The sequence below is a fragment of the Phocoena sinus genome, chromosome 20 (genome assembly GCF_008692025.1).
Source record: "Phocoena sinus isolate mPhoSin1 chromosome 20, mPhoSin1.pri, whole genome shotgun sequence".
Taxonomy (NCBI): Eukaryota; Metazoa; Chordata; class Mammalia; order Artiodactyla; family Phocoenidae; genus Phocoena; species Phocoena sinus.
The window spans coordinates 45,737,691-46,294,704 of record NC_045782.1 but is presented as its reverse complement, the minus strand read 5'-3'; the positions used below and the strand labels follow the sequence as shown (position 1 = coordinate 46,294,704).

The 557,014-nt window shown below is 49.6% G+C and overlaps 9 protein-coding genes and 1 pseudogene across 32 annotated transcripts; 6 read left to right on the top strand and 4 right to left on the bottom strand.

The window, feature by feature from the left end:
* The first annotated feature begins 19,031 nt into the window (after nt 1–19,031).
* Nucleotides 19,032–90,156, top strand: FOXK2 (forkhead box K2). 2 transcript variants are annotated; one of them, XM_032616987.1, is made up of 9 exons: nt 19,032–19,503; nt 61,135–61,329; nt 63,989–64,136; nt 67,669–67,815; nt 72,892–73,085; nt 73,903–74,078; nt 75,275–75,571; nt 75,792–76,001; nt 86,927–90,156. In XM_032616987.1, exons 1-9 carry the CDS (start codon nt 19,091–19,093, stop codon nt 87,118–87,120), a joined length of 1,974 nt encoding a protein of 657 aa, XP_032472878.1. In that variant the 5' UTR covers nt 19,032–19,090; the 3' UTR covers nt 87,121–90,156. The 2 variants fall into 2 exon arrangements, with proteins under 2 accessions (XP_032472878.1, XP_032472877.1); XM_032616986.1 differs by having other exon boundaries at nt 86,924–90,156.
* On the bottom strand, nt 89,522–132,999 carry WDR45B (WD repeat domain 45B). Of its 14 annotated transcripts, XR_004347572.1 has the most exons (16): nt 132,768–132,999; nt 128,423–128,497; nt 116,251–116,352; nt 112,511–112,598; nt 111,073–111,167; nt 107,573–107,763; nt 106,902–106,987; nt 105,614–105,715; nt 105,009–105,130; nt 104,238–104,392; nt 100,738–102,672; nt 100,553–100,579; nt 97,990–98,181; nt 91,573–91,690; nt 90,420–90,619; nt 89,522–89,935 (listed from the first exon to the last, which is right to left on the bottom strand). XR_004347572.1 is itself a non-coding variant. In XM_032616991.1 (10 exons), the coding sequence occupies exons 1-10, from the start codon at nt 132,832–132,834 to the stop codon at nt 104,530–104,532; spliced, it is 1,035 nt and encodes a 344-aa protein (XP_032472882.1). In that variant the 5' UTR covers nt 132,835–132,999; the 3' UTR covers nt 103,345–104,529. The 14 variants fall into 14 exon arrangements, 9 of the variants coding, with proteins under 9 accessions (XP_032472882.1, XP_032472879.1, XP_032472883.1 ...); XR_004347575.1 differs by lacking the exon at nt 100,738–102,672; XR_004347573.1 differs by lacking the exons at nt 100,553–100,579; nt 100,738–102,672.
* On the top strand, nt 112,813–113,517 carry LOC116745879 (annotated as a pseudogene).
* Nucleotides 133,000–138,063: 5,064 nt separating the features above from the next.
* RAB40B (RAB40B, member RAS oncogene family) lies at nt 138,064–165,064 on the bottom strand. 2 transcript variants are annotated; one of them, XM_032615002.1, is made up of 6 exons: nt 164,789–165,064; nt 143,062–143,122; nt 141,845–141,905; nt 140,928–141,005; nt 140,002–140,224; nt 138,064–139,107 (listed from the first exon to the last, which is right to left on the bottom strand). In XM_032615002.1, the coding sequence occupies exons 1-6, from the start codon at nt 164,928–164,930 to the stop codon at nt 138,836–138,838; spliced, it is 837 nt and encodes a 278-aa protein (XP_032470893.1). In that variant the 5' UTR covers nt 164,931–165,064; the 3' UTR covers nt 138,064–138,835. The 2 variants fall into 2 exon arrangements, with proteins under 2 accessions (XP_032470893.1, XP_032470894.1); XM_032615003.1 differs by lacking the exons at nt 141,845–141,905; nt 143,062–143,122 and having other exon boundaries at nt 138,692–139,107; nt 164,789–165,007.
* Nucleotides 165,065–176,869: 11,805 nt separating this feature from the next.
* FN3KRP (fructosamine 3 kinase related protein) lies at nt 176,870–184,765 on the top strand. Of its 2 annotated transcripts, XM_032616703.1 has the most exons (6): nt 176,875–177,048; nt 180,973–181,124; nt 181,489–181,580; nt 182,539–182,621; nt 183,278–183,400; nt 183,629–184,765. In XM_032616703.1, the coding sequence occupies exons 1-6, from the start codon at nt 176,908–176,910 to the stop codon at nt 183,965–183,967; spliced, it is 930 nt and encodes a 309-aa protein (XP_032472594.1). In that variant the 5' UTR covers nt 176,875–176,907; the 3' UTR covers nt 183,968–184,765. The 2 variants fall into 2 exon arrangements, with proteins under 2 accessions (XP_032472593.1, XP_032472594.1); XM_032616702.1 differs by having other exon boundaries at nt 176,870–177,048; nt 183,278–184,765.
* Nucleotides 184,766–191,031: 6,266 nt separating this feature from the next.
* On the top strand, nt 191,032–201,408 carry FN3K (fructosamine 3 kinase). Its single transcript, XM_032616704.1, has 6 exons — nt 191,032–191,630; nt 194,079–194,230; nt 195,035–195,126; nt 195,488–195,570; nt 199,961–200,083; nt 200,964–201,408. The coding sequence occupies exons 1-6, from the start codon at nt 191,490–191,492 to the stop codon at nt 201,300–201,302; spliced, it is 930 nt and encodes a 309-aa protein (XP_032472595.1). The 5' UTR covers nt 191,032–191,489; the 3' UTR covers nt 201,303–201,408.
* A 915-nt stretch (nt 201,409–202,323) lies between these two features.
* On the top strand, nt 202,324–380,213 carry TBCD (tubulin folding cofactor D). 3 transcript variants are annotated; one of them, XM_032616853.1, is made up of 40 exons: nt 202,377–202,718; nt 204,000–204,050; nt 204,625–204,837; nt 220,141–220,238; nt 221,208–221,309; nt 222,573–222,719; nt 224,888–224,943; nt 231,368–231,500; nt 248,160–248,205; nt 249,642–249,774; nt 254,113–254,249; nt 254,886–254,946; nt 255,999–256,073; nt 260,494–260,588; nt 304,057–304,213; nt 313,191–313,248; nt 317,790–317,819; nt 322,046–322,131; nt 328,700–328,780; nt 333,586–333,659; nt 335,171–335,288; nt 336,596–336,656; nt 337,969–337,991; nt 343,953–343,984; nt 352,227–352,289; nt 353,221–353,297; nt 354,784–354,856; nt 357,261–357,379; nt 358,584–358,675; nt 359,384–359,524; nt 362,826–362,909; nt 363,430–363,588; nt 363,667–363,805; nt 364,936–365,057; nt 367,506–367,583; nt 370,533–370,622; nt 371,076–371,163; nt 372,203–372,309; nt 374,544–374,628; nt 379,958–380,213. In XM_032616853.1, the coding sequence occupies exons 1-40, from the start codon at nt 202,511–202,513 to the stop codon at nt 379,970–379,972; spliced, it is 3,807 nt and encodes a 1,268-aa protein (XP_032472744.1). In that variant the 5' UTR covers nt 202,377–202,510; the 3' UTR covers nt 379,973–380,213. The 3 variants fall into 3 exon arrangements, with proteins under 3 accessions (XP_032472746.1, XP_032472744.1, XP_032472745.1); XM_032616855.1 differs by lacking the exon at nt 204,625–204,837 and having other exon boundaries at nt 202,324–202,718; XM_032616854.1 differs by lacking the exon at nt 204,625–204,837 and having other exon boundaries at nt 374,544–374,681; nt 374,903–380,209.
* On the bottom strand, nt 268,498–271,412 carry ZNF750 (zinc finger protein 750). The gene is made up of 2 exons (XM_032616856.1): nt 269,971–271,412; nt 268,498–269,845 (listed from the first exon to the last, which is right to left on the bottom strand). The coding sequence occupies exons 1-2, from the start codon at nt 271,410–271,412 to the stop codon at nt 269,176–269,178; spliced, it is 2,112 nt and encodes a 703-aa protein (XP_032472747.1). The 3' UTR covers nt 268,498–269,175.
* Nucleotides 380,214–381,045: 832 nt separating the features above from the next.
* B3GNTL1 (UDP-GlcNAc:betaGal beta-1,3-N-acetylglucosaminyltransferase like 1) lies at nt 381,046–491,785 on the bottom strand. 6 transcript variants are annotated; one of them, XR_004347558.1, is made up of 14 exons: nt 491,653–491,778; nt 491,267–491,455; nt 489,657–489,773; nt 489,457–489,556; nt 471,140–471,204; nt 446,632–446,697; nt 436,596–436,691; nt 407,021–407,116; nt 402,102–402,226; nt 392,481–392,616; nt 392,325–392,393; nt 391,797–391,871; nt 381,732–384,816; nt 381,046–381,605 (listed from the first exon to the last, which is right to left on the bottom strand). XR_004347558.1 is itself a non-coding variant. In XM_032616860.1 (14 exons), exons 2-13 carry the CDS (start codon nt 491,327–491,329, stop codon nt 384,736–384,738), a joined length of 1,089 nt encoding a protein of 362 aa, XP_032472751.1. In that variant the 5' UTR covers nt 491,330–491,455; nt 491,653–491,785; the 3' UTR covers nt 382,979–383,114; nt 384,712–384,735. The 6 variants fall into 6 exon arrangements, 5 of the variants coding, with proteins under 5 accessions (XP_032472751.1, XP_032472750.1, XP_032472748.1 ...); XM_032616860.1 differs by lacking the exon at nt 381,046–381,605 and having other exon boundaries at nt 382,979–383,114; nt 384,712–384,816; nt 491,653–491,785; XM_032616859.1 differs by lacking the exon at nt 381,046–381,605 and having other exon boundaries at nt 383,083–384,448; nt 384,712–384,816; nt 491,653–491,785.
* A 20,243-nt stretch (nt 491,786–512,028) lies between these two features.
* Nucleotides 512,029–526,662, top strand: METRNL (meteorin like, glial cell differentiation regulator). The gene is made up of 4 exons (XM_032616966.1): nt 512,029–512,407; nt 517,482–517,867; nt 524,848–524,907; nt 525,916–526,662. Exons 1-4 carry the CDS (start codon nt 512,247–512,249, stop codon nt 526,236–526,238), a joined length of 930 nt encoding a protein of 309 aa, XP_032472857.1. The 5' UTR covers nt 512,029–512,246; the 3' UTR covers nt 526,239–526,662.
* The last annotated feature ends 30,352 nt before the right edge of the window (nt 526,663–557,014 follow it).

Sequence of the window (557,014 nt, the reverse complement as noted above, 5' to 3'; positions counted from 1 at the left end):
ATTCCCCCAAGAACATTCCGGAAATAAATCCTTTGGGGGGAAAAATCGCTGACTTTGTGCTGAACCTTTTCATGTAAAAAGTGTCCATGGAACCTGCAGTTGCAGATAGTAGGGTGTCTCCTCTCTCAAGCCAACAGAATCAACAGGAAAAAGAAACAAAGAGACTGAAACTGCTGGAGTTCTATGGCCAGACTATGAACACCAGGACATTCAAAGGACATGGAACTATTTCTCCTTTTTTTAAACTTTTTATTTTATATTGGAGTATAGCTGATTAACAATGTTGTGATAGCTTCAGGTGTACAGCAAAGTGATTCAGTTATACATATACACGTATCTATAATTTTTTTCAAATTCTTTTCCTATTTAGGTTGTTACATAATATTGAGCAGAGTTCCCTGTGCTATACAGTAGGTCCTTGTTGGTTATCTGTTTTAAACATAGCAGTGTGTACATGTCAGTCCCCAGTTCCCTAACTATCCCTCCCCACCACCCTTCCCCCACTGGTAACCATCAGTTCATTCTCTAAGTCTGTTTCTGTTTTATAAATAAGTTCATTTGTATCATTTTTCTTAGCTTCTGCGATATTTGTCTTTATGTCTGACTTACTTCACTCAGTATGACCATCTCTAGGGTCCATCCATGTTGCTGCAAATGAGATTATTTCATTCTTTTTAATGGCTGAGCAATATTCCATTGTATATACGTACCACATCTTCTTTACCCACTCATCTGTTGATGGACATTTAGGTTGCTTCCATTTCTTGGCTATTGTAAACACTGCTGCAATGAACATTGGGGTGCATGGAACTATTTCTACAAGCAGGGTTAAATGAAGCCACAGGCACGGTATGCACTCCAACACTGGCCACAGTGCTGAGCCGTCAGAATCCCAAAGCCTGGAAGCTGGAGTTCCTGGACCCAGTGAGAACAGGAGCTGTGGCCTTCTTCCCTAGCAGGCTGTGGACCTTCAGCTAGGCAGGGAAGAACTGAGGAATACCCAGGCCTTCTCCCCCCTCCCCGAACCTCTAATCTCCTTACCAGTGCCTCTCATTGGCTGCAGCCACTCAGCTCTCTTGCCCTCCAGCTTCCTGTTGGTCTTAGGGAAGAGGAAGGTAGTGGTGGATCTAGAGGGGAAGCAGAAGACAGCCAGAACTGCAGAACACAACTAGAATCCAGACGTACAACCACATTGCCAAGGGCTTTGAAGCGAGAGTGAAGATGAGGGAGGAACTTTAGCAAAGGCCTGGGCAAAGCTACCAGGCAGGGACTTTTGCAACTTTAGTGACACATCCAGCACAAGGGGCACAAGGGGCAGCCCCTGGCTCAGAATATCAAAACAGACCGGCAGTTGCCTTGGGGGATAAGACTCCCTGGAATGCGCCCACAAGGCTGTATGTACCGTGAGCCTGAATCTCCACCACCCGGGTCTAGGATATTGTCTGAGTCTGATAAATCTAGCCATATAGGTACACTGTGAGGCAAAATGGTGGCCACTGGGAGAAGACGGGGAAGCTCTCTGGGCAGCACATCTCATCAATGCCTCAGGCAGGGCCTGAACAAAACCACATTGGAGGGTTGGGGTCAAAGAGCTTTGCCAGTGAGGTGTGGGGATGGACTTTTCTGAACGGGTGCAGAATTTGAGAGATTCATATTCCACACAAAAGCTCTTCCAAAGGTCTCTACTGTGGGAAAGGCTGAACCAGGTGGCCTAGGTAATCTACAGATAACTGTCAGACTCTTTCTTCAGCCGTCCCAGTGATGCTTGCTTAACCGTCGGACCGAATTGGCCGTGGGGACAGGGAAGGAGACTCTTCCACTAAGCCTGCCCTGCCTGACTCCCACGTACAAGTTTTAGTGGCCAACCCTAAATCCCAATATTGGCTGCGGGGCAGAGCGGGCAGCCAGCCACCCGAGGGTGAGGTCACGTCGGAACAGACCCTAATTCCGGACCTGGACTTATTTGCTTTCCATTCGGGAACCCCACTGTCATCGCGCCCTTCACAACACCGCTCCCAGCAAACCACGGGGCTTTACAATGACAGGTCTCTGCTCGTGGGAAAGGATTTCTCTTTTCAGTACCTCATCACCAGAGGCAGTGCCCTAGAAAGGCACATCAGCGCCTATTTGTTTCCTCAGCACAGCTGAGGAGGGAGAGCGCAGGACCAAAGCGAAGGAGCGCTCCGTTCCCGCTGACAATTGTGCCCAATTGCTCGGGAGGAAGCCGCCGCGCTTTCCGCCTGAAGTCCCGTCGAACTCGGGGCCCCAGGCCCACTGCCAAGCGTGGCACCCGCTCCACTCGTCGCCGAAGGAGGCGGCCACACCGCCGCAGACTCAGCCCGGACCTCGCCAGGTCTCGGGGGAACTGGGTTCCTCCCTCTGCACGGCGTCGGCGGTCACGTGGGAGCGGTCACGTGGGAGGGCAGTCACGTGCCCTGCGTAAATCCGCGTCGGGCGGCGGCGCTGCTGCCTACCCCTAGCGGTTGCGTACGTTTCGCATGTAGTGGCGTGGGTCGGGGACCCTGGTGGCCGCGCTGGAGACAGGGCGAACCCCGGGCCTGCCCCCTCCGTGGGGCCGCGCTGATTGATGCCCCTGCCGTGCAGACGCTGCGCGCTCCCGGTCGGGCCCTAGGTGCCCTGCTCCACGCAGGGCACAGGATGGGTGGGGTCTCCAGCTTGTGCAGTTTGGAGCTCCCTTTTTAAGAAGAATACGGAATTAGATACGAAGGTGAATGTTGATAAGAATAAGTAACCACAACAAACTGCAAGTTATACACAGCTGATTAATATCACAAACTTTAAACACTTAAAACATTTCACTAGGACTACCTTGGTGGCGCGGTGGTTAAGAATCTACCCGCCAAGGCAGGGGACACGTGCTCGAGCCTTGCTTGGGGAAGATCCCACATGCTGCAGAGCAACTAAGCCTGTGCACCACAACTACTGAGCCTGAGCTCTAGAGCCTGTGAGTCACAACTACTGAGCCTGCAGGCCACAGCTACTGAAGCCTGAACGCCTAGAGACCGTGCTCTACAACAAGAGAAGCCACTGCAATGAGAAGCCCGTGCACGGCAACAAAGAGTAGGCTCTGCCCACCGCAACTAGAGAAAGCCCACGCGCAGTGATGAAGACCCAACACAGCCAAAATAAAATTAATTAATTAATTTAAATTTTTTTTAAATAAAACATTTCACTAGTTAACTGCCTAACACACCTCATATATTTTTTTCTAATTTTTTTTTCTTTTATTTGCAGCATGTGGGATCTAGTTCCTTGACCAGGGTTGGAACCTGGGCCCCCTGCATTGGAAGCGTGGAGTCTTAACCAATGGACCACCAGGGAAGTCTCAATTTTTTCTAAATTTTTGAATGCAGACCTTAATTACTCCTTCATGTGGGAACGATTTGGTAATACTGTTTACATATGGTAAATAGATAATTCAGTCTTTTCTTTAGCAGGGTTAATCAAATTTTGCTTTTTATTTTTAATAGTTTAGAAAAGATTGTCCAGAGTTGCATTCTTTTGATGATGTTACATACTCTTTTAGGGTTGCCATCAGACTTGGCCAAACCTATCCTGTATGTCTGGAGGCAGGGACCCACCTCTAATCCGTGGTGGCCTCACAGTGACTTGTTAGGAGCTTTGTGTCATGTATTTCATGTCAGACCAGGAAGAAATGGAAAACACTTTCCATGTTTGCTTTCCTCATCTTCACCAATTGGATCCCATACGTTCTGTGTGTTTCCGACCTCCTTACAGAAGGAGCCCACTCTGTTTTTATGTGATTTGTGTGTGGCCCAAGTAAACATGTTCTTGTGCTTTGTGCAGTCTTCATGATTTTTGGCAGTTCTAAAGACATCCACTGATGTGAATGTCTGATGTAAGTGATGTCTGTCTTGTTGAAAACTACACAAGCAAAACAAATACAGGCAATGTTTAGTCTTGGAATAGGCTAGTCAACATCCTGTAGCAGTTTTCCTGTTAAAAAGTAACTTTCAAATGTTTTAAGAAACATCTTTTTTGTCCATTGTACCTTGATTCTTTGTAAATGGAATCATAATTTTGAACGAATGAATTTTTCATTAAACAGGGTTGGGGGAATTAGTGTTCATTCTAACAGGTTTAGTGAAGTAATCAATGAAGTAAAAAATCAGTGGGTGGGGCCACCTGCTGTGTCCTGCTGAGTGGACTGGTTGTGGCTTCCCTTTCTGTTACCATCATCTTCTGCTTTTTATTCCTTCTGGTTTTTTTGTTTGTTTGTTTTTTGCTTCCTGTTTATGAGTGTTCTGACTCTCATAATACCTTTCATCTCTGTGTTGTCATTTTCATTACCCATATTTTCTTAGCTATCATGATCCTTTCCCTTCATGATTTTGACCATTACCGTTTTTAGTTTCCATTGTGTTACATTTGTTTTGATATTTTGAAGTTTCTACCAGACTTTTTCTTTTTTTTTTCCCCTCCCTTCCAGTAAACTACTTCCCTCTGTTTGAATTTTGATATGATCGGTAATTCTTTAAAAGTATACAAAGTTATTCTGAATTTAAGGCAAGTACAAGTGCAACTCAGATGCATTTTTTATTGCCCCTACGTGTACTGAGCTCCATGACTATGAAATAAAATAACTGTACACCACATAGAGTGATTTACAGGTGACTGTGTGAAGGAGTTCTATCATAGGAAAACACATTTCTTCAGGCCCTTTTGCTGTGTCATATGAAGGTTGAAATGAATTCATATTGACGTTTCCAGCTCTAGTCCAGAACCACGTGGTTTCCTCCAGCCTTTCCTTGCTTCTCTGTAACTCACTCTCCAACATGAGAAATCTTCTTTGCCCACTTTTAAAAATTGTGGTATTTGATTTGTTAGAGGCAAGATCCCTGTCGTCTCATCTTTTTATTTCCTAAATGAAGCACAGTGTCTCCTACAGATGTAGCTCTGCACCGATGTTGAATTGACATGTTTAGCTTTGATGTTTACCATCAGAATTCTCTACAAAATAGTTGCCTCAGCTTCCATGCTCATGTTCTGACTGCCTGCTTCCTCTCTATTTCTCATCCCTAACCCAGGGCCAGCAGGATGAGGCAAGGTTTTCGTCTTGGTCCTCTGTGCTTCACATAAGCTCAGAGAAGTTTTCTGCATGGGCCAATGGACAGTAACTGATGGGAATAATCATTCACTCATTATGTCACTTTCCCAAACTTACTCTGCATCAGACCAGTGCCAAGCCTAATCAGGAGCTCCAATTCCAGATGCAGAGTCCTGTTGGGATAACATGTACGCAATGACTGTACCAGACTGCAAGCTGGGAACCAGGTGGGTACCAAGCGGCTTCGAGGGAGGAGCAGTTCTCACCGCATGGCAGGTGGCCGGGGCAGCTGATGGAGGTGCCATGGGAGCCGGGTCTTGCATTTGGGTGGCTGGATGAACATGTGAGGGGAGGGGGACCCAGGGAAGGAGGCTGGCCATGTGTGAGGGAATGTGGGCTGCTGGTCCAGGTGAGGAGTGATGAATCACGGCTGCCTCCCCTCCCTGTCCCGATGAAGGTAGGGCCCAGCTCCCCTTCGCTCCCCATGGGCCTGGGCATCCAGCACTGGGCCCAGCATGAAGCTGGAAATAGGAAATGTTTGATGAGTGGACAAGCTACTGAATGAATGAATGAAAGAGTGAATGCATGAATGGGTGATGAGTAGCCCATGAGTCAAAGTTAGGCTGGAGGTTTAGAGCTCAGGAGATGGGAGGACCAGAGATGCCCAGACAAATTCTAAGAAGCCACAGCCCGGGTTGGGTGGGGCTGGGGCTGGAGGCCCTGAGTCGAGGCGATAGAAGTTCCTCTATTCAGAAATAGGCTTTAGCTATTGAATCCTTGTCTGTCCTACTGTCTGTGTTTTGCATGTTTTCCATGTGGGCTTTGGGGGACACTAACCTCAGCACAGAGATACAGAAAGATCACCTGGAGGAGACTTGGCTAGATGGCGATGCCAAGGGCAACCGAAGATGGGTCTGCATGTGGCTGACCATGGGACACCAGTCACTACAAGGGGCACACGCCTCACACCTTCATCCCCCGCTCCCAGGCCATCCCTGGTGTTCTTCTCAAACTTAGGTAAATGTGGTCTGTGGTCCAGTGGTAAAGAATCTGCCTTCTAATGTAGGGGACGTGGGTTCGATCCTTGGTCAGAGAACTAAGATCCCACATGCCACAGGGCAACTAAGCCCACGTGCCACAACTACTGAGCTGTCGTTCCTCAACTAGAGCCCATGTGCCACAAGCTACAAAGCCCTCGTGCCCCGGAGCCTGTGCGCCACAACTAAACTAGAGAAAAACCTGGACACCACAACTAGAGAGAAGCCCGCACACCACAACAAAGAGCCTGCATGCCTAAACGAAGATCCTGACTGCCACAACTAAGACCCGACGCAGCCAAAAATAAATAAATAAATAAATAATAAATCTTTAAAAAAAATGTGGCCTAGAGCACAGAGGCACACAAGACAGCTGGAGCAGGGCCCCCCTGCCCCAGGGCACATTCTGAGGACTGCCTTTCTGGGAGCATTGCCTTAACCGAGGAGGTAAGTACAATAAATTCCTTACGTAAGAATGAGTTCCATTCCAAGAGCACGTTCGTAAGTCCAGTTTGTTCATAAGTCCAACAGGTTAGCCTAGGCACCCAACTAACACAATTGGCTATATAGTACTGTACTGTAATAGGTTTATAATACTTTTCACACAAGTAATACATAAAAACAAAACACAAAAAATAAAACATTTAAAATCTTACAGCACAATAGAACAGCTGGCATACAGGGGCTGGCATGGAGTGAACAGGCAAGAAGAGTTACTGACTGGACGAGGGAGAGGAGGTGGGAGATGGTAGAGCTGAAGGATCGTCAGCAATTGGAGATGGAGAGCAAGCTGCAGTTTCACTCACGTTGGTGGAATGCACTTTGGAATCTTTGAAAGTTTGCAACTTGAAGGTTCGTATTTAGGGGACTTACTGTACACATAGCCACATATGTAATGGCTTCTGTGACGTGTGAAGAGCTATGTAGGGACACACCCAAGGACCCCCTTCCTGCCCCCAGGTGTACAGAGAGTGAGAACACGCCTCCGCCTCTTTCCAAAGCTCCAAAGGGAGGTCTTTGGAGAAGAGGTTTTGGTGGAGGAGGATTAGAAACACACTTTCAGGTCCAGTTAATATCAGCAAATTTAAGGGTATTCTCAGTATTTTCTTTTTAAAATTGGTATTATAAGATTTATCTCTGAAGCTCTCATTTTTTAAAAAAAATTTATTTTATTTGGCTGGGTTGGGTCTTAGTTGTGGCACGTGGGATCTTTGTTACAGCGTGAAGACTTAGTTGTCCTGCAGCATGTGGGATCTTAGTTCTCTGACCAAGGATCGAACCCACATCCCCTGCATTGGAAGGCAGATTCTTAACCACTGGATCACCAGGGAAGTCCCTGAAGCTCTCATTTTTTTAGAATGAAATTCAACTAGGAATGTGTGTATTATTCACCTATAAAACTCACTTTTTCCAAAAATTAGACAGGGTTTAAAACATTTTACCAACTTTTAACTTTTAAATGATCTAATTATGTTTTCCAACCTTAATTAAAATGTAATTTTTAATTGCAGTTACAAAAGTGAGACATGCTTATTATTGTTTCTTATTATGGAAAAGGGCAGAATCCTAAGAAGTGGGAGTAGCTCATATGAGCAGCTGGGAGAGTGTTGTTTTGGGCCTTTCCTGGTGAATAGGTGGTAGATCAGCCCTGACCATGAGGCACACACCACATCCCCATTACCACACCCCCTTCATTTCCTTTTTTAAAAAAAATATTTATTTATTTATTTATTCATTCATTCATTCATTTATGCATGCTGCACCAGGTCTTAGTTGCAGCATGTGGGGTCTTGTTGCCGGACCAGGGATCGAACCTGGGCCCCCTGTTGGGAGCGCGGAGTCTTACCCACTGGACCACAAGGGAACTCCTTTTAAAATATATATATATGTTATTTATTTTGGCACCCCTTCATTTCTTTCTTTAATTTTAAAAATTAATTATTTATTTTAATTAATTTAATTGATTTATTTTTGGCCGCATTGGGTCTTCATTGCTATATGCGGGCTTTCTCTAGTTGTGGTGAGTGGGGGCTACTCTTCGTTGTGGCGCAGAGGCTCCTCATTGCAGTGGCTTCTCTTGTTGCAGATCCCCAGCTCTAGTCGCGTGGGCTTCAGTAGTCGCAGCTCATGGGCTCAGTAGTTGTGGCTCACAGGCTCTAGAGCACAGGCTCGGTAGTTGTGGCGCACTGGCTTAGCTGCTTCACGACATGTGGGACCTTCCCGGAGCAGGGCTCGAACCCGTGTCCCCTGCATTGGCAGGCGGATTCTTAACCACTGCGCAACAGGGAAGCCCTCATTTCTTTTTTTAAAAATTAATTAATTAATTTATTTATTTATTTGTGGCTGCGTTGGGTCTTCGTTGCTGCATGGGCTTTTTCTAGTTGCATGGAGTGGGGGCTACTCTTCTCTAGTTGCGTAGAGCAGGGGCTACTCTTCAGTGTGGTGCGCGGTCTTCTCATTGTGGTGGCTTCTCTTGTGTGGTTGTGGGGCACAGGCTCTAGGCACGCGACTTCAGTCGTTGTGGAGCACAGGCTTAGTTGCCCCAAGGCATGTGGGATCTTCCTGGGTGTCCCCTGCATTGGCAGGCAGATTCTTAACCCCTGTGCCAGCAGGGAAGTCTTGACACCTCTTCATTTCTTTAATGTGTGGATGTCCTAGTAAATATGCAGCTGGCTGCCACTGATGTGCATTACAGTGCTGTGTAGATTTCTGTTTTGAACCCTGCAGGAATCAACCTAGCACAGCTGTGCTGGTAACTTGTAAATTCCTACACCTGGAACCTCCAAGTCTGAAGACACCACACTTCCAGCTTTGCTCTATTCGAATGACCTTTTTGTGAAAACTCAAAACGCTTTACACAAAATGCTTATATGAGGAGGCACCAAAGGGCGTGCCGGGGAGAGCCTGCACCAGCTCCCCAGAATCCGGGGAGGCGCCCCTGCCCCGCTGCACCCATCTCCCGTCCATCTGTTTCTCACTTGCCTGCTGAAGACACTCGGTTGTTTCAGCTTTTGGTTATTACGAATAAAGCTGCTATGAACATTCTTGGACAAGCAATTTTGCAGGCATCTGCTTTCTTTTCTCTTGGGTAAGTACCTAGGAGTGCAGTGGTTGCATCTACACATACGTGGTAGGGGTGTGTGTGTGTGTGTGTGTGTGTGTGTGTGTGTTTGTAAGACTTTGTGTAAGAAGCTGCCAGGCTTTCTTGCAGAGTGGTGGTACCAACTTTATATTCCCACCGACAGCGTACGAGAGTTCTTGTTGCTTCACATCATTGTCTGCACTTAGAAAGGTTGGTCTTACTACATTTAGCCATTCTTCCGGTACCTTGTGGTTTTAATCTGCGTTTCCCTGATGACTGGTGATGCCAAACATCTCTCCATGTGTACATTGATCATTCATATATCTTCTCTTGTGAAGTAGCTGTTCAAGCCTCCTGCCTATTTATTTTTTCATAACTCTAATTTAAACAGTTCTTTTCCTTTTATGGTTTTCATGTTTGGGGTGCTGGGACCCAAAAGACAAGGATAGTTTCCTATGTTTTCTTTTTGGAAGCTTGATAGTTTCAGCTTTTACATACAGCTCTATGATCCATCTCAAATTAATTTTTCTGTATGGTGTAAGATACGGGTCAGAGTTTTCATTTGTGGTGGTTGTGATTATTCAGATATCCAGTTATTCCAGCATTGTTTATTGAGTAGACTTCCTAAACCATATAATATGAGGTCTTTTGTGACCGTTGTCTTTTACTTAGCATAATGTTTTCAAAGTTTATCCATGTTGTAGCATGTATTACTGTTTAAATGTTTGGTTTCAAATAATTCTGCATTGTATAGATACACCACATTTTTTTTTCTTTTTAACATCTTTATTGGAGTATAATTGCTCTACAATGGTGTGTTAGTTCTGCTTTATAACAAAGTGAATCAGCTATACATATACATATATCCCCATATCTCCTCCCTGTTGCGTAGATACACCACATTAAAAAAAATTTTTTTTAATTAAAAAAAAATTTGGGGGGGCTTTCTTTAGTTGTGGTGAGCAGGGGCTACTCTTCGTTGCGGTGTGCAGGCTTCTCATTGCGGTGGCTTCTCTTGTTGCAGAGCACGTGCTCTACGCACGCGGGCTTCAGTAGTTGTGGTGCGCAGCCTCAGTGGTTGTGGTTCTCGGGCTCTGGAGGGCAGGCTCAGTAGTTGTGGCACACCGGCTTAGGTGCTCCGTGGCATGTGGGATCTTCCCGGACCAGGGCTCGAACCTGTGTCACCTGCATTGGCAGGCGGATTCTTATTCAGTGCACCACCAGGCAAGTCCCCATATACCACACTTTATTTGTCCATTTTTCAGTTGATGGACATTTTAGTTGTTTTGACTTTTTGGCCATTATGAATAATTCTGTTATGAACATTCATGTACAGTTTTCTGTATGGGCATACTTTTTCATTTCTCTTGGGTATATGTCTAGAAGTAGAATTGCAGGGTCATGTGGTAGCTTTATGTTTAACCTTTTGAGGAACTGTCAGACCATTTTTCAAAGTGGCTGCATCATTGTATGTTCTCACTGTAAACAATGTATGAGAGTTCCAGAAGGGTCTTAAATGGAGCTTCTGCCTGTGTGGGGTTGAGGTACCACCCTCCTGGCACATGCATGTGTTCACTAACCTGGGAGCTCTCTGAACCCCATAGTTTAGAAACTTTTATGGAAGTTTCATCATATAGTCATGATTAATTATTAACTCAATCTCCAGCCCCTCTCCCAGAGGATGGGGGTGGGGCTAAAACTTCCACTTCTAACCCTGCCTCGGTCTTTCTGGTGACCAGCCCCCATCCAGGAGCCCACCCAGAGTTGCCTCATTAGAACAAAAGATGCTCCTATCACCCAGGAAATTCCAAGGGATTTAGGAGCTCTGTGTCAGGAACCAGGGGCACAGGCCAGGTGTATATTTATTATGTCACACTGCCCTTTCCCTACTGACTAACTTTGGGACCTCTGTTGAAAATCAATTGATTCTATATGTGGAGGTTTATTTCTGGACTTTTTATTGTGTTCCACTGATTTGTCTACTCTTACACCAGTACCACACAATTTTAATTAGTATAGTTTTATGTTGATTTGATTACTATAGCTATACTGTATTTTATTAGCTTTTTGTTAAAGGCTGAATTAGAGAAGCATCTTATATTCACTTGGTTATTACAGCTTTATTTTAATTTATATTAATATAGCTGTAAATCCTTCAAACTTAGTTCTTTTTTTTTTCAAGATCATTTTGATCCTTTACACTTCCATATGAATATTAGAATCAGCTTGTAAATTCCTACAAGCAAGATAGCTGGGGATTTGATTGGGATGATATTGACTCTATAGATCAATTGCGCCATATAACCAACTTAGCAAATCAGTATTCAAGAATACACTACTTTTGTTTAATGATCTATACCAATATAGTTAACTAAACCAATCAGGATGAACTCCATGTTGGCAGGTACTTTTCCACATATATCATGCCAGTGAAAAAACGGTATTTGTAATTATGACCATGGGCACTGTGAGATCGTGAAATGCCTCCTGAATTGTCAAGAAAAGTCACGTCGGTAAGGTTTTGATGTCAGGTTGTTGTGACTGTATCACAACTATTTGAAACTTCACAGTCATATGATAAATTTTTTAAAACTTATTTTATTGAAGTATAGTTTACAATGTTGTGTTAATTTCTGATGTACAGCAAACTGATTCAGTTATACATATATACATTCTTTTTCCTATTCTTTTCCATTGTGGTTTATCACAGGACATTGAATATAGTTCCCCGTGCTATACAGTAGGACCTTGTTGTTTATCCATTATATATATAATAGTTTGCATCTGCTGACCTCAAACTTCCAACCCTTCCTTCCCCACTCCTCCCTCCCCATTGGCAACAAGTCTGTTCTCTATGTCTGTGACTGTTTGTTTCGTAGATAAGTTCATTTGTGTCATATTTTAGATTTCGCATATAAGTGATATCATCATATGATAAATTTGGATTTCTTTATTAAGTGGGCCTCAATTCAGCTCCGTGGTTTGACAAATATATGAAATACCTACTACCTGCCAGCTCTGTGATGCTGAGGTAGGAACATAGGAACAGCCATTTTCCTGCCTCAGAGCCGAGGATGTGTGATCAAATGGAACATTTCATTCGTCTCAGAATCCTGGGTAGCAAAAAGTTTATACTATGACTTATTTATTCCGTGGTATTTGTGTTTTCTGTAAAGAGAACCAGAAATGTGAAATTAATCTTTTATCCAAGGTAATACCTTTTGAATTTCCAGTACTGACTACCAACAGGGCCATGTTTTAATGAACATACCTTATATTTCCTCTGAAAGCTTGGCCAAAATAAGAATATTTGTCTCCTCTCTGTAGAGTACATTTTTTTCCATGCAATTCAAAGTGCTGCTTCCATCTTGTCAAAATGGTTAGGGTACCCACAGCCAAGGACAGAGCTGAAAGCAGCACCTGGCAGCCCAGTCAGATGGTTAGAGCTGCATGATTTCCTGAGGCAGCTGTGCGCTGAATGCCTGTCACTGGGAGTGGCAGCTCAAAGTTTGCAGTGATAGAGTCAGGGAGACAAGGCATACACCACACATTAGTGAAAAGTAACAGTATGGAAAGTAAGTAACAATGCAAGGTAGGCAGTATGTTACTGAGTGTTACAGAACACACAAATTAGGAAGTCCGGGGCCCTGGAGAGCCTAGCAGAGTTGCTGCAGCATTGGAATACTTCGTGCAGGGAGAGGGAATTGGATAGGCGGGAGGAGTGCTGAGTGCAGGCAGCTGATGAACAAAGGTGGAATGCAGGAATCAACGGGCAGGTGGTGGTCGGGGTAGAGTTGGGCACAGGTCCTCCATGCCACCTGGGTGCAGTGGGAGGAAATGGGGAAAGTTGGGCAGGAGCCGGACAGGGAAGAAACGCAGACTGTTGGGTCTGGCTTCCATCTGGTGTCTAACCATGAACTTCTGAAGGGTTTTTTTTTTTTTTTTTTTTTTTTTTTGCGGTACGCGGGCCTCTCACTGTTGTGGCCTCTCCCGTTACGAAGCACAGGCTCTGGACGCGGAGGCTCAGCAGCCATGGCTCACGGGCCCAGCCACTCCGCGGCATGTGGGATCTTCCCGGACCGGGGCACGAACCCGTGTCCCCTGCATCGGCAGGCAGACTCTCAACCACTGCGCCACCAGGGAAGCCCCTTCTAAAGGTTTTTCACTAGGAAAAGTTATGAAAACTGGTGTTACATTCTCAAGATCACAGGACTTCTCATCACAAGTTGTTCATATTATTTTGTTAAATGACACCAGTTGCAGTGCTGGAGTTTAATCTGAATTTTGTTTCTTAGAGTATCAAAATTCATGATTATTATATCATCAATATGCACCCTCTTTATTGTGAGTGGCACACAGGAAGCCTTGTTTTTGCTTCTCCAGTGAAGTGATAAAGAACAGATTGGTGTGCTGATATGGGCAAGTTAGTCAACCTCTCTGTGCCTCCGAGGAGTAATATGTGGGCAGTCAGAGCATCTATCAACTAGACGTGTATCGTGAGGATGGCCTGAGCCTGTATCTGGAGTCCTTAGAGCAGTACCTGGCATGCAGAGAACGCTGCACAAGAGTTTGTTAACTGAATCACAGACAATTTTTATAGCAGGTTCCGTCAGGACAGCCCCAACATAAACACTGGAGGTGTCAGGCCTTGTTTGAATCTCGTTTTTTTCTAGAAAGAGGATTTTCAAGTGGGGTAGCATCCTGGGGTAGCCCCTAGAGCTTCCTCAGAATGGAGGGTTAGAGCTGGAAGAGGCTTCTGAGAGCAGCCCATGCTGTGGCTCACCTTGCAGGTGAGGAAACTGAGAATGTGGACAAGACGGTGGGGCCCAGACCACACCACTCAACAGTTAGTGGAAAGACCCAGGTGGAAATCTGAGACTTCTCCCCGGTGCCTTCTTCCTTCTTACTCTGCTGGCACACAATGTGGCTGGACCACTGCAGAGTTTTGATGGTCAGGGTACATAATCATTTTTATGGAGTGTAACTGGCTGAGTTAGTTAATAAGTATTTAAATCTATATCCTGACTTTTATGCCTGCTTGTTCCATTAATTACATAGCAACGTGTTAAAATCTCAAACTCTATTATTAGTGGGTTATTTTTCCTTTTGGTTCTGTCTGTTTTTGCTTTGAACATTAGGCAGTTATGTTATTATATCTGCTCAGGATTTTGTAAGCTCATTTACATTAGGTGGGTTTTTTTTTCCCCTTCAGTCTAAAGTCTCCGACTTCTTTCTTTTTTGGCTGCATTGCTCGACTTGCTGGATCTTAGTTCCCCAACCAGGGGCTGAACCTGGGGCCACAGCAGTGAAAGCACCGAGTCCTAACCACTGGGCGGCCAGGGAATTCTAAAGTCTCTGACTTTTAATTGTAGTTTTCTATACATTTACATTTAATGTAATGATTGACATGGTTGGATTTAAAGCCACCACCTTGCTGTTGTGTATTTGTTCCATCTGCCCTTTATTCCTTCTCTTTTGCATTCTACTAAATTATTCATGTACTTTAAAAATTTTGTTTCATCTCCTCTATTGTATTTTTGGCATATATATTATGTATGTTAATATATATTTTATATATTATTTTTGCTAACCTTTTTGGATCTGTGGGTTGGTATATTCTCACCAATTTGTAAAATCTGTACACATTCTCTCTTTAAAAATTTCTTCTGGGCTTCCCTGGTGGCGCAGTGGTTGAGAGTCCGCCTGCCGATGCAGGGGATGAGGGTTCGCGCCCCGGTGTGGGAAGATCCCACATGCCGTGGAGCGGCTGGGCCCGTGAGCCATGGCTGCTGAGCCTGCGCATCCGGAGCCTGTGCTCCGCAACGGGAGAGGCCACAACAGTGAGAGGCCCGCGTACCGCAAAAAAAAAAAAAAAAAAAAAAAAAATTTCTTCTGGGGGCTTCCCTGGTGGCACAGTGGTTAAGAATCCGCCTGCCAATGCAGGGGACATGGATTCGAGCCCTGGTCCAGTAAGATCCCACATGCCATGGAGCAACTAAGCCCACGAGCCACAACTACTGAGCCTGCATGCCGAGAGCCCTTGCTTTGCAACAAGAGGAGCCACTGCAGGAGGAGCCCGCGCACTGCAATGAAGAGTAGCCCCCACTTGCTGCAACTAGAGAAAGCCTGCGTGCAACAACGAAGACCCAACGCAGCCAAAAATAAATTTATAAAAAAGAATTTTCTTCTGTTCCATTTCTTTTTCCTTCCTTTTGAGAGTCCAATTTCATGTACATTAGACCTTTCTGATCTTGTCATGGGTCTCTAATACTCTTTTCTGTTACCTTTTTTCCTTATTTTCATTTTTAAAATAAGTTTATTTATTTATTTTTGGCTGCGTTGGGTCTTTGTTGCTGTGCATGGGCTTTCTCCAGTTGTGGCAAGCAGGGGCTACTCTTCATTGCAGTGCGTGTGCTTCTCATTGCGGTGGCTTCTCTTGTGGAGCACGGGCTCTAGGCACGCGGGCTTCAGTAGTTGTGGCATGTAGGCTCAGTAGTTGTGGCACACGGGCTTAGTTGCTCCATGGCATGTGGGATTTTCCCAGACCAGGGCTCAAAACTGTGTCCCCTGCATTGGCAGGCAGATTCTTAACCACTGTGCCACCAGGGAAGTCCCTTTCCCTGTGTTTTGATTCAGATGATTTCTAGTGATGTGACTTTGAGTTTAAACTTCCTCTCTGAATTCAGCTGTATTGTTTTCTAGGGTGTGGCCTTTCTGGTGTCCCAGCTGTTTGCTTGGGCTGCACCAAGATCTCTTCTCTTTGCTTCAACATCTCCCAGTCCTGCAGGACCTCTGCAATCTCTGTTCAGCTCTCGTGTAGGACCTGCAGACAGAAGAGGTTCAAAGAACAGTTAGGTTGCTTTAATAAAACTTCCCCCAGTTCTGTTTACTTATGTGTATACATTTATGAAAAAAATAGGGATAATACCGATTCTGTACCCTGCCTCATTCTAGTAATTCTCATCACTGGATATATGGACTAATTGTCAGGGAAAAAAAGCCTTAGACATTATTGAGACAAATCTCCAATATAATTCAACTCTTTAGTCTTAATCAAAACTTGAATTTTTATTTTTGATGTGGACCATTTTTAAAGTCTTTATTGAATTTGTTACAGTATTGCTTCTGTTTTATGTTTTGGTTTTTTGGCTGCGAGGCATGTGGGATCTTAGCTCCCTGACCAGAGATCAAACCCGCACCCCCTGCATCGGAAGGCGAAGTCTTAACCACTGCGTCACCAGGGAAGCCCCATGGTTTTATTTTAAAAGGCAGTATTTCTAATATTTGGGAAATTGTATCTATTGCAACTATTTAAACATGGTGGAAATTTTTGCTATTATCTTAAATGTGTAAGCTTACAAATTTTCACAAAACTAGTTTGTTGGGTACTTACGCAAAAAGCCTTGAGGATCGTGAGTCCAACTACCCTTTTCTGTCGCCTGAATCACTGTGAGACACAAATGGGCCTCCCTGTTTTCAGTTTTGTCCCACACAGCAGAAAGGCTGATCTTTGTAAAAGTTAAATTGGATCATGTTGCTCATTGCTTGAAATGCCCAGTGGTTTCCCATCTCAGGTGCTGAGGGCCCCCATGGAGCAGCAGCCTCTGAATTGCTCCCTGGCTGTCTCTCCCCTCATGCAGGCCCCCCTCCCCCGGCCCCTGACTCACGGAGCATATAGTACTCCTGCCTCTGGGCCATTGCCCTTGCTCTTTGCCCAGAGGTCACTGTGGCCCTGGCTCATGTCCTTCAGGCCTCAGGTCAGAGGTATCCTCCTCCTCTGGCCCTCCTGTCCACCTCTCAGACCTCTCACTCTGCTCTATGTGCTGCTCCTTGGCTGTGCCTATATGTGTTCACACGTGCACTGTGGGTCCTCCGTAAGCACCACCGGGCAGGTGCCCCACCGGGCAGGTGCCCCGTGGTCTCGCTCTCTTCCTGCACCTGTGTCCAGCATGGACACACCCCAGGATGAGAGAACAAAGGTTTGTAAGCCCTTTGGGTGGGGTTTGTCTCCTCCACATCTCCGCCTTCAGCTGCTCCATGTAAAGAGCAGCGATGCTGCTGAACCCCGAGAACATGTCCTGGTGCTCTTCCTCTGTCTCAATGGATCGTGCGTGCTGCTTCCTTTTGGCCCCTTCTTTCACACGTGCTGATGGGACATGGCTGCCGGGTCTGCTCACTGCTCTCTGTCCAACCCTGGCCTGTGACTGGTATACAACGGGTGCTTACTGAGCACTCGGAATGGATGGAAGGGCTGGTACAAGCCCCCTCTGCTCTGGAGCCTTTTCAGACTATCCCAGTGTCGGTGACCTGTCTCCTTCTCAGAACCGTGTGGTTGTTACCATTTCCACTTGCCTGGCATTGTCCATCTTTTCATCAAGGGGCCTTGTGTCTACATAGGAGGGACACTGTTGAGACACATCAGTTCAATGGGACAGACTCACCCTCTTCATACCTATAGGCCTGGGTTCCCTGCATGCGGTGGACACTGTGTGTTGACAAAAAAATGTGAAAAGCAAGTGAACGTTTCTAGTGAGCGGCCTTACATAAGTTCAACAGCACACAACACATACTCCGAACACGGTCAGTTACTTTTTATCACGAGGAAGCTTCCGAATGCAAGGCAGAGTGGTGGTTGTCCCCCACCAGAGCACCAGGACCTCGGGACAACACACTGGTCACTTTGACAACTGGTTTGAAAACATCAGTTATACCTGATGGGATGCTCTTTCTTTTGATCAACTGTGTTTTGTTTGAAAATGAAAGGTTCCCCACTTATTATGGGTTGGCCAAAAAGTTCGTTCGGGTTTTCCCCTACGGAACACCCGAACGAACTCATTGGCCAAACCCAATACTTAAATTCTCATCTCGACACCACCTAAAATCTCTCCCACATATAATAAGTATTTAACGAAACTACTTTTATTCTGTCTAGGAGATTCTGCCACGCCTATGGTTCAAAGCAGTGTTAACCCCTGGGGGTTTGTACTATAACCACAAACACATCTACAGCAAATGAGACAGGAAGATGTCGCATTCAGAGGGGCACGTTAATTTCCATTTCTTTAGAATGGGTTTTTACACAGAGACCAAGTGCCGGGCTCTGCCACCACCGGAGCCTGACCTGCCTGCGGCCTTCGAAGCTTCCCGCTCACTCCAGGCCCACGGCGTCGGGACGCTGACCCGCGCTCCTGCGCCCCTCCCCTCGTCCCCTCCCCACGCTCCCCTGGACCCTCCCAGCGGGCCCTCCCCACTCTCCTCCCGGAGGACCCTCCCCCTGCCTCATGGACCCTCCTCACGGACTCTCTCCACTCTTCTCTCCCTCCTCGCCAGCCCGCAGACACTCGCGGTGGGGTCTCACAGCCATTGCAACCGTGGAAACGCGTGGATTTCGGCTGCTAACACGAGGCAGACTTCTGCCACGCTTGAGGATGCGCGCGTGACGGCAGCGGCAAAGCACGGGGCCGGTGCGGAGTGTGCGGGCCCCCACTCCCTGCCCCCGCCGACCTTGACCCCGGCCCGGCCCCCGCCCCCGCCCCGGTTCCCCGCTCTGCGCGGCTCCGTGCGTCGGCTCGGCGGCTCCAAGGCCGCCCTGCTCCGTACCGCGTTTTCCAGGCCGCCAGAAGCCGCGCCTGCGTCGGGCGCCGCGGCCGACGTGCGGGCGCACGGCCGGCGTGCCTCGCCATTGACCAGCCTCTGGTAGCCCCACTGCCGTGCACCGCCGCTATAGGCGGGTGCCGCCGTCAGTCACGGGCCCGGCGCCGGCCCGCGGCGCGCCGCGCGTGTCCCGCCCCTCGCCGCCGCTCGTCGCTCGCCGGCCGGCGGCCTCGCTCGGCCCTCAGCTCCGTGGCGGCGGCGGAAGGCGGCCCGGGCCCTCGCAGGCCCATGGCGGCGGCCGCGGCGCTCCCGGGCGCGGGCGGGCCTCCCGCGGGCGGCGGCGCCGGGGGCGGCGGGGGCGCGGGCGGCGGGTCCCCGCCGGGCGGCTGGGCCGTGGCGCGCCTCGAGGGCCGCGAGTTCGAGTACCTGATGAAGAAGCGCTCGGTGACCATCGGGCGCAACTCGTCGCAGGGCTCGGTGGACGTGAGCATGGGCCACTCGAGCTTCATCTCGCGGCGCCACCTCGAGATCTTCACGCCCCCGGGCGGCGGCGGCCATGGCGGGGCGGCCCCGGAGCCGTCGGCGCAGCCCGGGCCCGACGCGGGCGGCGACTTCTACCTGCGCTGCCTCGGCAAGAATGGCGTGTTCGTGGACGGCGTGTTCCAAAGGCGCGGGGCGCCGCCACTGCAGCTGCCGCGCGTGTGAGTGGGGCCCGGGCTGGGGGGGCGGGCGGACGGGGGTGCGGCCTGGCCGGCGGGACCGGAACCCAGACCCCGACCTCTACCCCGACCCGGACCACCGACTCGCGATCCACGACCCCCTACCCCCACCCACGACCAGGAGGACCCAGATTTGGGTCCTGACCACCCCCCGGGATCTGCTGCCCCCACCTACAGGACCCAGCCCCCGGCCAGCGATCCCCGCCTGGACCTAGCCACGAGTAGGACACAGACAGGACCCAGACTCGGAGCCCCATTCCGACCCCAAGCCCTTGTCCATCTTCCCAACCAGGACCTAGATCCCGACATCTGGGTTCGTTCTTCCTACGGCCAGAACCAGACCCAGATCCCATCATCCCGACCGGATCCCAGTCCATGACCCCAATGTCCCGACCTCATCCACCGTACCCACGACCGGAACACGGACTACAATTCCTGCCCGGGACCCCCATCCTCACTTATCCAAAGCTGGAGGCTCAGGCAGCTGTCCACGTGGGCTGAGGTTTTCTGGGGGTACTCTGTGTGTTCTGGGAGTTCGCATATAATTTTCGTAACTAGCATGTAGGTAGTATGGAATAGAAATGTAAAACTCTGGTTGGTGGAACTGCCCAAAACAAAAATCTGTGTCTTAACTGCCGTTGGGTTATCTGTTACTTTCTTTTTGTTCTACACGTTTTCAGTAGTGTATTATTTCAAGCGTGTGTTTTTTAAGCTGCAAGGACTTCTTTTTCTCATTGTGTTTTTTGTAGCCTAAAAATTGAAAGCTCTTGAAGCATGATGGATTTTTAAATCTGTGCTCTGAACCTTAAATTTTGGAAAACTAGATACTTTCAACATAACTTTAAAAAAAATCATTTATTTAGAAATTTTTCTAAGGTGTTATAGAGTATAATTAAGTGATCTTCTTGAGGAACTGTCAATCCTGCTACAAAGCAGTTCAGCTTGGTTCTATGGTTTTGTGAAGTTATCATTTAGTCTGCTTGAAAAACAAATTTGCTCTCTAGGAAATGCTAATTATTCCTCAGGGGCTTTCTCCATAAACTGGAATTTTTGACTGCTTTCAGTTGTTGGAGATGGTGATAAGAGCTCTTGCTTTTCTTTATTTCTTCACTTTTGTATGTGGGTGCTGTGTTACTGTTTAGCCTGGAAAGCTGCACCAGCTAGTTCCTTAAATCTTGATGGGAACGTTTCAAAGAATGTTATTTTTCAAGCCAGAACGTTGTTTGTGTGTATTTGTACTATAGATTGCATAAAATCGATAGTAGGGACCTGATGGCAGTTTTTTAATTTGATGGTTTGTTGTTTACAAATAACTTGGCATCACAGCAAAGGGCATTATATTTTTACTCTGAGGACTTTGAGGTTTTTAAAGAAAATTCTGTTATTACCATTCAGCCAAAACCATTTGCGTTGACATACCAAACATGGAAATAAATTGATTTTTATGCGAGGGAGCAGAATTCAGACTTTTGAGGAGTGGAGTGAGGCTTTCAGAGGAGATGAGTAAGAAGGGCGATGGGGGAACTTCCCTGGTAGTCCAGGGGTTAAGACTCCACGCTTCCAATGCAGGGGGTGCGGGTTTCATCCCGGGGAGCTAAGATCCCACATGCCACGTGGCAGGGCCCAAAAAAAGAAAACCAACAACAACAAAAAACAAAACAAAACAAAAAACGGTGATGGGTAGATGCGGGGTCTCTGGCCTTCATCTCCAGCTAGTGTACAGTGAAGAGTCCCTGGGCCACCAAGCCTACCACCAGCCCTAGACTTCTGGGCCTGGGAACCTCTGCCCATACTGACAGAGGGGAGTGGTTTTTTTCATGGAAGGGGTTTTGGCAGTTTTACAGTGTGAGATGAGTGGATAACTGTTAGGATTTTGCAGCACCTCCCTTTTTGTAAGGCATTGTTTCCAAGTTGGTGTAGGGTGATCATAGATACAGGTTATAGGAAAAAAACTGTGTAAAGACGATTGGTGCTAGCTAAATGCAGAGAAATTGTTTTAAAAATCTTTTTCTTGAAATTAATCTAAGTTTTATGTTCCAAGTTCTTTTTAACATTAAAAAAATTAAATTGTGAAAGTTTAAAAGCAAATGTAACTTAGAGTGATTACGCAGAGGTTGAAATTTTTTTTCTTTTTGGCCACGCCTAATGCATGCGGGATCTTAGTTCCCTGACCAGGGGTTATACCCATGCCTCCTGCAGTGGAAGTGCGGAGTTTTAACCACTGGACCACCAGGGAAGTCCCCAGAGGTTAATAGGTATTCTTACTGTTTGTTTCATACTTGCTTACTGAATTGAAAAATCACTGAGGAGTTTTAAAAATATGACAGCCTATGGTTGGTTTCTTATTTGAATAAAAATGACTTTATTCCTATTTTAAAATGAACTTAAATTTTGTAGTTAGTATTAAAAGTTTATATACAGAGAACTTGGAAGAGTATATAAACACTTTAGGCTTAAAGTATGGTTCACTATTTTATTAAAATACTAAAGTATTAATTTGGGAGGAATAGAGGAAAATGAGGAGTGTGATCCTGTATGTTGGTGTTGTGAGTATTTTAAATGGTTTGGGTAAGATCTGAGTACAAGCACCTTCTCCATGGTGGTTGGTAAGTTCCATGCCTAGTGAGGACCGGCGTGTGAGTGTGTATGTTGCGGGGGCGGGGGTTTGAGCTGAATATGTACAAGAGTGCCATAGTGTGTGATTTTCCAGAAAACAAGTGATTTCCAAAAATCCTTGGTTTTTGGCCAAGTATGCAGGGCTGTGTGTACAGAGATGCAACTTTTTCCTCCCCAGGAGCGTCTGACTTGTTGGAGGTTCAGGTGTTATTGGGACTCGGGGGGGGGGGGGGGAGGTGGTCTGTGGAGTGCTCTAGGTGGGGGAGCCCTGGGCCACCTGGGCCGGGCTCCTGAAGTGGGCAGGTAGAGTGACCTTGCAGGTGTGGCTGGGCCAGCATCCTGGCACTGGAGAGATAGAATTCAGGCTGGAAAGGACTTTGGGGACAGGTTTGTGGAGCATGATGTTTGCCTGGGCCTGCTCGGGGAGCATTTTCACAGTGGTCAACGAGAGAATGAAGAATGTTCTCTTTGAGGACAGGGTCCTTGTTTGTCTAAGGACCTGGTCTGGCGCCTGAGCGAGCAGTAAAGTGTTTCAGGAAGATCTGTTGGGCAGGAATGTCTGGTTTTGCTGCTGTTGCTCTTCTTGTGGCCATGGTAGCAAACTAAGCATAATTTATAAATAAAAATAAACAACTCTTTAACAGTTGTTTATACTTTGAAATGTCAAGTGAATTTGATGTATTTTTCGATCAGTAAGATCCTAAATATCTAATAGCCAAGCATAAATAGAACAAGTTGAATTTACTATTGCCCAAAGATATTTAACATGCAGAACTGCAGTTGTGTTTATTTAGAAAGTGACCCTGTTTCTATGCTGAATTAACTGCCTAAGGGTTGGTGATACAGCAAACCTCCTCTTTCTTATGTGGCATGTTTTAACTTGCAGATGAAGTTTGTTTATGTCACACTTGAAGACTTCCTCACTAAATCACAGGTAGTATCCTCTAAGGTGAGGACAGGAGAAAGCTGAGCAGTCAGTGGCTTCTGGAGCTTCACAGGTGAAGACTCCAAGAAGAGAACTGAAGGATCTCACAATGACTCGGTCCTGCTTAGATAAAAGGGATTGGGCAGAACCAAGTTTCCCAGAGAATACCAGTACCAGGAAGAAGGAAATAAGAAGGGGAGTGCCAAGAGAGGAGAGCCTCGGGAAAAGGACAGTGACCTGCAGTGTCACCCTCCATGGGAAGCCATGGGCTTGGTGATTAGGATGTTTTGGAGGATGAGGAAGGAGATGGGGTGTGGGACCCCCGGGTGAAGAGAGAGAGGAGGGAGTGGGGGTGTAAGATGTGTTTGTGAGGGGGTGTGTGTGGATATTCTAAGGAGGGCAGAGGCGATATTAGGGTTAGAAGGAGTAGAAACCATGTGGATCACCAGGGTGAAGTGGGTGGGGGAACCACTGAGAGATGTAGCTGAGGCCCAAAGAATGGACACAGATGAGGTGTGGAGGTTAGAGTTCCCAGTAGGAGATGATAAAATGAGGGTGTCTTCTTTTTTAAAAATTTTTATTGGGGTATAATTGATTTACAATGTTTTGTTAGTTGCAGTAAAGTGAACCTGTTACACAATTACATATATCCACTCTTTCTTAGATTCTTTTCCTAATATAGGCCATTACAGAGTATTGAGTAAGAGTTTCCTGTGCTATACAGTAGGTCCTTATTAGTTATCTATTTTATATATAGTAGTGTGTATGTGTCAATCCCAGTCTTCCAATTTATCCCTCCCCTACCCTTACGCACCCCCACCATAACCATAAGTTTATCTTCTACATCTGTAACTCTATTTAGGTTTTGTAGATAAGTTCATTTGTAGCCTTTTTTTAGATTCCCCATATAAGCAATATCATATGATATTTGTCTTTCTCTGTCTGACTTACTTCGCTCAGTATGAGAATCTCTAGGTCCATCCATGTTGCTGCAAATGGCATTATTTTGTTCTTCTTTTATGGCTGAGTAATATTCCATTGTATGTATGTACCACATCTTCTTTATCCATTCCTCTGTTGATGGACATTTAGGTTGCTTCCATGTCCTGGCTATTGTGAATAGTGCTGCAGTGAACACTGGGGTGCATGTATCTTTCACATTATGGTTTTCTCTGGGTATATGCCCAGGAGTGGGATTGCTAGCTCATATGGTAGCTCTATTTTCAGTTTTTTAAGGAACCTCCATACTGTTCTCCATAGTGGCTGTACCAGTTTGCATTACCACCAAAATGAGGGTGTCTTCTTCTTTTATTTATTTATTTAACGCTGTGTTGGGTCTTTGTTGCTGTGTGCGGACTTCCTCTAGTTTTGGAGAGCGGGGGCTACTCTTTGTTGTGGTGTGCGGGCTTCTCATTGTGGTGGCTTCTCTTGTGGAGCATGGGCTCTAGGTGCATGGGCTTCAGTAGTTGTGGCACATGGGCTCAGTAGTTGTGGTGCACGGGCTTAGTTGCATGGCATGTGGGATCTTCCCGGACCAGGGCTTGAACCTGTGTCCCCTACGTTGGCAGGCGGATTCTTAACCACTGCGCCACCAGGGAAGTCCCGAAGTTGTCTTCTGAGAAGACCTAAGCAGAGCCACTAGTGAGGTCTGGCATGTTATTTTGTTTCAGGGCTGCAGGGTTGGCTGAAACACCTTCATTTTATGACCTGAGACTGACCAGCTGTAGGCAGAGCTAAGATCTGGGGTCTAGGATGGCTGGAGTCCAGGACCCAGAAGTGGGTGACATGTAATGGCAGATCCATAGCAGAGGAGCGGAGGTGCTTTACACTTCGGAAAGTGCTCAGTTTATAAATTAATTGCTTTTAATGACCACTATGTATTTTTTAAAAAAGCTACAATATATATTCATTTGGCAAATTGAAATACTTTTTATTATCACTGATTTGTAGACATTGGGAACACAGTGCAGCTATTTTAGCATAATTGTTACTTTACTAAGTTAAAAATAACCCAATAACCAGCTTACTTGTCCTTTACCTAGTGTTTAGTAGGTCTTCTAGTGGTAAAGCTCAGTCTATTCATTTTAATGTTTACTTAAGGAATAGTTTAAGATGGTTAGATTTTAAATAATTTTAATTTCTAACGGAGTTTGAGAACAAGCCTACATGGTGGGACCTGTCACCTGTAGTGGTCATTTGTGTGCCAGCTAACTGTATCAGGAGAAGGCAAGGATGGGCTCTGGGGTCGGACAGACTGGAGTCAAATTCCAGCCCTGCCGCTTAACCTGAGTTTTAGTTCTCTTACTTTTAACAGGGATAATAACTGACATTGTGTGGCATGGTTAGCACCATGCCTGTGCCCTTGCCCTTGCTAGACATCAGGGGCTGCTTGTATTTTATCTATCACAGTGTCCTGGTGTGGAGGGGCCTATGGAGATCTAACGTGACAGAAAATATGACATGGGGGTGAAAATGTCCTCAAGGGGTCAGCACTCTCCAACTTGCTCATAGCTCCACACACATGCACACGTGTGTGCAGTAAATTGATCAAGAGCCTCTGGGAACAGTGAGCAAAGTTTGAAATTTCTTCAGCCGGGAAAAGTTGTCTTTTCCCTGCCAGGACCTGAGGATAAAGCCAGGCCATGGGAAGAGGATGGTGTCGTCCAGCATGCCAGGCCACGAGAGGTCTGTCTGGGGGTGCCCTCTCTCCCAGAGCCTCTGTTCTGGTTCTCCTCCACTCCAGTATGTCGGCTTCACCACAAACCTTCCCAGTTTCAGGGGGAAAGGAAAAGTGCCTCTGCCTTGGGGGCAAAGTCAGGAAAAGGAACTGGTTAAAAGTCATGTCCTGTTTGCCGTCTGATTTGAAGGATTCTTGTTCATTAATGCCATTGGCCAAACTCATTTTGTAAATGAAGGATGGCTTCTCTGTCCAGTCGAAGAACTTTGCAATTTACAGTATACTGTTTTTCTTTTTAAAATTGCCTTTTTATTGAAGTGTAATGAACCGCATACACTTTTTTTTTTTTTTTTTTTTTTTGCGGTACGCGGGCCTCTCACTGCTGTGGCCTTTCCCACTGCGGAGCACAGGCTCCGGATGTGCAGGCTCAGCGGCCATGGCTCACGGGCCCAGCTGCTCCGCGGCATGTGGGATCCTCCCGGACCGGGGCACGAACCCGTGTCCCCCGCATCGGCAGGCGGACTCTCAACCACTGAGCCACCAGGGAAGCCCCCGCATACACTGTTTTTAAGAAATTATTTCTCATTTATTTATTTTGTTGCGCCAGGTGTTAGTTGTGGCAGGTGGGCTCCTTAGTTGCGGCTTGCTGGCTCCTTAGTTGTGGCAGGCAGGCTCCTTAGTTGCAGCATGCAAACTCTTAGTTGTGGCATGTATGTGGGATCTAGTTCCCTGACCAAGGGTCGAACCCGGGCCCCCTGCATTGGGAGAGCGGAGTCTTAATCCACTGCACCACTAGGGAAGTCCCACAAACCACATTTACTTTTTAAAATTTTTTTATTAATTTATGTATGTACGTTTGTATGTATGTATGTTTGTCGGCGTTGGGTCTTCGTTGCGGTGCGCGAGCTTCTCATTGCAGTGGCTTCTCTTGTTGCGGGGCATGGGCTCGAGGCGCGCGGGCTTCAGTAGTTGCAACACGTGGGCGCTAGAGCACAGGCTCAGTAGTTGTGGCACGTGGGCTTAGTTGCTCCGTGGCATGTGGGATCTTCCCGGACCAGGACTTGAACCCATGTCCCCTGCATTGGCAGGTGGATTCTTAACCACTGTGCCACCAGGGAAGTTCCCCCATATACTTTTGAAACTTGGGCCATGGTCTTTTTCTTAGAGGCAGTGAGGACCTGAAGCTGGGCTCCTCTGCAGGCCTCGAATGTCAGCCGTGTGCTTTTCAGACATTCAAAGTGCTGTGGACCCCCTACGGAGGGATAGGTCATGGAGCCCATTCTTGGGACTAGCCTGTCAGCAACACTTTCCGCTGTCAAGCTGGGTGAGGCAAAGCGTTCCCTCCTCATCACCTTGTGCTGGAACTTGTCTTCTTGTTTGACTTTCTCCCCTGCTGGTCCTCCAAGGTGGGGACCAGGTCCTACACGTTTTTGTACCCCCTGGTAATGGCACAGATCCATCATCACTTGGTATATAATATACATGTGCAGGGACTTCCCTGCAGTCCAGTGGTTTAAGACTTCACCTTCTAATGAGGGGGTGCAGGTTCAATCCTTGGTCAGGGAGCTAAGATCCCACATGCCTCACGGCCAAAAAACCAAAACATAAAACAGACGCAATATTGTAACATTCAATACAGACTTTAAAAATGGTCCACGTCAAAAAAAAATCTTTAAAAAAATTAACATACATGTGCCTGTTGGCTGCTGATTTAGGACATTACTGTTACTTGAATATTCTCAAATGTTGATCATTTAGTGTCATGATTCTAGTCAGGTGTGGCTCCCCCATTTATGGTACCCTGTTCATCAGCAGGTCTCATCTAGATACACAGTTGCAGAAGCACAGCATAGCTTCATGCATAATTGGTGGAAATATTCCACAAGACGAGGCAACAGCCTCAGTAACAGTAGCAAGTTTTTCCACTGTGAAAATTCAACGATTCTTGCTTTGCTGAGGAGAAAGGTTTTTTTGTGTTTTAAATGAAGAAAAGAGGATTTCTAAAATAAGGAAGCTTTTAGCCAAAGCAATTAGCATTTTGGATAGTATTCTTATCTGTTTAACATTTTTGTGTAGCTCATGTTTTCTTTTATGTCTGGGTTTTGGAGAGTTTACAATATCTTAACGATAATACAGTAAGTCAGCTCCCACACTTCTGGTCCTAGTTTTTTTTTTTAAAATAAATTTATTTTTGGCTGCGTTGGGTCTTCGTTGCTGTGCGCAAGCTTTCTCTCGTTGCGGCGAGCGGATGCTACTCTTGGTTGCAGTGCGCGGGCTTCTCGTTACAGTGGCTTCTCTTGTTGTGGAGCACCAACTCTAGGCGTGTGGGCTCAGTAGTTGTGGCACACGGGCTCAGTAGTTGTGCCTCACGGGCCCTAGAGCACAGGCTCAGTAGTTGTGGTGCATGGGCTTAGTTGTTCCGCAGCATGTGGGATCTTCCCGCAGCAGGGCTCGAAGACCGTGTCCCCTGCATTGGCAGGTGGATTCTTTTTTTTTTTTTGCGATACGCGGGCCTCTCCTCACTGTCGTGGCCTCTCCCGCTGTGGAGCACAGGCTCCAGACGCGCAGGCTCAGCGGCCGTGGCCCACGGGCCCAGCCGCTCCGCGGCATGTGAGATCCTCCCAGACTGGGGCATGAACCCGCATCCCCAGCATCAGCAGGCTGACTCTCAACAACTGCGCCACCAGGGAAGCCCGGCAGGCGGATTCTTAACCACTATGCCACCAGGGAAATCCCTGGTCTTAGCTTATAATGAGGATTTTTTGAATTTGCTAATGAAACACAGTACACCAGGGCACGTTGAAGGGGGCACACGTTGCCATTTCTTTGATTTGAAGCAGCTTGAGCACCATGACAAAGTGTTACTGCCATCATCCCTGGAAGTGGCTGCAGGGAGATTAGAAAGCATCTCGTAGGAAGCTGCCTTTCCTAGCATGCCTCAGTTTCTGGAGTATATGTTTGGTGCCCTGCTGAGAAGTCCATAGGGATTTTAGACATTATTTGGCTTTTGCTGCCGTTTGTCATTTGCAGAGTGCTTCTGTATCTTACCCAGTGAAAGGTATCAGAGTACAACAGTGGTTCTCATTGGGGTACCCTTCCCTTCCCCAGAATATTCGGCAACCTCTGGAGACATGTTAGGTTGGTACGATTGGGAGGGGGTGCAACTGGCCTCTAGTGGGCTGGGGCCAGGGATGCTGCCAAAATAGTGCGATACCCAGGACAGCCCCCCCACAGCAGGATGATCCTGCCCCAAGCATCAGTGGTAGGACTGTGGAGACCCCTGGAGCACAGTGATCTTAGCAGTCACTAACAGTGGGATGTTATTCTTAACCCCATAGATGGTGAATTTTAATAACTTACAAATGGTACCTATTTAAAACCTTTAAAGTACCAAAGCGTTTGTTTCTAATTCAGTGGCAGGTGCCTTTCTGAAACGAAGCCTGAGGTGGAGTGGCCTGGCATAGAATCTTTCTCTTTGCAGCTTTGGAAGGACGCTCACAGGAAGCAATCCTAAATCTTAACCTGGGTTGTAGGAAGATTGGCCTTAGCACTTTGGGGAGTAGCCTGATGTTCTCCCCCGTGGAATATGTGCGCTCAGGCATATCCAGTGGCTTTAGTTAGGTTGGTCAAATTACTTTACAAGCATTTACGGTTAATGAGAAAAACATTGAGTTGTCTTAGTGGAGTTGTTCCAGTTTTCTGTGGTCTTGGTTCTCCTGGAAAACGAACTGATGGTGTGAGGGAGTGTGAATTAGTGTCACTACAACCACACTGTGAAAGACTGCTGTCAGATGCCATTTACTCATAGTATTTAGTCACCAGTAATCGGCAGTATGGAACTCATCTTTTGACTCTTGAACAGATGGGATACAGAAAACCCTAAACAAGTAGATTGGAGACTGTTGTGTTTTGCTGGTCTTTTTCAGACCATAATAGCATTTTGAGTGCATAAGTGATGTATTAAAAATACTATGTTTTTGCCACTTATAAACTTTTGGAGGATGTTAGGTTTATGAGCATCAGTTTTACAGCTGTTTGAGCTGGGTGGAGGAAGATGTGGTTTAAATGTAAACTGTCCATTCTGCTTCCTCCTTGAGTCTTGTGTTCCCATTTTGCCTAGTCTCCTTCTGGACTTGCCCACATGTGTTTTAAACACTGCTCATATCCTGTACCTTGGCACTCAAGTGTTCTGTGGGCTGGGCTCATTCATCCTCAGGTTGTACACTTACTGGGACTGTGGCCTGTGACCTTGAGTAGTGTCAGGAACCTGATAAGGACTCAAGTGTCTGTTGGTGAATTTGTTTGTAGGCTGCAAGGTTTGTGTTTGATAGATATTGCACCAAAGGAAACAGTTTAGAACAGTTATAAATAAAATTAAATTCACTCTTTGATTCTACAATTCCCTGCACTTGTCTTCTTGTTTATATTGATGGTGGACCATCCTAAGTGGGCTTTTTGGTTTTGTATATATGTTTTTTAAAGTTAAAGTTGATTGATACATGGAGGGGGTCAGGGGAAGCCTGGATACACGTGTACAGAATTTCCTGTAGTTGAATAAAAATGTCCTTGATGATGTGCATTGATCATATAACGGTTGTCATGCTGCAGGGTAACTTCTGTAGACCTGTTCCAGGAGCAAGTCAGACCATGCAGTTTTCTTTTCTTCAGTGTTGCTCCATGCTAGACAAGGTAGATCTAGTCTTGCCTACGTCCCTGCAAATATGTCTTCACTTCTCCCACAGAGCAGGTGCACAGATCCTGGCTCCTATGGCCTCATGCCTTAGGCTGGAGGAGGGCCAGGCTCCTAGTGGTTCTTCTGGCTTAGGACTTTTGCAGAGGTCTGGGGAGATCCTTCTGGGATTGCCCAGTCCAGAGCATGTCCTTGTCCTAATGAGGTGGTCCAACTCTAACCCCAACTCCTGCCCCACCTCTGAAAGTTATACTTTATTTTCCATTGATCTTTTATTTTGTTCTCTCTTAAAAGTTGTCTTTCAGAGTGTTCATTTTCTCATTGATGCAAATTTATCTGTTAGTCACAGTTTTGAAAACTATCTAGTTCTTTATAACATCTGTGGGTTCCTAGTAACCAGGCATTCAATGTTTAGGGTTTCTTTTCCTGTGTATCTCTAATGGGAAGAGCTTTACTTTTATAAATAAATTTTTAAAATATTTATTTATTTATTTCTTGGTCTCAGTTGCGGCACGCAGGATCTTTGTTGCCAGGTGCGAGATCTTTGTTGCGGTATGCAGGGTCTTTTAGTTGCGGGCACACAGGATCTTTTAGTTGCGGCATGCAGGATCTAGTTCCCTGACCAGGGATGGAATCTGGGCCCCCTGCATTGGTAGAGCAGAGTCTTAACCGCTGGACCACCAGGGAAGTCCGTATAAATAATTTTTAAAGTGATTTTAGTATTTTGGGAACGACGATTATTTGACCGCTTTTATTTGTGACTGGCTTGTATACTTATGCCATTATTTGTTAAAGTAGTGCGCCAAGCCTTGGTTATAGTTGTTGGAGGACACCTCATGCTGTTGGAACAGCATCCTGGCTTGGCTGCAGATTAACTTTGGGCATCTGACTAAGCCTCTGTGAGTCATTGCATTGTCTGTAGGTTGAGGTGGACCTCAACTGAGAAGGCTGGTTGAGCATCCCTCACCTCCTGGTGTCCAGTAACCCTAGGTAGCTCTGAATCAGCCTAGGTCTCCTTTCTGTTCTTTGGAGGGCAGCTTTCCGGGGGCTTCACTTAAGAATCACATCCCAGAGGTTGCTTGTTATTCCCCTCTCTGTGTTATTCTCCACAAACCTCTCCACGTAGGAAGGGTTGAGGGTGGGCTCAGAATGACTAAGGCAGGCACTGTATGCTCATCAGGCTACTGAAACACTGTCATAATGTCACTTTGGCCAAGGGAAGGCAAGAGCCCCTCCCCCTGTGGCTTAGCTATTTAATCTCTTAACCTCAGGGTCCTCTTCTGTAAATATGGATATTACTGAATCGACTTCATGGGGTTGTCGTATGGATTGCCTTTGCCTGACGCAGGAGAGTTGATGAATGAATATTAATATTTGTTCTTTAAAGAAAACATCTTAAATTTCTTGTCTCAAGTATTTTGATTGGAGAGTTTAATCCATTTACATTTAAACTAATTACCGATAAGGAAGGACTCTGCTATTTTGCTATTTGTTTTCTTTTCAATGTCTTAGAGTTTTTTGGTTCCTCATTTCCTCCCTAACTGCCTTCTTTTATGTTCAGTTGATTTTTTTGTAGTCAACTGTTCTATCTTCTCATTTCCTTTTGAGTGTATTTTTAAGATATTTTCTTTATGGTTACCACGTGGGTTACATTTAATATCCTAAATTTAAAACAGTCTATTTTGAATTGATATCAACTTCAAAAACAAAAACTCTGCTCCTATACAGTTCCTCTTTCTCCCTTTTATGTTTTGTCACAAATTACATCTTCATACATATGTGCCAAATAACATAGATTTTTTTTGTTTTTTGGTTTTTTTTGCGTTTTGCATTTTGCAGGATCTTAGTTCCCTGACCGGGCACTGAACCCGGGGCCACAGCAGTGAAAGTGCCGAGTCCTAACCTGGACTGCCAGGGAACTCTCAGATTTATAATTATTTTTATGCATTTGTTTTTCTGTTTTTTTTTTTTTTTTGCAGTATGCAGGCCTCTCACTGTTGTGGCCTCGCCCGTTGCAGAGCACAGGCTCCGGAAGCGCAGACCCAGCGGCCATGGCTCATGGGCCCAGCCACTCCACAGCATGTGGGATCCTCCTGGACCGGGGCACGAACCCGCGTTCCCTGCATTAGCAGGTGGACTTCCAACCACTGCGCCACCAGGGAAGCCCCGTTTGTTTTTTGAATCCTGTAGGAAAGTGGAGTTACAAACCATAGTCACAATACTAATTTTTATGTTTTCTTATGTGTTTATTTTCACTGGAAATCTCTTTTTCTTCGTATGACTTTGAGTCATTGTTTACTGGTCTTTCATTTCAACCTGAAGGACACCCTCTAACCTTTCTTGTAGGGCAGGTCTAGTGTTAACAAACTCCCTCAACTTCTGTTTATTGAGGAATGTCTTAATTTCTTCCTTGTTTTTGAAGGACAATTTTGCTGGATATAATTCTTGGTAGGTCAACAGTTTTTTTTGTTGTTTGTTTTGTTTTTAAGTGTCATCCCACTGTCTTCTGGCCTCTGTGGTCTCTGATAAGAAATCAGCTGTTAACCTTATTGAGAGTGCTTGTATATAACATGTTACTTCTCTCTTGCTACTTTCAAGATTCTTTCTTTGTCTTTTGATGGTTTAATTATAATGTTTCAGTGTGGGACCTCTGTGTTTATCTTACTTGGACTTTGTTGAGTGTTTTGGATTTGTAGGTTCATGCCTTTTCATCAAATTTGGGACATTTTCTGCCATGATTTTTTTTCAAATATTCTTTCTGTCTTTTTCCCTCTTCTTTTGGGACTCCCAAAATGTGTATGTTGGTCTGCTCGTTGATGTCCCATGAGTCTTTTGGGCTGTGTTCAGTCTTTTTTCTTTCTGCTCCTCAAACTTGATCATTTCAGTGGTCCTATCTTTTAAGTTTGCTGATTCATTCTTCTGCCTGCTCAAATATACTGTTGGACCCCTGTAGTGAATTTTTTCAGTTACTATACTTTTCAGCTCCAGGCTTTGTTGGGTTCCTTCTTATACTTTGTATTCTTTCTTGATATTCCATTTTTGTCAATACGTCACTTTCCTGATTTCCTTTAGTTCTTTGTGTTTTCCTTTAGTTCTTTGAGCAGCATACTTAACACAGTTGTTTTAAAGTCTTTATCTAGCAAGTCCTATCTCTCACCTTCTTCAGAGATGATTTCTGTTAATTAATTTTGTTCCTTTGAGTCATACTTTCCTGTTTCTTTGTGTGCCTTGTAATTTCTTTGTTGTTGAAAACCGGACATTTGACTATTGTAATAGTTCTGAAAATCAGATTTTCCTCCTTCCCTAGGGATTGCTGTTTTTCATTTGTTGAAGGCTACAGGACTCCTTTTTGCCTAGTGATTTTCTCAGACTGCTATTGCAAAGACTGTATTCATTGACAAAGTGATCCCTGAAGTCCTGTTTCATGGCTTGTGTTCAGTTGGTGGGGGTTTTTGTTGTTGTTGTTTGGTTTTTCTTTTTTGGCTGTGGCATGTGGGATTCTAGATCCCTGACCAGGGATCAAACCCATGACCCCTTGAGTGGAAGCATGGAGTCTTAACCACTGGACTGCCAGGGAAGTCCCTCAGCTGGTGTCTTGACAGAGATTTCCTTGAGCACCAGGAGCTCTCCCATCTCCCAGTCTTTGAAAGTTGTCTCTGTGCCTGGGCCCTCCTTCAACTTTTGGTCAGGTTTGCACTGTGCTTGGGGATCAGCCCAAGGTGAAAGCCCAGGGTCTTCTCAGGTCTTACATGAGCATGCATCTTGCGCTGGGTATCTGTGTGGCTTTCTGAATTTCCCAGCATGCACTGTTACTCCTCCCACCCCATCTGTTTGTGTTTAATCAGACAATATGCAAAGTATTTAATACAATTCTGAGTCCCCCTCTACCCGCTGCACTGTTACTTTTGAATGTCCTAATTTCCCAGGAAAACTCTCCCCAGCTTTTGCCTTAGGCAGTGTATTGTGTATTTGGACTGTAATCTTTTGCCTTCTGCTCTGGGGCAGATTTGATGTGCAGTGTTTTCAAGCTTTTTCAGCCTGAGTTCTGAGGTAGGCAAAACACAGAGGTGCCTGTGTCAGTCCTTCAGGTAGCCCTCAGATGGGTTGGAACAGACATATACAATAAATTGTCCCAAGATATGCTCTGCTCCCTAGAACCAGGGAAAACAGTCCCACATTGGCAACCCAGGCTGCTTCACTTTAAGACCATTTATGCTTTAAGACCAAGTCTGCTGCTGCCCTGCAGAGGGGATGGACAGGGGTAGCAAATTCTAAAACTTTCCTACCTTCCAGTACCTCTTTCTCAATTCAGCACTTAGTGGTTACAGATTTCTGACTGCTTTGCAGGGTTTTCCACAAATTGGTTCTGACAGTTTCTGCTTGTTTTTCTGTGTGTGTGTGTTGTGGGAGAAGAGAGCTTGGAGCTTCCTACTGAGCCATTTTGCTGATGTCACCCTGATTGATGAGTTCTTGCCAGTGAAATTTTTAATTCTTTTAATTCTCATTTTTCACTGAGTATGAAATAGTCCAGTTGTTTTCCTTCGATTTAGAGATATGACAATATTTGAATAAAATCAAACTTACTGTCTCATTTTTTAAAAAGTGAAATAGAGTGCGACAAAATTTCTAAATTACCTTGAGTGCAAAATGACATGAAAGTCACACTCTCATTCACTTCCAATAAGTATGTCTTGGCTATTCTTAGTAATTTGTTAGGGTCTATACTCTGAATCAGAAGTTATGAAATTTCTTCAGGAGTCTTAACACTGTGTGAAGTTGATTCATTTTCTTTAAAATCCCTTAGAAAAAAGTTAAGATCATAATAGTGATTTTGTTAAATGTTTCTTAGTACCTGAAGGATGTTTTGCATAAAGTAAGAAATAATTTTGCATTTAAGTTATTACAGATGTTTTCAAATGTTGCCATGTGTAGGCCAGTGGGAAAGGGTGAAGTTCTTACATATAGATGGTACCGAGGATGGAATGGAGGCTGTGGGGCACCAACCTGCAGCTTCTGCTCTCATTTGCTCTGTGAGTTCTGTTGAGTTGATTCCTATTCCTATTCCAGTTGAGAGTTGAGGCTTGGAGGTATTAACCCAAAGTTGCATAGCTTGGAAATGGCAGAGCTGAGATTCGAACCCACATGCAGTTTTCTTGCCAGTGTTTTAAAGCCCTAAGCTTTACTCAAGGCCAAGAAAAAGCCATTGGTTGGAAGATGGGGAACTCTACCAGTCAATTTAAAATTGGCTTTTTTTTTAATCCAATAAGATGTTTATTCAATTTATTTATTTTTGCTCTTTTTTTTTTAAAAAAAAATTGAACTATAGCTGGTTTACAGTGCTGTTAGTTTCTGATGTATAGCAAAGTGATTCAGATATGTGTGTGTGTGTGTGTGTGTGTGTGTGTGTGTACTTTTTCAGATTCTTTTCCATTATAGGGTATCATAAGATACTGAATCTAGGGGGCTTCCCTGGTGGCGCAGTGGTTGAGAGTCCGCCTGCCAATGCAGGGGACACGGGTTCGTGCCCCGGTCCAGGAAGATCCCACATGCCGTGGAGCGGCTAGGCCCGTGAGCCATGGCCGCTGAGCCTGCGTGTCCAGAGCCTGTGCTCTGCAACGGGAGAGGCCACAACAGTGAGAGGCCCGCGTACCGCAAAAAAAAAAAAAAAAAAAAAAAAAGATACTGAATCTAGTTCCCTGTGCCATGCAGTTGGACCTTGTTATTCATATATAGTAGTGTGTATCTGTTAATCCCAAGCTCCTAACTTATCCCTCCCCAACCCTTTTCCCCTTTGGTAACCATAAGTTTGTTCTTTTTTTTTTCATAAGTTTGTTCGTTATGTCTGTGAGTCTGTGTTTTGTGAATAAGTTCATTTGCATAATTTTTTAGATTCCACATATAAGTGTTATGATATTTGTCTTTCTGTGACTTACTTCACTTAGTATGGTAATATCTATGTCCATTCATGTTGCTGTAAATGGCCAGATTTCATTCTTTTTTATGGCTGAGTAATATTCCATTGTATACATGTCACATCTTCTTTATCCGTTCATCTGTCAGTGGTTGCTTCCATGTCTTGGCTGCAGTGAACATTAGGCTGCATGTATCTTTTTGAATTAGAGTTTTCTCCAGATATATGCCCCATAGGATCCAGAGTGGGATTGCCAAATAACATGGTAACTCTATTTTCAGTTTTTTAAGGAACCTCCCATACTCTTCTCCATAGTGGCTGCACCGATATACATTCCCACCAGCAGTGTAGGAGGGTTCCCTTTTCTCCACATCCTCTCCAGCATTTATCATTTGTAGACTTTTTTTTTTTTAATGTATTTTTTGGCTGCGTTGGGTCTTCGTGGCTGTGCATGGGCTTTCTCTAGTTGTGGCAAGCGGGGGTTACTCTTTGTTGTGGTGTGTGGGCTTCTCATTGCAGTGGCTTCTCTTTGTTGCAGAGCACAGGCTCTAGGCACGCGGGTTGCAGTAGTTGTGGCACAGGGGCTTAGATGCTCTGCGGCATGTGGGATCTTCCTGGACCAGGGCTCGAACCTGTGTCCCCTGCATTGGCAGGCAGATTCTTAACCACTGCGCCACCAGAGAAGTCCATTTGTAGACTTTTTGATGATGGCCATTCTGACTGGTGTGAGGTGATACCTCATTGTAGTTTTGATTTTCATTTCTCTAAATAAGCTTTTTAATAGCACTGATTTCTCTAATCTATTTTTTGCATTTAGATATGTAAATTACTCATGGCCAGGAAAATACTATATAGTCACTGAAGTGTGTTTATTCACATAGAAAGGAAGTCTCGTGTTCAGCAGGAAAAGTTAAAGAACAAGTGTGTGGTGTAATTCCATCGTGCATGTGTATGTGTGTGGCATACTTGATGCATATCTGCATTTAAAACAGCATTAAGATGGTAAGAATGCTTATCTTCAAATGGGCATAACATTGAGAGGCCACAACAGTGAGAGGCCCGCGAACCGCCAAAAAAAAAAAAAAAAAGGGCATCATGGGTTGACATTGCTGTTTTCCTTTTTTAAAAAATTACTGTAATGAGCATATGTTTCTGTTTAATATGAAACTGTTGCATCTAAAAGTTGACTATTCTGATTTAGATTAATGTGTTCTTTAGGCATATTAGTTATTCATATTCTGCAGGAAGTGAATTGCACTCCCTGTGGCTTCTAGACCTGCCTTGTGACTGTGAAGTGGCCTGTGTATGTCATATAATAGGCTGAAGAGCTGCGATGATATAGGTGAATATTTGCTTATTTTGTAATACTCTTTTGACATGGAAGAACATTTAGTCTCGCTTTGAAATGCTATGTGTGTCTTGTTCCTAGAATAGGCTGTGTCCACAGATTGTGGCATCTGTGCCCATCAGTAGATGATGTCACTGCTTGTCAGCTCTTACGAATGAGTATTTTAAAAATAATCTCCAATTCTCAGCGATGTGAGGATTGCCCTCATGCTCTGAAGGAGGAGTAGGAAGTAACGTGAAGTCAGTTATTGGCATAAATGTTACATGGCCCCCACGTGTTGAAATTTCTATGTTCTGTTTGCATTGCCTTCACAGGGCAGTCTGATGGGAATTTTATTCTTTAGATATAACTTTCTGATTGCTAGCAAGGAAAATCCGATTCATCAAAAATAAATTGTTTATTTGTTGGGCTTGTGTTAAAGTTTTTATCTGTGGACATAGGCAAAGAAAGCTTTCTTTTTCTTTTCATTTTTGAAAGGAAAGAGGGATTACTTTTCCTGATTTTGCCCCAGACCATCCTGTCTGTTGTTGGCATCTGTACTTTGGACAGTTCAAGTTCACTCTTCTCCTTCCATGTAGTAACTGTGCCTTTTTTAGGTGTCTGGGTACCTGTCCTTTCTCTGGTTGGGGTGGGCCCAGGGGGCTTCAGATGGGGAGCAAAGCGGGGCAGGGCCTCAGGGCACCTCCAATTTAGAGAGGTCAGTACTTTTTATTTTTTTAAACACTGATACTCAAGCCTCGCCCCTAGAAACTCTGATTTAGTTAGCCTGGACTGGAGCTTGAGCATGGGCAGTTTTATTAATTAATCAATCAATCAGTTAATTAATTTTTGGCTGCTTTGGGTCTTCATTGCTGCGCGCGGGCTTTCTCTAGTTGCGGCGAGTGGGGACTACTCCTCATTGGTGGTGCGCGGGCCTCTCACCACTGTGGCTTCTCCCGTTGCAGAGCACGGACTCCAGGCACACGGGCCTCAGCAGCTGTGGCTCGTGGGCTCCAGAGCACAGGCTCAGTAGTTGTGGCGCAGCCACTCCACAGCATGTGGGATACTCCCGGACCAGGGATGGAACCCGTGTCCCCTGCATTGGCAGGCACATTCCCAACCACTGTGCCACCAGGGAAGTCCCCAGTACTTTAAACTATAGTAAATGTTGCCTCTCTCTGATCTCAAGTCTCTCCCTCACAATAAACAAGAATCCACGAGGAAACTCCTTGGCTTTTCAAGGGCCCAGCAGTTGAGCTTCTTCAGGCAGGGCTATGATGCGAGGGTCAAGAAGATGTGGCCCTCCCTTGGTGGGAGGGAGCATGTGGGGACAGGGAGGCTGGGGGTAGTTGGAGTAAGGCACAGTCTAGAAAGCTCCGTGTGTGGACTGATGGACATGGGGCCTGAGGCTAGGGAGTACCCTGCCTGCCCAGGAGTTTGTCCTTCATCAGCCAGGGAGCTCTGGTGGTCTGAGCAGGATGATCATGACTGCACAGCGGTGGGGTGGGGGTGGGGGATTAGGGTTAGGTGCTGCACTTGAGAAGAGGGGGGCTGGAGATGGATGCGGAGCCAGGCCTAGGTTTTGCTGCTCGTGACTAGACAGAAGCTAGCAGCGCCTTAAAAAGATCCTTACACAGGCCTGCGAGGCAGAAATCTTTTGGAATTCCGAATGCTTTGGGATTGTAGAAGGGTGACCCAGTGCTTAGGTATAAATCAGCTCCTGGGGTCTCCTGCAAAGGCTGGGCAGTGCTACCCCTCGGTCATATCCTGTTTCTGCAGAGAAACATGTACATTGCCGCTTTCAGATCAGGCGTTGTGGCCAAATGAATAACAAAAAAACCCAGACTTTGGTGATTTCAGAATTATGGATGAGGGATTTTGTACCCATGGAAGTGCATTTCTCTTTCATTTTATTTTTTTATTTTAATTTATTTCTTGTGGTGGGGGGGCTGCGTTGGGTCTTTGTTGCTGTGCGCGGGCTTTCTCTAGTTGCAGCGAGCAGGGGCTACTCTTCGTTGCAGTGTGCGGGCTTCTCATTGCCACGGCTTCTCTTGTTGCGGAGCACGGGCTCTAGGGAAGAGGGTTTCAGTAGTTGTGGCGCACGGGGCTTCAGTAGCCGAGTGGCTCCTCGGCATGTGGGATCTTCCCAGACCAGGGCTCGAACCCATGTCCCCTGCATTGGCAGGTGGATTCTTAACCACTCCGCCACCAGGGAAGTCCCTCTCTCTCATTTTAAAAATATGAATTTACTATGGCTCTTGTCTTTGTAGTGTTTGATGCCAGCATTCCAGCATTACCTCTGCATTCCAGGCAGCAGGGTGAGCACTTCCTGGAGTCCCAGGCACTTCCTGTGCATCTTCTTGCTTAGCACTGGAATTCATGGCTCTACCTGACTGCAAGAGCATGTGGGTAAGCTGGCAACTATAGGTGCTCTTGCAAGGAGGGAGGGAGCAGGGATACTGTATGGTGCAGCTCACGGGAGTGAGGGGAGTGTGGGCATCAGGCAGACAGACCTCTAGGCTCTAGTTAATGGTTCTGGTTGCTGCCATTGACTAGTCTGAGCACATGGGAGACAGAGCAGGTGCTAAGCCCTGTCCAAGAGGATAACACAGATCTTTTGTCTTACGTATATGCCCTTTATGTTTTTCCTTCGGGCATTAATGTTCTAGTCTGGTGTTTTTTCTGGTATTGTCCTGTAGTTTTTTTTGTTTTGTTTTGTTTTGTTTGTCCTATAGTTTTCACTGTCCTTTCTTTGTTCTGTGTATTTCTTGTCCTGGGCCCCCTTTGACCTGCGGAGTGCTGGAATTCAAGCTGGTTGAAGCAAAAGCTCCACTATGGAGGAGGAGGGACTGAGGTGGTCTCAGGTGCTACTCAGGGCCTGTGATGTCTCCATTCCCCACTGTCTCCTGTGTCTTTCTCGGTGGTGATGTCCTTAGGCTCTTCCTGCTTTCCCGTGGACCTGAATTCCCTCCTGGCTGAAGGAAGGGGAAGGATCTAGGCTGGTGCTCCCAGGAGGTCACCTGTTTCAAAACATGAGAAGAGGTGGAAGCATACTGGTTGGTTCTGCGTGGGCCACAGGCTGTAGTGGACAGGGTGCTGAGACCAGCACCTCAACAGGACCGGGTCCTGTCAGAGGGCAGCACATGTTGCGGGGGCGGGGAGGTCCCAGGAGTAAACCTACACCTTAGTGCTGCCCTAACCGATGCGGAGTGGCTGGATTTCGTTTTGGACCTGTTGAATTTGAGGCACTGGTAAATCCCCAGGATTTATTATTAAGGCACAGGTTTCTTTGGCCTTTCCAATTTTGACATCAGCCAAAAACATAGCATTTGGGGTGGTACACACAGTGAGGAGCAGATAGGATGTGCAGTGGAAGCTGAGCTTGTCGCTCAGACTTGTGGGGCCTGTGGTCAGAGTGCCCTGCCCAGGTTCAGGATCCTCAGCCCTTACGCTCCCCAGCCGCCGCCTTTGCTCCCTCCCTCTGCCTTGCACCCCTCACTGGCCTCATTACTATCATTTTGGTGATGTGTTGGCCCTATTTGGTGCTTAGAACCTGAGTAAGCCCTGCTCTGCAGGCGAAGCGGGAGCCCTAGTTGACTCAGCCCCTTACTGGGATGGGCTGTGAGGTGGTGCCAAATGTCCAACTTTGTTTGTTCCCACCTTTGGCTCTTTACCAGGGGTACGCATTACCGTCACACGGGGGTCTTTTGAAAAATGGTGCTTGGACCCTCCCTTTCCCTGCAGAGACTGGCGGAGGGGACAGTGGGAGGGATGTGTGTGTGTGTATACTTTGGAAAACCTCTCCAGCAGCTTCTGGTAGGCACCTGAGGTTAGAAAGCACTCTCCAGGAAAAAGCGTATAAAACCTAGCAATTGCTGCAGAAGGCTCTTCGTGCGTCATGCTCTGGGCATGTGTTTGAGGGCTGACCTCCAGCACACAGCTGAGTGGGGCTGTGGGCTAGAGTTTAAAAGATCAAATTAAGTTTATTTTGAAATATTGTAAATTTTAAAATAATATAACATAATGCTTGCAATAGAACATTTGGAACAATTAAAAGGGATAGGAAAAATTACCTGTAATCTCACCATCCGTAGGTAGCCACTGTTGGCACAAAACATATGTGCATTATTCAATGAATAGGTTTAAATTTGTTTTTTAAATAGTAGAGGCTCCCTTTATAGATAGGATTTTTGTCTCCTCTTTTCACTCAATTACTTTTTTTCATGGTGTTAACTCTTAAAACATGCTGCATGAGCTTCCTTCTGTTGGACGTGCTGTGAATTACCTTATCATCCCCTGTGGTTCAACATTTAGATTAACTGTTTTTGCTATTAACAATACTGTGATTGAATTTTGAATTAGTAGATTCTTAGAATTGCTGTTCCTGTGTCAGATGCACATTTCTGTTTTTAAATGTTCTTTCTGTTTATTAAAAGTGACATGTAGCACCATTGAGTTCATTTTGCAAAAGGAAAGATCACCCTGATTCTACCATCCTAGCAGTTCTCTTCATTCTCCCAGAATCCTCTTGTGGTCCTTTTGTTGTCTGTGACATATGAATGGTGGAAAGCTGCCCTCTGGACTGCTGCTAGGGGCTCCTCTGTGTATTGTGTTGTGGTATAAAATAAAAGAGCAAAGTGTTTTGCTCTTTTTATATGGAGTAGAAACCCCCATCCAAACTTAAGATACCTCCTCCAGCCATGCTCAGCCATGGGCAGCCCAGTGAAGGACTTGTCCCCCTACCACACTGAGGAGGGGCTTACAGACCACCCAGCCCAGGCAGTGATGATGAGTCCTTGAGAATCTTATTTTCTTTCCTTTTCTGGTTTGTTTTCTGGTGAGATAGAAAATTTTTTTAAAACTGGGAGGTGGTAGGATTTCTTTTTGAAGTTGAAAACTTGATGTGAGTGTGGGAGGGAGAAATGAAAGAGTATTGAAGCTTTTACAGCTGTAAAGCTGACTGACTTTTAGGTCAAATATTTATATTTAAATTTGATTTATTTGAAATTACTAGTATTTTAAATTTGCATCTACAACAACTTATTAGTTGGATGTAAATTTAAATGTTAAAATTTTTAGTTACATTGAGATGAACTACAAAGAATCAAACATTAAAATTTTTTTTGCTTATATATAGAAGTGAAGAAAAGACAACAACAGTAACTCAGTAAAATAATTAATAATTTTGGACCTAGTACCATTTACTTTATTTGTGTCATTTGTCATATTAAGAAGAGGTTTAGAGGAGAAACATCATAGGTTTCATTGAATACTCATTTTCTGAGTTTTTTTTCCCAAGTAGTTTGTCAAGAGTGATGGCGGAGGGCACACATATGGATAGGTGAGCAGTGGGTGGCTTTCCTGGCACTTGGCACCTGGGCTTGCAGAGTGGGAAGCCTTTTCATTTGTTAATACTGTGTAGGCTGGAGTGCAGCGGCCCTCTTGGAGGACTGACTTGCCACCTTTTGGGGCGGTGGGTCCACACTGGAGTGCGTTGGTCTCTGGCTCCACCAACAGGCCGTCCTCTGGGTGGAGGTGTGCATCAGGCCAGCCTCTCTCACAGAGGGAGGGAGGAGAGCATGTGTGGAAGAAATCATCAAAAAAGTACTCCTGAAGTAAGCAATTTTACGGAGTTGGGATTTCAAAAAGTAGTTACAGATTCTGAATGTCTAATGATTTAAATTTTTAATTTATTAAATCTGTATATTAAAAATTGACAACTTGCGTGACAACCAGATATGACACTCAAAACAAAACTTTTGGCAAACTTCTGATAAATGGTTTTATTATGCTTAACTTACTATTTAAACTACATTGTGTCTTAAAGCTCCTGTGGGCTCAGGAGGTGGGGAAGGCTGAGACATAGAGAAGGAGCCTGGCGGGGGCGGAGGAGGGGGGCGGTTAGAGCTGCATTAACTAAGGGTTGGTCAGCCAATGTGCAGGTGGTGCTTGCTGTGTTGTGTGGGTTTGTTTTTCTCTGTTTCTTTTAAAATGGCCTGCCTTTGGCTACTGTTTTAGGTTATTTACATGAGAAGGAGATATGTAATTGGTTCAATTTCCTGAGCTGATTAGAAGGCGTAATGTTGCCTGTGTGGATACGCCAGTGTCTGACTGTAGCAAGGCCTTTTTGGCTTGTCTCCAGAGGGGCCACAAGTCAGAGGTCATTTCCTGTGTGGGGGGTTCAGTATTTTCTAAATCTGTTTTCCCCCTCAACTATTTGGAATTATTAACTAAAAACTGGACATGCTATCAATAATATTTTGAGATTTTTTTTTTTTGGTAGGGGGGTAATATATTTTTAGAGCAGTTTTAGGTTCATAGCACGGTTGAATCGAAGGTCCAGAAATTTCCCATACACCCCCTGCCTCCACACACACAGCCTCCCCTACTATCAATATCCGCAACAGAGTGGGATATTTGTACAGTCAATGAACCTGCATCCACAGGTCATAATCACCCAAAGTCCATAGTTTGCAATACGGCTCACTCTTGGTTTTGAACATTCTATAGGTTTAGACAAGTGTATATTTACATGTATCCACCGTATTATGGTACCATACAGAGTAGTTTCACTGCCCTTAAAATCCTCTGTGCTCCACTTATTTATCCCTCCCTCTTCCAACCCCACCCCTGGCAACCACTGATCTTTTTACTGTCGCCATAGTTTTGCCTTTTTCAGGATGTCACAGAATTGGAATCACACAAATATGTAGCCTTTTCTGATTAGCTTCCTTCACTTAGTAATGTGCAGTTAAGGTTCCTCCTGTCTTTTCAAGGCTTGATAGCGCCTTTCTTTTTAGTACTTGATAATATTGGATTGTCTGGATGGACCACAGTTTATGTGCTGGATCATATGGTAAGAGTATGTTTAGTTTTATAAGAAACTGACAAATTGTCTTCCAAAATGGCTGAACCATTTTGCATTCCCACCAGCAATGAACAAGAGTTCCTATTGTTCCATACCCTTCTCAACATTTGGTGTTGCCACTGTTTTGGATTTTTACCATTTTGCATGGTTGTATCTCATTATTGTCTTAATTTGCATTTCCTTGATTAACATATTATGTGGAACATCTTTTCTTATACTTATTTGCCATGTGTATATCTTTATTGGTGAGGTGTCTGTTCGGCTCTTTTGCTCATTTTTATTTATTTAATAAATTTATTTATTTTTATTTTTGGCTGCGTTGGGTCTTCGTTGCTGCACATGGGCTTTCTCTAGTTGGGGCAAGCGGGGGATACTCTTTGTTGCAGTGCGCGGGCTTCTCGTTGGGTGGCTTCTCTTGTTACAGAGCATAGGCTCTAGGTGTGCAGACTTCAGTAGTTGTGGCACTCGGGCTCAGTAGTTGTGGCTTGTGAGCTCTAGAGCGCAGGCTCGGTAGTTGAGGCATACGGGCTTAGTTGCTCTGCGGCATGTGGGATCTTCCTGGAGCAGGGCTCGAACCCGTGTCCCCTGCATTGGCAGATGGATTCTTAACCACTGCGCCACCAGGGAAGCCCTTTTGCTCATTTTTAAATCGGGTTATTTGTTTTCTAGTCCAGTTTTAAGAGTTCTTTGTGTGATTTGGATAACACCCCTTTATCAGGTATGTTTTTTGCAAATATTTTCTCCCAGTCAGGCTTGTCTTCAAATACTTTCAGTGAAATGTCTTTGAAAAATAAAGAAAGAAACAATAAAGATTTATTGAGTGCTTACTATGTTCTGACACAATTGTAAGTGCTCTTAAAATTTTTTTCTTAAGTTGTGGTAAAATACGCATAACATAAAATGTACTATCTGAACCATCTTTAGGGTGTACAGTTCGGTGACATTAAGCACATTCACACTGCTGTGCAACACCACCACCTCCAGAACACTTTTCTTCGGGTAAAACTGAAACTCTGTGCCCATTAGACACTAATTCCTTCCCCTCCCCTGGCCCAGCCACCACCAGTCTACTCTCTGTCTCTATGAATTTGACTCCTCTAGGGACTTCATATAGAATCTCACAGTGTTTGTCCTTTTGTGTCTGACTTATTTCACTCAGCATAATATCTTCAAGATTCATCCATGCTGTAGCCTGTGCCAGAATTTTCTGATGAAATGTCTTTTTAAAAAAGAAAAACACATTGCAATTTGGTCATTTGTGGAGGCTAATCAAATTATTGAGGGTCAAACATGATTCACAAGTGAATCATGTTACCAGCGAGGCAGTAGGTGAAACAACCTTTTTGCACACAGATGAACACTTCTTTTAAGGGACTTTGTGAGCTACTCTGGGGTGTGGGGAGGCACCACAAGGGGGGAGTTGAAGAAATGACAGTGAGCAGAGAGGCAGACACTGCTGGTCTGCTTGGAACCCAGGGCCATTGCCTCTTGAGTCGGGCTTCTCTTTGCTTGTTTACTTGTTTGTTTGAATGGTTCTGGGTTCTACTTTGAGAGCTGTCACTAGAAACTGGAGCGGTGAGAGGGAGTCTTGCTGTTTTTACTATTTCATGGCTTTTAAATTTTGTGCCATGCACATTTATTGCCTGTTAATGACAGCAACAAAAATACTAATTGATATTCTACTCTGGACAGTAGCTTAATGGATTTTTTGTTTGTTTGTTTTGAAGTAAGCCATCTGATTTCCCCTTCAACAATCAGAATTATTTCTGGAGAAATTCTTAGGGAAATGGTACCATTTCTAACGCAGCAGGCATACACAGATCTCTCCCAGAACCTAAGGAGCCAGGCGTATTTCAGAATCAGAGTAGTTTGGATTTTAGAAAAGTAGTACAGTGTGTGTACTGTATATTGTTTCAAACTCCCGGCACCCTGTAATCCAACACATTAGAATTTCTGTTACAAAACACATGAATTTTCTAAGTGGGATAATTAAAGGCTAGAATTAGCTCTTTCTCAGTTCAGATCAGAATTGGCTGCAAATCATTTCAGATCAGGTTTTTTGGAGCTGTTTGCTTTTTGAATTTGTGAACAAGGGGTTGTGGGCCTGTATAAGGTAGAGGCCTTAAAGGCAAGTCATTGTGGTGGGATATGAAGAGTAAGATGCTGATAGGTGGCTGTCCTCCAGCCCAGAGTCTGCAGTCCTGCTGTTTCTCTCTGCTCAAGTATCCTCCTTTCCTCCTGTGAGCTGATGTCTATCAAGGACCAGGGTTCACACTGTCCCCAGTCTGCTCTGCTTCTCTGAAGTCATAGAGTTATTTATCTGTCCCCATCATTCCACTTGAACATTTCTCAGATCTTTCCCTTACCTTCCTGCTGCATAGCTCTTGACTTAGCGATTTTTCACCTGGCCTTCTGGAGTACTTTCTTAGTTGGCCTCTAGTCTTGTCACCCTCTACAATTTGTTCTTATTTTTGTTTTTAGTATAATCTACATACAGAAAAGCTCAATATAGATCCTAAGTATAAAGCTTAATGAGAACCCACGGTGTAACCTGCCCCCAGTTAAGAAACATTGCCTTGTCAGCACACAGAAGCCCGCCCTGTGTCCCTCCTAGCCACAGAACGACTATCCCGAGTTCTAAACTGTGTAGAGTGTTTGCTTTTGATTTCGTATACATGGAGTTATACAGAATGTACTTCGGAGGGTGGTGTTGGCTTTTCACTGAATAAAATGTTTTTGAGATTAGCCCATATTTTTGGACTTGGCTGCGAATCATTCATTCTCATTGCTGTAAAGTGTTTAATAATGTGAATATGGTGCAGTTTGATATTTTGCCATAGATGGACATTTAGGTGGTTTTATTTGGGGCTATTATAATGGATAATGCTGCTATGAGTCTTACAGATTTTTTTTTTAAGTGGAAGACTTTTTTAGTTGAACACTTGATTGAGATTCTGGTAGCTGTGTTTTGACAAGCACGTGCACGTTTCTGTTAGATAAGCTCCAGTGGCTCACAGGATGTACATATGTTCGGCTTTCGTAGGTACAACCACTTTGGAAAACACTTTCTGCATTTGCACTTCTTTGACACTGTAAGATAGAGTTCAGGTGTCTTCACAGCTTCGTCACATTGGCATTTTCTCTTTTTCATTTTAGGTTTTCTAATGGGTATGTTGTGGTATTGTATTGTGGTTCTAATTTGCATTTGTCTGATGACTAATGACGTTGATCTTTTCCTGTGCATATTGGCCATTCAGCGTAGTATTTTGAAAAGACTTTCCTGCAGATTGAGCAAACGAACACCTCTTATGTGCAGCTGACCTAATAAGTGAGAAGTCTAAATGCATCTGCAGGTATTCAGCATCGGCAATACATCAGTGTGGAGGGTGACACTGCATCAGAACTGCCGATTCAGAGAGCAGACCTTATGGGTTATGCTTTTGTTTTCCTACCCATAAAGTGGAAATTATCTTTTTATAAACTGCCTCAAGAATGGAATGCCTTACTCCATTGTCGAACATATGTAGCAACTGTCCATTTAATAAGGAACTTGATGCAGTCATGTCTCTTACTACCGTGTAATTGGTAGCCTTATCAATGGTTTAAAAAACACAATCCTAGGATGGAGGAAGTGGGTGAAGCGGGGAGGGTCAAAATTACAAACTTCCAGCTGTAAGATGAATAGGTCCTGGGGATGTAATGTACAACATGGTGCCTGTAGATAACAATACTGTATTGTAAATTTGAAGGTTGGTAAGACAGTATATCTTAAAAGTTCTACATACACACACACACACACACACACACACACACACACACACTGTAACTATTGAGTTGATGGATGTTAACTAACCTTAGTGTGCTAATCAGTCTGCACTACATGCATTTATCATTACCTTACATTATCTTAAACTTATATCATGTTATATCTCAATATAACAAAAAAATTCCACAATCCTAGACATTATATTCCTTGTGTTTGGAACCTCACAGGAAAAACAAAAGTGATGTTTTCTCTAGTACATTAGTCTCCAGAGTGTGTGTGTGTACCCCAGAAAGAGATCAAGATGATCTTTTAGAATTTTGGAAGAAGATATACTTCTGATGGCTTTTCTCATCCTGTTTGGTTGCTATTTTTATGTTTTATAATGTGTAGTACAGTAATATAATTTATACATATGTGAATGTGTTGTTGCCACATTAATCTTTTCTTTTAAAAAACATTTTTTGAGGTATACTTTACATAGGATAAAACAAAGCTATTTTGGGGCTTCCCTGGTGGTGCAGTGGTTAAGAACCTGCCTGCCAACGCAGGGTACACGGGTTCGGGCCCTGGTCCGTGAGAATCCCACATGCCATGGAGCAGCTAAGTGCGTGCGCCACAACTGCTGAAGCCCGCGTGCCTAGAGCCCGTGCTCCACAACAAGAGAAGCCACCGCAATGAGAAGCCCGTGCACTGCAGCAAGGAGTGGCCCCCGCTCGCCGCAACTAGAGAAAGCCCGCCCACAGCAACGAAAACCCAATGCAACCAAAAATAAAATATTTTTTTTAAAAAAAAGCTATTTTAAGGGTACCTTTCAAAGAGTTTTGACGGATGTATATATTTATGTAACCAAAACTTCAATCAAGATAATAGAACATTTCTCCCTCCCAGAATCTCTTTCCTGCCCTTTTGCCCCTCTTCACTACACTGAAAGTCCTAGGCAATCACTGATCTGCTTTTCATCACTGTAGACTAGTTCTGTCTTTTCTAGGATTTCTTAAGAATTGAATCATGCAGTGTGTACTCTTCAGTGTGGCTTTTTTTGATTAACATGTTTTTGAGATTCATCCATGTTGCTTGTTTGGGCACTTTTTTTTGGTTCTGTTTTGGTTTTGCAACTTTATTTATTTATTTTTGGCTGCACTGGGTCCTTGCTGATGCGCATGGGCTCTCTTTTTAGTTGCAGCGAGTGGGGGCCACTCCTCGCTGTGGTGTGCAGGCCTCTCATTAAGGTGGGTGGCCTCTCTTGCTGCAGAGCATGGGCTCTAGGCATGCGGGCTTCTGTAGTTGTGGCACAGGGGCTCCAGAACGCAGGCCCAGCAGTTGTGGCACACGGGCCTACCTGCTCTGCTGCATGTGGGATCCTCCTGGACCAGGACTCAAACCTGTGTCCCCTGCATTGGCAGGCGGATTCTTAACCACTGCACCACCAGGGAAGCCCCCAGTTTTTTCCTTTGTGACTGTTGAGTGGTAGTTGAGAAGTATCTTCTTGCATGGACTTAACATCATTGGTTGATCCATTCACCTGTTGGCTGGACAGCTGGGCCATTTCCAGGTTGAATTGTTACGCATCCTGCTGCTGTGAACATTCATGAAGGAGCCTGTGTGGACAGATGCTCTCATTTCTCTTTGTCAAATGCCTAAGAGTGGAGTGGCTTTACTAAGAAGCCAACAGACTTTCCCAAAGCAGTCCCACCCATTTATATTCCCGCCAGCAGTGTGGGAGAGTTCTAGTTGCTCTGTGACCTCATCAGCACTTGGTTTTGTCAGTTTTTTCATATTAGCCATTCTGTGGGTGTGCAGTGGTATCTTATTGTGGCTTTGACTTGCATTTCACTGATGACCAGTGATGTTGAGCATATTTTCATGTGCTTGTTAGCCATTTCTGTACTACTTTAGTGAAGGCCTCTTTGACCATTTTTAATGGGTTGTGTTCTTATTGAATTTTAAGAATTCTTTGTATATCCTGAACACAGGTCATCTGTGAGCTATGTGTATTATGAATATTTCTCCGATTCTGTCCCTTGCCTTTTCATTTCTTGATAATATATTAGGCATATGTTGACTCCTGCTTAATTTTTCACTTAAAAGTGTACAATCAAAAATATTTGGAGGCTACTGCTCTTCTGCATTGGCAGAAGGAATTGCTGTGAACTGGGGAGAGGAAGGAGGGAGCCCAGGCCCTGCCCCACAGCTTTGCTTGTGAGTTCAGTCTGAGTCAGGTGTCTGTTGGAGAGCCTGCTTTGGTTTCATGTGAATGTTATTTTGGCAGGTTTAGGGTAGTCCCACCTCAAAGGGGTAGTCGCTTCTCTCTGAGCACCTACTGTATGCTCAGCACGATTGACTGTTTGCTGCTACCGTCAGCGACATGGACGGAGGGCCCACCCAGCCATCTGCACCCAGAGCCGTGGGTGTGCTGGCTTGTGATCCAGGCGAGAGAGGGCTCATGGGATTATTTCTACAACTAGTGGAAATCTTTGTTAGTCTAGAACATGTTTTGAATGACTGAAAATTACAGTAGAATTTGTACTGTAGTTTTTTATAAGACTGCTGGAAGCACAAAGCATCACATTGACTACACTAATATCCACTACTGCCTTCACCCTCAGCCTGGCATCAGGATTTTTAATGAGTGTGCTTCTCTGAGTCAGCCTTTCCCCCAACAGCAAATTGCCACGCAAAGTAGTAGATAAGGCAGCTCTTTCCAGTACCTTCATTAATGGAATCGCAGTGCAGTAAGTGGCCAACAGACAAAATTCTTCTCCAAGCCAAAGAAAAACCTCAGAAGCAGTTGTGAAGCTACTGGTCACATGTGTTGCTGGAAAACCCAACACCAGCTCTCTAAATTGGGTCAGGAATGTTTCTGGAATCAAGGCTTCGTGGTCTGTGGGTACAAAAGCAGATCTGCCTATGGAAATGCACCATTTCCTACTAGTCTTAGGATACAGGGCCAGCTCCATAATACATCAGGTCCAGTGCAAAATGAAAGTGTGGATTAAGAATGCTGCAAAAGGGCTTCCCTGGTGGCGCAGTGGTTGAGAGTCCGCCTGCCGATGCAGGGGACGCGGGTTCGTGCCCTGGTCCGGGAGGATCCCACATGGCTCGGAGTGGCTGGGCCCGTGAGCCATGGCCGCTGGGCCTGCGCGTCCGGAGCCTGTGCTCCGCAATGGGAGAGGTCACAACGGTGAGAGGCCTGCGTACCGCAAAAAAAAAAAAAAAAAAAAAAGAATGCTGCAAAAATCTCCAAGGATATATTGTACAACAAAGGGAATATAGCCAATATTTTATAACTATAAATGGAACATAACCTTTAAAAATTGTGAATCGCTGTGTTGTACACTGGAAACTTATATAATATTGTACATCAACTATACCTCAGTTTTTTAAGAAGCTGCAAAAAGCTTTTCATTTCTTTTGTGGTCTCTCTCTCTCAACCTGCTGCGGTATTTTTGTTATTTAATATCAAGCTTTCTTAGGTGGAGGGGTACTCTTGGGGCAAGTGCAGACTCTCCCAGGTGCCCAAGGTGCCCCTGTCCAGGCCCCGTCCTGGACAGTGGGTAGTCGTGGAGGGGAAGGGGATGTGGGAGGCAAGATGTGTGTGAACTGAGCCTCCACGCCCCAGGCTGTGGTCCTTTGACCCATTGGACCTCATTTACAAGACACAGACTCAGATAAAATGATGAAGGAGATTTCAAGGTGCTGGCTACGGAACATTCAGCCTCATCTGGGCCCTTCTGAGCACAACGCCTGTTTGACTCACTAACTAGCCACATGCCTGCAGTGGCCCTGTCCACACAGAAAAGCTTTGTTTCACGTGCTGTGTAGTTTCTAAGTCACCTCAAAGCTAAACATGCAGTGAAAGTGCTTCACTCAAAGATAAATCTTGCAGGGCCTGAGCCCAGGTTGCAGGTGTCTTATTGTTTTTTTTGTTTGCAGTACGCAGGCCTCTCACAGTTGTGGCTTCTCCCGTTTTGGGGCACAGGCTCCGGACGCGCAGGCTCAGCGGCCATGGCTCACAGGCCCAGCCACTCCGTGGCATGTGGGATCTTCCCGGACCAGGGCACGAACCTGTGTCCCCTGCATTGGCAGGCGAACTCTCAACCACTGCGCCACCAGGGAAGCCCCGCAGGTGTCTCATTGAATCAGACTTTTGAGGCTCTGGTTAGAAGTTCATGCTAGGGACTTACCTGGTGGCGCAGTGGTTAAGAATCCTCCTGCCAATGCAGGGGACACGGGTTCGAGCCCTGGTCTAGGAAAACCTACATGCCATGGAGCAACTAAGCCCATGCGCCATAACCACTGAGCCTGCTTTAGAGCCCACAGGCCACAACTGCTGAAACCTGCGTGCCAACTACTGAGACCATGCGCCGCAGCTACTGAAGCCCGTGCACTCTAGGGCCTGAGTGCCGCAACTACTGCCTGTGTGCTGCAACTACTGAAGCGTGCGTGCCTGGAGCCTGTGCTCTGCAACAAGAGAAGCCACTGCAATGAGAAGCCCGCACACCACAACGAAGAGGAGTCCCCACTCTCCGCAACTAGAGAAAGCCCACGCGCAGCAACAAAGACCCAACGCAGACAAAAATAAAAAATAAATTTAAAAAAGAAGGAATAGCTTTATTATATATAAAAAGGAAATTCGGGGCCTCCCTGGTGGCGCAGTGGTTGAGAGTCCGCCTGCCGATGCAGGGGACACGGGTTCATGCCCCTGTCCGGGAAGATCCCACATGCCGTGGAGCGGCCGGGCCCGTGAGCCATGGCCGCTGAGCCTGTGCGTCCGGAGCCTGTGCTCCGCAACAGTGAGAGGCCCGCGTACCGCACAAAAAAAAAAAGAGAAAAAAAGAAATTCATGCTAAACCCAACAAAAGCTATAGTAACGTGGCCTCTTAATAAACACCGTTGTGTTTCATGAGTTTTATAGAATGTTTTATCATTTTCTAGGGTAGGAAGTCAAGCTGAGGTAAGGTGTTGCTTGAGGCTTACTGCAGAGGAGCAGCAGAGAAAATTGTGAGCTACTTAGGGTTTCGGGCTCCTTCCAGTATGGTCTTCATTGTCCTAGCTTGTCTTATAGTGGGTCAGGCTGTTGACCTGTGACTTGTGCTCTTTAATAAGTGGCTGCTGGCCTCCCAAAGACACCTCCTCTGAGGGGCTGCCCTCTCCTGAGCTGATGAGCTGCCCCTCCACATACCTTCTCCTGGGGCGAAGGGAGCACCCGCCAGGCTCTAAGTGGCCCTTTCAGACCCATGGTGGTGGCAGCTCAGCGTGACCAGTGGGTAGGACTGACTGGTGGTGTGGACATGTTGCTCTTGGAGCCACAGAAAAGGCAGCCCCAGGTGGGGGAGTGATTTATGAGTCACTGACAAATGTGATTGATTAAGCGCTACAATTCGTTAAAGGTTGTAGTAAAAGTTTTGATATTTCTGTCAAAAATTAGAGGAAACTAGTAGAAGAGAATGATCAAAGTGTATATATAGGCCCATTCAAAGTGCCTTCTTGGCTAAGTCCGCCTCAGGGTTTGGAAAGAAAAGGAATTTTTCTTCCATTTTTGTAAAAGATAAAAAAGAGGCATGGCTTGCCATCATAACTGAGTTGGGACTAGAACCCATTGTTAAACTCCCACAGTAATGTGTCCTCCTGCAGGGTAATGCTTGCTTGAGTCCTGAAGGCTGTTCTCTTCCACCAGACCTGCTGGTTGCGTTTCTTAGGCTCTTTCTCCTCTGTGATGTGGCGAACGTACCCTCTCACTGCAGAGGACACCGAGTGTGTCTGTTCAGGTTTCAGGAGGGGCTGGTTGGACATCCCCCTGGGATTATGGGTAACGGGCACCTCAGAGGTCATGTGTCCACTTAGCCACTGCACCCCCCAGCCTGTTCCTCATCCATCCTCATCTCAGTAATTGGTACCAACATTCTTAGCCACACGAGCCAGATGTGAAGCCAGTCGTCCTGCGGTCTTCTCCCTTCTGTGCCCACACATACTGGTGGGTCATCAGGGCCGTTTATTTCCATCTCCCATACCAGTCAGATCCCGTCTCCTCTTCCTGTCCTCACTGCCTCATGTGGTGTGAGCACTGCACACCCTGGCTCCTTGGAAGCCTCCTCACTGGTTTCCTCATTTCCCCCCTTACCTCCCGATCCAGTCTTGGATGTAACTGTCCACACAGTTCTTCAAATGCAGAAGATCCTGTTGCCTTCCTCCTTGGTAATCACTGCTGCTCATAGCAAGTCATCGATGGCCTCAGAGCACTGTCCACCCTGTGTGACATGTTATTTTTATTAACACAGTCATTGCTTTGCCAATGCCGAGATTAAACGATCGGATTGTCTTCTTCTTATTAGATTATCTTTGTCAGCTGTCACAGGTGAATGACAGAGTAACTGGCCTCTCATTTCTTCCCTTGGAGAGCAGTTCAGCCGCTCAGCTAATGTCTCTGTGGCCAGTTGCATAGCTGAAAGGACTTGAAATGATTTTCCAGACATCCCTTGGGATTGCTAACACTAGGGAGGTGGTGGTGTGTGGGGAGGGTCCTCGCTATAAGCCCTTCTGCCCATTGACCGCAGGTGTGGCCACGGAACTCGCTCCTTCTGTCTTTTCTCTCTGCCTTGGAACCAGCAGTATCCTCACTGGAGCCACTGCATCAGCCTGGGCCCCAGAGTGAGGGAGATGTGGAGCAGAGCAGCCACAAGCAGCCACTTGTGGGGTGGGTAGATGGTAGAAGCTGGACCCAGATCTTTGCTGTGAGCCACAGACATCTTGGGCCGTATGTAGAACAGCAGGGTTCAGCCTATGCTGGCTGTCAGGACACTCAATGCTGTGCTCTAGGAACATGGTAGGGAGATACTGTTCTGTGTGAATATTGTTATATGTGGGATGGGACAAATCTTCTTCCCAGGAGAGAAGAAATCCAGAGTACAGAGTATGGTGTCACCACAAACCACAGCTTCTTGGGTCACAGTCTGGAAGCCCAGTGACGGGACGGTGTGTAGGTTTAACAGACATCAACTGTGTTGGGTGAATGTGAGGGCACAGATGTCAGGGTCACTTGTGTGAATGTGGCCATGACTCTGTCCTGTGAACTCCAGAACTGGGGTTGTACTTCCCTGCTTAGCCCGAGGCTGACTATCAGGGACAAACAGACTCTGGAGGAGGGTCTGGAGTTGATAAGAATTGCAGTGAGGTGACATTTCATAACTGTGTCAGGTGTCCCACAAGATTGTCCTTGGAATTTGGTGGGATTCTGAAGTGTATAGAAGACAGATAATGATGAGGGTGTGTCCCAGAGCAGGGCTCTCAGATTGTCTGTGGAGAAGGTCCACTCTGAACAAGTAGAAGAGTGAGTGGTTTCCAAACACTCTGTGTCTATGCTCACCTTGTCATGGCTCATGACACAGTTCCTGGCCTGGCTCAGGCCCAGCAACACCTGGAGTGACACAGCCTAGATCATCAAGCTTTGCATGGGACATCTTGAAAGTTTCCAAATTTTTTTCTTTTTCTTTGAAATTACTCAGACCTATAGAAAAGTTGCAAAAATAGAACAGAGATTCTCATTTTCCCAGATTCCCCAAATATTAACATTTACCACACTTGCTTCATTGCTCTGTTTTTTCCCTGAAAATTTTGAGAGTAAGCTGCATACATGATGCATTTTTACCTCTAAAATATTTCCATGTGTATTTCCTAAAAAATTTTCTTCCATAACCACAGCCCAGGTACCAAAACCAATTAGCGTTGATACAACACTGTGACCTAACCCACCGGCCTTAACTAGACTTAGCAGTCTTTTACTGATGCCCTTTTTCTAGAGTCAGATCACACATGTATTGAACTTTACTCTCATTTGTGACTGTTCCTTGGCCTTTCTGTGTCTTCTGTGTTGATTTTTGTTTGGTTGGTTTTTTTTTTAAAAGAAGTAGGGTCATCTGCTGGGGGTGAGATAGGAAGTTAGCAGGTCATAGATTTAGGGAGCTGGAGGAAGTTGGGGTTTTTTGTTTGTTTTAATATTTATTTATTTGGCTGCGCTTGGTCTTAGCGGCATGCAGGATCTTTATTTGCAGCATGTGGGCTCTTAGTTGCGGCGTGTGGGATCTAGTTCCCTGACCAGGGATTGAACCCAAGCCCCCTATATTGGGAGCGTGGAGTCTTAACCACTGAACCACCAGGAAAGTCCCATTGTTTTGTAGAATATTTGAGGACAGGCCAGTTGTTTTGTAGAATATTTGTCTGATGTTTCCTCTTGGTGAGATCTGGGTTTGTTATTTTTAGCAGGAAATCCAAAGGTGAGGCAGTGTCTTCTCGGTGCCTCACGGCAGGGACACTGTTGCTGCGTTGTGCCCTGGCCATGAGGGTGGCATCTGCAGGCCTTGTCCCATTAAACTTTCTAAAATACTCTTTAAAAACTGAGGGACTCCAGAGTTATCCTAACAATGACTGTCTGAATCGCATTCAGACGTGTTGTTTTAAGTAGGTAGAAATGGAGCCTACTTGTGGGGAGATTTTTCCAACTCAGGAAGTGTGTCTGAGTAATCTGTGCCACGACAGAGAAGGATGACAGGAGGCTGGGGGACATGGTGGCTGTCCTCCCCCGGGGCCTGCCGTCACTGTGGGTGCTGAGGTGGAAGGCTGCTCTGCTGCACTCACCTTTCCGAGGGGTGCGGTGGGGCCAGACCGCTATTCCTGCCTGTCTCGTCCTCTGTGGGGTAAAGGGTATGGGAGCCACCCTCTTCCTGAGGCCACCTACACCTCTGAAGTGGCCCAGTTGGACTTGGTGGTAGGGAATAGTTTGCCTAATTGGTTAATTGTTTGAACTTGCTTTGCATAGAGATATCACTAAATTTGACTTTCCATTTGGTTGGAGGCTTATTTCAATGTGGCTTATTTCAGCCTAGCTGTATGATGTTAGTGTTGAAGTATTTGCAGTAAGGCCTGGCTTTGTATTGATATATAAAGAACAGGTCTTCACGGACTTCCCTGGTGGCACAGCGGTTAAGAATCCGCCTACCAATGCAGGGGACACGGGTTCGAGCCCTGGTCTGGGAAGATCCCACATGCCGCAGAGCAACTAAGCCCGTGTGCCACAGCTACTGAAACCTGTACGCCTAGAGCCCGTGCTCCACAACAAGAGAGGCCACTGCAAGGAGAAGCCCGTGCACCGCAACGAAGAGTGATCCCTGCTCGCCACAACTAAAGAAAGCCCGGGCGCAGCAGCGAAGACCCAATGCAGCCCCCCCCCAAAAATAAATAAATAAATAACAGGTCTTCAGAATCCTTAGAGCTTCTTTGTGAATCTGAAAATTCAGAGCTCTAGACCCAAGCCATTGGCTTGCATATCTCATTTGTAAGAGTTTCCGTTCCAAGAAAAATGCCTGTCACCAACTATAGGAGACTAAGAGAGAGGTGAAGAAAAGGATATTTGCAACTCTGAATCCATATTAAAATTGTTAATGTTTATTCAAGTAAAAGAAGCTTAGTTTTTGTCAGGGTCCTTGCCTAAGGTTGAAGCCATCAGCTGTTGTGTTGCTTCAGTTTTGACTTGTGGCTCAAGTTGCACGGCTTCTCAGAGGTGCTCAGTACCTGGTCATGTTTTGCTTAGGGGTTTGCCGTTCTGCTTTCTGCGGTCCGGTTTTTCTTATTGTTCATTTTAAAATCTTTCCCTTTTCTCTGTTATTTTGTCATATTTCTGAGTTCTCATAAACAGATGCATGTTTTTATACTGAGCTTTATTACAAATCTTTCAGGATCAGTTAAAGTATTTTTAAAGAGCACACGGTGTTAGGTATTGTGATGGTACGAAGCAGTGTGAGACCCGGGCAACATGCTCTTAATTTCCCTAATCAGTATAGTATCTTTTAGGCTCTTAAACCCTTTCCATGACCTGAAGTGCTTCATGGGAACGAGGACCAGCGTGCCCAGACGTAACAGCCTCTTGGTGGTGGTGTGGGGGAGACAGAGATCTGACACTCACCTTGCTTTGTCTGCTGTTTTAATGTTTTGCTGCTCTTTTTACTTTTGTGAAACAATTAATTAAAATTATCCCACTCTTTTTTTTTAACATGTTGGGTAGGGTGGGCTGGGCTACCTAGTCTCTGTAATTAAGCTTTGTTTATTTTATTAATTTATTTTATTTCTTTTTGGTTGTGTGGCATGTGGGACCTTAGTTCCCTGACCAGAGATCCAGCCTGGGCCCCCTGCAGTAGAAGCATGGAGTCGTAACCACTGGACCGCCGGGGAAGTCCCTATCCCACTGTTTTTTTATTTCTAGCTTAGAAAAGTCAAGCAGTGGCCATTCACATTCCCTAAAGGGAACAAGGATTTCATCACTAATGGAACTCCACAGAGAACTCAAACACTGTTTTGATATATTTTGCTTTGAATGTAACCTACATAGAAAAATCGGTTTTAATTATAACATGGCTGCCCAGGTAAAGAAGTACACCATTGTTAACCCAAAAGTATAGGAAATGTTCTGTGAACCCCCTGGCATGTTATCAACATTTTACCAATTTCTGTATCCATCTACAGATGGCTTTTTTAATTAAAAAAAAAAAAAACTCTCTATTGAAGTATACTACATATACAGAAGAGTATATGTTTCATACATGTGTAACTCGATGAATTTTCACTAATAGGAACTCACCCATGTAATCATAACTCAAGATTGAAAAACAGAAAGTTACCAGACTACCTGGGTAGCTTTTAAGTGTGTTTTATGGCTCATACACGTATGAGAAGTTCATGCTTAGATGCAAACAGAGATACCATTTTCACCTGTCAAGGGGGTGGGGTTAGTGGCAGTGTCCACTGATGGCCGGGACACTCTCTCATGCTGTTGGTCAGAGGCTGTCAGCAGGTGGCCTGACAGTGCCTTGCGTTGCTTTAGATGCCCTCTGTGCCCTTGGAGCCTGAGGTTTATGGATGGCGCCTGTGCCGTGGAGACGATTGTTGTCTTTAATTGGAAACTTTGGGAATAGGATACTAAGGAAGGAAGTCCTCCATGTGGTGGTGCTAGCCCTGAAGGCAGCGCTCAGCCTGCGCTGAGGTCTGTCTGCGAACAGACCCTGTGGGTGACACTGAGGGAACGTGTAGACTGAGGGCCAACACGCAAGGTGTGGTCCTATTTTGTGGAAAGCAGAAATAAACCCCGGGAGACATGTAGGTACCCCTTGGGGGAGGGAGGAGTCCCATTCTCACATTCCTGTGTTGGAATTGTGCACAGTGCTTTGTTGCTTCCGTGGCACGTGGAGGACAGGCAGGTGGGTGTGCTGCTCCTCTGGCTCAGTCTGGGCTTCTGTGAGTTCCCAGGTGATGACGGAACGAACAACACAGTGGATGGTGAGTGTCCAACTGTAGGAAAAGCAAGTACTATAGACATCTTACAGTGGGGCTGAAGGTAGTTTGGTTTTTTCATTTTAATAAACATTTGAGTGTTTGATAAATATTTGAATTAATCCTCATGGTACTCTCAGAGATAGATGCTGTCATCTGTTCTGTGGATGAGGAAACAGGCACAGAGAGGTAGCTGCTCTGCAGGATCAGATGCCCTCGTGCAGGGTGACGATGCTTTGTTCCAACAGCCTGGCCTTCCTGGTGAACAGTGACTATCGCCTGAGGGCGGGAGCTCGCGAACTACAAATGGGAGGAAAAGGAGGAGACTTCCTTACTCCTGTAATTGTTATATATATTGTGCTAGAAATTAAGGCCAGTGGGGTCTTAATCCCTTTCTTTTCTAGGCCTGGAGTTGATTATTCAGATCTCATGCTAGCGACAAAGGGGCAGCTGCAATTGTGGGCTTCCCATTCGTTGTATTCATGTGATTTGCTTGTTTTAATTACCTTTTTAATGTATGAAACTGGGTACTTGTTCATTAATTCCAACAAGTGTGTACTGAGGGCCTTCTCTGTATATACCAGGGACTCTTCTGGTCTCCAGGTTATAGGAGTGAACTGAGCTTTGTTCTGCTGGAGGTTGTATCCTATTGGGGTGACAACAAGCAAAAGTGGCCGGAGTGAAATGAAGAACAAGGCGGCAGCAAGGGCAGGGTGTGGGGCGGTCAGGAAACCCTCGGATAGGCAGCTGAGGGGTGGGAGGGGACCCCTGGGTAGTGAGCAAGAGGAGGACGGACAAGAGGCAGGGATGTGGGGTCTGACCCACAGTGGGGTGGGGGCCTCTGGGGTATTAAAGTGGAGGGAGGACAGCATGAGAGAAGGACCTCGAGAAGGAAAGGGCTGTGCCCCGAGGGCAGAAGAGACAGAGGCTGGCCTTTTTGTATCTTTGAACACCATGTGCAGATCCTGCTGTTTTAGAAACACCCTGGCTACTGGCTGCAGACAGACTAGAGTAGGAACCTGAGAGAAGGGCTGGGCAAGAGATGTCATCAGAGGTAAGCAGGTGAGGGGCATGCCTGGGGCACCTCCTCCTTGCGATGGGACCTTCCATGCACTGCGGGGTTAGCAGCATTCCTGCCTGGCCTCCACCTACTCAGTGCCAAGAGCACATCTCCAGATCCCAAGCCTGTCTCCAGACCCTTACCCAGTGTAGATTAAGTGGTATGTGAGTCTTTTTTGAGCCTCCTCTCCCGGTTTTTTTTTTTTCCTGTTGAGCTGGTCTAAGTGATGTTTTTGCTTACTAGTGTTTTTAAATCATGTGATGCCTCCTTTGTGTTTCCCTCATTAATCGACTTGTAACATGTGAGGTGAACTTGAAGTGGGCTTCTCTCCGACTCTTCCACGCAAGTCGAGGCTCCAGTATGTTTGGGGACACTCGGGCTCTGTGACCTGTTGTGGATGGGGCATCCTGCCCACCGATCGGCAGATGGGCGCTGACAGTTGGCTTTTCTTTTTTAGGTGCACGTTCAGGTTCCCGAGCACAAACATCAAGATCACATTCACTGCCCTGTCCAGCGAGAAGAGGGAGAAACAGGAAGCGCCCGAGTCCCCCGTGAAGCCCGTGCAGGCTCACATCTCGCCGCTGACCATCAACATTCCAGACACCATGGCCCACCTCATCAGCCCCCTCCCCTCCCCCACAGGAACCATCAGGTACACAGCAGCTTCCATGGTAGACGGGGTCACCGTGGGGTCAGGGTGTGCATGTGCCAAGGTGGACATGACCCTGTCCAAATTTCAGTCCTTGCCTCTTGCGTGGGACATTCAGAAGCCATCGTACGTCACAGTAGTGGGCAGCAGCGCACGGCAACGTCTTCTTCCTTCCCTGGTGCTGACCTACATGGAGAGGGAGATGTGGAGGGCACTTAAAATATTGTTTAGTTTCTGAGCACTGTTTGCTCTTAGTTTCCTGCATATGAAACACAGTCCACAAATGTTCCTTGTTTTCACTTGTGGATTCTTTTATTTGAGTGTAAGTTTAAAGGATAGATGATCTGTCTTATTGGTCTAAAGTGTGAGGTGGGTTTTCAGTTGCATTTTGAGTTTTTTGGTTTCCTACAATTTCATGCAAATTCTGATGACTTACACTTTGGATTACTGAGTTTGACCACAGTGAGGTAACAAACTTTTGTTTGTCCTGATGTCCTAAGAGAGACTGGGAGCCTCAGGAAGTGGAGGATGGTGCCTACAAGGCGTGCTCTCCACTGCATAACCCGCGCTTTCAGGGGGCAGTAGCTGAGGGTCAGGTCAGGAATTGCCTGGGACCAGCAGGCGTGACCCTGTCCTAGAGTCAGATGGTCGGTCCTCCTGTGTTCTGTTGGGTCTTAGAAGAGTGAAGTATGTATTCAGGCATCTTCTTCCATGTGAGTCATGTTAGACTTAGGTGCAAAAGGAACACATTTACTTCTCTTGAGAGCCAAGCTCCTACTGTCCAGGTGTGTCCGCAGGGCATGGCTGGCAGGCAGAGAAGGCCTTGCCTCGTCCACTGGGACTGACCCCTACATGTAACAGAGCAAGGAGGGCACAGAGGGAACACGGGCAGCTCTGGGTTGTAGCTTTCAGTCGGACACTTCTGTTTCTTATCTTAAAAACCAGCATGGACAGAAAGGTATCCTTCTGGAAAGGCCTGGAAGGAGTGTCGGGTAGACTCCGGCTGTACCCTTGCTTGGTGATATGTGAGTGCAGCTGCTCTTGGGCCCCTTCTCTGCCCCCTGCCACGGCTGCTCTGCTGGGGATGCTGCCTCTGTCTCTCCCACTTGGTTGAATTAGTCTGTGTGTGACTAGATGGACCAGGTGCACTACCTGTGCACCAGGTGAGTGTGGCAGTGGGTAGGCAGAAGTCAGCAGCCGGTGGCCCGATTTTTATTCAGCACCGTATGAAAAGTGCACAGAATTCACAGAGGAAGAGGAGAAAGCCCGTGTTTACCCACGTGGGACAACGGCCCACAGTGGAAGCAGCAGCCTTAGGGTCAGATCACTGACACACTGCCTGGCCATGTGGAGACAGAAGTTCTGTGGGCGCTCAGGGAACTGGAGGTGGTTGGAAACTTTAGGGATTGGGTCAGGAGCTGATGCAGTCTCTCCTCACCCCCTGCCCCATCTTCATCCTGTTTTCCTTGCTCATCCCCTCTCCATACCCCACCGCCAGCACTGAGCAGCAGAGCACACCCCCGTTGAGACAGCTCACGGTGGTGGAGCCCACCACCACCCAGCCAGTGGGGCCACTCACCACATTGGCCCTTCATTTATGTTAGCTAGTTTTAAATCATAAAGCAGGAGTTCCAAGAGTGTGGTCCTGCCGTCTGTCTTGTTCCTCTCTCCCCAGTGCTTTAAGAGTTGTTCCTGGCATGCGGTAAACACTTGTTTCGTGGGTGGGTGCATGTTCATGGTAGAGAGTCCAGTAGTGTTCGGGGGTGCCAGGTAATAGTGTGTTGTTCCACCTCCTGGGCCCCTCCTTTCCAGTTCAGTTTTTTGGAGGTAACTACTGTTTCTTAGGTATTTTTTCCAGAAATTTTCTATACATTTGCAATACTTGACTTTTTTTAATCCAAAACATAAATGAGATCTAACCATACATACTGTTCTATAACTTACTGGATTTTTAAAACAGTCTTATCTTGGCATCCTTCCATTTCAGTAGCTTGTTCTCTTTTGTAAAGTATAATACTGTACAGAAAAGGGAGAGTAAGTTAAATACATAATTTGGTGAATTATCACAAGTGAATGTGGCTCTTAATCAGCAGAGATCAAGAATCAGAACATTCTCAGCATCATGGCCAAGCCCTACCTTGTGAAAAAAAAAAGTGCATGTTTGAAAACAGGTTCCTGTTTCTGATTTCTGGGTGTTCCCTGTGAGCCCGTCACAGCCTGTGTGTCTGTATCCACGGCCTCCTCCCCTCTTTGTGCGTCCTGTCTTCAGCCTCGCTGCTGTCCCTCTCTCTTCAGACTCCCCCTGACCTTTCCGGTGTAGCTGGAAGCCATGTCCTTTGTTGCAGCCTGTCCTCAGCTCCCTAGTGGGAGGGGGCGAGCAGAGCAGTGGTCTGTGTCCCTCTACCAGGCTGAACCCTGGAGCCATCATGCATGGTTCTGTGTCTTTGGTAAGTTCCTAAGATGACACATGTGGAAGCAAATACCTGATTTCTTAGGGTGATCTTAAATTTCACAGAGTTAATGAGTCCATTTTTCCATGGAAAATGCTGAAGTTCTCTTACTTTTAAAATTTGTTTTCCTTGAAATAAGAGTCAGTTATTGAAACACAGTGTGATGTACGTTTTACCATAGACTAATAGGAGCAACCTTTTCTCGCCCACAGTGCTGCGAATTCCTGTCCATCCAGCCCCCGGGGAGCAGGGTCTTCAGGGTACAAAATGGGCCGTGTGATACCATCTGACCTCAATTTAATGGCCGACAACTCACAGCCAGAAAATGAGAAGGAAGCTTCAGGTGGAGACAGCCCAAAGGTAAATGTTTTATAGCCTCGAAACAGAACCCAGGGCCTGTTGGGGAGCCAGCTGTCCTCACTGCATTGCCTGCATGTCAAGGAACACCCCCCAGGGCCTTTTGAGAAGTGCACGTCTGCACGGATGTTGGGTCATTGCTGAGCATGTTCTCAGTGCTGGGCACTAGAGATGCATTCTTTTGGTCATTCAGCACTGGGCCCTCCTTGGTGGCAGCTACGGGCCCAGGTGCTGAGAGCTTGAACCCTTGGTCCTCACAAGGTCACTGCCTGGTGTCCTAGGAGACCACTCTTGGGATTTAGTCCTCCTGTCCCAGATGGTGAAGGTTGCACACACACATGTCTGAATGTACATGTGAACACATATGCACACAAACACACACTTTAGAGAGGACACATCAGTCCCCCTTTTGGATGGTAATTATTATTATTATTTTTAATTTTATTTATTTAATTTATTTGGCTGCATCGGGTCTTGATTGTGGCATGTGGGATCTTCGTTGCGGCACGCAGGATCTTTCATTGTGGCACGCAGGCTGTTCGCTGCGGTGCGCAGGCTTCTCTCTAGTTGTGGAGCACAGGCTGCAGAGCATGCAGGCTCAATAGTTGCGGCATGCCTGGGCTCAGTAGTTGTGGCGCTTTGGCTCAGTAGTTGCAGCATACAGGCTTAGTTAGTTGCTCTGCAGCATGTGAGATCTTAGTTCCCTGACCAGGGATCAAACCCACATGCCCTGCATTGGAAGGCGGATTCTTAACCTCTGGACCACCAGGGAAGTCCCTGGATGGTAATTATTGATGGCCCACAATAGGACCCTGCCTATTTCTATTCTTTGACCCAATAATACCCCTTCTAGGACTTCATTTAAGGGAAATGGACAAAAATCTCAAAACAAAAGTTCATATAAAACAGAAAATTGAAAGCAACATAAATGCCCCTGAGGGAAGAATGATTAAGTAAGGGGATATTATGTGGCATAGTTACTGATATGGAAGTGCTCCTGATGTAATGCTACGTGAAAAAATAAAACCAGGCATGGTATTACTTTATGTATTGATAAAATGTGGTATATTCGTGTCATAGGACGCGTCATAGCCATGGGAATGGATAAGCCGTGTCTGCGCATTGTCTCTCCACAGCAGCCAGGAGCCTCTTGCACAGGGTGCTGGGCAGGGGCAGACACAGAGGGGCACCCTCTGTTGGATTCCATTTTTGTCCATAGTCCATTTGCTTGTTTAAAACCAGGCAGAACTAAACTGTTTCAAGATGCATTCTTAGATGGTAAAACTCAAGTCACAGTAAGGTTATGATTAGTATAAAATGTCAGGAGTAGTGGTGGCCTCTCTGGGAGGCAGCGGGGGACGAGGAAGCTACTGAGACGGGGGCTGTGTTCTCTCTTGACCTAGTGTTGGTTGTACTGTTGTTCACTTTACAAAAATTTGTTTTTACCTGATATGGATGTATTATGGGCTTTCCTGTCTGTGTTATGTTTTTCAATATAAAAAAGCTTTTTTAAAAAATTGAAATGTATAGAAGAAAGATAACAAGGAAACACAGCAGCATAGGCACAGTGAGGAAGGCTTTGTACTCTCACCTGGTGTGGGCTCCAGCTCAGCCATTCCACTGTCCCTTTCCTGTAACTCAGCGTGAGCTCACTCAGGGGACAGACAGGGCAGAGCCTGGCCCAAGTGCTCAGGAAATATCAGCTATTTAAAAGTGGGTGCTGGGGACTTCCCTGGTGGTGCAGTGGTTAAGAATCAGCCTGCTAGTGCAGGGGACACGGGTTCGAGCCCTGGTCCAGGAAGATCCCACATGCCGCGGAGCAAATAAGCCCGTGTGCCACAACTACTGAGCCTGCCCTCTAGAGCCCGCGAACCACAACTGCTGAGCCCGAGTGCCAGAACTACTGAAGCCCGTGCGCCTAGAGCCCGTGCTCCACAGCAAAGGGAAGCCACCGCGATGAGAGGCCCGCACACTGCAACGAAGAGTAACCCCCACTCGCTGCAATTAGAGAGAGCCCGTGCGCAGCAGCAAAGACCCAATGGAGCCATAAATAAATAAATGAATGAATAAGTGAATGAATGGATGGATGGGGTGCTAACGGACTTCCCTGGTGATCCTGTGTATAAGACTCCCAATTCAGGGGGTCCGGCTTCGATCCCTGGTCAGGGGACTAGATCCCACATGCTGCAACTAATAAAAGATCCTGCATGACGCAGCTAAAGATCCCGCACGTCACGACGAAGATCCCACGGGCCACACCCACATGCCACAATTAAGGCCTGGTGCAGCCAAATAAATAAATATTTAAAAAAATAAAAAATGTAAATGAAAGTGGGGTGCTGGGATAACAGGTGGTTCAGCCTTCCAGTGCAGAGCACATGCCCACGGCCAGCTGTCAGGACTAAAGTTAGCCTTTAGTGAAGGTGAAGCCTGCATTCCGTTCTTTGGCACTTCACTTTCCTTCCTCACCCATCCTACAGTCCTCTGCTTGTCTGCCTATTTGTATTTATCTCTAAACAATATCTAAATTGTTCATTTCTAAACCTCATATAAGGAGTATCATCTTGAATGCTTTCTTTTGCAGCTTACTGTTTACATTCAGCGTTACGTTTTGTGGTTTCTCCGTTGATATGTGTATTTCCCAGTTCACAGCAGAGGTGCACCGTCTCCCCAGTGGCTTTGTGCATGTGTATGGGGTTCTGAGTTGTCACAATGGCAAAGAGCCACTGGTGGCTTTGAGTGCGCTGGGACCAGGAATGCCAACATCCTGTGGTGTGCATGGCAGCCCTGCACACCTGAACGGTGCCTGCCCAGGTGCCTTGGGCCCCGGTGTGGGAACCCTGCGTCTGGCTTCTGGTGCTCTCCTCTGAGTGGGGTTTTCTTACAGGAGGAGCCTCTTGATGGACACTTGTTTCTGAGTGGTCCTCACTCTGGCGCTGGGGTGTTCAGCATTCTTGCCCCATCTCCTTGTGTGTATGAGGACCCCCACAGGGGCCTGAGAGAGGGTGGCTCACTCCACCCTTTGCCACCACTGTCCTGGCCCAGCTCTTCACTTGACTGCTAGAGCCACGTGATGGGCCTCTGGCATGGTTTAGTATGCATGCTGTGGACCCTGCTGAGGTGAGGCAGCTTTTCTCATTTTCTTATTCTTTCCATTTCTACCATTTGGACTTTTTCCTTATGTGGTTTTAATGTTCTTTTTTATGCTGCTGTACATGCATCCATTTGCTTCCTCCCAGTTTTCCGAATGCTTTCCCATCATATTGTATTACTTTTTTTTCTTCCCCCTGCCACGTGGCTTGTGGGATTTTAGTTCCCTGACCACAGATCAAACTTGGGCCCTCAGCAGTGAGAGTGCAGTGTCTTAACCACTGGACTGCCAGGGAGTTCCTCCATCATATTAGATTACATTTATAGGAAGGAAAACCAAGCATTATCGTAGGAATGCTCAAAAATGTCAAGAATCCTGAATTTTAGTAAATTTAGTAAAAATTTTGATAACTTCAGTACTTTTTTTTTTTTAACTTAAACACAGGATGATTCAAAGCCACCTTATTCCTATGCACAATTAATCGTACAAGCAATTACGATGGCTCCTGATAAACAACTCACCCTAAATGGGATTTATACGCACATCACGAAAAACTATCCCTACTACAGGACTGCGGACAAGGGCTGGCAGGTAAATCCATTTCAGTTGTTATTAAATGTTTCTGTTACATGTCTTGTAGATGCTGGTTGGCAAATGAGAAGAGAATTGAGCTGCTGTGTATGTAGCTGGGGCACAGGTAGAATGAGATGAGTGAGGGCCTCCTGTGCCGAGAAAGGAAGAGGCCTGCTGTTGCCACGCTCTCTCTGACCTCCTTAGCGCAGAGTGGGAGGAATAGTGGTTCTAGAAGAAATCTCAGCACTGTTTCTTTCCCAGTGTGGAAAGGTGTGGATCGTTTGAGATGTTTCTCTTGGACCAGTGCAGTTCATGTGTCTGAAGTGAGGGAAAGTTAAAAATCCTGTCCATCCATTTACTTTGGCATTCTTCTGTCTTCCTTAGCTATACGTCTGCGGACATATGTAGCTTTTTGAAGTTTGCACAGAGATGGTTTTCAAACTGTTTTACTGAGGAACCCTTTCTTCAAAAGATAACCTCTTCCAGTTGGCCAGTGTACAAAACAGATGAACGCAGCGCTGCCCTGTTTCGGTTGTCTACCTGTACTTCCAGCCTATTCCTAGGCTGTCTGTGAATCCAGGCCTCCTCAGAGGACGCTTTGAAATTGGTGCATAGTATTTCCATTGTTTGGCTTTTTCATTTAGTTTAATTTTTAAACCTCTACATTGTGTATGTTTTCCCTTGTTCTGCGTGTCTGTGTTATGTGTTATGTGTGGCCATTTACTAGGTGTTTAGCAGGACCTCACTAATTCAGACAGTATGGGAAAGGGTAAATTTGAAGTATGGAATAGTAAAAGCATCACAACAGAGAGAAGAAACATACATCTACATATTTTGAATTTATTAAGTAACCAGGAATGGCTACAGAATTCCTTTGAGGCTTAATGAGTAAATGATCCTTTGAAAAATGCATCTGTTGAAGCATAACCATAATCAGGTGATGTGGGCGGGGTGGGGGTGGGGGTAAGCCATTCTGTTTGACAGAAGGTAAAAACTTTTTTCTTCTACCTGCAGATGTATAAACATGTTGTAATAAAAAAGGGTTCCAGCCAAATCCTGACTATTTCCTCTGTAAGGGGTCTTTAGTCGTGTAAAGACTAAAGGTACAAAATGAGACCTAGCCTATCCTCCTGGCTTGGAGCATCTGTGCCCTGCCCGCCTTCCTGTTCACAGCAAGGTGGCATTTCGTATTTGGCCATGAGGGAAACAGTGGCTCGGGTGAACACTTCCGTATCCAGCTACCTGGCATGTACAATTAGGTCCCAGCAGTACTTACCGTATTTTAATCTGTAACAGTGAGCTTATGCTTCAAAGAAAATGAAAAACAAAAGAAGTGGAAGCAGGCGACAGTCTAGATCCATGTCCATGTCACACAGCTCCCTGGGCACAGGCAGGTGAGATCTGTCACACAGTCCTGTCCAGGAGCTGTGTGTAGAATTCTGATGATTTGAAATGCCAGTGAGCTGGGTTGTAATGGGAGTGAGTGTTTCTGAAAAGCCTGGCCAGACTTTCGGTGGTGTGTTTCCCTTCTGGTCGTATTTCCCTGTGCTTTGTAGCATCCATTTACGAGAGAACTGATTCCGTGCATCACAGGGTTTTCTTGCTGAAGAAGGCTAGAGGCTGAAGGGCGACCTCCTCCTGGCCTCGGGGTCCTGGCGAGTGAGTCAGTCAGGAGGGGCCGTGATCACAGAGAGGCGAGGCCTGCAGAGGTGACCCCTGAGTACTCGGATTGCTGCTGGCTCCTGAAGTGACTTCACAGCCCACTTAGAACTGAGAGTTATAAACACCCTCTTTACTGAACTGTCATTAACGCTTGTTTTTTATTCAAACATCTTCTTTTCTGTCCAGATAAAGGTTCGTAAGGGTGACTGCGCCTCTTGCCTGTGTAAGGCTGTTCCTGGGACATTTCACACCTCCTGCTCCAGCTATTTTAGCGAGAAAGGGCTCTCTTGCTCCAGCCCTCCTTTAATTCATGGATATGCACTCAAATTCCTGTCCTCAGCAGTCCTTGCTCTCCCCAGCATGCCCGCATGTGTCCTTTTCTGTCATGGGACTCTCTGAGCTGCCCATCCTCAGGGACTGCACTTATAGACTCTACACGGAAGGCTCATTCCCATTCCCTCTCTCCTGGCTGAAAACAAAAAGCTTTCTATTTTGCAACCTTGTTTCATAAAAGACCCATATCCTTTTTCTTTTGAGAAAAAACCACAAATAACTGTCAACCAAAACAGCCCATTTTTCAAGTGTGGATTTGCAGACTGCATCCTGCCCTCCCCAGTGGGGCAGGGGAGATGGCAGTGCCATGCTTCTCGAAGCTCAGGTCCCGGTGATTGAGCCCCTTGCTCTGCCTCAGTTCCTAAGATGACGCCTGTGGACACTTCCCACCATGCCAGTTCGGAGCACTTAATGGAAATCCATGGCTCCTTTCAGACTTACTTTTGGTATTTTGCAGTCTACCCATGCCAAAACTTTTTGATTAATCCGGAGCAAATTTGAGTATAAAGCAAGATGGTCTGAGTAACACTAGCTGGAAAGATGGCATCTCTTTTGGTTGCATACTTATGCCAAAATGTTTTACTTTGTTATGACTTATAATTTTACCCTGCTCAGAATTGAGGTATTTGTTGTGACTGAAAAGTTTGAGAATTCTGGAGCTCTTGGCCTCTGAAAGGACCAGAGCTGGTTTCTGAAAGTAGAGGGAGTGACTTGTGCTCACCCGCACCCTGCACACTGGACTCTCCTCTGGAAGGTCCTTCCCTTACATTTCTTTACAAGTCCTTACTATGCTGAATACACACTGGCAAATGCTCAGTGCTGAGTGGGACTAACAGACACAAACTGCCCATGAGAAGTGTAGGTTATGGGCAGGAAGGCTGGAGGCGCTTAGGGAGGACAGCACAGAGCAGGCACGAGTGATCAGCTCTGCGCCTTTCCCCTTTGTCAGTTGGGTTCTGGGAAGCAGCCCCTACTGGGGAGAATTTGGGGGAAAGAGAGTGTGCACAGTATTGCAGATCCTTTTCTTCGTATTTAGTTTTAAATAATAACCTGCCTTCTCTCTGAATACTTTAAAATAATTTGAGTCACTGGAATTGAATCAGTGTGGTTTAAATGTATATAGCTTGGTTTGATCAAATTACAAAGGCCTTAAATTACCTTAGAAATACAATTATTTATTCTATCTGTGTATACATTAAATATCTCTTATTTACCTCTTCATGTTTTCTAGAGTCTTGTTGGCTGGAGAATCACAGGTGACCAGTAATTGGGCTCATTTGTCTGTGAGATTGTTGTCAGAGCGCAGAGGAAGTTAGACTCTCTTTTGATGGTGCAGACTGGGTTCTGTTACATTTTCAGAACAGAAAATAGCAACTCCCTGACCTGAGGACTTAACTGTACAGTTTGTCCGTGGTGTGAGGGTTAACGGAGCAGCTGTATTGCTGATCCTGGTCCTGACCTTTGTCAGTGGGTAGAAATCCTAGTGCCCACTCCCCTGAAGTAGCACTTCCTGCCTCCAGATTCCCACTGTGCTGACCTCCCTTTCTCCTCCTAACAACATGCATGTGAACCTACTTCACCTCAGTCAGTGCAGTTCCAGCCTTCACTTGAGGCTCGGCACCTCCCTTGTCACGTGTCACCTAGCACTGTGCCTTAGTGGTCACTTCTGAGCTCCCATCCGGGTGCCGGCCTCCCATGGTACAGTCAGGAACTCAGGACCCTCACCCACAGTTCACAGTGAGAGTGTCCTCCAGTGTCATGATCTGTGTTTTTTCTCAGTGTTTTTTCTTAGAATCTGCCTTCTACTCCACACTCGAAAGGTCTGAATGCAGATGGGGAAGGATTGCCTTCTCTGTCTTGATGGGGCCACCAATAACAGATTCGATTTTCTGGAGGGATTGGTAGGTGTTGGTTGGTTATCAGCCAAACCCTATGATAAAACGTCATAGCAAGTATCTGTGGTTATGCATATATTCTAGATCTAATATACTACATCTACTTCTAAACAATCTCACAAATCACAGACATAGCTTAGCCTGTCGCTTCATGTTGCCAATGAGGTGACCGACATCCATGGGCATTGGTGGTTCGTCATGGCCTGTGACTGGTCTGGTTCTTGAATAGTCCCTTAGATTGGTTGTAAAGTAGTATTTGACATGTTTTGATTTCTGAGCCACCTCTGGAAATTCAGAATTTCAGGTCGTGACTAGCAGTTCTATTAGAAAGTTAGTTGGAGAACTTAGAAATGATTTTTGGATAGCCAGAATTTTAGTTTGGGTTGAAACTTTATTAATTTTAAATTTAAGCATTAATGTAAATGCCGAAAGGATCTGAATGCAGGACTTCCATCCAGCTTTTCCTGACCTTTCGTAGGTCTCAGATTTCGGTGCATCAGGGAGCTGTCCTCAAATCACGTGTAAACTGTGAGCTGAGCTTTTTGTAATAGAAAGAAGAATGGACTTAGGAATTGAGAAAAATTTTCTCAATGTGCCTCACAATATTATTTTGAGAATCAAAGTATATAGAAGTTATTTTACGGGAAGATGGTGTCAATAATATTTCTCAAACTTTGGCTCATTTTTTCTTCTTTGCTGGTTTGCCAAATACTTTATGCTGGATTAATTCATTTTAAAGGCTGTGACAGTTTCTATAAGCTAATTTTGTGCTCAAAAAAGTATTTTAAAGGAATAGTGGATCTCAGCGCTGTCCTTCTCCAAACAGGGAGAGGTCACAGTGATAGCCCTTGATTTCCTACCTGGTAAAAAGGTGGAAGTTGACGTTTTTCCTGTTGGAAATAGCCTCTTTCTGTGTGGTGTAGATTTCTCACCCCTTCCCCATTCCCCAGTTCCCTTCCTTGCCTCCTGGTGCCCATCCTGCCATGCTGTTCACAGTGCCCTGTGTCCTTGTGTCTTTTCCTCTGTAGAAGCCACGTCGCAGCCTCTGAGTAGTCACACCCCGCAGCTCCTCCTTCACTTTGGGGAGGGCCGGTTCCTTCCAGCACAGAGCTGCAGGACCTTTGCAGGGCACTAAAACTGGGGCACATTTTTATTTCTCAGCAAAGAAATATATGAATTCTACGTATTTTTTTATGTTTCATAGAATTCAATTCGCCACAATCTCTCTCTGAATCGTTATTTCATCAAAGTACCACGTTCCCAGGAAGAACCAGGCAAAGGCTCATTCTGGAGGATAGACCCTGCCTCTGAAAGCAAATTAATAGAGCAGGCTTTTAGGAAAAGACGGCCTAGGGGCGTGCCTTGCTTTAGAACCCCTCTGGGACCGCTCTCATCTAGGTAAGGAAAAAAGACAAACAAAAAGACCTCATTTAATGGTCAGTAAATTTACCTTTGATGTATTGGTAAATTTTCCTTTTGAAAATGAAGGAATTACCAAATGCATTATGATTAAATGTTGGGTTGGGGATTTGGAAAAAAAAAAATGTTGGATGCCACCCATGTATTTTTGTTTCTAGTGGTCTGAAACAATTCAGATTATAAAGTTTTACTTAAACTTCATTCCTGTGTAACACTGCTGCTGCGTTGAATGCATATTGTCAATACGATGAGTTGGCAATAGCACAATGCCACGTTGATGAATCATGTTTTTTCCTTTTTCTTGGATGTGAAAAGCTCTTTAAAGCTACATCTTAGCAGCTTAAACTCAAGATTGGTTTATACAGTGTTAATTGCCTGATTTTAAAATCCATATTTTTAGCTCCATTAGTAGATTTCTGTTTTTAAACAAAAAAAAGAAATGACTGTAATGTTAAGTCTTGAGCCCCAGCCGGCTCGCACGCTGCTGGCTCCTGCTGCCTGGCTGTGGATGGGAGCTGCTTAGGGAAGCAACCAGTCCCGCCCCATGCTGTGCGGCCTGTGCTGGGTGTGGAGCAGCGGCGCCCTGCATACAGTGGCTCTGTCACAGCCATGCCAGCCTCGCTAAGTGTCCATCTCAGGTCACAGGCATCACACCTAAAGTAAGACTTAAGGAACTGTAGTTGGTTGGCAGAAGACAAATGACACCTTTGTTTTTGCAAAATACGCCTGTTAAAACAAGGCAGCTTTATGAGTGCTTTACCTGTAAAAATCCACTGTCTTCTTTTTGATCATACAGAAGTGCCCCAGCCTCTCCCAATCATGCTGGAGTGCTGTCTGCTCACTCCAGTGGCGCCCAGACCCCTGAGAGCCTGTCGAGGGAAGGTTCACCAGCCCCTCTGGAGCCCGAGCCTGGTGCCTCACAGCCCAAACTCGCTGTCATCCAGGAGGCACGGTTTGCCCAGAGTGCACCAGGTGAGATGTGCAGAGGGCAAGTGTGGTGGGAGAGGGGTGGGTCAGATGAGCCTGTGAGCCAGTCTCATCAGAGAAGAAATAGCAAGAGGCCTTGGATCCTTTGCACCTTGTGCCTGATACTTTCTGCATAGTACCTGAATGTTATTTTATAGGCTCTGAAAAATTAATTGTACTGTGTTAAAAAAATCAGTCAGCTTTTATGACTCTGTGTGTAGGCGCCTGAAAAATTTTAGAATTAACCCGTTTCTTAGTTGCTTCATCATTCAAAAATCTATGAGAAAGATTCCCCTCGTAAAGAAATAGCATAAATTAGACGAAGTAGACATTAGCAGCAAAAAAAATGTCTATTTAATGAATAGGTGAGCGTTTCTCAGTGTACTTATAAAGTCGCGATGTAGAATAAAAATATGTGCCCTGGGGGATTAAAAAAAAAAATAGTGTGAAAATGTGTCCAAAGTAATTCTGTTATGGCTCCTAGTTGGTTGGCAAAATGTGCATTTTGGTATATTGGAATTCCTGGCCGTGCTGGCAACACCCCCTGCCAGCCCCCATTCCTGTTGCTGGAGTCCAAACGCCCAAATCAGAAAGAACAGAGACTGGCAGAGCTGCTGGCTGCCAGCTCTGTCTCCACACTTCCTGCTCCTCTGCACCCATCATAAGATGGAGACTTGATCTTGGGGAACATGGCCCCTGCTTCACGCTTCATGGGGCAGCTTCTTCCCATATCCTGTGACTTTGATCTTGGGGAACATGCCCCCTGCTTCACGCTTCATTGGGCAGCTTCTTCCCATATCCTGTGTTGAGGTTTTCTTTTTCATGATGAGAGAACTGTGGGAAGAGGTGTTGTAAGAAATCTGAACAGGCACTTCCCTGGTGGTCCAGTGGTTAAGACTCCATGCTTCCACTGCAGGGGGCCTGGGTTCGATCCCTGGTCAGGGAGTACTGCGTACCGCATGGTGCAGCCAAAAAAAAAGAAAAGAAATGTGGACAAAGCAGAGATTGCCATTTTAGCAGTTAGATATACATTAAATATCCCCACTAAATATGTCATTTCTTTGATCATGAATGACTTTATTATTACCAGGCGAAAGGGGCCATGTCCTGTTTTCTTAAATCAGTCTGCATGTTGCTAGTAAGGGGTTGTAGTTAGTTGGTTTGGGATGTATGAACCTCACCCCCACTCCTGTCCTTGGTAGGCTCACCTCTGTCCAGTCAGCCCGTCTTAATCGCCGTGCAGCGACCACTGCCACCGACGATCAAGCCTGTTACCTACACTGTCGCCGCCCCTGTGACCACCTCGACCTCCCAGCAGCCCGTCGTGCAGACGGTTCACGTCGTCCACCAGATCCCAGCGGTGTCTGTCACCAGCGTGGCCGGACTGGCCCCGGCAAACACGTACACCGTCGCAGGACAGGCCGTGGTCACTCAGGCGGCCGTGCTGGCCCCCCCTAAGGCAGAGCCACAAGAGAATGGAGACCACAGAGAAGTAAAAGGTGAGCAGCGGAAGCAGTCACTTCGGGCAGCTTTTCAAGCTCTTAGAAACCCGCAGCCTCATTCATCCTGACCCCCTTGCTAACATGTTATGTAATGTTGTGCTGGAGCAGGGCTGCTCGCCTCCTGGTTTCTTGTACTTCAAACTAGTGAGATTCTTGTAAGCTACCCGGTAATATTAGTTGGTGTCATTTTTTCTCTTTTCCTTTTCTTTGAATTTAGTGAAAGTAGAACCTATTCCTGCGATTAGCCATGCCACACTAGGTGCCGCTGGCCGGATCATTCAGACGTCACAGACCACCCCTGTCCAGACGGTCACCATAGTGCAGCAGGCACCTCTAGGTCAGCACCAGCTTCCAATAAAAACTGTAACACAAAACGGGACTCACGTGGTGCCAATCCCCGCCGCCGTCCACGGCCAGGTGAATAATGGTAAGCAGTGTCCTCCATGGGTTACTGGGTGCTAACAACTTGAGCAAAGGTCCTCTGCTGTCCTTCTATGAAGTGTGGTGTTCAAGGTTTTCATTCTGTTACAAGTTTAATTTTTTTGTCAGAAGAAATGTTTGCATTTCTAAACTACAGGAAACTGAATAGTGCTATAGGATACCAGGGAATTGGCTGTGGGAATTGGCTCCCATGTGATTCCCATTGGAGGAGCCATCTGAAGAGAGAAGCATTTCTAAATATAGTAAGTCCCCTACATATGAACAAGTTCCATTCCAAGAGTGCGTTCTTAAGTCCATTTTGCTCGTAAGTCCAACAAAGTTAGCCTAGGTACCCAACTAACACAATTGGCTGTATAGTACTGTACTGTAATAGGTTTATAATAACTTTTGATACATATAATACATAAAAAACAAGCAAACACAAAAAAATAAAACATGTTTAATCTCACAGTACAGTACCTTGAAAAGTACAGCAGTACCAGTACAACAGCTGGCATACAGGGGCTGGCATGGAGTGAACAGGCAAGAAACGTTACTGACTGGAGAAGGGAGAGGAGGTGGGAGGTGGTAGAGCTGAAGGATCGTCAGCAATAGGAGATGGAGGGCAAGCTGCAGTTTCACCCACGCCTGACATACATGGAATGCACATTTGCATCTTGAAAGTTTGCAACTTGAAGGTTTGTATGTAGGGGACTTAACTTATCTAGAGAGATGAAAATACTCCCACCTTTTGTAGACATCTGGGTGTGGCCTAGAAGCAACCTGGAGGCTGTCCCAGCTGATCTGTCCAATGGTGGTGCCCTCCCCTGGGGCAGGGGTGTGCTTGAGAGTATCTGATGGTGGAAGGGGAGAATGCTGGTCTCCTGTTCTCTTTGCTCTGAAAGCCCTCTGGAGCCCCGTGCACATAGCTCCCACGGATGTTCTGACATGGACGAGCCTAAGGGAGCTTGGCTTTTAAACCAGAGGACAGAGAACCTTCTTCCACCCAGTCCTGTGGAGCAGTGTGAAGGGTAGGAGTCCAGCTGGCTGTTAAGTCAGCTCAGGAGTTTGGGCTCCTTGGAACTGGTGTTCAGACGTCTTTGCAGTGAGTCTTCACCCAGGCATGTGGAGTATGCTTGCTGTCCACACACGTGGGCTGTCGTGATTCAACTACAGGACTCCAAGCAGTAGAATCAGAAGCTACTGGCTCAAAGTAGCTCTCTGTGCTCAGAGAAAGTTTCTTGGAAAGAGGGTGGGGAACAGAAGGCTTAATAGTGTTGACCTCTGAATCCTTCCTTACTGAGCTATGAAGGGACAGAGACCTGGGACAGACACCTCATGTGATTCCGCTTCCCCCTTGCTCCTCCCCAAATTTAATGGACGAATATTATCTGCAACCTTTTCTAGGGAAGACTAACCACTGAGTTTTTCGTTTTTAAGTAATAGGTAACATACCACTTGTGGGTAAATTGAGAAGTTTGCAACCAGTTGCCCGTTTAAAATGCTTTCTTCCTCAAGCCTGGTGTCTCCTAAGTAACTTAAGAGTTTTCCAGGCCTCATTCTCCTTTTCTTCATGAATAACCTGGTTGTCACAGGTGGTCCAGATGTGGCAAACCTGGTGGCCCTGTGTGCGGCTGTGAGCAAGTGGTGTCAAGAGGTGGACAGTCTGTTTCTGGCCAGAGCCGTCCTTCCCTGTCTTAAGCCATGGTGTAGGCTGTTGATTCCCAGATACCATGTGCCTTAATCACTCAAGGGCTCCCTCCCACAGTCCCCAACGGAGCAGGTCTGGCCTGGGACCCAAGAATGTACATTTCCCACATGTTCCAGACCTTCTGAGAACTGCTATGCAGGTCAGGGCCCTTTTATGGCCACCTGTCTAAAGAGTTTGAGAAACTGTGTATCCCTTTCACATATTTAAATTGGTGTCTAAAATTTTTCTTTATAAATTTAATAAGCAAGGAATTAAATTTTCCACTATTGAAAATACTGATGTTTTATTTTATAATATTTTTTTTAATTTTTATTTTTGGCTGCACTGCACAGCTTGCAGGATCTTAGTTCCCCAACCAGGATTGAACCTGAGCCCTCAGCAGTGAAAGTGCGGAGTCCTAACCACTGGACCACCAGGGAATTCCCAATACTGATGTTTTAAACTAAAACTTATTCTTTTAAACGTGCTCCTGGCTCTGAATACTGCTCTGATTTGATGCCCCGTCTCACCCACATATCAGCACACAGACAAGCAGGCTCACCAATCCTCGTGGCTCAATCCCATGTCCCCCACAGATTTTGTGCTAGTGCCACATACTTTATGCTTAAATGTCATTTACTGAGTACATCTTTTCTTTGCAATAATAAAATGGAGAAATATTAAAGATTTAATCGTCTGTGACTATAAGGATTCACTTATCAATTGTTATAACTATAGAATTGATCAAAACCAAACTTATAATTCTTTAAAAATTATATTTGGGAATTCCCTGGTGGTCCAGTGGTTAGGACTCTGCATGCTTTCACTGCCATGGACCCGGGTTCAATCCCTGGTCAGGGAACTAAGATCCTGCAAGCCACATGGCACAGCTAGATAGATAGGTAGTATTAAAGATGCATTTTTCAATATATCTGGGCTTTAAAGAAAACCACACAATTATTGTATCATATTGACAATCACTGCTGGGAGCAGTAGGCAAAGTGCTGGGTCAGCCCTGAGAAACCTTGTTCCCACTCAGAAGAAGGAAGGGTAGAAGAAATGCTAAAACTCCTTCCAGTTTTAGTCATCTTTTAGTGGGAATTATCTGTTAGCGGGAAATTTTATTGGTTCTCCTTGAACTTAGTCTCAACCTTTTACTTAGAAACCACTTGGTCTAGAAGAGGATTTAATGTCTAGTCAGTAGTAAGTCAGGTCCACAGTGCCAGTGTTCCACTCTTCCTTTGTTTCATGCTCCATCTTGACATTTGCATCCCCAAAAGCAGCCCAGTTGAGTGGGAGAGAGGCTGTTGAGAAAGGGGAGGAGGGAGGAGGTGGCAGATCAGCTTTTAGAAAGATTCCATGGGCAAGTGGAGACTCTGATGGTGGTTTTTTTTGAAAACTGCTGTTGGGTGTGATGTGGATGCTGTATGACCCAGCTGTGACCTCCCTTACCCTTGAAAGTCACTCTCAAGAAAGGGAAGCAGTGCCTAGTACTAATGAATTTTGAAAATCAGAAGCTTTGGTATTTTAAATTTTTATTACGGAAAATGACAAACTTTCTGAAAATTAATTCACAGCCAGCCTTGTTCCATATTCCTCACCCGTCCCATCTGCTCCCACCCAGATCCAGACATGTCATTCCCTGTTTTGGCATGCGTCTCTAAAGATAAGGACTCTCTTTTAGTATATAAGCACAATACCATTGTTATAGTTTTAAAAATAAACAGTAATTCTTTTAGTTAGTTTTTGGCTGTGCTGGATCTTCGTTGCTGTGCACGGGCTTTCTCTAGTTGTGGGAGCGGGGGCTACTCTTTGTTGCAGAGCACAGGCTCTAGGCACACGGGCTGCAGTAGTTGTGGCACACGGGCTTAGCAGTTGTGGCTCACGGGCTTAGCAGTTGTGGCTCGTGGGCTCTAGAGTGCAGTTTCAGTAGTTGTGGCGCACGGGCTTAGTTGCTCCGCGACATGTGGGATCTTCCGAGACCCAGGCTCGAACCAGTGTCCCCTGCATTGGCAGGCGGATTCTTAACCACTGTGCCACCAGGGAAGTCGCAACAATAATTCTCTTATACCCAGTGTCTCCTTAGGGTTCGAATCATCTGTATTTTTTTAAATTGTGGTATTCAATAAAATACACATAATATAAAGTTTACCATTTTAAAGTATGTGCTTCAGTGGTATTAAGTACATTCACAGTATTTTGAAGCCATCACCTCTAACTAGTTGAAAAGCATTTTCATCACCCCAAAAGGAAATCTCACACTCATTAAGCAGTTACTCCCCATTCCCCACTTACCTCAGTCCCTGGTAACCACTAATGTACTTTACATCTCTGTGGATTTGCCTGTACTGGATATTTCCTGTGAATGGAATCGTATGAATTGTGGCTCTTCTTAGCTGGCCTCTCAGCACAATGTTTTGAGGTTCATCCATGTTGTAGCATATGTACATCGTTCCTTAGCTGAATATGTTTGCATTTTGTTTATTCATTCATCAGTTGATGGGCATTTTGGTGGTTTCCACCTTCTGGCTATTGGGAATATTGCTGCTATGACATTCATATACGTATTGGTTTGAGTCCTTGTTTTCATTTCTTTTGGGTGTATACCTAGGAGTGAAATTACTGGGTTGTATGGTAATTCTCTCTTAATTTATTGAGTAGCCACCAAACTTTTCCTCAGCAGACACAACAATTTTCAATTCCATCCTCAATGATGTGCAAAGGTTCTGATTTGTCCACATCCTCACTTGGTATTTTTTTTTTGATCATGGCCATCTTACTCTTAATTGTGGTTTTGATTTGCATTTTCTCCATGACTAATGGTGTTGAGCATCTTTTCATGTGCTTGTTGGTTATTTGTATAGCGTCTTTGAAGAAATGTCTAAATCCTTAGACTTTTTTTCTAAATTGGGTTGTTTGTTGTTGAGTTATAGGAGCTCTTTAGATATTCTGGATACTAGGTCCTGATCGGATACAGGTTTCCCCTGCTATCCAAAGTAGAGGGTTCCTGTGAAACCTAACAGATGCACAAAATGAGTCAAGGTAGAGCACAGACACTCAGAGACACAGTTCAGAGCTCTGGCGGCTTGATGCTGAGATGGAGTATGGTTCCTGGGGAGGAACTTGGCGATGTCACTCACTGCTCGGGCTGCTGCTGCCTCTCCAATGGCTCGCTGCAAAACACATGGTAAACGCTATTTTTGCTTTTTGCCTTTCTCCATAATAGTGAAAATCCTCTTCAGATTTCTTTCCATTATCAAAAATGGGTACTAATGTAGGTCTTTCATAAAAGTGAAGTGGCATAAGGGAACTTTTCTTCCATTCAGTGGGTTTGTCTTTTCACTTTGATAGTGTCTTTAATGCACAAAAGTTTTTAATTTTGATGAAGTTTATTTTCCCTTTTGTTTCTTATGCTTTTGGTGTCGTATGTAAGAATTCATTGCCAGATCTGAGGTTATGAAGACTTACACTTACACTCCTGTGTTTTCTTCTACTAAGAGTTTTATAGTTTAGCTCTTATGTTTAGGTCCTTGATGCATTTTGAGTTAATTTTTGTATATAATGTGAGGGCCCGGCTTCATTGTTTTGCACGTGGAGATCCAGTTGTCTCAGCACCACTTGTGGAAGAGACTGTTCTTTCCCCGTTGAACAGTCTTGGCTCCACTGTTGAAACTCTGTTGACCTCAGATGTATGCATTTATTTCTCTCAGTTCTATTTCATTGATTTTCGTGTCTACCCTTATGCCAACACCACACCGTTTTGACTACTGTAGCTGTGTAGGAAGTTTTGAAATCCGGAGGTGTGAGTCCACCGTCCTTTTTCAAGAATGTTCTGACTATTCTGGGTACCTTACAATTCCATGTGAATTTTAAGATCAGCTTTTCCATTTCTGAGGGAAAAAATGGGATTTTGATAGGGATTGCATTGAATCTGTAGATTACTTCGGGTAGTATTGCCATCTTAATGATATTAAGTTCTCTAATCCTTGAGCATGGAATGTCTTTCCATTATTTAGGTCTTTGATTTCTTCAATGTTTTATAGTTTTCAGTATATAAGTCTTGCAGTGTTTAAGTCTTGGTTAAAATTCTATTTTATTTCTTTTGAATGTTTTTCTAAATGGAATTCTTTTCATAATTTTCTTTTGAAATTGTTCATTGCTACTGTGTAGAAAGTACAACTGATTTTTTTGCATGTTGATCTTGTACCCTGCAAGTTTGCTGAATTCAAAAACTAATACTAATTGATTGTATTGCTTTTTTTTTTTTTTTTTTTTTGCGGGGCCTCTCCCGTTGCGGAGCACAGGCTCTGGACGCTCAGGCTCAGCAGCCATGGCTCACGGGCCCAGCCACTCCGTGGCATGTGGGATCTTCCCGGACCAGTGCACGAACCCGTGTCCCCTGCATCGGCAGGTGGACTCTCAACCACTGAGCCACCAGGAAAGCCCTGATTGTGTTACTTTTTGATTAGAGGGTTTCCTTATGTCAATTTGTTAAGATTTTCTATATATAAAGATTATGTCATCTGCCAGTAGAGATAGTTTTACCTCCTTTCCCATTTGGATTCCTTTTATTCCCCTTTCCTGCCCAGCTGCCCTGGTAGGACTTTGAATGCAGTGTTGACTAGCAGTGGCAAAGCAGGCATCCTTGTCTTGTTCCTGATCTTGGGGGAAGCATCCAGTCTCTCACCATTGAAGCTGATTAACTGTGGGTTATCATACATGTTACTATGTTGAGGACTTTTCCTTTTATTCCTGGTTTGCTAAGTATTTTTATCATGAAAGGGTGTTGAATTTTGTCACATACTTTTTCTGTGTTAAGATGGTCGTGTGTTAAGATGGTCGTTACTCCTTTAGTCTATTAAAACAGTGTATTCCATTGGTTGAATCCAACATGCTCTGGCCACTTTTCAGCCTCTTCTGCACTGGACCACAGTTCTGGTCACAGGTACTCAGTCCATTTTTGTGGAGACTCTGCTACCCTAGACCTCCATCTTGTGGGGCAGTGGTCTCGGGAGGAAAGGTGTCTTTACCCTGCAGACAGTGTCCTCGTATGACTAGCATTCCACCTGTTGTCCTAAATAGTCTCCCCTGTGCTCACAGGTATTATTCCTTCTCATAGAAAGTGGCCCCAGCCTCCAGCCTGTGCTGCCCTGGGGTCTAGGCCCTGCTAGGTGTTGAGGAGGTGAAAGGGTTTTGTGGGAGCCTTCTCCATCTGCCTGGTGGTGTGCTCTGTTGACTTACCCCAGCGTCCTTCGGGAACCACTTGCAGGTTGTGGTAGCAGCAGGCAGAGCGCCCGCCGGACCAGCACCGTCTTCCGCTGGCGCAAGGGGAGGAGCTGCTTGGACTTGGTGGGGCGTGTGGCCAGGTTAGCAGTGAGGCGCCTCCTCTGGGGCATCATTCTGCGTCTGCATCTGCAACACGCGCCCCGTGTGAGGCTGCTGCTCTGCGGGACTCCTGGTAGGTGGTCCCATGCACTTGGGACCATGGATTCCATATTTGCAGATTTCTTGCAGATCACTGAAATTTACTTATAACTCCCAGATCAGTACTCATTGTATTGATTTCACAGTCCTTTGCGGGCTTGTGCAGAGCAGCAAAGTACTCGAGTTCAGCATGCTGGTTCCCGGCCGAGCACAACTCGGCAGCGCCCCCTCCTCCTCATTTCAGCTCCCACTGTGAACACGTGTTGTACTGTTTCTTAGGGCCACGTTTTTCATGTTTTGTAATTTTTGTTGGTGGTTTTGCTGTTGTTTTTTTTTATAAAACTCTATATATATGTATGTATGGCTGCATTGGGTCTTCGTTGCTGCACGTGGGCTTTCTCTAGTTGTGGTGAGCGAGGGTTACTCTTCATTGTGGTGCACAGGCTTCTCATTGCGGTGGCTTCTCTTGTTGCAGAGCCTGGGCTCTAAGTGCGCGGGCTTCAGTAGTTGCATCATGTGGGCTCAGTAGTTGTGGCTTACGGGTTCTAGAGCACAGGCTCAGTAGTTGTGGTGCAGGGGCTTAGTTGCTCCGCAGCATGTGGGATCTTCCTGGACCAGGGCTCGAACCCGTCCGTGTCCCCTGCATTGGCAGGTGGATTCTTAACCACTGCGCCACCAGGGAAGTCCCGGTTTTGCTGTTTAAAGTGGACTCGGAGCATGGTTCTGAAAAGACCTGGAGTGTTCTAGGCACAGAAGGCTGTGATGTGCCTTATGGAGAAAGTAGAGGCATGAGTTCAGTGTTGGATCAACAGTATAGATTAAGTCGTCTTTAATCAAAAGCCACATAAAACAAGGTATGTGTTGATCAGTTGACAAGCCCTACCCCGTGTTTCCCCGGGGCAGCAGCTCAGCACCTGCCAGCTTGGTATCCCACCTGGTATGGCTCAGCTTTGGGCACTGATTCACTCACAGCCGTGTCAGGCATCTCTTAGGAGCAGTGGTGCTGGGCTATAGCAGGAAATGTGTCCATGCGTCATGCTTGGAGGGGAGTTGAGTCTCGCCTGAGTGGAGAGTGCATCCCAGGACACAGCCAGGAAACTGGGTAGGACAGCACGTTGGCAGGGAGACCTGCAGGGCCAGGGGCTGCTGGTGTGGGAAGCGGGCAAGCTGGGGAACCAACGAGTGTGCCTAAGATGGGTATTTCAGGGACATTCACAGCCACAAGGAGGCTGGAGGCTTCAGGGGGTCAGCCAGGAGGCCGTGCCACCACCCAGGTTGGAGCTGCTGGCCTCTGCCTGTGTACGCAGACAGTGCTATTAGATGGGTGGGGGGCGAGAGGGGTCAGGATGGTGCCTGGCGTCCCCTTGGAATGTGACCCTGGGGTTGAGTCACCCTCCTGCTGAGGCACCATGTGACTGAGGGCAGAGTACCCCCAACAGGAACATGTGTTCTCCCTGCTCTGTGCGCACCTGCGTGGCCTCTCGAGAGCGCCCCGGTGCAGCACATTGTCATAGCACGTTGTCAGAGCTGCCCTCTCACCCTTGGGAAAGGAAGCCCGTCTCCCCAGGAACGTGCGTTGAGCTCCAGTTACTGCCACCATGGGCATGAGGAGGGTACGGAAAGGAAAGCCTGGCATTTTGATGCCCGGTGTTCGTGGGAAGTGGAGAGGTAGGGTGAGTCCAGCTGTGAGGTGGGCTCTTGGCCCTGGCTTCAGTCACAGTTGCACATGTGTGGTTCACTAGCATGGTTATGGCTGTGTTATTTCTTCAACGACTCCTCATCATTTTGGTCAGATATGGAGTCTTGGGCCGACACCGTGCTTGGGTGGTGCCCCACCTGCTCACTGTAGCCTGAGTGCCCCTTTGCACTCTTCCTGCTGAGATTTCTCCTCTGCCCACACCTCAGTCTCCCTCACTGTCCTGGTCCTTTCCTTTTCTTTCTGTCACCTTTCTTAAGGGTTTGCAGTTCATGGTTAGCGGAAGACCCTGCTCAGCCTGGCCTAGGAACCACGCCATGCCTACTTGGGAATCTGGGACCCAGGCTCCACCCACATCCCTGCCTCCCGGACAGCAGGCCCTGCTCTCTGCTGCCCCGCCCCAGCACACCAGCCCCTTCTTCCAGTCACATCATTTTTCAGGCTTTGACCGTTTGCACTGATCTACCATTAACTCCATTCTGCTCTGATTCTACAGCCACTACATCCTCCTGAAATAGCATTTATTCAAGCCAGAATTTTGTGGGGCATCTCCTAGACTAGCCAAGGCTCTGGGTCTCTGCCATGGACTGCAGCAGTGAAGTGTGTGTCCTGCTGGAAGAACCCAGGCTCCGTGGCAGTGCTGCCCCAGCACCACACATGCCCTATTCATGAAAGTGACGCAGCAGTCGTTCTTGAGAGATGACACTGGAGGTGGTCAGAGGCCCCATGTTAACCAGGGTCCAGCTGCTGGTCCCTTTGTTCCCTAAAGGCATGGCCACGTGAAATTTTCCTACACAAAATCCTACTGGGACTTTCAATTGGAATGGTGTTGAATCTGGAGATCAAAGTGGGGACACTGGCATCCTGGTAGTGTCAGAGCTCCCCTTTCTTTGACCTCAGTCTGTGTCCCGTGGCTTCCTGTCTCTCATTTTGTAGACCCTCCTTCCTCTCACTTAGCTTCAAGTTCCATTTCTTGAGAGGAAATTCTGTAATCCCCCTGTGCCAGCTAAAGCGGTATGTTAAACACCGAAAGTTATAAAGCTTGGTGTAAACTCCTTCTACTTACAGCTCTTACACAGCACGCAGAGCAAACTGTCATGAGTTGCAGCAGCCGTAATGTCTACTAACATCAATGTGGCGGGACAACACGCGTGTCACTGCTGGGACGCAGGCGTGCTCAGAAGACAGGGTCGCTGTTCCCAGCTCTTTGTGCACTTATCTTTCTCCATCTGGCCACCTGCTGCCATGGTCCTAAACCTCCCTCGGGGCATGAGGGCATGGGGTGGGAGGGCAGGGGTCTTCCTGGACAGGATGCTGCTTCTCCAGGTCACTGTGCATCCTCCAGCACACATCCCACCCCCCACTCACCCCCAACCCCTCTGAGTGGGATAGCTCCAGGCTCCTCCCAGCCCAGGCCTGCTTTCCCCCTGGAGGAAGCAGCACTTCCAGGTGTGGGACGACCAGTTTGCCTGGTTGTGCAGAGCACGAGGCAGGTGAGATCAGAGGTGGTGGAGACCCTTGTGCCCAGTGAGAGCCCCATGAGGAGGAAGGAGACCCTTGTGCCCAGTGAGAGCCCCATGAGGAGGAAGGAGACCCTTGTGCCCAGTGAGAGCCCCATGAGGAGGAAGGAGACCCTTGTGCCCAGTGAGAGCCCCATGAGGAGGAAGGAGACCCTTGTGCCCAGTGAGAGCCCCATGAGGAGGAAGGGCCCCTCTGTGATGAAGACTGGAGAGAAGAAGGGCTTGGGTGGAGGGGTGTGGGGAAGCCGGCCCAGGGCTCGCAGAGCTCCCTCCCTACAGGCTAGGCTCGGGAGAAGGTGTGTGGCTCAGATGCAGGCTTGGCTTGCTGCACCCCGATCCCCTTCTGGGTTTGGGGACTCTGCATCGGGGAGAAGCCAGCAGTGGCCCGTGGGCCAAAACAGCAAAGCTTGTCTGCTCTGTGCCCCACCTCTGCCTCAGTCCCTTTACCCCTCCTCTCGCTTCAGCAAGACAGCACACGACTGGAAGCAATAAACAGATGCCGGCTGTTCATAAAGAGACTCACTGTTCACGCAGTTAACGTGTGGTGGGGACGAGGGTCCATCCAGAAGCACGGGTGCTGACTCACTGTTTCTCCACAGCAGCGGCGAGTCCCTTGCACATGCTGGCGACACACGCCTCGGCGTCGGCCTCCCTGCCCACCAAGCGCCAGAACGGCGACCCGGTGGAGCAGCCAGAGCTAAAGCGGGTCAAGACAGAAGATGGCGAGGGCCTCGTCATCGCCCTGAGCATGGATGCGCCGCCGGCAGCCGTGCGGGAGAAGGGCGTCCAGAACTAGCGGCCGGGAGAGTGTTTCTCACTTTAACGTCAACTCTGTGGTGCCAAAAGGAGACACTGCCTCTCACCGACGCTCAGAGCGCGTTCCCTCGGTGGGTAGAGGGCCCTGCGGTTGGACTTCACCTCAGCACTGGAAACACAAACCCAGGTGGCCTTAAAACTCCTTAATTTAAAGACTGAAGTCACCCCTGAACAAAACCACACGCAGCAAAGCTGGGCTCCGGCAGTGTCTCCCCGCCCAGCGCTCAGCTTAGTTCCGAGTAGATACTCTCAGTCCTTCCGAGGGAGGACGTACCCGGTGCGAGCAGGCCTGCTGGGCCGGAGCCACCCCGCCACCAGTAGACAAGACAGTATTTTGTTGTTCACATGTGGAATTAGAATATTTTGAGGTGTACTTTCTTTCTTTACAAAATAATGGGGTCTTTGACATTTCAGATCACTCCATTTCTACTCTGGTAATTTTGGAATCACACAGGACCTTTTGTGTGGATTTCATTTGGGGAGAAGAAACAAAGTAGTTTTGTTTGTTTTTGTTGTTTGTTTTCAGCCTATGGAATGATTTACTTTTGTCTGTCCTGTTTAAGTTAAATGGAGCTACTTGACATCTACAAATTTTCCACGTTAGAGCAGTTACCTGAATTAATCCACCTCCATTTCCGTGTGTAAGACGGACAGACACACAGACGGACACCCGCGGGCCACTTGTAACCCTGACGGAAAGAGCTGCCAGGCTCGCGGAGCTGCACTTACCCATTTCTCTTTCTTGCTACTTTTTGTTGTTTGTTTCTTTGTGTTGACTTTGTCCCTGGCATAATTTTCCACTCTAAGTAAAACAAGTCTCCTATGTGTATGTTTAAAACAAAAGAACTATTACTTCTTCATTTGGAAAAAAAGATTCAATCTTTTATCACACACCCTTTTCAAACAAACATCACAGATCTCTCCGTGGCACGTTCGCTATTTTAGGTGCCGTCACCAGCTCTCGGCATCGTCCGACCAGCCGGCCACCCGATGATGGTGCGGTTTGCCCCCCTCATGGCAGGAGCAGCTGCTGGGGTGGAGCAGAAGCTGCCTGTTAACACAAGGGTCTTGGAAGCAGCCACCCTCTGTCCGGGTAAGCATTGGAAACACCTAGGTTGCTTTCTGATTTGTAATAGGAAATTCCCCTCAACCTTTTAGAACTGAATTCAGTACTAAGGCTGACTTCTCTCCTACAAAAAATAAAAGCGAAAGGAAAGGAAACAAAGGTGAGAGAATGAGAAGTAGGAGGCCCGCACGGCCTCAGCCCATGTTCCTCCAGAAGAAAGCCACTCACCTTTCCAGAGGGTTCTGGGGGTCAGAGCTGAGCAGCATGCAAACAGAAAGAGGGCTTTGGCCTTATTGTGAATTTTTAAATGTCATCGTCATAACATTATTTATTTAAATGTAGTTATTTTGGTATTTAATTTTTTTTTAAAGAGAGGAAAAAACCCCTGTATTTTCCTGGTGGAATGAAACAGCTCAGAATGGTATATTTAGGCAATTTTAAAACAGTTATTATTTACCTAAAGACCAAATATGATAAACCTGTTCTAAGTATTGTGTGTCAATCCACGGTATGGAGCTGTCACAATGTTGTTGCAGATAATGCATATTAAAAACTATGAAATTACTGCACACTAGCTGGATTTATAACTCAGCCATTTAAAAAATAAAAACGAAACCATCATGTGAATGAGACCACGTGTGTGACAGTAGCAAAATCTAACTTGCAGACTGAAGCACGGATGGATCAGAGCACCTCAGGGCAGCAATCTGCATCTCCCAGGCACTTTACAGATACCTTGGAATGTGTATTTTTTTTCTTTTTACTCAGAAGGTTTGCAATTTGCAAAACAATTCGGATCTGCTGTGTCCTACATGTGGGATCGGGTCACTCCACTGAGTGCTCCAGACCTTAGTCATGGCCACCGCAGCCCCCTAACCGTGAGCTCTGGGGAGGTGAGTGGACAAGACCACCCTGATGGGGAGATGGCCTGGGGAACACTAAGCAAATGCCTTGTGCGTCCTCCAGGAGACGCATCTCCACAGCCGTCCAGAAAAACTCGGGTAGGTTTTCCCTGCATAAGCCCAGTCCATCAGTTGATTATTTCTGAGCCTAAAATGTAGACTTTATGGGCCTGGAGGGATTTCTGCTTGGTTTATAGGTAAGAAAAGTACCCGGTTCTCAAATTTAAAGAAGGGAGAAGGTTAGTTTTGGCTGCTGGGAGCTAGAGCATGCCTTTTTCAAAGGTGGGGCATTCTCTTTCCTTTTTCCTTCTGTCTTATTCATTTGGCTCATTCATTGGCACATAGGAATTTAAGAATATCAAGGAGAGGGCAGGAAAAGGAAAACATAGATTAACAACTACCGTGTCCTGGGCACTTAAAATTTTTTTACATTTAGCTTTGAATCCCCAGGAGCCCTTCAACACCCAGGAGTCACTGAGCTTGTGTCCTTGTGGCCCACTTGATGCCTGGTGCTACATCAACAGTCACATTGCAATTCACTCCCACCCGGCTGTCCACTGGTGGTTCCTAAGTGTCTCATTTCAAAAAGTCTCTGCTTTGACTTCTGCCAAACTTCTGAGCTCCCTGAGGTACTAGAAATTTCATTTCAGCAGCTTTGCCCTGAACCAGACAAAAATACAAAAGGGAAACTCACACGTGATCAAGTGATGTGGGGCATCCCAAGGTGTCTATGCATGGTTTTTGGATTAATCTTCCTCTCGCGTCAGTTGAGTCTCCACCCGGACAGCTGAGCTCCTTAAATGCATCACACCTCTCATCGTCCTCTCCTAGAACAACAGAGTAGGCGGGGCCACGGTCAGAAGGGGGTGGGGCGTGTCAGGACTTGGGATTTCTGTGCTATGTTACACAAAGAGACAAGTGACAATCTTCAAGTCCTAACCTCCACTATTCTAGAAGGTATAGTGGTGATTTGTGTGCAAAGATTTGAAATTTTAAAAGTACCAAGTTCCTAAAATTCAATAAAATATTTTTATTAATTTTAATTGAATACAGAGTATCATTGTCATTTTGATAAGCTTAAGCAGGCATGCTTTTTTGCTTTTTTTTAAATGCTCTCTGAGCACACCAAAGGCCTAGAGCACTGGAGCAAGTATTCGAAGGAGCTGCTGTGAGGACAGCAGTTCAGGCTTCTTGACTCCACCAGAAGAAAGGGGGCATTGAGTGTTTGCGTGTGAAAAGGGCATTGGGTCACAGGCAGCGATAACAGTCTTGCTGGCTTTCAATCCATCACGTTAGAGTTTTCAAACTTACTTTGAGGTTCTGGTTGTAGCTGCCGTTTCTTCTGCAGACTTGCGCCTCAGCTTGAGAAAGATCATTGCAAACAGCCTGAGATACATCCTCCCATGAGATGAAAATCTTGTCTAAATAGGCACATGGTATTCCGGTCCCCACACTGTTAACACTTGGATTGTCCAGCTCCTAGAAGGTCTGTGGTATGGATTGCTGATGTCCTGAGGAGTAGGAAGAGGAAGGGGGAATACTGAAATGACACGAAGTCCCCTTTGGGAGCTAAATGAAGCTCAAGCACAGAGTGTTCACATGGAGTTTTGTTCTTGACATTGATGCCCTAGTGTAAAAACAGTTCTATTAGCATAAGAGCTGCTCTTCGTGTACTGAGACTCTCTCTCCTAACAAAAGGGAGCATTCCTAAATGTTTTTTTTCAGATCTGTTGTCCATGTTGCTTTTTTTAACAAATGTATTTATTTTATTTATTTTTGGCTGCGTTGGGCCTTCGTTGCCGTACACAGGCTTTCTCTAGTTGCAGCGAGCGGGGGCTACTCTTCGTTGTGGTGCACGGGCTTTTCATTGCAGTGGCTTCTCTTGTCACAGAGCACAGGCTCTTAGGCGCGGTCCATTTTGTATTAATAGATGCTTTAAAGTGCATTAGGTCTTACCTCCCCCTTCTCAACTCAGGAAAAGTTCCTCTGGTAATTCATTAGGGTCACCTTGCTGAAGTTAAACTGAGTCAAATAAGAGCTATCCTACAGGATAACCTACCTTTACCCAAGAAAAAGATGTTGAAGGCAGGAGGCCTTCAGGTATAGGAAACAATTCAGTAACTCTGATAAGATGTCTTTCATGTAGCAAAAGCCATGTTAGTTATTGCGGAGAGGCCCACATTTAGGCCACATTTCGTCTCTAAGGAAGATATAGGGGGGAATTCCCTAGTGGCCCAGTGGTTGGGACTCCGAGCTTCCACTGCAGGGGGTACAGGTTTGATCCCTGATCAGGGAACTAAGATCCCGCATGCCATGCGGCACGGCCCAAAAAAGAGGGAAGGCATTGGGGCATGTCATGAAGCTATGTGCAGTTGCCATATGGTAAGTTCAGTCCTAAATATGGGAGGTGAAAGAACCCATAGTATGTAGTGATTTAAACTGTAGCCTGTTGGCCAGCACTCACCGTAGGTCTCTGTGGAATACTGCCTCTTGTTGTTACCCCTCCACGTTTACATCCATAGCAATACAAAATTAGATTTTAACATGGGTCTCTCAGGTGATCTCTGATGAGATGACTAAACCTGTGGGCACAAAATTTTCTGATTTTAGAAATGTCTTTCTGAGGTCTCTGCCCTGTGTCTCACCCATTGGCTGAATAAATAAAGCAACTGTCATAGTCCTCTGAAAAAGAAATAGTAGCAAGGGGGTTAAAACTGGAAGAACAACCAACGTGGTGATTATTTTCCTGAATTTTTCTCCCCTCTTGTATCTCCTGATGTAGACTCCAGGACAGCCTGAATATCAGAACTGCATGTTAGGAATGAACATCAGAATACCCAAGAGAAGCCTTCCCCTCACAGGGGAAGGGGGCCCCTGTGGGACACGTGGAGGGGAATCACAAAACTGTATACCTGTAAGCAGGAGCCCTGGAGACACTGAGGACTCAGAGAAGACGAATTGGGAAAGGGGACATTTCTAGTCCAAAGAAGTTGGGGACAGGAGGGAGAAATACTTTTCTTTGGCCCCAAGGAGTGTGCAACATCGCAGGGAGGCTAAAGCCTGAGACTTAGCCAAGGGCCAGGAAAGCGGGTACCTAGGATACAGGAAGTTAGAGAGAAAGATTCTCTAGGGCTGTGTATGGCATCCTGGGCTCACCCTCAGCTGCACATGCCTGGAACTGACTGAGGAAGCAAAGCAAAGTCTTTATAAATTGAACTCCCATGAAGAATGGCCCCAAATAGCACTGCAGAGCTTGGGAAACAACTGACCCCCAACAACTGACCCCAAACCACAACCCACAGAGGGCAGGTCGGCACATTTATTCTGAACCTAGCCAGGTTATTTGCCTGCTTAAAAAAAAAAAAGATTCTACATTCTCTACAGGATTTAAATAGGACTCAGAGCTTCATAAAATGAACAATGTCCAGAATACAGTTCAAAATTACAGTGTACAAAGAGCCAGGAAAATCTCTTAAGGGGAAAGGAAAGAGATGTCAACTTAAGCATGTTGGAATAATCAGAAAAGGACATTAGCTTTCTATGGCTTTAATTACTGTAACCAGACTCCATGAAGTAAGGGCAAATGCTCTTGAACCGAAAGCTATAGAACTTAAAATTAACAAATGAAAAATTCGGTGGATCAACAGAAAAATGCTCGGAAACAAACGAACCTTAGCCTCAGGGACCTGTGGGACAATATAAAAAGATCAAATACACCCTGGGTTAATGAATTCACAGCAAGAGGAGAAAGACATTGGTGTTTTAAAAATAATAATAACAATGCCTAAAAATGTCCCAGATATAATTGTAAAGATTCACAAAGCTCCAAATAGGATAAACTCAAAGAAAAACCATGTCAAGACATACCACTGGCTACTGAAACTGAAAACATTTTATCTTGAAAGCACCCAAAGAAAAGTGACTTACTGCATACAGAGTAACAATCTGAATACAAATTTCTCATCAGAAACCATGGAGGCCCTATGACTAGAAAATTTTTGAAGGGCTTAAGGTAACTGTCAATCTAGACTACTATATCCATAGAAAATATCCGGAGTGCAGATTAAAAGATATTCTTAGATGAAGGAAAACTAAGAATTCTTAACCAGTAGAGCTGCTCAAAAAGAAACGCTACAGGACATTCTTCAGGCAAAAAGTAAATAATAGAGAAACTTTGGAACTTAAGGAATGAAGGAAGAGATCAACAGAAATGGTAAATATCTGGGCAACTATAATAACTAGTTTTTCCTCTTAAATTCTTTAAAATATTCTAACTTTCCAATGTAAAAGTTTTAACATTGTCTATCAGGGTTTTCAGTGTATGTAAACTTAACACATATTGACAAAAGTACAATATTAAAGGAGGAAGGCAAAGGTTTGTAGGTCTCTACATTTCTACACTGAAGTGGTAAAAACATTCTGAAGTAGACTGAAAAGCTAGCTTTGTCTGTTGTAGTCACTAGTGCAATCCCAATACCAAACAAAGGTAAAGGAAAAATCCAAAAGATAAATTAAAATGGAATGCTAAAATTTATTTTGAAATAACACAAAGGCAGAGAACAGGAAACCAAAGGGGAGGGGACAAGCAAAAAATAATAATATGGTAGGATCTTATCAATAATTACATTAAATATAAATAGTCTAAATAGACCAATTAAGAGTGTGTCAATTGGATCAAAAAATAAAACCCAGCTTACTTTAAATAGTATGGATAGGTTAAAAGTAAAAGGATAGAAAAAGTATATCCTGCGAACACTTGAAAGTTGGAGTGACTATATTAATGTCAAAGTAGACCTCAGAATAAGGAAAACTATCAGGCATAAAGACGTTACACAATGATACAGGGTCAATGCACCAAGACACACAACAGCCCTAGGGTTCCAAGCACCCAACAACAGTGCCTCAAAATAAATGAAGCAGGTACTTTGGTTTCAGGTTCCACGTGTAAGGAGCTGGGAAGCTGCCACTTCCTCCTAACACATAAATAGTGCAACAGCCCAAAAATCAACAACTCGTCTTGGAGCTAAGAGAGGTGAGGGTGCAGGGCAAACCACTACCCCCAAGATAGGAGAGACAGATGGGCGAACACAGGAGTGGAGACTACCACGGGGACCGGTGCCGGGCTACAAAAACCTACCCTGTGAGCAGTCAACTGCTGGACAACTCAGAGTTAATGCCCCAGGGGAACCCAGTCTTAGGGGTTCCCCACACTTTTGTACATTTTAATTGCAGAAGCTCAACCAGGTTCTCACAGAAAATATTGGAAAAAACCAGGGGAGGGGAAAGGAACCATGTTTGAAATAGACCAGAGCACTTTTTTTTTTAGGTTCTTTTTTGATGTGGACCATTTTTAAAGTCTATTGAATTTGTTACAATATTGCTTCTGCTTTGTTTTTTGGTTTTTTGGCCACAAGGCATGTGGGATCCTAGCACTCTGACCAGGTATTAAACCTACACCCCCTGCATTGAAAGGTGAAGTCTTAACCACTGGACCACCAGGGAAGTCCCTAGAGTATTGCGTTCTTAACAAAGCCTGCCTTCAGGAGAAAAGAGTTAACCAGAGCCTACCTGACCTAGAAGGGAAATTCCCAACCAGCCCACTCTAGCCACCCTGTCCCCTCTAAGAGGGAAGAAAACCTGAGAAACTCTTATGTAGTTCATAGCCCAGAGGCACAGGCTCCCTGAGACCTGCCCATAGGACTGTACACTGCTGCCCTGCCCCACCCCCATCCCGCACCTTACCACGTCACTGAAGACCTGTGTACAGCAGCTCCTTTTATCCAGTACACCATATCCAGTTGTCAAGAAAAAATTACAAGTATTAACTAAAAGGAAAACAATTTGTAGAGACAGAGCAAGCATCGGAACCAGACGTGGCAGGGGTGTTGGTGTTATCAGACGGGATCTAAAACAACTAGGACTAATATGTTAAGGACTCTAATGGATAAAGTAGACAGCATGCAAGAACAAATAGGCGATGTAAGCATAGAGACGGAAATCCTTAAAGAACTATAAAGAACATTGTGACAGAAGTGTCTATGATGGGCTTGCTAGTCGACTGGACACAACTGAGGAGAGAATCTCTGCACTTCAGGATGCATCAATAGAAACTTTCACAAGTAAAAAGCTAAGAGAAGAAAGACTGGGAAAAATAAAAATAAAAAGCAGAACATCCAAGGACCGTGGGGGCAGCTACATAAGGTATAACCTATGTGTTACAGGAGTACTAGAGAAAATGGAAGTACCAGAAAGAAAGGAGCAGAAGAAATGTTTGAAACGAGAATGAATGAGAATTTCCCCCCAGATCCAGGAAGCTCAGAGAATACCAATCAGGATAAATGCAAAAAACTACTACCTAGGCATAACATTTTCAAAAAACAAGGACAACAATACAAAACAATAACAGATGTGGTAGATATTAATCCAACTATATCAGTAATCATTTTGAACATCAATGGTCTAAATATACCAATAAAACACATAGATTGTCAGATCAAAAAACAAGACTCAGCTATATGTTGTCTACAAGAAACTTTAAATATAAAGACACTTAATATAGATTAAAAGTAAATTAATGGGAAAAAAGACATCATGCTAACACTAATCAAAAGACAGTAGGAGGGGGCTTCCCTGGTGGTGCAGTGGTTGAGAGTCCGCCTGCCAATGCAGGAGACACGGGTTCGTGCCCCGGTCCGGGAAGATCCCACATGCCGCGGAGCAGCTGGGCCCGTGAGCCATGGCCGCTGAGCCTGTGCGCCTGGAGCCTGTGCTCCGCAATGGGAGAGGCCACAACAGTGAGAGGCCAGTGTACTGCAAAAAAACAAAAACAAAAGAAAGTAGGAGGGGCTTCCCTGGTGGCACAGTGGTTGAGAATCTGCCTGCCAATGCAGGGGACACGGGTTTGAGCCCTGGTCCAGTAAGATCCCACATGTTGTGGAGCAACTAAGCCCGTGCACCACAACTACTGAGCCTGCACTCTAGAGCCCGCAAGCCACAACTACTGAGCCTGCGTGCCACAACTACTGAAGACTGCACACCTGGAGCCCGTGCTCCACAACGAGAAGCCACCACAATGAGAAGCCCACACACCACAAAGAAGACCCCAACACAGCCAAAAATAAAAACAAATAAATTGATAAGAAAAAAAAGCAGGAGTAGTTTTTTTGTTGTTGTTTTGACGGTGCCGCGTGGCTTGAGGGGTCTTCCTTCCCTGACCAGGACTGAACCCACGCCTCAGCAGTGAAAACACAAGAGTCCTAACCACTGGCCCTCCAGGGAATTCCCAGGAGTAGTTACTTTATTTTCAGAGAGAGCAGACTTCAAACCAAGGAAAGTTATCACTGATAAAGACGGGCATTTCATCATGATAAAAGGAACAATTCTGCAAGACAACGTAACAAAATAAATGAAGCAAAAGCTGAAAGAACTAAAATAAATAAATCCACATTACATTTTGATACTTCAACATTCCTCTCTAGGTAATTGATAAGTAGACAGAAAGTCAGCAAGGCTATAAAAGCTCTGAGCAACACCAGTCTATGTAATCGTCATTGATAGAGCATTCTACTCAACAGAACACGCATTCTTCTCAAATGCACATGGAACATTCACCAATATAGACCAAACCTTGGGTCATAAAACAAAACTTACAAGCTTTAAAGAATTAAAATCATACATAGTATGCTCTTTGACAATTAGGGAATTAAACTAGAAATCAATAATAAAGATACTTTTTAAATCCTCAAATGTTTTGAAATTAGACATATTTTGAAATAATCCATGATTCAAACAGGAAGTCTTAAAGGGAATTAGAAAATAATTGTAACAGAATGAACATGAAAATATATCAAATTTGTGAAATGCAGCTAAAAGTGTTTATAGGGAATTTTATAGCACAAAGAAAACCTAAAATTCAGTTATCTACAATTCTACCTTAAACTAGAAAAGAATGAATATAACCCATAGCAAATAATCAGCAAAAATTGAAAAAATAAATAAGGAGGAAAAAAACATCAATGAAATCAAAGCTGATTCTTTGAAAAAAAAAAAAAAATCAACAAATTAACTTCGGCTGGAATGACGGAGGAAAAAGAGGATACAAATGACCACCATCAGGAATGAGAGATGGGCTCTCTGTGATAAGCTCCGTTGCTCTACCTACCACCTATTCGCCCTGTTATGGAGGCAGTATTCCCACCCTGTGTACATGGGGGTGGCTGGACGTGACACTATGACACTGGCCAGATGAGATGAACTGTAGTTTATCAGTCACACATATACCCAAGGACACTGCAAGCCAAGTAGGATCACACGGGCATCACTTGGGAACACAGTGAATAACCTAGGGCTACAGGAGGCAGGCTTTGTAGTATCAAGAGTGGGGGACTGAGAGACAAATACCGTATGCTAACACATATATATGGAATTTAAGAAAAAAAATTGTCATGAAGAGCCTAGGGGTAAGACAGGAATAAAGACCCAGACCTACTAGAGAATGGACTTGAGGATATGGGGAGAGGGAAGGGTAAGCTGTGACAAAGCGAGAGAGAGCATGGACATATATACACTGCCAAACGTAAGGCAGATAGCTAGTGGGAAGCAGCCGCATAGCACAGGGAGATCAGCTTCGTGCTTTGTGACCGCCTGGAGGGGTGGGATAGGGAGGGTGGGAGGGAGGGGGACGCAAGAGGGAAGAGACGGGAACATATGTAAATATATAACCGATTCATTTTGTTGTAAAGCAGAAACTAACACACCATTGTAAAGCAATTATACTCCAATAAAGATGTTTAAAAAAAAAAAAAAAGTGGGGCACCCCGTTCCGGGACGATGTGATTGTTTGAATAACCCCATGCGCTGGAAGGGAACTGAAAATGCTTACTCAGGGATAAGCAGGAACTGCACCTGTTCTGTTTGATAAGGAGAGTTGTTTGGCTGGGGGGCTTTATCCATGGAAGTAGAGTGGGTAGCGGAACTTGTAGTTAGGCCATTCCAGGCCTTCCCAGCTGAACCAAATGTTAAGGCAGCACGTAATACTGAACCTTAATTGCAGGCTTCATTACCACATCCACATCTGTAAAAAGGATAGTAAAGGAATCCTATGAAAAATTGTGCTCATAAATCTGACATCTTAGATGGAACAGACTAATTCCTCGAAATACACAAACTACCAAATTTACTAAAGAAATAGGTAGACAGAATAGACTTGTCAACAAATTGAATTTGTAATTCAAAACCTTCCAACATAGATAAGCTCCAGGAATTGTCCCCCCATCAAATCAGCTACTGAGCTTGTAAGAACTGTCTGAATTAACTGTTTTGGAACTATGGAGTCTACGCAAACACTTGCAATATCCAGGGGAGTGCTCCATATAGAAAGGCTGGTAAATTGCAGTAAATTTTGGCATTTCACGTAGCAACTACCATCCCCCATCATCCAGCCTTGTGGCAGACAGCCATGGGGACAGCACCCCACGTTCCTGGTACAGCTTGCTGAAGCCAGGGTGGACAATAGGGACTTTCTCCTCCAAAATTTTGAGTTGTGTATTTTAATCTGCCTGGCGGTTTGCTGGGGGGCTGGTTCAGATCTGGCCATTATTTCAACACCCACAACCTGAAGTAGCTTCCCTGGCAGCATGGGTCAGGTGATTTAAAAGGGCAGAATAGCTTCTTTTTTTTTTAATCTTACTGGATCCAGGAACATAAGGAAATCTGTGACAAAACATTAGCTGAACACAAGCTAAAGTAACAGACTTCAGTGATCACGAATGACAAGAAATACAGTCTTGGGACTTCCCTGGTGGTGCAGGGGTTAAGAATCCACCTGCCAATGCAGGGGACACGGGTTTGAGCCCTGGTCCGGGAAGATCCCACATGCCACGGAGCAGCTAAGGCCGTGGGCCACAACTACTGAGCCTGCACTCTAGAGTCCTCGCATCACAACTACTGAAGCCCGTGCACCTAGAGCCTGTGCTCCACAGCAAGAGAAGCCACCGCACGAGAAGCCCACGCACTGCAACGAAGAGTAGCCCCTGCTTGCCACAACTAGAGAAAGCCCGTGCAGCAACGATGACCCAATGCAGCCAAAAATAAATAAAAATTAAAAAAAAGAAATCAATGTGATTCACCACATTAACAGAGTAAGAGACCATCAGACAAAACGACACAATCATTCCCAGTGGCATGAAGCTGCGAGCATGCGCCTCCTTAAACTTGGTGCTCTCAGCACCTCGTCTGCCTCACTCGCGTCTTGACTGTTCAGGTGGGTCCAGAGTGCTTAAAGAAAAAAAACTCCGTTTTTCAGAGAAACGTAACAGAATCCATAACAACACACATACCATTTGCAATGTCCAAGGTACAACCCCAAAGTACTAGACACACAGGTTAATGTGACTCATACACAGAATAAAAGAAAATCAATGGAGACTTGCTCTGAGAAAATCCAAATGTGAGAATTACCAAAGATTTTAACTTGTGTCCTATAAATATGCACAAGGACGTAAAGAAAGATTGTTCATGTGAATGAGCAAATGAAAAAGCTTAGTTAAGAATTAGAAACTAATTTTAGAACTGACAGATTCTTCTAAAGTTTAAAGTACATGGTACAGTCTTGAAAGCAGAGTGGGGGGTAATAGGTCATTTAGTGGTATTCAGTAATAGTTTAAATTACGCTAATTTTTTTAATTTTTAAAAATTTTTAAATTTTTTGGCTGCGTTGGGTCTTTGTTGCCACGCGTGGGCTTTCTCTAATTGTGGTAAGCGGGGGCTACTCTTTGTTGCGGTGCATGGGGTTCTCATTGCAGTGGCTTCTCTTGTGGAGCACGGGCTCTAGGTGTGTGGGCTTCAGTAGTTGCAGCACGTGGGCTCAGTAATTGCAGCGCGCAGGCTCTAGGGCGCACAGGTTTCAGTAACTGTGGCTCGTGGGCTCAGCAGTTGTGGCGCATGGGCTTAGTTGCTCCGCAGCATGTGGGATCTTCCTGGACCAAGGATCGAACCCGTGTCCTCTGCATCAGCAGGTGGATTCTTAACCACTGCGCCACCAGGGAAGTCCCAATGCTATCTTTAAAAACAGGAAAAAATACTGTAAAAACTATATGAACAGCCTCAATGATCAGAGTGGGACAATATAAGGTGTTATACATGTGTACTTGAATCCCAATAGGAAAGAGACAATAGCAGAATTATTATTCAAGGAAATGACTGAAATTCACAAATTTGATGAAAGCCATAAATCTAGTTTCAAGAAGCTCAGCAAGCCCCATGCATGATAAACACAAAGAAAAGCAAATGACATACCATAGTTTCCAAATTGTAATTTCATAAAATAATTTTTATCATATTGAAACAGGACACAGGAAGAACAAAAGGAAGACTCAGCTTCTTTCCACACAAGTTGAATAGCTTTGTCATTAAAAACAAACAAATATGAATGACAGTGCACTTACGGTGTCCTCAGTGATGTTACCACGTTACTGTTGGGGAGAAAATATTTATTAAATCCTGATACATTCTGTCCCTCAGCACTTCAGAAACAATCATTTTTGAGTTTCTGAAATTCCAATAAAACTCTATTTTTAGCTATTATTCCATTTAAAGTTCATCTGGGAAAAAAATGCTTAAGGATGCTTACGGTCAGCAGAGCCATGTAACCAGAACATAGTTCTTTGTGAAGTAGTACAGTAAGGCCGTGCGTAACAAATGAATCAGTTGATAGATGGCATTGTAGTAGGGCAACTGCATCATTTTCATCCAAACCAGAAAAGAGCGCTAAGGTGGATGAGATACCACAACCCAGGGCAGGAAGAGGACCTGGGGTTGAGTCACTCCTGGCTTGGTTTGGCTTGAGCAATGCCTCACCCACCGGTGCAGGAAGATGAGGCCCTTTCCCCATTACGTGTTTGGAAATCATGCTCAGACTGAATTATGAAAATAAGACCTGTACATCGAACCCAGTGAAAAATGTTTTGTTTTAATCACAAGCCAATACTAGAAACCATAAAGGAAAAAGACTGATAGATCAGACTATGTAAAAATTCAAGATACATACACAGCAAAGTAAAACTCCTCAAACTGAAATAAACCCAAAGTGAAAAAAACAAGAGGTGATTATTTTAAAAGTTCTCATCAACAAAAAAGACAAAATACACCAACAGAAATATAGTCGAAGGCATGAGTAAGCAATTTACAAAATAATTACGGACGGCCAGCAAAGGTATTCCAAAATGTTCAACCTGGCTAGAAATCGATCTTTTTTCTCCATCAAAGATTAAAAAGCCCATGCTCAGAGCCTGGTCCTGGTGAGCATGTGAGGTGCTGGCTGTTGAAGCTGACAGAATCATGGCAGGCAAGGTGGCAAACATACTAAACCTTATACGTGCAGATCCTCTGGCTTGGCAATTCCAGTTCTATTCAAAGAAATAGGTGGACAAGTGTGTAAACATGTATGCACAAGGATTTCCATTTCCAAAACGTTTATAGAAGCAAAAAATACAAATAGGCATCTTCGGGCAATTACAGTGTTTTGACATGTTCACGAGTTGTGAGAAGTTAAAGAATGGTCCCTATAGTGCTGCTGAGAATTACAGACTTCACCCCAGAAGGCGTGGGCTTTCCGAGAGTAGTCTTCTCTGGGGACGGCAACTCAGGGCGATTTTGATTCCAACTTTACATTCTTCTCTATGTTCTTTTCTTACAATGAACATTTTGAATTTGGTAAGTATTTTCTGATCCATTCTGAAGAGGAAAATTTCAGCACAAGTTCCAAAAGTACTGTAATTGCTCAAATGCCTCTTACAGAAAGAAAGGAGAGACCAGGGACAAAGTTGTGTGAACTCATCTAGAAGTTTTGTTTGGTTGCAGAAAAAGAAATGCAAACATGAGAAGCTTTGGTCTCACAAGCAGAGTAAGGAGGGGAGCGGGCCTCACCCTCCAGGCCGCAGTGAGCAGGGGCACTGCCACTGAGGACTAAAGGGACAGACAAGCCAGGGGCAGGGGGGAGGGGGTGGAGGCTGCAGGGTGCAGAGGAGCCCTCCCCGTCCACGGCCTGGACAGCAGGCAGAAGAGCCCAGTGAGCAGGGCCCTGTGAGGTGGTTCCTGGATGTTCATTCACATGGACACTTGGGGGAGAAACAAACCAGGCCTGTCCAGCCCAGCCACGAAGTGGGGCTTGTGGAAGCCCTGGACACAGGACTTTTACGTCTGTGTCCCTCTGTACCCACATTCAGGGGCCGGCAGGACTCAGCTGAGGCAGGAACTGGAGGCGGCTCTGGCGTAGAGCAACCCCCTTTCTCTAAATAAGGCAACAAACGGTGGTTATAAATTTGAAAAACCAAGTCTGCTGCTGTCCTGAACAGACCGAGGAAGGTTCACCCGACAGCCTGCTCGCCAGGTATGGCTCTTCCTGCCACGTCCCTGAGAGGGTAAAGCGAGGCCACGCGCACAGGCCTGGGGAGGGTGGACGGTGCTGGCTGCCTCAGCCTTCCAGACCTCATCCTGCTCTCTGGAAGCCTCGTCCAGGGCATTTCCCAGGTGAGACGTGGTGTCTTTACCATCGCGAAGGGAAACCCTGAGAAGACAAACCAGAGCCCCTAGGTGGTCATCCACACCACCCAGGATGTCCCTGTTCTGTCATTTTATAAAGGAGGCAAGGTTGTGCCCGGCGTGGCAGAGCCAAGACTTGCTCCCACACCGTGGACTCTTAATGTAGGTGCCGAGCATTGCAGGTCGCCCTGGGTACAGCCTCTCCCTGGGCCAGTGAACTGGCTCTTCACCAGCCTGCAGCACCTCCACACACTGTGAGGAGGAACTTTTTTCCTAGTTTAATGTATATGTGGAAACACGAAAGGGATTATATTCGGGGAAAATATAAACTACTGACGATGTAAATGTGAAGGACCCCTCCTACTCCTGGGCCAAAGTTAGGGCTAGTGTTAGACGGACACTGATGGGTGGCCCGACACCACGCTGGTGTCTCCCCCAAAGGGAGTGTCCCCCAAAGGGATTTCAGGCAGAGCTTCCCCACCAGAGACGACAGAAACCGCTAGTGAACATCACTTTCTTCCCCTCTGCTCCCCGAGCCAGGCCATCACCCACACGGGCAGCAGGGCGTCCACCTGGCCCCCACGCAGTCCTGGACAGTTTAGGCACTAAGTGCACTGGGCCGCTCCTATAGGCTGCAGTCCAACAAGGTTCTAAAACTGGGGCTTTGGTTTTGTAACATACAATTCTTTTCCCTTGATGGGTACAGAGTACAACAAAATTAGTCATTTTTATTTAAAAGAAACATTACAAATAAGTGTGCAAAATTAAATTTCATGATTAAATACACATAAAAGTAACATGCATACTTCACATTGAAATCCACAGACAAAGTTAGTTGATTACATGACAGTGAAAGAACTGGCAAACTGAGAATTTGCTGCTGCAGATTTTAATGTTTGCAACCTGAAATCAAACATAAAATTAAGTTCTAAGGGAATTTAAGAAAATTAAATATATACCTCAAGTACTACTACTAATATAGAGCCCATAACCTATTTTAGTTACCAAACGTTAAAAAAATTATGTGCCTCTCATTCCCAGAACGTTAGTGTGCAGCTAGTCTTAAAAACGGGGAGAAAAGATGGTGAGAAAGGGAAGTGGAATCGGCTGGCCGAGGCATCCTCTCCAGGCCCACAGAAACCAGGCACTGCTTTGTTGAGACGCCCGTTTCCCTTGGTATCCTCCAAATTAAGTGACGCTTTCTTCTATGACTAAGTTTTAAAGTCTATGCGTTACTCTGTTGCCTACGTGTAACAGGGAAACTCCCTTTGACCCAGAGTTTCACCAGGAGGCTACAGGCACTGCTCACAGGGTGGGCGTGGTGCTGCCTCAATTCCAATGGCTCCAAAAAGATGGGGACGCATGAAATGCAGCTCTTGAGGGAGATGCCAGACCTATGCCCTCTTTCTTCAGTTTAGATGGGAGAAGGGCTTCCTTCCTCCTTTCCTAAGGCTGCCGGTATGATTGTTCCACTTAAATCTGGTGAGAACCAACACTTACACGTGTATTCACCTCCCCATTACAGACTCAGTAAAAATGATGAAATCTGTCACCACAAATTTCACTTTGTCCCTCCTTTTTTCCACGTACCCCCAGTTTGTCTGGAGCCCCAACTGCAGGTGGCGGATGCGGCAGAACCAATGAAGTGAGCGTCACGGCTGAATGAAAGGTGAAGCCAGCAGTTGGGCATGAGTGTCCACGTGCCCTGAAGATTCTTCCTTTAACACTGGACTCGGGAGGTCTGGCTTTGGAAAACAGACGACAACGTATGGCTTCGCGACAAGGTCCCAGGCCATCCCCCCAGCCCATCACCACCACTCCCAGGAGCTCGAGGGGCCGCTGGGCACCCAGGGCCCGTGGTGCTCGCACTCCTGGTGGAGGGTCACAGCTTGTCGTCGGTCATCTCCAGGAACTGCGCATACACGTCCCGGACGCACTCCCCCTTGGGGTTGAACAGGAACTTGTAGTAGCTGCCGTCCGCACAGATCGCTGGGCAGAGGAGACCGTGTCACTCAGGGTGGAAAGCAAGCAGCCCGCACTGAGCTCACTGCACAGGCTGAGTGGAGGCTGAGCAGCCCTGAGGGATCTGTGGGTGGTGGGGGCACTCGACCGAGAATCCCACTGTTCTGGGGGGTCTGCATCTACTCAGCTAGTGTGGCGATGGGGGAACCCTCTTTGGTCGCCGGTTCCAAGACCAAATGATCTGCCTCACTGACTGCCCGGGAAACCCCGGAGGGCAGGTGGCTGCGCGGACCCTGAGAGGGATGCACAGGACCCCCAGGAGAGAGGAAGGGCCACCAGTGGAGCTGGTGGGGCGCTGACCACACCTGGGGGCCACTCTTCTCTGGAAGGACCACTTACCAATGACAGCATTTGGCTCTGTTCCAAAGGCACAAATGCATGGAGAGCCTGAGGGAACCTGAAACTTGGAAAAACTCCACTTGGAACTGAAGTATTTTGGAAGGAAACTGGCTGATGCCAAACTGTGAGGACAGGAAGCAAAGAAAGTAAGTTACAGTCACATAACAAAGTTAGAGACACAGCTCTCTTTAATGTCGGCTTAGCCTTAATGATTTAAATTCTATTTTTGCTTTTAATTTTTATCTTTCACTTGAAAAAACTAAGTTGTTACAAATGGGTTTATTATAAATCCAGAAACCATCAGCACCAGAAGGGGCACAGGGTTCTACTGCCACCAAATTAATTTTCTGAACAGCTAACACAAGGATGATGGTTGGAGTTCAGGACCAAGTTCTACCTCATTGGAAGGTGCCTGGATCCTCATCAGATGTTTTCTAAGGAGCTAGTGGAAGGGGAAGTCGGGATGCCACTGTCTTAGCATCAAGTAATCTGCACTGGTTTTCAGAGAATCAAATGAACGACCAAAGAAAAGCATCCCAGCTGTGACTCAGACTGAGTGGGGCAACACTCAGGCAATGTTCTGTCCTTCTAACTGGAAAACCTACCTTGATTGTTTATTCCTTTTTGGATCTTCAGCTGCAAAAATGTGCACCGTGCCGTGGTCACTGGACACACAGATGAGAGAAGCGTCCTGATTGAAGTTAATGCTGCAGAGAAACCAGACGAAGCTCGGGTCTCATGTGGACGCAGAAGTGAGCCCTGACCTCAACCGCCCGTGGTCAGGACAGTCATTTTAAGAACCACCCCTCCTGACCAGCTGACGGGGCTCAGCACAGAACCAGATGGTCAAAGCCAGGGCACAGCCCCTCCTCAGGTGCCAGGGAGAGGGGAGGGGCTCCCTGCAGACCACCCTGCCACCCCAGGGGCCCTGAGGCCACCCAAACATGCCACTTGAAGGAGAAAAACTCCCCTCCAACAACCCAGGCCCTGTAGAGGTGGGCATCATGCAGGCTGGCTAGAAGGGCCCGAGAGCACACAGATGGGAAAGCGGGCTGCACCAGAGGCCCCAAGGACACTACATCCAGCATCCAGATACTAGCTGTGTTTTTATCACTCAGGCCCCAGTGCAGCTCCACACCTGCAAAGGCCACAGACACAAAGAACGAAGTCCCACCCAAGCAGGGGTGCAGCCCGGTCAGCTACAGACACTGTGGGACATGGTAACAACCACCACAGAAAGAGCAGGTCAGCCTCACAGGAGGCTGAAATGACTACAGATGGGCTAACTAGGCCTCCAGTGTTTGCCTGAAGATGCTACTGAAAAATAAGTTGGAGGGGGCTTCCCTGGTGGCACAGTGGTTAAGAATCCACCTGCCAATGCAGGGGACAGGGGTTCGAGCCCTGGTCTGGGAAGATCCCACATGCTGCAGAGCAACTAAGCCAGTGCACCACAACTACTAAGCCTGGGTTCTAGAGCCCGTGAGCCACAACTACTGAGCCTGTGCCACAACTACTGAAGCCTGCGTGCCTAGAGCCTGTGCTCTGCAACAAGAGAAGCCACCGCAATAAGAAGCCCGCCCGCACACCGCAATGAAGACCCAACACAGCCATAAATAAATAAAATTTTAAAAATAAATAAATAAGTTGGAGGGACAGTGAAGAGATGAAATAAAACAAGCAAATTCTGACAAATGCAGGACAATGGGTTCATGGTAATCATAATATTCTCTCTACTTTTGTGTATATTCCCATAATAAGTAAACAGTTAAATTAGTAATAATAAAACAGCCCCTACCAGCAGAGCAGCCCCCACCCGCCTTGTGGGGGTAGTCCCGACTCTCCTCCGGATCACATAGGGCCCCTTCTCTAGGGTAAAATAACGTGCTTTCTTACCAATAAATATTAGCTGCTTGAGATCCTCTTCGTAGTTCCTGGATTAAATGCCCTGATGAAGTATCAAATATTCGTATAAGGGTCCCCTTTGAAAAACAGTGAAGTGTTTCATTATCAAAGATTCACAACTTTTTAGTTTTCTTGAAATGATTTATATTCACAAACCCATTAACCCATCCGACCCTTTCCCAAACTCACCCACATCATCTAAAACTCAACTTTCCCTCTGTTGTTACCGAGAACAGACTGGAGTCTCTTTAGTCCGACGGCAGCGGGCAGGGGCCGAGAGAGGGTCAGGGAGACCCAGGGCCCAGGCCCACAGGCATGGCCCACTCAGAGCCCTGTGCAAATGCTCCCGACAGAGGCCCCGGGCTGTCTCGCACCCTGAGAGCCATCAGTTCACTCACTGTCCAGAGAAATGGCATCTTAATTATAATGCCCACAGCCAGTTAGAAAAACATTAATTCTACTGCCAAACAGATGGGGCACAACCAAATAAAATGACTTTTGGACCCTCTATGTCAACTATGACTCGCTTCCTGAGAGAAGGTGGCTAAGAGCCTCTCAGGGGTCAGGATCTTCAGGGAAGGGCTGGTCTCCCGGGAGCCTGCACCCTACGGAGGGAGACGCCACTCTGGGGGCACCTCTGTGGGGCAGGGACACCCACTTACTTTCTCAGACGCGGTCGCAATTCTTGTTCCCTGCAGGTTGAGAGCAATGCAGCTCAAGATGCCCTCATGGGCAGGAATGTCCACTGGTGGCTTCTCGGTGCTGGCCAGGTCCACGAGCTGCACGTGGCCCGTGTGCGTGCCCGGGAAGGCCAGGAGTGAGTTGTTACTATTGGGGCACAGGACACAGAGGCCTAAACAGAGACAAGGAAATGCGTCAATGACTCAGGACCGTCTCAAAGCTTCTGCTTTTCCACAACCATACCTGCTCCCTGCCCTCCAGGTCCCATGAAAAAGTAAGAATCATTCACAGAATCTTTTCCCTGTGAAGGGCAGCAGAGGGCCAAGCAAAGCTCCCTCCCATGAGATGGCTTCACAATTGGAAACATTTGCTGAACTTATTACTGAATAAACTTTATCAAATGTCTGTCTTTTGGGGTGTCAGCCACGAGAATGCAAAATTGTAAAATCTAAAAATGAATCCTTAAAAAATAAATAAAATAAAATAAAATAAAAATGAATCCAGTAACATAATAAAACCAAAACTGAAAAATAAATTTAACGACAGATGTAAAAGACACTATAACACACTGCAAAGGAAAACCAAAGACATGGTGGGTGGAGAGCTGTCCTGTGACCACAGCTTGGAACCTACGTTCACCCACCTACAGAGTAAGTGCAATCACAGTTAAAATCTCTGCAGGCTTTTTTGAAGAAACAGACAACCTGTCACTAAGTTATAAGCAAAGTAAAAGGTCCTAGAATAGCTCCCCAATTTCTTATAAAATAGGAACAACATTAGAGGACTTATACTACCTAATTTCAAGAATTATCTTGAAGTTCCAGGGACTTCCCTGGTGGTGTAGTAGTTAAGAATCCGTCTGCCAATGCAGGAGACACGACGGGTTCGATCCCTGGTCCAGGAAGATCCCACATGCCGCGGAGCAACTAAGCCTGTGCACCACAACTACTGAGCCTGCACTCTAGAGCCTGTGAGCCACAACTACTGAGCCCACATGCCACAACTACTGAAGCCCGCGTGCCTAGAGCCTGTGCTGGGTGACAGAAGAAGCCACCGCAGTGAGAAGCCCACGCACCGCAACGAAGAGTAGCCCCCACTCGACGCAACTAGAGAAAGCCTGTGCGCAGCAATGAAGACCCAATGCAGCCAAAACTAAATAAATACATACATACATAAAAAAAAGAATTATCTTGAAGTTCCAGAAATCAAGGTCATCTGATATTGGCATAAGGAGAGAAACACAGACCACTGGAGCAGAATAAAGAGTCCAGAAGAATCTTACACTTATTTGATTTAAAAAAAAAAAAGTATCAAGGTAATTCAAAGCAGAAAAAATAGTCTTTTAAACAAATGGTAAAGGGACTTCTCTAAGCAAAAAAGAAAAGGCCATAAGCAGAAACATGAAAACTGTTAAAAGAAAAAAGCTCATTGGTTAAAGTAAATATAGAGTAAAAGTAGTAATATCAACCACACACAAAGCTAGTGGGAAGGTTAAAAGACAAAGGTAGTGGGCTTCCCTGGTGGCGTGGTGGTTGGGAGTCCACCTGCCGATGTGGGGGACAAGGGTTCGTGCCCTGGTCCAGGAAGATCCCACATGCCATGGAGTGGCTGGGCCCGTGAGCCACGGCCGATGAGCCTGCGCGTCTGGAGCCTGTGCTCCGCAACAGGAGAGGCCACAACAGTGAGAGGCCCGTGTACCGCAAAAAAAAAAAAAAAGACAAAGGTAGTAAAATCATCTACATCTGCAATAAGTAAAGGATACACAAAGCAAAAAGATATAAAACATAATGTCAAAAACAGATCGTGGGGAGAGGGGAGTAAAATGTAGGGTTGTTAAAATGCATTTGAAATTAAGAGACCAGGCCATTTAAAATAATCACATGTATATATACAGATTGTTTTATATATAAACCTCATAGTAACCACAAACCAAAAATCTATAATAGATACACACACAAAACAGAAAGGAATCCAAACATAACACTAAAGACAGTCATAAAATCACAAGGGAAGGGATTTTCCTGGTAGCACGGTGGTTAAGAATCCATCTGCCAATGCAGGGGACACAGGTTTGATCCCTGGTCCGGGAAGATCCCACACGCCACGGAGCAAAACTAAGCCCAAGCGCCATAACTACTGAGCTCGCATGCCACAACTACTGAAGCCTGTGTGCCTAGAGCCTGTGCTCCGCAATGAGAAGCCCACGCACCGCAATAAAGGGTAGCCCTGCTCGCCACAACTAGAGAAAGCCCATGCACAGCAGCGAAGGCCCAGTGCAGCAAAAAAAAAAAAAACACACACACAAGGGAAGAGAACAAAAGAAAAAGGAACGAAAAAGACCTACAAAAACAACCCAAAACAATTCATGGCAATAAGTACGTACCTATCAACAATTACTTTAAATGTAAATAGACTAAATGCTACAATCAAAACACAGAGAGTGGATATATACACAATGAAATACTACTCAGCCATAAAAAAGGAATGACATCTTGCCATCTGCAGCAACATGGATGACCTAGAGGTATTTTGCTAAGTGAAATAAGTCAGACAGAGAAAGACAGATAATGTACGTTACCACTTATATATGGAATCTAAAAAATAATTACAATATGACCCAGCAATTGCACTCCAAGAGAAATGAAAAAATACATCCACAAAAAGACCTGCATGTAAACATGTACAGCAGCTTCTATTTATAACAGCCAAAAATCTGGTATGGATCAACAGCTGTGGTATATCTATATGATGGTATATTACTCAGTAATAAAAAGGAGCAAAATAATAGCACACTCACAAAAACATGGAGGAATCTAAAAAATATTAAGCTAAGAGAAAGACACCAAACACATCTGAAAAGGCAAAACCTGAAGGTCAGGTGGGGAAGGGCACAGCCTGGGGAAACTCCTGGGTGATGGGACTGTTCTGCCCTGACTGTGGTGGCAGCTATACAACTGTTTACAATGACTAAAGTTTATCAAATGATACACTTAAAATGAGTTTTATGTAACTTATACCTCAATAAAGCTAGAAGAAAAAAACCAAAAATTTTAAAAGCAAAGTTAACATGATAAAATGGGTAACAAAGTCAGCCACACGTAATCCACCAGCCGGAAGAAAAAGGGAAGGAAATGTCTCAGAACTTAATAAAAACATGGATTCCAGGGCTCACCATAGAGCTCCTGAATGGCTGACAGTGAAAAATCCCAAGAGGGACTCCGATGATTCTGGTAAGAGGCAGGGTCTTAGAACCACAGCGAGGAAGCGTGGCTGTGACCGCAGGAAGGTTCAGGGGAGAAGGTAGGGACCGAGGTGGGGAGCTTGCATCTCCCAGACCCTTCCCCAGAGCCCCAGGACCCACCACTAGGGCGACACCACTCCAAGACCACCTGGAGGAGAGGCACCCAGCATGGGTCTGCGTCCCGCCTGGATCAGACCCAGGAAGCCAGTTTCCACCATCCATCCTCCTCTGGATTCTTACCTTTCGGGTTATAGCAGGTTTCAAAGACGTGCAACTGATGAGGATTGTGTGTGAATGTAAACACCTTGATCATAGAGTCCAAAACAACCACAATTCTGGAAAGAAAAAAACACCATCAGAATTTCTCTCCCCCAAAGTGAAACTCAAACATTTTGTGATTTTTGTTCTTATCATCTGGAAACAGAAACACCGCAAAGAGCAAATACAAGAGGGTCATTCCTGGGATTTCCCTGGTGGTGGCTAAGCCTCCACGCTCCCAATGCAGGGGGCCTGGGTTCAATCCCTGGTCAGGAAACTAGATTCCCACATGATGCAACTAGGAGTTCGCATGTTGCAACTGAAGATCCCGCATGCCGCAACTAAGACCCAGCACAGCCAAATTAATTAATTAATTATTAAAAAATTATTTTAAAAAAATTATTTAAAAAAATTATTAAAAAATCCTGAACCCAGGCACTGGGCAGCAAGGTCTGTGGAGCAGGTTGGCAGGGAGCCCCTGGGCGTGAGGCTGCCACTAGGAATGAGCGCCTCTCACCCGGCTGGAGGAAAGTACAGCCCAAGGGTTGGGAGGGCATTGTCATCAAATATTCTGTCTAGAGTAAGAACCAAGTAGGACACAAAGGCAGAAATTCTATCTTAACACACTTTTAGACACGTCTTGACAATCCAGAAATGTAAGAAAGTAGAATATCCTTGATTTGGCTCCAGGATTTGCATTACTACGAGCCCCTAAATGCTGACATTCCTGGAAGAAACAAGTCTACCCTAGGAGTGCAGGCATGACAGACCCCATTCACACTGGTCTGGTTCAGCATCTGTCCTCCCACAGCCAAGTATAACATGTAAATCACACCACAGCTGAGCATAACATGTAAATCACACCAAAATCCAAAGTGATGAAGCTTTGCTCTACCTCCATCAACATACTAGGAAAAACTCCTGTGTTCTCCTAAACCCCAGGAAGGCAACAGCCGAGAGAGAGAGACCTGCTACTTTCAACAGGTGAGATTCAATGACACCTTCTCTGTGAGGAGTTCCTGAATTTTCCTTTACTTTCAGATTGAAACGTTTATGAGGCAGCATTTGGACAAGTGTGGGCTAAGAGGGAGGCAATTCAAGGTTCAAAACTCGAGTCCTCAGTCTGTACCTGTTGGGTGGGACGGCTCCCCTGAAGGACTGAGAGCTGGGGGGGTAAGGCTGGCCGGGGGCCAGGTCCATGGAGGTGCACTTCACCCACGCCCACCAACCACTCACCTGTAAGTGATCCTGGGAGGCAAATAAAACTCACTGTCTTCCTATGTCCTTGGGTCATAAACTACAGTCTCATGTTTTTATACATCGTTTTCCTGAACACTTCTGTTCCTTTAATATAAAATGATTTCAGCCATCTTCAGAGAAAGTGACTGTTCCACCTCTAAAAATGAGACACCAAACCTACCTATCTCGCCGTAATTTGGCAGCCTTGACTTCGGTAGAAAATTCTATTTCAATCACAGTCTTCTTCTTCAGGTCATCCCAGATCATCACTGAAACAGGAAAGAATGTATGAACATGGTAATGAACAGGCCAGGGGCTGGCTTGCTAAGGCCACTCCTGAAGGGGTCCTCACATCACAAACACCTGACTGGGAGCTGGCGGGGGGTGGGGGGACACCAGGCTCTCCCACTGGCAGGACGGTCCCGCCCCCAGGTCTCAGACCCGCCCCCCCCGCCCCCCCACCTCCTATTCAGCAACCACACACCTGCGCACACCTCAGGCAGCCAGTCTCTGCCTCTCTACCCACACAGGCATGCACACAGGCATTCAAGCACACTTGAACCTCCTCTCTGCCAAACCTTGCCTAGTTTTTAGGCAAACTTCTCTCCACCTCTCTTTCCTTGGTTCTACTAGACTGAGCCGAAAAGCAAGCCCAACCACAGGTACCAAGTGTTACAGATAAACCTGGATTAAGAAAAGAAAGGGTCCGGCTGCGCTAGGAGGTCACGCAGGCTGGAGGCCTCGGTTGGAGGGAAGGGAGAGGCAGCATCCAGGGGACAACATGCCAACTGCCAAGCAACTAGCCGACACTGGCTACAAGACCTCCTCCACCTCCACGATGCCCCTCACTGTTTATGGCGGCTACCTCTGCAGTGCCCGAGCCTACCACTATTTCCAGCGGCGCAGCTCCTAGCGCCAGGCTGCAGAAGAACAGAAGACCTCGGGAGTCCCATAGAGCTGGGGGGCTTTTTTCCTTGAGCAGAGAGACCTGAGGCATGCTGTGGAAAGACCTCACCTGCAATCATTTCTGAATCAAGAGTATCAGGGCCTTAATGGTTTTCGAACTCTGCTGGGAAAAAGTGCCCACGTTTTCTCTGGTACAGTCAGTTTGGAGAGGCTACTGAATTGTAACAGGAATGGGAGGGTGAGGCACACCTACAGACATTAAATATTTTACCACGTCAAAAATAAAAAAGAAAAGATGGGCTTCCCTGGTGGTGCAGTGATTGAGAGTCCGCCTGCCGATGCAGGGGACACGGGTCCGTGCCCCGTTCCGGGAGGATCCCACATGCCGTGGAGCAGCTGGGCCCGTGAGCCATGGCCGCTGGGCCTGCGCATCCGGAGCCTGTGCTCCCCAACAGGAGAGGCCAAAACAGTGAGAGGCCCGCTTACCGCAAAAAAAAAAAAAAGGGTTGTTTCATGGGGAAATCAGACACACAAAAACCAGGGCCAGTGTTCTTCAGCCCTGACTGTTCTCGCTCTGCTTCAAGCTCTGGAATATCTTCTGCTCACACTACAATCTTCCGTCAGGATGGATTAGCAGTTTATGTCCCAAGGGCTGAGACAATTTACAGACAACCCTGGAGGATGAGGAGCGTGTGTCCAGACCTCTTTTCCACTTGAAAAGCTGGGTACAAAGCGTGTGGGGTGAGGGAAATAAGCTCCCTAAACAGTCAGGTTACGGCTGACTGAGAATGGAAGGAAAGAATGTTTCCCCTAAAGGTCCCAACACCATGACCAACAACAGCCCGGTGGAATTCAGGGGTAAGTTTTGCCATAATGGGTAAGTATCCTAAGTTTCAAATCAAGAGAGAACTGAATACCAGCCTACCAGAACTTCCAAAATTATTATCAAGTAACAGAAGAGGTATTTACTATCGAAGAGGTTATAATTTATAACCACTCAAAACTGAAGCGGAGAATAGTGCTCTTCTTGCTCCTTCAAACACCATCTTTGATAAACTTCTCCCGTCGGCTCTTCCTTAAAGGGCACCAACATGTCAGTGAGTAGACAGTTACCTTACTGAAAATAGTATCTTCCCCAAACCAGATGTTCACGACCTTCTGGGCAAAGGACACTCTACTCTTGAACACGAAAGCATCAGTGAACTTCCTCTGGCCCTGCAACCTAACACCAGAAAGTCTACAACTCAACACAAACGCAAACTGGCCCAAACCGGCCCAAACCAGACAGAAGCCAACAGATACGGATGTCAAGGGTGTCACAAATACGGGTGAACTCCATTTTCAGAAACATCTGGAAACAGTGTGATGAAGCCCCAGAGACAGCAGCACAAATTCTCATTCACAAAAGCAAAGTGACCAGACACGATGCCTTGGGTAGTGAGAAAAATCCATGGCCTCTGAGGGCTGCGAGCTGCCTTACTGCAGGAAACCGAAAATTTTAAATGTACTGGGCGGGATTCTGTGTGTCTGTCTCCTGATACAGTTCCTAATAGCAAAAAATATATTCCAAAATTCTGGACTTCCTCCTAAATGGAAAGGGCCTCTCTGCTCCCTGAACAGCACCCTGTCAGGACCCAGTGGGTCACCGTGACAAACCAGTCTCCTCCAGTCCTGTTTTATTCTGTTTTCACAAACCAAAGACACTAGATTCTTTACACTGTAACACCATGCATCTTAATTGATAATTATTAAAATATTAAGCAGTAATTTTGACATTGAAAAAATGTATTTTTAATCTTACAAAAGTTTAAACAGACCAAGTTCTTTTTTAAAAATTGCCCTTAGCACACTACAAAAAGCTTAAATTTTACTCAAAATGTTCAGTTAGAAAATTTCTTTCTTCTAAAAAATTTTTTTCTTCTGCAAAATTTCTGAGACTTTCACTTCTCGGAATTTTTTTACTGAGAATAAGATGTTACAGGTGAAAGAGACCCCAGAGATTATCCGGTCCACTGCTCCCTTGGGGGCGGGGAGCAGTGACACCCCCCAACAGTGCCACAGGTGGGCTAGGCTCCTGACTCCTCACCAATGATCAATGATCAATGAAATTCTTCATATGACAAAGACTGATCCAGCAGCAGAATCTCTGCCCATCCCCAAAGAGCCCAAGTAATTCTTCTTCCTTTTTTAAAAATTTATTTATTTATTTATTTATGGCTGCGTTGGGTCTTCATTGCTGCGTGCGGGCTTGCTCTAGTTGCGGCGAGCGAGGGCTACTCTTCGTTATGGTATGTGGATTTCTCATTGCGGTGGCTTCTCTTGTTGTGGAGCACGGGCTCTAGGCATGCAGGCTTCAGTAGTTGTGGCTCACGGGCTCTAGAGTGCAGGATCAGTAGTTGCGGTGCCCGGGCTTAGCTGCTCCGCGACATGTGGGATCTTCCCAGACCAAGGCTCAAACCCATGTCCCCTGTATTGGCAGGCAGATTCTTAACCACTGTGCCACCAGGGAAGTCCCTCTCCTTTACTTTCAAAGAGCCACACTCTTTACAATGCCATCTCTTTGAACACAGACACACACACACATACCAGGAACAACACTCCTCAACCCAGAGCCCAGCTGTTCTCTGTTCTCTGTGTTTCTGTGAGTCAGTGGCTCTCTGCAGGAGAAGCAGCCTCCCCACACCTGGCTTTAAAAGGAACTCACACAGCACAGGACACCAACCGCAGAAGAACATCCAGAACAAAATGGGGCGAAGGCCCCCATCCAGCCAACACAACTGAAAAGTACGTGCTCTATATCCATGGGGACAAGTGACCCTGGTCACACGTTTCTTCTCCCAGGAGCAGCAGAGAAAAGACACTCTCTTTCTGGATGTTTCTTTCCCAGGGACTAGTCCTTCATGTGTCACAGGGCCACCAGGGAAGATCCAATGTAGCCAGAGACACAAAGATACTCTAAAAAGTTCAAGAGAGGACTACACATGAGGTGCATTATTAAATGCAGGATTACTTTACCTTTGTTTGGAGGGTATTTCGGCTTTTTTCCACCACCAACTAAAGCTAAATAGTTGCAGCGAAATAACATTTCAATATGGCCAACTCCTCCTTCTAGAAATTCTGAAATGATAAAAATAAGTCAGTATGTATATTTTACAATAAAAAAAAGAAAAAAAGTAAAAACGTACCAGTAGAATTTGATTTTTAATCAGCAATTTGTATCTGCCATCAGAAATGAGAATAGTGACCGGCTAGGAAAATAATTAGCTTCAGACCTCTCAGCATCCTGTCATCATGAACTATATTTTCATGTGTAAACACTAAGAGCCTAAGAAGCCAATGTAGCAAAATGTATGAAATATCTGGGTTCGTATTTTAAGGTGCAGCAAAATTTGTAAGCTCTGAGATAGTATGCTGTGATGCAAAAGCTGGAATTCCTTTTCACCACTTTAAACACCTCTTCCACTGGAAGTCCGAAATGCTCAAAAATGTTCAGAAATTATGTGAAGATGAACATGTCAGCAGATTTTCAGCTGTGCTCCATGACAGAAGGAAGCCCAACACACTCTCTCAGGGGAGCAACAGGAACCCCCAGGAGGAGTGTGGGGCTCAGGAAAGCACACTGCACTCTGAATGGTTCCCGTCGCAGCAGGGCCACCCCACCCCAACTCCCCAGCTTCCACTCTGGTCTGTTGTGACCATGAGCTCCTGGGACAGTGAGGGGCAAGCCAGGAAACAAAACCTCTGAAAATCACAAGTTAGCCCAAAAACTGACTCCTACCTGTCCAGTCAGAGCCACCCAAGATGAACTCAAAGTCCATCAGCTTGCTCAAGGAGAAGTTTCAAATTCAAGGCCTAGCAGAAACCCTAGAAAGGACTCTGTGCTTAACATTATCCACAAGGAACACAGCTCTCCTTATAAACAATTTAATGGTCCTGTGACACACAAGCCACCTCAAGTAATTCTGGCTGTAACAGGATGTGGCCACAGCCCAAACTCAAAGGACTACAATGCTTCAGTCCTTAAACCGCTCTCGGCTCAGTGTGTGGCCTCAGACCCATGACCACGCAGGAATCCTTCACCCCACAACGCAGGACACGCCTCCATCACCACAGGCACCACCTGGTTCCCTGGATGCCCTCACTAGGCACAGGGAGATTAGCTGCTGGTTAACCTTCAGCCTCGGCCTTTACACTCTTGAAGAGATTAATAGACTCCAACAGAACAAAGCTGAGCAAAACTTGTAATAACCAGCTATTAAACAAATGCTGAGCGCCAGCGGGGGAGAAGATGGTCTCTTCAGCAAACGCGGTTGGGAAAACTAACAAAGAAGAATGAAGTTGACCCTTAACTTGTATCATGTACAAAAGCTAACTCAGGGGACTTCCCTGGTGGTGCTGTGGTTAAGAATCCGCCTGCCAATGGAGAGGACGGATCCCTGGTCCGTCGACGGGTTCGATCCCTGGTCCAGGAAGATCCCACATGCTGTGGAGCAGCTAAGCCTGTGTGCCACAACTACTGAACCTGCGCTCTAGAGCACGCAAGCCACAACTACTGAAGCCCGCGTGCCTAGAGCCTGTGCTCTGCAACGAGAAGCCACCGCAATAAGAAGCCCACGCACTGCAACGAAGAGTAGCCCCCGCTCGCTGCGCACCTAGAGAAAGCCCACACACAGCAATGAAGACCCAACAGAGCCAAAAATAAATTAATTAATTAAATTACTTAATTTTTTAAAAAAAGCTAACTCAAAATGGGTTAAAGACCTAAATGTAAGATGATCCAAAACTACAAAACTCCTGGAAGAAAACAAAGGCAAAAAGCTTCATGGCACTGGACTTGGCAATGACTTCTTGGACATGACATCAAAAGCGCAGACAACAGGGGCTTCCCTGGTGGCGCAGTGGTTGAGAGTCCACCTGCCGATGCAGGGGACGCGGGTTTGTACCCTGGTCCAGGAGGATCCCACATGCCGTGGAGCGGCTGGGCCCATGAGCCATGGCCGCTGAGCCTGCGTGTCCGGAGCCTGTGCTCCACAACGGGAGAGGCCACAACAGTGAGAGGCCCGCTCCCCCCCGCCAAAAAAAAAAGCACAGACAACAAAAGCAAAAACAGACTGGGACTTCCCTGGTGGTCCAGTGGTTAACGCTCCCTGTGCAGGGGCCCAGGTTCAATCCCTGGTCAGGGAACTAGATCCTGCATGCCACAACCAAGAGCCCGCATGCTGCAACTAAATAAAAAATCCTGCATGACACAACTAAAGATCCTGCATGCCGCAACTAAGACCCAGTGCAGGCAAATAAATAAATAAATAAATTTTTTTTAAAAAATGCAAAAACAGACCAATGGGACTACATGAAACTTTAAAACCTTTTGTGCATTAAAGAACTTAAAGTGAAAAGGAAACCTACAAAATGGGAGAAATGTCTGTAAATCATATACCTGATAAGAGGTTAATATCAAAAATATATAAAGAGCTCCTACAACCCTAAAACAATAATAAAACGAAACAAAAGTCAAATAACTGGATTATAAAAAATGGGCAAAGGACTTGAATAGACATTTCTCCAAAGATGATATATGTGTTCAACACTCATGAAAAGATGCACAACATCACTAAATACAGAAATGCAAGTCAAAACCACAATGAGAACACGGTATATCTTTCCATCTGTTTGTGTCATCTTCAATTTCTTTCATCAGCATCTTAGTTTTTGGAGTACAAGTCACTTGCCTCCTTAGGTTTATTCCTAGGTATTTTATTATTTTTGATGCAATGGTAAATGGAACTGTTTCCTTAATTTCTCTTTCTGATATTCTGTTGTCAGTGTGTTGTAGATGACACAAACATATGGAAAGATATACAGTGTTCTTGGACTGGAAGAATTAATATTGCTAAAATGACCATACTACCCAAGGCAATCTACAGATTCAATGCAATCCCTATAAAATTACCAATGGCATTTTTCACAGAACTAGAACAAAAGTTTTTAAATTTGTATGGAAACACAAAAGACCCCAAATAGCCAAAACAATCCTGAGAAAGAAGAACAGAGCTGGAAGAATCACACTTCCTGACTTTGGACTATACTACAAAGCTACAGTAATCAAAACAGTGTGGTACTGGCCCAAAAACAGACACATAGATCAATGGACCAAAATAGAGAGCCCAGAAATAAACCCACAAACTATGATCAATTAATCTATGACAAAGGAGGCAAGAATATACAAAGGAAAAAAGACAGTCTCTTCAATAAACGGTGCTGGGAAAACTGGACCGCTACACGTAAAAGAATGAAATTAGAACATTCTCTAACACCATATACAAAAATAAACTCAAAATTGATTAAAAACCTAAATGTAGGACTTCCCTGGTGGTCCAATGGTTAAGACTCCACACTTCCATTGCAGGGCACATGGGTTCGATCCCTGATCGGGGAACTAAGATCCCCCATGCCACGTGGCGCTGCCAAAAAAACCCAAAACAACAACAATAAACCAAACCAAAAGAAAAAAACACACCTAAATGTTAGACCAGATACTATAAAACTCCTAGAGGAAAACATAGGCAGAACACTTTTTGACATAAATCACTGCAATATTTTTTTGGATCCATCTCCTAAAATAATAGAAATAAGAACAAAAATAAACAAATGGGACCTAATTAAACTTAAAAGCTTTTGCACAGCAAAGGAAACCATAAACAAAACAAAAAGGTGACCTACAGACTGGGAGAAAATATTTGCAAACAACGCTACCGAGAAGGGCTTAATTTTCAAAATATACAAACAGCTCATACAACTCAGTAACAAAAAAACGCGAACAACCCAATCAAAAGATGGGCAGAAGGCCTAAACAGACATTTCTCCAAAGAAGACATACAGATGGCTAACAGGCACATGAAAAGATCTCAATATCGCTAATTATTAGAGAAATGCAGATCAAAACTACAATGAGGTATCACCTATCACCAGTCAGAATGGCCATCATCAAAAAGTCTACAAGTAATAAATGCTGGAGAGGGTGTGGAGAAAAGGGAACCCTCCCACACTGTGGGTGGGAATGCAAATTGGTGCAGCCACTATGGAGAACAATATGGAGGTTCCTTTAAAAACTAAAAATAGAGTTCACCATATTATCCTGCAATCCCACTCCTGGGCATATATCCAGAGAAAACTCTAATTCAAAAAGATACAATGCACCCCAATGTTCGCAGCAGCATTATTTACAATAACCAAGACATGGAAGCAATGTAAATGTCCACTGACAGATGAAAGGATAAAGAAGATGTGATATATATATACATAATGGAATATTACTCAGACTTAAAAAAGAATGAAATAATGCCATTTGCAGCAATATGGATGGACTCAGAGATTATCATACTAAGTGAAGTCAGAAAGAGAAAGACAAATATCATATGATATCACTTATATGTGGAATCTAAAAAAATGATACAAATGGGACCTCCCTGGTGGTCCAGTGGTTAAGAATCTGTCTTGCAACACAGGGAACACTGGTTCGATCCCCGGTTGGGGAACTAAGATCCCACATGCCGCGAGGCAACTAAGCCCACGTGCCGAAATGAAAGATCCCACATGCTGCAACTAAGACCCAACGCAGCCAAAATAAATAAATATTGTAAAAATAAAATAAAATAATTAAAAACTGATACAAATGAACTTACTTACAAAACAGAAATAGACTCACAGACATACAGAAAACAAACTTACAGTTACCAAAGGGGATCGGGGGGAGGGGAGGGGATAAATTAGGAGTTTGGGATTAATATATACACCCTACTATATATAAAATAGGTAGGACTTCCCTGGTGACGCAGTGGTTGGGAATCCACCTGCCAATGCAGGGGACACAGGTTCGAGCTCTGGCCTGGGAAGATCCTACATGCTGTGGAGCAACTAGGCCCATGCGCCACAACTAATGAGCCCACGCTCTAGAGCCTGCAAGCCACAACTATTGAGCCTGTGTGCCACAACCACTGAAGCCTGCGTGCCTAGAGCCCGTGCTCTGCAACAAGAGAAGCCACCGCAATGAGAAGCCCATGCACTACAATGAAGAGTAGCCCCTGTTCGCCGCAACTAGAGAAAGCCTGCGTGCAGCAACGAAGACCCGACACAGCCAAAAATATATAAATAAATTAATTTTAAAAAATAAAATAAAATAGGTAAACAAGGATCTGCCACATAGCACAGGAACTATAATCAGTTATCTTGTAATAACCTATGATGGAAAAGAATCTGAAAAAGAAGATATATGTATGGATAATTGAATCACTTTGCCATACACCAAAAACCAACACAACATTTTAAATCAATTATACTTCAATTAAAACAACAACACAATGAGATATCCTGCCACAACCATTAAGATGGCCACTATCAAACAAACAAAAAAAAACAAAAAACAGCACACAGAAAATAACAAGTGTTGGCAAGGATGTAGAGAAATAGGAATCCCTGTGTACTGCTGGTGCAGCTGCTACTGGAGACTGTATGATGGTTCCTCAAAAATTAAAAACAGACTACCACATGATCCAGCAATCCCACTTGTTGGTATACATTCAAAAGAACTGAAATCAAGGCTGTGAAGAGATATTTTCACACCCATGTTTACAGCAGCATTATTAACAACAGCCAAGAGGTAGAAGTAACCCAAATGTCTATTAAGGGGTGAACAAAACATGGTCCATCCACATAATGGAATATTACTCAGCTTAAAAAGGAAGGAAATTCTGGAACATGGTACAACACAGATGAACCTTGAAGATATTATGTTAAATGAAATAAGTCAGTCACAAAAGGACAAATACTATATGAGTCTACTTATATGAAGTCCCTGGAGTAGACAAATTCATAGAGACAGAAAGTAGGATGGTGGGGGCTGGGGGAGGGGGAAGGGGAGTCAGTGTCTAATAGGGACAGAGTTTCAGTTTTGCAAGATGAACAGTTCTGGGGGTCTGTTAGGAGTGTAATTATTTCCTCAGTGCAGGTTCACTAAGTTCTAGAATCAAACTTATTAAGAGAAACCTGTGAATTATGCCAAGAGGTAACCAACATATTTTCAAAATACTATCCAACCAAGGGAGAATATTTAATACTAACACAACACTATGCGAGCACTGAGACTTCAAACTTATTAATGTTGGATTTGTTAAAGTCATGAGTTTTCTCAAGTTCTAAAAGCGAGTCACTCCCTTAGCAAGATGTAACCAAGCTAATGGGAGAATGAAGAAATGCCAGGAGGCACAACAGTTTCTGAAATGTGACCCGGACAGAGAACCGATCCGGTGGGATGGGGAAAAAAAAAAAAACTGAAGCACTTCACATGAAGAAATCACCAAAAATGTGCTTCCCTGGTGGCGCAGTGGTTGAAGAGTCCGCCTGCCGATGCAGGGGACACGGGTTCGTGCCCCGGTCCGGGAGGATCCTACGTGCCGCAGAGCGGCTGGGCCCGTGAGCCATGGCCGCTGAGCCTGCGCATCCGGAGCCTGTGCTCCGCAACGGGAGAGACCACAACAGTGAGAGGCCCACGTACCGCAAAAAAAAAAAAAAAAAAGTGTTAAAAGGATATTACATTCTGTTTCAAAGTTTTTAAAAGGTTTTAACTTAAATGATACAGGCTATGATTTTTCTCTAAGCCTCTTTCTAACAACAACAACAACAAAAAAAAAAACAGTATTATACGAAATCAGATTTTGTGTTACCTTGATGCCTATCTATGGCTGACTCTGATGCAATTAAAAAAAACATCAATGTCAAGATTACAAAGATGTTAATAGTTAAGGATTAAGACAGCAGTTTTGACCACTGTAAACTGCTACGGCCTCTGGCCTTTGGAAAGGAAAAGAGAAAAGCAGATTTTTCATCATCAACTGGTGAGGGAGAGAAAGGGGAACGTGAGGCTTTCCTGGGAAGAGCAGAATCAATCAAAGGCGAGACTCCAAACTCCAGGAGAGTCAGAGGACTTTTAGCGACCCCCACCCAGGGCCACAGCCGCCAACCCAATGAGCACCTGCCACAGCCCCCAAGGGTGTCTGACCCCCACCTCCTGCAGCTGGAGAGGAGAGGGTCTTCCAAAAGGAAGCCCAAGGTTGCCATTAGAGCCCCCGAGTCCCAGGCCCCAAGGGCTGGTCTTGAAAGATCAACAGGCATCACTCACTGACAGAATAGCAGAGACATGCACCCAAGGATTCTCGTTAATATCCACATCTCTAAAAGTCCCCAGGCCCAGCAGCTGGCTATGCAGCAGACTAAACTACAGAGAGAGATGGAGGACACAAGACAGGCTCCGGAAACTTCGACTGATGAAAGCTTCAGGCACAAATCAATACCTGACAGGTCCCACTCTTCCTACAGAACCTGCCTCAAAAATAATGAGAAACTGGGGGAATTCCCTGGTGGTCCAGTGGTTAGGGCTCCATGCTCTCACTGCCGAGAGCTCGGGTTCGATCCCTCGTCAGGGAACTAAGATCCCACAAGCAGCTTGGCAAAAAAAAAAAAAAAAAAAGAAAGAAAAGAAAAGAAACAAATAAAATGGGGGAGAAGGACGTCTAAGTGTTGGCTTAACCTCCATTCCGCTGAGAGGCTCTTATACGAAAGGGGAGAACTCAGCCTTCCTGGCACGACAGCAGCCCCCTGCCTTTTCATCTTGCCTCTGCCCTGCAACCCCCAGCTCCTTCTATTTCCGAGGAGTTTTCTTTTAATGGAAATATCTTAATTGTTTCTCATTATACAAATTATATATTATCACTATGAAAATAAAACAACACAGAAAAGCATAAAGTAGAAACAGCTGTAAACGAGATCATGTGTGTAACTTGTATTGAACTCAAACCAATGGCACCATCACACTATTTTCCAACTCTTCCCTCTAACAGTGTGTCATGGCTGTACCTCCGTGTCAGGATGTACCACAGCATCTAGCATCTTTTTCCCAATTTTTTCCTTCAGATAAAATCCTTTAAGGCCGATACTGGAGAGGAGAAACCAAGATGGCGAAGTAGAAAGACGTGCTCTCACTCCCTCTTGAGAGAACACCAGAATCACAACTAGCTGCTGAACAGTCATCGACAGGAAGACACTGGAATTCACCAAAAAAGATATCCCACATCCGAAGACAAAGGAGAAGCCACAATGAGACGGTACGAGGGGCGCAATCACAGTAAAATCAAATCCCATAACTGGTGGGTGGGTGACTCACAGATTGGAGAACACTTATACCACAGAAGTCCACCCACTGGAGTGAAGGTTCTGAGCCCCACGTCAGGCTTCCCAACCTGGGGGTCCGGCAATGGGAGGAGGAATTCCTAGAGAACCAGACTTTGAAGCCTAGTGGGAATTGATTGCAGGACTTCAGCAGGACTGGGGGAAACAGAGACTCCACTCTTGGAGGGCACACACAAAGTAGTGTGTGCATCGGGACCCAGGGGAAGGAGCAGTGACCCCAGGGGAGACGAACCAGAACTACCTGCTAGTGTTGGAGGGTCTCCTGCAGAGGTGGGGGAGGGGGGGGCCTGTAGCTCACCGTGGGGACAAGGACACTGGCAGCAGAAGTTCTGGGAAGTACTCCTTGGCGTGAGCCCTGCCCATATTATTCATTACTGCATCCTCAGCCCCCAGTGCAGCACTCAGTGGGCTCAGGAACAAGCAGACTCATCTGCTGCTCCACCTGTCACTCGGCATCCCCTCTAGGCCTCTGTGTCCCCTCTGCTTCCCCACACATGGCTGCCAATGTCACATGTGTGAGCACTGGTCACATGGAGGAAAAGGCGGGCGGCACTAAAGACAAGGGGACTCCTCTGGACCCTGCTGCCCGCCCTGAGGACCTTGCAAGTTCATCCAGTATAGGCTACAAAAGTTCTAGTCAGCTTTGGAATGTGGGAGGGTTGTGTTTCTAAGTGAAGAGTGGAGTTGACTTTTTAGTACTCCTTTTATTTCTATAATCACTTAGATATAATTTTATCCAAAGGCATCACTCTTGACACATCTTTGTTCAAATTATGATTTGAACCTTCCTTCCAGGATATGCTTGGATGTGTATGTGATATACATGAATCGGAGTTCTACACTCTGACCCCACAGCATCCCTGTGAGAACACCACAATGGCTGTGCTCCCAGGGCTCCCACGCCTCCCCCGAGCTGAGCCATGCTGCTCTGTGCATGGGACGCAGGACCTACACCACCTTGGAGGAGAAAGCTGCCTCCACTGGGGTCTTGGGGATGCCCAAGATGGCATCCCAGCACTGCCAGCTCCACCCGATGGTGGGTGTGCCTGCAAGAGGCATTCAGCTCACGGCCCGTCGCACAGTCCCCTTACTCAGAGCCACGGTCACAGCAGAGACAAGGCCGAGAGCCCAGATCTGGGAATGACCCTACAATGCAGGCACACTTCCTTCCTCATTTAGGAAAGTAAATCTCAAAGATAAAAAATAAGGTCAAGTCTTTTGCCTATTTTCTACTGTTGAGTTAACTGCCAGAAATGCAGCAGCAGACAAGCCTGCAAGTGCATGTAGGAGAAGTCCTTAAACACATCATTAGTAAGCACCACACAGCCCTGCTGGATCCCTTGCAAATTCAAAATTCACTACAAGCTAAGCTCGGGGATGGCCTGCCCCAGACACAGTGCAGCTGAGCAGGGACAGGGAATAAACACGGCACTGTGACATGACAGCAGCAAACCTTCTTGGCACTTAGGAGGTTTAGACGCTTCTAGGTTAACTTATTTTTATAAGAAATCCTAGATTTACTGTAAACATCTCATTAATTAGGAAGCATTTTTTAATATACCTCTAATGATTCAACTTTGAAACTAAAGTCTGTAACTCCGAAGTTTGTAGGTCAATTTAAGTAAAAAGTATCCTGAGGGCTTCCCTGGTGGCACAGTGGTTGAGAGTCCGCCTGCTGATGCAGGGGACACGGGTTCGTGCCCCGGTCCGGGAATATCCCACATGCCGCGGAGCGGCTGGGCCCGTGAGCCATGGCCGCTGAGCCTGCGCGTCCGGAGCCTGTGCTCCGCAACGGGAGAGGCCACAACAGTGAGAGGCCCGTATACCGAATCCTGAAATTTTCAAGTTAAGCTGTTTCAAAATATTTTGTAACTATTTTTCTGTATAAAACAGAGTTGTCGGGGCATCCCTGGTGGCGCAGTGGTTAAGAATCCGCCTGCCAATGCAGGGCACACGGGTTCGAGCCCTGGTCCAGGAAGATCCCACATACCGCAGAGTAACTAAGCCTGTGCGCCACAACTACTGAAGCCCGTATGCCTAGAGCCCATGCTGCGCAACAAGAGAAGCCACTGCAATGAGAAACCCGCGCACCACAACGAAGAGTAGCCCCCGCTCACTTCAACTAAGAGAAAGCCCGCGTGCAGCAACGAAGACCCAACGCAGCCAAAAATAAATAAATAAATTTATTTATTAAAAAAAAAGAGTTGTCTTAATTTACTACCTAACCAAAACAAAACAAATACAAGTCAGCAGCCTAGAAGACTGATAGGAGACTTCCACTGTCGCCTGTAACACTCATTAATCCCAAAGACCCACTCTTTAAGGGTAACACTGCTGCCACCAATGACAAGGGCACAAGCTTACAAAGCACTTTCTGTGTGTACCGCCACGCGTCTGTGTGTCTCACGCATCCTAATTCACCCATCTTTACAATAACCTTAGGAGGTAGGCAGTTATCATCTTCATTTTTCACACATCAAGAAACTGAGGTCAACAGGTGAGGAACTTGCCCAAGGTTACACAGCAATGTGACAAGGAGCAGAGCAGGACTGGGATCTAAATAGTGTGGGCCCAGGGACTTCCCTGGTGGCGCAGTGGTTAAGAATCCGCCTGCCAATGCAGGGGACATGGGTTCTCTCTGTTCCGGGAAGATCCCACATGCTGCGGAGCAACTAAGTCCGTGTGCCACAACTACTGAGCCTGCGCTCTAGAGCCCCTGAGCCACAACTACTGAGCCCACATGCCACAACTACTGAAGCCCGCGTGCCTAGAGCCCGTGCTCCGCAACAAGAGAAGCCACTGCAATGAGAAGCCTGCGCACCGCAACAAATAGTCCCCGCTCGCCGCAACTAGAGGAAGCCCATGCACAACAACGAAGACCCAACGCAGCCAAAAATAAATAAATAATAAATTAATAAATAAATAGTGTGGGCCCAGAGTCTGAGCCCTTTACTAACCAGCTACACGGTCTTTCTCTAATAAATAAAAGTTATAGACTTCAGCTTACAAAATAAACTCCTGAATATAAAGCACCACTTACTGTTTTACATACCAGGGTTGTATGGAAGATTTTACTTGACAAAGAGGTTCCACCACCAAAAAAAAAAGATTCTGAAAATCCCTGATGTAGGATATTAGTTGTCAAAATGGAAGGGGGCTGATAGGGAAGCTTAAGAATGCAGTGACTTCCTCTTACAGATGAGAAACAGTTCTTGCATCAGAAAATATAACTTGCACATTGAATAAAAACCAAAACCACAACTGCAGGAAGGAAACGGATGTTTCTCATTGTTTACGATCTATCTGAGATTTGTTCATCCATTGGCAGATAAGGACCAGGAGACACTAAAAGCTTAAGAAAAATACACAGGAGAAGAAGAAAATGGGATGATTCTACCTGTAAATTACACATTTTTCCTGTCAAATGGGAAAAGGACCACCATTATTTTATTTTACCAACAGAATTCCTAATTCCAGCTTTTGAAAACTTTTACTCCATGAAAACATAATTTAAGACACTGAAATAAGTAAACAGAAGCAACTATATTGCTACAATAGTATTTCCTAAGTGTGGGTCATTTTAAGAGTCAAAGTCCCACGTGCTGTAACTAAAGCCCTCACCTGAGCTCCCTACAACTTCACACTTCAACAGGAAGAGTGAAGTGGCCAGCACAACCGCACTTGGTTCTCTCAGCAGGGCTAGCAGGTACTGGATTCACCAGAGTACCCAGAGTCGCCAACACCTGCTGAATCACCACTGCACCCGGCCCACAGGGCCCAGCACTCACAGAAGCTCAACAGAAGAAAGAGGACAGCTGCATCCAAGCTGACAGGGCCATGAACCCTGTTCACTTCTCAAAACCAGCTCCCCTCTAATCTGCAAGATAAAATCTAGACTCTATGGGCTAGAAAAGGGCAGAAACCAAGAAATGTCAGTTACTCTTACCTTGTTTCTCTTTTTCTTTTAGTGGATCGGTGTTATAGACTCGGAATCCATTTTCCATCCCACACGCAAAGCACCCTAAAGTGTGAGACAGACAAATTAATCACCTCACTGGGGTCTCAGCTGAGGACCCGAGGCCTGGACCGTCACAAGCAAGGGGTCCAGAGACAGTGACCTCTCCCAAGAACTCTTGTGGATGCTCAGACCACATTAACGTGGTCTGCAAGTGTCACTACGACTCTCCTCATGAACTGTTATCAGAAGATTTGCACGTCACTCCACTGCCCCCCTCAGGGCCCTTCTGGCATCCTGTGGACCAGGCTCACTTAACTCCAGCACGAGGGGGTTCACCGGCTACTGCACCAGCCACTCTGCCACTGAGCACTTCCCTCAACTCCCGCCTCTAATGCTCACCACTGGCCTCCCCGTTCCCAAGACACCACTCGAGGACTGTATCAGCCACCAAGTCCTACAGAGGCAATGACAAACAAGAAAGTCCATGAGGGCAGCCACAAAGCGGGCAACCCCAGCAGGTATGGACACGCCCAGTTGGGGAAGGGGGGGAAGGGCTGGTGTGGATGGTCTTCTAGAAGGCAGCTTCAGGTCTCCATGACCTCACTCCCACTTGGAACTAATCCTAACTCCCTAAACCCGTCATGGTCACCATCCCCAAGTCACACACCAGATTGTTAACGGTCCAATTAAAGGCACTGTTATGAACTGAATGAAGCACTCAAGTTTCAAGACGATCCTGTGACCTGGACTTCACTTGCCTAAGTGTGACCAAGACCACATTAATCTCCTTCAACACCACCATGCAGGCTCATATGAAGCTTGTGGCCAGAAGGAGAAACACCAAACCCTCCGCTTCTTTTTCCAAGACAAGCTATAGAGCCTGGACCCTCACTGCGACCGCACTACTGGCCTGAATGCGAAAGCCACCCTCAGGGTCTCTTCCCCTGCTTTTGATCTGCGTTCCACCGTTGGGAAGACATTATTCTATCCTATCTGCCACCCCTGCCCCCAACATGGAAAGCATGCTTCTATTTTTTGTCCAAGTTACTTATAAAACTGCAAGGACCATGACAGCCTCCTCAGGAGTTGGAGACTGTTCTGCAGTCAACTCTCAGGCACTTTATCTGGGCCTGGAGCCTGACACTCACGCTAAAGTACAGTGTTACTTATTATCTCTAACTTATTCTGGGTTGTAGCTCTCTCTTTGTGTTATTGGAATCATGTAATCTGGACAGGGGAACCAGAGCTTGGCTTTCTGGAAAATATGAAAATACAGAAGTTGAAACTTTTCCCTTTCTTTCTCAACTATTACACCTTCCACAAGTTTTAAGCCTGCACCTATCTTATTTGTCTTTGCCAGAACACATATATTTCTGACAAGACTTGTATAAAATAAACAAACAATCCCTACAAATCCACAAGAAAAAGGCAGACAACCCAACAGAAAAATGAGCAAAAGATTTGGACATTTCACAAAAGAGAATATCCAAGTGGTCAATAAACACACAGAATCAGGGAAATGTAAATACAATCTCACATATACCACAATGAGATCTACTAAACATCCACCAAAAGGGCCAAAATAATGGAAAATACACCAAATGTAAGGAGTGTGTAGAACTCTCACGGGAACTCTAAGAACTGCTGTTGGAGGGCAAACCAGGACAACCACTGCAGAAAACTGTTTGCACAACTACCGCTGTCAATTCTACTCCTAGGTATACAAGCCTCGCAGAAATGACAACATACATTCACCAAAAGACAGGTATTAGAATGCTCACAGCAGCACCATTATGCTCATAATGGCCCCAAACTGGGAATCTACCCAAAGACCTACGAATGGTTCAATGGATAAATGAACTGTGATATATTCACACAAAGAAACACCGCACCAATGAGAATGATCTATAATTATACTCAACAGTATGGAAAAAAAAAAATCTCACAAACATGATACTGAATAAAAAAGCCAGAAACAAAATACAATACGGATAGGCAAAACTAATCTATGTCATTGGAAGTCGAATGGGGGAGTGGCTGGAAGGAGCACAGGGTGGCCAGGTGTTTGGTTTCTTAACCTGAGTGCTGTGGAAGGTGTTCTCAGTTTGGAAAACTCACCAAGCAGAATACTTAGGATACGAGCACTTTTCTGTAAGAATAGTGTGCTTCAATTAAAAGCTAGAAGAAAAGGTACTACAAGTACCACAAGACTGGAAACCACTCACTAAGGAGGCTAGGCATTATCCTTGCTATTTTTTGGGTAGGGGAAATAATTAACGTATTTTACTTGGCTATCATACAAAAGTTGGCATTAATCGTCTCATTCTTGCTATCTTAACAAAACTTTTCCCCACAGAGAAGTGTTCAAGCCAACAGCTGGTGACCAAGCACAGTGCAGAGGAAGCCGACTGGCAACAGGGCATCAGAATCACTGAAGGGCATTCTTCTACGCATGAGCCATGTGCAGTCCACATGCAAGTGCTCTGAGCCCACACTCCAGAACCACAGCAGAGCCAGCGAAGTCAGCCTGTGGCCTCAGTCTCGGTCGAGGCAGGACAAGCTAGTCTGCAGAGAAGGTGTGTGTACTCAAACCCTGTGTTTCCCACGGGAAGAAAAAGAAAAACGGCAGCCAGATTATAGAAATGTACATATCCACACCTCAGAATCTTGAAAACTGTAATGCAAGTTATCTTTGGGAGAAGACAAAAGTTTAAACAATTTAAAATTATAAGCAAATGTTTCTAAAGTTGCAATGCGAGTGCTAAAAAAGCTGAGTAAAAATTAAAAATCAGTATAAAAACAAAATATAATGAACTCAACAATCTGGCATAAATTTACATTATAGGAAATTAGGCTAAGGGTAAGCAGAAGCTTAAGTATAAAAGTATATTTTTTTCCAGCAACACTGTAAGCTTTACTTGTAATTTATTACAATGAAATGAAATGGTTTTACAAAAGTGAGTGTATTTTTCAGACAACTGAAATATATCCATCTAAAAGCCAGTGCTGTATTTTCTAAATAATCTTTGATGAAACCTTTATAAAAAAACTTCACTGGTTTCTAAAATAATCAGCATCATCGTGGGCCTCAGTTACTATACTGAAACTTAGTATAAGGATGCCTCATCTGGCACTAAGGCAGGTATAGAAGATCCTGCCTTTAAAGGGCCTCAGAGTCAGTAAGCTTTTTGCTTCTGTGTTTGCTTTTCAGGGCTGCCTCTCCCCTCCCCTACTATCAGCCAGTCACCTCTTTCCATTGAAAACACATTTCTTAAGGAGTTGTAACACGGTTCACTCTTCAAAGAGCTCTCAATTATTATCAGAACCTACTGAAAAACCTACTGGCCCTCCTATGGAAATCAAAACCCCAAATGTTCTGCCACATACTGCTGGATGCCCAACATGTGGCCCCAAAAGGGCACCCCAACGTGGGGCCACACCACCTGCGGTCCCCAGCCCAGCCGCCCCCATCCCACGTTCTTCCCCACGTCCACCTCCACCCCTCCAAGAACACTTCCTGCCCTCAAGGACTCCTCCCCGAAGGAAAACCCCTGCCTCGCCTCGGTTCCCAGACACACTTAACTCTCCCGGGGCCCCACAGTCAGGACCTTGGAGCCATAACCCCACAAGCCCAAGTGCCCACGCACTGACACACCGGGGCCACCTCCGCCCGGCCTATTTAACTCTACACCAAACAAGCTCCACAGATACGGGTCCTGCAGTTCCCGCTTCTGGATTCTCTTCAAGCCGGCTTCCAAAGCGAACACTCGGAACCGACGCGGGTCCCCCTCCCCGGGTGAGAGTGGGGCGCGGCCCCCCAGACCGCCGGACTCGGAAACGCGAAAAATGCCATTTCCCCAAAGCCGTGCTGGACGGTCCGGTTTCCACCCAACAAAAGAAGAAACTGTGAGTCCGGCGATTTTTTTTCTATGAAAATCAACAGAAAAGACGAGGACCTTCGCGGACGAGGTCCTGAGCCTGGGGGACCGTCCTCACCTCAGCGCGACCCTGTCCCGGCCGCTGGGGACCCTAAAGCGACAGGAAAGAACGGACGCCGCCCGGAAAATCCCGTCACCGTCCGACCGGGGTGCGGGGTGGGCGTCAGGGCGGTGGGCGAGCGGCTGGGAGGTGGGGCGGCCGGGGGGGAGGGGAGGGACGCCGGGCGAAGGAGAGGGAACGCCGGGGGGAGGGGAACAGGCGCCGGGGGAGGAGGGGACGAGCGGCCTGGACGCGGTACAGACACTGCCGCAGGGCGCCGAGGGCCGAGGGCGGGACCCCGCTCGAAGGGGCAGCGGCGTCGGGAGGGCCGGGGCAGTCGACGGGCTTCCCTCACCGTGGTCCTGGTTGAAGCCGGCGTAGAGCAGCCCGTTGCCGTGCGGGTTGCAGGGCAGGAGGTTCATGGCGCAGCGGGGTCCACCGCGCCTCAGCGCCGCATGCCGCTAGGGGAGGCAGGCCGCCGGGGTCCCTCTGGCCAGCTCCGAGGCCGCCGCGGCCGGAAGCGAAAGGCCCACCGCCTGCGCGCGCAGCCAGAGAGCCGCGGAGCGCCGAGCACATCCACCCGGGGCCTGCCGGGCGGGGAGGGAGCTCCGAGAGCGTCACGTCTGTGGGGGGCGGGGCCTGCCCGAAGAGGGCTGGTCTGGTCGGTTCGGGAGCGGGGCCTGGTTTGAGGGGCGGGGCCGCATCTGTGGAGGGCGCATCTTGGGGCGGGAACCACCTGTCCCAGGCGGGAGGAGACCCCCCCAGTGCCAACGAGCCCTCCAGGGGGCGGCGATTCAAAGGGACAGCCCAGGGACTTCCCTGGTGGCGCAGTGGTTGGGAATCCGTCTGCCAATGCAGGGGACACGGGTGCCAGCCCTGGTCCGGGAAGATCCCACATGCCGCGGAACAACTAAGCCCGTGTGCCACAACTACTGAGCCTGCGCTCTAGAGCCCGTGAGCCACAACTAGGGAAACCCACGCGCCTAGAGTCCGTGCTTAGCAACAAGAGAAGCCACCGCAATGAAAAGCCTGCGCACGGCGATGAAGAGTAGCCCCCGCTCACTACAACTGGAGAAAGACCAAGCGCAGCAACAAGGACCCAACGCAGCCAAAAATAAATGAGTAAATAAATAAATTAAAAAACAAAACAGTGACAGCCTTGCCCCGTGACCCTCAGGAGCACGCAGAACCCAGTCCCCCACAGTAACTCGAGTCCCCCGGAAATCATGTAGATTAAGGTAAGCATAAGAGACTTTTCTATTTTTAGTTGATAAAAAGATAAGTATCTCAGTAAAAATAACAATGCATTATGGAGTTTTTAACAGGTATGCTAGTAAAATGTAGGCGAAAATAGCAAAATGAGTGGAAGTGAGGAAATGGAAGTACAGGTGACCCTTGAGCAACTCAGGGCCACTTACACGAGGATTTTTTTCGATAGTAAATGCCTCAGGGCTACACTACCCTGGTTGGTTAGATCCACAGATGCAGAACTGCAGATACCGAGGATAGGAGGGCCAACTATAAATTACACGCGGATTTTCGACTGCGAGGAGGGCGGGCGCCCTTAATCCCTGCGTTGTTCAAGGGTCGACTGTATATGAATGTATAGACCCTCCCACCCCCTACCCTCCATCCCCTCAGAGAGAGACCCCCCCACAGGGACACAGACCCCCCCACGGCCCAGAGGTACCCACAGATACACAGCTGCCCCAGGACACAGAATCCCCAAGACACAGAACCGCCCCCCCCCCGCAGGACACACAGAGTTCCCCAAGACACCAAGCTCCCCCCCACACAGAGTCCTCCAGATCATAGAGCCCTGCCTACCACCACCTCCGCCCAGGACACACAGCCCCTGGGACACAACACATCATCAAGTAAGGCTCTGGGCTTCCCAGCACCGCGGAGCCAGCCCATGGTCCTATTCCAACACAGTGGCCATGGAGGCAGGAGCGGCTGGCCCTAGGGTCCCCGCCCAGAGGGCCCTCTGGTCTCGCCTTTCATCTGCAAGAGGTGAGGTTCTTTCGTATAATACAGTGTTTAACTAGTAAAACAATCAGAGAACCTTCAAAAAGCTACCATCCATTACCCCCATTTCTAAAGTGGCCCACAGAGCAACGATAAAATTTTGCAGCAAGGAATCAGGAAACCACCAGACAATGCTGACCAGCTTGGAGCCGCACAAGGCACTGTCCTCCAGCAGAAGTAGAAAGTTAGTCTCTGACACAGCAGACAGGCATATTCTAGACCCGAGTGCCAAGTCCACTCCTGGGCTAGACAGCCATCTTCCTGTCATCTCATCAGGCACAGAAAGAGCACCAGAGATTCTGGCACACACAGCCTGGCCACAGCGGGCAGGGTCGGATATGAAAGCTCCCTGGACGAGGCCCCTCAGGCTGATAGGGGCAGCATAAAGGCAAGACCCTGCATGAACACAGTCCAGAATGGGGCAGCATCCGAGCCAGCAAAGGCCAGACCGCATGCTGGTGCCTGAGCGGCTGCTGCTTTTACCAGCAACAGCTTTAACCTTGCTCAGTCTTCACACCTTCTAGATAGGAGTTACTAAGACAGCGATCCCGGAATCACCGCTGCTCCCTGAAAGCATCGAACACAGCAATGTGCTCTCCTACCACAAGTGCTAGTCTGAGTCCCTTCCAACATCCTCCTACAGAAATGTCCCCGGTTCTTGACCATAGGAGGTCTCCCTCATTGCAGTGAGTCAACTGAGTTCCTGGTGGTCTTTGGCTGACGACAGTGAAAGCACTTCTGGGCTGCCTCACCTAGGAGGGGTAAAGGCTGGAGCAACAGCAACTACGTTGGGGCAAGGTAGACTTTGGAACTCTTCCTTGTTGCCTCTGTCTTCCTCTCCACAGTGACTCAGAGGCCACTGTACCTGGGCTGGTTCCACTGTTATCGTGGGAAAGTAGAGTGAAAGAAGCAGTATTCCACAGTTGAGTTCTAGACTGAGGCAGGGAATAGAACGTAGGAATAAAAGCCAAAACTTGATTGGCAGGAGCCAGCCTTTTTTGAGAAGAAAGGTATGTGAGACTCCAGAGATCTGAAGAAGGAGAGCACAGCCCCAAGTATTCCACTGAAGCTAGAACAGATGGAGCCAGACCCTGACCCCGAGTTCAGGCTGGTTGAGGAATGAGGGTCGGGGATCAAGGGTCAGAGGTGAGGAGTGGCAGGGCCAGTCTGACCCTTGCCAGGGTAGGGAACCATGTTGGGCACCCACTGCCTGTATGGAGAAGTGGCTCCCATTACCTACCATTGATCCATCTGCCCACTGCCAGGCAGAAGCATCTATATCAACAGCTGCCCTGTTCTGAGGCTTTGTCATCCTCATTCACTAGGTCACCATATTGATGACACACCCAGTGGAGGTCGGTGCCCCAAGGGAAGCGAGGCCCAAGGGTGTGTAGGGAGCGGGGAGTGAACACAGGGTCCTGCCCTCTTGGCGGGTCGAGGTGCATCCCCTGCCCCCATGACAGCTCAGCCCCCTCCCCCCAGTTCCCCAATACATGCAGCTTCAGGCTTGCTCTTCAAATCCCACATTTACGGGCTTCCCTGGTGGCGCAGTGGTTGAGAGCCCGCCTGCCAATACAGGGGACGTGGGTTCGTGCCCTGGTCCGGGAAGATCCCACATGCCACGGAGTGGCTGGGCCCGTGAGCCATGGCCGCTGAGCCTGCGCGTCCGGAGCCCGTGCTCCACAACGGCAGAGGCCGCAACAGTGAGAGGCCCATGTACTGAAAAAGAAAAAAAAAAAAAAAAATCCACATTTACTTTGATGATGCAATTCTCCCGCAAAGGGAAGCATCTCCAACTCCATCTCTTTGGCAAAACAAATAGTATCAAGCTCATAATTGACATTTTTTCCAGATTCAATATTTGCCTGGATCATTCCTCATCAAAGTTGTAAGCTCTCAGTCTAGGAAACTATTCTGCATTGCAGTAATTTTCACAGGGCAATTGAAGACATAATTGTACATAATATATTGTGAATCTAGATGCCTGAAAAGAGAATTACAAGCAGCTGGGACACAATCTGGTCTTCTTGTTTATACTTGGGGTGGATTTTGCCAGCAGTGAGGCCATGGAAGAAAATGGCGAAGTTTGAGAGCAGTTTCTCCAAGGTTCAGTTTACATTTCAGTTTTGATTTCGGTATGCTCACCACCAAAACATGCATACTTGTACTTAATATGTTCTGTATTAGGGTTTGTTTTCATTTCACAGAAATGTCACTTGAATAGTACTTTCTACTGTGAAGCATAACTTATTTCCTTGTTGTGTGAGCCCTGGGGTGGCCATAACAAATTGCCACAAACTGGAGGGCTTGAAACAACCGAAATGTGCCTCTCACAGTTCTGGAGGCGAGAGTCTGAATCCAGGTGTGGGCAGGGCTCTTGGGGGGCCCCCTCCTGCCTCTTCCAGCTTCTGGTGGCCCCAGCTGTCCTTCAATTAAACAACGAAAAGGGACCAAATTTAGGCTTGTGACCAGGTGTCCGTCCCCAGCCTCCCCACCTCCACTGACCTTGGAAACCTGCACCTTCTACTTCCGTGCGCCCTTCAAGGGGCAGGGGAGAGGGGCTCGCATTCAGGGTGGACCCCTCCTCGTTTCTGCTTGTGGCAGTCGGGGAAGTGACACCCCACCGCAGCCATCAGGCTTCGTGGTCAGCAGGTCAGCCCTTCACTCTCCTCTCTCATCCACTGCCTAGCAGAGAGAAGGGTGTGATGGCCCGGCAGCAAGTCCTCCCAGGCCCGCAGCCCCTTGCAGAGGGACCGTCCCCTCAAGGCTTACCTGCTATGCCCTCGCCTGCTCCCCTGTGCACATCTGTCCCTGTTGTGCCCAGGGGGCTGGGTGACCAGCCATGGCCGAGCACATTCCTCCTTTCGGGACCTTGGCTCCACCGTCTCTGAATAAAAGTGTTGCTCCCAATTCTAGGGTCCTTTAAATTTCTAAAAATCTGTAAATAACAGAAACCGAGGACATCTGTATGTTTTCAAGTTATTTTTTTTTTAATCCGTTGTTGCAACCTCCAGCTGCCACAGAGAATCTAGTGGTAGAACCAGGAAGGAGACCCTGCCCAGAGTCTTAGCTGAGTCAGCTCTGATCTTTATGCTCATGCAGGGAGGTGACAACATGTCCACTGGGGCCAGTGTACCGCCCACTATTTCCGCAGACAGGCACCCGCTGGATGGCTGGTCCTTCATTCCCCACTGTCTGTCTCTGTGTTCTTTTCAGGAAAAGGCATCCTTTCAATCAATGGCACAGGGACACAGCCTTGTTGCCAACACCAGGCACTAGCACTGATTGTGGTGCCTGAAACAGGTGATAAAGCAAATGGAATAAAGAGCAATAGGGCTTCCCTGGTGGCGCAGTGGTTGAGAGTCTGCCTGCCGATGCAGGGGACACGGGTTCGTGCCCTGGTCCGGGAAGATCCCACATGCCGTGGAGCGGCTGGGCCCGTGAGCCATGGCCGCTGAGCCTGTGCACCTGGAGCCTGTGCTCTGCAACGGGAGAGGCCACAACAGTGAGAGGCCCGCGTTCCGCAAAAAAAAAAGGGCAATGGAGGTACACCACTTCTCCATTGAATGGAAGTATAACTTTCCATTCTTTCCAGTTGAAAATTGGAAAGAAGCAGCCAACAATTCTACCAAGAAGCAAGTATACTTTTTATTGTTGAGAAACATTTTCTTAAACAACAGTGTTCACTTCACTCTTAGCTGAAACTTCAGGCTTTGAGTGACATTTTCTTGCCGATCTGGACCTGGTGTAACCGTGCTGTGGTATGTTCGCTGTAACTAGAGATATCTTTGGCATTTTCTTCCCTTAGCTTCATAACTCATGGAACATCTTGTACAAAAAAAATGTAGATTTACAGAAAAATATGCATATAAATCACTTATTAATCCCAAAACGTAGTAAATAACATAGCAAAAAGTCGATCAAATCCGTTTCATACACAAGCTGGACAGATCTGTTGTACCTAATCTCTAACTTATCTGTGGCATTTTATAAATTAGTGCTTTGACATTAAAAAGGTTTACAAAAAGGCCCTGCGTAACATCAAAGACTCTAATTTCTCTCTCCATCCTTGCTTTTCATTCTCTAGAATTTATACTCATCACACACATGTCACCATTCTTATAAAAAGCACTTATTTTAAGAAAAAAATTGCACTGCAATCATGATCTAAGTAGCATTCAGAATTCCATGTTACCGAGAGAAGGTCGTCCCTTTATAAACACACGTCTGAAACAAGAGCCCCACGCCTGTCCACGCAGACATGTCAGGTACGCAGGGTACCGGCCGCAGTTTCATTGCTCAGGGCCGCGTGGTCACCGTGACATTGGCGGGTGTCTGCATCCAGAGCGGCCTCCTGCCTCCCCACCTGTGCCACTCCTCTGCCTCGCGCCCTCCTCAGGAGACTTTGCAGCTGTTTCTGGTGCAGCGTTTGGGGGGGCTCTGGGGAAGGTGGGCGGCCTTCGCTTTTCGGAGGCTGGTCCTCTTGTGGCTGGAGCTGGTGGCGAGGGAACAGGGGCGGCCGTGCATCACCCTGGCATTCAGGCCGCTGGCCATCGAGAAGGACTTGAGGTGGCTCCTGAGGGCCGTGGGCAGCGGCAGCCTGTCCACCAGGTGCACGGGCGTGCAGGACACCACTGCCCGGCAGCACAGGTCCTGCAAGCTCAGTACTTGGGAAAGAAAAGAAAACCGATTTCATTTGTGTTGTCCTGGGCACGGGGCCAACGCAGGGCCAGCCACACACCTGTCCGCCCTCCTCTCTGGGACTCTGGGGCAAGATGTCCCACCCTGTGCCCACGTGCAGTGATTGGAGATGGATGGTCCTGCTTTCATCACCTTAAATCCAGTTTGTCCCCAAACTTGAGACCCCCACCATCTCTCCCTCTAGGTCTGAGAGGTGAGTGGACTGCCCAGCGATGGCCAATGAGGTCTCCTCAGGACTAACGTGACCAACTTTTGGGGTCGGAGACCAAGGGCTTCAGGAGACGTGCTTCCCCAACTGAGTAGCTGACACCAAAAACGTGTGTTATCAGCTTTATAAAGACGTATTGGAGAACACACCAGAAAAGCAAATGCTGTCATTTATGTTTTACCTACATCGTTCATTCTGTGAGTCAGGGTCCCTGCTCAGATAGAGAGGGGCTCCCAGGGGCCTGCTGGGAGGAGGAACGGCATCTCACCCCTGATGCAGTCGGGACACCCCTCAACCCCTGGAGGATCAGACAGAAGAAACATGACCCAGGGCTTTGGCTCCTTTTGGAATCAAGGTCCTAACAAATAATGTTCATAACAGTGCTTCTCAACTGGGGGCGATTTTGACTCCCCAGGACATTCGGCAAAGTCTGGAGACATTTGTGGTTTTCACAAATGGGGGCAGGGAGACCAGGGATGCAGCTCACCCACAGCACACACGGTGCCCCCACCAGAGGACACTCCATCCAAAATGGCACTAGTGCCAAGCGGCAGAAGCCCTGATTTAGGAGAATGGAGACAGTGGCCCGGGGAATGGGTCCTGGGAGGCTGAGCACTGGCGGGGCTGCAGGGTGGACTGGATGGACACCTACCCTTGCTTGGCCTCCAGAGCCGGTCCATCCCATGCCGCAGCAGCACAATCCTGGCCAGCTCCATAAAGGACTCAGTGACGTTGAAATCGCACAGCGGGCTGACCTCGAAGAATGTCACACCCAGGCGCTCCGCATAGGCCTGGGCCTGTTCCGTGGGGACCTGCCGCTTGAAAGCCAGGTGCAGGCGGTTCCCCACCAGGATTTTAGGGACCCCCGGGGCGTGCTAAAGGGTGACAGAAGGGCAAGGAAAGTGGGTCACGTGCAGGCTTTGTTGTTTGTACCATGGGTGTCCGGGGTGAATGGTGTCCACTCAGAACCTCAGAATGTGTCCTTTTTTGGAAAGAGGGTCTGTGCAGATGTAATTAATTAAGATGGGATCTTGGGGTGGACCCTAAATCCAGTCACTGTGTCCTTATAAGAAGTGGAGAGGACATAGGACACACAGGGAGGAGGCCACGTGATGGTAGAGCAGAGACAGAGTGACACGTCCACAGGCCAAGGACCAGGGCCTGTCGGCAACACCAAAAACTGCAGGAGACAGGAAGAATCCTCCTCTCGAGTGTTTGGAGGGATCGCGGCCCTGCCGACACCTTGCTTTTGGACTCTGACCTCAAAAACTGAGAGAATACGTTTCTGTTGTTTTCAGCCACACAGTTTGTGGTGAGTTGTTATGGCCGTGCCAGGACACTCACTCAGTGGGTGGGACTGACCACTCCACGTCTCCACTGGCAGTTGGGCCGGTCAGGGTGCCAGCAGGCAGCAGCCTGGTCACCACCTGTCAACCTACCTGACTGCATGCAGGGCCCGATCCTGTGCTGGGACACGACGTGTCCTCCTCCCTGTGGCTGGAGCCTCGTGCCCTGGCCGCCCCAGCCCCCCCACCCCCCTCACAGGGCCACATGGACGGAGCCCTGGCCATGTCATACCTCATTAATCTCCTTAATCCACCGGTCGATGCCATCAAAGGACCAGCGGTTTGCGATGTCGTAGACCAGGATCACACCCTGGGGGAGGCACAGTCACTTGTGGCAATGCAAGCCACTCAGGCACACGCTCACAACCAGCTAAATAGCCATTTTACTTATGTTAACACAAAACATATTATTTCGATTTGTCTGCCAAATGTAGCAGTTATATGATCACTTCCAGTGATATTTCATAAGCTCATTGATAAACCCTCAAATGTGAATGTGAGCTGGGGACTGGAATTCAATTCCCCACATTCATGAGCTGGTCCAGGGACACGGAATGCGGGGGGACTTCAGAGCCCACCCACCTGGATGGAGGGTTCTCACATACGTACAGACACACACGCACATGAACACGGTGCACACACAGCCCACATGCCTGCATATTTATGTACACACATGTGTAGATGCGCGTGCCTACACACTGCTTGTGCACACGTACATACAAGTGTAACACATGCACACACACATCCCTGATGCAGAGGGCTTGGGAGCCACCAAACCGTCCAGGGCAACACTTTTTAGACTCTGGCATCAACTTGTATGTGAGCTAATTGCCTTGTCCTCCAAGTATCCATTAAAGAACGTTCCAAGAGTCATTATTCAAAGTCAGTTTGAGGGACTTCCCTGGTGGTCCAGTGGGTAAAACTCCGTGCTCCCAATGCAGGGCCCCGGGTTCGATCCCTGGTCAGGGAACTAGATCCCACATGCATGCCTCAACTAAGAGTCCGCATGCTGCAACTAAGAAGCCTGCGTGCCACATCTAAGAAGCCTGCGTGCTGCAACTAAGAGCCAGAGCAGCCAAAATAAATAAATAAATAAAAAACAAAAAAGAAAAACAAAGTCAGTTTGACCTCCCGGTTCAGGGGTGTTACCTGTGCGCCCCGAGAGTAGGAGCGGAATATGGTACAAAATCTTCCCTGACCCGACGTATCCCTGGAAAAGATGTTGGAAGTCTGTAAGAAGAAATCACTGCTTCCCGACAACAAGGTTTTTGAACTCGGGAGCCAGAGCAAATGCATTTTACAATTGTCAGTTGCTGGCCATCCCACAGAAAGTCCGAGCCCCCAACAAGACATTGGGCACCTTATCCCTGGAGAGATCTGGACATTGGGATGTCCTTTTGGGCTCATTCTCTTTTCTAATTATTTAAAAAGTCAACTAGAGAAAATAGTGATGGGTTTCAACATAATAATTCTGACATTTCAATAAGTCTAATTTAAGTTTTTAAAAAGTTGTTTAATTTGGAGATAAAGCTGTGTAGTAAGGAATGTGAGTCTACACTGGGGGAGAAATAGGCCAAAGGATTTGGTGGGGTCACTCCATTTCCAATTAACTCTAAAAGATCATGGGAATCCCCTGGCCAGTCCAGTGGTTAGGACTCTTGGCTTTCACTGCCAAGTGCATGGTGGCTTCAGTCCCTGGTTAGGGAACTAAGATCCCACAAGCCGTGTGGGAGAGGCTTCCTGTCCCAGACTTGGGGACTGACTGCTCCTGATTAGGGGCAGATGGGGGTGGGAGAAGGGGCTCCAGGCCACTGCAGACACTTGTGGCTTGGGGAGAGGTCTGGCATGGTCAGGCGGGAGAAGGGAACCATGCAAGTGACCATGCAGGTGGTCCAGGAGAGGGGATGACACAGGGGCTAGTGACAGTGGTCAGGAAAACCACATGGGCTGGGGGCAACTCAGGGATTAGTCACAGCAGGAAAACCCTAGTCCCCCACCCCCAGAACTGGAGGGGCAGGGGTGTGACCAGAGTCTCAGAGCCAGGGCTGCCTGGAGTGGGGACCAAGAAAGAGACCCAGGCCAGAGCTAGGTGACACCCTGACCTTTTGCCCTCCTACCCTCCACCCTCCGTCCTGTTGATCTTGGTCAGGACACACAGCCCCTCTGGGCACTAGAGAGGCAGAAGCAGAAGCACGTCCACATGCTCTGGACAGACTCCAAGGCCCACACAGATCTCATCTTCCTTGGGGGGCACTAGGTCAGGCTGGGGCAGAAGCAGTGGATATTCCCACAGGTGGTACCAGAGCCCCTGAGGGCCTGGACAGACCCGCCCTGTGCTCAGGGGCCGGGCAGAACCCCTGACTCACCAGAGCTGCAGCTTCACCCGCCGGCCGTCCAGCAGGATAGTGGTGGTCTTGTAGTCGATGCCTGTGAAAGAGGGTCAGGGTGGCTTAAAGCAAAGCACTTCCACAGTTATGCTCAGGTAAAAGGTGCAGATAAGAGAAACTCTCACGCTGGGGGAGAAAGGACTACCTACTGGTGCATATCCAGGACTCACAGAGACAGCTGGACTGGGCCCTGCTCGGACCCTCCCCTCGCCCACCGGCCTCGCCCACTTGCTCTGTGGAGCGGGGCCTCCAACCTCCCTCCACTCCTCCCGCACCACCACTGCCTCCAGCTCAGTGCCCAGGCCCCCGCCGCTGCCCAAAGGGTGGGCAAGCAGGAGCCCCCTGAACCGTTCAGCAGCTGGCTCCACGCATGGCCTGCTGGCCCTGGGTTTGCCGAGTGGCAGCCACTCACACACCCTTGTCTCTGCTGGACTCAGGGCTAAAACACAGACATAGTTTCCCCCAAGTTATCACACTAAGAATTTAAAGTAAAAACGTATAGAATATGAAATTAGGTATGAAGTATTATCTCAACTATGCAAAGACAAAATGTGTGTACGTATGTGCACAGGGGTGATGAAATAAAATTCATGTTTTATGGCAAGACAAGAAAAACTTAAACATAAAAAGGTTTCCTGCCCTTACGGGCCTCCTGGCTCCCCTTTAGCGTGTATTGCACATCTGCATTGACCAGACCTCCTTAGGAGACAACATTCCTTCTTAATTTTGTAAACTGTCAGGATGACCTGCTTAGTACTTGATAACTCCTCAGGAGATAACCTTCCTTCCTAATGTTTAAGGGGTCACGATGACCCAGTTTTGTTTTGGAGGAGCAGACCTGGATTGTAGAAACTGTCAATATGTCATCTGATGTATATCCTTTTGTCTCAAAAACGTATATAATTGTACTTTGACCTCTGACAGTTTTCAGAGCTTTCTGAAAGACTGTCTCCCAGGTTATAATCCTCAGGTTGGTGCAAATAAAATTTTCCATTCCTTTCTTAGACCCACTATTGATTAATTTTTTCGTCAACATGCATGGTGTAGTTGGCAGGATATCAGAGACACCCACCAGAGGATACCTGGGGTCTACCCTAAACTGGTGCTCGGTACTAGCCCTTTGAGCCCCACCTGCTTCTTGGAACTCTTCAGGTGTTCCGGTGAGTTCTCCTGATGTCCAGATCTTATTATTTAAGTGATGATCCTACAAATTTTTTTCAAGCTTTTTTGTACTTAAGACTTGGAGTCTTAAGGGGCACCAGTGCATTTCCTCGGCAGGGTCCTAGGGGGATCTAGGCAGGAGGCCCCGGGAAACATAGGTGGCTGGAGTTTCGTTAAATTTAGCTTAAATTAAAAACGAACAAAACAAAAAAACAAGTTGATATATGGTCTGAGCAAATGGTTTGCCCAGTGAAACAAGAGACAGCTTGCTCAGCCCCAAGAACAAGGAACACCTGCTCCTTCTGGCCACAAGGTGTCCTCAGGTGACTGAGAACCTAGTGGAAGTGTCCGAGGATCAATTTTTCGGATGTGTAGCAGTACTACAGCAGATCCCACTACAACAATTAAGTAAATGCTGCTCTTCCAGGGACGCAGGAGATAAAGGCTGATCACCTAGTGCTCCAAGCACCCACAGCGGTTTTAGATTGTCAGAGGGAGAAACCAAGACATGTAAAAGAGCTGAACCGACCCTAGCGTAATTCCTTGGAGAGCTAGACTCAGAAGCAGCACCCACAACCATACTGTCCTCAGAAAGTTGTTCAGATCATATCTTTTCTCTGAATTAGGCAACCAAATTGATAATGGGAAATTGTGCTTGAAAGGTCAAACAGCTCCTGAATGGACAGCCACCTATGGGGATACCAGCTGGGTTTATATAGAGCTGATGCTTGCAAGCACTTACCTAACTGGGAATCAAAGGAAACTCTGCCCTGAAATGACCAAGCTGGGATTCTTTTTTGGCATTCCAAACTGATTTTTCCGTGAACAGTCAGAAGAAGCCAGCAGAGGGTAATTTCTTACCATGTCAGTCAGTCTCCTGGACCCCTGCCCACAGGGTCTACTGGAAAAAAGAGTGATAAGAGCTTTTCTTTTTTCTAAAATTGGATTAGCAGCAGAAATTATTTGTAGGGCTATCTTCTTGGGTCCTTTGAATTGGAAGGACTCCTAAATTGTAAAGCTCTCATCTTAAACTATTGTACCTATTTTAATTGGTATGCAAAAGCCCCAAAAGGCTTCAAAATTCCAAAATAGCCTCATTGAAGGATTTGTTGTAGAAGGCTAATGAAAGATTGATCATATAAAAGGTACCTACAATAAAAGACTATAAAACTGCCATAACTACTACTCCATCCTCCTTTTTAAAATTTTTATTCATTTATTTATTTTTTGGCTGCATTGGGTCTTCGTTGCTGGGCATGGGCTTTCTCTAGTTGTGGCGAGCTGGGACTACTCTGTTGCGGTGCGTGGGCTTCTCACTGCAGTGGCTTCTCTTGTTGCGGAGCACGGGCTCTAGGCGCACAGGCTTCAGTAGTTGTGGCACATGGGCTCAGTAGTTGTGACATACGGGCTCAGTAGTTGTGGCTCGCAGGGTCTAGAGTGCAGGCTCAGTAGTTGTGGCACACGAGGTTAGGTTGCTCCACGGCATGTGGGATCTTCCCAGACCAGGGCTCAAACCCATGTCCCCTGCATTGGCAGGCAGATTCTTAACCACTGTGCCACCAGGGAAGTCCCTAAATGGTTATCTTTAGAAATGGGACCACCTGAGGTTATAGGTGAGCCTCTTGGGGTCAAAGGTTGAACTGAGGGCCATAGTTAAAGAATTTCTTAAACCCAGGGAAGATCCTCAAAAGGTTTTGTAAATGGATTACCAAGATGGGAGGCCACAGGTCTGTCTAAACCTGTGACCATAGCTGACATTCAGAGCCTGATAGAAAAAAAAAATTTTTTTGGCCTTCTCCTCTAAGCTAAATGAAGGAAAGAAAAACATTCCCACAGAGGTGGATGAGTATGTGGGTACTTTGATATCATTTAGGTGGCCACCCAATTATCTGAGGGATTAAAAACAGCTGTCCTTGTTTTAGAACTCTAGTGTTTACAGGACCAAAGGTGTGGCTCCAGAAACAGCCCTAGGCCCACCAATCCTTTTACCACTCCCATAATCTCCCCTATTTATCTTAAGAGGCTGTAAATAAAAAAAAAAAAAATCTGGTTTTAAGGGAAGAAAGAAAATCCTCCTAGGACAACTTGCATTTTTCCTCCTCTGCCTTTGAGATAGAAATGTTCTACCCAGTCTTCTCCAGGAGCTCTTATGCAGGCCATCTTCTTTAATGCAAATTTCAGGAAGGTAACTCTTTTTTTTTTGAATATTAATTTAATTTAATTTATTTTTGGCCACGTTGGGTCTTAGTTGCGGCACGTGGGATCTTCATTGGGGCAGGTGGGATTTGGTTGCGGTGTGCAGGCTCTTCGTTGTGGCACGGGCTTCTCTCTCTAGTTGTGGCATGCGGGTTTTCTCCCTCTAGTTGTGGTGCATGGGCTTAGTTGCCCCGCATCACGTGAGATCTTAGTTCCCCTACCAGGGATTGAACCTGTTTCCCCTGCATTGGAAGGCAGATATTTTACCACTGGACCACCAGGGAAGTCCCTCAGGAAGGTAACTCTTATCCAAAGGAGAAAACAAAAGAGGGATAGGTAATTTGGAACCTGATTTGTCAAGGGCAATACAAATCTTAAATGTCTTTTCCATAAATATTAGTAAAAAGGATTTAGCCATCTAAACAGGTGACCTTGATTTGTTCCATCTGCAAGAAACCCAATTTGAATCCAACATCTTTTGTAAATTACGTGTTTTACATTATTGTACCTGATTCATGGTTGAAACTCTGGAATGGGAACTGGGGTCTCTGTTTGCGTCTGTGTGTTTGTATGTATCTGTAAATGTGTGTGTTGTAGACGTGTGGCATTGCCAAAATTAATTTGTAAAAGAGCTCTATTTAATTGGCTTAAAGGATAATAAGCACTTATACAAATACTCAGAAATATAAAAGGAATGAACCCAAATGAACTTCAGGATCACATGATCTAGGGTTAATTTTTAATGAATGAAAACAAGTTTGAGTTTATTGATTTAACTATAAAGACATATCTTTGGGTTTTTTTGGCCACACCACGCGACATGCGGGATCTTAGGTCCCCAACAAGGGACTGAACTCGCCCCACTGCAGTGGAAGTGCAAAATCTCAGCCACTGGACCACCAGGGAAGCCCCAATACAGACATACCTTTAAAGTCATCAACATTAAGTATATGCTACCTTGTATGTAGGTTTACCAGAAATCAAATAAGATTGTATAATTCCTGTCACAAAATTTGTCGACAAGAAAAATAACCTGATGTGATGAAACTTTCAAGCAAATTAAATGTAAACGAGATAAGAGCTTTCAGGTGAACTCTTTAGGAATAATTATGTTTTAGGACTGTCTACTTAAAAGTAGTTTCTCCAGATTTTTGGCAGTTTTGATTACACTTTATGTAACTTACAAAGTGATGGTTTCTTTCCTTTCACACTGTGTATCACCTACTCCTACTAAGATAATGATATCTAAACAAATTGAAACTAATGATCACATCTACAGTTCTCCATAAATTAATGAACGTCCATGATGCACATGCTTCCTCCCCAGGTGGAAATTAACCTTCACACAGAAGAATCAGGGATGGGGTGTACGTGGGGAGCAGCTCTGGGGAGAAGGAACAGTGGAGAGAGTCCAGAATGGCTCAGCCTCAGGATCTAGCCCGAAACCAGGCCCACCCCTCAACCTGTCGGTTACATAAGGCCACAAACTCCTTTTTGCTTAAGCTTCTTTGAGTTGACTTTTTTGTTTGCACCAAAAAATGCCCTGACAGAAAACCCATGAAATACAATGACTGGAGAGAGTGACAGAGGAAACCTGACACACAAATCCTGGAAAAGCTGCGGAAGACACATTTTAACATCTTCCCAAAGCAGAGCACAATGCCTCCCACACCCCAGAATTTCACTAATAGTGAACATGTATTTAAAAGAAAATCTACAGGAATTCCCTGGTGGTCCAGTGGTTAGGGCTCTGCCCTTTCACTGCTGAGGGCATGGGTTCAATCCCTGGTCAGGGAACTAAGATTTGGCCGCATAGTACGGCCAAAAAATAAAAGAAAATCCAACTCAATGATAATGATCTAACTATTAACATTCAGGACCCAAACTGAACTCTGACTCTGGTGGTTCTTCCCACCAGGACAGCCCTGCCGGGTCACCTGCCCTCGGCACACTGACCCTGACGCCTGGGACCCTGAGGCACCCTCCCAGAGCCACGTATGCTTTGGAGACCCAGGCCCACTCTGTCTCCATCAGTGTTACTGTCCTTTAGAGCTGCAACCTGGCCTACTTCCCTCCATCTATGCAGCTGTGCACTCCCATGGAAGGTCCCTCCTTTGAATTGGGGACAGGGCAGAGCAGGGGAGGTCCAGGGGTGGGAGATAAAGCTTGAAAAAACACTGCTCACCCTCACCCCCCATTTGATCTGTAGGGTGGAAAATGGGAATGGAGATGGGCTAGCCTCCTGGGGACCCCACAGGTCCCCCACATAGCACTGTGGAGACCCTGCAGGGAGAAGCTCTGTGATGCATGGGATCAAATCCCAGTCCTGACGACCAACGGCTTCCTCCCTCTCCCCGTGCCTCAGTTTCCCTGACAGCTCACGTCTGGTACCTGCCGCCAGCAGTGGCCTCAGCTCAGCACAAGCTCCATTCTTCCCCAGGCCTTAGGGTCCCAGGATAAACCCTCTGTCTCAGCTGTACCTGCCACAGAGAAGCCCCCAAATTCCACCCATTCACACCAGGTTCGAAGTCCCATTGGGAGAAGAGTCTCTTTTTTCATACACTTATTTATTGAACCGTTTTATGTTCCTCCTGTTACGTGTTTGCTCTGTTCCTATTTATTGTATTTCCTCTTCTCTGTTACTTCATGTTTTTGACAGTAGTGTTGTCAGTGTTAGGGTCAAAAGGTGTAACGCACATTCCCTGCACTTAGCTAATTCACCAAGAACTCTGTCCATCAAAATAAAAATACACAAAAGCTCCTAGAACAAAGCCTGTTGGAATGTTCACTGAGTGAGTCAGGACAACAGAGGCAAGAAGAGAGATAATTTTAGCCTGAAAAACAGCAAATGTCAAATGCCAAGACACTCCCTACACTTTGAGGCCACGTGATGTGTAAATAATCTATTTCAGCTCATCCAGCACCTGCCGAATTCTATCTCCTAGAACAAGAGGACACAAACATGTAAATACTGGTTAAGTATCATTGACAAACATATTCATCATGAGGACCTGACTTTTGAGAACTTGTGTTATGTTGAATTAAAGTATCAGAAAGCAGGGTGCTGGCTGCCAGGGGCGGGGAAGGGTCCAGGTTTCCATTTGGGGGGTGAGAAAAATGTTCTGAAATGAGAAAGTTACAGGGTCGTGAATGTACCAAATACCACTGAACTGTTCACTTTAACATGGTTAATTTTATACTATGTGAATTTCACCTTAAAAGAATGTATATACATATGTGCTATCCAGAGACCGACTCTGGCCTGGCTTCCCCATTCAGAAGGGCACTTTGTTGGGAGATGTTGGGGTGCCTCGCAGGACCAAGGGGGCGGGACGGCTGCATAATGGGGCTCAGGATGGAAGAAGCAGGGAGGCCCCAGGGCTGAGGTACAGGCCCAAGCTTCACCCATGGCCAAGGCCCAGAGCCTGCCCCTGCAGGGCTGCCTCCCGTTTCTAAATGGTTCTAAAAGTGAGTCATGCATGTTTTTTTTGTTTTGTTTTGTTTTTTTTGGCCGCGTGGCATGTGGAATCTTAGTTCCCTGACCAGGGATGGAAGCCGTGCGAAGCACAGAGTCTTAACGACTGGACCCCCAGGGAAGTCCTGCAAGTCATGTTTTAAATGGGCATTTGAAGTGTGTTCATCATATGAGAATCATACACAGAGAGCAGTTACTGAAATCAGCACCAGTCCCCCTCCTCTTCAGAATCTACCCCACCTCCTTTTTGAAAAGGAAAGTATGTTCCCTGCATGTTTCTCCTTGCTGGTTTTTCTCTGTGAAATAGCAAAGCCGTGTGACCCAGGTGCTTCCAGGCTCCTCTTGGCCTGGCTGCCCCAGCTCATCCACACAGCTCCCAGCTCTTAGCTGCCTGAGCCACTCACTCCCCACGCTGGGGGCTAAACCCTCCCACACCCTCCCTGGCAGGGACGGGACCACTGTCACACCTGCCTTGTTCCCTAACGGCCTGTGTCTGTGCTGAGCTGCTGCGTCCAGGTACCCTGTGAAATCCCACAGCAAGGACAAGCCCCACCAACCAGACACCGGCGGGACCTGGCACATCATCCCCCATGAGTGAAACTGGGGAGTAACCCAGAGCCTTCCCTAACCATCGCTCGGGTGTGGCCAGATGATAGCCCCCTCTTTCCAGAGCTCTGACACCTCAGAGGGTCCCAGTCCCTTCAAATTGCAGGGCTGCCCCTGCCAGGTCTCGAGGTCACCCTGAACCTGGACTCAGGCTGAGGCAGGAGATGGATGGGCCCCAGGCTGAACAGTTTCTCCCCTGTGGACAGAAACTCCATAAAAGCAGGATGATGGAGGAGGCTGGGCCCTGCCCAGATAAGAGATAAAAGACCACATATTCCTCATTCTTGAAGTTAAGGAGACCTCCCTGACTACACATGCACAGAAAGGCTCCTTGGAGGTCAAAAAGGGAGGGGGCGCCACCCCATAGTAAATGATGTCAACTACCCATAGGCCTCTTCGCTAGAATCCATCTTGGCTAAGAGATGCGCGCGCACGCACACATGGGAAGACCCTGAGATAAACCAAATATAGATTCAGAACCAGGCAAAGCAAGATTGCCTAAGGAAACCTGGAAGAAAGGCCCCATAAAAGTGATTCAAACTACCACAACGGTACAACTCTCTCTGACCCGCCCGTGTGTCTATCCACAGGTACCGTACTATTTTTCCTCCTAATAAACACTTTACTTGCCTCACTACTTTCCATCTCTATGTCTCTATGTGGCAATTCATTTCTACACAGCGATGGGTCAGGGCCTTGTCACTGTCCATTGGTCCCTGGTGGTCTGGTGGCTAGGATTCAGTGCTCTCACTGCCACTGCCAGACCTCAGTCTCTGGCCAGGAGCCGAAATGCTGCTTCAAGCCTCTGCAGGCTGAGGCCACCCGAGATCAAGGCCACCAATAGGGTTCAGCGGTCAGGCCAGAAGGGGCCTCCCCCCACCCTACTTTGGACAGCCCAACAGTCTGGGTGACACTGCCAGGGAAAGCATTGCCATCCTCCATGAAAAAAAAGGGCGGTGGGACTTCCCTGTGGCACAGTGGTTAAGAATCCGCCTGCCAGTGCAAGGGACACGGGTTCGAGCCCTGGTCCTGGAAGATCCCACATGCCGCAGAGCAACTAAGCCCGCGAGCCACAACCACTGAAGCCCACGCACTTAGAGCCCATGCTCCCCAACAAGAGAAGCCACCGCAGTGAGAAGCCTGCGCACCATGATGAAGAGTAGCCCCCGCTCACCGCAACTAGAGAAAGCCTACGTGCAGCAACGAAGACCCAACGCAGCCAAAAATAAATGAATTAAAAAAAATTTTTTTTGAACAAAAGGAACAAAGTTGAAGGACTCACACTACCCAATTTCAAGACTTACTATATATTTAAAGTAGTCAAGACAGTGTGATACTGGCATAAGAATACACAACAGAAAAATGGAACAGAACTGAGATGAGAAATAAAACCACACAAATATGGCCAATTGATTTTTTTTTTTTTTTTTTTTTCTGTACACGGGCCTCTCACTGCTGTGGCCTCTCCCGTTGTGGAGCACAGGCTCCAGACGCGCAGGCTCAACGGCCATGGCTCACGGACCCAGCTGCTCTGCGGCATGTGGGATCTTCCCGGACCGGGGCACAAACCCGTGTCCCCTGCATCGGCAGGGAAGCCCTGGCCAATTGATTTTTGTTGTTGTTGTTGTTTTAAAGATTATTTATTTACTTATTTATTTTTGACTGTGTCGGGTCTTAGTTACAGCACGTGGGGTCTTCGTTGCGGCATGCAGGATCTTTAGTTGTGGCATGTGGGCTCTTTGTTGCAGCGCGAGGGCTTCTCCCTAGCTGTGGCATGTGGTTTTTCTCTTCTCTAGTTGTGGTACGCAGGCTCCAGGGCAGGTGGGCTCTGTAGTTGTGGCGCGGGTTCCAGAGAGCGCGGGCTCTGCAGTTTGTGGCACACGGCCTCTCTAGTTGAGGCACGCGAGCTCAGTAGCTGTGGTGTGTGGGCCTAGTTGCCCTGTGGCATGTGGGATCCTATTTCCCTGACCAGGGATCGAACCTGCGTCCCCTGCATTGGAAGGCGGATTCTTTACCACTGGACCACCAGGGAAGTTCCTGGCCAAGTGATTTTTGACAAAGGTACAAATCAGTGCAATAGAGAAAGCATACACTGTTAAAAATGGTGCTGTAACATCTGGGCATCCCTACGCAAAAGTAGTGAACCTCAGTCCATACCTCATGTTATATAAGAAATTAACTCAGGGGGGACTTCCCTGGTGGCACAGTGATTAAGAATCCGCCTGCCGATGCAGGGGACACGGGTTTGAGCCCTGGTCTGGGAAGATCCCACATGCCACAGGAGCAACTAAGCCCGTGCGCCACAACTACTGAGCCTGCACTCTAGAGCCCATGAGCCACAACTACTGAAGCCCATGCTCCTAGAGCCCGTGCTCCGCAACAAGAGAAGCCACCGCAATAAGAAGCCCTCACACTGCAATGAAGAGTAGCCCCCGCTCACCGCAACTAGAGAAAGCCCTCGCGCAGCAATGAAAACACAACGCGGGCATAAATAAATAAATATTTTTTTAAAAAAGAAATTAACTCAGGGACTTCCCTTGTGGTCCAGTGGGTAAAACTCCATGCTCCCAATACAGGGGGCCCAGGTTCGATCCCTGGTTGGGGAACTAGATCCCTCAAGCATGCCACAACTAAGAGTTTGCATGCTGCAATTAAGAGCCCACATGCCGCAGCAAAGATCCCGCAAGCCACAATTAAGACCCAGAGCAGCCTAAATAAATAAATAAATAAATAATAAAAAAGAAATCAACTCAAAATGGGTCACAGTCATAAACGTAAAACTAAAACTTCTATAAGAAAACACAAAAGAAAATCTTTGTAACCTTAGGCAAAGAGTTCAGCAATGATTTCTTATATACAACACCAAAAACATGGTCTATAAAAGAATAAATTGATAAATTGGACTTCTTCAAAATTAAAAACATCTGGGCTTCCCTGGTGGTACAGTGGTTGAGAGTCCGCCTGCCGATGCAGAGGACGTGGGTTCGTGCCCCAGTCCGGGAAGATCCCACATACCACGGAGTGCCTGGGCCCGTGAGCCATGGCCGCTGAGCCTGCGCGTCCAGAGCCTGTGCTCCGCAACGGGAGAGGCCACGACAGTGAGAGGCCCGCGTAACGCAAAAAAAAAAAAAAAAAAAATTAAAAACATCTGCTCTTTGAAAGATACTTAATAAAATGGAAAGAAAACCCACGGACTGGGAGAAAATATTTGCAAAACACATTTCTAGGGCTTCCCTGGTGGCACAGTGGTTGAGAGTCCGCCTGCCGATGCGGGGGACACGGGTTCGTGCCCCGGTCCAGGAGGATCCCACGTGCCGCGGAGCGGCTAGGCCAGTGAGCCATGGCCGCTGGGCCTGCGCATCCAGAGCCTGTGCTCCGCAACGAGAGAGGCAACAACGGTGAGAGGCCCGCGTACCGCAAAACAAAAACAAAAACACATTTCTAATAAAGGACTTGGATCTAGAATATATTTAAACATCCTCAAGACTAGATAATAAGAAAACAAACAACTTAAAAAAATTTTAGGGGCTTCCCTGGTGGCGCCCTAGTTAAGAGTCCGCCTGCCGATGCGGGGTACACGGGTTCGTGCCCCGGTCTGGGAAGATCCCACGTGCCGCGGAGCGGCTGGGCCCGTGAGCCATGGCCGCTGAGCCTGCGCGTCTGGAGCCTGTGCTCCGCAACGAGAGAGGCCACAACAGTGAGAGGCCCGCGTACCGCAAAAAAAAAAAAAAAAAAATTTTAATGGGCAAAAGGGTTGAAAGACACTCACCAAAGAGAATACCACAAAGATGGCAAATGAGCACAGGAAAAGATGTTCAACCTCATTAGTTGTTAGGAAATGCAAATTAAAATTACAATGAGAGATCACTGCACACCTATTAAAATGGCTAATACTGAGAAAAACAAAATTAAAAAATACTGACAATACCAAGTGCTGGTGAGGACACAGACAACTGTACCCTTCATAGGCTGCGGGTGGGAATGAAAAATGGTCGGGTCAATTTGGAAACAGTTTGGCAGCTTCTTTTTTCTTTTTTTAAATATTTATTTATCTACTATTTATTTATTTAGGCTGCAATGGCTCTTAGCTGCGGCATACAGGATCTTTAGTTGTGGGATGCAGACTTCTTTAGTTGCAGCATGCAAGCGGGATCCAGTTTCTCGACCAGGTATCGAACCTGGGCCCCCTGCATGGGGAACACAGAGTCTTACCCACTGGACCACCAGGGAAGTCCCCGGTTTGGCAGCTTCTAATAAAGTTAAACATACACGTCATATGACCCAGCAATTCCACTCCTAGATATTTACCAAGTTCACACAAAACGCGTATGCAACTGTTTATATCAGCTTTACTCACAGATTGCCGAAGACTGGGAAGCACCCAGACATCCCTCCAGGGGTGGTTGGACAGCCCGCTGTGGTCTGTCCACCCGCTCAGGAGGAAGAAAAGGTGAAATTGTGCACAACACAGAGGGATCTTAGAGGCTCGTACCAAGTGCAGAAGCCAGCCCACACGCTGTGGGAGCCACTCCATGACCTTCTCAAGGGCAGACAACAGAGCTGAGGACAGATGGGTGGTCTGCAAGGCAGGGGTGCCATTCCTGCCCCAGGGCCCAGCCAATGGGGCAAGGAGCCGACAGGGGCGAGGGGTTCCAGGCCTGAGGCTGTGAGAAGAGGGGCTCCCACTGGGGCCTGGGTCCCAGCTCTTCCTCAGGAGAAGGAAACTGTCCATCTTGGGAGTGTCACTACCTGTACTGGGTTGAATAGTGTCCCCCGAAATCCATGTCCACACGGAACCTATGAATGGAAACTTTTTTGGAAATAGAGTCTTTGCAGATGTCATCAAGCTGAGGTCACACTGAATGAGGGTGGCCCCCCATCCAGGACTGTTTTGATAAGGATTTGGAGGCAAACAGGGAGAAGCAGAGATTGAGGCGATACTGCCACAAGCCAAGGGACGGCAAGGGTGCCAGCAACACCTGAGCTGGAAAGCTCGAGGACAGATCTTCCCCGGGAGTCTTGGCGGGGGCGGGGGGGAGGGCAGCCCTACTGACACCTTGATTTTGGACCTCTGACCTCCAGGATGGGGAGAGTGTGCATTTCTGTTGTTTTAGGCCATCCCCCACTGCCGCCCCAGTTTGTGATAGCTGTGAGAGCAGCCCTAGGAAATGATGCACCATCAACAACAACATACCTCCTCCTCCCACGGCCCCCTCCCACCTCCCTGTGCTCCAGACGGTGCTCCAGACAGAAGCTCAGGGCCCCCGCAGGTCTGACAACGTGGGCTTTTGCTCTCAGACACCAGGCCAACAGGACACCATGGCCACTCAGCAGTGGTCTACCTTCTAGATTTTACTTCCAGATGGAGTTTCTCCACCTGAGAGAGAATTTAATACTCTTCACACTTATCAATTTATTTTTCCTGTTAAGATAATAACTTTTAACCTTACATATCAGGGTCAACTAGAGTTTAATATGTGTAGTTACGATTCTACCTCTGTAAACTTTTTTTTTTTTTTTTTTTTTTCTCGTTTTTTCTCGGTTGCGGAGCACAGGCTCTGGACGTGCAGGCTCAGCGGCCATGGCTCACGGGCCCAGCCGCTCCGCAGCATGTGGGATCTTCCCGGACCGGGGCATGAACCCATGTCCCCTGCATCGGCAGGTGGACTCTCAACCACTGCGCCACCAGGGAAGCCCTCTGTAAACTTTTTTGCTTTTATTTTTAATCAAACAAAATGCCAGTCCTGTCACGAGTCACCATAAGATTCAAATTCATGAGTAAACTCAGCTGAGTCACATTTAGGGGAGGGTAACCATTAATTATTAGCTTCAAGAGGTTGGAATACACAACTCATGCAAACAGAAAAACAGCCTGAGTGTCACTTTGGCTGGGGAAACCCCAGGATCAACAGCTTTATGGCACAATCTCCCAAGAGATGGCCAGCAGCAGGTGGTTTTCGGTGGGAAAGGCCGGCATCCGGAGAAAGATTAAGAAGCCAGGCACAGAGTCCCGGGGCTGGAACTGCTGTGATCGGTTGCCGGGCACAGCACAGATGCCAGGACAGGTACCTTCGAAGACTGGGGGCCCTGACGTTTTCCATCTCTTGATTCTAGAAGCATGCCGATCTCTCTCTCTACCCGCCAAGTCTTAGAAAACAAGTCACGCTGTAAGGCCCCATTAACCAAAATCCCAGGTCTGTCACACTCAAGTCAGAAGTCCCCACAGCAGCCTGAAGGTGACAGGGGCCTGGGTACCAGATTCTAGACTTTGCAACATGTTAAAAAGAGGTTAAAAAAAAAAAAAAGAGGTTAAGACCTGGAATGCCAAAACCACTTAAGAAAATACAAACCACGGGGCCAAATTCTCAGAAATGTAATTGATTACCATTATGAAGTCCCCAAAAGGCAAAGCATGCTGTGGCAAAAATAAGACCACATAAAAGACAAGTTGTTCATATTAGCAGACTGATGAAATGCTGGAGGCGTCTTAAGCCAGAGCGGCGCAGTCAGACCAGGTTCAGGAGCCCCTGGAGGCCCCGCAAACGGGCGGGTGGACAGGCAATCTCGCTCCTGGAAAGAAGGAGGGGGAAGGCAACCCAGGTTAAGTGGGGAATTTGGTTGAGGCCTCCGAGGAGGCAAGCCCACTTCTGAAGAAGGTAAACCCTGAAGTTGTCACTGAAGCTATTATCTTATATCAGGACCCCTTTAAATTGTCTTGTTTGTGGATCTGACAAAATCTACATAACGGATATTTTTAGGTCCAAACCCCTCGGGTGCTGCAGCTCTTCCGCTTTTGCTTATACACAATTCACTCTCTGTAGCCAATGAAGCTAAAGAAGCCTGGAAAGTTTGAAACAAAGGTCCAGAACAATCTCTTAATGTGAAGTAAACCCACAGCCTGCAAATGCTTGGTGACACACCAGCCACTTCCCCATGCCTTGCTGCTTCTCTTCACCCCACACAACCGGCCACATCGAACCTGAGCTCCTGGGCCAGCAAGGAGTGAGCAGGTGCGGCTTGGCAGGACCCAGGCAGGACCTCGAGGCTGTGCTTGCCTGGCCGTGCTCACCCTGCAGCCACTCAGGCGTCCTGTGCCAGTGACAGAGGACACAAGGGGTGGTAGGTGGGCCTCTGGCCCCAGTAGCCGAGTCTCTGTCTGGGAGGAAGCTGGGCTGGCCGGTTCTGAGTCCCTCCCTGCCTGTCCCCTGACATCAGGTTCGCCTTGGGCTGGGGTCTGCAGGGGTTAGAGGTGAGACTAAAGGGGCCGTCACCACCACAGAAAGGAGACCCCACAGGACACAGGGGAAGTAGGGCCGATTCAAGGGCTTTTAAAGAGAAAATCTGATATAAATGCAATTTTATCATTTTCAAACACATGGAAGTATTTATGACATAATTTTAAAAACCCAACGCATTAAATTTATCAAGTGCTCACAAGTGGTACCGAGGGAGGTGAAGGAGTTACACCAAGAAGAAGTAGGATAAAACACGACTCGACTCTCAGTTCAAACTTGAAAGTGATGACTTTATAAATCGTGTTTTGAATCTTAAAGTGGTTGCCCAGGAAACTGGCAGAGTAGCTTTAAGCTGCCTGCAGCAGCTAGAAGGCAGAGGGAGAGTGCGTGAACCTCCTGGTGGAAAGACTGTCAAAGGCAAAGAGAAAGGACAAATAACCTGTCTCACGAGATGGTTCTTCTATACTCTCAATAAGTGGGAGTTATTATTTTTATCTCTTGGCAAAAATGAAACTGAGAAAGAAAGATGGGATCTTCCTGCCGGGAAAAGGAAGCTGGCGAAATAGCCAAAAGAGAGTAGTCGGGGAAACAGTGAGTCTCCTGCTGGGAAAAAAACTAGGAGGCGAGAGATTGCAGCCTTTGGTGTCAGTTTGATCCACTTTCCTCTCCCATCACTAATGAAATGAACAAAATGTAGAAACTCGGCAATCAGGGAAGGAAAGGGTATGGACCTGGTGCCGGGAACACCCCAGATGGAGCCCAGGGGAGACCCAGGATTAACAGAAGGCAGAGCCCAGCTGCTGAGGCTTTCTTTCTTTCCTTTCTTTTTTTTTCTTTTTTACATCGTGAAGTACCGAGCTGATCTCCCTGTGCTATGCTGCTGCTTCCCACTAGCTAACTACTTTACATTCAGTAGTGTGTATACTCGATGCTACTCTCACTTCACCCCAGCTTCCCCCCCCGACCCTATGTCCTCAAGTCCATTCTCTACGTCTACATCTTTATTCCTGCCCTGCAACTAGGTTCACCAGTACCTTTTTTTTTAGATCCATATATATATGCATTAGCATATGGTATTTGTTTTTCTCTTTCTGACTTACTTCACTCTGTATGCCAGACTCTAGGTCCATCCATGATGCCTTCTTTCCACTTCTGCCTGGAGCAGGACTTTCGAGGGGAGAGGAGGCGGGACTGGGCACCAACCCACCAGACAGAAGTGAGGCTCCGGGGCCAGCAGGGGCCCGGCAGGACCAGGAGTGTGCACGTCACCCGTGGGAGGGGAGGACAGCTCCCTGGACCACCTGGCAAGGGGTCTGCGCAGCCCACACTCCCCCTCCTGCTCCTCCCGGAGCTCAGGTTACAGGACAGGGTCAGGAATCCAAGGGCCCCTCCCTCCATGAGTAGGCTGAGAGGAAAACAAAAGGTCCAGCTTGGAGAAGCCAGGCCTCACCAGACTCCGTCAGAGCACAGAATACGTGCAGGCGGATCTGCCTGGGTGTGAGCAAGACGCAGGGAAATGCAGCAGCGCCACCTGCAAGCACTGGGCAGACCCACCTGCAAAGGAGAAAGCATGCAGGTGGGAGGCTGTGCGGTCCCTGGGCCGCGACAAGGGTGACAGAGCAATGCTGGGAAAGGGGGTCTCCCACTGCATATCTACTTAGAAAAAAATGTGTCTTGACCACTCCCGCCCATCCCTCATCCCAGCGGGATGGCAGCCACCAACATCAGAGGTAAGACGGTGGAGCCTCAGGGGACAGCCCCACCCTGGGACAGGCAGAGACTTGTTCAACACACCCAGAGTCCCTGCCATGAACACCCATCATTTACTTGGACTGTGTTAAAATGAAGGGCTTCTGTTATTAGAAATACTATTAATGGGGTGAAAGGCAACACAGACAAGCGTAGATACTCACAATACGTATTTCTGACAAGGGATTCACAGCCAGAATACATTTTTCAAACACTCCTACTGACCAGTAAAATAAACTCAACCTAATGAAAAATGGACAAAGGTGTTCAATCTCATTAGTCATCAGAAAAATGCAAATTCAACTACACTATACTTTCCAGACCAGTAAAATACTGACCAGTAAAATAAATTCAACCTACTGACCAGTAAAATAAATTCAACCTAATGAAAAATGGACAAAGGTGTTCAATCTCATTAGTCATCAGAAAAATGCAAATTCAACTACACTATACTTTCCAGAACGGCTAGAATACAAAACAGCAAGAACCAAATGTTGATGTGGATGTGGGCAAACAGAACTCCCGATCTTTGCAGTGAGAGCGTAAACTGAAAACAATTTTGGAGTATCTTCTTAAGTTAAACATATGCATACCATAATACTCGGCCATCCCAGGTTTAGGTCTATTCTGACAGAAACGCATCTTTTGTACTCTAAAGACGCACAGTGGGAATGTTCACAGCAGGACGAATCACAACAGCCGGAAACTGGAAACCACAGAAATGCCAACCCCAGCATGATGGGTAAATAAACAGATCGCAGTACGTTCACACCAGGGATATCATAAACCTTCCACAGCCATACACAACCCAGGAGAGTCTCACACAACAGGAGCAAGAGAAGCAGTCACATTACAACTCTCACTTTTACACAGAATGGACGAGACAAAAGTGGCCCATGTTGTCAGAAGCCAGGCCAGTGGTGACGCTGCAGGGTGTCATGGCTGGGGGAGGGCTGGGGGCCCAGGGGCCTGTTGGTGTTGTGCTTCCTGGGTACTGGTTGCATGGGCGTGTTAGCTTTGTGAAAATTCACTGAGCTATGCAATTACAATAGGTACACTTACCTATATGTAAATCATACTTCCATAAAAAGTTTAAAAAGGAAGGGAAAAGAGATAGAACCTAACTAAAAGGAAATATGACCCCAGGAGCAGAAGGAAACTCATCCCAGTTACTTCATGCAATGGAACACCTAATAAAAACGTGCTGTTGGTAAAATAAGAGTTCAAAGGAGAGTTTTTGTTTGTTTGTTTGTTTTTGCGGTATTCGGGCCTCTCACTGTTGTGGCCTCTCCCGTTGCGAGGAGCACAGGCTCCAGGCTCCGGATGCGCAGGCTCAGCGGCCATGTCTCACGGGCCCAGCCACTCCGCGGCATGTGGGATCTTCCCAGACCGGGGCACGAACCCGTGTCCCCTGCATCGGCAGGCGGACTCTCAACCACTGCGCCACCAGGGAAGCCCCAAAGGAGAGTTTTTAATCTAATGAATTTTTAAAGAATTCTTTAAAAATTGAAAAAAAGGAAAATTGTAAAAGTAAGGAAAAATTAGACACCAAAAGGACATCAACACTGAATTAACAAATAAGTTAGAACAGCTAGAAACAGTTTGCTAAAATAAAAATTACCAATAAATAGGAAAGCCTTGAGAGTACCACAGAAATGCAGAGAGAAAGACAAAAAGAACAAGGCACTTAGAAGACATGAATGGAGGACAGATAAAAACAGCCCAACGTAAGAATAATCAGTGTAGTAGGCAGAGTAATGGCCCACCCAAAGAGATCTGTGTCCTAATCCCCAGAATTTGTGAATATGTTAGGTTACATGGAAAAGGGGAATTAAGTTTGCTAGTCAGGGATGAATTGGGAGATTGGGATTGACATATATACACTAATATGTATAAAATAGATAAGTAGTAAGAACCTGCTGTATAAAAAAATAAATGAAATAAAATTCAAAAAAAAAAGTTTGCTCATCAGGTGACCTTAAATTACAGAGATTATACTGGATCATCCAGCGGCCCCAATGTGATCACAAGGGTTCTTAAAAGTAGAGTGGGAGGCAGAGAGTCTACATCAGAATGAGGAGATGGGAGACATCTGCTGGCTCTGAAGGTGGGGGAGGACCCACAAGCCAAGAGACACAGGCGGATTCTAGAAGCTGGAAAAGGCAGGAAAACAGACTCACCCCTAGCACGTCCAGAAAGGAATGCAGGCCTGCCGACCTTGATTTTAGCCTATGAGACTGTGTTGACTACCTACCCCCAGAACTGGAAGAGAATAAATTTGTGTTGTTTCCAGACACTAAGTTTGTGGCAATTTGTCCAGCAACCACAGGAAACTAATATAACTGGTGTCCCTGAAATAGAAACACCAATAAATGTAACAGAAGATGGTTTAAGGACATAAAATAAATTTCCCTCAAATTAAAAAAGAAATATGCAAATTGAAAGAGTACTCAGTGTACCAGGAGTTCAAAATGAAGCATACAGCTCTGAGACATGGTCTGGTTAAGCTCATGAAATGAAGCAAGAAGAAGGAATCCGTCAGAAATTCATGAAGAAAATGCAAATCACCTACATGGGGAAAAAAATCAGCTGACTTCAGGCTTCCCCACATCCAATGGCAGAGGGCTGTGGAGCAATGCTTACAAAGGGTTGAGGGAAAGAAAACAGAAGCTAAGAATATTACACCCAACCAAGATACTGTTCAAAGATAAGAGTCAATGGACAGACACTGTCAGACATGAAAATGCGCAGGTAATACTCATGAGCCCTTCCTGAAAAATGATTGAAAATGAAATTAGCTAATTAGACAGCAAAATAAAAGGACTATCGGTGAGCACAGAGTTCTCTGAAATGTTGAATTAACACTGAGCAACTGTGGGCACTGTAGCTACGATACAGAATTGGGTGTTAGGAACCTGGGCAATGTGAACATAACAGCACAGACCGAAAACTCAGGCGGCGGGTGGAGGGGGATGGGTTGTGAGACTGAAATGCCCTCACCTTTTCTGCCAGAAGCATGCACATTGTTTCAAAGTGAAACATATCTTTAAAATAATAATGATGATGATTCCAATTTCTTACAATTTTTCATAATCTCTTTTCTTAATCCAAGAAGAATCTTTCCGTAAATCAAAAACCCACATAGGGCACATCTATCATACCGGGTCTTTTCCGCAGTGTCTCAAGCCAAGCTGATAACAAAACCTTTCGTGGAAAGTGTCTTTTTAGCCTAAATCCTCACTCTGTGTTAAGGAAAAACCTTGAGAAGAAAGCGCTAACTAGTTGTTAGCAGTCTTGGTTCAGCACATAGAATGAAAGTAATGAAGCAGAAGCACCAAGCCTCTGTTCACACCAGCCAGAAGGACCTCCTTTTATAAACATTTGTCTACATTCTTCCTATTTGCCCCTGCACTGTTCACCTACTACAGAACAGAAAACGTTCCACAGCCTGTTCCCCCAAACATACACAGCGCTTTATTTGCTGAATGTTTTGTTACTCCACCTCTGGCCCATTCATTCACTGAGCCCCAGGCCCAGAGGACACAGCCGTGAAGGAAACAGACACAGCCCCCACCTCCCACCCCGTTGAAACCCAGCGCTGCGCTGTCCAGCAGGACTCTGCCGTCTCACAAGTGGCTGTCCAGCACTTAAAATGTGGCTAATGCACACTTTTAGTTGTCTCATTTTAACTACGCGTGCTTTAAATGTAAAAAGCCACACATGTGGTTAATGGCATCATCTTGGACGACATGGTTCTAGAATCAGAATCTGCATTTTCATAGGACTGGGGATGAATCTTACTATGCACTGCAGTGTGAGGATGGATCCAGGTTTTCACCATCAGCTCATGCCCCCCATCTCGAACCTTTCCCAACTCAGTTTGCCACCCACTGTCTTCTCAATCCTACCCTGCCTGATCAGGACAGGAAGCACCCCCAGGCTGGCTTGAACATTAAGACTCCAGTCCCTGGGCTGCCCTTTTCGGCTCCCCAGGAACCAGACTGCAAGCCCAGGAGCAGCAGCGTCTGTGTTGGAAATGTGGCTCCCACCCCTGAGATGACAGCTCAAAGGTTTCCTTCCACAGCCACTCATTCTGCACCATCCAAGCAGCCTGTGGTGGGTAAAGACCTGTGGGACCGCAGGACACCTGGTTGTCCTCCCACCTCCTGGCCCAAGTTCCTGCCCACGCACTCTCCTCTTCGCCCCGCTTCTTTTCCTTTTAATGTCCACTCCCTCTCAAGGGCTGCTGCTCTCAAACTACAAACTTCGGGGACCCCCTGCCGGCTGCCCTCTGGGCGCTCTGGCTTCCCCTCACCCTGGGACCCACTCTCCTGCACTCTCTGTCGGTGCTTCCCTTCCTGCGCCCCAGGTCACGCTCCCTAGGGTCACTTGGGTTCCTTGCCCTCCCAGGCTTGTTTATCAGCGCAAGGAGCCCCTCTACACGTCACCTTGGAGAAGCCTCAAGACTTGTTCTCTGCGCCTTCTCTCCCTCCCCTTCCAACCGACCCACGAGCAAAGCCACCACCTGGGAGCCTGCACCCGCTGCGCTCCGATCCCACGCTCCTGTCCCCTCGCGCCAGCGCCGTACCCTCCACGCGTGCTTTCCAAACTAGTCGCGCACAAGTGCGGCCTCCCTGCGAGGCAGCCCGGAGCAGCCCTGCAACCCCCTCTCCCCAAACCCGGGCTGCATGGCGGCACGCTCTCCTCCGCCTAGCCGTCACCCCCAGATCGGGAGGACCCCAGCGCCCTATCCAGCCGCTTGCTCCCGCCGCACGCGCTGCGTGCGCCTGTCCCAGCCCCACCCCCATGAGCTGCCTGGGTCCCCCACGTCCGGGGTTGGGCAGGGGGTGCAGCCGGGGCTGCCCGCGTAGTGCGGGCGGGATCCAGGCAGAGCCTGGACGGCCCTGAGCCCGGCGCTCCCTTCCCTGGGTCCGCGTCCCCTCTCTTCCCCGGTCCCCGCGCGTTCCACCGCCTCTCCTCCCCGCGCCTCCGCGACCTCGTTTTCCCTCCCAGGCCCCGCGACCCGCGTTCCCCTGGCCAGCCGAGCGCTCCCCTGGCCCGCCGAGCGCTCCCCTCCGGGATCCCGCGCCTCCCCGGCCTCCCTGGCCTCTCTTGCTCCAGTCTTCGGCTCCGCTCCCCGGGCCCGCGTCCCCTCTCCTCCTCAGCCCCCGCGCGCTCAACCCACTCCTCCACTGTCCTCCCCGGCCTCGCTCCCGGACCTGCGCCCCTCTCCTGCCAGGTCCCCGCGCGCTCCACCCCGACTCCTTCCCGGCCCGGTGCTCACCCGCGGGGTGACCGTACGGGGACTCGGCCGCACCGTCCTGCAGGCTCGCCAGGATCTCGCCCTTGCCCACGTCGCTATCGCCCACCAGCAGGAACTTGAGCAGGAAATCATAGGCGCGAACCGGGCTGCCCCCGGTGCTCATCTTGCCGCACCGGCGCCCGCGCTCATGCCCGGCCCGCGGGACAGCTCAGAGGCGGCGGCAGGGCAGACCAGCGCCGCGCTGGCCCCGCAGTCTTTGGAGGGCTGCTGGCCCCGCGGCCCTTGATGCCTGACAGCTTGCAGCCCCGCTCTGCCCAGCCATTGGCTAGCCGCAGTTGCTAGGGCGGCTGAGCGTGCTCACTGGCTGGCTGCCCGTCCATCTCGCTTTCGTCTCCGCCTCCAGGCCTTTACCCACCCGCCCCTCCCGGGAACTTACGGCCTCTGCCGCCTATGGTAGATGGAAGGCGGGGCCGGGGCGGGGCAGAGGACGGCGATGCTACTGCTACAGCCAATGGAGGTCCGGAGGCGGGGTGGGGCGGAGCCAGGGAAGGGGAGGGGCGGGGCTATCAGGGGCGGGCCGGTGTTCACGCTCCCGAGTGGGCCGACTGGCTGGGTGCCGGGGCTCGCCGCCCACCCACCCGGAGACTACGTTGGTCCGGGTGGGGGCGTCGCAAGGGCCGGTTCCGGTCGCAGACTAGCGGCAGGAGACCCGGGCCAGGTCGCCTGGTGTCGAGGACCCATGTCCCAGGCGAGCCCAGGCTCGCGGTCTCTCCCACGGGTACTCCCACGGCACCACGCAGAGTGCTGGGTGAGTGTGCCTGTGTGAACGCGTGCACGTGTTCGTGTGTGTCTGTGTGCGCATCCGCCTGTCTCTGTGTGCGTGTGTGCGTGCGTCTGCGCACCTCTTCCTGTGTACTTTTGCAGGTGCTTGTGTGTGCGTCCGTGCAAGTGTCTGCAGGTGCTGGGGGAGAGGACCAGGTGGGGACCCTCCAGCTCCCAGGCTTCTCTCCGAGTCTAGGGAGCAGTGGGCGCCAGGCAGGGGCCTGTCTTCTGCGCTGGGTGTCTGACTAGGTGCGCGATCGTTTACGCGTGGAATCCAGGCAGCTGCACGCGGCGCGCGCCGGCGTGGTGGCGCTCACTGTCCGGAGACGCCACCCTGGGGGCTTCATCGTGAGGCTCGCTGAAGAACTGGCGTCCAGCGGCTGGGAGGCCCGCGGCCCTAGCCTCTCCCATGCCATCCCTCCACCCAACGTTGGAGAGAGCCCTCTGCTCGTGGGCAGGGAACTGCTTTAGGCCCCACTTGGGGGGTGGGGGCAGAGGAGAGATAAAGGAAGAAGAATTACAAAAGCAATTGTTTAAGATTTTTATCGTTGTAATTTGCACTTCTTTGGACCTACCTAAAAACGGGTTTACTTTGGAATGCTAGTTTAGTTTACAACACCTATTGCTTATTGATTAGTTGGTTTATGTACTGGTGAAGCCACTATTAAAAAAAAAAAAGACTAAGATAAAATAATGGAAAGTGGACACTGGAAAAATATGCAGGAGGTGGAATTTTGTCCCCAATCCTACCCTTGCAAAAATGAAACCAAAAAGCTCAGAGGAATTTCTTCCCATCTCCAACTCTTGACTCCATGGTCCCAATCAGCTGAGATCCACTTGACCATTACCTAGTTAAGCAGGATACCTCCTTCTGCTGGACCTCCCAAATAAAAGTAACTACCTAAGAGGATTATATCCACATATGGATTTCCATATTCCTGCCTTAGGATAAAATAAGGCCCACCCAACAGTGCCTGGAGTGTCTCCACCAGAGGTGTTTATTTCACAAGCCAAAAGGAGAAGGGTTCCCACCACACACCAAGGAAACAAGGGCTCAGGGAGACCTTCATGGTCAGATGTCCTGCCTGTGGCTTCCATTGCTGGAGCTGGTGAGTGTGGCAGCATAGACCTGGTTTGGTTTTGTTTTCCTTTTTAAAGTGTGCTACAATATACACAACATGCAATTTACCATTTTATCCATGTTTAAGTGTACAGTTCAGTGGCATCAAGCACATTCACATTGTTACGCAGCTACCATCACCATCCATCTCCAGAATTCTGTCATCTTGTAAAACAGAAACTCTCGGACTTCCCTGGTGGTGCAGTGGTTAAGAATCCGCCTGCCAATACAGGGGACATGGGTTCGAGCCCTGGTCCGGGAAGATCCCGCATGCTGTGGAGCAACTAAGCCCATGCGCCACAACTACTGAGCCTGCGCTCTAGAGCCCACGAGCCACAGCTACTGAAGCCCGTGCGCCTAGAAGCCCATGCTCTGCAACAAGAGAAGCCACCGCAGAGAAGCATGCACATCACAACGAAAAGTAGCCCCTGTTTGCCACAACTAGAGAAAGCCCGCATGCAGCAACGAAGACCCAACGCAGCCAAAAAGTAAATAAATTAATTTAAAAAAGAAATACAACACATACTTAAGATATATTAAAAACAAAACAAAACAGAAACTCTGTCCTCATTAAGCAACATCTTCCCATTCTGCTCCCCCCAGCCCCTGGCACCCACCAATCTACTTTCTGCCTCTATGAATTTGACTACTGTAGGGATCGCATATGGAATCATACAGTATTTATCTTTTTGTGACTAAATTATTTCACCTAGGGCGTCTTCAATGTTCATCTATGTTGTAGCATGTGTCAGAATTTCCTGCCTCTTTAAGACTGAATAGTATTCCATTGTACCAATGGACCACATATTGTTCATCCATTCCTCAGCTGATGGACATTTAGGCTTTTCCACCTTCTGGCTGTTGTAAATAATGCTGCTGTGAACATTTTTGTACAAGTTTCTGTGTAGACGTGTGTTTTCATTTCTTTTGGGTACACAGGTAGTAGTGGAATTGCTGGGTCATATAGTAAGTATCATAAGTGCTTGAGGAACTGCCAGACACTGGTATCATTTCTGAAGCACAGAGCTCATTATGAAGTTTGTGCTGCATCCGTGTGGCATTGTGCAGTGGCCTCTGGCCCAGAAGACCATTGTGGGGTGTCCCCTACTATGGAAGATGGAGGACAGAAGGAATATCTGACGTTGCCGGGTGATATGCAAGGAATCTTTTTAAGCCATTGACTATGGAAAAGCATTTCTCAAGTTTCTTTCTCTGATGCTCAAATAAAAATAGACTGAGGAACTAAAAAGGGACTGACCGTATTTCCCCCAAAGCCAGGCACTTTGCACACACCAGTTAACTCTTACTTCTCTCCCCTGCTGTCAAGAAGTAAATAGAAACTAACAGCTGAGCACAGATTCACACTGGGTATATATTTGATGATGACTCACCAAGAATTCACAGCCAAGGTGCCAGTTGTTCTTACGCTGTAGAAAGAAACCCTATTTTAGGTAAAGCTGTAACCTCACGGATGCCCCCAGAAAGTTCCAGAGTCACAGAGACAAAATCCATTTAATGTAGGTTTTGAGTCAGAGCTTCGCTCCGCCCACGTACATGTTCGAAGACCCGCCCACTGACCTGCCCCGCCCACTCCCTGATCATACCCCGTGCACCCACTGCTTTGCCCAGGCTTCCGCCCCGCCCCGTCCCAGAGCGGCCCCGCCCCTCCGCTCGTTGCCATACCTCCAGGCCCAGGTGTGCTTGGGCCTTCAGAGGCTTGTGGCCCTCAATGGCCGCCTCCGGGCCAGGCTCCTGCTTCTGCACTGCCCCTCTCGGCTCCTACAAGACAATAGCCCATCGTCATCATTCTCAGGACCGTTCACATCAGGCCCACCCGGTGGAGGCATGGAGGGGACACTTGGGGCTCCCCTCTGCCCCCTCCCAGTCCTGGCTCTCTGGCCCAGAGCTGCCCACAGCTCCTACACTCAAACTTGGTGTTTGGAGGACCTGGAACCCTCCTCTGTTGTCAAGGAGAGAGGCTTTGGATAAGAAATATATTGGGGGTCAAGGTGGAAGCTCTTGAAATGTAAGCCAGGTTCTCCTTCACAATAATTCCGGAGTTACACCAACTGGAGCAATGCTGGCTCTCCCGTGGCAAGTAAGCCCGGCCTCGGAAGGAGGGAAAGCTCCCATCTGTCCACACTCCCTAGAAAAGAGCCTCCACCCTTTACCCGGGCAGGTCTGTGGCTGAGTCCCAGAGTAAGGGTCTCTGCTGGTACCTGATGGAAGCCTCTGTCTGGAGACAGGCAAGGGAACACGGGGGCTGAAGGAAGGGAGCTGGACACCAGAGTGGGGGAGTGAAGGAGGGGCTGCGTGGGTGGGAAAGCAGGAACACTCATGCCCTGGCTGGGAAGGAGTCAGTCGTGGGCACTCTCACCCACTCTGCTCTTGCAGTTAGGACTGTGCTGAGAGCGGCAAAGCAGGAGGCCCTCGGAGGAGAGGGCCCCGCCGTGGGCAGAGGCCTCAAGCGCCTTGAGGTGGGTGGCAGGACCCCGCAAGACAGGTGCAACCCGGAGGACAGGGAGGGCTCCTGCTAATGCAGACCTCCGAGGCCCCCCTGAAAACTGACCACCCTCTTGGGAAGTGGGTGGGGCAGAAGGGTTACTGGTGTCTGGCCCCCAGTAGTGTCTGATTCGGAGACCCACCTGGGGAGTGGTTTTGCAGACTTTGAGGTGGGAGGGTGTTGAAGACTCCTGAGGTGGAATCCTGACTCATTTTACAGCTGTGTGACCTTGGGCGAGCAATCACCCTCCTGGGCTTTAGTTTCCCTGCTTTTTTTTTTTGCGGTACATGGGCTCTCATTGCTGTGGCCTTTCCCATTGCGGAGCACAGGCTCCGGACGCGCAGGCTCAGTGGCCACGGCTCATGGGCCCAGCCGCTCCGCGGCATGTGGGATCTTCGCGGACCGGGGCACGAACCCGTGTCCCCTGCATCGGCAGGCGGACTCTCAACCACTGCGCCACCAGGGAAGTCCTCCCTGCTTCTTCTTCTTCTTCTTCCTTTTTTTTTTTTTTTGGCCGTGGCCCACGGCTTGCAGGATCTTAGTTCCCCCACCAGGGATTGAACCCAGGCCGTCGGCAGTGAAAGCGTGGAGTCCTAACCACTGGACTGTCAGGGAAGTCCTATTCCCTGCTTGTGAGACTTCCTCGAGCCTCGCACTTCACAAGTGTTTGGGGAGGTGGCTGGTACACAGCAAACGCCCAGTTACATCATCGGCTGAGTCCCTGTGGAGTGTTGATGGAGCCTCCACTGGGCACCCTTCACGCTCCCACACACTGTGGTCCAACACGGTTTTAACTTTCCACGTTGCAGCAGCTCACCCAACTCATTCTGTGTCAGTAGCGCATCACGTGCGTCGCAGGGAGAGGTGAGGTGCAAATATGCTGCCAGTAGTCACCCCTGCCACGCCAGCCACTTCTGCCACCCCAAACCCAGTGCCCCAGGCTCCACGGCAGTGGCTGTGCTGTGAGGAGTGAGCCTGGGGCTTGCCATAGAGAGTGGACAATTCGGTTGAGGTACACATGTGCCCATGTACACACGCACAAGGCAGGCCACAGACAGAGGAGCAGACAGGGTCTGAGAGAGGGGGGTTGGAGCCCTCCTCAGGAGGATGACCTCAGGACACAGGGAGAGAAAGCCATTTGCAGAAGAGGAAGAAGCCAGAGGAAAGGAACACCAAGAGATTGCAAGGGCAGGATGCCACAAAGCAGGATGTTTGACTCAAAGGTGAGAGTATCTGGAAATGTATGGAAGGGTTGAGTTAGCAAGGCCATGAACCCATCTTCCACCACAGAGCAATGTAGGACATTTTCTCATGGATGAACAAACACATACGAACAATTAGCCTTTTATCTAATAAGTAATATTTCTGTTTCAAATATCAACACAGATTTTTAAAATGACATTGGCTGAAAAAGTACATGATGAAATTTAGATCTTTATATTTGATTCAGGAAAATTAGACTTGGTAGAAATAATGCTCCAGGAGAGCATTCATAGCAGTAGGTGCATAGTCAGCAAAACGTTATGTGTACAAAAAAAATGGACTGCAGAGTTAAACTGATGTGATGAAAATAATTTCATTCAAATGAAAATTGAAAAAATATAAACCATTTCAATGAGGTCAGAACTTAAATTGGCTTGATAAAATTCACTCTTGAAAGTAATTTCAGCAAAACCTTAACTAGTGGTGGCATAGTTTTGATGAAAACTTTCCTGTTCATGGCATGAAGTTAAAGTGGCTAGACCACAGATAAAGATAGGGTATAACAGGCCTTCACTCTGCATGTTACCGTGCCACCTTAGACAGATGTTGTGATTCAGGTGCCCCATGACCTTTAGAAAATTAAAAAATTCTCCTCACTGTCCTCTGAAGTGTTAATTAGCTCATCTGCTACCATTTGTAGATTTTCATCTGCTCATTTTTGCTTTTTAAAATTGTGAAATACAATATACATATGGAAAATTGCAAGAAAACACATGTGTACCACTTAATAAATAATTATAAAGTGAATACTTGTGTTGTAAATCACCCCCCAGGTCAAGAAATACAGCATGGCCAGTGCGCCAGAAACCGTGTACTTTCCTCCCTGTTACAACACCCTCCCTCCTGTGTGACAGCAACCGCTGTCTTGGGGCTGGGCTCCCTCAGAAGCAGACAAGGTACAAGTGCAAGCAGCTTACATGAGGGTGACACTGGAAAGCTTTTGTGGGGGTAGGGAAATGAGGTAGGAGGTCAGAAAAGGGTGTTTGGGTGACTGGAGTGCATCCCTCTGGGGAACTTCGGCAGCCGGGCAGCCTCAGAGATAGGTGCTCCTGGGGATGCTGCACTGGGCCAGCATCAGGGGCAGAGAAAACTCTCCCAGAGTCCCAGAGAACTGGGACTCTGGAATCCCTGGGCTGGCCGGCTGGGGATCAGTGAATGTTGAAGGCACATGGGTGGGGTACCAACAATATCTGTTCCAACCACCATCCTGACTTTTGTGAAAGACCTTGGTGGTATGGACTGAATTATGTGCCCTCCACTACTCCCCCATCTATATGTTGAAGCCCTAATCCAAAATGTGACTGTATTTGGAGATAGAGCCTTTAGCTAGTCAATTAAGGTTAAATGAGGTCATAGGATGGGGCCCTGATCCAGTAGGACTGGAGTCCTTATATGAAGGAGAGACACCAGCGCTCTATGGAATTAGTTGATTTTTTCTTCTACTAATAGGAAAGTTAAGAACTCTCTTTTTTTAGTGAATACCCTAGAAATTACAATATGCATGTTTAATTTATCAAAGACTGAAAATAATCATTACTTTTACCCTTCTCTGGAGCAACAAAAAGACATTAGAACAATTTACCCCTTTAAAGTACAAAGATAATTTTTTTTGAAGTATAGTTGATTTACAATATTGTGTTAGTTTCTGGTGTACAGCAAAGTTATTCAGTGATATATATATATATATATTATATATATATATTCTTTTTCAGGTTATTTTCCATTATAGGTCATTATAAGATATTGAATATAGTTCCCATTGTTATTATTTTTTAAATTTATTTATTTATTTTTGGCTGCGTTGGGTCTTCATTGCTGTGCATGGGCTTTCTCTAGTTGCGGCGAGCAGGGGCTACTCTTTGTTGCGGTGCGTGGGATTCGCATTGCGGTGGCTTGTCTTTGTTGAGGAGCACGGGCTCCAGGCGCGCAGGCTTCAGTAGTTGTAGCACGTGGGCTCAGTAGTTGTGGCTCGAGGGCTCCAGAGTGCAGGCTCAGTAGCTGTGGCGCACGGGCTTAGTTGCTCTGCAGCATGTGGGATCTTCCCGGACCAGGGCTCGAACCCGTTTCCCCTGCATTGGCAGGCGAATTCTTAACCACTGCACCATCAGGGAAAGCCCCAGATATCAATCTTTTCAAAGTAATCTGACTTTTTTAAGAAATTTCCTGTTTCTTTGGTATTCTGCAATTTCATTGTTATTAGTCCAGATGTGAACTTCCTTTAATTTATCCAGCTTGGATCTGAGGGTTGGTGTATTTCATCAGTGTTAGAAAATTCTCAGCCATTTTCTCTTTAATTGTGGCCTCTGACCTTCCCCTTTTCTGGAACTCCAGTGAAATGTCTATTAGAACTCACTATTTTCCATGTTTCTTAGTCTCACCTGTACTTTCCCTTTAGTCTGTTTGTACCACATTTTGCATCAATTCTCTGACATCCTCCAGTTAACTAATTCTTTCCTGTGTCTAATCTGTTGAACCTGTTCATTAGGCTTTAAAATTTTATTTTATTATTTTAAAAATATTTATTTATTTATTTGGCTGCGCCGCGTCTTAGTTACTGCATGAGGGATCTTCGTTGCTGCATGCAGGATCTTCAGCTGTGGCATTCAGGGTCTTTAGTTGCAGCATGCGAACTCTTAGTTGCAGCATGCAGGTTCTAGCTCCCTGACCAGGGATCAAACCCGGGCCCCCTGCATTGGAAGCATGGAGTCTTAGCTACTGGACCACCAGGGTAGTCCCTAGGCTTTAAAATTTTAAATATTATATTTTTAATTTCTAAAAGCTCTTTTTGGTTTTTCAACAAAAAAATTAATCAATAACCGATCTAAAGAGGAAATAGAGAATTCTAATTGAGCCAACCTGAGGATTATAATCTGGGAGAGAGTCTTTCAGAAATCTCTGAGGACTGTTCCACCTGTTAGAGGTTGAAGGCACAGTCAGATACATTTTTGAGACAAAGGATCGTACATCAAAACGACACACTGAAATTTTACATAAACATTACTAAAGATATATAGCCAGATCTGCATGTACAGGCAAGCAGTAGGTCACTATGAACCCTTACAGAATTAGGAAGGAAAAATTAATCTTCTAAGGAGTGACATTGCTGGCGTCAGAAGTAGAAAAAAATTGATGTTTACAGTCAAGCAGGCATTCCCGCCTTTGAGGAGGTCTGGTTAATGTGTAAAGCAGATGCACATTACAGAGGGCCCAGTATGGGCAGGAAGTATGTTATGCTTAAATTTTCTTGTCCTGGGACTTCCCTGGAGGTCCAGTGGTTAAGACTTCACCTTCCAATGCAGAGGGTGTGGGTTTGCTCTCTTGTAAGGGAGCTAAGATCCCACATGCTTCGTGGCCAAAAAACCAAAACATAGAGAACAGAAGCAGGGACTTCCCCGGTCGTCCATCTGCCTTCCAGTGCAGGGGACGCGGGTTCGATCCCTCGTCGGGGAACTAAGATCCCACATGCCACAGGGCAACTAAGCCCGCGCACAGCAAGTACTGAGCCCACGCGCTCTGGAGCCTGCGTGCCACAACTAGAGAGAGGCTGGCGCCGCAAGGAAAGATCCCACGTGCCTCAACTAAGACCTGACACAGCCAAAAATAAATACACTTTTTAAAAAAGTAAGAAAGAAAAGAAGAAGCAATATTATAACAAATTCAATAAAGAATTTAAAAATGGTCCACATAAAAAAATTTTTTTTTTCTTGTCCTGTCTTGAAACATAAATTTTATTCCCTCAGGTTCTTTATAGAATCTGCTTAGTCACTTTTGTTAGTTTTTTCTTCCCTGTAGATATTTTCAAGCTTGGCTCTTATTTCCTTGGTCATAGTAGGCACAGTTATATGGCATTAAGTGGGCCTGAAAATGCCAGCACCTGAGTTTATCCACTGTCTGTTGTGTTGACCTCATGGCACCTTGCTCCCTAGTATGCTTGGTGTATTGGTCCACTTGGGCTGCCAAAACAAAATTCCACAGACTGGGTGCTTAAACAACAGAGATCTATTTTCTTATAGATCTAGAGGCTGGAGGTCAGGGTGCCAGCAGCATTGGTTCAGAGTAGAGCTCTCCTGATGGTTTGCAGGCAGCCACCTTTCCCCGGTGTGTGCGTGAGGAGAGATTTGGGGCTAATGTTCCTTGCTATGTTGTCAGCTCTCCAATGCTTTTTAGATGTATTTAAACTGTTTTAATCAGCATTTCTAGTTATTTTCAGCAGGAAGGTTGGTCCAAACTATCCGCAAACTATCTGCTCTTATTCCTTAAATCTTCAACCTTCAAAGCTTCAATTATTCATTCTTTCATTGTTTTAGCACATTCTTAGTGAATGTCCGTGACATGACTGGCATTGTGCATCATGCTAAGTACGCATCGAGAAACAATGGGGAATGTGATGGTCAATTTTATGTGTCAGTTTGGCTGGGGCATGGTGCCCAGATATTTGGCGTCAAACATTACTCTGGATGTTTCTGTGAGGGTGTTTTTTAGATGAGATTAACATTTAAATCAGTGGACTGGTGGGTGGACCTCATCCATTCAGCTGAAGGCCTGCAGAGAACAAACACTGACCTCCCCTGAGGGAGAGGGAATTCTGCCAACAGAACTCTGCCCTGGGCTTCCAGCTTCTGGCCTACCCTGCAGATTTTGGTCTTGCCCCTCCACGATTGTGTGAGCCCTGTTAACCTAAAAAAAAAAAACACCCTGTAGTTTTACCAGCAAAATGGGTTTACTCAGGAACAGCAAAGAATTGCAATTCAGGACAAGCTGGCTACCGCAAAAGCCACAGACAAATCCAACAAAGAAAGGAAAAGAACGTTAGAAGGAAGAAGCTGTTTTGGGTTTTCTTTTTTTAAAAAATTTATCTATTTCGGCTGTGCTGGGTCTTTGTTGCGGCGCACTGGCTTCTCTAGCTGCAGTGCTCGGGCTCTCAGTTCCCCCACCAGGGATCAATCCCTGGCCCCCTGCATTGGGGGAGCATGGAGTCTTAACTACTGGACCACCAGGGAAGTCCCTGGAGGGGTTGTTTTGAACTAAAGTCCATTGGAGGAAAGTGAGAGTTGAAAGTGATGACTGGTTTTCATTGGCTGAGTAGCTTGGGTAATTGATTTCTTGTGGGAGATACAAAGAACACCTTTCTTGTTGAGGCCTGTAATTGAGGATTCTTTCCCGTTGATGATTCTTCCTGTTGGGATCTGTAATCAACAGTTTTTCCTGTTATTGACCCTGAGCGGCCACAGGGCAGAGGCACTTGGTGACACGTCTTTACCTTCAGGCTGTGTCTGGGTGGACAGGGTGAGAGCTCTCCCTTTTGGCCTTCCCACTCCATTTAAAACAGGTTTCCCTTTATTAGTTTTCACAGCCATTTCCTTAAAATAAATCTCTCTATATATACACACACCCTGTTGGTTCGATTTCTCTGGAGAATGCTGACTAACGCGGGGAGCCGTGGACAAAGAATGCTGCCTGCCATATTAGTAAACAAAAGACGTTGAGGCCATCAAGCCCTCAGCCACTGCAACCATCCCCGACTGTGCACCCTGAGGAATTCAGAATGGAGAACACACGACACTGGCCCTAGATAGTTAGGGTGCGTATCAAAGGAACGATTTCACTAAGCTCAGACTGTCGCATCTTCTCATAAACGGAAAAGTACTAAATTCATTTACTTGAGATGTCTGGGTTTTTTTAATTAGCAGTAATCTTTTGATGTTTGACTATCTGTTTTTTTTGTTTGTTTTTGAAAAAAACTCCTTTACATTCTTGCTCTTCCCTTTCCTCTTCTGAACAGTCCCTCAGAGCCATCTGAGAGGCTATCTCACCAGCTTAAGTCCTCAGTAATGCCCCCAATAAAACATAACTCTCAGCTTTAAGGTTGGACATTTTTTTTCAGTATACAGAGCAAAGCAGACTTTATTCTACCCTCAAGTCACTAAAGTCTAGTTGGGGAGATTGATGCTAATTGGATAAACAAGTGCAAATAAACAAACAGAAAAGATAGCACCCCGGAAGGTGTTGCAGGAGCCTCCAGGTCGGAAAAGCCCCTGTGAGGGGTGATGCTCAAACCTGGAGCCGTGGACTAGGGGGCTGGAGCAGGGGGTGTGCCCCAGACCAGGACGGGCCACACAAGGTTAACGGCAGGTCACAGGTAAGGTCAGGGGAAAGGCCAGGGCGATCCCGTAGCGAGGAGAGCCACCAGGGTCTCGGGGTGGTTGGGAGTACAAGGCGGCCCCGCCCCCACCTCCCGTCGACCCTCCCCTCCCCCATCCCCGCGCGCTCCTGCGGCCAGGTCCCGCCCCTTCTTTTCCCTCCCCCAATCCCTCCCGCGCTCCCACGGCTAGGTCCCGCCCTCCCGCCCCTCACCCAATCCCCACGCGTCCCCACGGCGTCGCGGCGTCTGCGTGCGGTCTGAGGCGGGTACGCGGCCCGGGCGCGGGCGACATGGAGGAGCTGCTGAAACGGGAGTTGGACTGCGGCTCCGTCAAGGCCACGGGTCACTCGGGGGGTGGGTGCATTAGCCAGGGCCGGAGCTACGACACGGACAGAGGACGAGTGTTTGTGAAAGTGAACCCCAAGGCGGAGGTCAGGGCTGCCGCGGGCGGGGAAGTGGGCGGGGGACTGTGGTCCCGGGTCCGTGTCCGGGTTCGGCGTCGGGAGCCGGTCCGGGTCCGCGGGCGGGGCCGTCCGAGCCCGGGTCTGCGGGCCGCGGAGGCGCTCGGTGACCCGTCTTTTTGTCAGGCTGGCCTGGCGTTTTGGGGGGTCCGCGGTTCAGCCCTGCGGTCTCTCGAACCTCAGGGAGGTCGGCGCGGGTCCAGGCCCGTCCGGCGCGTGCCCCACCGCCGCGTGGATGCTGTGGGTGGCTTTCACGCGGCCCAGGTGGCCGCTGCCTTGAGAAAATTCATTGTTTGGCGAGTTTTGAACAAGGACAGGTAGTAGAAGTCCCTTGTCCTGGGGTTTATTTGAACTTGCAGAGATCAAAACCCTTTCTGAATACTGAAAGTAATGTAGCCTTCGTCCGCCGGGCGGCTGTAAACACTGGGCAGCTTTAAACACGAACATGTATATTTTTGGGTCTGGAGGCCGGACGTCCAAGATGGTGGTGAGGCTTCCTTCCCTGGTGTGGAGGCCACTTCTGACTGTGTCCTTACGTGGCAGAAGGGGGAGGAGAGCTCTCTGGGGTCTCTTATAGGGGCTCTAATCCCCTCATGAGGGTTCCACTCCTTTGGCCTGGTCACTTCCCAAGGCCCCGCCTCCTAACGCCGTCGCCTTGGGGTTAGGTTTCAACCTCTGAATTTTCGGGGAACACAAACATTCAGCCCCTTGCGGCTGTCTCTCCATTCTGTTTGTATCTGAACGTTTTCTCAAGGGTTCCTGTCTAAAATAGGTGAGCCTCCCTGCTGAAGTTGACTTACCCCGGGGCGTTGATGTCACTTCTTTGTGCGCTTTGGGTGGGTCATGCTTGTAGTGTTAGCTGGGAGGCCCTGGATGGCTCCAGTAGGCAAGGAGCAGGACTGGACAATGCCTTGTTTCAAATAGGGCTGAAGGTGCTGACCCCAGTACTAAGACCTACGTGTTACACACCCTCAGCACTTTTATCCTCTCTTTGGAAATCATATTGCAGAATCCCATCTTCAGTGGTGTGGCATGATCTCTTTCTGAAACGATGCTGTTCTTTCAAGACCAACCTTCAACTCTGTTCTACAGAGGTTGGCTGCATGTCATCCTGTACATCCCTTTTATAGGAATTTGACAACTAATGGTTCTTGAAGTTGCTCTTTTACATTGGTTTCCCCCAGTCAGTACTAATGTAGTGGAGGTGTCCTTCCTTACTTTCCACCACAGGCCTTCTCTGGGTTCTTTTTCTGTTATGTGGCTCCATCCTTTTCACAGCTGTATTTCCACTTTCATTAGTGTTTGTAATAATTCAGAACTTGGTGTAGATTACAGGGAAGCAAATACTTTCTGATGATTAAAATGGAATCTCTCAGTAGTGCTTTTTCAACATTGTTCTGCTACTGCTATTTCTTCTGGTTCTTGCTTTTTATAGTCCATTTTCTTTTTGCTAATCTTCACTTAAGTTCCTTCTAATCCTTTGGTAGATAGTTTCAAACATGTCTCTTTCTAGTTTGCTTGGGAATATACTGTGTGAGTTATGCAGATGTACCGCCCATAGCGGAAACATTTGCTGATTGATTGGAAAAAAGGACTGTCTTTATGCTTTGCCCTTTAGGAGGTGAAAATGTCTTCTTCCAGACTTCTAAGAGAAGACTACATAGCTGCTCTTTTGTTTTCCTTCTCACTCTCTGCTGGAATGACCTGGTCTAAGTTTTTTCTCTTGATTATGCTTATCTGTCCTTTGCATGCCTGAGTAGTTGGCTTTCTCTCATGCTCCTCCCTTAAGTTCTGGATCTTTTGTAGCCCTGCACTCTGGCTAATGCTAACTTTGCCCTTGTCCCATTCTGGAGGAGCCGTGTTCTTAGGGTTAGACACTTAGGACCACATAGTAGTGGACATTTCTGTGAGGGAGCCTTGCCTCTAGCTGTGTTCATAGATCCTTCTTCACCTCTCCCTACATTTTTCTTTTAATTAAAAAAATTTGGACCTCCCTGGTGGTCCATTATTTAAGACTCCACACTTCCAATGCAGGGGGCATGGGTTCAATCTCTGGGTAGGGAAGTTCCACATGCAGTGTGGCGTGGCTAAAAAAAAAAAAAAATTTATCCTTTCCGGGGCTTCGCTGGTGGTGCAGTGTTTGAGAGTCCGCCTGCCGATGCAGGGGACATGGGTTCGTGCCCCGGTCCGGGAAGATCCCACATGCTGCGGAGCTGCTGGGCCCGTGAGCCATGGCCGCTGAGCCTGCGCGTCCAGAGCCTGTGCTCCGCAATGGGAGAGGCCACAACAGTGAGAGGCCCGCGTTACGCAAAAAAAAAAAAAAAAAAAATTTATCCTTTCCTTTATGCTGCACAACCAGTGCTGTAGTACAGAGTATAGCCAGGGCCCAGCTGTGTTCCTTCGTCTTCAGAGAATGCTCTGAAAATTCTCCTTAAGACACAGTTCTTGTTTTCCTCCTCAAGACACAGTTCTTGTTTTCCTCCTCAGGAACTTTAGCTCTCCAAAGTAGTATAATAGTAATGTTTGTAAAGTGTTTAGAATGGGCTGTGTAACTGTTAGCTGCTAACTCAGTTAATTACGGCAGCAAGCCTATGAAATTGGTACTGTTATTAACCCCATTTTACAGATGAGGAAACCAAGGTCACAGAGTTAGTAACTATGAGAAGTAGAAGTAGACGAATGTCCATGGCAACACTGTTCGTAGTGACCCCAAACTGGAAGCAGTGTCCTTCATCAGTAGACTGGACAAACACGTTTTAGAACATTTGCACAGCAAGCTCTACACAGCAGAGAGAATAAACTCTGACTGTTGATGCACCAGCATAACAAATGCAGTGTGGAATGAAGAGGCCTGGCCATCTGCCTCTGTGGAGATGGCAAAGCAGACAGACAAATGTGCGGGTGGGGGTGGCAGTGGCTGGGAGGAGAGGAATGCCGGGTGGCGGTCACGTGGATGTGCTGACTTTGGGAGAATTAGAGGTGGATGCTTCTGAGCTGTGCAGTTTTCTTCATATACATCTGTAGAAATTTTACTTTAAAAAAAAAAGATACTTTAAAGGGGAGGAACTACTTAGCCTGGTAAGTTAGGGAAGATTTCTCTGAGAAATCAAAACTGGTGTTAAGTTGAAATCTGAAGCATGACGGGGAAGGGGCTGACTTGGCAAAAGAAGGGAGAGGGGTGTTCCAAGCAGAGGTGACATGGCATGTGGAAGTCTCCAGGCTGGAGGAGGCCAGGGATCTCTGGGGAACTTAGAGAAGGCTGTAATCCAGGAGCGCAAGGAGTGTGTGTGCCCACGTGTCAGTGTGGAGGTGGAGCCCAGGTCGGGGCCCAGATGAGGGGGGGATGTGGGCAGGGCCAGGCCCTGTGGGGCTGTCATGAGGGAAGTGGGGTGACAGCTTGGGGTATGTTCCAGGGTGGGATTTGCCTTCCAAAAGCAGGAACAAGGACTTTTGGACTGGAAATGGGAAAGGTGGTGGAGATGAGGTGGTTTCCAGTGCCGGGTAAGAGATGCCGTAGGACTTGGTGGTCCATTCGGGTGAGAAGTGATGCCAGCTTCCTGGCACACGGAGATGGGGGCCGCCTGTGCCTGAGGGCCCCCTGCGACAGGACTGTGGTTGAGGTACTGGTTACACAGTCCAGCTCTGCACCAGGCATACGTTCCTCTCTTTGGATAGACTGGGATCAATGACAGCATAAACATATACAAGACTAGAAAGTACAATCCCTCTAATTCCTGTGCAGCTTCAGGACGTGTAATCTGCTCTACTGAAAAGTGGAAAAGCTGTCTGTTCTATTGAGTCTGCAGTCAGCCTTCGTTGTGGTGCTGGAGAAAACATGTCTACACAGAGCCTTGCTCTTCCTACTTCTCCCCTCCCCGGTTGTTTCTCTGACAGGCCAAAAGGATGTTTGAAGGTGAGATGGCAAGTTTAACCGCCATCCTAAAGACAGGCACAGTGAAGGTGCCCAAACCCATCAAGGTCCTCGATGCGCCTGGAGGTGGCAGCATGCTGGTGATGGAGCATTTGGACATGCGGTATCTGAGCAGGTTCGTTTGCTTCACCTTCACCTCTGGGTGCCTTTGTTCTTTCTCTGAGTGGGAAGCTTGCATTTGGGGGTATAATTTTGCGGGATGTGATAGAAGGGACCCGTGACCCGGCACACCCTGGGTTCTGCAGAATGAGCAGCATGTACTCTGTGGGCCAAAAGCAAACAGGAGAGGGATTTCAGGGTGAGATGCTGACAAACGACCTGGCTGCAGACTCAGATGAGGCCCTCCATCTTCCGCTTGCTTCACCAGAACAGACTCTTACCCTTACTGCCTCACCTACTTTGTGTGGCCTGAGACCTTTCAAATGGAGGCGGGTCTCCATTTGTACCATGAGTTTAGGGGCTGTCTTTTGTTTTTACAGTCATGCTGCAAAGCTTGGAACCCAGCTGGCAGATCTACACCTAGACAACAAGAGGCTTGGAGAGACTCTCCAGAAGGAGGCTGGCACAGTGGGTATGGCTGTGGGCCCGAGGGACCCCCCCAGAGGAAGACATCTGGCCAGTATGGGTGTGTGGGTGGAGTTGTGCTGCCACTGTGTACAGTCAGACCTGTGTTGCTGCCACAGGAAAGGAATGTAAACCCCAAGGCTGCATGTTTGGGATGCAGTGAACACAGTGAATACAATTAGTGTATTGTCTCGAAAATGCATTTGAAAGACAGGAAATATTCCCTGAACTCAAAATCCTATCATATTATGGTTCCTTTGACCTCTCACTCCCCAGAAGAAAGCCTGTCAAAGTTTCTCTGGCTTACCATACCGTGCCTTTTCTTCTAGGAACAATCACACGTGAGACTCAGGATGATAGCCCTCACGTCCCACCTTTTTAGGGCTTACTGTGGTGGTAGCACTGAGGGTGTCTTCCAGGATTTTCATCCTTTGACGTTTGATAATCCATGTGTAGCCCCTATGGTTACTCTGCTAGGCAGAGTAGCAGACACACCAGGAACAGACGACCAAGAACCTACTGTGTTAGACAGACAGACGGCCTCGTCCCTTCCACTTACACGTAGTTCAGTTCTTCTGGATTTGCTTTGAGTTTAGGGAACTGCAGAGGATGAGATCATGTACAAGTCCAGCAGTTTATCTTTCATAAGTGGCAAATTCTAAACTGGCCACTGAAAGCTGTTCTTTCCTGATGGGTTATGGGGTGGATTTTCCCTCCTCTTTTGGAGACAGTGTAGTCACTCCTCTGAGCATCCTCTTCTGGGAAGGAGTGGGTATTCTGGATTGTTGACTCTGATGAGACAGGCTCTGTTCCTGAGTCCCGGAGCCCAGGGCCCTTGTTTGGATGAGGACACGAGGTGGAGAAAGGCACGCTGAGGTCAGGCCTCAGAGCTTCTCTGAGCTCCCAGAGCTGGCCCCGAGGGAGCGAGGGGACTGTCATCTCTCTCGTTTCATTTTGCTTGCAAGGGAAAGGAGGTGGGCAAGTGGAGCGGCCCTTTGTGGACCAGTTTGGCTTTGACGTGGTGACGTGCTGCGGGTACCTCCCCCAGGTGAGTGACACCACCATTTTGCCTGCATTTCCCAGTCAGACCAGCCGTTCAGAAACAGCTGCGGAAAGCACACCCTCTCTCTTTTTTGGTGAAATTTGGTAAAAGGTCTTTGCTCCTTTTTTTTCTTTGCTAATTTTAAGCGGTGTATATAAGGAGTATCCACCTCACATACTAGGTAAGCTCAGAGGAGCAGAGAAGGACCAGCAAGTTAGGATACTGGATTTCAAGGTGGGTGAAAATTAGAAAGTTAAACCGCGTTTTATTTTAAATAGGAAACTCTCTAAGGTAGCTTAATGAAAAGGGATTGTAACTTTGAGTTTTATGATTTTGTGGTTGGCTGCCCTGGGGATTTCAGCCTGGGGAGCCATACTCGGGCTGATTGGGTAAGACGGCGGCCTCGCCCTCCGAGGATAGGCAGGTAGCTGCTTGGGAGGGGAGCACTGAGTATCCCACGGGGCACAGTCCACACTGTTCAGATCTTGAGAAGTGTGGGAGGTTGTCCGGGAACCTGCCGGTCCCAGCACGTCCTCCAGACCCCCAGGCTGCCTGGTCAGCTCCACCCCTTTACATTGGTCCCTGCAGTGGCGCCTCTGGGGACCAGCCTGCTCCGCCTTTGCTCTGGCGCTTTCCTCTGAGCTCTGCTGTCAACCACACAGGTGAACGACTGGCACAGGGACTGGGTCACATTCTATGCCCGGCAGCGCATTCAACCTCAGATGGACCTGCTGGAACAGGGGTCTGGGGACAGGGAGGCCCGTGAGCTCTGGGCTGCTCTGCAGGTGAGTGTTGCCCCTCCCAGCCTGTGCCCATCATGCCCTGCAGGCCTAATGGGAAGGCGCTGCAGCTGGTGCAGCCACCTGGGCCTGGGCCTGGATGGGAGGTGGGCATGTCTGTGCACCTCTGCACTGATCAGGCCCTGCTTGGGCACTGGGAGCCACACTCAGAAAAGCCTCTGTGTCCCTCCTGTGTGCATCGGTCACTTTGCTAAGGCTTCATTTCCCCCGCAGTTAAAGATCCCTGACCTGTTCCATGATCTGGACATTGTCCCAGCCCTGCTCCACGGAGACCTCTGGGGAGGAAATGTGGCGGAGGATTCCTCTGGGCCCATCATTTTTGACCCAGCTTCCTTCTATGGCCACTCGGAGTATGAGCTGGCGATAGCCGGCATGTTCGGGGGCTTCAGTGGCTCCTTTTACTCCGCCTACCACAGCAAAGTCCCCAAGGCCCCAGACTTCGAGAAGCGCCTTAAGCTGTATCAGCTCTTCCACTACTTGAACCACTGGAATCACTTTGGATCAGGGTACAGAGGGTCCTCCCTCAGCATCATGAGGAATCTCATCAAATGAGAGAGGGAGGGAGGCCTGAGTTCGGGTTACCAGATCCTAACCTGATCCTCGCCTGTGGCCAGCCTCTGGTTCCTCCTCAGCCTCTTCTTCAGGGATTCTTCCCATTCACACCCTGGAGAAGCTTCAAACCAACTTTCCAAGCCTTGTAAAGTACGTGACATCTCAGAATAAAGGTTTTATCACCCTAAAGTTAGACTTCATAGCTGGATAAAACTGCACTAGAAATTGGATGTGAACCAGGGGACCAATGGAGGGCGGGCTGCGTCCAACCCGCAGCTGCCCCGAAGGTAAAGAAGGGAGGTAGCCAGAGTGCCAGGTGCTGCCACCAAGGGCACCTTCCCACCGGCTCCCCGTCTCCTCTCCAGGAGAGGAGAGGGGAGGCCTACTGTCCGGGGTAATGCTTCTTGGTGGGTCAGACTTGGGTCTAGACGTGAAGGCGTCGTCTAGGAGTGCCTCCTGATGATCAGTCCTAAACCCAGCACATTCTCCTTCCTTTCTGTGCCGCCCCTGGACCTGCTGCAGGCGGAGCAGGTCTGGACGCATTCTGAGAGTGACCAAACTGCTTGCCTCAGTGTCCCTGATCGATTTAGGAGCCAGGGAACTGCTTCTGTTAGCAGCCCGTCAACTGCCGATTTCTAAAGCTTGTGAGTTGTCATTCATTTGCATCGTAGAAACCAGCACTAAACCAGTGGTTTCCCTCCTTTAGTCTTGCAGTGGTGAGAAATGTTCACGAATGGCATTGATGCTAACAAATCCCTTTATGTAAAGATTTGAATAAACTTTCAGTGGTTTCAGTGATGCCTGAGAGTGTTTATTTCCCTTGTTTAAATCATAATTCAATATTTATTGGAGCTGTTTGCCAGGAAGCCTTTGTAATATATTCTGAAAATAAATAGGTACAACTGTTGTTTCTTAAAAGAACACTTTTTTTCTTTGCTTTGATCAGTAAGAGAATAGCTCAGAGATTCCAGATAAGGACAGATGCAGGTGTGGCCCGAGGACTTGTTGCTACACGCCACGCAGGTCCAGTTTAACTGCTGTTCTTCTCACCCTGTGAGATTTGGTTAACAGTAAAGGGAGGTTGAAGATAACTATCAAATTGCATTTCAGGGAAGAAGCCAGTTGGTGGCCCCTACTAGCTCTGGCTCAGGGCTTGGAGGATGCAGGTGTTAGAGAGGACAGTTTCATGAGGTGGGTCCGATAGGGTGCGTACACGTTTGCCTCTCATCTTTTTGTTTCTGTTTACAGGTCAGGGCCCCTCAGTGGAAATCAGAAGCAGAACTGATGCCTTCAGAGTTTGTTTTTTGTGGGGCGGGAGAGAGGACTGTGACTTTTTTTTATCACTTTAATGATTACCCTTTTTAAACTCTCAGTTATTGATGTTTCTTCATTGCAGTGGCAGCAGTGGCATAAAAAATAAATAAAATTTCTCCATGCGCAAAGTGTGTCTGATTGACGAAAGATGACACAGGAAGGATGTATTTCAGTTGGAGGAAATTTCTCACTGTGCTCGGGGGCTGAGGTTGCCCCAGCAGGACACCTGCCGTGAAACTTCCAAGCCCAGCCTGGGCCAGGAGGCATGTTGGGGAGAAACCTGTCCCCCACAAACCTCTCAGCAGGTATCCCTGGTCCCCCCTTCCCCTCCTGGGGCCCTGGCCCTAGGCTGAGGAATCCCACCAGGTGGATGGGGGGGGCTATGCCTGGGGGCTGTGCCAGGTGCAGGGAGCGGCTGCTTCTGCCCCATGGTGGCCCCTGCCATGTCAGCCCAGCATTACCAGGGACTAGAGCCAAGGCCAGAGCTTTCCTGGAGTGCCGCATCTTAGGCAGGCCGCCAGCGAGTGCAGTCAAGGCAGAGATATCGGGGAGTACCTCAGAGGTATGGCAGGCACTCAAGCAACAATTTTATGGTGTTTCCCCGCTTTTGTGATGGCGCAGTATCAGCTTTTTTTTTTTTTTAGCTGTGCCGGGCAGCATGCAGGATCTTAGTTCCCTGACCAGGGATCAAACCCGTGCCCACTGCAGTGGAAGCGCAGTCTTAACCACTGGATGCCAGGGAAGTCCCCTCTGTCGGCTTTTTAAACTGCAGTTTGCTGCGATTGCTTATTCTAAAATATCTACTTTTATATATAATTTTGTATTCATAAGTATATATATTCCTATATAAAGGGTTGCCAAAATTGTATAAACCTCAGGCCCAAAGGCCACTGGACCCCCAAGAGTTGCTGTTTGTGGAGTGTTCTGTTCCCTGAAGGCCCCTGTGTGCATCTGAGGATAAGCTGGCACAAATGGATTGGGGAATATTGTCCCCATGTCCTCTCACATTCCCCCTCCTTCAAATCTAACTTACTGCTTCCGAAACAGCAGGAAATCGTGTAATTGGTGGCGTCCAGAACAGACTGAGGCGAGGCCTGGAAGGCTATCTTGGGAGTGAAGTGTGTATCTTCAAGGCTTGGGTTTTGAGATCACTCTCAGGCTCATTGTAGGTTTGTGGCTCAGACCACCAGCTGAGACGACAGAGGGAATTCTCGTGGAAGAGGGTCTGACCGAAGTGGGTGCCCCGACTGTAAAAAAAAAAGCTGGGGTTCTGACAGGGTTCCGTCTTGCTGTGCAAAGTCCCACTCGGGTGGTTCAGCAGCCGTGGAGGCCACAGGCCACCACTGTGCTGTCTTGAGCTTCATGTCTGCAGGGCAGTGTCAGAAAGACACTTGTAAACTGTTGGGACTGTGCTATGGGATGATGTTATGGGCTGGATTCTGTTTAGGATTCAGAGGGAATCTGGGAAATTATAGCCAAAATCAGGGAGGAAAATGCACATTTTGGAAAGTTCAGTTTGCTTCAGAGAGCAGTGCACCCAACCCGTGGAAGAAGGTGCCAGTTTGCTCCAAACAGACATGAATTTAGCAAACCTTTTACCCTGCATCACACAAGACTATGTGTCTATGACATCCTAGTGGAGGGGTCAGGAACCCATCCTAGTGAATGGTCTTAGAAGCCTGGAGACCTTCCACCTCAGGTATAATGGAAACCATGCTGTACTAGGGGCTGTGGGACCAGTACAAGAGGCGAGTCTTAAGTGAGTTACGTGAGTTTTGAATCCATACCTAAAGTGGGCCCAGCAGAAGACCTAAATAGACATTTTTCCAAAGAAGACACACAGATGGACAACATGAAAAGATGCTCACCATGGCTAATTATTAGAGAAATGCCAATCAAAACTACAGTGAAGTACGACCTCACGCCAGTCAGAATGGCCATCATTTAAAGTCTATAAATAAATTCTGGAGAGGGTGTGGAGAAAAAGGAACCCTCCTACACCATTGGTAGGAATGCAAATTGGTGCAGCCACTATGGAGAACAGTATGGAGTTTCCCTAAAAAAACTAAAAATAGCACTTCCCTTGTGGTCCAGTGGTTAAGAATCCACCTTCCAATGCAGGGGACACGGGTTCAATCCCTGGTTGGGGAACTAAGATCCCACATGCCACAGAGCACCTAAACCTGCGCACCACAGCTAGAGAGAAGCCCACAACAAAGAGCCTGCGTGCCGCAACGAGGACCCAGCACAGTCAAAATTTTTAAAAAAAGGAAAAAAACCACTGATTTTCAACCAGGAGCAATTTAAAAACAAACAAAAAAACTAAAAATAGAATTACCATATGATCTAGCAATCCCATTCCTATCATATATCTGGAAAAGGTGAAAACTCTAATTCGAAAAGATACATGCGGGGCTTCCCTGGTGGTGCAGTGGTTAAGAATCCGCCTGCCAAGTCAGGGGACATAGGTTTGTGCCCTGGTCCAGGAAGATCCCACATGCCACAGAGCAACTAAGCCCGTGAGCCACAACTACTGAGCCTGCACTCTGGAGCCCACGAGCCACAGCTACTGAGCCCACGTGCTACAACTACTGAAGCCTGCATGCCTAGAGCCCGTGCTCCGCCACAAGAGAAGCCACTGCAATGAGAAGCCCGCACACCGCAATTAAGAGTACCCCCAAAAAAAAAAAAAAAAAAAAAAAAAAAAAAAGAGTAGCCCCAGCTCGATGCAACTAGAGAAAGCCTATGCACAGCAACGAAGACTCAACGCAGCCAAAAATAAATAAATAAAATAAATTTATATATATATAAAAGATACATGCACCCCAGAGTTCATAGCAGCACTATTTACAATAGCCAAGACATGGAAGCAACCTAAACGTCCATCGACAGATGAATGGATAAAGAAGATGTGGTACATATATATACAATGAAATACTACTCTGCCATAAAAAATAATGAAATAATGCCCTTTGCAGCAACATGGATGGACCTAGAGATTATCATACTTAAGTAAATCAGACAGAGAAAGACAAATACCATATGATATCACTTACATGTGGAATCTAAAATATGACATAAATGAACTTATTTGTGAAACAGAAACAGACACAAAAAACAAACATGGTTACCAAAGGGGAAAGCGGGTAGGGGAAGTATAAATTAGAAATTTGGGATTACAGATACAAACAACTATATATAAAACAAACAAGGACCTACTGTATAGCACAGGAAACTATATTCAATATCTTGTAATAAACCATAATGGAAAAGAATATGAAAAAATATATATAAATGTATAACTGAATCTCCTTGCTATACGGAAATTAACACAACATTGTAAATCAACTATACTTCAATGAAATAAATTTAAAAAAATAAAAAATAAAGTGGGCCCAGGTAACAACACCCATGGGCTTGTTGGAGATGAACTAGCTCCCTGGCGAGAGCCCTACCAGTAAACACTGCTCAGCATGTCTACAGTCTGTCTCCCAGGGTGAGGGGTGGGGGGCAGCTTCCTCTGTCCTCCTCATCTTCTCCCAGTGAAATTGCTTCCAAAAGCTCCTTGTGTGAGAACTTGCCTCCCGGCTGGGGTTTCCTCTTGGGCAGAAGTGTGCGGATATCCTGGAACTTGTTCAGAAACAGCGATCAGAGATCAGGGTGGTGGGGGACTGTGGTGGGCATGGAACAGCCACCCCTTCACAGCCGACTCTGAATTCCTAAGAGGTGGCAGAATACCCCTCCCTTTCCCAGAGTCTGTGTGAGGGCCATGAACGCAGTATGCTTATTGTGAAGGCCAGGATGGTGGGCTAGCCTTGACACCTGGACCACGTCCACCGGCCCTGCTGGCAGCCAGGCCTTAGGATCCAACCCCTGCCCCAGCTGCCTGATTTCAGAATGGGCTGTTGTGATGGCCCTGGGGCTGTGCCCACAGCTGCCTTCCTGGTGCCCCTTTTCTGAGCAGCATACACCCTCCCCACCCTCCTGAGACTCCCCCCCCATGGAGCAATGGGACACATTTGGCCATGGGCTGTGTTTCCCTTCTCGGTGCCACTGGACTCGGTATTCACCGTAAGGGTCTGAGTGAGCAGGAGAGTCGCTCCCCTGCTCAGTGACCCCAGTACCTTGGCTGGTTCTACCACCCCAATCCACACCCTCAGATACATTTCCTGAGAACTCCTGCAATAGCTACCTGAGTTATAGCTACAGTTGGGGCTGAGAGGTGCCGTCTGCACCTTTGCAGCCATCATTCTGGTTCTTGGGGAACCAGGAGACTGGCCGTAGTGGGGAAGGGGCTGCTTGGCTGTGTCTGAGTCACATCTCCCAGTTAAGCTTCCTACCACAAACCAAAACTCAAATGCAGGCTTGGGAGGAGGGTGGGCTGGTTTGCGAAGTCAGAGTGCTCTCCTAGGCACATGTCTTCATGCTGAGGATTCTGCCCTTGGACCCAGGGCTGCCCAGATGGGATCTGGGAGGCCTGGGGAGCAGTCCCAAGTGCCTGGGCTTGGGACGAGTATGATGGTGTGCCCCTGCCTGGCTGCCACCCAGCATGTTCAGACCCTGCTTGGGCAAACTGTGGCCACAGCCCAGAATGGGGCTCAGTCAAGACCAGCGTCTCCTGCAAGAAAGGGCAGGAGGGGGCAGAAGGGTGGAGCTCATGGGCACCTGACCCTGGCAGCTTTGGGACTGGGTTTAGACCAAAGATTTAGAATTCCGAGAGAACAGAAAAAACAGGATGGAAATCATAAGGAAAAAGCTGAAGAAGCTGAAGGCAACTTCCCGGGGTTGGAGGACCCAAGTTTCCATCCTGAAATGGCCCACCTGTCCTGCCCAGAGGAGACTCATCTTGGGCACTTCCCTGGGGAATTGTCACATACCGGCAACAAAGAGAGGATCCAAAAGCCTCCAGAGAGAGAATAGTTTCCACACAGAAAATAAGAATCCAACTGGTTTCCAGCTTCTCAACAGCACGGGAGCTGGAAGGTGAGGCCACAGAGCCATCTCAGTGATGCAAGAACAGCCCGGAATTCCATATCCAGCAGGACTGCCCATCGAGAATAAAGACACCTGCAGACGTGCGAGAGCTCGTCTTTACTGTCACGGATCCCTTTTGGGGATGCAATAGGAGCTTAGGCTTCGCCAGACTGAGAGGGAGAGCTGGGAGGAGGGGGACTTGCGGGGGTCAGACCCTTCCTACAGATGCCAAGCAGTCTCCTGCCCACCTGCTCTCGGCCATGCATGTGTACATGCCTTTGTGCACATGGCACATGTGTGTGTTTTTTCTTAATATTTATTTATTTATTTGGCTGCACCGGGTCTTAGCTGCAGCATGCGGGATCTTCATTACGGCATGTGGGATCTTTAGTTGTGGCATGCGGGATCTAGTTCCCTGACCAGGTATGGAACCTGGGCCCCCTGCATTGGGAGAGCAGAGTCTTAACCACTGGGCCACCAGGGAAGTCCTGGCACATCTGTGCCAGGAAGCTCCCTTCCTGGGACAGCCAGCCTCTGTAATCAGAAGTCCCACTCCGGGTGTGGTCAGCTGCCTGGTATCAGAACCCCAAGAGCAGGCTCTATCTCTGATGGGCACCAGGTGCCCTGATGAGCAAGCCCAGTGCCAGCAACCGGTGTCACCAGGCAGTGCCTGGGGCCTGGCAGGACGTGGTCAAGACCGCCAGCCTTCTGTGGACAGTGTGGGACCTAGCAAGGCCTGTGACCTGCATCTCAGGGACGGCAATCTCCCCTGGACTGTCCTGGGTATTGCTGGGTGGGAGGGCTCTGGGCCGAGGCTCAGAGAGGGTTCAGGGGGCCTCTGTGCAGGGAGGTCAGGCCCTATAGGGCCCTGGGCAAGTCCCAGCCGGGTCCAGGCTCACTGACTGTGGACACACGGGAGGGCACCGCCCCCACGTCTGTCCCCCTATCAGAGAGCTCCACCCTCCTCCCATAGCGCTGGGTCCGCCCGGCTTGGCCTACGGGATGGAGGCGGCGAGCGCTTGCCCAGCCTGACTGAACCCCCGCCCTCACTCTCCTGCGGGAGGAAGACCGGGAGGCCGGACACCCGGGCGCTGGGAGCCCTTAGGCCAAACAGACGCCTCCCCCGCGGACAGCTGCCTCGGCAGCAGCGAGCTCGCGTCTGGGCCCGCTGTCTGCGCGGTCCCAGGTCCCCCGTGTCCCCGTGTCTCCCGTCCCCCATCCCGCCGCCGGCCCCATGGAGCAGCTGCTGCGCGCGGAGCTGCGCACCACGACCCTGCGCGCCTTCGGGAGCCCCGGGGCCGGCTGCATCAGCGAGGGACGCGCCTACGACACGGATGCCGGTCCCGTGTTCATCAAGGTCAACCGCAGGACGCTGGTGCGTGCCCCCCACCCCATCCCATCCTACCCCACCCTTCCCTGCGGCCTGAGCCTGCCCCTGGAGCTGGAGGGGAGAAGGGGTTGAGGGTGGGGGAGGGCTGGAAGGAAGGGGGGGGAGGAGAGGAAGGTGGTGAGGGGGCTCAGGGGCTCAGGGAGAGGGAGCGCTGTGGTCTGGTCCTGGGCCAGGCCTGGCAGTCACAGCCCCGGGGTCAGCTTGCGGCCTTGCAGAGGCTCAAGCGTTTTCTGTGGGATTCCGAGGTTTTGTCTGCTCCGGGATTAATTTACTTCCTTTTGCCTGGATGCACAGGAGTTTTTGGTGTCTGTTTTAATTTCTCAACCATTCAAGCATGGGGGGCAGTGAAGCTTGGGGTCCTGGGCTTCTTCTGCCACTCCCCTGGGGCTCAGCTCTGGACTCCATTCCCCACAGCCCCTGGGTCCTCCCTGGCAGATGGAAAGAGGCAGGAAGAACCCTTGCCCGACACAGAGGGCCCGGCTTCTTCTGTTCCTTCTACTCACAGGCCATGCTTGTGTTGTACCTGGTTTCCATTGCCTGCTTAAAATATTGCTGTTAAATGTACATGGAAAATAGTAACACTTTACAGATGGAGAAAACTGACCATAGTGTGTGCACCTCAGGTGCTGAGGATGGCGCTCCCTTGGCCCTGGTGGGCAGCTCCAAGGAGGCCCCTGGTGCTCTGTGGGCCAGGCCCCTTTGAGATGTGGCAGTGGGGAGGGGGTGTTGGCTGTGGGCTGGAGGAAATCCCAGAGTGACCCCTCCAGTCCCCCTGCAGCACTGCCAACGTTTAGGATGGACAGTGGGTCGGCATTGGTCCGGCATCCCTGCTCTGTTGGCACCAGGAACTGTTAAAGAATCTGGTTTCAGTACCCAAATCCCTCAAAACGATGAGGCCCACCCACTGGGAAGCGGTATTGGGTTCAGGGTTCACGCTGGCCCTGGAAACTTCGCAGCTGGTTCCTGAAAGCTCTTCCAGGCTGGGATCCCATTTTTCACCCTTGAAACCTTCAGTGCTGGCACACAGGAGGTGACCAATCATACACGAGAACAGGTGATAGGTGAGGCCCTCAGGATGTAAGCAATCTGGAGCCCAGGTGTCCTCTTCCCCTGTACGTTTGGGGTCTCACCCTGGGAGCATGGCTGGGGGGTCACTGGACACCTCTCTCCATGATTCTAGGTGTGGATTGGCAGTTAGGAGGACACCTTGCACATTCTCCCCTCAGGTCCTTGAATTAAAGGATGGAATTCTTTTCCTGTGTGGAAATAGATGCTTTGATCTTGTTCACAAAGGTTAATTCTATAAGCCAGAGGTATTCACAAACCATATTAACAAACACATTTTTTTTTTTTTTGCGGTACGCGGGCCTCTCACTGTTGTGGCCTCTCCCGTTGCGGAGCACAGGCTCCGGACGCGCAGGCTCAGCGGCCATGGCTCATGGGCCCAGCCGCTCCACGGCATGTGGGATCTTCCCTGACTGGGGCACAAACCCGTGTCCCCTGCATCGGCAGGCGGACTCTCAACCACTGCGCCACCAGGGAAGCCCAACAAACACATTTTTAACCCAGATGTAGTGTACCTAAGGTGAGAGTTCACCTAATTTAAAAGTGGGATATTTGTACAAAATTTTTTAGAAGTAGGAAGACCCCTGGGTCCCAGTGGAGGCTGTTCCGCTGCCCTGGGGAGTGACTGTCTTCTTCTTGGGTGGGGTGCATGGCTCCTTCCCAGCCTCCAGGCCCTAGTGGGTGCTTGCCTCTGGGGACTGGCCCTGGACCTCCCAGCCCCTGCCTTCCCCCGCCCCAAGTGTGTGCCCCAGTCACTTTGGCATGCCCCCCCATGCTGCCCTATGCTGCCTCTCATTTGCTGTAAGTGCTCAAGGCATCGTGGGGGCAGGTAACCTGGAAGGGGACCCAGGCCCAGCCCCATACCCTCCACTAACCTGCACTTCAAGGCACCCCACCAGCACCCCCATGGCACCCTGTGGCACCCCACAGCACCCCACTATACCCCCAGCACCCTCATGGTCTACAACAACACCTCATAGCACTCCCACCACCCCACAGTATCTTCATGGCACTTCCAGCACCTCCCAGCACCCCCATGGCACTCCTAGCACCCGAAGGTTTCCCAGCACCCCCAGCACCCCACCCCCCCATGGCCTGTGCTTCCTTACCTCTCAGAGCAAGCACTTGGTGCAGGCCTCAGCATCCTGTCCACCCTAAGCTCTCGGCGCAGCCCCTTCCTATCCAAAGGGGGCCACATTGCGTCCCACCCTCTGGGGGCTGATGCTTTGCTCCCCAGCCAGTTTTCAGCAACTGGAGGTCCTGGGTGCTTGCGATCTCACATGGTGGTTTCTGTGCAGGGCTGTGAGCCTCAACCTGGCTGCATAGCCCTTGCTGGCGTCGGAGTTCATGGCCATGTTCTGGACGCAGGCCCGTCAGATGTTTGAGGGGGAGATGGCGAGCCTGGAGGCTCTTCGGAGCACCGGCCTGGTGCGGGCGCCTCAGCCTATCAAGGTGATTGACCTGCCTGGAGGTGGGGCTGCCTTTGTGATGGAGCATCTGAAGATGAGGGGCCTGAGCAGGTGAGAGAGAGAGAGAGAGAGAGAGAGAGTGTGTGTGTGTGAGAGAGAGAGAGAGAGAGACAGAGAGAGGAAGATGAGAGAGGGGGAGCAGCCTCTTGCTGAGCTGCCCATACAACTCCATGCAGGGAGCAGAGGCAGGGCCCAGAACCACAGCTGCCATCCCTGATGGAGGCAGGAGCTCCTGCTTTCCATGCAGGGTCAGAGTCCGAGGTTAGTTTGGCTCCACAAAGTTGTGCCAGATAAGCGTGTTTGAACCATCCATTGCTTTGTGCTCAGAGGGCACCCGTGCCAGCTCAGTTTGGGCAGTGAGGTCTGATCTAGTAATTATCTGAAGTCCTTAATTTTTTTTCTAATTATTAAAGTTATGTATGTTCATTGTTTAAAAAATGGTGGAAGACGCAAACTCATGTGAAGAAAACTAAAGGCGCCCATCATCCCAGAAGCAGGGAGCGGTCACTGCTACATTTTGGTGTGTGATTATCATCCCAGTCTTTTTCTTATATGTGATTTACATTTGTTTTTACAAAAATTGGGAGCCTTTTTTTTTTTTACTCTACTTAACATTACTTTTTCCCTTGATTTGTCCCTTAATTCCCAGTACCTCTGTGGGCTTCAACAGAAGCCTACCCCTCTTGGTGGTTTTATACTATTTTGTTTTTTGGAGGTCATTGCCTACAGTTCATTTTTGTCAGTTTTTAAAGAACAGAGAGTAGTTTTTAAGGTATTTAAAACATTTCTCAAAATGGAACAGGCGAGCTGGTTGTTGTTTCTTATTTTAATTGGCTGCATTTCTTCTTTCCTCAGTCAGGCATCAAAACTTGGAGACCAGATGGCAGATTTGCACCTTTACAACCAGAAGCTCAGGGAGAAGTTGCGGGAGGAGGAGAACAGAGTGGGTATGTTCAGACTGCTGTTGTGCACCCTTGACCTGGGTGCATCTACCCTGGGTTGGTGCTTAGGGGGGATATTTCAGTAATGGGTTGGGTTGCACACCACCTGCCTGTAGACTGCAGTGTGAAAAAAGAGATTGTTAAATAAGCATTTTGATGATAAGCTAGTAGAATCAGCTCATGACCCCTCTGCTGTCCAGTGTGCTTGAGATAGGCGTGTCCTTGCTGGTCCATGTGTGGACCAATTGCTACCATGTGTAGTATAACCTCAGCCACCCATGTTCCAGCAGTGCAGCCCAGGCCCATCCTGATGCTCTGCTGAGGTCTGACATTTAAGAGAAAGCCAAGCAGCACTTTCTGTTGACAGGCCAGAGGGCTGAGGGTGCCGGTCCCAAGTATGTGAGCAAGTTCGGCTTCCACACGGTGACGTGCTGCGGCTTCATCCCACAGGTGAGTGCCTGGGCGAGGATGCTTCTGCTTAGTTCCTGATGCCCCAGTGCTGGTCACCCCACCCCTTGTGTGTGACAGAGTGCCAGTCCACTGGGCACCAGCAAGTCTGACTACCTGATTTCTTCTTTTTTTTTTATAAATTTATTTATTTTTGGTTGTGTTGGGTCTTCGTTTCTGTGCTTTCTGTGCTTTCTCTAGTTGCGGCGAGCGGGGGCCACTCTTCATCGCGTTGCGCGGGCCTCTCACTATCGCGACCTCTCTTGTTGCGGAGCACAGGCTCCAGACGCGCAGGCTCCAGACGCGCAGGCTCAGTAGCTGTGGCGCACGGGCTTAGTTGCTCCGCGGCATGTGGGATCTTCCCAGACCAGGGCTCGAACCCGTGTCCCCTGCATCGGCAGGCAGATTCTCAACCACTGCGCCACCAGGGAAGCCCCTGACTACCTGATTTCTGAAAGCAGAGTGTGAGTTGTGATAAATGGGCTGGGGAGAGTAGATGTCGAGGTTCACTGAGCAGAGCTCAGAGGCGGTGGGGAGCTGTGGGGCAGGTAGAAGAGCATTCTGAGCAGAGGAAACAGCAGGTGCAAAGGCCATATCACAGGAGGGCATGTGCTAAGTGTGGAGGACGGAAGTGGGTGGGGGTAAGGCAGCATTAGAGGTCAGGGACTAAGTCCTGGTCACTCAGCCCGTCTCCTGGGGCCTTTAAAAATTATTAGTACTATTGAAAAAAAAAACTATTAGTACTGTCGAGAGGTAATTCAGTGACATAAACGTCACCTTTCAAGTGTACAGGTCAGTGATTTTTAGTATATTCACAGTGTTAGGCGGCCACCACCACTATCTGACTCCAAAACATTTTCATCACCCCAAGGAGAAACCACATACCCATTAGTAGTCACTCCCCATTCCCCCGCCCTCAGTCACCGGCAACCATGAATCTCTTTCTGTCTTTAGGGTTTGCCTATTCTGGACATTTCGTATAAATGGAATCATATTGTACAATAGATATACTTTTATGTCTGCCGGGTGTGGGCAGAGGGCTGTTCTTCCGGGTGGAGGTCACTAGAGGCAAGATCCTTATGAAGCTGGAGGCAGATTTAGGGATCTTATTCAAGGGGTAGCCCTCACATCTGGGGTCCCTAGAACTGTACCTGGTGGTTTACCAGGCTTGTTAAGACCCTATGAATCTCTGCTGAAGCCAGCTCCCCTGGGGGTTACACACCTGTCTGGAGCCAGTGACCAGCACAATAGTGTGGTCCCAGCCCAGTATGGCCAAATATGGCTTGTTATCCTGCTTCAGATGTTGAGTTTAAGAGCTATGAGTCTCCAGAGATTTGGTTGACCTCACCCAGTGGCTTTTCAAGAACTGAGGAATGAACGTGTACACAGAACCCTGATGTGTGAAGCAGGTGAGGATGGGGCTGGCCTGTTTGGGACACAGGCAGCCCCCGAGTGCCCCTTCAGAGTCCAGGATCAGTGAACCAACCTAGTTTAGCTGCAGCCCAGCCAGGAAGGGGCAGGAAACCCGGGAGGACACCTGGTCCACCTCCTTGTGCTGTGACAAGATGGTACTGGATGTAGTGTCCGATGGACATAGCATGGATGGACCAGCCTGAAGTTTCAAGAGGCTCCCTGCTCCTTGGGAGGACTGAGTGGACCCTTAGGGGCTGCAGCCATTCATGGGGCAGCCCTGAATGGTGGCACCTAGTGAGCTGAGCCCTGTTGGGGCCATTGGCTCGGTCAGAGGACTGACACAGTTTGTTTGCTGCTGTGTCCGACTCAACTCCCCAGTTGCCATCGCAACACCAGGAGGCGGGTTGCCATTGACCCGTTTTGTGGATGAGGAAAATGATGTGCAGAGAAGCCAGGTGGTACCTGAGTCATGCAGCTGGTAAGCGGAGGGGCCAGGGTTTGGCCCTGTCTGGCTTCAGAGCATAGGCCCTGACCGCCACACATCCTGATCCACCTGGTCCAGGTGAAAGCTGGGTCCTCCCACCAGCTATGCACCCAGGCGGCCCCGCCTTTGGTAGCTCAGGGGAAGGTCATATATATTCGTGGGTGAGGGGATCATGGCCCATTGGTTCAGGTGGAGGGCTAGCCAGTGCTGGTCTCCAGCTGTGTCTTCATGACCTGGTCATCTAGGAGGTAGACCGAGGCTGGGACACTAGGGGCCTGGGCAGGCAGATGGAGCACGAGGGCCTGCCATCCCATAGACCTCAGGCTGTTTGGGGAGGGGGTCTCCCGCCTTCTCTTGAGGTGCACATAGCACCAAGGGGGTGAACACAGGGCCTCGGCCACCACAACCCTCTGCACAGGGAGTCTCCATGCTGAGGATGCTGACCAGAGATGCATGCTCTCCGGAAAGTTCCTCCCTTAAGGAAGTTCACAGAGTAACCCTTTGTATAAAATAAGCTTTTCATCTTTTTTTTTTTAAACAACTCTATTAAAGTATAACTGACATAAACTGCACCTATTTAAAATGTACAGTTTGGTAAGTTTTGACATATATATGTGCCTGTGAACCGCTAACTGCAGTCAGGTCAATGAGTATATCCATCACCAAAAAAGTATCCTCCTGCCCTTTTGTAATGTTTTCCTCCTGCCCTTCCCTGCCCCTGGCAAGTGCTGATCTGTTTTCTATCACCATAGATAGGTTTGCATTTTGTGTAATTTAATATAAATGGAATCATATGGTGTGTACTCCTTTTTGTCTGGCTTCTTTCACTTAGCACAAACATTTTGATAATCATCCATGTTGTTGCCTGTGTCAAAAGTCCATTCCATTGTATGATAAACCACAGTGTGTTTATCCATTAATGGACATCTGAGTTGTTTCCGGGTTTTGCTTTCACAAATAAAGCCACTATGAACCTTCATGTGCAAGAGTTTGTGTGGACAAATGCTTCCATTTATTTTGGGTAAATACCTAGGAGCCAATGACTAGGTCAAATGTAGGCTTATATTTAACTTTTTAAGAAACTACCAAAATATTTTCCAAAGTGGTTATACCATTTTACATTCACACCATCAGTGTATGAGCATTCCAGGTCCTCGGCATCCTCACATACTTGGTATTTTCCTTTTTCTAAAATTGTAGCCATCCTAGTGATTGTGAGGTATCTCAGTGAGGTTCTGTTTTCCCTGATGACTAAGGATGTGGAGCATCTATTCATGTGCTTATTTGCCATATATTAGGGACATAATTATTTAGGATTATTATATCTTCCTCATCAGTTGACTTCCTTTCCATAGTGAGATGACTTTCTTTATACTTGGTGATATTCTTTGCTCTGAAATTTACTTCCATATTAATATAGCTACTCCAGCTTTCTTTTTTTAAATTTTATTTATTTAATTAATTTTTATTTTTGGCTGTGTTGGCTCTTTGTTGCTGTGCGCGGGCTTTCTCTAGTTGTGGTGGGTGGGGGCTATTCTTTGTTGCCGTGCGCGGGCTTCTCATTGCGGTGGCTTCTCTTTTTGCAGAGCTTGGGCTCTAGGCACATGGGCTTCAGTAGCTGTGGCACGTGGGCTCAGTAGTTGTGGCTCGCGGGCTCTAGAGCGCAGGCTCAGTAGTTGTGGCGCATGGGCTTAGTTGCTCCACGGCATGTGTTATCTTCCTGGACCAGGGCTCGAACCCGTGTGCCCTGCATCGGCAGGCAGACTCTCAACCACTGTGCCACCAGGGAAGCCCTAAGTATTTTTTTTTTTTTTTTTCGGTACGCGGGCCTCTCACTGTTGTGGACTCTCCCGTTGCGGAGCACAGGCTCAGCGGCCATGGCTCACGGGCCCAGCCACTCCGCGGCATGTGGGATCCTCCCAGACCGGGGCACGAACCCATGTCCCCTGCATCGGCAGGCGGACTCTCAACCACTGCGCCACCAGGGAAGCCCCCTAAGTATTTTTAAATAATTTACTTATTTATTTTTGGCTGCATTGGGTCCTCGTTGCTGTGCGCGCAGGCCTTCTCCAGCTGTGGCGAGCAGGGCCTCTCTTCCTTGCGGCACGCAGGCCTCCCACTGCGACGGCTTCTCCTGTTGGGAAGCACGGGCTCCAGGTGTGTGGGCTTCAGCAGTTGTGACTCGCGGGCTCTAGAGCGCAGGCTCAGCAGCTGTGGTGCATGGGCCCAGTTGCACTGCGGCACGCAGGATCCTCCCGGACCAGGGCCCGAACCCGTGTCCCCTACATTCGGCAGGCAGATTCCTAACCACTGCACCACCAGGGAAGTCCCTAAGTAAGTATTTTTAATGATTCCATCTTATCTCCCTTGTTGGACAGCGATAACATTTGCTGTGCTCTTTTAGTGGTTGCTTTAGGGTTTAGGCAGATGTCATGCATAACTCTGTCCTGTGACCACCAACTGCAGCACCAGCCCCTCCTTTCCCTTGTTGCTCAGGTGAACGAGTGGCAGGATGACTGGCCAACCTTCTTCACCCGGCACCGGCTCCAAGCACAGCTGGACCTCATTGAGAAGGACTATGCTGACCGAGAGGCACGAGAACTCTGGTCACAGCTGCAGGTGGGCACAGCAGTTATCCTCTGGGAGAGGGGTTGTTCTCTTATGAGCCTACCACATTTGTGTGGGACCCCCTGCTAGAACAGAGCCAGAGTGGGGACTGCTGAGCCTGGAGCAGAGCTGGTCAAGTCGTGGACCCATAAGTGTCCTGACTATTGGCTTGATGGGGAAATTGAGAAGGGGATGGGACCTGAGGGCATACTTGATCCCTGAGTGCACCTGTCACGTGTGCTTGGTCACCAGGTACTTAACCTCAGACTTTGCTCATGTGAAATGTAGGTGTTTGGCTTGTAAATGGTGGCATTTACTATTACTTTCTTGTCCATTCTTATGCTGTATTTTTCACCAAGGCAACGTCTTACCTCTTAGAGCAGGTGTGGGTAGCACTTTGAAACCAAAGTGATTGGTTTCAAAACGTAACTCTCAAAATGTTAAAAACAGAACTCGCATATCAGTCTATCAGCATGCATCAAAGAAATTTTATTTAACTCATTGCTGAAGTAATCAGGCTACAAAAGAGGTGCAGATATATATGTGCTGTGAAATAAAAGAATAGCACAGAAAGTTTGCTAAGTTACAACAAAAAGACTCCACTCAGGCTGTACAGTTCATATTCCACATGACAATGAAATCATAACCTCTGAGGTTCTCTACTGTATGGAAATCATTAAACTGTAGCGTTTCTAGACCTAAATTAGTAGTAAATACTAAGACAAAATTACATTTCCCTAGAGTCAGAGGATCCTTATCCCTGGGCTTGGTACAAAGTGGTGGCTGGACCCTGAGCAAACACAAGGTCGTCTTTGCCTTATTTCCAAGTACTGGATGAGGAGACTGTGGCTCCCAGGCCTGTGATAACTGTGTACAATAATTATTTTCTTAGGTGAAGATCCCAGATTTGTTTTGTGGCCTAGAGGTTGTCCCCGCTCTTCTTCATGGGGATCTCTGGTCAGGAAATGTGGCCGAGGACGACACCGGCCCCATTATTTACGACCCGGCCTCCTTCTACGGTCATTCTGAGTTTGAACTGGCGATTGCCTTGATGTTCGGGGGGTTTCCCAGGCCCTTCTTCACCGCCTACCACCGGAAGGTCCCCAAGGCTCCAGGGTTTGACAGGCGGCTGCTGCTCTATCAGCTCTTTAACTACCTGAACCACTGGAACCACTTCGGAAAGCAGTACAGGAGCCCATCCCTGGGCACCATGAGGAAGCTTCTCAAGTAGCAGCCCGCCTGTGTCGCCTGCCCAGCCGCTTGCCAAAGGACCAGGGCGGCAGTACCAGAGGTGGCTTCAGAGATGAATAAAGCCCACGGTGGTTTCAGAGATGGAACTGTGTGTGTCTTAGTTTCACCTGCGTCTCCGTCCTCCGTGCAGCTGGGTTAATTTATGGGGGCCCAGACTACCTGAAAGGTCTCCGACAGGCTCATTACCTATTCCAGTCTGGGGGGAACTTGGAGTTTGGATACTTTCATGACAGTTGTACAGAAATTCACACAGATCTGGGGTTTGCTTAGGTGGAATTTGGTGTCATGGCCCCCTGTGGATTCGGGTCTCCTGTTTCTGGCTTAGGCAGAGTTGGGGACCATGAGATGGGTGCACCTCTTGAGCAGTATCTCTGGGGCTGAGCAGGGCTCCAAGTCCATCTTACTGAGGTGGACAGGTGGAAGAAAGACCCCCCCCCACCATGTGCTTTAGCCACTGCCCAGCTTCTCTCCCGCACTCCGTTTTGCAGCTGGTGTTTTTTGTTCGAATAGAAGGGTGTGTGTGTGTGTGTGTGTGTGTGTGTGTGTGTGTGTGTGTGGCGGTAGCCTTGGGTAGGGGGTGTGCCCTGGCGGGTGCCTGGAGTGCTCAGGGGGTCGGGGTATCCAGGGGGTCGGCGTGTCGGGCTGCCACCGTGTAGGGGCGGGGCTGCCGGGCACCTCGGCCACCCGTGTGTGCGTCTCGGAAGACCTGAGCCGCGCCGTTATCACTCCTCCCGAATCGCCAATTGTTTCGGGGCTTTACGAGTGCCCACTCATCTGTTGTCTGGAAAGTGCCTGTCTAGCGGGCTGGAGCCGCTCCCACTGCAGCCCTGCGCGCCTGCAGACGGCTTTGCAGAAAGACCCCCGGGACCTGAACTCAGCGCGCGTGCTCGGGGAAGGCTGCGCAGCCGGCTTGTGGGATCTTGTCACCCCACCCAGCCCTCTGGCCCCGCCTCACTCGGGGTCGGCACCGCCTCCGCGCGCAGTATTTTGGCGGCCGGCGCGCTCTGTAGCGGGGCCGGCGCGCAAGGTCGGAGGTCGTGGGGCGGGGCCGGCGTTATTGCCGTCTTCTCTGTCTCAGCAGTCTTGAGCGTTCGGTGCCTCGTGTCCCACGCCCCACGCCCCGCGCCCCGCGCCCCGCGCGCGTGTGGAGCCGGCTGCGAGTCTGCGGGCACCGTCCGGCAGCCGAGGATGGCCTTGAGCGAGGAGCCGGCCGTGGGCGCCGTGGAGGATCCGGTGGAGGACCGGGCGGAGGATGCGGCGGAGGACGCGGCGCTGGCCTGCTGCGCCTCTCTCGAGTCGTTCGGCGAGAGCGCGGAGACGAAGGAGCTGCTCGGCCGCCTACCGGCGGTGCTTGGAGACCGCGCGGCCCGGGAGGGCGCCCTGGAGCGGTTCCGGGGTGCGTGCGGGCCGGAGGAGGGAAGGGGGCAGCGCAGGCTGTGCAGGTCTCCTTTCTTGCGGTTCCAGACACGGGCGCGCGCGTGAGAGGTGGAGGGCAGTGGGCCTGCTGGCCGACCTCCGTTAGGAGGGGGCGGGTGGACTTCCTCTGGGCGGCTCGTCTCCAAGTTCTGTCTCCAGCCTGTCCTGGGACCACGGCAAAGAGCATTTCCTCCGAGACAGCTGTGTGGACGGGGCAGTGGGAGCAGGAGAGGCGAGAACAGGTTGGAGCGGGCGGGGGCCGGGCTGGCTGTGCGGTTGTGGGGCCCCCACCCAGAGCCTTAGCTGTAGGCAGCGCCCATGGCTCGGCCAAGACTGTGCAGGACAGCGCAGGATGTCGGATAGGCGCACCGTCGGATGCTTAGTCATTAGTCTAGGTTCTCCAAGTTTAGATGGACCCTTGTAGTTGTCTATAACGGGTAACTTCCAGATGACTCCTTAGGATCCCGTGGTTAGATAACTACGTAGGGTTTTGTGATTCAGTAAAACCGTCCTCGAGGACCCTTTTAGGTAAAGAAATTTCTATATAATTTTGTCTTCATGGGTTTGTAATGACAACTCTGAACTTCAGGAGGGGGCAGTGTGGCTGGCTGAGTGGAAAGAGCACACACTTCGGCAACGCAGCCCTGGGCTTGAATAGCTCTCTGCCACTTGGGCTAGATGCTTGATTGTGCTGTTTCTCTGGCTGTCGGCTGCGGTTAGCACTGAAAACACCTCTGGTGTAGAACTGTCCTGAGGGTGAGGTGTATATCCAGGGACCAGAGAAAGCCCACTTTCCCATTCCTAGGGAGTGGTCAGGTGTGGAGGTGTGTGGCGCATAAGAACTGCCGTAACCCAAGTGGTCGTGGGATCTGATAGGAGCAGTTCTAGCTGCTGGTAGGAGTGGAAACCAGGCTGCCTGGGATTAAGGAGGCCGTGGTGTGAGGGCTGGGAGGGCACGTGGCTTGGTGTGTGCGGCAGAGGAGAGTGAAGGGCGTGGAAGGTGTGTGTCTAATGAAGGGGAGGACTCAGCTTGGCCGTCAGCAGGCCGTGAAGGAAGGAAGAAGCGAGGACCTGAGAGGAAGGTGTGCTGAGCAAGCAGAGGGCAGAGGCCAGGGCACAGTGGCCCTGAGGAAGTGGGTGGGTGGGGGCTCACTCCAGCTGGCCTGTGCTCTTGGGAGCTGCCCTGCAAGTCAGCGTGGGAAAACTCGAGTGTCTCCGAGGCTCATGTGCATGTTAATTCTCACCTTGTTTTTCTTTTCAGTAATAATGGACAAATACCAGGAGCAGCCTCACCTGTTGGACCCACACCTAGGTAAGAATAGAGGCTGAGGATTTTGATTTTTGATCGTTCAGTTACAGATGATCGCAGAGGCCTTGGTGCATGGTGTGTGTGTGTGTGTGTGTGTGTGTGTGTGTGTGTGTGTGTGTCTGTGTCTGTGTCTGTGTATGTGTGTGCGCGCCTGCGCACAAGCAGAGGGTATCAGGATAAAGTGCCCGGGTCTTACTGGTTAGTGGGGCCTACAGTAGTAACACCTGCTCGTGGCAGTGAACTTGAGAAGGAGGAAGGTAGCGATAGTAACTTCAGTTGAAGGGCAGCATGGTATGGGGGTTGGGGTCACAAACCCCGGGGCTAGACCACCTAGATTTACATCCCAGCTCTGCCACTTAGCTGCTCTGTGCCTGAGTTTTCTTGCCCGTGATATGGGGTCATCAGCGCTGCTTGCCCCCAGGGCTGTGGAGATCTTAGACACATCACCAGGGAGACACCAAGGGTTAGCCTCAGTGTGCACACAGGTGCCTTTTAAAAAGTGGGCTGGTGCTGTGCGTGCTGGTTTTTCTTTTTTTTTTCTGCAATTTTTTTTTTTTTTTTTTTTTGCGGTACGTAGGCCTCTCACTGTTGTGGCCTCTCCCGTTGTGGAGCACAGGCTCCGGACGCACAGGCCCAGCGGCCATGGCTCACGGGCCTAGCCGCTCCGCGGCATGTGGGATCCTCCCGGACCGGGGCACGAACCCGCGTCCCCTGCATCGGCAGGCGGACTCTCAACCACTGCACCACCAGGGAAGCCCTGGTTTTTCTTTTTTAACAGGTTTTGTACAAGGTAAGTGTTCTGAACTCTCAGCTATCTCAGGCAGAATAAATACATTTCATGCGTGGTTGGCAGCTTGGCTGGGTGGGGATGGAAGGCATGGGTCCATCGTCTTCCCTCATCCAGTTATGCCATGTCCAAATCTGAGTTTCTTTTTCAGGAGGCTTTTCTAGAACCTCATATTTTAGGAGGGTATGACTCGCGCTAGGCTTTTTTTCTTATGCTGGGCATTAGCTGGACAATTTTAGGCTGAACACTTGCATCCTTTGGTACAGGGAGCTTTACTTCTGGTGAGTTTTTTTTTTTTTTTTTGCGGTACGCGGGCCTCTCACTGTTGTGGCCTCTCCCGTTGCGGAGCACAGGCTCCGGACGCACAGGCTCAGCGGCCATGGCTCACGGGCGCAGCCGCTCCGTGGCATGTGGGATCTTCCCGGACCGGGGCACGAACCCGTGTCCCCTGCATCAGCAGGCGGACTCTCAACCACTGCGCCACCAGGGAAGCCCTCTGGTGAGTTTTTGATTGTTTCTCTGCTCTGCCTTCTTCTGGTGTGCCTGTGAATTTCCAGAGTGATCCTCTGGGTCCCTAAGCTTTTCCCTAATAGTTCTGCTTTTGGATCTTTGTTTTGCATGTAGAAGATGTTCTTGAATTTATTTTGACAGTTGTTTTTACTTTATAAGATTGCTTGTCCTTGGTTTGGTATATTTCAAAGTTGTCCTACAGGTCCGGTTTTCCTCCCTGGGGAGCACATACCTAGCTGCTGGGCCCTGTGAGGAGGGTCCTGCTGTGGGCCTCCTAGCCCAGAATTACCTTTTGAGTCGGGCACCAAGCCTGGTTTCCAGCTCTAAGCCCTTCAGCTACTCTTCAGGGCACCTCTGTCCAGGATAGCTCTGTGCAGTGATGGAATGTTCTAGATCTGTGCTGTCTGGTAAGGTCACCACTAGCCACATGTGACTGTGGAGCACTTGAAATATGGCCCGTATGACTGAGAAACTGAATTTTATTTCATTTTTTGTTTTTTTCTTTGAATCTTAAATTTTATTTGATTTGAGTTAAAAAAACCCAAATATGGCTAGTGACTGTGGTATTCTCCATTCGCAAGAGTAAACCTTTAGGGCTTCCCTGGTGGCGCAGTGCTTAAGAATCCGCCTGCCAGTGCAGGGGACACGGGTTTGAGCCCGGGTCCGGGAAGATCCCGCATGTTGCGGAGCAGCTAAGGCCGAGTGCCACAACTACTGAGACTGCGCTCTAGAGCCCGCGAGCCACAACTACTGAAGCCCGCGCGCCTAGAGCCTGTGCTCCGCAACAAGAGAAGCCACCGCAATGAGAAGCCCACGCATCGCGACGAAGAGTAGCCCCCGCTCGCTGCAACTAGAGAAAGCCCGTGCGCAGCAAGGAAGACCCAACACAGCCAAAAATAAAATAAATAAATTTATTCAAAAAAAAAAGTAAACCTTTAGTCTTCTGCCTGTATGGGCACGGTGCTGTGGCCTGGAGCCTTGGACCACTCCTCCTGTTTTCAGCTGCACCTTTGTCCTACCCTGGGCTGACCGCGGCACCTCAGGCCTCTGGCCTCCCGGCTGTGACCCACCGCTGGGCTCTGCTTCTGTACTTCCCCTGTGCAGCTCAGTTACAACTTGGAAGTCACTGCTGAAGTCTCTTAGCTACTGTTTCTTCTGTTCTCTTTTTCCTTGTGGATTTGTTTCTCTTTGTTGATTTACTGGAGTTTGGAGGTGGGGGGTTGCTGAGGGAAGCACTGGAATCACCTGCTTTCCTGGTCTCTGTTCTTCCGTGAGTGCTGTGCTGTCTTTCCGAGTCTCTCTGAGCTGAGTTCTGGCTGTTCTCTATTGTTCCCGGAGTTCTCCTCTTTCCCCTGGGGTCAGCTTTTCTTTGTAATTTGATCTTTTCATCTTGCTGGTTCTGTCCGTGTTTCAGACCAAATGGATGCAGACAAGGGCTCCTCTGCTTCTGTTTCGTAAGTTGGAGTATTTTCTTTTTTTTTGGGGGGTGTTTTTTTTTTTTTTGAATTATTTATTTATTTTTTTATAGAGCAGGTTCTTGTTAGTTATCTGTTTTTTTTTTTTTTTTGCGATATGTGGGCCTCTCACTGTTGCGGACTCTTCCATTGCGGAGCACAGGCTCCGGGTGCGCAGGCCCAGTGGCCATCGGTCATGGGACTAGCTGCTCCGCGGTACATGGGATCTTCCCGGACCGGGGCACGAACCCGTGTCCCCTGTATCAGCAGGCGGACTCCCAACCACTGCGCCACCAGGGAAGCCCCTAGTTATCTATTTTATACATATTAGTGTATATATGTCAATCCCAATCTCCCAATTCATCCCCCCCCGCACCCCCAGCCAGTTTCCCCCCTTGGAGTCCATACGTTTGTTCTCTACATCTGTGTCTCTATTTCTGCCCTGCAAACTGGTTCATCTGTACCATTTTTGTAGGTTCCACATGTATGCATTAATATACGATATTTGTTTTTCTCTTTCTCACTTCACTCTGTATGACAGTCTCTAGATCCATCCACGTCTCTACAAATGACCCAATTTCGTTCCTTTTTATGGCTGAGTAATATTCCATTGTGTATATGTACCACATCTTCTTTACCCATTCGTCTGTCGATGGGCATTTAGGTTGCTTCCATGACCTGGCTATTGTAAATAGTGCTGCAGTGAACATTGGGGTGCATGTGTCTTTTTGAATTATGGTTTTCTCTGGCTATATGCCCAGTAGTGGGATTGCTGGGTCATATGGTAGCTCTATTTTTAGTTTTTTAAGGAACCTCCATACTGTTCTTCATAGTGGCTGTGCCAATTTACATTCCCACCAGTGGTGCAAGAGGGTTCCCTTTTCTCCACACCCTCTCCAGCATTTGTTGTTTGTAGATTTGCTGATGATACCCATTCTAACTGGTGTGAGGTGATACCTCATTGTCGTTTTGATTTGCATTTCTCTAATAATTAGTGATATTGAGTAGCTTTTCATGTGCTTCTTGGCCATCTGTATGTCTTCTTTGGAGAAATGTCTGTTTAGGTCTTCTGCCCATTTTTTGATTGGGTTGATTTTTTAATATTGAGTTGCATGAGCTGTTTATATATTTTGGGGAGTAATCCTTTGTCCGTTGATTCATTTGCAAATATTTTCTCACATTCTGAGTGTTGTCTTTTTGTCTTGTTTGTGGTTTCCTTTGCTGTGCAAAAGCTTTGAAGTCTCATTAGGTCCCATTTGTTTATTTTTGTTTTTATTTCCATTACTCTAGGAGGTGGATCAAAAAAGACCTAGCTGTGATTTATGTCAAAGAGTGTTCTTCCTATGTTTTCCTCTAAGAGTTTTATAATGTCCGGTCTTACATTTAGCTCTCTAATCCATTTTTTGTTTATTTTTGTGTATGGTGTTAGGGAGTGTTCTCATTTCACTCTTTTACATGTAGCTGTCCAGTTTTCCCAGCACCACTTACAGAAGAGACTGTCTTTTCTCCATTGTATATCCTCCTTTGTCATAGATTAGTTGACCATAGGTGCGTGGGTTTATCTCTGGGCTTTCTATCCTGTTCCATTGATCTATATTTCTGTTTTTGTGCCAGTACCATATTGTCTTGATTACTGTAGCTTTGTAGTATAGTCTGAAGTCAGGGAGTCTGATTCCTCCAGCTCAATTTTTTTCCCTCAAGACTGCTTTGGCTATTCGGGGTCTTTTGTGTCTCCATAGCAATTTTAAGATTTTTTCTTCTGGGTCTGTAAAAAATGCCACTGGTAATTTGATAGGGATTGCATTGCATCTGTAGATTGCTTTGGGTAGTATAGACATTTTCACAATATTGACTCTTCTAATCCAGGAACATGGTATATCTCTCCATCTGTTTGTGTCATCTTTGATTTCTTTCATTGGTGTCTTATAGTTTTCTGAGTACAGGTCTTTTACCTCCTTAGGTAGGTTTATTCCTAGGTATTTTATTTTTTTTGTTGCAGTGGTGAATGGGATTGTTTCCTTAATTTCTCTTTCTGATTTTTTGTTGTTAGTGTATAGGAATGCAAGAGATTTCTGTGCATTAATTTTGTATCCTGCAGCTTTATCAAATTCATTGATTAGCTCTAATAGTTTTCTGGTGGCATCTTTAGGATCTTCTATGTACAGTATCATGTCATCTGCAAACAGTGACAGTTTTACTTCTTCTTTTCCAATTTGTATTCCTTTTATTTATTTTTTTCTCTGATTGCTGTGGCTAGGACTTCCAAAACTATGTTGAATAATAGTGGCTAGAGTGGATATCCTTGTCTTGTTCCTGATCATAGAGGAAATGCTTTCAGTTTTTCACCATTGAGAATGATGTTTGCTGTGGGTTTGTCATATATGGCCTTTATTTTGTTGAGTTAGGTTCCCTCTGTGCCTACTTTCTGGAGAGTTTTTATCATAAATGGGTGTTGAATTTTGTTAGAAGCTTTTTCTGCATCTATTGAGGTGATCATATGGTTTTTATTCTTCAGTTTGTTAATATCATGTATCACATCGATTGATTTGCGTATATTGAAGAATCCTTGCATCCCTGGGGTAAATCCCACTTGATCATGATGTATGACCCTTTTAATGTGTTGTTGGATTCTGTTTGCTGGTATTTTGTTGAGGATTTTTGCATCTATATTCATCAGTGATAATTGGCCTGTAATTTTCTTTTCTTGTAGTGTCTTTGTCTGGTTTTGGTATCAGGGTGATGGTGGCCTCATAGAATGAGTTTGGGAGTGTTCCTTCCTCTGCAATTTTTTGGAAGAGTTTGAGAAGGATGGGTGTTAGCTCTTCTCTAAATGTTTGACAGAATTCACCTGTGAAGCCACCTGGTCCTGGACTTTTGTTTGTTGGAAGATTTTTGATCACAGTTTCAATTTCATTACTTGTGATTGGTCTGTTTATATTTTCTATTTCTTCCTGGTTCAGTCTTGGAAGGTTATACCTTTCCAAGGATTTGTCCATTTCTTCCAGGTTGTCCATTTTATTGGCATAGAGTTGCTTGTAGTTCTCTCTTAGGATGCTTTGTATTTCTGTGGTGTCCATTGTAACTTCTCCTTTTTCATTTCTAATTTTATTGATTTGGGTCCTCTCCCTTTTTTTCTTGATGAGTCTGGCTAAGGCTTTATCAATTTTATTTATCTTAAAGGACCAGCTTTTAGTTTTATTGATCTTTGCTATTGTTTTCTTTGTTTCTATTTCATTTATTTCTGCTCTGATTGTTATGATTTCTTTCCTTCTACTAACTTTGGGTTTTGTTTGTTCTTCTTTCTCTTGTTCCTTTAGGTATAAGGTTAGATTGTTTATTTGAGGTTTTTCTTGTTTCTTGAGGTAGGCTTGTGTTGCTATAAACTTCCCTCTTAGAACTGCTTTTGCTGCATCCCATAGGTTTTGGATTGTCGTGTTTTCATTGTAATTTGTCTCTAGGTATTTTTTGATTTCCTTTTTGATTTCTTCAGTGATCTCTTGGTTATTTAGTAATGTATTGTTTAGCCTCCATGTATTTGTGTTTTTTACAGTTTTTTTCCCCTGTAATTGATTTCTAATCTCATAGCATTGTGGTCAGAAAAGATGCTTGATATAATTTCAATTTTCTTAGATTTACCGAGGCTTGATTTGTGACCCAAGATGTGATCTATCCTGGAGAATGTTCCATGTGCCCTTGAGAAGAAAGTGCAATTTGCTGTTTTTGGATGGAATGTCCTTTAAATATCAATTAAATCTATCTGGTCTATTGTGTCATTTAAAGCTTGTGTTTCCTTATTAATTTTCTGTCTGGATGATCTGTCCTTTGGTGTAAGTGAGGTATTAAGGTTCCCCACTATTATTGTGTTACTGTCAATTTCCTGTTTTATAGCTGTTAGCAATTGTAACAGCTGTATGGAGAATCCTTCATTTACCTAAGTATTTGTTCAGAGTTTGGTCCCTGGTGAGTGATTCTAGGGCTACAGCGATTGCAGGCCCCTCCCTGCTTTGGGCCCCACTGCACCTGCTGACTGAGCTCTCCTTGGCTGTGCAGGTGGGCATTTATGACATGGCCTTCTCTGCCTGCTTGATTTGGAGCTGCCTTTCTCCCAGAAGTCCTTTTTTTTTTTTTGATGTGGACCATTTTTAAAGTGTTTATTGAATTTGTTACAATGTTGCTTCTGTTTTATGTTTTGGTTTTTTTGGCCATGAGGCATGTGGGATCTTAGCTCCCTGACCAGGGATCAAACCCACATCCCCTGCAATGGAAGGCGAAGTCTTAAACACTGGACCACCATGGAAGTCCCTCTCCCAGAAGTCTTTACAACCGCTTTCTCCCTATTCTTGCAGCTGGTCAGGACTTTCCATTTTGTGCAGCTGTACTTTTATTTTACTGGGTGTTAGGAGCAGTGAGAGGCAGATGTGTGTAGACTCCTGTTTTGTCCAGTTTTGTACTCTTGCAAGTAGCCCAGCAAACATCCTTGACACACCTCTTTGTGCAATTTCCAGATGCTTTGTTAGAGTAATTTTCAGGAAGTGGGAGTGGTGGGCTTTTGATACTTCAAATTCACCTTATGTTTCCATCCACAGTATATCAAAGTGTCCTTTTCTTTACATTGTTGCCAAGACTGGATTTAAATATTTGAAATCTTTACCAACATAAAGTTATCTATTAAAGGATGAAAAGGGATCATGTGCTTTTATTTTGCATTTTGTTGTTTCCTAGTGAGGGTGAATTTTTTAACATTTATTGTTGCATTTGTACAGTATTTCTCCCTTTGTGAATTGTCCATTCTTATCCATTCACTCAATGTTTTTACCTTGTTCTAAACAATTTTTAAATGAATCAGTTAATTTAATCATCATAGTAACCTCATAATACTTGTGGAAGGTCATCATTACTATTATTAGTTTATTTTTTTGCACACGCAGTTTATTTAAAAATTTTTTTAAAATTATTATTTATTTTTAAAATTTTCAGCTGTGTTGGGTCTTCGTTGCTGGGTGCAGGCTTTTCTTTGGTTGTGGTGAGCGGGGGCTTCTCTTCATTGTGGTGCGCAAGCTTCTCATTGTGATGGCTTCCCCTGTTGTGGAGCATGGGCTCTAGGCACACAGGCTTCAGTATTTGTGGCATGCAGTCTCAGTAGTTGTGGCTCGCGGGCTCAGTAGTTGTGGCTTGCAGGCTCTAGAACACAGGCTCAGTAGTTGTGGCCCACAGACTTAGTTGCTCCACAGCATGTAGGGTCTTTCCAAAGCAGGGCTTGAACCTGTGTCCCTGGCATTGGCAGGCGAATTCTTAACCGCTGCGCCACCAGGGAAGTCCTGGAACGTCATTATTATTAACCACAGTTTACAGAGAAGAAAATGCAGTAGACTTCTGAGAGGTTAACTTACCCAAGGACATACAGCTAGTTAGTGTTCCAGCCAAGATTTAAATGCAGACAGTCCACTCAGACCCTCAGACTGAAGATGATGAGAAATCTACAAGTCCTCAAGGCTGTTTTAAACAAATGCTTTAAAAATCCTCTAAATTCTGGATTCTAGGATTCTTTGATCAGCCCTGTCTTCTTTCTTCCTGGGAAAGCTTGCAAGCCTCGTGAGTGGTAACTGAAGTTTGGTGGGTACTAGGAGAGGGCCAGGTACAGGGAAAATGCATCTGATGTCTGAGATGTGAGCTTGCCTGAGGCTGGCAGTGCTGCAGGGGAAGGGCAGGGCGGTGGGCTCCCCAGGCCACCTTTTATGGTCGATCTTGGGTTCATGGCAGTCCCCATTGGGAATGCCCATTGCTCAGGAGGTGAAAGGTGGTGTGACCCTCGTCTCTCTAAGTCACAGCCTTGGACCTGTGGCACTGCCTTTATTCTTGCCCGAAACCTGTCTTCATAGTGGATCACAAAATAGTAACACTTACTGTGAGTTGTTCAGAGTGATCTGAATGAGTTTTGAGAGTTTAATGTAAAGTGAACTGGAAAAGGTTCCTTTTAGAAAAAGGAAACAATAGTCGTGGATGCTGGTCCTGGACCTACTTCATGATGTTTGCTTTTTCCTTTTAATATTACATAGTATATTTTGTGTACTCAATTTTAAAATATATGTATACTGTCAACTATCAGTCTCTTCTTTTGTGTTTGGCCTTTGGTAGTTTGCTTTAGAAGTTTATTTTTTGTATTCCTTTTGTGAGCCTCATTTGTTGAACGGTCCAGCAGGCTACCCCCAACCTTAATGTGAAATGCCATTGTAAATGTGTGTTAAATACTCACATATATTGGCCTTTGTTTCTAGCCTTTCCGTTCTGTTCCCTTAATCTAGCTCTATTATCCTTGTCGTTTTGGTTTGCATTAATTGCATTGTAATTTGTTTTGTCAGAAATCGACCTTCTTACTTTTCTCACTGTTGTCTTGCCCTTTCATTAATGCAGATGCACTTCAGAATTATTTTATCACGCCTGGAAAATTCTTTTGAAATTCTATTAAATCCACAAATTCATGTAGGGAGATTTGACATCTTTACAAGATTGAATTTTCCTCTCTAAGAACATAGTATTGTGTCTCTAAATTATTCACATCTTTTGTGTCTCTCAGTAAGGTGTGGTAATTTTCTTTAGGTGATTCCTGGGAACACTTTTTTAGGTTTATTTCTAAGTATGTTTTTTATCTTTTATTGCGCTTGTGAAACTGTCTGTTATGTTTTCTAACTGATTTTTGCTGGTGTACAGCGAAAGTATACTTTGTATACTTATTTTGTAAATGGCAACACTGCCATGGAATATATGTATACACACATATTTTAAAAAATAACAGCTTTGGGCTTCCCTGGTGGCTCAGTGGTTGAGAGTCCGCCTGCCGACGCAGGGGACACGGGTTCGTGCCCCGGTCCGGGAAGAATCCCACATGCCGCGGAGCGGCTGGGCCCGTAAGCCATGGCCGCTGAGCCTGCGCGTCCAGAGCCTGTGCTCCGCAACGGGAGAGGCCGCAACAGTGAGAGGCCCACGTACTGCAAAAAAAAAAAAACAAAACAGCTTTATTGTGATATAATTTATATACCATAGGGAATTCCCTGGTGGTCCAGTGGTTAGGACTTGATGCTTTCACTTCAGTGGGCCTGGGTTCAATTCCTGGTCAGGGAACTAAAATCCTGCAAGCTGCACGGCACAGCAAAAAAATAAAAATTATTTTTACATACCACAGAGTTTACCCTTTTAAATGTATATGTGGTTTTTAGTATATCACAGAGTTGTGCATCCATCACCACTAATTCCTGACCATTTTCATCACCCCAAAAAGGAACTTATACTCATCATCAGCGGTCACTTTCTGTTCCCTCTCCGTCCAGTCCCTGGTAACCAGGATCTGTCTCCATGGATTTGTGTATTCTGTGCATTTCATATAGCAGAATCAGGCAATACACGGTCTTTTGTGACTAGTGTCTTTAACTCAGCATAATGTTTTCAAGGTTTAGTGTGTAATGGAATACTTCACTACTTTTTCAGTTTCTTTTGAGTTTTCTAAAAAGGTAAATAATTATATGGTTTTTAAATAATGTTAACTTGATCTCTTTATTCGTGGTATATACCTTTTTATTCTTCCTTTAAAATTTTTTTAATAGTTAACTTTATTGAGATATAATTTATGTACAATAAAACACACCCTTTTTTTTATTGTTTCTTTTTGTTTTTGTTTTTTTGCGGTACACGGTCCTCTCTCTCACTGTTGCGGCCTCTCCTGTTGCGGAGCCTCCGGACGCGCAGGCTGAGCGGCCATGGCTCACAGACCCAGCCGCTCTGCGGCATGTGGGATCCTCCCAGACCGGGGCACGAACCCGCGTCCCCTGCATCGGTAGGCAGACTCTCAGTCACCGCACCACCAGGGAAGCCCCCAAAACACACCCATTTTAAGTATACAGTTTGAGCTTTGCAGATGTATGCACCTTCCCTACTATTAAGGTGTAAAACACTTCCAGCACCCCAAGAAGTCAGTTTATGTCCCTTTGCAGTCAAGACCCCCACCCTGGCCCTGGGCAACCAGTGTTCTACGTACTCTCTGGTTTCTTCTGTTGAAATAGTATTTCTGAGACTCGTCCGTGTTGTTGCATGTGTACCAGCAGTTTGTTCCTTTTCTGTTGAACCATACTTTATTCTTTCACTTGTTGATGGGCGTTTGGGTTGTTTCCAGCTTTGGGCTGTTACTAGTGCTGCTATGAATATTCACAGACAATTCTTTGGGTGGATGTATATTTTCATTTCTATGTAAGAGTGCAATTGCTGGGTGTATAGTAAAGGTGGGTTTTATGATAAACTGCCAACATGCCATATTTTCGTAAAGGTTGTATGTACCATTTTACATTGCCAGCAACAATCTATGAGAATTCCAGTTGCCCTACATCCTCAACAGCACTTAGTATTGTCAGTCTTCCTGATTTTAGTCATTTTAGTGGGTGTGTAGTGGTATCTCATTGTAGTTTTACTCTGCATTTCCTAGGTGCAAATTGCAGCCTTTTACAGTTAAGACTTGTAGCCCAGCACATGGTTCTGTTTTGTTCAGAATTCCATGTGTACTTGAGAAGAATGTCTTTCTGCTTTTGGTTGGAGTGCTCTATAAATGTCATTTTTTTTTTTTTTTGGGGGGGGGTACGCAGGCCTCTCACTTGTGGCCTCTCCCATTGCGGAGCACAAGCTCCGGATGCGCAGGCTTAGCGGCCATGGCTCACGGGCCCAGCTGCTCTGCGGCATAGGGGATCTTCCCGGACCGGGGCACAAACCCGCGTCCACTGCGTCGGCAGGCGGACTCTCAACCACTGCGCCACCAGGGAAGCCCTATAAATGTCATTTAAATAAGGTGGTCAGTAGTGTTATTTGGATCTTTTATGTCCTTACTGATTTTGTTTTCAGTTGTTCTATCAATTCTTGGGAGAGGAGTATTGAAATCTTCAGCTCTATAGATTTGTCTCTTCCTCCTTTCAGTTCTCTCAGTTTTTGCTTTATCTTGAAGTTCTTTAATTTCATGTATGCTCTTGTAGGATGGTTAAGTCTTCATGATGAATTGATCCTTATATCATTATAAAATGTCTTCTTTGGGAATTCCCTTGCTGTCCAGTGGTTAGGATTCTGCGCATCCATTGCAGGGCGCCCGGGTTCAATCTCTGGTCAGGGAACTAAGATCCCGAAAACTGAGTGGCACGGCCCCCCAAAAAAAGTTCTCTTTATCTCTGTAATAGTCCGTGTTCTGAAGTCTATTTTGTCTGATATTGATGTGGCCTCTCCAGCTTCCTTATAGTTAGTGACTGCTTGGTGTATCTTTCTTCTCCCTTTTACTTTTTTTGTTTTTTAATAAATTTATTTATTTTTGGCTGCGTGGGGTCTTCGTTGCTATGTGCGGGCTTTCTCTAGTTGTGGCGAGCGGGGTCTGCTCTTCGTTGCGGTGCGTGGGCTTCTTATTGCAGTGGCTTCTCTTGTTGTGGAGCTCGGGCTCTAGGCGTGGAGGCTTCAGTAGCTGTGACACGTGGGCTCAGTAACTGTGGCTCGTGGGCTCTAGAGCACAGGCTCAGTAGTTGTGGCGCACGGGCTTAGTTGCTCCGTGGCATGTGGATCTTCCTGGCCCAGGGCTTGAACCTGTTCCCCCTGTATTGGCAGATGGATTCTTAACCACTGCACCACCAGGGAAGTCCATCCCTTTTACATTTAACTAGCTACATTTTTATTTTTAAAGTGCATTTCATGTAGGGAGAATGTAGTCGGGTCTTCCTATTTTTAAAATTCAATTTGGTAATCCTTGCCTTTTAATTGTAGTGTTTAGGTAATTTAATGTAGCTCTCAATTCTTGCTCTTTGCTTAGTATTTGTCCCATCTATGTTTTGTTTCTTCTTTACTCTTTTGCCTACCTTCTTTTGTATTAATTTAGCATTTTTTGGTATTTGATTTTGTTTCCACTGTTATCTCATTAGCTGTTCCTTTGTTTTATATTTTTAGTGATCGCTCTAGGATTTACAATATGTGTCCTCAATATGTATCACAGTCTACCTTCATGTGATGTTACCCTGTTTCATGTATAATGTGAGAGCCTCATAGCAGGACTCCCATCTCCCGTCAATTTGTCATACATCTTGCCTCTGTGTATGTTGTAACCTTACAGTGTATTGTTTTTCCTTTAAACACAGTTATTTTCCAAGGAAATTTAAAAATGAGAAAAAAGTCTTTAATATTTATCCATGTTTTACTATTTCCATTTTATTCTTTGCTTTCTGTAGATTGTAGTTTTCTGTCTGGTAGTTATTTTCTGCTTGAAGAATTTAACATTTCTTCTAGTATAAATCTGGTGTTGAATTCTTTCAGCTTTTGTTTGACAGTTTGCTTCACTTGCATTTTTAAAAAAAAATTATTTATGCTGTGCCACTTCTTAGTTGTGGCATATGGGATCTTTTTTTTTTAGTTGTGGCACGTGGACTTCTTAGTTGTGGCATGCTGGGTCTTTAGTTGAGGCATGCAAACTCTTAGTTGCAGCATGTAGGATCTTGTTCCCTGACCAGGGATCAAATCTGGATCCCCTGCAATGGGAGCACGGAGTCTTACCCACTGGACCACCAGGGAAGTCCCTTCACTTGCATTTTTTTTATTTTTTCACTTGCATTTTTGAAAGATATATTGCTGGTTATAGAATTCTAGGTTGACAGTTTTTTCTTTCTGCATTTTAAAAGATATGGCTTGATTGGTTCTTTTTTTTCAATATTTATTTATTTGGCTGTGTCAGGTGTTAGTTGTGGCATGTGATACCTTCATTGCGCCATGTGGGATCTTTTGTTGCCGCACATGGGCTTCTCTATAGTTGTGGCGCACAGGCTCAGTAGTTGTGGCGTGTGGGATCTCTAGTTGTGGCATGCAGGCTTAGCTGCCCTGCGGAGCTCTAGTGGAATCTTAGTTCCCCATCCAGGGATTAAACCTGCATCCCCTGCATTGGAAGGTAGATTCTTAACCACTGGACCACCAGGGAAGTCCTGGGAAGTCTGTCTTTACTCATCTCTATTCCTCTGTGTAGTGTGTACTTTTTTCTCTGGCTGCTTTTAGAATTTTCTTTTTACTGCTGGTTTTCAACAATTTGATTATGACGTGCCATGGTGTGTTTCTTTTCCTTTTTGTCCTGCTTTGAGTTTGCTGAAACTTTTGGATTGATAGGTTTATAGTTTTTATCAGATTTGAAAATTTTTTGCCTCTTATTTCTTGAGGTATTTCTTTTGCCCTTGGCTCCATCCTCTCCCCATACTGTGGCAGTGTTGCTGAGGCTGTTTAGTTGTTTACTTCCTTTTTCCCCTTAGGGTAGAAGTTTTTATTACTGTGTTTTCAAGTTCTCTGATCTTTTCTTCTGCAGTGTCTCATCTGCTATTAATCCCATTTAATTTTTCATTTCAGATCTTATTTTCCAGCTCTTGAAGTTGTTTGTTTTTTACATATCTTCTGTTTTTTAAATATCTGTCTTAGTTGCATGCTGCAACTAAGAAGTCCACGTGCTGTATATTGTTCATGTTTTCTTTTACATCCTTGAGGATATTTTGTAGTATTTAAAGTTTATATCTAGTAATTATATCATCTTTGTCATTTCTGGTCATTTCTTTTTTTAAAATAAATTTATTTATTTATTTTTTGTGGTACGCGGGCCTCTCACCGTTGTGGCCTTTCCCGTTGCGGAGCACAGGCTCCGAACGCGCAGACTCAGCGGCCATGGGTCACGGGCCCAGCCGCTCCGCGGCATGTGGGATCTTCCTGGACCAGGGCACGAACCCACATCCCCTGCGTCGGCAGGTGGACTCTCAACCACTGCGCCACCAGGGAAGCCCAAATGTATTTTTTTTTTACTTATTTTTCTGGCTGCGTTGGGTCTTCTTTGCTGCATGCGGGCTTTCTTTAGTTGCAGCGAGCGGGGGCTACTCTTCGTTGTGGTGTGCAGGCATCTCATTGTGGTGGCTTCTCTTGTTGCGGAGCACGGGCTCTAGGCACGTGGGCTTCAGTAGTTGTGGCATGTGGGTTCAGTAGTTGTGGCTCACGGGCTCTAGAGCACAGGCTCAGTAGTTGTGGCGCACAGGCTTTGTTTCCATGGCATGTGGGATCTTCCTGGGCCAGGGATTGAACCCATGTCCCCTGCATCGGCAGATGGATTCTCAACCACTGCGCCACCAGGGAAGTCCCTCGTCATTTCTGTTGACTGATTTCCCTTCTGTTAGGGGTCACAGCAGTTTTAGTTATATGTCTAGTAAATTTTTAGTGGATCATGGACATTGTGATTGTTATGTTGTTGGGTTTAAGTTTTTTGTCTTTAAAATGTTGAAGTTGGGCAAGACAGTTTAGTTAATTGTATATCATGTATATCCTTTAAGATTTGTTAGGGCAGGTATAGCTTTTTCTCTTGTTTTTCTCTAATTTAGTGTTAATACTAAGGAGAGACATTTCTGGAATGTCTGCTGGTTGCTCTGGGCGCTCAACAAGGGCTCTGCACTCTGGCCTTGTGGAATTTGAATGCCAGCCCTATATGAGCTATGGGAACTCTGCCTTAGTGCTTCCTGGCAGTTCTTACCCAGCCTAGTGGACTAACCACCGTGCCTGTGAAGATTCACCCAAAGATTCGAGGGGACCTCTGCAGACTTCCAGAGCTCATTCTCTGCTTCGATTCCTCTGGCATGCTGCCCTGCAAATTTCAGCTGACTCAGCCTCCTGGAACTCCAGTCTTTGCTATGCTTGTGTCCCCCCGCTCTGCACTGGGTTCTAAAAATTACTTTCTGGTGGACGGCCTGAGTGGCTGTAGATTGCAGTTGGTTTGTTACTGGGTTCTAAAAATTACTTTCTGGTGGACGGCCTGAGTGGCTGTAGATTGCAGTTGGTTTGTTACCATGTGCTGCCTGTTGTTCCAGTGTCTGAAAATATAATTGTCCTGTTCTCTAATTGTTGTTGGTGGTAAGGCAGTTCCATATCAATTATTCCTGTATAACTGGAACTGGAAATCCTTTTTCTTCTGTCTTATTACGTTGGCTAGAACCAGATTGTTACTAGGTCATAGTAGTTGTAGAGGTATTTTCTGTAAAGCATGGTATTAGATATTGATTTGATATAGAATAATAATAAAAAATAAGAATATTTTCCTTACATTTTAAAAGCAGGAATGAATGTTGTATTAACTCTAATGCCCTTTTAGAAACTGTGAAGATGAAAGTGTTTTTTTTTCTTTTGCTCTATTGATACTTTGGATTATATAGATTTACTAATATTAAACCATTCTTATATTTCTAAATAGCCCTTATTTCTTTTGGCATTTTGTTTTAATGTCATGTTGATGTTTAACAGGAAATATTTTATATATGTTTTTCCCTAGAATGGATGATGAACTTGTTGTTGGAATTTGTGCAAGATAAGAAATCTCCGGCTGACCTCGTACATCTGGCTTTTAAATTTCTTTACATCATCACCAAGGTAATATTTACATACCACTTTGTAGTTGACAGAACACTTTCTTAATATACTCGGTCCAGAAGTACCTTCCAAAATGGTATCTCTCAGGAAAGATTGTTCTCATACAAAAGTTGTGGGTTTCATGCTTTCTCTTTTTACCATGTGCTGGGGATCAGATGTTAGTGATCCAGGGGACCCTTTGGCTGAAACAGTGCTTTTCAGCATTGTTTTCTGCGTCTTGTATTTAAATGGATCAAGCACCAGCTAGCCAGAAAGGGACGGAGAGGATATATATACATATATACGTATATATATGTGAGTAACTGAGAAAAGTTTCTTACGAGGAAAAAGGAAATAAACTTGGAAGTGGAAGTGCTTCTCAGATGTGGATGTGCAGATAGCTTTTCAGGGATCTTTTTATGATGCAGATTCTGAGTAAGTGGGTCTGCTGTGAGGCCGGATATTCTGTATTGTTACAGGCTCCCAGGTGATGTGTGTGCTGGCTCATACGTACCATGGGAGAGACTTGGCCATCTCAGCTGGGGTTTTGCTTCTGTGGGGCCTGCTGTGTGGTGGAGGGAGGCCTGTGTGCACACTCCTTGCCCTCAGTTAGTCGAATGCAGGGTCTCTCCTGAAGGTGTAGTGCCACCGCATTTCATGGAAACCTTAATGAATTTGGGACCTTCTAGGTTCCCGAGGACTTATTCCTCATAATCAAGGTAGAAGCAAAATTTGTTGGTTTGTAACATAGCTATATTTCTGATGAACCAAGATTGGTTGGTCAGATTGGGACAACATATTTATGAAATGATTTAAGAAGTAAAGGTAGCTTTCTTATTGTTCAGTCTCACTAAGTTGTATCACTGTAATGTGATGTAATTCTCTTTGATCATTGGGTGGCATAGGTGGTGATTTTTGGAAATAGAGAAAAAAATAATTTTGCTACTTTATTTTCTAATTATATAATAATTCAATGTCTTTATTTGATAGGTTCGAGGATATAAAACATTTCTTCGTTTATTTCCACACGAAGTAGCTGATGTGCACCCTGTTTTGGATATGTTTACAGATCAGAATCCTAAAGACCATGAAGTGAGTGTCCCTTTCCTCCTCCTCTTCATTTCCTGTCCCCCCGACTTATTCCCTGGTTTTCCCTGCTCCTGCACTGGCAGCTTCCTTTCCTGTTTCCTTCAGTTTTATCTTATACTATTTTGTGTCATTCCCTCTCTTTTCATTTTTTCCTTTGGCTTTCTCTTTTTATGTATGTTACTTTAAGTTATTTTATTTAAAAAAAATGCCCTTTATAAAGAAAACAATAAACCTCCATACAGTGTGATGATAACTATATCATCATTCAAATTTTTTTAACTTAAAATAGAACTATGTTGGGGGTCCCCAAGACCACCCCAAGTCCAGTGATTTCCTAGGATCACTACAAGAATTGGCATGTAGTCATCCTTATGGCTATGATTTACTACAGCAAAATCAGCAGAGGGAGAAGGCACACGGGGCGAAGTCCAGAGGAAACCAGGAGTGAGCTTCCAGAGTCGTCTCCCCGTTGGGTCACGCAAGGCACTTGTGATTCCGCAGCACCAAGTTGTGAGAACACGTATGAGGTGTTGTCTACCAGGAAGGTCGTAGGGGCCGGCACCCACGATTTCTTTGCGGGCTGGTCATGTGGGTACTCCGCCAGGCACATACTAAAACCCAGAAGGAAAGCAGGTGTTCAGCATAAGCCACATGGTTGGTACAAACGGCCTGGGCACAGAGTGACCCTCATCAGTTAGGGAATGGTGGGAACGTTCCCTGAAAACAGGTTCCCAGATGCCCGCCAGTGGCCAACCTTGCAGTCCAGCGTGCTGGGGAGCGCTCTTGGGCACAGGACACGTTCAGAAGGGCACGCAGGTTGTAACTGCAAACTCAGGGAATTGTCTTGCTGTGCATGTGCCCTGCTCTCCTCTGCTTCTCATGCCTCTGATGGGGAGTCTGGGACCAAAGCACAATCTTGTTCTATTGACTCCTCTGTGACTGGAAGTTGAGAATTTTTCTTTATTCTTAAGTCTTATATTTTTTAAATCTTTTTCTCTGTTTTCCATTTTCTTGAACAGCTGATTGCACGCTGAAGGGTGCCAGTGATGAGAAGCCATTAGACTGACATGTTATGATTTTTCTTTGTTCCTTTTGTTGTTTCTCTTGGCTGCATGCCCCAGGGCATGTGGTGGGGTGCGGTGCTCTGCAGCCTGGCTCCGAGGCCCTGGCGTTTGGAGGCCTGGGTGGGCACTGAGCGGGAGGGGGTAACAGGCCTGCGTGGATGCCCTTGCACAGGAGTTATGTTGCTTTGACTTGGTCCTGTAGACCTGGGAGACCCGCTACATTCTCCTCCTGTGGCTGTCCGTGACCTGCCTGATCCCGTTTGATTTTTCACGCCTTGACGGCAACCTCCACAATCAGCCTGGGCAAGAGCGAGTGTCCACCATGGACCGTATCCTCCAGATAGCAGAGGTGAGTGTGGCTGTGAAGTAATGAGCTGCTGACCAGTGTCCTTTCTCATGCCATTAAGGCTTAATTAGGTACACTTGTGACATTTGTTTATCTCTTCAGCCATTGTTACTGTTTTTCAGTGAAGTGAAATTCCATTTCATAACTTACCATGAAACTGATAATTTCTAAAGGGGTCGGGATGAATTACTTTAGCAAATCTCATTTCTCTGTACATAGTGCAGATACTCTTTTTTTTTTTTTTTTTTTTTTTTCTTTGCGGTACGCATGTCTCTCACTGCTGTGGCCTCTCCCGTTGCGGAGCACAGCCTCTGGACGTGCAGGCTCAGCAGCCAGGGCTCACGCTTCGCAGCATGTGGGATCCTCCCGGACCGGGACACGAACCTGCGTCCCCTGCATTGGCAGGCGGACTCCCAACCACTGCGCCACCAGGGAAGCCCAGTGCAGATACTCTGATGATAGCTTAGAAGAGGTTTCAGGGGGTAATGGTAAGACAAATTAAAGGTCCATTTAAAATCTAATTTTTAACATTCCATAAATAATACATGATCATTGTAGGAAAATCAGAAAATAAAAAGAAGCAGGAAAAATATTAAGGTGAAATCTCTCAAATACCTAGAGATAACACTTGTGTTTTTTTTTCAAACTTCTCCTGATACAGATGTTATGTGTGTAGACATAGATTATTGTATTATCTTTTGCTGTGGAAAATATTACCCTGAACTTGAGTGGTTTAACACAGCACACATTCTTTATCTCACAGTTTCTGTGGGTCAGGAATCTGGCTGTGGCTTCGCTGCGCCCTGTCCTTCGAGCTCTCCCCAGGCTGCAGGCAGACCTCGCCTGGGGGCAGGTCGCTTCCAAGCTGTCATGGTCATTGCAGGAGTCAGATCTCGAGGGTGTTGGCCAAGGGCTTCAGTGCTTTGCTGGCTGTTTGCCACTCGGAACCCACCCTGCGCCCCCAACGATGGCAGCTTATTCTGTGAAAGCCAGCAAGGGGCAGGGGCTATAGCAAGATGCCTGTCACACTCATGTGTGGCCCAATCATGGAAATGACATCCCACCCCCTGCTGAATTCTCTTGGTTAGAAGCAAGTCAGCGTGTCCTCCAGCCTCATGGGAGGGATTACACGGAACGTGGGCACTGGTGGGAAGGACCAGGGCCCATCTTAGAGCCTGACCCTGACACTTACTTATACTAAGCTTCTTTGAGCACCTGCTGTGCGCCAGACACTCCCCAGGCAATCCCACTAAAGGCTTTTTCATACATTAACTCCTTTCATCCTACTTAATGAGGCAGTTCACTGTTTTTATCCTCATTTTACTGAAGAGGCAACAGGTGTAAAAATAAGTGACTTAGCCCGCTCACTCTCTCACGTGCGGTGGATCTAAACTTGAACCTAGGGTTTGGCTCCCTGCCTGTCCTTCACAGTGCTCCGCGCGGCCCCTGTGTACTAGGGCCCCTGGTGTCCTGCTGTTCTGGGACCTGCTTTTCCCCTGAGCAGGACTGTCTGAATGTCTTGTGTCAGTAAGTAGACGTCTCCCTCAGAGTCTTTAAGGGACAAGGTGCTCCACTGTGTCTTCATTTCTAAAATAGTCTTTTTTAGATAGGTGGATTGTTTCTAGCTGTGTTCCGTTAACCCTTTGGGTGCTTGTCTCCTAAGTGGGATTGCCTGGGGAGAGGACCTAATTTCTAACAATTTGTCCTCCAGAAAATAGATCTTTTAAGTGTATCATTTGGAAAACAGTTGAGATGAGAAGTGGAAACCTCTTAACGTGTAATTATTGCGTTAAACTTCGGCCCTCCTGTGTCTGAGCAGGGCCTCCTAGCTGCTGTGAATGCCAGAGTGCTGGTGGGTTCCAGGAGTGTTCTGTGCACACTCTGGGTAACAACATACACTCTTCGTTTTTCTGCTGCTTTTGCAAATGTGGGTTTCAAGGGGTGTAACCACATGCTGTATGAGGATTGGGCACTTCCTGAGGGTGAGCACACATGTGGCAGCTGCAGCCCTGAGTTCATGTTATGAGTGGTTCGTGCAGCTTTGGAATCTGGCCTCTGTCCGTGAGCCTGGGCTCTTGTGGAGCTGCTGAGTGTGGGACCAGGTGGCTGAGTGGGTCCCTGAGGTCTACATCGTGTGTTTAATGGTGCCTGTCCTTTACGCTTCCTTGTAGTCCTACCTGGTCGTCAGCGACAAGGCCCAAGACGCAGCTGCTGTCCTCGTGTCCAAGTAAGTGCTTTCTGAGAAGGTTTACTGTCTGTTACTGTGTATGTCTGTTGTCATCAGAGAGGATGTTGGGATGATAGGCTTGGGGAAGTCTTTGCTGTCCTGAGGACTCTGCTGCTTTCCTTGAGGGAACCCAATGCTCTTTGGGTGCAGGAAACCTCTGAACCTGATGTGATCACTGACAGTGCTGGTTAGGGGCTCAGGGTCACCTGACGCTGGGTTAGGAGCTCCTGGGCCCGTCAAGGGAGCGCAGATTTAGAACAGGTGTAGCAGTTTCGCAGGGGCCAGGCCTCCCCTCTGGGGGAGGGGGTTGGCAGTTAGAAGAGCCTTTGGAAGTCACTTAGAAAGCAGTCCACACCATGGTTTGTGGAGATCATGGGCTGTGATTGCATCATTGTGGCTTGGGATAAAAATCCCCAAACATCCCGTGTTAACTAAAAACAACAGGCTGTGCCTGAAACAGGCAAAGATGGGTTTATCTGATGAGCTGGGTAAGATGACCCAGGCAGCAGGGCCTGGAGTCTCCAAAAAAGTGCCAAAGACACATGTGAAAGCTGAGTAGACTTGTTTCATGAAATGTGAGAATGGAAGAAAGCAGTTTTTCTAAATTAATCTTCTTCATGACATGTGATTTAAAGTATGTATATAGCATAAACGAGTTAGAAAATTTGGCTTTTTTTCCCCTCTACATTTGTGAAAGTTAAAAATTGGCTCTAAAAGCTTTTGGATGTTTTGACCGGGAAAACAGGGCAGCGCCTCCTTCAGGGTCACCTTCTCTTAGGTGTGTAGCCATGACCTTGCACAAGGTGGGAAGAGACATGCTTGATTTATGGGGCAGTTGAGGGCATTGGTGAGGTATTTGTGAAAGTACTGGCTAAACAAGAGGGCAGAGCCTAAATGCGAGAAGCTGATTTTAGGAGTGCGGAAGGAAACACCTGAGCTCACCTGCGATGCTTACCCTGGGGGAGGAGAAACTCACTGACAGAGGCTTCTCATGGTTTTGACAAAGAATGGAAAAGCGTGGCTTTCTTTTTAACTGTGAAAGTAATCATGTGTGCTCAGGAAAATAAAGAAAAGTAAAAAAGTACAAAATAAAACTCACATGTACTGTCATCCCCAGAGATGTAACTGCTCTGTCTTTGTCCCCCACTGCCCATGGGCATGTTGGTCTGTGGCCCATGGGTACACTTGCAGGGTTGTTTCAGGTGCTGGCAGGCAGGCCTGGAGCTTTGGTCAGTCTTCCAGATGCAATTATGGTGTGATCTATTCTTCCTCCAACCCCACTGTACGTGTGGACTTTTTGTTAGTAAAATTAGCGCCGCCTGGGACACTCTACATGAAACTTTGTACTGTTCTGATTGGCTGTATTTTCTCTTTCCAGTTTTTATTTTTTTTGTATTTATTTATTTTTGGCTGCGTTGAGTCTTCGTTGCTGTGCGCAGGCTTTTCTCTAGTTTTGTGGTGAGCGGGGGCTACTCATTGTTGCGGTGCGTGGGCTTCTCATTGTGGTGGCTTCTCTTGCTGTAGAGCATGGGCTCTAGGCCTGTGGGCTTCAGTAGTTGTGGTGCACGGGTTTAGTTGCTCCGCGGCATCTGGGATCTTCCCAGACCAGGGGTCAAACCCGTGTCCCCTGCACTGGCAGGCGGATTCTTAACCACTGTGCCACCAGGGAAGTCCCCCTTCCAATTTTATTGAGATATAATTGACATCCAGCACTGTACAAGTTTAAGGTGTACAGCATGATGATTTGACTTACATACATCATAAGATGATTATCACAGTAGGCTTAGTGAACATCCATCATCTCTTATATAGATACAAAATTAAAGATACAGAAAAATATTTTTTCCCTTGGGATGACAACCCTTAGGATTTACTCTCCTTTTTTTAAATTGAATGAAAGATTCTTTAAATTCTAAACTGCTTTACAACTTTCAAAAGTTTCACACACATGATTTCATATAATCTCATAATAATCCCTTTTCCCCATACCCCTTTATTGCCTCTCCCCCCAGGGTTTACTCTCAGCAGCTTTCATGGATAACATAGAGCAGCGTTCAATATATTTATCATGGTGTACGTTACAGACCTAGTACTTATTTATCTTACAGCTGGAAATTGGTACCTTTTTGACTGCCTCCCTCCAGTTCCCCCTTCCCCACCCCTGCCTCTGGTAACCACAAGTCTGATCTTTTGTATGAGTTTGTTTGATTTCTGATTGGTTCTTAGGAATGAATTCCTAGAAGTGGAATGAACATTCTAGGGTTTTTTTTTTTTTTTTTTTTTTTTTTTTTTGCGGTACGTGAGCCTCTCACTGTTGTGGCCTCTCCCGTTGCGGAGCACAGGCTCCGGACGCGCAGGCTCAGCGGCCATGGCTCAACGGGCCCGGCCGCTCCGCGGCATGTGGGATCTTCCGGGATCGGGGCACAAACCCGCGTCCCCTGCATCGGCAGGTGGACTCTCAACCACTGTGCCACCAGGGAAACCCCATTCTAGGGGTTTTAAATGCAGCTACTGGAAAGGTTGAACCAGTCGGAAGTCTCCTTTTCCCCATATTTAGCAACACTGCATGTGATCTTACAAATGTTTACTAAATTTGTTAAATGAAACATCTTTATTGTTTATTATCTTTTATTACCAGCAGTACTGAGGGTTTGGTAGAGTTCTGCTGAGCTTGACCTGGTGGAGTATTGCACCTGTGGGGTGGGGGAGGTGAAACCCTAAACCCTTCTTCCCTCCCTGGTGTCCTCCAGAAAGGCGGCAGCTGGAGACCCTGGCTGCCTGTCCACTGCTGGAGGGATGCTCCGCCGCCATCTAGTTGTCGGACGAGCAAGTGTTCGTGAGGTTGAGGCCCGTTTTCCACCCAGCTCCTGCCCGTTTGCCAGGTTGTAGGTGCAGCCAGTTTTCCTCAGTTCTAGAGAGGGCGGATGCCCTCAGGTCCTAGAGCTGCTCTGAGTATCCCACCTCACGGACGGGTTCTGACTCACATATTTCTGTCTTTTTTGGTGGGTTGTTAACAGTGAGGCCCTGGGTGTGAAGGGTGGTCACATGTGGCCTTTGTTCCCGCTGGCATCTGTCTTCTGATATTTCACGAGGGAGCTGCCTGTCTTACTCTCTCTGCCGTCAGCTTTGATTGCTTCCTCTTACCATGTGCAGTTCTGGAGCCGCACCTATTTCCTTTCATTAACTGGAACCTTTAAACATCAGCTGCATTTTCTGTAACTTTGATGTTACATTTACGCCAAGACATGTGGATATGACTGTTATTTTACAGAAACTCTTCCGTGGAAAGATATGCCTTTATTCTTATTGATTACATTAATTTTAAAAAGATATTTTTAATCTAACTGTAAAATCAAGGTATGCTCCAAGTAGAAAAGTTGGAAATTTTGGAACATAGAAAATTAGGAAAACCCCACACGTCTATAATTATAATACACAATACATGTGTTGTATTTTTTTGGTGTTTTTCTGTGCTGTTATTGTATGGAGTTTGCACAGCACAATCTCTTTGAGTTAGCACCTGCTTTTTCACTTAATTTCACGTTACCGTTGATTAAATGGCTCCTTTAGATTCCACTGTTTTTAGTTACTCTGACCAGCTTTCTCATGTCCTTCCTCTTATAAGCAATGACGTAATGACTAGCTTTGGGTGTAAACCTGTTTTGGTATTTGGGATTATTTTCTTAAGCCAGGCCCTTAGAGGTGGACTTCTGAGTCACAGGACACAAGGACATTGTTGAGTCTATACACCTGTCGCTGGGTGACTCTTGGGAGCGTGTTTTCAGGACTTCTGCAGTCATGGGCAGCCTCAAGAACAACCCTCTTCCCCCAGTTGGATTGTGCATTGTTTTGTTTATTACTAACATTTAGTTTGTATTTCACTGATCGCTGGTGAGCTTTTACACATTAGTCTTATTTCAGACATCGTATGTCCCGTGTAGTGACCTGATTTCTAATATCTGTGGGCTTCTTGGTGCTTTTTCTCCAGTAGTATGAGCTTTCTCTGTGAAGGATGTTAGCTAGAGGAGGGTGTGATACTTCCTCCAGTGGGTTGGTAGCCTTTTACTTTCTTCTTTGGATTAAAGTTTTAATTCTAATGTCAAAATAGTAACTTTTTCCCTTTTATTTATTTAGTTATTTTTACTTTTATGCTTGAAGGCTTACCCTATTAAGAGATTTTACAAAGAATCATTTATATTTTTCTACCTTTTTATTGTTTAATATAGAATTATTAATCCATTTGGAATTTCTTTTGGTATAGGATATATGATAGATTTTTTCCTTCTTACAGGTAACTAAATTCTATCACCATTTTGTGAATATTTAACTTTTCCATTAATTAATTTAAAAACACACACAAAGTAAGTTCTTACATAAAATAGGGTTTGTCACTTCACCCGTACTGTTTCACTCTCAGACCAGATACTCTGTGGTAACAGTACTGACAAGGGTCCGGAGCAGCAGTGTGTCCCACTGGTGTTTTGCCCTTTGTCCCTCTGGTAGGTCTAGTCCTGTAGTTAAGGTTTTGCTGATCACTCTTGTGGAGATTACCTTCCTGAGAGAAAGACAGTGGGGTCTCTAAACACCTGCACATGTTAGCTGAGTTCCACATTGAAAGTAGATGTAGTCTGTGATGTAACTTTTCCTAAAAGGGAAGGAAGTGTAGGATTCAGAGATCTTTCAGTTTGTGTTGAAGGGTCTCGTTCTGTGTGTTACATCTGTGGGATAGGTATTTTCCATTTTTGCTTATCTGTACTTCTGGACCTCTGCTGCGAACATGATATTTTCTTTTTTAGAGAGAAAAATAAAAAATATAAAATAACCTATTTGCTTAAATCTTTCAAAGGAGCCTTAGGTTTTTACTGTAATTTGGAAACTCACCTTGTGTGATTTTGCCCAGGAATGGAAGTTGGCCGCTACAGGCTGCACACAGAACATCAGCCTCCTGCCTGCTCAGCAGATGAGTGGGTGGAGGAAGCAGGGTGCGTGGCCCCTGAGTGGCTGGCGCTGTGACTCACGTCTCCAAGTTGGGGCTTGGGTCCCAGCAGGGCCGCTTACCAGCCCTGTGGGCCGTTCTGTGCCTGTGACCTCGCCTGTCCTGAGGGCCGCCCCACGGCAGGTGCTGTGCCTGCCCACATGCAGGGTGAGTGCCAGCTGGCTGTTGTCTTCAGGTTGAGGATCAGGTCACTGTAGGTGTGATCCGCCCCCTCCAGAATCAAGGGGTTTTAAACAGGGCCAAGGACATTGAGATAGGGTATATAATACCAGTTATCCATTTTAGATGATCACTCTGAGGTGCAGATTTTATGAAATTCCTGGGCCCTCTTCTCAGACCCGCCGTAACGCAACTTCTTGGCCGGCGGGGGTGGCATGTGAGTTCACCTTTGTAACCAGCATCCTAAAGTTTGGTAAATCCTCGGTGACCAAGTCTCTGGGTGTGTACCCTGATCGGGGTGGGCGAAGACAGTCGTGGCAGCTTTGTTTTACTGACACAGAGACCTTCTACATGGCCGCAGTGTAATCCCTGCGCTGGCTGAGCATCTCGCGTGGGGCGGCGGTGGCTGTTTTGAGGGAAGAGGGGCCTGTGGGGGCTTCTGGTCAGGACAGGAGGCTCCTGCAGGGGTGCAGAGGACAGTGCCAGGCATGTCGAGTGCTGCCCCCAGGGTAGTGCCACCTGGCGTGTTTCTGTGGTATTGGTGCCGAGCCCTCTCTGGGTGTGGTCTGTGGGGCCAGCTAGGGGAGCGAGAGGTCCTAACGGGTCACCTCCCGCGACGCTGTCCCTGTGCCTGCTGTCCTCCCCTCACTCAACTGTTTCCTTCTCATTGTTTGGCTGCTTCCTGTGTTTCTGCCCCAAGACTGCAAGCTCCCCTAGGAGGGCAGGGGCTCAGCCTGAGTCACAGAGCTGGGGGATGGGTGTGTGCACTGGTTGGAGAGAGTGCCGGCCCAGACCAGTGTACAGGAGGGTGGGCGAGAGCCAGCATTCCGGGAGTGCAGCACTGAGCAGATGCCTGCGGTGGGGACGATGGGGCCGTGGACACAGCTGGAGCTCTGCATGGCATGTGCAACAGAGAGGATGGGGAAGGAGTCCCATGGCAGATGCAGAGAGGGAGGTCGCAGGTGGCAGCATGGGGTCCCAAGGTGAAGGGATACAGAGTTGGGCTGAAGAGTGGGCGTGGGTGGGCTCAGGTGAAGGTGGTCCCATGCTACACAGGGTCTCAGGATGAGGGGGCTCAGGAGGCGGGAAGGAGGTGGGAAGTGTGTGGGGGTGGGGACTGTGTGAGACCCCAGAGAGGTGGTGGTGGGAATTGCCACCTGAGAGCCAGGGTCTTAGGTTGGAGAGTGGCAGTGGGCCAGGAAAGGGTGAGCTCTTGGCAGCTGGGGCCTCGCTCGAGCTGTCACCTACCTGTCTGTCCCCTTTTGGCAGGTTTGTCACGCGGCCCGACGTTAAGCAGAAGAAGATGGCGAGTTTCCTGGACTGGAGCCTATGCACTTTGGCCTGCTCCTCCTTCCAGACGATCGAGGGGGTCATCGCCATGGACGGGATGCTGCAGGCCCTGGTAAACACTGTCCCAGTGGTGCAGGGCGGTCAGCAGTCAGCTTGTGGGGCTGTCAGAACCCTGGGAACAAGCCCTGTTTACCTTGGTTTCGTGGGGAAGTGGTTGGAATACAGGAGGAGATGTTGAACCCCGACAGAACAGTGAACACGGTTTCTTTTCTCTGCTGGTTTGCACTGGGCCCTGTGACTGAGTGCTGGCCCTGCATTGTTAGCGATGGGCTTTCTGCTCTGGGGAAGGGGGTGGACTGGTGGCCCTGCGCATCACCGCCAGGGGGCACCAGTGCCTGCAGAGCTGGAGCCAGCAGGCAGGTAGGGGCGTGTCCTCCTCGAGCTTCCTGCTGCTCAGATGTGTTACAGAGAAAAATGATTGGAACCAGCTTGAAGGAAATAAGGCAGGTGGTTTGAAATTTGGTCTTGTTCAGATACTCAGGGTATTTGTAACCACTGTACTGAGCGCAGACCTGGCCCCTGGCCTGAGAGCTCCCACCATTTCCTGGCTGCCTGCTTTGCTTGTCTGGTGGTGCCTTTTCTAGGAGGAAAGATCAATTGAGTTTAATTGGTTAAACTCTGCAGGGGAGGGGAGGCTGCCACACTTGATGCTCTGGGATCAGGGCTCCCCCCACACCGGGCCTTGTGGTCCTTGCTCTTTCATTGCAGTGGGTGTGATTCCATCCTTGCCCTTGTCTCTGAAGCTGGAGAGCTCAGGGCCCACTCTGAGGAGAGCAGGGCACTTGGACTATGTTTAAATGGTGGCGTTTGGGCCGTGACTCAGCGTGATGTCGTCTTCTTGGGTGTCATCCCATCTCCTTTCCTTGGCTGTTGCAGGTTCTGGCGGGGTGTAGGAAGGGTGAGGGCCTGGGGGAAGTGGGGCTGTTGGTGTGATGTCCTGGGGCGGAGGGACAGGAGGTGGGAGGATCGGAGAGGACAGTCCTCCTCCCTGCCTGCCCTGCACTTAGAATGTTCTCTCATCTGTGTCTTTTCATTTATGATGCCATTGTCTTCAGGAAGGATTGGCATTTAAATGATGGGGGTATCTCAAGACGTTTTAAAAAGAAACCTGGAAAAATAAAACATGTTCCTGTAGTCTGATGAGGTGATCTGTTTATTCATGTGTCCTTTCATTCTGTAAATAAATGTGATATGTTATACTTACAATGGTTTTTAAAAAGTTGAGATGTAATTCACATAATTCACCTTTTTAAAGTATATAAGTTCAGTGATTATTTTGTATATGTACAGGGTACAACCATCACCACTTGTCTAATTCCAGAATACTCTCATCACCCCTAAAGGAAACCCCACACGCATTAGCAGTCCCTCCCTGTTCCTCCCCTGCCATCCCCCAGCCCCTGGCAACCAGTGATCTACTTTCTGTCTCTCTGGGTTTGCTTATTCCGGACATTTCATACAGTGGAATCATGTGCAGTGTGACTTTTTGAGTCTGGCTTCTTTCCTTTAGCATCATGTGTTCACGGTTCCTCCACATTGTAGCCTGTGTCAGTGCTTTGTTCCTTCTTACGGTCAATACTCCACTGTATGGGAATTCTTAGTTACTCTGAATAACACTGATCTGAAATTTTGTATATAAGTTTTTGTTTGAGCATATATTTTCAATTTCCTTGCTACAGTAGTAGCAACAGTTTTTTTTTTTTTAAGTTTAACAATTTATTTAAAATTTATTTTATTTTTGGCTGTTTTGGGTCTTCATTGCTGTGCACGGGCTTTCTGTAGTTGCAGCTAGCAGGGGCTACTCCTCGCTGCGGTGCACGGGCTTCTCATTGCAGTGGCTTCTCTTGTTGTGGAGCACGGGCTCTAGGCGCATGGGCCTCAGCAGCTGCATCACGCGGGCTCAGTTGTGGCTCACAGCTCTACAGCACAGGCTCAGAAGCTGTGGCGCACGGGCTTAGTTGCTCTGCAGCATGTGGGATCTTCCTGGACCAGGGCTCGAACCCATGTCCCCTGCATTGGCAGATGGATTCTCAACCACTGAGCCACCAGGGAAGCCCCAGTTTAACAATAATTTAAATATTTTTTCTGTGTTTCTGAGGTTTTAAAAAAATTGTTATGGCTGGCGCACCTGTGATATTGATGGAACACAGGTATCAGCCTGAGCCTGTAGGTGGCTCTCGTTCCAGCTGCATGTGTGGGGAGGTGCTTAAGGAGGACTTTATTGCTATGATGGGGGCCAGTGCTGGAGGTGTCTGGCCAGGAATGATGCTGAGTGTTGACAAGAGGGGAGCGGGTGGTCCTGGTCACCAGGCCATCGCTGCAGGGGTCCTGGGCGGGCAGGGGAGGGAGGTAGTGCAGGGCATCCAGCCCTGGTGAAGGATGGGTGGATGCAGCTGAGATGGTTTATTTGAAAGTTTGAGTGTAAGTGGATTCTTAGTTTTTTGTATGAGTCACATTGAGAAGTCTTAGGTCACAGAGAAACAAGGGTCTGACGAACACAGCCAAGCCTGTCAGTCCACTTGGCCTTGCAGGGTAGACCCGCCCAGACGCTGGTGCTGCTTCCTGACTCACTTTTGTCCTGCTTTAGACCTCCATCCCCCAGTCTGGAATCTGTGTCCTTGACAGGCTCCTGGGGTCTCCTGCCAGGCCCCCCTGGCCTGGAAGCTGCCTCTCCAGAGGCCATTGCTGTGTTCAGGTCAGGGTAGCTGAGCCGCAGGTGCCTCCACCATGGGGCTGGAGCCAGCAGTGACCACCCCTGGGGCGTGCAGCTGGCGAGGCCTGTGTAACCCCTGCCTGGACTGGCAGCGGCAGGCCTGTGTGTTCAGGCCACCAGCGAGAGTCCTGGGGGCGCCAGTGCTTTTTTTTTTTTAACGTTTTTGATCCTCTTACTGCTTGTCACTAGGTTGTTCCCAAGTTTTTTTAAAAAATTAATTTATTTTAACTTATTTTATTTTTGGCTATGGTGGGTTTTCATTGCTGTGTGTGGGCTTTAGTTGCGGCGAGCGGGGGCTACTTTTCATTGCGGTGTGAGGACTTCTCACTGCGGTGGCTTCTCGTTGCAGAGCACGGACTCTAGGTGCCCGGGCTTCAGTAGTTGTGGCTTGCGGGCTCTAGAGCTGAGGCTTAGTAGTTGTGGTGCACAGGCTTAGTTGCTGTGCGGCATGTGGGATCTTCCCAGACCAGGGCTTGAACCTGTGTCCCCTGCATTGGCAGGCGGATTCTTAACCACTGTGCCACCAGGGAAACCCTGTTCCCGAGTTCTGTTCCTTCTTCCCCGGGTGGGGCACAGGCGTTGGCAAGCCCGCTGCTGCCCTCCTGCTGGCCCCTTCACTGGCCATGAGTGGGGAAGTGCTTTTTATTGGGACATCTCCCCGTTTGACACTCAGGAGGAGAGAAGGCCTCCATTTTCTCTTCCTCCTGAGGAATAAAATGATTTTCCCAAATGCTTAGCAAAGTTGAACCCTGTGTCCCTGCCCGCTTGTTGGCCCAGAGCAGGAAGCCCTGCGGGGCCGAGGCCCTTCGGCAGCCGCACCCTGGAGCTGTCGGGGAGATGCGCTCTCAGTGAGGGTATCACCTGGTGTAAGAGCCCTGCCAGGGGAGGGGAGGCCTGGCCCTCCCACAGCTCCCAAGGCAGGCACATCCTTCTGGAGCCTTCAGGAGCCCAGTGCTTCCTCTGGAAAACCCAGGTCTTTCTGGAATCTTGCACGTTCTTTCCTTTTTTTTGAAGGAGAAATTTGGTTTAATTGCTGCTACTGCCGCCTGGGCAGGAGGAGACAGTGTTGGTGCTGAACTCTCCCGGGCGGGAGCGGTTTCGCCATGAGCTTGTCAGACCTGAACGGGGAGGCTGGGTGTCCCCTGTGCATGATGAAACCTGCAGGTGTGCTGTGCTTCAGGATTGCGTCTGCCTCCTTCGATGCACTTGGCTTCATTCTATCCACCTGCTCATTAGTGTGGGTTAGGCGAAACAGGTGGACTCGTAACAAGTACCATCGAAACTGGCGCTTCATTTTTACTTCCCTTGAAGCCTATTCGTCTTGCAGGGATGATTTTTAACCCTCTGGCAGGGAAATAAGTGTTTGGCAACTTCATTTCATTGGAAGGCCTCTTTACTGTAGATCTTTGAAACACCCTTTGGTTTAGTCCCTCTTTAAGCATTAGGATTAATGGAAATCTAGGAAATTCAAGGAAGGGAAACACAATATTGAAAATTGAGGCTGGTGGCCATTTGAACTTGCTGCACTCCGCTCACACTGGCAGGCATGCTGTCTCCGCTCTGGCTCCTCAGATTAGAGACTGACTGACAGGTGGCTCTGTGTGCTTCCCGAGGGCGGGCAGCGGACGGGGGCGCGACATTCTGTTTGCCAGCTGCTGGGGTTGTCCCCCCTTCACAGTGAGGGTTCTTCTGTCCGTTCTGTCACTGTCAGAAGTACACCTTGTTAAAGGGTAAAGCAGTCACAAACAAGATTAAAGAGCAGGGAAGTGAAGACAGCAGATGCCCACAGTCCCACAGCCTGAGCCCCTTGTGGGGAGGGCGGGGGCCCTGCTTTGGCACGTGGTTTAAGGACGTGGAGGAGCCTCGTGTCCAGGTCAGGGTGGCTGTTGAGCAGGTGGCCCGCACCCTCTGACGGGCAGGCTGCACCCCGGATGCGCGCCCCAGACTCCAGACGTGGTTAGCTCTGTCCCCCAGGGAGGAGCGGGTCCTACAGCAGCACCTGAGATCCCAGCGGGGGCAGCGCCTCTCCATGCCCCTGTCTGTGGAAGGGAAGCAGCAGGCCTCTGGACTCAGCGTGGCGTGAGCTCACCCCTGAACTTGAAGAGAAGGCACTTGCTTACCCAGAACATTTCTCATGTGGCTTTGATTCCTCTTCTTTCAGGATTCTTTGGGAACGGCACCCTGTGGTTTCATTAAAGTTGTTTGGCTAGAGGACAAGTTAACCAAACTGGGCTTTTTAGTCATAGCACTTGCCTGGGGCAGGGTTTCCAGTGGAGGAAAACGTGGTAGAGCCATTTGAATGTGAGCATTTTCAGGGTGTGGATGTTTATGTAATGTTCGTGTGCTCCTATAGGATTCAGGTGAAATAAGTCATCCTCAGTTTCCTTGGGGGTCTAAGCTGTGGAGCAGCCAACTCTGAGGCTGCTTTAATCTCACGTGACTCTGTTTTATGCATGGCGGGCTGCCCAGTGCACGGGTCTTGTTAGAACACGCACTGTGTGAGGCTTGTCTCCGTTCACCGGCGGCCTGGTTTGTACACCTGCTGTGTGATGGGGTGACGTGTCCTGCTGGACAGGTGTGTGCTTGCAGGCAGCCAGCCTGGGCCCACGCTTGCACGGGAAGGGGCTTAGCCATCGCAGTGCCTTTGCCTCTTGGATGAGACAGACACAGAGCGCTGTGCTCTGTGAGACAAATGCAGACTGCTTGGCCAGTGTCCCTCCACCGTGGTGCCCCACCTCGTAGCCCCCACTTACCTGGCTGCCTGGCCACCCTCACCTGCCCTCCAGCGCAGGGTCCCTCAGGCTCTGTCTGTGCCCGACTCTCCACTGACCCTAGTCCTTGGTCCCAGAGCCCTGGTTCTGTGCACCTGCTGTGCTTCAGGCTCCGCACTGTGGCTTTTCCCCTCCTCCTGCCTGAGTTGCGAGTGAGACCCAGCTGCAGAGGAGGATGCTGGCCGGCGCTGGCTGTGCTCTCACAGGCTAAGTCCAGGGCCGAGCCCCAAGGTGGGGAGGTGGCTTGAGGCGTCTCCGCGGCCCCGCCCTCCTTTACTGGTCCGGTGCTCCCTGGGCTGTGCTGGCCGCTTCCCTGGCCCATCCTCCACGCTGTCCAGGGTCCTCTCGGCCATCTGCCTGCTGCTGCCCTCCCTCCATTCAGGGGCTGGCCCAGTCTGGAGGGTCCCTCTGGGCAGTGACAACCGCCTCTGGGTGTTCTGGGTCCCATGCTGCTTTCTGCTGCCCAGGTCGCCTGCCCTGTCAAAGCCCGTCAGTGGGCTCAGCTCTGCCCATCTGGTCCCAGGCGAGGTTCTTCCTCCCTTTCCTCCTTGTGTCTCCTCTTGTCTCACTTCCGCACAGAGCCCCCTCCTCCCCCTGGGCTTGGCACCAGAGCACGACCCCTGCCACTTCCTGCGTCCGAGCCAGCTCTTCTCGGGACGCTCCCCTGTGTGTCACAGCCTCCTCCTCTGACCTCTGCTCTGGGAACTTCAGGCTTTATGTTGATCATTTCTAAGTTTCTGTGGCAGGAATTATGCCTTTTGCATCCTTTACACGTCACTTTGTTAGGCAAATAAGAGATGTATGATCAGTGTTTTTGGTACTTGTGAATCGACTGAGAATTGATTTTTATCTGAAGAATCATTAGCACTGAGTAAGTGGTCCTAACAGGGCATGTTCGGGAGGGACTGGAGTCGACTGGTCTGGCTCCCCCTCCAAGATTGTTCCTGCAGGTCTTTGCCATCCTCAGGCTTGCTCTTCCCATAGTGGAGGTCAAGGTGGGGCAGCATCTTTGCTGCCCTTCAGACTGATTCTGACCCTTTTAAGGGAAGAGCTTTTAGCTTTTTTTTGCTACATGGTGTTTGAAATTCCTGTATCGGGGCAGTAGAAAGCCTGCTTGTGCCTGTACCTTTGTGTGGTTGCTCATGGTTTGTAGAGTCTGACCACGCTGTCTTGGGGTGGGTGGGCTGGACGAGGGCCACCCCGAGTGGCCTCCCAGTCATCCGCCCCCTGCCCTGGAAAGCTGGGCCCCTCTGTGTAGTAGGACCATAGGCAGCCCAAACGCTAGGTAGGGTCTAGGAGGGGTCATTTAAACGGGAACACCTTAATGCAGCTTGTTATTAGGATCCTGACTTCCGCGGCGGCTGTTTAGAACATTTGAGGAAGCTGGGTAGATAATAAGGTGGTGGAATACATCGTTATGAGCAGATTGACATCTGAAAACAGGAGGTCACAGTCGTCAAGTGTCCTCTGGGCTCTTGTGCACCGTGCAGCCTCATCTTCCAGACAGGACGCAGGAAGCTGCAGTCAGGGACTGGGGCGGGGTGGGTCGGGCCGTCTCCCCTCCTGTGAAGGTGTGTGTTTATGATTGGGATTTCACTGTTAGGTTAGGAAAAGATTTAACACATAATGGGAAGATAAAACTAATGTGATTATTTTGATCATTTAAACATTTCTTTTTGAAGTTAATTTTTATTTACATATTTGTGTACTTAAAATCCATTATAGTTTACTTGATATAAGTGTATTTTATCAGAATTGTATTTTTTCATTCTGGGTCCTAGCTGATAATAATCAGCTGTTTATCCTAGCCATTGAAAACTCAATTTCAACACTAAACTTTTTCCACATTTGGAAGTTTTTTGTTTTCCCCTTAGTGTATGCAGTCCTGAGGAAGTAAACCAGGCACCCTCTCGAGAGAACAGATGTCTTGCTGCTTCTTGGGGTGGGAGGTGCCTCTGGTTGGGCTGGCTTGCCCCTCCCCTCCCTCAGGCCTGGTCCTGAGCACAGTCTGGTGGGCATGGCCTTCAGGCCAGTTGTCCTCCTATATTTCTTGGTGATCCCCTGTACAGTTTCAGGTTACTGTCATTTCTTGGGGTGGTGGTGGCCCTCCCCCTCCCTTTTATTTTTGCAAGCCAGTTGTGTGTGTGTGTGTGTGTGTGTGTGTGTGTGTGTGTGTGTGTCGGGGTGGAGGGTGGTGCAGGTGGTGGGGTTCTTCTCCTCTGACCTGCAGGGAAGGGGGGCCTGGAGCGTGAGTTAAGAGAATTCGTCTGTATAGCGCCCTTGGGTGTTACTCAGAGGGCGCCAAGCTGTTGGGCTCTGTTGCCTTCCATGGAAGATTTGGTCCTGGCTCGGCTCTGTGGCTCCAGCAAGGACCATCAGTCAAGCTCTGGAGTGGCGTCCAGCCTGAAACTGTTGTGTCAGTGCTGATGGTCCTTTCTGTTTACGTTTTGTCCCCTTCGTGTGTGCACATCCAGGAACAGCTGTGATACTGGGGCGTGGTCCCCTCTGTTGCCCTGGGACAGGACTCAGGAGCACAGAATGGGGGAGCTTGTCCTGCCTGAGCCCCATCCTGTCTGCTGGTTGGTGTGTTTGTGATGTCACATCTTTCTGAGGGACTGGGAATGGGGCCGTCATGCAGTGAGGTGCCCCTCAGTGCCAGTGCTCATCAGCTCACAGGGTAATTCTTGGGTGCTAGTAAGTGGCACCCCTGAGCCGTGTGGTGTGGGCCCCTTTCTCCCAGGGCCTAGGGTGGAGCTGCTTTTCTTGCCCTTGACTCAGTGGTGCCTTCAGGGGCCTCAGACCAGCATCTCCTGCTTGGCAGCCGGGCGGACTTGCTCTCAACAGCCGACAGCCTGTGATTTATGGCTGGAGAACATGCCCTGGGGAGGGAAGCTGGTTGCATGGTGCAGAAGAGCTGGCTTGGGTGGGTAGTGATCAGAAGGTGTGGTGGTTTAGAGTGATTACTGAGAAATGCATTTGTTTGCACTTTGTGCTGTGCTGGTTTCTAGAACAACAGGAACAGACCTGGCGGTCATCTCTCCTCAGATGGGTGTGCTATGTGGTCTCGTCTCTCTGTGGTGTGATGGCTTGTATGGAGTGTGTGCTTCCAGCTGGTGGTTTTCAGTTGGCTCATGTTTTATGCTTCCATGAAAAATGGGGTACACTCCCCATTTAGTGGTCCGGCTGATGGATCCTCCTGACCATCTGGAGATGAGAGCATTTCTGTCGGCCGCTTCCTCCCGTTGCTGGGGGTCACTGTTCTCTGCATGTGCCGGGTTGGACCGTGTGCTCTCAGGAGGGAAGGGCAGTGAAGACGGCCCTACTTTACGTGGAAAAATAGACTAAGAAACAAAATCAAAGCCCTGGCCCTCTGTGATTTTTGTTCCTTTTCATCCCTTTAGCCCTTCTAGGTCTGTTCATGGGAGAGTCTGTAACTCCTGTGACCTTTGCCTTTGTGCGTACAGAGCACCCCCGCCCCTGGGAAATCCTGTGGGCTTCAAGGTCAGGAAAAGTGTAGGGATAAAAAGAACCCACCTTGGGCTTCCCTGGTGGCGCAGTGGTTGAGAGTCCGCCTGCCGATGCAGGGGACGCGGGTTCATGCCCCGGTCCGGGAAGATCCCACATGCTGCGGAGTGGCTAGGCCCTTGAGCCATGGCCACTGAGCCTGCGCGTCCGGAGCCTGTGCTCTGCAACAGGAGAGGCCACAGCAGTGAGAGGCCCACGTACCATAAAGAAAAAAAGAACCCACCTTGAACCCATAAAAGATGGGGTATTGGGCCCCCTTTGGTCCAGACAGTGGCCTGCAGCCTGGCCTCGGGGCTGGTCCCCTCTGTGGGGTGGGGACCATGGGGGACTGTCACCATCTGCCCATGCCCAGTGGCGGGCTGTGTCAGTGACAGTTGTCCTGGGAAGTCTTCACTACTTGTTCTTTTCTCTTACTTAGACTTTGTAAGGAATTTGACAAATGAAGGATGTTCATGTGTGAGAGCATTTGGGGCCTTTCCTCGTATTTTAAATTCTTATTATTTATCAGTGAATGAGACCAAAGAGCGTTTAAGTGGTCACCAGGTGCTGTCAGTTCTGTTTCCTGCCATTGCCTGTCCAGCCTCCCTCCCCCTGCAGACCGTCTGCCCTGGTCTAGGTGCCCCACCTCAGCTTCCCGGACATTGAGAGTGGCCTCCCCATGTGTCCCACACACTGCTGCCGGGGTGGTGCCTGCAGGGTGAGATTTCAGTCCCTCACACGGATCCTAAGGAGGGAGTTGTGTCTGTCGTGGACAAGCCACCCCCTAAGCCTGTGGCTCTGTACGGCAGCTGTTGTGTGTGGATTCTGTGGGTCCTGACAGGCCAGGGCATGGGCTGGGGGGGTGCTTGTCTCTGCCCCTTGCTGCCAAGGGCCTTGCCTGAGAAGCCCGCACTGTGTGGGTGACTAGAAGGGTTAGGCTCAGCTGGGCCTGTGGACTGTGGCTCCTGCGTGGCACCTCTGCATGTGGCTACTGGGTTTCCAGGGAGAGTGTCCCAGGCAGAGGGTCCTGGGCTTGGCAGTCACAGTGTTGCTTCTGCCTGGCTCTGTTGGTTGAAGCAGCTGGAAGACCCCTGGCCCCAGGGAGGGAGGCATTGACCCCAGAGACCCCAACTGTGGAGGGGAGGGGGTCAGAGAACTTGCCACATAGGGTGACCATATGATTTTTATCCACACTATGTATTTGAGAGTAAAAGGAGGCTCTGCTCTATTCATAACAAAGCTGCCAGGAGTGAGGGGGGTGATCTGGCCAAGGTGCCCGTCTGACCCGATGCTCCAGTAGAACAGTGTACCCACGGCCCGCCTGCATGGGGTGCCCATCGGTAGACCTTGTCCCTGCGCTGAGAGCTGCTGAAGGGAAGCTTCTCTGTGAGGTTTGTTTTTGACGCACCGCCCCCCCCCCCCGCCCCCTGGCACTATTAGGCACCTCATCGCATGTTGTGTGGACCCCATCACACCACTGGTCTGTAGACTGTAAGTGGGTATTTTGGTGCTTTTGGCTCCCTCCCAGATTCCAAGTCCTCACATGGAAGGAACCAAGTGTTTCTGCTCAGGAGTAATTGTTCTGAAAATGGATGACTTATGTCTAAAATATATTAAATTGGATGCATTTGAATTTACATGGAGTAAGTTAACTTTAAATTTTGTAAATGAAACCTAGGGAAGAGTTCTTAAAAGAAAATAGTTTTTGGACAAACGAAAGGAATATGTCTGTATTTACCAGGTAGGAGACAATTCAGATCTCATCGGTTAATATCATGCGTTTTATGTTCGTTTGCATTTTATTCTCTGAGTGGCTCAGCGAACTGGTACCATCACTGCTGCATGTCGTTTACTGAGGAAACTGAGATTCAGAGAGGGTGCCTTCCTGCCCCGTCACACAGGTGGTCAGGGGTCTGGATGCTTCTCTGTGTGACATTCGTGGAGAATCCTCAGCGCATTCAGTGGGTAGTGTAGGAAGAGCTCCTTCTTCTTTGAAAAATCATTTTTATTCTACACTTGGTGAAGAGATTAAGCAGTCCAGAGGCTTGGTGATGAAAACACATCAGCCCTTGTCTGCTCTTGTCAGCACAGCCCCTTCTCCCGGAGACAGCCCGCTTTCTGCTGAGGGTGATTGCTGCCCCTTCCTCCTGCACGATGTGCTGCAGCCCATCTGCTGGCTTGCTGATGCCCCTCCTGCTATCTCCCAGCTTTGTTGACAATGTCACTGTTTTTAGGTGCTCTGGACCTGTTTCCTCTGCCATCCCCTCTCCACAGGGTCTCCTGATCCCACCCCTCTTTGTAAGAGGATGTCATGGTGCTTTTCCTCCCGTGCTGCCTGCCTCGCCCGTTGCTTCTTCTCAGCCAGTGCCTGTGTGTATTCACTTGTACATGATACGAGTTGGCAGCATTTCCCTTCTGTTCTGTATCCTTCTTTAAGTCTTGGGCTTAGAATTATTGGTTTGTAACTTTTACAGTGAATAACATTCATGACAGGGGTTCGTTTTCTGCTCTGCAGTCCCAGGGTCCTTATGAAGGAGCATTGTGCCTGGTATTAATGTCAGATGGCATCTACTTTCTAACATTCCCGTTGATCAGAATCCTGTCTTATTTTTGTTTCTTTCACGTGTGGACCACAACTTGTACAGTTTTGATTTTCTTGTATTTTGCTTATCTTTTTCTTTTGTTCACTAGCCCTTAATATGGTCTTAATATTGTTGATTGCTTAGACTCCCTTCCACCCTTCTGGAAGATTCTGCTCTGTGTTTTTGCTGACTCTGTGGAGCCCCTCAGGGTCATCTGGGACAAGCTGGATCCTCCTCTTGTAGCCCCACTTCTAGTGTGGAGCACCTTCTCACCACAACATCGAAAATTTGTTGCGATTTCTTGCTATTTATTTAGGGGAAAGCGTTCAGTCTTTTACCATAAGTATGATACCAGCTGTGGGTTTTCATAGATACTCTTTATCATGTTGAGGAAGTTCCCTTCTATTTGTAGTTGATGGGGAACTTTTATCATGAGTGGATGTTGGATTTTGTCAGGTGCTTTTTTTGCTTTTACTGAGCTGATTGTATGTTTTTGTTCTCTATTCTGCTAATACGATATATTATATAAATTAATTTTTGAATGTTAAACCAGCCTTGCATTCCTTGCAAACGGGGAATAAATCCCATTTGGTCATGGAGTAAAATCCATTTAATATGTTCCTGGATTCATTTTGCTAGTATTTTGTTAAGGATTTAAAAAAGAAATTATTTTAATTAATTAATTTATTTATTTTATTTGGTTGCTTCAGGTCTTAGTTGCGGCTCGCCGGCTCCTTAGTTGTGGCATGCAAACTCTTAGTTGCAGCATGCATGTGGGATCTAGTTCCCTGACCAGGGATCGAACCCAGGCCCCCTGCCTTGGGAGTGTGGAGTCTTAACCACTGTGCCACCAGGGAAGTCCTAAGAATTTTTATATGTTTGTTCATGAGGGACATTGATCTGCGGTTTTCCTATGATGTCTGTGGCTTTTGTATCAGGCGAGGACCGGGAACTGTTCCTCCTCTGTTTTCTTGAAGTTTATGTAGGATGTATTTTTTCCTTAAATGTTTGCTAGAATTCATTAGTGAAGCCATGTGGGCCTGGGGTTTTCTTTATGGAAAGATTCTAAAGTACTAATTTAAATTTCTTTACATGATCCAAGTCTATTCAGATTTTCTATTTCTTAAGCCATTTTTGCTTATTTGGAATTTGTCTTGGAATTTGTCCACTTCCTTTGGGTTGTCTAATTTGTTTTTTTTTAAAAATAAATATATATATATATTTATTTATTTTTGGCTGCTTTGGGTCTCGTTGCTGCGCGTGGGCTTTCTCTAGTTGCGGCGAGCAGGGACTACTCTTCATTGCGGTGTGCGGGCTTCTCATTGCGGTGGCTTCTCTTGTTTTGGAGCATGGGCTCTAGGGCGCTCGGGCTTCAGTAGTTGTGGCATGAGGGCTCAGTAGTTGTGGCTTGTGGGCTCTAGAGGGCAGGCTCAGTAGTTGTGGCACACGGGCTTAGTTGCTCTGCGGCATGTGGGATCTTCCTGGACCAGGGCTCAAACCCGTGTCCCCTGCGTTGGCAGGCAGATTCTTAACCACTGCGCCACGAGGGAAGTCCCGTCTAATTTGTTGTTGTAAAGTTGTTTATAAAATCCCTTTGTTATCCTTTTAGTTTCTTTAGGCTCTTTTGTGAAGTCCTTGAATCCCTGACTTTATGTATACACGTTGTGTGTGTGTGTGCACATGTGCACACATGTGTGTATATTAAAATAAAATATACAACCACACACTTGTGTTGTTGAACTGTTTTAAATTAAATCACTCCGCTGCCTGTAAATACTTCAGTGTGTATTCTACATAATCAGCATACCATTTTGAGGACTTCTTTTTTTTTTTTTTTTTTTGCGGTACGCGGCCTCTCACTGTTGTGGCCTCTCCCGTTGCGGAGCACAGGCTCTGGATGCACAGGCTCACCGGCCATGGCTCACGGGTCCAGCCGCTCCGCGGCACGTGGGATCTTCCAGGACCGGGGCACGAACCCGTGTGCCCTGCATCGGCAGGCGGACTCTCAACCACTGCGCCACCAGGGAAGCCCGAGGACTTCTTTTTAAAACAAAAAGTTTTGTTGTTTCCCCCATGATAGTAATTCTGATTGTAGTATCCACTGGAAGAGAACGCAGAGTGGGTACTTTGAGTTCAGTGATGCTTAACTGTGCATTCATGTCTGTTAATCTGGTTGTGTCTGCCCGCTGTGCAGCTGGGTGTGGCAAGGCCTCCCCTCTTGCTGCCCGGACTCAGCGCGGAGCTTGGGGTGGGCAGGGTTCAGAAAGGACAGCAGTGATTCTGGTGCTTCAGCAGCTGAGACGGTAAGTCTTCCTGGTGGTATTTTCTACCATAGAGCTGTTGGCGTACTAGAGTGTGCTTCACAGTTTTAGAAAATTTGGCAAAATTTATGTTAGTTATTTTTATACCAAGACATTTATTTGTGTTTTTAAGCGTATAATTACTGTAACTTTGAAAGTTGATTGAGACCTGAGTGGTTTTTATAACCTGTGTGCTTGTCGTGTTGTCAGCTGTTTCCTTGTGGCACCGGTTGTCTTTGTGTGCACTGGCCGTGTGGATGGCTTTGTGCTCCGAAAACAGAGGGGAGGTGGTATGTGTCCGCAGGGCACGCTGGCGCTGTGATCTGGGCTGGGCCAGCCCTGAGACGCCCCCTCAGCCCTGCAGGCTGGGCCTCCTGCTTGGAGGAGGAGCTGGACCCTCGGTGAAGCCCCATCCTCGGCCAGGTTCTCTGTCCTGGTTTGTATGTGAGGCAGTTTGGAGCTGAGACCATTGCATCCAGGTTGTTTATGTGAACCCTGACATTTAGTTTTTTTAAAGTTAGAGATATCTAACCACAGTGGTCTGTTCTGTAAGCTTTACTGCTGGGGTCTGGACTGTCTGAGTCCTGTATGAAGGCCTGTCCTAGCTCCTGGGGGAGGCCGTGGCGGAGCTGGAAGGATGCGTGGCAGGTGAGGGACGGCAGTGGGCTGCATGGTGCGGCCCACCCTTTCCTTACTCCTGGTCCCAGACCAGCTCCATGGCCACCAGCTTGGGTGTCTGTCCTTCTGAGCCAGTCCACTGGTCCTGTTGTGGCAGTCGGGGCAGGAGGCTGATGGCCAGCGTAGCTGGGGTTGCTCTCGTGGCCTCTGCTGCAGGAGGAGGGTGGCGGGCATTGTGCCCAGGGCTGTGGGTGGCTCACCCTGGGGCTCACACGTCCTGCTCAGACTCATCCGGCTGCAGGATGGTTTCCTCCTTCCTTTCCACCAAGCCACCTCCCTGACTCCTTTAAAAGTTCACCAGGGGGCTTCCCTGGTGGCACAGTGGTTAAGAATCCGCCTGCCAATGCAGGGGACATGTGTTCGATCTCTGGTCCGGGAAGATCCCACATGCCGCAGAGCAGCTAAGCCCGTGTGCCACAACTACTGAGGCTGCGCTCTAGAGCCCGTGAGCCACAACTACTGAGCCCACGGGCCACAACAACTGAACCTGCATGCTTAGAGCCCGTGCTCCACAACAAGAGAAGCCACCACAATGAGAAGCTTGCACACCACAACAAAGAGTAGCCCCCACTCGCCGCAACCAGAGAAAGCCTGCGCACAGCAACGAAGACCCAGTGCAGACAAAAATAAAATAAATTAAAAAAAAAAAAAAAAGTTCACCAGGAAGAAGCTAGGGGATGCAGGTGACTTTCCCCCTCCTTGTAAACCCAGATTGTAAAGACAAACATTTCAAGTGTTTTGGGAGTGGTTTACCAGTCATGAAATGGAGATATTTCAGATGTGGCCCGTGAACGTCCGGGGGTCCTTCTCCACTTGTAGTGTGGGTCATGGAAAGGTGTGGGGGAATGAAATGTCCTGAACTTCCTAATCTGATGTCTGGCTCATGGTTTTGGGGTTGAGTTGTTGTGGGGAGAAGAAGGGCAGAAAGCACGAAGGAGAGCATGACTTCTGCCAAGGGGCTTTTGCAGCAGAGGGCCAGAGCAGGGCTGGTGATGTGAGGCACTTATCACGTGTGCTGGGAGAGGCGGTGGAGCCATGGGCCACTGGCTGGGAGGTTCCACGGTGCTTTGAGTGTTGGGATGTCCTGGGCCTGTGGGTCTGAGCCCTGTGTCTTGTTCTCCTGTGAGCCTGCCTCAGAGTGTCCAGGGCCCCGGAGTGGTTGGTCTCCATGTGAAACACCACTGACTAAGTGTCTGGGATGGTGTTCACTCTCTTCACCTTGGCTGAGCAGCTCCTTCACCAGCAGGACCTGGTGTCGGGAGATGGGGTCCAGTGCAGTTGGGCCCACGTACCTTCAGACGGTCTAAGACAGAAGCGGTCTCACCTTGCCAGTTAAAAAGTAATTCTTTTTTTTTTTTTTTTTTTTGGCGGTACGCGGGCCTCTCACTGTTGTGGCCCCTCCCGTTGCGGAGCGCAGGCTCAGCAGCCATGGCTCACGGGCCCAGCCGCTCCGCGGCATGTGGAATCTTCCCGGACCGGGGCACAAACCCGTGTCCCCTGCATTGGCAGGTGGACTCTCAACCGCTGCGCCACCAGGGAAGCCCCAAATAGTAATTCTTGAAGGAGAAGAAGTTCCTTAGCTGTTTTCTTAGAGTTGCTTAGCTTTAGGGTTCTTCGTTTAAGGGCTTGGATACCCAAGTCTTGCAGAGTTGAAAGTGGAGGGTAAAATTTCAGGTTGAGGACTCCGGGTTTTTGAGGTTTTGACAGCCTGCCGGCCCCACGTGTGTGAGAAGCAGGAGGGGCCCTTTCTCCTTTGCTGGATCAGAACAAGGATGAGTACGTGGGTGCCTTACCTTTGTGTCGGATAATTCGACCTGTAACTCTTATCCTTTGGTACCTTCAGGTACACGCTAGTCATGGAAACCCGGTACGATTCTTTACTCTCCTTACAGGCCAGCACCCTTAACTTCAACGTGGGTGTGTGTCAGTGAGTGCGGCCTCACCGCTGCATCTCTGGTTTACGTTACCCCTTTGGAAGATTTCTTCTCTAGTCTCTTGTAATTCCTTTCTTTGTCATGTACAGAAACTCTTCTCTTGTTATTTCCTGGCGAGTGTCTAGAATAAAAATCCTGGAAGATGTGATGAATTGTTTTGATAATTTATGTTTTAAATTTGTAAATGTATTTGCAGATTCTAACAGAATTTTTTCTTCTTTTTTTTAAGGCACAAATATTTAAGCATGGAAAACGTGAAGACTGTTTACCCTACGGTAAGGTTTATTTTTAAGTGAGGGTGTGTTTGTGACATGAGTTTGCCTGAATTATGATCAAATGTGTCTCTTTAACAGTTTATTCACAGGCACAAAAATCTGTGACTTGCTATATTTGGATACTATCATAGGTCTTTTTTTTTGGTCTTCTTTGTGTGTGTGTGTGTATGTACGTATGTGTTAATAATCTGACTGTTAGGCCTCAGGCCTCTTAGGGAGGAGGTCTGGGTTCCTGATGCCCTGACTGTCTGATCTTGATCCTGGGGACCTTGGGATGTAGATGAAGCCCTGAGGTTTCTGGCTCGCTTCCTGGGGGCCCAGCTGCATTCTTCCCAGCACCATGGCTACATCATTTGCCCTTTTTGCCTCATTCTCTTAATTTTAGATTGAACCTCAACTTACGAAAATCAGTATAGTGATTTTCACTGCAGGAAGGCTTACTGCCTGGAACAAGAGAAATTTCTTAGTCTATGTTTTAGAAGATGTATGAATCAGATTTAGGTAGTAGAGTCTATTTCTTGAAGTTTTCATCATGGAACATTTCATACACATACAGGAAGACTGACTGGTATAGTGACCTCTCATATTTCTATCACAAGCTTCAGGTTTTTAATTCATGGGCACTCCTGTTTCATCCATGCTCCCCCTCACCCACCACCTAGACACCCTATCATTCCACTGGCATCTGTTAACTCTCTTTGGAAACATAACCTTGATGTCATTGTCACACCTGAGAACATGAGCAGTCGCCATTCAGCATCGTCACACGTTGTCCTTGATGGACTCGCACACACAGATCCCAGGTCCTTCTTGAGTTACTGTCAGTTATACCTACGCTGGTCACTGTGCGCCGTTTGGGTCTTTTGGGAAGTTACCCAGATGCCATTTCAACTTGTCTTGAACGCCCCCTCCTTGTCTCACACGAAACATGGTCCTGCGTGCTCTCCTGGCCTCCGCTTCCCCCGATGCCCTCCTCATTGCCCCAGATAGCCTTGCCAGCAGGGGGGCCCGATCACACAGTTTCCCTGCTCATAGAGACCCCTCCCCGTCCTTGCAGCCTCATGCTTAAGCCTGTCTGCATGGTCCTCATGGCCTGCATGTGCTCCACCCTCCAGGCACGTGCCCGCTCCCTCTGTCCAGGACACTGTTCCCTCTCTGGGTTCCTCTGCGTTCCATCTCCAGATCCGTGGTTCACAGTGAGAGGGTTGGGCAGGTCCGACTCCAGCTGCACTTAGTAAATGACATGGGGTGAAAGGGTCTTTATGAAGCAGAGCTCAAGGGGTCCAGCGTAGATGTAGGCCTTCACACTGACTGGGGTCGGGGGGGCCTGTGGAAGTGTCTGGTTTTGGTGTCGTGCGTGTCAGGTGGGGTTGGTGGGTTTGGGAGATGACACAAACCCTTCCCACCAAACTGAGCAAGATGTGCTGTGTTCACAGCTGCCACCGTTCTCCAGTGCCTGGACAACTGCAGGCTCCGCGACAGCAACCAGACCCTGCTCCGGAAGCTTGGGGTGAAGCTCGTGCAGCGGCTGGGCCTGACCTTCCTGAAGCCCCAGGTGGCCAAGTGGAGGTGAGTGGACTGAGTGGTGACCGCGCGACCAGGGTGTGTCGGGAGGCTGGCGCGGGGTCAGGTGTTTCAGGTGGCTGGACACAGCGGGCTGATTGATGTGTCCTCCTGCTTTCATTTTTTCCCCAGTCTCAGCGGTGTTTCTGATTTTGAAAGGAACACCTTTTCTTTCGGTTATTTTCTGACCCCACATCTTCCAGGTAGAATCTTGAAGTGGAACTGATGACAAGGAAGGCTTGTTTCGCACTCACTGAGAGTGCCTGTCATTCAAGTGTAGGGCAGCCTCACTGGCGGGTCGCACCATAGGGAACGCTCCATTCTGGTCACCTCAGTCTGGGTCATGGGCTCCTTCCTTGAGGTTTACTCAGAAAGGAGAGCTGTCTCTGCCTGTGGATGGAAACGATGTCTTAAGGGTTCTTTTGAAGTAGTGGCTCCCCCGGAAACAGACTGTTTGCTGTGCTGGGGGTGGTACTGCATTTTAGCAGTCTTCAGTTTTATTTCACGTATTCATTTGTATGGTTTGGGAGGAATTATTTGATTAAGTTTGTCTCCAGTTATAGGAAATTCCAGAGAAGTGTGTTATGTTTTAGTGATGTTTTACTGAAATACCTTTTAGGTGTTCTGTATACAGCTTGTTCTGTAAGTTGTTTATGAGACTAAATGTTAGTGGTTACTTTGCAGATGCTGTGAAAAATTAACATTCTGTGCTGTATTAGGGCTCCCCTGAGAAACAGAACCAATTGGTGTGTGTGTGTAGAGAGACTTATCATAAGGAATTGGCTTATGCTTGTGGAGCTGGCAAGTCCCCACATCTGGCAGGCTTGGAGGCCAGGAGGAGCTGATGTTTCAGCTTGAGTCTGAAGGCAGGAAGTATCCCTCTCACTGGGGGAGAGTGAGCCTGTCTGTGATCCTCAGGCCTTCAATGGATTGGGCAAGGCCCACCACACTGGGGAGAGTAACCTGCTTTACTAAGCCCACAGCTTAAATGTTAATTTCACCCACAATCACAGTCACAGACACAACCAGAATAATGTTTAAGGAAATATCTCGGCACTGTGACCCGGTCAGCTGGACACCTTAAGATGAGCTATCACAAGTACTCCAAGCATTTACGTGGGAAGGAGAGTAATTTAGCACCCCAGTTACTTGGTTCAAGCCTGTATCTCTCTGTACACTGAGTGTGATCATTAATGTGGTGGGTTCAGTCTCCCGTCTTGCTCTTTGTTTTCTCTCTCTTCCGTCTTTTTTTCATTTTATCCCCTCTGATACATTTTCTTTTTATCTTTTATTTTTTTTTGCGGTACGCGGGCCTCTCACTGTTGTGGCCTCCCCCGTTGCGGAGCACAGGCTCCAGACGCACAGGCTCAGTGGCCATGGCTCACGGGCCTAGCCGCTCTGCGGCATGTGGGATCTTCCGGGATCGGGGCACGAACCCGTGTCCCCTGCATCGGCAGGCGGACTCTCAACCACTGCGCCACCAGGGAAGCCCCTTTTAATCTTTTAGATTCATTACCTTTTTGGTTACCTTCCCCTTAGTGACAGGCAGGTAACTGGCTGCACTGCCCTTCCTGCTGTGTGGGGCGCAGGCCTTCTCAGTTCCCCCCGCTGGGGTGTGGCCCTTGCTCTTGCAGCAGCCGCTCACGTCTCATGCGTGGCCTTTCAGTCCTTCCTGCTGGACCCACACTTCAGTGACTGCCCAGCGTTACTTGCCCTCTGGACTCTGTTTGGCTCTCTTGGCCTCCCAGCTGCTCTCTGATGGCGCGTCTGGGTCTCACACGCCTCACAGCGGCCTGAGGATCCAGGGAGAATTTGGGATGCTGTCTCAGCTCCCCTTCCTTCAGCGTCAATCCCCACTTAGTAGCCATCTCACTAGTCAAGATTTCTTTTTTCTGCGCAGCAGGACGGCGGCTATGCTCGGGCTGTACTTTCCTGTGCTGTGGTTTAGAAAGTGCCTTTGGGAGGAAGCAGAGGGGAAGTTGGGTGCACCTGGGGGCTTCCCTGCTCTGAGGGATTGTAGCCATGCCTTGGTTGTCATCTTGTGCCTGCCAGCGGTTGGTATATACACTTTGTCTAGATTTGTGGTTAAGTCAGGAGGGAAAGTCCAGTGGCAGCCTGTCTGGTCCCTGGTTGTTGGACGATATCGAGAACTTTTCCTGTGAGGTAGAGTCCTCGTGGGTCTTCATTGGAGAACAGTAACAGTGTCGACAGTCGTTGCCCAGTGCCTGCTGCTTGCTGGGAGCTTTATGACCTTGACAACAGTCCTGTGGTGCCTGGTGATGTTCTCCGTGGTTCAGTTACCTGTTGCTGCTCTGATTCTGACAACAACTCTGATGTGTGTTCTTTTCCAGACCAACGCCAGGCAGTTGTCGGACACCAGCTGGGTGTCCTACTGTGTAACTCAGTTTTGACTCTGTCTTTGTGGAGACAGCACCAGATCCTACAGGTTAAGGGCTCAGCCCACTAGACTGTCTCCCCCCGCCTCAACACCTCTCCTCCCTCTGCCAACCCCAATTGCAAGTCGAGGTTGTCACCTGTGTTTCTGACAGTCTGGCTACAGGTTGGAGGGTTTGATAATTTGCTAGAGCGGCTCATAGAACTCAGAGGAATATTTTATTTGAGATTACTGGTTTATTATACAAGGCTATAACTCAGGAACGGCTAGGTAGAAGAGATGCAGAGGGCAGGGCCTGGGGAGAGGGCACAAGGCTTCCATGCCCTCTGAGTTCCCCACCCTTCCTGCTCCTCCCTGTGTTCAACCTGGAAGCTGTCCTAACCCACTTCCTTTTTTTTTTTTGGCCCGGCCATGTGGCAAGCGGGATTTTAGTTCCCAGACTAGGATCAAACCTGCGCCCCTGCAGTGGAAGCTCGGAGTCTTAACCACTGGACTTCCAGGGAGTCTTCCTTTTGGGTTTTATTGGAGGCTTCATTGCATAGTCATGGTTGATTAAGTCACTGGCCATTGGCAGTTGATTGAACCTCCATCTTGGGAACTGCCCACACCATCCTTGTTTCACGGAATCTGAGGCCTCAAGGCCACAGCTAAACAGTGTCTGAGTTGGCTCTGTCTCTGAAGCCCCAGTTATCTGGAACTGGACTTGGCCTTAGGCTGTGGCCCCCAATAATCGTGCTGTAACTCGACTGGTCACCTTTTATGCCCCAGGCCCTGTCCTGAGATGGGGCTGCCCCAGAGTCAGGCCCAAGCGTGCCTGTCCTGCTTCTAGGAGGGGAGGCGTTCTTGGGCCTTTCTTTGCACAGGGCCTGTTCTGAGTGCTTTGTGCACATCCTCCCACCTGGCCTCGTTGCAGCGCTCTGGGTGGGGCCTCATTTTACAGATGGGAACTGAGGCAGGCAGAGAGGTTCAGGGGCTGAGCTGGCCTGTGCTGCTGGCCCCTTCATGGCGCTGCAGGAGGTGATGCTGGTGGCCTCAGCAGGTGGGGAGGCGGGTGTGGGCGGCAGGAAGTGGTGAGAGCCATTCAGGAGGCAGGATCTGTGGGAGCTGGCATGGACCAGCTGTGGCCCCTGGTGTGGAAGGTGGGCATCTGGCCCGGAGGCAGGGGGTGGGGCTCTGCTCAGGTGGGACCTGGAGGCAGAGCCTGTGGAAATAAGGCCAAGGCCAGTGGGTTCAAACGTGCCCTCCCTGCCATTTCTGTTGGGTGCATTCTTTTTTTAAAAAAATTTTTATTTTTATTTACTTATTTTTGGCTGTGTTGGGTCTTCGTTGTGCCGCACCCGCTTTCTCTAGTTGCGGCGAGCGGGGGTTGCTCTTCGTTGCGGTGTGCAGGCTTCTCGTTGCAGTGGCTTCTCTTGTTGTGGAGCACAGGCTCTAGGTACACAGGCTTTAGTGGTTGTAGCTCATGGGCTCTAGAGCGCAGGCTCCAGTAGTTGTGGCTTACGGGCTCTAGAGCACAGGCTCAGTAGTTGTGGCTCATGGGCTTAGTTGCTCCGTGGCATGTGGGATCTTCCTGGACCAGGGCTTGAACCCGTGTCCCCTGCATTGGCAGGCGGGTTCTTAACCACTGCGCTACCAGGGAAGCCCTGTTGGGTGCATTCTTGTTGTCACACTTTGTCACCTGCCTTTCTGCTAAGAAAACTTTCTGACACGTGAGGGTTTCTGAGTCATCTAGAAGGTGAATCTATGTTCTGTGGCTCGGATGAGGTTGTTATCTTCCTTGACAATCCATGCTGGTGACAGTTACTGCTCAGTTTCCTTCCTGTCCATCCTGTACCTCTAAAGCACATGGAATTTTCACAGTGACACTGAATTGTTGAGTTCAGTCATCAGGATCTTCTAGCTCCAAGTTGTCGCAGCAGGTCTGAGGTGTGTTTGTTTGCTTCTTGCAGGTACCAGCGTGGCTGCCGCTCCTTGGTTGCGGGCCTGCAGCTGAGTGTCCAGAGTCCTAGAGATCCAGGGATACAGACCGAGACCCCTGACAGCGATGGAGAGGACGACGTCCCCGAGGAGGTGGAGAGCGTGATAGGTGAGTGGGGGCCACCTCATCTTGGCCTGCAGGGGACCTGGCCCTACCTCTGGTCTTTGCAGGGTGGGAGGTGAGGCTGGGGCTATGTGCATCTGCTGTCTCCCCCGCCCCCCGTTGTGGCCCTAGACCGCCCTGGTCGCAGTGCACCTGTGCACCTCCACAGGCTCCGTCCTGCCTCCGCATCAGGCTCCCTGTGCTGCCATGTGCCCTCCACCAGGGCTTCCACTGACCGGCTTGCAAGGCCTGTACTGCTTGGGAGCCCTCTGTGCGGCCTTTCCTAGAGGCTGCATTTCTCAGACCCTGTCCCTAGGAGAGCTGCTCTCTGCAGCCTCTGGCAGAAGCTGTTTTCTCTGGGAAGCCTCCCTCATCGTTCTCTGGCCTTCCTCGCTGGTGCTCTCTGCCCAGTGACTGTTAGGAGCTAAGACAGAAATTGCCCTTAAGTGATGACTTAAAGACACACAGAAGGAAATGTCCTTTTATTGTGATTAGAATTGAGATTCTTCATGTAATTGCCTTTATGGTACTGTTTTGAGTGGTGTGCAGGGTGGGTTACCTTAAAGCTGGGAACTGAGAGCTCATCTAAAACTCTGGGTGGTTCCGTGGGGCTCACAGACCAGCCTTCCTGTGTTCTTCCAGAGCAGCTGCTGGTTGGGCTGAAGGACAAGGACACGATTGTGCGGTGGTCTGCGGCCAAAGGGTAGGTGACTGCACTTGGTCGGGGGGGCTGGGCTGGGGGCTCACAGCTTATGCCCCAGATGCCTGCAGGTCTACTGAGTCTCCTTAATCATTCAGTACTTCCTGTGGAATTGGAGGGCTACAGACAGCTCCCAGAGTTTTAAAAGGTAGAATGATTTTTTCCTAATTTACATTTACTGCTTTTTGTTCTAATTTTCAAGAAAATCACCGAGGTTGGTCAGTGGCTTCTTCATGTTCTTGCCCTTCTGGCTGGAATGAGCGCGTTTGCTTTTTTTACCTTCAGGTGTTCCTTTCCTTGCTCCTCACGTCCTCACTGCCACGACCCCCACCTCCTGCCTCCACAGCCAGGGGCGGCCCCCCATGTAGAGAGCAGATGCTGCACGGCCTCACTTGATTCCAGAGCCCCCAGGAGGGGCTGGCATCCCCCTCTGCTACGCCTGAGGGAACAGCCAACACAGGCGCCCCGGCACACCCAGTGGGGCCAGGGCGGGTTAGGGGACAGAGTACAAAGGAGATGTTGTGGAGAAAAGGAAAATGGGTGAAGGTGCCCGTGGGCCGTCCCCACAGAGGTTACGGGTGTCCTTGCCAATCCACTCACATAGCGAATGCCGGGGAGAGGAGGCTCACACGGGGGCTTTTGGCCAACCTCGGAGCCCAAAGTCTTGTCTGCTTGGAGTACGATGGGCTGGGAGGGTGGGCCTTTCTGGGGTGCCACTGGCCGGGACCCAGCCTGGGCAGTGACTTGATGGGAGCCGGCCCGGTTGGCATGCAGCATGGGATGGACCTTGGTGGCCTGAGCTGGGAGCCGTTGACTGTCTGAGAAGTGCACCTGCCCTGTGGGCTCCCTTTGCCTTGGTCCCCCAGATGCCTGTCCTGTCTCTGTATGTCAGTGTGATGGGCTCCCTGATGGGGCAGGTGGCTTTTATGGAGCAGAATCAGCCTCTTTGCCATCCTCTGGAGAGAAGGACAGTTACTCGGGACATTCCTAGTGTAGCGTGTGCCCTCGACGGGCTGGTGATGCTGACAGATGCTGACGTTGCTTCTGCTTTTCAGAATCGGTAGGTTGGCTGGAAGACTTCCCAAAGAGCTGGCGGATGATGTGGCCGGGTCTGTGCTGGACTGTTTCAGGTATGTGGGGAGATCAGAGGGGTAGATGTGTTTCTGGGTAAGAGCAGTGGCTTTTCTTTCCTTACTTCCTCCTATGTTTTCTTTCAGTTGAGCTAGTTATCAGATTCTCTGAAACCATTTCTTTTCCTTTTGAAGTTAAATTTGAGGACTCTAGTTATTTCTGATATATTTCTTGTGTGTGTGCGCCCCTAATATGTCTTTTTTTTTAAAAAATTGGGGTATAGTTGTTTTACAATGTTGTGTTAGTTTCTACTGTACAGTGAAGTGGAGCTCCCTGTGCTATACATTAGTTGTCTATTTTATACATATTAGTATATATGTTAATCCTAATCTCCCAATTCATCCCACCCTGATATATTTCTTTTGTCGGCTTAGGCTCCATTACATTTAAAAACCTTAAGGAGGTCAGTTTTGCGCGTGTCCACACATAGAAACGTATCCTTCAGGGAAACCTGTTTTCATTGGAATGAAACCAGGGCTGCTCTGTCCGAGAGAGTTTTCTGTGATGACGGCCTGTTCTAGATCTGGGGCTGTTGAGATCTTAAAAGAGGCTAGTGTGACTGAGGTCTGAATCCCAAATTTTATTTAATTTCATCAGATTTAAATCTCATAGCCACATGTGCCAGTGGTTGTGCTGCATCCGTCCTCTCCTCTCAGGGGATCCTGGGGACCCTCGGCCTGCCCGAGGTGCAGGTGTGGGAGTTTGAGCCTGGGGCCTGCAGGCCAGGGGCAAAGGGCAGAGCCCCGAGCAGCGCAGGTGGGCTGGGGTGCCGCGTTAGTGCAGCTGCTCACCAGGACTCTTGCTCTGCTTGCCCCTTACTTTCAGAAGCAGGTGATTTGAGAATGGGTGTTGTGTTCGGCCCCCATTTGTGGTCCCACCCTTGTCAGCCGGTTGCTTCTCTTCTTGGTGCCCCCGTGCGTGTGAGAGCTGTGCTATTGGTGTTCATGGGCACTCAGGCCTTGGTCACCAAGCCGGCCCACGGGGTCCCAGGGGCGTGGGCTCCTCCTACCCTGGGCCCCGAGCCTGATTGGTGAGGTTTAAGGACTGCAGGAAACAGTTTCACACTACTGTTTTGGAGTAATGTTGCATGTGTGGCCACTGTGTCTTCCTGTGGCAGGAGACACGTGCTGCTTCGCGGGACTCTGCAGAACCGTGGGTCTGCATGATGACTCTGCTGGCTTGTTGTAGAGTGTCTTCCTGGAGTTCTTTTTCGGGGGCTTGCTGATGGGCACGAGATGACACGGGCACCCCACTGGTCCTGGGTGAAGAGGTGTGGGTTCAGGGCAACCAGGGGCGCGGGGGGTTTGGGAGGATGGAGGAGCCAGGGCCTCCGGCCTTTCCTCCCAGCCCCTTCCCCTGGGGTGGCTGTCTGCCTCAAGCGCTTCGCTTTCCTCTTTCCTTCCTTAGAGTGTTTCTGCACAGCACTCTGGCTATTTGAAGCCGTCTTTGTCCAGCCCTTCCTTCTGCTGCTCCTTCTGCAGTCTCCCCTCCCATGCGCTCCTGGGTCCCCTCCCGTCTGGCTCTCAAACCCTGTCACTTCTCTAGCCGCTGTGCCTCTGCCTCAAGGGCTGTGAGCCCTTCACCCCAACGTGTCTCCCCTGAATGCTAGCATCTTTTCTCCCAAAACATGCTTCTCTGGTCAGATGTATGTTCCTTGCTCTCGGCCTGCAACCTTACTCCAGTTTCACTCGTCCTAGTTAATCTCCAAATGCTGCTTTGCCTTTATTTTGTTGTTTTAATGAATTCCTCTGATCTTTGTGTCTGGGTTGTGGAGGGTAGAAATGGTCTCACTGCTCCGGATTCCCAAGGCCAGAAGCCCAACACAACTTTGAGTGAAGGGGCCTGAGTGGGCCCTTGGGGAGGCAGTCTTTCCCTGGACAGGACCTTACACAATGGGCGTGTAACTCCTGATTGCAGAACAGGCCATAGAAAGGAGTCAGCGCAGCCGGGAGAAGCAGGTACCAGCTGGGCTGGGGTGTGAGGTTGGCGGTGGCCGGGCCGGCTGGCGACCCAGCACAGAGGCCGCTCTGGTCTCCTTCCTCCTTTTGTGTCCTCCTGGGGTATGTGGTGAGCTGCCAGCCATTTCTGCAGTGGGTCAGAAATAGGACACTAATTCCTTTACATGTAAGAACACCCGACTCCTGGGACTGTTACCTTGCTCCCTGCCCTGTTTCTGGGCCAGATTATGTGGCTGGGGCCTCCCACTGAGCCCCAGAGGACCTCCTCAGGCCCTCTGCTCCCCTCCCAGGTCCCGCCCCAGAATGTGCAGGTGCCCTTCAGTACCTGCACTCCCCTACCCCTCCCACCACTTAGAAAACCACGCGTTAGCCCCTCGATGGCCTCAGGACAGGATCCCAGAGATGGTGCCCAGACCCACCAGTCCAGGGTGGGTGCAAGCAGCCTACCCCGGGAGGCCTTGCCGGGTCCTCTGTGTCTGCCATCTGCACTGAGCCCGCGGGTTTCTCCAGTCAGCAGATGGGCCTCAGCCCTGCGGCCTGGGTCCTGGGTGTGCCATGGTGGTGCTGCTGTGGCCACGGGAGCAGCCCCGTCTCAGCAGGAAATGCTCTTCACGGCTTCTTCCCAGGCTTTTCCTTGAGTTCTAGTGCTGTTTGCAGTTAAAAGTTCAGAAGGAGATGAAGGTGATGGGGTGTCCCCCTCTGCTCTGCACCCTGCACGCACCATCCCCCTTTCTCCGTGTCCTTCTAGGGACAGTGGGTATGAGGTGGGTGGAAGGATAAGAACGTCTTCTTCGCTCATCCCACGCCCTCCACGCCGCCCCACTCTGCTCTTCCAGATGGTCCTCATTGGGTACCCTTGCCGATGTGAGGCCAGTGGCCCCGAGCCCATCTTGGCCCCTCTCTCTCTCCTGAGCCTGCTGTCTCGGCCCTTCTGTTTGCTGTTGTCTCCACTCCTCTGAGACCCCGGGCCCTCCCATGGTCGTCTGGGGCTTGGCTCTGGGGCAGGAGCTTGCCCTCAGGCACTGGGTGCTCTGGCGGTACTCGGTACTCTGCGTCCTAGTGTCTGCGTCCATCCCCGCTGTGCAGGTTGGCCTTGGAGAGGGTCCATGTCCTCCTGGAGTGGGCAGAGCAGAGGCAGCAGTGCAGGCAGCACACCGTGGTCCTCCTCGGCCGCCTTGGGCCACAGGCATTTTACAGCCTGACGCAAGGTCCTGCACTGTCCACAGCTGTTGACAAGCTACAGTGCACACCCGTTTAGTTGAGAAACGATGGTGTGACTGGCGAATGTTTTAGTGATAAGTGAGTCATTGTACTGCTGACCTTTTATCAGGTTCTTCCAGATGTTATTAAATCTTTAATGGAAAGCAGAAAGCACTTCTCTCCAACTGAAATCCTGAAGTACACAAAGTGCAATGTTAAATTGTGGAAATGGTCATATAGTCTTTGGGACAGACATTTGATAAACATCTGGAACTTAAGAAAGTTATAATTGGAATTGAGTCACTGGTTGCTGGCGAGGTCCAGGGCAGCTTTTGTGTCTGTCTTGGTCAGCGTGTCTCCGCAGAGCCCAGAGCAGGGCCTGGCATGTGGGAGACACTGCTAAGTGTATTTTGAGTGAGAAGATAAGCCTAGCTTCTATCCTATCTGAGTATTCTTGCGTTTGTTGCCAGCCAGTGATGCAATTTATTTGGTTTTCCTAAACATTTCTTTGCCATCAAATTAATTTATTCAGAATTGGAGAGAGTCCTGTAATTTCTCTGGTTTTTTGGGTGAAGTATATTTCCATGTTTATTTTGGCAGCCAGGCGTGGAAACTCTCAGAACAGTTATTGATGTAAGAAACAGTTGTTGATGTAAGAAAGAGTTATTCTCGCTAGTTATTATGCCAGAGCTGCACCTTTAAACATGAGAGCTTCCAAACCACTTCAGGAATTTTTTATTAAATACGAAATTTTGCTTATGAGTTGAGTGGCTTTTCAGTTGTTTATTGAAAGTCTGTTTCAAACAGTACAAAACAAGTTCTGTATATGCTGTTTTATTCTAACTTCCTAATCTCAATATTCATCATTCAAGCCAGCAGGGGCTCCATGAAAAGGGGGTCTCCTTGCCCTTGCTGTGAACATTTTCCTAACCTTCATTTGATGCAGTCACTGTGTTGTGAGCCCAGCGTTTCTTGAGCGGCGCAACTGCTTAAACGGCTGAGAGAGCTAGCTGCTCTGGCCCGAAGGTGCAGTGGGCACGTGTGTGGGCTGCTCTCCCTGGGGTGTGTGAGGCTGACCCAGGATATTTACTCATTCTCCGGAGACCTGAACATGGCCGTTATCTTCAGCTGATTTGGAGTACTTTATCTCGTTACTGACCGATATTTTATAAACTCAGGGTTTTAGTGAGGCTTTTGGGTGGACTTTCACTCTGGGCTGTGGGGGGCGTCGTGCTGGGTCTCAGGCTCTTTGTGCTTTCAGTTTCCAGGAGACAGACAACGCCTGGCATGGCGGGTGTCTGGCGCTGGCGGAACTGAGCAGACGAGGCCTGTTGCTCCCTTCCCGACTCCCGGACGGTGAGTATGAAGCTCAGTTTTGTGTGGTCAAGACCATTTATGCGTGTCGAGGTGCTTCATCCGGCCCCCTCCCCAGTGTGGCCGGCTGTCAGCACACACCACGCCTCTGCCCTCCCTGACCATCATGAGTGTTGCAGGAGAGAGCCCTCCAGACCTGTGCTCTCAGCTTTCTTTCTTATGTTGGCCTTTCTGATTCCTGATGCCTCTTCTCCCTGCTGTGAAATTTTAATAGCACACGTACACTGTAGGTCTGGATTTGGAGGGCCGCGAGCTGTTGTGATGTCTGAGATTGTCTTGTCCCCCAGAACCAGTTTCACCCTCGTGAGGGTGCTATTGCCCGTTAAGAATGTGTGCACTGCCGCTGTGTTTAGCCCCTGGAGTGATATCATGGTTTTGGGGAACAAGGCTCACGCCAGTGAGGGGATGGGGAGGAAGCTCGGCAGTGGGCCTGAGCAGGGGCACAGTGCGGCTGGTGCAGATAGACCACTGAACTCCAGGCCTGCGGTGCCAGCTCTCGGGCCCGGCTGCATGGGGGCACTTGTCTGTGGTGGGTGTCCCTGGGAGCGGCCCGCTGTGCCTCTGTGGACAGAAGGGAGGGATGCCTGTGAAGGATGGAGAGGGCCCTGTGCAGGAGTGTGTCACCAAAGACGCCATGTACCCCGAGGGCGACTTCTCTCCGGAACAAGGACGTCTGTGCAAAGAACAGTGCAGCTCAGCAGCTGAGCTGTGGGGGTGTTGCAGCTGCTGGCTGTGTGCTTGGCGTTGTGAAGCACAAGCAGGGCAGAGGACCCTTGGTTTCTGTGGGCTCTTTCTGCTTATTCTTGTAGCAGCTTTACTGAGATACGATTTAAAAAAAAATATTTGTTTATTTGGTTGTGCTAGGTCTTAGTTGCAGCCCGTGGGCTCCTTAGTTGCGGCTCCAGGCCTCGTTAGTTGTGGCATGTGGGCTCCCCAGTTGTGGCATGCGAACTCTTAGTTGCAGCACGCATGTGGGGTCTAGTTCCCTGACCAGGGATCGAACCTGGGCCCCCTGCATTGGGAGTGCGGAGTCTTACCCACTGCACCGCCAGGGAAATCCCTGAGATATGATTTATATATCATAAAATTCACCCATTTAAAGCGTTCAGTTCAGTGGTTTATAGTGTATTTACAGAGTTGTGCAACCACCATCTTAATCTAATCTCATTTTCCCTCAAAGAAACCCTATACTCAGGAAAAGTCATTCCCCATTTTCCCTCAACACCACCAGCCCTAGACAACCACTGATCTTTTTCTGTCTCTATAACTTTGCCTTTTCTGGACACTTTATGTAAATGGAATCTCCAGTAGTGGGCTTTCTTGTCTGACCTCTTTCACTTAGTGTAATGTTTATTTTTTTGTGGTACTCGGGCCTCTCACCGCTGTGGCCTCTCCCGTTGCGGAGCACAGGCTCCAGTCACGCAGGCTCAGTGGCCATGGCCCATGGGCCCAGCTGCTCTGCAGCACGTGGGATCCTCCCGCACCGGGACACGAACCCATGTCCCCTGCATTGGCAGGCAGACTCTCAACCACTGCGCCACCAGGGAAGCCCTAGTGTAATGTTTTTAACATTCATCCCTACTACACCACGTAGCAGTAGTACTTCATTCCTTTTTATGGCTGAATAATATTCCATTGTATGGATACACATTTGTTTATCCCATCATCGTTGATGGACATTTGGGTTTTCACCTTTGGTGATTATGAATAATGCTGCCCTGAACATTTGTATACAAGTTTTTGTGTGGACATGTGACTTGAGTTCTCTTGGGTATAGACCTATGAGTGGAATTGCTGGATCACATGCTAAATCTGTCTTGAACTTTTTGAGGAACTGCAAACCCTTTTCCAAAATGGTTGCACCACGTTACATTCCTCCAGCTGCGTATGAGGGTTCCAGTTTCCGCACATCCTCTCCAACACTTGTTTTTCTCTGTTTTTTTTTTTTTTTGAAAATAGCCATCCTAGTGGGTGTAAAGTGGTATCTTACTGTGGTTTTGATTTGCATCTCCCTGCTGACTAATGGTGTTGAGCATCTTTTCATGTGCTTCTTGGCCATTTGGATATGTTCATTGGCAAAATGTCTATTCACGTCCTTGGCTAATTTAAAAAATTGGGTTATTTGTCTTTTTATTGTTATGAGTTCTTTACAGATATGTCTTTTATCAGATGTATGATTTGTGGATATTTTCTCTCCTCTGTGGTTGTCTTGTCACTTTTCCGATAGTATTGTTTGATGCACTGAAGTTGTAAGTTTTAAGTCTGGTTATCTATCAGTCTTCTCTTCTGTTGCTTGTGCCCCTGGTGTCATGTCTAAGAAGTCATTGCCTACCCCAAGGCCACAGAGATGTACTACTGTGCTTTTATTTACTCTTGTTCCATCCTAAGTGACTTACACATTTATTTGTGAAAATAGATGTGTGAGGGTGTGTGGGTATGTGAGGGTGTGGTGGTTCAAGATGAAGTCTCCACCTGTGTGGTGCCAACTCCAGTTTAACTTGAAGGAGACCAAAGCGCTCTCTCTGCTTTTTATGCCTGAGACCCACTGGCATGTGTGTGTCTGTCGTATCTCATGATGTCAGCAGTGTCCACCGACCACAAGCAGCCAGAATGAGAGTGTATGGTTGTTGTTGTTGTAGATGAAAAGTGTCAAGCTGTGGCCAAAACCCTGAGATGTCACATATGATGAGTTGGCCCATGATCTTCACTTGAGTGGCTGGCCGCCTCTTGCCTGTGGTGCCCTCCACATGAGTTGAGCCTCTCTGCAGACCTTTTGCGTGGCCAGTGGGTCGTGGAGCTGTGCTGTCTCCTGCCTGGGAGAGATCATGCAGGCGACAGTGGTGTTGTCCTGGAGTAGGCTCCAGAGGTGATGGGTCTAACACTTACCGTTCATTTTTCTTTACTGTCTTTTCTCCTGCTCCTCAGACTGGATAGTTTGGATTGCCCTGTCTTCAGGTTCTCTGGTCCTTCCTTCTGCCTGCTCAGATCTGCTGTTGTTCTCCTTCCTCAGCTGACTTTTTCATTTCAGTTACTCTGTTTTCAGTTCCGGAATTTCTTTGTGATCTCTATTATAGTCTGTCTCTTTATTGACATTCTGTGTTTTTTCAAACATTGTTCTCTTGTTTCCTTTAGCTCTTGGAGCTTATTTGAGAAAATTGATTTAGGGTATTTGTCTTGTAAGACACTGTCTAGCCTTCCTCAGGGGTGGTTTCTGTCAATTTCTTTTTCTTCTTGTGAATGGACCATAGTTTTCTGTTTCTTCATGTGCCTTGTTATTTTTTGGTTGAAAACTGGAGATTCTGACATTTTATTATGTGATTACTCTGGAAATCAGGTTCTCCTCCCTTGCCAGCAGTTTGCTGCTGTTGCTGTTGAAGACTGTTAGTGGTCTCTTTATTTAGTGACTTTTTCCAGACCTTTTTTTTGCAACAACTGTATTCCCTGTTATGTTTGGTCACTGAAGTCTCTGTTCTGTTATCTTAGCATTTAGCTGGTGACCTAACAGAGGTTTCTTTTTCTTTTTTTCTTATGGCTGCATTGGGTCTTTGTTGCTGTGCGTGGGCTTTCTCTAGTTGTGTTGGGCGGGGGCTACTGTTTATTGCGGTGTGCAGGCTTCTCATTGCGGAGCATGGGCTCTAGGTGCATGCGCTCCGGTAGTTGCGGCACACAGGCTCAGTAGTTGCGGCACGCGGGCCCTAGAGTGCGCAGGCTTCCGTAGATGTGGTACGTGGGCTCAGTAGTTGTGGCTCGTGGGCTTAGTTGCTCTGCGGCATGTGGGATCTCCCCGGACCAGGGATCAAACTTGTGTCACCTGCATTGGCAGGCCGATTGTTAAACACGGTGCCACCAGGGAGGTCCCTAGAGGTTTCTTAAATGCTGAAATTTAGTAGCCTCCTCCTTCACTAAGCACTCCCCTGGTTGTGGCAGGTTTTTGATTAGATTCCAGAGTGCTGAAAAACTTGATTCTCTCTGTTTTTGCCAGCTTACTGGTTGGTTTGGTGGAGGGACCAATTCGTGGCGCTCCCTACTTGGCTGTATTCTGAGACATCATCCAAAAACTAGCCTCTGAATAGCATTCTAGCGTTAGTCTGGGTACTCTGAGAAGATACCAAGACAGGATGAACTGTGCAGTTATTAGGGAAATGCTGGTAAGGGTGGCAGAGCCACCGTCTGACCCCGAGAGCTGTGGGGCTGGGGTATGGGTGGCGGTGTCCTGGTGGGCTGTGTGGTCTAAGGAAGGGCTTCTGGGGGTGTGGTCCTCAAGCCAAAGTCAGCCTCAGAGACATTCCTGTCTTTCTGGAAGGGGCTGCAAGTTATGGCTGCCGCACCACCTCCCTGGTGGAGTGGCTGTGGGGCCTGGGGTCAGCCTGCGCTGGTGGGTGAGTCCTGGCTGTGGCCACAGCCTTCATTTGCAGAGTGCTGACCTCTCTTGTCTCCCGACCAGTCCCTCCCATGGTCCTTTGTGCCTGGGTTCCCTCTCTTCACTGCTCCTGGCCCCTCCTGGCACTTTCCCATTCTCCTGATGATGGTGCACTTTCCTGATTTTTAACCTTTGTGCAGTTTTGAGCTGTTTGGACATTCCAGCCTGTAAGAAAAGTGACAGCCATAATGTGACGTCTGTGGCTTAGTGTGTGGAGTAGGACTTGTGTTTTTCTCTATTAAAATGCTTTTCTCCTTGAGTGAAAGTGTGTGTGTGCTTCATTTCATACTCAGCCCTCTCCCGCCCTTGGGAGCGGAGTATTTTGGTCGAAGGTTAAACCAGGGGTAGGGGTAGATGGCTGTGGGCTGCTGGTGAGACTGTTGCAAAGGGGCTTGTTAGTACTTTTGTTTTCTTCAGTGTGAATTCAAGGATCCTTTTAGAGGTTATTTTCAGCTTTATTGGGGTATATAGTTCACCTAACATACAGTTGACCTATTTTAAGTATCTAAGTCAATGGCTTTAGTCTATTACACTATTAATTTTTAAAAAACATTTAAAAATATATACGACATAGAAATCTGCCACATTAATGATGTTTAAGTGTACGATTCAGTGGCATAAGCTACATTTACAATGTTGTACAACCATTACTATCACCATCTATTTCCAAAACTTTTCACGTTCCCAAACAGAAACTCTGTCCCCCTTAAACACTAATTCCCCCTTCCCCTCCCCTCAGCACTGATACCCATGAATCTATCTGCCTCTGTGAGTTTGCCTGCTCTGGGGAACCTCATATAAGTGGAATCATGCAAGATTTGTCCTTTGTGTCTGACTTATTTCATTCAGAATTTTTCTTTTAACTTTTGTATTTTTATTTATTTGTTTACTTATTTATTTGGTTGCACTGGGTCTTAGTTGCGGCAGTGCAACTGGGTCCTTAGTTGTGGCTCGTGGGCTCCTTAATTGTGGCATGCGAACTCTTAGTTGCAGCATGCATGTGGGATTTAGTTCCCTGACTAGGGATTGAGCCCGGGCCCCCTGCATTGGGAGCGCAGTCTTTTTTTTTTTTTTTTTTTTTTTTTGTGGTATGCAGGCCTCTCACTGTTGTGGCCTCTCCTGTTGCGGAGCACAGGCTCTGGACGCACAGGCTCAGCGGCCATGGCTCACGGGCCCAGCTGCTCTGCGACATGTGGGATCTTCCCGGACCGGGGCACGAACCCACGTCCCCTGCATCGGCAGGCGGACTCTCAACCACTGTGCCAACAGGGAAGTCCCTTACTCAGAATTTCAAGGTTAAATTCATGTTGTAGCTTGTGCCACAACCTCATTCCTTTTTATGGCTGAATAATATTCCTTTGTGTGGATGGACCACCTGTTAGTTATCTGTTCATCTGTCAGTGGATACTTGGGTTATTTCCATTTTTTCACTATTGTGAATAATGCTGCTAATGAACATTGGGTGCACGTATCTGTTTGAATCCCTGTTTTCATTTCTTTTAGGTGTATGCCTAGGAGTGGAATTGCTGGGTTACGCGGTAATTCTGTATTTAACTTTTTGAGGGTTTATCGCTTTTTGTATGTAAAGGTTAGAAACTTCCAGCTCTGAAGTCGGGTTATATGTGAATGGAGAAAGGTACTGTCATTGAAAAACCACCAAGACTGGTTTTTTTTTCTTTTTTTTTGTTACAAAGATCTAAGACCCCACTGTGCTTATAAGGATAGTTACAGAGAGCCTGCATGGTTTCTGCAGCTGTGTGCATGCAGGTGACCTTTTGGAGGAATTGCATTAGGCGGGAGGAGTCCACAGGGTTGAAGGCACACATATGGCTCCACCGTGAACATCTGCAGGCAGTGCTGGGCTCCCGGCCTGTGTGGTTGCAGGAGACCGGACAGTTGTTTACCGTCTCTGGTTCCTCTTCTTGTCACTTAAGATGGTGGCGGACAGTTTTGGGTGAGCTATAAAACAGTGTCCTCAGAATCTTTGGGCCCCAGAAGGTTTATGTTCTTGTGTGTAAGGCACAAGGCAAGAGCTTGTCTCTAGGGCGTGAGGCTTTGGGTCCCAATCCTGGAGGCTTCTGAGGCCTGGCTCTGCTTCCCACAGGATATGGACTTGCTGGAAAGCAGGGGTACCCTGTTTTTGGTCTTTGTCAAAGCATATTGGTATATAAAAAAAACGAGAGCCCAGGCATGCCAGTGAAGGCTGCACAGGTATGCATCGGTTTCTGGTCGTGACAGTGCACGCATTGGATTAGTGGTGTCTGTCTGCGGGCACACCTTGGATGGGCGGCAGGGGCTCGTGGGCCATCCTGGATGATTTAGGGGCTGTTTGTAACAGCGGCCTCCTATTTGCCCTAAAAGAATATGACAAGCTCTGCATCCCTCCTGTGAGTTGATATTAGTGGTTTTGTATAAATTTAACTTGCTGCAAGGCAGGTTATTTGCCATACTGAATAGTGTCATTTTAAAACAAAGCTATTGTATCACTGTTTTAAATATGTCTGGTGGAATCCAGTCATCATGGTACCTTGGAATCCACCATCCTCCATCTAAAATGCAGGGATTTTATTCTTTATCTCCTTGAACCTGTATTTCCATTTACTTTTCCTAGAGAATTTTTCCCTAATGTAACAGGTTTCTGTGCTTGAGAATCTTTTGCTGATCTCCCTGTCAAGTATCTTCAGCAAGAGGATGTCTGTGAATGCAAACTTTAACTCTTACATTTTGTTTTGCCAAAAGGTAGTAAGCATTTAAGTTTTCTAGATTGAGTTTTTACAGGATTACTTATTAGTACAAACTTGATCAAAACAACCGAAAATAACATTTTATTGGAATGCAACTTAACAAGATGGGTTTTTAGTTCAGGCTATCTTTTGGGGAGTAGTGCTTATATCTAGAACAAGGCAAGGTTCCAGATCAACTTTTTATTTAAAAATTTTTAATTTTTAGCCCTGAGCACTGAGAGACCTTGTATGTGCACGTCACTGGGAACGGCAGGCGTTAGCTTTAGCAGTGCTTTTTATTTGAATGCTCATTGGATGGCTCTATTGGGACCACCTCTGTTTTGGTCAAAGTGTGAGTTGAAACTGCCCATCTTGTGGAGAGAGGGTTCACCCAGTCAGCTCAGCTCGGCGCCACTGTTTCCAGGCCCTTTCTTGACCCCCTGCCCCGCTCTCAGGCAGTGCATTGCTGAGAAACACCCTCTGAACAATGGGGAAGGGCCCTTGTGAAGCCAGGCCCTGTACGCTTGGTCTCCAGAGGTGCCCCCGGATGCCTGCACTCCCCCGGGCTCGATGACTACCGGTGGACAGCAGACACATGCACACGTGCACACGCCCTCACATGCACACACAGATGTACCCTCGTCCTCAGTTTTAATTGCTGCCTCAGCTCTTTTCTCTTTTTCATTGAGTTTATTTATTGTGGCAAAATATTGTATAACACAGAGTTTATGCTTGTCTTCTTTTTATGTATCCTTAAAGTTCACCTATGAGTTTATTGGAAAATTAGCATCATATACATCATTTTAGGAAGTGGAAAACGAGTCTGAATGAGTTGTGAAGACAGAGCATGTTGAGAATAGCTTCCCCAGCAACGCATTCTCCCCAATGGAAATAAATTACTTGTATAAATAGCCTCTTGCTGTCTGTGTATTATTCAGTCATAACAAATCACAGTGTTCTTACACACAGAACTTTCATGCTAGTACTGGAAACGTCTTTGCCTGGCATTTTCCCCCAGTAATTGTTATTTACTTCAAAACACACAGTAGATTTAATAGAAAAACAGTTAAAACAATTTGTTCTAGTGCTGAGATATTTATAAGAAAAATGTTTTAAAGAGATTTCCTCTAAGATGCTAACACCTAAAAGTTACCTTTTAGTCCTGTGCATTTCATCAGGTCCTACAGTGTGAGTCATTCAAGTATTGTACAACCAGAAGTAGAAGCACCTTTTAGTGTTCATGCTTAGTATTTACAAAACTGAATTGAGTTGCAGGTTTAGTTTAATTTTTTTTTTGAGAAGAAGAAAACTGCGTTGTAAAAATGTACCAGATAAAAAAGCAAGGGCCAGATGGAGGTTTGCTGCTGTCTCGCCTGCACTGGAAGGCGTGCTTGTGGCTGCAGCCTGTGGCTGGCCAGAGGTGGCTCTAAGACACCCGCGTTCTTTTCCGGAGTGTGAACACTCTGGCTGTGTCGCTGGGCTTTGCCTTCTTGGTTCCCTGCTGGGCCTTCCCTGCATCCCTGGGGCTCGTCCTCTTTTGCCCTTTGGGTCTGAGGTCGCAGTGAGCCTCCTGGCTCTCAGGGGCTCTGGGGGTGGGTGCGTCTACCTGGCAGGCAGGCTCCTGGGCAGCAGGCTCGACGTTCCCTGGGCTGTAGGCCGCCAGCTGGCAGAGGGCCACGGCCGCAGTCTGCTTCTGCTCGTCACTGTCAGCTGAGCGTGTGTCATGGGCCTTCCCAGCCGGGCTGGGCACAGGGATCTCCGCAGAGCTGGGGTCGGGCCCGGCCCCGGAACTTGCTGTCTCCGACTGCGGAGCAGGAGTGGGGGTGGGGGCAGCCGTGGGTTCGGCCCCTCTCGGGCAGCTGCGGACAGAGGGCCTCGAAGTCAGGGCGTTGCAGGGGTCCTTCACCGAGAGGTTGAGGGGCGCGTCCTGTGGCTCCACAAATTCTCCATAGGCAGTGGTGTGTGTAGTGGCTGGCTCAGCTTCTGGTTTCGTGGAGAGGTTCAGAGGGGCTGCCCTGGAGTCGTCCTCTGGGCTGGAGGGTGCAGCTTCCAGGCTCCCCATCTGAGCCAGAGCGTCTGCGTTCACGGCCTCGAGGCTGGAAGAGACACAGAGAGGGAGTCACAGGGACCTTGCTGAGGGCCATTGCCCGTGGGGGGTTTGGGCAAGTACCAGCACAACCAGAGACATTACTTCGGAAGTTTTGAAAATGGACTCTCTTACCTTTCTGGAGATGCAGCTCTGTTTTCTGGGGCCTGGGAATGTGGGCGCTCCGTGTTCTTCTTGACAGGCTTGAAGGCTGTGAGGCTCTGTTCTGGTGGATGGAGACTTCCTGGGGCACCAGAGGCTGGCATGTCCAAGAGGCTGCACAGCCCGGCACAGGGCTGGCTTGTCTGCGTGAAATTGGTGGGGCTCGGCCTCCCCGGGGAGCCTGTGGCTGCGCTGCCTGCACGTGGGCTCATTTTGGTCCCTTCCGTGTCCCTCTGCCCATCTCTGGAAAGGTCTTTAGCCTCGGGAGTCGGACTCTCTTTCTCAAACTCTGTGTGTTTTTTGTGGGAGTTGGAAGAGTTTAACTTGGATGGACTCCAGGCCGGGTAGGCCAGGGCAGCTTCTTCCAGTAGGTGTGAGCTTTGATCTTGTGAAATACCAGCAACGGGTGGGGGTCTGAGGCCGTAGGAGGAAAACGCAGACTCTGGTCTATAAAATCCATAAGGAATCGGCAGATTGGAGTGATACTGCTGGAAGAATCTGTAATGGTCGTATGTGGATGGAGCTGGGTTCAGGTGCTTAGGGATCGGCCCTGGGTGAGGCAGGAAATGTCTTTGGTCTTGGGCCCCGTAGATGGACAGCAGGGGGCTGTCACACTCGGGCGAGTTCCCCGCGAGTAGGTACGGTGAGTAGATGGTGGCCAGTCCGTGCTCTGTGTAAAAGTGAGGCGGGTACTCTGCGATGGTGGGGTGCACGTACGGCGAGGTGGCACCAAACCCCTTTGTGGATGGGATTTTATGTGGAAACTCAGGTGTGAGGAAAGGTGAGCCAGCTTTCCACGCGTAGCCAGGGGCATGAAAGGCAGACTTAGTGTGGAAGGAGGCAGCTTTGGCTGGGGGCTGGGTCAGGGTCAGCGCTTCAGGAGCCTCGGTGAGTTCCTGCCCTTTGAGTCTGTGCTCGCCAACTGGCATGAATGCTGAAGGCCGGGTAGTGCCTTCCAGCACAGGCTGGGTGCCCGCGGTGGCTTCTGGAGCTGGACTCAGGGGTGCTGCTTCCTTGTGGAGAGTGGGCTTCTGTCCGGGGCACCTGTGGGGCCCGCACGCATGCAGGTCCACATTTTCCTTGATGTCATCCTTGGCGAGGCCATGTTGGAGCTTGGTGTCCAGGTGTGAGAGTCCACTTGGGACGGGCTTGGAGGAGGTGGGCTTTGCCATGGGGTCGGACTGATTGGTTGGCTTAGGGTCTGAAGAGTTCGGTTTGGAACACTTGGGAATGCGATCTTGCTCGGACACTAAAGTGATGGAATTTTTACAGAGACCGTATTTCATGTGATTAAAAAGATGTGACTTTTCGTTGCAAGTAAAGGGACACTGGAAACACTTGTACTTGAAGGGCTTTCCTGGGGGCCTGGGGATGTAATGTGGCTTTTTTGGTTTTCGCTCTTTGAGAAGGCTCATTTTCCCTCTGTGGTTTGGCGTCTGAGCCCTGCTGGCTCCTGCGTAGTTCAGCTTTGGTGATTTTTAAGGAAGCAGGTCACTGCTTCTCCTTCGCTTTCCTTTCTGAGTGCTTTTACTTGAAGCCGGCTCCACGGGCTGTGGGTGTGACCAGGGAAGTCTCGTTCATTTGGGGACCGGGAGCTGCAATGGAGGAGCAGAGCCTTAGTGTTGGGACGATGGCTGACAGGCTAACAAAGAACCCCGGGGTCACGGAGGAGGTGAAGCAGAGGCCTCTGCAGGTGCAGAGGACGTAAGTGCTCTTGCGCGGCAGGTACGGGACGGGCATCAGCCACCCCTCCTCACTACCCTGGGCGCCACCCTTACGGCCTTCTCTGTTTTCTCAAGTCTGGTCCCAGGCGAGTGTGGTTGCAGGAGTGTTTAGTGTCACTTCAGAGAATACCTGTAACTCTTTTGAGTTTTGGGAACCTTTAGCCTGTGATCTGAGGCCTCAGGTGCCAGGAAGGTTGTGGACCCACCAGGCTGAGTGATCACTGAGATCCCACCCCCATCCATGTGCCTGGAGTTTCTGGACTGAGTCCCATCACTGTGCTGGCCTGACTGCTCTAACGTGAACCTGAGGAGGTCCGGGCTCATGCGTGTGTGTGACGTTCACATTTGTGCTCACTGAGAACAAGGCACGTGTGATTGTAACCTTCAGTCCATCTGCCCTATTTAATCACAGTGTTCTGTTCTATGAGGGAGTATTTAAAAGTGAAGAATATTTAAAAATGCCCCCCCCGACCCTGTTTCTAAATTCACAAATGAAAAGTCAGCTTTCTGGGTAAGTAGCATTTGTGTTGGCCCAAATACAAACTTAAGTGCTGTGTTTATGTTGATTTGAATGATATTAAGATGCTGTGAGTCAGTGAGTGAGCAGATGTCCTCGTGCACTGCTGCCTTCCACTTGCCCACCTCACAGATGGCATGGAGTGAGTTCACGCACTAGCCCATCCCTGCCTATCCTGGCTTTAACCAAAGGCAGAAAAGCTTAGCAGCCCTCCTGGTAAGAGGAGACCAGAGTGGGACTTCCCTGGTGATGCAGTGGTTAAGACTCCACGCTCCCAATGCAGGGGGTCTGGGTTCCATCCCTGGTCAGGGAACTAGATCCCACATGCATACTGCAACTAAAAGTTTGCATGCCACAACTAAGGAGCCTGCGAGCTGCAACTAAGGAGCCTGCCTGCCGCAACTAAGACCCGGCACAACCAAATAAATAAATAAATAAAATTTTTTTTAAAAATAGAGGAAACCAGAGTGAGTGATGCCTAATTTTACAGATGGTTGGATCCTGGGAGGAACCCATCCCAGCCTTTAACGTGTACGAAGGGGCTTCTGGATATCTTCCCCAGGGTCCTCCTGTCCTTGCCTATCCCCCAGGCTTAACCTCCCCCCGGGTTTCCTTCAGAGGCTGCTCTGCACACCCCTGGGCTCTCTCTCTGCCTCATAACCCGAAGCTGAGAACAAAGACGTGAGGTCTGGGAGGATCTCAGCAGGGCCGGGCGCGGCTGCGTGTCCAGGACCAGCCCATGGGGTGACTGTGTCTTAGAGAAAGCCTGTGGGTGGGGCGGGCTGGGGGAGTGGGTGTGAGGAATCAAGGCCTGCACTTTAATTTGCATAGAAAATGTAAAAAGGATTTAGCTTCTGGATATTTTTAAACACTTAGAAAAATAAAGTTAAAAGGAAATAACTTTTCAACTGCAGTTTTGCTTTAAGGAATAAGTAAATATGGACAGTTCTGAGTCTTGTGAAATTGCTTGTGTAAAGCATCGCCTTCTAGACATCGGGTTGGTTAAAACATTGAGCTGGAAAGCAGCCCTTTAAAAATAGAGAAATACACATGGGAAATCTAAGAGACTTGTTTTCACAAAATAAAATGTAGCTACTCTCCTTGCCATGTCACGCATCAGATGAGGTAATGGGTAGCTTGTGGGAGGAGGGTGTAAGGGGGGAGGGAGTGCGGTTTTAATTTCACTTGGATATCTTAAATTCTAAAAAAGCTATCTGATCTTATTCTCAGCAAACTGGTTCCTCTACTCATTTTTTCATATTTCTTAAAAACACAAGGAACCACTCTCCCCCCAAGAAGCTGCTTCTGTTAACCTGTTTCATCATCCCGTTCCCTCAAAGGCATGTTTCTTTACTAAGAGGTGCTTTGGGTGGCTTGCAGCCTTCTGTTGCGGGGAGAGTTTCTGCAGAGCAGGGGTGCTCAGGCATGTACTTTGGAGGAGAAATGAGATTTTTGGCTACCCCCTAATCGGAGAGGGTGTCCCCAGGCCCTCTTTGGGGGTGCTGACTGGCAGGGTGTCGGGTGGACAGAAGCCAGGCTGGCGGCACCTGGTGCCTGGCTCTGCGGCTTTGCAGCTTGCTCGCCCTCCTCCTCTCCCGTGAGCAGTTGTGTGAGCTGCACGGCAATGTGAAAGCCCAGCACAGTTAAACACGTGGTCACAGCTTTGCCTCTTCCTGATTTCCCCTCTTAGTAAGGGAGAATGTGAAATAATTCTGTATGAGTTCAGTTCATACCTTGTGGGGCAGGTATGCCCTGGGCTATAAAAGCACGATTTCCTGCCTCCCGTCAGGAAGCGATTCCAGCCAGCTCGGGGCCAGCCTGATAAGTCAGGGCGGCCTGTGCTGGCACGTCCCATTATGCTCCCTGGTTCTGAAGGCGTGAGAACCTCTGCAAGTCAGGTTCCCATGATTGTATAGGATATGTTATGGCAAAGATCTGAAAACTGATGATTTCATCACTAGCTGGAAGCATCGTGATCAAAATGATGACAGTTGCAAAACGTTTATCAAGTGTGAGCGCAGAGTCCTGGTGGTACCATGAGTGGATGCAGACACACATCTGCCGCACCCAGGACACGCGAGCCCAAACCGGCCGAAAACCCCCTTGGATTTAAGATAATGATGGTGTTAGCTTCAGAAGCAGTATTATTTAATATTGCTCATACTTTTAGGCAAAAGTAGAAATAAACCCACTTTGGTTACGTTTTCTCAAAGGTTTATAGGAGGCAAGTTGTATGTAAGTTATCATAGCACTACCCAAAATAATAGTTTGGGAAATCATTGCTCTTATGTTAATATATACCTTTTTTCTGTCAAATGATGTTGTGCCCACAGGTTTGGTCTGAACTTCTTGTTCTGTGGTCAGTTAGCTTACAAGGACAGTAAAGAGGTTTTCAGGGGATGGTTTCCTTGGTACTGGTGTTCTGGGAGGTGAGAGTATTCTAGGGTATAATTGTTGCAAGGAGAGCCTGGATGGAGTCACAGGAGCAGTAGTTTTTTTTTTTTTTTTTTTTTTTGAGGTACGTGGGCCTCTCACTGTTGTGGCCTCTCCCGCTGCGGAGCACAGGCTCCGGACGCGCAGGCTCAGCGGCCCAGCCGCTCCGCGGCATGTGGGATCTTCCCGGACCGGGGCACGAACCCCTGTCCACTGCATTGGCAGGCGGACTCCCAACCACCGCGCCACCAGGGAAGCCCAGGAGCAGTAGTTTTGGTAACTGAGTAAACTGACCTCTCAGGGTTACACAATTCGCTAGTTAAAACAAGGGAGCGCAGCTGCTTCAGATGCTGAAGGAGACAGGCTAGTTCGCTTGGTTATAAAAATGCAATAATGGGCTTCCCTGGTGGCGCAGTGGTTGAGAGTCCGCCTGCCGATGCAGGGAACGCGGGTTCGTGCCCCGGTCCGGGAAGATCCCACATGCCGCGGAGCGGCTGGGCCCGTGAGCCATGGACGCTGAGCCTGCGCGTCCGGAGCCTGTGCTCCGCAATGGGAGAGGCCACAACAGTGAGAGGCCCGCGTACCGCAAAAAAAAAAAAAAAAAAAAAAATGCAATAATGTCAGAGAAGTAAGCGGGATAAGATTGAGGCTTCTGTAAGCTTCCAAGGGGGACAGCCTCCAGGAGGTGATGTCAGTCTGTGAGTTCAGTCCTGCCCAGGCGAGGCTTACAAGGATGAGGAGCTAAAGCCTAGTGCCCGGGGCGCTGTCGCTCTGGCCACCTGCAGAGATGGGGTTTGCCCGTCTCTGGTCAGTTTATATCTGCCAGGCCTGGTGCAGGCTGGCAGCGGAAAAAGGGTGTTGTCGCCTAAACAGTATAATCCAGAATTTAACTGTTTGTAGTAAGTTCGGATTAGCAGTCAGAGGTGAAGTTTTTTCTAAAGGTGATAAGATTCGTGTCTCACCATCCTTGTCCTGGGAAGGCTGGTACAGGCTGGGGGGTTGCACAGGGAGAGGTTAAAAAAGCACAGCCCTGGGTTCGGCTTTCCTCGGAGAACTGCACTGTTAGCATGTTAGCTAAAAATGCAGATGTTAGCCTAGTCCTAGAAGGATGTGTGTGGGACAGTGTTTTTCACCCTTCTTTCACTTCCCACTGGGTCAGCAGGAGGTGCTGGGAGCCCTGCATGTCAGGTCAGGGTCAGGGTGCTGTCCTCAAATGCAGGAGGGCGCCCCTGCCTGCCTTGCGAGCAGCTGTTGGCACGAGGCCTGCCCTCAGAGCTGTGCCCTCAGCGGAGTTGGGTCCCAGTGCTGAGGGGAGAGGGTGGGGAGCAGCGCCACAGAGACACCACGGCGTCTGGCCTGAGCCTGTTCCATTTCAGAACGCCCTCCTGTGACTCCTCATGCGCTGTCACCCCTGCCTGTGTCCCAGGAGCCTGTCACCCCTGCAGAAGCCCGGGAGCCGGTCTGGCCTCCCCTCCCACAGGCCTGGGCGGCTGGACGGTGGTGCCCAAACGGCGCTCTGAGCAGCCCGTGGTTTTGTGTCCACAGGGCTTTATCTGCTTGTTTCTGAAGCACTGAGGTGCCAGTGCATGTCTCTCAATAGCCTCCTAAGTGTGGACTATGAATGTAGCTGCCAGCTGTTAGGGTGACAGTGAGTGGCTGGCATATTTAATAATTTTCTAGGGGGTTTGAAGTCAGAAATAATAGGCAAGAGAAAGATTTTTTTTTGAACTTTGATAGGACACAATAGAGGTAATTATAGCTTAACTTTACAGGGCATTGCTGTGACGTGCCGGCCAGCTATGCATGTCATGTGCGCTAACTTCTGCGCTGGAATAATCCTCAGCCCTCCCCGGTGGTGTCCAGCTGCCTGGGAGGGAGCCTCACCAGGTAGCGCGTTCTGAAGGGCATGCTATAATTACGATATTGTGATGTGGCATTATTGCATAACTCAGGGACACGCCGTTGTCGCCTACCCACTGGGGTGTCGCAAGAACGAGATTTGTGAGTTTTACTCCAATTGAGCTTTTCCAGTGATTAACCACCACTCCCTCCCAGACTTTCGGTTCTTTAAAATGAAGGATAAACTTCAGGGCAACCATAACCTAGGGAAAAAGACAGTTTTCTGCCATATAGTTTGGAAGAATGGATCCAGGAAGACCACCGGGGGCTCTTTCTGGTTTCAGCCAGAGATCCTGGGTTACAGACAGAGTGCTTAGCAGTGAATGCACAGCTTTAACGTTTGGGGCACCTCCCTAGGGCCAGAACCCCTAACCACCAGCCTGCCTCCTTACCTTAAAGCACCACGTTAAAGCATTGCAAGGACTTGCTAATACAAAATACAAATCATGATAACAAATGTAGACAGGTTTTGATTGCATTAAGTCTGATGTTGGTCAAGTTTGACGAATAATTTGGTCAATAATGGTTTTCATGCAGATTTATGAGAAACTTTATAAGAGTAAGAAAACCCATTTTGTATATACAGGGATCCTCTTTAGTTAAGGTTTTTTTTTTTTTGGTAAGCTTATGTCAAAACAGCACTTATTTTAAATCCTAATAAAAGGTTTTTAAATTAAAGAAATTATAAATTAAGGTCAGCAATTATATATATGCATATATATGATCCTTTTATTTTGAAACCTGTAGTTTATTTTTGAGGTGAGGAACAGATAAGCAATAACATCAATTTGAGTTTTGGTTTAAAGTTTATGAATTTTGGAACTTCCCCGGTGGTCCAGTGGTTAAGACTTTGCCTTCCAATGCAGGGGGTACGGGTTTGATCCGTGGTTGGGGAGCTAAGATCCCACATGCCTCGTGGCCAAAAAACCAAAACATAAAACAGAAGCAGTATTGTAAGAAATTCAATAAGGACTTTTAAAATGGTCCACATCAAAAATAACTTAAAAAAATAGTTTATGAATTTTATGGTAGAAATGAGAACTTCATATATCCACATAAACTTGTTTACACTCTTAGAATAAAGTGTAAGCCTTATTAAAAGTTTTGTAACAATGGTCTCCTTTCCAGCAGTGCACCTGCTGGGTCCTGAGTAATCCGCGGAGAAAAGAGCAGGGCAGAGAAACTCTGGGCAAGTGATTCACTGAGTAGATAGTTTAAGATACATCTGAGAGGAGTATTGAAAGAAAACTCGCATTTGAGAAGAAATAGTAGGTACTTACCAGAGGCTGGGAGGTGGAAGCCGTGGCTGTGGCTGCCTGGCCGGAGCAGGACCTGTTCTCACGCTTGCTCTCACTGAAACTGGAGCCGGCTGTTCCAGTGGGAGGGATTTAATGTAGGAGTCGAGCCCTCGGGGCGTAGAGATGCACCTGATATTCCTCCCGCCCGCAGCTACGATTCATGTGTTTGCACCCACCCAGCCGGCCGGCCAGTGCCACCTCCGTGCCTCACGGCAGCTCCCTGCCCAGGTTTTGTGAGTGCCATGTTAGTGCCGCCTGGCTCTCCTTGGACGCGGGGGTTGCACGTGTTCGAGGTTAGGATAGAGGCCTCCCAGGGGAGCCACAGCCGGTGCAGGAGGCAGCAGCAGATGCTGATATTTAGCCTGAAATGCATCTCCTCTGACAGATGCCGACAGCCCCTGTGTCCTCCCCGTGAGGGTCTGGCGGAGCCTTTGTCACCCTTCACCCCGGGGCCTGGGAGGCCTGCCCGGGTCCTCCTGGAAAGCAGGAGGGGGGCCGCGTCAGCTGCCTCCGGGACCTGCCGGTGCATGCCCGGGACAAGCCCTGAGCTCTGCTGCCCCGCCGCGTGGCCGTGTGCTGCCGCGGGAATGGCCTGCATGCCCTCGCGCGGCCCTTTTCTTCTCTTTTCAAATAAGTAAGGCACTTAATTTGTGACCTAGGGCATCCCCCTCCCCTTCAGCTGCTTGCTATTGAGTCTGTGGCTGTCTCCCTGCTCTCGGAGGGACTGCGTGTGGTGCGGGTGTGGGAATAGGGAGAGGGGTGTGTGCTGCGTGGGCACAGGTGCCAGGGTGGGCCTGCCAGGCTAGATGCTGTTTTAGTTTTTTTTTCTTTTAAGGCTTAAGATTTTACTTGGCTTTACCTTCATATTGAATTAAAAAAAAAGTGTTTTAGTTACTTTTGTCTAAATTAAACATCCACATAATTTAGAGAGTGAAAAAATAGTTCTGAATCTTGTCACAAAAAAACAGCAGTTCCTGCTGTTCCCCTCGCCTCTTGCTGGTAATGAGCCACCCAAAACAGATGGCTTAAAATAACTGCCGTTTTATGATCTCGAGATTTTGTGGGTCAAGAGTCTGGTTTGTGCCGGCGAGCCTTGCATCCTGTGGCGTTAGTGAGCACTCACCTGCCTCGTATCCTGGGGGAGTGGCGGGGCCGTCCTCTTCCCTTTAGTTTCACTCCAGAGGCCTCTCCAGGGTGGTGATCAGTCTTAACTCTGCGTGGGACTCAGAGTGCAAGGCAGAAACTTCCAGTCTTCCGAGAGGCTAGGCAGAGAACCGTCCCAGCACCGTGGTGTCACACTTGGCTCCCAGGTTTGAGGGAGGGGATGGGCCCCACCTCTCAGTGGGAGGGTGTCAGCTGGCTGCTCCCCTCCCATCCTCCCGGCCAGGAGCCCCACTTGAACCTTTTCTTAGCTGAGGATTTTGGTATTTACCTCGTTGATTCCAAATAATATTACTCTGTTGCCAGTTTTGTTCCCTCCACCCCCCTCACTGCTCCCAGTTTCTGGTGTTGTCTGTTGACTTGCTTTTATGGGAAATGAGAATGTAGCTCTTTGGCCCCTCTGCCTCCATGCCTGCCTTCCCCGTCATCTGAGATTTCCTCTACTTCTTTCCTGAATCGGAAGCCAGGCTTCCTGGATCCCATGTTGTCCTCTCTCTTGGGTTGATCTTTTGTTTGGATATGAGGCACAGCCCTTTTGTAGGCTCCTGAGAAAGAATGCAAGAGAGGGGAATCTTTGGAGACCCTGAATGATCGAAAGGGTCTTTCTTCTACCCTTCTTCCTGGTTGATAGTCTGGCTGGGTATAGAAGCCTAGGCCAGAAAGCATTTACTGTCAGTGTTTTGAAAGTGATCTAGCTTTCAGTGCTGCTGCTGAAAAGTTTGTTGTGATTCGGATCCCTGACTCTTTACCCCCAACATTTAAATTTTTTTTTATTTCTGGCTGTGCTGGGGCTTTGTTTCTCTGCGAGGGCTTTCTCTAGTTGCGGCAAGCGGGGGCTACTCTTCATCGCGGTGCGCGGGCCTCTCACTATCGCGGTCTCTCCTGTTGGGGAGCACAGGCTCCAGACGCGCAGGCTCAGTAGTTGTGGCTCACGGGCCTAGTTGCTCCGTGGCATGTGGGATCCTCCCAGACCAGGGCTCGAACCCATGTCCCCTGCATTGGCAGGCAGATTCTCAACCACTGCGCCACCAGATAAGCCCCCTGGCAGGAGTTCTTTAGACCCAACCAAGTTGTCAATTACTTGCTGCGCAGTCTTAATTTGGATGTTTGGTGGTCGTCTGGGTGGATCTTTTCAAGTCCAAAGAGATAGAGCAATAGGAGAATGAGAAAGACGGGGGGGGGAGAAGCCTTGGCCTCAGTGCACTTCTTCACGGCCAGAGAACTGCTCTCTGCCAGACCCTGCAGGCGAAGTCAGCTGCCACTTAACGGGCTACTCGAATCTGCATGGCTCAGGATAAGTCCCAGCCACCCTTCAGAGGGGAGCCATAGCCCAGTAGGCAGATCGAGATTACGGCCTTGGAGGCCCCGCATTGGGTGCCAGAAAAGATGTTGCAGGAAAGAGAGTGGGGTGCGAGAGGATGGTCACATCCCAAGTCATGTCTGAGTCCCTGGGATGGCTGCCAAGTGTGGGTTCTTGGCTTTGTGCAGGCAAGAATTCAAGAGCAAGACATAGTAAAGTGAAAGAAGGTTTATTCAGGGAGATACACACTCCATGGAGTGTGGGCCATCTTGGAAGGCAAGAGGCCTCCCGCAACATTTTCATATGAAAAATTTCAAACATACAGATAAGTTGTGAGAATTTGACAGTGAATGCTCAGACACCCAGCGCTGGTTATGCAGTGAACATTTTCCTCTGCCCTACCACACTCGTGGCTCTCCACATTCCTTCGCCTTATCCACGCATCGATCCATCTCAAGTATTTGCTGCATTTCAGAGTCAGTGACAGACATCACTCACTTTACCCCTGAACACCTTAGGCTTGTTATTAACTGTTCACACTTTCTTTTAAAGGTAGAATTCACATGTGATGAGGGCACAGATCCCAAGAATACCATTCCCTGAGTCCTGAGCGTACCCCCTGCTGGGAGATGGCGCATTATGATCACCCCACCCGGAAGCAGCCGCTGGCTGGGTTTTCTTCCTTCATAGATTAGTTTTTGCCTATTGTAGAATTTTGTATAAATGGTGATTCCCTGATTCTCCACGTGCCACTGCTTCTCTCCTGCAGGCTCTTTTCTCTGTCCTCAGTGTTCTCATTTTCCTTAGCTTTCTCTTCGACCCTTCTTTTAAGTATTTCTATTCAGCTATTATTATTTTTGGGTTCCAAGAGTTCATGCTGGTTCTCTGAGTGTTCCTTTCTTAGTATCTTATTCTTAGGTAGTAGTTGCAATAGCTTCTCTTATTTCTCTGAGGATTTTTTTTTTTTTCGCGGTACGCAGGCCTCTCACCGCTGTGGCCTCTCCCGCTGTGGAGCACAGGCTCTGGACGCACAGGCTCAGTGGCCATGGCTCACGGGCCCAGCCACTCCGCGGCATGTGGGCCCAGACCGGGGCACGAACCCCGCGTCTCCTGCATCGGCAGGCGGACTCTCAACCACTGTGCCACCAGGGAAGCCCTCTCTGAGGATTTTAATGATGTTTTTTTGGCAGGTGGTGTGGTTCTCCCTGTAGTCTCCATTTCTTTTTTTTTTTTTTTTTTGCGGTATGTGGGCCTCTTGCTGCTGTGGCCTCTCCCGTTGCGGAGCACAGGCTCCGGACACGCAGGCTCAGCGGCCATGGCTCATGGGCCCAGCTGCTCCGCGGCATGTGGGATCTTCCCGGACCGGGGCACGAACCCGTGTCCCCTGCATCGGCAGGCGGACTCTCAACCACTGCGCCACCAGGAAAGCCCATGTAGTCTCCATTTCTTTCACAAAGGTTTTCTGTTTTCAGCGTGACCCCTCCTTCACCTGCTTGCCATCGCCAGAAAGAGTTCACTCTCTTGCAGGGATGGGTGGGGGGTGGTTAGGCACTTATTGAGCGTTTACTAGGTATAAGGTCTTGTGCTAAATAAGCATTCTATCAGTGTTAATCTGTTTAATCACTGCAACAACTCTTCAAAATGGGAACTGTCAGCCTGATTTGCAGAGTCAAGCAGCACAGAGAGGTTAAGTAACTTGGCCGAGGTCACCCAGCCTGAAGGACGACAGAGCAGAGTCCTAGAGGCAGTGTGAAGGTTGCACTGGGAGAGGGATGGTCGTGTCTGAGTTGGATCGGGGACTTGTGCTCTGTGGCTGCTGCCACGACACTCGAGTCTTGGCTCTGTTCTTTCGTCCTCCTGTTACTTGGAGCAGTTATCTGACCTGGGCGTCAGCCTTCCCCTCTGTAGAAGGTACCTTGGAGGCCTCTACTCGTGGGTTTTCTTTGGAACCTGATGTGTTAATTACAGCATCCCACCGAATTGCATTTGTATGCTGGGAATGATATGTGTCACAGAACAAAACATCTTTGATGAAGGTAGCAGATTGCTTATACTTTTGACCTTACAAGTAAATACAAGTTAGTTTTAATTTTAATTGTTAGCACTCCTTTTGGGGTGCAGCATCCAGAGGAAAGGAAAAGGAAATGAAAACTCTACAGAAGATTCAAGGCATCATTTCAATTTCTCTAATTTTGGTTGTTGTTAGAGACAGTAAGTCCTAAGCAGCTGCTGAGATGGCATTTGTTAAGTTCTTGAGATGAACACATGTTCTGAAAGGTCCTGTCCTCATGGCGCCGGGGAGGTCCCCTGAGAAGGGGAGCAGGGCATGGTTCCTGAGGCTGAGGGGCGCCTAGCTGCCCAGACCGTCTCTCAGGGTCTCCCCTGAGACGTGAGCTCCACCTTCGTGGGTCACGGGAGATACGGTGGGGCTCAGGCCGGCAGGCAGGGTGCTGCTCCCCTGGGGGGGCGTGGGTGGTGGGACTGCTGGAGGGCAGGGCACCTGTGTCTTCCACGGCAGCTTACACTCACGCACGTGCACACGAGTACACACACTTGCTCACTAGGCCTTTGTTCATTGGTTGGAGAACGAGTACGGGGGACGAGGACAGACACTGTCCCCTGCTGCCCCCCGCCCTGTGCTGACCACCCTGCCCCGCACTCACTCCTGCCTCGCGCCTCAGGCCCATGTGCTCATCAGGGTCCCTCGACTGTAATTCGTTTCCAGTTGGGGCCCCACAGGGAGCAGCCTGTCCAGGGGGACTGGTCCTGAGGTGGCCCCACTTTGGGCCCCTCCTGCTTGGTTCCTCTCCCTGGGACTTGTGTTGTTCCCACGTCCTCCTCTCTGCCTGCGTCTTGGTGCCAAGCTCTGCTGCTGGCATTTGGCCTCTGTGTCTTGGTCAAGGCAGGATCTTTCTGAAGGTGGAGGGGAGGCCCTGACCTGGAGGGTCCTGCCGCTTTCCTGGGCTCTCTTCTGGCCCTGCAGCCTGTCTGCTCATCGGCTCCCGCCCCCGACTTGTGCTGCTCAGAGGTGCCGGCAGTGGGGCGGAGGGACTGTTGTCCTGATACAGCCCACGTGTACCGGGAGGCTGCCCCCACGGGCCCCGCAGGTGGCTGGCGCCTGGGACCTCGCTCGAGCTGAGCTTGGTCTGTGCCGGGGCTGGGCTTGAGCCCACCAGGCCCTCAGGGTCCTCCCCTGTTGCACATGTGAGAGCTGGGCCCATGAGACCAAGTGTGGGGAGCATGGGGCACACGCCAGCTGAGCCGGGAGCTGGAACCATGGTCGTCTTTCTCAGGTGATGTACGTGGTTTCTCATTAAAAAAAAAAAAACCCTGAGGGTATCAATCTATGTTTGCTTATCAAACAGCTGAAAAATAGAAATGAAAGTAGAGTTTATTTAGCTGTCTGATGAGGCAGGCCAAGGGGCGTGAGAGTGTTTGGGGAAAGTTTTATTTTCGGACGTTTACCTTCCTTTGATGATGAAGCAGAGGAATTCGTTTGTAACTTGAAGTCTGAGATGTGTGATACATTACTTGAATTTTAATTTGCTTATTATTCTAGTAATGCCACTATTTGAATATTTATGGAACTGGAGCTACTTTATGTTTCGGAGGGGAGCACACCGGCCTCCTTCCCGCCAGGCTGTCCAGTGTCTGGTGGGGCTGCCGGTTTCAGTGTGTGTGGCCTGTGGGCAGCTTTAGTGCCTGCAGCTCCCGCGACTCCTCCCCGATGACGCCTTCCCCCAGGGAGGTGTGGAACCTAGCAGAGCTGAGCTGGACCCGGGGCTCCTCCTGGCTCGGGAAGCCGCGTGGGGGCCGGGGCGGGGGAGGGGTTCTGCTTTGGACAGGGTCTTGGAGCCCAGTGTGATCTGGGCTGTGGCTTCTGTGTCTGAAGTGAAACTTGAAACCGTGAGCTCTGGCTTGTTTTGTCTTTGGCTGGGAGACTGATTCAGGTTTGTGACCTTGGGCCAAGATTAGAGGGTTCCCACAGCTTTCCTCACCTCTTCCCCCTCTGTCTGCTTGACAGTATCATGTCTGTGTTTCAGGGTCCTCACTCATCCCTCCTTGGGCTGGTTACGGTTTTCCAGGGGCAGGTCATGTGGCACTTTATCTCCTTTTATTGAATTTATATGTATGTATGTATTTATTTATTCATTAAATTAAAAACATCTTTTTTTTGGCCGTGCCACGTGGCTTGTGGGATCTTAGTTTCCTGACCAGGGATTGAACACGTGCTCCCTGCTTGTAGAAGTGCGGAGTCCTAACCACTGACTGCCATGGAATTCCCTGAATTTGTATTTAAAAGGTGCTTTTTACCTGTCATCTCTGGATATGTTCACAACCACGTGTAGAAGTTACTTGGTTAAAGTAAACAAGGACAAGGAGAAAAATTAGCACACGGACTTTTTTTTTTGTCTCATGCTACAAATAATGTCGGTGAAAACATAGCAATAAAAGAGCTGTGAACAGACTAAAAAGACAGCGAGGGCAGGCCCCCTTCGTTCCCTTGTTCTGCTTGACTCCGGCTGCCGGCCCTCATGTGTGTGGTGTTGCAACGCTCCGCTGGCTGGGCTCGCTTCCCGAGCTAGGCCCCCAAGGTCACCGTCGAAAGCCATCCACAGCATGAATCCTTTTTTCCCTTTTGTTTCCAGACATTGTTTTGGTTCTTTTTCAAATCTTCCTCTTTTCTTCACTATGGTTTCCATTCCTCTTTTTATGCGTTTAATATTCTAGGCCTGTATTTCCGATATTGTCTTTTAGGTTCTGTTTTTTGTCCACAGTGCTTGGGCTTCTGATCCTTTTGTGGTGTCTGCAGACTCTCCCTCATCTGTGTGCTTTTCTTGTGTAATTTTACATTGACTGACTTTTACTCCACCTGTTTTGAGGCAGCTGGTTACGATGCTTGTCCAGGACTCAGGGGACAGCCTGGAGCAGGCTTCCTGTGAGTCCCTCAGCCTGGGTTCATCCCCGTCAAGGTGGTGCACATAGCCCTGGGGCTTTGACTCCTCATGAAACTTGAGGCTGTGAGAAGCAGAAATCAGTAGGGTTGCAGGGATAAATGGACGAATCTGGTGTCCTCCTGAGAGCTCAGAACACCTCTCCTGATTGCTGACAGTTCATTTATGAAATAGAAGAATAGTAGGGAGCCTTGTATCTAAGACTTAGACAACAGAAGAACAGGCCTGATTCCGTGGGTTTGTGTAGGGCTCTGCAGCTGTGGTTGAGGGGATGCAATCTTAAGACACAGAGGAACATTTACAAATGCTGCATGTTTACTAGTAAGGCCATAAAACAAGTCTCAAGAAATTTCAGAGAACCACTGGTGTACAGACTACATTTTTGGACCACAAAGCAATAAAATTAAAAGTCAGATACAGAAGGATAAAGGTATGATGTGAATTTTTAGTTTGAAAATATATGGATTTCTAAATAACACATGAATCAAAGAAGAAATCCCAATAGAAATTTTATAATAAAAATTTAAAGGTAGACATGAACAGTAACAAAATTATTATGTATCAGAGCTCTCAAGATGCAGCTAGTAGTGTACTTATAGGGAAATTTAAAACCTTAAGCAGGAGTTGTGAAACTATGGCCCGCGGGCCCAAGCTGGCCTTGGCCTGTTTTTGTATGGCCTTGGAGCCAAGAATGGTTTCTCCTTTTTTCAACATTGTTTTAAAAAAAAGAAAAGGGAAGCAGCCAGTGGTCTGCAAAGCCTGAATGCCTGGGCTCTGGCCCTTTGTAGAAACTGCTGCTGACCCTTCCTCCCCTGCCGCCCCAGAATATTGTAAGAGAAGAAAGGCTCAAACTGCCAAGGAAGGAGTGAGGGAAGAGGTGGGGAGACAGTGAGGGGAGCATGAGAAATGAGTGAGGGAGAAGACACAGGTCTACAAGGATCAACAGCCAAAAGGCCTACCAAAGAGAGAGACTGAGAGACTTCCGGCTTATTGACAGAGCAGGAGGGGAAGCATATAAATAATAGTAAGACCACCCGGATGGGAGCTGTGAGACAGGTCCTGTGGAGAATAAAAGCCACATGTCCAGAATATCTTTTGCTGATAACTTTGATAGCTCAGACAAAATAGACAGTCCTAGAAAAATATAACTTACCAAAATTGACCCCAGTAGAGGTAGAAAGGTAACTTATCTGTGCTTTGGTATCCTTCTTGATGAATTGGGTTAATCACTACCTATCTATGAGGTTTTAAAAATAGGTCTGTTGAGATATAATTTATATTCCGTATGGTGCACCTGTTTAAAGCATACAAATCAATGGCTTTTATTCACAGAGTTGTGCACCCATCACCACAATCAGTTCTAGAACATTTCATTACCCCAAAAGGAGCCCCATGCCCCTCAGCTGTCACCTGAAACCTCCGTCTTCCTCAGTGCTGCACAACCACTAATCTACCTTCTATCACTATGGATTTGCCTCTTCTAGTTGTTTCTGATAAATAGAATCATATAGCATGTGGTCCTTTGTGATTGGCTTCTCTCACTTGGCATGATGTTTTCAAGGTTCATCCATGTTGTAAGTGCGTGTCAGTATTTCATTTCATTTTTTTGCCAAAGAATACTCCACAGTATGGTTTGCTAGGGCTGCCATAACAAAGTACCCAGACTGAGTGGCTTAAACAACAGAAATTTATCCTCACGGTTTTGGAGGCTGGATGTTCTGAGATCAAGGTGCTGGCAGGATTGTTTCTTTCAAGGCCTTTCTTCTTGACTTGCAGATGGCCACCTTCCTGCTGTGTCTTCGCATGGTCCGCCCTTTGGTCTGTGTCTGTGTCCTGAGCGCCTCTTCTTATAAGGACAGCAGCCCTGTTGGATTTGGGCTCACCCGGGTAGTCTTATTTTACCTTAATTACCTCTTTAAAAGCCCCATCTCCAGATACAGTCACATTATGAGGTATTAGGGCTTGGGGCTAAAACATGTGAATTTGGGGTACACAATTCAGCTCATAAGGACGGACCACATTTTGTTTATCCATGTGTCAACTAATGGAGATTTGGCTGCTGTGAGTATGCTGCTGCTTTACGTTCCTGCTGGCAGGGCATGGGTTCCAGTTTCCCCACACCCTTACCAGCACCTGTCATTTTCCATTTTTAAAAAAATTATAACCAACCTAGTGGGTATCTGATTATGGCTTTGATTTGCATTTCCCTAATGACTAATAATGTTGAGCATCTTTTCATATACTTGTTGGCCATTTGTGTATCTCTGGAGAAATGTCTATTGAAGTCCTTTGCCCATTTTTAAATTGGGTTGTCTTTTTGTTGTTGAGCTGTATGAGCTCTTTGTATATTCTGGATTCTAGACCCTTATCAGGTAGACAATTTGCAAATATTTTCACCAATTCTGTGGTTGTGTATTTTTCTTGCTCTTATATGTGTATTGTGTCATTTTTGATGTAAAAATTTCACTTTTTTTTTTGGCCGCACTGCGAGGTTTGCAGGATCTTAGCTCCCTGACCAGGGATTAAACCCCTGCCCTTGTCAGTGAAAGTGCGGAAGTTCAACCACTGGACAGCCAGGGAATTCCCTCACCATTGTTTTTTTTTTTTTTTTTGGCCACACCACAAGGCATGTGGGATCTTAGTTCCCCGACCAGGGATCAAACCTGCGCCCGCTGCATTGGAAGCGCGACATCTTAACCACTGGACCGCCAAAGAAATCCCCCTTACCATTGTTTTAATTCTTTCATTTGAGTTCTTTTTACGTGTGCAGTTTTGGGGTGTGAATGTGTATTTGTATATGTACATATACACACATGCACGTGTGTGGGTTTTTAAAGGGTATCTTTAATTTTTTTGTTTTAAAATATTTGATACTTCTTTAATTAGAATTGAGATTGTTTATGAAAGAATTTATAGTTTGATGAAAGAAGTATTATGCATTTCTAAGTGGTATGTGTTTAGAATTTATACTTAACACATGTATAGAAGCCATGCAAATTACAAAACATCCTGTATAATATGGCTTTACCTATGTTATATTTAAGAGTTGAAATTCATAGTTTGGGTCAAAACTAAGATTGTGACATTTATGAATATAAAGTGATTGGTTGTGTGTTATATACAGTGTGCTCAGAAAGTAATGTCTGTCCACATAGTTCATTATTTTAGACATGTTGATAATATTTATGCTATTTTAATGGAAAATCTTTTTCTGGATTTATTAATGAGAAACCTTGCTACCTGGGAAAACCCTTTGCCTACTAAAGTAATTTATTTCTATACCTCCTTAATTTTATCATCTGTTTCCTGCTAGCAGCAGGCCCATTTGGTGTTTAAAGTTCAGTGCAGGTTGGCCAACTTGACTGGGGAGTTACTTATACAGGAAAGACAGCTAGAGGGTCCATTTCACTTGAATTTCAGGTCTGCTCATGAAAGTAGCGTGTTAGCAGGTCTCCTGGTGACACATCTGGGTGGGCATGTGGCCCCAGGATGAGGTTGGTATAGTGTGCTTGGGGTGAGGTAGCGGTGCCCTCTCCGTGCTGCCCCACGCCCCCTGCCCCCATGGGTGAGGCTGCCTGGTGCACAGTGGCTCTCGCTGCCAAAGGAACCCCCTGGGCGCTTCCCTACCCGGCCCCCACCGTGAAAGCCGTGGGGCTGCTGCTCTGCCTTACACGCCGGTGGGGCCCTGGTCCCAGGCTTCAGGAAGTGAGGCTGCAGGAGCGCCCTGGGGAGCAGCCCAGTGGTCACTCCAGGAGAAGACACACTGGCCTGATTTCTTGCGTGGCAGGCCAGGCCCTGCTGCAGGGTTCTCTGCTTGCCCTGTGCTTGGGTGCTGTGGGAGTCGAAGTGTAGCCCTGAGGTGGGTCCAGATCTTTGCGGGGGTGCAGCGGGCAGCAGGGAGGTGCTTGGGGGCTGAAGAAGTGAGGATGGAGCTCTGCCTGGGCTGTGTCATCGGGGGAGGCCTGTGGTTGCCGGGGGGGGGGGGGACCTGCCATTTTCTGGACAAAGGGAGGATGAGGCCACACTCTGCCCCTACCTGGTGGGACCGCTCCCTGCCGTGCAGGCATAGCTATGCCTGAGGGTCTGCGTCACCCTGGGAGGTCAGTGTGGGAGGTCACTGGGGCAGGTCAGGCAGCTTGGCTGTGAAAGATCCTCAGCCTGTGGTTAGAAGTCTGCCATCCACACTCCCCTGTCCCAGCTGTCCAAGGCAGTGACCTGGGTGGTGAGATTAGAGAAGAAAACTTCAGAGAACTTGGCCCCAGCCAGGCGTGGGCGTGTCATCAATCAAATGCGAGTGGCCTGTTGTCTAACATTCACCCTTCTTCCTCGTCCTGGCCGTCTGACCTTGGGCCGCATGTCTGGTCCAGTGACTCTCAGCTCGGTGAGGTGGGTTCTCCTGCAGCATGGTCCTCCAGGCCTGCCAGTCCTGACATTTGTGCCGTGGACACTCTTGGGGCCAGTGGAGGTCTGGGCACTGCTGCAGGGAATCCAAGGCTGTGTGAGTCAGTGGCAGAACTGGTCCCTGACTTCCTGGTTAAGCCTCTAATTCTCCGCAGCGCTTGTTTTTGCTTCTTTGAAGTTGTTGTACTTGGGCCACTCTGTCATCAGCTGTGGCCGTTTCCTGCGCCAGCGGCACAGCCGAGCTCCCCTCCCCCGTCCCGCCCCCTCACGTGGCCTTGGACAAAGAGACAGGACGGACAAGCACTGGTCCCCTGGTGCTGTGTCCTAGGCGGAGCGCAGAGAGATGGAAAGAGCCTTTGTTATCTCTCCCTGAGGAGGGTCGTTCAGAGATCACAAGAGTTTAATTTGACAAGAACCATTACCTAGGTGGCTTGACAAGAAAGTTCTGACAGAGAACGTAGACTAAGGCTGGGCAGGCCCCTTGGGGAGCCAGCACCCAGTGTGACAACTGAGAACCAGGAGATGCTCCGGCTTTGCCGGGACTGAGAAAGTGGGAAACATTTGTGTCAGCCGAGGGCGGGGCCTCCTCCTGGGGGTTCAGGCTGCCCCCATGGGAGTTCACATCTCACCTCAGTTCTGGGGTGGTGGGAGAGCTTTGTCCCCTAGTCCTGGCCCCTGGGACACACGGTGGGCACCTGGACCAGGTGTGGGCGACATCAGTGGGATGGGTTCGTGCCTGTGTTTTCCCAGTGACAGCTTCCCCTGGGCTCACTTGGCGTCCTCTAGTTCGAATTTAATAAACCACAGCCGGGTGAGGAGAGAGCCCCTGTTCGATGGCATCGCTCCAGGCGCTGTGGGGCTGCTCGTCACCGTCACCGCTGCTGCTGAGGTGACAGCTGCTCATGCATAGCCCTGACTCAGCGGGAAGTGTGTGCTGCGGCCGCAGGCTCTGCAGGGCGGGTGGCCCCGGGTTGGGTCCAGTGGGGACGAGGCTCGGGGGCCGCCCGCTCCCTTCTCCTGGGAGGCTCTTCCTCCTCGCAGATGGGGGGAGGCCTGTCGGGGACTTAGAAGGAGTAGAATGTTTTGATCTTAGAGAAACTGAAAATTTGGGTTTTCAGGGTTGAAAAAATTAAAAGGGAGTCTGTCAGTAGAAGGTTGTATTTTTCTGAGGATTATTTCTAAGCAGTTTTATTTGACTTTTAGTGCAGTGGGGTGATGTTGTGATGTTCAGCTTAGGAACTGTTTGCCAGCCGAGAGCTAGATTAAGGCACTTGGTTCCCACCGTGGCCAAGGAATCAGTTACCTGCGGAGGTTTCTAAACATCCAGGCAGCCACCCCAGGCCTGGGGGCCCTCCTTAGTAGATCTTCTCAGCAGGCAGTCTCGCCTCGTGCTGCGGCTCTTCTGCTCCTTCGAGTGGCTGGGACGTGGGGGCAGGTCACCCGGATGGAGAGTAGCTGCTTGCTTTCACATGCTCCCTCTTTGGGAGGCTTGTTAATGTGGTTGGAGAAGTGAGTATTGGACCTTAATCTCTTTCTGTGACTTCCCAGTAGCCCAGGGGCTAGTGGTGAGAGAACCAGACCGCGGTCCCACCTGTCCCTGTCCTTGTATCGTCCACAAAGTGTCCAGGCACTCACCTTACTCCCAGACCAAATGCGCGGTCACAGTTTCTTTAGGCTAGGTGATAGGTGGGCGAGGGAAGGGGGAAAGAGGTTTTCCTCCAAAAGTTTTAGACTCTGTTGTTCGTATACATAAAATTTGGAGAAGCTGAAAAATTGCTGATGGTAAGTATATTTCAAAGGGGGTAGAGAGGGCTTCCCTGGGTGCAGTGGTTGAGAGTCTGCCTGCCGATGCAGGGGACGCGGGTTCGTGCCCCGGTCCGGGAGGATCCCACGTGCTGCGGAGCGGCTGGGCCCGTGAGCCGTGGCCGCTGGGCCTGCTCACCCGGAGCCTGTGCTCCGCAACGGGAGAGGCCACAGCGGTGAGAGGCCTGCGTACCACAAAAAAAAAAACGGGGGGGGGGGCGGATAGAGAGGTATCTATTATCCTTCAGTTATAAAGAAGATTATGCTTGTGTGAAACATTAGGGAAATGTTTCCAGGAGGGATGGCTTAAGCAGTTTAAAAAATTGCAAGGGATGTGTGTCGTTGGAGAAAGAAGGAGAAACACTCTGATTCACTCAGAACATTTTTACCTGCCGTGTGCAAGGCAGTGTGCTAGATGGTGTGGGTGGGAGGCTGCTCTGGGGGCTGTGCTCCAACTCCTCTCCACATGCTGACACACTGATGCCTGCCTGGACCACCTTGACGGGAGGAAGGGCGTGGTTCGGGGCGGGGGACCCTCACTCAAGGGGAGGTGTGGTCCTCAAGGCTTTCAAATGCCGGTTCACAGTCAGGGGCAGGTCAGTGAGCTAACACAGCACCATCAGGATTAAACAGAGAAATGTCTCTGTCATGTACACATCACAGTTTTCAGTGCTGGAAATGTTCCTTGAGTCTGTTCTTAGGAGCATCTTTTTTTTTGGGGGGGGCGGTACGCGGGCCTCTCACTGTTGTGGCCTCTCCCGTTGCGGAGCACAGGCTCCGGACGCGCAGGCTCAGCGGCCATGGCTCACGGGCCCAGCCGCTCCGCGGCATGTGGGATCTTCCCGGACCGGGGCACGAACCTGTGTCCCCTGCATCGGCAGGCGGACTCTCAACCACTGCGCCACCAGGGAAGCCCCTTAGGAGCATCTTAAATGAAGTGAATGCTGCACGGTGTCCTTCCTCTTCCCGTGGAGTCTTCTTCATGGGCTCGTTTCTTGGAGAGAAAGACGAGGAACCTTCCATGTGCTTTTTAACTTCACTTGCTCTTCCAGGTCTCTGTGAAGGGGTCCAGCATCTTGATTTCATGGAAAGTGCAGTTTGTCCTCAGAATATAAAACCTACTATGTCCTATGCCGACGTCTACCCGGGACATTGTCCTCACTGGTGTTGTCCACCTGTCTTTGCTCACCTTCTGCAGTGGGTACACTTCCTGTCCTTCTTCAGTAGTTCTTTGAGCACCCGAGTGTGCTGATGGGGCAGATGGCCCTGTGAGTGCTCCCTGATGGAGGTCCAGCTATCGGTTCCTGTTCTGGCCTGCTTGGAACCAGCTGGCCCCCGGAGGGTGGCTGTGGGGAAGCCCTGTCGATTTGTCCTGTTGTCTGTTTATTACTCAGTGGGTGGTGGTGGCAGAGGGTGCAGGTTGTCCTGTTTCTGGGCCTGGGGGTAGGGAATTCAGGGACCCCATGATTTCCGTTTCCTCCTTGGAGGCCTCTCGTCCCTCCTGAAGGCTCAGTTGCTCAGTCTCTCATATTTGCCTCATGTTCAGCGTCATCTTCATAGCACGTGGAAATTGTGTTTCATTTCACGGGACCGGCAGCTCATTTCCCCTGCGCCAGAGAACTAGTACTGTAGAGGTCATCTCTTTACTCACAGCTGGCCTCACCACGGGCAGAAGTGCCAGCCAGCACTGAGTTGTCTCACGGTATACAGACCCATCATGCCACTCCTTGGAATGACCACACGTCAGCCGTCCAGGGCGCGAGGCATGGTGGGGACGTGGGCACAGACCTGGACCAGGAGGAGGTCAACTGCCAGGCCACACTGGTTGGCTGGAAAGTCAACCCCTGACCTCAGTCATGACAAGTTAAAGATCTTAACCCCCTGAAGTCCTGGGGTGGGGCCTCCGCAGTAGCACCCTGGGGGGACCGGGCTCTGGAGGGAGCCACCACTGTCCTCTTGGATGGTTATTGTACCCAAGAGAGGAGGTGCTTTTGCTTATGTTCTATCTTAACATGTTGGTGTATTTTAATTGATTTTTTTTAAAAAAAGATGTGAGATTGTCTCTTAAAATAGGAAAGATACTTGTTCAGGTTATATTACAGTACAGTCCAAAAAGTGACATGTAAAAATTAATTATTTAAAGAAAAGCACTCTCCTGACTGAGGTCTTTATTTAAAGTTTTGGACACCTGGGATCACGTGAAGTCTGTGTTTTCGGCATTGTGTCCCACGGCAGAAGGTCGAGTAAACTGGCTGAGCACATTGAGCCCAAGGTTACTCGAAGGGTTACTTGGAACCAGCTGGTTTAGAACGGTTTGTTTCTGTACCAGGTAGACACCAGATATTTATTATAAACAGTCTAACCAGGAGTTCCTGTGGAAAGTGTACCTGCTCGTCCAGCCTCGTGGAAACTCACCACGGCAGTCACAGTGGCATTTCCTGTATTGGGCACTTGCTTTGACTTTCAGTACCTTCCTTAAACCTCTTTGGAGCCCAGGGAGCTGAAGGGGAGGAAAGACGTGCCCGATCTCACCTGGGTGGATGCTGTGGTAGCAGCGACAAGGAATCCATGGCCTCAAAGGTTGTCAGCCATCCGGCTTTATTGGCATTCTGTCATGGCCACCCCCAAGGGTGAAGGGGGGGACCACTGTGGGCTGGGTGGGGTACCGCTTGGGGTGGGGTGGGCTGCTGTGGGCTGGAGGAGGACCCCTGTGTGTGTGGTGGGGGGCTTACCTTCTGTCTTTCTGTCACCTAAACTGGTGTCAGATCTTTTGTTTATTAAATTTTTTTCTTTTTTTAAAAAAATTAATTTATTTTTTGGCTGCATTGGGTCTTCGTTGCTGCGCGTGGGCTTTCTCTAGCTGCGGCGAGCGGGGGCTACTCTTGGTTGCGGTGCACAGGCTTCTCACTGTGGTGGCTTCTCTTGTTGTGGAACATGGGCCCTAGAGCACATGGGCTTCAGTAGTTGTGGCACGCGGGCTCTAGAGCACAGGCTCGGTAGTTGTGTCACGTGGGCTTAGTTGCTCTGAGGCATGTGGGATCTTCCCAGACCAGGGCTTGAACCTGTGTCCCCTGCATTGGCAGGCAGGTTCTTAACCACTGTGCTGCCAGGGAAGTCCTTTTTTTTTTGGTAGTTCATATTTATTTTTTTATTGAAGTATAGTTGATTTACACTGTTGTATTAATTTCTGCTGTGCAGCAAAGTGATTTGCTTATACATGTACATACATTCTTTTTTTTAAATATTCTTTTCCATTATGGTTTATCATAGGATATTGACTATAGTCCCCTGTGCTATACAGTAGGACCTTGTTTATCCATTCTGTGTATAATAGCTTACATCTGCTAACCGCAACCTCCTACTCCATCCCTCCCCCAACCCCCTCTCCCCTGGTAACCCCAAGTCTGCTCTCTGTGTTTGTGAATCTGTTTCTGTTTTGTAGATAGGTTCATTTGTGTCATCTTTTAGATTCCACATATAAGTGATGTCATGCTAATTTTCTCTGTATCATTCCAGTTTTAGTATATGTACTGCTGAAGTGAGCACACAGGTCGTTTTAATGTTTACTCTTCTTTGATTTGTCCTTCTCTCTTCTCTGATCCACGTTCCACGTAGGAATGGTTTCTAAATGGAGTAAATGTGTTTGATGTTGAGAAGGATCAGTGCCCCCTGAATAGTGGAAAAGTGTGGAACCATATTTTAAAGTGTTGTATTGTCTTTTTTAATGATCGTGAGGATCATGTGTGTTCATTATGGACATTTGGGACAGTGACATAAAGAAGAAGCTAAGGAAACCTGGAATCTTGCTGCCTGGAGATCAGCCCTGTTGATGTTGTGGCACATGGGGGTCGTGAGCATGAGTGATCTGGGGCTCTCTCAGTGTGATGCATGGGCTGGCTATGCAGTCCAACTCCTGGGCTGTCCCTCTATGCCTCAGTTCCCCGCCTCTCAAGGTTAGTTGGACAAGGGCCTGGCCCAGAGTGAGTACTGATTGTCACTGGTTTCAGCACACGAGCCATTGACTAAGTATAGTGTACTTGGGGGTTCTGAGTGTCCTCCTGTCATTTAATATTATTTCGGGTGGCAGTTTGAGTTGCATTGAATGGTTCTGTTGTATTTAATCACCTCCCATTCCCCCTCCCCGTTATAGCAGGGCTTTGTTTCTGCTGTTACAAACCATGGTCGCAGCAGTGCGGCTCTCGTGACAACTTGGGGACACTCCCCGGGAGGCTCAGGCACACAGGATCAGGCCCGTCTGACTGCAGAGCTGCCCTCACCACTTTGTTACTTGCTCCTCCTGAGCCCATGGTGAGTGGCTTGAGTATAGACCAGTGCCTGCACTGTCTCCTCAGGACAGGTGCCTGGCAATGGACTTGCTAGTTCAGGGTCAGCTTGTAGGCGTTCTGCCCACAGCCCTGTGGGTGGGTCAAGGTGGGTCATGGCCACATGGCCTGCTGCATCAACACGCATGTCTGGGGATTTCGTTGAAAGTCAGGTTCTGTCCGTGTGATCTTCAGAAATGGCTCTCTTGTCCTTATTTTCAACATTCACATTTTTTCAACTTTCTTCATCCTCTCTTTCTCCTCTTTTTAGGTTGAGATGTTCGTATGATATATGTGAACTCCTTACGTGTATTTGCCATCCCATCTTTATCTATTATACCACATTTACGTCGTTTGTTATTTGCTTTAAAAGTTTAAGTGTATTGATCTACTGAGGTTTGAGATGCTTTATGCAGGAATATTTGCTAATCACTTCCTTTGAGCAGGTGATATGGCAGGAACTGCCCTGTACACCGAGGGAATAGGGCACAATCAGATGGAAGAGTAGGTGCTTCTTGTTTGCCTCAGTATTGCTTTGTGATTGTGTTAAGCATTTCAGAAGGTCCTGCCCTCAGGCAAGACTTTTCTGGCTAAAACAGTAACTTCCTTCTGTCTTGCCTTGTGTTTCTCTTGTGAGGAGAGTCCTTATCTTGGCTAAATATGCATCACAGTAATGGCTGTACCCACTTAGCCTGGACTGTGGGCTTCACATGTGCTGGGAACTTGTGTTTTCAGAGCACCTGGTGAGAGAGCGTCTGTTTCTGGCTTCTCGACAGCTGAGCCTTGGCTCTGAGCCACAGCACTGTGGGCAGTGGTGGCGGGGGTCTTGTTCATAGGGAGGATGCGTGGGAGGGCTCTTGGACCAGCACAGCCATGTGACTTTCTGTGGAAAGGGAGAGGGCTTCATGGATGCTCCCACTGTGGCAGGTGAGTGTGCTTCAGACACCTGGGGGAGAGTGTAACCAGGGGCCCACCCCAAACCGCACCGGATGCTGCTAAGATCCCGTTCCGTTATGCGCTGTGGAGACGAGCCCTGGCTGGGGTCTCCCAGTGTCTGTGGAGCAGGGGTCCTTCACCCTCCAAGGAAGGCCAGCATGCAAGTCTGAGTGGTTGGTGCTGTGGCTGGCAGTGCTGCCCAGAGGTCAGCTAAGGGCCTTTGGGACAGTTTTTCAGATGTCCTATGGGAACCGAAAACTACGTGTCTGTGGAACCAGATTTTCTGTCCATCATTTCCTCTCCCCCAGCAAATTCAACATATTTTTTTCTGAGCAAGTTGGACTGCATTCTTTAGGAAGGTATGATGGCTGTTTGTACTGGTGGATGAAGTAGAAGTTCTGTGGTGATGGCCACACCTGCTCCCGGGAAACCGGTACTTTCCTGGGCTCAGACTCTGGGCAAGCAGGTTCGTGGTCTGAGTGTTGGCTCCCCAGACAGCGCCATCATGTGCCCAGGCTCAGAGGCATCTCGGGAGACTCAGCCAAGTGTATCCCGGGAGATGTTATTCTAGGGCGTGTCGGGAGATTTGGCCCAGTGCATCCTGAGAGATATCATTCTAGTGCATCTCAGGAGACATGGCCCAGTGATCCTGGGAGACTTGGCCCCATGCAGTGATATTCCTTATGTGATGAGTTTGTTTTGAAATTAGTATAATTCATTACTTATCAAAACACATAGCTTCTGTGCTGGCTGTATGATGATTTTTTTGTGGATGCTGAAAAGTACACTGGGTTCCTCCTGACCTCTGGAGATGTGCATTTGTAAGCCTTGCAAGTGGGGACTTGGTGCTCTGAGGGTTAAGTCGTTTCTCTCACCTGGAGGCTGCTTTGTCCTTAGGCGATTGGTGTTAGACAAATGACATGCTGTCTAGAGAGAAGGGTATTTAAATTACATTGCTGGACTCTGGGTTGCCAAAAGGAAGCCCTCTGGGGAATCTTATATATTTGACATGTATTTGCAGTGTGTAATTGGAACCGTGAGAAAGGTCTTTGTTCAGTGCTATTGAAGAGTTTTCTGTATTTTAAACCTGTTGGATCTGGAAAGAGTTGTTAGTTTTTGAATTCTTTTCTCTGATAATGACTTCTTAGAAAAGTTTAGGGCAAAGACTATTTCTACGTCATATACCACCTCCTCCCCCAAAGCTCTGTGATTGCTCAGTACCCTGCATGGACTGGGGCTGGTCTGTCTCTTGTCTTCCTGTCCCTGGATATCAGAGCTGGAAGCCCAGAGCATACTTTCGCACAGAAGAGGCTGGTGAAGGCCTGAGAGGTCGGGGGCAGCCATGGGCCTTGCCCAGGAGCAGCAGAAGCAGGCCCGACCCCATCCTTCTATCCCTGGGGCATGATACTTACTACCACCTTGGGATGAATTGGAGCCGAGAGCCCCACTTTCCAGTTTTCTTGTTGAAGAAATCCATCATCTTGCTTTCTCTCCTTCTGAGCTATTTTACTTTATGAAAATCAAATTCCTTTCCAGTGACTGTGAGGCAGGTGTCCCACCGTTGCTGTCAGTGGCTGCATAGTCCCCTCTCTCAGACCCCAGTCCAGCAGCGAGGCCTGTGTTCGTTCCTGGCAGCACTTCTTCACCTGCACTTGGATCTCAGCCACTGATGTTTGTGGCAGGTGTTATAAATGGGTCACTGAAGCTCTCGAGAGAAAGATTTTGAAACTGCCCGTGCCAAGGACTGGGTTGGGACTTGCCAGGGAGGCTTTGCCAGGCAGCTACAGCAGCATGGCCACATGGGTGGGCAGGGCTGGCAGTGAGACCCTGAGGCCCAGGCGGGCTTGGGTCTCTACTTCTCTGACCTAGCTCTGTGGGAGGATGCAGGAGGACACAGGGAAGTCCGGCGCCTTCATGTCGTTGGAGGGCCAGGCAGCTACCCAAGGACATCACATGCATATGTATGGGTGCCGGGGACCAAAGTTGGGGTTTGTGGGGGTCACCTTGCCACACAGAACTCAGAGCCCACGTTTCTCACCGATCTTTTCTCTCTCAAGTAGGGTTGAGCCCGAGTGCAGCATACGGCTCCCACTGCCCTCTCACAAACTGACCACCTTCCATTCCTTGAGACAGAGAAGTGGATGGGCTGGGGAGCAGAGCCAAGGAGTCTGTGGAGCGAGTGAAGACTGGCACCTGGAGCCACACATGGGTGGTGGGTGCACAGGTCCTGACCCTTGAGACAGAGCAGTGGGCCAGATGAGCCTATGGTTGGACCTCCTAGTCTGCCGATTTTCCCACCAATAAATGCCAGTCAGCCATGCGGGGGTCTATGTTGTGCTGAGGCAGACGTCTATCAGTGGGTACAGATGACAGTGCGTGTCCTTTTCCTCGTGACTGGTCGACCTCGCGAGCCATCTCACAATTACTTGGGGTCAGGCTCCCCCAGCCACTCAGGGGCCTCAGAGGCAAGCAGGTTGAGAGTGGGGCCGTGTCCCTGTGGAGGTGGACTTCTCCCTGGGGGCCCTGAGCATTTCTCAGTGTAGTAGTTGGGTACGACGTCCACCTGAAGTAGAAGTGGACAGTACTGACCGCTGTCATTCATAGTTGTCTATTTTGAAATTGATTTTGTCCAATGGACGGATAAATTGGGACTCAGCAGTTAGCATCCAGATTTCCCTCAGGCTATAGAGTTGCTGAACAATCTTCCCCGGAAGTGTCTGGGCAGCTGGGTAAAGTGGCGGTTTTAGAGAATCTGGGGCGGCAGTGACAGTGAGTTTATGCGATGCTTCCCCTCAAGGTGCCACAGCCTGTTAGTTTTGACATGCGTTGGGCCATGAATGGGCTACGCTCTTAACACAGAGAGTGAATATGAACAACACTAGAAAACTAGGAGTAATTCCAGGTAAACTAGAACTTTTCCAGGTAAGACAAATGAAGACCAATTTGAAGCATTACAGATTTGGTTTAGTTCAAGTTTGGATAATAATTTTAAAATCGCGAATTAGATTTAACTACTTTATCTGAAACAGTTGTGGTAGTGTCCTCTGGTTTGGTTTGGCATTTATACATGCTCCATGAGTCTTTTTATTTTTTATTTTATTTTATTGAAGTATAGTTGATTTATAATGTCATGTTAGTTTCAGGTGTACAGCCCAGTGATTCAGATATATATATACATTCTTTTTCAGATTCTTTTCCCCTAAAAGTTATTACAAAATATTGAGCATAGTTCCCTGTGCTATACGGTAGATAACTTTGTTGGTTATCTGTTTTATATAAAGTAGTGTGTATATGTTAATCCCAAGCTCCTAATTTGTCCCTCCCTCCTTTCCCCTTCGGTAGCCATAAGTTTGTTTTCTATGTCCGTGGGTCTATTTCTGTTTTGTAAATAAGTTCATTTGTACTATTTTTCAGATTCCACATGTAAGTGATATCATATATTTGTCTTTCTGTGTCTGACTTACTTCACTTTATATGATCATCTCTAGGCCCATCCATGTTGCTGCCAGTGGCATTATTGCATTCTTTTTTATGACTGAGTAGTATTCCATTGTGTATATGTACACTACCTCTTCTTTATTCATTCATCTGATGTTGGACATTAAGATGGCTTCTGTGTTTTGGCTGTTATAAATAGTGCTTCAGTGAACATTGGGTATACATGCTCTGTGAGTCTTAACTGTATGCTTCAGTTTTAGGAGGTGGACACAGAGGGACAGGTACTCTTTCAGAAAGCTGAGCTTAGTTCCTGGTGTGCTGACTGGTGGAGGCAGACCCTTGTTAGCTTCAGTGGCTCCTGCTCAGGGAAGTTTGCCTGGTGCTCCCAGGGTATGATGCCAGGCAGAGAGGGCTCCGAGGGCTTTGCAGGTGAGAGGGGTGGCATGCACCTGGTTGTGGCCAAGAGAGATGCGAGGCCAGTGGGGAATTGGTGTAGTGGCCCTGGGGCACTCACGAGAGGGAGCCATGGACAGCTTGGGCTCTGCTCTGTGGAGGTGAGTCACTAGGCTGACCAGAGGCTGAGGCTGATAGTGGTTCAGCAGTGATGGAGGGGCTGGGCAGGGAGATGCTGGAGCAGAGTGAAGGGGTCCTCTGCAGAGGTGTGGCTGCTATGGGTGGGGCAGGCCTTGACTGGACACAGGGAAACAAGGAGGGGCAGCCCTGGGATGACCACTGTGCCCTGAACTGTGCCCCAGAGGGGCATGGGCCACTGGCTGACATGGGATGTGTGGGTGAGATGGGCTTTGTTTCAGACGTTGTGGAATTTGAGGGGCCTTTGCATATCCCGTGTGGAGTGTTGTACTGCCATTGGGTTGAAGACATGAGAACTTGGCAAGAGAGTGGCTCCATGTTTAGAGTCCTCAGCCTGCACAGAGGAGGAATAAGGCCAGCTCCAGGCATGAGTGACCTTGGTGTCCACAGCGTGGGTGCCCGGCCAAAACTTTGAGTGCAGGTGCCCTTGCAGTGCTGCTAACGTTGAGGAAACATGTTCTTGAGGTCCTCAGTCCTGGTTGAGATGCATATAACTGATAACACAATGTCTGAGATTTTTATTTTGGAGTACATTTATTTTGTGTAATTTCAAGTAAATTTATGTGAACATTTACAAATCTTATTAAAAGTAATCATCATACGTATACAAAATAAATGGTACAGAATCAAATCTATTTTTTGTTGCTCTCTATGGAGAATCAAAAGTCTTTAGATGCAAAAGGCAGAGGGGACATTTGTATATAATATTCATAGTTCTGCCATTGTTTCTTTTGATTCTTTGCCTAAGACTGTTTCTAGGTACATTTCTTTGGAAGATAACTTCTGTGATGATAGTTGCATGTGCAAATAATTGGTGCTTCATTTTTCTTAAATCCGTACCTTGAGTGTCTTTTCTCAGACTGCAGATTACAGCAGAGAGAGAAGATAGAGAAGAGAGAATTGAGGTGCCTAGACCCAGGGGAGATCCCAGTCCAGATGTGCCTGAGAGGGTGGGACTGCCGCAGGGAGGGCTGGTCCCCTCTGGCTGTGCCTTTGGTCACTTGGTGCATTTTGTGACCCTATCCGTCTCACCGCTGGCTCTCTGGCTCTTTCTTTGTTCGCTTTGTTTAGTGGTTGATCTCCCCTGCTGTCTTATGCATCGACCTTCACACGCTCACACCAGTTCATGCACGTGAGAATCGTGCATGAGTTGTCTGGGCACCACCTGCCCCACATGGGACGCTACCATGTTCCAGTTCTACCCTGGACATCTCTCGCTGTGTCTGCAACATGTGGCCTGAGGGGTGGTGCCTCTGAGACAGGGAGACTCTGGCCGTGTGCACAGATAGAAGAATGTGCTCCCACCCCTGGCCTCTCGGGGGGCGTGGGCTCTGTACCTGCCCGTCCACTGTTGTGCTCGGTGGCCCAGTGTTGGATGGTGATCCACGGAAGCGGTTCTGCCCTGGTTGCCCGGGAGCTGGCATGTGCGGCCACGCCATCTTCTCAGAACAGATACTCATTTTCACTTTATTTTTATTTATTTATTTTTTATTTTTGCGGTACGCGGGCCTCTCACTGTTGTGGCCTCTCCCGTTGCGGAGCACAGGCTCCGGATGCGCAGGCTCAGCGGCCACGGCTCACGGTCCCAGCCGCTCTGCGGCATGTGGGATCTTCCCGGATCGGGGCACGAACCCGTGTCCCCTGCATCGGCAGGCGGACTCTCAACGACTGTGCCACCAGGGAAGCCTTCATTTTCACTTTTAATACTTCTCTAAACACCGTGGGAGCTGTTCAGTGTGCTTTATGGCAGCATCGTTGTGTGTTTTGAATCAGTAGATTGAACTGGTGTTCAGTCTTCAGCATGTTCTTTCAGAGAATTTCATTGAGTGTGATTTAAAAAAATTAATACTCTACCTTTGAATTGTTAGTTAAAAATTTTCTGAGGGTTATTTCTATTACATTTTACTATTATAATCATTTTAAGAGGCTTTAAACAATTGTTCATTTATAAAATTAATTCAGTACCTTTATACTTTTAAAACCCTATGCATGAGTGTTTTGTATTTTCTTTTTTTTTTTTTTTTTTTTTTTTTTTTATTTTATTTATTCATTTATTTATTTTTGGCTGTGTTGGGTCTTCGTTTCTGTGCGAGGGCTTTCTCTAGTTGTGGCAAGCGGGGGCCACTCTTCATCGCGGTGCGCGGGCCTCTCACTGTCGCAGCCTCTCTTGCTGCAGAGCACAGGCTCCATACGCGCAGAGCTCAGTATTTGTAGCTCACGGGCCCAGCTGCTCCGTGGCACGTGGGATCTTCCCAGACCAGGGCTTGAACCCATGTCCCCTGCATTGGCAGGCAGACTCTCAACCACTGCGCCACCAGGGAAGCCCTGTATTTTCTTTTTAAGTACATGTCTCTAATAAGCAAACCTTCCCCAAGTACTTGAAATACATGAATCTGATAAATTTCATAGGTAAATACAGCACAATTTCAGCTCCCTTAAACACTACAGTGCTTTTACCATGGGTCTTAAATTCTCTCATCTCTTTATAAAATCACAAATTACATGTGCACTATTAAAAACTCAGTGAGACATTTTAAAATGGAACCAGAAGGACAATCTGTATGTACTTCAAATTACTTTAAATATCACAGGTGTTTTAGGTAAGTAAATGTATCTGGGTTTTCCCTGAAGTTAGCACAGAATGACCATGGGCTTTGCTTTGTCACCCTAGTTCTTAGCCCTAAAGCTCGGTGAGGTCCCAGATGCCCTCTGAGCAGAGCTAGGACACCTGTGTAACGGGGTCTCCTCCCTCCGAGCTTGCTCACCAGCTGGTAACTGCTTTGCGGCTGAATTAGAAGCCCGTCTATCGTTCGTGGTCCCCTTGGCAGCGGGACTCCAGGGTCCGGTGTCCTCTGGATCAGATACTCTTTCCTCATCAGAAGGTGTCCCAGGTGGTGCTGCTCACCCTCCTCTTGCTCCCGTGAAATGCCAGCCCTTTCCCTTGCTGCTGGTGGCCTCTGTGTCCCTTTGTGTCTCCTTGGGCCCGGCAGCGTCCCTTTGGTGGGCCCCGCAGGCATGTCCGTGCCGTTCTCTAGGAGTTTTGGGGCAACTTTTGAGAAATGTTTTCACCTGAGTTGAGCTGGTAGACTTGTGTTTTCCTTGCAGATGCCCTTTCTGAGCAGGTCGTGAGTTTCAGAGTGACTTTGGGTGGGACCATGTGTGTTGCTCACACCTGCCTCTCTGGGGCTGAGGTGCCAGCAGGGTTGTGGTACAGTAGGTGCAGCGTCTGTGGAGCTGAGTGCTGCTTTGGCTGCATCACGGTCTCTGTCTCCCATGTGCAGTTGTCACCGTGATCCTGAAGGCGCTGACATACGAGGAGAAGCGGGGCGCCTGCAGCGTGGGCTCCAACGTCAGGGACGCTGCCTGCTATGTGTGCTGGGCCTTCGCACGGGCCTACGAGCCTCAGGAACTGAAGCCCTTCGTGGCCGCAATCTCAAGGTAAAGCCTGTTAAATGATTTTCCAGTCACTGTGGAGGAGTGACAGCATTGGCTCGCCTGCTTCACTGTCTGCACCTGTGCAGTGAAAACCAGCTCAGCCTCACAAGGCTGGAAAAATACATTTCCCCTGGTTTCCTGGACAGAGCAGTGAGGGCAGCAGGCTGTGCCACCCGTGTGGGCCCGAGCCCTACTTCTAGGATCCTGTGTTTGTGCCCTGGAAGATTCAAAACAGATGTGTCCTCAGTATCGTGATGATGTGAGTTAATTTTTTCCCTGTCTCCTGTTGGACTGGAGTCCCTTTGACGTGAAAAGGGAGGTCAGGTCTCTGCTTCTAGTTGTTGATTAAGAAGCTGGAGGAGGTGGCCAAGCATGGCGGCAGCCTCTGGGTTAGTCATGGTAGTAACACTGATCCGATGGCTTTTCCTAGGAGATGGATTGCAACCTTGTTCTCAGGTCCTGGAGGCCGCCTGCCACGAAGGAGGTGCCGTGAAAAGAGCGGGAGACCCCGCCAGGTCTCAAAGCATCCACACGGCAACTCTGTCCTGACATCATACTCTTCCGGTCCGCGCATCGGGTCCCTCCCACCTTCTGAGCGCCAGCTGGGCCTGGGGGAAAGCCGTGGAGGGCGTGGGCCACTCGAGGGTCCGGAGAGGGTCCTCAGACCTGTTTACTGCTCCGGATGCGTGGCCAGGCTGTATTTCTCAGTCTTTACCCTCGTGTGAAGGAGGAGCCTGCAGAGCAGCTTGAGGATTCTGACCCCTGCTTAGGGAGACGCACTGCTTCCCAGGAGGTTGTAAAGGTGTCTGACCCCTTCCGGTCCTGTCCATCCTTGGGAGGGGACGGGTGGGGTGGGAGGGCAGTAGGCTTGTGGAGGTACCGTGGCCTGAGGCCTGGCTGCGGAGACCAGGCTGCCTGTGCCTTTGTCCCTTGTTCCTGCCCTCGGGCGTGCGTTCCCCACTCTCTCATTGCTCTGCAAACAGTGAGATCGTTTGCTGTTTAATGCAGCTTCAGGGAAGGCGCTGCCTACTGCTTTCTTGTTCTGCTCCTCCGCTTTTTGGAAGTTGCTTCTGTAACTAGAGAATGAAAGCAAAAAAGTGTGTTTTGCTCGTTGTTTACATCAGCAGTCACAGGATGATGAACCCTTAGTTGGGCGCTGTCTCACTCAGTGTCACGGCTTCTCACTCCTCCAAGGATGCTTGCCTGGAGCTAAGCCAGACCTGGCTCTGCAAATGCCACACTGCCTCTGCCAGAAGCAGATGTGGGGGAATCTGGCTCCAAATGGTCATTCCCATTTCAGAGTTAAATCATCCCGACAAGGCTTCTTTTTTCAGTTTAACCTTTGTGGCTGAGAGCTTGGAAGGTTGCAGGAACCTGGGCCCCTGCTTTCTCCAGAGGCTCTCTTTGGTTCAGCCCAATGGGAGAAGCATTGCCAAGGGCTGAAGGGTCAGTAGAGGCATTGGGCCCAGAGGTGGGCAGCCACCACTCACCACGTCCTCTGCTTCGGGGAGCAGCTTCTCATTGCCCCGTAGGTGAGAACATCAGAGTCACAAGACCTCGTCACCAACTTGGAGAGAAATAGGGTCCTGAGTCCTGCTGTCCCTGCTGGCATACGTGGGCCAGAGAGCAGGGTTCTGTGCAGGCCCTGGGCTTGGGAAGGGAGCCTCTTTCACCCAAAAGCAGATGCCATTGCAATGCTAATCTCAGCAGTGGTTTTGTAATGCAGAGTACCAGCCGGTGAGTAGAAGTGCTGGTAAATGTTAAGCCTGGCCCTTGCTCACATGGCATGACTGTCAGTGTGGATTCCTGGCTTGGGCAGCCCTTCGCATACTCCTGTCCAATTTTCCTGGAGGCTGAAGGGGCACCGGCACATCTTACTTCAGGGTGATGCCCCGTTATTCAGAAAAGGAAAGACCCCCTTTGGTGAGAGGGTTACTTCCTGGAGCTGGCGCCTGTTGGGAGAGGGCTTTGAAGAGACCAGCGACCCCGCTGAGTGGAGGCCTGTGCAGCCCACCTGTTGGACGAGGGTGATGCAGGTCTGCTTGCAGCTGAGGGGTGGGCTGAGCCCTACTGTGGGGCCCCCGAGGGAACTGGAATGTGGGGGGGACAGAGTGCAGGTGGGTGGTTAGGACACCGAGCTTTCTGAGCTGGGACTCATTTTAAATAGGGACAGATCACAGCTGCGTGTACTGGTGGCAGCGTCCGTCCGCAGAAACTCATGTGGTTCACCTGGGGCCTTTGATCTCCGTGGAGGCTGAATTTCCCTGACGTCTTGGATATGCCCAAGCAATCACTGATGAGTTTACACACGCTGAAACCACCAGCTTGCAGGGGAGCCCAGAGACTCCTGCTTCACAGCCCTCCTAATTTACCCTGGAGTTAGTGCCTCATGGAGTTTCTGCTCAGAAAGGCCCCTCTTGTCCCCTTCCCCTGTGCCCATCCCAGGACTGGATCAGCAAGTGCCCGTTGGAGCCATGCCCGGCAGCTTTCTCAGTCCAGTTTGGCAGGTTCCGAGGGAGCCTGTGCTCCAGCCTTTCCTGGTCCATCTAGACAGCAGACCCGGGGGGTGGAGCGGGCAGGCTGGAGGGTGAGTCACAGTGCCAGGTGAGTCTGCAGGACGCTGCTGGCGCTCGCTTCCCTGCCCCAGGAGTATCGGTTGGGGTGTGTCCTTTGAGATCAGCCTCCCGTGGTTTGTAATAAGTGACCACATTTTAATTGTCAGCTTTTAAGCCTGTTCATCCTGACACATGATAAAATCTTGATATCTTTATACTTTCACAAACTCATCAGTAGATCCTGCAAAAGTAGACAGTTGCGATCAAACTGTAATTCTGTAAATGAACTAGAAACATCTGATGAAAAGAATCAGGTGGTGGTAATAACGGGCAGGGCTGGGCTCAGCCCATACAAAGGAAGAGGTCAGAGTGTGGCCAGCCACCAGCTCAGTGAGCCGTGCAGGGAAGGAACGCTCACCTTCCTAAAGGAACTGCTCCGGCCTGCTCCCCTTCCTAAAGGGGAACTGTTTTTCCCCCTCACCTGTGAATATGTGCTTACCCTCTCTGTTTTGTAAATACCAAAAAGGAAGTTTTTAGGTCATTTTAATCATGGTTTGAATTAGTGTTGGTCGATTTTGAAAACCTGTATTTGCTAAGCGTTATATTCAGATAAAATAAGAGATGGAATAATTATTTTGTGGATAAGTACATAGGGCTTCCTGAAAAGCCAGGTGTAATTTAGGGAGAAAGAAACACATAAAATTAAAATGGTAGAGGATGGTTGTGCATTATCTAGAAAGTACCATCTCACCAGTAATCAAAAGCTAATTTGCAAGAAAAGGAAAAAATATCCCTGTTGCCAGCATGTGTGTTGGTTGTCACCTTCTAGCGATTTCCTCACCTGAAACTCTTTTGTAAGCCGAGCTCCTGTTGACATCAACCCTGCAGGGCCCCTCCCACACCAGGGGCAGTGCCCGACTCAGCCTCGCGGAGCGAGCTGGGCGAGCAGGGCAGCGTGGGCAGTGCCTGGGGATTGGCTCCCAGATCTCTTCCTCGAGGGCAAGATTGTTCTGAAAAATCAGGAAATGGCAAGCATTGCTCAAAGCTACGTCTTGTTCCCACTCAGCATTTCTTGATGACAGACTCCAGGGGGAAAATAACCTTCCTGTTTTTCGAGAAAAGTTAAGTGGCAATTATTGACCAGAGTGTTCCCCCCTGTCCACCTGGTAGGTCTCCCCTCAGACTCCATTTTAGCTCTGCTGCGAATGGAAAGCACTTTAAAGACGTCTTGTGTTTCGCCGTTGTGTCAGCTGGTATGAGCTTTGATTCTTCTGATTTAGAGAAAGCCACAGGTGCGTCTTGTAATTTTTTTTTTTTTTTTTTGTGGTACGTGGGCCTCTCACCGTTGTGGCCTCTCCCGTTGTGGAGCACGGGCTCCGTACGCGCAGGCTCAGCGGCCATGGCTCACGGGCCCAGCCGCTCCGCGGCATGCGGGATCCTCCCGGACCGGGGCACGAACCCGTGTCCCCTGCATCAGCAGGCGGACTCTCAACCACTGCGCCACCAGGGAAGCCCACATCTTGTAATTTATTCCAAAACCAATGTGACTTGAAACCTTTAGACAACACGGATGGGTAAGAAATTATTAGTCTGATATTTTAAAAAGTTTTTGACTTTGAAATGACAAGATTACTGTTACTTAAGGTAAAAAGTATATTTTGTATTTTATTGCTACAAAATATTACACAAACTAACAACAATTGAGTTCGGGGTGAGATCTGCTTTTTGCTGTACCTGCTAAAACCAGGTGCCTGGAGCTCGGAGCAGGTCCAGGCACGCAGCTCCCCTGACTCGGACAAGAAAGAAAGTCCCTTTCTGTTTGACACAGACCATCTTTCTGTGTTGGGAAATCCTGGTGAAGTATTACTTGAACTCTCCCAGCGAAGGCAAACAGGTGAAGATACCTGAGAGTGTTCCAGCCCCAGTGGCTGTGGTCGGTGTGGTCCTTGCTGGCTACAGTCTGGCCCCTGCACCTCTCTCTGAAATTCTAAGTGAAAGCACATGACTCATGCTCAGCCCCATCCTGCTGAGGAAAACTTCACAGCACATGGGACATGGGGGCCCTGGGGGAGCTCTCATGTTGATATTTAACCAGTATTGTCATACCTACTTTTATTTGAAACATGCTAGTATTTCTAGATAAGCCAGTTTTGTTCTGAAAGTGTGAAATTAGAGTAATTTTCAAAATTGAGTCCAAATCAGAACAGTATTTAAAACCTGTTGCATTCATAGATATATACACAGTGGATTTGTTGAATTAAGTCTATATTTGACTAAGAGCTGTGCTTTTTAAGTGGTTTTGTTATATTTGTCCTACTGTGTTCTGTGAAGTTTGGTAAAATATGGATAAAGCAGCCAGTATTTGAAGCCATTTACTTGTGAATGCAGAAACAACCTGATGGAGGCGGTTGGGCCTGTCTCTAGTGCCCCAGGGTCAGGTTCTCAGGCTGTAGCCAACGCAAGCCCTTCAGAAGCTGGAGCCTCACCCTGCGTGTCTGAGTCGGTGGCCTGGCCCTGTGGCCCTTGTGAGCTCGGGGTCTGCTCCTGTGACCACAGGCAGGGTGTGTTCACCGTGACGGGACAGGAGGCTTGCGCCCAGAGGCAGACCACTGAGTGCCATTCAGGGGGGTTTCTGCTGGGCTCCCACGACACACAGTCTCTCCAGGAATCATTGCTGTGTGGCAAGTGACCACAGGGACCAAGCCAAGTGGGCTGGACCTTGCCACGCGGGCGCGGGAGGCCTACAGACCCACCTCAGGCTGAACACAGAGAGGGGCTGCAGGAGAACGTAAGCGGCGTCACCTGTGGTGGGGACGTCTGAGCTTGGCCTGGGCCCCGTCACCGCCAGGTAACTATGGGGGAGCGTGTGCTGGAAGAGTGAAGGAGGTAGAGCCCCTTCCCTGCAGCTGCCGACTGAGGTTCAGGGGAGGGGCTGGAAGGAGGTAGCACACACGACAAAGCTGGGAAGGACCCTTCGGCACAGGAGTTCATTAATGTTTTGGCTCAGTCACAGCGTAAGCGGACAGACTTGAAGCCATGCTGTCTCCGTTTGGCCCCACAGAGCAGGCCCCGCAGGCTGACCTGCACGGCGCGGCGATGGCACAGAGTGGAACTTGGACTTGGCTCAGTGGTCTCGGCTGCACCAAGGAGCTAGGTTGAAGTTGGGCCCAGCCTGCCCCGGGCAGGGCCAGAGTGTCCACAGCTGGAAGGCCTGATGGTCAGAGCAGTTTGATGCATAACTTAGTAGTGACCTTACAGGGGTTATGGTAGCCTGTAGGGTTAGGATGGCAGGTGATTTTAAGTTTCTTCTCTACGTTTTTTCCATTCTCTCCTCATTAATCAGTGTTCCATAATTTAAAAATTGTAATTTAGGATAAATAGATTGACAGGAAATTTCAAGAATTCCGTGTAAAATGTGGACTTTTGGTACAGAGGCATTATAGATATGTCAACATTTTTCTGGTGTCAGATGTTAAAGGAAAGCAGAAATTCTTGGTTAGCATCTTTTCCTAGAATACATATGATCTTATGGAGTTTTTCAAAAGGCTCTTATTGGGACTTCCCTGGTGGCACAGTGGTTAAGACTGTGCTCCCAATGCAGGGGGCCTGGCTTCAATCCCTGATTGGGGAGCTAGATTCCACACGCATGCTGCAACTAAGAGTTCGCATGCCATGCAACCTGACAACTAAGGAGCCCGCCTGCCACAGCTAAGACCCAGCACAACCAAATAAATAAATAAATATTAATAAAAAACAAAAGTAAAGAAGGCTCTAAACTAATATGCAAATATAATACTTAACTTTCCATCAATGATGAGAATACCTTTAGAATAAAACACCAAACATGTTTTTGTTAAGAACAGTAGTGTGTATACGTTAATCCCAAACTCCTGATTTATCCCTCCCCGCCTTTCCCCTTTGGTAACCATGTTTGTTTTATATGTCTGTGGGTCTGTTTCTCTTTTGTATGTAAGTTCACTAGTATCATTTTTTTTAGATTGCACGTATAAGCAATATCATATATTAGTTTTTAGCTTACTTTGTATGGTAATCTCTAGGTCCATCCATGTTGCTGCAAATGGCATTATACACACTACTATATATAAAATAAACAGCAAGAACCTACTGTATAGCACAGAGAACTATACTCAATATTTTTTAATAACCTGTAAGGGAAGAGAATCTGGAAAAGAATAGACACACACACACACACACACACGCACACATATAACTGAATCACTTTACACCTGAAAGTAACACAACATTATAAATCAACTATATACTTCAATTAAAAAAAAAAGAACAGTAGTTGTGTGATTTTTGGTTATTGAAAGATCACAGTATTAAATGTCTTGAGCAGTTTAATGATTTCTAAGATTTTGTTAACAAAAAAATTATGATGTTGAAATGGAATCGATTAATCTTTAACTGGTCCTGCTAAAGTTGATGAATTTCCTTTAGTGTTAAGCCCAGTATTTTAAAAAAAATCTCATTTTGGCTGTAGTTTATAATATAATAAAGAGTTGAGAGAGGAAAAGGGAATAACTTTCTGTTAATAGAGTTTTGCTGAAATTAACTTCAGCTTCAACTAGTAAAAGGACCCCAAATACTAACACTGGGTCTTGAAAAATCTTCAGATATTTAGTGGCTTTTCAAAAAAACTTTAAATTTTGAACTAACTTCAGGCTTAAAGAAGAATTGCAAAAATAATAGACGTTCCCATAAAAGCCCTTCACCAGCTTCCCTGAATATCGACCTCTTACAAAGGGGACCGAGGAATGAGCGTTGTGTGGGGCCAGTGGTTAAACCGCAGCTGCTCTTTGGTGACGTGCCTGCTGTCTTGGTGTCACATTTGGGGTGCGTCCCAAACTCACTGTGCCAGTTGAGGTCTGTAAAGTGACTTTTTAAAAAAATAAATAATAAACATTTTGGGGGTACTTTGAGACTCTGTAACTATCCAGTTTTCACACCCACCACCCATCGGGTACTGCGCTAGGCTAGCAATGGTGGTTCTTTCATAGGAAAACATGTCTCCTCTGCCTTTTGCTCCTTTGTTTACTTATGTCATTGTGGACCATGGGTTGTCTTCTAGCACTGTTGGTTATTTTGTTGCTCAGATTGCTCTGCCTTTGGCTGTTGGGAGCAATTTCAGGTTGGCTTCTGTGCCCTGTGTTCCCTGACCCCTTGCGCCTTTGTTTTTAATGGTTTCTCAATTTCTAGCATGACAGGATGCCCCAGGCTTTTCTTTTTCCCTCAACCCAGCCCTGGAGTCAACCACCTCTAGGAGTCTGTGTTCCTCATAGTGGAGAGTAGTATTTAGAATCCAGGACCTGGATTCCACTCCCATTCCCACAGTGTTATCCTTTGCACCTCCGGCCTGGCTAACTGCGTGGACACCTGCGATTCCAGCCCAGCGCCGGGTCCCCTGGCCTCCTGTGAGCAGTGCTGCTTCATCCTGGCTCCCTACTCTGCGGCATCCACATGCAGTTGTTTCAGAACTGCTAACCCTCCCCCGTGAGAAACACACCCGCCCCGGAGGAGAGAGTTCCTGTGTCTCCTCCCCGTCCATCGAGTGTAGTGTCTCTGTGTAACACAGGCACATTTCCTCTGCTGTTGCAGGACCCCACTTCCTGTAGTTTCTTTTTAATTTGCATTCAGGAAAATTCACTCTTTGTCGTGAACAGTTCTGTGGGTTTTGACAGATTTGTAGGGTTGGGTTCTACAACTTCAGTACCAAACAGAATGGCTGTCGGGTGGGAGGGCAGCACCCCTTTCAGGTGATCTCTGTGTGTCTGAATAACCCTTTTCCAAACATTTCCTCTGTGGGCTGATAGGAGATGCAAATTTACAAGTCACACTTAGAAACAGCACTTTGTCCCCACTTTGTTTTCTGTTGTTGCCAAAGCCGACTGGGCACTTAAGTACCTTCTGGTTTGTCCCCGATGGTTGAGGGTGATCACGTAGTGAAGGGAGGTTTCAGTGAAGCTGGTGGACAGTGTGAGCCTGGGGGCTTCCTTCTTGTGGAGCTCGGTCGTGGTTTGGCTGGTGGGGGTAGGACCATCAGAGCTGCTTTCTGTGCTTGCCTACAGTTTCTGGGGAGATGCAGGACTTATCGCTCCTGCTGGCCTCCTGGGCCCCGCTGGCTGCCCACGTGTTTCTCTGTTTGTACCTGTCATCCTGCCCTGACCCTGCCGTCCTCGTCCTGCCCCGTGAGGCCCGTACACGAGGCCACCCTCCCTGTGACTTCTGCTGGCTCTCATGAAGCTGGGGTTGGCCACCCTCGCTGCCCCATGAGCGTCTCTTTAGCTAAGGCCCCTGAGCCACAGATGGGCTTGTGGGCATGTGGAGGAGGGAGACTATGGGGTCAGCGTCCCAGGCGTCTGTGCAGATTCCCTTTCATTAATCGCCTTCCCTTTTTCTCACAGCGCACTGGTGATCGCTGCCGTGTTTGACCGAGATGTAAACTGCAGGAGAGCAGCCTCTGTAAGTTTTCCTGTCCTGTTCCTTTTCTCGAGGGTGTGGGTGGCTCTGATCTGTGACCGGCTCCCCGGAGAGGCTGTGGTCACCGGCTTGTGAAGCAGGAGGGACGCCCAGGGGATAGGGGCCCATGGAGGGTGGCTCCCACTCCCTCTGGGTCCCAGCCGAGGAGTGGGCTATAGCCCGTGGAGGGTGGGTCAGGATGGGTTGCCCCCGTCCAGGTGGGGATGGAAAGGGGGCCTGGAGGGTCCACAGCTCAGGAGTGGGCAAGTGTGCACAGTGGGTGCTGCTGTCTGTTTGACGAGTGAGTGTCTGGCCAGGGATCAGCATTGCAGCCTCCCTTTTTGGTTGGTGGGGTGACACGGAAGCGCAGCCTCCGTCCTCAGAGGCAGGGGCTCCATCAGGTCACAGAGCCCCCTGCTCCCTTGCAGCTGCTGATGGCCTGCCTGCTCTCTGTTCCCTGAATTACATGGGGTCCTTGAAACTTTCTGGTTTCAAGAAAAGTTTCCCAGGAAAGCTCAGGACCTCATCTGTGTCCTGCGGTTTCTCTTTTGTCTTGAGCATCAGTAGGAAGCCTGGTGATTCTTTGAGAAGTCTTCACATTTGTGCCCTGATATTTACCCTCAGGCAGTAATTGTAAGACTCATTGAAATACAGTAAGAATCGTTTGTTAAATCTGTCCTTAAAAATTACCTTTTGGGGAATTCCCTGGTGGTCCAGTGGTTAGGACTCCGTGCTTCCACTGCAGGGGGCCCAGGGTTCCATCCCTGGTCGGGGACATAAGATCCCACAAGCAGCACAGTGTGGCCTAAAAAAAAAATTATATTTATATTTTCTTTTCTGTTTATTGGAACCTAAGAGCTAATTTTGGGAAGCAATAATAAAATCAAAGCACTGATACTTTTTACCCTAGGGAAGAGGTGAAATAAAACGACAGAAATAATTTTTTTTTCAAGTTAAAATTAAAATCCTTTAAAATCAGCAGAAATTCTTTGCATTAAACACCACCTAAGTGACCCCTGCTTACCTAGTGGTGCAAGGCTAAGGCAGTGAAAGGTGCTTTTGTTCGAAGCTCATTTGAAAATGTCAGGATCAAGTCCCTAATTATTGGGGATGAAATTTCTCTCACTGCAAAGCTGCTTCCTCGTGAAGAGGTGTTTCGTCCTTTTTGGCTCCTGTTTGTGCTCACGTTTTGTGCTCTCCTTGGGAGCCTGCCCAGCAACCTCGGGCCTCTTTCCCCAGTGCCCGGGAGGTGGGAGCTCAGTGAGGGTGGTGAGCTGTCTTCTCTCTCCGTCCTGTGCCCTGGGGGCACCACCTCTCCGGGTTGTCAGGTGCCGGGAGGCTCTCACCACCACCAGCAGCCCTGGGAGGATGGCCTTCCCGTCATACTTGGGTGTCTCGGAGAGTGACAGACTGGAGGCCCACCCGGTTAATCACGGTGAATATATTTATGAATTTGTGAAAAGATGTCCCATTAAGTGGTTGTTCAGTGCTAGTTGTTGTACATGTTAGAAAGTGCCCAGCAGGCCCCCAAATGTGTCTCCCCAGCGGCCACTGGCTTCTGGCGGCAGGTTCAGAAGGAGGGAATGGGGCCAGGGAGCCACGCTTCTCTTAACCTTAGATGTCCTTGAAGCCTGGGTGTAGCTACGAGTCCCAGTCTTTTTCTTTGGACGCCGAATTGGATGTTTAGTACTAAACCCCGTATTATTTTTTGATGTGATACATGTGGACTCACACGGTGTGACCTTTGGGACTGCCTTTCCTGCAGCACGATTCCCAGGGTCCATCGAGGCTGTGGTGGTACTGGCAGCCCCTCCTTCCTGCCCTTCTCTGGCCGAGTCACGTCCCCTGGCTAGCTGTGCCACAGCTGCCTGAATTGTTCATGTATTGTAGGGTCTCTGGGTTGTTTCTGGTTTGGGACCATTAAGAATTAAGCTGCTGTAAACATTCATGGACAGGTTTTTGTATGAACACAATTTCTCTTTCTCTGGGATAAATGCCAAGAATACAATTTTGGGGTCATATGGTAGTTGCATGGTTAGTTCTGTAAGAAAGGGCCCTGCTGTTTTCCAGTGGGGCTGCACCATTGTACCTTCCCTCCATCATTCTGTCAGTGATCAGTTTTTCTACGGCCTCACCAGCATTTGGTGTTGTCATTATTTTTGCGTTAGTTACTCTGATTAGGTGTGTGATGATAGCTCATTGTGGCTTTAACTTGCATTTCTCTGATGACGATGCTAGTGATGTTGAGCAAGTTTCCATGTGGCATTTACCACCTGTATCCTCTTTGGTGACGTGTCTGTTTAAGTTGTTGGGGAGGGGGAAATTCCTCCCCCACACCAGTCCTTCTTGGTGGATTTTGGCTGGTCTAGTAATTAAATTGACACGAGACAGATTAACGGGAGAAAAAGAAACAAGGTAATTCGTATACACGGAGGTCTCATAAAAATGGGACCACAAAGTGACCAAAGCAGGCTGTTTCTATATCATTTTCAGACAAACAGTTATTTGTGAAGATTTAACAGAGGCTCATGAAGAAGTGACAAGGTTTATTTCCCTAACTGGTGATGAGGACGCTTTCTCTCCTCCTGGAATGGGGAGGGTACCTTCACATGGGAGATTTATTCCTGCATTCACAGTCAGAGTGTTTTTAATATCATTTTTCTCCTACTGGCCGTTTCTCAAGTGACTTTAATTCAAAATATCAATATGTGGCTTGGGTGGCCTGCCCTGAGCCCCAGCAAAGTCTTCTGCCCCTTTTTTCACGGGGTTGTTTGTTTTTATTGTTGAGTTTAGGAGTCTTTTCTTTCTTGGGCGAGTGGTTTGTAGGTTCTTCCTTCCAGTCTGTGGGTTGTTTGCCCATCCTCTTTACAAGGTCTTTCACGAGAACAAGAGTTTTTTAAATTTTGATGAGATCCAACCTACCAGTTTTTTCTTTTATGGGTCATGTTTCTGGTGTCAAGTCTGAGAATCTGAGAATTCGTTGCTTAGCTCTCTATCCTAAAGTTTTCTCTGTTCTGTCCCATTGATCTGTGTCTGTCTTTTTGTCTGGGTTACCATGGCTCTCTAGTAACCCTAATACTGGGTAGAGCCATTCCTCCCATTTCTTTTTTTTCAACATTGTGTCACCATCTTAGGACTTGTGCTTTTTCATGTAAATCTCGTATTATTTTTTACTTTTTAAATGATGTCACCAGAATAGTAAATGTGTTCCTAAATATTGCATGTTACGTAAATTGGCATTATATCTTTGTTCCATTGCCTTTTGGTTGGTTTCATTTTTGCTTTAAAATTTTCTTTAATGAATTTATTGCAAAAGGTGCAAAATGGTACATAGCAAAAGTCAAGCCTCCCTGCTGTCAGTGTGAAAGCTGCATGAGGGCCCTTGGGGAAGTGCCAGTCCAGCTGTGCCTCCCCAGGGCCACCAAGTGTGAGGTCTTGGAGACGACCAAGTTTCTGGTTTTCTCTGTTACCTGCCAGAGGTGTCGGGTGCACATTTAAACATCACGTGGGGGTCTTTGTGTTCCGTTGTCTTGATTCCTTGTGCACAACTGCATGTGCTCCTCCCAGAGCCCCGCAGGGGATGATGAAGTTGAAGCTGAAATGAAAGCCCTAGAGGTTACGACCTCATTTCCAGGAAGCTCCTGCCCCAGGCATTGGGGCTGCGTCTGCAGGCAGGGTCACCCCTCCCAGGTGCTCCCTGAAGCCACCAGTCACCTGCCCTCTGACCTGTCTCTCTGGTGGATGGCGCGTGGCGATGAGGTTGCATTGTGCGCAGCTGCACGCCTTGGGCGTTTACTAGCTGGTGGCAAGAAGGTCCGCCTGAGGTTGCCTCATTCTAAGGTAATGTTTTGACCTTGTGAACAGCCCAGCTCTGGGCCTGTGAGCAGGACGTGGAGCATGTCCGTGGCAGGTCCTGGGGAAGGCAGCATGGCGAGACCCGGCACTCAGGGTCACTGTCCTGTGAGCTGTCCTCACACATCCCCAGGAAAATGATTTGTGTTTTGGGCTTTTAGTTAACCAAACAGATATGACTCTATTCTTTTTTTTTTTTTTTTTCCGGTACGCGGGCCTCTCACTGTTGTGGCCTCTCCCGATGCGGAGCACAGGCTCTGGACGCGCAGGCTCAGTGGCCATGGCTCACGGGCCCAGCCACTCCGCGGCATGTGGGATCTTCCCGGACCGGGGCACGAACCCGTGTCCCCTGCATCGGCAGGCAGACTCTCAACCACTGCGCCACCAAGGAAGCCCATGACTCTATTCTTATTTTTGTATCTAAGACCTTGAATTAGGCTTTGGTGTGAAGCTCAGCATTGGGCCGCTAAGCTGATTTTATAAAATTCTTAAATCATGGTTTTAAAGCACACCAGGATGTAAAATCAGAAAGATAAACCACCCTTGAGGCTCTTGAGTGGCCAGCAGTGAGGATCTTTATTTAAAAAACAGTCATGGCTCATTTGTCCTGCACTGGATTTGCTGTGCGTCCATCACTCATGTCCAGCGAGTGCACACCTAACTCACTGCTGTGTTTGTGCTTCTCTTCCTAGGCTGCTTTCCAGGAGAACGTGGGAAGACAGGTATGGCTATTTTCAAAAATCTTCATTCCTAAAACTTCCTGTAAATGTAGAAGTAGAAATAGTAAAGCTACAAACGTGGGTAAAGAATTTACCTAGAATAAGCTAGTACTTCACACTGTGACTTCCGGTCGCAGATTACCTCATAATGTGACTCAGGTGAGTGTTGACACAAGTTTTAAACAATTAGTTGTTGTTTTACAGGAAACTTGAATGTGTAAGTAATTTTCACACACGTCGGAAATCAGTTCCTTGTGCATTGCCGGGGGCCTTCTGATGTCAGCAGTTGCCCATGGGTGCTGGAGGGGTGTGGGCAGAGGAGCCTGGCAGGGCAGGGGCAGAGACGTGACCCCTGCCTGTCCCACGTGTGGAAGGAGCCAGCTTCTGCCTGCCAGCCGCCCCATGGCCCCTCCTGACTTGACATTGTGTCCCCGGCCCTGAACCTCTTACTGCGGTCAGCCTGGGCTGGGAGGTGTGGCCTTTATCCCCAAGTCATTCATACTGTGTGTGACGATGAGCGCCCTGGGACACGTGGCCAGTCTGGCAGCAAATGAGCCGTCTCAAGGGTCAGTTTCCCATGGCCAGGGGAGCCCAGGAGAGAGGTCTGAGCTATGCTCAGAAGGGCTCCAGGAGAGAGATCTGGGCTGGAGGTGAGTGCATTGTGGGCCTGGGGATCAGCAGGTGATACTGGGGACAAGTGGTGATGGGCCTTGAGGGGCAGAGGTCAGGCTGCAGGACCAAGGGGAGCCCACGCAGAGTGGCTGCTCAGCAGGTGGGAGGATGGGAGAGGTGGGCGTGCACAAGAGGGAAGGCTTGGACAAACATGGGATTCCAAGACTCCTGCCTGGACGTCTGCGAGAAAGCGTGCATGCAGGGACTGTCCCCTTGGATGCCCTTGAGTCTGTCAGGGTTCCCACAGCGGGGCCGGCCTTGCTGTTGAACCGGGGCCTGCGTTCCCAGTGCTGAGTCCACTCGCCCTTCCTGGGCCGCCAAAGGCCAGGGAGAGGGGGTGATGCTGCAGCTGTGGCTTCCACAGAGGTGTCGTTTGGGGCACGGTGGGAAGTTCTCCCGGAAGTGTGGGCTGCTGGGTGAGGTGCCTCCGTCCACATGGCCTGGGTGTTGGCGAGGGGTCCCCCAGCACTCAGGGTGGAGCAGAGAGAGGAGCCTGCGGGGCTTCAGGCTGGACCAGGTCTGTGGAGGGCGGCCGACCTGCTGACCTTCCATCAAAGGCGACAGAGCAGCCAAGGGGCGGAGAGGAGGGAGGCTTAGCTGGAGGTTCTGCAGCCTGTGCTGTGAGCTGTGAGCGTGTGTGGGAGGGGCTGGGGCCTTGAGGTGTCCAGTTCTGAATGCAACGTTAAGGCTAAACTGATGCCAAGATGGGTCCAAACGAAGTCTCGGATTCCACAGTCATTGCCAAAGACAGAGGGAACCAAATCACTCATCTTGAACTTGAATTCGTGCTACCTTGAAATTGTTGGGGTGCTGCCTCATTCTGCGGGTGTGCTTGTCTGTGGAAGGAGCCCAGTAAGGTCACAGCCTTTCTTCCGTGGCTGGGAGGTGACTGAGACCCAGTATCCTTGGGTGTCCCTTAGTCCTGAATACCTGGAGCCCTGAAAACTTAGAAGAAAGCTGGTCACTAGACAGAGATGCCAACCTCGGGCGGCGACAGGCTTCGCTGTGTCAGGCCAGCAAGTACTGCCCGCAGGACGAGGGAGGCTGACAGGGAGAAATGTGGGGTTGTCGAGGGGCCCGCAGGCCAAGGTCTGGGCCTGCAGAGGAGGGCGGGGCTGTGATCAAGAAGGGAACTGCTGGAGGCTGAGCCAGGGGAGACTGGGTACCCTGAAAGTCAGAGCCCAGGAGAAGAGGTGTCTCCCGCCCACCTCCAGCCCCCACCGCACCCCTGTCGGCAGAGCCCCGGGTTCCAGAAGACACCAGGGCGGTCAGGAGCTGGGCAGTACTGCTCCCTGCACAGTCGGAGCGTGGGGGCCACTCAGGTTGGGGGGTCCATCAGGGAATGAAGGTGAGCAGCTAGGGTCCTTGTGCCCTTACCCTCCTTGTCTCCCCGTGCACTGGTGTTTATGGTAAAACCGGCCTGCGCAGTCCAGGGGAAGCCATGCCGATGTTTAAGAGGTGCGTACTGTGGGCCTGCACTCAGTGACATCCTTCTGCAGCTTGACAGGAACGAGGAGGAGAAAGATGTGAACCTGCCAAAGGAAATGGGGGCGTGGGAGGGGAGTGTGGAGAGGGCACATGCATTCCCAGACATGGGGCGAGGCTCTTAGCGGCCATGTGTGATGGACTTGCTGAGGGCATGGAGCGCAAGTGAGGGGCAGCAGGGGGCGTGTTTGTCCACGGCCCTGGGGTGGGATGTCCTCTGGGCTCCTGGGTGCAAGCACAGACCCTGTCTTTGGCCACCTTCAGCGACGGGGGAATTTGCAGGAGGAATTTGGTGGGGGCGCCCATCTCTCCGTCCAGGCTCACCTCTGCCCACCGGGGACTCAGGCCTGAGCGAGGGGTCCTGAGTCTCCACTCCCGGCTCCCAGAGAAACCTTGGGAGGGATTTGCTGGAACACGGCCCCCTCTGTCCATTCTGTCCCTCCTTGCAGGGATGAGCTGTCTGGACAGAGATGTGACACTTCGGCATGCAGTGGCTGGACCAAGAAGATCTTGGGGTGTCAGGAGGCATCTGAACGTTGCCCAGGGGGCGGCAGGCTTGGGTGGTGGAGCAGAGGGCACCACCTCCTCCTGCAGCCACAGTGGCCTTTATCTGACTTGGCCTCAGGCTGGTCTGGGGTGGACTGGAGTCCAGCAGGAGTCAGCCTGGCGTGCGGTTGCCTCTTGGGTGGTGGGGGGCCATCCCCTGCACTGAGCTGTGTTGGGAGACTGATTGGCTTTTAGGTTCGCTTGGGAACCAAACCTCTGATTCCGACATTGTGTCCGTGACGAACATGCTGGGGTCCGTTGACAATTTGGAGTCAGATCCCAAGTTCTTCTTATGCGGGGCTCCCTCGAGACGGTGTGGGAGGTTAGCAGTCAGTGGGTCCGTAGTCTACGGCTTGCTCAGAGTGGGGAAGGGCTCTGGGGACCCAGGCCTCACCACACCCTCCTATGGTTGGTGACAGCAAGGCATTCACTCCTTGGTCGAAAGTTTGTCATTTATGTCCTTTTAGAAAACTATTTGGGGACTTCCCTGGTGGTGCAGAGGTTAAGAATCCGCCTGCCAATGCAGGGAACAAGGGTTCGAGTCCTGGTCTGGGAAGATCCCACATGCCATGGAGCAGCTAAATCCGTGCGCCACAACTACTGAGCCTGTGCTCTACGGCCCGCAAGCCACAACTACTGAAGCCCATGTGCCCTGTAGCCCACACACCACAACTTTTGAGCCTACACACTCTAGGGACCATGCTCTGCAACAAGAGAAGCCACCGCAATGAGAAACCCATGCACCGTGATGAAGAGTAGCCCCTGCTCGCCGCAGCTAGAGAAAGCCCACATGCAGCAACGAGGACCCAACGCAGCCAAAAAAAAAAACACCTATTTGTCTTGTTTTCAGATTTTCAAGTATTGTTACCAGAGAGTGGTATCAATAATAACTTGCAGACTTCGGGGTGGGGCCTGGACCTAGGCTGGGAGTGTGTCCCTGGGTGTGTTAAGGGGGGCTGTCCCCAACTCCCCAACCCCCTGTTTCAGAGTCTGGTCCTGGGTGTTGGCTGTCAGGCCCCCACATGGGGCCTCCCAGTCGTCGTCTTGTTCATTCTCCTGCCAGCCATGGGGGGTGGGCTCTTGTCCAGGATTCATAGCCCAGGCAGGCACCGGCCCTTCTGAGGGGACACTGGGGTCCTTTTGGCCGCCGGGGCATGGGTTGAATGAAATCGGAAGCTTTAATTCTGCCGAAACCTGATGTCTTTTTATGGTGTGTGGTTTAAAGAAAGGGCTCTTACAACATTTTAAAGTTGAAATGCTTGAATTGTTAGGAAAAAAATTTTTAAGTGGTTCAAATAATTTTAGCACAGTGTCCAGCCTTGGAGAGGCAGTTAGTAAAGTTACCTGACTTGGAAGTCCTTGGTTGAGTTCGGTTAAGTGGTGTGTAGTTTTAGCTTTCAGTTTATATCATGCTTCTTTGTTCATAAAAGTAACATATGTGGATTTGATTATCAAACTTTGAAAATGCCTTTACTCAATAAAATAATTTTTGTCTCTTTTTTTTTCCCACTTTATTTTTTCATTAGGGCACTTTCCCTCATGGGATTGATATTTTGACCACAGCTGACTACTTTACTGTTGGTAACAGATCTAACTGTTTCCTGGTTATAAGGTAAGTTTTAATATTCATCATAAAATATAATGATTTCTTTGAGTCACAGATCGGTTTCCACCATTTGGTTTCTTCAGCCTGGAAGGTTCACTAAGGGTAAATTTATGGGTGGAAAGTTAAAAAAGGAATTGAAAACTTTTGAAACTTTTGTTTCAGACTGATTGGACAGAGTGCATAGTGTATGATTCTGTTTACATAAAACTTTGCAAAATGCAAATGAATCCAAAGGGACAGTAGCAGGTCAGGGGTGGCCTGGAGAAGGGGAGTGCAGGGTCTGGTCCTGAGAGGGGTGCTCATTTCTTAAAGAGGTATTAAAGAGTTTCAAGAACAGTGCTGTGGTGATTATTTTTCTCTTAAACCAGCCTGTTTCGTTGAGAGCTTGGTCTTTTACAGAGAATAGCCACAAGCCAAAACTGGGCATTGCTTTCTATATGGCCGCTGCTCCACTGGGGAGTTTCTCAGAATGAATTCTTAGATTGGTAGTGACTGTCCTTCTTTTTCTGTTTCAATAAAGTAGTGTTTCCCAAGTTGGAGTTATCTCTAGCCTGTTTATGAGATGAGTAAGAAAGAGGTATTTGAGAAATCAGGTCAAGGAATAAATATTTAACATCCCTAACTGTGGTTTGCAGAAATCACATCAAAACTTAATTTAAGTAAGTAAGTAGTGGGGCAGTGAGTCCACATGTCTTAGTTAACTCATTGCAACACTAATACAAGATGGGCATGATTTTATGAAGTGACTTATTTGCCTTAAATTGGGAGAGGAAACACGCCAGTGCTTTTTAAAATTGTTAACTAGTATGAGCCTTATGGGTAGATTCCCTAATACACCTGCTGTGCAGACCATGCAGAAACTACATTTCTCCATAACCAGCATGGACAGATTTTTTTTGTTTGTTTTTTTTTAATGTGGCATTTGGCCTCCTTCCCAGAAACAATCTTTGACCAAACACACTGTATTTTTAGCATCCTTTCGACCTTTCCTCAACATTTAATGGTCTTCTGTGCCTTATCAGTTCTTTCCTATTTTAATTCTGTTTCCTTTGATTGTTAATATTTGAACATGTATTTTACATGGGGAATCTCTTACCTTTGCCTGAGTTTCATGGGTAAAAGAACTCGTAGTTTTTGGCCTTGGCATGCTTTTCTTGTGGCTGAGGTCTCTGAGCTGGTCTGCGTTTCATAGATGGGCTGGCTCAGGGTCTGTCTTCCACAGAAGGTTCTGCACACTTCTGTGGATGAGAGGCAGTCTGTGAGGAGGGGTCCAGCAGTCATGGGGAACAGGGTCTGTGGCTGTACCCCATCACCACAGGGCGCTTGGGGGAGCTCTTCCCTTGCCCCAAGGCAGGGCCGACACCCGGGGTCCTGCTGTCAGCCTGGATGGCAGGGCAGAGGGGAGGGGGGCACGTGGCAGAGGGAACTGTGCCCAGGGAGCCTGGTGTGGGGTAGGGGACAGCCCTGCAGGGAAGGGTCCAGAGTCAGCCTGGGGTGGTGGGGCTTCTGAGCCAGAGTGGGGCCTTGGGTTGTCCTGAGGTCAGGGAATCAGGTTTGACGGTCAGATCTGCATTTTGAATATACCACTGTGACTGCGTTTTGGTAACTGGAAGCAAGGAGACAGGGCCCCCTTACAAGGTAGGGGATGATCAGAGGGTGGTCAGGGCCCCTCACAAGGTGTGAGACATGGTCAGGGGACAGCTAGGGCACAGGGTGGGGTCCTCTGGCGAGAGTGGGTGTGGTCAGGAGAGTGGAGGTGTTGGGGTGCACCATGAGGGAGAAAACGCCTGTGGGTTTTGGGGAAGGTCCGGAGCTCAGATTCACTGAACACGTGGGGCTCACAGCACATCTGAGTGGACGCGTGGGCCGATGTGCGGATGATTCTCCTGGAGACGGGAGTGTGTGACACACGGATGGGAATTGAAACGTGGATGAAGACCATCAGGTGGGGGGGACCAGCATCGTCTTACCTCTACTTTTGCCTCAGAGCTTTGTCACGGTGCTGGTGACACATGGGAAATTGCACGTATTTAATGTGTAGGTTCTGATCAGTGTTGACGGGCACAGAGCTTTGTCACCACAGTGCAGATAGAGACCCGTCTCCACAGGATTTCTGGGCGCCCCTTCTCCAGGCACCGGTCTGTTCCTGTCAGTCTGGGTCGTTGGGTGAATGGAGTCATGTGGTGTGGGCTCTGGGTGCTGTTCTGGCCGCCTGCGCTCTGCCTGCTCTCTCGGATGTGTCCTCCCTGCGTGAGTGCCCACGCGTTCCTAGTTCCCTCGTGTGATGAACCACGTTTTCCCCTGTGAGGGACGTCTAGGGGCTTCCAGGTTAGGGCTTCGATCACCTTCGTGTGCACGTCTGTCTCTGGGCAGGTGCTTTCCTTTATCTGGTTAAACACCTGGGAGTGAAGTGGCTGGATCCTGATTGTTTTAAGGAACTGCCAGGTGGCTTTCCAGAGTGGCTGCATCATTTTACCCTGTCCTTGCTAGCCCTTGGTGTGGTCAGTGTTTTTAATCGTAGCCATTCTGATGGATGTGCAGGAGGAGCTCATTAATTTGTGTTTTCCTAACAACTAATGACGTTGAGCATCTTTTCACGGGCTTATTGGACAAATCTTTTGCCTGTTTATCTATAGGGTTGGTTGTTTTCTCCTTACTGAGACTTTTGAGAATTCTTCCTATGCTCCGGATACAAATCCTTTCTCGGGTCCATGATCTACAGATGTTTTTTCCTGGTCCGTGGCTTGTTCTTTCAGCGTCCTGTGTATTCCTAAGACAAAACCCGCTGTTAAAAATTAGCTTTATTTTTGTTCTCCTATTTCATTACATATGATTTACATACAGTAAAATTCACTAATTTAAAATGTGGGTTTTGGCAGATGTGTAACCACTGCTGCAGTCAACACAGGGAATGTTTCTGTCGCTCCAGAAAGTTCCCTCATGCCCTGGCCCTGACAGCCTCTGAGCTGCCTTCTGTCACTGGAGTTGACCTTTTCTAGAACTTTTAGTACAGTCCCGTGGCATGCGGGCTCCTGTCACTGTATGTCATCGTTCATCCATGCTGCTCAGTAGCGGTCCACCGCGTGGACTGCAGCTTGTCTCCCTCTCACCAGCTGGTGGTCATCTGGGCCCCTTGGCTTTGGATGTATGCATATGGGTGGTTCTTCTATTTGCCCAGCTGTTTTCTGCCGTGACTTAACGAGCAGTCGTGAGCAATTTTTATTGGTTTGTCTTCTTGCAATTGTAAATTTCCTTAACAGATTGCTGGCACCACAACACTGCATCCTTCTAGAGAAGCATTTTGTCACATTTTGCTTTCTAGTAGTTTGCTTTCCAGTCATTTTGCACGTTCCTGTCCCATGAGTTCTTCAAACTAAGGAAACCTCAGAGTGAACTTTCTCTCTTATTTCCTAACTCGGTGAACAGCATGCCATCCACATCGTCAACTCAGTTTTGCTTCTCCTTCTCTCATTCCCCACGTCCGGTTGGTGACCTAGTTCTGTCACTCTTGCATCCCTAACAGCCCTCAAACGTTCACTCTGCTTGTCCGGTCAGCTGTCACCGTAGCCCAGCTCTCACTGTCCTGTACACTTGCAGAGCCTCCGCGACCCCACCCCCGTCACTTGTCTGAGTGCAGAACGGAGCGCTTTCTCTTTGTCACACCACCACCCTGCCTCCCGGCCCCCAGCAGGCCATGCATCCTCCTTGGCTCACCTCCCCCAGTCCTCCGCCCTGTGGTGGACGCCCCTCTTGGTTTGCACCTGGCCGCTGTGCAGACTGAGTGCTCAGTAAGTGCTGAGCGCTGCCTGGGCTGGCAGTGCCAGCCGTGCATCTTCTCCAAGGTCAGCCGCTAGTTGGTGCCAAAGCTTGGACTAGAACTCAGGTGGCCGACCTCTGTTTAGTGTTTTTTCTTTGAGGCCACTGTTCGCTCTGCCTGCGTCTCCGGAAGCTTTGGAGGCTCAGGAGGGTGGCCTGGGGTGGGTCTATCTGTTGGGTGGGCCAGGGGCCTGTAGGTTACGTGGGGCCTCCATTTCTGACAGCTTCAGCAGCTTCTCTGCTGTCCTCACTTTCCTGTTTTCTTCTTTTGACTCTCTCTCAAGCGGTTTCATCATCTTTAGGGGGGCTCTCAATCCACCTCGCTGCTGGTGAAGCCTCTGCTTTTCTTCCTGTCACGCCCAGAGCAAAGATTTTCCCCGACTCGGCTCTCCCAGACCTCACACCTTGTAGCACACGCATGCCCACCCAGCGCCCCTGTTCGTGCTGTGCACATGCAGTGTGCCCTCACAGGATCTGGGTAAAATCTGATTCTCCCTTCTTGGCCTTCTGTGCCATCCGCTCTGTCTCTCAGCCTCCGCGTAACACGTGGGTGGTGATCAGGTCCACGGTGGGGTTATGTGGATGGTGTGGCAGGCTCAGACAATATTTGTAAGCAATTGGGTGTCTTAGAGGCATGAAGTATAAAAGTGCATATTTTGGAATAAGTGATCCATGTTCGTGGTATAAAATTCAGAAGGTGCAGGGGGTATTTAGGGAAAACCAGTGTATCTCACCTCTCCTTCCAGGCACCTGGTTCTACCCTGGGGCTCCCTGTTGGCCCCAGTTCCTTGTGTCTTCTAGAGAGATTCGGTTCATATCATGCCTGTGGGTGTGTCGACTTCCTTCCGCCCACGCTGAGCGGTGGCACACGGTGCACAAGGTTGGAACCCCTGAAGTGCTCATCTTCAGAGGCTCGGTCAAGTACAGGCACACCTTGGGGATATTGTGGGTTCGGGGCCAGACCACCGTAATAAAGCGAGTATCACGTTCAAGTGAGTTGCACGAATTTTTTGGTTTCCCAGAGCGTATGAGAGTTATCTTAACACTGTACCGTCGTCTGTTAGGTGTGCAATAGCATTATGTCTAAAAAAACAATGTACATGCCTTAATTTAAAAATGCTTCATTGCTCAGCAGTGCCAACCATCATCTGAGCCTTCAGCGAGTCACAGTAGTAACGTGAGAGATCACTGTTCACATATCACCATAACACATACAATAATAGTATCGAAAAAGTTTGAAGTGTTGCAGAAATTACCAGAATGTGACGCAGACACAAAGCGAGCAAATGCTGCTGGAAAATGGTGCCGACACGCTCGATGCAGTGTTGCCACAAATCATCAATTTGTAAAATATGCAGCATCTGTGAAGCGCAGTAAAACAAGGTCTGCCTGCGGTAATAAGGATGAGCTCTTAGCAGTAAGGAGGCAGCTCTGTGTGTCCTGTTACAATACAGCAGAACGCACACGCCGTACGCTGCCTGTGACGTCCTGCGTCTTGGAGAGCCTTCCATATCTGGACATGGAGTGTGACCTGTAGATCTCCCTTCCTGGCCATTGGCTTCTGTCCAGTCTTTTGCTGTTATAAACGATGTGAAGTGAATATTCTTGTATATATCACTTCTCACCTGTGTGCTTATATCTGAGTGAATTAACAGAAGTGGGATTGCTAGACCAAAGGGCATTACATTTTCAATTTCCTGGGCAGTGCCACTTGCTGTCTCTAGAGGCTGTGCCAAGACGCTGTCCCCAGCAGTGTCTCTGTACGCTTCTAGAGCCTCGCAGCAGCAGCTGTCAACCCCTCTGGCTTTGGCAGTTTCACAGATGGACAAAAGTTTCCTTTCCATTTCCCAGTGAATGAGGCTGAATGTTTGAGCTGCATCTTCTTTCTTTTCTGTAAACTTTAATGATTCTTCTACTAGGTGATGGCATTTTCTTATTGATTTGGAAGAACTCCATTATACAGAAGGCTCTTGTTTGTGATAGCAGTTGCAGATATTTTTGATTTTGTTTATGGTGTGTTTTTCCTGATAGCATTTTTCTCTTTTGGTTGAGTGTTTGAATGTACCGGTCTCTTCTTTTTTGGCTTCTGGGTTTTGAGTCTTAGTTAGAAAGGCCTGTCCTACTTGGAGATTTTTTTTAATTCTCCTGTGGTATTTTCAGGGGATGGAACTCTTACTCTTAAGGCATAGTTATGCTCCATCAGCGGCCCTCGTTTGAAGCGCACAGTTCAGCGAGTGCCGGCAGCACGCACACCTGGGTGACCAGCGCCGTCACCGAGATATGGAGGGCTCAGCACCTCGGCTCCGGGAGCCGCCCGTAGCTCGCTGATGCCTTTTGTAGAATGTCACGAGTGGAGTCAGAAAGGATGGACCCCTGCGCCTGGCTCCTTTCTCTCAGCGCAGTGGTTTCTGAGAGTCATGCTTGTTGTGTGTGTCGGTAGCTTGTTCCTCTTTGTTGCTGAGCTGTCTTGAGTCTGTGGCTGTTCCGCAGCTTATCTGTCAGTCCGTCTGTTATAGACATTTAGGTTGTTTTGGGCTCCGATGAATGAAGCTGCTTAAACATTTGTTTAGAAGTCTTTTTGTGGATGTATGTATCTTCATTTCTTTTGGATACATACTTATAAGGGGATTTCTGTCTATTTACAAGAAACTGCCGAACTGGTTTTGAAAGCGGTCGTACCGTTTTACGTTCTCGTAAGTCGTGTGTGAGTTCCTGTTCCTCCACATTCTCATCGTCTCTGAATATTGTTTTTTTCCAGCACGTTTATTGCCGGCTTTCCTGAATACACACAACCAATGATAGACCACCTGGTTACCATGAAAATAAACCATTGGGATGGGTAAGTTTTGTATTTTTGTGTTTGCCTAATTAGCTTATCTGTCAAATAAGAATTCTTATTTTTTCCCAAAGGAGAGATTAAATTGAGCTCGTAAGCCTTGAGTATATTGTCTCGTTGTAGATTTCCTTTTTGTCAGTTTACACACATATATTTACCCTTTAAACTTTCTGTTTTATACTGGAGCATAGCTGATTAACAATGTGGTAGTTCAGGCGCACAGCAGAGCGACTCAGCCATACATAGACACGTATGCATTCTCCTCAAACTCCCCTCCCATCTAGGTAGATTTCATACTTTAAAGTAACTCCTGAGAAGTAACGTAAGTTCCAGTCTTCATGCCTGATGTGTTGGTTAATGGTCTATCTCCAGTTTTACTTCTGGAGACCTCAGTGAAGTCTGCTGGGTGTGGAAACTTTGCCGTGTCATGGAGGGCGGGTAGCCTCCTGAGGGCGAGGACCTTAGGCTGTGGGATCTGCCTCATCTGCTCTGCGGCCAGGGCATCCCAGCTCGAGTCCGATCCATGTGGCCGCTTAGCCGTCTTCTCCATCCTTCCTGGAGCCAGGCAGGCCTGTAGCTTTTTTGTGATTACGAAGCAGCTTCAAGGTGTCTTAGCATTTCCAGCAGTTACACGTGTCCCTTCAAAGGGGAGGGCCAGTGTATAACCCAGAGTGGGTATCAGTGCTTCTGTCAGCACATCAGGGAAGACAGCTTATTTTCTCTTGGGAGGCTCGGTGTGGCTGCCGGTGCTCAGGCCGTGGTCTGAGGGACACAAACGCCAAGTAGCTTCTTCAGGTTCTGTGTCCGGAACCCCAGCTTACAGTGGGTGTTAGTTGCAGTCAATAGGACATTTAAAACCAAAATTGCAACTGTGTCATCCATGGTGTTAGACTAAACTTTTGAGCTATTGAAATCTCCAGCTGTTGTTGAAATGTTTATTTCTTCTTTCATTTCTGTCAGGTTTCCTTCACATATTTTGGGTGGGACTCTCTGGTTAGGTGCAATTACATTTCTAACTTTTGTATCTTCCAGATGTATTGACCCTTGTTATGAAATGTCCCTTTTTGTTTCACGTTAGGTTTCTTGTCTTAAAGTGTAATTTGATATTATTATGGCTGAAGGGTTGGCAAGCTTTTTCTTTAAAGGGCCAGAGAGTAAACATTTTAGGTCACTGCCCCATGTATTTTATTGTTTTTTTCTTTTCTAAGATTTATTATTTATTTAATTTATTTTTCTCTGTGTCGGGTCTTAGTTGTGGCACGCAGGATCTTTGCTGAGGCATGTGGGATCTTTCGTTGGGGGGCGCGGGCTCTTCGTTCTGGTGCGCAGGCTTCTCTCTAGTTGTGGTGTGCAGGTTTTCTCTTCTCTAATTGTGACGCACGGGGCTCTAGGGCACATGGCCTCTGTAGCTGTGGCGGGTTCCAGGGCGAGTGCTCTGTAGTCTGCGGCATGCGAGCTCTCTAGTTGAGGTGCGCAAGCTCAGTAGTTGTGGCGCATGGGCTTAGTTGCCCCGCTGGCATGTGGGATCTTAGTTCCTTCACCAGGGATCGAACCCACGTCCCCTGCATTGCAAGGCGAATTCTTTACCACTGGACCACCAGGGAAGTCCCCTGTTTTTTTCTTTTTAAACCCTTTAAAAATGTGAAAACCATTCAAAGCTGGGGCCTTACAAAAAGAGGCCTCTCACAGCCGCTATTGTCCTGTACCCTTGTCTGTGTGTCAGGGGGATGGCAGATGGTCCCGCCTTTACATCCAGCCTGACAGCGTCTGCCTTTTGTTTGAGGGCTTCAGTCCTTTCACATCTGAAGTGGTTATCAATTTATACCTGTCATTTTGCTATTTGGTTTCTATTTTTTTCTTTTTTTGTTGTTGTTAATTTTATTTAAAATATTCTTTGTGGAAATACTCTGTTTAGTATAAGCTCTAAAAACCTGAAGTTTCCAGGATGTATGAATCACAGAATGGAGGGGAAATTGCAGTCAGATTTGAAGGTCCTTATGATAACACCTGCTCACATTTTCTCAAATGTTGGGATTCACAGAGCATGATTATGACCTAATTTTCTTATGATTCTTCAGAGATGGAGATATTTCTGCCTTTCTCTGTTTTTGGCCTGGATTACATCCATGAGGAGATATCAGCTAAAAGTTCATAAATAGGGTCTCTTCAATTTCCTGTGAATACATGGCTTGTAGAAAATGGGGAGCCTTAGAGAATTCTTGACAGACATTCTTTAGTGGTGTATTTATACCTTCACTAGTATAGGTATTCTATTATACTTTTAATAGTATACGCTTTTGAGAAGTATTATCCATTGTTTTGGGTTTCTTTTTAAACATTTTCTGATAAACAACTAGCTCCTACAGTATAGCACAGGGAACTATATTTAATATCCTGTGATAAACCATAATGGGAAAGAATGTGGAAAAGAATATATATGTATAACTGAGTCACTCTGCTGCACAGAAATTAACACATTGTAAATCAACTATAATTCAATAGAATTAAAAAAATTTTTCTGATACTTAGACATACTCACCCCAAATAATGTATCAAAATAAACATAATTAAAAATTTTTTGACTGTGGTAAAATACATGTAATATTTATCTTAATCATTTTTAGTGTAGAGTTCAGCTAAGTACATTCCCCTTTCTGTACAACCAACTTTTTCATCTTGCAAAACTGAAACTCTGTCCCGGTTAATCATCGACTCTCCCTCCCCTTGGCAGCCCCCATTCTCCTGTCTGTCTCTGAATGTAACTCCTCTAGGAGTCTCATATGGAATCCTACAGGATTTGTCCTTCTGTGACTGGCTGATTCCACTCAACATACTGTCCTCCAAGGTTCATCTGTGTTGTAGCATGTGTCAGAATTTCCTTCCTTTTTAAGGCTGAACAATATTCGATTGTATATACACGCCACATCTTCTTTATCCATTCATCTGTCCATGGATACTTGGGTTGCTTCCACATTTTAGCTGTTGTGAGTAATGCTGCTGTGAATATGGGTGTATAAATATCTCTTCGAGACCCTGCTTTCAGTTTTTTGGGTATATACCCAGAAGTGGGATTGTAAGCTTAAATAGTAATTCTATTTTTAATCTCAAAAGCCATACTGTTTTTCATAATGGCTGTACCATTTAACATTCCCATCAGCAATGCACAAGGATTCCAATTTCTGCAAATCCTCACCAGTACTTGTTATTTTCTTTTTTTCTTTTTAAATAGTGTCGATCTTAATGGGTGTCGGGTGTGAGATGGTATTTCATTGTGGTTTTGATTTGCATTTCCCTAATGATTAGTGACGTTGAGCATCTTTTCATATGCTTGTTGGCTATTTGTATATCATATTTGGAGAAATAGTTCAAGTCCTTTGCCCATTTTAAAATGCAGTTACTTGGTTTTCGTTGTTGTTGTTGGGTTGTAAGAGTTCTTTATATATTCTGGATGTTAGTCCCTTATCAGATACATGATTTGCAGATATTTCCTCCCATTCTGTAGGTTGCCTTTGCACTCTGTTGCTTGTATCCTTCGATGTGCAGAAGTTTAAATTTTAACGTAGTTCAGTTTACCTGTTATCAGTGTATATAGTTTTACTTTTGCCTGTGCTTTTGGTGTTACATCCAAGAAAACATTGCCAAATCTAAGGTCATGAAGCTTTTCCCCTGTGTTTTCTTCTAAGAGTTTTATAGTTTGAGGTCTGTCATTTAGATGGTAAATATAATATTTTTAAATACAGAAAGCTTATCCTCAAAGTGCACTAATTAGAGGATAAGTGTAACTAAGCCTGTTAGAATAGCTACCTCCTTGGCAACTGTGGGGCTTTATCTGCTCTGAGACCTGATCACTCAGCCTTCAGAAATGGCTTCCTGATTGGGCTCTTAGCACATGAGACCTCCCTGCCTTGAAGAGCTGGCTGTTTTCTGTTGGAAGCAGACCCCTAAGCTGGTCTGGGGGCATCGAGAGGCCCGGGCATACACAGGAGAGGAAGGATCTCCTGCTCCAGCGTCCACTTTCATCCTCCAAGTGCTTCTTTCTGGTGTTTGTGTACTTGGAACGTATAATGATCAGACTACAGATGCCCCCTTTTGCATGTTTCTTCTTTAATATTGTTATCATGTTCTGTCTTGTTCTGTAGTCCTCCTAATTATTATTTTAAGGAAATGACTACTTCCTGTTCTGTCTGGAGCTCTTGGCAGTGCCCTCCTGGCTTTTAGTGCCGGGACGGGGCTTGGGAGGCGTGGGGGAGGGTGTCAGCTTCACAAGTCGCCCTCAAGGTTTGATCAGACCTGTCTGGCCCCTGGCAGGTTCAGGAGGGAACTCGGCTCCATTAACCCGTCCTGGGGTCGTCCTTCTGTTCTGTGTGTTGAGAATGTAACAAATGTGCGTTGACTGGAAATGTTTGCACTGATGTGATGTATGCCTCCTGTTTATTAGCTTGAGCCTCACGAGCGTCCCTCATTTAGCTCTCGATCTTCCCAGTGGTGGTTTCACAGGCTCTCCAGTACTTGCGTCCTCTGTGTCCCTTGGGGTGCAGGAGGTTGGAGACATACTGTGCCATCCAGCGCCGTGCAGATGGCAGCTGTGTCCTGACGGGGACTTGCATGTAGTGCCTCCTCTTGGTGAAGTCTCTCTCCCTCATTTGTTATGAGCAGAGTTTCTTACTTGCTTGTTAGTTTGTGTTTGTTTTCATAGTGTTTGACTAAGTGGCCATTTGACAGCTCCGGTGCACTGTCCTCTCTATAATTGAATAAAGCCAGAATCCTTGAAATGAAGGACTAACAGTGTTCTCTGCCCCGCCCCCCAGGGCCATCAGGGAGCTGTCGGCCAAGGCACTGCGGAACCTGGCTCAGCGAGCACCCGAGCACAGCACCCGTCATGGTAGGCGCTCCTCCTCACACTAGCACATGCGTGTGCACCACGGACACATGCACGAACACACAGCAGGAAGCCCCGGAGGCCCCCTCACTGATTCCAAGGCCTGGGGGTTTCTCTCTTGCTGAGAAGGCTTCGAAGAACTTGTCTGTGCTTCATCAGGGACAGAATACAAACCAGGTACCATGGCCTCTGGGAGCGCAGGTGCTGTGACCACTGAGGTGTGTGTATCCCCAGGAGCCACAGGATTCCTGCACCATCCCAGCAGGAATCGATGGATCTGCTGTACACTGTGTGTTTCAGAAGTAGCCTTAAAACAACAAGTGAAGGAACTCATAATGTAACATATTAAACAGTGAGCTGCTTCCCTGGGGCTGCAGTGGATTTGCTGACTTCCTGGGCCAGGCCTGAGCGCACTTTACTCAAGAACAGAACAGCCAGTGTGAACTGATGACACGCCCTTATCATTAAGGAAAGAACCTGTGTATGTTCCATCACGTTTTTTCTACTTGGAATAAGTAGGCATCTGATTTTAATTTAGGGAACAATACACAAATTTCTCCACATTATACTTATTCCCACTGACATTTATTAGAGAAGTAACTGTTGGTTGGATCATGGTTCTTCATTTGGAGTTACTGGTTTTAATCACACACTCTGGGATTTTAAATGAAGGTTTGGGGCATGTTACCTCCTAAGGGCCCTTTCAGCTTCGTGGTCTGTTAATTAAGCTTAATGTCAGGAATCTCACCGGGTGTTTTATTTTCCTTTTATGATAATCCTGCTGCCTGAATGAAGGGGACACTTTCTTCCCAGTTCAAGAGTGCTGACCGCCCCAGGATAAGGGATTTCCCTGATTCTTAAACACTGACCGCTACCAGCTGCCACGTCTGAGCGCCTGTGTGGGCCCTCTCCTGGCAAGGACGCTGTGGCCTCTGCCCGGCTGTGATTGTGGTTCCCCCTGGATGGTGGGGCTGGTGGGGCTGGTGGGGCAGAGCCGCTGTGGGTGCGGCTCCTTGTCTGTGCTCCCTGCCAGGCTTCAAGGACTGTCTGACTTTGCTTTCTGTCCCCAGAGCACAGGCTTGGAGGCTTCCTCTGCTCTGAGGAGAGGGCGAGCTCTAGGCTGAGGCACCGTGTGTTTGCTGTAGGGTCCTGCAGCCCGGCCTCTGTCCTCCCTGCCCCCTAGGCAGAGCCCTGGCAGCCCCTGAACAGCAGGAAAGACCTGGAAAACAGTCTGTTTTCCTTCTTCCCTGCTGTCTGTTCTCACCCTGGGTCACCACCCTGTGTCCGGAGCCCCGAAGAGCACGTGCTGTTTGGGGGCAAGTGTCATCCTCGTTCACGTTCCTGCTCGCTGCCCTAGTGTCTGCTGACAAAGTCTGGCATGTCAGAGACTTTAGTTTAGCCTTGGTTGTGAGATAATGATCCTGACAGAGATAACTGAGTGGGTTTGTTTCTCCCCTGGATCCTGAACCCTCGCGTCTGTCACCCTGTGTGCATCTCCCATGTGTCCTTTGCAGTTTTCCCGCGTCTGCTGTCGATGACACAGAGTCCAGACCTACACACTCGGCACGGGGCTGTGCTCGCCTGCGCAGAGGTCACCCATAGCCTGTACACACTGGCCGTGCAACAGGGCAGGTAGGAGCTGGGTCACAGCTGGGGCCCTGTCCACGCGCCCCTTCCTTTGTGCCGGCGGCATGGTCTCCAGGGGCCCTGTGCTCCTGACGACGTCTGTCAGTGGTCCCCTGTCCTCTCTGGGGGACCCCACCTCTCTGAGCTTCTCCTGTCACCTCGCTCTTTCTGAGGTAAACAGATTGTAAAAGCAAAGACACGTTTTCAGAGTTTGTGTTGAGCAGCTCGTATATTCAGTATTCTTTGTTCATTTATCACTTTCAATAATTTAAAATACCAGAGAATATAAATTTAGGAGTGTCTACCAGGAGCCTCTTCTGCTGGCTCAGTTAGTGTAACTAACAATAGACGCGCAGCGCGGCGCTGCTGAGAAGGCCCGAGTGCTGAGAATGTTTTGTGAAGCAGCTGCTTCGTCTTCCTACTTGATTTTCCAACTGACTTTTCCTCAGAGGCAAAAGCTCAGAGCACACTGTGATGTCTGTGCTGTGGTTCTTGGACTCCAGCTTGGGGAAAACTGTATTTAAGTGGCTTCCTGTCCTTCGAGGTGATTTCCTGGGGACACAGTGATAGCAGGTCCGAGTTGACCCTGCTTCTCTCCCCACAGTCCGTTTGAATGACATCTGCGAGGGGGTGAAATGGCACCTGTGGGCTTGGCCGAGGACCTGGCGTTTATGGAATCCTCTCCTGGTGCAGCTGTGCAGGACTCACCTAATCCCCTGGCAGTGCGTGTGACAACACGTTTCCCCCCAGGGAAGGCTAGAGAGACCGGCCCCCGGGGGTTTTTTGGGGGCTGGTCGTGTGGGTTCTCTACCTGCCATGAACCCAAATCCCAGACTCCCAGAAGAAATCAGGTTTCAGCATAATCCACATGGGTTGTGCTAACAGTCTGGGCAGTTAGGGAATGGGGAGAGCCCTCCCGAAATCCAGGTTTCTGGGTGCCGAGCAGGCCTGTCCAGGGCGGCAGTGAGGCCACTGGCTGCAGGGCCCTGACCGCAGCCTCAGCCGCTGTACTCTTTTCCAAAGCAAGTCACGGGGTGCCTGGGAGCTGGGCTGCTCCCCGCCCCGGGGCCGCAGATTCTTCCCGAACATGGGGTCGGTCCCCGCTCTCAAGCAGGCGCCTCATCACAGCCCTGTCTCTATTGTCTGCTAACCGCTGACAGAGAAGGTCTTCCGTCTGCCCCCTTGAGTGGATGTACCTTCAGGGATGCCCCTGCAGGTGCTTGTGGGCTGGGAGCTGGCGGGCCACCAGGCCTGCATGCGTGTCTCCCTGTCGCTGTCCCAGGACCTCACACGTTGTGTTTGAACTCCCGCAGGCCCGTCTCGGACTTCCTAGACGAGAAGGCCGTGCAGGGCCTGAAGCAGATCCACCAGCAGGTCAGTGTGCAGCCTCTGGGGCACCCCTCTTCTAGGTCTCCTGGTACCTGGCGCCTGCCTGCCCCCAAGCGAAGCCCCGAGGGTCAGTCCTGGGGCTGTGGTGCAAGCCCTTGGGGTGAGCTCGGGCTCTTCTGTGTGGCCAAGTGTCCTCCGCTGGACATTGCACAGCACCCGCCTCTCATCTAGTCCTGCTGTGCAGCCTGGCCACCCTCCTCGCTCGGGGTGCGTCCTCACGCAAGGGCGGGTGGGCAGTGGCACGCAGAACAAGCACGAAGGCCTTGCACCCCCAGCTGTGCCTCCATGGTGGGGAACCCCGAGTCTGAAGTCACACCCAGGGTTTGTGTATGCACTTCTCTGGGGAGGAGGTGTGTGCATTTTTCTGGGTTTTTGAGATTCTCAAAGGCTTCTGTGAGTCAAAATTGGTGAACTATGAACTGTAGGTCTTAATGTTATAGGATAACCTGGAAGTCACTCTTGAGATGTTAAACGGCTTTACTGTTTGTTGTTCTGAGTAGAGTTCTGTTTTCTTTAAGATTTAGCTCTTTATGTAATAATTCACCATTTTGACGTCTTTCCCTCCTCATCCTCTTGGTGCCGTTAACTTTCTTTTCCATTTTGGCAAAACCGTACCATCTGTTTAGGTGCATTTCTCACCTTTAGAGTGGAGTCTGGTGCTCACCTGACACTGTCAAGCCGGGCTGACGCCGTGTAACGCAGGAGGCGGTTCAGTGCGGGGACCGTCCCCCGTCCTCGGCTTCCTTTTTCTGTAGAGCCTGGGTAATAGTGGAACCTACTTGCTTGAGTTTCTGTGAGAATTAAAGAATGCATTCGGAGAGTTGAGTGGAGTTGCTGGCACAGCATGAACATTCAGTGAGTGGTGGCTGGGATGGTAGTTAGTGGTGATGCTGTGAATGGCTTCTCTGAGTTCCTTGCAAGGAGAAGGACCGTTAGGGTTAGTTTACTGCCTGAGGGGCTGTCGGTGGGGGGCAGGTCCGGGTATCCAGGCCCCCCTCACTGGTTGGCAACCCTCTTCCTCCCCTCTCTGACCCCTGGTTTCTCTTCCAGGTGAGGGAAGGAGGGATCTGGGCTGTTGTGAGGATTAAATGTGGTAATGCACGGTGGGTCTTAGTGAGGGAGGGGCTTGTTAGTGAGGTGCTCTTGGAGAGTGGAGGGGCTCCATCAGCCCCTCCTGGGAAACGCCCACCTGTGTGTTTCTTTGTTATCCTTTTGATGCTTGTTATATACTTGCTGTGTTATTTTTTAAATCCTAGTAATTTAAATAACTAAGTAACTTTCAATTCTTTATTTTTAGCTTTATGATCGTCAGTTATACAGGTAAGCTTTACACACCTGAAGTTTTATGTTTTGTGAAGAAAATATTGGGCCCCTAGTCATGGGTGTCTCCCGAGTGGTCCTGGCCAAGTTGCCTGTGCTTATCCTGTTTGAGGGGGTGAAGAGCCATGAAAGCCTGGTTGGATTCTGAGCTTCACTGACGCCGTGGTGAGAAGCTTGCTCGTTTGACTGTGGAGTCTGACGGGGCTGGTGGCTGCAGCAGCGGCGCCGCCTGGATCTGCCTTCTGCCCTTTGCAGTGGGTCCTCTCTGCCCTGGAGGCTGTGGTCTGCCCTCTGAATGTCGTGCGGGTCTTGGTGACCTTGGGGTCTGGTCTTTGTCACCGAGCGTGCTGTTTCTGAGATTCACCGTGTGGTTGGCGTACAGTGGTGTGTTCTTCTGTCGTGCTGTGTGGTGGTCTGTGGCGTGTGTGCTTGGTGTGTTTATCTGCTCGCCAGGTGGTGGGCATCTGGGTTGTTCCAGCTTTTGGCTTCTTCGGGATAAAGCTTGTGTGAACATTGGCGTACGAGTCTTAGTGTGGACGTGTTGCTGGGTCATGCGGTGCAGTGTGTCTAAGGTGTCCTCATCAGTGCTGGGGTGGGGCTGATCCTTGGGCGTGGGGTAGCTCATCACCACTTTAGTTTGCATACCTGGGGCCTGGTGACCTTGACACCTCCTGTGTGGACTGGCTGTCCTCCCTCTTCTGTGAAGTGACTGTTCAGATCTTTTGCTCATAAAAAAAACTCATGCTCTGTAGTCTTCTTACTAAGCTGTCAGCACTCTTGTCATGTTCTGGACACGAGCTCTTTGTAGACAGGTGATTTGCCAGAACTTTCTCCCAGACTGTGGCTTGCATCTCGTTTTTCTTGTGTTTTAATGTAACGGTGCAGGGCAGTGGATGTCAGCCTGTTCTTGTTTGACGTGTTCTCATTTTGGCCGCTCTCCCTGCCTCCAGCTTTCCTGGCAGCCCAGGGCCTGCTGTGACTTCCCCGCCCAGGGTGGCTGGGGCCACACGGGGGCTTCTCTCAGAGGTTGCTCAGGTGACCTCACAGTTAGCTGGCGTCACCCTCTGCTGATTTGGATCTGGTCTCAGTCGGTGCTTATAATTTAAACTTGATCTTCTTTAAGCCTGCGTCCCCTGCCTTACTTCAGAATCCCTTTTCAGGATGAGTCTGCCCGTGGTCAGTTTGCTCACTGATGGTCAGACCTGGCCACCTCTCGGACCTCCTTGCGACCAAGTGGGCGCATAGGCGCGAGCGGCTCCTCCGCATCCTGCAGCGCCTCCAGGATGTGGGCCACGTCTGTGTCAGGACCCTCCGTGGTCTCTGTGGCCTCCGTGGTTGGTGTGGAGACGGGCCGAGGTCTCAGGGCTTTTTGGTGGTGTCTGTTCCCTGTTTAACTGTCCTTCCCTTAGGGGCATCCTGCAGGTGATAAACTCTGCTGAGTGAGTCTCCTCCTGGGTGGGTGAGGCCTGGTGTAGACCTGAACCAATGGGCATGGCTCTGCCTCCCAGTTCCTGCTTCCTGGATGGAGGCCTGGAGGGGGTTCCCATGGGGAGGCCCGTGGGCCGCTCTTGGCTGTTCCACTGATGCTGCTGCTTTATCTGTTTTAACAGAAAGAAAGGAGCGACTCACTTCCCCTTACATAAAAACATGTTCCTTTGTTTCTGGTGAAATGGCTTGAACTCCACGGGACTAACCAGGGATGAGGCAGGCAGTGAGCTGTGTGCGGAGGGCCACCGACCACCCCAGGGCCGTTGTGCACATGTTGTGTGCGTGTGCGGCTTTCTTTGGAGCTGAAGGCTTCTGATGAAATCCGTTAGCATCTTACAAATTCCAAATGCACGTCTGCTCTTTGCCTTATTTTCTTTTCTAGTGATAAATCTCAAAAATAAATAGAAAATAACCCCATTCAGTGAGGCCAGTGTAGGAAGATAACGCATGTGGCCTCTGGTGCAACAGAGGCCCTCTGGGTGGGATGGGCCTGGGTGCCTCAGCAGTGTTTGTTCACGAAGTGTGACTCCCACACAGGTCTTGGCCAGAGGCCCTGGCAGTGACCACAGAAGCGGGGGGTGTCACATGGCCCCACAGGACCAGGCCAGAAGGCTCTTGCCGGGGCTTGAATGCGAGGTGTCCAGTCCTTCTGACCTTGTAGATCCAGCTTAGCACCATTATTTCCTTGGACTATTTTCTTATTGTGAGTTTGGGGGTCCCCAAGACCACCTTCAGGCTCAGTGGCTTGCTGGTAGAAGGACTCAGAACTCAGCAGAGCCATTATGCTTGTGGTTATGGCTTATTGCAGCAAAAGGGTACAGATAAAAATCAGCAACATAAAAAGCCCGCAGGACAGAGTCCAGGATAGGCCAGGCACCAGCTTCCTGGGTCCCTTCCCTGTGGAGTCACACTGAATCCTCCCTGTGGCCACTCGTGACACATGCACAGCTATTGCCACTCAGGGAGGGTCTCGACCACCCCCACCTCCCCCCGCCTCCAGGCCTTGGCATCCAGGGTTTCCATTGGGTTGCGCTGATTCCCTGTGACCTGAGGCCTCACCATAGATGGCACCAGCATAGACCTTCCAGCAGGGCCCCCGGCCCAGGTAAACAGAGGATCCTGTCAGGCAGAACCTTCTAGGGGCTGGGAGGTGACCTCCTACATCTGAGACAAAGCTCCAGACGCATCCTTCCTTGGTCCTCACCTCCAGGAAGCGGCCTTGGCTGTGGAAATAAATCCTCTGTCCTTGAAGGGACCCCTTAGGTCTGCCTGGTGCTAGAGTCGTGCGTCCCATGTGCCCTGCAGATCCCTCTGCACCAGCAAAAGGATTGGAGCATCCCGTAGGTTCTGACAAGCTGATGGGGCTGCCCCGTGACACCCTGGGGTGGTCAGTGCTGGCTGGCCGTGTGGGATTGTGCTGGGAGGACCTCTGTGTGCGGTGAGAGCTCTGAGCACTCGCTGTCCCTGTTGGGGAGGGTCAGGAGGGTGAGGACTCCTGGCCAGGCCGCCTGGTGCTCCTGTCTCACTGGGAATGCCTGAACTCTCAAACCCAGCAAGTGCTTCCCGTCAGCAGGCCTGGAGTGCTCTGGGGAGCCCTCGTTGAATTTCCTGTGACACTTGAGTTCATGGCAGCCTCGTTGCTTGTGATGGCCACCTCCCAATCCCTGCATGTCACCTGGCAGTGTCAGGCCCTCCTGCAGGAGTGGTGACAGGCCTTCATTTGCAGAACAGAAGCGTGAAAGTCTTAATCTTAAAGAAATGTGAACTGTGGGTAAGTGGAAATGGCAGCTCACGTAGTCGAGGGAGATGGATCTTGATCTTGGAGGGAAATGTGAGGTGCATGTGGGATTTGCACCAGCCCCATGCTCTGGTCCCCTGGAGGGTGTGCTCCTGCCCCTCTGTGAGTGAGCAGTCAGCCCTTGGGAGGCCGCCCGGTGTCCTGGGAGCTGTGGCCGTGCGGCCCCAGGGGTGCCCGGGCCCCTTGGTCTCTTTGGGGCCTCCAGTTGCTTTCTCAGCTATCTGAATGACGTTGGGAACTGTGTTCTCTTTGGCAGACTGTGTTCGGAAGTCTTCCTGGGAAAGGGCATAGCAAGGCTTGATTTTCTGTAACGCCCAACATTTTATCTTGAGGGATTATGGGTCTAAATAAAATTAGTGCAATGAATACCTGTTCACCCTTCCCCCATTATTAATAACATTTTGACTGTTTGTTTTATCTCAGCTAGTGTGTGTGTGTCCTCTCTCTTTATATGTGTATCATTTCTCTTTATGGAAAGTAAGTTGCGGGCATGTTGCTTCCTCTTTAAAACTTGAGAAAGCATCAGGGAAGAGCAGAGACTTTGTCCTGTGTAACCATGTACAACCAGTGTCCCCACCACACCCAGGAGAGTCGGTGTGACCTCAGTGACTTGTGAGCACAGGTTCCTTCAGGTCATCTTCAAATGCTCTCCGTAGCCTTTCCCCTTGGAACTAGGACCTGCTCAAGTTCATGTACTGTGTTTGGTGTTGTTCAGTCCCCTCCATTTTTGTTTTTCATGGTACAGTCTCTTTTTAAGAGTTCAGGCCGGTTGTGTTGTGTAACATTCCACATTGTGGGTTTGCTGGGTTGTTCCCTGATGGTTGGACCTGGCTTACCCATGGCATGGCTGGCGTGGCTGGTATGGCTGGCGTGGACCCTGGTGTTGCCTGTGAAGGGGCTGTGCCAGTGCACTTGTCCCCTAGTAGAGACGCTGAGTTGATCCCTGGGTTCAGGGATGACCTCCACAAGGTCAGACGTGCCCGTGAGCGGCGTGTGTCCCCTCGCAGCTGGCGGCTGACCTGAGGCGGTGGCTTCGAGATGTGTGGATCCCCGGTGTCCAGTGCCTGCCTGCCTGGCCTGAATCAGTCGTCGCTCTGCGGCCTGCCAGAGGGTGACTGGCTGATCCCCTCATGCGCTTTCTGATTTGTCTGGCGAGAGCAGCGTCGCTCCCCACTCCCACCCTGCCCTCTCTTTCTAATGTATCACTATAGACTCACGGGTCCTCCCCGCCCCCCAGTACGTTGTAATCCAGGAACATCATTGTTATTCTTTCTGTTGCTCAAGCTGCCCATATTTGACCCACAGGAGCCTGTTTAAATGAACTCCTCTGTCATTTTCACATGATTCACTTAGTCTTTGAGCAATATCTTTTTAAACCTCTTTGTTTCTATTAATTTGCTCTCTGTTCCTGTCTTCATTGATTGCACTCAGTGCGGTTTTTATTTTCAGATCTGTGTTTTTTATTTCTTGAGGTTCCATTCATGTCTTCCTTATGCCTCAGTCTCTCTCCTCCTCTCCTTGGACACGTGCAGAAACTAAGAGCTGTTCTGACCCCGCGAGTTCATTCTGTCGTCTTGGGTGCTTCTGGGTCTGGTTGTGTGGACTGGTTTTCTTGGAGCTGTGGGTCGTGCTTTCCTGGTAGTTCTGTTGGGTGCCAGGCTTTGTGGTATTTTTGTCGCTGGGCACCGGCTGCTGCTTTCTGGTGGTGTTTGGTTGGAGGGATTGGTTGAATCCTTTCAAGCCCTGTTCTGAAGGCCTGACGGGGCCAGCACAGTCTGACCGGCTGCCGAGGCGGCCCTTCTGCTGATGCCTCGTGCGTGACCAGGCCTGTGCTCCGGCTCGCGGGGGCTTCCTCCCGCCCGTATGGGATCCTGCAAGCGCCCTGCCTTCTCCTTAGGAGCATCTCTCTCCTCTCAGGCTCAGGTAGTTTCTTCTCTCGCATGTGCAGCTCGAGGTCAGCGCTGTCTGGGCTGCTCCCCAGCGCCTCAGATTTCAGCCGCCTCGGCCTCCCCACCTTCCAGCTCAACCTCTTGACTCCGCAGGACAGGCGGCTCCGCTGGGCTTCACTGCTGGGCCTCTTGGGCTCTGGGACTTGGCTGCTCCCTCCCTCCTCCCAAGACCTCTGTTTTTCGGCATCTGAACCTTTGTTTATTTCATCCAGTTTTCTATTTATTTAAGGCAGGAGGGCAAACTCGAATCCTGTTCCTCTACCTGGGCCAGGAGGCAGTCTCATAAATTTCCTACCTTCTCCCCGGAGTGTTTCTTGGATTCACGTCCACCAGTTTCCCGTTGTCAGCGTCCGGGGTCAATCAGGGTCCAGACAGGCAGCATTTCCTCTCCCCAGTCCTGCTGGATGATGATATCTTTCTAGTGCCTTAAGTTCCTTTAGTTTTTACAAAGTAAGAGTTGAACAGTATTTGGGGTTTGTTATATGTGATTGTGTGATATGATTAGTACCAGTGATTAGAGTCTCCAGTAAAAACTGAACATCATCTAGAAGGCGGTCACAGCACGTATTTTCATAAAAAGTAGTTCATACTTCCAACAACAAATGCAGCTATTTAACATCATAATACTTTTTGGAGCCTGAAGTTACATTTGTTTCTTGGTGAGGATATTTTATGTTGTTTTGTGTAACAGGAGATTTAACCTTGAATGTTTTCATTACTTTTCAGGGGTCTGGGAGGAGAACTCATGAGACAAGCAGGTAGGTCTGAGCCACGGAGGCTGCAGATGTTGGGTTGTGATCCTTTTTTCCCACCATTGAGGGAAGAGAAAAAGTCCTAAGGGCATTTACTTCGTTGCTTTCAACACTGGGAAGTTCCCTGATGGGCCCCTTTGCAGTGACAAGTGGCGGGTGGTTTTCTGGCCAGAACTACCGTGGCGGTGCACCTGGCCTGCACGCGGTAACCCCGGGGCTACTTGCCCAGCCCACTGCTTCTCCTGTGTGTGTGCACTCGAGGCTCTAATTCTCAGCTTCTGTGGTTTTTTTTTTTTTTTTTTTGCGGTACACGGGCCTCTCACGGTTGTGTCCTCTCCTGTTGCGGAGCACAGGCTCTGGACGTGCAGGCTCAGCGGCCATGGCTCACGGGCCCAGCCGTTCCGCGGCAGGAACCCGTGTCCCCTGCATCGGCAGGCGGACTCTCTGCGCCACCAGGGAAGCCCAGCTTCTGTGGGGTTTGATATATTTAGTAGCCGCGGGGCTGCTGGTGGCTGGGGTGGGATGGGTGAGACGGGGATGATAAATTAGGGATGTCAAATGTGGCCATCTTTCCTTCTTCAATACAATATTTAAATGTAACTGTAGAGCAAAGAACAGTTTTTAAGATTATATTTAAATGTTTGCGGGGAACTCAAGAGATGCCAACGTGTAAATATCTAGATTTCTTGAAGCCTTTTCAGCTAAACCTACTAGAGAACCCAGGACTCCGTGCTTAATCAGGCGCTGGGTCAGTCCTGGCCCCATGGTGGGCCAGGGTCCAGGAGAGCCCCTCACCCAGGGAAGGGGAGGGCGGGTGGGGGTCAGTTGGTGTTGATATGACAGACGTGCCGTCAGCATTCTGGGGTTGCAGGGGTTGACCACAGAACACGTCTGCTTGGCCAGGGACGCGGGCTGGTCGGCACGCCAGAGGGCGGGTGGGGTAGCACCTACAGTCCTGACTGCGCCTGCCCGTCCCCCTCCCGCCAGGCTGCAGTCATGTGTTGGGATCAGCCTGAGCTCGTGAGTGCTCGGTGGAGTCCCCTGGCCTTATCTTCTGGGTCCTTTGGTGCGTGTGGTTGTGTGTTTCCGTCCTGGGACTCGTGTCCCCTTCTGGAGCATTCCACCCTGCCAGTTCCCACTGTTCCTTTTTGATCTTCTTCCCGTGCACCCCTGCCTCTCCCCTCTGCCCCTCCAAGAGTTCGTGTCTGCCAGTAGCCACTTGTCCCTGGGAAGGGGGTTACAGGGTCCCTTACTGCTCTCGGCTGTCCCAAATCCTCTTCCTCACAAAGAACTGCTGGCCTTCTTCTTCTGCCCCAGTCTTGCCTGACGGGGTTCCCAGCTCTGTTAGGAGTAGAGGTAGTGTGCAGATCCTCGGAGGCGCTGCAGAGACAGCCTTGCTGAGCTTCCGGACACTCCTTGTACTCAGACCTTGGCTGGTCTGCAGGCCAGGAAGGCGGTGCCTGGCCAGGCTCTGCTGCAACCCAGCTGCAAGGCCCTCCCCACGGCCCCCACCACCCGGAGCTCCTGCTCTGATATTCGTGCCCAGCCTGTGCATATTCAGGGCCCAGTGGCCACGGCGACTTCATGCAGGTCTGGCACGTCACACCTCCGTCCAAGGAGGAGCGGCGTGGCGAGTGGAGTCCCGAGGGAAGGGATGGCCCTGGCCGGTGGGAGGGTGTTGGGGTTCAGAGTAGCCACCAAGCTGGAGAGTGCTGGGCCTCTGGGTGGCCAGGTAGTTCCTTTGGCAGGGGGCAGGGCGTGTGTGGGGTGAGGCCTGGGTAGGACCGAGCACGGGAGCCAAGGGTGCAGTGAGGGCGTGTGGGCAGGGTCTCCCCCAGCCACAGCTGTCAGAGCTCCTGACCGTACCGTGGCCTGGCAGTGCACTGTCTGCCCAGGACTGCTCCACATGTCTTGAGTCAGACCACACAGGAGATGCATTCCCACCTGAATGTGGGAAGAAGTCCTGGGCTCCTAGGAGCAGCGTGAGGGGCAGTGTCATTAACAGGCCAGTCCACCGTGCACAGGCTTCTTGTCTCTGCCACTGGGGACCGACCGGTATTTGCGACTTGACGGCAGATAGGAGTGGTGCTGCCAGGTCCAGAACACAAGAGGCCCGACCAGGGCCATGTGTGTGGGTCTGTGTGGGGGCTCACACACCTTTGAGGGGCAAGCCAGGGATGCAGGGTGACCCCAGCAGTGCAGATGACAGGGCCCCTCAGCAAGAAGGGGAAACAAAGCCGGAACGACTTCACGGGAAGCCAGACATTGTCAGGAGAGCAGGGGTTGGCTGAGTCAACGAGCTTGAGGACTCACTGTGCACTGCCCAGGTTGTGAGCAGAGATATCTGGGGCTGCCCTCCTGGACCCACAGATGTCAGAGCCAAGGCCACCTCGGGTGCGGAGGGAGGAACGGGGACGGGAGGCAGTGGGTGGGGAGCTGAACAGAAGTCCCTTCTAAAAGCGGTCCAGATGCTCGATTCTGGACGAGGCCCGCGGGGCCTTGTGTCCCGGTTCATTACTGTCGAGTAAGGCACAGGCTTCCCTAAGGTGTCTTCAAGGGATGTAGTTTGCTTTTGGTGATTCTCTTTATGAATGTGAGGAGGGAAGCACAGACATGTTGTAGAAGTCCACAAAACGGCACTAGGAAAGCCTGATTTCAGTTCCCGAGATGATTCCTAGTGGAACTGGCCAGTCTCAAGGATCTGAGAGGTCTCACCTTGTTTACGGATGGACTACTGGTGATTCTGTGCAGGAACCCCCGTGCGAGCCCCCGACCACATGCACGCCTTGCTGAGGTCTGGGGCGTGAGTGGACGGGAAGGCCCGAGCCTGGTGCACGGGGCCAGCTGACCTCCTGGTGTTCTGGCCACTACACCCACCCGACCCAGAGGGACCCGCCTGAGGCCCGCGTCTCTCGCCTCCTGCCTGCTCTCGGGGACTGCTCTGCTGGGAGGTTCGTTTCCTCCGTGTCAGCTCAGTGTTCTCATGGGTTTGACGGGTGTCGCTTGGGGCATGGACTCTGGAAACATGAGCTGATTTCTGCCGGCTGACACTCAGACTCTGAGTCGCTCCCCTGCGTGTCATCGACAGCTCATGATCTGCAAGCCGTTTCTGGGTTTAGGGGCTTGGCTTGGCCTGGGGTGGGGTGCAGGGCGTCTGTTTTTGTGTTGAAGCAGTGACTTTGCACAGAAACCATCGCTCACAGTGAAGAGGAAATAAAAAGATCACCCGTCATCCCAGCAGTTGGGGACAGTCACTGTTTCAGGGATTCCTTCAAGGTGGTTGTTCCTTCCTTATCAGTTCATGCCTCAGGAAGCTGGGGTCATGTTGCACGTAGCCTCCCACCCCAGCTGGGTGAGCTGCTCACGGCTGCGGAGTGCTGCGGCTGCGTCGCCCCGCCACCCGTCACAAACATCGTCAGAGCTCGGGAGAACTGCCTTCTTAGGACAGGGAGCGAGTGCCGGAAGGGATGTGCACTCCTGAGCCGTTCCTGGGCCGCTGCCGCGTGCTTCCCAGAGTGTGCCGCCAGCCCGGTAGACAGACGGAAGGGGAGGATCAGGGACTGGCCACCTCGTGTTACTTCTTCTTGGGGACGGCGCTGGGAAGATTTGAGGCTGAGCGGCCACTCCCTGCACATCCTCAGCTGTGTCTTATTGGCTGTTGACCCATCTGTTGAATTCTTAATTCTTGTGTGTCTGTCTCTCATAATTTCTATTTATCTTTCACAGTATCTGTATCCTTGTCATGGTTTTCAGTCATTTCTTTCACCTCTTTGAACACAATAAGCACAGTTTATAATCTGTCTCTAAAAAATACCATCATCTAGTCCTTCTGTGGTTCTGTTTGTAAAGGCCTGGATATTGGGTATGAAAAATTACAGCAGTACTTTGAGGCCTAGAAACGTCTCCTTTCCCAGAGAGGCTTTACCTTTGCTTCTGGCCAGATGTGCGGGATTCAGTGCTAGGCTTCAGCGAGCTGACCCAAACTTTACACTTACTTCTAGGGTGTGGTTCTTTGGATTCAGACCCCCCCTAGAAGCCCTGGACTCCCAGGTTTGTACCACCACCACCCCTTTGAGGCTCTTAGACGCCGTGGTCGTCGTCCTGGATTTTAGTGCCTCCTCCGGGGCCCCCGATACAGGTCAAGGAGAAGCTGCTCTCCTCACTGGGCCTTCCCTCCCTTGCTGGCTCAGCAGTGACTCCGAGCACTTACTGTTTGATTTTAATTTTGTCCAGTGTTTTAAGAACGTCTTAGCTGTGGGGTGGTCTATATTACCTAGTGTGTTCGTTTTTTCAACCTTTTATTTTGAAATAATTGTCAACTCACAGGAAGTTATAAAGTCGGTACATAGAGCTCTTTGCTGCTTTCACCAGCCTCCCCCGGTGACAGCATCTTAGGGTATCACGTCAAAGCCGTGAAGCCAACGTTGGCGTCCTCCCCGCTAAACAGACAAAAGACCCCGCTTGGCTTTCAGCAGTTTTCACGTGCATCTGGGTTTCTGCAGCTGCGCTCACAGGAGTCCAGCCAGCACCAGTGGGGGTGCAGGACTGTCCCCTGCGAGGCCTCCCGCTGCCCCTGCTTCGTGCCCTCCCTGTCCCTCGGGCAGCCACTGATCTCTGTACTTTGCCATTTCGAGCACGTTGTGTAGATGGAGTCTCATGGTGTCCCCTTTTGGAGGCTGACTTCGTCCGTAAGTGTAATGGCCCTGAGACCCATGCAGACAGTTCATGTGCTCATAGGTTGTCTTTCTTGTCTCCTTGTCTGGTTGCATCAGAGTTTGTTTTAACCCTCTGCCCATTTGGGCTGATTCCAGCGTTTGCTACTGTGAATAAAGCTGCCGAGAACGTTTGCATACAGGTTTTTGTGTGAACATAACTTCATTTCTCGGGGATAAATGCCCAAGAGTTTCACTGCTGAGTCATATGGTTAAGTATATGTTTCCTTTTGTGAGAGACTGCCAGACTCTTTCCAGAGTGTCTGCACCATTTTACGTTCCCACCAGCGATGTGTGAGAGAGTTCCAGTTTCTCCACATTGTCACCAGCACTCTGTATTGTCACTGTTTTTAACCTTGGCGGTCTCCTAGTAGGCTTGTGGTGATATTTCATTGTGGGTTTAATTTCATTTTCTTAACGGGTGGTGATGCTGAACATCTTCTCATGTGCTGTTTTTTTCTTTTTTTTTAACTTGATAAAATAAAGTACATTTAAAGTTCATGTGCAGGGAGAATATCCAAGAAAATTATTTTTAATAATAATGAGGCTTGGATTCTCCAGTCCTTAAGATGTCCTGTGAACTGCTCTGTTCAAAGCAGAATGGCATTTCTTAGGAGCAGGCGAATAGACTGGCAAAATAGAAGAGAGAATCGGAAGTAAAAGCATATATGGGATTTGACGTGTGACAAAGAAGACGTGTTTCCAGCCTCGGTGAAGAGGGCAGTTTATTGAGTGGATGATGTTGTCACAAGGGGCCATGTGGAAGAAAACAAAACTGTGTCCCTGCTGCACACATATACAAAACTAAACTTCTGATTAACAGAAACTTATCTGATTAACTAAAAACTTCAATATAAAAAATATAATTTAAAAAACTTTAAAGAAATTTTAGGAGACATTAGAGGATCACGTTGGTCCTTAAAAAAACTTCCTAATTTGGAAGTTTCAAATCTACACAAAGCAAAGAGAAATAGAGTAATGGGTCCCATGTATCGGGCCCCCAGCCTCAGTGAGCATCCATATTTGCTCCTCTTGTTTTATCTGTTCCCTCAGCATATTCCTACCAGTTCCAACCCCAGAATTATAAAGCAGATGCCGACACTGTGTTGTAGTAACACTGTACTGGTTAGTTCTAACTGGTAAACACTTTTTTTTGTTTTTTAAATTTGTTTCGTTTTGTTTTTGGCTCTTGGCACATAACCACCTAATAGAATTAACAGTAGTTCTGCAGCTAGAAAAGAGCAACAGAAAATAGTTTGTTTAAATGAATATTAAAAGCTTTCGTATGGCGGAATAGACCATGTATAAAATTAGTAGACAAAACATAGATTTAGAGGTACAGCAGTTGAAAGGTGAAGTTGTTATTTATAGGCTGGAAAGACTTTTAAAATTGCCAATAGAAGATAAGCAGTCCAGGTGAGAATTGGGCCATGCAGGTAAGTGGACACTTCACCTGAGCGTAGACCCAGATGGGCTCTGAGTTGGTGATGGGTGCCCAGCGTCGTCTGGTCGCTGGGGAGAGGCTGATTAGCTCCACGAGGTGGAAGTGTCTCCTCGATCACGTTGGCTATGTCAGGGCTTGGTGGCCCTGCTGCCGACAGGGTCCTCGCTGTGGAGTGTGCCTTGTTACAGTCTTTTCAGGCTGCTGTGGGCGGTGTCTCTTATGGTTAGAAATGTGCAGTCTTCTGCCCTGCAGGGCCACTCCTGGGACTCTGCACCCAAAAAACGTGTAAGGGTGATAGGCAACCTGATGGGCAGACAGGCAGTCTGTGTGCCGACAGGGATGTGTGTGGCCACCTTGTTTGAAGTGACGAAAACCGGAAGGAGAGCTTAGCCCGTCAGGAAATACTGAATAAATTGTTTCACAGCCATAGTGTGGGATGTTACCTGTCCACTAAAGAGCGTGGGCTCTCCAGCGGTTGGTTATGTTGTTAGAGAAAAAGAGCAGTTTGGTGGCAGGAGCCGTGTGCGAGGGCCTGTGTCCGTCCTGATTCTGCTGGAACCTCCCGCCTCTGGCCCCCGGGCCCCCTCGTGCTGGGCAGGGCCACGTTTGTGGACACAGATAGTGTGAGTCAGGAGCTGTGAGGAGGAGGGATGGTGTCACTCTGTCGGGAGCCTTCCGTGCTCACGCAGACTCTGCAGAGCTGGCTTCCTCACGAGCCTAGCAGCATTTCAGATGACGGCCGCCACCTGTCCCTGGGGTCCCTGGGTGACAGTGACAGGCACCCCTGTTGATGCGTGACAGATGTACAGCATTAGCAGGGGGAGCCTTTGTTGCCGTGGATGCTGAGCTTGGGGCTTTGTTGCTGTAGCGTCACCCAGCCCAGCCTGGCCGTGTGGGGTGTCGGTGGCCTGTGACCCTCTGAGCATGGAGGGAGGTGCAGGAGCCATGCTCCAGCTCAGCTTAGTCTCAGGGTCAGGTGGGAGCTCGGTGACAAAGAAGGAGTGGGGGCACAGAGCCGACAGGGAGGTGTGCCTGTGCCCTCTCGGCCTGTGAGGGTCCATGGGGGGACCCCCAAAATGCATGGCCCCCACAATGTCAATGGTAGTTTTCTATTTTATTTTTCTGTAGTGTTAGATTTTTTTCAGCAAATGCAAATTACTTACTCAGTAGGAAGAAACCACTATGCTGTTTCTATTTTAGTGACAAAGGTGGGAGTGCAGAGGCCGCCCTCTTGTTGTGTCATGAGCGGGCAGCGTGAGGAGTTGTGCGGTCACAATGGGCCGGGGCACATGGCCTGTCGGCAGGTGTCGGCGAGTGCCGGTTGGTGCGTCGGGCAGGTCAGGTCATTGCAGTAGTCCCCATGGTGGAGCCCCCTTGGTGGCGGGACCATCACGGTGAGGCTGCCAGATGGAAGCTCAGGCATCCTTGCAGTCGTGGCCAGTCAGTAGCTATACTGGCCATGTTCCCACCCCCAGAAGTGGTAGTTCAGTTATAAACACGGACACTACATTATTCACAGAGGTGGGGAATTTACCAGAGCTCTGAGTACCGCAGCTCATCTGGGGACCACCCTATGGGGATGATGAATGTTACCTCCTCTGACCCCGTCCTGACCCTGGTGCTGACCTGAGACCGGGGCATCTCCTTTGTCCTTGGAGCCCCTGTGCCCCAGGAGAACCTGCTTCTCTGTGGTCCTCACTGGGCAGGTGACTGCAGTTCAGCAACAGCTCCTGGTAACCTGTGGGTGTTGATGGCCCAGCAGCCAAGTCCTCTGCATTGAGACATCACTGGGGATTCGTATGGGGGTCAAACCTGCAGCCTCCATATAGCACTCCCTCGACCGGGTGGGGCTCCCTGAGGGCACCCGCTTGATGCTGCTCCTTGTGGGTCTTGGAGCTGCCCCTGAGCCTGGGCCAGGTCTGGTGCTGAGGCCATTCTGAGGGCTTGCTTCCCGACACCAGCACCAAGGCATAGGGTGGGGGGTGTGGGGAGGGGGGTTGGTGTTGCAGCTCTGGGCTCAGGTGCAGCAGGTAGGTGCTGTGATGGGCACTTAATGGGGAAGTGACATTGTGTTCATCCTTTTTCTTCCTAGTGTGCATTTTAATAGAAAACTTGTCCCTTTCCAAAATGCCCTTCGGAGGTGATGCCGTGATCGGTAAGTGCCTCTCTTCTCCAGTGATTCACATTGTGGCCTTTTCTTCCAGAACTACTTCAGCTTAAAAAGTGAAGACCAACCTGTCAGGGTGGACGGGAAAGTTCCATCCTGTTAGAATCCTTGTTTTGAAGTTGCTGTAAGAACCCATTGTAAATAGTGAGCGTCCACCACACTCTCCCCACAAAAACAGAGACTCTCCCTTCACTTCCAAAGGGTCAAGCTCCTTCCTCAGAGCTGCTGACTGGGGCTCTGCCTGTCACGGCCGTGCCCAGCACCCGGCATTCTCGGCTGTTCCTCTCCCAGATGGATGGTGCAAGCCTGAGGGGCACTCTCTCGCAGGACGAGGGGAGGGCCAGCAGTTGCCACAGCTCTCCCTGGGGGTGGCGGCCAGGCCCCTGTGCGGGTCTGGGAGCCTCTGCACATTCCATGGCACCTGGCCACAGAGAGGCAGTAAGAAAAGCCTCGGGGTCACCTCCACCACTGGGCTGTCCTGGCTCTTTGGTCTGCAGCCTCAGAAGTTCTGCAACTTAAAAAAAAATTGAATAGATTTAATGTTTGTTCCCAAGTATTGGATCTAATTGAATTGAATGTTTGGGTTTTTATTGGTGGGGGTCTGGAGGGATTGTTCGGGGGAGAGGTACAGGAAAAGACCACCTGAAACCTGAAGGTGTGATAAAAGAACAAAAACTTCCCCACATGACAGTTTTCACATTTCAGCAGCGGAAAGAAGACTTTCCCCCTTTAGGTGGGGAGGGCGAGGGCCTTTAGAATTTTGTTAGATCTGGAGAGTGTGTACCTTAGGTTTCCTCCAGGTTCCTCTCAAAGGTCACCATCTACTTTGACTTGAGAGGTAGAAGAAGATCTGTGTGTTGTTGTTTTTAATTTCATACAAATGTTCTTTACCGACTGAATGAATTTGTCTCTTTGACAGCTGGTTGGCAGTGGCTGATAAACGACACCTTGAGAAACCTTCACCTCATTTCAAGCCACTCTCGACAACGGATAAAGGTGTGGGGAGCGGGGGCTTTCTGGCTGTTGCACTGTGTAGAAATAATTACTTTAGTGTTTGTTTCAAAGGGTTGCGTGCATTATGAGTCCCTTTTATAGACCAACATGATTGATAAATGCCATAATTACATTTGGAATTCTGGGTGATACTGTCTTTGTAATTTATGATCAAGAAAACGAATGCAGCCATTACTTACCAGAATATTTAAAATTTTTATTACTGTTTCTGGCTTTATTAATTATATTTACCTTATAAACATTTTCCCTATACACTCCACGTCCTGTTGAGTTGTAGAATTTTAGGGTTGGAAGCTCTGTTCGTGATGCTCATGTACTGATGAGCAAACTGCATCCAGAATCACGTCAGCACGTCAGCGTTAGTCATTTCGAGCAAGCAAGAGTGTGTGTGTGTGTGTGTGTGTGTGTGTGTGTGTGTGTGTGTGTGTCCGTCCCCGTCCCAGTGGCCACTACTGTCCTGCCCCAGGACAGGTGAACTTTGGACCAGCAGCATTGCAACCCCTAACCCCTTGCAGAGATAACAGTCTTGGGTATTGATAATGACTAGGCTTTGATATTGAGGATGAAGGAGTGAAAGTACATATTGGTCTCCCTACAGTTCTCCAGCCTCCTGTGTGTCTCAGCATTTCTGCTGGGTTAATAGAACAAATCTTCAGCCCCCCTCCCTTCTTTAAAGTAACTTTATCATTCTGTAGCATCCAGGTACAGTTTTACTAGTTGAATTTGAGTTCTTCACAATTAGTGCCTTAGAATTTCCTTTTAAAAACATATTCATAGTTGACTCATACCAGCCATGATCATGGTTTGGTCTGCTCCTCTGATGTGTATGAGGACATCCCTCCCCCAGCACCTCTGCCGGGGCTCCCTGGTTTGGGGGAGCAGCAGGAAGAGCACATGAACCCAGCATTTGCCCCTCACTGTCTGTATGATTGAGAAAGGCTTAGATGGGTGACCGTGGAGGCGACAGGAGGGGCGGAGGGTCCTGCGTGCGGTGTGAGCCCCACACCTGCACTTTGTCCCTCTCGCTGCCCCACCCTCAGATTGGCCCTTCCTCCTCGTGCAGCCCCTCCTGTTCCCAGCACCCATGGACCCCAACTCCTCTCCAAACGAGGCCTGTACATGGCCCGCCTGGGGGCCTTGCCACGTTGCTTCTGGGTGTTTACCACACTTTTCCTTCATTACTTCTGCTGGGAAAGAATAAAATGCCGTGTTTTATTGTTACCTGTTCACATTGGAAGACGTGGAATTTGCATTGTATGGAGGAAATAATCATTTTCTCTTCAGTGTATTAGTTGCAGAGAATATTAAAGTTATGACCGTATGTGACTGATGACCAGCAGATGTACTGGAAAGGGTGACGTCATTCAGCCTCTGGGTCTTTCAAACCGAGTCGCTGGCCTGGTCGCAGGGCTGCCCGGCTGCTCCTGGGCCGGGAGCCTGCCGCTCACTCACATCTGCTTCGTTTCAGGAGGCGGCTGTGTCGGCCCTGGCCGCCCTCTGCAGCGAGTACCACTCTGGGGAGGCGGACTCCACCGCGCAGGGTGAGTGGGCGCCTGCACTCGGCCCGCATCCTCCGTGGCTGGGGTGGTGGGTGGTGCCCTGGGTGCCCCTCCCGCTGCAGTGTGGATGGGGCCTGTGGGGGGAGGGAGAGAGCGGGCCCCAGGCCGTGGAGACACCCCCTCCTCCTCAGCCCGTCCCACCTTCGCCTGGCGCCCAGAGGGGCTCCCTGCAGGCCACGCGGGGTCCACTTTCCTGGTTGTTACCACTTTACGTGTAGAATCAACTCTTACTTATTTCAGCAGCGTTTGCTTAAATTCTGTTTTTAAGTCAGCCTTCCCCTGTTTTGTGCTTTGGAGGCTCCCGTTACCATGGGGGAGCTCCCTGTCTCTGTGGAGGCCGCTCTTCCACCCCGTCCCTTGGTGCCCGTCCTTCGTTATCGGGTGACTGTTTTCCACACTCGTTTCCCAGGCTCTGTCAGCTCAGAGTCGTCTGCTTCTGCTGTCCTGCCCCCATCCTCCTGACTTCTCCTTGGAGTCTGTTCATTGAGTGATCACTCCGTTGACTTTTCTGTCTCACTGTAGTGGGTTTTAGAATTTTTGTATGGCCCATGGCAGCGCTTTTCTGGCAAATGTCCTTCACGTGTTAATACTTCTGCTCTTTTCCTCTTCACGGGAACAGTGTCGGTGTAACTGCCTCACTACACGTCATTGCCTCAGTTGGGTTTTCCAGAGACACCTCTAAGCTGGAGTTTATCTCACACATCACATGGTCCTGTTTGTAGGGTCTAGTTCTCAAGAGTGTTAGTTTTGTATGAAGAAGCTTCATATTCACATGTGATGTGGCCCCGTAGCTTTCCTTTATACCATTTTATAGAACATGCACTACAGTTACTTCAAAAGTAAAACACTTCAAAAATTATCGTAAGTGTAGAAGAATCATGAGTGCTATAGTCTAGATCTACTTTCTGTGAATTTTTTCAAAAATAAGAAAATATTTTATAATTTGATCTTCTGACAGACTTTCCAAATTAATGATGTTACACTGTGTTCCTTTACTATAGGCAATTTTACATAAAGAGACAGAATGCACAGTTGGTCTTCTGTATCTGCGGGTTCCACATCCAGAAAGTTCCAAAAAGTAAAATTTGAATTTTCTGTGTAGGCACCTGTTTGCATAACATTGACACAACATGTACAGCGATTGACACAGCACTGGCGTTGTGTTGAGTATCACACGTCACCAAAGATGATTTAAAGCATGTGGGAAGTGTGCGTGGGTCATATGCAAACACTGCGCCATTTTATAAAAGAGACTTGAGCGTCTGTGGAGTTTGGTTTCCTCGGGGGGTTCTGGAACCAGTCCCCCTTGGATGTTGAGGGACTACTGTAATGTTGCTTTATATTAAATTGGGATGATCAAGTCATATTTTATTTTTTGCCTAAGAAAAGGGTAACATGTCATGTCACTCGGACTATAAAAACAAAGGACATTCTGAAATTAACATGTTATTGTTAAAACTCAAGTGAGTTGTAGAGAAGGATTTTCATGCTGCTGCCAAAGTGTGTTGTTTTAAGTTCCACCAAAGATATCACCTTAGTGTACGTACAAGTGGAGTTCCAGTTTTTTTTTCCTATCCTAATATATGAGGATGTAAGGTTTTCACATTCACATTACAGAAGTCATGCTTCGTTGAAATGTAAGCATATGTGATAGCAGGAATCTCTTCGGTTGTGGTAGGTAACAGAGTATAAGGGTGTCTGGCCTTTCTTGACTTTCTGAGCTGCGTTTTCAGAGAACAGATTTGGTTTTTCCACTTCACTTCCTAGAATTCTTGAATCACGCCCTGGACTTTCAGGGCCCTCTTTCCCATTTCTCCCTCTCACAACCTCTGTTCCAGGTACTCTTGCAGTTCCCATGACGGGCTTTTTCCCGTGTGGGAAGGTCTGTTTTCCCCGCCCTGTGCTCTCACTCAGCCTGGCTGACTGCTCTGCCTGTTTCTGCCCAACCAGCCTTGGGTGTCTTGTGCAGAGCAGTCCCTGCACCCCTGCTGTGTCCGAGCGCTGAGCCCTGGGGGTCCAGCTTGGAACCATGTTTGCTCTCAGTCTTTGAGGAAGTATCCTTATTTCTGAGGAAGGCATTTGTGTTCTCAGTGAATAAAAAATGAAAATCTGACTGTTGACTACCGTTAAACTGTCTTGGCTTTATTTTCCCCGGAGTGAAATCATGTATTAAAATGCTTACGAAAACCTTAAAACCCCCCAATAAGTACTCTTTTCTTCAATCTGTTTTGATTTACACCACTTCGAAAATACATCTACTTTAGGAGCCTAAGTAGCTCCTCCCTTCTTCCTTCAGCACTGTTTGCTTGTGTTCTGGAACGTATGTGAAGAGTGTGTCTTGTGGATGATGGACAACAGTGGTCACCTCCTGGTTCCGTCTTTTCAGAGGAGCTGGTAAAGCAGTATCTCGCCGAACTTCAGAGCCCCGAGGAGATGGCTCGCTGTGGCTTCGCCCTGGCCTTGGGTGCCCTGCCGGCCTTTGTCCTGAAGGGCCGGCTCCGGCAGGTGAGGCTGGCCTGAGCATGGCAGGGTATCGTGTGAGACCCAAGCGGGGTTTGTGGGCGGAAGGAATTCCTGAAAGCCAGCGTGTGTGTGCACAAGAAAGGGGATGGGAGCACCGGGGGCAGCAGGTGGTCTTTGAGAGCCCAGTTAACGTTCTCACCTGAAGGAAACTCAGGATTGCTGACTCCCAGGCTGGTTAGGGAGCTGCGGCCTCCGTGGAAGCACACCTGGCCTTTACTTGCCTGTGGTGCATCATCCAGTGTTTTCTGCGTTAAGAACGAATGTCTCCAGCCTTGTCTGGAAATGCTGGCCTCCCCTGTGGCCGTGGTGAAGGGCGCTGGGTCTCCCACCCCAGGACTCCTCCCTGGGGAGCTGCCCTTTCTCCCCAGCACTGGGCCCTGTGTTTCTGGCATGGCCGGGGGCAGAGGGGTTCTCCCTTGAGCTCCACCGTCCTTGGCCTGTCTCCTTTCAGGGGTGATCTATCAACTCTCCTGACACCCCAACTTGGGTCCTGAGCTCCAGGAGAGTGGGTGGCAGAGTCAGACCCTGGAGACCCAGCTGGCCTCAGCCCACCAAACTCCTATGCTTGCGCTCCCCTCTCCCTTAACTCAGACATCAGTCATGGTCCTGCCAGCCCACCTCCCAGATGTCGCTGCTGCCAAGTGCCTGGCGCACACATGCCCCTCACCTGTATCACCTGCCCCTGCCTGGGACACCTTAGGATCTAAGGCGCTAGACCACCTTACGTACCGAGAGCGGGGACAGACCATCCAAAGCCTGCTCTGGGGCTTATCTGTTTGAAACACGTGGCTTTTAGAACTGAACTGTCCCTGGGAGAAGTAACTGGTGGAGATGTGAGAAGCCAGGTGCTTTGTGTGCACTGTGCTTCAGCTCCAAGCCGGGGGCAGAAGGGGATGCTGGCCGCGAGTGCAGGGTCTTGCCCCTGAGGAGGCGGCAGATCTGCAGAGGCTGCCTGGGTGCCAGGGGGTGGGATGGGGGTGGGAGCCCAGCAGTGGGAAGGGTTGGAGGCAACCCTCTCTCCCCGCACCGTGTGTTCTTTGGGGTGCATGGCCCACCTGGACGGCCACCGGCCGCACTGTGCTGCATTCTGGGAGCAGCAGGGCACCAGGCCAGGTCTCCACTTGCATGAAAAGTACATTCATCTTGAGGCTAACAGTTCTGTTGATGACTTGTAATTGCTTTTCAGGTTCTAGCAGGCTTGAGGGCTGTTACCCACATTTCTCCCGAGGACGTGAGCTTTGCCGAGTCCAGGCGGGATGCTTTGAAGGCAATTTCTAGGTGAGCCCCGCAGGTTTTCCTTCCCAAAGTCGCTGTTCTCTCGGAAGCCAGTGACCGAGCATGAAGGGACGTTCACGGCAGTTTTTGTGAGAAGCCCAGTCTTGGGGGCTGAATCTACTTTGAGGCAAATGTTATTTTTTATTTTCTAGTGTCTTCTCTCTTCAGAGGATTGTTCAAGAACATTTCAACTCATAGAGGATCATTACAGTTTTGTCATAATGAATATTAAACCTGTAGCGTGCTTATCTCTGTGCTTTGGGGACACTGGACCTGCTCAGGGACCGGGGCTGAGCTTTCCACTCGAGACTGCGGCCCCCGGGACGGGGAGTGGCACATGTGGAGGGAACGCTGGCGCTAGTCACACACGCACACGTCGGGAGGGGCCACCCTTTCTCTCCCCACGAGCCCGGGTGGAGCCCCTTCTGCAGGATGGTGGGTAGGAGGGGCCAGCCACAGACACCACCACCCCCATCCACCCCATGCACCCTGAAACTGTAGACACTAGAAATGTGATTTGGAGAAGAGCGTCACTCAGCTTTACATCAGTGCGGGAGGAACTTGGGGATTCTGAGTCTGCCTCCGAGTTATGGGCCTGTTCAGAGGTCATCCTGTCAGGAAAGACACATCAGGCCAAAATGATGAGAGAGACAGGAGAACTTGCATGGGATCCGCAGACGTTAGCTGTGTTTCCCATGTTTTTAATTTCAGGATTTGCCAGACTGTCGGTGTGCAAGCGGAAGGGACTCCAGACGAGGTTGTGTGCAGAGAGGACGTTGCCCAGGTTTACTGCACGTTGCTGGGCTGTCTGAGCGATTACACCACCGACAGCCGCGGGGACGTGGGAGCATGGTGAGGCGGACGCGTTATCCTCACCCCCTGCTCCTCTCAGAATGTCCCGCCGAGGCCAGAGATGGGGCGTTCATGCTGCTGCCCTGGCCCCAGCCTGGACCCTTTATTCCCAGGGCAGCCGGGGTTTCTGTCCCAGTCTCTTGTTTGTGCATCCTCCTCTTTTTTTTTTTAAATATTTATTTATTTATTTTATTTTTTGGCTGTGTTGAGTCTTAGTTGCAGCATGGGGGATCTTTTGTTGCAGTGTGGGCTTCTCTCTAGTTGTGGCTCTCATGCTCAGTACTTGCGGTGTGCGGGCTTAGTTGCCCTGCGGCATGTGGGATCTTAGTTCCTTGACCAGGGATCGAACCTGCGTCCCCTGCATTGGAAGGTGGATTCTTAACCACTGGACCACCAGGGAAGTCCTGTCCTACTCTTCACTGAAAAAAAAAAAAAAATTAACTTCATAAAATACAAACATTGTTGTGTCTCCCTCGTCTAAGCCCCAGTTGTCTGGTCTCCAGTTTTACCTAATAAAGTTCATGCAAAGCCCCCACGCAACTGTTTAAAGCAGGAAGGATCTGAAACCATTTTGGGGAAGAGGAGTAGGGAGCACCTGGGTTCTCTAGGAATCCCATTGTATATCATCATCTTGGCTCCTGCCTGATTGGGAATAAGACTTGAGGTGCACAGATTTCAGTCTTGGAAGGAGCCCTTCAGTTGCTTGTTGACCTGAAGGAGGCCTGTGTCATTGTCAGCCGAGCATGGGGAAGATGCTCACGCCGCTGTGCTCGGATCCCTGCCTGGATTCGCTTGTATTTCCTTTCCAAGGTTTCAAAAGTACTTTTCTGTTTACTAGAAATAAGAGACCAAGTTGCCATTTTGGAGAAGCTGAGAGGTTCTCCTACAGCTTATGTTGGAACCTCTTCTAAGTGTTTTTATTCACATTCTCTCCTTCAAGACCCCCCTGTAAACATGGCTTGTGACGAGGGGTTCACTGTGGGCCGAGCACCGGGTGAGCTGTCGCTGACATTGAGAGGAAGTGGTTTGTTATTACAACGATGCAAAAAGAAGTTAGCTTTAATTTCGTCTTGTATTTTCATTAATAACATTCCTGGTTGGGTTTCTTCCCCCTTCTCTGTGTCTGCTGGCCTTTCCTGCCTCTTCATCCACCAGGAGTGTTCCCTTATCTCACCTGCTGCTTTCCTTTCCTTTTTCTGTCCTGAGATGGCATTTGGGGCATGGCTCCCGTGGGGGCCTGAGGACTGTGCACGTGTCTGCACAGCATATCCAGAACCCCGGGGTCCTCCCAGACAGTGGGAGCATGCGGGTGCTCAAGGGGGGGCCACAGCACCTCCCCGGGCCCATGTCCTCAGGGAGGCCCCAGCACGGCCACCTGAGCCCTTTGTTGCCCTGTCCTCGGTGGGACGAGGCCGTGGCAGCCGTGCCTTTTAGGGTCTGTGCCGGTGAAGATACTCTGACCACAGCCGGGGCTCACGTGTCTGCCCTGGACACTGAGCTACTCTTCCTGGTTCTTTGCATGGCATGTGGCTCTAGAGTGGCTCCTGGACACTGGTAGGGTTCTGCTTCATCCTCCCAGAGGGTGCTGGTGGCCTCGCAGCAGGCAGTGGGCCCACTTTGAGTACAGCGCCGTGGTCTCCGCCTCACCCGATACGGGCGGCCACTCAGGTTCTGCTGTGCTGCCTGTGTGGTGGAGTTGTGGGTGGTGGTCCTCTGTGAACGCGGGGGCCCCTTCTCAGGCCCCTTTAAGGGGAGCCCTTTACTCTCTGACCCTGGTTGGTGTTACAGTTGCCACCGTGGCTGCCCCCAGAGCATGCGGAACATAAAGTGAACAGAGGAGGTCCAGCCGGTGCTGTGCACATGCAGGGGTCCGCTCTGTGAATCTTTAATTCCACAGGTTTATCTGAGCTCTGCAGTGTTGAGTCCTTTTCCAGAGATCCTAATTCTCTGTAGAAAGTCTTCATCTTTTCCATTTGTTTTCCATCTTTCTTTCTTTTTTTATCTTCAGCGTGTTCCTCGTGGTTACTTTAAAGACTGGCCATTTACTCCAATATCCATGTCATCCATGGGTCTATTTCTGTCGTCTTCTCTCTCTCATTATTGTTAACACTTGGTCTTTTTTTTTTTTTTTAACATTCCTTGTAACTTTTAACTAAATCCAGAAATTGTGAGTTCAAAATTGCAGAGATTTGGGGTTGTGTAATTTCCTTGCAGCAAGATTTAAGTTTCCTTTTGTCAGGTCCCCTATTGTGTGGGTGGGTCACCTGCTGTCCTCAGGGCTGGGGTTGGCTGGCCCTTCTCCTGCCCACACCCACAGCTCTGACTGAGGGGCTTCCCAGGGCCCTTCTCCTGCACATGTGCCCCCCCAGCAGCCGGCTTCTGGGGTTTGGGACCCACACCCTGTGCTTGTCCAGTTAGGAGCTGGTGAGGGCCCCAGGGGCGTGTGCTGCAGGCTTTAGCCGCCCCAGTTTCCTCTCGTCGGCCGTTCCCTGTAGTGCTGTGCCCGTGGGCGCTGGGGGTCCAGGGGGGATGCTCTGTCCTCCCTCCGTCTACGCCCTGACCCACCCTGGCACCTCCAGAGGGTCTTGCGTGTTGTGTCCTGAGCAGCAGCTGGCTGGTGGCTGTACCTTGGTGTCTGAGCCTGCCCAGCTCCCTCGGCCCCGGCCTGTGTCCGTCTCATGCCTCCGAGCACCACCGCACCTGCACTTAGTGCTCTGGCTGCTGGGCCCCTCCGGGGCTGGGGCCTCTGTCCGTGCAGACCTGAATAGCGCAGGCTATCTCCCACGTGGTGCGCTCTCCTTGGCGGGAGGGTGGGTGCCCCAGGCATACAGGACCTGCCGGCCCCGGCGGCGGGGGGCAGCGTCTGTGGTCCCCGTTGCCCAGCGTGTCTGACCTGGGTTGAGCGTTCTTTGTCCCAAGTTTGAAATGACACTGTTTCATTCTGAGCAAACACGAGCTGCTCTCCATCCCTCCCTCGAAAAGCCCTCAAGAGTGTTTCTGCGGGAAAACCTTTGTAGAGTGGGTATATTTCGTGTTGAAAGGTTCATGGGAAAGTCAGCGTTGTTTCTGTGTGTGCACTTGTGAGAGAGTTTGCTGGGACCTGGCCGTTAGTCTTCAGGTGTCTTTGTTCAAGGTAATGTGTGAGAGAAATATTTGTGGAGGAAAGGCTGCCGGCGGCCTTTGTCGAGCCTCCTACGTGTTTCTTGCCCTGGGTTGAGGGTGTCTGATCCCGACCACGCAGAGTGGCTGATGGTCACATAGCTCCGGGGGCAGGAAGCCTCACCCCTCCATGTCTCTGCAGGGTCCGCGAGGCCGCCATGACGAGTCTTATGGACCTGACTCTTCTGCTGGCAAAGGACCAGCCAGAGCTGATCGAGGCCCCGGTGTGAGTGTGTTCTCCTGCCGCGTGGAGAGGGTCTGCCCGGGTCCTCCCCCCTGACACCACAGCCCCTGCTCCTGGCTAGGCCTCCCTCAGGGTCCAGGCCTGTTGCAGGACAGCCAGCTTCCTGGCTCAGGACCCCTGTGCCGAGCGCCTGCTGCTGCTGGGGACTGGCCATCCTGCCCCCCATTGGTTCCCTGGACACCGGGCTGCCTCTGGGTACCTTGCTGGCCTGGTATCACCGCGCCCCTTCTGTTGCCGAGACCCCTGAGGAGACCCGGGCGTTGCTTCCTCAGCACCACCGCCCCGACTTCCTCCTCTGGCTGCAGGCCCCCCATCCTCCCGTTTCTTCCGCCTCTTCTCACACACCAGTCAACCGGTAGCCCCATCAGTCTTCACTGCTTCCACTCTAGAACTCCCACTTAGGCTTCTGGGCTGTCAGATCCTGTTCCCACCCGCAGCCAGGGTGGCGCGTGTGCCCACTCTCATGTTCCAGCTGAGTTAACCCTCCGTTCTTGGTTTGTAGCTGCCAGCAGGTCATGTGCTGCTTAGCCCAGCAGGCGAGTGAGAAGATCGACCGGTTCCGGGCGCACGCAGCCCGTGTGTTCCTGGCGCTGCTCCACTGGGACGGCCCCGCCATCCCCCATGTGCCCCACCGGCAGGAGCTGGAGAGGCTTTTCCCCAGGTACTGGTGCTGAGTTCCCGGTGGGGCAGCTCTGTTCCCAGCGGGGCGGCCCCTCTAGCTCGTGCTTCTGTCTTGCAGGTCCGCTGTGGCCTCTGTGAACTGGGGCGCGCCATCGCAGGCCTTCCCTCGCGTGGCCCGGCTCCTGGGGCTGCCTGCTTACCGCTACCACGTGCTGCTGGGGCTGGCCGTGTCTGTGGGCGGCCTGACCGAGTCCACGGTGAGCAGGTGCCTCAGTGGGCCTTCCCGAGAGGGAGCACCGCCTCCTTCCTTCCTTCCATCCTTCCTTCAGGAGCCTCTGCTGGGGCTCAGTGTGCCTGTGGGGCAGGTGGGGGGCGGGCGTTATCCCAATCCACTGGACAGCGAGTGGGGCCTGAGCGCAGCGGCAGGGAAACTGCAGGTGCAGGCGCGTGCAGGTCCTGTGCTCCCGGGCTTTTTCGCCGGCCTCGATTCACCCTCCCTGCACATCAAGCGCCCCGCGGTTCCCCAACCTGTCTCTCCAGGTTCCTGTTCCCTGTTCGTGCATTTTCGTGGTGGTTCGTTGTGTTTTCTCTGTTCTGTTGTGTCGTCTCCCCTGCGTGGGCCCCTCCCTCTCCCTCTCGCCTCTCATTGCTCCCTGGGCCCTGATTTGGTGTTTCCTGAACCGGGGGATTCGTGGTTTTCATCACTTCTGGGAAGTTCTCCACCATCCTCATTCGTGCCCACAGTCCATCCTCTCCGCCTTCACGCTTCTTTTCAAATTACTGCAGTTTCTGCAGTTCTGTGTAGCCTGCTTGTTCCCTCCCACTGTTGCATGTTTTGGTGTTTCGGTAATCGTATCTTCATTACCATTCAGTTTGTTCTGAAATCTGTTTCTCGTGCTTTTCCATCACACGCTCATCTTTGTGACTGCATTTCTCTGTAATAACACGACATCCTCCTACATTCTGTGTCATGTGATCCAGTGTCTGCTGTCAGAGGGAGGCCTGCATCTGCTTTCTTGCTCTGTAGACTCCTCCGTGAGGACCCATCATTTGGGTGTTGGTTGTGCGATGGTGTTAGCTGTTGGCCTGAGGGGAGGTGCCTTTGCTTTTGCTCCCCAGCAGCGGTGGTCGCCCAGATACCGCACCTCTAAGGAGTCCAAATTTAGCAACAGCATGTGAGGGCTTGGGTTGTGCTGTTGTGTCCAGAGCTGCACTTCCGATTCGGGTGTCTGCACTGTGGCCGCGCTCATGCCCGGCTCAGACAGGCTCTGAGGGAACCTGACGCTCTGTAGTGGATGTTTTGAGTCTGTCACCGCGGCCAGCCCTGGGGCAGCGGGTGCCAGGAGTGGGGTGGTCTTGTCCCTCTTACAAGAATGCTGTATTACAGGTCAGGTACTCAACACAGGGCCTCTTTGAGTACATGAAGGGGATTCAGAATGACCCGCAAGCCCTTGAAGACTTCACTGGGACCCTTCTGCAGGTCTTTGAGGACAGCCTTCTGAACGACAGGTGAGTGGTGGGGCTGTTCACAGTGGTTTCTCAGATCCCCAGGGTCTCATTTCCCAGCAGGGCTCTGAGGGGAGGTAGGGTGGGCCCAGGTGAGGAACGTGGGCACAGCCAGGCGAGGGCATGACTGGAGTCACCTCCCGGGCCCCTCGCAGCCTGCACTCTGGGCCGGTTGTGTACGTTGGAAGTAAAGTGACAGGGGCTGTGAGCCAGGAGAGCTCGTGTGGCTCTGGCCTGTGGCGCTCCCTGGTCATGTACACGGACACGTCAGTGCCACTGTTCAGACACGTGGTTCACACACAACCACGACCGTCGAGAAGATGAGATCTCAGCCTGCCAGGATTGGAACGTGACCTGTTTTCTAAATGTTTTTGCTGTAGCTTTTTGTTAACTGCTTTTCCAAGAAGATGGAGTGTAGACCCAAAAGCCCTACCTCAGAATTGGGGATGTTTCCTGCACCTTCTGAGAGGGCTGTTCCTGGACTCCATTCTCAACTGTCCCAGAGCATCTGGGCCCCCGGTTACCACCGCACGGCTGCAGGTCCCCTCATGCAGGCCCTTGTCCTGTCCCTGGGAAGCACAGAGAGCTCTCAGCAAACAGACACTCAGGCCATTGCTCTCTGCTCTTTCCGCGAGTAGCTGTCTGGAGGCGTAGAAGACATCTAACAAAGCACACGTAAAGTGTACAGTCTGAGAAGTTTTGACTCATGTCAGCAACCATAAAAACAATCAAGACACTGAGCACATCTGTCACCCACAGTTGCCTCCTGCCCCTTCTAACCCCACCCCCCCAGGGTCCCCCAGCCCCAAGGCAGCCACTGATCTTTCTGTCACTGTAGCTTAGTTGGCGTTTTCTAGAACGTTACTTAGGTGGGATCATGCAGTGTGTGCCCTTTTAGCGTCTGGCTTCTCGGATGCAGCATGTTTCTTTTAGAGTCACCCTTTTCAGTGCTGAGTTATGTTCTGTTGTGTGGGTACATCACAACTTGTCTGTTTACCTGTGGATAGGCACTGGGGTTGCTTCCAGGTTGAGGCAGCTGCAGGTGAAGCTGTGATGAACGTTCATACACAAGTCTTCATGTGGAATTGTCTTTCCTTTGCTCTTGGGTGAATGCTAAGGTGTAGACTGGCTGGGGTCACAGGGCGGGTGAATATTAAAACTGCCAGACTGTGTTCTGAAGTGGCTGCACTGTTTCCTGCTCACGGCCTCTGAGAGTTCTGGGGGCCCACATCCTCACCATGGCTGGCGTGGTCGGTCCTTTTCATTTTAGCCGATCCAAGGGGGTGTGGTTTCTCGTCGTGGCTGTAATTTGAGTTTCCCTCCTGGCTGAGAGTGCCGGGCACCTTCTCGGGTGCTTGCTGGTTGTCTGCATAGCCTCTTTGGTCAGGTATCTGTTCAGATTTTCGCTCATTTTTAAACTGGGTGCTTCTTTTTTACCTTGCTGCCGGGTTTTGAGATTTTCTTATACGTACTGGACAGGTCCTTTGTGAGACGTGATTTGCAGATGTTTCCTCCCAGCCTCTAGCTTGTCTTCCACACTCTTAACACTCTCTCTGTTAAGAACAAATATTTTACATCTTGATAAACTTGTTTGTACTCTTGTTGTTCTATGGATTGTGTTTTCTGTGTCATATCTAAGAAATTTCTGCCTACTTCAAGGCTACAAAGACTTTCTCTTACGTTTTCTCCTAGAAGTTTCATAGTTTGAGTGTTCCATTCAGACCTCAGGTCCGTTTGGGGTTGGTTTCTGTGTGATGCAAGCTACAGGTCCAGGTCTGTGTCCTGGTTTTGCCTGTGGACGCCCACTGACCTTCCCACAGCGTTGCTTTGGCATCATTGTCAGAAATTGTGGATGTGCAGCCCAGTTTGGGACTTTTCTCTTCCTTGATGTGTTTGCTTGTCTTCATACCAGGATCACACGGTTTTGATCACTTGAGCTTTGCCACAATAATTATTATTTTTTTAAATATTTATTTATTTATTTAGGCTGTGCTGGGTCTTTAGTTGTGGCCCCGTGGGATCTTCGTTGTGGCGTGCGGACTTCTCAGTTGTGGCATGCAAACTCTTAGTTGTGGCATGCATGCGGGATCTAGTTCCCCAACCAGGGATGGAACCCACCCTCCTGTATTGGGAGTGCGGAATCTTACCCACTGGACCACCGGGGAAGTCCCTGCCACAGTTATTTAAATTGAGCAGTATTGGCCCTCCAGCTTCGTCCTTTCTTCCTGTAGCTGTTTGGGCTCTTCTTCCTCCTTTGTGTTTCCATATAAACTTTAGAATTGGCTTGTCATTTTCCGCACACATCCTGCCAGGATTTTGGTTGGGGTTGAGTTGACGGCCGTCCAGGGAGTGCCCTCGTCTCAGCAGCACTGACTTTCCCACGTGCCCAGGTAGGTCCTCCCTTCTGCTGGGTTCTGGCACCTGGCGTCTCACACGTGTCTTCCCTCCCAGGGTGTCTGTGCCGCTGCTAAAGATGCTGGACCAGATGCTAGCCAACGGCTGCTTCGCCATCTTCACCGCCGAGGAGAAGTGAGTGTTCAGAGAATAGCTGGTGAGATCCAGAAATCCGGCTTCTAGGAGATAGCTTTCTAGTATGTTCAGGGTCAGTTTTTATACACAGTGTAAGTGCCACCAAGAAGCATTGGCTGCTCCCACATGGGGGTGGGGGCCCCTGCTGCAGCCCTGCTGTCCAGGCGGGAAACAGAGCAGGTGAAGCGTCCCCTCTGACGGGGGCCTGCAGTCACGGCAGTTACGGACGGCGGGCAGGACGGTGAATGGGGATCGCAGAGGGCTGTGATGGTCACGGTGCTGGAATCTGGTCCAGGTGGAGAGCCCACCTCAGACAGGCCGGGTGGGTGTGGACTCAGGGAGTGGGTCTGAGAGGCCGCTTCCCTCCTCTGCTGTGTTCAGGGCTCCTCATCTGCCGAGCACAGGTACACTGCAGCCGCTTCATCGGCCTCCCTGTTTGAGGCTCTGGTGCCTTGGTGGTGACAGTTGTTGTGTGTCATCTTTCTGTGGGTTCTTCCCCAGTCTGGGGCTGTGTCCTTGCACTGATCAGGGCTTGAGTGAATCCTTGGGGGCCCTCTTCCCTGCAAACCAAAAACTCAGGGTGGCACCAGGTTCTGCCCAGGTACCCTCCATGTCCCCTCCGCAGGCAGGAAGCTGGGCAGTTGCAGGCTCACCTCCTTTGCCTCCCAGGCCACCATCCTTTGCAGCCTGCTGTCTAGTGAGTTTTGTTCACTTTTAGTTCTTCCAGGTGGGAGTGAGGTCTGGTCCCTGTCGTTACGTCTTTGCTGAGATGCTCAAACGCTCTTTTAACTGAATAACATCAAAGCGTTTCCCCTTTAATTTGCCGACGGTACATCACAGCATGTTTCTCCTACCTACTGTCAGAGCAACTTGTGCATTCACGGGATACGCCCCATGGTTGTGGGATGTGATCCTTTTATACATTGTATGACTGTGCTTACTAAATATTCTGTTTCAGATCTTAACCTATTTTCCTGGTTTGAAAATTTCAAAATAAAATGGTAGGAGAAAATAGTACCCCAAGTGTCAGGCTCACCTCCCGCAGCAGGGGGTCATGGGCACTCCAGCTGCTGCTGCTGCTGGAGGGGAGTCTCGGGGTCCAGGAAAGGGGCTGCTGCTGTGCAGGAGACATGGGGTCCGGGGAGCTGGAGGGAGCAGTGGGCCCCCGTGCATGTCGCCGAACACCACCGGTTGCAGATCAGTGTGGGTGTGAGGGGATGAGGCAGCCAAGGGTGACTGTGGGCTTCCTGGACTGGCCACTGGAAGGGGGCAGTTGTTCTCAGACAGGAAGGCTGGATGGAGTCAGCGTGGACCAGAGAGGCCTGGAGGTCCAGTTGGAAGGCTGTCCTAGCAGGTCAGGCTGCTGTAACAGAAATACCACAGCCCAGGCAGTTAAACACCAGAAACTCATTCCTCCCGATGCTGGAGGCTGAATGTCCGAGATCAGCACAGGGACGCAGTCTCGCTGTGTCTTCCCATGGCAGAAAGACCACCTCTTGTGTCTCCTCTTTGCAGGGCACTGATCCCACTGTGGGTTCCGTGTCATGTTCTAATCGCCTCCCAAGGCCCCACCTCCTAACACTCTCGTGTTCCAGATTAGAGCTTCAGTGTAGGAATCTTGGGGACACAAACGTTCAGTTCATAGCAGAGACGTTTGGTTTAAGAGGCTTGTTAGATCTCGTCCAGAGGAGATGGACCTTCCAGGCTGGAACTCGGTGGAATATCCTCAGAAAATGGGTGGTATGTGGTCCCATGAGGCCACCAGGGGGTCAGGTGTAGACAGGTGGCCAGGGGAGGTGTGTAGACAGAAGTGCTGTGACAGAGCTGTAGGGGTGCCCCATCGTTAGGGAGACGGGGAGCAGAGGGGAAGCAGATCTACCAGGAAGAAGGTGAGGCGGAGGGGCAGTCACAGGGGTCGTCGATGATGTGTGCCGAGTGGTCACGTCGGCTGAGGACAGGAGTGACTACGGCCTTCAGCGACCTGGTGGTCACTTGGTCCCTGACAGGCATTTCAGTGAGCTGTGGGGAGAAGCCGGTTGGATCAGGGAGGGGTGGGGCTGGCAGGCGGGCCGGCTGAGAGGACAGCGGTGCCACGTGGATGGCAGGTGGCAGGGGTGCCACGGGGGGGCTGAGTCTCCTTTAGTCTGAGAAGACGGGAGAGTCTCCCTGGGACCACTTCTGGTCAAGGGAGCTGCTGTCACAGGCTGACCCTGAAATGGCCACCACGGGCGGCTGCCTTCTGCCTGCCTAGGGTGGGAGGCCTGTCCTGCGCCCTCATGTGGGAGTCTGGTGAGATAAGGCTCTGCCCCCAGCCGTATCCCAGGTCACCTGGCCAGTGGACGGGAAGAGGGAGCGTGGGGCCACTCAGACTGCTGTGCCTCAGCCCTCGTCGCATGGCCAGAATTGGCCTCTGGGGCTGCAGCTCCGCGGGAGAGGGGCATTTTCATCTCACGGGGACTCACGCTGGTCGTGGCCACCGTGGCGCCATGTTCTCCTCGGCCAAGCAGAGCCGGGGAGGATGCCTCCGGTCCCTCCCTGACCCTCCAAGGACCTGGACCTGGAAGTGAGTGAGTGGGGCCTGGTCACGATTCGGTCGTCCTCTTTTGATCTTGGGTTGAGCCTGGCGCTGACACGGCACACGTTGGCTGGGCTTGCAGCGGGGGCTGAGTTCTGGGTGTTCCTGTTACGTCGAGGCCCCACCAGGGGTCAGCCTGCCCTCCTGTTGAGGGGCCGTGAGGCCGGGGAGGTGCCGCGGGGAAGGTGGTTTGTTGAGTACGCGAGACAGTGGGTGTCTGTCCCTGCTGCACTTGCAAAGGAGCCAGTTACATGCCCTGGTGTTGACGTGCCCTGGTGCATGTCCCCAGGGGCGAGGCTCTCCTCCTCGGGGGTGGCCGCCATCATCAGATGTTCCCTGGAAGCCCACCTCTGGGTCCTGTGCTTTCCTTCCAGCCACCCCTTCTGTGTGAAGCTGCTCACGCTTTGTAAGGAGGAGATCAAGAAGTCCAAAGACGTCCAGAAACTGAGGTCCAGCATCGCGGTGTGAGTTCCAAGTAACTCACTGAGGCGGTAAAGGGAGGGGCCGGCCCAGCAGCCGAGAGCGCGGGGTCGGGGGCGTTCTGATGTCAGAGTGAGAGGCAGGTGGCCCTGGTCACGCCGACCAGTGTTCCTGGTGGAGCAGGTGGGCCCGGCCACAGCCTGCCCACCCTTGGACCAGCCTCCCAGACGGGTCAGGGAGTGTTGTCATAGAAAAAGCCCCGATTCCCCGACACTCTGGAGATCTGGATGCCCCCACTTGCGGGGAGAAAGTGGACGTGAACCCAGGGCTGCCGCCCCAGTGGAAAAGCCCTGAGGCCTGGGGGTCACCATGGGCAGCACCTGGGGGGCCTCCCATCCCACGCAGACTGGCAGGCCCCCCAGTGAAGTGAAGGTGTGGGGTATCCAGGCAGCAGGCGTGGGCGGGGGTCAGCTCACCAGAGTGCGGGGTCCCCACAGGTTCTGTGGGCTGGTGCAGTTCCCCGGAGACGTGAGGAGGAAGGTCCTCCTGCAGCTCTTCCTCCTGCTCTGCCACCCTTTCCCCGTGGTGAGTGTCTGCAGCTCCAGGCCCCACTCGGGGCCGGCATCCTGGCCTGCACATCGGCGCCGGATGGGATGCTTCCTGGTGTTGGCACAAGCGGACCTTGATGGGGGGCGGGTCCTCATCAGGGTGGGCGGGGCATACTGTGCCTGTGGATGCGGCAGCTGCAGTGTGATGGTTGAGCCTGGCCCCTGGGGGCGAAGGGCCTGGGGCCAAATGTGCCCCTGGAGCCCCGGGGAGTGAGCCCAGGCGCCAGGGAAACACCCGACGCTGGCTGGGACCCCTGCCCCCTGGGAAGCTGGCCGGGGGTGCACCCAGGTGCCCTGCCACGGGGTGGGTGGGTGGGGAGTTTCAGCCCATTGGGGTCCTGCAGGCTCTCGCTCAGGGGCTCCTGGAAGGCGCCTACCCCACAGCCCCCACCCCAGGGTTGGGTTTCCCAGGAAGTCTCTTCTTTCCCTTTGGCAGAAGAAATGCTCTTCAGATAACTCAAATGTGACACCTTCTTTAACAGCTAAAGTAACTTTAACTCTCATCTAGCACAGCTGTTTTCAAAGTGGGGTCACTGGACGGCCCTCCCTCCACGATCAGAAATGCAGGTTCTCAGGCCTTGACCTGCCAAACCAGGAGCTCTGGGGTTAGGCCTCGGGATTCTGAGAGCACCTGTTCCATGAAATAAGTCCCCCCCCAGGGACAGCTAGAAAAGAAAGCAGGTGAGAGGACTTCTCTGATAAGGTGCAGGTTTTTAATGAAGCATTTTAGTAAGAATGATGCGCCCCGATAAGGGCCTCTGGGGGACCACAGGGGAACGGGGCGCCCGGGCTGAGCGCATCTCATGGTCACTCATCGGTTGTGGCCACGGTCTCCTGAGCAGCGGTCCAAGGTCAGCTCCTCTTAACTGTCTGCCCGGCGAGCCTTTCCTGTTTTACTTGGACTCTGGGCCCCCGGGAGGTGCCTGGGCCCTCGTCCCTGCTTCCGGGCAGGGTCCCGTCAGCTCTGCTCTCTGTCATGGGCCTTCCCCTCCCACCAACTTGCTCTGTCCCTCCAGATCCGGAAGAGCACAGCCAGCCAGGTGTATGAGATGGTGCTGACCTACGATGTGGTGGCCGCGGACATCCTAGATGAGGTCATGGCTGTGCTCAACTGCACGGCCTGGTGAGCATGGGCCCTTGCCCTCTTCCCGAGAGTGTGGCGGGTGCAGTGCCAAAGTGAGCGGGACGCCCAGAGCCTGTTTGTGGGCTCTCCTAAAACCCTCCAGGGCAAAGAGGGAAGACGGGCTCCAGCCCTCCGCCTCAGCTCTGGGTTTACGAGGAGGCAGTGGTGTCTGTAACCAATGTCTCCTCACCCACGTGTCCATGTTTCTGTAGCACAGGCTCACTCCTTACACCCAAGAGGGGCTGGGCGGCCAGATGAGGGAGGAGGGGGATCTTCCTGGGGTGTTCAGGCTGGAAGATTTTCAAAGTGAAATTATTTTTTCCCAAATACAATTTTCGTAAGTGAAAAGGTGGGTTGTTCTGAGCACTGATTGGTTAGAGGCTGACTTCCTATTTCTCTGTGGTCGCTTTTCTGTTGATCACGTCACGGCTCTGGGTGCCGGTGGGCGCTGGTGCACCTGTTTCTGCGATTTATTGGGGTTGAAGTCACTCGAGAATGGCAGCTCCTGCTCCCTGAACTGTGGTGTCAGAAATGCAGGGGAGTGTGTGGCGTGGCAGGCAGTTTCTCCCTCCTCAGGGACACGCCAGGTGTGTCAGTTGTGGCCCCCAAGGAGCGGAAGGGTGTTGAGTGGCTGCAGCAGGAGCCCCCAGGCCCAGACTCGCTGCAGAGGAGAGCCGTCCACTGGCCTTTGTTCACTCTTGGTGGAAAAAGGCACATGTGAACACATTCAAAAATCAAACAGACGGAGGGAACCAGGAAGAATAAGTTGTCCTCCCTCCCACCCCAGACACCCACTTCCCTCCCAGACAGCCAGGGTCAGCCCTTGCTCCAGGTCGGGTCTCCAGGTTCGTTTCAGGCACAGTTTCCTGCCATCTCTGTTGGCTCCTCAACTCTGAGCCTGGGCGGCAGGTTTGACAGAGGCGTGTTGAATGGGGTGGAGGGGGCTGATGGGGAAGCAGGGGAAGGGGTAGCCTGTGACTATGCGTCCAGCGGGCAACACCGACTGATGACAAACACGGGAGTGATGCTTGTCCCATTCCGGGCACAGTGCACACACACTCACAAACGTGCCTATGCACATCCAGGCGCTCGCACGTGCCCCTACAGGGTGACCACCAGCCCCGTTTTGGACACGGGACCAAAGTTCAGAGGTTATTTAGGCAGCGGCCTGCTCAGGCACCAGTGTTGAGGGTCCCCCAGGACTGGGTTCTGTCACTGGGGTCAGTGCATTCTGCTTACGCGGGAAAGGATGTACATAACCTACTCACATGCACTACCCTCAGAACAGTGACGTTCCTACAAGGGTTGAGCTCCGCACAGACCTCACATTGATGCAGCTTCCGTTCCTGGCCTGACGGCCCAGCTCCCCTGCTCGGACGTGAGCCACTGTGGCCTGAAGGACAGAAAAGGGCCTCTGGTTTTAGGGCTGTGTTAAGGTTTTCTAGGGAGATACTTGGCCTCGAGCAGGAGGGCATTCTGGTGAACATCTTGTGGGCGCCTCAGTGAAAATTCCAGAGCAGAAAACTTGGCCTCAGGAGATGTGGATGGCTCCGCTCTGTGAGCAGCTGGGACGGGACACATTTTTCTGTAACGTTGTCAGCTTTACAAGCACGGAGGCACGTTCTGCATCACACTCTAGGACAGGGAAGGGAGCATGACACGAAACCACCAACACCCAGTGGGTCCCAGAGTTCCCCTGAGTTCCCCACGCCTGCCTTTCTCCTCTCACAGTTCAGGGCGGGGTTAACCTTCCAGAGGATTTAAAGATAACTCATTTTTTCTTATTATAAAAGAAAAACATGCCCAGCTTTCTTTATGGTATTGCTGAATTTTTGTTTTTAATGAAAGTTATAAGTAAACAGCTTTCAAAGTCAAATAAAACTTAAAACCCATGGGATAAAATCTGTGCCGCTGTCTTAGCGTTTCCTGTCGCCCGCCCCTGGGTTGGGCGGTTTGGGGGCTGAGTGCCCCTCACGGGGCTCCCTGTTTTGTGGGGCTCGCCCTCTGCAGTTTCCCAAGAAAGGGCTCAGGAGCAAAGCCTTGTGCAGGTGTCCTGCCCAGGCTAGGCTCGCCGGGGTGTACGTTCTGGAGTGAGGCGTCCTTTTTCCCTGATTCCTACCTAATCTAAGGTGCCTTGGGTTTTCTGCACACCCGGTAGGAAGTGTAGTGAGAGTTTACAGATCTTGGCAGGTTTAACTGCAGGACTGTTCCTGCTCCCCTCTTCTCCTCCCCAGGGATGCAGAGCTCCCGGTTGTGAGAGCCCAGCGGAACCGCCTGTGTGACCTCCTGGGCGTGCCCAGACCTCAGCTCGTCCCCAAGGTAACCACCTGTCCCCTCAGGCCACATGGGGGACCTGGGGCCCCTTCTTTTTCTTTTTTTTTTTTTTTTTTTTTTTTATGCGTTACGCGGGCCTCTCACTGTTGTGGCCTCTCCCGTTGCGGAGGACAGGCTCCGGACGCGCAGGCTCAGCGGCCATGGCTCACGGGCCCAGCCGCTCCGCGGCATGTGGGATCTTCCCAGACCGGGGCACGAACCCGTGTCCCCTGCATCGGCAGGCGGACTCTCAACCACTGCGCCACCAGGGAAGCCCTCTTTTTTTTTATAATTTAAAATAGACGCTATTTTAAAATATTTTTCTAGCTTTTCCAATATTTATTAATCAATAGAATTTTTAATATAACATCTAAAGTGTTTATTAATCATTATCCAAACAGTAGACCAAACTGAGTATTTAAGTACTCCCACATCCTAGCTGCTATATGTTTTTAAAAATTTTTTTTAATTTAAAAATTGAAGTATAGTTGATTTAGTGTTGTACCAATCTCTGCTGTACAGCAAAGTGACTCAATTATACACATACAGACATTCTTCTTTTCATATTCTTTTCCATTATGGTTTATCACAGGATATTGATTATAGTTCCCTGTGCTTATACAGTGGGACCTTGTTGTTTATCCATCCTGTATATAATGGTTTGCATCTGTAATCCCAACGTCCCAGTTCTTCCCTCTCCCTTCCCACCCCACAACCACAAGACTGTTCTCTGTGTCCGTGAGTCTGTTTCTGTTTTGTAGATAGGTTCATTTGTGCCATATTTTAGATTCCACACATAAGTGATATCATATGGTGTTTGTTTTCCTCTTTGACTGACTTCACTTACTGTGATCGTCTCTGGTTGCATCCATGTTGCTGCAGATGGCATTTCATTCTTTTTATGGCTGAGTAATATTCCATTGTACGTAAACCACATCTTCTTTACCCATTCATCTGTCACTGGACATTTAGGTTGTCTCCACGTCTTGGCTATTGTGAACAGTGCTGCTCTGAACACGGGGGTGCATGTGTCTTTTTGAATTATAGTTTTGTCTGGGTATACGCCCAGGAGTGGGATTGCTGGATCATATGGTAATTCTATTTTTAGTTTTCTGAGGAACCTCCACACTGTTTTCTATAGTGGCTGCACCAACTTACATTCCCACCAACAGTGTAAAAGGGTTCCCTTTTCTCCACACCCTCGCCAGCATTTGTTATTTGTAGACTTTTTAATGAAGGCCATTCTGACTGGTGTGAGATGGTACCTCATTGTAGGTTTGATTCGCATTTCTCTAATAATTGGTGATGTTGAGCATTTTTTCATGTGCCTACTGGCCATCTGTATGTCTTCTTTGGAGAAATGTCTGTTAAGATTTTCTGCCCATTTTTTGATTGGGTTGTTTTTTTGTTGTTGAGTTGTATGAGCTGTTTGTATTTTGGAGATTAAGCCCTTGTCTGTTGCATCATTTACATATATTTTCTCCCATTCCATAGGTTGTCTTTTCAGTTTTTTTTTATGGTTTCCTTTGCTGCGCGAAAGCTTGTGAGTTTGATTAGGTACCATTTGTTTTTTTTTTTTTTTTATTTGTTGCCTTGGGAGACTGACCTAAGAAAACATTGGTACAATTTATGTCAGAGAATGTTTTGCCTATCCTCTCTTCTAGGAGTTTTACGGTGTCGTGTCTTATGTTTAAGTCTTTAAACCATTTTGAGTTTATTTTTGTGTATGGTGTGAGGGTGTGTTCCAACTTCATTGATTTACCCAGGGCCCCTTCTTTGTGAGGCCTCCAAATGCAGCTCCAACAAGCTCCTTTCTTGAATTCCAGGGTCTAGAACATTCCAGGCCATGCTGCCTGCCTTGCTTTCCATGTCACGGCCCACGTAGGGCTTTCAGGACCCCAGGGAGGCGGCCCTGGCAGGGCCGTGGGACCGGAGCAGAGCTGAGGCCTCCACTCTCCTCTCCCACCTGCCCCCAACCTCACCCTGCAAGCCAGACCGTTGTGCCCATTGCCAGCTCCTCCCCGTGGGCTGAGCCTGGGGGCACCCCAAGCAATGGGGCAGTGTTTCTGCTGCTGCTCCCGCTTGCCCTGTCCCCCGCCCCGGCCAGCACGCTCTCTCCGGCCAGGCACGTCTCACGTGTGTCCTGTGGAGCACGGCACCCAGGACCAGTCCTCTGCCGAGCGCCCTGGCCTCTCTCACCCTCAGAGCCATGTCGGTTGCCCCCAGGACACCCGTCCCACTTGGGACTTTGTCACCTCCAGGGCCGCCCAGGGCCGGCTGGTGTCTGCTGAAGTTGCCGTCCTCCACGGCAAGTGTGGTGTGTGCGTTGTAGCTGCGGTTTTCTGAGATCGAGGGCCACAAGCTGTTCTTGCAGGTTGTGGGAGGCTTGAGACTTTTTGTGTTTTGTGTGTTCTTGGCAGAGAATCAGAATTCAGTCTGTCGTCAGTCTGTGGGTCCTGCAGGAGCTGGAGTGGGTCGCAGCAAAACGGACTGTGGTCCTGGCGAGTTGGGCGTGCCCTCCTCCTGTTCCCATCAGCTGTGTCCCTCTGGCCTTGGGTTTGAACCCTGGCTCTGGAGAGGCTGTTTCAGAGCTTCCTGTTGAGGAAGGACGTCTGGGCAGAAGTGCATGGCGGTTGTAGTGCGTGGTTCTAGGTCTCCACGCACCCAGGTGCCTGCCCTAACACCCCCCGACGTGAGCCTCAGGCTGCGGGGGTCACCGGTTCCCATTTCCGGTGGACTCACCTGGCAGAGGACTCACGGTGGGAAATGCTGACAAGCAGATTCCAAAGTGACGGATGCTCCCTGGCAACGTGTGTGCTTAGGGCCACTGTGGCAGCTCCAGGATGTAGGCCCCCTGGTTTCCCTGGTGATGGGAGTGTGACACCTTTTCTGAGATCTGAGCCATTCGGACATTGTCTTTCGTCACGTGTCAGATCTTTCATGTTCTCTCCGGGTTGTCCGTCTTTTTATACTTTGTCTTCAGGGACCTTGTTCTGGACGCACGTCCTGCCAATGTCCTCTTCTCCAGGGATGGCCTTCTTGTCCTTAGACCTAACGTGGTCCTGTTTGGGGTATCTTGATCTCCTCCAGGGTTGACATTCTCTGTTTTTTTCTAAAAGCTTTACTGTTTTACTTTTTACGTTTGGACTCACGATCTAGCTGACCCAGCTCCCTTCTCGCTACGTCGTGTCGTCAGGCCACACATGTGGCTCTACTCTTGGACTGTCTGTCCTCTGGGTCTCTCTGTCCATCCGTGAGCCACTGCAGCCTGTCCTACAGATAACAGATGTAGGTCTCAGTCTTAGAGATGCAGGGTTTAGGTCTCACAGTGCCCAGTTGTCTCAATCCTGTGGTCCTTTTTTCTCCATGATTGTCTTCTCTTCCTGGCCATTGGGTTCCCACCCCACCTGTAGAATCAACTTGTCAGTTTGTGCTTCAGGAGTTTGGCCGAGGTTGCCTGCAGCCTGAAGGTCGATTTGGTGAGAAGTCATGTCTCTGCTCTGAGTCTTCTGACCATGAACATGGTGTGTCCATGCATGGACCCCCTCAGTGTTTTATGGTTTTTGGAGCAGAGATGTTGCACATCTTTCTGTAATTGTCCCACAGTTCTTGGATATTCTTTTTTTTTTTTCATTTTTGTTTCTCTTTGCCTTTCAGTTTGGGAAGTTTCTGTTGACCTGTCTTCAAGTTCACTGATTGTTTCCTTGACCACATCTGGTCTTAGGACAAGCCCGTCCGAGGCATCCGTTTCAGTTACAGTGTTTGTGGTCTCCAGCGCTTCCACCGCTGCTTACATTGTCTGTCCCCGCGTGGTGCCACTTTGTCCACTAGGGTCCTTGGCGTATTAATCACAGCTGTTTCAAATTCCTGGTCTGATAGTTCCAACGTCTCTGCCATTTCTGAGTCTGGTTCTTACATTTGCACTGTCTCCTCAGACTGCTTTTTCTTGCCTCTTGTTGTACTTTGTACTTTTCTGTTGAAGGCAGCCTTGTTGGGGGAACAGGAGCTAAGTAACCAGAGCACAGGGTGTTTGCTGCTGCAGCAGGTCCCAGGCAGAGCCCCTCCCAGTTCTTGTTCTCATCCTCAGGGAGACCACAGGAGGGGCTGAAGTCCCTTTGTCTCGTGTTAATAGAGCCACAGCGCAGTTTTTGATCAGTGTTTATGTAGTTTATCTTTTTTAATCATTTCACTTTCAATTTCTGTGTTCCTACATTTAAATGTGTTTCTTATGAACAGTAGATAGGCCTCATCTCTTTTTAATCCAGTTTAACCGTTTTTGGTAATTGGAGTGTTTTGTCCACTTACATTTAATGTGTGAGTTTGGATTTGCTGGGTTCGTTTGCCATCTTTCCATTTTCTGTTCAACCCTGTTTGTTTCTTTGCTCCTTTCTTGTCTTTGTTTGGATTGGTTAATGACTTTTTTTGTTTTGCGGTACGCGGGCCTCTCACTGTTGTGGCCTCTCCCGTTGCGGAGCACAGGCTCCGGACGCGCAGGCTCAGCGGCCATGGCTCACGGGCCCAGCCGCTCCGCGGCATGTGGGATCTTCCTGGACCAGGGGACGAACCCGCGTCAGCTGCATCGGCAGGCGGACCCTCAACCACTGTGCCACCAGGGAAGCCTGGTTAACGACATTTTTACCATTTCACTTCCCCTTCTGTTAACTTCCTGCAGTTTTCCTGCTGTTTGTTAGTGACTGCCCATCAGGACAGCATTCTTTCCCCACGTACGGCAGTCAGAACGGGCAGCACCGGGGGGAGGGCTCTGGCTGTGGTGCCCTTCCTTCCCAGGGCCCAGATGGTCATGGCCTGCCTTCCGTTCAGCCGCCTCTCTCTTCATTGTCCTTCAGTTCTTCACTGTGCTCTTAACTCTCTGTTCTCCTTGTGGCTAAGTTATTTCTGAGGTGATGTCTTTTTCCCCCTTTCCTCCCCCCCCGACCATGCTGTATAGTGTCTGCCTTGCCTGGCCCTTCTCTGGGGCCCCTACAGGACCGGGCTGAGGGCAGCTCTGGTCGGGCCCCCAGGTGACACTGTGGGTGACAGGGATGGCAGGCCCAGCGTCAACTCTCCCCTCTCCTTGTGTGACGGCCACACACAACACTGGCTTCCTAAGGAAACGTGCTTTCTACATTAGAAAAATGTCGCACAGATGGATGAAGTTGGGGGGACAGTATAGTCACCCTCCCCACCTGCTTGCTGCCCAGAGGTTGTGTTGGCCACGGGGCTCCTGGCACGTTCGGGGAAGCGGCACAGACGCAGTTTCCTGCAGGAAGCGTGACCCAGGGAGGGCTGGGGAGACGGCGCTGACCGGCCTGACCCTGTCACGTGTCCTCCACAGCCCAGTGTCCGCTGAGGCCAGTCCGGGAAGCTGAATCCTTGCCTCTGCCTGCCTGGGAGGAGGAGCCCGGGCACGGTCGGCATGGAAGACCTGGACGGACGGCGGCCGTCTGGCTGGTGCGTGAGGGCCCTGGAGTTCGTCACCTGGAGGTGGCATTTCCTTCCATGCATGCTGTGCCACAGTGACCTGGGCTGTTGGTGCATCTGTCCTATCTCTAACCTGTGTCTTACTTATAAAATCACGTGCTGAGCAGCTCTGTATCTGCCTGTGCCTGACACTGCTGCCGGCGGGGGAGCTGGAACCAGAGGGGGTTGTAGGCTCCTGCACCGAGGCCCGATGGGAGGGGTGGCCCCGGGGGGACAGGCCGGTTGCAGCCTCCCGTGTGCTGTCCTGTCGCCACGTCCACCACGGCCTTGTTGGGCTTGCTCGTAGCCGCTGACAAGCTCTGAGCGACTCACGTTACATGTCAGATGCTGCAGGGGCAGAGAAGGTGCCATGCCTCTGGGTGGGGGTGGGTGCCGTTGAGCGCTGCCTCCGGGTCTCCTTTGCAGCGCGGGTGGGGGCTGTCTTCCCTCCTCACCCCATTCTAGGGCCCAGCGCGCGTGGCGGTCGCACGCACGTCACCTGCCCTCATGCAGTTTCATTCAGTCAGAAAGAGCCAACCTGTGTTCTCAGAATCCCACCAGGACCAGTTCAGCCACACAGGGGACTTGTGACAGCAGCTCAAACCCTCAACGGAAGCAGGGCATGGTCAGTGGCTTCATAGATCTGCTGACACGTGGCCTCCAGGAAGTGGTTCTCTGGTGATGGGAGAAGAACCACATTGTCTGAACCTTTTTTTTCATTTGTCCAGAATGGGGTACACGCTCAGGGTTTCTGAAGCAAAGACAGGCTGCTTTTGTCCACATGGGCTGGCACTCACGCTGGCCTGTTCAGGGGCCAGTGAGGCCGATGTGTGTAAAGGTTCCCCACTTGAGCACCTGCGTGGCCAGTCTCAGTGCTGAGGGGTCAGGCCGCCTCCTGCGGGAGCCTTTCTGTGGCAGGCTCCTGGTCCATCCCCACCCTTCCACCTGCTGCTTCATGGGTTGAGGTCTGGATGCAGGACAGATGTGGACGGGCAGGTAGAACATCTGAGGTGAAGTCGTCCAGCCACGGGCCCAGGACAGTGTTCCTGCACCTGGGCCACGGGACAGACCGCCCCTCCTGGGACGTGCGCGCCCACGGGTCCATGGCTGGAGGCCATGGTAGGTGTTGTTGGTACAATCCTGAGACGTGTTTTCCTGCTGCCTTTGCTAAGTGAGTTTCTCCTGCTCCAGTTGAGCCAGTGGTCAGGCGGGGATCGCTGACCTTCCCTGAGAGTGGAAGCCCATGTTAGTCTTGCGTGAGGTTTTAACTTTAATTTCATTTAAGCCTTAAAACATGTCTCCTCTTGAAAATAAGTAGAGAGTTTTCCATTTTCAATGGAAGAACAGCCAGAGGCCCCATAGCTGGTGGACGTTGTCACGTGGTGAGGGGTCCTGGATGGCCAGGCGGCCTCAGGCCACATGAGGCCACGCTGGTTGGAAGGCTCTCCTGCAGGGTGGCCACAGGAGGCCCCACTTGTATCCCTGTAGCAGGCGGGGTCCACAGAGCAGCACCGAGACCTTGGCTGAGAAAACCAAGCAAGGAGCTTTTGAGAAGGAATAAAATGAACTGTTTTTAGCGTAATTTTTTAAAAACAAACACCAAGATTCCAGAGACATGGTCTCTGAGACATGGAGACAGGCCAGTTTACCACATTGATGATACTGTGTCAGGAAGCAATTCTTCTTCCGTTGCTGGTCTACCTTTGCAACCCGAGGAAAACCAACAAAGCCGGCCGGCAGTGTCCAGCTGCCCCTGCACACCTTCGGCCATGTCAGATCCTACTGGTCAGCACCTGTTCTCATCAGGCGCCTGGTGGCTGGGAACCTCCTCCTTCATTTGGAGCCCATCTGGGTCCAGGTGACGGCTTTGTGGGGAGTCCCCCCTCATGACTGACGACGTGGCCAGAAGCAGACAACAGCAGAGGTGGACATCGTGGAAAGCAGTGGTCTGAAGCAATTCGGGGTGGGTGGACAGTGCTGGGCTGCCACCTGGTAGAGGGAGTGGTCAGGAGACACCCCCCCCCCCCCGAAAGGGGCAGAGAAGTGCACCTGTGGCCCCAGTGGGAGTGAGGTGGGTGGGTCTGAAGAGCCGCAAGAAGCCTCGTGCCTGAGACAGGATATGTGAGGGCAGCGGTGTGGCCGTGAGCATATGGCCATGTCCCAGACACAGAGTGAACCATCCCAGTGAGCAGGTCCCTGGCGTTCCCAGGATCCATGTCTGCTGAGCCCTGGAGGCTGGCTGGGAAGTGTGGATGTGATAGCATAAGGCCCAGGGCCAAATCTAGTAGCAGACCCCACATACAGCTGGGGCCCTAAATAGCTGTACCCTCAGCAGCAAGGAGAGTGAGAAGTAGGTCCCCACAGGAGCACATCTGTCTTGGTCTCTGCCCGGTGCTGGTGGAGAGGAATGTGATCACAATGGCCCCTGACCAGTGGTGCTGACAGACACTGGGCAGAGGAGGCAAACAAAACCCTCTCTGGAAGGATGCAGGCTGAGCCCTAAAGAGAAGAACATAAGCTCACATCCCCAAATTGCACAAAATGCACAAAGAAACAAGGCACCATTAGCAAGACCTTAATAAAATCAGACCCCAAAAGACAGAATATAAAATGAATTCAGTTTTGAAAAGGGTTAGAAATTATCAAGAGGATATTAGGGGGAAAAAGGCTCAATGGATGAATTAAACAACCATCTAGACATGGCTGAAGAGAGAATTGGGGAACTGGAAGATCTGAAGGAGTTTTATCCAGAAAAACAACTGGAAAATATGAAAACAAAGTCAAGAGACACCAGAGAACCTGCCCTGTGTGTGGCTGGGGTCTCGGGAGACGGTGCCACATACTTGGTGATAGAAGCAAGATCCCAAACAGGACAAGCTCACGTCTGGACACGTTGCAGCGGAACTGCTGGGAGACTGGGTGGTCCGGGCAGCTGCACCTCTTGGATGGCAACAGTGGACTTAACACTGGAATGAGATCCTCATTGAGCTGAGAGAAAACAATTCGCCTCGGCTGGACTGAAACTAGTACAGCTGTCATTCAGGGAAGAACAAAATAGGTCGTTACAGATAAAACAAACCTCCTTAATGCCACTGGTTTCCAATCTTGACACTGTTGACATTTGAGGTCGAATAATTCTTAATTGTGGGGACCGTCCTGTGTGTTGCAGAATGTTTAGCAACAACCTAGATGCCAGTAGCAAACCCCCTTCCCAGTCGTGATGACAGAAATATCTTCGGGCAGATTCTAGTGGATAAAGCGTAGGGATCATTTTCCTGCTGCCAGGTGAATGCAGGTGCAAGAGACAATGTTGGGCAGAGAAAACTATAAACAACGACCATGTAACAAAAAGAATAACGGCTAACATGTAGATTTTTAAAAGCACGTAGAATTTCTTTTTAATGGACAATAGTAGCATACAGTATAAAAATAAACGTGCATTTTTAGAAGGTCCTGTAGCCAGAACACTGATCCTCTTGCCTCTGACCAACACCTCGTGTGCTTTGGGAAGGATCTTCCGAGACTCTGCATGCAGAGACCCTGATGCTTTTAAATCACCAAGGCGGGGAATTCTGACTCAGACATGACTCCACAATGAGGCCACTCCTGATTGTTCAAGCCCCCTGACCCTACTCGGACCCAGGAGTTACTACCTTGTTCACATAAAGTTAGGGCAGGGCTCCCATCAGTGGGAATCATCACTCAACTCCAGCATTAATGGCACCAATGATTCAACACATCAATGATTTGTTCTTGGATCAAGGAGACAGGCCCCCGGGAGTAGCAGCCGTGCGTCACCTTTAGGGAAAAGCCATTGGCCTCCTGGGACCGAGAGACCAAATGCACAAAGGGACAACTCCAGACCGTGTCTCAACATAGAACTGTGTAGCCACTGGTTCCCAATGGCCAGGACGTGGTCACAACTGCCAGCTTCCCCAGTTCTAGCCATACATCCAACTTAGGACCAATCGGAGAAGGAGACTCACTCCCCTGACCGCTCACGCCCACGGCCCCCCGCCAGGCACAGCGGGGCCTCCCCCTCTACCCGCAGGTCTCTGCTGTGCTTGGTGAGGGGTCAGCTCCCCACCAGACAAGCTGTGAGCACGCAGCCCCTGTCCCCAGGGTGGGCCTTGTCTAGTTCCATGTCTCTCACACATGCGGCTCCCACATGGATGGAGCCAGCCACCCACCCAGACACGGACCAGACTTTCCACAGTGGCCAGAGCTGGGAATGAGGCAGGCGTTGGGGAGCCGTGCAGTGACTAGAACGAGTGACTAGAACGTCTGCCACAGACACGAGGGAGGCTCTCTGGGGAGGGTGCATTGTGCGGCCACGCCCTCTGCTCCATGTCTCCCTCTGTGGTATCTGTACACACGTGTGGACACGTGTCAGAGATACACGGTGGGGTGTGGATAACACCCCTCAGGCTTGTGCTCACGGCTGTGTGCTTTACCACACATAAACCACACCCGATAAGAACACTAAGACGTGCCCTCCTGGTGAAGGGGATTTGAGGGGCATCTGGGTGCCACCCTCCACCGGGCACGTTCCCCACTGGGGGCCATGGGGCCATCCTTCCCTACTTGCTCTCGACCCTGGGCTGCGGCTGCTGGGGGCCTCGTACATACCTGGGAGCAGCTGCCATGGGTCTGTCAGCTGAAGTGAAGGAAATCCCGGCCCTCCTGCAGGTGCAGCGACCTCAGATTGTCTTCAAATGCGCCCCCTGTGAGGTCCTGGGGGAGGAGCGACAAGTCTGGCTCTATCCAGGCCTCCCCTGGCCTGCACTGGGGACCCTAAGAGCCTCCCTTGGGGGCCTGGGGTTTGGGGTTGCCTGTGGCCACCTGTTAGGTGGTCCACTATGAACTTCTGCTCCACTGCTAAAAGGAGAGGGTCCAGAAGGAGAAAAGTGCCAGAAGGGAACCTGTTGGCAGTTGGCCACAATGTCCCATAGGTCACCAGGGAGGCTGGGGGCAGGGGGTCCTCTGAGGTGCCTCCACCAGCCTGGCCTCAGCCCCTCCCCGCAGGAGGCAGCTGGCCCCCCACAGGGACTTGGGGGAGGAGGTGAGGCTCTCATGGGCAGTCCCTTCCGCTCATTTCTTGGTCCAGGGCAGAGCCAGCTTCCCCTGTCCTGACTGATCCTGGGGTCTCCATGGTGGCCCCCTCGCCCCACCCCCATGGCCTCTGCAGGGCCACAGGTGGGAGGCAGCCCTGGGGACAGAAACTGTGACCTAACAGCCAGCTGCTGGCAGAGCCCCTCCTGCCTCCCGCTCCGTACCCACCCCCACGGCTGAGACAGGAGGCAGTCCCTGCCCACGTCTTCCCTGTACCCTTGTTGGTGCGGGACTTGGGGGTGGGTCCCCAAACTCTTCAGCTGGGCCCGTGCACTGGTGCTGCTTCGGCCGCCCTCCTGTGCGGGGCCACGGCGGGGTTTCGGGAAACATCTGCAGGCTCCTGTCCCTCGTCCCAGCACCACCTGCCAGGTCCCCTCCTGCCTCCATAACCAGCAAAGCGGGGGCCTCTCTGCCAGGATGTGGGAGGGGCTGTCTGACCACCACACTCCTTCCCGTTGGGTGTCATCCGTCTGTCCTTGGGCCCAACACAGGGAATCACCCTTGTCCTGGGCTGTTTCTGCTCCTCTTACTGCTGTTACCTGGGCTTTGCTAGAAGTATTTAAATGAAAACCATTTTACCTGGAAAACACCTGAAATTTCCACATTCTGTCCTCTACCTGCTGTCTGTTCTTAGCCTCCGTTTTCTCCTCCCATTATCTCTCTGCTTCCAAGTTTTCAAAGGAAATACACGTGGGTTCAGGGCCAGCCCAGCCACAGACCTGGGCTTGTAAAAGGGCCACCGGGAAGGTACTCATGTGTCCATGAGTGGACACACCCCCTTAAGAGAATTAAAAAGGTCAGACGTGAAACCAACAAGGACTAGAACCCAGAGGGTACAGAGGACTCTTCGGGTCAGGAGAAGACACACAATCCCACGGACAAAAAGCTGATCAGAAACATCAGGACACAGGAAATCCACACGCCTGACAGATGAGGGAAAGGTCTTGGCCTCAGCAGGGATCAGATGGAAATGAACCCCACCGTCCAGTCGTGAGGCCTAGAGGGACCCCTCCCTCCCTGCCTCTGGGCGTGTCCCCTGGCCTGGCCTGGGTGTTGTCTAGCGAAGCAGAAGACATGGCTACCCCACGACCCGTGAAGAGCGTCAGGACCCTCCATGAGAAGCTCTGGTGTGATGCCCACGGCTGGGTCCTGAAGCGCCAACGGGAAGAGGAAAGCAGGCCTCAAGCATGACGTGGAGGAGACCGGACCCCCAGAAACACAGCCAACTCTGTCACATGGCCTGCAGACATGCACTCCACACCAAACGGATTAGCGGAGCAAGTACAGAATCGGGCGGCGCTGGGGGAGGGCATGTCGCCCGTTAAACTGTGCAGCCGGTTCTGGAACAGAGGCTGCAGAGTTTTCTTAAAGGGCAGATGGTTAGCATTTACGGCTTTGTGGCCATACGTCCTCTGTGTTCTAGTAAAACTTTATTTACAGAAGCAGCTGGTGGGCCACACTTAGGCCATTTTCCGAAGGTGTTAAGAATTCACAATAAAGTTTATTCAAACAAGAAAAACGTGAGAAAAGTTCTAAAAAGAATAATGAAGGAAGACTATCCTTACTCAGTGGTGAACATCATAAAGCTATAGTCAGTAATGGTGCGTGACAGATGCGTAGAAAAAGGCCAAGACTCCAGGAACAGCTCCAAATCCACATGCATACCCAACACACAAAGACGCCATTTCCTGAGAGTTTCTCACCAAATGATGTTAGGACCACTGAGGATCCAAACAGAAAGAAAAAAGTCTGGATCCCTATGATAATCTTTATAACAAAATAAATTCCAGTTGTACCAAAAATATAAGGAAAAAACAGGAGTCTGAGGACCAGACTTGGATAATGTTTTTTTAAATATCACAGTGAGAAATGATTGTCTTAGAATGAATAAAACCCCCAAAAGCCATAAAAGGAAAAATTAATTTGATTATATCCAAATAACAAACTTCTAAATGGCAGAAGATATAAATTCAGTTAAATGACACAGAAAAATCTGCAACATCACAGACAGTAGTTTGTTACTGTATAAAGAAAAATACTGAGAGACCAATAGAGAAATGGGCCAATGAAAAGGGTAAGGTACCAAAAGGGAAATAAAGATGAATACAAATACATGAAAAGATGTCCTCCTTACTCACAACGTGACATTGCCAACTGGAACCATAAACTTACTGTTTTTCACCTGTGGTTTGCAAAGGTGGAAGGTTTGGTCACACCGCTGGAGAAGGGTCATGGTGGGGGCAGGGTGTGTGAACTGGCTCAGCCTCCAGGGGCGGAATGGCTGGTCTCACGACTGATGGCGGGCACATTCTTTGACCAGCACCTTTCAGACACTTATCCCATATGTGTAGCCACTTGAGCAAAATTATGCATATATAAAGATATCCACGGCAGCATTATTCCTAGCGGTGAACAGTAAAACTGGCCTAAAGGTACATCGATAAGCAACTGGATAATAAATGTATGAAACACCCATATAATCGAGTAGGATGCAGATATTTTTTAAGTGAGGTACATGAATCCCTCAGAAGCTCCTGCAGCCAGCGATGAAGGTGTTCCTGCGAGCAGAACAGACCCTGGACCTGAGCCTCGGGAAACACGTTAAACCACAAGCCGGTTTCGTCAACAAACAATTGTAAGAAAGTGAGGGAGACAGAGGTCACACTGGGTCTGCATTCCAACAGGCAAGTATGAAAAGATAGAACACGTCTACAAGGCAGTTAGATTTCAACACTGATGGGATATCTGGAAATTTGGGGTGACATAGTGGTATTATGGTAGTTTTTTTAGCTTTTAATCTTTTCAGGAAACAATATTGAAGAAATGAGGCTAGAATTTGCCTCGCTCCCAGGTTGGGGGAGTTGGGGCTTGGGGCTGGCTTCTTTGCTTTGGCTGAAACGTGCTGGAAAGTTTCCTTCATAAAAAGATAACAGAGTTGGGTGGCACCAGCGGATTTATATGGAATTAACTCCAAGATATACTATTACGTGAAAAAAGAGAAATAAAGAAGTATGTATAACATGCTGCTGTTTGTTAAAAAGAAAAATCACATACACCTTTGTGTTTCTACCTCTAGACCCTCTAAGGAAACAAAGTGGGTGACAGGGTTGGGTTCCTTCCCACCCAAAGTCTGCTCTCTGGGAAGGGTTTGCATGGGTGGGGGTGTTCCCTTCGTGGCAACTTCGGGTCCCTGAGAAGTAGACCCTTAAGAGAGCCTATCTCTGAAAAGCTAGGTATCATTTGTGTAGAATTAAAACTTTCATTTTACAATGGCTCCTTGCAGCCCCATAATCATTCATCCAATTCCCCTGGCAACTTGAACATTGTTTGTCTTGGCCTCTCAGGAAACTGCTTTCAAACCAGGAAACCCAAAGCCAGGTGGGTCACTGCTTTCAAACCAGGAAACCCAAACCCAGATGGCCACGAGCCTGCCTCATTGCACCCACATCCCGTGGAACCCCCTTCCCTGGTATGTCACTTCTGTGATTAGGTCACACGTTAGTGTGACGTATGTCTTGCTACTGACCCTGCCCCTTGCTGGCTTTCACAGAATAAGCTGCCATGGTTGGTGGGCCTGCAGAGCAAACAGCCGGCAAAGCACTGAGGCCCTCGGCCAACACCCTGGAGATCTGACTCCTGCCAACGACCATAAGAGCTTGGAAGCAGGTCTGCCCCAGGCGAGCCTCTTGATGAGACATCATCACCGGCAGACACCACCACGCTCACCTGAAGCTGAAAGCCACCTGTGGGCCCTGGACTTATGACCCACAGAAACGTGAGGAAGTAAACGTGCTGTTTGAGGCTAAGTTTGTAGTTATGTAGTGACGGTTAAATAATGCAGGTTCAAGCTGGCAAGCAGTCAAACAGAAGAAAACCTCAAGGTGACACGTTGGGACTGGAGCCACCCGGCTGCCTGGCCCTGGGACACTCAGTGTACAGCCACCTGCAAAAGCACGAAGCTGGCCCCTACCTGACCCCACACACAAACAGCAACTCAAAATGGGTCCAAGACCTACATGAAGGAGCTGAAACCATAAAACCCTTAAGAAAAAAGCACAGGGGTAAATCTTCATGACTCTAGATTGGGTGGTGGTTTCTTAGCCATGACACCCAAAACAGAAATCAAATTACAAATAGATAAAATGGACTTTGTCAAAGTTAAGCACTTTTTGTGCATCAAAGGACACCGTCAAGAGAATGAAAAGACAGCCCACAGGATGGGAGAAAGTATTTGCCAATGCATCCAGTTGGGGACTTGAGTCTAGAAATATAGAGAACTCTGAGGACTCAACAAAAGGACAAACAGCCCGATTAGAAAATGGGTGAAGGACCTGAACAGACACCTCTCCACGGGAGGCAGACAAGTGGCTAATAGATGCTCCACGTCCTCCGTTGTCAGGGAGACGCAAATGGAAACCGCCGTGAGAGCCACTCATCCACCAGGATGGCCGTGACGAACAAACACGTCACAAGGTGGGCAAGGATACGAGAAACTGGAACCTTTGGGCAGCGGGGGGTGGGGGGGCATAAGTCACCCTAAGACCCGTGATTCCACCCCAGCTCTGCGTCCGAGAGAATTGAAAACACGTCCACATGGAAATCTGACCTGAATTTTCACACGGCCTCATTCAAGCTGACAAAGCCTGTTGTGCCATGAGATTCTGTTCTGGTCCAAGTGTTCAGCTCACCTGTGGCCGTGCAAAGTCGCCACCAACTGAGCGGAGGAAACCACACCTCTACTGCCTCACAGTTTCTGTGGGGCTGGAGCTCAGGGCTGGGCCTGGCCATGCAGGGACCAGCTGGGACCCTGAGGCCACTCCTGGCGCCAGGCTCCTGGGGTCAGCCTGTTCTCACGCCCGTTTTCCCGACAGCTGGGTGACTTCTCCAAAGTGGCAACTCAAGCGAGGGGCAGAATCAGGACATCCAGCCTGTTCTCCGGTCCTGCATGGGACCCCACCTGACCAACACGCTACAACGCCCGCTGTCCCCCGTGTCTGAGCTCGGGCCCCATGGGAGCACAGCCTCAGGGAGGTGACGTTCCCCATCAGGATGCACTGGCCTGGTGGGGCCCCTGTGGAAGCGCCTGGGCCACACGGCAAACCGCAATTAGAAGCTGTGAGTAACACCAGTCAGTGCAGAAGGGGGTCTGGGATCTTAAAAACAGCCACCAACAAAGGGCTCTCCCCTTCTCTGGCACCCTCCACATACACGTGGAGCAGGCCACCTTTGCTATGAAAGTGTGTAGGGGCTGCAGGCTCCCTGAGCCCAAGGCTTGATGAGAGTCTGCACTTGATGTGGGGTGAGAGGCATGTTCTGCTTGGTTCCCCACTGCTATTGGCGAACGCTGGCAAATGAACATGCACCTGCTTCCCTTCCGCTAAAGCCACTGCCTCCAGGAAGGCCTCTGGCCTGGCACCCTGTTTACCAAGGTTTCAACCTCAGAGGCTGGAAACTGCTGGAAGCAGCGGCCTGTGTCCCCAACTATGCGTCATCCCACGTCCCCAGTGGCACAGCACAGGGACCTGCTCACCCATCCACTACTGTCCCCTCTTGACCCTTCGGGGCAGCCCCGCCCCACATGAGCCAACCTGGGCCCTGTAGTCCTGGTGGATTAAGGACACTTTATACTTGCATTTGTGATAATCTTTCTGACCACGGGGAGGAATTTCCAAAACAGGAGGACACTAAAAGTGTTCATCACAAGAGAAAAATTGATAAATGTACTGTGTTAAAAATAAGCTTTTCACGGGACTTCCCTGGTGGTCCAGCGGGTAAGACTCCACTCTCCCAATGCAGGGGGCCTGGTCGGGGAACTAGACCCCACAGGCATGCCGCACCTAAGAGACCCCACATGCCACAACCAAGACCCAGCGCTGCATGCATGCGTGCATAAATTAATAAATAAATTAAGTTTTTCTGGGAAGAACCTGTGAAAAGACAAGTCACAACTGGGAGAAAACATCTGCTAAACACTAGTCGACCAAGGGCCAGCACCACTCAATGCAGAGCTCCCAGAAACCAAGGAGAAGAGATGGACAGGCCAGCAGGGCGGGGGTGAGGGCTCCAAAATCAGGAGAATGTCCCCATCACCAGAGCCCACCAGCAGGCTTCGTGGTGGAAACTTGTACACTAGGAAACGGGACCCACTCAGGGAAGGAGGGAGTTCAAGCACACGGGCCTCTCTGCAGGACCCCAGCGTTGGGCCCAGAGCCAAGAAATGAGCACCTGTCCTGCGTGGCCGCAAATGGGAGAAAAGGCAAGGGGTTGATGGAGAAAACCGCTGCGACGGCAGTCACTTGGCAGGGATCGGGGGATGCAGGGCCGGCGCAGGTGCTTCTGGGCGGCCTTGTCCCCTGCAGCTCTCATGGGAAATGCAACCTGCCTCATGGGGCACCATCGCCGCCACCTCCCCTGACACCCCAGGCCTGGCTGGAGGTGGCCCTGTTGTCTCCTGTCCCCACCCCCATGTGGATCACTCTCCTGGCCCCCCAGAGCGGCAGTCATCACCTCCCGTCCTAGCCCGCAGCTTCCTGGTGGACACAACATACCACCTCCTGACCCTGGGGCTGTCCCAGCCACACATGCCCCAGCCTGACACTCACCAGCTTCACGCAGATGACAAAGGGTGGCTGTGCGGCTCGGAAGTGCAGGACCGGGACCCGGGGCTTGGGCCTTTCCTGAGAGGAGAGAAGGGCCACAGGCTGCTCCACCTTGCTCCCCAGTCCCCCACCTCTGCCCTGCTCAAAGCTCGATGCCCTCAGACAGGCGCCCGGGCCACAGCCAGACCCAGGGCTGGACCTGGTCTCCAGCACCTCCACCCAGCCACCTATGGCTGCCACAGGACTAACCTGAGGTGGGCAGCGGACAGACCCAAGCCTGCAAGGAGCACCTTCCAGTAGGGACAGGGGCAGGTGGGGGCAGGCACGGGTGCCCTCTGGGGTCCTGGAGACCCCAGGAGCCTGAGGGCTGCATCTGCCAGGCCTGGCAGCTGTCCGGGCCCAGATGGCCTTTCCCAAGGAGGAAGGTTCTGGGCAGTGTCTACTCAAAAGGCCCAGGACGGCGCCCCAGAGTGCAGTGTGGGCGGCTGACCACATGCATGACCATGGGGGCTCGGTGGGGAGGGGGCGCACCTGAGAGTCCTCGTAGCAGTAGAAGCCCTTCTTGATCTTGTTCTCGTCCACGTCACAGAAGGCGACCACCTGGGGAGGACCCAGGACGCCAGCCTCAGGGGCAGTGGGGGCAGTGCTGCTGGATGGGGGAGGGGTGGGACAAGGGGTGGGCCCCACCTTGCATCGTGACCCTGCCGTCAGGCTGCGGTAGAGCCGGCGGCCCTGCCGGCCCGCATTCCAGATGGTGAAGGTTGCCCAGTGGGGCAGGGCCCACTCTTCCAGGAAGCGGACGCGGTGGGTCCAGATGGTGGTCCTGTGGGGCATGGGGGTTTGGGGGTCGTGACCCAGGAGGGCAGGGCCTCCAAGCGCCCCAGGCCTTCCTCCCCCCACCCCTGAGCCTGCCCACAAGTCCCCCTGGTTTGGGGCCCCTGGGGCAGCACTGCAGCTGTTGGCTGAGTGACTGAACCAAGGAGGCCAGGACCAGAAGGTTGCACCCCTCACCCACCCTCACAGCCGGTGCACATGGATCCTCGGACGTGCTGAGCTCATGTCCACACACTCAAGAAGCATGCGGGACACCAGGCACAGAGCTTGGGGAGCCCAAGGAAAACCCAGCCACGCTGACGTCCGGCACCTACGACCATGGTAAACATGACCTGGACGTGACTCCCCACCTCGAGCGGCCACATGGAAGGGGCCACAGTGTCCTGTGGAAGCTGTACAGATGGTGGGGTAACCTTCCCCAGGTGGGACCCCCTCCCTTGGCCCCTTGCCACATACAGACCTGAGGTCCAGGCCGGCCCTTGGGGTCTGCAGCTGCCCGAGTCCCAGTGCCCGGAGACAACAGCATGTCAGCTGTCTCCAGGTTACAGTGGTTGGACACAGGGACAGGACCCAAGGCGCAGGTGAGAAAACATCACTTAAGAATCGGGAAGGTTAAGGGGGAGCTTCTGCAGGTACACAGTGGACCAAACTTGACCCTGGTCTTCCTTTCCAGAGAAACCTCTGATGTAAGGAAGGGTGGCACACCCTTGTATAAAATCACAGTTTACACCTGGAAGTGCCCTCCATGGACCCTCTCACGGAGCCCCAAGACCTACTGTTCTAGGCCAGGCGCAGACCTGCTGCAGCTCCCCCACGTTCTACAGTGTGGGTTCAGTTCCTTCCTGGTGTCTGGCCCGGGGCTCTGTGTGGCAAATGTTGAACCCGTGGTTCAGCAGCCACTGCCCTGCTGCCTTCTCCATGGCAACCAGCTTTGAGGGTCCCACAAGGTATCTCAGGGGAGCAGCTCCTCCAGGTGAGAGTGTGGGGTCCACGGACACAATACAGTGATGCCCACTCTAATGCAACTGGGCACCAGTGTCCGCCTGCCCAGGGGTGGGCTCTGAATGCTGGGCTGCTCCTGTGGTTGGTCCACCCACCTCCCACTTGAAATGTCTCAATTGGGGTTGTGCTGAGCAGCCATAATTTCAGTGGTCGGGGAGTACTGGGGCCTGCGAAGGTGAATAAGGTGAATAACTCCCCAGTCTGGGCCATTCAGCACAAGCTAGACACACTCCAGCCCAAATAAGACACCATCAGGTGCAGCACTCAACACGCAGCTTTGGCAGCATCCAAGGAACAAAGGACAATTCTGAGAACAAAACAACTGAACTTCCTGCAAATGAGCTCTGACAAACCCATGAGACGCTGACAGTGAGGAAGAGATGGGGCAGGCCCCGGGTCCCCGCCAGCAGCGGGACCTGCGCCACGCTCCAGGCCCTGCCTGGGACCCCAGGCGGTGCGCCTACCACCACAGGGGCAGCAGGAGATAAGGGACCACAGACATCTGGGCAGGTCTCGCCCTCTGCTCCACGGTTTCCTCTCTGGCTCCTACTTTTTAAATTATTTTTGTTGGCAAAAGGTCTGGCTGCTTCTATGACTTAATTGCTTCTCTCCTTAACCAGTCAACTCTCTTCAATTTCATGAACAATTCAATGAAACTGCCCAAAAAAATGCCCAACGGTTTTGGGGACACTTACAAGGAAATGAAATGGCCCAACGAGGACTCCACTTAATGCTCAGGGACCAGGACAGTGTGGGGCCCGCACCAGCGTGACCACCAGACGCAGGGGTGACGGGCCGGGTCTGAGCAGCGCAGGGTGCCTCACCTGGAGACGGCGCCTGTGGGAGGGACAGAGCTGACCCCCACCTCCCACCGCCCGTGGGGTGGATCTGGAGGGACTGTGGGTCCTGGGGGTACAGCCCCTGCCTTGCGCCCTCCCTGTGCCTCCGGAGTCTGGTCTCTGGTCTGAGGACACAACTCAGAAACTGCCACCAATACCTCCGTGTTGTGGACAGTGAGACCCGTTATGGACAGTGAGACCCTTCCTGCCGCCGCTGTCCTGCAGGTCCCCTTCTCCACCGTGCTGCTCAGTTATTTATTCGGGAGAACAGCCCAGGTGTGTCCTTCCTGCCACTCTTACCCCTGCGAGGAGGCTCCACTGAGGGCTGGGTGTGTGGGAGCTGCTCACAGGTTTCCTCAGACCCACAGGTCGGCATTTCCAAAACCTTCTGGAAAGCAGGGCAGTGTCAGGGATGCACACTGCACCAGGAGGCAGCAGGCCGGAGGTGGGGGCGGGGAGCAGTGGCGTGTGTGGACCCTCAGCAGCAGGATGGCAGGAAGGTCCACGCGGTGACGAAGACAGAGGAGCAACGTCACCACACGGAGCTCGGCCCTGAGGGTGAGCAGCATAGCGACTTCGGGAGAATGAGGCAGAACGCTGCCACCGACACCACATTTTTAAAGAGGGAAAGCACACTGTTTAGAGGACATCACGTGTGGTCAAAGTATAAAGAAATGGATCTTATGGCAAATAAACATCCCACTCAGGACACCACGAAATGGAACCTGGGAGATGCAGGAGGTTTGGGGAAATGGGTAACTTTTTGTTTTAAAGATGATTCCTTATGCCTCTGGCTGTCGGAAGTATTTCATAGTGAAAATTGTTAAATGATATAAATGCTGATCATTCTCAATTTAAAAGGTAAAGGCCACGATTCAGGGAGCCTCTCAAACAGAGGGCTCTTTAAGAGAGAGTTTGAAGGAATTCAATTATTGACAAGCCTGAGGGTGTAATTAGCGCTCCTTGCTCTGTGAGGTTTTGCTGCTCAAAGACTTTAATCCAACACAGAAACTAACATGAGATCACCTCTTTTACGTTGTGGGTGGCAAAGCCTCACACTGCAAAAAGAGGGAAAAAAAAGTCTCAACATAAAAGAATTATCGCATGAAAACAGAATGAAGGTGTGTGTAGCACAAGCCGTCTGTCTGGCTGCCTGGCCCCCCAGATACATGAGCACCCGCCACACCATGGGTGGGGAGCAGGGCACCACCAGGGTCATCACAGACATGCCTTCACGTTGCCTTGCTTCACAGGAGCTCAAGGTGAGGACACATGTACGTGAACCTTCAGGAACAATGGAAGAGATCCTAGTTGTCCGGGCACTTCTCAGCTCTGCACAGGATCCCAGGCGTCCGGGCACTTCTCAGCTCTGCACAGGATCCCAGGTGTCCCGGCACTTCTCAGCTCTGCAGAGGATCCCAGGTGTCCAGGCACTTCTCAGCTCTGCAGAGGATCCCAGGTGTCCCGGCATTTCTGAGCTCTACAGAAGATTCGTGCCCAGAAAACCATCTTTGTACTTTATTCACCCAGTTTCCAACTCCGTTTATGGATTGTGGGAAAGTGGTTACTTCCTTGAAGAAACACTTGCCAGAAATTTTAAAAATTTTAATGAAATTCACATAGAGTAAGAGCAAGGATCTTAAGTGTGCATACAAGTCAGACGGTTATGACAAACATGCATATCCGTGTAACCAACACACCTGTCAAGAGGTGGGACACTTCTACCACCCCAGAAAGCTCTCTTGTATCTCCTTTCCCCTGAGAATACCACAGTCTCGTTTCTATCACTGTGGACTAGTTCTGCCTGTTGGAGAACTCTGTACAAGTGGAAGCCACAGTATGCATGCTTTGGTATCTGATTTCTTTGACTGACCATGTATCTTTTGGACATTAATCCCCGTTCTTGCAGGTATCAGTCGTTTGCTTTCTTCTAGTCCTGAGGAGTGTTCCGTTACAGCCGTGTTTATCCACCACCTGCTGATGGGCATCTGGGTTGTTCCCATTCTTGGCTACTAATAGAGAAATGTTGAGCAATCTATTAATTTCTCTTGGAGAAACACCTAGGCATGGAATTGCTGGGGCATAGGGCAGGTATCAATTAAATTAATAAAATAAGGTCCAACAGTTTTCCAAAGAGGATGTACTGTGCTTACACTCCTGAGAACAATGTATACGTGTCCTCAGCATGATTTGGAATTGCAGACGTTAATTTTAACCCTTCTCGTGGGTGTGCAGAGTTTAATTTGCATTCTCTGATAATGATGAAACCTTTTAAATTGACCTTATATATTACTTCTTTGTGAAGTGTCATGTCTGTTCAACTATTTTGCCTACTTTTATTAGATTTTATTTTTGGGTGATAGGGGTTCTTAATATCTCCCCCATACTAACCCTCTGTGAGATATATAGATTATGAATATTTTCTCCCAGTCTGTGGTTTGTCTATTCTTTTTCCTAATGGTGTCTTTTTCTAAAATTAATTAATTATTGGCTGTTGGGTCTTCGTTTCTGTGTGAGGGCTTTCTCTAGTTGCGGCAAGTGGAGGCCACTCTTCATCGCAGTGCGTGGGCCTCTCGCTGTCGCAGCCTCTCTTGTTGCGGAGCACAAGCTCCAGACGCGCAGGCTCAGTAGTTGTGGCTCACGGGCCTAGTTGCTCCGTGGCACGTGGGATCTTCCCAGACCAGGGCTCAAACCCATGTCCCCTGCATTGGCAGGCTGACTCTCAACCACTGCGCCACCAGGGAAGCCCCTAATGGTGTCTTTTTATGAGCAAAAGTTTTTAATTTTGATGAAGTCCAATTTATCAATTTTATAGCACTAAAGAGGGACTTCCCTGGTGGTCCAGTGGTTAAGAATCTGCCTTCCAATGCAGGGGACGCGGGTTCAATCCCTGGTCGGGGAACTAAGATTCCACATGCCGGGGCAACTAAGCCCCCGGGCCTCAACTACTGAGTTTGTGCACCTCAACTAGAGAGAAGCCCGCATGCCGCAACGAAGAGCCTATGTGCTGCAACTAAGACCCTATACAGCCCGCCCCCCCTCAAAAAAAAGGGCTAAAGATTCTGGTGTCCTCTCTAATAAATTTTTTCCTGTCCCCAAGTTGTGAAGATATTCCCTGATGTTTTCTTCTAGAAGCTTTATATTTTACCTGCTTCTATATTTATATCTAAGTCATCTAGAATTAATTTTTCTATAGGGCATGAGATTTTTTTTTCCATATGGATATCCATTTGCTTCATTTGTTAAAAATAATTTTCTTTTTTCCATTGAATGCATTTGGAGACTGTTTAAAATCAATTGTGAGTCTATTTCTGGACTCTGCTCTGTTTCACTGATGTATATGTCTATCTTTATTCTATTAATACATTTTCTTGATTGCTATAGCTTCAGAGTGAGTCTTAAAATCAGGCACAATAAGTCCTCAAATTTTGTACTTTTCAAGATTGTTTAGGACACTCTGGGCCCTTTGATTTTCATGCGAATTTTAAAATCAGATTATCAATTTCTACAAAGAAGCCACCTGGGACTTTTACTGGGATTGCTTTGAATTTACAGATCAATCTGGAGAGAACTGATGTTAACAATACAGAGTCTTCCAATCCATGAATGTGGTGTATCTCTCCATCGATTTTATAGGTTTTCTTTAATTTCCCTCAGCCTTTTTTGGAATAGGTTTTAGCAGATATAGACATACCTTACTAAACTTACTCAAAAGTATTTTATTATTGACGCCATTGTACATTTTTTAAACTGCATTTTTCAGTTGTTCATTGCAATTCTATAAACTTGTATTCTGGAAATTTGCTAAGTTACTGGTTTTGATTTCCTGTGAAACACAATCATGCCACCTACAAATGATGCTAGTTTTACTTCCACTTTTTTTTTTTTTAATGTTGAGCCTTCTTTTAATTTATTTTTGGCTGTGTTGGCTCTTTGTTTCTGTGCGAGGGTTTTCTCTAGTTGTGGCAAGCGGGGGCCACTCTTCATCACGGTGCACGGGCCTCTCACTGTCGCGGCCTCTCTTGTTGCGTAGCACAGGCTCCAGACGCACAGGCTCAGTAGTTGTGGCTCACGGGCCCAGTTGCTCCGCGGCATGTGGGATCTTCCCAGACCAGGGCTCGAACCCGTGTCCCCTGCATTGGCAGGCAGATTCTCAACCACTGAGCCACCAGGGAAACCCACTTCCACTTTCTAATACTTATATTTTTTATTTTTCCTGTCTCATTGCACTGACCTCCATTACAACGTGGAATAGAAGTAGTGAGAGGAGTGATCAGATCGCTTCCTCCTGATCTTAGAAGGGAAAGCTTTCAGTCTTTAATGATTAAGTATGAGATTAGTTATAGGTTTGAGTAGATGCTATCAGACTGAGAAAGTTTCCCTCTATTTCTAGTTTGCTGAGTTTTTAAAAAAATCATGAATGGGTATTGAATTTTGCCCAATGCTTTTTCTGCATCTATTGCGTTGTGTGATTTTTATCTTTTATTCTGTTACTGTATTAAATCATACTAATTGATTTCTGAATGTTAAACCAGACTTGTATTCATGATGTATTATCCTTTCATATATATTTCTGAATTTGACTTGGTAATATTTTGTGAATGATTTTTGCAACTATTTTCATAAGGGATATTTGTCTGTAATTTTATTTTCTTGTAATATTCTTGTAGCATTTTTTACTTCAGAGTCATGCTAGTCTCACGGAGTGTGAAGCTCCTCCCTCCCAACACCCAACAGACCTTTCTCCTCTTCTATTTCCTGAAAGAATTTATGTTAGATTGGTATTATTTCTTCCTTACATTTTTGATAGAATATATCAGTAAAGCCATCTGGCTTGGCTTTTCTTTATGAAAAGCTTTTAAATTACTAATTAATTTTTAATTATTATTTATACCTTTTTTTTTTTTGGCCATGTGCAGGGCATGCAAGATATATTAGTTCCCCAGCCAGGGATTGAACCTAAACCCCCTGCAGCGGAAGCACGGAGTCCCAACCACTGTATCGCCAAGGAATTCTCTATTATTTATACTTTAAATACCTACTGGATCTGTAATGATGTCCCCTCTTTAATTCCCAGTATATTGGTAACCTGTGTTTTCTTTTAAAAATCAATCTTGATAGAGGCTTGTCAATTGTACTGATTTTATTTCAAGCCAATTCTTGGTTTTGCTGATGTTTTTTCTACTGACTGTCCATTTTCAATTTTACCTTCTTCATTCCTTTCCTTCTATTTACTTTGAGTTTACTTTGCTATTACTTTTGAAACCTTTAAAGGTGGAGACTTAGATAATTGCTTAGTTTCTTCTTTTATAATATAAACTTTTAAAGCTATAAAAATTTATTATAAACTCCGCTTTAGCTAAATTCCACAAATTTTGACATACTGTTTTGTCATCAAGTTAAATTTTTTCCCTAATATCCTTTGTGATTTTTTCCCTTGGTTGCTTAATTTCCAAATATTTTGTATATTCAAGATGTCTTAGGGCTTCCCTGGTGGTGCAGTGATTAAGAATCTGCCTGCCAAGGCAGGGGACACAGGTTTAAGCCCTGGTCCGGGAAGATCCCCCATGCCACGAAGCAACTAAGCCCATGTGCCACAACTACTGAGCCTGCCCTCTAGAGCCTGCGAGGCACAACTACCAAAGCCCATGCACCTAGAGCCCGTGCTCCACAACAAGAGAAGCCACTGCAACGAGAAGCCTGTGCACCACAACGAAGAGTAGCTCCCGCTTGCCGCAACTAGAGAAAGCCTGCACACAGCCACAGACCTAACGCAGCCAAAAAAAGAAAAGAAGATGTCCTAATGATTTCTAATTTATAAAACATAACCCGTATGCTTTCAATCATTTGAAATTTATTCAGATTTGTTTCTTGGTCCAAAGTAATGTCTATCTTGTACTTTAAAAGAATGCGTATTCTGCAGTTGACTCTGGTGTTCCTTAAATGTCTACTGTCATGTCGGTTAATAGTGTTGTTCAAACCTTCTGATCCTCACAGACTTCCCCACCCCCCAACTTCTATCAATTATTGAGATAGGAGTATTAAAATCTCCAATCTCAGTTTTTGCCTCATGTATTTTGAAACTCTGGGATTAGGGATATACACATTTAGGATTGTTATGTCCCCCTAGAAAATGACCTTTATTTACCCCATGTGTGCAAATCACACTTGCATTGAGTCAAGTTCATGACAACAAACTCCCAATGATGCTCCACTAAATCTACTGTATGAAAATTCAGACTTAACAGAAGAGAAATCAAGCTCTTTTGCTTAAAGCTGGAAAACAAAGAAGCTAAGTTTTAGTGTTGAATAGCACATGTGCAAAAGTTCAAGGATCTCCCAAGTCAATATGGACTCTGGGGGCTTCCCTGGTGGTGCAGTGGTGAGGAATCCGCCGGCCAATGCAGGGAACATGGGTTCGAGTCCTGGTCCGGGAAGATCCCACATGCCACGGAGCAACTAAGCCGGTGTGCCACAACTACTGAGCCTGCACTCTAGAGCCTGTGAGCCACAACTACTGAGCCCATGTGCCACAACTACTGAAGCCCGCACGCCTAGAGCCCCTGCTCTGCAACAAGAGAAGCCACCGCAATGAGAAGCCCGCACACCGCAACGAAGAGTAGCCCCTGCTCACCGCAACTAGAGAAAGCCCGCGCCCAGCAACGAAGACGCAAGGCAGCCAAAAATAAATAAATAAATAAATAAATTATATGGATGCAGCAATCTGGGACACCCCCCCACCGACGACACATGCCCAAATCAGCATCACACCCACTGTGACAGTGGACAGGAGACCTCCCAGGACAGAAACTGAGAAGCCACGCCTTCCAACGAGTCTCACACCCTCCAGGGGAAGAACAGAGTCTCTTCTACTTCCAGAAACACAAATGCATGTCCCTGCATCATGCTCTTTACAATCAAAAGATCCCCTGATCGTAGACCTGTTTCAGGGCCCCATTCCTCCCTGTCCCCAAGAGAGCAGCATTACGGTAGCACCAAGGGGGATACATACTTGTAGTTGTTTGAAATGTAACACCCACACACATGCACAAACGTGCACACACAGACACACATGCGCACACACACACACAGTTCAAACTAAAGAAAGAAAAGCACACCCCTCCCTTGCCTTCACCCTGCCTGTACTTTCGGCACCATCCCTGCCCTGTCCCTGGTAGTCGGCCTCTAGCCTTGGGGCCTGGGGGATGTGAGGGCCATGAGAGGGAGGGGGCTAGTGTCCTTGTGATGCCCCACAGAGGAAGCGGCCCAACCTCGGTCCCAATAGCCCTCCCCTTGGTGGGCGGAGAAGGAAGAGGGTGCCCCCAGCCCGCCTGTAATCACGTTAGCGGGGGGCTTGGCTCACGCTGAGAATCCCCTCAACTCAAAGCAAGTGAGAACAAAACCCCAAGAGAACAACTACACGTGAATCCTACCTCACTTCAAAAAGGTGAGAACAGACATTTGGCCTTGATCCTGGGGAAATGCTGGTCCGTGGACCTAGGACAACGTCCCTCCCGGGAGGCCGCAGGCCCCGTGCTGGCCACGCTCCCAGGTTTCCTGCCTTGCGACCTGACTGGGTCACCCGTGTCTGCCCCACTGACCCCGCCCGGTCTGGCCCCCCGGACTTGCGTACTCGAGGACGGAGTGTGTGGCCGCGCCGGGGTGGTAGCGGTAGAGGAGCAGGCTCTGGTCCACGCGGACAAGCCCGCCGCCCTTCCTCAGGTGTTCGTGGAAGAACAGCAAGTCCTCGGGGACACCCTGCGGGACGAAAGAAACGTGTCTCCACTCACGACAGAGCCTCATTCTGGCGACGGGAGACGCGGATCCGCCCGGCACCCCAGCCGCTTGAGCCTGGCATGACCCGTGAGGCCTCAGCGGGAAAACAACACGTCCAGCTTCCCCACCTTGTGGCCGGCACTGGCAAGCGTGGGCAAGTGTGACCACAAGAGGCGTCTTCAGGACAAGAAGGTGCCCGAGGGGTGGACCCAAGCCCCAGTGTCACACTCACAGCCTCAAACTTGACCCCTGGCCCGCGCTGCTGGCCTGATGACCTGCCCCCTCCCTGTTGACGGGCTTGCTGCTCCCAGGGTCTGCAGCGTCCCGCTGGGTGTTCCCGTCCTGTGAGAACCCAGGCCTCCCGCCCCCTCCTGGAGAAGCGCAGACCAGGGCTGGCCGTTGGGGTCACAGCCACCCTGCTGGTCAGTCTGGGGGATCTCAGTCCTGGTGGGGACACCAAGTTGGCTCCCCTCACTTTTTTAAATTCAAGGTGAAAACCAAGTGAGCAGGGGGTCTGGACAGGAGGTCACCCAGGATGTGTCTGGTGAGCAGAGCCCAGCAATGGCTGGGGACACTGCCAGGACCCCTGCTCCGGGCAGAGGCTGGTTTCCTGACAGCCCAGAGGCTGCTGCTCTCCGGCCCCAGCCTGTCCTCCTCCGCCGGTTCCCCAGCCCGAGCTCGGTTTCACCGAGCCAATGCCAGCACCATGGCCGGGCCCACTGCTTCCAGTAAAGCCACGGCTGCCCCCCAGCTCGTCCACCCCGAGAGGAAGGTGGCACAGCTGGCCTCTGAGGTCTCGATGTCCTGATGGAGCCTGGTGGCTGTCATCCTCGGGGGGAGGTGGGACCCCTGGCCCCTCTTGGCCAGCTTCTTGGCCCGAGCGTATCCCCTGACTGGGCCCTGTGCACCTGGCCTCTGGGGTCTGTGATGAACTGATGCTCTTTGTGGCCGCCCAGGCGCGAGGTCCGCTGCCTCCTGGCTTGGGCCTGAGCGCCATCCCTGGAAGCAGCCCACTCAGCTCTCACTCCTGAGCTGCCACACTGGGCACCAGCCTGCCCGCCTCCGTCCCTGAACAAAGCCACCACTGCCCAGGGAATCGCCGCCCGGGGTCCCTGACACACCGCAAGGCCGTCAGGGCAACGCGATGGAAGCCAGCCGAGTAGGAAATCGGCGCAGTCTTGTTAGCGACGCGGAAACGCGCGAACCACTTCACTTGCAGCGTCGGGCGGTTGAGTCAATTAGTGACTCGATGGACTACTGTGTGGTGACTGAAGTGTTTTCACAAAGACCACAACGACATGAAAAGATTTATAACAAAATGTTAAGTTAAAAATCAAGTTTCAAAATTGTGTTTGCAGCTTGGCTAAAAGTGGTCCACAGTAAAAGGAAGACAAAAGGACCCCACACAAAAGTTCACAGCAGATGTGTGGTGATGGGTTCACGGGTCATTTGCGTAGTTTTTCCTTTTTCTAATTTTCTGCATTTTCAGAGTCATCTTTCAAGAGCACGTTGTGACTCTGCGCTTTATAGATTTAGGAAGGAGAAAGTGTCCTCTCTTCTCATGACCAAGAGGACCTCAACCCCAGAGTTCCCTTATTTCTGGCAAAGAGACAAGTGAGAATTTAGCCAGAGGAGGTACCTGGGACATGGCTGGAGGGCACCCCCCACCCCCGATTCACAAGAGCCTGGGCACCGCTGACCGATCGCAAACAGCGACAGAGGCCGCGATGGGATGCAGAGGTGACGTCAAGGAAGATGGGGTGCTGAGCCCCGGTCCCCCATGGAGATGGGGACCTGGGCAGACCTGGGGGCTCACCCGGAGCCCTGGGGCCTCTGGGGTGTGAGAACGCGGCTGGATGGGTAGGCGCCCTCAGAGATGTGGTGAAAGGGGATTAGGACCCTGTGGGACAAAAGGAGACAAAGAAGGAGAGACACACCCTCCTCCCCTCCCTGCCCTCAACACCCGCTGCACTTCCCTGGGTGACAGAGGGGGCGACCCTGAGGTAGGAATCCCATGAACTGCAGCTATACAAAGCCCGTGTGAGAAGAAACAGAAAACAGACACTTCCGTGGACAGAAATTCACCCCAAATAACAACAACAACAAAAACCATGAAGGAGAACTCTGGTTCCACACATCGGAGTCAGGTCCGCATTAAGACCAATCCCAGTGAAACCATGAGTCTTTAACAAGGGAGGAATTCTCAGAGCCTCCAGGAAAAGGTCAAGCACCTTACAAAGCCGAGCGAATCGAAGGAGCGTCAGGCAAAGCAAGGCAACAGGGAGCTGTGCCGTCAAGACATGCAAGCGAAGGTGTGACTCAGGGTTTTCTGTCCAGCCCGTACCTCCTTCACATGTCCAGAGCCACAGTCTGAATGGGCAGGAACTCAAGGAACGCCGAGGCCCGGACAGCCTGACATGCGAGGCTGAGTCCAGGGACACAGACAGGTGGCTGGGGACTCAGCACGCGGAGTTGCCTTCTGATGAGAGCGGAAATCACGCAACCAAACAGGAGGAGAAAGGAAAGAGGGAACAGATGATCTACTGGCTGCTGTTCAGGCAACAGGTGGGGGTCAGAATACCTTCAAAAACCGAAAAACAAAAAGCCAACCAGGAAAGGTTTAAGCAGAGCACTTGGGACCAAGGGCGTTTAAAGAGAGAGAAATACAAAGATGACAAAATACAGACCTTCTTCGATACCAAGAGAAGGATGCACCAGAGAAGGTGCTGACTTCTGGCTCTGGGTGGCTGAGTGGCCAACCTCTACAGCATCTGTGAGCCCCATGCCCAGAGTGGGAAGCCCCGGGGCGGGGAGATAAAACCCACAAAACAGGGGTGGAAGCCCCAGCCTCGCTGCTCTGACATCCTCAGGATAGAATCTGGGACAAGCACAAGTGGGAGTGAGAGGAAATCCCAGAACGCTGAGACCCAGGGTGGGAGAAAATACCCACAAGCAAGTATCTGACCAAGAACACCAACAACTCAACAGTAAGAAGACACCCCGCTTAAAACTGGGCAAAAGGTCTGGACGCGTCATAAAATAACGTACAAGCAGCCAATCGGTGCATGAAAAATTGCTCAACATAAGTCATCTCAGAAATGAAAATTAAAATACAACAAGAAACTACAGAACTGCAATCAGAATGGCTAAAATGCAAAGAGCCTGGGGTACACCCTCTGGAGAGGGGGAGACAGCTCGTAACTCACACAGCGACTCCGAGCCTGGGGATCTTTCCAACAGATGCAAAAGCACTTCTGCAAAGTGTCTGCTGTGCTGGGTGGCGACCCCCCTCCAGGCCATTCCCTCTCCAAGACTTTTTCACCCAGGCCAGACCGGCCCTCAGAAGAGCCCTGTTCTGAACCAACAAACACCATTTTTGTCACTTTCCTTTTTGTTTAAGGGCCTGAAACCGTTGCCTCCTGGGGACATCCAGACCCCTCAGCTGGATGCTGTCCTGCGCCGGATGGCGCCCTCCTCCAAATCTCCGACTCCCCTCCCCCACCTCGCCTCTGCGAGTGCATTTTCCCAATTTAAAACCTGTGCACCTTGCAGGTTCCAGCTCGTGGCCGCTGTGTCCACGACCACTCAGCCACCCTCACCCCCGAGTCTCGCCACCATCCTGCTCTGCGTCCTTTTGCACCTCGACTGTCCCGGCTGCTTCGGTTCCCTGCCCTTCTCTCCATGGGCAAGAACTGCAGCCTCTTGGGCCTGGAGAATCAGCTGAGGACCAGTCCCCAAACCTAAGTCCAGCCCTCAGGGCACTATGCTCCCCTCGAGCCCCTGGTTTGTAAACCTGAGACCAGCACTGCTCCTGGAGGGCACGTCTGGGCGACCATGAGGGACCGTCCGGCCAGGGTCCAGTGCAGGGGGCAGTGGGGGAGCCAGCCTCTCCCTCTAAAATGAGACTGTGTGCGTGACGGGCAGGGGAGTGGGCAGAGGAATGCCGGGTAGGAGCAGGGAGGGGGTTGGCTCCAAGCGGCCCCTGTGCAGTCAGTGAAGGTCCCCCCGAAGCGGAGAGGACATTCAGAGCAGGCAGGACCGTGGCCAAGGTCCTGGGGCAGACGGTGAGCCTGGGCCTGAGTTACCCCCACCTTCCAGCCTGATGGGCCTTAACATGCCTGGCCCACCCCTTCCACCACGAGGACCAGAACTCATGATCTCAAAGCCAATTTAAGGGCGGGGGGGTTAAGGGAAAATAAACTAACCCTCAGGTTTACCTTCTGATCGGTGTCGGAGTGCTCACTCTTAAGACTGTCGGGGTGGGAGGGGAGCAGGTCAGCGTCGCGTCCCCATTTCTAGGCCGGAGCCCGGAGACCAGCGTGGGCCCCGCTCTGCAGGTGAGGCCCCTCAGGTAGGCGAGGGTGCAGACGAAAGAGCCAGGCCAGCTTGGACCCGAACACCCCAGGGCCACCGGCCACGGGAGAACTGGGGAGCTCTTCCCTGGCTGCCGTCCAGGGGTGGCAGGATGACACTGCCCACCTCCTGCGCTTTCCCACAAACAGCTCTTAAAGCAGGATGAGGCAACCAGGGCCGGGCAGGTGTGAGCCAGGAGCAGACGCCCGGCGCCCACAGCCTTCACACAGAAATCCCCTGCTTCCCGCACAACACAGGCCGAGCGGTGCCCCGGCTGCACCCTGGGAGGCTCAGCACGCCCGGCCCGGGAAGCAGGAAGCGCTGCAAAGGCCCTCACGGGGGGACGGCGGCCCAGCCCGGCCCCGCCCAGCCCAGCACGGCCCAGCCCAGCCCAGAGGAGGAATCCACGGGATACGCACTTACCCGCCCGCCCTCGTCAAATGGGCCCACGTGGGAGAACCAGGCTCGGGAGCAGAACCAGGTGGGCATGATCACGGTGGGGCCATTGGAGGTAAACACCTGGAAGCAATTAGTATGGACACAATTAACAGAGAAAAACAGCTCATCACACAACCCACAGGTTATTTCCCACAAAGTCACTCAGAAGGTGACAAGCAAATGTGCACATCCCTTCCCTGTCGGTACAAAGGTTCAAGGGGCTTTAGAGCCAGGTCAGTGGTGTCCAGCTCCCAAGGCTGACAGATGGGCTCAAAGTCCCCCCAGGTCCTGTTCTGCGGCTGATGAACCACCCGGGTTCTCGGGGGGCGTGCTCTAATCACTGCTTGAGCCAGTTAACGAAAACAAGCATCTAAAACGAAGAGGGATGACAAGGCATTGCACGTCCACCATGTGGGGCTTTCTTCACCATGTCCAGCACCATTGGTGGACAGCTGGGCTCAGGGGCTCTGCAGTCTTACTTTATTTCTACTATGTTATAAAATCTGCACTTGCACCATTGACTCTGTGAGAACCTGGCGGACGTTCGGTCCGTCCTGGACCCGAACCACTGACAGTGAGAGGCTGTGAGCGCACTGTGGGGACAGGGAGCCAGAGGCCGGAAGCTGAGCTGGAACAGAGCAGGATGGACAGACCCGCGTCCCTCTGTGCCTGGGACGTTTCTTCTGTATTTGGACGTGGCTTGTGAACGTCCAGCAGCAAACGGTCACTCAGGACAGGTCGCCCCTCGCATGCAGCCCACACCCGCCAAGCTCGCTCAGCCCTGAGCAAGCATCTCTTCAGCACTTTTGCTTCAAGATGATTCCACCACCACCTCACTCAGCACCCCAAGTGGCTTCTGCGTCTGAGCCACAGGTGTGACCTGAGCCTGAGTTTTGCTGTGAGCGAATGCAACCTCAATCACACAGGTCACTGGGCTTCTTTTAAAGCTGGGGAACATTAATGAGGGTGAGGTCCAAACATTTATCACTATTTTACACAAAAACAAAGCCGGGTTGTAGTGGTTACACAAATATGTACACATGCGCTAAAACTCACAAAGCTGTATACCAAAAAGGAAAACAGTTCGTTTTACTTTAATTTTTCTTAAACATTTTTTTTTTTTTTTTTGCGGTACGCGGGCCTCTCACTGTTGTGGCCTCTCCCGTTGCAGAGCACAGGCTCCGGATGCGCAGGCTCAGCGGCCATGGCTCACGGGCCCAGCCACTCTGCAGCATGTGGGATCCTCCTGGACCAGGGCACAAACCCGTGTCCCCTGCATCGGCAGGCGGACTCTCAACCACTGCGCCACCAGGGAAGCCCCAAACATTTTTTATTTAAATGGTTTTTCCAGGCTTAATGATGCCTCGGAGGGGACATCTGTGTAAAAAAAATCAGAGGCACACACATTCCTAACCACATAGATACGTATAGACATACGCACAGACACACACAGAGACACACGGACACACAGACACACACACACAGAGCAACCAGCCACCTCTCCAGCCCGTCACACTGTCCAACGTGAAGACTGACCAGAGGAGACAGGGCTGCCAAGGGGATACCAGCTTTGCAGCTGCCTCTGTGCACTGGGGCCTCCAGAGCAGTGAGCCCCAAAGGGCCCCCCAGAAGTCCCCGCCTCTCGAGTTCTCTGCTCACTCTGGAGCCTCACTGACCACAAATGTGGGGAAACACATTTGTGGAATTTTCTCTCTGGCGACACAGGGAAGAAACGAGGCTGGAGTGGTGACGAGGATGTTGGTGATTGACGTGGGCGCTGCTCGAAGGCACAATGGGGTCCCTCACACCCCTCCGTGAGGTTAGGAAGTGGAGCAGCTACCTACATGCGGGTTCTGAGTTTTTTGGGGTTTTTTTTTGTGGTACGCAGGCCTCTCACTGTTGTGGCCTCTCCCGTTGTGGAGCACAGGCTCCGGACGCGCAGGCTCAGCGGCCATGGCTCACGGGCCCAGCCGCTCCGCGGCATGTGGGATCTTCCCGGACCGGGGCACGAACCTGCGTCCCCTGCATCGGCAGGCAGACTCTCAACCACTGCGCCACCAGGGAAGCCCACAGGTTCCGAGTTTTAAATGTGGTTTCCAGCAAGACAGAACTTGTGAGGGTCTTAACAACCCTTCTAGAAATCTGCCAGCATCCGTTCTAGTCACCGTTTAAACTGACTTATGTGCACGTGAACGAATCCCATGTTTTAACCTGGTGTGTGAAGTGTAGCGTGTAGGGGTCCCAGCGGGCAGTGAGTCCCTTGGCCGCCCTCTGTACACAGGTGCCGCTGTCTGTCCCCTCGAGGCTGCCACTGGGTCCCCCTTCCTCATCCTGTGGCAGAGCAGGGGGCCCAGGTTCTGTCCAGACTGGCCACCGACCAGCTGGCCGGGGGACGCTGTGGAGCCCTCGGGAGAAAGTGGCCTAGGCTCAATGAGCGTATCCCGCCTCTAAAGTCCCAGCGACTCATTACAAGAAATCTTGACCAAAACTGTCTTAGAAGAAAACCAACCTTTCTTCCACGAATGGCCCGTTTGGGTCGCTCACTGCACTCACATCACATGTCCAAGTGGCCAGGGCAGACCTCCTGTCCCCCACGTGTGAAACATGGCCAGGCCCCAAAGCGTCAGGCAGGTCAGCAGGACTCCAGGGCCAGTTCCCTGGCTTGGTCACGACTCTGCCTCCACTGCCCCACGGGCTCAGGCCAGTCCAGCCAGCCCACCGGGGGGCCGAGGGCGGCTCCTGGCTTCTCTGGGATTTGCCCTGCCAGCAGCCACTACCCCTAGCCTGGGCCACGGAAGTTTGGCCAACAGCTAGAGACCAGAACACAGGGCTCTCTCCCTTGACACTTGAGGGGCATGAAGGATCTGGGCACCAGGCTCCCTTTCCTCCCCTCGGCTGCACTGCCCGTTCTGACGTCTGGGTCAGGGTCCAAGGCAGGGAGGGAGAAGCACGGCAGCCCCCAGGAGGGAAGGGGTTCCCAGGGAGCTCCAAACACCCTGCCTCTCTTGGCCCCAGGCTCCGGGCACAGAGCCTTCAACCCCGACAAGCCCCTTGCACAGGCACATACGCACACACGCACACACACAGACACACACCCCACTCCCACTGCCCTGGGCAGGCGGCCCCGAGGGCTAGCCCACCACCCGCGAGAGGGATGTGCTGGAATTGAAGACCCCGGGTACCTAAGTCAGCTCACTTCCACTCTGATCAGGGGCATGGGGCAGGGGATGCCCACACCCTCCTCAGCCCAGCACACGAGCTCCCACACCCAGTGGTGCTGCAGCCTCAGAGGGTGGGGGCGGCCCGGGCAAGGACCCCGGAGGAGGGCTGAGGTCCCCACGCGGGGCTGGCTACAGCCACCCCCACCCCCACCCCCACCCCCACCCCCACCTGCGAGCACGGGCGCTGCGTCTGGCCGCGTTGGCTTCGTCACGTGACCACCATGTGCTCCTATTACCCACTGATTCTAACACACTCTCAGCCCCCAGGCCTTGGAGCCGAATGTTTGATTAATACACACGGGCTCGGCTCACCTGTGAGGCTTCATTCTGCCGGCGCTGCTGAGATGGACACCGCGGATGGCGGCTCACGCCACAGCTCAGGGTCCGGTCTGGTGGGGCCTCTTCCTAGCCTGCAGGCGGCCTTCTCCCCAGGTCCCCACGCGGCAGCAAGAGCGCCAGCGTCTGTGCTACTCAGCTCATCACGGGGCCCCACCCTCACGGCCTCAGCTGACCCTAGTGACTCTCAAAGGCCCCACCTCCCAATTCCATCACATTGGAGGGGGTCAGGGCTTCAATACAGGAATGGGGGACACAGACACTCAGTGACCTCCAGCTTTGCTCCAGCCTGACCCCCAGTGTTAGGTGATCCAGAGCCCTGCTCCACGGACCCTCCCACCCAGGAGCCCATCAGCACTGACCACTCATTCCTAATTGCCCCCAAGCTCCAGACCACAGACCTGGCTGCCCACTGACATCTCCTCTTGGTTGTGTAAAGGGCGACTCAAGTGACTTTCTTACAGCTTTGTTGACTATGATTGACATGCAATACACGGTACATATTTAAAGTCTGATGAACGTGACCAGCATACAAACCCCCTCCCCAGCTTCCTCATGGCCCCGTCTGTCCCCCTTGGTGAGCTCCCTGTCTCCCTCCCCAGGCAGTTGCTGATTTGCTATTTTTTTGGCTGAGTGCCTTGTGGGATCTTAGTTCCCCAACCAGGGATCGAACCCAGGCCCTTGGCAGTGAGAGTGCGGAGTCCTAACCACTGGACCACCAAGAAATTCCCTGATTTGCTTTCTATCACGAATAAGTTAGCTTGCATTTTCCAGAATTTCACATAGAGTCATGCAGTAGTGCTCTTTTCTGGTTTCTCGCACTCAGTACCACCTGTTCGCTCAGAACTACAGCTGTTTTTCCATTCGCCTATTAGTGAATGCAGGCTGCTCCCAGTTTGTGTTGTGGGTATATCTGTGTGTAAGCCTCTGGGTGGAGAGGCTTCCATTTCTCTCAGGTAAACACCCAGGAGGGAGTGGCTGGATGATGAGGCAGTTGTACGGTGAGCTTTCAAAAAAAAATGGCTGAATTGTTTTCCACAGTGGTTGGATCATCTGCATTCGCACCAGCGGTGTGTGAGCTCCCATTGCTCCACATCCTCGCAAACACTTGGGATGGCCAGCCTTTATCTCCTAGACGTGCTAATAGGTGTGCTGCGGTATCTCATGGTGGACTTAACATTTTTCTAATGGTTAATGATGCTGAACTAATTTACCATCCATATACCTTATTTGATGAAGCATCTATTCAAATCATTGGCCCATTTTTTATTGGGATGTTTGTTTTCTTATCACTGAGTCTTGAGAGTCCTACAGAGGTCTGGGCACAAGTCCTTTATCAGATATTATTTGTAAACATTTTCTCCCATTCCCCTGGCCTGTCTTTTCATTTTCTTAACAATGTCTTTCGGGACTTCCCTGGTGGCACAGTGGTTAAGAATCTGCCTGCCAACCCAGGGGACACAGGTTCGAGCCCTGGTCCGGGAAGATCCCACATGCCGTGGAGCAACTAAGCCTGTGTGCCACAACTACTGAGCCTGTGCTCTAGAGCCCACGAGCCACAACTACTGAGCCCACATGCCACAACTACTGAAGCCTGTGCACCTAGAGCCCGTGTTCCGCAACAAGAGAAGCCACCGCAATCAGAAGCCCACGCATTGCAACAGAGTAGCCCCTGCTCTTCACAACTAGAGAAAGCTCTCGCGCAGCAGCGAAGACCCAATACAGCCAAAAATAAATAAATAATTAAAGAACAAAACAAAACAAAACAATGTCTTTCAAAGAAGTTTGTAAATTTTTTTTGATAGGTAAGAACTGAATTTATTTAGAGAGAAACACACTCCACAGACAGACTGTGGGCCATCTCAGAAGGTGAGAAAGGCACCAGGGTGTGGGGTTGTCAGTTTTTATAGGGGTGGGGAATTTCATAGGCTAATGAGTGGGAGGAGTATTCCAGCTATTTTGGGAAGGGGCAGGGATTTCCAGGAATTGGGCCACCGCCCACTTTTTGAACCTTATGGTCAGTCTTGGAACTGTCATGACGCCTGTGGGTGTGTCATTTAGCTGGCTGATGTGTTACAGTGAGCATATACTGAGGCTCAAGGTCTAGTGGAAGTCAACTTGTCTGCCAGTTTGGACCCATTTGGTTCTAATCCGTTTATGTCATGTCCTCGGGCTATGTCATTCTTTCAAAGGTTGTGCTCTGCCCCCTTCCCTCCTGTTTCATTCCCCCCTCAGAGATTTTACTCCCATATTCTTTATGGAAAGCAGAAGGGTGATGGTAAGGAGTTTGTAACGTTGATGAAGTCCAATTTATCCATTTTTTTCTCTTTTGAATTGTGATTTTGGTATCTTATCTGAGAACTTTCTTGCCTAACCCAAGGTTGCAAAGATATTTTTCTGTTTTCTTCTAGAAGTTTTATAGTTTTAAGTTCTACATTTAGTTCTAGGGTCCATTTTGAGTTAACTTTCATATATGGTGTGAGGTTTTAAAGTCCCATTTTATCCACGTTTTTCATCTGTTCAAGGATTATGCTCTTTCTCCAGTGAACTGCATTTGCACTTTTATAAAAAAACCCAGTTGTCTGTGTACACACGGGTCAATTCTGGACTCTAGTCTATTCCTTTGATCTGTCTGTCTGTCTTTATGCCAACACATACTGTCTGGATTAGCCTTGAAGTCAGGCAGTGCTGGTCCTCTAGCTTTGTTCTTTTTCAGGTGAACTTTGGCTATTCTAAAGCCTTTGTATTTCCAACAAATTTTAGAATAAGTTTGTCAATTTCTATTAAAAAAAAACCCTGCTGTGATATCGACGGGGACCACGATGAACATACAGATCAATCTGGGGAGGATGGACATCTCAACACTGAGTCCTCTAACCCATGAGCACCGTGTATCTCCCATTCACTTAGGTCTTATTTAATTTCTTGCAGTAATTGTACTAGTTTTCTGTGGTTGCTGTCACAGACTACCACAAACTTAGTGACTTAAAACAATAGTTTATTTTCGTACAGTCTGGAGGGCAGAAGTTCTAAATGAGTCTCTCAGTGTGAGACTGGGGTGTCAGCAGGGCCTCCTCCATTCAGAGGCAGGGGCACCATCGTTCCTCACCTGGTCCAGTTTCTGGAGGCTGCCAGCATCCCTCGCCCTCCCTGGTTCACAGTCCCTCTCCTGTCTTCACAGCCAGCAGCTTGGTGCCTCCTCGTCTTTCTGGGTCAAATCTCCTTTGCCCCCTCTTATAAGGACACTTATGATGGCATTTACGCCCCACCTGGGTAACCCAGGACAATCTCTCTGTCTCAAACTCCTCAATCACATCTGCAAAGACCCTTTTTCCATTTAAGGTAACATTGCCAGTGCGCCCACCGCCCCCCCAAATGTTTGCAAACGTTTTTGGTGGTTACACCAGGGTGGGGTGGGGTGGGGGGATGGGAGGAATACTCCTGGTATCTAGTTAGGAAGGGAAATGAAATTTTAACTGTGATGAAACACACTACACCCTCAAGACGCTACAATTAAAAAGACTGACACCACCAAGTGAAAATCGTACACACTGCAGGAGGGACGGTGAGACAGAACCACTTTGCAAAGCAGCTGAGCAGATGCTCAGACCCTCCACACAACCAGCCACGCCACTCCTGGGCACACTCCACACAGAGCTTGTCTGCGAATGTTCTTGCACAACAGACAAAACTGTCTGAACCCAAACGTTCATCAACAATGCGTGGCCGGACACTGAGGTGCAGCCGCAAGGGACGCGCCGCAGCAAATAGATAAGCTGCTGATATGCACGCAACTCAGGTGAACGTCAGGGAAGAGCAGCCTCCACCATTTCATTTGTGTGGAATCCTAAAAATGTGAATTCTAATCACTGGCAACAGAGATCAGGTCAGTGGTGCCTGCGGCTGAGGTGCAAAGACACAAACTTTAAAAGTCTTTAACAAAATCTTTGCTGCCACCAAGGAAGCTGCCAGCACGAGTGTCCTAAAGTCATCAGTGCAGTTCTGAGACGCGTGACTCCCAGCATCCCAGCATCTGGGTGCTTGGGGGGCGGCGGGGGGCGTCCTGGAGGGTCCAGGAAACCAGGCCTATCGCCAACAAATGCCACAGAAGGGCCCCTGAGGCCCTCTGCACCCAGCATTTTCTAGCAAATACAAAACATCAGTCCCAAGAAACGTGCTCCATAACTTCCCCTGTCAGAAAAAAGCAGATTTCACACTGTTATTTGGAAACCATTACAAAGCAAAACTGAGCTTCCTGTTTTCAATGCTTACTTGCCAAAACCCCAGATGTGTTTTCTGGCAAGTGACTCTGCAGCTGCACACCTGATTTCCAGCTGTTTCCCCCGGTTGTGGGACTGACCAGAGAAAACAGACCCAGTCCCCAGGCACACAGGCGCATGAAATGAGGCTGTGAGTGTAAAATGCACATCAGATTTTGAAGACTTATGAAAAAAAGAATGTCAAATATCTCGTTGATATTTTCATAATGATCACACTGAAAGGATAATAGTTTGTATATACTAGATTAAATAAAATATTATTATAATTAAATTCATCTGTTTTTACCTTTTTAGTGTTAACTATTAAAATTTTTTTAAATTATATTTTGGCTTGCATTTGTGGCTCATGTCATATTTCTTTCTTTTTTTTTTTTAATTCAAGTATAGTTGATCCACAATGTTGTGTCGATTTCTGCTGTATCATATCATATTTCTAAGTATCTGTCCCCAGACAATTCAATCTGTTCTTTAGCGGTTCAGACCCATGAAGCAGGAGGAAATGCATGGAAACGGCAGAGGCTGGTTCAGACGACGGGCGGCTCCGGCAAGAAGGAAGGGGTTTAGTCAGAGAAGAGCCAGGCCTTTACCAGAACTGGCTGAGGGTCGGGCCTTGGGTGGCTGTGGACTCCGTGAGCACAAGCCCACCCCCCTGCGCTGCTTACTGCTTTGTCAGGACCTCCAATACTTGGAAATTAAAACAATGTACTTCTAAATTTCCATGGGTCAAAGAGAAAAAAACCCAAGAAACTCAGAAAAGATTTTAGGCCAAAAAGAAAGGAACAACACATCAAAATCGTGGAATGCAGCCAGAACGATATTTAGAGAAACTTTTATAGTTTGAAATGCTTATATTAGAAAAGAAGGTCTCAAACCAATGATCTAAGCTTCCACCTTAAGAGAGGAAAAGAGCAAAGTAAACAGAAGAAAGGACATAATAGATACAAGAGCAGAAATCCATGAAACAGAAAATGAACAATCAAGAATAACCAAAAGCTTATTCTTCAAAAAAAAAACAAACCCAATAATATTGACAAATCTCTAACTTACATATGATCAAAATAAAAGGTAAAAGACACAAATGATCAGTATGAGGAATAAAAGAACCTAAGTCACTATAAAACCTACAGACATTAATAGCAGAGTAAAGGAACATTATTAAGTTTATGCCAATAAATTCAATGACCAGATAAAATGGACAAATTCTCAGCTGCTCCAGCCAAGCAGACCAGGTGCCTGATCTGGGGGGAAAGACACCACAGATACCCCCAGCCCTGGTCCCCAGCCCACCGCAAGCCCAAGAGACTCGCCTGCCCACTTAATCCACAAACCGTTACCAATGACAAGTTGTTCTAAGCAGTTAAGTTTGGAGTCGCTGGTTAAGCAGCAGTACATAAGTAGAACCAACGTAAGTGTGTGTTGGGTGGCCTAAGTGGTGGAAATACCATGACCGGAAGGTAAAAGAAGTTAGAAGTGCCACAGGCAGCCCTGCCCCGTCCAGGGCTGGTGTGGAGGGAGGGGAGGAAGAGGGTCACCTCCAGAGCTGGGTAGTGGGGCATAGCACTCAGGGCCGGAGTCCTCTGTAGCTGCCGTTGGGCACCCACTACGTCCCCAGAAAGGACACGGGGCTGGAGGTACCTAGGGCCCCACGAACCCCACATCCAGAACGAGAACTCCCGCGGAGCAGCTGTCAGCCGAGCAGCAAAGGTTTGGGCCTGTTTCCTCCAGTTTTGTGGCTGAACCATCATAGCGGCCAGACCTGGAGAGCCCTCCACGGGTCAGGCGTGTTGTTCGTGGGCTGCACGCTGGCCCCAAAGGGACAGTCCCTGAGGCCCAGAGCAGACCTCCCCCATCCTGCCAGCTCCGGCGCCCGCGTGCACATCGGTCACTTTGCTGTGTTCTCCGTCGCGTCTCTCCCCACAAGGAGGGGCCTGTGCACTTTCTCATCTGACCTTCAGACTGAACCCAGGGAAACATCCACGTCCTGGAAACATATTCCACTTTCAGTTCCAGCGTTGGGCCGATGGAAGGAATCACTCGAAGTTCCAGAGAGATTTGCCAGCAGCTCTTTCAGAAAAGACACCAAGGCTTCCAGCATATGAATATTCAACAGCTGTTGAGGACGCTGCCGGGAAGTGTTCTCACGTGTGGTTCGTTCAAGGAACCCAAGCGTCAGGCCTACACAGACGCACACTTGGTAAAATAAATGTTTGTTACGAGACAGCACGCTGGCCTGCAATGGTCCTCCATCCCATAGGCCCTGGCAGGAAAGGCCCCAGAAGGGCACTCAGGCTGTCTGAATCACTGAACTTTCTGGAAGTATTGCAGAACAGAGGACCATGGGCTCGGGCACCCCTTTACTCACAAGCCATCACACAAGAACTGGTTACACACCGCCCAGGGAAGCAGTCAGATTCATCAACCCTTCTCGCCCACGCTTACGCATCATCATTGTATTTCACTGAGTCGTTCCAGCACCAGGAACCAGGCTCACCTGCTCTTTCTGAATCTATGGAGGAAATGGACGGAGGGTAGATTTAATGCTTTAATACGATACTCTTCTCTGGAAGAAAAAGATGACTGCCAGGGTTTGGAATCTTGCTCCCAAATGAACTGAATAATACACATTAATAATATTTCAGATAGACCTTAAAATCCCAAATCCTAATCAGAGAGAACAGGAAGAGAAGGTCCACGTCCATTCCCGGATATGCGGTCAGTGTGTCCCCCAAGGACTAAAGCACTAAAAAGTAACTTACTAAGTGGGATTAAGAAAGAAAACACTACAGCCTACAACGGGCAGGCTACAGCATTGGGCACAATTTTTAAAATACTTTGGGGACTTCCTTGGTGGCGCAGTGGTTAAGACTCTGCGCTCTCAATGCAGGGGGCCCGGGTTCAATCCCTGGTCAGGGAACTAGATCCCACACGCATGCCGCAACTAAGAGTCCACATGTCACAACTAAGGAGTCAGTGAGCCGCAACTAAGGAGCTGGCGAGCCACAATTAAAGAGCCCATGAGCCACAACTAAGGAGCCCGCCTGCCGCAACTAAGACCTGGTGCAACCAAATAAAGAAAAAAAGAAGACAAAATAAAATATTTTGAGTAGAAAATCAATACTGACGACATAAAAGTCAAGTCTGAGAACGAAATGCAGAACACTCAGGCTCCCCCCTAAAATGAGAGAGAAACCAAGGGTTTACAGCAGGTTTAGAAGCAGCTTCATGTCCCGAGAACCGCACATGGTGCCGTGTTGACCACGACACCCCACGTGTCCTCACACCTCTCTGTGCTCTGCGGCCTCTCGGCCTCATGATGTCCCCCCAAGGGGTGGGAGCTCTGCCAGCCCACCTCCTGCATGGATGACACAGAGCACATGCGTGACACCCACACAGGCAATGCAGGACGGGGACGCCTTGGCCAAGAGTGCCACATGGGCAGTTCTGCCCACAGGACGCTGGGCTGCAGGGCCAGCATTTTAGTTCACACGCATCCACACTCATCCCACGTGGATGGAGCCCGATTTACATTTGGTAAATGTAAAATCCTGGTTCCAGAAACATCTGCTGAGCCACTTACGACGTTGACACAGCCGGTGATGGAGGAAAGGTTTTGGCGGCTTGACTGGTTTTCACTGGCAGGTGAGGGTCTGACCTGGCGACCTACAGGCACACACTGCCCAGGCGAGCTGCTGACCTGCCCAGGTGGTGGGACTTGAGGGGGTGCACGCAGCTGGTTCCAGCTGCTGCAGAACCCCTTCATTTTGCTCCCAACTTGGGGGTGGATTTGGGATGGGCAGCACCCATGTGGCTCCCTCGCCTGCTGAGCGGGCAGTGCTGGCCCTGAGAACCACCTCTCAGATCTCCTGGGGCCTAGTGCTGCCGTCTAGGCCCAGCGGTCCAGCCCACGTCTGGGCCAGGAGGCGCCTCTGGCCCAGGGCCCATCCCTTCTTCGCGTCAGAAGCTCCAAGTCACCACACGAGGCGGCTGGTGTGCCCAGCACCACCCGAACTCCTGGCTGTTTGCACTTCCATGGCTGGGTGGGGTGTGTCTGTCCTGTTTTCCCCTCTAACCGCAGTGCCCAGCGGTGTCCCGCTCGCCACAGGGCTCAGCGAGTGTCCAGTGGGTGATCGGGTGAGAGCCAGAGAGTGGGACCCACCTGAGAGAATCAGGCCTGTGCACGTGCTCTGCTCACACGCGTGCAGGTACACATGGCCGCGAGTGTCTACCGTGATGCGAAAGCAGTGGGTGGACACTCTGTGAGGGGCTGACTGCACCAAGAGAGCCCCGAATGCACAGGCAGAGGTGGACGCAGCGTCCTGGGCAGGATGCACACACTTGTTTCAACTGAAGTCCCCAGGGAGGGGCAGCCCGGTGACTGTCAGTTGTGCCTCGCCATCCCACCCTTGGCTCCGCAGGCCCTTGGCCCCCAGAGACCACGTGACGAGGTCACGAGGAGTCGGAGGTCCCACAGACCTCTCTAGGTCAGACTCAGCTGTGGGATGCTAGAAGTCAGAGGTCAGAGCATCGCACACTGACCCACCCGTAGGGGTGGGAGGCCTGGGAGAGTCTCTGGGCCAGCCAGAGGGGTGGGGTCCACAGGGGGATGTGGCCTGCACCAAGGCTGTGAAAAGGCCCTAAATCTGGGGACGACGGGCAGCAGCTGAGTAAGAGGGCAGCAGCCAGGACCCCCCGGCACCCGCTGCCCGTGTGTATGAGGCAGGCGGGGCCCAGCAAGGGGACGGCAGCACTGCCACACCTCCTGCCTCTCCCGGCTCTGCCTGTAGGGGCCCCACTTGTGCCGGCCGGGCCCTCAGCGGGAGGATGCCGGGGGACGTGGGCCATGGGGCAGCAGCAGGCCTCCGCCGCCCTGCAGACCACGGGCTGTCGCCACCCTACACCGGCACCGCCAGGAGGTTCCGCGCTGCCCTGACGGCCGCCCCTCGTCAGCCTGACGGCTCACGTGTCAACCGCATTCTTGGGTGGACTTGACGTGGGCACAACCCAGCCCCCGAAACAGCTCTTTAACTTGGCAGACGCCAGGGATCCCACGGCAGCAGTAGGCACACTGAGCCAGGTGGACCCCGACTCCCAGCCTCCTTGTAACGGGTGCCAAGGGCACTGCTCTCCCTGAAGCCGGCTCAGCACTTAGCGCCCCCGGGGCCCAGCTGGCTGCCAGCCACCCAACACTGAGTCAGTGATAACGATAAAAAGACAATGTCAGGAAAAGCCCTCCTGTCATTATTTGAGGAAATTATTAAACTAACTCCAGGGAAAAATTATCCTTTTCATTACATTAAGGTCAAGCTGCACCCACCCTTGGGGAGCTGCCCTCAGGGGAACAGGAGCCCCTCCTTTAGAAATGCCAGGGTTACACCATGTCCCTGGGGGCGGCAAAGCTGGCGAACCTCTGATGTGGGGGAACAGAAGTGCCATCCCTCCAGCTGGGTGTGTGGTCATGGTCCAGCATCCCCGTGGAGCCGCCTGCGGCTGGCCTTGGGCCGGCTCCTTCCCTGCCCTGTCTGCTTCCCCCACCTCCTTCCGGTCTTGAGCTCTGCTTTGGGGAACCCAACCCAAGTCACCCCTGTGTGTTACAGGCAGGAGAGGATGGGCGGGGGCACAGGGGGCTTAGCAATGACCAGGACCAGTGGAGGGAGGCTAGAGAGACATGTCTGTTCCAGGGGTGCTGCTGGCGGAGGTGGGGCACCCACACCCTGGGCGCTGGGGCCACAGAGGATGGTGGGTGTCAAAGATGGTGACTTTGCCCTGGATATGGTGAGCTTGAGGGGGAGGTCACTCCCAGCAGGGACCTGGACAGTGGGCTCCACCCCGAGTCCTGGGCAATCTCCTTAACTTCTCCCGCTGTTTCCTCATGATGGTACTGACCTCAGGGGGGTCGGGGCTGCACCGTCAATAGGTGTGAGGCATCTAGAACAGTCACGGGCTCACGCTCCTTGATGGGCATGACCCGGACCTCCCCAACCATGGGATCGAGGTGGGCAGTCCCACGGCCCCCATCTGCCCTCTCTGACGGTCCACACCCACCCTCTGCTCACCTCCCACCATCCTCAGAACAAGAAGTGCCAAGGCTGGGGCCGCCGCCCCCACCCGCACCACCTCACCCCATGTCCGGGTTTCATCCCGTTGGGGCAGCTGTGGCCCCTCCTCCCAACATTTAGGAGCAGTTGGGCTGCGTGGTTACAAACAGGCCACATTCCGCTGCCCTCTCTGCAGTCCTGGTGGTCCTGCCCCAGGGCCTCCGGTCTGTCCTCCAACCACACTACATGCTTTTGGGAGAAGAGAAGGGAGAGGGTGATGGGCTGCGTCAGGACCCCTCCTCTGGGACCCCTCCTCTAGGACTTGTTGTTGCATAAGGATCTTCTTGGCTCTGTGCTTTGATCTCCAAATTCCCTCTTCAACCTCCCTTTGGGGGAGGGGAGGAGGGTGGGGGAAGGAGGAAGGTTTTTTCTGAATGTGCAACAAAGCCTCCCTCGGAGCCAGCTTTGCAGGGCAGTTCCCCCCGCAGTGACACGGAGATTTCCTTAAAACCCAATTTACACAGAATCATTTCAGATTATACATAATTGCTGAGAGCAGAACACCTATAATTTTTCGGAGCTGCTCCTTCCCAGACATTTGTTAAAGCTTCATACTTTCTCGGTCTTACTGACTCCCCACCTCACCCCACCTCCCACCCCAATCCTATTTGAACAAGACAGAACAGTTTCCAAAGCATTTCGTAATGTTTCTCTCACTCTACAAAGAACAAAGAGAGGGGCCTCCGTCCCCACCCGCCACTCCCAGGGCACCTCTCGGCCTTCATGCCTCTCACTGAGCTTCGCTGGGGCCACAAACCCTGAGGGGCTCTCTGTTTCTCAGGTTGCACTTGCCGTTCCTCACTCTCACCTCTTTCCCATGAACTGGCGTCTCCTCCAGTAAACATCTCACCCTGAATGATCCTTAACCACATCTGGGGACATTTTGGCTCCAATCACAGCTCCAACAGAAAGGGCCCCAGACCTCCTCACCCGGGCCTGGCTGTGCCCTTGGTCCTGCTGAAGGTCATCTGACTCAGAGCCCTAGCACCCCGTGCGGAGACTCAGACCCATTCGTGCTCCAGCAGGGGCAGCAGGAGGCCTCTCCAGCTCTCTGCTTCCTCTCTTCCTTCTCCAATCAAGACTCAGAGAAATCAAATGCAATGCTTAAGCAAGAACTTTTTATCATGAACTCCCCAGGACTGGAGGTTTTTAAAAAATCAATTAAATGCAGAATTAAACAGGACAAGCCATATTTAAAAACCTTCCCTAAAATGAGAGAATGTCCAGAAGACACATTCATGATTGTTTTCTTTAAAATATTTACCCTAAATCATTAAACATTTTTTCTTTTAAAGAAATACATATTTGATTCAAGTAGTATAAAATATAACGAACGATCCCCCAGAAGTTAGTTATTGAAAAAAAGAAATACATGGGGTTTTGCACATCAGGGATAGGAGAAGGGAAGTGAACACTCCGGACCCTGCACACTTGGACTTGAATACACATTTTCCCAAAGAAGATATACAAATGGCCAATAAGCACACAAAAAGATGCTCAGCATCACTAATCACTGGGGAAATGCCAATCAAAACCACGAGATACCACCTCACACCTGTGAGAAGGGCTACTATAAAAAATAAACAAACAAAAACAAAGGCAAAACCAGAAAACAGTAAGTATTGACAAGGATGTAGAGAAATTAGAATCCTCTTACATTGTTGGTAGAAATGTAAAACGGTGCAGCTGCCATTCCTCAAAATGTTAAACATAAAATGATCCTGCAATTCCATTCCTGGGTATATACCCCAAAGAATCAGAGACAGGGACTCAAACAGACAATGGAGGGCAATATTCACAGCAGCATCAGCCACAACAGCCAAAAGGTGGAAATAACCCAGTGGCCATCAAAATGTGAACGGACAAACAAAATGTGGTATAAACAGTACATACACACGATGGAATATCATTCAGCCATGAAGAGGAGTGAAATTGTGACACACACCAGGCACTGCCATAACCCTGCATTATCTGAAAGGACAACGGGAACAAAAGAATAAAAACAGAACAAAAAAGAGCAAAGAAAGTATAAGTTTGGTGGTCACTTCTTTTGGTCCCGTCAGAACAATGCAATTATTTTCAAAATCCAAAGAGAAGTTGGCTCATCATGATGGTTTCTTTCAAGTTTTCCTTTGTTCCTACTTCCAACAGTCACCCATGACTTAAGACACCAGCAGCCTCCTGCCACCTATGGCTGAGGGGCTGCATCCTACCTTTGCCTTAATACTCACATGAACGCCCAGACACATCTGAGAATACAGGACGCCGGCTTCCACTGGATTGGGGCTGCCAGATGAACTACAGCAAATGAACTATGATTAGAATGTCCCCGTTTGCTTCAAGGGTCCCTGCCTCCGTGATTCTCCAGACCAGACTACATCTGACTCCGACGAGCAGTTTACGTTCATTCTTTTTTTTTTAAATACCTTTTTATTTATTTTTTTTGGCTGCTTTGGGTCTTGCTGTGCGCAGGCTTTCTCTAGTTGCGGCAAGCGGGGGCTACTCTTTGTTGCAGTGTGCGGGCTTCTCATTGCAGTGGCTTCTCTTGTTGCGGAGCACAGGCTCTAGGTGCGCGGGCTTCAGTAGTTGCAGCATGTGGGCTCAGTAGTCGCAGCACGTGGGCTCAGTAGTTGTGGCACATGGGCTTAGTTACTCCACAGCATGTGGGATCTTCCTGGACCAGGGATCGAACCCGTGTCCCCTGCATTGGCAGGAGGATTCTTAACCACTGCGCCACCAGGGAAGTCCCTATACTCATACTTTACCTCCAGTAAATTGCACGTGGGAAATGGCCACTCAACACACAGCTGACACCTAAGACAGCTTCCTTCTTAACGAGGAGGCCAGGATAAGAATGAATCACAGATTCACGGGACCGGGAGTTTCGCCAGCACATTCTAGCAGGTACCACGATGGGCTTGGCTCCCTCCAGCACCTTTGTATGCCCCGGTGGGGGCTGGCTTGCTCCAGGTTATCCCCTTTAATCAGTTAAATGACTCAGACATGAGCTGTGATCTTTCTTTTCCCCAGGATTGTCCTTTCCATGACTGAAGTTCAACTGTATCAGCTACAGTTACTGTAGCATCAGAACCAGAGTCCAGATGGCATTATCTGCTTCCTGCTCTCCTCACATGGGCTGGGCCGGCCACATGAACAATTTAAGCTAAAGTACATGAAGAAAGAGAAACATGTCTGCTGAGTAAACTCTTGTGTTTCTTTAAACGGTGTGTGTGTGGCAAGTTGAGGGGTGGGAGGGGCTTATATACTTTTTAAATTTCAAAGAAAATGGTTTTCTTAGGAAATATTTCCATCTACCTCTGCCATACAACTTGCATGCAAGTCACAGATTACTGCATAGGTGTTCAGTGATTCCAAATGCCAGTGACCAGACCCCAGGCCTCCAGGAGAGACCCTGTGTGGGGCTGGGACTGTGTCTGACCCTCCCTCCCTCTGGTCCTCAAGGTGAGGCCCCGAGGACCTGTTGGACACGCACACCCTGGCCCACCCGAGCTGCTGACCCCGGCCATGATCTGGGTGAGAGGCTCTGAGGGTGAGAAGAAACAGAACTAAACCCTGATCTAATCTGCTGCGTCTTCTTTCTTGTGAAAGAGCGAGAGAGAAAGCCACGCAAAAATGGGACATGTCTAAGACATTCAAGATGAATGTAAGAGATAAATGCCAAGGTGGTGAAAATAAGCAAATGGGAAGAGCAAACGCCTATAGGCCCAGCAATGTCCTTCGCCGCCAGCCCTCAATCTCCCTGAGAGCTTTCTGGGAAAGCCAGAATGATCCCATAGTGACCACAGACCTCTTCCTGGCCCAGAGAACACACCTACTAAGGACATTACAGTCTGGTGCTGGCGAATTAGCCGCACCACTGCCTCACTTGGAGTCAGCAAACTTTTTCTGTAAAGGTCCAGATGCTAACATTTTAGGGTCTGTGTCACAGGTACTCAGCTCTGCTACTGCAATGCGAAAGCAGTCCCAGACAACACGAAGTTAACAAATGGGCATGGCTGTGTGCCAATAAAACTTTATTTACAAAAACAGGCAGCAGAAGAGATTTGGCCCTCCAGCCAGTCTGCCAACCCCTGGTTTAAGTGGTAAGCAGTGGAGCATTGACTTTAAACAAAAATTGCTTCTTTGATTACTTAAACCTGGAATAGCCTAGTATCTCTCCTTCACCTCTCTTCCAACTATAGGGTCTGTGATTAAATGCAGTACAGAGAGTTGTGGAAACAGTCCCCCAGAACTCAGAATTCCTGGAACCTAAATAAATAGATCCAAGAGGTGTAAAATGCTTTCACTGCTTTTTTCTATATTATCATATGTTTAGGTAAGTTACAGGTCATTTAGTCTTACTCAGATGACAGCACAGTGAGGGTGTGCAGGCCCCAGCAGAGGGCGCTCAGGCCGCAAGGAGGGAAGCTGCCCGCGGCCACAGGGGTGGGAAGAACTGGCCCACGGACAGCAGCGTCAAACCTTGCAGCTTACCACACAGCACCTGGGAACACAAACGCACCTCGCCAGCAAACTGTTCTGGGAGCTCCTTTTCCCCAGAAACACCCGGCGAGGCTGCGCAACTGGCAGGATGCGGAGCTGCGTCCTGGGCTGCCTCTGGCAGGTTGAAGGCACAGGGCGCAGGTCCCACCTCCCACGCCATCCCTCTGTCCCTCCAAGGAAGGGCTGCAGCTGGCTCCGCCCCGCTGGTGTCCCAGCTCCCCCACCCCCGTCTGGTCCTGGGACCAGCCCAGCCCAGCTGGCTGGACCCTCTCTGCCCTCCTCACCCACAAGGAGGGGCCCGGCCCTCCCACCACCCTCTGTCCGGGAGTCCCAGCAAGTGGCCTTTGTTTCCAGCATATGGGAAGTCATTTATAGTTGGTTTTCAGTGATATGTTTTACAAATACTGTCTTCACCTCACTAGTACTTTGAATTGCATCCCTCCCTCTGGACCATAAAGCATGTCTTCAGGAAAGAGCTCTTTTTACTTGAGGAGGGGTGAGTATGTAAAAGAAGAGTTTTTCTAAAATGGTCAGAAGCCATTATGTGAACAGACCAGGCCAGTACCCTTTGCAGCACAGGACCTATTTGGGATGACAGGTCCTACCTGCAACATCAGGACACATCCCAGTGATTTCTCTCGGACCGTTTTTCTCGGACCGTCTGTGATGATGTTCACGCAGAATGCAGACACCTGATGCCCCTGAACTCCTGTGGCACCTGAAGTGAGGGCGGCAGCTGGACATCAGGGCCAAACAGCATCTCTACTCTGATATCCAATTATGAGTTAGACATCTGTTCCCAGACACTGCAGATTTACAACCAACCAGACAGAGGATCAAACCTCTTCACAGTGGAGCCAAACAGCTCCCCGAGATGCACAAAGCCCACCTGTCTGTGCTGAGGCAGCGGCTGTGGCCCTGGTTCCCAGAGCACCGAGGTGAGCTCCTCTGGCTCATGTTTGGGTGAGAAAAGGCAAGTTCTGAAGGGGCAGAAGGACCCTGGTTGGTGGGCAAGGTGACACAATGCTTCAGGTCACGAGGCCACCACTGGTGTCCTACTGTGAACACAGGTCATGGGTTCGGGTTGCGGGGGGGCGGCTCCAGCTGAAGAGAAACAGAATGGCCTGTTAGTTCATTAGGACAGATGAGGAACACACACAGGTGAGGGGAGGAGTGCACACAGGTGAGAGTGCAGGTGGGCTGAGGAGACCTCCCCAGGATCACCAAGCTTGCAGTTGCTAATGATTCCTTTTCATCGATTTTTGTCTCCTCTCACTCTTGAGGTGTCACTCCCTCTTCTGGTTCTGATATGTCACCAAGTGAATACTCAGATAATCTAGTTTCTTGAAACTTTGTCGAAAAGAAGGGGCTTCTAGGCAAGGCTCAGGGGCCATGCTGCTGCTCTGGGACCTGGGAGTTTGCTTTTGGGCTCTCCCCTTATTTTGCCACCAACAGAAAGTGCACTTTGCAAAAATAAATTCTACGTAGCTCATACAAGTTAAAAATCTTCCAGTGTGCCCTGGGGAGTATACAGCACAAACTGAAACATTCCATAAGCTACTGGCCATACTTTGTCCTGAACAGAGTCCACCTTGGTTCTCAAGAAAGGCGTGTGAAAACATATGGATTCGGATGGATACTTTTCAATGCTTCTGGTGCTTTAAAAACACAAAAGTAAGGATAAGGGACTTAAAATGGGCTCCGTTTTTTATTTAGAAAGGAGAAGTCCTTGAGTTAAAGAAAGAAAATGAAGCATTTAATGAAATTTATAGACCTCATTAGCTATATCTTACCAGGAAGTGATATGAATTCTTCTTAGAGAAAAAGAGCAAAGTTTATATGACTCATTTCCAGATTCCTGTGGTTTATTATCCTCATTTCTAAATTCTAATTTGTTGCAAGATTATCTTTAGACAGATAACAAATTTTCCAGGATTCTGACATTTTAACACCCACACAGCAACAAAAAGAAACTTTGAAATGAAATCCAAAACCTATGGCTTCTGGATTTAATAAAGACACAGACATCAATACAAAGTTTCTTTACTCAATAGTACTTTTTGGAGAAAGTTGGTAAGTAACCACTTTTTCAACTAAAATTTGCTAGTGTACCATGGCTCTATAACGCAGATACTCCTTTTAAATGAGAAAGTGAAGAAAAACAGTACAGGTTAATCCACTTAAAAATATGTACTGGGCTTCCCTGGTGGCGCAGTGGTTGGGAGTCCGCCTGCTGATGCAGGGGATGCGGGTTCGTGCCCTGGTCCGGGAGGATCCCACATGCAGCTGAGCGGCTGGGCCCGTGAGCCATGGCCGCTGGGCCTGCGTGTCCGGATCCTGTGCTCCGCAACGGGAGAGGCCCGCATACCGCAAAAAAAAAAAGTACTTTTGGGGCTTCCCTGGTGGCACAGTGGTTGAGAGTCTGCCTGCCAATGCAGGGGACACGGGTTCGTGCCCTGGTCCGGAAGGATCCCACATGCCGTGGAGCGGCTGGACCTGTGAGCCATGGCCGTTGGGCCTGCGTGTCCGGAGCCTGTGCTCCGCAATGGGAGAGGCCGCAACAGTGAGAGGCCTGCATACCGCAAAAAAAAAAAAAAAAAAAAGTACTTTTAAAATTTTATGCATGTTAACCGATTAGAATTAGGTAAAAACCATTGAGCTGTGAAGGACAAATTTTTAAGGGAAAGACACACGGAGTTGAATGAATATGTGAAATGTAATTGGTAGACCCAGGTGGGTTCTAACCGCCTGGCTGTAGAGACTCCACTTGGATGACAGGAAAGGTCTTTCAAAGCAGCTATGACAGAGTAGACACAAGAGTGGGGTCAGGGGCACGTGGGAGGCCCGGTCCCACGGGCAGAAAAGAACCCGTGATTCCACCTCATGCCCTGCCTTCTCGATTGGCCGAAGTTACCTTCACTTAGTTTTGCTAAATATCTTCAAATGCGTGGGTCACACAGATGGTTGGCCCTGGAGTCTGGTTGTAGCTGCTGAACCTTTGCATTTTACCAACAATGAAACTGAGCGCTGGCTGGAGGGGAGACAGAGGCCAGGGCCTCTGGGGCAGCAACCTGAGGGGGGCTGGGAGGGGGGCGCCCACTCCAGCAGGGACCCGGGGAGCAGGACACCAGCGCTTTTTCACCAGGGCCGCTGTTGACCTGCAGTGTGGCCTGAGCCCTGGACCTCATGAGAGCCTCCTGGGCCAGCTGGCCCCTGCCCCACTGTGGCTCTGACCCCACAGGGTGAGCCTCTGCCCTGTTGCCCCCCCCAGGGATGGGTGGGGGACACCTGCGTCCCTGCCCTGGCTCTCAGCCACTCAAGAGCATCCTATCAAACTCTCCTGCTTCTCCTGGGTCCTTGTCATCAGAGAAGGATCGTGTGGCTCCCCACGCAGATCACCAAGGTCGGCACTTCTGTCAGCCCGCTTTGGGGAGGCCGCGGGCGGGTCAGGAAGCAGGGAGGTGGTGCGGCTGACCAAGACTGATGTCCCAGAGTGGAGCTGCTGGCTGCGGGGGTGACTGCCTCAGGGTATAAGCTGAGGAACGGGCTGCCGACAGCGAACGTTCAGCAGTGGAGAGGGTGCAGCTGCCCTGAGGGCCCTGGGGTCTCATGTGAGTGAGGAACATGGCGCAGCCTCCGGACCCAGCACGCACAGTGGGGACCTTCATGGGCTCGAGCAGCAGAACCTGAAGTGGGGATCTTGGGTACACCGTCCAGGAAGGGACGAGGGGCCGGGATGCGCACGAGACCGAGCCACGAGGGGGTCATCCAAGGGCATGCACTGCAGCCAAGGGGGAGGCGCATTCTCTGCACTTCTGGAGCCCTGAAATGTTTCAGCTTTTAAAAAAGTTATCCTTTTTCTGTTTTTTAAAGAAAATGTATGTGGAATGGCAAGTACAGAGGAGATGGTCAGGGGCTGCTCTTGTTAGGGGAGGGGTGACCAGAGTAAAGGGTGGCTTGGTCCCCTCCGTGGACAACTAGAACATCAAACACACACACGAGTGTCCTTCAGCCGGGCCGGACATGACCCTCTCAGTACCCAGGGCAAGCCCAGTGGCCTCGGGAGATGGAGACAAGGGGACGAAGGACACAGTCGGGAAGTCAGGGCCGTCAGGATGTCGCAGGTACTGGATTAGAATAAAAATATGAGCGTCTGGTATTTCCCGCTGCTGCACTTCTCTGTCTTCTCATTTTGAGAGGTTATCTGCCCAGAACTTCCTCTGTCTCAACTGATGTGAGCTTCAATCTCTCTGCTCTTCTTGGGGCCTTTCTGCTCCTTTGCTGTTGCGGCTTCATTCAAGCACCAGAAGCTGGTTGAGTGCGGTTGCCCCTGTCACATCCCATTGTACACAAAGGCCTCTCCGTTGTTTTCCTTGCTCCCTAATTGAGTGTTTCTATAATTGAAGGAAAAGGAGGCCTGTGCTCCTTGTGTGCAAAGCACTTATTCTATCTCCCCACTCCTTCATGGGCTGCTTCTGGCCTCCCTCCCAGGTTGGAGACCTGCTTCCTAGATCTCATATCTTCCTCCTCTTCAATTTGCTTCTTAATTTGATGGAATGTCTTCCAGTAAATTTCTGAGAAAGCTTTTGTAAGAGACAAATATTTTGACTCCCTATATGAAAAAGTCCTTGTTATATTTTCACACGATTGACAATTTCGTTAGGCATAGAATTCAACATTCAAAACCATTTCTGTGAGAACTTTGAAACTTGTGTCCCAGTGTCTTACGGTTCCACTGCAATTGCTGAGAAATCCAAGACCACATTTGTTCCTGCTATTCTCCTCTCTGAACTGCCCAAGGGCTTTAAATCCTGGGCAGGGTCTTCTCTCGTACCCTGGGCAAGATACCCAAGGGCCCTTTCCATCTGGCAGCCCACATCTTTGGTTCTAGCAAATTTTTCCAAATTATTCTTAGCTAATTTACTCTCCTCCACGTAAGAAGAAATCTCACTATGCTGGACTGTGCTGTGTCAAATCAGCAAGAGCTGGGCACCAGTTTCTCAGGGGCCCCTTCTCAGTGTGAATCCAGGTTAGAGCTAGACCCGAGCGGAACCTGCCTCAGGTTGGGCAACAGAATGAAGGAGGACCACTGTCCCAGAAAGTCATGGTGGTCAGGTAGGGGTGACGGGGGTGACACAGGCAAGGTCCCCGCCCAGAGGCCAGCATTCATGAAATGTGGGTGGATCTTCATGTTCTTTGGGGACAGAAGCTCTTGTTCTCAGGACGCTTCTGGACCCCACTCTACGCACCTGTTCACCTGTATTCTTCATCATATCCACGACAGTAAACTCTAAACATACGTGAATGTTCCTCCGAGTTCTGTGAATGGCTCAAGCAAATTAATTGACAGAGGAGGGGGTCGTGGGAACCCTGATTTATAGCCAGTCAAGTGGAAGCACAGGTGACGACCTGGACTTGTGATTGGGCTGAAGTGAGGCAGTCTTGTAGGACTGAGCCCTTAATCTGTGGGATCTGACGCTGTCTCCAGGCACATGGAGTCAGAACTGAGTTTTTTAGGACACCCGGTCAGTGCCTGCTCAGAACTGAAGAACTGCTCAGTATTTGAAAAGGCAAAGGAACTAGAATAGCAAAAATAACTTTGAAAAAGAAGAATGAAGTTGGAGGAACCACATTAACTGATTTCAAACTTCCTCCACAGCTACAGTGACGAGGAGAGTGTAGCCATGGAGTGACACACAGATCAATGCAACAGAATGGCCCAGAAACACACCCACACGAGCACGGCTGACTGATTTTTGACAAAGGCCAAAAGCAATAAAGGAAGGTAGTATTCTCACCAAAAATGGTGTGAAAACACTTGGACATTTGTAAGCAAAAGAAAGGAAGAAAGAAAGAAAAAGAGCCTTAATCCAAACCTCGCTCCTTACGCAAAAATCAACTTAAAATGAATCATAGCTCTAAGTGTAAAACGTAAAACTATAAAACTTTAGGAGAAAATCTTTGTGACCTATAGTTACATAAAGCATCCTTAGACATTGATACCCAAAGCACAATCTATTTAAAAAATAGATGAGTTGGACTTCACCAAAATTAAAAACTTTGGTTCTGTGAAAGACTCTTGTTAAGTAGATGAAAGAAAAGCCATAGATAAGGAGAAAAGACTTGCAAACACACCTAACAAGGGACTTCTGTCCAAAAGGAAACTCAAACTCGATAGCAAGAAAACAAACAATCCAATAAGAAAATGGGCAAAAGATCAGAACAGACGCTTAGTGGATGGTGCATAAGCACATAAGAAACTGCCGTTAGGCAAATGCAAGGCAGAGCAGTGATGAGACATCACGGAATGACTGGCATGAAAAATCTGACACCACCAAGTGCCAAGAGGGGAAATGGCGCGGCCACTCCGGGAGCCTTGCGTGGACTTCAACTTGAACACAGATGCACAGTCCCAAACCCGGTGCTCACAGGAAGTGAAGCCTGTCCATCAGGGTCTCAGCGGCCCTACTTGTCACAGCCCCACAATGACGGGCGCATCCCTGCAACTGGACTCTCTCGGCAACAGGAGGAACAAACTATCATCTCAAGGGCACAATGCGGAATGAAAAAGGCGTGGTTCCACTGACATAACTGCCTCAAACGACAAAACTCCAGCGAAGGGGACAGAGAAGTTGTTGCCAGGGGCAGGGGCAGGGGCAGGACAAAGTGTGACTAGCAAGCAGTTTCTTTGGGGTGCAGGATAGTCCCAATATCCTGACTGTGGCAGGGGCTGTGCTGATGCAGACGCGTGATGAAATTCCACAAACCCCCCACCCCTCCCCAACAAGAACGTGTGAACTCCGAGCAGGGTTGTACCAGTGTGCACCTTCTGGTTTGAACGTCATACTGTGGCTATGTTACGAATGGGGGGCTGGGTGAAGGGCACAAAGGAACTCTACTATTTTTGCAACTTCTATGTGAGTCTGGAGTTATTTCAAAATACACAATTTTTAATTGGTTAGGCTTTGTAAAATGACTCTACGATCCGGTGGGGAGGCAGTTTCTCTGTGCAGGTACCAGGAGCCTGGCCTCCAGATTAGAGGCAGGAATAACATTCTCAAAGAGTTTCATCAAAAATATTCAGGCACGTGTTAAAAATGCACATTTCCAGAGCCACTAAATCAGAAACTCTATGGGAGTAGATGAGGGATCTGCATTGTTTTCAAGTTTTTGAGCTATTTTATGATCAAACAAGTTTGGGGAGTGCTGGTTTAGGTAAAGAGTCTGTACTTACAGAGGTAAACTTTAATTATCTAGAAATTTTGCTAGTCTAGAGTCCTTGGATACTGGATAAAGTGAGAGTTTGTGCATTAGTGCTGGCAGGTGGGTTGTACATTTTTCCCATTTACGTTCATGCCAAGCTGTTCAGACGCTGCGGGCAGATGAAAGCTGGGTGACACCCTCCCTGTGGGATGCACGGGGCCACAAAGGAGAGGCTGTACAGGAAGGGGAGCTGTTCTCTTCGCTGCAGCCCTGTCCACATACCACTGTGTCCTGTGGGCCCAGGGGCAGGGGACACAGACCAGGGGGGACCACCAGGGGCTGTGGAGGAGCCAAAGTGGGTGTCCAAACTCTATGGGCCGAATTGTGTCCCCCAAAGCCCACTGCAGCGCTAACCCCCCAGGCGACTGCATTTGGAGATGAAGCCTTTAAAGAGGTTTTAAGGTTAAATGAGGTCATGGGTGGAGCCATGATCCACGAGTCATCGGGAGTGAGCCATAGAGGAAAGGCCCTGTGACGACTCGGGGTGGAGACGACCGTCTACTCGCCCAAGAGAGAGGCCTCAGGAGGAACCACCTGCTGGCACCTTGATCTAGAACTTCCAGCCCCCAGACTGCGAGAAATAGCTGTCTATTGCATTTGTTATGGCAGCCTGAGCAGGCTAAGACACCAAGGAAGCACAGATCCTGGAGAGAGGTGCAAGGGCAGCTGGGAGCAGGCGTGGAGGACAAGGACCAGGTGGGGCTGGGCTGAAGGGGGCGCCTCACCCACTCCTGCTGTCTTCCTTCCGCTGTGAACCTGAGCACATACTCCAGGGAGCCAGGGCTGGGCTCATTGGCCTCGGTAAGGACCCAGCCACCCATGCAGGCTGCCAGGGCCCCCAACCCCTCCTTGGAGCTGCCAGGATCCCCCAGGGGCAGCCTCTGAGGCAGGGGTGGGGTCTGGCCTTGCCTCCCCTTGCCCCCCATCCCCATCCAAGAGATTCAGGTCCCTTGGGAACAGCCCCTCGCTGATGGTGTAAAGTGGGCACTGCCTAAAACAGGTGCATTTTCAGGCTGGCACAGGCTCCAGGCCATTTGTCCAGACAACTTTCCACCTCTTGGTTTATTTGGAATTAGCAGAGTGTTAATTTTATAGTACTCTGATTCAACTTTGTGCATGGTGGGTATCTAATCATACATTCAAGTAGACACACAAATATCAAACCAAATTACGCTGTTCTCCACCTCACAAATGTGACTCAATTTAGACTATGAACAAAGACCCCACAGAGTGCTGGTGATTTCTGGGACTGTAACAGTTGAGGAATGGCTTAAGTAAGAGATACCTTCTTTCACTTTATTTTGAGAAACTTTATACTTTAATTTTCCCTGACTTGCTAAAGAAAAACACTGTTTAGGAAGCCCCTACCTTAATTATTTCTATGATGCTTAACAGAAAACAGTTAAGTCTGCCCTCGGCTCAGAACTTGTATTTCTGGCTGAGAATGTGCTGCATGTAAATTATACCCTCAGTGTTCAGTCACACAGTTTCTGTGTGACTCACGTTCTCCCAGAAAATCCAGCACATGGCAGAAGCCAGCTCAGCAGTTTCTCTCACGCAGCCACCTCTACACTTACTCACAGACCCTCTAATACTTGGGACTGAGGTGAGCGTTTCCAGAGCCCCCTTGCAGGTGCAGAGCTGTGCATCTGAGGGGGACCCAGGGCTGACCGCAGGCCAGGGGATTCACACTCAGTGGGACATTTTAATTTCCCAGTTAGGATATGAAAGCTCTTACTAGCTCTTCACTGAGGCGGCTATGATTCTTTGTTCTGAAACCAACAGTGCATGTCCTGGGAGGGCATCTGTAAACAGGTGGTACATCCCAGAGCCGTGACCCGCGGCTTGGACCTGCTCCACAGAGGGAAGGACCAGGAGAGGGATGGCGACAGGAGTCACAGACCCAGTGCTTATTCTCCATGCGCCAATGATGGTTCACACACTCATATCCAAATGCCAACTGAGATGCAAGCGGTACCCAGAGCTTGTGTACCCAGAGCCCTCGGCCCTCTTCCCAACTCGGGATGCTAAGGTCGAAGGCTTCTCCTTCAGGTACCTTCACAACCTGGAGAGAAGACTCCCTTCTGCTCAGAGGCCTGAAGCTGTTGTGGACTCACAGCTCCACCAGCTCGTATGCCCCGCCGCGCAGAAGGACACCCTCCCGACAGCTCTGCAGCAACCAGACGCTCAGTGGCTGTCGGTGATCCAGGGCCGCTTGGTGCAGACGGGACAGAGCTGCAACCATCCCGCATGACTGTCAACATCAACCCGTGAGCTCCCGCACCAACAGCAGAGACCCTGCCAGCTCCGAGGAGGCCACGTGGGCCACATACACCGGCCCTTCTCCTTTCCTCATGGCTGGGGGAGCAGCAGTGACTGAGCCTCCCCAGTGCCCTCACTGCCCTCACTCGTTACTAGTGCCCCTATTATTATTACCTGTTATTAGTGCACCACCTGTAGCTATTAGGCCATTACTGGAATATTCATCTCAAAATGGGAAAAGTAAATCCAAATGCAAAAGTGCTTTTTCTGTGTGTGGACCAGCCTGAACGGCATAGAACTTAAAAGCTGGTGAAGTCATTTTGATAACAGAAGCAACTGGCAAACCCAACACTGAAGAGGAAAGGGTAAATAATCTTGGATTATCCAAAGAAGCACGTGAAACAGCCCCACAAGAGGAAACTCTCAGGGTTTCTTCTGAGTCACTTTGAGTTCAGTGAACAGAACACCTGATGCCATAATCACAAGCAGCTCTAATTTCAGAAGCTGATTATCATTATAAATCATTCCATTATACCAAGATTTCAGTTTTCAAAATTCAGAGTTTAGAAAAAAGCACTTCATTATATGGCAGGATCACAGGAAATCACAACGTGGGACAGACCCCAGCACCTCACTGGGGGGAGAATGTTTCCAGGCCTTCTAGAGCTACTTCCTGGTGGGCTTTGGGGGGCTGCTCCCCACTCCTCACCCTCTGGCTGGGGCCCCCACCCTGAGGAGCACATTTCGCCGGTCTTGGGTGGGGGTGGGGGGGTGGGCGGGGTGAGTCCTGGGAACAGCTCGTCCAGCAGGAGGAAGAGTCTGGAGCATCTGCCGTCGGCGGGGCACCAGGGCTGGGCCAAGAGGCAAATGCAGCACGCCTGGGCCCACCCCCAAGAGCTGGGGCTGTTTTAAGTCTCTGTTTGGGGTGATTTGCTACGGAGCATTAAGCGGCTGCTGGCACGCTGAGGCAGTGGCTGGTTTTCAAAGGTGGATGAACAGAGGATCTTTGGTTCTTGTCCTCACTCAACACCTCATCAACACACGGTCGTGGACCCACCCGAAGTCCCGTGGATTTCTGGACCCCACAGCTGAGACCGAGAACCTCTTCCTGGCCTCCTCCCCCAGGCCGTGGCCCCGCTCCTGGTGGCTTCTAGTCTGATTTCAGCCCACGCCCTCTTCTAGCTCCGAGGGCTCCTGATGTCTGCTGACCAGCTCCACCCAGACGGTGCATCTCAGCTCATTCCCCCAGACCCGGCCCCCCTCCAGCTGCCCTGCTCGGGGACGGCCCCGCCCCACCAGACACTCAGGCCTTTCCTGGACACCTCACCCTCGCAGCAGCTCAGTGCTGCCCGAGCCCTGGCCTCCTGCCCTCTGGATCCGTCCGCCTCAGCCTACGCGCCTGGCCTGCGGGTGCCCTGCACACCTGCCCTCTGGCTCCAGCTTCGCCCCAGGCCGGGCTCCTCTGAAACGCTGTCCCCCTTCTCCAGGGAGCGCCTACCTGGACTGTGCCTTGCGCCCAGGAGGCAGGCAGACACAGGTGCTAAGAGCATGAAAAGCCCCTCTCGGGGAGGCCGGGGCCAACTGCAGACGGCAGGCGTACCTGGGTGAGCAGCTGGTCGGGCGCCAGATGGTTGATCCACCGCGTGTATCGCTCGGTGGAGTTGGGGGGCTCCCTCCTCACTTGGCAACCGATAATCTGTGAAACAATAACAGATAGGACTTAAAATAAATCCACTGCAGCCATTGGAACAGCCCCGTTTCTCAATAACTTTCTCCTTCCAGCCTCTAAATAAACAAGAGTCGCAGCCCTAAGAGCTCACTTCCCTGGCCGCCTCCCTCTGTCTAGGCTGCCACAGCAGCCCCCCACCCCACGACGCCACCAGACGGGCACACCCCATCCCAGGAAGAATCTGCGTTAGCTGCCCTCTAAATCCTCTTCCGTACCCTGCATCACCACCTCCTTCCACCCTTGGTCCTGGTACCCGGCCCTGCCTCCTCCTGGCCATGGACACGATCCCCTCTCCGCATACCCAGCTCTGCACGCTGACTCCCGGCAGCCCTGTCCTGCTGTCTGACAGTGCCCCAGCACCTAGGGAAGCCCCCCTGCACATTCTGCTGGGGTATCTGCTTGCAGCGCGTTTACACATCTCTAAGACTGCTCAGAGGTAAAAAGGTCCAGCCCTTTGGTCGGTGAGGCAGGTTTGGAGAGAGGCTGGTTCCTGCCACAGATATCAGGGGTCCTGATGCTCAGACACCAGCAGCCCCAGGGCTCAGAGGCAGGGAACGGGCTGGTTTCTGAGGGAGGGACCCCTCGCAGCAGCAAGAGGGGGCCTTTCTCCTCCTTTCTGGCTTGGGGAGGGCAGCCGGGGTGCCCGTGGCAGCAGAGAGCCTGCCCCTTGGTGAGGGTCCTGTAAGGCTCTCAGAGGCTGGCTGGCCTCGGGGAAATGACACTAACCTCTAATCCCCTGGCTGTGCCTTCTCCACCTCCCTGACCGCCGAGGAACACGGTGAGGAAGGTCAGAGTGGTCGGCAAACCTATATCACTGCCCAAGTGACCTTACTGAGAAACTATCAAAAGTCACCCCACAATATTTGAGTTTCTTAAATCTTGCTCTAATATACACAGCACTACACATGCTGATTAATTTATATTAATGCAGTTATGCTACTGAAGAGTTGTGAGGTTTTTGCTTGAATTTTGTTGTGTGCTTGTTTTTTGTTTGTTTTGTTTTTAGTGATTCAGTTATACATGTATCCATTCTTTTTTAGATTCTTTTCCCATATAGGTTATTACAGAATATTGAGTAGAGTTCCCTGTGCTATACAATAGGTCCTTTTTTGTTGTGTTTTTTTTAATTAAGCTTTTTTTTTTTTTGAGAAATGGTAGATTCACATGTAGTGTTAACAAATAATACACAGAGATCCCATGTAGCCTTTACACCGTTTCCTCTAATGGTAACATCTTGAAAAGCCAACACGTGGCCTCCACTGGGCTGAGGGACCCTGGGCGTTTCCACGGCCACAGGGACCCCTCGTGGTGCCTTTATAGCTGCGCCTCCCCCCCACACCCAGCTCACAGCCGTGAACCTGCTACTGCAGTGCTGTAATTCTGTCTTTTCGAGAACATCGCATAAATGCAATCACACTGTGTGTTGCCTTTCAAGATTGGCTTTTTTCACTCGGTGATTCCCTGGAGATTTGTTCCTTTTTTGGCTGAAAAATACTCCACAGCTCAACCCTCTACAGGACACCTGGGCTGTTTCCAGTTTGAAGCTATTATTATTAGTCTGCTGCAAACACTCACACAGGGGTTTTTGTGTGAATGTTAAGTCTTCGTTTCTCTGGGATAAACACCCAGGAGCGTGACTGTGGGTCGTATGGTAGTTTCACGTTTAATTTTTAAAGAAACTGCTGTTTTCCCGAGCAGCTGCACCACTTCCATCCCCACGGCAGCGTGTGTGACCAGTCTCCCTGCATCCTTGCCATGTGTTTTATTCTGGCTTTTCTGACAGGTGTGTGTGGTACCTTGTTGTGGTTGTAATATGCACCCCCGGTGGCTCAAAAGGCTGAATCTCCTTCCAGGGACTAATTTCTCATCTGCCTGACTTTCCAGGGAAGAGTCTTTCATGTCTTTCATCCATTTCTTGATTGGGATAAAACATACTTGGCCATAGGTCTGTATTCTTTTTACATACTGCTGAATTCTATGTGTGAACTTTGCATATATTTCTCCTAAAAACACATACAAAATTCAGCTGTAAGTTAGAACAGCCCTTGAATGATCACCTTGCCCAGTTGCGAGGTACCACACCTGATCTGACCAAAGCGTATTTTTTTGAAACTGTCTATTCCATCTGTTTTCTGGCCTTGTTGACACTGTCTTGCATTCGATTGCTGAACAGGAAAGATTTTGAGTCAAAAAACAAAAATGTGGATCAAAGCTGTGAGGTAGAAATCCTGTTTCAAAAGTATTCCCAAACATGAAGATGAAGAGGCTTAACTTCTACACAAACACCCAGGCCCCGGCCTCATGACTGCTGCGCCATGAACAGCTGCTGGGGGCGGCAGACCAGCAGAGTGCAGCCCAGTCCAGCCCGTGCCGAAAGCCACACTTCCAGCCAGACCGTGAGGGGCAGCAGACGTGGTCTTTCTGGGACATGAGCTGACTTGTGCTATTTCCACGGTGAGTGCCTGAGCCCCTTCCCCAAACCTCCTCTTCCATTCTCTGCCTCTGATGAAGGGTGAACCACGCTGGGTGGGGTCTCACATGGAGGAGGAGGATTAGGTGAACACGAAATGAAGCTGGAGCTTTGGGGGCTGGCTGTTCTTTGAGGCTTTAAACACTGTGAGTAGTGGTCTACAAAGAACCAAAGTGAGGATATTTTGTTTGCCTTAACATGTTTTAAAAGAATGCTGGCCTGGACCACAGGGAAGACAAAGGCAAACCATAAAAAGAGGCACCTGCAGTGGGATGCCAAGCTCCTCTCCCGTGCTGTCTGCCCTGCCCTCACGCCAGACCACTGTGGACACCAGGCCAGCACGGTACCTTGTACACAGTCGGTGCTCAATAGACACAGGCTGAATGAACCCCAAGAGTGGGAGACTGAAAAAATTCTTGAAGAAATAATGGTCAAAAATTTTCCAAATTTGATGTAGGCTATAAAACCACATATCCCAGAACTTCAACAAAGCCCCAGCAGAGCCAACCTTTAAAAAAAAAAACAATTCATGCTTGTACATAATAATCAAATTGCTGAAAACCAGTATTAAACAGAAGATCTTAAAAGGAGTCAGAGAAAAACACCTATTACACACAGAGAACCGGATATAAGGATGACAGCAGACTTCTCCACAGAAGCAATGGAGACCAGACAACGGAGAGACATCTTTAAAGAAAGAATGACTTCAACCTAGAATTCATTAGCCAACTACTATAATTTTCAAAAATTAAAGCAAAAGAAATACTTTTTCAGAAAAACAAAAGCCAAAATTATTCATCACAAGAAGACTTAAATTACAAAAAAAGATGAAGGAAGCTCTCTGGGGAGAAGGAAACAACCTGATCTATACCAAGGAATGGCAAGTGGCAATGACGGTAAACAGATGTGTAAAAGCAGAAGACATTTTTCCATGTGCAACTTCTTTATAAGATAATTGACTTTGGTAAAAATAAAAGCAAACACTGTGGAGTTTACAGCATAAACTGTGTGACAGGATGTGATTTTGTAATCTTCTTACGCTCCATGTGAGATGGTGCCATTTAAGTGCCATTTATTTATTAATAAAAGTGCCATTTATTTAAAGTAGCGTGTGAGGGGTAAGATGCAGACCCTAGGCCAACCACTGAAAAATAATGAAACAAAGAGGGATAGCTGATAAAGCAATAGTACAGATAAAATGGAATCATAAAACAAAACTAAACGAAAAGGTAGGAAAGAGGAAACCAGGAAGAAAGAGGCTTGAGGTAAAACCCAAGCCGGGAGATGAAAACCAATTACATGCAATGCAGAAGGAACAAAGTAATAAAAAGCAAAAGTCAATAAAATAGAAAAGACAACAGAGAAAACCAGCGGGGCAGGGAAGGGACAAGAGTGTGGCCGTGTTAGGAGGTCTGCCATTCCGGGGTGGCTTGGCTTGGACGTTGCTGGGATCGGCACCCATTTGCAAGATCTTATTCAGAAACTGGATTTTTTAAACTTCACTAACCTCAGTTCTTAATGGAAATGAGAACTGTTACCGCACACCCACACAGCAAACTCAAGTAGGGAAGTTATAAAATGAACCTGGGACCCGGCAACACAAATTCTGAGAGGAGAGCAGCCCACCCTCCCCACCCACCATCCTCATGGTGTTGCTAGAGGGTTCCTCTAAGCAGGGCTTTCAGAACCATGGTCTGAAGATGAAAAAAAAAAAAGGTGGGGGGAAGAGAAATGTAAGCCTATAATTTTATCAATTAGTTATACTTATGAAATTAGTTCCTAATTTATATTTATGCATAAAGATTACTAAAATATAAATTAAAATTAGATTTCATTAACAACTCCTATTTGTCTTATGGACCCAATCCTTAAAATACTTCAAGTGGATACATTTAGGAATGGAAGCAATGTTTTAATATTTTAAGTTAGATTAACAATTTTCCTTATTTCATACTCCCAAATGCTTCTTGTCATCAAAAATCTTTTCGAAAAAATGACTTTACTTATCGATCAACTTCTACTTACCTGGACAACAATTGCCACTAGGAAATAGGGCCATTCAAACACCTGCTAGTTCCTGAGAGGCTCACCTGTGCTTACTCGTCTGGAACGGTACATGTCAGATGTGGCTGGGGTGTGTGGAGGCCACACTCCACAAAACCTAAATGCACAGATTGTTTTTCATGTGTGGTGGTCACATCAACGTGGGGCAGATGTGGAGGAACACAAGCTCTTTTGCTGTGATTTTTTTTTTTTTTTTTTTTTTGCGGTACGCGGGCCTCTCACTGTTGTGGCCTCTCCTGTTGCAGAGCACAGGCTCCGGACGCACAGGCTCAGTGGCCATGGCTCACGGGCCTAGCCGCTCCGCGGCACGTGGGATCCTCCCGGGCCGGGGCACGAACCCGCATCCCCTGCATCGGCAGGCGGACTCTCAACCACTGCGCCACCAGGGAAGCCCTGTGGTTTTTAACCTGAGAGACTACTCCAGACGGTAGGACATGAGCTGCCCTCATCAGCTCATATCTCCCAGGCATCCTGCTCCAGCACGTTACTCTGGACTGGTTCCGTCTTCAGCAGGGCCCTTGCAGCCTCCCCGCAGCCCCCGTTCACCCTCTCCTCCTCCTGCCTCACGCCCACCTTCCAAATACCAAGCATTCCCAGAGACCCATGCCTGGCCGGCAGCACGTCCCACCCCCCAGGCTCTATCAGGGTCAACCGTGGACGCAGAACCACCACCACCACCCCCCGCCCCGCCACCTGCAAACCCACCCCTGGGCACCGTGGGCCAGGGGCCTCCCCAGCCGATCTCTTGCGCTATGAGGCAGAGTTGGACCACAGGGCCCAGCACCAGGTTCCGTCCTGAGTGACTGAGCAAGGCCCCCATCGGCGCCCCACTTCTCCCAGCCTCCGCTGGGCACATAGACGGTGCTCGCTCCAAGGTGCGGTGAGGACGGAGCTGGAAGTGGTGCAGCGTCCACCGGGCTTTAGATGCTGACAGCAGACCCACCCGCCTCCAAACCTCGTGCCAGCGTAAGCCCCTCATCGGCGCCTCAAACAGCTGTGCCCTCTCTGCAGCGCCTGTGCCACTCCCAGGGCACACGCTCAGCCTGACCAATTCGGTGCCGCTCAGTGGACAGAGGCGCAGCAGCGACACTCAGGGCGGGAGGAGGCTGCGCTGAGCGGAGATGAGGTGATGGCCCTGGCGCCACCTGCAGGCAGAAACGGGTCCACAGCTCCCGCTTCCCGCTTTGCGTTCCCACCAGGCATGGTGGGCACGAGCCTGTCGCCAACTCCGAGCCAGGCCAGGTCACTGAGGACCCCTCCCGAGCCCCCTGGAGACTCACATCGGGGACATAAGGAAGTCCTGCCATCGGCCTGTCCTGAGGCCACGGGGAAGGACCCACCCACGTGTGCTGGAAAAGCTCTGGGGTGCCCTGTACCTCCGCAAGGCGCTCCCCGCCTCCTTCCCACCGTCATCCTCAACACCTCCATACTCCTGAGAATGCAGAGCTTCTCACCTCCACCCGTGCGCAGGTGAACCCCCAGGGAGGGGCCCAGACCAAACACAGCAGCTTCCCTGACCCCACCCAACTCCTGTCTCAGAGCGGATCCTTGCTCCAAAATGCTCAATAAGTGGGTGGAGAAATTCTACACCGGTGATGCCTGACACGTAACATCTCAGAAGTTCTGCAGAGAATATGCAGCGGCACAATTTATGGAAGTTGCCACCCTCATAATTAAATGGCTTTCTTGTAAATGGCCTTAAAGAAGTAATGACCAAGGACAAACATATACTTAGCATTCATTTCATTCTTTCCAAACAATGTGATATAATCAACAAAACCACCAACCAGCAACTCAAGATTTTTGTAGGTCATGACTTTTAAAAAACCCGGCACTACAGCAACAACCCTTCTAAAGCTGATTTTGTTCTGGTGCAACAGGACTGTTCGGAACCCCTGGTCTCGCTGCAAACCTGTGATGCCGGAGGGGGCACAGGTGCTCCAGCGCTGGGAGCAGAGTATCAAGTGCACTTAATACAGGTTAGCAAGAAAAGCTGTAACCTAGAACTTTATAAAGGCACAAGCCAATGTGTTTTAATTAAGATTAACTGACACTGTCTACATTTTTTCCAAAGTCCTTATATATCCCTAGATTTCGAGGTCTTTGAACTTACACATGGAGAACCACCAAAAGTAACTTCACATGTGAACCAATCACACACAAAAAAAGGGGGCGGGGGTGGACAATGTATCTGAAAGTATCTCACTCTCTATAATATATACACTTGTTACAAAATTCTTCAGACAAAATTCTTTTTTCAATGTAGAATATATTCTAAGTGCTTGGAAACTGTGAAAATCAGCCCTGACCATTTCCAGATCTGGGCCAGTTCTCAGGCTCAGACCCACCACCTGAAGGAGAGGCCCCACCCACGAGGATGGACCTGTGACGGCAGGGGAGGTGCACCGAAGATGCAGGATCTAAGGCCGGGAGGGGACACTGATCATGTGAGGCGGCTGGACACAGGGCCCAGGTGACACCAGACCCATCACGCCCACTGGAGTAAGGGTCCACAAGTCAGGTAATAAACTGGGCTCATGGGCACACAGGTCCCACCAGTGACCACTTCCAGGTTCCTGAACGTGTAACCAGAAAGCACAGGCTTAGCACCCAGCTGAGCCTCACACGGGTTCCCTGGGGTGTGATTAGGGGCTAGTGTAAGACAAGGGGCAGGTGGAGGCCATCCCAGCCTCGAGCGTAAATCGAACACAATATCACATCCTGGGGAAAAAGCAGACACTGGGCTACCTTGGAGGCTTGAAGGAAGGGGGTGCTGGCCCCCACACACCCCTGCAGAAGCAGACGTCCCGCGCACATGCTGCATCGGCGAGTCAGCACTGGGACCCTTTCTGCTGTCTTCACATTGCTCAGTGGTCTGCACGCTGGACATTTTCGTCGTGCTGGCCACCGTGTTGAGGACATCCTGTGGCACCTGATGAGCAAGACTTTTGGTTCCAGAGGTCTGGGCACCGCAACACTACCTCTGAGGTGAGGGACCATGAAGAGAGAGGCACAGGACTTGGCCGGTCTCCTTGGGCCACTTGGGGTCCTGTTCACCCTTGACCATAGTTAAGAGTGGGGTCCGAAGAAGCACGGGACTGCCATCTGGCCCTGAGGCTGCAGAGTCCTGGAGGAAGCTGGTGGCAGTCGACGATGTGGAGACCTGCAGCCCCAGCGGGGCCGTCACAGCACAGACCCCAGGACCCTGTGGCATGGAGCTGGGGGCCATTCAAGGTGGCGTGGCCAGGGCACCACGTGGCCACACTGCCCACCAGGAGCTGGGTACTGTCAGACCACCAAGGCATGAGCTTGAGTGGCCTCACGGCCATGAAGACCACTCCACGGGTCACCCACCCATGGCTCTGACCTCTCCTTCAGCTGCACCCAGGGCCTCACGGGGCTGGTCCCCAGGACCCAGTGACAGAGCAGGTTCACAGGCAGGCTGGCGTGGTGCACTGGCACAATGCCAAAAGGGACTGATACTGCAGCCCAGCCCCATTCAGGGCAAGGACACACACAAGCCCCCAGGCCCTGGTGAGTGAGCAGGGGAGTCTGCTGGGAGGAGCAGACCTGTGAGACGCTGTGGGTGGACCTGGGGGCACTGGGGGTGGGCGCTGAGGTGGGCAGTGCTGGCTTGTCGGGCCAGAGAAGAGGCTGTGGGCCCCTCCCCGAAGGCTGGTCTAGTTACTACCACTCCTGACCTTCTGGTCAAAGAACGGACTCTGGGCCCTAGGGGACCGGCCCAAGGATTCCAGCAGTCCTGGTGAGTCAGGTGACACCAGCCCCCCGCCATCAGACCCAGAGCGTGCACTGGCCCCCATGATGCTACCTCGGCGAAGGGCCACTTCTCAATAAAGAGGCGGCTGGGCACTTCTGAACCTCCCTCACATCTAGCCTCTGGAAGCTCCAGCCGGAGAGGCAGTGGAGCGGCCTCTCAAGAAGTAGCCGAAGGCCATTTTTATCTTCTTACAGGCGTATTTCAAGGACAACGTTTAAATTTAAGCAATATAAGGGCAATTACACTTCTGAGGATAAGAATCCTCAGCATCAAACTTAAGGTTGTAAAACGTCACCTAGTCCATGAAAAGACAACAACGGCCCTCAGGCAGAGTGCCTAGGTTTGTTTACATGACAGCCAAGTCCCCAGTCACTGTCAGGTGTGCAGGGGCTGGGCAGCTGGAGACACAGCATGAGGGGCTACATTTCCTAGAAGGAGAAAATCAGTGGGCTAAATTCAGAGCTCCAAAATAAGGGGCTATTGGAAGAGAAAGAATTCATCTTGGGTGAACAAACGTCCTTCAAACTCCTTGAGAAATTGTATCTGAAGGAAGTGTATATTTGAGCCTTTGTCTTAACTCAGTACACGTTTCATAGGGTCCACTCTCTGAGCCCTGAGCCCTGTGCCACGAACAGGCTCTTTCCTTCGTGAAGGCCCAGTGGCCAGGCAGTCAGACCCCAAACACAGTGCCCAGAAGCCCATGAGAAATGCAGAGTCTCAGGTCCCACCAACACCTGGGATCAGATCCCAGGGGCTCATGTGCACTGGAGATGCTTTAGTGTGTGGACATGGTTGGACATGGCACTGCAGCAGAAGTGAGCAAACCTGGAGGCTGTTCCCAGGCAATCAGACACCATGTATCTTAAGACAGTTCCAGACCTTTCTCCTTCCCACTTTCAAAACCAGTGATCACCACAATAATTCAAAGATGTTTTTACTAAAATTTCAGCATAGAGATCTGAGCAGTGGGCTCTGTGGTCAGACACCAGCTCTGGGGTTCAACCGCCTGGGCCACCCCCGACCCTGAGTCACACGGGAGCGAGGAATCCACGGGCCCAAGATGCTCCCCCAGGTCCAAGTGGCTGGGAGACGCTCCCTGAAATGGGGCTCCTGTGGGGGGAAGTGAGCTCTCACCCAGCGAATGCCAAGGAGGATGGGTCCTGGAGAGCCTGGCTCATGGGGGCCAAAGGGGAAGCCATTCGAAAGATGAGAACGTAGTCTGAGGTTATGTAGCTAATGGAATTTTTTTTTTAACTGATACATCCTACAGCTCTCAACCTGTGTTTTCATGTCCAAGGTACACAGCTTCTCAAATGCTGATAAAACCAAACTAAACTAAACCAAACCAAAAAAATACTTTGGACCCATTTGAAAGTAACCACTGCTACCCAAAACAAGAAGCACATTTTCCTTCAAAGGAAAACACCCTTGAGGGCGCAGACACACCAGGCACACATCATTCTCCAAGGGGGCAGTCTGATTACAAACTGACTCTTCCTATCCTAAGGAAGAATCTTAATCTAAAAAGCTGTAATGGCAGTTCTACCAAAAGGTGTAACAATGCAGCAGAAACATGCAGAAACATCCGTACTCACACTTGTTGGGTGTCGCACAGCGGCTGCGTGTTGCAGCCTCACCCTCTGAGGCATCATCACGTCGTCCTGCAGGAGAGAACACATTTTAAACTCCCTGGAAGCAACTCTGACAAACAAGCAAGACAGACAGCCCGACAGCAAAGCAGGCAAGAGACCAGAAAAGGCAGTTCAGATGCTTCCCAGCAGTCCATGACCCTGTCAGTCGACCGGGAAACGGGAGTACCCAGGCTGCAGTGTAGGACAGGCGGGAAATTGGACAATTCCGGCCAGAACTCACACGGCTGGCAGGGATGAGGACCTGGGGAAGAGAGTGGGGCACGTCCAGAAAGGTGGAGACTCAGATCCCTAAGACCTAATAACTTCACCACATGGGCAGAAAAAGTCTTACACGTATGTACCAGAAGAGATATACAGAACGTTCACCACAGCATCATTCAAATCGGGGAACAGCCCGATGTTCACAGATACCAGCACAGATACATAAATTGTGCGCATTTCTACAGTCAAATACCATTCAAGTGTGAAATTAAACAACAGCTACACACAACATAAATGAATTGCACCGACATAATGCTCAGTGAAAGAGGCAAGACAAAAGAATATACATAGTATTATTCCGTTTATTTAAAACTCAAAATCAAGCAAAACTGACCGGATTATTTAAGAAATATACACTTAATACGAACTATCATAAAGAAAAGCAAGAAAATTATAATCCCAAAGTCAGAATAGTGATGACTTTGTGGGGAGGGAGTCAGGGTGTACCTCTAAGGTATTAGCAATGCAGTACTTCCTGACTGAGTCGTAGTTACACATGTATTTACCTCCTAATTAATCTTTGAAGTGTACATGTATGTTCTGTGTATTTTTCTATAGGTACGTTCCATCTCACAACTTAAAAAAGTGCTTTAAATTGATAAAAAATCAAAAAGATTTCAGTGTTTTATTTAAAGGTACAAATATGCCCACTATGTCATTGGGAGGATAAACTGAGCAATAAGATAAACTAAAAGAGTTGTATTTATATCTCTTATTTCTGCAAAATGGCCTCATGAGCATTGTGCTAATCAAACGAGCTGTGGATGAAGTAAGCTGAGAGGAAGCCTGTGGCTAATGTGAGGAGGTGGGGAGGGAGGTGCTGAAAGAGGAGGGGGGGAGGGGGAGGGGGAAGAGGGAATGGGGAGGAGGGGGAGGAGGGGAGGGGGAGGAGGGGAGGGGGAGGAGGGGAGGGGGAGGAGGGGAGGGGGAGGAGGGGAGGGGGAGAAGGAGGGGGCAAGGGGGGGAGAAGGAGGGGCACAGGCAGGGCAGGGGCCCCTCCAGGCACAGCAGCACCCCCAGCAGGCAGGAAGCAGGTGTGAAGGTGGGAACAGAAATGCAGGGAGGAAGCTGTCAGAACAGGAGCAGAGAAGTCGGCTATTCCAGGCCTGAATCCTTCCCTGGCTCCCATCAGGAACATGCTTGCAGGCATGTGCATGGTCAGCCACAGCTGGGAATCTTAAAAAGGAAAACAAGGAAAATTGAAGCAGAAAAGGGTGGGTGATGTGAGGAGGATAAAAAGAAGTTATGCTAGAGTTTAGCCTATTTCTCTCCCACAAAGGGTACAGCAAGGCAGCAGGGCAGAGACAAAAGCAGGGAAATTTCCCTGAAAGGGAAGGTCTATTGATCAAACTCTTGAAAAACGGCCCTGTGTCTGGTGGCCTCACGCAGAATCCTACAAAGTTCTGAGGTTTCCTAAACCAGTCCCGACTCCTGGTTACGTGTGGGAAGGTGCACAAGTCTGCACAGGACCAGGCTAGTATTTCAAAGAGAAAGTGGGGAGAGTAGAGGAAGCCACAGTCGGGGTCAGGGTTAGGGTTAGTCTCTGCTCACAGCGTGACCTCCTCCAGGACGCTGTGCAGTGGCACCACCACACATGCAAGCCCCACTTCCTCCAAACCCAGGCAAGCACCCCAGGAACCACACCACAAGCCTTCTGGCCTCTAATTCCCACACTTATTCAGTGGCACCAAGATGTCCACTGGGATGGGGCATCTTGTGTGGACCAGCTCAGCTCCTGTATTTGGCTGGACTTAAAAAATATTTGTAGAACAAATGAAGTGTCTTCTCAGGACTGAATTGTATTTTCAATCCACCTCACCACTTACAAAACACAACACTCTTTTTTTGATATTTATCACAATCTTCTATAGTTGGGAGACAGAGCAGCTAATATTATCCCCATTTTGTAGCCAAGGAAACCAAGGTTTGGAATCGCTACGGAACTCATCCAAAATCTCATAGCAATTACATGTCAGGGTTAAAATTTGAACACAGGATCAACGGAGGGTCCAGTATTACAGTTCAAGGATCTACGTACGCAAAAAGCAAAACTGTCCAGAAAGTCTTAGCTCTCAAGAACATTCTAATATAGTCTTTCATCACCTCGTTTACCGGAATCACCTCTGCTGCTGGGTGTCTGAATAAAGTGAACATCTGCAAGTATGAGGAGAATACAGAAGACATTTAACACACCCCTGACCATCAGCTGAGAAGGTCAAGGACGAACACATGGCAAAGTGATAGCGTAACAGAGTAACAGACTGTCTCAGCGGCACAGTGACTCTGCAGATTATAGATAAGCTCCTTGTTCTCCCAAGACCATTTTGAAAGAGGAAAAAGTTGCTGAAAGATGGAAGCATGAAAAGATCTTTATTATACATGAAAAGTGATGCGATATTTTAATAACAAGCCCAGATGTGTTTCTGCTCGTGGGCTGTGATCCCACCACCTTTCACCGGAGGCCATGCCTATCAGCGCCCGTCCCAGGGAGGGGCCTGCCCTGGTCAAGGTCACTGTGCTCACAGCTGGTACCCCATACCAGGAGTTGGTTTTAATAAAAGTCAGCTGGTATCTGAAATGCAAATAGGAGGGGGGCCTAAAGGATGGATACAAAGGGTCATCAAGCATGAACTGCAAAAGCCCAGAGTCTGCATGTCCTGATCCCAAGGTGTATCTGCAGATGGACTATCCTTACTACAGGAGGGAGGGTTCAAAACCTCCATATTTATTTGCCTAAAGTGTGCAGGATTCCACCATGATAACCAGGTAAGAAATGTTCTTGGCAGCCAAGGGAAAAGAATTTTAATGTATTATAAAAAATAACACTAATTCAAGATGGAACACTGTTTCCTTTCTGACCATAAAAATATTGGGTAGAGAAAAACTAATCTAGCCAAAGAATTTCAGAGTTAAAAGAAACCTGCATCTTTGAGTTCTGCAGCTTCTGAGTGGAGGGTGGTCCTGAGGGACCGAGTCTGTGGACTCCCAGGGATGACCAACGCCCAGGATGTGTGAGGGGCAGGACGGACCACTTGCAAATGAAGGAAATAATAGTCTACAGCCAAGAAGATCTTCTGTGGAAGAAAGCAAAGTCGATTTTTTTGTTTTTGTTAAGTCTTCTTATGCTTGACATTTAGACAAATAGTATTTGAAGACAAAGATAGAAATTCCCTGGTCAAACCTCAGCCTCAGGACCCACACTCCAAACAGAGGATCCTGAAGCACAGGGAAGAGAACAGAGCAAACCCAACCCACACACTCTGAGAGCCTATTTCCAAGGCACGGTGTCAAGGGACTCACATACGTGACCTACCTACATTTTCCCAAACTCTGAGATACTTAGGGGAAGTAAGTAAGCTCGAGAGAAGTTGTCTGCCCGTGATTTTGCTACTTGGCTTGTACAGGGCAGGGCAGGACCCACAGGCGGGTCAAAATGCCTCCAAATCCACTTGCAGAAATGACAGGCTAATGGCACACAAATAATCCTGCTCTGTTCAATTAAGAAAGTTGTAAAAGGTATTGAAAGAGTCTTAAACATAGAGTTAACAAGATTGTGGGGAACTACTGGGCCCAAATCTCTGAGAAGCATCAGCTGAGAGAGGAAACAAGCCACTTGTACCCTCAAGTCCTCACTGATCTACAAGAAACAGCTGAAATTCCGACCGATGGTTCTGGTAACCCTGCGAGGCTGCAGGGAATGGAAATCAGAGACAAGTGTCTGCTCAAGACTCAGCGGGGTGGGGGTGGGACTGCTATTCAACGACAGCACTTCCTAGCTCAGGCCATGGCAGGTCACCTCCTCAAGGTAAGAGGTGTGTGAGACACGCAGCCTAACAGGGCCTGGGAGCCTCAAGACTGGATAACAAGGGTCCCAGGATGGTGGTTCTCCCAGGCACCTGCAAGAAGCAAAGGAAAACCTCTGAGGGAAAGAACTTCCATTCAAGGCCTCAAATTAACTCCACAGAGAAGTATTCAAATACAACGACCAGTACACAAAGATAACTGGGCACTTAAGTAAAAACACATGAAAGAACAGATAATAAAAGACTTCCCAGAGCAACCATTAAGAAAATAATTCAAAAAGAGTTAAAAATCAATAATTTATTATAAACAGTACACTAGAAAATATTTAATTTTTTAAAAAGGGAAGCAGTAAACAAAGAACAGAGGAACAAAAATAATGTCATAGAAAATAAATAGCAAAATGGAAGGCATAAATCCAATCGTAAAAAACTTAAATTATGTGAATAAATTCAAAATTCTAATCAAAGATAAAAGTTGTCAAACTGCAATTTAAAAAAAAAACACAAAACAAGTTCTACCTGTATGCTATTTATAAGAGGCAAAATTCAGGTTCAAAGACAAATACACTGAAAGTGAAAGGATGTAAAAAGATACACCAAGCAAACTATAACCATAAGGGAGATGAAGTAGTTACACTAATACAGGGCAAAACAGACTTTTATTTTATTTTTTAACATCTTTATTAGAGTATAATTGCTTTACAGTGTTGTGTTAGTTTCTGCTATATAACAAAGTGAATCAGCTATATGTATACATATATCCCCATATCCCCTCCCTCTTGTGCCTCCCTCCCACCCTCTCTCTCTATCCCACCCTTCTAGGTGGTCACAAAGCACCGAGCTGATCTCCCTGTGCTATGTGGCTGCTTCCCACTAGCTATCTATTTTCCATTTGGTAGTGTATATATGTCAATGCCACTCTCTCACTTCACCCCAGCTTACCCTTCCCCCCTCCCCATGTCCTCAAGTCCATTCCCTACGTCTGCATCTTTATTCCTGTCCCTAGGTTCATCAGAACCTTTTTTTTTTCTTTTTTTTAGGTTCCATATATATGTGTTAGCATACGGTATTTGTTTTTCTCTTTCTGACTTACTTTACTCTGTATGACAGACTCTAAGTCCATCCACCTCACTACAAATAACTCAATTTCGCAAAACAGACTTTAAAACAAAGAACTTTAATAGAAACAAAGAGGGACATTAAACATTGACAGAATGGTCAATCCATCAGAAAGATATAACGATTATAAATATTCATGTATCTAACAGCAGTGAAAAAACGGAAACAAAAATGAACAGAATTGAAGAGAGAAATAGACAATTCAACAATCAGAGTTGGAGACTTCAATACCCCACCAACAAGCATGGACAGAATAACTTGACAAAATACTGCACCATCAACCAACAACATCAACCTGCTGACATCTAACTATGGAACGCCCACCCAATAACAACAGACTGCATACTAGACCACAAAACAGGGATCAGAAAATGTTAAAGATCTAAAAGTATATAAAGTGTGTTCTCTCACCACAACAAAATTGTTAGAATTCAAAAATAGCAGGATTGGGGGAATCTACCACCAATATGTGGCTATAAACAACGTACTTCTACATGGCCAATGGGTTAAAGAAGAAATCACAAGGAAAATTAGAAAAGACTATGAGGTGAATGAAAATGAAAACATGACATGACGCAAAATAGCTATAGCAATTCTTGGAGAAAATGTTATAGCTGTTAATGCCTATATTAACAAAGAAAGATCTTAGGAGCCAACCACCAAAAAAGAAGCAAACTCAACCAAAAGTAAACAAAGGAAAATAAAGATTAGAGCAGAAATCAACGAAGTAGAAAAAAAGAAAATCTATTAAAATAATGGCTGTTTTTTTTTTTAAAACACCAAGAAATTTAACAAATCTTTAGCTAGACTTGAGATGAATAAACTTTTTCTATAAAGGGCCAGATAGTAAATATTTTAGCTTTTGCTGCCACATACGGTTTCTGTCAATATTCTTTGTATTTTTTGGTTTTGTTTTGTTTTTACAACACTTTAAAAATAAAAAGACCATTTTTAGCTTAGAGGCTATACAAAAACAGTGGCTGCCAGTGGGTTTGGCCTGTGAGCTGTCATCTGTGGACTCCTGAGCTAGACAGACCAAGAAAAAGAGAAGACACAAATAACTAAATTCAGGAGTGAAAAAGGAGACAGCAGTTCTTACCTCATAAAAGCTAAAAGGACTATAAGTAACTGCATGCCAACAATTTAGATAATTTAGATGAAATGAACGAATTCCTAGAAAAACATGAATTACCTAAATTGACTGAAAAAATATAAAATCTAAATAGATCTATAAAAAGCCAAAAAAAAAAAAAGAACTAGTAATTTAAAATCTCGAAACAAAAAAGTCCAAGCTCAGATGGTGAATTCTACCAAACATTCAAAGAATAAAGAACATCCCACCTTTATAAAGTCTCCCAGAAAAAGGAAGAGGCAGCCAACTCATTCTCTGAGGCTCATATTACCCGATACCAAAGCCAGAAAATGACATCACAAGGAAAGAAAACTAAAGAACAATATCCCACATGGATATAGATGAAAAAGCCTTTGACAAAATAAGCAAACCAAATCCAGCAATGTATAAGAAGGATTATATACTATAACCAGGTGGGATCTATCCCAGAAATACAAGGTTGCTTTACCATCTGAAAGCCAATTAATGTCATAGATCATACCGAAAGAAAGAAGAACAATCACTACATGACGATCTCAGTAAGCACAGAAAAAGCATTTCACAAAATCTAATGGTCATTCATGATAAAAATTCTCAACAAAGTAGGAATGGAAAGGAACTTCCCCAGCCCAATAAAAAGCATCTACAAAACCCCTACAGCTACATCTTAATGGTGGGTGATGGAATGCTTTCCCTGAGGTTGGAAACAGGGACGATATCTGCTCTTGTGACTGCTGTAGAGCACTGCAGTTCTGGTCAGTGCAATCAGGCAAGAAAGGGAAGTAAAAGGCATCCAGATCAGACAGGAAGAAACTGCCTCAGTTTGCAGACAACATGATCTTGTATTTAGAAAACCCTAAGGAATCCACCAAAAAACTACTGGAATTAGTTTCAGCAAGGTCACATAATATAAGATCAAGATACAAAAATCAATGGTATTTCTATATACTGGCATTGAAGAATCTGAAATAAAATTCAGAAAATTTTACATTCACAATAGCATCAAAAGAACGAAATATTGAGGTATAAATTTAACAAAGGAAGTACAAGACTTGTATGGTGAAAATTACAAAACATTGCTGAAAGAAGTTAAAGACCTAAATGAACAGGTAGACATCCCATATTGATGGACTGGAAGACTCAATTCTTCAGCAAAGCAATTTTCCCCAAATTCTGCGGAGTGGCTGGGCCCGTGAGCCATGGCTGCTGAGCCTGCGCGTCCGGAGCCTGTGCTCCGCAACAGAAGAGGCCACAACAGTGAGAGGCCCGCGTACCGCAAACAAACAAACAAACAAAAAAGATAAATATAGAGATCAGTAGAACATAACTGACAATAGAGAAATAACCTTTGCAATTATGGTTGATTCAAGGCAGTTCAATGGGAAAAGGATAGTCTTTTCAACAAACTGCTAGGACAAGTGGATCACCACAGGGAAAAGGTAAATGCAGACCCTCATCACACACAAAAATTAACTCAAAATAGATCACAGACCTAAATATAAGAGCTAAAATTTAAAAATCTTAGGTAAAAAAACTTGGAGCAAATATTGGTTATTTTGAATTAAGCAAAGAATTCTTAGATATGAAAACAAAGGCACAAATGATGAAAAGAAAAATTTGACAAATTGGGCTTCTTCAAAAGTTAAAAATTTTGTGTTTTAATTTAGGTATAAATTTATCAAGAAAGTAAAAAGGCCACCACAAACTGGGAGAAAATATTTACAAGTTCTATATCTAGCAGTAACCAGGCCACCCTGAAGACACAACATCCTTCCCGACACTGAAGATCTTTCATTCTATTGCAGAGGTGAGTGTTACTGGCATTCAATCGAAGGACAGATCCTAAATGGAAGTCCTGTGAGTGACAACTGCAGAGGGATGGAGCTCACAGCGGGGGGAGAGCAGTTAAAATGGAGGAGAACAGAAATGACACTTTTCTGAAGCATTTCCACCCAATCCCAGTACCCTTTCTCTGTCTCAGGGCATCCTATATTTCTTCAGCTTTTGGAGAGAACTTATTAAGGCTATATACGAAAAAAATCTACAGTAAACAACATATTGTACTTAATTAACAGTGAAAGGTTTCAGTGCTCTCTTTGCGACTGTGAAGGAAACAAGAATGCCCATTATCATGATTTCTATTTAAGAATTCACTGGAGACTTGAGTCCAAAAAAAAGAAGAATAAAAGATACAAGGCTTACTAGAAAGAGAAAAAGTGATTGCTTACATAAAGAACCCAAAATAATCAACAGAGAAATATTAGAATTAAAAATGAATTTAATAAGGTTTCTGGGGGCTTCCCTGGTGGCACAGTGGTTAAGAATCCGCCTGCCAATGCAGGGGACACGGGTTCGAGCCCTGTTCTGGGAAGATCCCACATGCTGCTGAGCAACTAAGCCCGTGCGCCACAGCTACTGAGCCTGCGCTCTAGAGCCACAACTACTGAAGCCCGTGCACCTAGAGCCCGTGCTCTGCAACAAGAGAAGCCACCGCAGTGAGAAGCCCGTGCACCACAACGAAGAGGAGCTCCCACTTGCCGCAACTAGAGAAAGCCCGTGCGCAGCAACAAAGACCCAACGCACCAAAAAAAAAAAAAAAAAAAGATTAATAAAGAGAATAGATGGTATTTATAAAAAATAATAATAAGCTTTCTGGATACAAGATCAATAAATAATTTCTTTGTATGTACAAAATTTTTAAAAATGATGCCTCTTACAATAGTATCAAAAAAGATCAAATAACTCTTTGGTGAGAATGTAAAATGGTATAGTCACTCTGGGAAACATTTTGGCAGTTCCTCAAAATGTTAAAATCAGAGTTACCATGTGATCCAGCAATTCCACTCCTAGGTGGAACTGAAAACATCTATCCACACAAAAACTTGTACAGGAATGTTTATAGCAGCATTATTTATAATAGTCAAAAAGTGGAAATAACCCAAATGTTCATCAACTAGTAAATAGACCAAAAAAAGTATATTCATAAGATGGACTATTACGCAACAGTAAAGAGAAATGAAGTCATGACACGCGCTATAACATGATGAACTTTGAAAACATCATGCTAAGTAAAAGAAGCCAGTCACAGAGACCACACAGTGTAGACTCCATGTATATGAAAAGTCCAGAACAGGCAAATCCATAGAGACAGAAAAGAGCTTAGTGGTTGCCCATGGCTAGGAGATGGGGGAATGAGGGGGTGATTACTAATAGGTATGGGGTTTAATTTTGTGGTGATGGAAAAGGTCTAAAATTAGACTGTGGTGATGGTTGCACAACATCATGAATATACTGAAAACCACTGGATTGTACACTTTAAATGGGTGGATGTGAATTACATCTCAGTAAAGCTGATAAAAATGTTTTTTAAAATATCAAATACCAAGGTATTAATTTAACAAAGGACTTGTAAGCCCTCTGCTATGAAAACTACTCATGCCTATTGAGGTAAATTAAAGAAGACCTAAATAAATCAACGAACATATTTTCATTGTTAGGAAGACTCAATATCGTAAAGAAGTTAGTTCTCACCTAATTGATCTATAGATTCAATATAATTCCAGTCAAAATCCTCAGAGGGGATTTTGTGAAAATTAACAAAATTGCTCTGACATTTATATAAAAATGCAAAAAGATTTTTAAAAAACAGCCCAAAATATTAGGTAGATGAACAAGAAAACATATAACATCAAATTACACTATGTTCTCTAAAGCTACACTGTGGTATCGGCAGACAAGAGGACAGATCAATAACCCAACTGGACAGAACACACAGGCCAGAAGCAGGCCATACGCACATTCATGCTGGGCTAAAGACAGCATGCAGAGGGCTTCCCTGGTGGTGCAGTGGTTGAGAGTCCGCCTGCCGATACAGGGGACACGGGTTCGTGCCCAGCCTGGGAAGATCCCACATGCTGCGGAGCGGCTGGGCCCGTAAGCCATGGCTGCTGAGGCTGCGTACCCGGAGCCTGTGCTCTGCAACGGGAGAGGCCACAACAGTGAGAGGCCCATTCACCGCAAAAAAAAAAAAAAAAAAAAAAAAAGACAGCATGCAGATCTGTGAGGAAGGATACAAATCAGCCAGGATGCCTGTACACTGGAGGGAGCACAAACTGACCAGCCACTGTGGGAACCTGGCAGCATCCACTGAACACGGGTACACAGAGACATCCCAGTTCCACCCCTACATGTGCATTTGTGTGTGTGCACCAAGATATATGCACAAGGATTTCTTGGCAGCATTGCTCAAACACCCAAGTGTCCAAACGGAAGAATGGATAAACTGGGCATATTCATATTGTGGAATATTAAACAGCAATGAAAAGGAGCGACTTCTGCTCCATACAATTTAATCTACTGTAAATTTTACAGTAAACTTAATGTACTGTAAATGATGAAACAAATAAAAATCTGAACATGACAAGGACTGTCACCAGAACCACTTCTATTCAGTGTTGCATGGGGGGGTGGGGTGGGGCAGTTGTCCCAGCCAGGATAACGGGCCAAGAATAAGGAATAAAGGCACACGGACCAGAGAGAAAGGGGCAGTCTTTACTCACACGTGCCGTGGTCACTTCATAGTGAGTTCTTACCCCAAAAAACAAAAACAAGACAAAACAAAACTAGAACTAATAAGGTAATTTAGTATAGTTATAGCAATACAACTATAAAACTGGGAGACAACTTGTTAATACCATTTTCAATAACACCAAAACTCATAAAATACTTGGGAAGTATTTTGTTAAATTTATGTAAGACCTGTATACTAAAAACTACAAAACATTTCCAAGAGAAATTTAAGAAGGCCCAAATAAATTGAGAGATACATCATGTTTATGTATTAGAAGATTCAACATTAAGATTCCCAAACAGAACTATAAATTCAATTCAATTCCAATAAAAATCCAAGCAGGCTTGACAAGCTGATTCTAAACTTTTGCAGAAATCCAAAAGACCTAAACAGATGTGAAAACAATTTTGAAAAGGAAGAACAAAGTTGGAGGACTTATATACCTGATTTTTTCAATAAAACGACATTGTAGCTTTATCACTACAGCTGCTACAGTAATCAAGACAGTATGGATTTGGTATAAAGATAGATAAAAAGAACAATGGAACAGAACAGAGAGTCCAGAAATGAAATGGATCTATATTTCTTTCAGTCATTGATTTTCAACAAAAGTGCCAAGGTAATTCAATAGGGAAAGGATAGTAACCACCAGTTATCATAGGGGAAAAAATGATCCTCAGTCCCTACTTTACATCATACCCTCAAATTAACTTAAAAATAGATAACAGATCTAAATGTGTAAGATAAAACTATAAAACTTCTAGGAGAAAACAGATAAGAAAGTCTTGGGGTAGAAAACAATTTCGTAGGTTCTTAGATGGGACACAGAAAGCCTAATTCTTTAAAGGAAAAACTGGAAAATGGACTTTATAACAACTTCTGTTCATCAAAAGGTGGTTTTAGGAAATTAAGAAGATAAACAGGCAAACTAAACTGGGAGAAAGAACCTACATACAGAATTTAGTTTTTATATCTAAAAACTCAACACTACGACAAAGAACTTAATAAAAACAATAATCAAAAGATTTGAACGGACACTTCACACAGGAAGATATACACATGATCACTGAGCACCTGAATAAATGTTCGACATATTTAGTCATCAGGGAAATGCAAGCTAAAACAATGAGACAGAACTACATGCACACCAGAAAGGCTCAAATTTAAAAGATGATTCCAAGTGTTGTAACAATACAAAACCACTGGAACTCTCGCAAATTGCTGGGGGGGAGTGTAAAATGGCTCAGTCTCTTTGCAAGACAGTTTTGAAGTTTCTCACAAAGTTAAATGTACATGTATTATAGCACCCAGCAGTTCTATCTCTAGATATTTACCCATGAGAAACGAACACAAATGTCCATGGTAAGACTTGTACACAAATTTTCACAGCATCTTTACTCATAATAGCCAAATCCTGGAAAGCAATCCAAATGTCCATCAACGGATGGCTATATAAATAAACAATTTCGGTTTATCCACGCATTTGAATACACTACTCAGCAATAAAAAAACTAAGTTATTGGCATATAAGCAACAACACGGGTAAATCTCAAAAACACACGATGAGCAAAAGAAGCCAACCACAAGAATATATACTGTATGATTCCATTTATATGAGGTTCTAGAACAGGGGGAAAATCTAATCTGTCGAAAGAACAGATAATTAGATTACTAACCTAAAGAAATTACATGTGTAGTTGCTTCAGGGAGTGGGGGAATGATTGTAAAGAGGCATGTGGAAACTGTTTGGGGCAATGGAAACGTTCTAAACTTGACTGAGATGGTTTTTATACATTTCTCAAACTCATTGAATATACACTTAAATGAGTGTACTTTATTATATGTAAGTAATATCCCAGTCCAGTGGATTTTTAAAGTATAATGTCTCTAATAAAGTAAACTCAGTATTTAGAAAAAACTTAATCTGACTTCACTCCATGATGCTTTTTGAAAATATTATAATTCTGGGTTTACTGAACAAGCTCCATAGCAGAAATACCAGAAATGTTCAGTATTATACATTACACAACATCATCATCCTCAGAACGTACTATTTTCACCGTTCTAAGTTCCCTTCTAGTCCCTATCTATACACATATATAATTTTTCTACAGCTATAATTATAGCATAAGAATACAAAAATAACTTAGAATCAAACGTGCAATGTTACCATATACGCACAAATTCAGGTCGTGCATTTTCCTCTGCTGACAGAACTTCCAACAGAACCCAGAACCCAAGTGCTGCCAACACCCCACCACTGCTTCTTGCTCTGCCCCAGCTCCACCCCTTTCTTCCTGGAGCCCCGCCCCTGCCACTTGCTCTGTCCTGGGGGAGTGGAGGAAGGAATTACCTTCAGTTAGGAGAGAAGACAAGAATTCCCTCCCACCAGCAAGAGATTGGCAGGAAGGGGGGCGGAGGGAGTCTCGGTGGGAGGACACGCCCGGCACTGGCCCTGGTCCTGGTTCTGGTCCTGAGCCGGACTGGGGTCCACCCGGAGCGCATGCATGCAGAGTGAACCGCGCCCTCTCCGAGGTGGAATCCACACCATCTTTCCTTACAATTCTGCCTCCTCTTCTCTGCAAGCCCACCCTGGCTGTGGGCTCTGCAGGGCAGGCAGCTCCGACGTAGTGCCCACCGGGGCCCAGGACACCCTGTGCAGGAGACAGAGACCTCTGCTCTCACAGCCCCCGCAGTTTGGTAAGACAGAGAGGGACAGCAAAACGAGCAGTAAGAGTCAGATTCCGCAATGGACAAGATGACCGCTAGGACTTCGGGAACACCATGGATGGAGTACCTGGGACAACACGGTCCAGCACTGACCTACCTGAGAACCAGAACGTGGGAAAATGCAAGTTCTTAGGTGGAGGCCACCCAAGGCCCACACAGCCCACGCTGGCCGCCAAGAACCACTTTGGAGCTCATGAAAGCTGAGTCTGTCGGGGAGCCCGGGAGTGTGAGTGCCTGCAGCAGCGGGCGCCCAATCTCCGTCTCCAGCAAGCTCTCCCCCTGGCCAGCAGTTTCGGAACCAGTGCTGGGAAGGAGCAGCTGAGCAAACACCCGGGTCATCCCCCTTTCCTAAGCCTTAAAATGAAAGCACTCTGTACAAATATCTCAAAAGCTCACTACTGTCTGAGGCATCATTTTTTTTTTAAAATCAAGTTTAGTGGCACTTAGCAAGAGCAGAGCTTTCCAGGCACAACAGGTTATGGTGGTGACAAAAACAAGAGCGTGTGGCGTGCCGAGGGACTGGCCTCGAGGGAGTGTGAGTAGCTACGGTGCCGAGACGTCTCAGGTCTGTCTTCAACTATTTTCTGTCTTTCCTCTGTTCAAGGAAAATCTTTCTGAACATGAGTGTTAAGAATAAGGACTATTTCTTCTTTCAAAGAACTGGAGTAGGGCTTCCCTGGTGGCGCAGTGGTTGAGAGTCCGCCTGCCGATGCAGGGGACATGGGTTCGTGCCCCGGTCCAGGAAGACCCCACATGCCGCAGAGCAGCTGGGCCTGTGAGCCATGGCCGCTGAGTCTGCGCGTCCGGAGCCTGTGCTCCGCATCGGGAGAGGCCACAACAGTGAGAGGCCCGCGTACCGCAGAAAAAAAAAAAGAACAGGAGTAGAGGAGTCTACACACACGGATATTTACCGATTGGCAGCTGCCATCAAGTAAGGGGTCGCCCATTCCTCCACCTCATTAAATTAAGGTCATCACCTGTTTCTTGAGCCTCCTTGGGAAGAGCCACCACTAAAATCACATGGCCCTGTTCCTGAGCCAGCTGATACCTCCAGGCCTTGGGTCTGAAACACAAGCCCATAATTTTTTTCTCAGGAAAGAAAAGGTGGGGGAGAGCAGAAAGGAAAGTGAGTGGTGTGTTCGGAGAAGGAGAGGCAGGCAGGGCTGGCCATCCTGACTGCTGCTCCCAGCGTGGCCCCTGCAGGCAACAAACCTCCGGGCTTTCAGGACTGGAAGTCTGCAACATAGCTTCTTAGTGAATCCAGCTAAGAGCACCCTGCCACCTACCAACCCCCCCGTACCACACAGCGGCATCAACACACTCAAATTAGTCGATAAAGTCTGTAAAAGAATTTCTACAGAAAACTTTGAATTTCCTGTCAATTATTTATTTTAAGGGAGGGGGAGTGTTTGTTTACCATGTTACGCTGTTGAAGACAGAAGGAAAAGTATAACTTTAAAACGTGGCAAAATTGCCTTTGATTTTAAAACAACTGAAGTTCAGCTCAATTCACATATTCACATGAAAACGCACAACCTCCTGCCCACCAGCAGCTATAAGACAGGGGTGAGGACTCAGGGACAACGAGGCTGGCAGGGAGAAGGGACCTGGAGGGTCCCCAGTGCCCCATGCTCTGGTTCCTCCCGGCCTGGTTGCACCTCTCCTGGGGCTTCCAAGCAACTTGTCTCCTGCTTGGGGGGGCAACAGTACTTATCCGCAGAGCTGAAATTTCTAGGTGACACGCCTGGAAAAGCAGCAGCCTCCACCTGTTCCAGACCTGAACGCACCACATCTCTCAACTGTTTTCTAAAGTTGTAGCAGATTATCTCTAGCTGATACCAATATTCTTTTCTGAATGATCCCATGCTAAAATTGACAAGTCAAACATAAAAATCAGGTGGCTACAGGGAAAGATATTCAATATGCTGTGATAAACCATACTGGAAAAGAATATGGAAAAGAATATAAATATGTATAACTGACTCACTTTGCTGTTCAGCAGAAATTAACACAACATTGTAAATCAACTATACTTCAGTAAAGTTTTAAAAAATTAGGTGGCATGCGATGCAGAGACAGGAGAAACAAACTTCCTCACTCGGCTGGCAACATCTGCATTTAATAAGTTACTGGCTAGTACACCATTCCAAATATAGTGAAAATAACACTATTCAGTAGCCTCGTGGTAACCACCATGCCCTGTGGTCAAATGCTTTGCTCTCAAAAACCCTCAAAGTAAAGTGCGTGGTCTCGTGTTCCACTCCCAGGAGGGACGTGGCGGGAGGCACTCAATCCTCTTCCTGCTGTCTCAACATTCCACCCCCTCCCCACACGCGCAGGGAAGAACTGGAGGGGAAATAGAAACACAAACTGCTAATATCTACATCAGTCAATGCTTCAACTTACCAGTAGTTTGGAAAAAATGTTTAATGGCAAAAGAGGCCGAAATCATTTTTTCAGTCACCTGCAAATCAGTTACTTAAAAGATCCCCCCTTCCCCCTCCCCAGCCCACCACCCAGATTCTGTGCTGGTTCCTTCTCTGATCTCACAGAGAAAAAAAGCCAGACTGCGGTGGGCATGGCATGGGGAGGACTCAGGCCTGACCCAGCAGGACCCTGCTCTGTCCCACGCTTCCTTTTAGACCCGGAGGTGAACGGGGTCAGGGCAGGGTGTACAAGAGCCAGGAACACGAAGGTCCAGGACAGTTCCGCCTGAGAGCAAGACCTCCCCCTGCGTGTCCAGGTGGCCGAGCAGCTCTCCCAGTTGTCAGGAAGGAGACTCCCCTGGGGCCTGGGCAGGCAGCCCGCGGGCACCCAGCAAGGGCAGCCTCCTCTGTTCCCCCAGCACCGCGTCCTCCACTAGCCCCGACAGCTGGAAGCTGGGAAACTCAAGAGAAAAGCCCAGTGGATTCAACAGATCCCCGCTAGCACGTAGCGCCATATCTTAGAGAGATCACCCTTCACGTGGATCTTCCTGCAGCCAGCTTAGGAACTGCCGCCGTGCCAGGCTATCTTCCAGGTGGGCACCCCCGTTTCTAACTTAAACACAGACGCCATCAGAGGTGCTGTGCTGCTTCTCTGCACTGTAGCAGAACACTGTTCCAGGACCCGAGACGGACGGCAGGCGTGGGTGGGAGGGCGAGCTCACAGCCTCCATGGCCTCAGTGGAGCACACTTCACAGGACGATAAAACCTACTGGGTATAAACGCCTGCTTGGAAGGAAAAGTGGGGACAGTCCAGGAAGCTGACCCCACCATGAAACGAAGATGACTTTGGCAAATCTAAGTGCGTTGATAACACTCCTGGAACACGGAAGACCCGGGCTGAGCCTCCTGTCCTGGATGTGGTGAGGGAGGCCCCCGCTGCCCTCTGACAGTCAGCATGGCCTAAGCCACCTTCTGCAGCCAGGCAAGCAGATGCTGTGCTGCTGAGAGAGGGAGTGGGGAGGTGACCACAGTGCTGCAAACACGGGGCCGAGACCTCATGCTTGATACACTCCAACACTGAACACATCGGCCAGCCCAGAGGGCAGCAAAAGGCCACAACTGCACAACTTGAGGGGAGAGCAGCCAGCAGCCCCAAGACCGAATGCATGCTCCAGGAGCCTCCAGGTCCGCAGACACCCTGGGGAGGGCTGGGGTGCCCAAGCGCACCAGGAAGGTCAGCAGATCTGCCGGGAGGACTGGGGAAAGGGGTAGCCAGGCGATTAAGTTTCTCTTCACCCCTGAGGCTGGGAAAGAACTGGGTTTTGAACAGGTCAGAAACCCAGGACACCTGGAAGCAGGTCTCTCCCAGACCCAGCAGAGGCCACCCACCCGTGGATAAAAGGGCTCAGTCCCAGGAGTGGAGACCCCACACCTCCTGGCACGCCTGCTGCCACAGCCCCCGGATGGTGTGGCCTGGCCTCCAAGGGTGCAGAGAGTCATAAACAAACAAAATCAACCATTAATGCGCTTACGAGGACCCAGGACACAGAGCGAAGTGGCAGCTCTCTAGCGCTGCCGGAGGAGAGGACAGAAAAGAGGAGCTCTCAAAGATGTCCTAGAACACGGAGGAATGGAAAGCATAACATCTAACTTCTAACAGCAATGGCGAAGATGAAAGGGGTGGTCACAGCCCACAACTGAGTAAATGAACTGGAAGGTCGAATTATAATATTCAAAGTTACAGAGAAACAGAAATCAAAAGGGAAGTGAGCAAACTGCAAGACCCAACATTCAAACACGAGAAGCCAAAAGAAGAAAACAAGCTAAGAGAAAGAAATTAAGAGCCAATATAGAAAAATTCATCTCATTTGAAAAAACCTTGAGTCTGTACTTTGGAAGAGCCCACCACATTCCAGAAATGATTCCTGACACACACAGAAAAATTCCCAAATTCCAAGAAGATGGAAAAAATCTTATAAATCTTCGGTAAAAAACATATTTTAAAAACCAATAAGTTCCAACTGACACAGAAAAAGCATGCAACAAAATCCAACACCTGTCCATGATAAAAATTCTCAGCAAGTTAGGAACAGAGGATGACGCACAACGTGAAAAGCTACTGCTTCCTCCCAGGTCAGGAGGAAGTGAAGATGTCTGCTCCACGTGCATGGAAGTTCCAGCCAGAGCAATAAGGCAAGAAAGGCAAATAAAAGGCCTCCAGATGAGAGAAGAAGAAATAAAACTGCTCCCATTTGCAGATGATGTGATTGTCCACCTAGAAAATCCTCAGGAATCTAATCTAAAAACCTAGAACCAGTGAGTTCTACAAGATCAACACATAAAATAATCACATATCTATATACTAACAACGAACATAGAAATTAGAGATATTATGTCCACAAACAACTGCTCCAAAGAAAATGAAGTATGTTGGTGCAAACTTAACAAAATATGTACGTGATCTGTATCCAAAAACCACAAAATGCTGATGAAAGAAATCAAAGACGACATAAGCAAATGCAAAACACATTTTTAGGAAAGGCCACAGACACCCCCTTCTAAGTAGAATTTATTTCCTGATGATGGTGCCCAGATCACACAGCGTGGGTCCTCTGTCTGAAGGCCATAGGCCAGAGCCCCGCAGGCCCTTGTGGGAGGCGCCAGCCCCACTCTGCATGGGTTTCTTCTGGGGCAAATCCCTGTGTCCCTGAGCTTTCTGCTTTGCCTCCTGGGCTTGGAGGGACTGTCTCTGCGGACTTCAACTTCCCACAGGGGATGGGTGTCGACCTCCTGCTCACCCAAAACACTGCTGACAGACACCTTCTGAGATAATCGGGGTCTTTGTGTGACTTGCTTTCTCTCCAAAACAAATATCCTTGGACACATCTGGGACTAGGAGTGACACTGAGGTCACCCCGGGAGGCCCTTCCAACACTCTGGAAAGGCACTATTGGCCCCCAGGCAGCAGCCTGCAGGACAGCTACTAAGAGCACACTCTCTGAAGAGCTGCACTACAGTGATGGGCTCTGAAAGTCAATCTGTAAACAGACTGAGAAACTCAGAACATTGCTCTCCATGGAAATGACAGCCAACAGGATGGCTGGGTTCCAAGATAAGTATACAGAAGTATCTAATTCAGTCTAACGGAACCATTTAAATTGAACACATAAACCCGAACTCCACTCATTCATTTAACAAGTATCTATTAATACCTACTATTTGCCAAGTTCCAGGTGCTTCAGAAACATCAGTGATAAAACAGGGCCTATTCCCTCCTGTGTGCAGCTGGCATTCTATCAGGGAAGGCAGACAATGACGATAATAAAGAATGCAGTATTGAAGGTGATAAATGCCGTGTGCAGATCTGAAGTGCTGGGGGTGGGAAATCCCAGGTGCAGGCAGGCCCCACCACTGCACAGAGGGGTGAGAGCATCACTGAGAAGCCGGAGGGGATGGTGTGGTGGGTAAGGCAGGTGTAAGAGAGAAAGGGCAGGGCCCGAGGGCGTGGGCTGCAGGAGGTGAAGCGGCCGCTCTCAGGGGAGGCTAGGGAAGCAGCAGAGGCACAGGGCCTGAAGTCACCTGAGCTCTGGCTTTCGCTGTCTCCGTCTGTCTGTTCGCTGCTGTATCCCTTGCACCCGCTGCTGCACCTGGCACATCCAGGTACCAATTTGCTGAATGAATGAACTCCAGTCCCAGGAGCAGCATGGGAGCTGGTCTCCCCTGATGTTGTCACTCCTAGTGAAATGTGTTCTGAATCCAAACACGGGCACCAGACTGCATCCCAGGTGGCTAACAAGTCAAAATACAACCTTGATGTCCCAGCAAAGGGGCCTCATGAACCCATTCTTCATGCAGAAATGGTCCATTTTGACGCGCAATCTGTGGTTGTGCAGCGCTGGCATCACTCCCGTGCTGAGACAGAACACAGCGGGCACACTCGCACCCAGCCTTCACTGGAGACCACAGCCATCTTCTTCCCACAAGTACACACTTAGGGGCCAAGGCCTGTTCCCCGCAGACCCTGCCACCATCCTCACACCCCGTTCCCAGACGGGGAACGCCTCCTTCATCAAGTGACCAGAGGGCATCGTCAGGGTTGGGGCAAATCAAAATCACAGGCACCCAAGGAGACAGTGAGGAGAAGGCAGCACCCCTTCTGAGATTTCTGGACAGAGACACTTGGCCCAACACCGTTACTCAGTTTTAAGGGCATTCTACAAAAGTGCCTGGGAATCTTCGAAAACATCAAGATGAAGAAAGTCAGGGAGGTGCTGTGGAATGCTCCAGAGGAGGAGATGAAAGACTCCCAGGTAAAGGCAACATGGGTTCTGGGGCCCTTGGGTGAAACGTGAATGAGGTGAGCACTAGTATCAGCCACCTGTCGGCGAGACATTCCTGCTCTGGGTTGGAGGAGACGTTCTTCTTTACAGGAAACACACACGGAAGTGCTCCGGGCTGATGGGTGCAATGCTGGCCTTCAAAACAGAGTTTTTGGTACTATCCCTGCCACTCTTCTCAAAGTTGGAAAAAGGAAAATGGGCAAAAAGATGTAAACATGTGTCACGAAAAGAGGAAACTCACATGGCCAACTGACGTGGAGTGAGGCTGACCACAGCTCGAGATCAGGGGACACAAATCAAAGCACAGAGGGGCTCCACTCTGCTCCCACCTGCTGGACAAGATTTAAGAGCCTGAGGACACCCAGTGCTGGGGAGGCTCGGGACCCACAATGACCTGCCAGAAGGGATGGACGTCTCCAGCCACATGACAGCAGCACAGCTCCTCTCCCACAGACGAACCCGCTCATCCCCTGAGTCCTGGACACTCACTTCTGGGTGTGAACACAAGAGGAACTCTCATACGTGTACAACAGGGGGTGCGTGCAAGAACGTCCACAGCAGCTATTCACAAGGGCAAGAGCGTGGAAGCGGCCCAGGTGCCTGTCAGTAGGAGCATATGGGTGAATACACGCAGTGTGTTTGCCCAGTGGAATGTTGTACAGCAGACGAATGAATGAGCTGCAGACAATAGAGAAACAGAAAGGAACAGAAAGTCTGGAAATAAACCTACACTGACATGGCCAATTGATTCTCAACAAAGCACGGAGGCAATTCAATTGAGAAAAGAAAGTCTCTTTAACATTGGTGCAACTTAATATTCATATGAAAAAATTAACGCCTGCTTCCTACCACATGAGACACAGAAATGAACACAAGGTGGATAATGGGTCTAAACATAAAAGTAAGAAAACAAGAGAATAACTCTTTTAGGGCAAGCAGAAACTTCTCAGAAAAAAAAAATTTAACTATAAAAGAGAAAAATCAATAATTTGAACTTCATCAAGACTTAAACTTCTGCTCATCAAAAGACACCATTAAAAAATGAAAAGGCAAGCCACAGACAGGGAGAAAATACTCAGAACACACATCTGACAAAGGACTTGTATCCAGAATACACAACAAACATTCATAACTCACGAATAAGACAAACAACCCATTTTTTAAAAAATAGGCAAAGATTTGGACATCTCACAAAAGAGGATTTATGAATTGCCCATAAACCGATGAGAAGGTGCTCAACATCACTAGCCATCAGGGAATGTAAATGAAAACAAAGGAGACGCACTTCACATCTGCTAGAATGGTTGAAACCAAGGCTGACCCATCAATGTTGGGAGAAGGTGGAGGGACACAGAGCGGCCATACTGCGCCCGCCAGGTCCCTTCACCTGCGATTCCTCAACTCCGTCCCTCGGTATCTTCCCAAGAGAAAGGGAAACACACACCCACAGAAAGACTTACATCAGGATGTTTATGGCACTTTTATTGAAATAACAGGGGACTTCCTTAGTGGTCTAGTGATTAAGAATCTGCCTTCCAATGCAGGGGAAGTGGGTCCAATCCCTGGTCAGGGAACTAAGATCCCACATGCCGTGGGGCAACCCAAGCCTGCGCGCTCTAGAGCCTGTGTGCCACAACTAGAGAGCCTGCGTGCCACAACTACTGAGCCCGCATGCTCTGGAGCCCGTGCGCCACAGCTAGAGAGAGAAGCCTGTGTGCCGCAACCACAGAGCCCGCATGCCGCAACTAAGACCCGATGCAGCCAAATAAATTAACTAATTAAAAATAAAATAAAATAACCCAAACTGGCAACTGCTCGAATGTCGACCAGCAGTAGCACAGAAACTAACTGCGGTAGCTTCACACCACGGGTTAAAGCACAGAGCGACCCACCACCCCTCACAGTCACGGGGGACCACGACGTGGTGTGGAAGCTAAACACAGGTGTCACACCATGTGGCTTCACTCACGCTGTCTGGAAGCAGCTCTGGATGACGGAAACATCTTCCGCCCTGACTGGGCTGTTAGTTATAGGGGTGTATAAAAGTGTCAAAACCCTCACATTGCTCACTTTGTACACAGTTTTCACACTGAAACCTTGCATTTCACTGTATATAAATTTTACCTCAATTTAAAACAACAGGGTGAACTATAATGACGTGCAACGACATGGATGGACCTTAACAATTTAAGTTTAAAAAGTTCAAAAATATTATATACAGCCTGGTACTCTTTTTATAAAGTTAAACACAACTAAGAATTTTTAACTGATTTTTCTCAGATTTGCATAGATACCAAAACGCTCAGCAGAGGGTGAGGACAGGGCATCATGTGGCGGTTGCCAGGAGCAGAAGTCAGCATAACGAGGTCGGAGCCGGGAGCTCACGTTAGCCTCAGACAGCAGGCTCACAGGTGCCGAGCATTATCAAAATAAACATGCAGGCACAGTCACGGACACAGAAGCAAACAACAAGACGGATGCATGGACCAGTGACGAGGAGGCGTCCTGAACCCAGGGTCAGGGTTCATCCAGTTTTGTGCCCCTGAGACCCTGGGACCTAAATTCACAAAGAGGAAAAAAATCACCATGGAAACTGGAAAACAACGACGATAACTAAAATTTCTGCTCAGAACTTATGGGACACCCCACAGCTGTCATGAGAAGAAAACGATTGCCTTACATTGCACTTCAGAAAAGGGAGGGGCTGCAAGCAAGGAGCTCGGGGTCCAATTTAAGGTCAGAGGTCGAGCACCAGGATGAGCCCGAACACAGCAGAAGAAACAAAACCACAAAGATGGAAAATCAAAGAAACAAAACAAATACACGTAGAGGAAAAGGAGCCCAAAGGGCAGTGGTCAGACAAAAGGAGTGCAGCCCCATCCTGGAGGAGCCCTGCACCCCCAGACCTGGAGCAGCGCCTCACCCCCAGACCTGGAGGAGCCCAAGAGAAGACTGCATACAGATAAATGTTCTCAGAGTGCCTTAAAGTCACTAAAAAGAAAATCTATAGTTGAGTATACACTACATATACAATTACGTGTTCTTTTCTCACCCATCATAATCATCTGTCATGTTATTAAAAATTCTTTATGAGCATTACAGTAATTCTCTCATACAGATTGACCACAATTCACTTCACTGTTAATCTACTATCCAGTATTAACTTGTTTCCATTAACTGATTTTCCATCATTATAAATAACACTAAAGCCTCTTTGTACATAAATCATTTTCAGAATTTCAAGGATACCTAGAAGTGAAATTCAGGGTCGAGGGCACAAGCACTTTTTTTTTTTTTTTTTTTTTTTGCGGTACGTGCGCCTCTCACTGTTGTGGCCTCTCCGTTGCGGAGCACAGGCTCCAGACGCGCAGGCTCAGCAGCCACGGCTCACGGGCCCAGCCGCTATGCGGCATGTGGGATCTTCCCGGACCAGGGCACAAACCCACGTCCCCTGCATCGGCAGGCAGACTCTCAACCACTGTGCCACCGGGGAAGCCCGGGCACAAGCATTTTTAAAGTTCTTAATACAAAATGCAAAATTATGCTGTCAATGCTACCAGTTCACATTGCATTTCCAAACACTGAGTATCTACATTTGTAGAGAACTTTGTTAATTTGATTTTTAAAAGTAGTATCTCAGTTAATTTAATTTGTGTTTGATCACAAACGATGTAACATTTTTTAAAGGTCATTGTTTGCATGTCTACCTCTGAGAGTATCAACTCCTGTCCTTTCCTATTTATCTACCACTCATTTTTCTTTGTGTTTTCTCACCAACTTGCATGAGTTACTTCTATTTAAGGTTATTAATCTTTTAAGCATTGGATTTGTCAAGACCTTCCTAGCTTATCTTCACTTCGTTTATATGTTTCTCTGCTGTGCAATTTTGTGTTTATATGTAACCCTATTTATCAAAAATCAGTTCCCTCATTAGGTGCTACAGCAATTAAACAGCAACAACTTATCAACCTTAAAGGCCGATTGTAACGTATTAGAACAATGATTTTCAAGAACCACACTAAAATGTAATACCTCTTAATTATTCGAAACATATAGTCACACATTTTAAATAAAACAAACAGTTACTTACCGAATCCAAAAAGCAAAGGTAAGATCCTGAGCTCTGTGCTATGGCTTGATTTTTAGAATATCCAACTGTTTAAAGAAGAAAAGGAAAAGCTCTTTTAGAATTCAATTTTCAATGGATTCTGTTTCATAAAATTCAGTGTGATGCACACAGTAGGAAAGCTAGGAACATTCTGCACCACCAACTAAAAAATCAGGCCTCTTTAGAAGAAACTGATGGAGTAAGTATAATGATAAGAGACGACAGTCCACCCAGTACCAGTGTTAAAGCAGGATGTGCTCACAGGAGGAAAATAAAGTCAGCAAACATTTATCCAGTACAGCACTAAGCTAAACCCTGGGGAATACTTTTAAAAAACAAAATTACAATGTCCCTGAATGGAAGGACTTGAGAAGAACTGGCAGGAACACTTTCTATAAAGTCTCTGTTGATAAAAGTCACGATATGGTTACCCGGCAGTTGGGGCCACATACACACGTGCGATCAGCTGGTAGAAGCTCACTGGACTGGACACTTCGTGGGCAGTTACCTGAACACATATTTCAGTGATGAGGTACAGGCCCTGTCAGTGTCCACTGTTCCTGCACATACTGGGACCCCCAGCTCTTCCGGGAGGTACAGACCCTACTTCACCAAGACATGATCGGCACAAGAACCCCTCTTGGGATGGAAAATACACCACGCGTATGAAAATACACAAGGAGGATGGACAATCGTGGCCACACGCGGCGTGGGTGCCCCTTGCACCGCCGAGCACAGGGAGCAGGCACCATGTGGGGACGGCACACGGAGCACAAAGGCAGCAGATTCACCTGCGCACCTGGAAATCAGGGAAGCGGTTTCCCTTGGGGAGGGGGGCTTCTGGGCCGGTGATGTCGCTCTTCATCAGGGTGCTGGCTGCACGGTGTGTTCAGTTTGTGAAAATTAATTGAGCTGTACAAAGATGATAGGTGTACTTTTCTGTATGGATATTATACCTTAAGAAATGTTTTAGAATCCTTGCCTTCAGAGATTAGACCTGAGTTGGAAGGAAAGGTAACTGACAACCTATATTAAATGCCAAATGAACGGTGGGAAGCTCTAGGGAGGCTTATGGAGAGAAGACGAGACCACGGCAGAGGGGGCCAGAGAGATGACGCGAGTTTCCATCGAGAGAATGGGGTTCCAAGTGATGAACTGGGCAGTGAGCAGCATGGGGAGGACCGGCAGCTTTCAAGGGAGGGCAGCCAGGATAAGCCTTCCGAATAAGGAACAGAGCGCAGAAATGAACACACAGCAAGTTCGGTCTACGTGCTGAGGGCGGGGCAGGTTAGAGGAGGCACTTAGTCCAAAAGAGGGGACCAAGGGGCCTTCGAGGGGCACAATTCCCACCTTCCCTAGAAAGTTAATTCTGGTGCCTGAATCGTATTACAGAGACACTTAGATTTGGTGCCACCGAGGAAAGTCGCACAAAGCAGAACAGGTGTGGGCAGAGTTAAAACAATAAATCCCTCTTACTCAGAGCTGAGACAACCCGAAAAATGTTGGTCCCAGGGGACACCAGCAAAGTGTCTGCCCCAGGCCTCACCCCAGGTGCTCCCCAGTTTTCCGCTGTAAGGGGAACAGGAAGAGAAGGCAGGTCCCTCCTGTTACTCAGCCACTTTCTGGAACAAACCACACTGCAACCAGAAGTAAGGACCTTGGCCCTCATGCAGGGCCTCAAAGGGTGTGACCTAGAGCAGTGCCTTTGGCTGTTTTCACATGAGGTAGCACCTTAATTTCCAGCATTAATCCTAGAGCTTGGCCAACCCAAACCAGTTAGCAGGACAGTCACAGATTTCAAAGAACCACAGGTATAACAAGCAAGAGAAGGAAATATACACAAGGGGAGACAGGGGCCTGGCTCCTGACCCCTGGGGATGGATTAGCAACTATAGGTAAATCTCCATCATCACCACAAAGCAAGGCAGGCCCAGAGAAAAAGCTCATGGAATCAAAACGAAAAATGGGAAAAGACACACTGAAATTAACAGGAGCTGTGTTTAAAAAGTGGTTTTATTAGCGTTGGGTTTTAGAAGGGGAAATATCAAACCCAAGAATTTGGTTAATGAAGGAAAATGCATCTACTAAGGAAGCTGAAAGTTTCTCACGATGAATCTTGTGTTTGGCAAAGATAAGGAATTTGCTTTAATATTATTGCCTTGAAAAGTCAAATGTTTGTGCCAGGGCCTGATGTTTGGGGAGGTCTGTCCCTTTGTGAGGGGAGTCGGTTGTCATGGCCACAGCAGGAAAAACTCCCGCCTCTCCCGCCTCGGTGCGATATTAACATTCCTTACTCTTGGAGAGAAGAGGGTGGGATTGTGTTTTATTTCAATTTTAGCAAGTGACCACATTATTAAGAAATGTTTTGCTCTATTATGATATGAAATAATAGTAAATGAATCTTAACCCAATTTAAATACCCAACACTCCTGAAAATAGACACTTTGGATCTACATTATCCAATAGTCGATATAACATTTCCTATTTAAGAAAATATTGTTCTAGGAAAATATGTCCTTTCTGACATAATCCAAATTAACTGTTTTATTATGTGTAACACAGGATTCCCATGAATTCGCTTGCTTTATCCAACTTCAGTGAGACAGCAGAATCATTTTTTCACAATGTTACAATTTACTTTTTTATTATTTATAGAATACATACAAATATGATATGGCTCAAGTTATATCTACTCTTTAAAAAGTGTTTTATGAATGATAAAACTTGCTTTTAAAGTGGAGATTAGACAAGCAATCGCAAGTCATCAAAATGCCTTTAAATTACTTTTGTTCAACTATGGAAGATGCGAAACATCTTAATTAAAGAATATTTTGAAAGGTTGCTCATAGTAGTTTCAAAAACCATCATTTGTTTACACACATTTCAGAAGCAGGTTGAAATGGATGTCGCACAATAACTGATGTATAAAAAATGTTCTATTTCAAACAGACTAAAGATAATGAAAACAAGAAATAATTTGGGGGAAGATACTAAAAATATGCATGAGATGGAGGAGGAGGAAGACAATAACAGAACAGCTGCTAAGACTTCTCAAGGGCCCACCGTGTGTGGCCTCCTCTGGAACCCAGCACACATCAGCTTGTCTTACGCCCTCCCAACACCCACACGGGCACCTACTGCTACAGCCTGTTCACAAAGAAGGAAACGGAGGCGCGGGGTGGGTGCAGTGGACCCAACCCCGCAGCGGCTTCAGAGCCCCCTCGCTCGAGCACCTGCCCCGTCGCCCATCCTCGGCACCTCAGAGGCTGCACCAGAAGGCAGGACCGTGTGCTGCCCTCACCCACCACAAGGCACCTCTGCGTGGGGTCACTGTGCGGTGTCAGAGAACACGGTCTTTCCACAGGAACCTTCTAAAATAGCAGGGAAAAGCCTTTCGTCTTTTAAAAGGCCAAGATTTTAAAATTATTTCTGATTTAACATTTTTTTCTAAAATATTTTAGACAATTTTCTGCTTTCCTAAGTAGAGCACACTGGCTGCTGTTTGTGAGGAGCGCAAGGCACGGCAGGGGAGCAGTTTCTGGGAGAGAAGTCTCTGCTTCGTTCTCTGAAGCCCAACTATTTCTTAGCCCATTTTCACCAACATCCACCCTCTACCTGCCCCCCTTCCAAAAAAAAAAAAATGCTGGTGGGAAGCTGCAAAAGGTAAAGTGAAGGGCACCTGCCCTGGCTGCCCTCGGTGGAAGGAGATGCACTTAAGCCCCTCGTGGAGAAGCACACTATCCTACTTGAGAGCCAGTGTTCAGAGATGCTTAAATCTGTTTGAGGACGGGCCCCAGAGAGCTCCGATCCCAGCTGTGCCATCGAGGGGGGCAGTGTGAACTCTGAGTAAATCAGGACTCAGGCGAGACCCACGTGAGCTTGCAAGGTGCACAAGCAAGAATCAGCAAGTGAGACCCACTGAGTCCCCCGACCACCCAACACCAGCAGAAAAGAGCAGAGAGAAAGCTGGAAGATGAGAAGGGGTCTTGGAGGACAAGAGGCATCTAGAAAGAGTAGAATTGTCTCTCCCGCTCACACCTCTCCCCTGAGAGCTACCTTGAATGCTTCAATCCTATGCCACAACCCTACTGACCCACCCACCCACCTGGAAAGGATCTGAGGAGCTGCGAGCCTTTGTTTTGGCAAGTCACCCGCTGGGTCCGAACAGGATCTCATAGCCGAGCTAACACCCCCCTGGATCTCATCTGAGGGGTATTCCAAAGGGATCTCAAACCTTCAGCTGTGTCGGGAGCTACAAGGTTCCCTTAAGACCAAGCTCACTATGGAGGTGAAGCTACACCATTCCTGAGGATTTTAAAGGAGTGGTTCTCAACCCTGGATGCGCTTCAGTATGTTTTGGGAAGCTTTTACAACCCGCATGCCATGGTTGCGCCCCAGACCGATTACACGAGAACATCTTAGGGTAGGACTCAGGCATCAGGATTCTTAAAGCCTCTCCAGGCAATTCTAACATGCTACCAAAGTTGAGGACTACTTTTTAAAGAAAGACATGACTCCTAAAACCTATAGGAACCTGTCCACCAGCCTATCATCTGCCCTGCCTCTACCTTCAACCCCACCAGCCACAGTCTCATCATCTGTCCCGCCTCCACTTTCCGCTCTAGCAATGTGTGCAGGCATATTGTTTTCAAGTCTTATATGAAAACTGTAAAGTCAAACTACTAGAAGCACACTAGATTACAATTAAAGCTAAAAATGCAAAGCGAACCATTTTTACAGAAACAGGATGAATGAAGAAACATCCACAACTTGGCCCAGCATCATGAAATTTCAAAACTCAAAACATAAAGAGAAAAATCTTAGACACTTTCAGAAAAGATGCCTTTAAAATAACAAGAATCAGACTTACATAAGATTTCTTACTAGAATCACGGGATACCAGGAGATAATGAAGCAACTCCTCCAAAATTCTAAGGAAAATTATTTTGCACCTAGAATTCTATACCCAGACAAACTGCCAATTGAGTATAAGTACAAAATAAAGACATTTTTAGACATGTAAATACTCTAAATATTTTACCATCCACATACTGGATATGAAAAAATTACTTGAAGAAGTACTTAAGAGAAATTAAAAAGGAACATAATTAAAAAGAAAATTAGGGGCTTCCCTGGTGGCGCAGTGGTTGAAAGTCTGCCTGCCGATGCAGAGGACACAGGTTCATGTCCTGGTCCGGGAAGATCCCACATGCCACGGAGCCACTAGGCCCGTGAGCCATGGCCGCTGAGCCTGCGCGTCCGGAGCCTGTGCTCCACAACGGGAGATGCCACAACAGTGAGAGGCCTGCGTATCGAAAAAAAAAAAAAAAAAAAAAAAAAAAAGAAAAGAAAATTAAATAAAATAAAAAGAGAAATTAAAAAAAAAACCCAAACAATGGTGCATGCGTATACAGTATAAGGGAATAAAGCAGAAGATTTTTTAAAGGCTCCATAGATTCTGACACCTGGGAATCCCCTCAGTGTGCAGCACGGGGTTAGCAGCAGATTTATTTCAGTTCCTCCTCCAAGTCTAATCCACTAGGTGGTCTGCAGTGAATAACAGTTACTTAAAAAACCATTAGTGCTGTTTTTGCAAGGTTTAAGCTGTTGGAATCAACTAAGTCAAGTACATAAAACAACAAGAGTTACAGAACAGAATGTAAAGATTATAAGCCCCGACAATATAGATATATTATGACAAACCAAAACTCTGAGCGGGGGAAAAAGAGAAAGGGAAGTGTGAAGAACCTACAGTGGGCTAAATGTTTCCTCTTTCATAGCAAGTATCAACTGACACTGTGAGTTAAATAAATCCAGTAGGAACTAAAAAACACTGGTTGCTCCTAGGGCATGGAGCTTTTACATTTCATTGCAGACCTTTCTGTATGCCTGAATTTTCTTTTTTTTTTAACCACAAACTGGTATTAAAAAAAAATCTGTAATTAGTCAAAGTAGACATTTATTCGTGAAAATAAGTAAACGGTTTTCCTGCTATCTAAATGCAGGCTGTGAGGCTAGTTTACATGGGAGCTTGAGACAAAAGTGGGCTGAATTGTTCTACACAGTTATTGCTCTCATGAAGCTACATCAGCAAGTCCGAGACCTTCTGTTCTCACCCCTGAGCCAGACATGCAACCCACACAAAAAACTACAGACGAATGTTCCATATGTATATAGATGTAAAAATCCTTAAGAAAACCAAATAATTGCATTGTATGAAAATACTATAGTGTTATGGCTGGTTAGTTCTGGCACTGCAAGAGTGGTTCACTGTTAAGAAAAATACTAATGTAATTTACTACAATAAAAATGTTAGGAGAAAAAAATAGGCAATCACCTTAACAGATAACTAAAAGACATCTAACAAATTCTACACTGACGCCTCTTTTTTTTTTTCTGGCTGCACCATGCAGCACATGGGATCTTAGATCTCCATCAGGGATCAAACCCACGTCCCCAGCATTGGAAGTGCAGAGTCTTAACCGCTGGACCAACAGGGAAGTCCCTGATGCCTCATTTTATGAAGGCTTACTAAATTAGAAATATCAAGTTACCTTGATAAAGGTATCTATCAGAAAGCAATAGTAAATGTCATACTTTTAGCACTGAAACACTACAAACATTCCCACTAAGCCAGCACAATAAAAGGATTCATCAATGTAACTCCACATTGTTCTTCTACCCTCCCCCCAAATATATGAAAAATAAAGAATAAATTAGAAATAAAGAAACAAAATTATAATATTTATTCAGGATTAGATTACCTAAATAGAAAATCTGAGATAATGTGAAAAACTACTAGCGTTGGACAAGACAGGGAACCAGTAAAACTGGTAGTCTACCCTCTCTACCCAAGTCCAACACTAGAAACAAAAGGAGATCATAGACTCTGAACTTCCGATTTAAAAACTGCAAGAACCTCGAGAGGAGACAGAAGGAGGTTGTACCCTGACGTGGAAGGAAACCCAAATACCTCAGTCCAGAGGCTCGCTTGGCAAGAACTTCTGGATTGTGTTCTTTCCTCCACCCGCCACTGTGTGGGGAGCTAACTGCCCGTCCCTCCCTCCATCGCTGTGAAGCAAAAGAACAGCAGGTTCAGGAGGCAGCACCAGGACTGGGAGAAGCTGTTCCCACAAATACAGAAGACGGCCATTTCAGGCCTCCTCCTTCTCTTCTCCCTGTCCACTCCAAAAAGGAAAGGAATTGCACGGAACACAGGGAGATGGAAGGATGAACAGAAGGAAGGGAAGCGGGGGGTGGGGGGTGGGCAAAAGCAGAACAGGCAGGTTACCTAAGGGGCAAGCTCACCTGTATGGGGCGGTGCTCTGGGGGCAGCAAGTAGGGACTAAAGGAAGGATAATAAAGCTTGTGATGAAATTTCTTCATCACAGGATCCACCAGCCAACACTCAAACATGCCAGATAAGGACATACAAAAGGTAAAAGAATTCATCGCCAGTAGACCATCACTGCAAGAAGTGTTTTAAAAAGTCCAGGCAGAAGGAAAATCATAGAAGACGGAAATCTGGCTCTACACAAAGAAATGAAGAGCACTGAAAACTAACTATATGAGTAAATGAGTAATTTTCTTTCTTATTATTTAAATCTCTTAAAAAGATGACTGACTGTTTAAACTAAGTTAATACCAATGTTTGTGGGGTTTATGGTACATGTAAAAGTAGAATGCATGACAACAACAGCAAAAAAGGTAAGAGGGGAGAGAAGGACATGTACTGTCATGAGGTTCTCACACTATATGTGAAGTTGTACACACATTTGAGGGGCGGAACTTGGTAAGTTGACAGTATATTCTGTAAACTCCAAATCAACCACTAACAAGGCAAAAAAGGAATTATAGCTAATAAGCCAACAAAGGAGATAAAATAGAACCAAAAGAAATTTTGATTGGAGCTGGCCTGACAGCACAAGTTCCACAGACTGCTTGCCAGCAAAACTGGTAAAAATTATCTTTTAATAATTTAATTTTTAAAAATTATTTTTAAAATAACTTTTAAAAAATTATTTTTAAAAACCCCAACCATTTATAGTCTCTGGAAATGGCCCTAACACACAGCAAGTGAAAAAAATATTTATTCAAGAAAATCTACTAAAACTTAGTAATGGTGAGGGTCTAGGTATGTGAGCCAAGACCTGCTCCTTCCCTCCCCCAAGAAGGAAACTCCACCCCAGACAGGTACAGCCAAAAATACAGGGTTCCCTCTTCTGCTAGGCCCGTCAGAAAGCTATTTTTCTGGGAGAGATAGGGCATCAGCATTTCTCATCCTGACTCCAGGTACCTGTTGCTGAGGCTGAGTCCTAGGCAAGTGCAGTTGAAAAGTGGGGCTCCCTTTTCCCACTCAGCCCCCATGCTGGGATGGACTCTCTGTCTACACTGGGAATGGTATCACCAAGAATACTGGGGACCCAAATGCCCTTGCCCTAGGTTATGGGGTGGGGGTTCCATACTGAGAGAGACATGGGGTTACTGCCCACCCCCTGCTTCATCTGCAACAGGGTGTGAAGTTCAAGCCCTAGGGTACACCCAAAACAGTGGTGAGAGGCAGTTGGTAAAGGAGATTGGTAGATTCATTGGCAATATAGGCTAAACTGTGGGACGACCAGTTTGCTAGACATAAATGGGTAAGAGACAGCTGAGAAGAGCCCTCCTGGTGTCAGAACAAACTTTAAACACTGACCTCAAGAACTATTCCTTTGAAGGAATATGGATTCACTTGTATTATTCTTATATAGCAATTTATGCTCTTAGGTATTGTTGAAAACAGCAAAGCAGTCAGCAATAAGTGGAGCTTGACAGCTGGGTGTGGTCAGGGAAAGAGAGGCCAGCCCACACCACTGCCACCTCAGGGTGACTGTGGGTGGGTACACCCAGCGCTGTATTCCTGAAAGAGATCATTAGAGGTTTCACACTGCAAGGGCAGGGGAGCAGACTTTACTAAAATTATCTAACCAGTCAATATACAAGCAAACAAGTCAATAATAATAACAAGCCTAGTCGGGGTGGGGGGGACCAGTACCCAGAGTTACTATATTATCTAATATGTCCAGTTTCCAACAAAAATTAGGAGACATGCAAAGAAACAAGAAAGCATTACCCAGACACCGAATAAAAAGAAGGCCCAGAAACTTCTAGTGAGAACATCACGGTGTCTGATTTAACAAAGACCTCAAAGTAACCATTATAAATATGTTCAAAGACCTAAAGGAAACCGTAATTAAAGAAGCAAAGAAAGGTATGAAGACAATGTCATATCAAATCAAGAGTATCAATAAAGAGACAGAAATTATTAAAAAGGACCAACTGGAAATTCTAGAGCTGAAAAGTATAACACTCTAACTAAAAAATACCCTGGAGGAACACAACAGGATATTTGAATCGGCAGAAAAATTATCAAACTTGATGGATAAAAATAATGCAATCTGAAGAACAGAGAGAAAAAAGAATGAAGAAAAATAAACACGACCTCAGAGAAATCTGAAATACTATTAAAGACACTAATATATGCATAACAGTAGTACCAAAAGAAAAGGAGAGAGCAACAAGCACAAAAAAATATTCAAAGATATGATGGCTAAAATCTTTCCAAATGCAGTGAAAAACATTAATCTACACATTCAAGAAGCTCAAACAACTCCAAGGAGGATAAACTCAACAGATTCACAACTAGATACATCATAGTAAAAACACTGAAAGCCAAAAACAGGGAGAAAATCTTAAAAGAGACAAGGGAAAAGAAAGGAAATCTCAATAAGATTAACAGTTGACTTTTCAGCGCAAACAATGGAGGCCAGAAGGCAGTGGGATAACACATTCAAAGCACTCAAAGAAAAAACTGTTAACCAAGAATCCTATATCCAGCAAAACTATCTTTCAAAAATAAAGGAGAAATTAAGACATTCCAAATAAACAAACACTGAGAGAAATTGTTGTTGATTCACCTTACAAGAGATGCTAAAGGAAGTTCTTTAGATTAAAGAGATTGACCCCAAGTGATTCCAGGGAGTATTTCAAATCCATGAAAGAAAAAAAGAGAGCACCAGTAAAATAACTATTAATTATAAAAGACAATATAAATGCATATTTCTTCTCCTTTCTTCTGCTAACTGAAGTAGCAGTAGTAAAAAAAATAAAAATTGTATAAAACAATATGTAACAACCCAATCAAAAAATGGGTGGGGGCTTCCCTGGTGGCACAGTGGTTGAGAGTCCACCTGCCAATGCAAGGGACATGGGTTTGTGTCCCGGTCCAGGAAGATCCCACATGCCATGGAGCGGCTGGGCCCATGAGCCATGACCGCTGAGCCTGTGCGTCCAGAGCCTGTGCTCCGCAATGGGAGAGGCCACAACGGTGAGAGGACTGCGTACCACAAAAAAAAAAAAAAAAAAAAATCTACAAACAATAAATGCTGGAGAGGGTGTGGAAAAAAAGGAACCCTCCTACACCGTTGGTGGGAATGTAAATTGATACAGCCACTACGGAGAACAGTATGGCAATTTCTTTAAAAACTAAACATAGAGCTACCATATGATCCAGCGATCCCACTCCTGGGCATATATCTGGAGAAAACCATAATTTGAAAGGATATATGCACCCCAGTGTTCACTACAGCACTATTTACAATAGCCAGGACATGGAAATAACCTATATGTCCATCGACAGAGGAATGAATAAAGAAGATATGGTACATATATACCATGGAATATTTCTTAGTCATAAAAAAGAATGAAATAATGCCATTTGCAGCAACATGGATGGACCTAGAGACTGTCATACAGAGTGAAGTAAGTCAGAAAGAGAAAAACCAATATTGTATATTAATGCATATATGTGGAATCCAGAGAAATGGTACAGGTGAACCAGTCTGCAAGGCAGAAATAGAGACACAGATGTAGAGAACAAATGTATGGACACCAAGGAGGGAAAGCAGGGGATGGGGGGTGGGATGAATTGGGAGACTGGGACTGACATATATACAATAATATGTATAAAATAGATAACTAATAAGAACCTACTGTATAGCACAGGGAACTCCACTTCACTGTACAGCAGAAACTAACACAACATTGTAAAACAACTATACCCCAATTTTTAAAAAATGGTACAAACGAACCTATTTACAAAACTGAAATTGAGTCACAGATGTAGAAAACAAACTTATGGAAGGGGGAGTATATATTGGGAGATTGGGACTGACATACACACACTACTATATATAAAAGATAACTAATAAGAACCTACTGTATAGCACAGGGAACTCTATTCAGTGCCCTGTAATTACCTACATGGGAATGGAGTCTAGAAGAGAGTGGATATATGTATATGTATGGCTGATTCAGTTTGCTGTACAGCAGAAACTAACACAACATTGTAAATCAACTATACTCCAATAAGAAATTAATTTAAAAAACAATATGTAAGTAATGTATTATTGGGTCTATAACATATAGAAACTCTGAATCTGGCAAAACTATCCTTCAAAAATGGAGAAATTAACACATTTGCAGATAAACAAAAGCTGAGGGAGCTATCCCCTAACAGATCTGCCCTACAAGAAATGCTAACAGGAGTCCTTCCCGCTCTAATGAGAACACTAGACAGTAACTTGAAACCATACAAACAAATGAAAAACACTGATGAAGATTACTATGTAGCTAAATATAAAAGCCAGTATTATTTTACTTTCAGTTTGTATTTTTCCCATATGATTTAAAAAACACATTAAACAATGATTATAAACCTATGTTAATGGGCAAATAATAAAGATGTAATTTGTGACAAAAATGATATAAAGTGGGAGGTACACAGCTGTACAGAAGCAGAGCTTTATACACTATTAAAGTTAAGTTGATGTTAATTCAAATTAGATTGTTATAAATTTAAGATGTTAATTGTAATCCCCACAGTGATGACTAAGAAAATAACTTACAAATACACAGAACAGGAAGTGAGAAGGGAATAAAAATGGCACACTAGTAATAACCAATTAAACAGAGGAAAGCACTGATGGAGGACTGAAGAATAAAAGAGATAGACAGCATATAGAAAACAACAGCAAAATGGCAAAAGTTCTTCCTCGAAAGTAATTACTTTAAATATAAATGCTCCAATTAAAAGGCAATGATTGGCAGAATGGATTAAAAAAACACATGATACATTTAATGCTACAGGAGATTCATCTTAGATCCAAAGGCACAAATAAGTCGAAAGTGAAATGATGGAAAAAGATATTCCATTCAACCAACAACCAAAAAAGTGCTGGAGTGATTAAACTAGTACTAGGGAAAATAAACCCTAAGTCAGAAATTGTTACAAGAAACAAAGGACACTATATATTGATGAAAGGGTCAATCAAGAAAATATAACAATTATAAAACTATACACATCTAACAAGAGAGCCCCAAAATAAATGAAGCAAAAATGAACAGAATTGAAGGGAGAAACATAATTCTACTATAGTAGTTGAATACTTCAACACCTCACTTTCAATAACAGATAGAACATCAAGACAGAAGATCAGTAAGGTAATAGAGGACTTGAACAACACTATAAACCAACAAACCTAACAGACATATACAGAACACTCTACTCAGTAACAGCATTGCATTGCATTCTTCCTAAGTGCACATGCAACATCCTCCAGGACAGACCACATGTCAGGCCACAAAACATATCTCAAAAAATTTTTAAAGACTGAAATCAGATTAAGTATCTTCTCTGACCACAATGGAATGAAACTAGAATTCAATAACGGAAGGACAAATATGTGAAAATTAAACAACCTACTCTTAAATAACCAATGGGTCAAATAAGGGAAATTAGAATATACTTAAGAGATAAATAAAAATAAAAATACAGCATACCAAAACTTACAGGATGCAGCAAAAGCAGTGATCAGAGGGAAATTTATATATAAATGTCTACATAAAAGACATCTCAAGTCAACAACCTAACTTTACATGTTACGGAGCTAGAAAAAGAAGAACACATTAAACTCACAGCTAGCAGAAGGAAAGAAATAATAAAGATCAGAACAGAGGTAAATGAAATAAAGACTAAAAAAACAACAGAGAAAATCAATGAAACCAAAAGTTGGTTCTCTGAAAAGACCAACAACATTGACAAACCTTTAGCTAGACTAAGAACCAATAAGCTTCAAATTACTAAAATCAAAAATGAAAGTGGGCAGACTTCCCTGATGGTCCAGTGGTTAAGACTCTGCACTTCCACTACAGGGGGTGTGGGTTCGAGCCCTGGTCAGGGAACTAAGATCCCACAAGCCGTGAGGCACAGCCAAAAAAAAAAAAGAAAAGAAAAGAAAAGAAAAAGAAAGTGGGTTCATTACTACTAAACTTAACAGAAACTTAAACAGATTATAATTGAATATTATGAACTGTATGCCAACAAATTAGATAACCTAGACGAAATGGACAATTTCTAGAAACACATTAACTCTCAAAACTAACTCAAGAAGAAGTAAAAAATCTGAACATACCTATAACAAATACAGAGATTGAATCAGTAATCAAAATCTCCCAACAACGGCAAAAAAGCCTAGGATCAGACGGTTCCACTAGTGAATTCTACCAAACATTTAGATAATTAACAACAATCCTTCTCAAACTCTTCAAAAAAAAAATAGAAGAAAGGGAAACACTTCTTAACTCATTCTACAAAGCCAGCATTACTCTGATACTACAGTCAGATGGAGACATCAGAAGAAAGGAAAACTACCTACCAATATCCCTTATGAATATCTATGTAGAAATCCTCAACAAAATACTGGCAAACTAAATCCAGCAGCATATTAGAAAGATTATACACCATGATCAAGTGGAATGTATCCCAGTAATGCAAGGGTGGTTCAACATATGAAATCAATCAGTACAATATACCACCTTAATAGAACTGAAGAAAAAAACCTACATGATTATCTCAGTTGATGCAGAGAAAAGACTGGACAAAATCCTCTTTCATGATAAAGAAAAACACAGTCAGCAAACTAGGAATTGAAGGGAACTTCCTCAGCCTGATAAAGGGTATTTATAAAAATCCACAGCTAACATTATACTCAATGGTGAAACACCATACGCTTTCCCCCTAAGATCAGGATCAAGACAAGGGTGTCTCCTTTCTCCACTCCTACTAAACACTGGAAGTTCTAGCTGAAGCAATTAGGCAAGAAAAAGAAATAAGGCATCCAGTTAAAAAGGGATAAGTAAAACTATCTCAGTTGCAGATGACATGATCTTAAATATAGGAAATCCTAAAAAACTCACAAAAAAACTACTAGAGCTAATAAACAAGTTCAACAAAGTTGCAGGATACAAGATCAATACACAGGAAAATCAGTTTTCCTATACACTAACAATGAACAATCTGAGAAGGAAATTAAGAAAACAATTCCATTCACACTACCATAAAAAATAATAAAGTGCTGAGGCGTTAATTTAACCAAAGAGGCAAAAGCCTTGTACATTGAAAGTTATAAAACATTGATAAAAGAAACTGAAGAAGACCTAAGACCTAAGGAAAGATATTCTGTGTTCATGAATTGGAAGACTTAATATTATTAAAGTGACAACACAACCCAGATATACAGATTCAATGCCATCCCCATCAAAATCCCAATGGTCTTTATTGCAGAAATGAAAAAACTGATCCTAAAATTCATATGAAATTGCAAAACAATTTTGAAAAAGGAAAACGAAGTTGGAAGACTCATACTTCCCAATATCAAAACCTACCACAAAGCTATGGTAATCAAAGCAGTGTAGTACTGGCATAAGAATAGAGTCCAGAAATGAACCCATTCATTTACGGTCAACTGATTTTCACAAGGGTACCGAAACTTTCAATGGAGAAAGAATAGTCTTAAACAAATGGTGTTGGAACAACTCAATATCCACATGCAAAAGAATGAAGTTATATTCTTACTTCACACCATATACAAAAATGAACTCAAAATGGAACAAAGACCTACATAAAGAGCTCAAATTATAAAACTCTGAAGAAAACAAAGGAGTAAATGTTCATGACCTTGATTAAGCAATGATTTCTTAGATAGGACACCAAAAGCACATAAAATGACAACAAAAATAAATTGGATTTTATCAAAATTACAATTTTTGTGCATCAAAGATTATTCTCAGGAGAGTGAAAAGACAATCCAAAGTATGGGAGAAAATATTTGCAAATCATATATCTGATAAGGGTCTAGTATCCAGAATATATAAAGAACTCTTACAGCTCAACAACAAAAACGCAAACAATCCAATTTTAAAATGGTCAATGGACTTGGATAGACATTTCTCCAAAGAAGATATACAAATGGACAACAAGCACACAAAAAGAGGCTCAATATCATTAGTCACTAGAGAAATGCAAATGAAAACCACAATGAAGGGCTTCCCTGGTGGTGCAGTGGTTGAGAGTCCGCCTGACGATACAGGGGACATGGGTTCGTGCCCCGGTCCGGGAAGATCCCACATGCCGCGGAGCGGCTAGGCCCGTGAGCCATGGCCGCTGAGCCTGTGCATCCGGAGCCTGTGCTCAGCAACAGGAGAGGCCACAACGGTGAGAGGCCCGTGTACCACAAAAAAAAAAAAACAAAAAAAAACACAATGAAAAACCATTTCACACTCACTAGGATGGCTATAATTAAAAAGAACACAGAAAATAAGAAGTGTTGGTAAGGATGTAGAGAAACTGGAGTCCTCATACATGGTTGGTGGCAATGTAAAATGGTGCAACTGATGTGGAAAATAGTTTGGCAGTTCCTCAATATGCTGAACATAGAATTACAATATGACCCAGCAATTCAACTACGAGGTATATACCCAAAGGAACTGAAAACCTATGTTGAAACAAAAATTTGTACACAAATGTTTATACTAGCGCTCTTCACAACAGCCAAAAGGTAGAACAACCCAAATGTCCCTCAGCTGATGAATGGATAAACAAAATATGGTACATCTATACAATTAAATATTGGGTTGGCCAAAAAGTTCGTTTGGTTAATGAATACATTGTTCAATAAAGTTCTCAGTGCAAATGAAAAATGTCTTTCATTTTTACTTAAAACCAAATGAACTTTTTGGCCAACCCAATATTATTCTCTCGTGAAAAGGAATGAAGTACTAATATATGCCTCAACATGAACCTTAAAAACATCTTGCTACGTGAAAGAAGCCAGTCACAAAAGAACACATATTATATGATTCCATTTATACAAAATGTCTAAAACAGGCAAATCTACAGACAGAAAGTAAATCAGGGGTTGCGTAGGGCTGGGGGGGATGGGGGATGGAGGGTGATAACTAAAGGATACAGGGTTCCTTTCTGAGGTGATGAAAATGTTCTAAAATTGACTGTGGTGGTGGCTGCACACATCTGTGATCATACTACAAAACACTTGATTGTACACTTTGATGGGTGGATTGTATGGTATATAAATTGTATTTTAATAAAGCTGTTATAAAAGATATTTAATTAATCCAAAAGAAGGCAGAGAAAGAGGAAAATGGAATGAAGAATAGATGCGACTAATGTAACAGCAAGAAGAGAGACTCAAACCTAACCACATCAATAATCATATTACATGTAACTAATGTAAACATCCCAGTTAAAAGGCAGAGATTGTCAGATTGGATTTAAAAAGCACCATCATATGTTGTCTACAAGAATCTATAAGGGAGGGGGCATCCTTTAAATACAAAGACAGGAATGGGTTAAAAGACAAAATGATGGAAAAGATACACTATGCTAACACTAGTCAAAATAAAGCCAGAGCAGTTATATTAATATCAAACAATGCATATTACCAGAGGTCAGGAGGGTTATTCGTAATGATGAAGGGGTCAATTCTTCACAACAATCTCAAATATTAACAGAGTTTCAAAATGCACAAAGCCAAAAACGATAGAACTATAAGGAAGAATAATAAATCTACAATTAGAGTTGGAGATTTCAATACCCCGCCTCAGTAACTGAGAACAAGTAGACCTTGTATCAGCAAGGATGCAGTAGATTTAAACAAGACTGTGCCCAACTGGACTTAATTTACGTTTACAGAAAACTCCACCAACACCAGCAGATACACAACCTTCTCAAGTGCACATGGAACATTTGCCAAGATAGGCCTTATCCTGGGCTATAAAGTAAATCTTACTAAATTTAAAAGATTCAAGTCAAAAAAGTATGTTCTCTTACTTCAGAGGAATTAAATCAGAAATGAATAATAGAAAGATATCTGGGAAATCCCTCAAAAATTTGGAAACTAAATACTAAATACTTCAAATAATCCATAAATCAAATAAGAAATCAATGGGGAAATTAGAAGGTATTTTGAAGCTGAATGAAAATTAAAACATAACATATCAGAATTCGTGGGATGTTGCTAATGCAATAGAGGGGAATTTATATCACTAAATGCCTATGCTAGAAAATGAGAAAAGTCTCAAACCAATGACTTCAGCTTTCACCTTAAGAATTACAAAAGGAGGGGCTTCCCTGGTGGCACAGTGGTTAAGAATCTGTCTGCCAATGCAGGGGACATGGGTTTGAGCCCTAGTACAGGAAGATCCCACAGGCCACGGAGCAACTAAGCCCGTGCGCCACAACTACTGAGCCTGCGCTCTAGAGCCTGCGAGCCACAGCTACTGAGCCCACATGCCTAGAGCCCGTGCTCCACAACAAGAGAAGCCACTGCAATGAGAAGCCCGGGCACCACAATGAAGAGTAGCCTCCACTTGCTGCAACTAGAAAAAGCCCGTGCGTAGCAACAAAGACCCAACACAGCCAAAAATAAATAAATAAATTTTAAAAATAAGAATTACAGTAAGAACCAATTAAACCCAAAGTGAGCAGAAAGAAAATAATACAATTCAGAGTCGAAATAGAAAACAGACAAAATAGGAAAAAGAAAAACAATATAGAAAATCAATGAAACCAAAAGCTGCTTCTTTAAGAAGATTTTTTTTAATGGACAAAAACAAATCTAATGTCACAAGAAAAGAATTTTAAAAATTAGAGGTGACCAATAATGACCAATCACACCAGGAATGAAAACACCCAGTGGCTTTCTGTTGGGCTGAATAAGTAAAGAATGAGCAGTGGATGTACACAAATCCTTACTGAAGCATAAGAAAGCCAGGCTTACCGTGTCCTTAGTAAGTGGTATACTCAAGTATTACTCAGGATAATTTTCACCAGGATTTGAACAACAGGAAACTATTTAAGTACATAAGTCGATAAGAATAATAAACTAAACACGGTTACTGACCTCCTCGGGGAGAAGGAGAATCGTGCCCTCCAATGACCACGAGGATGCCGGAACCTTCCAGCTTCTCTTTCCATTTTTCAATGATACTCATGGACTTGTCCTGAAAGCACAAGGACGCTGGCAGATCAGGAAACTTTCCTCCAGACAGTCAGAGGTGACTTACACTAGGGCTAAATCACCAACAGAAAGTTCATAAATACCTTACTGGCATCATTAAAAATGGAAAGCTCCATGGAGCCTTCGAAGTCCTGCTGCAAAACAGACCCCAAGCACTCGTCCAGCCACGGTTCAGCGTCATGGACCGGGAGGATAACAGACTGGAATTCAAAACAAAACGATTGAGAAACAAGTGTGGAAACTGAATACTCTTTCCATGGGTCTAATTTACTTCCCCATTACCATCCGCACAATGCTCATTTCCAAAGGGCAAGACCTAACTTACAGAGTAACCCAGAATAAGGCTTCCAGGGAAAGAATATGTCCTGACAAAAAAAAAGGTGTCTATGCCTCCTCTCAAGATTTATTGTCTTAGATTTCCCAGAATTGGTCTTTTGGATGCTTTTGAAAAGGAAACAAAAATCTGAAAGGCATCAAAAATGTTCCCAATTCAACGGCAAATTCATGTGTTTCCCAATCAGTGGTCAGAAACATCATCATTTTGGTTGAAACAAGCATCTGTGTATCTTGAACCCACTCATGAAATAAGCATTTTTAGTAAACCATGATGTTAGAGAAACTGCAACAAAGAAACCCTTTTAAGTACCCCCTACACTTGCTTTAACAAAGTATGGGGGCGAGGCTGGGAAAAGGGGAGGTGACCTCCCTCCAGCTCTCTCTTCCTTTGCTCTACTCAGTTTAGGATAGTTTGGCACTGTCCTCTTCTCATAGGGCCCACATAAAACAAAAATTTATGAAGTGTACGGAGTAAAACCAGTGAATCTTGACTGCCAACAAAACAACTGATTACAGGATTTGTCTTAATTCTGTATATTACCACATTGAGCAATACAGAATACCCAAAGATAGAAGTTACAGTCGGTCTTCACCCTTGAGTTTATACCCTAACGAAGAGTGGACACATTCCCAAGTAAGAAGACAGAAACACAGGTCATCCAGGTGTGAGCGTGTGTCTACACATGCATACACGTGCAAACATACATACGTGCATATATGTACAAATTATATATCTATACAGAATACAGATGTTTTAAATGCTAAATCTGAATATGGTTATGAAAAGCTCACAGATATAAGCACTGAAAATACAGTTCTGTCAAGTTCTTTACTCTGAGGATCTGATTCAACAGTGGTATCCCTTCCTGCATTTATGTTATCCACATAAATAGTTCCCTAATTTACTTACATATTTACTTTACTTTGGAATTATTTTTTAAAGGAAAGAATATTTTTACTGTTTTCAAGATCTACAATACAAAATATAATGTGAATTTCTGCCAAAGATGAGCCTTGATTAATCTCTGTTCGCACTCTTGCTGGTGCTTTAACGTTGATTTGGGCAGAGACCCTTATAGGCTGCCCAAGAGAAGAGGCGGTGGTGGTGTGGGAAATGGAGACCCAGGATGGGGAGAGGAGGGAGGGAGGGATGGAAGGGAGCGGAGCGGGGAGGAGGAGGACGGAAGAGAGAGGGACGGAGTTGAAAGGAGAGGAGAGGAGGGGACAGGAGACGACCGCAGAGTCGGGGAGACAGAGAGTCAGGGAGGGGTACTAGAGCTGAGGGGCGGGGAGGGGCGAGGAGGGACGGGGCGCCACCCCCATCCCCACCTCCCACCCCCGCCAGCCCAGCACCTACCACTTGGACGGGGGCGCGGGCCTGGCCGAGGGCGGCGGCAGCCGTGTACCCGCTGGCCTGCATGGCGCGCGCTCCTCGGGCCGCCCCGCCCACTTCGGCCTACGGCGCGTGCGCGGGCGGCTCGCCGGGAGGCGGGGCCGAGGCTGGGCGCCTCCGATTGGCGCAGAGGGACGTCGATCCAGCGGGGACCTGCAGGCAGTGGAGAAGCGCGGCCTAGAGCGGCGGAAAGACAGTCTAGCCACAGCCACAGGCACAGCCCCCCCACCCTTCACCCCGCCACAGCCACACGCACACGCACACGCACACGCCCTCCCCCCACCCCCGCCCTGAGGGAGCTCATCTGATCTGCTCAGAGGTCCGCAGTGAAGCAAGTGTTACAGGAGTACCTGGGTTGTGCAGAAGGTGGGGTTTGTGGGAAGACGCCGCGCTGTCCCGGTGGCTACGCCTTCCCACGTGTGTCCCTTCTCTGACCAGGAAAGGTTCTGTGTGAAGAGCAGGTGATGGTCCCCTGCACTGGCGACGGGACGTCTGAGCGGCCCCCTGTGGAGCACCGGGCCCCGGGGCCCGCGCCGCCCGGGGTCCGAGGGGACCGCCTGTCACGCGGGTGCCCCGACCCATCTGGGTCAGTGAGCACGTCATAGCCTTTACCGCCCCAAACTAATGTTAAATGCAAATCATTCTGCAAAGTAGCAATTATGATAAAGCCGAACTTCTGCTTCATGTCTTGTAAGCATCACTTCAAATGTCATTTTTCCTTAAACTGCATCAATATTTTCAAAGCCTGTTGCACAGATTGAAACGCTTAGATCAGATGAGTAAAAATGCATCCTATCTACAAAGGATAAGGCACAAAAACAATCTGAGAATTTGTTTCCAAGGACTTGATGTGCTCCAGGGGTTGGTGTATTAGGAATAGTTTCATTTTAAGGGACTAGGTAAAAAGTCGCTTGATAGCTTCCAGAATGTGCTGTGGGCTTTGGAGCTGGACTGCCTCAGTAATCAGTGGGAGGAAGAGATAAGGGGTCCCCACGGCGTCTGGCACCTCCACAGCACATGCTATCGGAATTGGGCTTGGCTACTCCTGTCTTGCTTCCTGTACATCTCCTGCTGCCAGAAGTTTGCTTTTCACTGCCTTCCCCCTAATAGAAATTTGGCTAGAGTCTGCTTTTTGCAAACATTCAGAGTGCCAAGAGGCACTTCAGAAGTGCAGGGTTTGCTGAGATTCTTCTCTTCATGGTAGGAACATTCTCAACAGAGGGACCAGACTATGGGGCCTGACACCACCACTCCAGAGGGACACAGACATAGGGAGGATGTGGGGTAGGATGAGGAGGTGACAAAGTCGTGGGCCCCTGGAGAGGAAGTGATGCAGGTCTCCCACAGCTCTTGGCTCACCCAGTGACTGACATTTTTCTTTATTTTTAAATGTTTCTGCAGACTGTTGGCGAATCCTGGTTGTATTCAGAAAGCTCAGTGCCAACTGCCAGGGCCTCCAAATTTTAAAATGCCAACAGCCCTCTTACAATGTGGGTATAGGAAGCAAAGATGGGCATAGGTCTGGACTCGGCCACACTGGGCCCAAAGTCAGAATGAGTCTGCCCTGGGTGCACCCGTGAAGGGTGAGGTCAAGCTTGAATGCCAGCAGCTGGACGTTCCCCTACAGCCCACACTGCAAGACCTCCAAGCAAGTGTCCCGTCCAAGTTTCCTGATGGGATGAACCCCAACACAGCTGCAGCTGGACCTCCACTGGGCAGTGATGCTGCTGGGAGGTCAGGAGCCACCCAGCACCATGGACGACAGTGCACTTGGACTGTCGGAGATGGGCTGCCTGTGGCGGCTGTAGTGCCCTGATAGTAAATCCATTCACGAGGGAGCAACCAGCTGTGTGACTGTGTGATGTGCACCAGTGTCCTCTTTTCTACGTTCTCATTTTTGTAAAGGCTAGTTGAGACTCACTGTGTTGCGAAGAAGCTGGAGCCGGGCTTCTTACCAGCCTTGGGAAGTAATGAGGTTCCCATCACAGGAAGCATTCAGTTAACAGCTGGGCAAACGTTTGGTGTGGATTTGATGGGACCATTCAAGTATCACATAGAATGTTTGTCCTGGCCTGGGTGCCGACCCCCTTGGCCCAGAAAGCAGAGACTGAGTCGGGGTCTTTGCAGTGAGGGTTTTTGTTCCCAGGAAGCTGGGGCAGGGGGGTGAGGTGGGGGGGTGGTGAGGTGGGGGTGGTGAGGTGGGGGGGGTGAGGTAGGGGAGGAGCGAGTCTGGGACCAGCATGATGCCTTGTGGGGGCCTCCATCATGGGCAATTGGAGCTGAACCCTTGGACCTTCCCAGAGCCCTGGAGAGTTGTCCACCTGAGTGTGAGGGACAGAAGCCTTACCTCCCCTGCACTTCAGGGTGGTGACTTCAGGATCCCACAGGTGGCCCCCAGCACGGGGGCGCACAGCACATTGCAGGCCAGGTGTGCAGCGGCCCTGGCTCGACTCAGAGTCAGGACCAAGAGGGTGGGAAGGGCTGATCAAAGGGCCAGAGGAGCCTGATGTGTGATCAGGAAAGCAAATGGAAACTCAAAATAGCATCACCTCCAACCACCACATTGTACAGTTAGCACACGTGGATCATTCTGAAGTGATTTAAGCAACTGCTCTTCAAATTCGGGATGATTCACAGGTGGGTGTCAGGTGCCTATGGGAGCTGCGTGCATAGCACAGGGTGTTAGCGCCTGAACCCCTGTCTGTGAATCGGACAGTGTCTGGTGAAAGGCCAGGAGAGGCCAGTCAGACATCTTCCTCCAAGATATTAACAGGAAGATGTCATCTGTGGGAGAAAGGGCTTGGATAAATTCACATCTGATAGAACTTGGAGGAGGAGTGGGGACACCAGGTTTTAGGGGCCACCAGCCAGTGCTGCTGGTGTCACTGTCACAGCCGGGGCCACTGGGGCCTGGCCAGATGGTTAGTGAGGAAGCTGCCTCAGGCTGCCTTAGAAGCGGGGTGCATCATGGGGCGGGATCCAGCACTGGCTTTCCCCTCTTATGGGGCACAGTGAGAGTCTGGAAGATGCAAGGAGGGAAACGCCAGCCATCCCTCCCCATGAGGAGCCATCCACTCCCTCAGCCCGTGCCGGGCCTTCTGCCTCCTAGGACTGGCCCACACAGAGATGCTGCCCATTCACAGGTCACCAGGCCCAAGAGGCAGACTGGATCCTGACCCACTGATGAGGGAACAGCATCCAGCAGCCACCAAGGAATCAGTGGCCTGTATGTGAATTGTGGACAGCCATTGCCTGGCCCTCAGCACTGCCTCCCTGACCCTGAGACCTGAGGCTGGATCTCAAAGCTTCCTTAACTGGACTTTGTCGCGAGACACCCCTGCGTGGGTCTCCCATGCTCTTCCACACTCAGCTGGGCACCCTGTTACCTGGGCTGTTTTGTGAGCAGCCTTGAGGAATGAGGTCATGGTGCCCTCCAGGAGGAAGGGCGGACGTGCAGCATCTGTCTGGGCCCTGTCGTGTCACCCCCGGGGAATGGGGACTCTGGGAACCCATGCACACACGCTGATCCTGACTTCTACTGAGCTATAAACTGCTTCACTCTACCCCAGGAGCCTGTGTTTTCGGTCAGCACCTGGAGAATGTGGCCGGCCAGCCATCCTGTTAGCTTGAAATGAAGGGAAACCTCTGACCCCTTCATGGTTCTGGGCAGCGTCCTGCCCTCACAACCCCCCCTCCCCTCCAAGGACCTGGCCCTGGACCCACCAGCTTGAGGAGTCGCAGGCTATGAAAGGCAGTGAGGAAAATCAATGCATAAAGCCCCAGCATGAGGGGGCGAGTACAAACACTGACACACTTTTATCTTTTCACATTCTACGGCCTTCCCCATGGCTCACTTCCTCAGAGACCCCACTGCCCCGCTGGCCCCATCTGCACGGGATCCTCCCGCTAAGTGCTCACGGCACTGTCTCCCCCTAAGTTGTCGCCTCAGTGGGGGCAGGGACAGTCTTTTTGTCCACTGCCAACTAACTCCCTGTGGCTGGCAGAGTCCAGAGGCCACGTGAGCCGGCTGCCGATGCAGGGCCAGGACGCGGAGGCTGAGAAGTGAGGGAGCTGGTTCCCAAGAGGGCCCAAGAGGGCCCAAGGGGGGCCTGAGGGAGGCCCTGGCTGGCTCTGCACACCTGCATCCAGGGCACGTCGGCCCTCAGCCCAGTGGGGAAGCAGAGTGCCCATCCCGGGCGGAGCGCACAGCCCTGCGCCCCTCTCACCAGAATCCCTGAAATCCCCGTGTTGCTTCGCTCACTCTGGGAAGGTAGGTCCGTGAAGACACTGCTCAGCTGTTCACAGGAGCCTCTGACCCAGAATAGCACAGAGGAGGGTACATGCTCAGGAAAGAAGGAAGGAAGGAAAGAATGAATGAATGTGTGCGGGACAGTCTACCAGTAATGAAATCTAGAACAGGAGACGGTGTCTACACTGGATCTAGTTAGAGTCCTAATAATGTTATCAAATAACTCAAAATTTCACATGGTCAGTGTAGAAATTGCCAAACACCAGGTGTATTCTGTCTGGATAAACGGCCGGTTATTTTGATCAGGATGGACAGTTAAGTCAGGCGATAATTCAGGCTCTCCCGGAATTCACGTGGTGCAGTTCCAAGTCTGTGGACGCGGCTGCAACCCCCTCCCGCCCCACCACCCAGCCACATCCAGCTTCTCAGGAGTCCCACAGTGTCTGGATTCCAGCTCCTCTTAGAACTGGACTATATGACAACTCTGGGGTCATGCGGTCCCCTCCTGGGACCCACGTTGGCAGCTGGGTAGGGGCTCTTCTCTCACATCCCTGCCTTGGTTCCACTGCCCAGGACAAGTGAGCGGAACATCATCAAAGCCACAGTTTGTGTGGACCCCCTCCCCGAGCTGAGCCCTCTTACTGGTCACCGATGTTCGTGACTCTTTCATCTTTCCCGAGCGGGGAGATCTCTCTGTAAGGGGACTTGGCATCGCTTTGGTACATACTGCAAAGTTTTAAAAATCTGTTAAAATGGACGAAGCCCTAAGCAAATAGGAGCGGGTTTAATTTTTTTTAAACAAACAAACACTCAAATGCAAGAGTATTTTAGGGCAAATCTTGTCTTTTGAGGACACGTCTGGCATTTTTACACTGCCCATTGTGCTTGTTGGCATGACTGTTGAGCTTCCTGAACTAACGATACAGAAAAACAAGAAATAATAACCAGCAACACTGAGTATTGCCAGACTTGGGAGGAAAGGAGAATTGGCCCTGAAACACTGGCTCTGGCCAGTCTGTCCCAGTCTAACAATTGGTGCTCCAACCAGTGATTCAACAAATCGCAAGTTTGCAACCAGCCCACTGAGGGAGCTCCGTCTGTCCTCTGCTTGCCCACCGCAGATTGGCTGAAAGACAGTTTCTCCTGAGAAGATCCACGAATGTGCGGAGATCTGTTAAATGGGGTTAGAGGCACTGCTGATAAACTCTGTGCTGGTGGCAGGAAACCTGAGTTTCAGGTTTCCTGGCACTGGGGTCCGGCTGTAGGCTATTGGCTGGGCTGGTGAGACTCAGTGATTTGCAGAGGGCCAAGTGAAGGAAGTTGCATGGGGTCTTTATGGAGCTGTGCAGGGCCCAAACCACAAAGCCTTGAACAGGTGAAGGGTTTTTGGCCTCACCTCTCAGCCAGTGGGCCCTTCACTCCCCCTGGAGCCGAGGGAGGCACTGGCAACTACTGCAGTGCCTCTGAGATGCCTTTAGCTGCCCCCTGGTGAGCTGGGAGCTGCCCGGCTTCTGCGTGGCTTTCTAGGTCCTGCCTCAGACCTACCACCCTGGAGTAGCCTGGAGTAGCCTGGCTGTGGAGAAAGGCCTTCTCTGACCGCTGGGCACCCATGTATCATCTTGCCCCAGGGCAGCGGCAGATAGTTCCTGGCCCACATGGAGTGCTGTGGGGACACCAGGGTGTAATGCAGATCCCAGGGCATCACAGCCTCCCTTCAGCTTCATGTCCTCAACTTCAAAACAGACTAATAATGGCTGCATGCTTGAGTGGTGTGAAGACCCTGAGGGAGGGGCTGGGGTGGGGAGACTGTGAGGGAGCTGCCGGGGCAGCTGGGGGAGAAAAGCTGCCTGCGTGGAGTCCACGTGGGGCCCTTGCTGGAGCCATCACAGGGAAGGGTCAGCTGGATGGAGCGGGTCTGAGCCGGGACAGACAAAGTGACAAGGGGAAAGGTCCAGATGGGATCTGGTCCACGAAGCCTCGAGGAACATTCTCACAAAGCCCAAATCTGGCTTTCAGATTTGGTGCTGACCTCGCTCTGTGCCATTGCCCAACACGTGCATTTGGAGAGCGTGTGAATCAGTACTCCTGGCTGAACTGGTTTAAACTGGCTTTGAAAACATGGGGTTGGCTGGTTGTCAGTGTCCTGGTAAGACCAGTGTCAGGTGCAGCTGAGTCCAGGCCCTGCCAGTACTGTCAGTGGATGTAGCCCCTCTCTGCTCGTGGGTCCCACTGTCCCCTGGACGCCTGAGTGGCTAAGAGTGGCAGAGCTTCCTGCCAGCGTGGCATCCACGTCAGAGGCCTCCTCCCTCCAGTGTCAGCAGAACCGACCTTGACCAACTCATTCCAGTTTGCCTGCAACCTTTCTGGTTTTAGCTCTGAGAATTCCACATCCCAGAAACCCGTCAGTCCCAGAAAATCAGGACTGTTGGTCACCAAGCACCAGCAAGGACCAGTGGCCGACAGGGCCTGGGCACGGCCAGGGCTCAGGGGACGTGAAGCTGTTTGACGGTGTCACGGAGAGGTAGGGGCACCTAGTCCCAGGCAGACAGGACTAAGCCTGCCCAAATCCCCAGCAGGTGGGGACAAAGATGCTCTCATGCCCCAGGCTGTGGGTCCTGGTCACCCCTCCCCAGTCGGCTCACCCTGGGAGAGTTTCCTGGCCCAGAATGTTTCAGGGTGACTCTGGGACGTAACAAGGCTCGGACTCCTGACCTTCTGTGGCCATCACCCCCCCGCAGGGCCAGCCCTGCCTGTCGACGTCCCAAATGGTCTGCATTACCAGCCACACCGTCAGGGACAGATGTGATGTCCACCCTGAGGGACCACAGCCTGGGCTCCGTGGGCCATGTCCAGCATGAGGAACCCCCGAGTCCAGGCTCAGGGACTCCCCCATGGCCCCTCCATCTCCACTCTGGTGAGGATACCCCGAAATGTCACCCGGTTGCCATTTCCTGTGGGATTCCTCCTCTGCATTACCTCTGTTTCTACCAGGAAAGTGCAAGAACATCTTCAACAGCAGTGGTGGTTGTTTCCCAGACTCAGCTCTGCCCTCCTCTCTGTCTGGCCACTGTCTGGCCCAGGTCCTGCCCCATGACCGTGCACACATGTCCTGGCTGTCAGGGTCCGGGCCACATGTGACCACGAGGTGAGGCCAGTGGTTGGGTCCAGAGGACCCCTTGGAGCTACCTGGGGAACCAGCTTCCCCATGACTAGCAGAGCCTGCTTCCTGACTGGAAAGGGAGGGGATGGTGAAGGCATAAACCCGTGGGCTGCCTGGTGAGAAGGGTGGCACCGGGTTACCTGTCACCCTTACTGGATTATCCCTTGGCTTCTTGTCCGCCCTAATTTGGAGAAACGTTACTAAAAGCAGCAGAGTGCCGTGTCGGCCAGGGTAGGGTCACCATGAGGCCCCAGGCCAGGCCTCTCTCAGATTCCCCTCCTCTCCCAGTGATGGCTGTTTCACCCCGTGGACACTCCGAGCCCAGGCATTGCATCCGGTTGACCACACTGGCCACTCCTGGTCCCAGGTCTGGAGGGCATGGGGGACATGGAGAGCCCGCACTGACCAGGCCTGACCCACCCCACTCACCTCATTCCCTCTGCTCACGTATCTAAGGTCGTGTTTTGTCTTGGCGCCCTGCAGGGACTTACGGGGACCTCACTGAGACAGGCCATAGATAAAGGCCTCCGAGACAGTGAAGAAAAGCAAATTTTAGTCTTTTTGGGAATGGGGTGGGGTTAGATTAGATTGGCTCAGCTCAGATTTAAAATGACAAGAAATGGTAACCCAGGACCTAGGAGTGTGGGCAGCACAGATGGCGCTCTGTGGCTGAGGGCCATCTGAGGGGAGACACAGTTATTTTTGCTTTTTGAGGTTTAGTTCTTCCTGCTTGGACATTTTGGGAAGTACAGGAAACACGTGGCATTTAACTAAGGGAAAGTGCCTCCAAAACCTTCCTCTTCTGTAGGGAGTATGCCCGGCGGGGACAAGGCACTTTACATGTGGGCGCCGGAGAGTAAGGGCCCAGATGGGACTTGGAAGGGGCATCACTGCTTTGTTAGAAAGCTCGATGATCCTTTCTAACCTTACCTTTCTCAGGAGGAAAAATCCTCGCAGTTTGCCTAAAATAGTGATTTTTCAGGAAATGATTAAAGCTGCTTATGATACACAGAAATCACCCTTGCAAGCAGAAGAATGGAAAGAACAAAACAAAACAAGACACAAGACAGCCTGGAAGTGTGTCAACAAGAACAGCTCTGCACACCAGCCTGATCCTGGGGGTGCAGTTCCTGGGGTCACCCCAAGGGGCCGCCATCGTCAGTCCCATGACGTGGGCAGGGGTACAGGGTCACGGACCCCACGGTGGAGCTGGGGACCAGGGACCAGGCTCTCAGCAACAGGCCCTCAGTGCTGAGTACTGGTGATAGGGTCTGGCCCTGAGACCCTCAGACAGCCAGAGAAGGCCCTTCTGGAAGGTGCTGCCTTTCCCTCCCCCATAGCTATTGTGGGTGCCTGCAGGAGCCTTGGGGCATCGACCATGACTTGAGGCCAAGGCCAGGGCCAGGACCCGTCCCTCCTCCCACCTCAGGGCCCTCGCTCACAGGCACACAAGCCATGCCAGTTAGTCCAGTGGCTTCTCACCTCTCTTCTGAGGCAGGGAAGGAGGTATTGGAGGCTGGAGTTGGCCTCCCAAGCTGGGCTACGTGAAGGGTGTGGCTGGAGTTCATGCCCTCGGGAAGACAGTGCAGAGGACGAGGGAGATGGGCGACGCCCAGAACATGGCCCCACGTGGCCGGAGCGACGGGCTGAGTAGCAGACACCCAACGGCCATGGGATGCTGTGCAGGACACCTTTCCCCCAGGATGTGGTTGAGACTGGTCACGCCGGGCCTTTCGAGTACACATCTGCTGAGGTCAGAACCTGTCGCTGGTTCAAAGTCCTGTTGAGCACCTACTGTGTGCAGGGTTGAGCAAGACATGGGCATCTCAGGGAGCTGGACCTGGGGGCTCTCACCTGCCCACCTGGTAGCACCGCCCTGACCACCACCCTGAGGATGGCAGTCTGGCTCCTTCCTGGGGAGGGCCCAGTCTAGACCTTCGCTGGGTGAGGGGTGGGCAGGAGGGCCTGGGCTCGGCGGGCCAGCACCCCAGGAGCCATGTTGCATCCCTGCCTATGGCTGCGGCCTCGGGGGGCCTGAGACCCTAGAAAGAGTCGGGGGGACCGCGGGGTGGGCGGGCTGGGCAGTCGCCAGGAAAGGAGACTGTGGACATTCAGAGGCTGGTCACCCAGGGAGATGGCAGCCGCTCTGCCCGCCCTCAGCCGGACTTGAAAGAAGTGAGAACAGACAGAATTCAAAGACGCCAACAAAAGGGCTTCCTGTTGACACCAACAGGCTTAAGTCTTTTCTCCTTGCACCCTAATGCCGGCGCCCCGGCTGGTGCTGCGTCCCCCCGGGCGACACCACGACCACGAGAAGGAAAGTCATGCCACCAGCCCCCAGTTAGGCAATTTGTTCTCTAAAATTGGCCTTGAAATCCAGAACCTGTCCCACAGGCAGCCACGTGGGCCTCATGGTCCATATAGCGCCCTGCAGATTTCCTGCTGGGGCTGAGGGTGCAATGGGGCCACCGTGGACGCGCCTTACTTAGTTTACCGAATCCCTGCAGAACTCTCCACATGCACACACATGTGCACACGCACACTCACACACACACCTGCAGCACCCAGAGGACACTGGGAAACACACTGACTGCTACACAGCCGGGAGGATCAAGGAGAAATCTCTCCTTTCTCCTCTCAGTACCTCCAGAAGAATTGACCTTTTCTCAATAAGTATTTACTTTTTAAAATTAAGAAGGATGACTTTAAACATTTCAATGAGCTCTCTAGACTCAATCATAATCTTTCACCTCGTTTTCTCCATCACACGCGAGGCTGGCCGGCAGAGTCTAGGGGTGGTGGGAAGGCGCCTCCCCACCAGGAATCAGCGAGGGGCCCAGGGTACCTGGAGTCAGATGGCCCCTCCACGCTCCAGGGTAAAACCGACACCAGCGCTTTCCAGTGGCTGCCACTGCTGCTCTGGGCTAAGGGGGGGTCAGTACTGGACAGTGGGGAGGACGGAGGGAGAGAAGGGTCCATGCTCCTGAATCACAAAGGAAAGCAGGGCCCTCACCCACCCTGGAGCCTAGGCACGCACCACCTGGGCCCCTGCAGGCCCTGCAGGGTCCACACCGTGATTTCATCGGGTCCATTTACAGATGGGGAAACAGTAAATCCAGGTGAAGATGGTTTTCCCCAAATAACATGCAGAGAATGTGTCAGCGCAGCTGCAGGGCAGCCGGACCTGCTGCAGGGCCTTCTTCTGCTCGGGGCCCTGCTCACACCAGCAGCTTTTCACCTCACTCAGAAAATGGGCCGGAGTAACACACCCAAGTGAGGGATAGGTTGCCTCAAAACCCCAAGAGGCCCACGAGGCTTGTGCCTCTGCCGTGGTTCTGGGAGGGGCCGATGCAGCAGCTCAACCTTCACCTTAGGAAGGATGTCTCAGCATGTCCCACGCAGAGGGAGAAGGCCCCTGAATTTTACTTTATTTTTTTTTTTTGCGGTACGAGGCCTCTCACTGTTGTGGCCTCTCCTGTTGCAGAGCACAGGCTCCGAACGCGCAGGCTCAGCGGCCATGGCTCACGGGCCCAGCCGCTCCGCGGCATGTGGGACCTTCCCAGACCGGGACACAAACCCATGTCCCCTGCATCAGCAGGCAGACTCCCAACCACTGTGCCACCAGGGAAGCCTCCCCTGAACTTTAGTTGAATGTAGTTCCCACCGTCTGACATGCGAACGTCTGACTAGTAAGTCTAGAGTAGTTGCTCCTTACTGCTCACTACTTCCCATCGGCGTGATGTCATCAAGGCAGGGGACCAACGTGCCACCTCGTGGAAGGGAATGGCTCAAACTCCCCGAGAACTAAATTGTGACATAGGCCTACAGAGGGGGTGTACCCCTGAGCTAAGACAGTGAAGGTGTATCTCCGGCCTTGCCAGCTGAAGGCAAACTGCTTCTGGTGGGCGTTCTGGAGTAGGATGGATTAAAAGGCATTTTCCAGATCACTAGCTGCATACCAGGTACCGAGGGATGTGTGAATTTGCTCAGTCAATGGAACCGCAGCTGTTACAGCAGCTGCAATTGGAGTCACCGCCTGGTTAAGTTTATGATAATCCACTGTCACCCTCCAAGACCCATTCTCTTCTGCCGGATCGGACAGTTGAATGGGGTGCGGTGGGAATCGCCAGCCCAGCCATCTCCCAAGCCCCCGATGGCGGCACTAATCCCTGCCGTCCCTCCAGGAACGCAGTGTCACTTTGGTTCACTCGGTGGAGGCTATCCTAGTGGCTTCACCTGGCCTTTCCCACCAGAAGAGCCCTCACTCCGCAGGTCAGGGAAGCAATATGGGATTCTGCCAGCTGCTGAGGGTGCCTATTCCAATCCAGACTGGAACTGGGGAAATAGACGCAGGATGGGTTCTGGGACCCACTGGACTCACTGCGAGGTGGACCTGAGCTAAGATTCCACTGACCACCTGACCTCCATGAGCCCCACTCTGACTGCAACACCAATGATGTTTCGGGTCTTGGAATCAGGGTCAGTTCAGAGGCAGCAGCGTGCAGTCATCCCGAAATTTCTGAGCATTTCCTTTTCCCTGAGGCACAGTTATGCTGGCGAAAGGCCGCTGGTCCCTTGGGGAAGGGGGGTGGGGGAGAAAGAGTAATAATATGAATTGCTGGCAGTGTATGGGGGTCCTTCCTTGAGGGCACCTGGTCTCCCCTTCATTTGGGGGCTTCTGGGCCTGTAAATCCGCCCTAGTTTGGGAACTGATGTCAAAGCCATGACTCTGTTTTTATGACTCGGGTTAGACTTTTGTTCACCTGACCTAGAACTTCTCTGCTTACACAGATGGAGTAAGAATCCAGCAGGCTTCCCATCTGTCTCACTTCTAGGAACACCAAGGCCACAGTCTGTGCCAGGTGACCTGCTTCCTTGCTGTCCATCGTGGTGAACATACCCACCTTGATACTGGCAGCCAAGCGCCCCCGTGGGGCCCGGTCACCCCAGGAGCCAATCACTCTCACTGCACTTAGGGTTCCCGACCGAGCGGCCGTGCCTCCCACTCTAAGTTCTGACCCACAGAGAAGGGGATCGGAGCCCTTCAGGGGTGCCAGGGCTCCCCTCGAGGGTTTATTCCTCACTGTTGTGGGGGAAGCTGTGTCTGGATGCTCCCAGGTGGGTGAGTGGGTCTCACCTGATGCTCTGTCTCCTCAGCCTCTGAGCCCCTTCCCTCTGCAGGAAACAGAGGCAGATCCGGCATTTCCCATTCACTCGCAGGGGGGTCGTCTCTTGGGCCGTGTTTCAGCCGAACAGCCAGCCAGCCAGTCAGAGCCCTTCCTGCCCCTGCACTGCGACCTCAGCTGCAGTCTCTGCTCGTGGGCCCCTGTCAACACCTTGATCTTCCCTCCACTGCACCCCACACCCTCCTCTATCCCCTCGCGTGTGCTCCCATAAATCAGAAGACCCAAGTCACTCTTCCAGAGTATAGCCCACCTCCTCATGGGTCACACCTCGTACCCACCTTCAGCAGCCTCAGGGGAGGCTGTCACCCTTTCCCCAGGAACCACAGGGTTGACCCCCTCAGACGTGGACGTCGGGGGAGAGGCTGACACCACTGCAGGGGGTGGGGAATGCTGCTTTGGGGACATCACCACGGGGCTGGGAGCTGGGGGGCCCAGCCCACATCTTCTCATGAACTTGACGGTTCTCATGAACCGTCGCCTGGGCCCTGCTCCCAGCTCCCACCCAGTATTTTCTTGAATAAACGTTTCCTCTGCCTTCTTTAAGGAGAGCACACATCGCACTATGACTTCAGAGGCCAGAAGAACGAGTTTGTAATGAAAGCAGCTCACTGCCTGGCGAGCTCATCTGCGTCCTCTTTAGGGGCCGCACCCGTGACCTGACCTGACACTCCTCATGCCGTCGGCCCCACCTGCACATTCCCGCCCCAGGTCCAACACCTGTCCCTCCCCCAGCCCCTGCCTGTGTCCCCTCGACACTATCGCCTGGTCAGCCCAGCCCATGTGATCACCCCCTGGACCCTCCCCAGACCCCCAGGGCCCGCACTCCACACCCATCCTGCACAGGGTTCTGGGGCCCAGGGAAGGTGAGGACCACACAGCACATGGGATCTCACACGACCGTGTCCGCACAGGCCACCAGCTCAGCGAGGGGACCCCCAGTCCTCCAAGGCTACCTTCCCTACTTCTCCTGGTTCATATGCTCTGTCCATCCAGAAGGAACCCTGGGGGCAAGTGGACGATGGCCTATGGCCGCAGTGACACCTCCGGTCTTCTCCATTAACTGGGTCATCCCCCTCCCTCCCCCCTAGCCCCACGGCAGGGTCCACAGGCCTGCCCTCAGCCCCTCCAGTGGAGGTAGCCCTGAGCTGCCCGGCCTACTGTGGCCTCTCCCCAGGGCTGGGCGAGTGAGAGGGAGGCTAACTGCACGAGGGGGATGAGGCCCCACCCCACAGGCTCCAGACAAGCGTGTTTTATAGCTGCCCCCACCTGCTTCCCTGGGCTGAGTCACTGAGGTGCCGGTGACCCAGAGCTGACTCAGGGAGGGCCTGTCCCTGGGGCTCCCAGCTGGGGCCACAAATGGGGGGAGCCCAGTCCACTTGGTCAGTTTCCAGGTGGTGACAGCACTGTGCACTATCCACTCCATCCCCCACCCTTGTCCCCAGCATGTGTCGCTTCCCCTGGTACCAAGGTGTGCCTGCAACGTGGGACCTGGGCGGGGAGAGCTCGGGTGGGCCTGGGCTCGTCCAGGGTGTGCACAGACCCTCTGCTGAACCTGCCTTCTCTTTTTCTTGGGCAGGAAGGGGATTTCATACCTGGTTTTCTTGAAGGCCAGAGTTGCCCTGGTCAGTTTCTCTATGTCAGATGCCCAGATTCCTGGGCCTACAGAACAGGCCACCACGTGCAAGCTCAGGGGTGCAGGGCCACAGGGGGCTGGACAGAGTCCCCTTCACCCTGTGTCCAGCTGTCAGCAGGTGTGGCTGGGAATTCATATGTGAATGGGACTGCTGGCTTGGCACCGCCAGGGCCGCCTGCCCTGGGCTGGTGGGTCCCGGGGCAGGGCTGCGGGCTGGGGGAGGGGCAGAGAGAGGCTGTGTTCCTCATACGGGAGGTTTTGGGAACAACTGAGAAAACAGGAACTCGGACCTCTCTGCAGAGGGATCTCATCTCCCTGTGAGCTCCTCACCTGCTATTGGAACCACAGTGGTGTTGGCACGATCCTGGGGGCAGGCGACTCTTCCTCAAGAATTTAAAGGTGAAGGGTCATGACTTCTGCAACTTATAAATGGCTCGGTGGAAAGTGAACAAATGTGCACACACAAGACACATAAAGATGTGCCCGCGCTGACAGTGGGTGGATGGCTCGGAGGGTGTGTGATGCTGGGTGCACGGTACCTGATTTGTGCAGCTTCAGACTTTTGAAAATGCACAACTGGGACATAAATGGGTAATTGCTGTGTCAGAAACTCCCCTCCTCAGGGAGGCAGCATGGTTCTGAGTCCTTCATCAGAAGCTGGTTCAACCGGCAGCTGACTAGGGAGCAGCCCATGTGAGCACCTACTGGGAGACAGAGGAGCACCTACTCCCATTCTCCCATATGGGAACATACGGGAGCTCCAGTTGAGCGGTGAGCCTGGCACACGGTGAAGATGTGGACATTGAGGCTGGCACCCATGCACAGAAGTGGGATCTCTGGGCCTGGCCCCTGGCATGCCACCCCCAGCAGCCAGGACCCTGCCCTCTCAATATCACCACCCTGGAGTCTCCAGGCCCAGGGGTGATCCCAGCCCAGCTTAGGAGCCTTGATGACAGGGCGGGTGCAACTGCAGGGTTGTAGAAACGTGCACGTGTTGGGGGCACTGCCAGGCCTGGCCTGTAGCTGCCAGGGACAGTTGCTGGGATGGAGCCCAGCAGGCATCCCAGGAGAAGTGATGCGTAAGCTGAGTGAGGAGGGCTGTTAAACCATGAGCAGCACGTACTCACCAAATATGTGGTGCAGGGTTGGGGTCCTTCTCCCTCGAGGGGCGCTGCCTCAGGGGACTCCGAGTACAGAGACATTCCTGCTGGTGTGATGGCTGTGGGGTCACCACAGCTCACCACCTGGCAGAGTGGGATGCTGCTAAGGCCAGGCTGGACAAGGTGGCTGCAGCAAGCAACGGCGATGAGGGCGCAGGGCTAATCATACCCCTGGCACTGTCTTTCACTGCTCACCCCGTGCACACACCTGGCAGACCGGCAGGAGCCCCTCTCCCTCCCTCACACTTTTCGCTGCCGCACAGACAGCAAACATGCCAGCAGATTAAGTTAAGTAGGTGATTGCATGAAGGTGTTTGGGTTGGGGCCAGCCAGCACTCTCCGGGCCGTTTCACATCATAATTACATGTTGCCGGCTGCAGTTGCTAAATGTTAAATTACAAGCATTTGCTCGTGATCCGTCATTTCACCACGATTACAATAATTATGTCCCTATAAGAAGGTCAGCAAAAATGACCTTGAAGGAGGAAACAGAGTGGCAGAAATGATGGAGGCCCGGGGGCTGAGCAGGGAAGGTGCTGGGTCCATGTGCGAACCTCCCTCAGCAGGTGGGAGTCTGGGTGTTTTCACGTGACCCACATACATGATTTGGCAAGTACTCTAAAATATTTTTTGAATGCCAAAGAGAGAATTTCCTGGACATGTCTGGGAAAACTTTTAATGTTTTTCTGGAAGTGTCCAGTTTCTAGGGGAGGAAGTTGATTCTTCAATGAGCAGATTCAGGTGACTGGACATTTTGAATAATAGAATGACCATCAATACACATTTGAAGACCTCAAGACTGGGCAAAAAATGAAAGCATTTACAGCGACTGGGCTGTGTTAGTGTCTCAAAGAACTCATGCTCTAGGGAGAGTGGGGGGGAGGGGGCTGGGAAGAAGGTGCCCCCCACAAGGTCCCGAGTCCTGCTGAGAGTCAGATGGCACCTTGACCGAATCAACATCTGTGCTGAGCCAAGGTTATCACACCCACCTGATATGAGGCTTTGTGCGATGATGTCACACACCCTACATCTCCCTGAGAATCGAGACCCCACCCACTTTGCAGGTAATGAGACTCAGAAACAGACCCTGACCCCACTGCCCGTGTGAACCAGACCAGAAAGAGGGCCATGTCAGAGCCTAGGTCCATCCATCACCCACAGGGTCTGCCACACCCTGACGTTCAGAGGCTGGGAAAGGGTGTCCAGCCCCACAGACCCCACCCCAGCGAGCCTCCTTCCTCGGGTGGTGGGTCCCTGCCACACTTAAAAGAACGACTGGACTGTCATACAGAGTGAAGTAAATCCGCAAGAGAAAAACAAATACCATATTATTAGATATGGAATCTAAAAAAAAAAAAAGGTTCTGATGAACCTAGGGGCAGGACAGGAATAAAGACGACCTGAGGACACAGGGAGGGGGAAAGGTAAGCCGGGATAAAGTGAGAGAGTGGCGTGGACATATATACACTACCAAATGGAAAACAGATAACTAGTGGGAAGCAGCTGCATAGCACAGGGAGATCAGCTGATCAGCTCGGTGCTTTGTGACCACCTAGAGGGGTGGGATAGGGAGGGTGGGAGGGAGACACAAGAGGGAGGGGATATAGGGATATATGTATACATATAACTGATTTACTTTGTTATACAGCAGAAACTAACACAACATGGTAAAGCAATTATACTCCAATAAAGATGTTAAAAGAAAAAAAAAAAAAAGAACGACTGGAGAGATGGCAGCACTGTCACTTGCTGCACGCTTGGGAGCTGCAGTTGTCCGGCCGTAACCATGGGTCATGGTCCCACTGAAGGCCACCACTGCTACCTCTTGGGCTGGCCCCAGTCAGGGGCTGCACCCCTGGAACGCCCCACAGAGACGTGCCCAGGAGGCATCAAGGAAACATTTCTTGAGTGAATGAACAGATCACAAGTGAAGGTTGATACTGACCTGAGTTTGGGCCATGGACTCCCTCACTATGCACTCTGCATGGAACTATGGGGTGGGGCAGGCAGCTCTGTAGGAAGCGCCCGCATCACCGCCCCGCCATAGGCAGCAGAGGCGAGGTCCAGAGCGTGCACCTCAAGGGTACACTGAGCTGTGCTGTGTGGCCTCTGTCATCGCTGAGCCCCGTCCCTCTGCCACCTGTGCCCCATTCCTCTGCCTTCCTGGGGCTGTGGAAGGTACTCGGGCAGGACGGTGGGGCCGTCACCCAGGTGTGGGGACAGGCAGCTTTGCCGTCTGACCCCAGTGGGTCTGGTCCTGCACCCTGCCTTCCAGCGGGCATTCGGGTGTTGGGGGTACTGTGAATGCTGGGAGGTGCCCAGCTTCTCTCGGACACCATGACGCCTGTCTCCCTTACCACTATGGGTGGGGGCACTGCTGTGGCCCCTTCCTGGGTTTAACTGGCAGTAAGGCTCACTGGGAAGTGCCCCCCCAGCCGTCCATGGACTAACACACCCCAAGGTTCTCTGACTGCCTGGGATCCTGCAGGGTTTCTCTGTCCCTGCCAGGCCCTAGGACGTGAAGCGGGGCAGGCGGTCACTGGGTAGCCTCAGACAGACATGACCCACCTCATCCTGCTGCCTCAGCCCCAAACATCATATGCCCCCCACGAGCTGACACCACGAGCACCAGGAAGTGGCTTTGCACGGCCAGGAGGGCTCACCAGCCCCACCTTGCTGGGCGAAGAGGTGCCAGGAGGCCCAGAGCTGAGTGCCGACATGAGGAACCAGTTCTGCTGCTGCGGCTGCACCCTGAGGCTGGTGCTTGTCAGGAGGAGGGAAATCTGGAAATTCCTGCTTCAGGGACCCTCCAGGAATCCAGAGGCACCTGTGTCTCCAGAAGTGAGGGCCTGTCACAGAGACTTAGGTCTGATGGTCCCAAGATCCTATCAGGTTCTTCCAAGAAGACTGCCAGAACTTTTAATTAATAGTCTTAAGTTTTAGGTTTACAGAAAACTGAGCAGGCAGTAGAGAGGGTTCCCATGTAGCCCCTCCCCTGCCCCAGATTCCTCTCTTACTGGCATCGCCAATTAGTTTGCACAGGTGCTATAATCAATGAGCCAATACCGACATAAATTAGCTGAACACTGCAGCGTTTGCTCCCGTGTCGTTGCTCTGTCAGTGCTGCATGCACCACCATGCTGAGCTTGTTTTAGGGAAATGGACCCGGGCAGAGGTGGTTTGGCAGCCTTCTAGGTTACAGCCCTGAGCCTGGGATGGGAACGAGCTCCGTGTCGCCCCAGAGACAGCTCTCCCCTTTGGTCCAGCGGTCACTAGAGGATTCTAAAACCCTGAGCAGGTCACTCAGGCTGGTAGCATTGACTCCACGTTTGTAATATGAAAGGGCCCTAAAGCTGCCCCGCCTCTTCCTCTGTGTGAAGACCTGGACCCTGACCAGCCACAGGGTCCTTCTTGGGTGGATGTGCCCCAGCCAGGCTGCTTATAAAGCATTTCTTTATCACCTGCAGTGCCCGAGGTGAGAAGTGCTGCTGTGCAGACAGGCTCGGCGGGCACAGAGGTGGTTGCAGCTTCCAGATTCCAACGAGTAGACCCCTCTCCCCAGCGGCCTGGGTAGCAGTTTCACTTGGTTCACTTCTCAAAGCAGTTCTGCACCCTGGTACCTGCAGCAACAGGGGTGTGGTGTGGGGTACAGCAGGCCCCCAAGCCCAGAATGCACATGTGTAGTCCTCTAGCCTCAAAGCTGACTTTGGGTCCTGGGATGACATCACTGTTTTTGACCAGGCAGGGTCTTTGCTCCGGGCTTTGGCTGGGTGGGTTGACCTGCTCAGTTCCAGGGCTGCCCTAACAGATTCTTCAGTTGTAACCCCCTCCAAGGTGCAACGACACCCCCACTGTTGCCCCCGCACTCCTGAGGGCGGCTGTCTCTCAGCCCCATCTGTTTCGGACCTGCAGACTCTGGCTTCTCCAGAGGGTGACGATTCCATCCCTACAACCAAATTAGACTTCCAAACCTCTCACCAGATGAAAGGGTGCAACATGAAAAGAATAGGCACAGGAAGTCACTCCCCTCCCCCACAGGTCACTCGAAATTCCTCCTGAAATATATCTTGCCTGGAAAAGAAATGCTAAAACAAGGTCAGATTTCTCCATTTGATGTTGTTTCAGGCTCTGGAGCTCACTCAGACCAACACCAGAGTCTGAGGAAGCAGAAAAACCTGCTTTTGTGATCCCAGGGGTGGCTGCCTGGAGTGCTACAGCTCCCTCCCTCCGCCTGGCAGACCCTTATCCTCCTTCCAGAGGCCAGTGTCCTCTGGGTTGCCTATGTCCCCCTGTCTCCCCCACTGGATGTCAGGTACCTGGGGGCCCCAGTGACCCCCTGGTGAAGGCAGCCACTCTCATCATGCTGTACGCACCAGGCTGGGTCCCACTAGAACAGGGACCTCAGGGAAATTCGGCACCCAGGGGGCATTTGGCAGTATCTGGGGACAGTTCAGGTTGCCAAGCCTGGGGATGGGGGGACAGCCACTGCCAAAATGCTGCTAAAATCCTACAATGCACAAGAGGGTCCCCACCACGAAGAATCAAGAGCAAAGCTGGTGAAGCGGGTACTAGACTAACTCTGGAGCAGGGACGGTGGGGACCAGCAGGGAGCACAGCAGTGATGCATAGGAGCGGTGGCCTCGACAGGCAAATTCAGAGCCTTTCTGTGGAATGGGTGTTCCAGGGTCCACCGCACACTCAACAGTGAGTCAGCCACATCACCAGCCACAGTTGGTCCTCCCCTCCCCCGTGGGCCGCAGAACGGGACAGAGTCTGAACTTCCGCAAAGCACACTGAAATCCTGTGGAGGGTGGGTGCCAGGAACATCTCTGACGGCCTCAGGCTGGTCACACAGCAGTGGCACGGCCAGGTGCCCCTGCTACAGCCCAGAGGCCATTCCAGACTCAGTCTGCACGATGGGGCCACAGCACCACCACTGCTGGACGGACCTGCTGGCCAGGCGCCCGGCCTGGGTCTGCACGTACTTGGGGTCTCGGGTTTCCACCCCGCCCCCGCATCGTACAGACTGGGGACGCGTTGCTGCCCGTCCCCCTCCCGCTCGAAACTTCACTTTCCAGCCTGGCTCTTCTCTCCCAGACCCTTCTCCCAGTCCCTCACGCGGCCCTCTCCTCTCCGCGGCGTCCTAGCTTGTCCCACCCTCGGGCCGCACGCCCCCCGGCGCTTAGTGTCCCCGCCGCGTCCAGCCGGGCTCCCTGGGCGCGGGGCACAGGCGCACTGGGCGGAGTTCCGGCGCGCGGGGGCGGAGCGGCCGGGCGGGCGCCGCCCCCCAGCTGAGCAGCGACCGGGACCGCGGACTTGCAGACTTCAGAGGCTCAGGCGGCGGCGGCGGGCGCGTAGGTCCGCGCCCGGCTCCAGCGGCTCCAGGGGCTCGGGCGGCCCCGGCTCCGGCGGGGATGGGCGGGCAGCCGCCCTGGGGGCGCGGGGGGCGCACGACCTGACCGCCTGGACTCGAAGCCCGGCCGCTTGGCAGCGCCGGGTCGAGGGTCTGCTCGGTGGGCGCGGACGCGGGGCCGGCGGCCGAGCAGGAGCCAGAGCATGCGGGGCGCGGCGCGGGCGGCCGGGGGGCGCACGGGGCAGCTGTGGCCGAGGCCCCCCGCCCCGGGCCCTGGGCCGCCGCCGCTGCTGCTGCTGCTGGCCGTGTTGCTGGGCGGCGCGGGCGCGCAGTACTCGAGCGACTTGTGCAGCTGGAAGGGGAGGTGAGTTCGCGCGGCGCGACCCCAGCCCTTGGGTCCACTCCCCTCCCCGCGGGCCGAGCGCGCGGGGGCTCGGGGACCCGCTCTCCAGGCTGAGTGCCGTCCCCGCCCTCCCCCGCCCCCGGTTTTAGAACAAAAGAGCCCGCGGCGTCCCGGTCCCCTGGCCCGGCGGACGCCCAGGGGGAGGCGCGCCTGCAGCGCGGTGGTGTCAGTCGGCTCCAGCAGCCCGCTCGCCCCGCGCCGGACCGCGCCGCTCCCCACTTGGTTCCCCGAGAGCCGCAGCCCGGACCCCGCGACCCCTCACTGGGGGCAGGCGGGGGTCGGCCTTCTGGCCCTTCCCGGGCTCTGCCCTCGGCGAGGAGTTGCGCACCCCGGGCCGGGAGGAGCCGGGCCTGCGCTCAGGGCCGAGCGGGAAGGGACGGACGGGTCCGCAGGAGGGAGCGGCGGCTCCGGTGGTCGGAGCGGGGGCCCTGGCGCTAACCGCGCACTGACCACGTCGGTGCGGGCGGAGACCCGCGGGCGGGCACCTTGCGCGGGGCGAGTTCGGGGACTGGCGGAGCCCCCCGCCCCGGCCCGTGAAGGTCAGGCCGCCCTTGGCAGCGCGCGCTGGGCTCTGCGACCCCCCTTCACGCCCTCTGCCAAGGCAGGCAGCCGAGGACTTTTTAAAAAAACTGCAGTGTGACAGGCAAGTCACAAGCGTGGGCGGGGGTGGGGGTGAGGGCGCAGAGAACCTCCGTCCGCCAGGGCGCCGGCCCCGAGCCAGGCACCTCGCTGTCGGAGAAGACTGCTTGGGCTTCCGCAGTTGCTGATTCAGGAGTTCGCAGAGGGAGATACTAGCGTCTTCTTCTCCGAAAACGCTATGGGCCGGGGCTGCCCTTAGATCTGGGTGTGTCCCTGTGTCCCACCATGCAGGGCCCCTAAGTCCCTGACTTCTGATGGGAAGACTCCCGCTGGCAGACACCTCATGCTGTGGGGGTGTCACGGGGTTATTTTGAGTGAAGACAGTTTTTTCCGAGAAGGTAAGGGTTGTGCCACTGTGCTGGGTTCTGCGTCAGCAGGGCCGTTGCTGGTCCTCTTGGATACGTACAGATCCAGTTCTCTGTGGAAACCGGCAATTACCCTGCTCCCTTCTCTCCGCTTCCCAGCCTTCTAGAGTGAAGGTCCTGGGCTCCTGAGCTTGGGCTGGTGTTGCCCACCCTCCCTGCTGCAGAAGTTCTCCCAGCTCACACCACAGCAGGGGTGGTAGAGCTGAGACTGGAGCCCTGAGTGGCAGATCGGAGCTCTGGGGGAGGGTTGGCCTGGAGAATGCTGGCGCCAGCACAGAGCTGGCGGGGAGCCTCTGACTCTGACACACTCTTCTGGGGCTGCCCTCTCTCCCTCGCTGGTAATTAAACTCCCTGCTTTGCAGCCTCTGCTGGATGAATCAGTGCATCCCCAAACTGAGGCCTTGGGGTGTCCTGCTTCAGCAGATCAAAAACAGAAACCCAGTCCCACCCTATGAGCTTGAGTTTCCAGAGGAGGAGCTGACATCCTTTTCACATTCTTGGAGGACCATGTGCCTGGAAGAGGATGCCTCCCCTGGAGCCCAGAGGGAGCTGTGAGCGAGGACTGGCCAGGGGGCCAACCTGCTCCTGGACCACGCAGGTGTTTGCAGTGGGTAGAGGAATCCCTTCACCTTCCTGTTCCTGTGCATCCTCTTATCTACTGGGAGAAGAAGGGCCACTTACCTGCGGCCCCTCTCCCTCCGTCATTGCTAATGGACCCCTGGACTTGGACACCCTCCAGTGTCCTCCACTCAACCCAAAGGCAGAACCCGGCCAAGGGCGGCTGCAGTAGCTGTAGGAGCTGTGGGCGGGATCTGGAGCAGAGACAGGGCCAGGTCACATTCCTGGAGCGTAAGCCCCCCTTGCATTGTAATTGCTGCCCCCAGTTATCATTTTTTTTTTCACAAATCAGCTGACAGATTCTTACTCGGGTGTGCTGGTTTGCCTGCTGACTCTATAGCATTTACGACTTTTTATGAGCCCTTCTAAGGACAGCACAGGGTGGTGCAAACCCTGATGTGCCGGGTGGATTCTGATCCCCTGATAGGAAGGGATTTGTTTTTTATGACACTGGCCACTCACATTTGACAGGCCTAATGTGTTTCTGGGTGTTTCCAAGCAATTAAGTAGAAGGTTTTGAAATCCCTCTCCCTGTGCAGGGGCAGGACGTGCCCTATCTTTACTAGGCCCTGGTCATAAAGGTGGACCGTGAACTTTCCTACTGCGATGGGCTGGGCATTGCCGGTTATGTCACACCTGGGCTATCTCTCCAGCAAGGTGGGGAAATGAAAAGTAACTCCAGGCAGGAGAGCCTATTGGTTTCGCCCTTGATCAGAAGCTCTTCCTGACTTCAGTCAAAAAGAGACCATCACTTCCTTCTGGTGACTCAGGGTTTGAGCCAGGCTATGGTTGTGAGTGGTGTGGGCTCTGCTGCCACCACACCGACCCTGTCAGATAGTCCCCATAGCGACTTGGAATTTGCCATCTTTACCATAAAGGTGCTCCACAGGTGTGTCCTCCTCGGGGGGGGGGGGTGGTGGTGACACTTGCGGACTCTTTTTTAATGCATTAATTCAGTTTAAATAATCCAAGATTAAATCAGTCTTCTCAGTTTCCTAAGGTTGAATAGAACCACAGTTTTTTTTTCTGCATCCTGTAGCTCTGTTATAACATCAGAAAGCAGTTATTTCATTTTCTTAGTTAGGATGTCACCTGCATGTCATGTGAAGATTGTAAGATACCATCATCAGTGACCATTACTGATGTGGTGTGTTTTTGCATTTCCAGCACTTTTGCTGAGCAGATGTCTGTCTGAATGGAGCTCTTGCTCTGATGAGAGTGTGGACACTCCTGTGTTGGGCGCTTAGTGAGAGTCTTGTTGGTCCTGATGTTTTAGCAGAATGAGAGAGAAGAGGCAGAGCAGGGCCCGTGCAGGCTCCGGGGACGGGCTGGACCTGTTAGAGGGTGAAGGGTTGGGCGCTTTATTTCTCACGTGTCCACTGTCGTTTTGTTCCTAGTCCCCTTTTAGGCGAGTGACTTGTGAGTAAATGGATGCACGTGGTCATGTACGCAGGCTGGTGGATGGGCAGCCCCCAGCCTCGGGTCCGCCTCCCCCTGGGCAGCATGGGCTGGCCATCTGTCCCCACGAGGGCCCCCTCTGCCCCTGCCAAGACGCGGGTGGAGGGTGGGCCTCCCCATTTCACCCTCCACTGTTGGGGTTAAGGCAACCTCGTGAGAGGCACCCGCAGCCTCTGGTGTGAGGTCTCTACTCCCTAAACCCCTAGGTCCCCCTCCTCCCACCAAGAGGGAAGCGAAGCCTTGGAAGCGGTGGTTTTTGTGGGAGAGAGAGTTGAGGATTGGTGTCTGGGCATGGCGCAAGTGTCCAGCTGCCCCTCAAGGCTGGAGCCAGGAGAGGAGGGACACTGTGATAAAGTTTGTTTGGCTGCGTAAGCGCAGAGCTGATTATAGTCATCTGTGGCAACCACACACCATTTAGTCTAATTTTGTCACCCAGCACTATAATTATGCCCATCCCCTCCTATGTGTCAGATGAGCTTGTGTGAGTTTTATGTGACTGTAAGTTGTAAGTCTGTTCTGTGTGTGCAGCCCTGCTAGGCATCTGAGGCCAGGCTGCTCATGACCCAGGGCCTTGGGGGTGGGGAGTGGAGTGAGGAGGGAGTCCACCTCCTTGACACCTCCTTCTGATGTGGTCTGCAGGGTGACTGTGCATCCCTAGCCTAAAGCTGGCCGCTGCATGAAAAGTGAGGCTTTTCGGGGCCTGGAGCATGAGTCACCAACAGTAAATGCAAACCATATGTTATGTGTTTTCTCCTCTGCAGAAAAGGTTTCTGGTAACTCACTCAGGCCAGGGCTCTGAATATAGTATTGTTTATTTCACATAAAAATCCTAAGAATGTGGGTGAACCTGTCTGAGATCTGATCAGAACCAAATTTCATGTAATCAAACACTTAGTTGAAGTCACCGTTGAGTTCCCGGGCTGCTTGGTGTTTATGACGTAACCGTTACCACAAGCTGACATTTACATTACAGTTTTGAGTAGGGGAAACTTGAACGTTTTTGATGGTTTCAATTTCTCGAAAACATAATGTTATGACTTACACAAGACCTGCCTCCCCAAGAGCATAGAACACTTCATTTTTTCCTGTTTGCTATTTATTAGGAGTGAAACCCACTGGGCTCCCCAACAGTCCCCATCGGGAAGACAGGTTATCTGCCGACCTTTTGTGTCCCCCTCCCTTTGCTTTTCCACAATTCCTTCCCGTGTCTCCCTGTGGAGGACCTTTACTTTACTTTTGTGTCTTGCTTTGATGCTATTTGTGTTTGCTTTGAAAACAATACTACTGGCAATGCAGGGTCTTCAGGTTTGCAAATGAATGAAAAAGCAGTCAAAGCATCACCTTAAGGAGAATATGAACACTGTGCCTAACGGTCATCCTGAAGACAAAACTCACCAACAACCTACACAGCGCCCCCCCCAAATTACTAACATTCCCAGTTTGTTTAAAAGCTGCTCCCTGGAGTGTATTATTTATTATATGTGCATTGCATTCCAGCGTGCCTCCTGTAACCTGAATCTGCTCCTTGGTCTTCACACTTAGTGGGAATCTACCAACATTTCCTGGCCCTCATTTGCTTATCTGGAGCTTGGGTTGGTGCCAAAGTCCCACTGGTGTTTCCCTGTTTATTTTTTGGAAGAGCCGTCTTTTCCTTGGTTCTCACCTCCACTGCACCCATCACTGCCCCTGTTCAGGGGTTTCCCAAGGACACGGGCTCAGAGGCCAACAGAGTGTCTAGGTGGTGAGAGGGTCTGGGAGCCAGAAGCTCCCACGCTTACCAGAGCGCTCGGAGCCGGTGCGCTGGAAGGAACTGGGCGGGGGAGGCCATGTGGCCACCCCTCCCTGGAGATGGGCCCTGAGCTGCAGGGTGGAGACGGTGCCAGCCTGCCTGTGGGTGAGGGGTGCTCGGACGCCCAAGCAGGCGTCTCCCGGCTGACGAATCTCCCCCTCCACAGCGGACTGACGCACGAGGCCCACAGGAAGGAGGTAGAGCAGGTGTACCTGCGCTGCTCCGCGGGCACTGTCGAGTGGATGTACCCGACCGGTGCGCTCATCGTGAACCTGCGGCCCAACACCTTCTTGCCCTCCCGGCACCTGACTCTGTGCATCAAGCCCCTCAGGGGCTCATCGGGGGCCAATATTTATTTGGAAAAGACTGGAGAACTGAAACTGCTGGTGCGGGACGGGGACCTCGGGCCCGGCCAGGCCCCGTGCTTCAGCTTCGAGCAGGGCGGCCTGTTCGTGGAGGCGACGCCCCAGCAGGACATCAGCAGGAGGACCACGGGCTTCCAGTACGAGCTGACCAGCCGGCATGCGGGGCCAGACCTGCACACCCTGTCAGGTGAGTGTGGCGCCCAGGGTGGGCTGGTGGCCTCAGGGGTCCTCTCTCGTCTCCCAGACCCCCCGATCATCTCCCACCCCCACCTCAGCACAGCCCCTGAACATGCTGCTCGAGTCCGTGCTTCAGGCCTGGCAGGTCTGCCTGAGGGCGGCCGAGGGGCCCTCCCAGGAGCAGGTGCCCCGTTAGTGCTGTGGGCAGTTTGGACTTGGGACGATGGCCACGGGTCAGAGCAGAGCTGTGACACGGTCCTGGCCCATAATATGCTCTTCTCCCCTGGACCAATTTTGACTGTGATTTGAAATGGGTGCTGTTACCATCCAAACTGCCCCAGAATTTCTTCTGACACACAAGTTGGCCGAGTGTTTTTGGCGTCGGCTGCAGTCCCTGAAACATTGAGTTTTGGGGGGAAGTTGAGTCTGATTCACGTTCCAGAGCCATGCAGAGCTGGGATGTCCTGAATCGTGAACCATTCCCAGGTTCACAAGCCGTTTTATCTGTGGGTGTCGGTGAGGGCACCGGCACCATGCCATGCAGGGCAGCTGAGTGGCTCTGATGACCTGGGAACCTCAGGTGAGGTACCGGAGGGAGTCTCTGGGTGGCCGAGGGCCGGTGAGTTGGCTTTAGATTTTCCTTCCCTTTTTTTGAGGCCAGCAGACAGCTTTGTGGGGCCCTGTGTGGAAGGCGGTGTTGGTCTCTGGAAAGTTCTGTGGGCAGAGAGAAGTGTGTGTGGCCCCAAGAGCTCTCACACGGGGGAAACTCAGGGTCCTGTCTTTTAGATAGGGACAGCCAGGCCAGGTGCAACCGTTGCTTCAAGGCACAGATGACCTCGTGGGGTCCGAGCGCATGGGGCGGGGGTCAGCGGGGCTCAGGTGCACCATCTGCTTCAATTCCAAAACTAGTTGGTAGGAAGATGCCTCCCAAGGGGAAGGTGTGAGCTTGGGTCATGGTGGGGGCAGGTTCCAGGAAGGCTGTTCCTGCGGTGACCAGCCAGGATGATGGTCAGTGGGGGGCGCTATGGCATCGAGTGTTGGAGGCGAGGCAGGGATGCTGCCCACACCCCATAGTGCATAGGGCAGCCCCACCACAGAGAATGACCTGGCCCCAGGCATCAGCACAGGACACCCCAACACGAAGAGTGACTTATCCCCAAGTGTCAGCAGTGCTGAGGTGGAAACACCTGGTTTGAGGGCTAGGCCAGCCCCCACAAATAATATAATTTAGCGAACAAAATCTTCCATTGGAAAAAACCAGACCTACTAGGATTTGAAATGCAGACTTTCTCCTGAGTGGGAATCTACATTTTATTGTTCTGTGTTCTTGGCTCAGATGAGTTTTCAAAACCTTAAATCTCTCTCAAACTAAACTGGTCTGTTATAGAGCTTCAGCGTATGACTGCCCAGGTAGGACCCCTCCCCCCCGCCCCTGTGCCTGCCTGGGTAGGACCCCATCAGGAATGCTGAAAGCTGCTATAAACCCCAGGACTTGAATAAAACTTTAACCACAACAGCCTTTATCTTGATCACCAGCGAGTGATCGTTGGCGGGGGTGGTGGGGGGACGCTAGAGATAAACTCGCAATAAAAACAAAATCTGGAGAAACCCGGTCACCAAATTCGATGTCTCTGGCCACGGTGAGAGTTGGCTGATGGGGCAGATATTAGGGACTTGCTGACATTCCTTTTACTGATTAAAATGTTGACGGGTTGAGGCCATTCGGCTGCTGGTCACATGCTCTGTCCCGCTGGAGCTTTGTTCCACTTTGCTGTGAGGCCCCCACCAGGTTCTTGGAGGCCACGGCATAAGGTGCTTTCCGTGCTGACCCCTGAGTGCTCCCGTTGGCACAGACCGGCGTCTCTGGTGGAAAATCCACAGTGGGGTCACGACCCGGGGTGACTCAGAGCCTGTGGCTCAGCCCTAGGGACCTGAGACTTTGTTTCTTTCCCCCTCCCTGGGGGCAGGGTCTGTGCTCCCCCAGACCCCAGGTCTACGTTTCCAGGCTAGGGCAGTGAGTGGGTTTGGGAGAGGCCCGTGGGGTCACAGGGAGAAGGCCCCGTGTGATGGGGTGGGTCGTCTGGCCGGGGCACCACACAGGACACGTGGCTGTGGCTGGACGTTGGGCTGCTGGGGTGCCCTTGATCCCCCAGACATACGCCTGCCTGTCCCTGGGGTGCCCCTTTAAATCTGGGGCTCACGGGGATGCCGGAGACACTGAGGATGGTGGGGTGTGATTGTCCATCTGCCCAGTGGCCGGGGCGCTGGCCTGGGGCAGCACAGATACAGTGACTGTCAGAACTTGAGATGGGGATGCAAAAGGCTCCTAGGGTGTGGGAGCTGCAGACCCAGCACTTCTCTGTCCTGAAGGAGACAAGGGCAGCAGGGATCAGGGAGGCCGGTGCATCCCTTCTCCCCAGGGATGGGCCCCTAAGCTTTTAATGCCAAAGGAATGGGTACGTAATGTGGAATGCTGGTGCCGGCCATCTGGCATCAGTGACCTCCCCCGGACCAGGCGGGCTGTCACATGGCAGCGCTCTCCTGTCTTGCCCTGGCTACAGCGGGGAGACACCAGTGGAGCCGAAGCCCCAGTGTGTGTGCCGTGGAGGTGAGCACATGCCCGTGACCTGACCTGCTGGGGAGGTGGATGAGCCTTCTCCCTCGCTGATGAATCCTGAGTTCCAGGTTGTGCTGATACGAAATTAAAGAGGCACCGCGGGCTGGGATCCCGAGGGAGAGGTGTGCATGAGCCTTGCTCACCTGCCGCAGCTCTGGGTGGTTCCACAGGGAGTGTTTATGGTGAGCATGTCAGCCTCGTGTCCATCGTGTTGCATAATCGGCTTCCTCGTATGGACTGGGACTCACCAACAGCCAAGAAGAGGCCAGGACGGAGAGGCAGGCAGATACAGAGGGGCAGGTGGGTGGCAGTGGGACTTCAGCCCCCTGGGGACTCGGGATTTGGCTGCCACGTGGCAGGAAGGGGAGGACCTGCTCCCCCGCCCTCCCCCTCCTCTGAGGGCCTCGCCAGGCACCTGAGTAACACGGCACTCCTTCCTCTGGCGCTGGAAAAGTCTGGCAGGATACAAAAGGCAGGCAAGTGGCCAGATGCAATTCACTAGTGGAAGAAGCTCCAGGCCACACCTGGACTGTGTGCTGAAGCCTCACTGTGGACCTGGCCAGGCTGTCTGGACCATCCTCCCCAGGGTCCCAGCACACTTGGGGAAACAGGCACCACCAGGACCCCCATTGCCCAGTGGGCTGGGGGACGCGTTAGGGTGGCCAAAGAGGGAGGGCGGGGGTGTTACTCGGTCTGGTTCTAGGGGACAGATGCAGACCCCGTCTCTGTGGTTCTCCTGGGGCAGCTCAAGGGGGCCCTGGATTCCAGCATGTTCTTTTACTATTTAGGGGCTGAGAAGCAGGGGCTCACAGGCTTGGCCACATCCACGCTCTGGGGTTTGGGCTCTGTGCGATGCCCACCCAGAGCAGGCCCCCGGCGTGCAGGTGAGGTGGCGGGGGGGACAGTGGTGTTTTAGACCCACAGCCGGAGGGGTGTGGGGGCAAGAGGACTTGCCCCTGTGCCGGCCGTGAAGGCCCAGAAGTGACTCCCATCGCTGCTCGTGGGCGCCGGGTGGGGTGGCCTGGGTCCCACAGTTTCTGACGTGCTTCATCTCGCCATCCCCTTTGAAACCGCTCTGTTGATGAGCCAGGGGCGAATGATCCCTTTGGGGGGCCTGGGAGGCGCAGACCCCTGCTGGGATCCCACTTGGGCACCTTAGAGTTTAGGGGCGGGCTTGATGGGCCGTGGGGCATAAACAGCAACGTTAAGAAGTGAAAACACTTCGTTATTTCCTGGAAACAGTATAGGAGAGAACTTAATTTTTTCCCTAAGGTTCGTTTAGATTCCTGCACCAGTGCTTTTCCAGCCCCTGTAATCACTGTAAAATTACTTTTCATCTTACCCAGCTCTGGACTCTGGGGGTGGAAGGTGTGACTCCTCTGGCTTCCTCACCAGGAAGAGGGAGGGAAGGGAGTGGGTGCGGGCGAGATAGCTGGTGAGGCTAAGCGTTCCCTGTGCCCGCACGTGGGAGATGGGGTTTCACAGGTGGCGACCAGCCCCGGCCAGGTCCCACAGGGTCCTCTGGGGCGATGTCAGCCTGTGGCCTGGAGTTGAGGTGAGTGCAGGGTTGTCATGACGATCAGAGGAGGCTCTCTGCTCAGCGAATACTGCTCACGTTCTGGCAGCGTTGCTCCCTTTCCTCCCCTCCCTGTTAAAATGCTTCATTCACCACCTGTCGCGGCTGCACTGAAGACCCCAGAGGGTGTCTCACACATCGTGTCCACCCCAGTCATCCTTCCCTGGGCAGTCTCACCCGCCAGACCAGCATCCCACCATCTACAAACTTCTCCTGGGCATCGGGCTACCCAGGGCCTGACAGAGGGGTGCCGCCCTCCCCACCTGTACCTGCCGCTCTCACCTGCATCCCTGCTGCAGCCCCCGGCTGGTCTCCCTGACCCTGTTTTTTTCTACTTCATTCAGTTCATTTTATGCATATTCCAGAGTAATCTTCCCGACGTCCACATCCCAGCCCTCCCCTTTCCAAGAACCATAGGCCAGAATTCCACCCGGCCCCTGGGCCGCCCCCTCCCCATCTTCCCCACAAGGAAACAAGATTCGATGTGTCAGAAACCAGCGCATTCCACTCGGCCTCCACGAGCCTAACTCCGATTAATAATTGTTTCCAGATTGCTCTTCTTGGCGTCCACAGCCTGGATTCTCCACAAAGGTGCCTACACTTCATAAAGCTCAGAGTCATAAGAGAGTCTTGTGGGGGGCTTTGTTAGCTCAGCTGTCAACGGCACGGGCTCGCTGAAGCTTTGGGTGGGAGGGTCGGCAGGCTGCTGACCACCTGCCCCCAGGCCCACCGGGGTCCTCATACATCCTGCGTGGGACTGGGCGCGAGTCAGGGCAGGGAGCCCAGGACAAGCTCACGCCACCTTTCTCCCCAGTGGTCAGCTGAGGTCCCGGGGCCTACAACCCACAGAGAGCTCGAGGCTCCAGGGCTTGGTGATCATACGCACCCAGGCCTGGGTTTCGACCGTGGTTTGTGGCCTGGGTCTGTCTCAGCTTCTCAAGAGCTTGTGTGGACCTTGCCTCCCGTTCACCCGCGCTTGGAGTTCGCATGGCCTGGTTCCGAGGCCCCAGGCGGGGGCCTCTGACCCGGTGGGCACTGGGGGAGCCGCCAGGACGGGAAGTCTCCCCACTGCCGCGGGCCCCTCGGCACGCAGGCTGGAATAAAACACCGCCTCTTGTGGGATGTGAGGCTCCCCGATGTCTGTAGGGCTGTGCTCCCCCTTTTCTTCACTCTGGGGTCTCTGTTAGGCCCAGCGTGGGCAGCAGGCCCCCAGCGGGTTAGAGGTGGGGGACTCCCGGTTGGCCACCCTCTTTCTTACGAAAGGCCTTGAGGCTGGGGGTCCACACTCGTGACAAAAAGCCGCAGGTGGGCAGAAGGCTCCGAATTTGGAGCTGGGGAGGGAGGTGCTCCGTGCTCTCAGATGCTCCAGCGGCATCCGACAGGCCGTTCCTGTTCTGCGGCTTCTCCTTTTTCCTGATAACTTAACAGAAGCGCCCGTGAGTCATGCACTCGCTGGACTAGACTGGGACATGTACGTCTACCCCCGCCTGGGGGCAGGACGGGAGAGCTGGTGCTTCGGATGCTCATGTCCATCCCTGAGGGGTCCCAGGACACCAGAGACTCCAGGGTCTCTTTGCCCCCACACATATTCCAGGTCCCGGAGGCCCCTCCTGTTCCCTGTGCATCTCCCTGTCTCCTCGAGGGCCCCTGAGTCACTGCAGCCCCTGGGCAGGTGACAACTCAGCCCGGTTCAGGGGCTTCGAGGGCAGCTGGCCAGGTGTGCTGACAGTTGTAGGTTCATCCAGGCCCAGCGAGTGCCAATCCTGGGGACTTTGCGGGGCCTTCAGAACATGAAAAGGCAGAGGGCAACTTGTCCTAGTGAGAGTTCACGCCTAACATTTCTGTTGTTCGGGAATTTGGGCCCAACCCTAGAAAATAGAAATAGGTGAGGAAACGTGCAACATCAGAGCCAAATAATAAACTTGTGTCTCCCCAAATCCACTGAGTTAGGAGTGCCACAGTCCTGGGGAGTCCCCAGAGCCTCGAGGTTTCTGTCTCCCCCCCGCCCTTCTGGAGGCCTTACGCCAGTCTGAGGCAGTAGGTGAAGGGTGGGGTGAGAGCTGTACCGGGGGGCAGAGGTCCACCAAGAAGGACTAGTTTGTCTGGAGTAATCAGCCCCCACCCAGGTCTGGGGAGTCTCAGAGGGGATCCTGTGAACTGGGCTTGCTGTGAAAGGTGTCTGGAGGTGTTTGGAGGTGACCACCTGGTCCTGTTGGTTAGACGAGGACCCCACAGCTGAAGCAGGTGGACGTGCCCCTCATGCCCACCAGTGCCTTTTGCAGGGTCACCTGGTCCTTCTGGGCAGTGCCTTGACCCCTGTGGAATCCTGGTGGCAGATGGGACCGTGGGGGCAGGCAGTGGGAGTGGGAGGCCCTGGCATTTGGGGCCCTGGCCACAGAGGCTGAGTGAGGCTCTCGGACAGGCTGGTGTCAGGGATGTGGCCTCAGATCAGCCAAAGAGCCAAAGAGCCATTTACACATGAGCCCAGGGGTTGTTTGCCCGGCACGACTACAGTAATGAGCTAAGTGTGATTGAACGCAAAACCGCACTTTCCCTCCGTTTTCACGCCATTGCAGGTGGCCCAGGTGAGCCTGGGGCCTCTGGAGACGTTTCCCCATCCGTGCAGCCGAGGTCGAGGCCCCGCCTGCTCTTGGCACCCTGGTTTCAGAGGTGCGGGGCCTGGACAGTTGCTCCCGACGTCAGAGGACTTATAAGATGTCGTGTGGTCTATATGCCGTGGGCGGGAGGGTCCCATGTTCATGCACTGGCCCCGCCTGACGATATTCTCTCCCCACAGCCCCGTGCCGCCCTTGCAGCCACACTGAGGTGCTCTTGGCTGTCTGTACCAGTGACTTCGGTGAGTGTGTTGGCGGTTTCCGCCACGTGGGGGAACTAAACCCTCTGGCGGGAGGAGACTCTCCTGAAGGTCGTGGGCTTGGCCCCTCTTGTTTTCTGAGCATCTGCATCACTGATTGCAGTCACAGGAAAAGGCCTTCCTTTCTGCTCCTTAGGGTGACCCCAGCCCGAGAAGGGACCTGTGTGCAGGGCGGGGAGAGAGCTGGGAATTCCTATTTAAGGTGGGAATTCCTATTCGAGCTGATACTGAGCATTTTCCTACTTGGCGTGTGAGTCTAAGTCCTGGCTCTAGCCTCTCCTCAGTGCCCTGCCTGCCTCCAGGTCCCCTGTAGGCACCACCGCAGGCATTGGAGGCCCTGGTGGGGCCAGGGTCGGGATCAGGGACTCAGCCGCCTGCTTGTGAGGTTGGCACAAACGCTCTCGAGTTAAGGGTGGCAGCATTCAGGGTGAGTTCGATGGAGCCGGCCCAGTGGGACCTGGCTCTGAGACCCCCCAGGCTCCCAGGGCAGTTGGGTGGTGGAAGTACAACCCTTTCTTCTCGCTGGCCCTGCACAGAGGGGATCTGGGGCCGGGCGGTGTCCCTGAACTTGTGCCTGCTCTGCCCTTCTCCACCCTTCTCCTTCCCATCACCTTCCTCCCCTGTAAGCTTCACCGTTTCTGTCTGATCTTGATACGGAACCGTGGCAGATCTTGAGTATTAACTGCAGTGACTTTTCTTGTTTTAACTTGAAAACTTGGTGCACAACGTGATTCATATCTTCTATTTTTCTCCACTTCTGTGGCTGGCCCTTGGTAGAAAAGCATCTCTGCCCAAGACGGTGTGAGTGGCGGGGACGACCCCTAGGCAACATCTTGTGTGTGGATTGTGGTTTTTAGTGAAAATTTCTGGAAGGCAGAGTTCAGGGTCAGCTCCCGGTTCTGCTGCTGGGGGTGGGAGGTTGGTGCGTGCTGTCTGCTTGGTGAGCACCCCGCTGACCACTGACCCTCCCCCCGTCTCCTTCCTCTGCAGTCGTCCGAGGCTCCATCCAGGATGTCACCCATGAGCCGGCGCAGCAAGAATCAGCCATCCACCTGCACGTGAGCCGGCTCTACCGGCAGAAGAGCAGGGTCTTCCGGCCGGCCCCAGAGGGTGAGGGTGGCGGCTGGCGGGGGCGCGTCTCCACGCTGCTGGAGTGCGGCGTCCGGCCTGGGCACGGTGAGTTTCTCTTCACCGGCCACATGCACTTTGGGGAGGCCTGGCTCGGCTGTGCCCCGCGCTTCAAGGATTTCCAAAGGATGTACAGGGACGCTGAGGAGAGGGGGCTGAACCCCTGCGAGATAGGCACAGAGTGACTTCTGGGTGACCGCTGCCGCAGCGATGGATATGCACACTGGGGTGGGTGCCTGGTGCTCCAGCTGGGGAGGTACACGCTGGTTCTGGCCAAGGACTCCCTGATGGATTGACTGGAGATGCTGTAACATGCCAACTAAGTTATTATATTTTTTTTAAAAAAGAAATGTTCATAGGAAGCAAACTCCTGTGTCGTAAAATGCCTTCATGTGCCGTTCCGTACTGTTTTCTGAGCATCTGCAGTCACTGCATTTGGCTGGTGTGTTGGGCGAAGTGTGAGGGCCGTGGCCCACAGCCGATACCCGACACCAGGCTTGGGTACCACTCAAAGTTGTTTCTTATGATGGAAATTTATGGGGCCAAATACCTATGGTTTTTTCATTCTGCTTTTGCTTTTTAAAGAATGAACTTTGCCAGCCATGGTCATTTTGGGGCTGCAGGCTGTTTCCATTCCAGGGAATAAACACCAGCCTCTGACGGATCAATGGCGCGTCTGTCTTCGGCCCTGGTCAGTGGTGTGTGGCACTTACCTAGGGGCCCATGTCAGGGCTTCTCCAAGGGAGCCCCACGGCCCTGGCGTTAGGGACCTTTCACACTGGGCCCAACTATAATTGAGCCTGTTACCCCCACGCTCGGCCTCTACCGGAGGTACCCCCCGCGTTCCTGGTGGACCACCCCCATCCCCTTCAGCATCTGCCCTCCTCCTTCCTGTTAACCTAGATCTTGCCCTTCGACCTCAGTTTCCCCCAAATGCCCGAGCCCAGGGCAAGTGTCTAGATACCCAGGGCCTGAGCTGGGCCCCATATCCTCAAGGATGAGTCAGTGTCCTGCAGCTGCTGGAACAAATGACCACAACCCAGGAGCTTAAACAACAGACACTTATTCTCTCATGGTTCTGGAGACCAGAAGTCCAAAATCAAGGGCCGTGCTCCCTCCAAAAGCTCCAGGTGGAGACCCTTCCTTGTCTCTTCCAGGTTCTGGTGTTGCCAACAGTCCTTGGTCCTCGGCCTGTGGACATATCACAGTCCCTGCCGTCCTTTGGCTTTCTTCTCTCTGAGTGTCTGTCCACATTTCCCACCTCTCTCTCACATCCACCAATCACTGGATCGAGGCCCACCGTGATCCAGTAAGACCTCATCTTAATCACGCCTGCAAAGACCCCGTTTCCAAATAAGTTCACATTCACAGGTCCTGGATAGATAGGAATTTTGGGAGACACTGTTCATCCCAGTACAGGTGTTGCTGGGGTGTCATGTAATCAGACCTGAGCCTGCGATTCCTCCCAGGCAGCTGCTGAGATGAACAGACCTGGGAGAGGCTGACACCGGTCAGTGAACACCAAGCCAACTGCACCGAAAAGTCAGGTACACCATGGGGAGGGACTGTATGCTGGCTCAGGTGTGAGCTGACATAGATGTGCCCCGGCTCAGGCATGTACCAGCTCAGGTGTACACCAACTCTGGCATGCCCTGCCTCAGGTGTGCGCTGGCTCAGGTCTGTGGGCTCCTGCAGGTCACGACAAGAAGCAGGTGCTCAATACCTGCACAACGAGAAGCAGGGTGAGGACCTGAAGCAACAGGGTTGGTGACAGGCACAGGTCCTACTGTGGCCAATGCTTGTGATGCTTTATGCCAAAAGGATGCCTGTGACAGCAGCGGACGTGCCAGGCCCACGGCGGGGGGAGGAGCTGACCCGCTCCTGGGTTTGTGCTTTAGGTTTTCTGGGCTGCTTGGGCACGCGGGTGCTGCAGAACCAGATTGTCGGGTTTCGGGGCTGGTGTCCCTCCTCATGTCGGTACAGGGATGCGGGGATTTGCCCCAGGAGGATCCGGGACCTTGACCCCACGTGCTGATGTCCGGTGGACAGCAGCGTTCCCTCCATGTGAGGCTGAAGCTTTGTAGGAAGCGCCTGGGGGTGGAGGTCTCTTGGTGAGAGTCTGGAGGAAGAGCAGGGCTTGTCGGACACGGTGAGGAGAGGGTGGCGTCTGGCGCTGAGAGTCCGGCGCTGCAGGTGGGGGCCTGGTGCCGGCACGTGGAGCTCCCTCTCCTTGGCCGAGCAGAACTCCGGCAGCAGCCCAGGGCCACTGGGTGTTGGGGAGGAGCTGGAAAGGTCACCATTTCTGAGGGGGCACAGAGCCCCTACCTCCCTCTGACCGTGCCTTCCTGCTGCCTAGAGCCCCCTTTGGGGTCTGAGGCCCCTATGCCCCCGCCCACTCTCTGACACACCGTGGAGCCCCGAGGGGCCACGCCAGGAGCTCAGAGGGTCTCCGGAGGCTCCTTCGGGCTGACTGGCAGCTCTGCCGTGCAGTCTCGGCCCAGTGCCTCTGTCTTGGCTCCGGGCAGCCCTGGCCACTCTGTGGATGGAGCTGCCAGCCCTCCTCTGTGGCTCCATCCAGAGGTCGAAGGGGAGGCATGTAGGAGCCCTGAGTCCCGGCCAGTGTGCCCGGGTCCCACCTTCTTCCTGCTAAGCTGTGCCCCACACCCGCACCCTCTGTGCCCACTCCCTCCCATCCCGAGCAACCTGCACAGGTTGGCCAAGGCCCTGGAACCGCCCAGAAACACCTCCTCCTGGCAAGCCCTAAGGGGTGTCCTTATTCTCTCGGCCTCTGCAGCATTGGACGTGCTCGTTCAGGCCCGTCCAACGACATCAAGATCAGGAAACACTTCATGAGCCATTCGGCTGTCATGGCATCTGTGGGCAGCTCTTCTGCCTCCTGACGACTGCCCTGTGCCGAGGGTGCTTTCTTCTCCTCTCTATCCCGTGCTGTCCCAGAGACATACGTGGGACCCCGGCCCTGGCCCCCTCCTCCTGCTCGTCTGGGCTCCCTGAGGGCTCAGGCCCCTGCACCCCCATGCAAGGGGGCCACTCACCTCTCCCCCGACCTGACTGCCTGGGGCTGACCCTGCCACCTCCAGCTGGGGGCTGCTCATCGTGCCCCAGACCTCATTTCCAGCACCACGGTACCTGTCCGGAGGAGCTGGGGTAGGATGGACCACAGGTGTAGGAGCCATGTGCCACCAGGGGCTGGCCATGACCCACACCCGCTCGTGTGACCCGCTGGGACCCAGGGGAACCTCAAGACTGCTGCATGTAGGTGTCCCTGTCCCGGCCTCTGGTGGCCAGCTGGCCCCAGGCGAGGGCCCTGGTGGATGTCCCAGGCCAGACTGGCTGGCCTGACACGCGCCCCGTCTCTGTGAGCCTCCTCTTTGCTGGGCAAGAAAGGGGCCTTGAGTCAGATGTACCTGCAGGGCTTTCCCTCCAGCTCCAGCACCAGGACCCTGCCCTGGGAGGAGCTGGGCGACTGTCAGTATGTAAACACACGGATGCTGAATCACACTGAGGTGGTGACTAGTCCAGAGGGAAAAGAAGGGCAGAGACGGGTCTGGGGTGCAGAATGTGGGCAGGTGGGGGTGGCTGAACTGCAGTTTTAACCATGGTGTTCGAGGTGGGGTTTGAGCCAGCCCTTGAGGAAGTCAGGAGCTGGTATGTGGGAGGAGAAAACAGGCTGTGCAAAGGCCCTGGGGTGGAGGGGTGGGGGGACAGGGACAGGGATGGTGCATCAAGTGACCTTTCCCCTTGCTTTCTGCCTCCTGTCAGCACTGAGAAAACAACTCAAGTGTTGGAGGAACAATTGGCATTCAACTCCCTGACGTCTGGGCCATGTTTCCATGTATGTGGTCCATAACCTGTCTGTCATCTTCACCCACTGTGGACGGCAGACTAATGGCTCCCAAAGATGTCCTCATCCGAATCCCTGGAGGCTGTGAATATGTTACCTACATGGCAAAGGGGAGTTAAAGCCACAGATGGAACTAAGATTGCTAATGAGATGGGGAGATTATTCTGGTGGGCCTAATGTCATCACAGGGGTCCTTAAAAGAACCCTTGTAAGGAAGACAAGGCAGAAGAGAGAGAACCAGAGAGATGCAGTGTGGGGACTCGACAGTCGGTGCTGGCCGTGGAGGTAGAGGAAGGGCCTCCAGAGGGAACCAGTCCCGCCGACACTCGAGAACCAGGCGATGATAAACTTGTGTTGTTTTTAAGCCACAGTAAGTTTGTGGGAATTTGTTACAACATCTACAGGAGACAAACCACCCAGGTACCTTCTTACCTGGGGTCAAGGGGACTTGGTAGGGTGCCTGGGCAGCCTGGGTGCTTGTGAATTCCCCCTAAAGTTGTGTGTAGAATGCTGTGTGATGCATCTACCTGCAGTTTTAGAAAACTGGTTCATAACTTGCATCTGAATCTCAGAGTTAAGTGATTCTGCACAGGTGGAGACCACAGGGCAGTTGTGGTTTTTCTCACTGATGTATGAGGGATCATGCTCTCTCCCCACCCCCACCCCCTCTGTCTCTCTGTCTGTCCCTCCCTCTGTCTCTGTCTCTCTCTCTCTGCTCGCCACCCCTGTCTCAGGTGTTTTCCCTCTTCTCTCTGCCACCTGACACTACACTGTAACCTGCTGCCTTTGAGCTCACTGCCAGGAGAGTCCGGTGTGGTTCCAGCACTGCCGGGATGCACCGCCCACACCTGGGCTCACGTGTCCTGAGTCACCCTGACATCGAGGCTGGGGTCCTCTGGCGTTCACCAATCGGGATGGGTCCCCCTGGCCCCAGGGACCTCCTACAAGGCCTGCCTGTGGCCCCCTGTCTGCCCAGCACCCTGGGACCCTCTTCCTTGTGGGTGGCCCCTCGTGCGTCCTGCCCGTGCTGAAGTGCTGGGCCTTTTCCCCGTTGCTCTCTCCTGTCTGCCGGACACACCCCAGGTCTGTGGACCCCCCACCTTCCCCAGCTTCTCTTCTTTTGTGGCTGGAATTCGGTACCTCACCCGTCACCCCCAAGATGCTCCACCTGCCCTGTGTTTGGGCTCCACTCACCTGCACAGCTGAGACAGACGTGGCATGACAGGGTGGGCTCAGAGGGGCTGGGACTGCCACACTGGGGCAGCTGTGGTGGGAGCCGGGCCTGGACTCACGGGTCCTCGCTGGCCCACGGGGGTCCTGTCGTGGCCTCAGCTGGCTTTGCCCCTGGAGTGGCCCCTCACCGAGATGGGGACTCCGGAGCTTGGGGTCAGTAATGCCCTGAAAGCTCTAGTAGGAACCTACGGTAGGGAGCCCGGCCTGGGGCTTTCCCCACCAAACACTGCATCCTGCCCCCGAAATGGATGCACGGCCTTTTCTCACTCTCCAAGGTGACCCCCCAATGTGCTGCAAGTGCTGCCAAGGCACCTCCTGGCGGCCCCTCGGCCCTTTGCCCTCCCCACAGCATTACGGGAAGAAGGGCAGGGTGGGAAGGCACCTCCCGGCAGCCCCTTGGTCCTTTGCCCTCCCTACAGCATTACGGGAAGAAGGTGGGAAGGCACCTCCCTGCCCTGAAAGGGCCCCCTTGCTCCTCTGTCCAGCATGCTCGCAACCCAGGAGGCTGGGCGAGGACTCTCACTGCAGGGTCTGCCCCCAGCTCCCGGAGGCCGAGGCAGCCTGCACCCTGGCCCCCGTGGCCCTCAGTGCTTTTGAGCATGACGTGGGTATGTCAGCGCCGGACCCCCAGTTGGGACCACCAGTTCAGACCAGACAAGACCTCGGTGGATGAAGGGCAGTGTGTGGAGGCGGGCGGTCCTGGGGCCGTCGGGGTGTGGAGTCCATAGCCAGCACGTGTGAGCTTGGGCTCCCGTGTCCTTCTGTGGGAGCCTTGCCGTGGAGAGTGGAGACCGTCCTGCATGTTAAAGCCATCTCCTTTGCCACCCGGGGCCTGGTGGCCGTGGACCATGGTGTGGGCGAGGGTCTCCCTGCCGGGTGGGCACACAGCCCTGACACCCCGCTTGTGGGCCCCCATGGCAGGCTTCCATCCCAGGGCATGTCGGCACCCCGAGAAGAGAAGAGATTTACACCAGCGACACGTGGCCCCTTGTCTTTTTAGGAAGGAAGTCAGAGGACATCAGGCTGGGCCAAGGTTTGCTTTATTTCCCGCTGGCCTTTCCCGCTCACTGAAGCCAGGCGTTGAAACATCCAGCCCCGCTCCCCATTGTAAATACATGAGCAACTTTCTAATTGTCATGAGGGGGTGGGCAGCTCTATCTCCAAACAGCCGGGAAAAGTCCAGTCCGATTGTCAGAAGGACACACGCAGCTGGTGTGGTCAGTGCCCAGAGCGACTCATGCTGCGGACGCCAGGGAGGGAGTGGGAAGCAGAGACAGAGAGACGTGCCACACACACACACGTACACGTGCTCACACACGTGCCCTCGCACTGACCCTGATCCTGGGCCTTGACCTGGACAGATCAGGGGGAGGCTCCAGGCCTGAGTCTCTGCAGGGTGGTGCTGTGCTTGGTCCCGTGCTGACACTCTGGGAAGGGAACTGCAAGAAGATTGCAGCCTGGGGGCCTGTGCGTGCGGTTGCATGTGTGTCTACACGTGTGTCTGTGCGTCTCTCTGTGGTGTGCACGTGTTCAAGGCTGAGGAATGCTGGGGAGGGAGGGAGGGAGTGCTGGCTACCCACCCGTTGTCCCTGTGACCTCAGTCCCACTGGGCCACGTCCAGGGTCCCCAGGAGTTTTGTGTCCTGATCCACAAATGGAGATGGTTGCATAAGCCCCTCCACCCACCCACCCCCCGCCCCCGGCCCTTCCTGTCTCTGCCACTTGGGTTCTGGAAGGAAAGCTGGCTGCAGGGAGGGCCTGGCCCTGTGTGGCCGAGTGTCCAGCTGGTGCTGCAGGGCCAGGTTCCCAGACCCGCTCCTGGGGCTGCACCCGCCTGAGGAGGACAAGGGCTGAGTCCGGCCCTGTTGAGGGGCCCAGGGAGAAGGCCAGTGCGTCCCACGGGTGGGGGCGGGGAGCCCCTCATTAGAGCTGCAGCTGACACAGAGGCGTCCATCTCACTAATTGATTAAACTGTTTAATTCAGGCCGGCGTGGTGGGAATTGGCCTGGCCAGGCTGTCAGCATTCCCTTCTGCAGAGTAAGATTTGGGGCAGCTTTCTGCATAAGCAGTGGTTCTGGGCGTCATGTGACAGGGAATCAGTGGGATCGGTCATGCAGGTCTGGGTGCTGTCCCCTCCCCCAGGGCCGCCCTTCTGTGAGGCTGCTTTGTGTGGTCATAACTGGTGGGGCCCCAGGGGAGCTGGTGAGACCCCAGAAGTGTGAGCTGACATTCATTCCGCCAAGTGCTGAGTAGGGCCTACTGTGTGCAGACACAACCCAGGGGCCCTGCCTGCTTGGAGATTCCACCCCAGATGGCAGGTGGTTAAGTGCTGTGACAACCAGTAAATGGGAGGGGGGAGTGTCTGTGGGGCTGGCTGCTGGGGCAGAGGCCAAGGGAAGCAGCCCTGAGGGGTCCTGGAGGGTCCTCTGGGGCAGGGACACGCGGCCAAAGCCCTGGGCACCTCGAACATCTACCTCCTCCACCTCTCCTCCCCCAGACCCTTCAGGAGATGCAGAGTGCAGGTCTGGTCTCCCAGGGAGGCTTGGAACCCTGGGAGGAGGGCAGGGCCTCGGTTCCCAGTGCTGCGCATGGGGCCTGGCACACAGGGGGTCCTGTCCCTCCTGAGGAGCCTGCTGGTCCGTGGCCAGCGCTGCTGGAGCTGCACCTGGCCCGGGGTGCAGCCTGTCCTTCCACAGTCAGTCACAGGTGAACGTCCACCCAAGGGCAGATTGGGCTCCGGGGTTGGGGACAGACGCAGAGCCACACAGGGGACGCACCCCAAGCAGCAGCACGTGGGGTGGAGGCCTCGGGAACATGAGGAATCCGGTGTCAACACTGGCCATTGTGTGCTGCCCCCAGGCGGGTGGCGATTTACGAAAAGCAGCATGATTCGGGGCGTATCCGTGCAGGGAGGTCACGGCTGCTGAGGGCTTTGGAATTTCGTTTTCACAAGAATTTTGCTTACCAAGCCGCATACTTTCCTAGTCATCAATTTGATTGGGGTAAGAAGAAAAAAGTGCTTAAAAAAAAAAAAAAGGCCCTGTGGGTTCTGTGTGAGGGTTTGGGAGGGAGGGGAAGGCAGAAAACTAAGATCTCTGTGCCAGAAAGGCAGGGGGACGTCTGTGTGTCTGTGTGTGTGTGCGGTGTCGTCCCCACACCTGAACCCACAGGGGCCTCCAGGTTCCCAGCCAGACCCCTGCAGTGTCAGGGCTGGGGACCCCACGGCCCCTCTGCAGCTCCCCTGCCTGAGTCCTCGGTGGTCCTGTGGACCAGGGCTGGGGGGCGGTGTGGAAAAGCTTTCTCGTGGCCCCCATGCCACCACCCTACCCTGGCGAGGAGCACAGGGGCCTCCACCCCTCTTTCCCTTTTAGCTCTAATGAGCTGGACCAAGGGTCCAAAAGGAGCCCTACCAGAAGAGGAGGAAAATGAAGAAAATACAGATGGCATAAAAATAGTCCAGGGCACATTCTTGATCATAGATAACTGGTGTCAGGCAGGCCCACCCACCTCTCTCCGACCATATCTTTTCCATTTCCACCTGGGCCTCTGCCTGGTCCACCTCAGTGTAACTTGGACGCAGACAGAAGCAGACATAGTCCCAGGCCAGGTGTCCTTGATGTGACCATGCCACCCATAACAAAAACCGTGGGACTTCTGCCGCTGCTCCCTCCCCGGCGCCAGCCCTGCCACCAAACACCCACCTACACCAGCATTTGACACCGAATCAAAGCAAAAAGTCAGGACACACGCTGACCACACATGTGCAAGTCGTTACCATCCCAGGGTTATGAGCTTATAAATCCCACTCAGCAAGAGGAGAGCTCCTGAGGCTGAAGGAAGGTCAGCCAAGCCCACGCGGCTTCTCCACCCCAAGTCCCCAGGTGGAAACACTTTCCTTCCAGGGCCCCAGCTCCTGCGAGAGGCCTTTCTGCCTCTATCATGTAGAAGAGGCTGAACCCGGGCTGGCCCGCGTTTCCTGATGAGATAGCGGGCACGTTCCGGTGAGATGTGAGTGAACCAGTCCAGCCGTCAGACTCACTGCTTCTTGTCCTGTGTGAACTTGCCTGGCCTTTTGGGGGAGGTTGTGGGTGGAGAGCTGGGGATGTAAACCCCACCGTCTTGTTTTTCTTGGCAGCCGGGTGCTGGCAGCTACCCTCCACCCTCCAGAGGGGCCTCCACATGCGCTGGCTGCAGATACCGGGGCGTATCGCTGGTCCAGGTGGGGCAGACCCTGAAGGTCCAGTCGTGGGGGGATCATAGGAGATGGGGACATCCCCCAGATGCCCCAGGCCCGCTGGTCAGAGAGAAGTGCGGCCTCCTCCATGTCCCTCGTCTGAGTGGTGACACCTGAGCCCAGCACGAGGCACTTTGGGGACCTGGCAAACTGTCATGCATGGAGTGGGGGTGGGGCCCACGCCGGGGAAATGTTGGCCAAAATGCAAGGACTGAAGGATGACCCTTAGCCCAGAAAGTCTGCAGCTCAGGGAGCCAGGAGGGGGCTCAGTGGCCACAACCTCTCTCCCCGCATCCTTGCTGCTCCCAGGGTCCTCTGCCTTCTCCCACTCCATCTCATGGACTCACAAGTGTAGTTATTAGTGGGCTTGAGGCTGGAGCCCCCTCTCTCTGCCCACCCCACCCGGACAGCAGTCCAGCTCCCTGGCCCATCCCGGGACAATGAGGCTGCCTGGCCTGAGAAGCGAGTATGGACAGACGGAAACAGGTGGAACTGAGTTCATGGTTACTCCTTACCTTCCCTCCCGGCTCTGGGACACGTGGGCATCTCCTCTCGGGAACGCCTTTCCTGGCAAATGGAATTGGCTCAGGTGGACAAAGGGGAGGCAGTGTGCAAACTGCCTCTGTCCTGGCTCGCTGGGCCCCTTCCCTGGGATCACTTCCAGGTCCTCAAAAACCGAAGGTGCGTAGGTACTAGCAGTCAGCTCATAGCAGGTTGCGTCTCTGAGTGGTCAGCTCTGGCTCATGGATTCGGCCGTGAGATGAGGCCAAGCATGACACACCCGTGAGGATGCCCGCCAGGCCCCCCATCCACACTCCTGCCCAAGACCCTTGCTCCCTGGCTCCAGGAACAGAGGATGACCTGAACCTGACAATGAGAGTCTCTCACCAGGATTCAAACCCAGTTTTGTTGAGTGCCATGCGGTGGACAACACCTCTGCCTGCGGGGGGCCAGACCGGTCCTGGGTGGAGACCCTCAGCCCACAGGACGCCCCCGTCAGGCCCTGTCTCCGTTTGCTCTTGGCGATTGTCGGGATGACAGACGTTGGAGTGCTTTTAAGATCTGGATTTTAAGGGCCTCGTGAAGAAAGTGAACATCGGAACAATTGAAACAGACTTCCTGCGTCCTTTGGGGAGACACTTGCTGGACGAGGGCCACTGTGGGTGGTCCTGGCTGTCGTGACCGTGGCCTCACCAGGCTGGAACTGTTGGTCCAGGACACGGGTGGGAGCAGGAGGGAATTTGGTCATTGGGCTGAGCGAATCAGCAACTCCAGGGGATCTGGGGGCAGGGGAGAAAGATGAAGATGGTCTGTGTGGGGTGGATGCGGGGAACAGGGGAGCCTGTGCAAAATGCGTCTCTGGAGAACCTGGAGTAGACTCGGGGGCCGTTTTGTTGAACCGAATCCCTTCACCGCAGTTTTGTGGAGCGTGAACGGAAGCCCAGGCTCCCCACTCGTCAGGACGGAGAGGGTCAGGGAGGGGAGGTCACGGTGGGCTGGGGACGGGTGTGGACGGCTGCTGAGGCTGCCGAGGCAGAGGAGATCTAAGGAGATGGGTCGGACACTGCATACTCCATGTCCCTGGGCTGGTCAGCCTGGTACAGTTCAGGGGTCCATAGGGGGCAGACAGTGGGCCCCCACCTCCTATCCCCCAGCACGGTGCCTGGGAGCTCCAGGCAGCTCAGAGCCCGAAGGCAGCACCCCTAGACTCCAGAACAACTCTGAGAGGCCAAGGTCACCCCAGAAACTGTGCACAGGGCATGATGAAGGGGCCACCTCTGCGATTCTGCCAGACCTAGGATCAAAGCCAAGGGTGCCTTGAGTCCTCTGGCTGGGGACCCCAGAACCTCACTGGGTGTGTGGCCACCCGGGGGCTCTGGGGACACTGTGGGAGCACAAGGAGGTGGGAGACCGCCTGCTGGGAGCAGGGGGTCCTCTGTCTCCATCTCCCCTCACAGGGGGCACATGGGCTAGTGTGAGGCTGCTTGGGACACAGACCTGCTCCTCAGACAGCCCCTCTCCCCACTCCTTCTACCCAGCCAGGGGGCTCCTTCCCAGTTCTCTTCCTGGGGCTCCTCTCAGGTGCAGGGCCCAGGAGACTCAAGTGCCATGACCAGTGATGGATGTCCATGCCACAAAGGAGGGGAGGCGTGGGAATGGATGAACTTTCTCACAGGCCCAGTTTCCCTCTTTTGCCATCACCTGTTGCCCCTTCCAGGGGGCCCTGTGGAAAATGAGGACCGTCCAGGTGGGCTCAGCTGTGTGGGAGAAGCCCCCAGATGGAGGGTGAGAGGTGGACGGGGGCACGTCAGGCACTAAGTTGGAAGGCAGGCGGCAGGCAGCCCGGGCAGAGGTGGGGACGGCTCAAGCATGGGGGTGGGCCTGCGTCAGGTTGACCGGAGCAGAGAAGATGTGCTAAGGGAGAGGGACGGTGCTGAGGATTTAAAAATAGGGCTTTGTAATCTCAAACAACACATGAAAAACATGCTATGAAAGAAAAAAGGAAAAGTCAGAAAAGTCAAAATAAGAAGAAAGAGAAACGAGCCATCATGCAGTCACCCATCACACTGACGACGTTAAGTTGCACCCAGTTAAACGATGGCTCCGGGCACCCTAGTCCCCGTGGCCCACGTGCTTTCCGGTTAAGAGCTCTGAACAGGGGATTTAGTGAAAAGGCTGGGGTTTCGGAAGGAGGATAAGGCCAATGTGGGAGCTGGTGGCAGATGTGGGCCGGGGCTGCATGTCTGGGAAGCAGGGGGGTCAGGAGGCTGTGAGGTTCCCGGTCGAGGTGGGCAGCACCCCTTCCCCCAACTGGACGGACCAGACCCGTCAATCTCCCGAGCTTCATTTGTTCAGTAGAAACGCCGAGCGCTGGGCGCACACCGGGACCCACATTCTGTTTGTGGCGCAACTGCCTGATGAGATATGCACTATCACCAACTTCATTTATGAGGATGTGGAGAAACCACAGCACAGAGAGGGTGAGCCACTAGTCCAAGGCCACACAGCTGAGGGAGCAACTCAGAATTCTCGTCCAGCATTTGGATCAAGTACACATAATGGGTGTGATGGATCCTGAGCAACTCTAATAACTGAGGTCCATGTTGCCCTCAGTGAGTTTGAGGTGAGGGGTCTGAGGTGAGGGGATGATCTCGGCCTGCCAGGTCCTGGGGCTGGGCTGTTCCAGGTGGCTCCTGGGGTGATCTCTGAGTGGGTGGGGGTTGTCCTGGCCTGTGGGTCCCCCCCCATGTGCTTGTTGGGTCAAGTTGTCCCTTCCAAGCTGGCCCACCAGCCTCTCAACCCAGAGGTCCTGGTCCACCCTGCTGGAGCAGAATTAAGGGTGCTTTGATCCTCTGGCTTCGTTTTACAGCGTCCCTGGCTGGCCGCTCACAGCAGAGCTCAGGGCAAGGAGGAAGGGTCCTCCCCAGTCCTGCTGACCGCCCTTGGACCTCAGACCTAGTGGGCTCTCTCTTCTGCAGAACAGGAAACAGGGCAGTCACCCCAGGACTCAGGACAATGACCACCAGGGGTCCAGGTCCTGCAGCAGGCGGGAAGTGTCAAGGCCAGGATCGGGGGACTCCTGACTGGCAGTGGTCTTGGGCAGCCCCCTCACCCCAGCGGCCGCCATGCCTGCCTGCAGCGTCCATCTGCCCCAAGCCGGGCCGGCGTGGCGGACGGCTCCGCACACATCTGGCCAAGCACAGCAGGCCGTGGCGTGGTGGTGTCATGGCCCAGGAATGCAGGAAGGCAGTCTGGGGTTCTGGCACAGAGGCATGGCAATGCACCAAGAATGTGCCTTGTAGAAAGATAATTATGCGTTTGGGGAATATGCGTAATAAACCCGGTAGATGCCACCGATTCTGTTTATTTTACTGAGTCGAGGCGACGGCAAAGTGGTGCAGCTGGAAAAGCGTCTCTCTCTTCAGGAGATGAAAGATGCTGGCTGGTACCCAGCACTGCCTTGATGTGGGTCACTGTCCTCCAGGGGCTGTGTGTGGGCAGCCCAGGCCTGGGGGTGTGTGGGAAGGAGGTGGGCGTCACACGGGGCCCTGCCGCAGCCCCAGAGGAGGCAGGAGAGAGGCCGAGGGGTTGCAGGCGGCACTCAGCGTCAGGCTGATTTATGGCCGAGTGCGCGGGCAGTGGGCAGAGCGGCTGAATGACCCATTGTGTGGAGGCTGAAAGGCCAGCAGAGCGGGCTCAGTTGGGGAAAGATGTGCATTTTATAACTTCTATTCCATTGTGCAAATGCTGCTGCCCCTTTTAGAAAACTTGGAAATCACAGCAAAGATCAGGCAGAGAAAGAAACATTATCTCACCACCAGAGCTGACAACCGTCAGCCTTGTGGTGCGTTTCTTTCAGAATTGCTTAAGCCATATGTCTGTGTGTGTGTTTATGCATACGTGTGTGTGTTCCCATGACAGGGGTCATGTATATATTTGAACATTTATTTTATTGTGGTAAAATACACACAACCTAAAATTTATCATTTTAACCATTTTTAAGTGTACGTTTCAGTGACATTAAGTACATTCACATTGCAGCGCAGCCATCACCACCATCCATCTCCAGAACTTTCTCATCTTCCCAAACTGAAACTCTGTCTCCATTAAACACCAACTCCCCTTCCCTCCCCCATCCTATTTTCTCTCTCTATGAATTCGTCTACTCTAGGGACCTCATGGGAGTGGAATCATACAGAATTTGTCTTTCACTGAGCTTCCTTCTCTGAGCTCAGTGCCCTCAAGTTTCATCCATGCTGTGGCCCGTGCCAGAATTTCCTTCCTTTCTAAGGCTGAATAATATTTCATTGTCCACATTCTGTTTATCCATCGATGGACACTTGGGCTGTTTCTACATTTTGGCTACTGTGAATTATGCTATGAACATGGGTGTGCAAATACAGTATGTTTTGTTCAAAACCAAACACACATTTCCTCTCTTCCAAAATGTCCTCGTTTCCTGTTGCATCCCACAGACTCAGGAGTTGGCAGAGCTGATGCAGTTGGAACCCAAGTTGTCCTGGGTCCTTAGGGTTTCACCTTTGGAGGGTCAGGATCTCTCCAGCCTCGCTGTCCTGAGTCCGTTTCTTTGTTTCTTTTCCTGACAACAAACTCGTGTGCCAGTCAACGCTCTCTCAGCACAGATGGCTGGGATTGCAAAGCCTGCTCCTTGGTGGGAGACGCCACTTCTGTCCTCAGGCACCACCGGACAGAGTGCAGGGTGCCAGGGTTCCCTTCTTCATCCAACATTTGCTCTGTTGTCTAAGAGAGAGAGGGGTGAAGGGCAAGGACTCCATGTTCTTCCGGGACCCTTGGCGGAAGAGGGGTGCAGGATTCCCAAGCATGACTTGCAGGGAAGGGGCCTCAATGGGTCAGTCAGGGCTGGGGCTGCCCAGTCCCAGAGTCTGGCCAGTCCAGGGCCTGGAGCCCGCAGCGTGGCTGGTCCCTGTGCCATTTTTGTTTCTCCAGTGTCCGGAGAAATCTATCCTCATGAAGAACTCGCGGGGCAGCGAGTTCTCCATGAGGATAGATTGTGTGTTGAGGGATTGATTTCCTTTTTTCTCCGTATTAAAGGGGTGTGGTCAGGCAGAACGTTGAAATAGAAGTAGACAGACAGTAGCAGACGTTTCCCAAAGTCTAACCAACAGGAAAACTTCCAAGATGTGCTGCAAAGATGGACAGGAGAAGGTTTGCAGAAGGGCTTGGTGAGAGGCCCAAGGGGTCTGCACAGAGGGTGGGGCTTGGCGAGGGTGGGGTGCGGAATCCTGCACGTCCCTGGGAGCCGCCAGAGCCAGAGGCGCCCTGGAGGAACCTGTGTGGACCCTCAGAGGGGGTCCTCTTCCCTCCCCCAGGCTTCAGCCTCCTAGGAGATGCTGAACCCTGGCTCTGGCGTGAGTGCATGGGCTGGCGCAAATGTGCACGCGGGTGGGCGTGTGCGAATCTCCAGCAACGACTAATCCTGTGTCTCCAGATGTGGCTTGGCCTTCCCTGGGTCGGGGGATATGGGACACTTCCTTCAACACTTTTGAGAACAGATTTTCAGGGGCTTGTTTTTTAAAAATCACAAAATGACTATTGTTCTCCTCCTTTCAAAATAAGTGAGAAGTATCCATTGGTCATGGCCCAGGATCATCTATTGTAATCTTTGGTGTAGATCCTTTTCTCCACTTGTAAACACACATTGGTATGTTTTCAGGCTTTTCAAAATTAGGATCACATTATATGACTGTTTTCTGGCTTGATTTTTAAAATTTAATGTCTTGCAGACAGATTTCCATGACCATAAATGAAAGCTAACGGTTGCATCAGATTTTATTTTGCGAATACAATTGACAGACACTTAGGGTTTAAATCTCCTTTTCCCCCTCCAACGATAAGCAGCACCATGGTGACCGTCTTTGCTCTTCTCTCGTTCCATCTTTCACACAAACTTACAGAAGCGTCAGCCCGGGGTGTAGAGAGGCAGCCTGGTGCCTGAGTGAGAGGGATCTGGGCCCCCCTCCCGGGCCCCAGCCGCTGGCTCACAGGGCAGGGGGCTACTGGGGCCCTCCCGCTCCAGGCACCCTAGGGTAACAGGCTGGCATTGGGGGCAGGGAGTTCGTTGCTGTGGTAGCTTCTACTGGACTCTTAGCTACATTTCTAAGATACCAAGCCCTTTCCTGGTGCAGAGAAGGCTCTAGAGAGGGCGAGGAGGGGAGGCATCACCTCACAGTAGGCCTCCTAGTAGGCCAGGCCCTGGTCTCCCCAACCCCACTCTCTCCTGCAAAGTCTCCTCCCCTCCCTGAGCACAGCCTGTGTCTGAATGTGGACACCAGCCTATCCCCAAGCACCCCCAAGGAGGCTAGGATCAGAGAGTGTACACACTGGCCAGCCTGAGAGGCCATGCTGGCTGATCTTTGTGACCTCGGGGCTGAGGGCTGAGGTGGGAGTACAGTGTGCAGGGCCCCGGGAACGCGGGGGTGAGGACAGTGGTCGTAGCCAGGCTGACGGCATCACACTGGCCACCACCATCCGTACAGACCCTGAGGCCTGCTCCATGTTGTGGGGACTTCCTCCCTGTCCTGGCCACTCAGTCCTGCACATCCTAGTCCCAAGACTTCTCAGGCCCCATCAGGCCCTCCTTGGAGGCCAATCCACCCACCGTTTCATGTCGGCTGCTCACTTTGAAACCCAAGAAGTCTGATGATAATATCACCAGGGACAGAGCCGGGTCTGCTGCTAATTACCATTTGACATTCCGGCTGAGTCCAGCGTGGGGGGACCATAAAAAGCTTATTCATCTGGCTCAGGACAACTTCAAATGCAGCTCCCCTCCGTGGGCAGCGCGTCCCCCCAAGAAGACCGCCTGCTGGGTGTCCGAGGCTGGCTGGGAGGGAGAGGCTGGTTAGAGGTGAAACAGATGGAGATTCATTCTCTGTGAGAAGGAGCCGCCTGTGTCCCTGAGAGGGGGCTGGTCTGGCCCGGCATTCGCTGCTTTCAGACCCAGAAACCTCACAGGGCTTTCAGCGAGTGGGTGAAGGCCCCAGAGCTGAGGTGTGTGGTTCTCGCAAGGGGCTCCTGGGGCAGGTAGCCGGGAAGCGTGTGCAGGCCCGGTGTGCGTGGTCACCGCCAGGGTGGCAAGCACCTTTTCCAGCCCCCTCCTCCCATGCAGCTGGAGACACACCAACAGGCGTGGGACACAGGAACCCACTTAGAGACCACTGACTGGTCTAGAAGGGCCTCCAAAGTGGTTTTCTCTTGAAGGTGTTAGTGGTCATGGGTGTATTTTAGGAAGGTTTTGTTCTGCTGTTTTTCCTGCATAGACAAACTAAACGTACAATTAAAAATAGTAATAAATTTATTTATTTTTGGCTGAGTTGGGTCTTTGCTGCTGAGCGCTGGCTTTCTCTAGTTTCGGTGAGTGGGGGCTACTCTTTGTTGCGGTGCGTGGGCTTCTCACTGCGGTGCCTTCTTTTGTTGCAGAGCACGGGCTCTAGGCGCGCGGGCTTCTGTAGTTGTGGCATGCGGGCTCTAGAGTGCAGGCTCAGTAGTTGTGGCCCACTGGCTTTGTTGCTCCGCGGCATGTGGGATCTTCCCAGACCAGGGCTTAAACCCGTGTCCCCTGCATTGGCAGGCAGATTCTTAACCGCTGCACCACCAGGGAAGTCCCATAAACGTACAATTTTTGCCCTTTATTCACCCACAGGCCATGGGCAGAGCTGAGCAAGGACAGATTCTGGTCCTTTCTCCTGCCTAGTGCTGGTCCTTCCCATAACGTCAGTCCTGAGAACTGGACACCAGCTCTCCTTTCTCCAGATGGATCACGTTCCTCCGGAATGGTCAGTGGCCACACAGGAAAACGATTAAACGTCCAATGCCCTGACGCTGATAGTCAGACACTCCCTGCCTGCCCAGCTCCCACAGGCCCTCTCTGGACACTCTTTAATTGGGACAGTCCACCGGCCTCTGGGCCGTAAGCTCAGGAAGGGCCAAGTGGGTGGGCCGTGCCCACACCCCAGGGTGAAACCGGCTGCTCCCATAAACAAAACATGGTGCTTGCGCACGACAGAACAGTGCTCAGCACTGAGAAGGAAGGATGCACCAGTACGTGCTACAGCACGAGGAACCTGGGAAACATGCTGGCCATGTGTTGTGTGTTGTATGATCCCGTTGATGCGAAGTGTCCAGAGCAGGCAGACTTACAGACAGAAAGCGGATTGGTGGCTGCGTGGGGCTGGGGACGCAGGCTGGGGAATGACTGCTGATGGGTACAGGATGTCCTTTTGGGATGATGACAATATTCTGGAACTAGATGGAGGTGATGAACACTGTGAATGGACTAAATGCCAGTGAATTGTACACTCTGAAACGGTGAAAACAGTTAATTTTCTATGTGGATTTTACCTCAATTGAAAAAAAAGCTGTTTGCGAATTCCTTGAGGCCAGAGGCCCAAAGCCCTCCAGGGCTGCACACCTTCCCTTTTGTTTATTGGAAACTAGAGAGAACCTCAGATTTAGGGTGTAACGTTGGAATGTGCCCCTTCCCCTCTAGCACTGACCCTCCCAGTGGTGCTTGGGTGCTTGGGTGCTTGGGTGCTTGGGTGCTTGGAAGCTTGGGAGGAGGTGGGGCCAGGATGGGAGGAGGAGGGGCCAAACGAGGTGGAGGTGGGGCCAGGATGGGAGGAGGTGGGGCCAGGATGGGAGGAGGAGGACCCAAGACAGTGAAAAGGTATAGAACTGGGATTAGGTGTCTCCTTGTAAAATACACTAGGTTTAAAATGATCAATCTTATTTCTTAAAGTTTACACTATATTGTTTTCATAAATAACTATACTTAAGAATAACTAAAGTCATGTTCATTCATCTGCATTCATTTTCTGAGCTCCTACCGTGCCAGTGCTGTGTCTCACGCACGGCCCTCACACTTAGAGCTGACTGGTTGTGAGAGGCACATGCAGAGTTAAAAGTTCTAGGAGTCAAATGGTAGTCCAGGGAAATCATTCAGAATGCATCCCCTGATGGGACATGATTAAGTCTCGAGGGTGTGGAGTGGCATTCATGGGAGAGCCAGGTGGACCAGAGCTGCAGCCAAGGTCTTCAGAAGAGATGGGGATGTAGTCAGTCTTGGAAAGGGGAGGGGATCCTGTGGGTAAGGGCGGGGGGGGGGGTGGGCCTGAGTCACTTCCAAAGCCCAGGGTCAGCCTAGGGCATGACAGCCCCCTGTTGCCCAACATCCCAAAGGGAGGAGTTCTCCTTTGGGAGACTGGACAAGGCTTGATTCCCTTTTAGGGGATGGGTCACCACACGCCCCTACCTTTGGGAGCCCTGGCTGTTTGAACTCAAAAGCCAGGCTCTACAGCCCCAACCACCTGACGGCCCCCTGTCCTGTTGCAGGCCAGGAACACAGGAGGAATCAGGACTTTTGCTCTGAGCTTGCAAAGTACAGCCAGAACCATTTCACTGCCCTATAATTAGCTGTGACATGACAAGAACCTGCACACGACCTGAAAGATAAGCTCAGGGTGATAATCAGCGCCTATCTGGTCTGTATGGAGCCTTCTGCAGAGTTCTAGAAGAGTCTGGGAGTCCCAGTCATGTCCAATGGCGTGAAAAATACTGCAACTTGAGGACCAGATGTCCCTCCAGCTCCCCCTTCTCCTCGGGGCTGCACAGCCCTCCCTGAGAACGGGGTTTCACTTCTGAAACGGGCAGCAGGGTGCAGCTTAACCAAACTGAAAGCCGGTCAGTTGACACACCATTGTGGTGGTGTCCTGTGGCCACTGACCCGAGCTGGAGCAGGTTGGGCACGTGTCCTGGCTAAGCTGGAGGCTGGAGACTCGGGGTCCAAACGCCACTGGTCTTTAACACCCGGCAGACTACTTTTTAGACATTTAACAACCAATCAACTGTATTATTTACAGGACGAGACTCACAAAACCCTCATAGTTCTTGTAAAGAACGCACCCCTCTATGCACAGCAACACCAGTGATCCCATCTGGGTTTTGCGGCCCGACACTCCACGCAGTCCCTGGGGCTGAGGACCTGGTGGCTCTGAGAGGACATGGGACTTTTCTCTTCCTCATCCTCTCCAGATGTTGCTCATGAGGAGGCCAGGGGTCTCCGTGACGCCATGGGAAGAGAGTCCCTTCCATCTGGAAAGGAGAAGGTGGTGAGGGCCAGGGAGAGTGGCATCACACTCCTGCAGTGTTGACGACGTGAGCTGTGAAGGGCTCCCAGCAGCAACCAGCGCCCCTGTCCCGAGCGCCAGGCTGTGCCTTCAGCCCACTGTTGCCCCAGAACTGCACACACTGGCCAAGGGTTGGCTTTGGCAGGAAGCTTCGAAAGGGCCTTGTAGGCGATCCTGCATGCTCTTGTGAATTCTGTTCTTCTGAAAAATCCCATTCCTTTTGTATCGTGATTCACAAAGGAGACTAGGGGAAGGAAGAGACAGCAAAAGAGATCTCCCTCAAATCAATGCCTACCGCAAAACCAAAAGCCTCACAGGAATTCTCTCTAGATATTTCCACTGTTTTCTCCCAAAGAAATCTGAGATGGGCAGGAAGGGAGGAGAGGGCTGTGCTCACCAAGAAACAGCCTCTTATTGAGAGGCTGGGCGGCATTAGTCTGTCCTCCTATCAATCTTCCTCAAGCCCTTTCATGTTGGGAGCTTGAGGCAAAGCTGGCTTTCCAGGGCCTGGAGCCAGGTTAGTTGCCGTTTGAATCTGAACAGCCTAGGTTTGAGTACAGGAAGGAGCCTGGATTGTTTAGGCAAACTCAAGGGTGTGTATTTTCTGAGTTTTTCCAAGTCTTGTTCAGGGCTGAGTGGTCCTGGACCTGAGTCCCTGTCCGGTATTTGCACGGTGACGTTAAACATCACAAAGTGTGTGAAAGTGGTGGAGAAAGTCTTTTCAGCTTTGGAAGTTCCGTTCTACCACGGGGTCACGAACTGTGTTATGAACTTGCTGGAAGTTCAAGGGTGAGCAGGCCTGGCATGCCTCCCACGCTCCACCCGCAACAGCAAACCCTGGACACAGCTCCACTGGGTCATAGAAGGACCCTGGAAGCTTTGCACCCAAACCCTGCCATCCGGTGGGGTGCCCCCTGAGATGCAGCTCTCTGATTCTCAATGCATCTTGGCTGGGTGGGGCCGTCTCCAATCCTTAGCAGAGCTGAGCCACTGCACCGTGGAGGCTGCTGGCGCCTGTCCTGGTGCACCTCGGGGAATTGGCCTCGCCTCACGTATAGGTGGGGCGGCAAGGACAGCTGGCAGGTGCCCGTGCTCTAGTGGGTGGCTGCCCTCTATTTCGTCCTTTTAAGGCGAGTGTCTGGCCTCCTTAAACGCTCTCTGTGGGGAGAGTGAGTCGGAAGGCTGGTTCTCAGCTCACATCAGGGCTGCCACTCAGGGCTGTTCAACTTTGGGCAAGTTGCTTGACCTCTCTGAGCTCCTCAGGGAGCCAAGAAGGTGGGCACAGAGTGGGCTGTCATCACACAGCTCCCTTTGCTGTGCAGCAACCTTTGCATCCTTGTTTCCACTCATTCCTGTGTGAAGGTGTCTTTGCTGGGGGTAGGGTGCTGAGGGGCCTTGAGGTGGACAGAGGGGTGCCCTCCTCGGGGGTACTGTGGCCCGGGCCTGGGAGCAGCCAAGTTGGCGAGGGGTGGCCACGGGGCTCTCCGAAGAGGTGTCTGAGTAAAGGTGTGCTGGGGACAGGGGATGTGGTGTGGCGTGTTAGGACTCAGCAGGTTCCTGTCCCAGCCCTCGGGACACCACCCTGCTGTCCAGGGTCCATGCTGCCGTGAGCCCTTCCCTTCCCGAAGCTCCACGGGTCCTCTTGAGCTCAGGGCACGTCCATGGGGTGGACAGGAGCTGGGAGGCGCCTGCCCTGGAGGCGTTCTGGCTGCGGAGCCGGGCAAGGGGCTCAGTCCAGAACTTCTGTGTGAGGCTGTTGAGGTACAACGCAGAGGTAGAGCATTTGACTGCAGAATTTCTGTGTGAGCAAAGATGGTTTAGCGAGCAGGATATTTCCAGATGACTCCCTCGGCCGACCCAGGGCTCTGCCTGGCGCCGTGGTAACTGGGTGACCGCAGGCTGTCTCCACGGCAGCGGCCCCTCCCGATGCCACTCCAGAGCTCTCATTAGCTCGGGGACCCGTGTGGGGTTGCCGTGGAGCTGGACCTGCAGGACGGCTGGGGCCGGAGACTTCAGGGCCCGCAGTGTCAGAAGTAAATTAAAGGCAGGTGAAGAATGTGTGCGGGGGCAGCTGGGGCCCCGGGACCACTGTGGCCTCACAGGGCTGGGCGGCTTTGTGGGCCCTCTTATAGCTGACAGGCAGCCCTGGTGGGCAAACACTGAGAAAATTGTGATGGGAGCGGAGGACCGTTGACCAAATATGAAGAAGGAGGCTAAGCATGAGAAAAGGCCAAGAAAGGCAAACACAGCGAACACTGTCCCCAGCTCTCGCTGGGCCCCGTGCTGACTGGGGGCCAGGGAGCAGCACCCACTCATCCTCTGGGGTGGGCACTGTCTTCCGTGTAGGCTGGGGGCCCCAACCCCAGTCCCAGATGTCCTTCCTCAGAGACCTGTGTTCCCTTTCCCCAGCCTCCAATCCCACCATTCACATACCTCAGGTAGGACAGCATCGAGTGGGCACACTCTCTGGGGGCCACAGCTTATTCTGGGGTGTCCCCCTGGGCAGAATTGAAGGCTTAGGCCAGCAGGGATGGAGGTAGGCTGGGAGAATGTCAATGCAGATGAATAATAAAGGCACTGACAAGGCCTGCACAGACATGGAGTGCTGTCTGGAAAAAAGCAGGGTCTGATGAGGAATGGGTCATCTGGAAGGATGGCTTAGACTTGGAAGATTGAACCCAAAGCATTTGAAGGTCACAAGGTGATGCTGGCAGAGTGGCAAAGAGAAACTTAGGACACACAGACCGGAAATGAGCTCACCGTGCAGAGAGGCCAGCAAGGTTGGCTGCCCCTCAGCAAGGCGGTGTCAGAACCAAGCTTCCGCACATTTTTTCGTAGTGCACAAGGTCTAGGGGGTGGTTTAAAATAGCAGATCTGATGTGGTACTTATATACAATGGAATATTACTCAGCCAAAGAAAAGAACGAAATAATGCCATTTGCAGTGACATGGATGGACCCAGAGATTGTCATACTGAGTGAAGTAAGTCAGACAGAGAAAGATAAGTATCATATGACATCACTTATATGTGGAATCTTAAAAGATGACACAAATGAACTTATTTACAAAACAGAAATTGAGTCACAGGTGTAGAAAACCTGTGGTCACCAAGGGGGTAAGGGGGATGGGGAGGGATAAATTGGGAGATTGGGATTAACATATACACACTACTATATATAAAATAGATAACTAATAAGAACCTACTGTATAGCACAGGGAACTCTACTCGATACTCTGTAATGACCTATATGGGAAAAGAATCTAAAAAAGAGTGGATATATGTATATGTATAACTGATTCACTTTGCTGTACAGCAGAAACTAACACAACAGTATAAATCAACTATACTCCAGTAAAAATCAATTTAAAAAATAATAAATAAATAAATATATAAATAGCAGATCTGATTCTGTAAGCTGCACAGATGAATTGTTTTACAGCCTCGACCTGAAGGTGGAAGCGTCCTTCAGCGAACCTGGACCACAAAGGACACCAACAGCAGAGAAAAGGAGTCGGGAGGCCTGTGCGTGGGTGTTCCCTGCCTTCACGGAAGCTACATGTAATATCTGGCTCAGAGTTTACTCCACAGAATGTGGCTTGGTGTAAGGGAGGTCTGGAAATCTCTGTTACACGGACACTTCCCATCTTAGAATTTGATCTGGGTGTTTGAGCATCTTGTCAAGATACCGTTTACTCAATCAACATTGGTGGAGAGCCTCTTCGTGTGCAGCATGGGCTCTGCCCGCCAAGAGCTTGCCTTTGCTCTGCTCCCTCAGTCACTGGTCACCAAATGCTGGCCTTCGACATGTTGCTATACATCTTCTCTGTGCTCATCAACTTGGAATTGAACAAAATCAAACAGGTTTCCTACCTGCAGGACTTGTCAGAACTTTTAACTTGCATTTCTTGTGAATCTCCTTAAGCAGTGAGACAGGCTGTGGGGCCTTGGATGCTGGCATGATGGTCATGGAAACATCTGCAGATCCTTTGACGTCACTCTGTCCAGAAGGTGGGGCCCTGGTCCTCTCCCCTGGGTGTGGGCTAGACTTCGTGCTCTGATACCAGTCAGCGGAAGGTGGAGGATGGGCTGCTGTGTGCTCTCTGGGGCTGGGCCAGAGGAAGGGCTGCTCCCCCTAGGAACACTTACTCTGGGGGAAGCCATTGTCAGAGGACGTTCTAGCAGCCTGGGAGAGGCTTATCCTGGGGGAACGGGTCTCCGACAACAACCAGCACCAGCCTCCAGCTGCGTGAAGGGCCGCCCTAGCAGCGGAGCCACCGGTCCCACTCAAGCCTTCAGGTGAGACGTGCTGAGGCCCCAACCCAGCACAGCTATGTGGCTTCCAAATTCCTGACCTATAGAATCTATGAGGCTAGTAAACGCTCCTTATTAAGCCACAAATTCTTGTTCTGTAGCAACAGCTGGCGAACAGGCCTGGCACGGAGGTTGGGGTTTTGTCCTGGTGGAAATGGGGAGGTGTGGGAGGTGCAGGGAATGGACAAGACGAAGAACCAGGAAAGAGTGGGAGAAGCCGTCGGGACAGCAAGGGTGTGAGGGCAGGATGGGGAGAATGTTCTGGATCCAGGGCAATCCTTCCCAAGCCCATCCTCACTCCCAACTGTGCTGGGAGACGGGGTTTGTGAAGCTCGGGATTCAGAGGGGCGCTAAGCTGTCCCCCCCGTAAACTGTTCACATCTCTGCCCCCCTGCGTTGCGAGGTGTCATGCCATACTCACGGTGAAACACTGACTTTTGTCCGCACTTGGGCATTTGTAATGACAAATGTCATTACAGTGCATTTGACATAAAAGCATGTTCTTAATATTCACGCTTAATCATCTTAACAAAGAAATGCGGAAAAGTTTGTTGTGTGGGTGCGAGGCCACAGGACAGGCAGCAGGAAGGAGCATCCTGAGGCCCCAGTGGAAGCAGAGGGGCAGGTCAGGGGGGAGTCAGAGAGGCAGGGAGGCTCCAGGCTCCCTGAGGTGGAGGCCCAGGCTCGGGAGGCTGAGCACAGCTGGGCAGCGCGGAGGGAGCCGCTGAGAGCCAAGAGGGGCGGCCGCGGGTCCTCAGCAGTTTGCCAGCTACAACCAAAGACTGGCGAGGGAGGAGCTGGGGAAATGGGAGCCCTGATCACTGTCATGGGAGAAAGTCTGGCAACTCCTCAAGGTGTCTGACAGAGTGACCATAGGACCAGCAATTCCACTCCCAGGTGTAAACCTGAGAGACAAAAACATACGTCCACACAAATCCTTGGACATGGCATGATTCATAATAACCCCAAAGTGTTATTATGAATAATAACATAATCCAAATGTCCATACTCGACAAACAGGTAAACAAAACGTGGTCCGTCCACACAGTGGAAAATTATTCAGCCACACAAAGGAATAAAGTGCTGACCAGGCTGCGATATGCTTGACCCCTGACAACCTGATGCTCAGTGAAAAAAAGCCACAATTCCCTTGATGGGAAATGTCCAGAAAAGGCAAATCCACAGAAAGAAATAGATTAGTGGCTGCCAGGGGCTGGGGGACAGGACTGGGAGTGACCACTGCTGGTGTGGGGTCTCCTTTCATGTGATGAAAATGTGCTGAGATTAGGTGGTGGTGATGGTTGCACAACCTTGTGGATGTGCTAAAGACCATTGAATTGTACACTTCAGATGGTGGATTTTACGGTGTGTGAGTTCTCTCTCAATGAAGCTGTTTGACAAAGAAGAGAGAGAGAGAGGCAGATGTCAGGGGGAAGGAAAAGGGGAAGAGGAACGTGCAGAGCCAGAGTCCAGGCAGACCTGCGGCTGCCAACAGGAAGGTGGGATCTAAAGGGCACAAAAGCCACGCTGAGGACCGAGTGGGGCCTGTGCTGCAGGTGGATGCCCTCACCTGAGTGGTGCTCATGTCTGCAGGTAAATGACCTCACCTGCAGGCCGAGTGGGGCCGGTGTCTGTAGGTGAATGGCCTCACCTGACACAGCCTCACTTTGGGGGAGGGGAGAGCCTGCTTCTGCACAAAGGACAGTGTGGGGCTTTTCTCACCAGTCAGCAGGTAAGAGAGCACGCGTGTGTGTGCATGTGTATTGGAGCATTTTGTTTAACCAAAATGATGAGGGTGCTAGAAAACTATACAGTATAGCTCAGATCTTAGATTATTTTGGATTTAAAAGAGGCAGAGGGCTTCCCTGGTGGCGCAGTGGTTGAGAGTCCGCCTGCCGATGCAGGGGACACGGGTTCGTGCCCCGGTCCGGGAAGATCCCACATGCCGCGGAGCGGCTGGGCCCGTGAGCCATGGCCGCTGAGCCTGCGCGTCCGGAGCCTGTGCTCCGCAACGGGAGAGGCCACAACAGTGAGAGGCCCGCGTACCGCAAAAAAAAAAAAAAGAGGCAGAAAGTTCTGCTTTCTGAATGTGTACGTCCTTCCCACAAATGAAATGGGGGAAACTGCTTGAGGTGGCAGTGTGCTCTCCTGTCAAAGGTGGCGTTGGCAGGCGATGCAAATTATTTTTGCTTTATTTGGGGAGAGGGGACAGGAGTGAGACTGAGGGACCAGAATTCTGAGAACTGATGGAGTGAAGAGCATTGCTTGGGGGCTTCCCTGGTGGCGCAGTGGTTAGGAATCTGCCTGTCAATGCAGGGGACACAGGTTCAAGCCCTGGTCCAGGAAGATCCCACATGCCGTGGAGCAACTAAGCCTGTGCACCACAACTACGGAGCCTGTGCTCTAGAGCCCGTGAGCAACAACTACTGAGCCCACATGCCACAACTACTGAAGCCCGTGAGCGTAGAGCCTGTGCTCCACAACAAGAGAAGCCACCGCAGTGAAAAGGCCACGTACCACAACAAAGAGTAGCCCCTGCTCACTGCAACTAGAGAAAGCCCACTCGCAGCAATGAAAACCCAATGTAGTCCAAAAATAATTAATTAATTTTAAAAAAACACATTGCTTGGATCATGCGATTGTGGTGACAGTGGTGACCAAGGCAACTTCCAAACCAGGAAAACACAGTGGAGGAATTGATGGAGGAGGATGCATAGACAGGAGGCAAGGGGTCCTCCAAGACACATGACCAACACACCTGTGGGCGAGGGTCCCAGGGAAAGAACTCAGAGGCTGACAGTGTGACGGGAAGCTTGCAGGGGAATGAGGTGGAGGAGGGCAGGAGCCCCCCGTTGCCGAAGCTTGGGCACCTGTAGGACGAATGAACATCATGGAATTAACGCGTCACGATGGCATCAAGGGAGCAGCACCAGTGCCGTTGTCTGGTTTGGTTTGGTTTTTAGAAACATTTTAGAAGCTCAGAAGCACTGAGTGTGGAGCATGCGGCCTGGGGCAGGCGTCAGGGCTGGCGTGGGTGCCTCTGCATCCAGGTTTGGAAGCCATGAAGCCCTCGGAGCCGAAAACCCTGTAACAATCAGGAAAACAGGGCAGGAGCTGTCAGTGCAGGTTGAAAAGGGAGAGAGGAGGTATTGAGGGGCTGAGAACACGTATTATTACATCCAGAAGAAAGAGTGTTGCAGGAGTCCCATGGAAGCTCACGGAGAAGCACGGGAGCAGGGCATTGACTGGAGACATTCCCGTTGTGTGTGCGCGTCCCCTCGGGGCCACGGCACAAGCTCGCCTTGGCTCTGCCTCGGGGCCTGGGCTGCCAGGGCTGGGCACCCGTGTGAGCCTGGACCGTCCTGACACCTCCAAGGTCCTGGTCATCCAAGGACATGCAGCTGATGGGAAAGGGCCCCACTGGTCACAGACAGGACAGCGGGGCATCCAGAAGAATAATGACTGAAATGGGTTGAAACGTGTTAAATAAATTACAATTCATGAGTCCATGACTATCCAGAAAACAAAGCAAAAGCAAAAAAAAAAAAAGAAAAAGGAGGTAGGGGGCTCTCAGTCACCTTTGAGAGATGCTGGAAACCAACTTGTTTCTCTGGAAATGGATAGAGGAAAGAAGCAGGCATTTATCCTGCTTTTCCTGAATGAATAGTAACCACACAGTCAACAAGAAGATTCTTAGAGAAACACCCAGCTGACAGATGCAGGGAGGTGGGGAAGGTAAAATAAGCCTTGGGCAGCCCTGGGCCCTCGGTCAGGGGCAACATCCTTGAGGGAGCCCCTGGGGGACATGCCAGGAAGCCCACAACCCAGCGAGGACATATGCTCCTGCTGAAAAGCAAACCTGACTCAGGCCAAACTTCTGCGTTCATCACGGGCTTGCAGGTAATACAGGCGCAGAGGGACAGTCAAGCCACCCCGGGGACGCAGCCCGCTGGGGCCAGTATGTGGAACATTCTATGGGGCAACAACTCAGTTCCTTCAACAAGAAATTAAAAGGGAGGAGAGTATGATTCATATAGCTTGGGGCATATTAACAAATTGCCTTTTTTAGACCTTGTTTGGATTCTGATTTAAAAAACAAAACAAAACAGCTGTATGAAATGAGACAGTTGGGCAAATCTGGACATGGGCTGTTTATTTGGTTTTAAGGCTACTAAATGTTTAGGTGATAATGTTAGTGTGGTTAAATTCTTTAAAAGTTCTTGTAATTTGGCAGCATTTACAGGCAAATGTGTTGTGTGTGAAGGTGGAGCACAGACAGAATAAGACAGGCGGCGAGTTGATCATTCCTGAAACTGGGTTACGGGAAGGTTGGGTTCATGATACTGTTTTCTCTACTTTTGCATTTATGTTTGACACTTTCCATAGTAAAAACATTAAAAATCGATACCCCCATGGAGCTTACATTCTGGTTTTGCCATGTGTGTTTGTGAGGCAGATAAGTAAGACACCGCAGAGTATATTAATTCAAGGTGGAGGGGGCTTCCCAGGTGGCGCAGTGGTGGAGAGTCTGCCTGCCGATGCAGGGGACGCGGGTTCGTGCCCCGGTGCGGGAAGATCCCACATGCCGCAGAGCAGCTGGGCCCGTGAGCCATGGCCGCTGAGCCTGAGCGTCCGGAGCCTGTGCTCCGCAACAGGGGAGGCCACGGCGGTGAGAGGCCCGCGTACCGCCAAAAAAAAAAAAAATGGTGGAGGGCATGTGTGTGCAGGGGGTGTTGCGACTTTAGGTTGGGGTGGGTCTCCCTGATAAAGCGACAGTAGTCGTGCAGGGCAGGGGCGAAGAGCAGTCTAATGTCAGAGGTCAAGGCTGCAACAGGAGCAGCCTGCAGCCTGAGGAGAGGGGTGGATTCCCAGAGAGACCTCGGTTGTCAGGTGGGGGGGATGGGAGCCCCTGGCAGGCTTGGCAGGTGTAACACCACCTGAGGTTTGATCAAGGCCAAGGGTGCAGACCAGCTGACCGGAATCCAGCCAGTGAACGAGGAAGAGCTGATGGGTGCTGGCCCAGGGCTGGTGGTGGCAGGCTTGCATGTGGAGCTAATTTGGAGAAGCCCAAGGAAGAAGGGCGTCACCCGGATGCTGCCCTTGGGGTCAGACTCAGGGGAACCTGCCCGCCAGGGCCCCGCCTGCCTCTTGGCAGCCCTGCCTGCCCCCATGGTGGCAGCTTCCTCCTCTGGGCCTGCATTCCATTCCACAGGCTCTCACCTCCTCTAATACCCAGGGGGCGACTGCTGCCACCTTACAAGTCTTCAGGATGAAGCAGCAGCCAGGGAGCTCTCAGACGGGCCCTGCAGCTGCTCCCCACCTGTGTGGGGACAGCGGCCCAGGCAGGGCCAGCAGCGCTCGCCTTCCTGCGCAGGCGCAGGGCTACTTCAGTGCCCTCACGTCTCACATCCTCACATCCCAACTGCTGTGGTCGGATGGCTCCCCTGGCCCGAGATGCGTCACTCCCAGCCGCCTTTCCTGCCGCGCCCTGTGTTCCAGGCAGCCCAGGTCCTTGGAGAAGTGAGATTCTAGCTTGGCCTCGGGGCCTCTGGAGGCATCAGCTGGAACTTTGCCCCGAGAGAATGAATTGCGACACACGGAGATAAATGGCTGTGTCGGCACATTTCCACCACATGCTCAGTGCTGGGCAGGCATCGCATTAAAGCAGAAATGTGCAACATTAGCAGGAAACATCTGCGTGGGGAGGGGATAGGCCATGCCAGGGGGGACAGTTCTGTGCCCTGGGATGGACATGGCTCCCAAAGCAGGGGGAGACCGGCCTGACCCGGCCTGGGGAGGGGTCCCTACAGTGGAGCCTGAACGGGAAGGGCAGGGAACACCGGGTGGGCTGCGCTGGTCTGGTCTCCATCCTTCTACTTGGGCAGGGGGTCCCAGGTGCCTGCAGGAAGCTCTGTTTCCCTGTGAGTTTGGGTGGGGGGATCAGCCCCCAGTGGGCGGTGAGTGAGGCTTCCTTTCAAGGCAGCAGTTTGGGGCTCACCCCTAAGTTGTCTCATCCATCTACTCCCGTGGAAGCACCCCTTAGGCTCCTGAGCTGGGCCCCATGCACTGCTGGATGCTGGTGGCAACTGAGACATCTCCATTGACAGTGTGACAGCCACACGGCTAGGGGGGCAGCCAGGCCTGGGTGGCGTGGCCAGGTGGGGTCTGCTCCTTGAAACAGCTCCTTGTCTGCGTTTCACAGATGAGAAACTGTGGGGAGATGGTGAAGCCACTGGCAAGGCTGGGGCCACTCAGGCCTCCAAAGCTCAGCTGGACTAGCCGCCACGTCTGAGCCCAGGTCTCTGGGATAAGCTGACGGCCCTCAGACCCCGTGCATGTCCCCGTATCCACACCCCCTGCCATGGACAGTCACTGAGAACTTGTGTTGCCCCCCAGAGCTCAGAGCAGGTGGCAGTGTGGGTCGGAGGTCAGGACCAGGCACAACTGCAAACACCCACCCCAGCTGGCTTGAGTTAATAGTCCCCACAGGAGGTTGCAGTTCATCCCATTTTGTCTCTGGGGGCACATCACAGTGAGATTTACTGTTTGGGATGTTTGTGAAGAAAGTAGAGGGTTCTGGCTTCATTGGAGGTGACCAGCTTCCCAGGGCCTGTTCTCCTCTGAGTGACACTGCCCTGTGTGTTCTGATGGGTG

Excerpts from the sequence above, each read along its gene's own strand:
- FOXK2 (XM_032616986.1), top strand. The coding sequence starts at position 19,091 with ATGGCGGCGGCCGCGGCGCTCCCGGGCGCGGGCGGGCCTCCCGCGGGC. Across the intron at positions 19,504-61,134 it reads CCACTGCAGCTGCCGCGCGT|GTGCACGTTCAGGTTCCCGA; the intron begins GTGAGTGGGGCC and ends TTTCTTTTTTAG. Across the intron at positions 75,572-75,791 it reads AGACCACAGAGAAGTAAAAG|TGAAAGTAGAACCTATTCCT; the intron begins GTGAGCAGCGGA and ends CTTTGAATTTAG.
- WDR45B (XM_032616988.1), bottom strand. The coding sequence starts at position 132,834 with ATGAACCTCCTGCCCTGCAACCCGCACGGCAACGGGCTGCTCTACGCC. Across the intron at positions 128,498-132,767 it reads CGGCTTCAACCAGGACCACG|GGTGCTTTGCGTGTGGGATG; the intron begins GTGAGGGAAGCC and ends CTCACACTTTAG. Across the intron at positions 104,393-105,008 it reads AGAGCCAAATGCTGTCATTG|CCAGACCTCCCGAGTCCAGT; the intron begins GTAAGTGGTCCT and ends TGTTTTCCAAAG.
- RAB40B (XM_032615002.1), bottom strand. The coding sequence starts at position 164,930 with ATGAGCACCGGGGGCAGCCCGGTTCGCGCCTATGATTTCCTGCTCAAG. Across the intron at positions 141,906-143,061 it reads CGGGTGAAGCTGCAGCTCTG|GGATACGTCGGGTCAGGGAA; the intron begins GTGAGTCAGGGG and ends CATCTTTTCCAG. Across the intron at positions 139,108-140,001 it reads GCTCTGGAGGCCAAGCAAGG|TACTGAGCTTGCAGGACCTG; the intron begins GTAGGTGTCCAT and ends TTCTTTCCCAAG.
- FN3KRP (XM_032616702.1), top strand. The coding sequence starts at position 176,908 with ATGGAGGAGCTGCTGAAACGGGAGTTGGACTGCGGCTCCGTCAAGGCC. Across the intron at positions 181,125-181,488 it reads GACATGCGGTATCTGAGCAG|TCATGCTGCAAAGCTTGGAA; the intron begins GTTCGTTTGCTT and ends TTGTTTTTACAG. Across the intron at positions 181,581-182,538 it reads GAAGGAGGCTGGCACAGTGG|GGAAAGGAGGTGGGCAAGTG; the intron begins GTATGGCTGTGG and ends TTTGCTTGCAAG.
- FN3K (XM_032616704.1), top strand. The coding sequence starts at position 191,490 with ATGGAGCAGCTGCTGCGCGCGGAGCTGCGCACCACGACCCTGCGCGCC. Across the intron at positions 194,231-195,034 it reads AAGATGAGGGGCCTGAGCAG|TCAGGCATCAAAACTTGGAG; the intron begins GTGAGAGAGAGA and ends TTCTTTCCTCAG. Across the intron at positions 195,127-195,487 it reads GGAGGAGGAGAACAGAGTGG|GCCAGAGGGCTGAGGGTGCC; the intron begins GTATGTTCAGAC and ends TTCTGTTGACAG.
- TBCD (XM_032616853.1), top strand. The coding sequence starts at position 202,511 with ATGGCCTTGAGCGAGGAGCCGGCCGTGGGCGCCGTGGAGGATCCGGTG. Across the intron at positions 359,525-362,825 it reads CGCGGGGACGTGGGAGCATG|GGTCCGCGAGGCCGCCATGA; the intron begins GTGAGGCGGACG and ends ATGTCTCTGCAG. Across the intron at positions 363,589-363,666 it reads CTGGAGAGGCTTTTCCCCAG|GTCCGCTGTGGCCTCTGTGA; the intron begins GTACTGGTGCTG and ends TCTGTCTTGCAG.
- ZNF750 (XM_032616856.1), bottom strand. The coding sequence starts at position 271,412 with ATGAGCCTTCTCAAAGAGCGAAAACCAAAAAAGCCACATTACATCCCC. Across the intron at positions 269,846-269,970 it reads AGAGCTGCATCTCCAGAAAG|CCTCGAGGCCGTGAACGCAG; the intron begins GTAAGAGAGTCC and ends TGTCTCTTCCAG.
- B3GNTL1 (XM_032616857.1), bottom strand. The coding sequence starts at position 491,329 with ATGCAGGCCAGCGGGTACACGGCTGCCGCCGCCCTCGGCCAGGCCCGC. Across the intron at positions 489,557-489,656 it reads TTTTTAATGATGCCAGTAAG|GACAAGTCCATGAGTATCAT; the intron begins GTATTTATGAAC and ends TTGTGCTTTCAG. Across the intron at positions 392,617-402,101 it reads GCCACACACTCCGTCCTCGA|GACCACCATCTGGACCCACC; the intron begins GTACGCAAGTCC and ends CATGCCCCACAG.
- METRNL (XM_032616966.1), top strand. The coding sequence starts at position 512,247 with ATGCGGGGCGCGGCGCGGGCGGCCGGGGGGCGCACGGGGCAGCTGTGG. Across the intron at positions 517,868-524,847 it reads AGACCTGCACACCCTGTCAG|CCCCGTGCCGCCCTTGCAGC; the intron begins GTGAGTGTGGCG and ends CTCTCCCCACAG. Across the intron at positions 524,908-525,915 it reads TGTCTGTACCAGTGACTTCG|TCGTCCGAGGCTCCATCCAG; the intron begins GTGAGTGTGTTG and ends CTTCCTCTGCAG.